We start from the raw sequence: 572,313 nt of genomic DNA on the forward strand, positions 1-572,313 counted from the left end.
GTGGGCATTCAGAGTCGCCTCCAAAGGATCCCAGACTTTTTCCATGTGAAATATTGAGAGGATTTTTAGGGGATTTAGCCCCATCCTTTTGACAACTCTGGCAGCCGAGGCTGGAGATGAAGGAGGATTCAAGGGAGCCCTGGCCACAGTGGGCAGAAGAGCCAGGCCATGGGGATGTGGAGATGATCCCCTCATGGTGTGGGGATGTGAGAATTATCTCCTCATGGGGTGGGGATGGGGGGATGATCCCCTTATGGTGTGGGGATGTGGGAATGATCCCCTCATGGCGTCGCACAAGGAAGAGCTGGCCCGAGCCCCACAGCTCTCTCCAAGACCCCGGGGTGCCGGGGTAGTCCCTCAGCCGCGGGTGGGGTCCCTGAGGGAGAAGCGCCGGTCCCGCGGCGGGGGTGTGGGCTCTGCTGGGGGATGCGGGCTCTGCTGGGGGGTGCGGGCTCTGCTGGGGGGTGCGGGCTCTGCTCGGGGGTGCCCGTCCGCGGTCTGCGGTGCCGGGCCGGGGCTGCCCTCCTCCTTTTCCTCTCCTCCTCCTCCTCCTCCCCCGCGTGTGCGGTGCGCGGCCGCATGTGGGGCGCAGGCGGCCGAGTCTCCACCTCTTCTGGCAGCGGGAACCTGTGGCTGCCAAGCTCCATTAAAGCCATCAGCAGCCGGGGGGACGCGCTGCGCGGCGGCGAAGGCGGGGTGGGCTGCGGGGTTTAGTTTTTTTTTTTGTTTTGTTTTTAATTTATTTTAAAATATATACTTTTTTTTTTTTTCTTTTTCCCCCTTTCTCCCTCCGCGAGGCTCGGGCTGAGCAGGACGCCTGCGGGCTGGAGACGCGGTGCCGCCGCCGCGGGCACCGGAGCGCCGGAGGCGGCCCATGGCTGCACCGCCGGGCCCCGCGCCCCGCTGAGCTCCGCGGGCACCTCTGGCCAGGGAACACAGCGGGCACCATGGTCCGGTGCTGGTGGCTCGCGGGGCTGCTCGTAGGTAGGTGCCACCGGCCGCCGGTGCCGTCCCGGGGCGGCAGGAGGGTGGCGGAGCCGGGGTCGTCCCCTCCGAGTGCTCCCCGGCACCTCCCTCGCCCACCCGGGTGCTGCGAAGGGGCAGGAGGGTGCTGGGGGTGTGCAGGGAATTAGGGTGCAAGGGGACGGTGTGGGGAGCGCAGAGAAGCAGCGTGCAAGGAGTGTGAGAGGAGGGTGCGAGGAGAGCGCGGCGGACCGGGAAGGAGGATGCAGGAAAACTGCAAGGGGAATGCAAAGAGGATGCAAAGAAACGGCAAAGGGACGGTGCGAGAGGGCTGCAAGAAGCGTGCGAGGAGGGGGCGAGGAGAGGGCAAGTGGACTGCCCGGAGGGCGCAGGGAAGTCGCAGGGCGGGTCTCGGTGGGGCCGGCGCTGGGACGGGGCTCCCGGAGTGTCCTCGCCCGGGCAGGAGGCACCTGGTGCTGGGACAGGGCCCCGCTCGCTCGGTCCCTGCCCGGCTCGCCCCCGGTGCCCGCCCGGCCCGGGCAGGGTGTCCCCGCCGTGCGCACCCGCGGAGGAGCCGGGAGTGGTCCGGAGCGACCGCCGCGCTGCCCCGCGGCTCCCACCGCCCGCTGCCGGAGGAGGGGACGGGGGGGGAGCGCCCCGGAGGGACCCCGGCGCCCAGGGGTGCTGCCCCCGAGCTGTGGGACCGGGAGGGGGGACTGACCCTTCCCGTGCCCCCCTTCTGAGTGAGCGCCGGGCGGGGATGCCAGAAGGGCTGGCGGGACGGTGCTGAGCTGCCCAGGGCGGTGCTGGGCTGGGGCTCAGCCTCTGCCTCCCACCTAGGGCTTCCAAAGTGGTGGGGGTCGCTGCCCCCTCCCCAGAAACTCTGCCGGGCATCCCCTCTGCCGCCGCAGCTTGCTCCGGTCCGGAGTGCGGTGCGCGGTGAGTGGAGTTTAGCTGCAGGAAGGGCTCAGGGGTGATTCGGTATTATCCCCAAGAGGACCCAGCACCTGCCCCGGCAAGGGACAACCTCATAAGTAGTCTCCTGTTCCAGGGACATGACACTGAGCCCCAGCTGTGCAGACAGACCCTCGGAGCAGCACAGGCTGCATCTTTGTGGTTCCCTTTCAAAAAGGCATCTTTCAACCCCACAGTTCTTGGACCAGTTTCAGAAGAAAAGGTTCTGGCTTAAGAGACCATATGGGAGAACAAAGGCAACTGTGCTGTGAAAAAAACACAAAATTATTTCTGTTTACAACAAGGAGCAGAGCCTGAGGGAGGCTCCTCCATCCTCAGGCAGTATTTTCCTAAGAAATGCAAAGCAGAACTCAGTATCCCTGAACAGAAGGGGCAGGTGAAAGGAAGGGTGGGATGATGTCCCTGAGGACCCTGTGCAGTCTGGACAGTGGAAATCCAGGCACCTGGGTTCCTGCTAGCTTCCTTTCTACCACTTAGTTCACTCCCCTGAGGCTTTGGGCAGCAAAATATCACACTGACCTGCCTCTCCAACTCAGGGCTTAGTTTAATGGTCATTGCAAAACAATCATGTAGTGACAGCTATTGGATGTTACTTGCATGAAGTGGAAAGGACCAAACCAGAGGAAGAAATCTCTGAGCATGGCACTTCTGTAGGGTAACTTTTCTGTTCTCCTTTTGCAGGGTCTTGCCATGTGTTGTTCACAAAGATAAGGCTTAACAGGTTGAGAAATGTGTATTCTCTGTGTATTTTATTAGTTCAAGTTGCTCTGCTCTGTTATACTGCACTATGTAAGATTAGTCACTGAAGTCTAATTAGAATACTTTCTTCAATTCCCATACAATTTCTTTTAGTTCAGTCTAACTTAAACCCTCTGCTTCTTGTGTCTGATATCAGTGAGAGAATTTCCAATTATTTCAGTAAGAACAGAAACTGGACCTTAAGACAACTATTTAAAGAGCTAAGTCAGACTCAGAACTCATTAAAATCAAAGCAAGGTTTGCCAGTGACTTCACTGTGAGCAAGACTGGCATTCTGCATTTTGCATAAAGCTGAAAATCAGCATGAGCATGACACCAGTGCATAATCAGTTGTAAAGGCACTTTAGTTAGGTAACTGGATCTGATTTTGGAGTCTCCTCCAGAAAAGAATCACTCATTCCTGGAAATGTCCCCAGAGACTTGCTGAGTTTTACCTAAGCTTTCATTAAAGTCTTTACATTCCAATAACACCACGCTGATATTTTTCATGTGTAGCTTCTCCAGCACGGTTTTAACATAAAAGATCTATTCTTGCTTCCAATGTTTATTTTTAAGTTTGGAAATGACAGTGTTGAGGTAAGATCACCAGTTGCATTCAGTTATGAGATTAGCAAGAGAACCCCATAAGTGATAGTACTACATTCAATATAGAGATGTGTGTGTTTACTCATGCATAAATCTGTAGTTACTATTAAACCAACGTCATTGTCTTTGGTTCAAATGTTTATTTGGGTAATATTTACTTAGCTAATTTATTTTTACCAAGTTGGCGGTTTTTCTTCTTCATTTCTCAAGCTGGCCAAAAAAAATCAACAACTAGCATGTCATGCCAGATTGTGTGATATGACTCTATTTGTTCTTCCAATAATTATAGGTTAGCCACGTTTCAAAGTATATGGATATAGATAAAAACAGGGCTGAGAAGTAAAAAAAAAAAGCACAAGTGAAAAAAATATCGTGTGGTTTCTATATTTTCCCCACAAGCACAAATTGTTGAGTAAGGAGATTTTCAAAAGCCAGAAATTGCTGTGAAGAAAACCAAAGCTGCAATCCAATGCTAGGGGAGGCTGCATCTGGCAGAACAAAGTTTGGAAAGAGATTTTGCTTTCAATGGGATCCTGTGTTTCCCCACAACACAGCATATGTCATCCATAAAGACAATGCTTTCATGGACGAGATACAATCACTGCTAAAATCAACCTCACAATTAGGAAGCACCTATACAATGCTCTTACACAAGTGCTCTGGTTTTCTCACATTTGCTGAGGAAGATAAAGGTGTGAAAGAAGAGAAACTTCCTGATTTTTACGATCTTGTATCTCAGATATAATAATCCCAAGAAAGTGACAGTGAGAACGTGAGAATTTCAATGTGTAACCCTTCTTCTGTAGGCTAAGAGTGCTGCCAGAAACTGAAAATATGATTCATAGAACAGCTCCTTCTCTTCCCATCTTAAGTTGTGTAAGATCTGAGGGGTTAGTAATCTGCAATCTGGGGGGTATTTTTCTTTAAGGAGTTAAAAAGTCTCATGCTCTAAAATGCAAAATTAGACAAGTTCTTTTTCTCTGTCTGATGTCTGTTTGAAATGCCAAAGCTCCAGAGTGTGAAGTGATAAGAGGGTTGAAATCCATCATTATTTTTGAGTTTTAGCAGGGTGATGGTGTGATAATAGTGTCTCTCATATTGATGTTTTCTAATTTTTACTGAATAGCTTATTAAATCATCACAGTTTGAATTCAATTGAAACTGAGAATGCAGCAGAGAAGCTCAGCTCCTGTGGCACTGTTAGATAGACAGTTGGATCAGTGCAACAACAGCTCTTGACTTACAGCTGGTGTGATGGGACATAAATCAGCAGGAGGAGTCTCACCACTGAGTGTTTGAAGAGATTTGCTACAGTTTAGATTTTAAAATAATGCTTTAAACTTGAGTGTACCCATTTAGTCAAGCACTGAAAAAGTCCCCCACGGTTTCTCCTGGGTTAATTAGAAACACTGACAAATGTGTGACATTTTGGCCTTGTCTAACTCAAAGACTGAGGTCTTTGGAAGCAGGTTTTCACCCTGCACTCTGGGATCAATGTATACACCAAGCTCCCCACTGAGACAATTGGATTCACCTTGTTCACACTCTTACTAAATCCACAAGTGCTGGACATGGCAGGTTACAGCCTGGATCTCCCCTGGTGATACAAAAACACAATGACATGTTATTTTTAAAGCTTTCCGGAGAAAATAAAAATCATTTTTCCCAGTTAGACTGCCTGGAAAAGAGAGATAAAACCAAAAATGACAGGAAAGTTTTGCTGCAGAAAAGCTCCTAGGTTTTGTTAGCTTTGAGTAGCACGAGTGCCGTTATTAGATTATGCAGCGCGTAGGTTGAATGTCAACTTTGATTTCAGCATCTGTCGGCAGAGTTTAGGAGAACTGGAACACATCAAGACTTGGCTAATGCTGACAGGCAAAACAGTAGACTGAAATTTCAGGCTATCTAGAAACCACACCCAGACCCCAAAACACATGTTAGGAGTAACTTTAATTCTGTGCTTCAGCTGAACAAGTAACCTTTTTCTGTGGTCACTTGTGACTCTAAGTTCAACATCTGTGTGTGTTTCTGGTGTGGGCTCTGGATCAGTTTACCACCTTTCTGCAGAGCTTTTTGTTCCTGAGGGTATCTCTGCTATGACTGCTCTGGAATGCCCTTCTCATCCTTGGCTTCTCAGGAGCCAAGTAGCCTCAGCCTATTAGATCCTATTAGATCCTGGTTTTATTACTGTAAACAGTATCCTTGCAGCAGCGCCAGGAGTCCTGTTGTGTTAGGTGTTAAATAAGGAGAGAACAAAAGGATCCTTCCTGCTTTAGTGGGTTTATAACCTCATTTCCTGGATTTAGATTTTCAACGGTGAGCACTTGACATTGCAGGGACCTGCTGGGATTCCCAGCTGTGTCCAGCAGTTTAGTACCTCTTGCAGTTGCTTCTGTCTCTGCACACCTAAATGCCTCATTTCTAGTCCCAGAGGAGCCAGGCAGTGATTTTGATGAGCAGGACAGGGAACAATGTGCTCACACAGGAGAGCAGCTGTCTCCCGTGGGAGCGGGGAGCTGGGATGGCTCCATGGCAGTGGGAGACTGAAAGGCCACTCAGATTATCCCGCCAACTCCCTGCCAAGAGCGGGTTCTTCCCCGCTGAACTCATGCTTTGCTCAATCCCTCAAAATCCTGCCAAGCAAGTGGACTTGCCCTGCCTACAATACTGTGCCTCGAGAAGTTCACCCCCCATACAAGCCACATGTTTTTCCTCTCTTCATTCACTCCCAACAGAATCTCTTTATTCGCTGCAAGAAATTCCTTCCCTTCCTTGGTGTTTGTGCTTTGTGAATATTTATAGGCTGTTATCATGTCCATCTAGCTCAGCCAGGCTACATGTGCTCTGCTCTTTTAATCTTGCTTCGTAACCCAATCCCTCCCACCCCCTCACCATTTTTTGTTGTTCTACTCTCAACTCCCTCCAGTTCCAGTTGCTTTGGGTAAATGCTGTATTTATGTTAATATTATGTGGTGGGTGGTCCTCTCTGTGCTCATGGTCCATGTGAGTGATTTAGACGTTTGAAATGAGGTTGACATTTTATAGCCAAGCCATGGCTGATTACTTGTTCCGTTCTTCAAAGCACTACAGGAGAAAAAAATGCTTAGCCATCACTATTACAAATGGCCACGATAGCCACTAATAAAGTGTCTGGGCAGGGGTGAGAGGGGGTTGCCAAAACCTGCATGGGTGCTCCATGCATTCGAAATGTCAGTGTGGCATTAATTCCACATCCGTGTGCTGTTTCTTCTAATGAGTTTCCAACTCATCTAAATTAAGGAAGATAGATGTAATATATCCATCTGGTCAGAATGTGAATTCCACAATTCTAACAATTTAATCGAGCTGTGATAGTACCCCCCGGGTATTGTTCAGCCTTGGACTGAGTTCGCTTGCTTTTGGTTTTGCAAACAAATGCTTTCCTTCATGTGTTCTCACTGTTCAGGTACCCAGGGGTTTGAGGTCATCTCACTATGGTCTCACCTATCTCACCAAGTTGAAATTCAAACTTTCAGCAGTTTTCAAAGAAAAAAGCTCTAGCATCACCCTTCTTTCCTTCATTTTCTTTTGGGTTTTGGTTATATATTTGCCTGTGCCAAACTTATGTGGCAATACCAAAGTTTAACACAAGCCAAGGTATGTTAGTGTAGGCTGAACCCATTTATTTTTCCCAGTAAGGCTGGATGGAATCACTCAGCTGTTCTCCAGTCTTTTGGCACTGATCAATTTAGCTGTGGAAAAAACAGAGACCCCCATCTTTCCAAGTCTGCAGAACATCTTCTGGGAGGAACATGAAGTGAAATGGCTCCTGTATCTTCACGACACTAAGTGTGTTGTGAGTAGATCTCTGTGTAGCTGAAGATGGTGGTGTTTTGGTTACCATGAATTGTAGATCTCTTGGGAAGATGGACTCACATCCACCCCTCGTGCTTTCATTTGTCATCATGTGTCCTCTATGCCAGCTCTTACATGTCTTGCTCAGTTCACCACATTTGGGAATATCATGATCTGTAAGGTACCTTCCAACTCAAATAATTCCATGATATTCCCTATCCCATTTCTCCTTAGTATCCCTTTTTCTCCAAATGGAGTGTTTACTATCAATCTGTGGGGATGGGCAGCTTCTAAATAAGCTGCTGATGCTGTGTTGGCACAGTCACGGGATCTTTCCTGTTTACCCACTCCAGTGAAACTGGGATCAAGCTCTTGAATTTCATTCACAGAGCTAGGCCTGGGTTTTTTTGTGTAAAGAGCCAGAGAAGGCAGTTTTAAGAAGCCATTTTATTCAAATGTAGTTTATACTGAAGAAGATCTTTGAGGTATTTCTCTTTCCTCCACTACCCTACCACAAATCCCATCTGTCTTGTCATCTACTGCTGGGCACGACACTTACAAGAGAAACACAGGATTCCATGTTTCCAAGAGCAAAATATTTACTTCTCTAGTGCCTTAAAACCCTCCAGGCAACTCACCACAAGTCCTTCACTATTTTAACTGTGGACATGAGACAAATCAGACAACGGTCACAGCCTCAGAACAAAGCTAGGCTGAAGCCATAGACTATGATGTCTGAGCCCATTTGCTATTGTGCTACAAGTATGTGGCGAAAGTATGTTTTGAAAACTTCTCTAAAATCCCGAGCTACTTGGGATTTTGAGTCGGCCGAGTTTCCTCCGAGGATCTGCAGAATTTCATACATGATTATGCTCTGCTGTGCACAGGAAACCCGAGGTGATGCTCTGCAATGATAGTTCCCATACAGCACAGTTACTGTGCCAGCCCTGAAAGCAGAACTGAGAAATATCCAGTGAATTTAAAGCATTTTATAAATAGCATGAACTGAGCACCAGACTGGTGAAACAGCTATATGTGAATATACCCTTTTTACAGACAAATGAGAGAAAGGATGAATAATAGAAATACTTTTCCAGAAGCCAAACAGTACTCCAGTGAAAGCACTGGCATCCTCCCTCAACCACTTGACCACATTCTGGCTCCAGTTCAGGGAGGCATTACTAATCAGGAAAAATGCTCACGTACTGGCTTAATTTCAAGCATATGCTTAAGTTTCACTGAAACCAATTAGACTTAAGCATGTGCTTAAGTCCTCTCCTGAACTGGGTTCGGTTTGCAGATAGGCAAAATGCAAGGTTCTGCTGTGATACAGCTTTCCACCCCCAGTGGGTGTTATTTAAGTTTTATAACTTTATATCATAATATAAAATGTATCTCATTCCACACAGCTGTTCTCTTGGGAATGCCTTATTCTGAATGAATTAAAAGCACCACTAACTTGATCTGCACACAAATGCAAGAAAAATTGATTTGCTAAATACAACCATTTTGTTTGCTTTTAAAAGAATGCTTATTCCTTTAGTGGCTAACCCAAAATCCACTCTACGTGCTCTCAGGAGAGAAAAATGCTAAGGAAACACTGTTTTGCTCTGTTAGTGAAGTCTGTGTGGAAAAGTATAATTCGCTTATGCAGAACATATTGATATGTTCCTTATCGTCCATTTCTTTCCAATCTGAACATTCCTCAGAAAATATCAAAGGTTTTATGTCATCTCTAAATGAAGAAATGTGTAATGCTCCATGACTTCAGGCCCTGATCTTATCCCTGTGAATGGGTGACTAACTGAAACATTAGAATTATAAATGGGAATAATAAATTCTGACCATAGGAGGCAATAACATGCAACAGATTTAGCAATCTAGCTCTGGAGAAGAGCTGATCTACAGTAACTAATTTGGTGCAAACTGTAATATATGCATTTTCTCCTCCATTTCTGAAGAAACAGATGTGTGACTCAACTTCGCTTTTTCCAAAGTCAATCTGCTTGGAGGAACACAAACAAGATTTGTTTCCAACAAGGAATATTACAGTATTTCTCTCTTGGTTGATGTTTTATTTCCTTTGAAAGTGAGAAGTGGGTCTGAATCTGGAGCACACAGCCCTTGTGTAGCACAACCCCACTGGCAGGCTCTCATTCCCAGGCTTGGGATCTTTCATCTTAGCTTTACCAAAATTTATTTTGCGGGGAATTTCCACTTCTGTCTTTCCATCATTTGATGCTGTGGGTCCTGTACAAATGAGCACTGGAGTAGCTGGTCAGTATTTGCCACTGTGCTGTCCCAAGGCTTGGCCCAGTCTGTGCCGATCGCAGGGATGAGCGGCCGCTCCAGGTCCTGCCATTCCTGGTTGCTGGAGTGTTTGTGCAGCCCCCTTGCTCAGAGACTTTGGGCCGGTCCTTGGGATGCAGCACGCACCAGAAAGCTGGAAAAAGACCCTGTTTTGTCTAGTTTCTGTGCTGAGGAGCTCTCTGGAAACGCTTGTGGTTAATCGATACAGACAGACGGGATAAGAGTGAGGGGAAGAGATCACAGCCGGGGAGTTTTTTAGATTTTCCTATGAATGAGTATTTTTGTCTCAAAGATGAATTGTGAATAATTCCTTCCTCCTGCCCAAGAACTCTATAGAGCAGTTAATTTGTGTCTCTCTTAAGACAGAGGAGCTGCTCTGATGTGCTTCACCAGGGGCTGAGTAACAGAGTGACATATGAGTGACAGCCACTTTATGCTGCTCTTGGAATAGAGATGTGCCCTAACTGCAGATTTTAGGGCTGGAACTGAAATTTTCCAGCTTGAAAGGATGTTTGGATCTGGTGGGGCTGGGTTGGAGTAATTGAGAGAAAAAAGCAGGCACAAGATTTGGACACAAGCCAATAGGTTTTGGTTTGAGGATGCATCCAGCTTGGAGTCTTGTGTACAATTAAGACAAAATCCCTAGGAATTCCCATCATGTCAAATATTTACATTCTGGAGGCTTTTTTTCCTTTTTTTTTTTTCTTTCCCCGTGGAGTTTGATCCAGATTATAAAAATTCCCTTTTCTATTGAATGTGTCAAAATGCAGTGACTGCACTGCCAAAGTGTCTGTGCTCCCAAACAATGCAGACTTTTAGTGCTTCTGCCAAAAGTAGCACTAAGGGTTCAGTCAGATATTGAAGCTTCTGCTGCAATAAACATACACAGAGCACAGTTAGAGAGTTGAAAAAGGGGTTATATTGTGTATATTCTACAGCTATACACTATGTAGCTATATATTGCACTGACACCTCTGGGGTCATTCTGTGGTTATGGGCAAGAGCAAATCTGCCCCTTATGTCCATTGCCTCTAATACAAATATAGTTATTTCAGTTTATTGGATTCTCTAGGATAATAATTTCATGTTTGTTTGAAGTGTGGTTCAGTTTTGGACTGCCCTTGTTCTGATGGCTCTCCAAAAGCTTTGCCAGTAATTGGGCCTCTCAGGGCAGTCAGATGAAACTTGGCACATCCTGCACACGAGTAAAAAAAGAGCCCTGGGAGTAGGGAGCACACAGGATCACAGAGCAAAGTCCTGGCAGAACTGGGATGAGGATGGAGATGCCCAGCTCCTAATGGCTCTACTAAATTGGCACTCATGGGGCAGCCTCACACACGCTGCAGCTGCCAAACTAAAGGTTTTACTAACAGCAACGGGTCTTGTCATCCAATATTTCCCTATTTTCATATGAAGACTCACAAGAACTGCATCTTAGGAAGCACTAGTGCAAGTAATTGTGAAGGAGTTGGATGTGCCCGCTCTCCATGTCCAGCCCTTAAAGACAGTAAGAACTATAGAATTGTGAGTCTGTGACATGTAAAACCTCTGCATATGGTGGTGCCACAGTGGAGTGACTGAATTTGTCCATCAGACAATTATGTGTTACTAGATTGATAACAAAATACTGTTTGAGTGGGAATCCCTCTGCTTTGTCACACATTCTGACTTGAACAGCAGTTTAATTACCAAATTCCCACTTGACTTGGTCTGGGGCTTTATCTGTGACAAACTTGGATGTGGGAGATCTGTAACAGGCATTTAACCCTGTGTGGAGGATATGTTGATGCCAGGGATGAGAAACTCCTGTCTCAGAACAAATTGGCTATGGAGATCTGGGGAACCTCCCTGGCAGATCCCAGCTGTGATTCTCACCCTGTTTATATTTGTGTTCCATCCGGAGCTCGTGAGCCAGGGAATTCTGCTGACATTGCTCAACAGCTCGTAGTTTGCCCATGGTTTGCAGCAGATCTGTCTGTGCCAGGTTCATCCACAAACACTTCTTGTTAGGAAGGTGATTGCACTCTCCAAGCCCTGCACGATCTCACCTGTCCCTTCTCTCACATGCAGTCAGATGGTTTGGGGTTTCTCTTCCCAGTGAAAGGTCTGGTTTAGGCAAATCTCCCTGTAAGGATCACAGGATGGTTCAGGTTATATATCAAGGTACATATGTGGCACACAGGGACTAAGATGAGCAGTTGTTACTCTGCCTTGAGCTCCTGGACCGAGGCACAGGGTGTGCAAACATTTCACATCGTCATTCCGTGGGAAGGGAATATAGATGTTGGATCTTTTGTTCCAGCTGATAGGCAGGCTGGAAACCAACCTGTGTCCTAACATTGGTATGGAGTGAATAAAGGCTGGCTTGAAAATGTCCAGCACACTCCTGGGTAAATTGCAAAGTACAGCTGGAGCAGGCAAACCCTGCCTGGGCTCATAAACCCCCGGCTGGGCTGAGCACCACCGGGACCAGGGACTGGGCTCTGCCAGACAGGGCAGTTATAGGACAGCAGAGAATTGGTGGGGTGTCAGGAGGAGCTTCCCTGAGAGCTCATTCCGTGGTGTTATGAAGAGGCAAATCCCAAATTTCTTAGTGAAGCAAGACCACTGTGAGCGCCAGAGAGGTTAGCTTAAGTAGAGTGAATAATATATAGGAATATATGTACATGTGTGTGTGTGCATGCAAAGGTCTTCAGGATTTAGCTGAGTGTTCACACATTCCCTAAGCCAATAACATCCGTTGTTATGGGAAATGAGGTAAGTGACAGAATTACTGTCCTTATGGCGGGCGACAGGCGAGGCCAATGTTCCCATGCTGTAATTCCATGTTCCAGTCACTGCCTCAACAATAGCCCGGGAGGGAGAGAGAGAGAAAGAGAACGTGAACGAAGAGCGCTCGGTTTTATTTGAAGATTTCATCTGAAAAACAGTTGGATTCAGATGAAACTCAAGTGGGAAAACCTGAGCGAAATAGAAAAACCTGTGCCCTGAGCTAAGGGTTGAGAGTTCACCCGTCTGGGGGTGTGTTCTCCGGCCGCTCGGGGCCCTCGGCGGTCGGTGCCGGCCCCGCAGTGCTGACTCCGCTCCCTTTCCCCCTTTCCCTGTCCCTGTCCCCGTCCCTGTCCCCGTCCCTGTCCCTGTCCCTGTCCCTGTCCTGTCCCTCGCAGCCTGCGCGGCCGCGGAGCCGCCCCTGCGCTGGGAGCCGCGGTGCCGGCAGCAGCTCCGCCACCTGCAGGACGGCGCCAGGATCGCAGCGCGGCTGCCGCCCCGCCTGGAGGGCCGATGGGTCTCCACCGGGTAAGGCACCCCCGGACCCCGGGCAGGCAGCCCCCAACCCTGGGAAGGCATCCCTGGAGCCCCGGGAACGCGCCCCCAGACCCTGGCAATACGCCCCTGATCAGTGGAAACGCGTCCCTAAAGCACCGGGTAAAGCACCACCAAACCTTGAGAACGCATCCCCAGACCCCAGCAAGGCATCCCCCTAACCCCCCTGGAAAGGTGACCCTAAAGCCCTGGGGGTTCTCCTGGGAAGGCACCCCCATCCCCGGGAATGCGCCCCCAGCCCCTGCCAGGCCTCCCGCCCCAGCCCGAGACAGATCCTGTATCCAGGACTCTCACATTTTGGTAGCAGATGCCCATTAAAATCACTGAAGAGTGGCCACCAGGTGTGGGAGGCTCTTGCCCACGGTGCTGCTCCCACCCTGTGCTGTCCCCTGTCCCCCACGGCCTGGGGAGGGATCTCACCCCGCGCACCCCGACAGCTCAGGACGGCCTTTCCCGCAGGTGTGAGGTGCGGCCGGGGCCCGAGTTCCTCACCCGCTCCTACCTGTTCTACGCCAACCGGCTCTTCAAGGCCTTCCAGTTCTACTACTGGGACCCCTCGTGCCGCGACCCCTCCTACACGCTGGTCATCAAGGGCAAGCTGCGGCTCCGCCAGGCCTCCTGGATCACCCGCGGCGCCACCGAGGCCGACTACCACCTGCACAAGGTCGGCATCGTGTTCCACAGCCAGAGGGCCATGCGGGAGGTGGCCTCCTGGGTCAACCAGACCTCCGGGCAGGGCTGCGGGGGGTTTCTGCCCCCGGGGCGCTCCTGGGCCCCCGGAGCCCTCTACGAACTGCTGAGCGCCAAGACGGAGCGCGACTGCACGGCCGCCCTGGGCTTTGCCATGCACGAGCTGAGCCTGGTGCGGGTGGAGAAGCACTACCAGCCCTTGCTGCAGCCGGGGCAGAGCGGGAGCCAGCTGGTGGAGGAGCTGTACCTGGGGGACATCCACACGGACTGGGTGGAGAGGCTCCACTACCGCCCCACCGGTTACCAGCGACCCCTGCAGAGCGCTGTGGTAAGGATGAGGCCTTTACACGGTCCCCTCACCGGGTCACAGGCTTTGCCAGCATTTATTTCCTTGCTGTTTAAGTAGTGCCTGCTGCACTTGGCCCCCCTGTCCTAAGGACATGAGGGTGAGGCAGTGTGGGGCTGCTGGTGCGGGTTCCCGGGTGCTCTGCAGCACATGGGGTTCACCCTCTCCCTTCCTGACAGAGTGGGACTGGGGTGGGTGAAAGCTCAGCAAAACCAACACGGGAAACGAGCCTGCATTGGCGCGGGCCTGGAGTTAACAGCCTTGCTTTGGCTCCATGTTTTCCTAGGAAATGCTGTTTCCTATTTTGCCGCACCGAAATCCATGGAGGCTTCGGGCTGCACGTCGTTAGAGCTGCCTGCTCTGTCCTTCATCTTCCTGCCCTCTCCTTCCCTCCTTGGGGGGTGCTCAGGGGGAGAGGAGCGAGGCAGCACCATCTGCCAGTAACTCATCAGTCCTCAGTGTAACACCATTAGCAGAGGCAGTTGCCCCCAATACAATTATGTTATTACACAGAAATCAAACTTCCGTTCTGATGTACGTAAAACTGAGCAGGAGACTTGCTGGCCTTTTATTCTATTTTATTTTATATTTTACAGCAGGTCAGTTTATTCCCAGGAAAGCACCTTTCAATCTGAATCACAACTGATCAATTCAGAAATGATTGAGCAGTGAGACGGGATGAAAGAACCCTCTCTGAACTTTACCAGATAGAATGGAAATAACTGGGAAAAAAACTATTTTGGGGCAACATTTCCCCAACATTTCCCTGAACTGCACCAACTGAACTCTGAAAAACACAGAGCAACACCCCTCTCCCTCTCAAAAGCAACATTCTCAAACTGGTTAAACTTGTGTTATCTCGGGCCAAAACCATATATATGAGCAAAACCAGATGGTAAACATAAACACTTTTAAAAGTTAATTTAAAACCAAACCTAAAGATACTGAAATTCACTCTCTGAAAGTAGCCCTGTAATTAATCAGGCAACAGCTCTCCAATGGACCCACACATGATGTCACCACTTGGCGATAATTAGAAGCTGCCATATATTAGAAATAACTTCACACGACTGGTCTAAGCAAGTAAGATTTTTGGCTCCATGTCTGTAGTGATAATTTTATTGAGCACAGAATTTTTACTTCTTTTTATTTTCTCTGAACTGACATCCATTTGCCTGTGCTGGTGAGTTACACAGCTATGTTAGGAATTATTTTTTAACTCTCTTTACGAAAATACCACTCTTTTTCCCTTAAATTTATATCTGTTTTAAAGAAACCCATTCTCCCCAAATTACCTTTCATTATCAAAGAATTTCCTGCCTAAGGAGAGCATATATATTTGCCAACTTCTGGGATTATTTAGCCATAATGTACTGTGTACTGTCAGCACTCATTAACGTGACAGTAGCAGTAAAGCAAGCTGAAAATGACTAAATTACAGTAGACTCCAATCAACTTGCATGTAAATTACCCACCCTACAGTTAACTACTGAGTTATTTAACCTTCTTGCCTATGACAGTTCAGTAAAGATTAGCTTGTGTTCTAGAAAATTATATAATGTTCAAACCCTGCTTATTTAAAAATAAATCAGTTGTGATATATGAAGTATAAGAAAAAATTCCAGGCTACAAAAAACCTCTGCTGGCAGCGGATCAGGGGCAGGGCTGGTTTGACTCAGAGCTCTGCAGGCAGCACAGGAGGGGGAGCGAAGGTCAGGGCCTCCTTCTGCAGTGGGTCCTTTTCTTCTCCCATTCTGGCTGCTGGGAAAGCCCTCTGTCCTTCTCCCTCCCCACCTGCCCCATCCTGGTCCTCACACGCAGCCGTGGATGTGGGAGCACGGACAGGAATGGGGTGAAGGAGAAGCAGAACACGCCGGGATTTTGGCTGTCCTGGAGAGGCTCCGTCACCGCGGTGCACCACAGGCACAGGAGCCTCCCCACGGGAAGGTTTCACAGCCTTTTCCATTGCCAAAAACACTGTGTCATTGTTCTGAACCCGTGCAGAAACGCCGTGGTGGAGCTGACACCTCCCAGCACCCCCATCCTCACCCAGCTTGCCCTGGAAAAGTGGTGGGATGTCCCGGGGGAGCGTTCCCTGCCCTGGCAGCAGCTCTGCCATGCCCTGCCCTCCTCCCTCGGCCTGTCCTCAGCGGCCCTGCACGGGGCAGCCGCAGGACACAGCCCTCTGTCCTTCAGCTACCAGAATAGCAAAGAGCCAGGGCAGCGCTTTATCTCACTTAATCTGCTCGGATGCCTCGTGCCGGGCTCCCTGCAGTGCAGCACCCTGGTGTGGACCGGGGGAGTTTGAGCTTTTGGAATATTCTGAAAGGGTTTTGTTTTTGTTTTTTTTTTTGCTTATCAATTTACAGAGCCGTTGTTTTTTGTCTCCTGCAGCACCACGTGCACCCTTGCCCAGCCTGTGGGATTATATACAGGGCTGATGAGCACCACCCACCCATCCTCCCCGCCGGAGCCCAGCTGCCCATGCAGCTCAGCGGCAGCTGGGTGAGCACCCACTGCGAGGTCCGACCCGCCGTGCTCTTCCTCACCAGGTACTTCATATTCCACGGGAACAACCACACCTGGGAAGGGTATTACTATCACTACTCAGACCCGCTCTGCAAACAGCCCACCTTCACCATCTATGCCTCTGGGCACTACTCCCAAGGCATCCCCTCCTCCAAGGTGCGGGGCGGCACCGAGCTGGCTTTCAAAGTCACCCAGGCTCGGGTGACGCCGATGGACCAGGTGACAGTGATGATGCTCAACTCCTCAGAACCTGGAAGCTGTGGGCTGGCCAGCTCCTGGAGCGCCGGGGTGGAGCAGGATATAACAGCCACCAATGGCTGCTTGGCTTTGGGCATCAAGCTGCCCCACACCGAGTACGAACTCTTCAAAACGGAGCAGGACACGCGGGAGCGGAGCCTCCTGTACATCGGGGAGAGACCCACGGACGGGTCCAGCCCCGACAGCCCAGACAAGCGACCCACGTCCTACCAGGCCCCTCTGGTTCAGTGTGCTGGAGCCTCAGAGGAATTCTCCAGCTACGTTAGTCTAAAATACTTGGGAAGGAAGGATGCTAATGGGAAGGAAGCACTAAAACCTTTGCCTGTGGCCTTTTTATTGTTCATAGCACTTCTGTTTTTAAGATGGGACTAGTTATCCATTCAGGTACAGCACAGAATCCAGATAAATCTTGGTGCTAGCGTGATTTTTATATCCTTCAAATGAGCACATCTGGAATCAGTTTTTCTCAGATTTGGAAACACTTTTTTAAAAACACCCAGTAGTGAATGAAGCCAAGAAGATATGCCTGACTCCATACTGTTTGTCCCGTGGCTTTATTGCCTAATCTCCCCTCTTTGCGTGCAAATTTAATGTAGTGACATGGATGTGCTGCACATTGCAAGGGATAATTCAGCAACATGGGGGGGGGGGGAAGTGACATCAATTAAAATTGCTGCTTTGAGCTTTTGACATTGCTAAGATTTAATCAAGAGCTTGATTCCGATGTAATTCAAACATCCGAAGTGTCGGCTGCTGAGTTTCTTTGAGGTTAAGTTCCCTCCCATCATACTCCTTTTTGCTGCTCATGCAAATTTAATCTGCAGAGTCAGTCAGCAATAAACAGTCAGCAAGTGTTCTTGAGAAGGGCACGGTTCACGTGCCTTTAGCAGTTCACAGATACTTTCTGCACTTTTCCTGTGTGTGTCACACACACAGGGGTGCAACGTGCAGTCTCCCACTCAGGGCTGCCCAGAACAGCCCTCACGGAGCGTCACCTCGGCTGCTACGCCTGACCCTCGTCAGAGAAGATTATGGTAAATGGAAAATGCTTCTGTGCACAGCAGCTCCAGCCTCCAGCATTCCCTGGCTGCAGCACTGCATCCTTGCTGCGTTGTTCTGCCTCTCCAGTGCAGTCCTGACTGCTGCTCACCAGGCACCCCGTGAAGGAAAAGATCCCTCCCAAGTCTTGTCAGGCCAGGTATTTTCACTGCCTCCTTTTCAGTCAGTGTACTGGCACATCAATTGTTAATCCAGGTCTCCTCTCAAAGTGTCCCTTCCAGCCTCTTTCCTGTACAGATGTTTTATAAATCTGCCTCTGGTGAACAATGGGCTGGGGAGATGCTCAGATCAGACAGCACAGTCAGGTCAAACTGATTCCTACTGACAAGAAGGACAAACTAAAAAATTATATTCCCTGTCTGCTGCAGCTAAGAAGCATATAACTTCCTTGGAGAAGCCCTCCTCCAGCAGCTAAATCCTCTCCAAATAAGCCTATATATCTTACCACAAAGGATATTTTGTTAAAGCAGCTATGCAATAGCCACCTTAATGCTGTATTTACGAACTTGCAGCTTGTACTTAGATAAATTATGGGGTTTATAACACAAAAATACTTTGGGGGGACCTGTACATTAATAATTCAAATGAGATGCTTATTAAATGCATACAGTTGTGACATAAATGTTGTCAGCATGTTCACGTGTTCCAGGCATGATCAAATATTAATCATGCACATAAACACTTACACTTCTAAGATACACACAAAAGGGCCAGGCTTGGCTGCCTTGCCTTGGGTTCCTTCCCCAGCCTGAGGAGGAGCCTTCTCCAGGGATTAGTTCAGCAGGCAAATCCTCCCTGTGTCCAAGGGTGGTTGTGCTTTGTTGCACGGAGATCCACAGGCAAATGTGAGGGAGTGAATGTTGGAGAAGGTGGTGTCTCCTTTGGGATGTTCCCGTTAGGATGCTGTGCACTGGGGCAGCACAGCTGCAATCTCCTGTCAGCCACACACATGGTACAACTTCTCCTTCAGCAGTTTCCCACCCTGGTGCTCCAGTGGCTGCTCCTGCAGCCCAGGGAAAGCTTCCTGGGACTCACAGCAGCAAAGGTACCTGTTACTGCAGGACCCACTCCATGGCAGGAACAGGGAACAGCTCTGTGCTGCCTTTGGAGGGTGGATGGAGGAGGGGGAAGGCAATTCCTGGCCAACATTTACCCCCAGGAATGAGATTTGTGTGCAGGTGCTTCTTTTTTTTCATAGCACAGAAACAAATGAAGTGTTCGGGTGCCACATGGCATAAAAGCTCAAGACCACACAGATCCTTTTCAGGTGGGGATGGGATTAACATGATATAAAACATTACAAGACAACATCACACACTTATGCAACAGCAACAAGGCCTTGAGAAAGCTCTGCCCTGCCCTGCAGCAGCTCAGGCACCACTGGCTCCAGCAGCACCAGTTCCACAACTCTGACTGAACTTCCCTAGGGAAACCTCATCAGGAGCCTCTTTGTCCTGTTTCCCCCCTCCCCCCCCCCCCCCTTAAGGATACTTCTGAAAGGAAAAAAAAGCCATGAAAGACCTATTTGCATAAATATCATAACTTTTATTGTTCTGTTCACAGTTTTTGAAGACACATTCCTAAATTACACAGTTATTCTCTCTTAAGAATTTGTGCCTTTTCCCAATTTGAATTTGCCTGGCTTCCACTGCCAGTTGGTGATTCTTGTGTTGCTCTTTTTATGCTCAGAGAGCTGCAGTGTTCAGTGTTTTCTCCCTGTGAAGGTATTTGTGCACTGTAATCAAGACAGTCTCAACTTTGGTAGAAAAGCTCAGCCAACTGAGTTTTCTCTCTCACCCTCTCTAAGGCATTTTCACACTCCACCAGTAATTTCTGCATCTCTTCTTTTTTGATTCCATTCCAATTACCCAGCTTCTCTTTTAAAATGTAAATATCCAAACTGCATCCAAAATTCCCAGCTCTCACAGCTGAGACATACAGAAGGATAATCACTTACAGCTAACAGTAATTAAAACAAGAACATATTCGTATTCATTTGTCTTTTACCCTGGGACTGCACTGGGAATGTACATGGAGCTGTTATCCACTCTGGTCCTGGTAGGGATATTTTTGCCATGTTACTATTTTATCAGTAGTGGTTTTGTATGTTTTCATCAGTGATCTGGAACCACTGAATCTGCCAGGTCCCCACAGAATCCCCCTGAGCATCCCCATTTCACTGTGGTTCCCTTTGAACTTCAGCAACGTGTGATTGTCAGGAAGCATGGAGCTTTGCAGGGGCCCAGGCAGACTCTAACCCTGAAGAGAAGTGAAAACCAAAGAGAATGAGAGGACTTGGATCACACTCCTTCAGGAACATCGATCTCCTTTTCCATCCCTTCCCAGGGCTGTCACACTGCCTGTCCTGTCCTGCCCACCACCCTCAGCAGCAGCCCCGAGACTCCTCCCTTACAAACACTGAGCCAGGGCTTCAAGGCCTGCCTGTCATTTGAAATACTGAGCCTTGCTAAGGAAGGACATCACCTTTCCAGTCCTCTGACATCATCCCCAGGTTTTACCACCTGCACCTATTAACAGTCCTTATCCTAGGGCAAAGATTTCCCCTGAACTCCAGCTCTTCATGGCCCTCTCTGAGCACTCCAACCCACATGGTTTGCTTTCCCTTTGGCTGGAGCTTTCCTTATTCATTTTCTGCACTAACTCCCATTTTGAATGGATTGCTGTCTGCTTCCCTTTTTCTCATTTGTTTTATATTAGTTTCCATCTAATTTTTCCCTTCATTTCACCACTGAAGCAGGATGGGCAGTTAGCCAAAGCTGTCCCCCTTCTCGACTGCAAAATTATTGGGTTTTTGGCCATTTAATACCTTTCACTTAGAAAACTGCCAATTCTAATTCAGTTTTCCATCTAATTTCTTCCCCACTACCAAATCTGATATGAAATTTGCTCAGCTATGCCCTTTTGAAGCAGCAATTACATTTATTAGAAGCTCACATGGTTCTGTGCTGAGCTCCACTGTAATCAGGATTCCAGCTTGAGTTCTGTGATTCATTTATCTTTATCTGACATACACAAGACAAAACCAAATAACTTCATCTTTCATGTCTAACACTGCATTAAAAAAACCAGGTCTAAGACATAGACCACGAGCATTAATCATGATTACTGGCTTCTTTTCAACTACCAAACAAATAAATACCCTTTTATTGTTCCTGTGAAGAAAACCCAAGCTAACACGTGCTGGCAGGTTTGTACCAGCTGGAAGTTGATGGTAACAGGCACATGTGTCTTAGAAAACTCTCCTCCATTCACTTCTTTTGGAATACGTTCCAAAAGTTTAATCATTTTTTAACAACTCCAAAAAGCAAAGAAAAATAAAATAATTTCCAAACAGTTTCTCAATACATTTTCTGCCTTCCTGCACTGAGCCTGAGCCTTCAGTACCTTCTTTACCACCACGAGCTCCTCAGACAAGCTGCCTTTCCAATTTTCTGCTTCTTTAGCAGGTGCAAAAGTTTAAAGCAGGAGCCAAGTTTGCCAGACAAACACAGTCCTGACAATCTCTTCACAGCTCAATTAACAGCAACTTATTTTTCCAATTAACCACCCTCATGCCCCTCTCTTTAAAATACCTCTGAATGCATTTTTGCATTGCTGATTTCCCAAACGATTCTTAAACTGAAACAAAACACACGAAAAAGTTTCAAAACGTTTTTGGATACATTAACAGCATTGAGCTACTGCTTCATTTGATAAACAATCCAGATGGAATATAAAAGCCTGTTGCATACTATAAATAAATATACTGCCCTGGAACAGCAGGAAGAAGCTGGAGACAGAAAGGAGATGGGTGACAAGACTCATTGCTCCAAACTCTACACAGAGTGAAGAGGAAGGAGGCACAAATTTGATCACAGAGGAAGCAGAAGGTGAGTGGTTATCCAGGATGGGAAAAGGCATCCAGGAGCAGTGAGACATCCATGTCTCTGCCAGGCAGCCCAGGTGCAGCCACAGTGCTCTGGGGACCAGAAGTCTGGGACAGGCAGGCAGGGAAAAGCAACACTGGCAGGGTGATGGGAAGAAAAACCCAGATGGAAAACAAGCAGGCAGCAGGGAAGGAAAGCCAGTTAAAGATGCTCAGCTGAACATGGATTTCTCTGCCAAGGAGCAGGGAAGGAACAAGGATGAGTTGGCCTGAACCAAAGCACTGAGGGAGGGAGTGGAGTGAGATTTGACAGCTCAGGTAGAACAGATCAGAAAGGAGGATGGGCAGCAGAGTCTCCAGCCTTCACAGAAATGCTCTTTTGGGCTCAAAACTGAAGCAAAGATTCCTGGCTCCAATCACACTTGTGTGTGGCCTCCCAGTGAAATGTGGAAATGAAAATTGCTGCTTCAGCTCCAAGTTACACATCGGGAGCTCGGGTCAGGAACGAGTGTCCACACACAGAACACAAAGGATTCCCTCCTGACACACACGTGGGTTACACCCAGTTGCACATTTTAAGTTCCACTTTTAAAAATCTAATTATACTTAAGAGAGCCTCTATATGGCCAGGCACACAAAGCTGGGAGTTTTAGACAACTTCTGAGCAGCCTCATCTCACTTTCTGACCAGGTACTGACCAGATACTGCACTGTACTCACACAGAGTGGCCAAACTACCAGTGCACAAACCTGGTTCTGCCATTTCCTAATTCCTGAGTGCTTGACTTTGTAGAGCCTTAATAAAGGTCTTTTAGAAGTAGCTCTGTGTGGATAATTGTGTGTAGGAAATTTGCCAACTCAAACATGAGGGAGTTCAAGAGGCTTTTCTAATCTTGTGAGTTTATCCACTAAAGAAAAAAGATTTGATTAAAAAAATGTACAGCTAAACTGGGAACAATACTTCACTATGGGCTGTTCCTCATAGGCACTTCGAAATCTTAAAAAAACTCCCCACAAAATTAGGAACTTATTAAATCAGAATGAAATGTACCGATGTAGAAACATAAACAGAAATGCCAGATGGATAATGTCAACTTGTAATAGGCAGCTTCAATTAATTCTTCTTAATTCATTTGTTTTCTTAACTTCTTTTGTTTTGCCATCTGGAAAAGGCCATTTTCTAATGACAGATCACAGGAGAAAAGATCCAAAGTTCAAGTTTGCTTCAAGGAAAAGCAGCTTTGTTTCTGTGCTCGCAGGCCCCGCGTTCCTTTTGTACTTCCACTCACACAGAGGCTTCGGGACAAACTTAGGCCTGGGCTGGGAGGCAAAGAGATCTATGGGGAAGTTTAGGAAAGGTTTCAAAAAGTTTTACTCTTCAAGTACAAACATGAAAGTAGTTCTTTAGCAGGAAATGAAGCCACAGGGAGCAGCGGAGTGAATGACAGGCCCACGGTCACTTTGGAAGTGTGCAGGTCTGTGCTCATTAGAATAGGATGTGCAAGAGATTCCTGGCTGGCTCTTACTTGGGTTATTTTAAAAGTAATCTTCAATTATCCAGTAAAAAAAAAATCAACCCATTAATAAAACAAACAAATTTTATAGCTGAGCAGTGGAAACACACAATTACTTTGTTCTCTGAAGCTTATCAAAATAAAAGTGAGGAGCAGCACAATGAGAAGTGTCACTGTTGCACTGACACACATTGGACAAAGTGATCAGAATACATGGAGCTGTCAGAGTAATATAAAAACTTAATTGGACATGGTTAAAGGATCAGCATTGCCCTGCTAGAACAATAAGTGCCATGATTTATCTAACTGTAACAGATGATTTATACCAGCACTGGATCCCCCTGTCAGCTCTTCACGAAGCTGAGCTTGAGAACAAGGTTTCACTGTACAAACAAATAGCCTTGCTCAGTGTGTCCTTTTGTCTCTAAAATGCCTAAACACTGCTTTGTACAGATATTTTCTAATTAGTAAATTAGGTTTGCAGACATGTGTCTGATTCCAAAGAACAGTCACCTACACAGAGGGTACTGAACTAGTCTCAGTCTACACATGACCTTCTGTTTGTATTAGTGTTTCTGACTTCAAAAACAAAAGCTTAAATACATACACTGAACTCCACTCACCACCTGTCCCATCTCAACTTGCTCACTTGAGGATTTGGGCAGTGGATGCTCAGCCATTCCCAATCCATGGAACAGCAGCTCTCCAGGCCTCCTCGCTGCTGTGCAGGCCTAGTGCAGCTGTGACCCAGCCACAACAAACAGGAGGTTCAGAGTGTTCTTTTACATGGGTTTTCATTTCAGACAGAGGGATTTTTGGCTGTGTTTTTTTCTCAGTTCCTTTAGATGGAAAGCAGAACTCAGGACATGGCATTTCAGGTCACCACACAGAGCAAGAGAAGCATTGTTTCTAAAGTTAAGAGTACTACAGTTAAGTCACTACTGTGCCTGGGAATTGAGGACGTTCCAATTAAGAGAAAATTAATTTTTTGAAGAAAAGGGATGATAGTTTTCTTCCAGTGGGGAATTGCAGCCTCAAGTATCTTGAGAGGTGAATGATCCCCTCTGTGCACACCACGATGCAAACACGCTGACAAGAACTGCAAGGTCACATGTGCAGAGAATAGAAACCCTTCCGAGTTTATTGGTGACAAGAAACTCTATAGTGATTTGCAAAGTGAAGTTCCAACTTTATCCCACTAACAGCATTTCAGGAGGAGAAAGTCACATGGAATACCACCATCAAGCTATTACAATCCTGTATTTTTAGAAAATGACATTATGGTACATCAATCCCCCTCAACATGACAGACATGGTATGATCTTGTTCTCCAACCCCAAGGGCTATTCCACAGTAACCTGAGTTGGGTTCTGGCTCCCACATGTTCCAGCTGTGCAGTCACAGCTGACAACTGCCAATGCACAGCAATACTTACAATCATTCATGCACACAGTATTTGCCTTAAGATGTGGATAACTACAGAAAAATAGTAGAAACCATTTTCCACTCGTTTCCCAGCACTAGGCTTCAAGATATTTTGTACACCTATTCATATCAAATTTGCCCGAGGAGTGCACCAAGCAGCCTCTACTGGCTCTTAAAAAAATTAACAATTAAAAAATGTATGTGCAAGTGGTCATCTTAAAATAACAGCAAGGACAATAACTAGATTAGCAATAACTTGATTTCTACTATCATGTATCAATCACAGTTTTCTAACATCTGTTGTTGTGTGAGGACCCCAGACAATAATCTTATTTAGAAACCCTGTGTTTCATGCATAACTTCCTAAGATGTACAATGTCCTCCAGAATATGAATACTTAATGAAAACATTTGCTCTGGTGTTGTCATGGAAGGAAAGACTTACAAAAGGTCCAGGTGATTTAAGAACATCTATCCAATATATTTTTGCACTGTATCTACAGACTGGCCTTTTATGAAGAAAAGAAGTACTTAACATTTCTTTCTACTGCCTATGACAGAAGGGTTTGGTCAGACAGACAGGCAGTGGGGATCCCACTGATCAGCTATTTTATTTTAAGCTCAGCAAAAGCAAAGCGTCACCCAGACAATTCAGGGCTGTCAGAAATGGTGAGGGAAGACCTCAGAATTTCATTCAATTCCAAAAATAAGCAGTTAAATTCAGAGTCTTGTTTAGGACCGACGATGTGGGTCAGCCCCAGCTGCAGGTTACAGTCTTTACCAACAGATCCTCTGCTGGTCTCCTTGATCACATGTTTTTAGGGAATCTGGCAAAGCATGAGAGTGTTTTCTGGGACCTCTTTATAATCCTGGAGTGCAAAACACCAGGACAACTTTGCTCATGGATGGTTTAAAGTTCCAGGCTGTCAGAAATCACTAAGAAGTGACCACTGAACACTGGAGGAGGACACACGTGCTGCTGCCTTTGCCCTGTGCCTCCTCACAGTGTGTGTACAATTTACCTGAACATTACTACACATTTACTCACAGCAGACCAGCTCAAAGCTTTGATCCTCTCCCCTTTACTCTGCAAAGACAGTTAATTTTTTTTTTAACCAACCTTTTTTTCAGTCTGTTTTTTAGCAGAAAGGGCCCTCAAAAAATTTATTTTTTTAAAGCAAATCAGGAATTCAGCTTTTCTTACAAGAGTGAGATCAAGATATAGTCTCTGAAAAAAAACTACTTCACAGCTCAGTAAAGCTTTTCTCAAATACATTCTTCAAAGTCACGGAAACTAATTTTGCAACATCACTTACAACCTTGTCTTTCTGAAAAGGCTCTTTTACAGTGTTTCATTTAAAAGTTTTCTTTACTCATCCTGTCCAAAAAGTATCTTTGTCTTGATAAGTCCTGCCCAATGTGTCCCACTGAACTCACTGCTTCCTTCTTCCCAGCTCACTCCCACCTTCCCTGCCCTTTGCAGGAAGGCTGCACTAGCTCTGTCCCTTCCCTCCTGAGCAGAGAAGCCATCAGCACTTTAAAATACTAAAAATACACCTCTCCTTTTCTGCTCAATCTTCTACAAGTACTTCCAGAGTCGTGTTCACAGGCTGAACACACCGGTTATAGTTTTTTTCCATCTATTTTCTTATTAAGCCTCAAGTAAAATTTCACTTATTTGCACTTGCAAAGAAGGAAACCCTTGAGACACAAGTGGGACAAACATAAAGGTCAAGGAGTGCAGCAGACAGGCTGCAGCCCCAACAGCTTTCTCATGGAATCACAGCAATAAGGAAGGAATGACAGAAGTCACTTTTAAAAGGCTTATCTTAATCATGAAATACTCACAAAAAATTTTGACACCACTGGTTTTTGGGTCTACCATTTAAGAAGATACGTGAATTCACCTCCTCCAAAACTATTTCACCTACTGAATCCATCATGTTAAAGCACACTGAGTTCATACACTTTGTGCTAAAAGGAAGCTTAGAAACAAAATTACCTTCACCTTAATCTGAATGTGCTGTCAAGTGTCTTTTAACTGCTGAACCCAACAAACCTGGAAAGTGGGATGTTACCTTGTACCTCAGCAGCCAACAGGGTTACTCTGAACAACACTTTTGTGTACCAGACTCCTGCTGGGGCGGTTTGGATTGATCTTAAAATTAGTCTGGAAAAAAAAAAAATAATCACCCTGAAACAAAGTTTCCTTATGCCATAAACAAAGCTGACAAGAGAACACTGTTTCCTCCCCACCTCTAAAACTGTGAGAACAGGACAAAAGTAACAAAGGAAACATTAATTTGGGGGCTTTATTTAATTTTTCTTTTCTTTTTCTTTTTTTTTTTTTAAGATGCTACATAGTCAAACAGGATTGGTCTTTTACGGCATAGGACTAGTTTACTACTAATATTTTTTTTTCCCCTAGATAGACTTATTTACATACAAAAACAAGTTTCCTGACCACTGTTTTCCCCAATGCTCAGATGATCAAAACTCCCAACAATTGTGTAGTGCCCAAAACACCAGGAGGCAGAAGAATCTTGCACCACTACAGCAGCAAATTTTTAGTTCTAGTCACTGGCTTTAAACAGGTGCCTTTTCACACCACGTAGGATTAGTCGATTTTGTGACAGGAAGGAAACATGAGATGAAATACATTAAATAAGTCAAATATGCATTAAACATCTCTGAATAACATGTTTAATTCAACTAAATGAACCAACAGCAGTGTAGCTTGGTCCCTTGGTGAGAGCAAGGCATCGCCCCTCATCCCAAGCGCGTCCCACCGTCAGCACGAGCCCCTGGGTGCTGCCCAGCACACTCAGCGTGGCCACACACGACTCTTTGCAGCTTCTCACTACTCAGTAAGTGCCAAAGGAACTGGTAACTTGCACAGAGCTGAAGACACTGACAGAAAACTGTTAAATTTATGAGCAGAATGGTGGATTAACGTATTTTACAGAAGTTATCAACACCTCCTGCCTAACCCAGCTCCAAACATCCCGAGGGCCAGCTCCAGCAGTGGAGGAAGAGGTTGTTTTTTGTTTTTTTTTTTTCTAGTTTTCCTTTTTTTTTTCTTTTTTTTTTTTAAAAAGAGGTAATCCAGCAACATGTACCAGGGTCTAAGAATGTTTAAAATGACATATACAATATTCCATTGTAGTGTTAAATCAGGATTTTCTCCCCCCCTTCATCTCTGAAGCGTTTTCTCTTTCATTCATTCGCTCATCGTACATTTTAAACTTTCTAGATTATGTTACATAGTATTTGTGCAGGGGTAATTTAAAGGCAAGACCTGTGAGATGTCATACATTAATTTTTTTTTTTTTAAACATTGTTATGAATAAATTTAATCCAATGATATGGCAGAACCATCAAACCAATTTACAATTTCCAGCATGCTGCCTCTACAAGGCTATTTTTCCTATAATTACACCAAAGACAAAGAACAAAACCACCAAAGCAAGTAGTCTGGAGCTGAGCCCTTCATCCTTGACAGCAGCTGCAGAAGGAGAGATTGGGTTGTTTGGTTGGGGTACCTTCCTCATCCGCAGTCCATCTTCTTCCTAAAGGGAGATATATTGATTAATTAATGACAAAAAGCTTTAAACATTCACCCTTTACCATACTTATTTAGGTGGGTGTTACACAATAGGTGAAAGGTAATTTACAGCTAATTTAGAGCTCTAGTTCCTAAATAATCTTGAGAAGGGAAGGCTAGTGAGGTAGGAGAGGAATTCTGTATCTACTTGAGTGGTAGAGCAAAAGCCACAAGCTCTTGGAAGTTTCCTCCTGCTAAGGAAACAGGGGAAGAATGGGGAAGCCATTCCTGTCCAAAGTCTAGAGACAGCTTCAGAACTCAGGAATGATGGAGGGGATGGCCTGAAGATGCTTTTCTTGCCCTGTAAGCACATAAAGTGCTCCTGGGGAAAACATTTTTCAATATAACTAAGATAAAGTTGCATATTTTTCACAACCTAAGGCAATTACACTCATCATTCCCCCAGTCAGATGTCAGATATCACAAGCAAATTTTCCCAGCCTTTGAAGGGAAATCTATTTCCCCCATCACACTAATGCTGACATTTTGACATGTAACTAATGGCAATAATTAGGATATTTTCTTGGTACGAGCTTGACAGCTCACTTGATTGAAAGATGAATGAGACAAGAGATAAAACAATGTAACACCACCAAATATTATCATTTCAAGTGGAGATGATGCTCCCCAGCTTTACCTAAAGTGTTGTGCAGCACACCTAAGTGTTAGCACACTCCAGTCCACACACACACACTCAGAGCACTTCAGGAGAGGGTAAAAGGTGCCTTTTGTGACCTAATTTGTGTCCAGCTGAAGCAAGTGTTAGACTTTTTAATGTGATACAATATTACAGTGCAAAAGTATAAGATACTGAAGCAAAAGCCTCCAGACTGTACATAAAAAACCACTCAAAATTGGAATAAAAGTTACTGCAGCCTTAAAAACTGTAGATAAGTGAAATTCAAAAGGCTCAGGGTATGTCAGTGTTTCTTGCTTTTGAATTTAAAGGGACACCTGAACATTCTGGATAACTTATTTATTAATTAATTTACATTAAGTCACAGGCCACCTGATACCCCACTGCTGCTCTAGGTCTGGACGGGGACAACCATCTTCTGTAAATAAATAAAATGTTGTTTACATATATAGTAATTTCACTGCTAGAAACAAAAAGTTTCCATTTGAAATATTTTAACTTCCTCCTGACTGATTCTGGCCTGACACTGACAGCACCTGGGAGCTGGCAGTGATTTAGCACTGCTTTCTGATTTTTACAGATGTTTCTGCACTCCACAAAGGGGACAAAGAGCTCACCAGTTCAGGATGTTACTGTGAGACATCAGCTCGATTCTAGATAGCTCCTGTAGAGTGTTTATTCAAGACTGACTTGCAAAAAAATTAACTAAAATCATACAGTACTTATAGTAATGAGTTGCTGGCAAAACAAGAACACAAGGAGAAGTTAAGGGCACGTTACTGTTGTATTATGTGTGTTATTTCTGTGCAAAACAAAACTGGTTTAAAGTATTTCTTCATGCATCAGCCAGAGCTGACAGAACAGAATTCCTTCAGCTGGGCTGCAATAGTCACAAAATCTAAATGTTCATTGGTGCTGATATCTATGGAACCAGACACTTAAAACTAATGAAACTGCTGCAAAAAGAGTTTTTCAGCACAGTGGTAAAGGCTGCTCAACTGCTCAACTTCCCAGCGATGTGCTGGATATGACAGGGAGCACATTTCCCACTAATCTGTCTTAATTTGGCCTTTTCAATGGCTTATTACAGGTGCAGTCATTAAAACACTCAGTATTTGCACAACACTGCCCTCAAGCTCCCATAGGTTTTGGGAGAACAGGGCCAAACCCAACACTGAATTAATTCACACTGAGAAAATTAAGTGGGAAAAGAAAAAAAGAGGGGGAATTCATTACTCCAGGTTGCCTTCAATCAGCTTCTCTGACTGCATCACTTGTACCTCCTTTCAAAGGAACCACTGATTTCAGCACCTTTCCACAGTTTATAGAGAGAAAACTTAAGTTATCTTTTACTTTATAGACAATATTCAGATATTGTGCTACAGTCAGGGAACCAAACCTTTAAGTTGAAAGCTTCTTTTTCAGGAAAGGGGTAAATCTGAAAAGAAAACAACACATATCTTTACCTTAAACTGTTTATTCTCCTCCCGTAACCTCTGAACTTCTACTTGAAGCCTCTTATAGTCTTCCATTACTTTCTTAACTTCAGTGTCATCCAAAGAAGAACTTATTGATTTAGACATTACAGAGGAATCTGTCTTTGTTGCAGTTGTGGATACAATTTTATTTATTTCTATGTCATGCTGTTAAAAAAGGACAGAGTGATTTTTGGTTAGTTATTAACACCACACCACACACCTGATATTTAGGAGGAGGATCAGGTAAAATTGTCTGTGCACACCTGAAACGTGCCTGTATCAAAAGAAATAAATATTTTTCTTTCTGTAACCTTTAGTGCTCTCACAGAAAACACCAATCAGCAATAAGTGCAGACAGAATGACCTCGACTTTCCAGTCCCTGCATTCACAGAAAAGGAAATCTCCTCAGTCCAGGTCTCACAATATGAATGAGAACTTGCTCACAGTCTGCCCATGGGATATCAGTGGTCTCCTCACCTTTTCCTCACCAGCAGCTACTCCAGGAACCAGGATCCTGCTGCAGTTCCCTCTCTCCTCCCTCCTCAGCCCTGGCTGTCACCTCTCCTTCTTTCTGTGGCACTGTGGGGAGGGTGGAACTTGCAACCCAAGGTAGGGAACAAGCTGCAGAGCTCCAAACCCTCCTCCCCCTCCTGCTTTTGGATCCTCTCCGTGCTCTGCACTTTGGAAAGGGCCCTCATAAAACCAAACCAGTCTCTCCCCACCCAAACAATGAATAATCCCAATTACAAGCTGTCCAGTGCAAGGTAGAACAATTGTGCCTTTAGCACCTGCATATTAGGAAACACTTCTCAGTTTATTCAAACCATTATCAGTTCTACACTGGACACTACACAGTTCCCTTAGAAATTAATGTGTTCATTACCCTAACAAAAAAGGATCCTGCAATATTACAGCTGCTAATTGCAATATAATCCCAAACTGCATTTGTGTTTTCCTCACCAGCTTTCTACCAATTTACTTGCTAAAATCAGCATTTGTCCCACAGAAGCAAAGGGGAGCATTGGTCAGACAAATAATATTGCTGCTATATTCAGTATAAACTCTGAGCTTTACAACCATCAATCAGCATCTTTATATTTATTTTAAATATTTTTTATCCTGTGATCTTTCACTAAATGAAAACAGATTGACTCAGACTGCTCTGTGCTACTGTTGTACTTACACTGTTCAAATCAGCTGCCAGCTATGTTAAGGATTAACAAGACTTCAAACAGTTTATACTGTGTTTTTAAAGGGTGATGCCATCCAGGCAGTGAAACAGAGGGTTCTGTCCTTTGCTTATAGAGCTGTCTGCATAAACATGCCATATTACAGGATTTACTGTGGTATTAAGTTAAATCACTCCATATGCATCTGAAAATACTCACAGGCTTATCATTTTCTGCTGGTAGCTCGAACACACACCTAAGTTTCGAATCCATGAGTTCTTCTGGTTTTGCTTCTTTCCACTGGAATAATTTAATATTAATTTAGTATTAAACATATCAATATAATAAGGCAGATGGAAAATGCAGTGTATTATGCAAACAAATCACATCATTTTACTCAGGGAAAAAAACCCCACAGGTGTTTATCATGTTCCATTAGCCACATACAGGATGAAAAATGAAATCAAATATGTGACTGATTGGCATCGTGAAAACAGACCAGACACTGTGAAGCAAATCATTCTAAATAGTCTGAAACCTCCACAGGTAATTTATGAGGACTGGGAGCTGTGTCAGAGTAATTAGCAGAGATAGGGGGAGCTGTGGGCCCGGTTAAAAAAACAAAAGGAAAAAGGAAGGGTGAATTCAAAGGAAGGGAAAGATAACAAAAACCCAAATCAATCAATCAAGTTCTGAAGTCTTTGCCCAGCTGAGTTCCTATTCAAACTTTTCAAATTTCACATGAGCTTTTTTTTCCTAATTGTTATAATCTACAGGACTGTTCTTTCCCTTCCTTGTTTTCCACCTCCTTATTTTTCAGCATCGGTGTCTGACCGATAACAGATGTGTTACACACAGAGAGAGATAATTCCCCTCTCACCTTCTCTCCCCTTCAACTAGGGAGTGTACCATAAACAAGCTTCCTTGCAATATTTTTAATAGGGATTAACAGTAATAAATCTTTGCTCAGTATCAGCTGTAACCCTGAAGTGAAGAGATTTATTCCCAGCAGTGATACACAGCAAGAAGTGTCCACACTCATATCCTGGAGTTCTCACGTGCTTCTCTTCACTGGGACCACACTTCTGGTGGCTTGGTATCCCCAGCATATCTCAAGTAGGTGTCAAATTATGGCCAACCCCATTCAACCTGAAGGAGTATTTAACTCATCCTAAATAGCTGAATCCTACTCCAGCTCTTCTGGGGCTGGAGTCAGAATTCTATTTCGAGCTCCTTGGCTGCCTGGGAAGTGTTGAAAGCTTTACAGTCCTCCTGTAACTGGGCTCACCTGTTCATCCAGAATGGGAAAAGCTTTGGAGAGTGGGAACAGAACTGAGAACTGAACAAAGTGTTACAGGAAAAGAAATTGTATCGGGTCTGGAGAGCTCTGGAAAATTGAAAGGCCCATCTAGGTACTAAAAACATTCTCTGCTGGCAGAATAACATTTGTCATGGTATAAAGTAACTCATAAAAATTAAAGAGTTCGAAAGAAAGGCAGACTGGCTTATCTTTCTAGTGATGCAGATTTTATTACTATAGCTGTTTCTCCCACTGGATCTTATTTTGAGACCATTAAACAAATATAGTTCCATAAATCTCTTTCAGAAGGGAAATTATTAACCCTGCAGAGTGCCCCAGCCTTAAAAAGCTATTCAGAAGAAGACCCATCTTGTAAAGACTATTGTAAAAAAGCCATGATATGTACCCTGAGCTTTTCTGGGGTTACTTCTTTAAGTAACACACATACACAAACACACACAAGTCCCACACTTCAGGTAATGGCCATTTCTCTTTTTATATGGTGTCCTCAACAGCTACTCTGTGCTCTCCCAAAGCTTCCTTGTGCCTTCTTGTGGTAGCAGATGCTGCTGTTAAAGGAAAGGCAGCAGCTGACATAATGGTTTGTTCCTTTCCAGGTTGCCCCCCTGTAGCCTGATATCTTCTTTCTATGTCTTTTGTCTTTCTTTGCTTCTGCTGCTCCCATTTTTAATCCACAGGACAAAATCTACGAGGACCTTTCATTTGCCAAAGCCACAGCAGACATAGGCAGGGATAAAGAAAAATACACCACTTGTAAATCATCCTCTTGTCTCTTGCTGGGAAAAGCAGCTGCCCAAGGGAAGACTCGAGACTGAGAGTAGATGCATAAAATATAAAAGATGCCACAGACTTAGAACATATTCTACGTATTCTTAGAATATATAGTTCAAGTTGGCCTTTCTAAAAAAGGATATATTGCAAAAAAACTACAACTAGTTGTTTTGTGGCTTGGCATCCCATTCCTGACAGCAGCTTCCCAAGGAAGCAACCATGCCACCAACTGTCTCTTTCAGTGTAATATTCCTGGGGCTCAAAATAAACAGAAAACACCTTGAAATCCACGGAGATGGAAATCTGGGAAAGCTTTCAAGGATCATCCCAGTGTGGACTGACAACAGCCCTCAGGCAACGCAGTAAAAGGACTTACAGAATTATACAGTTAGAAAGAAATCTATTTAAATTAATATCAATACTTACTACTGCTTCCATATCTGAAGTATCAGCTGGAGCAAACATAGACTGAACCATAAACTTGTGTTTACTTTTCTCATTAGGGTCATAGTCAAAAGGCTGTAGCATCACTGCAAGAAAAAGCCCCAAAACACATCACATTAATATTGCTCTGATGCAGAGTCATGCACTGATGATACAGGTACCAGAGTTCAGAAATCAAACATTGAAATGGGTTCAAGTTGTACATCCTTGTGACCAAAGCAGCAGCTGAGATCAGGAATGTCACTTTAAACCAAAATTCTGAAAGAAGGTAAGAGAAACAGACTCCTCCAGCCTGTCTAGACTTCTGTCTGAGAATTCTGGAATTGCTGATCACTCTACAATATTCTGTACACAACTGTGGCAGGATAACAATAGCAATTTATAGTAAATGGGATAATTTACATATCCTCTGGGACAGAGGGAAAAATTTTCAAAGGCAGCATCTTTTTGTCTTCCTCCACCCTCGGGGCAGAAGTAACAAGCCTTTGGATGAGCTGTACACACAGTGTTGCTGATGGTCCCTGAGCAAAGCTACAGAGGCAAAGGCAAACGTTGTAAACCTCCAGGTTCCAGGCTCAGGATGGAAATTTCCTCTACAAAGTTTAAGAGCCTCACGGTGTCTTTTGTATCAAGCACAAGTGTTTCACTTCCAAAAATAAGTCACTGAACGTTTGTTACCAATTTATAGCTGGAAGTTAATGGTTAAATGTGATGTAAACTTTGCCTGTGAAAGGTATACAAGGAATGTATTTCTCTCCATTTAAAAATCAAAAGCATTCCAGAATTTACTTATGCAGAAAATGACTGTGTTCAGGGGGCAGAGGAAGGAACAGCAGGTTTAGGGGTGTGGGGTTTTATTCCATTTTTTACATAGTATTAGGAGTTTCCATGTCTTTTCTTTTAGGGTAAAGAACTAACATGTTAAAGTAACTTGAAGGGGGACAGTGAAGTATTTAATTTACGTGGAATATTCTTTAATCACAATGGTCACATTTGCAAATGACACCTGGATATTCAGCTATTGTGACATTAACAAACATGGGTTTGGCTTCAACACGAGATAGAACATGTGAAAATAAGCAACAGAGTTTACACAAACATGTTATTAGATATTGCAAAAAGCCACCAACTCCCTCAAATAAAATGAAGCTTCCTAAATACTGTCATTACTGCTAACACAAAAAATGATATAAAAATTCACATTTTATGACCAGTGAGCTCACTTCAGTCCCTCAATTCAATCACTGAAAAGAGAAGCAGTTCAAGAATTAGGATTACTTTCAAGTACTGCTGCTATTAACATTATGTGCCCAGATTCATATGCACTAATTGCAGGGGTTTTTTGTATAAAAGCAATATCCAAAGAACCCATCTATTGCAAATGCAGGCAAGTCAAAGCAATTTGCCTCCCTCAATGAGCAGAGGATGTTATGGCTGTACCATCTTTATTATGCACACAATCTGTGGCCATCAACAACCACATGCCTTTTAAAGCCCGGAGAGAAGGAAGACAATAAATTCCCTCAGATGAGGTGCTTTAAAAATTATTATACATTTTTAACTCACCTTGCAGTAATTGAACACTAGTCCAAAATAAGTGTTTGCAAATTAAAAAGGGGACTTTTAAAACTGTTTTCCCAACAGAAGTGAGTGCACTGTGAGAACACATATATTTCAACAAGCCGAAAAGCAGCAGCATATTTTTCTTCACTGTAGTAGACACTTGAATTATTTCAAATCTACATAATGTGCAAGATCCAACTGGAGAGTCAAAACTATCCACTGTTTATGGAACTTGTACAGATTGTGGTTTTATCAGCCTGCTTTGCTGAGTGCATCCATAAGCTCATTTGAAAATCAGGATTCCCCAAGTGACAGAGCTGAATCCGTCCTGGAACGCTGCTCTGAAATCCATTCACTGCATCACAAGAGCAAGAGAGGGCTCCACACTACAAACCTTGTTAGCACTTGTATTTTTAGATCAATACATGAAAGCCACATTGACACAAATTATTCAGCAAATGTCTTGTAAGCCAGATGGGAAGCTCAAAAATACGTACTTTGTTCCAGAGGAAACTGAATCATTTCAATATTTATTCGCGTGCTACTGGGGCTTTCTGTGAAAGAGCAGCTCCATGAAAGTGCCCTAATTGCTGGAGAATTTGCTACTGGGAATGTGGCTCCTTTGTTTTGAATGGAAACCACATACTTTATGCAAAAACTAAGTGAAAAGTGTGTTCCTACAAAATGCCTCTTCACATCACTCATCTTATCTGGTCAGAAGCTTCAGCTTTCATCAGAATCCAGAGTTTTAAGAAACAAAATTATTCATATGATCTTCAAGTTTACTACCACCAGCATCCATCAGGTAGAGACATGTATTTCAAACACTTTCTCACCTGTTCCCCCCCAGCTGAAGCACCAGCAGTGTTCTACCCTGAGCAAAAACTGCACAGTCACTGAGATCAATGGAATGGAGAGAAGTTGTATTTGTGAGCCCACTTGTCTCTCTCAAAATTCAAACATGAAGGACTGACCTACTGTATATCCTGAAGTGTTTCTAAAGCAATGGACACCAGCTTTCCCACATACCCCTGCCATACCCCTCATCCATCTGTACGTAGCCAGGAGAGGCACTGACCACCCACTATCCTCTTTTTTTTCCCCTAGAACAGTTTACTGGCAAAGTTAGTGACAATGTCAGAAGCATTAAGCTCTTCTGGTTTTCCTAGGGTAAAACAGAGGAACAGAGGAAATCTGAAGCAAGGAACATGGAAGGAGGCAAAATTCTACCTCTAACACCTGCTGGGATCTACCTTTCCCTTCCAGGAGCAGAAGGAACAGAAAAGTCTCCCAGCTCAGATGGTCAGCAACCTTCCTCTAGTTTCCATCTAAATTTATTAATGGCCTGTTTACTTGGTCCTGGACCAATACTGCCCTTCTGCTTAAATATCAGAGAAGGGGAAGAGTCATTTACTTCTGGTGCACTCCAAGACATCAATCACAGCAACTCTTGGCCTTCTGGCACACTCAGTAAGCCAGACTCAGTGGGTCCTCCCTGGGCCAGGCTCCCCATTCATTCTCTGCACCTGTTCTGGCACAAACTCCTCTATATGAGCTACTCCAATTATACACCCAGGAAATTCTACTAGTGCCTTGCACAACAGCATTTCTACCCTCTTCTCTCTTCCATTATCAGCCTGTTTGCTACATATTTGCCTACAAATGTAGATGTGTGATACTGCATTCACCTTATTCACAGCCACATTATGTCAGCATCTTGCTCACCCCAGTCAGGCCCCTCTGTTTAACAAGCTTGCAATTACAGCAGGAGTACTTTATTCTCCAAGTATGTGATTTTGCAGTTTTTTCTAATGAAACTCATCCTTTGTTTGTCTCACTTTAGCCTTCAAGGACACCTAGTTCTGCTGCATAACTTCCCAACTTTACATCATCATCAGGGTTTTTAGTGCTCTCTTTGTGCCAGAATTACTTGTAAAAGCATTAAACAAGATTAGTACCAAGAATCATTCTCAAGAAACGTCACTAGTAACTTCCTGCTATTACATTTCCATCCACCACATCACTGTTCACTCTCCAGCAGCTCATTCAACAGTCTATGAATCTATTTTTCTTTTCCAGCTTTACTGATCATTTTCCCAACTGACACTGCATGCAATTCTTCATGGTCTGGTTGGATCAAATCTACCACATTTATGTCACCTTTCCATAAAAGACCCCAACCAGGGGCAAGTCTCAAGTTCATTGTGCAATTTGATCAGCTCTGCCAGAGGTGAGGAAGGACGCTGCAACTAGACACGGGCAGAATCCACGGCACCCTCCATGTTTGTTCCACGTTTACATAAACAAACATAAAATTTCAGTAAATATTTCCATAATACTAAAAAATGTTGAATCTGTGAAGACCAAGACAGAATCTTTTAAAGCAAGGAGGCAAAACCAAGCCAAAACTTGGTAGTGGCTACAGGGTCCCGGGAGGTCCATGGGAAGAAGGCACAGCAGAGATGCTGCCGAGGGAAAGTTTGGAAATGCAGCAGTGGATGAGGGAACGGGGCAGCCCCCCTGTGAGTGCAGAGCACAGGGCTGAGCTCCATCCCTGCTGAAGGCAATGCCAGCTGCCTTTTCCAAGTCAGGCAAGCTCACAAAAGAGTACAAATTCCTCCCGAGGATATTCGACAGCGACCCAAGGCCAACATCAGCTTCTCTCCGTGTTCAGGCAGCGTGTTCAGACTGCTCTCTTCAGCAGGACACTGGCACAGATGGTTCCTTCTGCACTTCCTCTCTCCTCCCTCACACACCTCACCAGCATCTGCTGAGGGTTTTTTCCACTTTCCTTTGTAATCCACTCATGATTTAGATTTCAACCTCTCAGAAAACAAATCGGGTATCTCTGTAGAAATCCCACATGTCTACCAAAAAGGGAATGTGTGCAAATGCCCTTCTTTGCCCAGCATTTCCGAGCACATGCAGAGCCATCAGCTGACAGCACACACACATACGCTCCCCGACAGTTACATAAACGGAGCTGTTAAAATTACATGCCATTATATAACAGGTGAAAACACGGGCTCCAAACCTGCCACCACAGCGAGCAGCACATGCTGACAGGGCCTGAAATGCTGGGATTTAGGAAAAGCTGTGATTTGGCATAAGAAGCCAGTATTTGAGACTCCACTAGAATAAAGTAAGCTTTATTCTTCTAGCATTCTGTGTGTTTTAAACGAGCCATTATATTAGTACCATATAAGGTGGAATAATGTTCAAACTGCTGCCTCTGTCTCAGGGCAGAATATCTTCTCATATACTTACATCAAATTAGTACAGATTTAGTTTCACAGGAGTGTAACAAAGGCATCTGGTTACTACAGTGCAAGGAGATGAGGCTGCCCCAAATTCAGCTGCAGTCAGTAACATTCTGAGAAACTAATAAATCATTCCAGAGCTTCATGCCACCACAGGCACTGATTTTTTGGAGAGACAAACCAGTGCAATCAGTGACTCTGGTAAAGCCAGTCAGCAATTTCCAAGAGGACAGATTGCATATAGTAAATACAGCCCAATTAGTTTAAGTGTCCAGAAGTTACTACTGAATTAACTACAGCCTAATAATTTCTCATCAGTAGTATTTTCACTAGGTCTGGAAGAATTCAAGTCCTATTTATTCAAGTCCTATTTTTATGCCCTGTTCAAGACTTAAATTACATGACTGAAAAATAACTGATTCAGAGGCACAGAAACAAATTCTATTTATTTTTCACTTCATTAACTCCAAAATCACTCCTCTGTTCTCAAGCAACATTACTCCAAAGCAAAGGTTAAACACGTCTCCCCCCTCTCTGTGAACCTGAAAACAATTTTGTTCTCTAAGTTAATGGGAGTCCCCTCTTTGATCCCTATCCAAGGGATCCCATCTGCTGATTAAAACCAAAGACACTGCCAACTTCAAGTCCAAATTTAGGTCCCATGCATGGTTTGAAGGACCTACCAGAACTGCCATATATACAGCTCTGTTAAACTCCAGTTTAGAATGTTGTAGGAAATAAAAATTAACACTTGTAAACCCAAAATTCTGTAACATTCTACCTATAAATTTACCTCAATATATTACCTGAAGAACAATGAATGTGTACTGTTTGCATTTTAAAATATAATGCTAATGTAAAGGACTGGCAATTTAGGACCATCATTTATTACTGAAATTATTATCAGCATGAAAATATTAGAACACACATGTGAGCTTGTGATTAAATACACCACAGCCATTTTCAAAACTAACCAAATCATAAATCACTATAAATAAAGTCACCAGAAAAGGGAAAATTGTAAAGCTATGTAAGCAAGAGGAAAGCACAGCTCAGGGTTAGCACGGCAGTCTCATAATGGGATACTTAAGTCTTGGACTAGATCCACACTATCTGCTGTGCCACTGGGAAGAGTGAGGCTGGAAAGGCAAGTTGCTGGTAGCAGAACATGAGATGGTTCCTACAAACACCCTCCTGTACTGTATTTGCTCGAGGTGGAGCAAAGGGACACTGTGAGCAGAGGTTTAGGAAAACACTCAACGCTGAGATCAAGACGACATTAAAAAGCCTGGTAAGAGCCTGCAAAGGAAGCAGGTTTTTAATTCTGAGAGTTCATCTGCAAGATGAAAAGCAACCACATCTTTATAGCATGAAGATAATTTGTAGCTAGAAACCATGCTAATTTTCATTATCATTTCATTGATTTCAATGCATTTGATATGCTTGCCTGCAGCTAGGAGAGATGACAGACAGCTTTACTCGGGAATTGTCCCGACTTTTAAAAATCTCTATTTCTCTCTAGAGAGCTTTTTCATTTACATATTAGTCATTTCAGAGCTCACTGGGTACGTGCTGGCCTTCTCCTGAAGCAGAAGTGCTTTGCCTGCCCCACCTGTAGCTCCCAGTGCAATTGAGGCACGATCCTTTAGCCCTTTGCACGCTCAATTTGACCCAGAAATCCCAACGGCAACAGATCAATGAGTGTGCAAATGTGGGCATGTCCAGGAAGACCTACAGGATTAGACTTGCTTAATGTTACAGTGCAAAGTATTTTTGGGAGCAATTTTTATTTTGTTGAAGCAAGCTCCCCAAGGGCGAGGTGTTAAAATATTTTACATTTTATTAAGTAAAAAACCTGAAGTCTTGATTTGTACAAGTTGATTTTTTTTCAAGTAAAATGCAGTGGGTTTAGCTCCCCAAATTTTTTATTCCAGGCTAGGAAAGGTTGCTAAGAGACTAATAGCAAACTCTATAACATATCAGTAATTTTTCTTATCATGCTAACATTAAATTCTTTTAAAAATAGTAAAGCAAATCTGCATATTTATAGAAATTATTTTCTTACCTAAAAAGTCAGACCTCATTCATGCAATATGCTACTACTATGTGCTTTGGTAGAATTCTTTATTAAAAACATGGATGAGAGAAGTCATTGAGAAAATACTGTTTCCAGGCATGTATCATCAGTGAGTTAATAATATGCAGACATTCTGTTCATGGGAATACTCAGCTCTTTATGCTTTCAAAGTAAGCCACTCCTTTGTTTTTTCCATTACCAAACTTAGGCAAGTCAAGAGCTACTGACTCATTAGAGAAAATCATTAACTTTTCCTATGGAACAGCAAAGATTTAGTCATTTGACATTTTTAACACCAAAGGATACTGAATCTTCAGGGAACACAAACATGGATTGAAAGTAAACGTTTTCACTGTTGGTTATATCCAGGTAGTTTGGCAACAGCCAACACCAGTCTAAACCAGTGGCTGCAGTCCACCCAGATTTATTCTTCCCTTGATGTGCTCACCCAAGCACTTGTTTGACCCCATGGTGAGCTGGTTCAGGAAGTTAAGCTGGCAAAAAACTAACTACAAAAATAATCCCACAGGGAGGGCAGGGCTGCAGCAGCACTGCTTTGGATAGGCTGGCTGAGGCTCTTAATGAGCCATATAAATCATTTATGTATTTCTGTCCTTTTCCTCTCCAAAACATGATGTAAAACCAAGCCTACTGCTGCTAGACCAGGAATAAGGGAAGTCAGGCTATGTGAAATGGCTGCTTCTCCAGGAAAACACGACTTATTGGGTTCGACAAAATACCTTCAGGCTGCAAAGCATTCCCAGCAATTGATTAAAAGAAGCTACTTTCAAATCACCAAAAAACTGCTTGAATGGCTTACCAGAAACATTAATTGATGTTCCTGCATCGATAATTCCACTGTTGGGCCTTACACAGTATCTACGTGGTGCTGTGGTCTTAACTTTGAAGCAAACATTTCTGTCTGTGGGGTTGCCGAGCTTCAGGTTTGTAGTGACAACATCTGTGAAAGGACCTGGGGAGGAGAGAGAGAGAAGCAAGACTTGAAATCACACAGAAAGCACTTTTCAAGCAGAGGCTAAGCAGGCTCTAAATCTCTGTTCACAAATCTTATAAAGTAATTAGATGTCCAATTTCCATCTGCGGCACGTACAGATAATCGCGCACGCAAAGCCGGCGCCCCGGCCCTGCTGCGGCTCCAGCCCAACAGCTGAACTGATCATTAACTGCCAGACAAAAGGGGGAAAGCATTCACACATTGTGCCAGCACCACAACATGGCATTCAGAGGATGCCAAATTCCCTGCTGCATCACAGATCCTCCATCCCAGCAAAGCCAGGCTAACAGAGACACCACATATACCCACGCTGGAGGTGATAAATCGTGAGCAAATACAGTTTGTTAACTAGGCAGGGAATGATAACAAAGGGGCTACTACAGATCCATCTGCACATGAAGCTGTACCTCCAGAGAACCAGGAATCCACCAGGTATTCTGGAATGCCACACCAAACCCAACAAAACAAGCATTTAGGACACATTTCCTTTTCCCTAGCACATTTGCTTTTTGGTTTTTTTTTTTGTAACAACTCTCTTGGCTACTAGAAATTATAAGCCAGAAGAAATAAAATAGCCTACCTCACCCAGGGCAGGAAATAACCACGTGGAAACAGGGAAATTTTTAGACACTGAGAGCACTGGCAAAGATTTCCATATTAGCAAAGCCAGAATCAAACCATTGTCAAGTTCTGCAGCACCAAGTGCAGGCAAATCCATTTCTCCCAGGTTCACTACGTAATTGGAACTGCCCAAATCCCTCAGGTTAGAGGAAAGGCTCGTTACTGATTTCCCACAAGACACTGACAAATCAGACAGGCAGTACACAACTATAGCGTTTTACAGATGGTAAAGAAGTAAAATTAAAAGAAATATAACCACACTTTGATCAAATGTCTTCTGCATAGAAGTGATTAATTTGATGCCTGAATAAAATATCTTCATCTGTCCTCAGGAGTAAAAGCAAATTGGTCAAAAAAAAAGCATCAAACTTTTCCTTACAGTAATGACAGCCTTAAAATTGAAAAGGGGGGAATGATGATGAAAATAAAAATACTGGCAGGCAATATTTCACCATCCTCCTCCCAAAGCATGGTTGACTTAAGGTAATTTAAGTGTGATACTTTTTCTACAAATTTATCACACAAATTTGTCTCCCAAGATGACATTTCATACAGCTGTAGCAGTACCTCAGTCCTGCAACATTTATCCTCAGTTTGTTTAAAGGAATTAAAGGGGAAAACCCCAAAACAATCACACACACAAACCTCTCCCACCAGACAACAATGTAGGACCATTTCTGCCTGTGCTCTGAACAGACCAGCTTTGCACTTACAATGCAACCTGGGAGCTAAAAAAATTGAAGCAATAAAATTTTCAGATCCCGTGGCAAAGATTTCACTAAACCTGTGCCTGGTGAAACACTGATGTGAAAGGGAATGAAACACAGCTGTCAAATTTTCTCTGTGTTCTGCATGCAGAGAGAGCCTTGAAGCTCATGGAAAATAACTGGGCAGAAGCAGTCACGAGTTGTTAAAGAAGTTAAACAAGCCAAACTATCAGAAAAATCCAGCAACATTCAGGTGTGTAAAGACAGTGGTAGATCTTCAAAACAGCTCTATCTGGGAGAAGTGTCAACATCTCAGAAGAAATTACAGGATGCCTAAGCATTAAGGATGTGTCTTTACTAAAAACTTACAGCTTGAGCTATTCCAGCACAGAGGGAGGGTGGGCTGAGCAAAGCCCTGCCTATGCAGCTGCATCCTCAGCAGTGCTTTCCTGCTCTGCGTGCTGGGATAGATTTCCTGGGGGAAATACCATGTTTTTATTTGGCTGATCCATGAAGGCTTGTGGGATTTGTGTGCCCCAGCAAAGAGCTGCTGTTTGAAACAGTAATACGACAACAATTCTGTGTGTAAAATAATTTCCAAATGGAGTTACTTATTGCTAACAGAGATCATACCAAAATATCTGGCAGCAAAACCTTCCGGCAGACGGAATTAATTTCTTCTTATCTGCTTGATGTTTGCTCTTCTGTTCTGTCCACTAAGCTTTAAACAGCTTCTTTAGCTCCATTTTCCCCCAGTTACAGGTTTTGCAGATCAGCCAGCACAACTGTACTGGAAGGCTGACATCTGCTTCCAGCAAACCTGTGTGAGGCACAACTCCTCACGGCACTGCTGGCCAAACACTGCAGCAAAGCAAAACACAGCAGACAAACACAGGATTAACGTGCCATTGTAGGTGTTGTGAAGTGTGTAAAAAAATAAATAGGCAACAGAGTATTAACTCAGGGGTAATTGGGGCATGGCAGTGAAATATTATCAGCTTGGCTGGCCCTGCCTTTGGAGAGCAAGGCCCATGGACTGCCAAGTCGGGCTGAAATGAAACCCTGATAGCCTGTTGTTAGATTACTATAGCCAAGGCTCCACGTTTTTTTGGGGGGTTGGGGTTTGTGGGAGAACTATCTCAGGATAAACACAAGTTAATTCTTTACTGGAGATACACCTCTGCTTTCCAACATCTGGATGTGAGCACAGCAGATAAGGCTGGAGTGGGTATTAACAGCCCTACAGGACACACATCTACCCTGGAGCTTCATTTTCCAGTGGAAGGCATCAGGTATTCTGCATTCATACACAGATACAGCAAGCTAAAATGCTCTGCACTTCTTCCTGATCACTTTGTCCTCACTACAATTTATACAAGTATATGCAACACCTGGACAATGCCTGTACCCCCAAGGTGGGCTGTGAGGGCAGTTCAGTCAGACTGGTGCATCTGGATGGCACTTGGGTAAAAGCAAGTGAGGACTGACTCTTACTCTGTTCCTAACCAGAAGCTGGGTTAAAACCACAACTCTCACTTCATTATTTTGTTTTGAATGTTTTTTCTATTGCTCATAATATTCCTAAATAAGTGAAACTCATACTGAGGCAGGGTGCTTTCCAAATGACAATCTGCACTTTAAAATCAGCCCAACTGTTTTTCCTCACGTGTTTTTTTCAAGAGATCATGACAAAAATGCCACTGGTGTCATCCCAAGGACAAAGTTATGGGAAACAGGGGCTGTACATGCATCATCTGACACAGGGTTGTCACGGGAGCGAGCTGTCTACAAGGAAGAATGTAGTAAACTGAATTTGGTGGTGAAAGTCTGAAATATTCCACAAGGGCTTGATGACTTTTTCCTGCCAAAATAAAGTCAACTTGTGTTAATGCAAACTGGGCATCAAGTGATATGCAAACTAGAAGAATTACTGAAAGGAAAGGAAACATCACCTCCTAGACTCATGAAACAACCAACAGTAAGAGGTACCGTGGTTTTTCACTTTTCAGAAAGGTTAGTGTCAAACTACAGCTGTGGCTTTCCACCCAAGGAGCTACACATCCAATCCTTCCCATGTGAAGATCACAGCTTTACCTCAGAATCAGCCACGCTCCATTTCCTATTCAAACCCCAGTGCATATCAATCTTTCCTAGCAGTGCCATTCTGCAGTGCACTGTGTTATAATACCCCACATCATTTCAGTAATGATACAAAAGTCTGGGAATTAGGTCAAAAGAACATGGTGTCAACTCTATTTAAATTTTAAATAACTCTCCTTGCAATAAAAATTGCCCATAATTGTACCAGCAAATCCAGGCTGATAGCTTTTTGATCAGCACAGTACTCACTGTGAGATTCTTGCTCCTCACAGAAACCACGTTCCCCAGTACATTTGCACTGAACCTTAATACAACCATTCTCACCTCAACCAAAATTCCATGCTTTAACACAGCAAATAAACAGTCCTCATACTGTCTGGCATGTGAAAGAAGTTAGCACAAGTATCAGCAGGGGGAAAGCTTTGATGGCACAGGTTGGGCAGGAACATTCAGAGCCACCAGGGACAGTCCTTGGCAGATTTGTACCTGCAAATACTACAACATCTTTATAATTAACTACACACATCAGGTGGGCCACAGTCCCAGGGTTGCTTTATTCCTGCATGAGTCCATCTCACTGCTGCCAGGGAGGTGTTCTGACCTCTCCTCTCCCCACCTGCCTGTGCAGGCTGCACAGTGTGTGCCCAGAGCCGAGCCAGGGAGCTGCCGGGGCTGCAAATTAATCCACTTACCAGGCAGGGAGGGAGGGAGGGGGCAGTGGGGAAGAGAAGAGGGAGAATCAGTTTTCAGCCAGATCAAGCAGCACTCAGACCTGGCATCAGGCAAACTGCATCCTCCTGCTCAGCATTCTGCCAAATTAAGGCAGCAAGGTCTCACAGTTAGCAGGTTAAAGCCAGCAAGCACATCCAGCCATAGGCACTGCAGTCACACTCGTGTTGGCATAGCTGTTGAAAGTAATTAAGGCACATGCATTATTTCTGTGGGCAAATTCTCATCTGTTTAAAGCCAGGCATCCCCTAAAAAATTTAGTGAACTTTTCAGAGAAAAGCCTTGCAGGATTACTTGACAGAATTGTAGCCATGTTCAACTGGCACCCATTGACCCACAAGACTAAGGGTAAATTCTCATCCAGCTGCCCGTGCTCCTCCCAGAGTGTTTTAGATGCACTTTCAGCATCTTTCCTTAAAGAACTTTTGCCACTCCAGCTCACCACAGACACATACCCTAGAGCAAGGTAATTGGAAACAGCCAGAAATACAGGCAGAGCTTCTAGTGAGATAACCTCTCTTGTACTTCCTTTGTGGGGAGCAGTGGAATGCAATAATAGGAGGGGAAGGATGTATTTCACCATGGTTTAATCCCACTGATGTGTCAGAGGAAATTCATTAACCACCTGACACATTAATCAGCCATAGAAAGGTAACCAAGGAATCTTTATTAAGGGAGATGGTGGAAACCAGGGAAGGGGAAAGCTAAACTCTTTTGTGACTACTCTCAAGAGCCCAAATCCCACACACGACCAGGAGATGTCCATCCACATGGAGCATAACTCACTTGGTGAAAAGGGCCACACTGACCCTTCATGTGCAAGTGGAGAGGGTGAGGCTGAATGTGATACTTGAGGTTCCCTTCCCAAAACAGCCATCTCTCCATCTGACTATTTCTGTCTTTCTACTTGCCACTTTTCTCATCTTCACATCTGAGTTGCTCCTTTACTGTGCCTCTGACAGTACCAAGTGATTTCATTTTATTTCCTCAATTTCTCCCATTTCATTTCTGTGGATGTCTATCAGCATTAGAGAGACAGGCAAAATAAAACCACTAGTGATGTGCAAGAGGGCTCAATAACAGGTGAAGAACTTGACTTACTGTTTGCTTCTTTTTAAAGTTATATATAAAGCTGATGACCTTTGACGATAAACACTAAGATGAAAAGAGCTGAAATGTCAAGCAAGACATCTTGAGCTATCAGCCAGGTGCCTGTGAATCAAGAACACCCAAGATCCAATCAAACTCTCCCACCATCTTACTTGTCTTTAGACAAATCACTTAAGGGCTTGATCTTCTGCTATTAAGAGCCTTAAGAGTTGACAGCAACTCCAAAACAGAAGCAGGTTTGGACCCTTATAGTTTCCCTCTCCGTAAAGTCAGGAGAATACTTACCTAATTACACAGAATCTTGTGAAGATTAGTGTTTTAAAAAGTACTGTGTGCCAAGTTTTAATCATCATCATCATCTGGCTCTGGAGACATTCATAATTAAGGGAGCATCCGCAACTTTGGAAATCGAAGAAGTCAAAAAATGAGAAGAAGAGCCTGTGTTGCACAAACATCTGATTTCACAAGGAACTCACTGAGAGGGCCCCAACAACTCCAAATTTGGTAATTATTTTTAAGACAAATCCTTGTGTAAACCACTTGCCAACCTTTCAAGCTCAGCTGAGATTTCAGAAGGAATTAGTTGGAACCCCCCACCCCGGGGAATCAATGGCTTTACTCCCAGCACCCACCTCCTCACCCGAGAGAGCCCTCGAAGGGAAGTGGTCGCTTCCACTTCTGCTGTGTCAAGCAGTAGATACCTTGATGAAAAATACATTACAGAAATAGAAGCAACATCCAAATCACTCCCCATGCAATAGCTGATGCAGTGGAGCGATTTTTTTAAGAAGTGTGTAATCAATAAAGTGACCTAAGAGGGAGAAAAAACCCAAGATGCAGAAATCCAACAAAATTACATGATCCAGATGCCAAAGCTGGAGCAAGGCTGGCAGTAAGTTATTCCATTTGGATGGATTAATCAGTGTCCTCCTCTGGCCTTTTTTGGCATAAATTATTTTTCTGAGTGTGCCTCATGCTTAATGAGGAAAAAAACCCAAAACCCCAACAAACATGAGACTGAAGACTATTTTCAGGGTATCTATTAGCACATAATTTTTGTCACCTTTATCCCTCTGAGGATCATTAACAGTCTGACTTGACAGTTTTAAGAACTGAGAGGCCACACATAAGCTTGCCAAGAGAAACACAGGAATATGTCCTTCACGTAATTTTGGTACCAGTGTCATTTGTTTTTTCCCAGCTGATCCCTTTAGAGGTTTATTACACCCAAACATGACTTACAGTGAACTTAATCACACAACACGAAATGTTTTCTCCACCTCCTAAACTGCAAACACATTTCTGCACAAACAAGAGCCTGAGAGCAGCCTTGGTGAGCTTTTAGAGGTGTATCTCTGTTTCAACTGTGCTTTCAGAGCCTTTTAGCAGCAAACAGATTGTATTACTGTGCTCACAAATATCAGCGCACCAGCCCTCGCCAGGTATGAAAACAGCTCAGAATATGTTTCAGTGACCATGATGTACCAGAGCCACTCACAGGAAAACTCTTTCCTGTCCTGAAGCCCCATCCCCGGGATTTCAGGACACTGGAACAAAGCCCAGGGAGAAGTGGGGATGCAGCACTGGAGAGCAGCAGGATGATGGATGGGCTGATGTGCAAAACTCCCTGGCAAAACCACTGCTGAAGCCTGAAGTCAGTGTAAAGTGTCTCTCTGGAAGAAGCATCACGACTTTAATCACCAACCCAAACTACACTTTTTCTTGCAAAGTAATTTTTCCTGGTCTAATTTTCATCACTAATCTCCATTTCAAATGCACATCAAAATGTAAGGGAAGGAGCAACTTAACTACTCTAATTTTATGCTCACATATACTCTTCAAATAGACAAATGTGATGTGCAACTTAAATAGCAAATGAGCAAATATTTTAAGTGCAAAACTATGCACAAATCGGAAATACCAGAAGAAATAAGCAAAATTAGAGATTTTTGGGATGCACAAAGAGCAGCTGCTTTTCTAATAAGTTTAAAAAAACCCCAAACCACATTAAATAGGCAGTGGGATACTATTTATAGCTACAAATAAGGAAGGAAACCTGAATTTAGCAAGATATATTTCAGGGGAGCCACTTGAAAACTATCCTATTAACTGTACTTTCAGGATCAAAGGAAAAAACCCCAAACCAAATCAGATATTTAGTCAGAAGCAGTGAGAAAACTTTATCTGAAAAAACAATGCCTCACATCTTTTACAGTCTGGCATAGAACAAATGTCAAGTTGTGTTCCTCAAACCTAAACTTCTGTCTTTTCCAATCTAAACAATTCCATGATTCAGCGATCATCTGCACCACTGTATGACACCAGTAAACACAGTGTAAAACCAGCTGTATAAAAATAAAGGAAAAAAAAAATAAATCTTCCTGCCCTTACATCTTTGCTCCTACTCTGGTTAAAATGTAGGAAGGCCAGAAGAGGAGACACTACAGACCTGAGGAAATGCAAATATTTTGAGAGGATTCAAAATAAATTGTTAATTCCCATATCACAAGAAGCAGCAGTTGCAAATATCAACATCCAACACACATGAAACTGCACAAGGGAGAGGGTGAACTGCTGGGAGAAGCACTGGAAGCACCAATAAGGATAATAAGGATGAAGTAACTGGTTCCATGGAAAGGAGTAGTCTTGAGAAAAACAAAGAAGTGCCATTTTTTTTTTGTTAAAGAATGACATAGTCATTTGACATGCCTTCTAGAAGCACAACTAATTTGAATTAGGCCTTTTAAATTGCTTTCAAAAACATAAGATTTGGCTCCATAGTGATCCCCCCACCTACATGATTTTATAATCTGCATCCTAAGTAACTGGATCACCAGGCAAACCTCCCCCTTCTCTATTTTTCCACCAGTCGTGGAAACCAACCAAGAAAACAGGATTAAATTTAGAATGATAAAATCTTTAATCCATGCCCCATGGTATGAGGGACTTCGTTTACAGCTCGGAGAACTAGACACGAAAGAAGTTTAGTAAAGAGATTATTTTCATGAAGTATTTATAATAACGTGGGATAAGTACTGCAGGCAGCAGCAGAACCCAAACTGTACAGATGTTTTTGAGGCCAGAAGAATTACAGATGAAGTAAGCAATTCTCAGAACTGCTCTAATACAGAAAGGACAGACTCTCTCAGCTCTAGGTCTGGACTGTTGCTGGTGTAAACACGGAATCACTTCGGTCCATGTGCATTTTAACCCTGCACTGAATTCAACATGGAAATGGTGATTTGCTCTGCACACATTTTCAATGGCAGCAAGACTGTGACAGCTGTTCCAGACCGATGGCACAAACCCCTCTTTAGGAAAGGTTGCCCAGCAGGCCAAGTTTTAAATTCAACAACATCCCAGACATCTCAGAAAACATCCTATATGCCCCCACTGACACTCGGGCTACAAAGCAGGTCTGAGAGCATTTTTATGTCCAATAAATACTGGGTCAAACACCAGAGGAAGAGATTTAGCATGAGTCTGGCCCCCAGCTTAGACAGCCTGGTACTTAAATATTCATATCTGTACGTAAAATAGGCTTCCTTTCTGCCTCTGGTCATGACACAGGAAGACAATGAAAGGAGCCTTCAATGTTCCTCCTGGTAGGAGCTGCCACAGCAGTGCCAGAGTCCCTCATCCAGAGAGGTCTAACTGGGAAGAGTTCCTGACCTAATCAGGGAGGATTTACTTAGAGAAAAAAAGCCAAACAAACAACTTGCAGCAGCAGGATGATAATGTTAAAGCTCACGTTCCTTACAAACACAAAGATGAAATTTAAGCCTGAAACAACAGCTGTGACCACAAACAGAACTTGTTGCAAACACCATCAATAAAGCTTTCAAAGCCAAGCAGCCACAGTGACAGGGAAAGTAAAAAAGGCTGTTATTGTACTGACTATGAAATGCATTCAGTAGTTATTAGCTGTTCCCAGCAGGCAGCAAATACAAGACCAATATGGTAACAAGATAGTAGAAAATGAGTGTGACTGCAAGATGAGGGCAGAATTAGCAAGGGTCATTTGATTCCTGCACCCTCAGCTGGGCAGAAAGCTGTGGTGAGGGGCCCTCAGAAACAAGACAAACCCTCACTCGCCCAGTTTTCTACAAAAATTGCATTATAACATATGCAGAAGTTGCTCATTTGATTCCAAACTCATTTGATGCAATCAATACCTTCCAGAGCTGGCTGCATACAACAAATTAAGCTGCTTTTAAAATTGGGTATTTGTTCATGGATGTAAGCTGACCTGAGCTCATGAAGTTGGATCATTTGCTATGGTGATGATGCTTTTTTTCCAGTTGAGTTTCAAAACAGATCTGACAATCTATTTAAAGGTTTGTACTTGAATTCTTAACAGTCCTAATTCTGAATTAGAGAGCAATTAAACAAAATTCACTCTTGTATTCAGAGGCAGCTGACCAGTTTTAAAAGAAATAAAGCACTGCATGACTACATAAGCTTTTAATTTATAAAACCTGTGCAGTGAGGAAAAAATAGGTAATAATTTATTTTCCAGTGAGAAGGAACTATCAGAAACTCCTGTGGCAAATTCCTACTCCATATTCCTCTTTCACGGGTGATAGGACATTGCACATGCAGGGGAGCAGCTGGGAAATACAATTTACTGCTAAGCACCAGTGTGAACCTGCATCCACTCTGATACATTAACTGGGCCTCTATTTTGCCATGACAGCCACGTTCCCAGGGCTTGAGACAGCCACTTCTTAGATGTGTATTTTCAATATAATTTGTTATCAGTCCTATCTTCTGAAGTGATGAATAGAGGTCACATCCCACCAGCCACTGGCAATCCGCCACCCTGATGAGCTTTAAATAACAAACTCGACAAACTTTTTCATGTCTCATTGCAATGGTTCCACAGCTCAAAGTGAGCTGAAAATCCATGCACAAACATGGATTCCCAAGGAACAGCAAGTTAGGAATATGTGTGTCCCTTCCCTTACAGTAAAGGCAAGCAGCTGGTCATACTTCAAACACAAAATCACATAAAACTAAGAGAAACAATGGCCAAATAACAAATTTTATCACTGCATTAGGTCTTTCCCTGAAACAGTAATACTTTGATCCCATTAATGCTCATAACTTCATCTGGAATTCTCAAAATCTATGCAGTACAAAATTATTCAAAAGTCCTTAACCCATAAATCACATTGGCCAAAGCCTTCAAGCAGATTGTGGTATTTTTGGAAATAGTCTTGGGAGACCTAAATACATTAATTAAATTTAACAGAAGATACAGTTAAACCTCCTTGACTGCTTCACACATCTCAGTTGTTATTTGGTGCTCCAACCATCCTACTCCAAGTTTCTGTTAGTCCCCACATGTACAATTCCTGTCCCCTTTCCCAGTGGAGCTGTTAGTGCACAGGACAGCAGCAGATTAAGGAAGCTCAAAAGAAGCATAATCTTCAACTTATTCCACCTTTCAAAAAAATGAGATGTGTTGTAAGACACTCCCAGTGCATCACTATTGTGCTTTTGCCTCCAGGTATTTTTCTTCAAATACCTCTCTTTTAAAGTGAAGGGTCTATGCAAAGCACTGAAGTAATTATAAAACTAATGGAGCACGTGAAATCAGAATAATTCAGTATACAAATAAACTAACACTTAATACAATAAGTTTTTGATTTTAGCTAAGCTGCAAGAAAAGTGAGCATAACATGAACTGCACCAGAGAAGGACTGATTTTGTTTGGAAACTGGGCTACATTTTGGGTTAGATTTGTTTAGATTTAGGAAGTTGCCTTTTATTTAAATACTCTTTTTAAGCCTGTAACTTGATAATCAAATTCGAATATGTAGAGAGATGCAAAGGTTTAGTTGTATTTAATTCAGTAATAATGATTTTACTCAGAATCAGGCCAGATAGAGGGAAGCATGGGCTGGTACATTTTTCAGCAGAAAAGTAGAGAGCCAATGGCACAGCAGCCTTCAAAGAGTAAAGAAATCCTAGCACTGACTGCCATTCTGCTGTCAATAAATACCAGGAGGGCTCTAAGAGTTTAAAGAAAACAGCATGTAAATTTTCAGCTTAAAAGATGCATATTTATTACACTAAACAGGCAACTTCTTACAACACTGTCAGTATTTTACATCCTTAAACATGGCCTGTTCCTGTGGCAGTGACTAGAAATCCCTATTTATCCAGTACAGAACAGAAAAAGAGTTAAATCCCTCCCAATACCTTCAGTGCAGGAGTGTTCAATCATCCCTGATGGATCAGGACAGGGGTGGAGGCAGAACTATATGGCCCAGCAGCAATGTGTGACCAAGTCCTCAACCCCTGCTCTGAGACTTGGCAACTGCAGGCTCAGTAAACACTGATCTTACATCCCAAACATTATTGGGCTGCCGGATTGAAGAGCCTTCCCCTGGTATCTGGTAGGAATGGGACATTCCTGTGGGATCCAGGAGGCTTTGCACACTTGCACTGCAATGTCCAGATCTCCCCTTTACACAGCCTGATCTGCAGGAGCTCAGATGTCTCGTCAGGGAGTGGCACCACCCAACCACGGTACTGCAGGTTACACAAACTGCATGGGACTGGGGCTAAATACTAAATATTGAACACTTACACTGTTGCAGATACACTGTTGGACCGAGCATATTACACAGGCCAAGGCCACACCTTTGGGCTGCAGCTCTGATGTACCCAGGGGATGCACTTGAGCCAGTGACAAGTGACAGCTTGGAACCAACTCTAGGCTCCAGGCCAAGTCTGAATCCCTCCTATTAGGACTGCAGAGGATTGGCCGTTCTGGTGTATTATTGTGCCCTTTGCAGAAAGCAAAGCTACACAGTGACATTTTGCATAGGTGTGAAATCACGAACTGGGGACAGGAACCTGCATTTCCAACTGGCAGTGACTCGCAGAGTTTTGCGAGGCACTAATCCCTGTTTGGCAGTACTGCCGTGAGCCACTTGGGGAGCACGGACAGAGTGCTGAGTCATAAGTCCAGCCTAACCTGGAGCAAACCTCCAAAAACGCTCCTGAAACGTCCCTGAGCCTACAGCCCCTCTGTTCTGTGCGACCCCTCCTGAACAGCCCTGCCCAGACACCGTGTCTGCAAAGAGTCCAGCGGCACCTCAAACACCACAGACCCAGGCACGTTTTGAAGCAGGCTATATTTTAACAGAATTTTACTTGCTGACATTAAACAGCTGATCTCTATTCCCCATGGGCTGAAAGGACAGGCTGGCCTGCCCTCCTGTGAGGTGCAGGAGGCAATGCCTGCAGCACGAGCATGGCACTAACGCTGTATCACACAGCACCAGGCAACAGGGGCCACAATTCCACGTATCCCTGTCCAAGTTTAAATCTAGCAGTTCCTAAAGTCAGAGCCTTGAATGTTGCAATAAGTTCTTGGCAGATTGTTTGACTTTATCTCTTAGGTTAAAAAAGAAAAAGAAAACAGAAGAAAAAAAAAGGGGAAACATAAACATAAATGTCATGTATAACAGTGGTGTTTGTCACCCTTTGTTACCAATACAGTCTGAGGTGTAAACCTTTAGTTGGATGATTTCTCCCCTGGGCTGCAGATCTACAACAACCAAGAAGTGAAGGAAGCCACTGAAGGCAGTGAAGCTCCTGTTTCACATGGCATCAAAGACCAGGGAAACGGGCACCTCCAGGCACCTAATGGTGTCCAGCCTCCCACGACTCGCAGCTGCATTTCAGCACAGCACATGCTGCTGCTATTTTGGAGCGGGTGTGCTATGGTGGAGGAGATGCAAGGCGGGAGGAAAGACAACCCCTGCTCATGTTCACATGCTGTGAAAAAAAAAAAATAATTCCAGCATGAAAAACTCCTTTGATATTTTTTTCAAACAAGACACAAGCACGGTATTTTGAAACAGACCTCCAGCCGAATTTAGAAGGTTCGCTGCAAACCAAGGGGCTAAAAAAGCTGCTTTAAAAAGGTCTTCAACCCTTTACAAGTGAAAGTGGAGGCCAAGAGAGAGATGGTTGCAACCCCACAGTGACTGGGACATGTTAGAGAAGAAATCCTCATTCACTTATTCCCAACATCCTCCCTCTAGATTTTATATTGAAGAGCTACACAGAGCACTCAAACAGCACGAGCTGTAACAATTTTCTGCCTTTTCTACCTGTCTGCATTTTGATTAAGCCATTTATCCATTTCCAGAGTTTGAGACACTTGGTTCACAGTCCTATCTCATTTTCCTACATTAAGCAGGAGACCTTTCAGTGCACACCATGAGGAAGCACACCCAGACCAGTCAGCAGCTCCATGACCTCTGCCAGTCTGGATCTACTCGCAGGGGGCCAAGCAATGCTCTGGAAATAAATGCAACTATTCGCTAAGGTGACAAAACCATTTCAGCCCTACCACCAGGCAGTGTGTCATCACAAAGTCAGTAGGACAAGAAATGCTTAGAGCAGAATTTACTCCATGAATACTTCAACTTGGGCTCTCCTGAACGAAGGACAGCGGTCAGCCCTGCTTGCTAGAAAGGACTGTAAGGCAGAGGTACTGCCAAAGCACATGAATGCTGCCCACAGCATTCTGAATGTTCTGTCTGAACATTAATATTTAAATGTACTTTGAAACGAAGCCATTTAATAGGTGCAGTTAGTCAAGTAACATTTTATGCTATAAGAAGTATACGTTGCTGGCTAAATATCTGGCAACTAAAGTCACTATGGTTGGTTGATTTAACTTCAATGGCTACTGGTTGTTTAGCCCAGAACCTCAACTGAAAGAAAGGCAGCCTGACAAACTATCTTTATTTCAAGAAAAAACAGAGTCTGACTGGATCTATACCTACCTGTGCTGAACTGAAAGAAGAAAAACAAGCCCTGAACCACAATTATGTCTCATTAGCCAAGTCAGTGCCAATTAGGGCCCCACTTTTTGCCCACCTGAACTTGGATTTGCTTGTTTGCTGAAAGCAGCTTTATCCAGAACAAGAGCTGATTTTCATCTGCTCATACTTAACACAAAGAATGTCAAAACAACAATAGTTTCCTTCTTAAGCATGTTTGATACTGCTGCCATAACAACTTCAGCTTACAACAAAGATATATTCATTCCACCCAGTGTTTATTAACATGCTGTCTGATAAACCCATTTCATAATATTAGTTCAAATATATTTACTAATAAAAACTGGTACAGACCTCTCCTATTTTTGAAAATGTACATGAAAGCTTTTTTTTGAAGGAGTATTGTTTCTGCCGGAAGCCAACAAATGAATCCCTATTTTTAAAAAATAGCATGTTTGCCAGAAAATAAAGCAAAGCCATAAAACACCTCTGACTCTGGTCGCATAAATAAACTTGCTGAATGCTTATTTGTAATCCCAGAATATTGTATTACAGCCCTGCTGTCACGCTGCAAGACAGGAATTTCAGCGCCAGCGAAAGCCCAAACCCATTCAAGACTTTTATTTAGAAAAAGGACGGATTTTCACGCAGGCAGATTATTTATCCAAATAGCTCGCTGAATTATAATAACAATAATAATAAGCATAAAAAGGCAGGAAGTGCTGCCCAGCACCTGGCCAGAGGCTGGAGAGAGACAAGGTTGAAACAACCCCACAGTGACTGGGACATGTTAAAGAAGAAATCCTCATTCACCACCTTATTCCCAACATCCTCCCTCCCTCTGATTTTATATTGAACAGCTACACAGCGCACTTAAACAGCATCAGAGGCAGAAATTTCCTGCTCTTTCCTTTTGGCTGAGCCCTTTACCCATTCCCAGGGTTTGTGACAGTGGGTTCCCAGTCCCACCGCTGTCCTACATTGAGCACCAGATCCCTCGGCCGGGGCCGCTCACACCCCCGGGCAGGGCAGCGGGTGCCCGGGGAACCCCCCGGTCCGGGCGCTCCCCGGGGGGGTCCCCGCCCTGCCGGGCGCTGCCCCGGGGAAGGTCAGCGCGGGGGGAGCGGGTGTTCCCTGCGCAGGCGGCGGCCGGGACCCCCCCGCGCCGTGTCCCCGGGCCGCGCTGGGCGCTGCCGCAGCCGCCCGCGGAGACGGGAGGGCGGCCCGGGGGGACCCCCGCGGGGCTGAGGGGGCCCGGCGGGGCGAGGGCGCGGCGCTGAAGGACATTTTATCTGCCGGCGGTGCCCGGCCCCCGGAAAATGGCTGCCGGGGAGCGGGGCCGGAGCGCGGCCGCGCCGCCCGCCCGGCGCGGGGAGCGGCGGCGAGCGGGGGATGGCGGCGGCCGCCTCCTACCTTTGAATTTGAGCTCGTGCTGCGGTTCGAGGCTGAGGACCTGCTCCGCTTTCGCCATGTTCCTCCTCCTCCTCCTCCTCGGCGGTGGCGGCACCAGGCGGAGAGAGGAAGGGACGGGGAGGGAGGGGAAGGAAGAGGGGAGGGAGGAAGGGAGGGAGGAGGGAAGGCGGGCGGGGGGCGCGCCCGGCTGGTTGTTCACCCCTCGGCCGGGCACTGATTCACCCTCCCAGGGGGTTCTGGTTCACCCTGTCCCGGCTGCTCGTTTTCTCGCTGTGCCGGCGGCGGAGCGGGGACAGCGGGCGGCGCGGTGGGGCGGCGGCTCCGGCGCACACGCTGCCCGGGCAGGGCGGGCGGAGGGCGGGACGATGCAGCACCGAGGGGCCCGCGGAGAGGCTGCGGCGGCGGCTGACGTGGGGCCCGGCCCCGCCGTGAGGGGACGCGGGGGAGGCTCCGCGCCTCCGCTCCCGGGCGCTGCTCCGGCTGCGGGAGCCTTGCGGGAAGAAAGGGGTCTAATTGGTGTTTAATCGCCGCTGGAAATCGTGATTTGTACTCGAATCCTCTTGTTGCCGAGAAGCAGCGTTACTGTAGGCCTGTGTGCCGTGTGGCCTCGGGGCTGCAGGGCCAGCCCTCGGGCACATCGCCGGCCCTGCCTGGCTTCCAGCGCCTTCGGCCAGGCACAGGCAGGGGAAGGGAAGCGCCCCCGGGAGAAGGAGGAGCTCCCGGAGCTCCAGAAGCTGCTCCGTGCGGGGACACCCCGGGGCAGGTCCGGGTGAGGGACCAGGGCAGCCCTGGGAACGGGCATCAAGGCACAGGAAACGCTCGCTTTTTAATAAATAAAACCAGAATTTCACGTCGTCTCAGCGATTTTAAGACATCCTCCCTCCCTTTTCTTAACTGCATTTGGGTTTTTCCTTAGGGCTTTTGTTTGTTTGGTTTGAGGTGTTTTTTGGTTGTTGTGTTTTGGGGATTGTTTCATTTGCATTTAGTTTTGTTTGGCTTTTACTCCAGTGGTTTAAAATATTTTGTTTTAAATTTACAGCTTGGTTTATTGATAGCCTTAGGCCAGTGTAATTACAGTAACAGTTTGCTTTTTTTTTTTCCTCCCCTCTCTTCTCAGGTTGTTTTAAACATTTGAAAAGTTCCTAAGAGTTTATGAAGCGTTGCTGTAACCTGTCAGAGGCAGGAGTTTGGGGTGCCCCTGGTACCAGCAGAAACATGCTGGTTTAAAAACTGGTAATTTCTATACACCAAGAAGTATTCATTAGGCAACTGACCTTTATATATTATAAACAGGACTTCTGGAGGAGATGCCATTTGCAGAGATAAAAAGCTTCCAAAGAATAGCAACTCAAAGTACCCAGTTATGTTGGATCCTAATCAGGGCTGATGAGCAAACAGATGAGAGGTGAATAAAAATATGTTAAGATTAACACCCCTGAGCAGGACAGTGACATACACTGAGCACATCTGCAGGGTTTACATCTCACCCTTCAGCTGCTCCTGTCCATGACAATCCCTGGTTTTCAGCTCATCTGCTTCACCACCTCCAATCCCATTTCATCTTTTTTGTTCCAAGATGTCCATGCCAAACCAAAACAAACCCATACCTGTGTTTAGTATAAGTCTTGGTTTTGCATAATACAAGTGAAACCTGTGAACTCCTTCCAGCCAGGAGAGCAGGACCAATTTTTAGAAGCTTCAGCAATGCAGGGAATTACACTCAGATACTGCTCTTCTCTAAATTCCTTCTCTGTTGGAGAAAGGATGGTCACACAACAGGATAGAGGAGTGCATTTTCTTTTCCAGGTCCTTGCTATTCTATTTTGCTTAGTTAATTAGATTTGGAGCCTTGGATGTTCTTAGCTTATTATTTTTGCTACTTGAAGGGGGTTAATTTTTAGCCTAAACTACAGGTTATATCATAACATTTTAGTTCTCAAGTCAGGAGAGAATTTACTTCAGTTATATTTTGGAGTAGAGCTTTCTTGGCTCATATTGTGGAAAGGTTATCTTCTTTCACCTAATCTCTTAGGTTTTAGGTCATAGACACATTCTCTCTCTGAGCCAGGCATTCTTAGACCAGTAATTAGTAGAAAAGACAAGCTTTATACATATCTGCAAGTTAATTGCAAGCTAACGGTGAGGAATAAGAGAGGAAGCTTTACACAACATATAGTCACACATAATAAAAAACCCTAAATAAACAACTATTAAGTGTTGCTGCCCAGACCTTTCCGAGTTCTGCTTTTCCTGAAAGAAGTACAAAGAACACCCTGAAGCGTTTGATGATCCACATCTTAAAGGGTTGGCCAGGATGTATCATCTTACCATAATTGGCACTTACCTGCTTGTGTTTGAAGGACTCGCCCACGTTTTCATCCAGGGTGAAGTTTTTATAAAGCGCAGCATTGTTTAAGCTGAAAATTTATGAAGCCCAGTGAATGTCAGGTTTTTGTTCCATGTAAATAATGTGTGTGCATTTAGTGTTGTGCAGCTCAGGTTCACTGAAATAGGTGTGCATGGAGGTCACCTGCAACACTTGTTACCCAGCCAGCACTCACTGTAACAATGCAGCCACAAGAAGGCAACTTGTTGCCCTGGTGGGTTTCTGATTAACAGGAGAAAGTCGGGCTGAACACTGCAGGGAAATGCTGGAGAGCATTGTAAAGCTTTGCACTGCAACAATCTTGAAGAACAGTTTTATCTGCTAAAAAACTTCTACCTTAACAGCTATGAAACACTTGATCCAAGTAAAACATTCTCATTGTGTGTGTGCAAATCTGGTGGTTAGCATTTAGTTCCCTAGATTCCCTATGCAAACACATGCAAATGTGCCTTTCTCTCTATTTTAGCACATTCCTCGTGTCTACCTTTCTTAAGCTCTCTTTGGCACATTCATGCCATCTTATACAAACACATTTGACACTCTTCAAAAAGCAGTTTGCACACATCTAAGAGGGAACTTCAAACCAGCAGGTAACAGTAATTTTAAATTATCCCAGGTCTGTTAAAAAGATGACTGTGTGTGTTTCCTGCATAGGAAATGCAGCCACTTGCTTAGTAAAAACTTGTATCCAACACTTTCAGGTGAAACAGCAGTTCAGAAACAGGACTTTTTTGTTTACTTAGCTTTTGAAGGCTGTTATTAACTCAACATGTTCGACCTGCATCACAGATTGCAACAACAAAAGCACATCCTTTAAGCATCACGTAAGACAAACAAGGTAACTGTAGCCAACTCCCTATTTTTGGGCTCCACAAAACCACCAGAGCAGTGGTTTAAAAAAAAGCAAGCTCTCAACCAGCTGGCTGTATTAACAACTGAGAAGGATCCCTTCCCAGCACGACGGGCCCCCATGACACTGCGCAGATATTCAAAGCACTTTACGGTTTTGATTGACAGAAACCTGGCCAAAGCAGCCAAGAATTTTACATTTCATGCAGCCTAAGGTAAAAAGCAATGTATTAAATAACTTGGCCCTGGCAGAATTTGTCAGGCCTTGCCCTGGCTGACAGGACTGTGTGTGGCCTGCAGTTTCTCAGACATGATGCTGCAAAGAAAGGAAGTGTTCCACAAAAGCTGCATTCTCTCTGCTGTTGCCCCCCATCCCTTCTTTGCACAAGATCGTCTCCTGCCTTTGTCTGTGTATACATAAACCAGGGAAAAGCTCCAGTCTCTGAACCACCAGTAGTCAGTTCTTTTGGAAAACAGCTATCTGAATAGTTTGTAAATGCTATTTTAAAAGCTATTGCTGACATTCCTCTTCTATAACCCTATTGCTATAGAGACTATTTTTTAAGATGCTGAGAATTTTGGAAGCATTTATAAACAAAGCCAGGACATTTATAAACAAAGCTTTTTATTAATAAAATGTTTACACCTTTTCTTTCTTTTTTTTTTTTTTTTTTGCACAATACATCAGACTGGTAGTGATTTAGCACGTTATTACACTATAAAAGTTTATTATGAATGCTTAGGCTGAAAAGGCTGTTTACATTATGTCAAATCAACATTTCTTTATTTGCATTCTATGCACTATATGGGAGTGTAACAATTCAAACAAAAAGGAGAGAACAAAAGCCTGGTTTTCCTCATTAGCATCTACAAACCAACAATACAGACAAACCTGTACACGCTCTCAGGACCAGCCCAAGAGAAGACTAAAAAAAGTCTCAAAACATTCATAAGCTTGGGAATTCATCACTACAATATTTCACCACTAGTAATCTGACTACACTTCATGCAGTGAAGCAATGGCTGGGAATTTGTGCAGTTTACAGTGCTGCAAACGCTCTGTAATTTTGAGCGGCTTGAGTTTGTTTCAGTAAGAGAGAATATAATAAGAAGGCACAGACCTTTCAACCCTTGTAACAGGTTAACTCAATCCCAGACTGAAAAGGCAGAGTGTTCTTACGAGGGACAAGAATTGCTGATACCAAGGTTAACCTTCACACCTAATTTTACAGGCAAACATTTATTACACTGCAAGAGCTATCTGCATATCAGGTGATTTTTGTGTCCTGAACACACAAATGCAAAGTTTCTCATTGAGAAGAAACCTTCCTTTTTTTTTTTAAATTCATTGTACTCAGTGTGGGGGGTAAAAATGGGAAGATAGCCAAGAAGTCTTAAGTGTCTTGCAGCTCCAGAAATGTGATCCATTTCTGTGCCTTAAATCAATTAATTCACCGTCACAATGTCACTGCTGGACACACAATATTCAGGAAGTACAAAAAAGGAAGTTAAAATACAGAAGAGTTTACATTGTGTTACTAGAGCCTTACAATAATTTGCTCCTTCAGGTGAGTGTGCTTTTAGCCTTCATTATGTGGCAAAATACAGTTGTGGTGCAGCTCTCAGCTGCTGTAACAGTTTCCTAAAGCTGTACTAATGAATTTCTACTTTGCTTACAAATATTTGCTGTTGTAGCAGATACTTCCAGAACCTTTGTGGCAAAAAAGCCACTCGCCAAAACTATTCCTGTCTAAACCCCACAAGGAAACAAAGAACAAATTGCCAAGAAAACATAATGGATTTAATAGGAAATACATATTGTAACATGAGCAGAAGTGAGGCAAGACAGTAGCAGTGAATCTACCAAGGTGTCAGAGTTACAGCATGTCCAAGTGCAACAACTGGATGGAGCATCACACCCACACAGGAGGAGTGGTCTGTGCCCTTCAACATTGGGAAAAGAAGTAGCAGTTGGTTTGTTCCATAATATTGCTGTGAAAACATCAATAGAAACAAAGCAAAGGAAACCCCAACCTTCTTAAGAGAACACCTTTACAAAGGTAATTAGCTCCTTGAATAAAATTTATAGTAGTGTTTAAGCAAAAATAGAAGAACATCAACTTGCAGGATGACGTAACAGGAACAGCAAAATTGTTTCTTCTAAGAAGTCCTGACTCTAGACTGAGAAGAGTCATCCTACTGCCTTGATTTTCCATGTCAAATAGAAAGCACCAAATAACTCTGAGCCATTAGAACTCTTTAAAGTATTTCTGAATAGCTGTTTATAGCATGTACACTCTTGACAACACCATGTCAAAAATTCAGGGGTGGGGGGAAATGGGAGGGGAAGGAGGAAAAAGCTGACCCTAGGATCATTTTGACATGTCAGAGGCTAAGAGCATCAGTATTCTTGGATTTCAGGATAGTCTTGTATCCCTTAAAAGATTTGTTATCTGTGACACTTCATGGACAAAGTCTGGTAATGTTTGTTTGATTTTTTCCAAGTCACAAATGTTTGACTGTAGCTGAGCAAGAAATGCTCAGCATTCAGACTTTTGAGACCTCCAGAATATCACAAGGGATGTTTCAGAAACACTGGTGTCAGAAGGCCTCAATAATGTTAGGGAATCATGTTTTGGCACCTGAATTTTGTAGGATATACAAAGATGTAGTTTCAAGCACATTCCTTTTGACAAGCTGGAGCCATAAGACTCAAAGGAAAGCTAACATGACTTTTTTAATATTAGAACCTGTGTTTCCACCTGACCTTAGTATTTCACACCAACATCTTATTTCTGTAAATGTTCTGTCAACTACCATTACTAGTGATCTATTACTAGGGATGGGATCTGAACATAGAACTAACAGTTTTCTTCAGAGAATTTTGTGCAGATTTTTTTAGAAGCTTAATTCCAAGTACACAATTCTCCTGCTTCAAGTAACTGACTCGTGGGGTATAAACAATCCCAGGTCTCTGTAAAACCACTTCCTGCCAGGAAAGTTAAGAAAGTTTGTCCTGCTCTCTTGTCCATGAACAGAAAAGCTTCTTTTTTTCTAGAGGTTGAAAGTGTTCACAAGAGATACATGAAGCCTTTTTAGAAACTGAACAGGCAGTATAGAATTGAAGTCAGTGAATGATGCAGGCCCTCCTCGTGTTTGAGATGATTTTTCCCTGCTGGTCTGTAGCTATTGCTGCTGTGAGGGAGGTTCACTCAGTGAGGCTCCACTGTTCTGACAGCTTCTGTCCTGTCCAGCAGCAATTCCCAAGACAGTCTTTGCAGATTGCTGACATAGCACACCACAAATAGACTACAACACCCTTAATACACACTAAAGACTGTTCCACAAGCAAGTCATTCAAACATCACTGCTACAGCTTCCTTTTCCAACTAATACTACCTTATACTGGAACTTAACACTAATTTTGAGGAATAATTTAAGCTTAACAGCATAACAAAAAAGTCTTGCTGAGGCCAACTTCTAAACCATCCAAGATATCCATCCTGAATTACTTCTTGATAATTAAATGAAGCTTTAACCACAAATGTAGCTCTCCCTCAATCAGGTTAAAGGATTAGACTTCCAAATCAGTAAGCAGGCACTGTCTCCTCTCCTCTTACTCTTTTCCCAAGCAAATAAATAATCTTTCTTGAGCAGGCCAGTGGCATTAAATGTAAAGCAACACATCAAAGACTCAAGTCTGCATAAAACATCCTTCTAAACCATTAACTGTCTGATCCTGCAACACTTAAAGGAAGGGTCTCACTGATGTCAGCAGAGTTCTGAAGAGCAGTGATTTGTTTTGTTTCAACATGGACCTAAGAACAAAGTCCTTACCTTCTTGGCAACAGCAAAAGGTGTTAGAATTGTCTTAGAGCTTTTCAAAGCACCTGTAACAATTTTCAGGAGTAGGATTACTAGACGTTCATGTTATTAAATGTAAGTTTCCAGATTTTGCCTTCTTGGGCATTTAGTTGTGCCAGTTTTCAGGATGGATAAAAAATATCCTACAAAATTACCTACAGCACAGATCAGGAGCCTGGCAAGGCAGCCAAGTGGCTGTTGTAATTTAGAGGGTTGGATGAAGACACCTCCCGAAACTTGGGGAGCACATTCAGGTTGCTCCAAAGCTTAAGAATTAAATATTTACCAAATTATATTTTTGTTCAAATCTGTAACTTTCACGTGAAAGAATGGTGGTGTTGTTTAGAAGTTGAAACAGTTATATTCTGTCAGTAAAAAAAATACTCTGGATCAATGCTATGACATGCACCTCGCTACATTTTTACATACACGATACTTTACCATTCCAGACTTGTTTTGCAGGAGTTAATCTGTGCCATGTGCTCTGGGAAGATGCTGCTGGAGCAGGGAAGTTGAACCTGTGCTCCCCTCCAACCTGACCCATTCTGTGATTGTGGAATTCCCTTTGAGAGCATCTGAAAGTTTGGTCTCTCTGATGAGCTCCACTCATTAAGCAGAAAGATATGGTGGAATAAAAATGGTAATCCTGAGCTTTTTTAACAACTTCTTCACAGGAAAAAGTTACTAAAAAATTTAGCTGGAAGAGTTGATAATCAGCTCTCCAAACACTCAAATACTAATGTATCACCAAATAGAGAAGCTATGTTAGGACAAACTAAAATCAATTCCAGCAAGCCTAGTGTAAGATGAAAGCAGATGACCTGACAAATTATTAATACAAAAGAAACCATTCTTCTCCAAGAAAAATGAAGCAATCAACATGTGCATCTCATCCAGGGAAGACTACTGCAGCTTCCAGCTGGGGCCAATGGATCAATAAACAGTTCTCTTGACTCAGAACTTACATCAACCATCTGACAGTTTAAACAGGCAAGAGTTAAAGAGCAGCCTCCCTCCAGGGTTTGTAGTTTGGACAATCTCAAACACTGGCTATTTCCATGTTTCCATTAACTGCAGTAATTCAGGATCAGAACTGCAAAAGAATAGGAAGTATGCAAGGAAGTTGTATTTTTTAGGTGTGTGGCAAAGAAGGCATCATTGGCAGTGCAGGCAGGGTAAGCAAAAGGCATGACAGAAATGTAGTCACCAAATTTCATCAGAACATACTGACCCTTTCAGGAACCTCACTGCAACAGTTTGCCTGTTTTGCTCCAGAACAGCTCTCCGGGAATTGTCACGGATACAAACTAATCTGAACTACGAGTCCTTTCACTTCTTACAAACCTTCTTACATTTCCTTCAGAGAAAATACTTGAGATGATAGAAAACCAGATTAAAAACAAAGAATAAGCATCATCAACATGACCTCATTTTGATACTAAAGCTAAACAGCATATTTTAGTATATACTCAAGTCTATTAAGCTCTTCTTCGTCAAAAGTATAAAAGTTTCTCACTAGTGCTGGTAAGAAACAAAAAATAAAAATAAATAAAATAGCACAAACAGGTATGGTCAACCTATGGTTTAATTGAAAGCCTACTAAAACCAATACAGACTAAGCTAAACACTGAATTGCTAAAACCCCTCACAGATGAAAAACCCCAGGAACCAAGTGGTAACGATCTACGTTACCACGTGTCTTAAGGTTACTTCCTATTTGTATTTTTGTGCCCAAAATAGGAAAGACTGGGTGCACCCCAGATGAAAGCTTGTTCAACAGACAGTCCTCATGCTGCACTGACAGCATTCTCTATTGGCCCTTTCAGATGTGATTGAAAGAGAAAGAATTTCACCTGCCTCTGGATGAACTCACAGTGACAATACCTAAAATGCAGGAAAAAAACCTGATGGAGAGTCCCCAAGGGTTTATCCATAGGTGTGGAATGGAAGGAGTGTAGAAGATTGCATTATTTTTTACCATTTTTACATAATTTATAATACTTTAAACACTGGTCTCATAAATATACTATGAACACTTTACACATGCCAAGAAATTAAAAGCTTTCCCCAAAAACCTGTAGGTCTTATCAGAACCACTGGCAGCATCTGTTTACAGCATGTTTTTAGTCAGTAACCACTTAATTTAGTCAGAACTACAGGTAGGTTTTCTTCAACCAACATCTTAATATCAAAAAACTTTTGAGAACAAAAAGATGCCTATGAGCATATCATTTTGCCTTAAAGTGATTACAGTCAGCATGAAAGAAAGATTGTCTGTGGTTTAATATCTGTTGCTTGTGTCCCCACCCCCAGAGCATATCATCTTTAAATAAAAAGTGCAAATGGGATTTGGGGACTGGATGGACTGATTTACCTACTATTTATCTTCAGTTGCTTATTCTGTAGCCATCTCACACCAACTGTCCCACCACACTTTGGATTAGCTACACTTAAATTTAAAATAAGGCTCACTGAAGAAAAGGAAGAAATGACATCTAACTTCCAGACTCCTCCCACCCTGATGTCCCACAAAAGTGCTCATTTCCCTTTTTACATAAAAAAAAAACAAAAAAAAAAAACCAAAAACCAAACCTCCTCAAACCTTGATTAGAAAACTATTAAACCTTTCAGTTGTACCACCCATATAGTCACCTTCCTGTCAGGCAAGGCCAAAAAAAAGTGATGACGGATTCCCTTTGAACGCGAGAGACACCCCCCGGCGTCGCGGCTGCAGTCCTGTCTGCCAGCGTGCGGCTGTCGGATGAGCTGGTCCCTTTTTTTGGGGGGGGACCCTGGGTGTATGAACACCAGCAGATAAAGATCTAAGACTGAGAATACAAACCCAACGTGAACTATGAACTTCCAAGACCACCTACTGTAGGAACAAGTCTGACTTTCTAAGGGGGTGGGTCAACAGCAGCTGCGCTTCGTCACCGATGGCTGTCTCCGAAGTTTGAAGCCCTTCCCGCTGGACGGGGGGTTGGTGTCGGTCGATGGAATTCTGCGACCTACAAGGAGGCAGGAAGGGAAATTTAGAGCAAATGTTATACTTGAGATGAATTCTAAGCACTCAGTGTATATTTTGTGTATAAAGATGCACCTTCAATTAGCTGTATGACATTAGGGATGACATTCCTGCCTAAGAGGATGGCAGCAGGAGTCTCCATGGTGTCTGTAAGAGGTACAGCTGCACAAAGCAGGAGCAGAGGCAGTTTGGAGCTCATTTAGCAGCGTTTACTCTTCAGGCTCATCTAGACCTGGCCAGCTGAGCTGTAAAAGCACTCAGAGCAGACACTGTGCAGGATGCAATGCCATCTGGAATATCTTCATTGAGAACTCCCATCCTGACCCGTATTTCCACAGATCACCCGCACCGGGCTTAGCACCGAGGTGCTTGTGGAGAGAGCAGCTTTAGTCATCTCATCAGTCTTCAAAATGGACTATTCCTGGTTGAGTATTCCTTTCTGAGAAGGATTTATGACTTTTTTTCCCCCTGTGATTTATTCAAGATCAATTTTAGAGAGCAGCTATTAAGTCAGTAAATCAGGAAGCCAATCTACAGCACATACTTTTTACATCAGCCTCAATATATTCAGCTGTTTAGAAAGACCTATTTTTTTTCCTAAGTCTAACGTTTCTGTAGTTAGCCCTCTTTTCACAGGCAGGCTGATGTACCTGCACATTGGTGTTGCTACTTGCCACATATGCCCCAAATAATATTGCATGGAATTCACTTTGGAATACTGTCTGCTTTTTATTCATAAGCATAAAAAGTATCATTGTTGTCCCCATCACAAATGAGACAGAAAAGATTTGCAATTTAATATAAAAAACCCCCAAGATACCACAAAAATACTCGTGGAAAATCTACATGCAATAGTTGCTATTTCTCATGCAATAATTTGGCATTTATGAATTCTTCTGTTTTTAAAAATGCACTTTTTAGACCAAGTACAAACACTAAGAGTGAGAACTTAATTCCTTTTCTCAGATGTATAAAGTCTGGATCTTCCTCATGCCTTTTCCTTTCCCCTCCATGACCTTCGAAGTGCTAATTGAAACATTCAGTAACAGACATAGTAAGATGAGACTAAATTCTGACATGAGTGCCCTGCTTGCTACTTATCCAACAGCATCACAGTAGGCTTAAAATCTCTAGAAGGAATATTTAGAGGTCATTAGATGACCAAAAATTCATGCAGCTCATTTTGCAGTCTGTATTCATGTCCAATTGTAAAAAATTTAAGTCAGTATACTCTCACCTCAATAGCACAAAAGTAATAAAGAAATCAAATTTCTACTTGAACTTGTTGCAGAAGAAAGTATATTAACTGTTTGAATACTTACTAATTTCTATAAAGAGTTCATTAATGTTTATTGCATTTTTCGCACTTGTCTCTACAAATATTGCATGAATGGAATCTGCATAGTCTTTAGCATCTTTTTCCATGACTTCTCTGGAAAAACAAAGCAAAGAAAAAACCATGAGTGCAAAACCCCCCTCATTATTCAAAACCTTAAGGGATAGATTAGGCTATTAAGTGTCTCCTGTAAAGGGTATTTTCTATTTTACCTGTTTGGCATCACAGTGCTCCCTCATGCTGAAGTTTATGCTCATTCTTTACTCTGTGCTGTCTCCCTGCCTTGAGGTTTGAGCACAATCCTAAACTAAGCAAGGCCTTAATCCATCTGACAACACTGCAGAGGTTTTGTCTCGAGTGCTCTCAGTGCAGTTTGCAATCAATTGTTCTGGGGTGTGTTACTCACACACTCACCAGCTTTAGATGTGCTGACACGATCCTAAAGCATTCATTCCAAAGATCTGGAGTGTTTCCTACAACTGGTTACAAACCCAAGTATCTCCCAACACTGCACAAATCATTAGGACAGCATTTACTTTGCATGAAGATGCAGCTATAAAGAGGAACATCTTTACACTGAGCACACAGCCACAGAGCCCAGCAGTGGAATAGTTATTCTGCACCCCAAAGTAGGCAAGTTGATAATGAAGTAAGTTCCTTAAACAACTTGAAAAAACCAAACCCTAATAGGTGCAGAGAGGTCTGGACTATATGTTGCATCACTTGACATACAGTTTCTACAAAACATAGGCTACTTTCAGTAATGAGAAACTTTAGAATATCAAGAGCACACACTGATCAGTGACTCAAATATTGCCTCTGACTAAAGCACAAGGAGTCTTGCTCATTAGCTTGAATAGTAATGTTTACATAATTCATGACTGCCACCTAAGCACCAAGAAATGAGTGTGAATCTGAATACTGTTCCAAGTAGTTTTAAGCTGTATGTCCTTCAAGAGACATGCTACTTGTAACAGAAGTTACTAGAGCTCACTAGATGACTGCTATATATTAACAATTTGTAAAACTATTCCAAGAACCCCCCTTGCAGTGGTTCTTTAAACACAGAACCATCTGTCTCCTTTGAGACACCAGCTGTGGTACCTTTTCCAATGAAATCTAAACCCAAGAAATCTACACACACCTTCTTTCTGAACTCTGGCTTATTAAACCAGGACATCAATAAAAAAAGCCTTCTTTTGTTTTTAGTGCATGCCTTCTTGAAAGTTTGGCTGTTCATAAAATTTCTCAAGAGCTTTTCCCGCTCCCTGCAACTATTTTGGCCACAGCCAATTCCACCCCAATATTTGAGCAGGGAAGGAAGGCACCTGAACAAGCAAGTCAGAAAAACCTACACAATGCTTTCCAACAGGCTTGATATTTTTCCTAACAAAATGAGGTGCTACAGACTGACAGGGGCACTTCTTACAGAGTGAGGTAAACAGCTTCTATTACACTGTAGTTTCACAGGCAGTTTAGGTTTGTGTAACTTGGCACTGCCACCAGAAAAGGTAATCCTGTCTCCCAGTAAACTGCTCATTCCTAACCCTGCTATCCCCACACCGTTATGCCAGCGAGTGTTCATGGTGTGAGAAAGATAAATACACTTGGATGGGTTCTCTTTTTATTTTTTTTAAGGGGTTAGTTTTAATCTGGATCCATTTTACAGCCCCATTTACTGCCAATCACACATCTACTCACAGCAGCACTGGGGAGGAAGTGGGCAAGACCATCCAAGGGCAGCCTAACCACATCTTCTGACAGTAGAAACAGCTCAAATCCCCTGTGAAACTACAGTGCTAGAGCAAAACAGCTTAAATTGTTCTGTAGCTTTCAGCTGCTCTGAAATCCTAAAACATTTAGCACTATGGGCTTAAGGGAAAACCTCCAACCTGACAACAGTTATTTACCTCACATCATTGAGATCACACTTATTTCCTGCAATAGCTACAACAATGTTGGGAGGTCCATGCTGGCGAAGCTCTTTAACCCAGTTCTTTAATGTTGAGAATGTTTCCTGAGGGGGGAAAAAAAAAAGGACAGAAGCAATTAAGAGTCAGAACTGGCCCATGACACAGAAAAAAAAACAAAACAGAAATTGTAATGCTGGCTAAGGATAAATTTCTTACCTCTTTTGTGATGTCATACACTATGATGGCTGCTGCTGAGCCTCTGTAATACATCGGGGCTAAAGCACGGAACTGAAAAGACAGACAGACAGACAGCATGAACATCACCTGCCCCTGACCTGCAGGATTTCAGTACCATTATTAGTACTCTTGAAAACTGTACTTTAAAGGTCACATGAGTGGAAAACCTTTCTTTACAATTACAGTGACTGTGCAGCAGAGCACATGGGGGCCAGCAAGGCATTGTTCTCCAAAGGGCAACCCGGAGCTGGTTTGGGCTCAGCAGCACACCTACTGCAAACAGCAGAGTCAAACCTGAGCTTGTTTTGACTGGATTAGAATCTCTCACCTGACAGACTGTCAATTATACACAAACTCAGTGCTCAACTTTAAACAGCAAACAAGGAGAAAAATAGAGCAAGAAGCAAGTTCAATTTTGACTAAGACAAAAGTGTCAAGAAAATTAATATATATTAATGCTGATGTGAAATGTTCAGAAGTTAGTGTCAAGTTCTAGCCCAGAACTCTCAAATGCTAGAAATGCTGGTTTCTTCATAATCTAACTTAGGGTTTTAAAGATTTCACTTCAGTTTTTCTCTCAAAAGTTAGAAGCATGTTTAAAACTAAAAACTGCAAAAGGCCACAACTGTGTGACCTGTTGCAGGTAGAGCTTTAAGGAACAACACTAGGCAGTAAAAGGCTGCAGTAATTTTCTTGTTATTTTCAGAATTGAATCTACAGCAGGTCTATTTGGATGGTAGGCCATTTGCAGGGTACAAACCAGGCCTGTATCCTTGCCCTGAGAGAGTGTTATGAATCCAGGACTGAAAAAAGTCATAAACCACATGATCAAGTTGCATCAAAAGTATCAATGAAACATTCTTATAAACACTGTGATATCCTGCCAACTTAAAAAAAACCCAAGACAACTAATCTAAACACCCTCCATCAGAGTACAGGGTGAACTGCATATATTGCTTCCATATAAGCACATTTAGAACTTTTGTGCATCTTGTTACTCAGGGTAAAAATAATGAATTGGATACAGTTTTTCATAAAGGCTTATTCAGTTCTAATAAAATATCAATTTCCTTTTGCTTAGTGCAGTTCAACTGAGAGCAATATTATAAATCATAAAAATCTTGCTATAAAGCAGAATTCCAGACCATTTACATTTGGCTCTCAAATTCTGTTTTGAAAATAGGATTTTGAACACAAAGTTCAGAATATAAAAATATTTAATAGTGAGAAAGGGAAACATGGGCAGGCATTCAGTTCATTGGGACATAATCCCTCTCTTCCTCCTAAGCACTAAAATGTAAAGGGAAACATATTTGGTAAACCACCACTTGGACTGGTTGCAACCTGGCTTTTTGATTATTTGACTATTTACATTGGGAATAAACCAACTTTCACTTGCTGATTTTGTATTACTCTCATTTCCTGTCTGCTAACACTTAGATACTTTTTTCCACCTTAAGAGCAGTCGGCAGATAAAATATATTAACAAAACAGATGTTACCAGAAACAGTGAATTTTCCTTTTGCAATATTTCCAAAGACTTCAGCTTGCCCTCCAGCCTCCAATTCATGTTCTGACAGAATTGTTAAGGCTACATAACGTAATTATCCAGAGAAACTCAAAACTGTTAAGAAGGCAAAAAACCCTAATTGCTGTAAGTAACCTCCTACCAGTTTGAGTCAGTGTAGAAGAAAGGAGGGAAGAAATAAGGTGTGTGTTTAGGGCAATGAGGTGTGTGAAGTGAATTAATGCCCATTCCCACCTCTGAGAACAAGGGAGTGCCCAGGGCAGTGTAGCACTAGTTGCTGCTGGGCTTTTGAAATGGGAAATAGCCAATGCTCCTCAAGAAGCCAGGACTATGAATTCTGTGCATTCCTCATCACAGCTCAGCAGAGATATCCTAGTTCCAAGAATGGTGTGGATGTTTCTGGTATTCCAGATCACCAGGGAAGAGATCCCTTCCATAATTCATTGTCAGATGTGTTGCATGACCAGAAAACTCTGATTCAGATTTCAGGGCAAGGTGGGTATGCAGCCCATTTGTGACTGGCAGTGAGTGACAGTGCTGTCCTGTTCTGGACAAAGAAATGCCTGTGAAGATACTGCATCATATCAAACTAAATATCCTTGCTCACATTCCCTGGTTATATTGGGGTTATATTCCTTGGTTATACTGGGGTCTCACAGTAAGTTCTCTCAGGTATGGAACATGAGCTTCACAGCTATCACAGCTCTTGGGTCAGAGCCCTGTAAGACCTTTCCTTTTTTTGATTTTAATAAAGATATCGTTCAACTTGTACAGAAGAAAATTAAAGAGGTATCACTCAGTCTAAAAATAGACAGAGACAAGGAACATGCTGGTCATGTACAGAGATGCTTCCTCAGATTGCAGTGTGCTGAATCCAACCCACCGTGTCAACTTGTTCCTTGCAGACACAGTGGACAGGATGGAATTGCTGACATGTAATGGATGTTTCCTGCCAAGCTGTGGCAGGCATGTTTATAAAGCTTTCCAGTTAAGAGTACCAACCTCTAAAAATTCAGACTCTACCTCTCAGAATATCACACTTCAGCCTCAACATTCCCAAATGGGTTAGGATGTTCACTTAAGACAAACTATTTACAGCCAATGCTGACTGACTGCTAGTAATGGAAGGACTTGAGATATTTTTGATAACACGGATACTCTTGGACATATTCCTGGGAAACATCCCTGACAACATAAGTTTGCTTTATATGGTGCTGTTGGAAGGAAATGAATTGTCATTCAAAATCTACAGCAACTGAAATGCAACACAAATATCCTTGAGTTACTTTCTAGCCACCAAGGCTGTTATCAAGCTAAAAAGCTGGAAAGGCAGTTCCACCAGGAACCCAAAAGTGAATCTGCACTGACTGAGCCTTTACAAAGTGTTTTGTTTGTTTGCTCCTATTGAGGGGTTGTTTGTTTGGGCTCTGTTTCTCAAGCCAATCCTGAAAAATAGTAAAGCTGCATTTGCCAGCTGTTATCTGAAATAATGACCCAACCTTTGTTACAGTTAACTCACATCCTAAATAAACAGGAGTAACTGGCACCTGCCAGTAGTTAACTTGCAGTCAACAAACTGCAAGAATAAGCACTGCTAATACAGCTGCTGTGATTCCTACCACTGTTACTAGTAATCCATAAACAAGCAAGTTCACTAGCAAAGTTGCCCTTTAAAATTCCAAGTAGAAATCCTGCAAATTAATTAACTGGGTTTTCATTTGACTAGTCATTTTCTTGAGAGCTGTTATTGCCTCCTCTCAGAACTGTGCATGCTGCAAAGATCAAAACCCCAAACTACCAAACTGAAATTTAAATTACAAACCAGATTCCTTTGACAAAGCTTCTAACACCATCAGATTTGATTAGTATTGTGATTGCAGGGGCAGAGCTGAAAAGCAACCCAAACTCTGGCCACAACTTTCATCACAGGTATTGACTCTACGTACCCGCTCCTGTCCAGCTGTATCCCAAATCAGGAATTTATGCAGCTCATTCTGATACTGTACAGTCTTGGTCATAAATGAGGCTCTGGAAAAAAAAATACAGTTCATGTATACATCCTTAGAACATTCATTACCACCATGAGCTTCCAGAGAGGTTCACACTCCAATAAAAGTGCCTTCCCCACACATACCCACACAAACTGATGGAGAGTTTCAGATCAAAACCACTGAAATAAATGAGGATGAAATTTCCTTTCTGAGCCTGAAATTCAACTGACAAAACACAACATGAATGCCAATTATAAGCTTTAATTATTAACAAGCTTTTGATAAAACCACAGGATGTATCACCCAAAGAAAACCCAGAAAGGTCAGCCTTTTAACAATATTCTCCCTAAATGAAGGAATCATCACAGCAAATCCCTTCAGTGTACACTGGAAACCTCCAGGGGGAAAGAGGTCAAATCCTTCCCTTTGTATCAGCTTTTTCTATCTCTGTACTAACATTCAGGTAAATGTTGGTATGTCCATACTTGGGAATAAAATATGGGAGATTTGTATCACTACTGGAATGGGAGATTTGTATCACTACTGGTAGGTGTTAAGAGGACAGAGAAATCAATAATGAGTAACCTGCTTGCTGTCTGCACTCAGTGCAGCTCCCAAACCCTGTCTGTCATTATATACTTAGTTTGCAGAGGCTCTTGGACTTCCACAAGACAAAAAAAAAAAATCTCTCCTATTCTCCAGCTGCTTCTCCCCTCGCTCAAATTCTAGATCTTTTACAGGAAAATATTGCAAAGTACTTTGTGGTTTACTTGATCTGCTTTAGATGAATCAGTGTATTTCCCATAAGAACACAAATTCAGAGAACTAATCTTTTACAAGAGGGAGTTCTTGGCTATATCTATTACCTGTAGGCACATTTTTTACTAGAAAAGCCACAAATCCTTGTAAAACTGGAACTATAGGTGACATAGTTATTTTAAGCACATGAGATCCTACATTGTGATCCTGAACACCTCTTATATGATTAATGTTTGTCACTTGAAAATACTGCAGACTTCCAAACTTGCTTTCCTGTCATTTTGGACAGGATTCTGAAGGTACTGGAGCCTCTTCCAGCACCCCAACTGTACTTGCTGTACAGTCAGACTCAGCAGGAGCCTTTCAGCATGATCAACAACATTAAATGCCCAAGACTCAAGTTTATCTTGGATCTGAAGTACTACCAGGGCACAGATTTTAATGATGTTCCTGACACTTTTGTATTCAGTATAACTGGAGTCTTTGGACATGTTTCAATGCTATAGGAGAACCAATAACTATCTACATTACAAAAAAGGGAAAGGGAGCAGTTACACAATGCTTCCAACTGTTTGGAGGTAACTTTCTCCCCATTCCTTAAGCCCAGCTCATTTGCCAAATAGTACATCAAGTCTCCAAAGTTGATTAGTCTTTTAAGAAGCCAAATATAAGGTTGCAGAACCCCTGCAAAGGAAGGGCCTAATTGCAATGCATTTCAACACCATTAACTAGTTGATGTATTTCTGCACTGAGTAAAGAAAAACAAAGTGATAGGAGTATCTCTTGTAAAGCACAGCAGAAACTTCCACTTCCTTAAGATTGCTGCAAAATAAGCACCAAATCCGAATTCTCTGGCCAACATGGAAACAGTTCCCTAAATCATTGATTCTCACTGAATTTATCTTACTTGGTTCCATAAACCAAAACATGCCTGTACAGTCAATATGAACTGAACAGCTGTGTTTCTGTAATTCACATCACAACTAAACATCCCAAGTGGTAGTTGACAACAGAGGTTAAATGTGGCTTGAAATTCTTTGCCAATTGGGTCAATGAAAGCCTCCAAATGAGTTATCCCTGATGACTTTTAGTAGGGATAATGTCTGGTTTGTTACTACATTTCCTTGCTGCTTCTCCCAGCCAAGAAGGCTCTGTAACTACCTGAACAAGGTGTACCTGAAAGCAGTTTGATACTCATAATTCTTTTTTGATGCTGTAATGAAAGACTAGGTATTCTGCAGTACCTAGAGACAGATACTGGTTAAATGTGTCCTCAACACCCTGAGAAGACAAAAATTGCAGAATTCTGACAGGGCTTTTACAGCTGCTCATGTTTGAACTTTTCTGATGAATATTCACAACAACAAAGTGTGATTGCTCAGATAGTTCTGAGAGGAATGAAAACAGAACAGGAAACAAGATTGTATCTCACGTCAGGAACTCAAGCATGTATCCCATGAAGTCAAAATATTTTCAGCTTTAGTTTTGTAAGGTGCTCAAAACTCCTCTCTAATCCTTAGTTTGTTCTTTCCACCTACTAGTCTCAAACAGGAAATAAAAGCAAGGTCTAAAGTAAATTTCAAAGTTAATCTGCTTAAAATTTTGGGTCTGTGTATCTTATTGGAGCTTCACACAACCCCTGCATTTGGGCAGGTTTTGATTCATTTATACTACTGTAGCAAACTACCAAGTCCTTAGACAAGGGAATGATTTTAAGACTGGTAGAAGATAGATTTTGAGTCTGTCACTTTAATCAAGTGTACTAATCTCAGTACTGTCATTAGTGAAGGATACCAGTGAAGGAAAATTCTCTTGCACACACCAGCCTCCTCACCACAATGGCTAACACCTTCCAACAGCACCTGAACTCCCTACACAGTGACAGACATTCCCCTGGGAAGACACATGCAAGGGATTTCTTTGGATTCCTGCCTTCAAACAGGGAGGTGCTACATTGCAGGGAAGAGAATAAAAGGAGAAAACAAAATCAACCCACACACCAGTCAGAAAATCACCAGATCAAAACAAACTGACTCCAGAGGAAAGACAACAAGATTTGATGAAGTTCATTCCAAAAGCTGCTGCTGTTAACAGGGAAATTTAAACAAAAGCACGCTTCCCACAGAACACCTTGCAAGTCCATACCAGTATTTACACTCAAAAAGGGGGGGGGTGTAAGGGGAAAGAGAGAGAGAGATCATGGGGAGCCCAATTTTTTAGAAGGACAGGATGAGACACAGCTGATCTTTATCAGCAGGATCTCTTCTGGTCAGAGCTGCAGTAGAGCCTGTGTGACACCTGAGGCAGGAAGCTGCACCGACACCCCCACACACTCTGGGCATCAAGCAAAGTGTGTCCTCCCCTAAGCCAAGGACTGCTTCTGATCAAAGCAGCCCACAAGACACTTGAAAAGCAAGAAGAAAGACAGCAAAAGAAATAAAAAGGTCCAGCTACTTCCTACTGCCCTTCCTTCTACCCATTTGAAGATTTGAGCTCAGTAATGTTGCTACTCTGAGGCTCAGCTTTCAAACACCCTCCTTACCTGTGAGACCAACTGCATGAACAGTTTCACCAGTTACTTTTGTGTGCATTGCACACAGATGTGTAACAGTGGAACTAATTCAGGGAGAGATCTACAACCTAAATTACTATGCTAACCACCTTCAAAAGCTAGGAGACTTGTAATTGTACTTGAGTATTTTAAAAAAATAAATTAAAAACCGTGTAGTTGCATAACAATTAGAAGTTGCAATTTAAAGGTAGTGCATAAGAAAAGAGTGTTGTCCCTTTAGCAAAAGCATCTGTAGTGTAATTTATTCACTGTTAGCTTAGCTAAACAATAAAAAATGGGTCCAGATCTTACAGATGAACATGTGAGCTTCACAAGTGCTGAGAACACTCCTACGTGTCCTAAGGCAGCTCAGGAGCTTCACTAAGGCTGCAGTCATGTTTATTGCCACATTTAGCTGCCACACACGAAGAATCCTCGAGCAACCTATTCAGATAATTTAATTTTATTCATGAATAAATCACATCTGCTTTATTCAGTTTCTTACCCTATTGTTGGGTTGATGTTGGGATCAAAGCTATCTTCTACAAATCTCCACACGATACTTGATTTGCCCACACCAGTGTCCTAAAAAAAGAACAGAAACAGTTGAAAGTGACATTAGTTACTATAAACAGATGATATTTTGTCCTCAGATCTTGCAGTACATGGTGATAATACATTCCTGCAGAGAATCTCAGAGAAATTAGATGATGAAATACTTCAAGTATTATGTTAATTTAGTAGAAAAAGGAAAGGCCTGTGACAAGTCACAGTTTTCTAAATGAAATTGCTGCGACTTTTCATGAAGGACTATAAAAATCTGCATTTACACTTATTATTTATTATTCAAACTTTCCCAAAGTTATGCAAAACTTACAATTGAACAGCAGCAGGGAAAGACCACTATTAGTAAAATACACAGCAACTGAGTATGGCTTGGCAGGATGGAGGACCAATGGAGCACATGGAATTATACAAGTGTGACACATGCATTCAACCTCTGACTAATGCTGTCCCACCCTGCTTAATGAAAGACTTGAAATTTCTTCTGTGACACACCTGAAACATGTTACTAATGCAACTCTACAAATGGCAGGAGAGGAAACATAACATGAAAATTCTGGGTCGTGTATGTTTTTGCATCACTGATTCCATGGTGAAAAAAATAGATATATAGAAGTCATATCTAGAACTGAAGTTACTCAGTAAACTCTTCTCAGTAGATGGACATCTTAAATTGTAATGTAATTAATACATTCAAAGACCAACTTCTTGCTTTATATCTCCAGAGTCATCAAAATTTTAATGAAAAAAAACCCTGAGGAAGTGCTTCACTGAAAATGAAGTTGTACATTATTCGTATGGTTTTTTGAATCTTCTGAATATTGCAGTAAATTTGGGTGCAGTACATATGACTCAGTTTACCCTGTCAAGCTGTTTTCCTCTCAAGGAAAAGCATATTATCCCAGTTCTTCTAAAAAACCAATATTTTATATTGTTTGTAGTCTTATTAAGCAGAGCAAACCTTAAACAGAGAAATACAGATGTGGCTCCCGGCTCTGGGAGTTCCAGTTTTCCTGGGCACTTATTCTCCTCTTCTTATGTGACAAAAGCCTTCTCAGGTCGGGTGGACACAAACAGCAGTTACCCCAAATGCTTTCGTAACGCGAAGGGCACACAAACACATAATTTTCCCCTCTGAAGGTCAATGTGGCCATTTAGAAGCAGAAAACTCTTGCCCGACTCTGTTCAACACAGGGTTTCGATGCAGGTGGTGGCACCTCTACCTGCTCAACGAGGGGCTCCCTGACTAAACCAAGACTAAATTCACAGCTCCGAATTCTTTAAACTTCTGCTTCAGTTTGCACCACGACTCCTTCTTCCCCCACCTGCAAGGCTCCCAAGCCTCCGTATGTCCTTAAAATAAAAGTTCAGGCCCCTCCCTCTCTCCCACCACTTTGATTTCAGGTGCTTCTATTTACCTTGCGAGCTCCAAGCCCGGAACAGCTTGTGAGGAAGAGGGAAGCATACGCTGGATGTTCGTGCTTCCTCTCTCATTTTTAAAAGGAGAACACGGGGGAAAAAGGACCGATACTGACGGCTGGCAAACGCCTCCCCTGAGGAGAGGAAGGCCCGCTCCCCTCAGAGGGACGGGGCGAGGGGCACCCTCCGCCCGGGGAGCGGATCCCCGCGGCCGGAGCCTCTCCGGGCTCTGACAGAGGCTCCCCACCATCACTGCGGAGGCTCTCCGGGCTCTGACAGAGCCTCTCCCTCCCGCTCCCACCCTCCCTTCCGCCGCCCCACACTTACCCCCAGAAGGCAAACTTTGAGCTCCCTCAGCGCCATGGCCGGGCGGGCTGCGCCTTCAGCGAGCGCCTGAGACGCGGCCCAGCTCGATCATCGCGGCCGCCCCGCGCCCGCCCCGGTTACCCGCGCCCCGCGCTCCTCCTCAGGCTGCGCGGCCGCGCCGCCATCTTGGGCGGCCGCCGGAATCCCCGCCCGCGCCCCCCGCCCCACTCTTCTTCTCCTCAGGCGCTGAGGGGCCGCTCGACCCCCGGCAGCCGCGGCTCGTGCAACCCGGTGGCGTTTCGGGGCTGACCCGGCGGCAGGAAGCGCCGGCGGCTCCTCCCTGTGCCCTCCCGCTCCTCCTCCTCCTCGCCCATGTCCATTCCAAGATGGCCGGTAAGTGGGGCCGGCGGGCGGGCGGGCGGCTCAGCCGGGGCTGCCCCGTCCCTACGAAACCAACCCCCCTGGTATCTCTCTTCTGTTTTTCGTTTGTAGGGATCCCTTTGTATTTTGTGGATTTGCAGGATGACTTAGATGATTGTGAGTAACTGTTTTTTTTATTTTTCCGCTCCCCGTTCAGGCCCCCGCTCCCGCCCCGGGGTTCTCCTGCTGCCCTCTTTCCCTCTCCGCATTTCCACCCCGGTGAGGGCGAGGGGAGGATGTTGAGGCAGTTCTAGCAGGTGAAGGTGTACAGGGCGTTGGGACCATCCCCGCTGGTTCCAGGGGCCGCTGGGCTCGGTGTAAAGAGCAGCTCCGGCAGCTCCGCGATGAGCCTGGAAAGGCGCACGGGTGGCTCGGGGGAGCAGCCCCGCTCCTGTGGTCGGTGGGAATTCAGGAATTGACTTTCCAAGGCTGTAGAGGCTGCCGAGGACGCGTGTTCCGCTGTTCTGCATCCCCGGGATGTGCTGCGAGTGCACCTCGGGATAAAGGGAACAACAACCGCCGTGTGTGCTGCGGTTGGGTCGCACAAAGCCGTGGTTTTGGGCTCAGTACTCTGTCGTGGGTCCCAGGGCAGGGAACAGCTCCACCCCAAGCCGGTGTAGCCCAGGGCTGTGTTACAGAAGAGTCGGACACCTGTCAGACCTGAGCACGGCTTGGTAAGCGCTGGGATTTAAGGAGATAAAGCCTTGACTAACAATGATACGAACTTGTATGGCTTTAGAAAGCAGCTTTCTTTGTGGGGTGCTTTCATTAGCACTTCGGATGCTGGATTGACTTTTCTATTAAAAAGAAATGAAGAATGATACTTGTGTGTTTCTTGTGAGAAACTGTATTTGTTTATCACAAGACCGTTATTGTTTAATAGTGCTTGAAAATGTGTAACAGATTTATTAAGATGATGGTCTTCAGAACACCAGGGGAAATGCTGGGATACAAGTGGGATCCCAAGTCTTCCATTGGGAAGATGTGCAGGGACGTTGCCTCTGTGGGAGGAGGTGGCTCTGTGGGATTCTGTTAGTTGTTGCTCTCAGTCTTTGAGGTTTAAAGTGCAAACAGCAGAAATAAATTCGAACTTAGTAGTGGTTCTGTTATGGGTTTTGGCCTTGGACCAGGGGTGCCCATCCCTACAAGTGTTTGTTCTGTATTAGTCTTTGGCTGTTTTGTTGAGACTGTGATACATTTGTCTGGTAAATTGATTAAAAAGTTTGATGCTTCTAAGGCAAAACTCCAGTTAATAAAAATGTCCAGATAAAGAAGTTTTTGCCATAAGTGGTAATTAATAAGATAAATTATTGGTTTCAGCATGAGCATATAAATAAATGTGCCTTTTAGAGCATTATCAAAGTCTTATTTTATAATTTAAAACACTCTTTGATTAAGTTCACTAATTTGATAACACAGAATTATGGAATCAAAAGCTGTTGTCTCTGTGTTGTAGCAGAGTTCAGGGGTCCCATCTGAGATATTGTTGTGCTAATCAGTGACTTAGATTAGCAAAGAGTTCATGATGTGTTTTAGGGAAACCTCAGTGAAATATATCACTGGAACTGGACTTTCTTAACTAAATTGGTGAAAGTGTCATGCACACTGAAGATTGAGACAGAGTCTGGAGGATAACTCTGAATGTGCCAAAGGGCTGTTGTAAAATCTACCTAAATTCAAGTGCAGTTTGAAACTTGTTTTCTCTAAGATGAGATAATGGATCATCTGGAAAAATAATTAGCTTATTTATGCCCTTTGAACATTTAAAAAGAAAGTATTTAAAGAATTTGGTTTTCCTTCTACAAACACCGGGAGGGAAAATGACCTCCTTGAGCTCATTAAATTGTTGCACTCTGCACTGGTATTTACTGGTTTGTGTTGTGAAATGTGAACAGTGGCACTGGGAGATGACATTGAGTTGCACCCTTAGATCCTGTGACCCTGAGTTTCTTACAGGCTCTAAGCAGCTTTTGAGTCTGGGGCAAACTGAGACACAGTGAACTCGAGTTCAGCTCTGGGTACTGGCACATTTATTCCTCCTCAGAGGTGGACAGATTTCAAGCTTACTTGTTTAATATAGTTAAATAGGAAAATACAGAACATTAGATTTAGCTGTGAAAGAACATTAGACAAGAATGCTAGTTCATTATTTGTGATTTACTTCATAGTACTCTGGTGTATTCTGAAACCTGTAAGTACCTATGGCTTCTTTTTTTATGGAAAAAGAAAAAATTCCTGAGAGAAGACAAAATGGATTCTGCCATGATTATTCCTTACTTGTGTGTAGTGAGTGTGTGTGGAAAAAATTTCAGGTATTTAACTCTCCATCTTGAGCATAAGTAATAGTGCTCTGTTTTCTCTCTACCCTTGGAAGCACTGGTATGTGCTTTAGGTAATTTAAATGAATAATAGAGCTACTTCACGTAGTAAAATTAAACATGTTCATCATGTTTACAAAACTAGTCCCAGGTGTGGTATAGTAGTCAAAGTTAGAATTGGGATTTATTTCATTGTCATTTGAATTGGTAGAAATTCTGAAATATTTGAAGTGAACTAATAAAAGCCTTCATTTTTAAAGTGTTTCTAATTGGGGACAGGTGGGAGCCAGGTGGAGTTAATGACAAGTATATTGCTCCTAATTGTTTTCTTGAGCCCCAATAAATCTTTCTTTGTATAGCAGGTGACTAGGCTCAAAAATTAGCTAGTGAGTGTTCAGTCTGTGTGCATTTTAAAATACATTTGTTATAACTGTAGCTATAAGGATGATGAGAGTCGAGTGTGGATGTGGAGGGTTTGTTGCAACCTCAGAAAGGAAATCTGCAATCCCACAGACACTGTGTAACTTCCCCTGAGCTGTCACAGAGGTTTCTTTTGAAGCAGCAAATCTGGATGTTCAGGTGCTGTGATTGGGGAAGTCCTGGAGCAGATGGATCGCTGCACTGGAAATTGTTTACACTGGTGCAGAGAAATGTTGTGAACCTGACAGGCCCTTCTTTAAGGAGCAGTGGGGTGGAAATAAGGGCGTCAGTGCAATACCTCATCACCACACAAAGCAATGAGTAATTAGCAGCTGTTTCTGGTCATGTAGCTGTGGGGTCACTGGTAGTGCCTGTGTGTACATTTGGGATTTGAACACTTATTCTAAGCCCACAGTTTTCTGCTGTTTGAACCCCACTGAGCTTGTTGAGCACGTTGTCTGCATGAGCAGCAGAATTTGGAAGTGCTCTGGTCTTTAACTCACCTGGGTTCTGTGGAGACCTTATACCAATCTGATTTTTATGTTTTTCCCCCTGAGGACCCAGGTATAACATTTTGCTCCAAGTATGTTCAGATAATTTCCTCTCTAAATGAGCCTTATTTCTGAGGATGTTTTGACTCGTGTTAAATAGTTGGAGAGTTTTACATATGAAATAAGAATTTTTCTATTGGAAAAATAGAGGCATTTTTAACATTAAAAGTGATTTATAATGGGTATTAGTTTAGAGCCAAAGAATTTGGCTTGTTGTCTTCAGTGGTTGTCACTCTCAGCACACGTGCTGGTTTGCAATACTTCATGCATGTGAGAAGCTGTGTTGGCACAATTTGCATTTATTTAAGTATGATCACAGTTGCTCTGTTTGTGTGAAAGAAGTGTGCATAGTTCTAGGAGGGGACAACTGTAAACCCAGAGCAGGAATATCAGCTACTCCAGTGCCCCTCTTTCCATGGAGTTGGTTGCTGTACATGTTCCTGTATCCATGGCTGGAATGAGAGCACTGGTGGGATGCCAGCATGTTATTCCACTGTCTCTGTTTTAAGGATGAAGGATTAAAATAAGTCTGACAGCAAAGTTATCCCGTTCCATTTCCTTCTCACAGTTTTACCTTCTGCCTGTAATCTGTAATTGTTACTGGATTAGGTGACTCTTGGACTTGGTGAGGCAAATTTAATACTTGGGTAAAAGTCTAAAGCTGCAAATACAAAAAAGGTTTAGAACAGAGTATGCTTATGTGGAAAAGTCTGTAGTTGATGGATCTGCAGCAGGAAGCCCCCAGCATATTCCCAAGTAAGGTGAAGGTGAAGTTTTTCCCAAAGCTACCGGTCTGATTTAAATATGTGCAACTCAGTAACTACAGTGAGAAAAATGTCCCCTGGGAAGTTGGAAAAAGACATGGGAATTTGCTGTTTTAAAGCAATACAGTTTGAGAGTTGCAACTCTAAAACTGTTAAAATTTCAGTTCCTTTTAATGGAACTTATTTTCCCTTTGAATTTGTGGGTCAGTTTGTGGCAATTGTGTGAGCTGAGCCCTCTTAACTCAAAATGCATGTGGTTACTGCACTCAAAGGGCAAAGTCAAGTGTGTTTAAAGCCAAGGATTTTGACAGCTGAATTAAATATCAAAGCTTAAATTTACAGGGCTATGTGCAAGTGTTGCACTCAACTTCATTAGATACAATTTAAGATTTTTCAGTTTTGGAAAGCTGTTTCCAGTGATGTTCAAATGCTCTTGACGAATTAGTTACTGCTATCATGTATTCCATTGTAACATCTCTTGCTGACTCTTGGGCTTTGTTTGTTTTTTTTTTTTGTCTGTTACTTTTCTTGTCTTTCAAGTTGGATTTGAAGATTATGGGCCAGACTGTGATAGCATGAGGATAACAGCATTCCTGGATATCCCTGGACAGGATAACTTAACTCCACTGGCTCGTCTAGAAAAATATGCCTTCAGCGATAATGTCTTTAACAGGTAAGGGTGCAACAGCCACACCTGGTGATAACTGAGGGCACTGAGGATGTTAAGGTGTCACTGTGTCTTTTATTAATCTCCCAAACACATGCATATTATTATTCCTATTTGAATAACTTTTGTATAACAGTTCCATGAAAAGAGGTTTTCGTTCTTGGTTATCTGAATAAGTTCTCTTGATTCCATCTTTCTTTGGTTGGGATGTAGAATGGTCAGAGGTCTTTTTAAGGTGCCCATTTACATTGGATAAGTTCCCCTGGTGTCCCATCTACATGTTTTTGGCTGGATATTATGGCAATTAATGTTGTTCACTCCACAGGCAAATTATTGCCAGAGGTCTTCTGGATGTCTTTCGAGATTTCAGTAACAATGAAGAAGACTTCCTGACTGTAATGGAAATAGTGGTCAGGCTCTCTGAAGATGCAGGTTTGAAAGCTTTGTTTTGCTTGTTTGTTTTTAAATTTCTGTAGTTTATTTTACATAAGCTGCAATATAGAAAGTACTGACATTCAATTTTGAGAGGCAAAGAGTGAACTAAGGGAACTAAATCATCCAACAGCAATGTCTATCAATGAAAAGAAGATCAATTTTTCTCTGCTTTTGAACTATGTTGTGTGGTAGATAAGATGTTAAATGAAGGGTTCTTACTTAGAATAGGACCTGAAGTGATATTTTTCAAGAAATTTATTACATCTGACTGTGTGGTGTAGGTGGCACAGAGCAGTTGTGTGTTTTAATACCTCATGTGCATGTATTTGTGGTGACTGGGTTTTCCAGTGCCCTCATTTTATCTGATTTGTTTGGGAAGTCTCTGATGCCAAGTGTCTGAACTGTGATGATGTATGTAAGGCTATTCCATTTTATTTAGTTTTCCTTGAAGGACAGGCAATCTGTGATGCCCTTTCTATATTTTGATTATTTTCATTTTCCTCTATTGCAAAAACAAAAAGAAAAATGCTACTTTTTCCTTAAGGTACCTGATCTTAATTTCATACTTACTAATGTAGCTTTGCCTTTTATTTCTAGAGCCAACTGTACGTACAGAGCTGATGGAACAGATCCCTCCCATTGCCATTTTCCTGCAGGAAAGCAGACCAAATTTCCCAACAGCATTTTTCGAATACCTTATGCCCATAGTAGTGAGATACCTCACAGATGTTAACAATCAGGTAGGAAAAGCAGACAACAGGAGTTGAGTTGTTGGAAAATTCTGTGTGGTTCAGTGCATTGGAGGCATGGGAAAGAGATAACAGGAAATTCCATGCTGATTGACACCTGGCTTTTATGCAGTGCTCTCTTTACTGGTGTCAGCACATTTTTCTGTGAGGTCTGATTTTTTTTCTTTTTTTTTTTTAATACTTTCCTTGGCAGATAATGGGAAACTTATAGCATTGGCTCAGCAGCACAGGGATGGGGTCTGTTACAGGAGTCATAACTTGCAAATCCTGCTTTATGCTTCATCTTTTGGCTTCTCATCAGAATATGATGAAATGTCATCTAATGGTTATATTAAACTGTAGTCATTATTACTAATTCCTCATGGTCATAAAACTGAGGCTCTTTTTATGGGCCTGCTTTGTTGTTTTTTAACTTGTACCTGTGTGTTCATGGAAAAAATGGGGGTTTTTTTGTGGTTCTTGTATCAGTAAATGTTGGTTTTCTGGTGACAAACTGGTTTGATGTGTTCCTGTGTCCAGGTTAGAAAGGCAGGTCAGGAGGCACTGCTGATACTGCTGGAACAGGACCTTGTGGCTCAGAGTGACATTGAAAACAAGGTGTGTCCCATCCTGCTGGACCTCTCTGCCCCTGACAGTGATGATGAGTACAAGGTGGAAGCTGTGAATGTAAGTTTATAACATTAAATTATAATGGTAATTAAGATGAGGTCCAGGAATAATACTGCCATTAAATAAGCAATCAAACCTTTTGTGTTTATTCTTTAAGATATTTGGATTTTTAGTTTAACACGACAAGTCTTTAATTTTTGTTCTGAATTCTTGAAAATACAGAGAGACCATTTTTATACTTCAGCATGCTAAATGATGTCAAAATGGCACCTGAATAACTTTAAAATACAATTGCTCCTTGGCAGCCTTGTTTTAATTCTTCTTAAGATTGTTTTATTCCCCAGCAGCTTCTTTGCATTTGCTCCAGCAGGTTTCACAGTAACACTGTAGATGTGTCAGTGATGACCTCTCTGAGTTCTGAAGTGTTATGAAAAAAACATTGCCTGGTGACTTTATGGAAATCAGTTGACTCCACAGAAAAGTGCTGGTGTGTAATTACATTTCAGCATGGATATCTGACACTTGACCTGTAAAATATTTTACCAGCTAGATTTTCCTCTTCCTTGTTTGGGAGTTGGGAATTGCTTAGGCAGTTTTCCAGGATGACATCTGAGCACCAGATGCCTTTTTGGAGTTGGAAAATTTGTAGGAAAGTCCTTGAATGGTGTTTTCCTTCGTTCTTATTTAACATTCTGTTAAAAAGGCAAACATTTATTCCTAGAAAGGAATAAAGCTTATTTTTTGTGGAGGTAGAAAGCTCCAACATGTTTTGGAAAATAAAAATAGATGAGTACTGTTAATCTGACAACACCTGTGTAAGCATTAAACTCCTGTTGCTGTGGGCAGAGCAGTTGAGTAGGAAGGTGCATGGGAGCCCCTTGCTTTTTCCTGTTACAAATACAAGAATTACAGAAACTTATCCCAGAAATTGGGAACTGAAAGAAAACACAGAGTCCAAAGCACCTGATTTTTCACAGCAGAAACATGGTTTGTAATGGTAGTGAAAATGTTACTAACTTCCTTTAACCTGTGCACTGTTAACTCCTGAAATTCCTGAGGATCAGTCCTGTACAGTGTGCATTAGCTCACATATATACCTAGTTTTTCTTGCACTCCCTTTTCTCTCCTGTTGTATGGCAAACTTGTGTTTTATTTTGGTGTCTGAGCCTGTAAAGAGCTGGGACTGGGCACATTTTTAAGTATCTGAACAATCCTGCTAGAGCCCAATGTCTTCCTTGCATGCTGAAGTATGAGATATTTCTAATGTGCCTAAAGAGTGTGGGGTTTATAAGTGCAGTGGGATTTTTGTCTTCTCTGTACAAAATCCCAGTGTATGCCCCATTGTAAACACCTTGAAAACAAATACATTAATGGAAGTCTAATGAGATAAAAGCCAATGAATTACATGCAGAAATGTTGTGTTCAGGCACAGTGGCACAGAATGATTTAAAATAAAAACTATAGTTGTCTTTCATGTGAAACAGGTGTATAAAAACACGAATAATGTGTAGCAGTTAAATCTATCTGACTTTTGCTGTCTTGCTCTCTGAGGTAATTTTTAGGAGGAATATTTGGCTGTGTGTACAAGCTTTATAACTTTCTTCTCCTTCCACACATCCCTTTCCTGTTTTTCAGATAATCTGTAAAATGGCCTCTATGTTGAGCAGAACAACAGTTGAGCACATGCTGCTTCCTCGTTTCTGTGAGCTGTGCAGTGATGGCAAATTGTTTCAAGTCCGAAAGGTTGGTGTGTTTCCAACTCTTAAGCTACCTAAAAATGAAACTTGCATGTTGCTGTTCAAATCCCTTCCTAAATAATTTAGTCATTACTTTAGCTGATGAACTCTGAAAGCATCTGGAAGAGCAGTTTTTATTTATTGGCACGGTTATAGCTTCTGTGGTGCAGTAAAGAAATGGATAACAGACCTTGGTGAATAGCTTTGGTCCAGCAGTTAAACTGGTCTTGCACATTTAATAGTTTTGCACAACTTTTTTTTTTAAAGCTGCTGTGAGTGGTTATAGGATGCAAACAAATTACCTCATATCTACCATCTCGTTTAAACCAGAAATTCAAAAATAACAGACATTTGAGACATCCTTCCTTTAATTTTTTTTTTTTTTTAATCTATTGCTATTGAAAGGAGAAATCCCAGAAGTATAATACATTAATTCATGTTTGAGTACAAAAGGAAACTTGTAGCATAAGAAGTCTTAAAATATTTGAGTAGACTTAAGGGTCACGCAGAGCTCCAGCTTGGTCTGTAACATAAGCTGCACTTGTTGGAATTCGAGCTGCATTATAGCCTTGTAAATAAGCACATAAAGTGAATAGAATGAGTATTAACACAGTCCTATCTTAATTGAGTTCAGATTTTGGCAACATCTTTTTCCAGCATGAGGGGATGTCCCTTTTGCCTTAATTATAGCTTCTTTAATGGCCTGGAAATGGCACTAACTTGAGCCCTTGATTAAACTTTGCCTCAGCAAAGTACTTAAGCCACCTTGAGCCAGGATAGTTCTGTCAGTACACCTAAGTCCTGACCCTGGTATCATGTGTTCCCCTGCTTTGGGTTTGACAGCTGCTGCTCAAAGTAATTTAAACTTTCAGGCAGGCTTATTGTCCCTTCTGTGGTTACTGAGGTAGATGATGCTCTTCATGCACAAACCTTTGTCAGGATTGATTTCCAAAGCATGTGGTGTGTGGACACTGCATGGAACAAGTCTTTGTTTGGGATGAGTTAATGTTACACACTGTAGTTACAGGGCTGAAATTTGAATAGTCCAAACATGTGCAGTTGTTTTGTGGGATAAATAATCCATGGAGAAGTTGATGATAAAACTAATGCCCTTGAAGGAGACACAGTGTTGTTAATGGCTTTTTTATTTCTTAGATTTGTGCAGCTAATTTTGGTGACATTTGTAATGCAGTTGGGCAAGAAGCCACAGAAAGACTGCTGGTATGTAAAACCAAATCAATTTACAAGACTTGTATTTCTCAGTTCAAAAAGTTTAATAATGTGCTCTTTTATTGTCTTGTCTATAAATTATTTAGCATGCATGCTTTTTTTTAGTTGATTAGGTTAAGGCCTTGGTTGCAATTATATAGCAAAACTGGGAATGAAGAGAAATGCAAAGTTCTTGTTTTGCAAACATGTTTAAAAATGTAATTGACAGCAGATATATAGATTTTTATATACACACTTTAGAATTACTGACTCACTCTTTTTTTCCCAAAACTTGATAATCAATCAAGTCATGATTTCAGGAAAAATAGGCCATTAATAATTCTTTCTATTCTTCCTTATTACATATAATTATACATAAAATCCTAATGGATTAAATGGGAGACAGCTAGGGTTTTTTCCCAATTCCTTCAACTAGTGTATGTATTTAACCTGTCCCTCTTTCTTCTGTTCTTCACTTTGTTCTCTCGAGTTGTGTTTGTGTCCAGTTTTCAAATACCATGATATTGCTGCAGACTGTGTTTAGCCTTTAATTAGTCTTGGTTTTGCTTATTTTTGGCAGATTCCCAAGTTCTTTGAGCTCTGTTCTGACAGTGTCTGGGGGATGAGGAAAGCCTGTGCTGAGTGCTTCATGGCAGTGTCCTACACCACGTCCCCAGAGGTTCGCAGGAGCAAACTGTCCCCCCTGTTCATCAGCCTCATCAGTGACACCTGCAGATGGGTGAGTAACTCACCCTGGAATTGGTGCATCTTCCCAGACACATCCTGGGAAATAATGGGCAAGTCAGAAGTATGCTGAAGAACATTTGCTGAGATTGGAGTCTAATGCACTAAAAACTAATCTTTTCTATTAAGACAGATCTTATTTTTCCTCTCTCATTACTTTTAAAGAACCCTGTTCATAGAAATTCTAACTGTAAATACACTTCTGAGAGAAGGTTGCTTGTGTTAAATAGATTGAAGTAGACAGGGATGTCCTTCAAATTGATAACTTTTAAAATATTTCTGTACAGTGATTGTAGTTACATGATTGATATTCTAACACCTTTACTTAGGTGGCACTTATTTGGTACTTGGTTTTATTTTGTATTAAATGAAGCTGTTACAGTAAGAACCAATTGGTTCTTCCTAAAAAATTGCACCAGATTTTCATTTTTCAACTCTGTGGGAGCTGATGAAGCCTGACTGTTCTTGCACCCCCCCCAGGTTCGTCAGGCTGCTTTTCAGTCTCTTGGCCCATTTATTTCTACCTTTGCAAACCCTTCAAGTGCTGGGCTTTACATTCGAGAAGATGGGACACTGAGTATCCGACCGCCAGCACAAGATGGGAATTCCAATTCCTGTCAGCCAAGCAACAATGTCACTTTAATGTCCTCCAGTGCAAATGCTACACTGTCCAGGTAAGTCGTGGGAAAACGGGTGCTGTAGTGGAAGGGATTAAAAGAAGTGAATTGGTTTTGTTGCTTGTCAAGGCTAAAGATCTCAGCTTGAGAATATCGTTCTAGAAAAGAAGTGAGATCACACATTTGAGTGTAGCCAGTTTATTGAAAAATTCACTTTGCCTTCACCAGAGGGTAAAGGGAAAACTGGTGCAGTAAAGCATAGTGGTAACATAAATTCTGTCTTTCTGTAGAGAAAAGCTTCTGTTGTTGCTGGTGTCTTTTATGAATTATTTCACTGAAAACCTGCTGTTACAGAGTATTTCAGTAAGTGTGTGTGTCTGTTACAGCTCAGAACAACCAATGGAAATCAAACCAGAAGCACCAACTGAGGAGCTTTCAGCAGAAGTGAACACAAAGCTCTCTGAGAACCTGAATAAAGACACACGGGAAGAAGGTTCAGATTGTTGTGCCAGTCCTGGAGAAGATGTGTCTTGCCTGTCTCAGGGTGCCAGAGCTGGTGCTGGTGTCCCTGAGGTCCCCAAGGCCAGCAGTATCCCTGGAATGCCCTCGAGGTGTGGTGAGGACGTGTTCAACACGTTCCTGTACTGGCGCCCTCCTCTGCCTGACATCACTCGGGAGCTGGAGCTCTTCCAGTTCAAGACTGAGAAGCACAGCGAGAGCTGTTCTGTGCCATGCAATAACTGTGTTGCTAGTAGTGAAATAAAAAAGGTTCTAGAAAGCTTACAAGAGCACATAGATGATCCAGATGTTCAAGGTGAGACTCTGTAGTAGTAAAATCACGTTTTCTCTGAGCAGGTTTTCTCCTGGCCTTTACAAAACCCCTGACTGCATTTTAATTGACTTGGTGTTCACAGGGTGATGAGCCTTCCTTGGGTGCTAAATTATAGTAGAAAGTTATGCAACAGCCTTTTTCATAAGACCTGAGGTATTTCTAGAACAGCTGGGGAAGTGTTCCTGGCTTCTGTTGGCATGAGAAATAAATTGATCTAACTACAAAAGGGTTGTTAAAGAGACAAGAGCTTGTTAAAGACAGCTTTAACAGATTCCAAATACTGTAGGTACTGTGGTTTTAGTGACAGTGCTGCCTGTGATCAGCTGAATTAATCTAATACTTGGCTGAGAATGGCCCTAATTCCAAATTATCCCTCCATAACCACCCAATATAGGCCCGTTGTGGAACTCATTGAAGTGATAATGGCCTGGTAGTGGGGTCTGAGGGTGTTTCCTGGACCAAATCCATCTTTGTCATCCATAGTCAACTCAGTTTCTTGTTTCACCAAGTCTCCTGAGTGCTCCAGAGTAAGAGGCCTTTTCCTTCCAATAGCAAATGTTTGTGAACACACCATTTCTGTGCAGCTCATACTGGGCTTCTTTTTTCAGATGAGTTAATTATAAGTTTAATGCTTTTAAATGCAGAAGGGAGACTAAATAGTCGTCGTTTTGTTATACAGCTCAGGTCCAAGTGTTGTCTGCTGCTCTCAGAGCTGCTCAGTTTGATTCTGTTGGTGACTGTGAGACCAAAAAAATGGAAGAAAGCAGTGGCAATCTTCAGAACAAAACCATTTCAGATGAAGCAGCTGTTTCAGATGCTGCCTGCACCCAGGTGCAGGAGGACAGTCCCTCATCCCCTGCCTCCCGGGAAAACATCAGTGACCAGTCAGCCACCAGTCTGCTGAAAAGCACAGTAAGTAACTTTTGTGCTCCATGTCTGAAAGGAATTCTTGCCTGCACGAGTCCTGGGTGGGTTTGTGTAGTCCCTGACATAACTGACCCACTTCTGATCCAAAGCCCTTGAACATTACTAGGCCACAGCTATCACATTCTACTTACTCTGATTAAAAAAGAAAAGCCAGTGAGGGCTGTCATTTCTGTTTGCACCCAGATGACCCAGGAGTTAGTTTGGCAGGAGTCTTGCAGGATTTTTCCTGATGAAATGTAGCAAGTACAGTCTCACCTCTTCCTGTAATGGATCTAATTTTAGTCTTTTATCTCTAGACAGGAGGCTGAATCAGGTGGTGACACACACGCAGTTCCTGGTTACTATTTGTTGATTACAACATACAATTAGGAGTAAAAGGAATTGTTGGCACAGTATTTAATCATGCTGGAGCTAAGGGTGAAATAAAAAGACAAGCAGCTTGTCCATGAACAAAAGTGTAAAATACTGTGTGAACTTTGGAAATTTGTGTGGTTTTGTTCTTTTAAACTTTTAGTTCTTTTGAAGCTTTTTGTTGATATTTGGGGAGAAGAATTCCCAAATGACAGATTTGGGAATTTTCATCAGTTTGTCCTAAAATACCTTTAAATAATTTATTTTTTTTTTAATTATGATCAGAATTAGATTAAATCTAACTCCTGCTGCCCTTGTTGCTGCCATGGTCTGTAGTGTTTGCCTTGGTGTACAACTCTGTTGTCTCTTTGTATTTGCATAAACACACTGAACAAGGCTCTGCCTGTGCAAGGCTCTGCCTGCAAAAGGCTGTTCGATCTGAGCTGCATTGTCCTGCTGTGTGATGCTTTGAAATATCCCAAACAGCACCAAGTCTCATTCATTTCACTACCTAGTATCTCCTTTTCCAGGACTCAGAGGAACAACACAGAGGAACCAGTGTATTTTTAAGGAAAGAGCAAGAAAATAATCCACCATTTGAAGATGACAAGTCAAAATTCCAGGTGATTAAAATAGCATCTAATGGCTTTAGTGCAGTGCTGGATACAGTTCATCTTACCCCTAATGCAGTGATTTGCAAGGGATCAGTTGCAGAATGTGAAGGAATGCTCTGGGATTTGAGGAGAACCCTGTTTTAAATGAGAAAATTAGAAACATTCTGTTGCCTTTTTGGTGCCTTTGTGGCAACCTGTGCAGCCAAGGCAGGCACTGGCTGTGCTGTGTTGTCACTGATTTACTCTTTGTCTTCAGCAAAGAAGAAACTTTCAGCTTGGTTGATGCAATGTGTTGATAAAGTAGTAATGACTGTTCCTTCCTGACTGCTCTGTCCCAAAGAGAGGAGAAAAAAGTGTTGGGGTTGTGCCCAAGGTCCCCCACCCAGGGGTGCCTTGCTATGCTTGCTGACGGGTTGGGAGCAAGAGAACTGGAGCACAACAGGTGTATTGTCTTTCTGCCCTTGAATTCCCATGTGTGTCACTGCTTCCCTGTCTCTCTGCAGGATATCATCCCTCAGCCCTTACTGGACCAGTACCTGTCCATGACTGACCCAGCTCGAGCCCAGACTGTGGACACGGAGATCGCCAAGCACTGCGCCTACAGCCTGCCCGGGGTGGCCCTGACACTGGGCAGGCAGAACTGGCACTGCCTCAAGGACACCTACGAGACACTGGCCTCAGATGTACAGGTAAAGAAAAAGAAGGGTTGTAGTGATAAATCAGAAGTTTGAGGAACTTTTTTGTTCGCTTTGCTGCACTGAAGTTATTATAAGATCATCTAATTTCTTGTAAGGGATTAAATATGCACTAAAAATACAAAATATAAGACTTAAATCAGACTTTGTACTGCTGTGTAACCAGCCCTGTCTGTTCTGCTCTGTCGATCCCCACACAGGTGTAGTTCAAAAGCCTGTGTGTTTTGGTTTGGTGCCTGATGTGGTTCCCTTGTTGCCCTGTTTGCAGTGGAAGGTGCGTCGGACGCTGGCTTTCTCCATCCACGAGCTGGCAGTGATCCTGGGGGATCAGCTGACAGCTGCTGACCTGGTGCCAATTTTCAATGGATTCCTGAAAGACCTGGATGAAGTGCGGATCGGTGTCCTCAAACATCTGTATGACTTCCTGAAGGTAGGGAAGTGCAATTAATTTCTTCATATACATTTTTTTCTGACTCCATTATATTAGGAGTCTTCTAATGAGCTCTGCATGTATCAGGATCTAATTAATGTTTAGTTTTGTACAAAGCTGCCATTTTGTGTGTGTCTCTATTCCTTTTTTAATGTGCCTCACTTCTCTTTTGTCTCATAACCCAACAAAACATCAAAACTGAAAACCCTTTGTAAATGTGGTTGTAAATGCTGCTGGCTGTTGTAAAGGAATTAGTATTTTGGGCAGTCCAACTGGAAAGTTGACCCAGTAGCAATTTATGTTTGGGACTGGGAGAGAAGAGAGCAGATCCTGGTGGGTAATACACACAAATCCTTAGTTTTTGGTGCCCAGAGATGGTGCTTTGATGGGTGTCCTTGCCAAAGGAGTGACTTACTGTCCTTTTATGGATGTCAGTCTTGTGTGTCCAGGCACTCAGCTGATTGTGCACAGTTTTAGGAAGCATCTTGTCAATGATCACTTGCTTTCAAGAAGGAAAATGCACATAGGTGTGAACAGAGCAACACACCAGAGAACTGCAAGTATTGAGTTTTCCCAGTTTTTTACACAAGTCATGTTTCTCCTTTAGCTACTTCATGCAGACAAAAGGCGAGAGTATCTTTACCAGCTTCAGGAATTTGTGGTGACTGATAACAGCAGGAACTGGAGGTTTCGTTACGAGCTGGCAGAGTATGTAATCTTATTAACTTCTGGGTTTTAATCTGTATTGCTAACTTGGAAATAGGCAATTACATTCAGAAGTTAGCACCTCTGTTTGGGAGCTAAAATTTAAACCATTCTTTAGTAGTGAAAGCCACTGGCTGTTAGGGTTGTTTTGGGGGAGCTGGGAGTGTTTGGGTTTTTTGGTTTGTGGGGTTTTTTTGTGTGTGTGTGTGGTTTTTCGTGGTTTTTTTGTTTGTTTTGTTCAAGTTGTGTTGTAATCAAGTGTGATTACACTAAAATGGAGATCTGGTTCACTGACAGCTAATGAAATATGACAGTCTGATAGATACTATTCAATGAGGTCTCAGAATTTATTTAGTTCAAGGCTCCCTTGCAAAAATCCATGAAATGTATGGAAACAGTAATTTTTCTCGTATGTGAGAAAGAAAAAACAGTTCTTAAAAAGTAAGTTGGTTAATTTGGTACTTCTAAATGGCTGTATAATGAAGGTAGAACAACATCCCACAGTTCTTTCTCTGCAAGCCCTGTTGATATTTGCAGCACCTTCGTAGGCATAGTTTGGGACTCAAGTCTGACCTTCACGGTCGAGGTGTTGGTGTGTTTGGCCCTCTGTAGTTTGGCACAACAAACAAGGACTTTCCACAGCAGTGCCCTGACCCCTAGTGGGGACCTGCTGCTGTTCTGTGCTGGCAGTGCTGTGGCTGCAGTGAGTCCTGTGAGCTTCTGAGGTACAAATTATTATCTGAAAGGCAGATTTCTACACTGAGGCAAATAGTTTGCACTTTGCAAGAACGTACAGGATATTGGTTTGAAGTTGCAAAAGAAGCTTCTTGTTTTACTTACGGTTGTAGCTTTTGTTATTATTTGGGATAATTTTGATATATTGATACATGTAGTTTGGGTAACAGTTTCTCTTGGACTCCCTGATGGATTGAAGTGTGTGAAGAGAACAGACTGCTCAGGGGCTCTGTAGTGACTGTGGTACCTTAGTGCTCCTTCCCCACGTGGAACAGATGCTGAATGGGAGCAGGCTGGTGCTGCAGTTGGGAGAGTTCATGATTTCCTTTGTGTTCCAGGCAGCTGATCCTGATCCTGGAGCTCTACAACCCCAACGATGTCTATGACTACCTAAGACACATTGCACTGACTCTCTGCTCTGATAAAGTCTCAGAAGTTCGGTGGATCTCCTTCAAACTGGTAGGGGATTGAGTTCACTTCCTGGCAGGAGAGCAGGAAAATGATCCTGGAGAGGGGTATCTGCAGTCACTGTTTTTTCAGACAAGTAGGGTGAATTGAGACATGTTTTAATGAATATGGTGAATGGTATAGAAAAGAGTGAAATTAAAAGTTTAAAAAATATTTTGAGTTGTCCCCCTGCCACAGATATTAAAATCTTCCTCTGTGGTTGTATGTGAATGATGAATCTTTTCACCTGAATGAAAGCCAGCATGGATAACATTTGGAAGAGCTTCCTCCAGTTCTGGGGAAAAAAAAACACAACAAAACACAGAACAACCAACTACTGATCTTTCCTCAAAGGTGATTTAATTTGTTATGAAGTTCATGACAATGCCATCATCCCATAGATGTCCTGAAAGAGTAGAAATATTCCTTCAGTCTCTTCCTTTTCTTCGTGGCACCCTGTAAAGGGGCATTATTTTATTTCTGTTTTTAATTCTGGTGGTTTTTGGTTCAGGTGAACAAACAGCTTTTCTAAAGCTTGGGCTTTTTCTAGAATAAGCACAGGAATTTATTAAAACCTACAAGCACAGCTGACAGTGCTGTATTTGGTGTCCCCCTGCAGAATTCAAATGAAGTTATGGGGGTTTTTTTAACTCTAAGGGCTGCAACTGAAGTCTCATCTCTTCTTTTTGTTCCTTTTCCCCTTGCTTTGCCCCCCAGGTTGTAGCAATCCTACAGAAGTTCTACACAAACAGTGCAAATGCACTGGGGTTAAATTTCATCAACGAACTTGTCGTGCGGTTCCGTCACAGCTCCAAGTGGGTTGGAAGACAAGCCTTTGCCTTCATTTGTCAGGTTGGAATGTTCTCTCTCTGTTTCTGTGTGTAGTTTCATTTGGAGCTGCTTTGGGCTTTAGCAGCAACGTGGGGAAAAACTAGAATTTGGACTCCCGATTTGTTTGTCATTTTTGGGCTCTGATTTTGTGGGTTGACACGGCTGGTCCAGCTAAAGCTGTGTCTTTGTCTGGGGCTGTGCCTCCAGCTGCAGTAGCTGAGCCTTGGACTTCTGGTATCCCAGTGGCAAAGTCAAGAATTAAGTCCCAAACTGAGATACAATTTTTTTTTTTTTAATATTTGGCCATGCAAGGATAAAGGGTGACAAGAGCTCTTCAAATTACCAATGGGTGCTACATGCCAGGAACTATTTCCCTCTTTATTGCCATTTACCCACCCCCTCCAAACCAAAAATGCTTAATTCAGTAGCAATGAGGAGCAAGGGTTAAATGTTCAAAGGCAAAAGGGTGATGACAGCCAAGAGAGAAACATTTTCTAAAATATACTTGAAAGAAATTTGCTGTTGTTGGATCATCTTTGGCTGAACTTTGGAACAGTAAGACATGTTATCAGAACAGGAGTTCAAAGGCTGTGCTTATTTCACCAACACAGGGTAGGGTGTAATTGTTCAGAGCTTTTTTTAATAGGCAAAATTAAGGACAGGATGGAAAGAAATGGCACATAGTGTATTTTTAACACAAATCTTGCTTTCCTGTGCTGTGTCTGTCCCTAGGCTGTGGTGGAGGAGGAGTGTATGCCCGTGGACCAATTTGTGGAGCACTTACTGCCCAGTCTCCTGAGCCTTGCCTCAGATCCCGTGCCCAACGTCAGGGTCCTGCTTGCCAAGGCTCTCAGGCAGACACTGCTGGAGAAAGGTGTGGTCATGAATTTCTTTGGAAAGGCCCAACATCTCGGGAATGCTGCTTTTCCTCTGCTCACTTCGTTGCAAGGCTCTTAAACAGGATCATACCTTGTACTCTGGGATAGTGCATTTAATTTTGGACTAGAGAGTGTAGATTTAGGAATTTTAGGAGTGGCTTTGCAGCCTTGGAATATGGGATGATTATCCCTAGAGGGCCTGGAAGTGGCTTTGTTAATCCAGCAGGACCCGCTTGGGGGCACTGTGGCCTCGCCAGCAGCGGCCGAGGCAGCTGCAGGGTTTGGGATCCATCGTGCTGCAGTTTCCTGTGTTACAATTCCTTAAAAATGACAGAAAAAAGGCAGCTGATCCCTGATTATTCAAAGGAAGATGCACAAAAATCTCCTCTCCTATCTTTTTTGCAAAATAAAGTATGGAGAAGGTTTTGAATTGCACTGTACAGTGGCAGGTTCCTGAGCCTGCTTTTGCTCAGAGACATTTCTGTTTAGGGCTCAGCAAAAAGAATTTATCTTAGAAGTGTTTAAGTACCTTAGAAGATGAGTCAGAAGCAGCATATTTCTCCTTCTCTGTCAGCTTCCTTGGCTTCCTGTAGTTTCTGTAAGGAGACTATAAATTGGATAAGCTGCCCCAGATGTTTTTGGCATCCTCTGGATTTCTGCACTACCTGTGCCCTAGGGTTTGTTCTTTTGGATTTGATTACAATTGTCTCTTTTCTTCCCTTATTCTAGCTTATTTTAAAAGTGTTGGCAATCCTCATCTAGAAGCTGCAGAAGAGACCATTCTGGCCCTGCAATCTGACAGAGATCAAGACGTGTCTTTCTTTGCCACCATAAAACTAAAACAGGGTAACATGGACAATATTACCATTGAAAAACAAAACTAACAAGTTGTTCTGCAGCAGGGGCTGAACAGCAGGACAGTTGTTCACTTTGTGGTCGTGTTGGTGTGAGTAATGTGGGCAGATAAGGTGGGTTCTGTTACCTGTTTGAGCAGGAAATGTTCCTGTCTTCATTTCATGACCTCGTTTCCTCTGCCCCGCTGTTTGATTCCCATGAGTAATCCCTCTGGTTTTCCCTCTGTAAATGTGGGTGATAACTCTGATCTCACCTGCAGTTCAGTATTATCTGTAAAGTCTTACACCACACTCAGTGTTTCAGTGTTAATTGGAATTCACATTTCATTTTTGAACAAAACATTTCCAGTAGCACAAGGCTGCTACAAGCTTAAAATGGTTTCTGAATCCTAAAACCTGATTATAACAAACTTCCCTGAAGCTCTTCTTTCTGCACTTATACTGTGGTTTTTGTATTGTTTCAGCTATTGCATTTATTTGAAAAAAGTGTATATATGTGAATAGTTTTGAATTGTAACAAAAAATTAATGATCTGAATTCTGTATCAGTGGAAAAAGCTCATAAAACATTTCATTTTTTAAAGTAGTTACACTGCTAGAATTAGGGCATGGGTCATTTTTACTTAATATAATGTGATATTTTTCAAAGCACAGAGAGCTCAAGATTCTTTGTATATTGTGACATTTCCATTAATTTGTTACTTCTGAGCTACACTCTTACAGGTGTTAACAGTCATAACAACAGCCCTGTTATTTCTTGACCACCCTCACAGGTCAGTTGGTGTTACTGCTGACCCTCCTGGGGTAGGGAGACTGTAGATTTCCCAAGTGGAAAGTTCCTCATTCTGCCCCAGCAAAGGTCACTTGAGGGATTCAGTTCCTGCAACACATCCTGTGTCTGTACAGGGGTGTTACAGAAGGTTACAGGCTTCAGTTTGTTTGTTTTACTCACCTGGTTTAACAAATACCTTTCAACCTGCCCAGTGTTTAAATCCCAAACAGCTTTTCCTGAGAAACAGAGGACCTCTAAATTCTGAGAACACCCAGATCAGAAGTGTTCCAGGGAAAGGTGTGACACAGTTTGCTCTGTAACTTCTGTGGATTGTTTGGGAAGGTTTGGGGCAAACCCCAAATGAAGGTTACTGAAGGTAAGGTGAGGCAGGATGTCTTCTGTGTCCTGAGACAGGGGCTTTGGAAGAAAAGAAAAATACACAGATGGAGCAGGGTTGTGTTGGGAAAATTGAGTAACTTCAGACAGTTGGAAAAATGATAAAGCCAATACTTTTGCTGGGCCCTGTCTTCTCCTGGGCCCCAAATCTGCAATAATGTGTGGCCTGGGGGGGGAAAAAAAGCCATTTTTATAGTGGGGATTGAAACTATCCTGTTCCAAAACTAATGCTTGAATACTAAAGAAATGGCTCCACGTGGTGACAGTTACTGGCTGAGGAGGGTCCTTTCTCCTGCACACACCTGTGTAAGTGTCTCCCCTCAGAGTTCACGTGGGGAAGGTTGTTACAGCAGTGGCTGTTTTGGTTGGGTTTGAGTGGGGCTTGTCTGCAATACAAGTAGGTTTCTCAGCTGGGTTCTGTGTTTTGGGAGGGCTCAGTTTTGGGTAAGTTAACTGCTCATGTATTATATGATCTGTACAGTATTTGTAACAAGTGATTTCCTTGTGAGATCACAAACTGCTCTTTGGGAGCTGCAGGCAGAACTATACCACTGCTACTGCAGCAAACAGTGTAAACTCTGTAAACTCTTAATGTTCTACATTTAATTTTTTACAGGTTTTTTTTATAATTTAAAACAAATACTTCTTCAGTACAGACTTTTTATGATTGCTATTTCTTAACAAAAAGACCCCTCAAGTTAATTTTTTCTAGTTCTAATATCTTTTTCTAATGCTGGCATTATACTGGTATTTTCTAACAGTTCAGATTTTCTAAGGCCTTTCTGACAAGGTTTGACTTCTGTTTTTTATTATCAGTTCATTAAATTTCTCAGCACTGAACAGATTTTTTTTTTTAAAGTGTGTGTATATGTAAGTATGTTTGAAATATACTGTATATAAATTAAATACCTTGAACATAACCCAAGCCAGGTTTCTGTTTGTCGGATCACCTTAAATAGTTTCCTTGACTTGCAATAATCCACTGGAAAACACAAGCTTCCATATGTTTTAGCATGTTTGGTTAGTGTTCACTGGGAGTTTTTAACTAGAATGTGTGTAAAGGGTAAGCCACCAGCCATAAAAGTTCACTAAAAGGCTAAACAAAGCTCCTTGTTTTTACCAATATTCTGGTACCTCTCTGGCTCCCAAATTCCTGTCAGTTCTGAACTATATGATTTCAGTGGAGTGTTTGAAAACCTTCTTTTGCAACTTTCCACTTGCATGTACTAACGGGGGCCATCACAGTTCTGGGGTGGGTTTTTTGTAGACTGTGCAGGTCTGTTAAACAGATTTACCCTCTACAAGTTTGTCTTTTTGGTTGAGTTTTAAACTAGAGGTGGTTTCAGCATGACTAAGGCTGCACTTTACGTCTTGTACAGGACAAATGTGTGCAATGGGTACAGGGGGGTGTTGATGGAGTTCTCTGGGCTCTTCAGTGATGCAAAGAGATGCGTTTGAAAAGCCAGATGGAGCAAAGGTAGAATTTCACAACAGCAGTAAGAATAGAGCTCTCCATTTCCAGCTAAGGAACGGGACAGTAACAGTGGTGGGTGCAATATTGCCTGGATGCTGTAGGAAATGGTCAGGCCCTTGGGATCCAAAGGATTCCAGCCCCCTGGTGTCACTGGTCCCCCGTGTGACGTCCCCGTGGCATCGCTGGCTGTGTCTGTGCACGGTGCTGTTTAGAACCCGGTTAAGTGGGGACACTCTGGAAGTGTCTCTTGTTTGTCAGAGTAAAGAATCTATGTAACTTTCTATTTGTATTTATCTCAATAAATCTGTGACTGTTTTATAAACCAACTTGTGGTAACCGGCTTTTGTCATGGGTGAGATGGGAGTGTATTCCGTGGGTTAATGAAACATCTCTCAGGTGTCTGACCAAGGCTGAATGTGGAATTTTTTCATACTGAGCAGTAAAAAAAAAATCCATTAGATGTCCAGAGATGTGAATTAGCTCTCCCTGTACTTTTTCCTTGAAGTGAGCATGCCAAAAGTGCTTCAGCTTATCCTGATGGCTGGAAAATACTTGCATATTTTAATTCAGCTGTCTGCCACTTTACATTTCACTTTCTCAACAAGATACTTAATCCAGGTGGTTTTGTATAGATAGGAGAAACAACACAAAGTATGCATAAAATCCTTTTTCTTGGTTATCTTAAAACACCATTAGAAGGTTGAGGATGTCTGTTCTTGGGTGTTCCTGTGAGGCCAAGGGACTTGTCTATGTTATGAGAATCAGAGGCAGAAACTTTCATATCCCTGTGTATTAAATGTTCTCCCTACCAGGTGTAAAGCAGGAAACGGAAGGATGTGCCCCAAGAACAAAGGGTTCTTTGAAACAAAAGCTGTGTTGGCATAAGAGCCCCACAGAAAGATTGGTGACACTGGTTTTTTTTTTCAAATAACTCCCCCTCTTTATTTTTAAGAAATAACCATTCAGCTTCCACTTACAGCTGAGAAAACCACTGTGGAAGATGCAGCCCAACATGGTTTTGCAGGAGGAACAGCAGCATGAGCACCTGACAATTGCTCCTAAGAGGCCTCTCAGCAACACTGCAGAACTGATGTTTGAGTTTATTACCAAAAAAAGCTCTTTCTGGGAAGGAATGTGATACAGGACTGTTTCCTCAGGTAGCCTGGGTTTAGGAGCTGTCTCTGGAATCAAGGCCCAAAGTCTTGGCTGCCTCCTGTGGAGTCTGGGCTCATGTGGCCAGTGCTGTGTGTCCTCTTACCCTAAAAGCTCAGGTCAGCTTCCAGTACATTTAAGAGAAGGTCAAAGACTGCAAAAGGGAACAACTTCTGGATGATTTTGTGGCACTTAATAGCTGCAGGTGAAAGGAAAAGCCAAAATAATGTCCACTCCAAGGGGCGGCTAAGAGTAAATATCGTTACAGAGTAGAGAATCAAGATGGGGCAGAGTAACAGGAGACAAGCAGGGATGATGTAGCTGATCCAGGGGGATTTATGTAGTGTGCAAACAGCCCTTGGTTGATAACCTAAAAAGAATGGCACTAAAAGGTCTGTGTTTATTCTGCAGAGCCCACCTGGGAATTACTGAGGACTTCACGGGCACCACACAGAGTTCCTGGGAGCAGAGCAGAGCAAGGGACGAGTGGTGCTCAGAGCTGCCCTGGAACTGGCTGTGGCCAGCACAGAGCTCGTGTGGGAAGTGCCAAGTTTCTCCTGAGACATGGTAATGCTCTTGGAACAATCCTCCTCTGGCACAGCAAACCCCCTTCTTGCTTCCCAGGCCGCAGAATTGCCCCCAAACGGCCTCGTGTATTTGGTGTTTGAGGTGGGGGAGTGTGTTCAGCACAGCAGTGCTGAGGTGGGCTTGGAGACAGGAATAACTGATGATCTTTTACAATGAACCATTTATTGATGGGACTTCCCTGCCTGTGGGGATATATAACTTGTTAGCTCAGGGAATTTTTGAGCAGAAAGAAAGAGAAGCTTGTTGTTGTACCTGTTCCATATTTATCAATAGACACCAGTGGTGCAGAACACTGGCAATCCTTACATTCACTTCTTAAAGTGACCCAAATGGACATAAATTGTTAAATGCCAGAGCTTTTAACTTACAGCTTGCAAAACCCAACAGACATCAGGAAACTGGTGCTGATGGGCTCTTACATGTTGTTTTCCTCTTGCTTAGGAAAGAGAATTGTAGTCAGCTTGCAATCTCCCTGACATTGTTCATAAAGGAAGCAGACAAAAAGTACCAATGAAACAGAAGGGCTGCAATTTAGTTAATTTATGCAAAACACAATCAGCATTCAAACTGGGAGTTACCAAGCAGATATGTATTGATAGAAAAGCCAAAATATTCTCTGTGCATAACTTGTGAAATGTTAAAACAGAATTTCAAGAGACTCCTGGAACTCCCATAACTATAGGCCAGAGAAGATGCAGCAGTGAATTCTATCACTGCCAAATTCCCGAGGAGTGCAGAGGCATTGATTTAATCCCTGACACCTCAGGCTGGACCAGCTCTGCTGGGACACAGGAGCTGGTATCAGTAAGGAAAAACAAACAGCTTTTTCAGGAGAGGGATTAGAAGGGAGGGTGATTGCTTATAAAAGATGGTTGCAAAGAATCTGTGCTGGGGAGAGGGAAGAGCAGTGAGGAGGGAGTAAAGGGCAGAGAAATGGGAGGAACTGCAGGTGGGGAACATCATTCTGAGGGTGGTCTGTCTAGAGCACAATCTCTGCAGCAGAACCCTCTGCCTTCATTTCTGGCCTTTGCAGTGTTCCTGAGTTGTGACCACAGCGTTCAAAGGCAGCCAGAATCCGGCAGGGAGCTGTGCCTGAGGATCCTGCTGACCAGGAACGTTTAGAGAGGAAGGTGGTTTGCAGAGGGGAGCCAAAAGCTATTAATTTTCTCCTGTGCTTCCAGCAGCCTGTTTGGGTTGGTTTGATGCCTAAGCCAGGCTGCAATTGAGGTCAGTGCTTTGGTTTCCCTTTAAGCTCCAGTTCTCTATACACTGTTCTGTTTGCACCATTTGCTTGACATGACTGTCTGCTCTGGGTTGATGGTGTTTTTCTAGAATTCCTGTGTGAACAGAAGCTAATAAAGGAACTGTCAACTCAGAAAGCCCCTCTTAAAATACAGTTCTACTGGCTTGGGGTAAGAAATGCACAGATCCCTTGGCCAAACCTCCTCTGTGGAATTTGTAATCCTATTGCAATTCCTTTGGTTTCCAGTAGCCAAACAACCCCCGGGGTCAAGCAGAAGTCAAAGTGTAAAAATGGATGGCTCTGAGCCTCCTTACCTGTTAGCTGCCATGTGTTAGAGGGATGATGTGGACTGCAGCACTTCTGTTCCCTCTCCTGGTGAGTGTTTGGGTGCATAATTCAAATGTGTGTGTGTGTTTGAATTCCAGCTTTCATTGATTGAATTGGTCTCTGATAATAAACAGTGTAAATAAATCAGGTGGGAGGTAAAGCACTGGGGAGGGGAAAATTAAATTCAGTGCAGTGACCTCGAGCAGAATGTAATTTCAAAAGTGCCTTAAATATGCTGATGGCATAAAATAAGGCTGAGGAAGTTGGAGGGGCAGGAGAGTTGGAGAGAGAGGAATAAAACAAAATTATTTGGATTTATCAGGATTACAGGCAGATATGTTTTATGCAGTTTATTGTAGGGGAGTGTCAGTCACAAGGCCAGGGACCAAAAGTGATCGGAGAGCAGTGGGAATGAGGGCGGTGTGGATACGGATCCGAGCATGTGCAGCACCAGGGGAAGGCTCTTCCTGGGAGCAAAGCAAGCAAAGCAGGGAGGAGGATGGGGGGATACAGCCATGCCAGCAGGAATTACAGGGACAGTCAGGCCTTGTCTGTTGGTGTAAAACATGCAGGAATCCTCTCGGGCTGGTTTGATGAAGCAAAAACCTCCTGGCTGTTGCAGATGAAGAGAGGAGAATCCAGCTTTTGATGTTACAGGAAACATGATCTGTAACTGAGCTGCCTAATAGTTCATAGTTCATCACACTGCCTTCAGACTAGAAAAATAAAAAAAAATGCTTTGTTTTGGACTAATGAGCACCCTGACAGCCACAGGAAAGCAAAGAAGTTGGTGAATCCTTCCAGTTGGCTCATGTAGAGGTAGATCCTGTGGGTTTGAAAGTACTCGTTTTCTTCTGGTTTTCTTTCCTTCTTTTTAGTTGTTTTAATTTTTTAAATATTTGATTTGTCCCTTAAATTGTAACCTTTATTTCAGTTGTGGCCAAGTAGCTTTAGAAACCCAGTCACAGGCAAAAGCACTAAAAGGTGAGCTCTGTGCATGGAAGTCCATCCGTGTCCTTGCAGCTTCTGTTGTTCTGTCAGATACCATATTAACTGTCCTTGTTTAAAAGTGCTTTCTCTACCTTGGCCCATATCTCTAAATGTCACTTTTATACATCTTTTCCTCAGAAGAAATTAGGTATTTGAAAATATAATCTTCCTGTCTTACCTTTTAGCACCCCAATTTCATTTATGTCCAGAAAGATTCCCAATAGTTGATAATTTCCAGTATCTTAACACTTAGGGCATAGCAATAACACACAGATTTCTCTTTTCCTTTGAGTCCTCCCTGCTTGGTGCTGCATCACATGAAATCCATTATTGTTTGGAAGCCACAGCTTCAGTTTGCCATAGCTGAGTAAGACAGTGAGGAGCTACAGAGAAAACTGAACTGGGAAGGGCAGAAGCGAAAGCAAGTCACAAACAACTTAATTTCCTACCTAATCCTCGTGTCATATCAGAATTAAATCACAGGGACTGGTGAAAGAATCCTTGGGAAGCAAGAAATGCACTCGGAATTTTCCCTTTTCTGAGTCTCTTCAGGGTTTTGTGGCCTCTCACTGATGTGCTGCCCAGCTGAGTGTCCCTGCCCAGGATTCTGGGAGCAGGCTGGATGTGCTCTGAAATGTTCTCTACCCCCACCAGACACGGATCTTCCTGTGGCTGCTTCTGTTGTTCCAACGGTGGTGACAGAAGGCTGACCTCCACGTTTCTGTTATCCCTCAGTTCTCCACAGCAAACACTCAGCAGTAGCTGGAATCTGCATCCTTGGAGTTCTGTTGTCAGTTTGGGCTGTTGTCACACACTTAGCTAATACCCTCCAGTAATTTTATTTCTTATTCACATGCACACTTAATGTCCTTCGTCATTAGACTGAAAAATGTTAACCTTGTCATAGTTAGTGACTGGAAGCAGAAAAGTCCTTTTAATTCTCAGGGGAATGAATTCTAATTTTCTGCTTGTCAGAAAGTGACATTTTACATATTTTTCTCTTTTTTTCCCCACCAGTTTAGTGCTAAATTTAAATGTGTGTGTCATAGGAACAGACCTTTAGTCTGTGCTAAACACCCCAAAAGCCTTGGCAGGTGTCCAGTGCATGAGAGCCTTGACCAAGAGCTGCTGCTAAAGCTCATTTGATGCACTGCAGAGAAGGGGAGGTGAGGCTGGGAAGTTGGAGATAAGGGGTTGTCTCAGAGGGCACATTAACATTGCATGTCAGGATGCATTTTTTTTTCCCCTAGAAAATATGGATGGATGAAAAGCAGCTCATCTGGAATAAAATGTCCAGTGAAGAAACAAATTATGTTAATCAAGCAGACTAGTATTAATATTTGTCATAAAGATGTGACACCTTCTATTTAATGTCACAAACTACTGGGAGCCTTTGAAAAATGTACTGGTGGGAAGGAAAGTTCTCTGCAGATACTGAGTTCACTGTTCTATGAAAGGGAATAACTTGTCTTGAAAATTAGATGGCATTTATGGCAAAGAGAAATAATCCTCCCACAGATTACAGCTGTTCACTGCATTGTTGTGCTGGTGGTCTTATCTCATCAGTGGATATTTTATAAGGATCTTTCCTTTTTTCTTTTTTTTTTTTTTTTTTGATACATTTCCGTAAGCCTGTTCTGAGGAGGACATTGTGTGCTGGGAGCTGGGTGTATTTTGAGAAAGGGACACCACTACAAAGAGCTCTTGAGTCTAAATTGCAAAGATGGGTGAAGTAAAAATGAGGGATGGTTATTTTGCTTTTTACAGATGGGAGCTGAAGCAGGGGAGGTGACTGTTGTGGCCAAAGTCACCCTGGGAGTCCGTGCAATTGCATCCTGATCTTTGAAGTACAGTTCCAGTATTTTACCAGATATTGTCTCTCTGTTCCCTTGCTGATGAATGTGGACTTAATATGCACATGTGTGATGAGCCAGACATGTTCTGCATGTGTTGAGCCAAATTCTGACCTGAGGCCATGAGGGGAGGGCTCCCTGGGCTGGCCAGGAGCGTTTGCAGGGCTGGGCTCAGCCCAAGGACTGCACAGTGCTGGCATTTCTAAAGCCCCTCCTGGGCTGAACTTTGCTCCCCCTGCCTGTTTGGTGTTTGAGCCAACTCGGGGTTCTTGGGAATTCTGGAGAAGTGCTGGCAGGGTGCTGGGTGAGGCATTGCCTGGCTCCTTGTCCAACCTCTTGCACTGCCTGCACACCAGATGCTGATTAATGATTAGCATGTAACTAATTAATAAATCAATGCCACAAACAAATAAACCATCTTCTGGGAGAGAAGGGAGACTTGCAGGCATTCCCCTCTTCTCTGTACAAAGGTGCCTCTGGACTGTGCCGTCTCGACACCTGGCAGATCTGCTGCGTGGATGGGATTCATTGTATTCCACAGGTAATTCAATATGTGCTGGGGAAAAAATGGACGTTTTTGGTTTAGTTTTGTTCTATGCAGGGGAGGGTGAGTGGTCAGCACAGTCAGGCTCCCTCTGTAGCTTTGTGGAGAAAGCAAGGATCCTGTGGGGTATCATTTAAAGGTCTGAATTTGGACTCCATCCTGAATCATGATCAGAGCTTAAAATTAATCCACATGGCACATCAGCCATCACTGACCTGAGCCTGTCGGAGCCAAAATGAAGCACCAAATTGAGTTACTGTGTTGTCATCATCAGGCTGTCAGAAACACAGAAACTTCTGTGCCTCTGGCCTTATTTTTCAAAAATAAAAACCATTTGAAGGTGTTGTGATGTGTTATGTAATACAGCTAATTAATGCCCTTGTAACAACTAACCAGAGCATTCAGACAGAATTCAGAGGTGGTTTCTGAATCTGTTCAAACACCTCCAAATCCAGAATGAGACAAGGGAGGAAATAAATTCCTGATGGGCATGAATGATTTTTCCATTCTTCTTACACAGAAACTGTGTATGTACTTCTGTGCAGTTCTTGGGGCATGATTTATATATTGCAATAAATAACAAGTGAATGTGTGCATAATTTAAAGGGACAATAAAGGAAAGCAGATGATTTAATTGAATTGTGTATAATAAAGCTGTAATTTTTCAGGGAAGGCTGAGGTCAACCAGGTGCCCAAACTGACCTACTGGAACCCGAGGGACAGGACAAGCTCTGCAGTCTGGCTGTCACTGCCCTGATGGGGACTGGTCAGTAGGCAAAGGCTTACATGGCAGTGCTGTGTATTTATCTACTTCTCCTCTCCACATAAAAGTTGTGTAAATGATCATTATAGAGCCCTTCTCCAAAACAGATCTGCCTCACTGGGTTTGGAGATGCTTTTACACATCCCTGACCATTATCTGCCTGTGCATTCCTGGGCTCCAGGACAGCTCCAGCACCAGTGCCAAACACACACGTGAAATGAATGAAAACCAGATTCCAAATAATGGCAGTATTTGTGTGATTTGGTGTCTTCTGTGTTCCACAAAGCCTCAGGAGCTGATGGGCACACAGCAGTGCAGGGTCTGGCTGCCCAGCAGAACCAGCCTGGTACTGCTGACAGGTAATGACAGAGCAGCAGTGACTCCAACAGTGTGAATGAAAGGAGAATTAAAAGCAGATTAAGTGCAAAATATACTTCCTATATGCATGCAGGCCACTTTAATTGTGATTTATTGAGTGTGAAGAAGATTGTTTCCTCTCAAGTTAAGTGCTGGCCCAAGGTGAAGGAGTTAGTCTCAAACTGTCCATTGCTAGTGCCTATCCCAGTGAAATGCTGATTTTTCTCAGCACTCTTACTGAAAAAAAAAACTAGAAGGGCAAACAAACAAACAAACACGGTGAAAGACCTGTTTTGGTCAGACCTGTGGTGAGAGCTGGTGAAAGTTTTCTCATTTGCACATAAATAACTTGGATTATTATGGATTATTATGGATTCTCTCTTCTTGGAGAACAAAATAATAAACACTGTCCCTCCATGCTCCCTCACCAGCCTGTCAGTTGTATCTTGGCTTCTGAGAGACTGTAAATATGTGGGGTTTGTTCATTAGCAGTATAATGTTAAGATGGAAGCTGTAATGCACGTGATGGGAGCACAAGAAATTACTTCAGCTTTCATTGAAACAAAGGACATGACTGTGCTCTGGCAATAGGAGCATAATGGCTGTTTAATTTTTCCAGACAGGGACTGGAGCTCACTGGGGTTTTTTTGGGCTCTTGTTTTGTTTTTGTTTTTGCTCCAGCTTTTAAGGATGAGAATGTTGTGTCTGACGCGTGTCAGCAAGCAAAGGAGATTCACTAGCAGAGCTGGGTCCGTCTTGCTCCCCGGTGAGGAATAAAAGCATGAACCGTCTCTCACTTCGGGAGGAGAAGGGGGGGCTGTTTCCAGGCTGCGGGAAGTGCGAAGGCATTGTCAGGTTTGGGTCAGGCGGAGCCGGGGCTGCGCTGAGCTCTCAGCAGGACCCATCAGCCGGGTGTCACTCGGCAGCCTGGAGGCACCTCCGGGAAAAGCCAAGACAGAAGTGTGGGGGGCGAAGCTGCCGTGTCTTGTGGTGGTGCAAGACTGTTCTCTGTAACAATGATCTTTGTGGAAAGCAGGCACAAAAATGGATAAAAGAATAAAGAGCCTTTATCAAGGAAGCAGAGAAAGAAAATGGCCACTTCTACACTCCCCACATTTAGATGCTAAATAATGCTGTTATCAGAGCTGTTGTGCCCACATTTAATCCCAGCCTGGTACCTGCAAGGCCTGATCCTGCCCTCAGCTGCATCCAGGGAATCTGGTGTCAGTGGGGCCGCTGCACTGAAAAGGATGGGTAGGGAATGAAGAACTCTGTTCTGTTTATTTCTTCATGGTTGCATCTGGTTTTGTGCTTTGAAGTTCTCAGATTTATTTCAATCTTCAGGTTTATTTTCACTTCTTTAGGGAACCAGATAAAGCAGGGAGGGGGAAATATGAGGGACGGGGCCAAATTCAAAGTGGAGTCACTTGGGCAACATAAAAAACCTGCAATCCCAAGGTGTAATGTTCATTGGTAAAAAATTACAGCCAGATTTCAACTTTGTAACTGCAGAGTGCAGCTCACCTAAACCAGGACAAGGGTATCACATGAGGGAGCTTGGAAGAGAACCTTGTGAGCTGCCTCACAGGAAAAATGGTAAAACTGCATTTCCCTTATTGTCAGGCATTTCCTGGACTCCGCATTTATTGATTTAATCCCTTCTCTCCGTTGCAAAACAATCGAATATATACAAATTTAAAAGTCCCTAAAACAGTAGCTTGCCTCTCCATTGCAATGGACATTGAACAGCAATAGATTTAAGGTCCTTTGGCAATGTTGGGTGGGTGAACTCAGTTTTTGCCTGCATTTGATTGAAAATTTGGATAGTTGTTTTCCCAACGTTCCTGATTTTGTTTTACATTTAGCTCTCCTTGCTGTGTATGACAGAGCAGACTGAGGGCAATGTTTTGTTCACTGGCAACCCGACCAGTTTCAGAGCACAACAGTATCATTTTCCAGCACAGTTAAATTTATTACAGCGTGGTCCTGTGAAATGGTCTGACATGCTTTCAACTATCCAAATAACAATTTGCTGGGATGGGGAAACCACAGGAGTCAGGAAGAAGGTAGTAGTCTGTGAGTGGGTCTTGTCTGTCTTGCTACAGGGACATGGTTTCCTGGGGAAGAAAACACAACACGTTTAGGACCCAGTGCAAGAAGTGCCCTGGGCTGGGATTCACTTGGGGCAGCATTTCTGGTCAGGTTGTCACTGACCCTGTTAGATTAATGTTTGTCACTTTGGTACTTTGTAGAATGTGGAAGAAACCACAACGAATCCTTCACTAAAGGGGGAAATAACGGGAAATAACGTGTGTGGATGGGGAGCCTCAGGTCTCTGAAAAGGGTTTTTAAAATCCTCTGTTTTTTAAGGCAAAGTCTCAGAACTGGAGTTACTTCAGGCTGACAGAGCAGCCAATAGCAGGAACTGGAGACAGGAATTTGGGCTGGGAGTTAGGAGTGCAGTGGGGATCATTAGGACAGTCACAGCATGTAACTGGAGAAATGTAGAAATGTCTCTTGCAGAAGTGATTATTCTCCAAGCACTCACCTTGTACAGACACTGCATCAATTGCCTGTGCACATCCTGTGGTTGCTTTTCATTTGGGCTCTTTCAAAATGTACAGCAACACTGCATTCTGAGTGCTACTTATTCAGAATCACCATTTCAACTATCATCTAATCAAAAATCTTTATCCTCTGATGCAAAATGCATTTTAAACAAATAATAATCGTTCAACTCTGAGTTCCTGGTAAAATATCTTATTTAATGAATTTATAAATAGCAAGTGCCAGTTCTGTGCCAATTCTAACAGCACAGAAAAGAACACACTGTGAAGGAAAACACACCAGGTTTTTGTTACCCAATTTTGTTGTTTGTAATATAAATGCTTGTGAGAAAGATAATTCTGATTTCATAGTTCTTTAGCTGAAATATGTTGTCATTTAAGCCTCTACTCTTATTCCAGCAGGAAGCCAGGAAAGCATCTGCAGGCACCCAGCCATGGGGGCAGGAGCTGTGCCGGACCTGTTTCCATGCCTTGCTGTGGGGACTGGGGATCAAATCCAGTCACATTTTTGTGTGTGCAGTTCTGAAAGCAGCATCCAGAGTAAAAGGAGTCTGTTGTCAAAGAACCAGTTCATCTGAAAACAACACTCCAAAGCCAAGCTGGCTTCAGCTCCCTGACAGAGTTCAGTCAGCTGAGGAGGAGCTGCTGTGCAGCCCCCTGTGCTCAGCGAGAGCTGCCCGAGAGACAACACCAAATGCAAGTTGGGTTGAAGCACAGGAGACATCTGAATATACTGGCACCTTCTTTGCACATTTTGGTTCTGGCTCTATGATTTCTATACAGAATTAAAATTTTCTTGACTTTTGCTGCATTTCTGAAGTTGTTTCATTTCGTTTTGAAGCATTTGCTGGTGTGTGCACTGAGTTTACTGTCCTGACCCTGGAGATGGTGTGATATTTTATGGTGTGCAGTGACATTTATGTGCCCAACTTGGCTCCCATAAACAGGTTAATTTTCAAAAATTAAAGGCCAGGTTTGAAACATCACAAGGTGATGTAACAATTCTGTATTGGCCTTTAGGATTCTCAGTGGGGCTGATGACCGGGCAGTCCTTTGTCAGCTGCAAATCTACAACTTCTACACAATTTTTTCAGGTATAATGGTAAAACTGAAAGTGCTGAGAAAAGAAATATTGAGGTTTATAGTTTCACATAACATTGAATACATGGAGCACTTACCAACTGACATATTTATGCTAGAGGAATGAGTTCCAGTTTTAGACAATACTCCTTGCACATCCCAAATTAGGCTGTATCAAAGTATGTCCTGAAGTAAAGGTACCTTAAAATGGCAGAATGTATAATAAAAACCCCCTTATTAGTACAGAGTTAATATTCAGACATCAGGAATAAGATTCAGAAATCTCCAACTGTAGATGCTGGACAAAGAATTTATTTTGGTTTTCAAAATCTAACCACGGTTCATTTGGATTTCTCTTCATACAAACATCCACTGGATATCAGGTGCCAGCTTTGGTTATTTAATACAACTCTTGGAAAACCAGTGGTCCTGAAGTTCCCCTTTCATTTGGCCTGAATTAATGTAATTTTGTTGTTACTAAATTACATACCAATCATTATTATACCTGTTTATATAAATCAGACAATAAGAGGATCTTAGGACCTTAAAATAAACTGAAGAACCACATGATTAAAATAAGCAAGAGATACAAACCTGGCAACGACAAGAAAGCACACTGATCTAAAATACTGTTCTTACAATGATCTTGGCTGTTCAAAGAACAGTTTAAACAGGTTATAGTTAGTAGCTAAACTGCAATTTAGGTTAAATTTCCAGAGGCTGATTCCAAGTTATTCTTTATTCTGGTTTTTAAGTAATGTGTCTGAAGTTACTCCTGCTATGTGTTCTCATTCTTGGGTAATCCTTCCAAAGGATATGAGTCACTTCTCCATTATTTGTAAAGAATATGGAAAAAGTAAAATATTATTATTTTGTGGGTATTTGGAACTGGATTAAAAAAAAAAAAAAGGTGGGATGTTGATCATTGTGAGTCATTTCTTGGGAAGAAGGGAAGAACAAACACTGGCTGCTGACTTACTGCTCTGAAAGCCAAGCACTTAGTGCTGACTCAAGAGGCAGCTATTGATGGCTGGAGAACACAATGGAGATCCTGCAGCAGGATTAAAAAGCAAAATCTTTCCTCTTTAAGTAATAAGGAGTTAGAAGGAGCTGCCTGTGTTGACTTCTTGGAGGCTCCTTTTTGTTTAAGCAACCTTCTGGTTTAAACATGTTGGCCAATTAGAATTACATCCTGCTGCAATGGAGTCTCCTCCAGGTTTCCAAAAATCCTGGCAAACCTGCAGGGAACGAAGTGCAAGACTGATCTCCACAGCACGGGGGAGCTACACCAGTAACTCCCAGTGCAATCCTCTGCTGTTCCCGAGTATTGACCTGTCCTGGCTGGGACAAATACTGGTACACACAAAACTGAAGTGACATAAATGCCTTGTAACCCATTTGCATTCTGATCAACTAATTGAAAAAACCTCTGTTTTGATACCAAAACTGATTTTTCAAAGTGACTTTGTGTCACTGTGGTCCTTGCACACTTTATTTGTGTACTGGGAACTACTCAATTACTTATGTGTGTAACTACACAGAATACCTGCAAAGAGCACACAATACAAACCCCAGTGTATTTTATAATTATGATTTAACTACACTTATGGTTTGTGTGCTTTTTTCAAGCTCCAGTGGACACACTGTGATGAAGCCCAATAATTGGTTTTTTCTGCAGGTGTTTTTTGTTTGTTTGCTGTGTTTTGTTTTTTAATGAGGGAAGCTTCTTTCCAAATGCAAGGCTGCAGTCCCATGGCAGCCTGAGCCGACTGAAGTCATGCCTGACACCCTCCTCTGCATCTTCTCATCCTCTCTGCACAGAAGAGATGGTTTTGTGCCAGCACAGGCACCTGAGAACTCAACAGTGGGCCAGGTCAGTGCTCATGGAAAATGAATTCTAACCACAGATTCCAGCAGTGGTAAGTGATGAATTGGGAATGAGCAGTACACTTGGATTGTCAGGAACACAGCAGTCTGTATTTATATTTGAAGAATGCTGTGAAACTGAGTAGGAGTAGAGGATCTCATGGAGAAACAATTATAAAAATTTGCTCTGTCATTCCAACTTTCCAATAAGTATTTTTAAATTATAGTCTTATTAATGCAAATAAAAATAGTACCTGCTTTGTGATCTTTGAGTGTATTCATTGTTATTTTGAAGTAAACCTGAAGCCGAGTTAACACCTTGGATGCCACAGGTTTCAAATAATCACTAACAAGCAAAATGCTCCATGAAAATACATTTACCAAAATGATTGTGGATGTTTACATAAATCACGTGTAAAGCATAAATATTCACCAGTCCACCAGTGCACTGGGGGATGTGTAGCCAGGACTGCAAATGGATCTGTGTGCCTAATCCTTGGTTCTGTCAGCGAGGCCCCGGGTCAGTTCAGACTCCTGCAGAGGGCTCCTTTGCAGCTCCGGATCTGATGGTCGATCTCCAGCTCCAGCCCGGGCACAGCTGATCTCCAGCCAATGAATCCCTGCGTAGTTTTAGGCACTGGAGGAGATGGAAGCACCTAAAATAAAAGGACCAGGTAAAAGTGAATGATGGGAGGGTTTGGGATGGTCACTGCTGTCACACGACATCAGCTTTTGTGCTGTCATGTGGATGGAAATGAGGATTTATAAAAATAGTGGTTCCAAATGTAATTTGCTGAGTTAATATCTTGAAAACATTGACATTAATGAAAGGAAACAAAAATTTTGAAAGACAGCCCAGGTGCATGCAAGTTTGATTTATAACACATGATAGTTTATAATTTAATTAGAATAATTTAGGTGCCATTCTACAGCAAGACACAGGGAAAGAGAGAAGTACAAGGGCCAAATTCCAACAAAGCAACTACCTTTCATTTACCACCTTCTAAAACCAAAAAGCAAATTATTGTTTAGTAGTGTATGTTAGCATTTTTTTTTAAAGTCTGGTACAATCCTAAGGGCTTTAGTGGTTTTATATTCTTAGGAGAAGAATTTTATCTTTGTCTTTAGCTTTTTCCCATACACAATAATCATCATCATTATCATCATCATCTTTAAAACTAATTAACTTCTCTAAACAGGAGAAATGGTGTTTTCTAGTTGCTGTTATATATTTGGTAGCAATGCAGCCACAAAATAATAACTTTATATCCAAATGCTAAAAATGTTTCTGACCAAGCTGGCTTTTGCATCAAGAACTACTTACTCATTCCACCTTCTTTCTACTTGAAAAGATGGGTAAGCAGCAAGTTAATCTGCAACTAATCTAGCTAAGGAGGAAACCAAACAAAAGCCAGCAGTGTCTGTTCAGTGACTGCTCTGCTTACTTTGGCTGAATCATCTCTGTTGGGCACGTTCTATCATTTTAGCATCTGGGGACTCAGAGAGCAATACACAGCAAGAGAACAATGTTTCAGTTCTCTTGCCAGAGTTGCTTCACTTTGTTCTTTGGCCAAGATTAGAAAACGTTTATGATATTTAGGTGGAGCAGTTCCTCAGAAAAGATAATTTTTTATGGCCAAAAGTGCCACCCACCGAGCAGGATAATGAAGGGAATCATGTCCCACTTTCGATCTGGGGGAAGGGACAATGAAAAAGCTTTTACTAATCTGACCTAGAGAGGAGAAGAGGGATGACTATTACCACGAAGGTAAATGTGCAGAAAGACACACAGTTCTGGAAAAGGAGGTGAGAAACTTCACTCTGAACATGTAAAGAGTGACCCAAACACAGCTAACCCTGATGTTCCTCCAAATCCGGAGGTAATGAAGCTCTGATCCCTGTTTCAGGGTGCCCCAGGCTCTGCCTGGTGCTTGAGCAGCTCAGCTGGGTGACTGTGAACACCCCAACCCCTCACTGCTGAAACGGGACTGAAACTGTAACTTCACTAAAATTGGTGTTTGAGAGTCTACAAACTGAACAATAAGTAGCACTGCTGGCAGAAATGATGCCATTTCATTGCTTTGCCACACTCAGCACTAGCACTTAATTTTTGTTTCAGTTTAATCTCAGTAAAAGCTTTTACAACTTCCTTGCCTTATCTTCCCACCCTTGGAATCCTTTGAAAGAAAGCTGGTTCAGCAAGTAAGAATTTCCAGTCTCCTTTGTTTCCTTAATCTTCTCTAAGTGGACTAACCCTTTTTGTTAGCACCTCCTTACCCTTCTATGAATATATTCCTCTCCCAATGTCACTGCTTTAGCTGCCTGGATAGTTACCCTATTCATTGGTGATTCTCACACAGTATATTTAGAAATCAAACCTTCACGTTCTACTGTCCTTTCCAGCGGTTTGATAACGTCAAGGCACTGAACATATAAATCATGTAATATAAAATCAAATAACTATTACTTTGCTCGTTAGAACTGGCTTCCTATTAATTTGTGCCACTAAAGAGGACAGTGGCATTGTCTGTGCCAACAAGAAGACTCTCTTAAATAAAGGTAGAAAAATTACAACCATATCCAAAGGGCAATTCCTTGTCTTAAACAAATGCTTTCAAAGCATTGCTCGGGTTGCAAATGCAGTTTACTCTGACCTTTAGTTAAAGACCCACCTCTACAAGACAACTGGGTTTTAGAGCTTGTGTGATTTCTTACAAGAGATACTGTTGTATTACAATTTAAAATGTAATTTTCTAACCTTAATGTATTTTTCCACAGGTGTCACAGGGCGAATCCGCATGTGTTCTGGAAGCTCTATCTTGGGCTTTGCAACTTTTTTTTCATCTCCTATCAACTAAAACCAAAACATAATTAAATTTTGGACTCTATATATTTTGAAATTTACTGTTCTTTGTGTTATCCACACCATTCCCCTCGTTGCAGCTGAACTTCCTGTTCTTTCCATCTCAAGCTCTTATTTCAGTGCTTTGGAAATTACTGGATTTTTTTTGTTTCAGAAGGTGATGTAATTCTGAATTTCAGGTGGAAGGCTAAATATTGCTGCTACATCATGGGTCCATAAAGAGCTAGAGATACATCTTATATATGTATATATGTCTTATATGACTACAAAGCAAAGATTAATAGATGCTAAATACACATATTCACCAACAGCAACTGTGCAAAGCTGGTATGTGTCACAGACCACAGTCACCCAGGATGGATAATGAAACCATGAGGACCAGGTTTCAAAGGTGCTAATTTGGATGCTCTAAAACTCCTAGAGCAGATTACTTCTACACTTATAACCATGCAGGGGCTGCATCAATCCTGTCCTTTAGTAATGAAGTACTGTGATTCCAAATGGAACATTATGTGCTACTATATTCTAATAACATCACTGAGAAGAGACATCGCTCCAAATATTTTCGTTTGTTGTAAATTCCCCCACTGACAATTTAATTAGCTGGAACCTTTTCCCCTAGATTTTTAAACTACCATATGGATAGACAAAGGGGAAATATTTTCCTGTCAGTGTGCATCTAGTACTTGTTAACACTACTAGGAGTCATGTTTCTCAAGAGAAATATATCAGAATATGCACAGCATATAAATTACCACTTGCTGTTATTTTATTCAGAGGAAAACTGAGTATTTGAACCCAGTGCAGTTGTTACCTCGGATCCCAGCTTAGCAAAGCACACTCAGTACATTTCTAGTCTTCAGAGCTCTCCTAATTCTGTGTCCAGATAAATCTGTGTGCAGTTAGATTTCACGTGTTGCTTACATGCCATTCAATTTTACCTCCTCGAGAGGTGTTTTCAAGAACCCCCATTTGTCAGACCATCTTTTTGCAGCATCTCCTTCCTTTTCGACGCATTTTTTCCTGAAACCAACCAAGAAATATTAAAGATTACTTTGAAAACTCTCATTGAAAACCAAAAACCCAATGCACAAAGCCAACTACTAATGCTACAAAGCATAGCGGTTGAGCAGGAATCTTTAGATATTTAGCTTGAAAATAGCTTTTACCTTATTACCTTAACTTATAACACCAAGTTTATGTGCTAGTTACCATTGTCTGACTCAGAGGCAACAGGAAAACATTTTCCATAGGTTTGAAACAGCGCGTGTGAACGCAGTGTGTGAGGAAGCGGAGGAGGATGAAAAATAAGCTGCAATGTTCTTTCATTTACTGTGGACTGATTCGATGCCCCACACGCGGCGGGGGATGGAAGCTCTAAAAACCTCGATTTTTTTACCAAGGCGCGCTTGTGAAAGCGGGCACAGTCTGCAAACACACGTGAACTCATCAACAACCCCCTCAGCCCGCGCCTCAGCGCAGCCGCGGGGAGGGCAAGGCGGCGGCGGGAGGAGGAGCAGAGGGGAGCAGCGGCGGCTGCCAGGGGCGCGCTGGGGCCGTTACCAGTAGTTGTCCCGCGCTATGAAGTTGCCGGGCTCCATGGCCCCGGCGGGGCCCCGCTCGGGCCGCTCGGGGGCTGAGGGGCAGCGGCGGCGGCGGGGGCGGTGCCCGTGTGGGCGGTCACAACATGGCGGGAGGGGCGGGCGCTGCCGGGGGCGGCCACAAAATGGCGGGGAGCGCGCGAGCGCTCCGCGAGGGGTGGAGTGCCTCTGGCGTTGCTCCTTTGTCCTTCGGCCGCTCCCCTGTGACAACACGGCCGTATCTCGGGGGAAAAAGTATCAGTTCCCCACGCCGTTTTTTGTTGAGGCACCTCAGGAAACCGCGGGAAGCGCGCTTGGTGTTTTCGGTAATTTTTTTTTTTTGCGCCTCTTTTTTTGGGAGGAGGCGTCTTTTTTTTTTTGTGCGCTTTTTTTTTTTTTGATGCGCCTTTTTTTTTTTTTTTTTTTTTTTAACGTTGGTAGGAAAACACATTTGGGTTAAGCTGGTGGAAAGCTGGTACCTCGGTTGAGGTGTGTGTGGAAGGAAGATGTGCTGTCTGAGCTCTTAGTTTAGGGATTAGCCGGGCTCCCCTCGGCAGAGGAGAACTGAACACTGAGTGAGAGTCTCTTAAACCTGGACAAAGGGAGTTGTCCAACAGCCAAAAGCTTGAAGTTTTTTAATCCTTTGAAGTGGACATGAGGAATAGTTGAAGGACGCTGGTTTTTATTTTGTTAATCAGCTTGTCAACATGCCCAATGCTCAGAGCGTATTGTGCTATGATGGGTGTTTGCTCCTGCTCCCCAGTTTTTTATTCCTGGTTCCTCTTGATACACACCAACACTATCTTTTGGTAATTGCAGTGGGACACAACATCAATCCTGTGACATACAGTGTCTTTCTGATCTCTTTTTCTGGTAAATGTTCTTTATGAGCTACATGCCTCCAATAGAAGTTCTGAGAAAGACCTCAACACGCTTTATGGGTTCTATGTGACAATCCAAAAAATATTTACAGCTTGTAAAGAGTCCACTGTGTTCCAATACATTAATGTTTTTGGCTCTCCATCAATTTTTTGGTAATCTTAATTTCTTGCAGTTCTTTATAAACCATTTCAACAATGAGTGCAGCCAACTGGCTCTTTGCCCTTGTGGATTTAAATAGTTCCCTGACCTCTTTCTTTCTGTCTGGAGATTGACTTGTGCAAACACACTGTAAATAGTTAATGGGGCTCTCTAACACCATGGGCAGTTATTATCCTTATTACAAAATAAATTCAGAAAGGTTTGGACTTAAGATGAGTGGTTTATAGGCAGTGTGTTTGAATGCTTAATTACTAGCCTTTTTTTTTCATAGAGTGAAGGATCTAAAGGCCTTAAATACTTAGGTATGAGAAGACTATATACATTTATTAGTCATTACTCTATTTGAGTAAGAGGAGAATAAAAACTCCTTCAGTAGTCCTAAAATAGCAATTAATACTGCTCTTCTGGGTCTCTAAAATCATTAAAGTATCAACAAATGGAGTATTTCACTTACATGCCATTTCATGATTCTCTAATTGATAATTAGACTAGCAATTAAATCATCTGAGTCTCGTATCACACCCATAAATGCTTACTCATTGTCCTACTTAATTAACTCCTGCTGCTTAGTCACATTTATCTCAGGAGCCCTCTTATTGCACTGATGCTTTCTGTGAAAAAAGTAATTTGTTAATGAAACAATCAAATTTGTAGCTTACTGTGTCAGGGCTTAAACTGCAGTAGCATTTGTCAAGAAAGATGAAACTTCCTGCTCAAACACTGTGAAAATAGAACTTTAGAATGTTCAAGCTTTTCTCTTTTGTGTACTTAATTATTTCTCAGATGAGAGAATGTAGTAAATGAGTAGTTTTAGATCCTAAGTTCTTATGAGCAGAGGGCAATATTAGAATTGCACTTGCACTATGAGAAAAAAAGTGAAATAGGATTTTAATGAGCTAATAACGATACTGAATGACAGGAATACGGGTCCCTTGAGATTCCAAAATCATTTGCTGGAAGTCTGGATCTTGTAGCTACAAACAGCAGCATTTGTCATCACCTGACAAATGTTGAAGAAGATACTCCATCACTTAATGTATCATGTTTAAATAGAATAAAGTCTCAATACTTGGTGCTTCAGATCGATGACCCCTTCCAACTCAGAATATTCTGTGATTCATGAATCCTAGATCTTCTAAGATGGGTAAATTCTAATCTGGATGTTGCCATAAATGCTGAAATTCTAATGTTTCCAGTTAGGAATAGCCAATTATTCAGCTGCTCAGTAGTGCTGCTCTTCTTTCAGAACTTACAACTGTTCTTCCAGAATTTACAACCTGTCTATAACTTGAGAGCAGTGGCAAACAATGTGCATTAACCCAAATGCAGTTTTCTGTTCAGCTGTACAAATGCTTCCAGCAGCACATAATGAGGCAGTGCACGAGGGTCCCGATTTTTCCAAAGCTTCAGGATGTTGTGTTGACACAAATACAGGTGGTACTGCTCTGTGAAATAGGTCAGGGGACCAAACTGACTTAAACAGACTGTGCAGAAAGAGAAAGTCAGCTCAGTGTTTTAATGTCTTTCACAGAACAGCTCCACGAGCAGTTGTGCTTCTGCAATCAAGGCAGCAGACAGAACGGAGACAGGAAAAGGTGATGCCTGAGCTGAAGTGAACAACTCAGGGTAGGTGGATATCTTAAACCTCTCCTGCTGCAAAAGACTGTGATGCAACTGTGGCTTTGTTGATGTTCGGAGTCTTCAAGATCTGAGTTAATTTTTGGTTTCTGGAAATCTCATGTCTGCCCTGATAGGAAAATGTTAAGGTTTTTTATATTGCTTGTTTATGGAGAAAAGTGTCCAGATGAGCACGCAAAAGCTTTTTATGGGATACTCTGAAATGATTTGTAGGAAACAAACCTGTTGTCTTTTGAGTTCTTTGTAAATGTTTGTAAGAGTTGTTTGTTTGTGATTATCTCCCACTGAACATGCTGAGATTTACTTCTAGAGCAGCCTTAGCCAGGTAAGGACTGTCTCAGCTTTGGGTAGACCCAGGTGTGAAGTGCATGAAAGTGCTTGGGAGATTCTTCATCCAACTTTGTCCTCAGCCCGTGTTGTAACACTGTTACTTACCATGAATTGTAGGAACTGCCATTGGGAAATGGGAAAGCAGCACTGCAAATGAGAAAGTGTGACTGTAAAAGCTGTGATGTAAAAGCTTGCAGGTTGATAAGAATTTGTCACTAAATGAGGCTTTGAATTGTGTACTTGTTATCTGAAGGGTTGTGAACCAAACTAGCGACTGTAAAGGTCTGGTAGAACAGAAACACATTTTCTTATGGAGAGATGGGTGTTATGGACAGTAATTCTTTCTTCGTGGGAGCAGCTCTAGCACAGGGGGCTGTGCAGCTTCTCTTGCGCTGGTTCCTGCTGGGAGAGGTGTTTGAATGCTGGTTTCTGTGTGGGAGGTTCAGCCAGGGCGGTGTCCCACGTGTGTGTGCCATGAATAGCACGCACGTGCTCGCGATTTGGGGAATTATCCCAGAGCCGTGTCTCTAACAAGTGTGTGACCAGTAATCCCCAAACCTTCCTGCGGTGCTCCAGCTTTCGCTGGATGTCTGGCAGCTCTGCAGAGGCCGCGGGCAGTGCTCTGACGAGGCTGCTGGCTGGGAAAGTAGAACAAATGCTGATGGGCGATAACAGCAGGGAGGGCGGGGGGATGTTGGTGTCCCTGAGGAAACCCGCAGAGCGCCGGTCCCTGTTCGTGTTCCTGAAGGCCTGCACTTCACACTCTGAGCATTGCCATCCTCACAGATTTTCCTTCAGCTACACTGAGCTTGTGTCTTCCCCTCCACGTCAGCAGTGCCAGCACCTCTGAGAATGAAGCTGTTTGCTGAGGGGTTTATACTTCCATTTGTGTATCTCTGCTGAGGCTCTTGCATTGAAAATGTTTACCAAAAATATTAATTAGTACTGGGAGCTCTATGCTTGCTGGTCTGTGATTTGCAATATTGGGTGTGGAATCTGATAGAGGAGGTTGTGAGCATAACTTCAGTGGCTTTTGCTTTTAAATAGTATTTCAGATGTAGGCAGCCTGAGCCTGCCTTGTTATGGTTACTGTGATTTAAGCAACAAAACCCCATTGACACTATAAGCTCAGGCTTCATTCAAAAAACCTGCTAAAGTCTATCACATCAAGAATTTGTTAATATGTTAATTGGAGTTCCTGAATTTCCATTTATGGAAGGAACCCAATGGCTTGGTTAAATCGTTGTGGCAAAAATTAGAACTGTCATTTTATTGTGGCTGTACTTATCCCGTGGCTTTTGAAACAGTGAGGGTATGTCTGTTTTCTCAACAGTAATGTGTTCCTTTTTTTCCTCCATAAAATGGCACTTGCAGCTACAGATTTAGGCACATTTCCCTGGACTTTGTTTGGGTTTGAGCTTTACACTAAACCTGATGGATACACTTACATTTCTGTTGTACCTGGTGGAATAAATGTACATGCCCTCCCAGCGAAATTATTTCTTTTACTGCCATGGAGACCTTTGTCACCTTCAAACTGGAGCAGATGTTTGTATTAAAATCCTTTAGTGACTGGTGTTGTCTCTGAGCACAACTCCCTAGCCCTGGTTGCAGAGAGCTGGCAGAATGCTACCCTACTGCAGTTTCCAAGAATATGGCCCCACTTGTAGGCTGCTCAGGGTAAAAATATCTTGTAAATGCCAGTGTGCAACTTAACAGAATTCTCCTGCTGCTCTGTGCTGAAGTACCTAGGCACAATATGAATTAAAGATGAAGGAAAAGGACACAATTTTAAATTTTTGTTGCGTTGTATACACTGAAATAAAACTCTTCATGGTCTGTGAAAGTATTTTTTGTTTCAATACAGTGCATATTTCAAATCAGAAAGCGTCTCCTTTTTTCCTGAAAGGCAGGGGGTCTAGGACATTTTAATAGCTTTCATATCCTACTCTGCAAATATATTATTGCAGCACAATAGTTTCTTTGCATGAGAATTGCTTAAATGATTCAAAAAGGATCGAAAAATATATTTCAAGTTTTAATTTTATGCACAGAACATTAATGAGCAGTGCCCCTTAGAGACTTGCTGTCAGTTTAACATATTCACAATAATCTCAACACAGATGTTATTCCATCTAAATCCTTTTAGAGGGAAGAAACCAGTAATTTTTCCTTGAAGAATGTCAGAAAATATGTTATTGTTGAAATTACATTTTGATCCCAGAATGCTATGTGAAAAATCATTGCTAGGAAGAATAAGTGGCACATTGTTTCTGAGGTAAAATGCATGTGAAAGTTTTTTGAACCTCCTGTAAATTTTAAACCAAGTCAATGTTCTGTTAGTCTCACGCAATTTTGCTTCCCTTGAGGGTGATTGCAGGTGATGATGGAATATCAGCATCTAATTGTATTCGAATTTGAGAGTATTTGCTATAAGTTCAGATTTCTCTATTTGTAGCTGTAAGGTGATGAAATGATTGTCTCTTTTAGATACATTTCCCTGTGCATTCTCTGAGTGCATAAATCAGAATACTTGCTAGAAAGAAAGTCCATACTTGCAGTAACAGTTTTTGTTGAAAAATGCTTTAAGCTCTCTCCCTGTTGTGTGTTCTGTGATATGCCTGTATTTGCTTTATTTGCTGCTCTCACATTGTGCTCTGCCTGTCTGAGCACAGCTCAGGCAGTGAAATGATGCTGAAACAATAAAAGGGGTAAGGTTGTAAATATTATGTTGAGAAATACTGGAGGAACTCTTTCTGTTCCACTTAATCTCAACCAAAGTTGATCTTCAGGGGAGAAGCTGTGATGGGTTACTGGGGCAGAGCCTGGCCATGTGTAAGGGGTGTGTAAGTAGTGTGAAAGAGCACATTTAGGAAAGTGTTGGATGACTCAAAGCAGTGGTTCTGCAGTTTTCCCAGGTTCTAAGAACTCTTCTGCGAGCCCATAAATAAAAGAATAACACTTATAGTTGTTGACAGCAGAGTGCACAGTGCCCCATCAGTTCTGTGCAAGGAGAGCTGGTTGGGGGAGGTCCCATCAGCTTTTTCTGAAGCTCTTTGGTGGAGAGGAAGGTGAAAGATGGGGTTGCATGACCAAAAAGCAGAATTGCCAGTTCCAGTCAAAGAAGTGTTTCAGCCTCTTCTGGGGAAAGAAGTGCAGCTCCTCCAGCCGCTGTGGGTACTATGGACAGAACTGAAGGCTGCAGTTATGGAATACAGAAAGTGAGATCTTGGTTTCAGGGCTGAGGAAACTCTGTTTTGTGAGCCCTGATGCACAGGATGGCAGGGGGCAGGACTTGGGGAAACTTCAGGATAGTGCAGTGGAATATCCTTTATGGCAACATATTTATTTTGTAGAAGCAGGTGTCTTGATGCCAAATAGCTTTTCATTTCTCCACTTTGCTGTTAAGGGTGCTACAGAGAGAACCACTGTTAATAATATGATGATATAAAATAGTTGCAAAACTGCAAGCAAACACAGAAAAGACAAAACTTCCAAACACAATTGCTGGGTTTAAATAGGATATATGTTACTTGAAGTAACAAGCCTGGAGAATGAAATTCCATTCCTGTGTAGAATACCAAGAGAAAGAAATGCATTCAGCAGCAATCTGTTGCAATAGGAGCTGTAGGAGGTCTTGGGATTTAAATTATTCACATTGTCATACTTCTGGCTGGGTTCATCCTATTTTATACTTAGGTGCATTCCAAATGCTCAGTATTTAGATGTGTACACTACAGGTAACGTTGCCATAGTGCAGAATGACTGTACAGTGACTGTAGTAGAAAAAAGACCAAATAAATCTATTTTCCCACTATCAGTAGTTTTGATATTGAGAAAATATAGGATGCTGGTATTAAATTTAGGTTACAGTTTTGTTGCCTTTGTTTATCCTGAAAGCAGAAAGTATTTTTTTCATTATAGATTTGGGAAAAGGTTTATTGTTATCAATTACTTTATTCAAGGTTTGGCAGCTTCTTTGATTTACTGCTCCTTATTTAAACTGCACCTTTAAAATTATCCTGAGGAGGTTCATTCTTGTAAGGAAAATCAGTGTTTAAATAGGTGCTGTAACATGATATATGCAATAAGAAGGCAACTGATTAAGCATCTTAATGTAGCTATAGACTTTGGTTTAATAGTTCTTTGACTAACCCAGATTATGACATATAATTTGACACACACACAGCCCAATTCAATGAAAACCTCTTTCAGTAGCATGTTAAATAGTGCCCACTCATGCAGACTTTCACATTAAAGTAATTATGGGGGAGGGGGAAATTGTAAGAACAGAAAGAAAGTTTACTCTTCCTCTTTATAGTGAAAACAAATGTGTTTTTCTCCAGAATCTGCCAAGCCTGTGTTTTAATGATTTAACAGATGGAGTTGGCACATGTGAACCTGGAAGATGCATCTGTCTGATTTTTCCAGTCTGAGGATTTTTTAACTGCATTAATGGCACAGACAATGGTAAAATATCACCTCCCCAGGCTGCTTTGCTCTCCTAACACATAATGTCTCTTAAGGAAAAAAAAGTGCTAGGAGACTGGGGTGAGCAAAAGGCCATGAGAGAAATGAGGATTTGAAAAGTTTAATATTTTCTGTCTTCACTGCATTAGGCTTTTAAGGCTTTCACTTCGAATTTCATGTGTGTATGGTGTGGAAACAGAAATTCTACCCAGACAATGTTATCTGTGATCTCAGGGTTCTGTTAATTAATTAATGGCTCTAAATAAACACCATTTAAATAAGGAGACCAATAGCCACTAGTGTTTTGCCTTTTATAATTGAAATGACTGTTGCATTTCCAATTTGATAATTTTACTTTTTTTTTTTAATTAGTTCTTGCAAAGGTCCTGCTCATGTATAACCTTAGATTTAGCAATCTCATTTAGCCACTTGTACTGTTCATTAAAGCAGGCAATGCAGATGCTTAACTGTTTTAGCTGTTTGGAATGAGGGCCTTAATTTGAATTCCTTTTAGAGTGGAATCCTTAGCACTCACCTGGATTTTCTGCTGAAACCAATGAACTGCCTTCCTGGGTAGAAATCTCTTGGTTAAATGCAGTGGTTATTTGCTGTGTCCTCTGGGATGACCCACTGTGGTCCCTCCCAACCTGACCCATCCTGTGAGTCTCTGAAATGTCTCAGCAGTGCCCAGGGATGGACTCAATTCTGCAGGTATCTCTGGGAGAAAGTCCCTCTCCTGAGAGGACAGTTTCCCTATTTTCCAAGGGCCAGGCCAGTCCTCACATGAGCTGCCCAGCTGGGTGCACTGACACTCCAGACAAGCATGTGGAAAGGCCCCTTGTTCTCCTTGTCCACAAAAATGTTGGGATAAAATGCAGTTAATCTGCACTGGGCTGGGAACTATCCAGTCCAGGCTTTAACAGCACTGTGCTTTTGGCTTGGCTTCAGCTTTACTGCTGCTGGGAAAGGAGATTTCAAGAGGAATATATTCCATTGTTAATGAAATTAGCACAGATATTGTCTGGCATATTGAAAAAGTTTAAAATGACAGTGAAAAGGGCAGGAAAACTATTTTGCTTTTGCTGGAGGAAAGGGTGTAGTCATAGAGCTGGACATCAGGAGTGGCTTAACTTCTCTGTGTCTCTATCTCTGATTCCACACATAACACACTAGGATTTACTGATTGGTCTAATGAGAGATGGTACCTCTGTCTATGAACTTTACCTTGCCAGTGTTATTACATTGTGTTTTCACTTCAGGAAAATCAGTTCAGAGTTGCTGCAGATGCTCCATCTGCACTTCCTGGCAGATAAATGTGGAAGGAGATAGAGCCTCGTGGATCTACAGGTGTCTGGTCTGCTTTCTTCCATCTTCCTCCATCTCTGTAGTACTCCAGTCTTGATATCATAGACCTGTGAAATTAGAGACACATTAAGTAAACTTACTCATTGAGACAACTTCTCCATTTCCTGGTATTTTGTAGAGCTTACACTGCCTTAATTTATGTGCCTAAAAATTAAGTATGTAGGTGAAGTGAGCTATCAGTAAATTCCACTTGCCCTGGGCTATCAGCCATCACAGGATTCAGCACCCTTTGGAGGTGCCTGTTTCCTTTGACAGCAGCTTAGGCTGCCAGCTTCAAATAAATTCATAGCTTCTGGTTGTAGTTAGGTGGGTGTAACACTACTTTTACTATCTCTCATGTAAAGTAAGTACATAAATAGGAGGGTTTCAGAATGCCTTCACACAGTTAAAAAAAAAAAAAGACTCGAGCCAGTGCAGAATCAAACAAACTTATTTGAATCATCTGATCCCTGATTCATGTAGATTAAAAGAGAATAAATCTCTTCATTTTTAGAGAATAGGAGAGGAACACTAAAAAACTGCCTTCAGAAGCACTCAAGTCCCAGAAAGAAGATCCCAGTTTTCTGTAAGTCTGGGAAACTGAAAATACCATTGCGTTGACCATAGCAAATATCACTAGAACTGTTTGTTTCCTTAATGCCCTTTTGTATTTTAACAAATGGCTGTGATCATTTTCTTCCTCATTTTGAGGTTTGATTAATCAGTTCATTGTGTTCTTTCCTCAGAAGGAAACGTGTTACTGATATCCCTTGGTGTGAGTGACATATGGGTTCCACTGAAACCATAGAACATCCTTTAATTCAGCAAAACAAAAAGCTACCTGGCACTCTGTCCCTCTGTGCTACTATTCCAGCCAAATTTAATTTGCAAGAGTGATGTGGCTTCTTTGTCATTGGCTGTGGAGACAGAACTTCATGTGGATGAGATCCTTCCTGCTTGGGAGGTGTGGTCTGGAGGGCAGAGGCAATAATCACAAAGGTGACATTTCTCTTGCACTTCTCTCTTAGGCCAAAGATTTTAATGTGGCAGCTCAGATCAGCCAACAAATACAAAGGAATGGAAATGTGAAAATGTGAAAATACCTTACACTGACAGAGTTCTTTCCTTCCTTTCTATGTTTTCCTTTCAAATTTTCTGGTGTTTTTTTTTTTTTTTTTAAAAATTCTGCATTTTTTTTTACTATCATCTTCCAAAACACAGTAAGGTAAAATCCATGCTAGTGGAAGTTGCCTCGAAATGCAGCAATGGAAATTACATACCCTCCAGGATTCAATCTGGATAATTCCAGAGTTTTTCTACATGCTTTGCTATGTGTGAGAAGACAATTCACTAAGATCATCTTTTTCAAACCCAAAGCCTCCTCTCAACACATTGACAAGGAACATGCTACTCATTGTTTTTTATCATGCTGAGTGTTTATTCTTTGTCACAGCACTATTAATTATGGACAAATATTTTAGGGATCCTTTGAATGTCGTGTACATTTTACCCTCCAACAAATTCCAAGTTGCAACTGTGTTGCCAGTTGAGGAATTTTTATTAGCTTTGAATTCCTTATTGAATTTTTTTTTCTGAGCAGTGATAGGTAGGGTATTTTATTCATTTACACTGACAGTAGAAAGAGGAAGGTAATCCTCACTCAAAGTCTATTCCATACCCAGCAGGCTGGATCCCCTCACACTCTGTTTGCAGGAGTGTCTGCAGTGCTGGTTGGTGACCAGGAGCTAAAAAGCAGGTGACCAGAACTGTCTTTGTGAACAGGCTTATTGCCAAGACTCGATTTGAAAGTCTAGTTGTACCAGAAAGTCAAATTTGAAGCAGAATGAGAGGACAGATACACGTGAGAATTTTTTGATGAACGAGTTTCCAAACGAAAACATCACAGAACTTTGAATTTTCTAGTGATCAATTCCATTGTCTGTGGAAGTCAGTGAGATTTTTCTGTGGATAAATCCATAACCATCCACTGCATCTGCCCCAGTAGGTGAAGTGCAGCTTTTAGGAACCTCCCGAGAGCCGGCGGTTCTGGATGGGGCTGTGCCCAGCTGTCTCTGCTGGCTGTTCAGAGACTGTTTGTACTCAAGCACGGATTTAGATTTATTTTTTTTTTTTAGTAATCTGTTTATTAATTCTTTCATTGGAATAGAACAATTTGTGTGGAAAAAGAAAAGGTTATATAACCATCAGCTTCCACAATCTCACAAACCATTCCATTAGGATGATGACAGCAAAACCAAGTTCAAAGTGATTAAATTTATGCCTCATATATAGACCACACTGACAGGATTTTTTTTTTTAATAGCTTATATCAACCTTAAAGTAATCTGTGAGACAAGAACTAAAAAGTAAAAAGTAATGAAAATTCAGGTATTCAGGACAGGAACTCTGTCTCATGTGTTTTATAAAATCTAAGGCACAAGGAACCAGGTTTCAGAGGGGACAGTTGGGTGTTACTGTATAGGCTGATAATCAGTAACAAGTAAACCAGGCACTCAGTGTCCCAGTCCTCAGTGTTAGTAGTTCCTTGTTTTAGTACCAGCTAAGCACAGCACTCACTCTGCTTTTAGTCATAAACTGTCACTGCTGTAAGAGAAGTGAACAACTCTTTCATGATGACAATTTGGTTGCCATCTCTGTGGTGCTAAACACTCTGAGAAGACAAATACTCTCTGCAGCACCAAGTGTGACTGAGTAGCTTTAAGGAGTACAAAGTGCTAAATGACCTTTCATCACTTTAATCACTTGACTGGGTAGAAAATTTTTTAATGAAGGTCATGACTGGAAAAATATCATAGATGAGAGTGTAAGTGGCATCTTCCTGACTCTTATGTGCTTCTCCTGATGCTGATCTAAAAATGTTCTCTGAAACCAGTCTCTTTTTCCTTGGAAGATAATACTTATAGTAACAGAATTTTAATGTATTGTGTGGCATCAGATGGTGAAGACTGGTGATTCTTTAAAGCAGTGGTTGGTGTAAAAAAAATAACTCAGAATTTAAAAACTTTCTCTGTGCCAGTTGTTTTTGTAGTTTGGTTGAATGCCTTTAATCCTGTTCCCACTGTATAAAATAAATCATTGGTATAATTACTAGTGCTCCTGAAGGCTGGTTGTGGCCTTTAGAAACTGGGCCAGAGAACACAGTCAGTTTGACTGTGCACTGCTTTTTGAAAATGTGGTGTCTGTGTCGGATTTTCTTGCACAGTCAGGAACTGCAGTTACATCCCCACCTTCCACGTTGGTTGCTTATCCCTGGAATGACATTGTGAAGCCTCCTGGGTGACTTTTCTGTGGGCACAAATCAAGTGATTCTCTCCTCCTCATTGAAAACAGAAAAACTGTGAGTAGGGAAAAAAGGCAAGTTCCTCAGTGAAGAGATTAAGTTTTCATAAGAGGCTGGGAGGAAGCCATATAATAAATTTTAGGCTGATGACCTTTCAAAGAGAGGCTTGGAAGGAGAGTAGAGATTAGAGGTTTGGCTTCACATCCAAGTAGAGTTGCTTGGTGTAATCATACAGGGAATAAGTGATTGCTTACAAGGGTATTGGGGACTGAAGAAAGACTATGATATATTGAAATTATGTTAATATTTTTAGTTTGGAAGATTAGCTGGACTCGATGTTTGTCCTCTCCTCTGTAACTGTAGAAGCTGAAAGCAAATTTATTCAACTGAATCATGGTTGTTTTTCAGAAGAGCAGGGAGTTGTCCACTGCTGTCAAGATGATGATAACCAAGAGTAAAAGATAAATCACAAGTTAAATATTCAAGAGTAACAAATCTAAGGCAAGTTGACATTCAGTTTTCAGAGATGGTTGAGATCTTTTTTTGTGCAACTCTGCAACTGGAAATACTGGAGACTGTAATGCTGAGACCACGCTGTTTGCACACACACCCCTCCAACTCTGCTTGCCCTGGCATTCCAGCATGGGCCCATGCTGGTAATTCCTGTATTTCTCTCCAGTTCCATGGTACACATGTGCCTGCACTCTCCTTTGGATCTGCTCCTCTCTGATATTCCAGGACTCAGTTCACAGGAGCTCATTTCACAGGACTACCTTCCCACGTACTTTGAGAGTCCTTAGACTGCAATTTGAGAGTTGCTTTGTTGTTCCTCTTCTAATTGGTGCAGTGAAAGCAGTCTGCAGAGGCATCAATATTAAACATCAGAAGGCAGTTTTCTAAGTAGAGCATCTGATGAGGCACGTGAGAGTGTTGCAGGGAAATAGGTCTATGCTGGCATTAATAAATGAAAACAGCCCGCCCTGGCTGAACAGAGACAGAGGAAGCATCTGCATCCTGGGTGAGCTGGATGCTGGCAAAGAAGCCTTGTTTGTCAGTCCTTTGACTTCAGACACTGTCTTATGATTTTCACTGAGAAGAGTATGTACCAAAGAAAAAGAAAGGCGAAGTCTGGTTTTTTATTTCTTTGCATGTTCAGCGACAGGACAGTGATTTGTATCCAGACACATCACATTGACACTGAGGCAGTGCAGGACCGTGAAGTGTGATAGGTCTTGAAAGATGAAACTGTCTCTGTGGGACAGTCACTCTGGGGGAATTCATTTATCAGTTTGTATCCTGCCTTTCCAAGGCAAATCAGAGCAGCAGAAATCCCAACATCTGTGGCGCGTTGCTCTTACTCTTTAAAAGTCAAATATAAACATAAGCAGCAGGAGTCCTGTTCCCGAGCTGAAATCTATGAGCTTTGTCACAGTGTCATTAATATTTTGTGTTTCTGGGCACGTGTTGACTGTTGCTCTGTGACGTTTGGGATTTGGGCTTCAGAGGAGCTCGTGCAAATGTTGCCTTCAGTTTCTGTGTTATGTAAATTCATTCCTTTTGCATTATTTTTTTTTTTCTCCCCCATCAAATTTTACTATCATTTGTAGCTTCTAGTGGACCCAGGCTGAAAGTAAAATGAAGTGGAGAAGTAAAGTTTTCATCTGATTCTGCATGAAAGCCATGTGTACATGAATTTTTACAGACTCAGCTCAAAACTATAAGGCCTTGAAATTTGCTTAAGTCACACACTTGCACAATGCTCTGTAGGATTCAGTGAAGTCTTTTTACTCAGAGTTTGTCACCTAATTTGGAAGTTTAATTACACTCCTGAAACTGCTGAGGTTATTATAATTCACCATGTTTCCTTAGCTGCAGGTGAGGCAGGGGAAGACTGCAGAAAGAGTTGTGGTGAGACTTTCACTTAATATGCTGAGATCTTCCTGTGTTTTTCCCATGACAGCTTGTCTGCCAGTTTACATTCCTGAGCTTCAAATATCACTCCAAGCTAGACATCTCTTGAAACCTGACCCATTTATTCAATTCCTACTCATCACATTTTGGTGAGGAGGCTAGGCTCTCATCTGATTGTAGTCTGCTGAAGGAAAACACAACTTTTATAGATCTTCTCTGAAGGGGGGTGGGAAAGCTGCTCTGCAAACTGGAAATTTTCTGATTGAGCACAATTTTTTCAAATCTCAGGGTGCTGCAAAAAATGAGCATGAGAAGAATGAGAAAGAAAACAGTAAGAACAAAATTCTCATCCTTATGAAATCTGCTCTCTGGTGCTGCAGTGAAGTACTTAATGCAAATTAAAATCAGGTCCTAAAACCATACTGAGCTTTCAAACTAATTTTTTGTTGCCCCCAGTCTTGCTAGTGCTGCTTTCTGTTTGATAGTTAAATCTGGACTACTGTATATGTGCAGTCTTCATGAATAAATGTAAGCTCTTTTTCTATTAAAATAGAAGGGACATTGTCTGCACTCTTGACTTTTCCCAGGTTTTTAAAACTAACTCTTACTTCTGTCATAGTAATGTCTGGAACCCGTAGCAGTGGATCAGGATTGTGTTGTCCAAGATGCCTTGGGAGCACAAATGGCAGCTCTTGCTCTAAATAATTTCCTCTGGCCATAGGTGCAATCAGCTGGTTGTGTTGGGCTCTGTGCTGGGGAAGCATTTCAGCACATGAAGTGTAGCATAGAAAGCTGATGGGCCAGTTTCTGATTTCAAACGTGGTTAGAAGTTGTGGAATTGATGTCTCAGTTATCTATTTTCTACTTCAAGATCAAGAGGGTATCAATGTACTCTGATGTCATTGTATTTTGTATATCTGAGGTTTTGCTCAGATAACCTCTTGAATTCATATGGTGGGTAGTTGTAGTCTACCTTTTAAACTAAGTTTCTAACCTTTATAGCTACTGAGAAGTTGGAAATCCAGAGTAAAATAAACATTGCTTCATTTAATAAAACCTGAGCATCCTAAGCATCGTGACTTCTGAATACATGAAAGACCTTAAAATCTCACTGTTTTGTTTAAGAAGGTCTTCAGATTCAGAAAGAGCTTAAATGAAGTTCATCCTGGAGCAGACACCCTCCAGAATGTACCTGTGCCTGTGCACTTGAAGCAGTGTGTACCTGGAGTGGAGGGTCCCTTTATCCAGCTCTCTCTGTGGGGGTGGATTTACCTGGGCTGTGTTATCCCAGCACCAGCTGATGGTGTTTTGTCCTAAAACGGAAAGTAACTTCAGAGACTCCAAGTCACTCTCCAGCTTCAAAGCCAGCTATGTCAGACAGGTGGGGGAATGGCAGATTGCTACAAATCAGTCTTTGATTAAAACCTCCTGGGCTGTTCAAACAAATTTGCAATTTTTACTAAACACAAACTCCCTGTGCTTCATTGATGAGAACAGCATGTATCTTATTTTCATGCCCACATCTCACTGAAAGCTAATGCCACCTGGCACCAAGGCTGCCTTGGAGCTTTTCTTCAGTTCATTCAACACTTGATTTTGCAGTTGCTGATGCTTTTTAAGTGCCTTCTCCCCCCTCCAATTGATTCTATAAACTTTTCTTAGGAACTGCAGAAAGCAATGCTCCCAAAGGGAACAGGCCTTTCATGGGAGATGAGCCCTCAGCTGGATATTGGAAGGAGCAGAACCTCTTTGACTCTTCATGTCTTGTTCTGTAGCTTCAAACCCAGCACTGGTGAGAGATTGATTTTAAATGCCCCTCAGACTTACCAGGGAGGAGTTCTGGGAAGAGCTGGGTTTTATTCCTGTGAGCCCTTTCACCCTGTGGCTGCTTCCTTGGCACCTCTTCCCATTATCCCATGTGACAGCTGTGCTGCTGGAATTACCTGATGGTGTTTTGATAACACTGTGCTCTTCCACATCTCACCTGAAGGCTGGGCAAGTAAAATGGCATCAGTGATGTTATCTGATGCAAAAACTATCAGTTTGTGCAGCTGTGGTGCAGCTATTATGAAAAATCCCTGAGGATTTTCTGTAGGCAGTGTGAACTAGGATGGGTCTTGAATTTTGCTTTAGGCATAGTCCAGCTGCCACTAAGAAATAAAAGTAAATACAGAAACTGAAGTGAAAGGTGAAGGCTAAATTAAGAAGAAGAAGGTCCACAGGTGAGAAACAACACTATTCTGACCATCTGATGGAGACAGACATCAGCATGCCTGCATGCACATATTTGCTTTTCTGATCTGTGCAGTGTTTTTAAGTGGATCTTCAGTTCTCCTAGGAAACCATCATTAGGCTAATTGAAATGCTACTTGTACCTTTAAAATAACAAATGTCGTGATGCATCTTTAAAGCCTTTCAAACAATAGCGTGACATTCATGCAGGATATCAGGTGGTTTGTACAAACATTTCAAACACTGTGAAGTAAACTATTAATGTTTCCAAAGCAGATAGATTTTCCTTGTACTTAAAACTGAATTTTTTAATGATTTTACAACATTTCCCAGCCCAGTGAGGGTAGAAGTAGGACTCAGTCCCAGAGAAGTGACATTTTTTCTAGGGAGTATTTAGCAATGGAAGTTCTTTTCTTCTCTTTAGAGAGCAAATGGTTCACAAGTAGTTACCACCACTGCTAGTGTATTCCTGTCGATTGAGATAGTTTCATCTTCTCATTAAATAAGAGCACAGAACTAATAATCTGTTACATCTTTATGCTCTTGTTGAGTGTTGTACTCATTCACACTGGGCAGCAGAATTCTCTAGTACATATTTGTGCTTTAAGATAATGGATGTATATGTCAGAATGAATTTTGGCCAAAAGTCAGAGGGGCTGAATAAGAAGGAGATGATTCTTTTGTCCTATCAATAACTAAAAACCAGTTCTAACAGTATATAACTTCACCTGCAGGGTGGTACAGGATCTTAAAGGCTCAACTCACTGTTCCAGGGAACATTGGATCAATCTTAAATTAGTTTTCTTTGTCTCCTTGCTTTTTACTCCCCATTTTTTTCAGCTGCATTCATATATCCCAAACCTCTTTTGCAACAGTTCTTACCCGTCCACCCTCAGTTCATCATTTCTCCTGTGGAACACTTTAAAAAAATAACAGGATGTTTCAGACCATTGTACAAATAATTGGTGCCCCATACCCTGCTCTTTGTGGGACATGCTGGAAGTTCATAATTCCCCTGTATTTCCTTTGTGTGTCTCATACATACCCAGGAATGTATTGCAGTTTGGTTCAGTTTTACATCTGTTCTGTGTGGATGCATTGGTGGGTCAGGACCCACTTTGAGGTGTGTAAAGGCTCAGTTGCTGCTGCCAAGGAAGAGTTTGGGGGTTGTAGGCTGTGGCTGACTGTCCCTCTGAGCTGTGTTAAAGTCTTTGCTTTTTGTCTTTTTTCTTATGGGATGGGAATGGCTTTGTCTCTCATGAGACCACCAAAAGTCCATTTGGCTTCCTCTGTGGGTAAAACATGAGCCCACTTTGGAAAGTAACATATTTCTTCTCAGAAAGGATGAAGTTTTGCTTAATGGCTTGAAAATTGAAACATGTTTTTATCAAATTTGGTCCATTTTTTTTCCTACAGATGGTGCTGTTTTCCCATGAAAAATCTTAAAAGTTTGAAAAGTCAAATGACTTCAGTGCAAATTCATTTTTAGCCTAAAGAAAAAAGCCAGGATGTTGCAAGGACTGTTAGACAGACAGTGAGGCTGCATGGCTCTGGTAGTGGATGAAAAGCAACTGGAAGTTCCCCAGGAAGCTCTTCAAAGCTGTCCCTCCTGGTTTAGCCCAACCAGCCCCTCAATCTGAGCTACTGGAACAGACAGTAACATACTGGGATAGATTCATACAGTGCTGGTATTTTAGTTTCATTATTAAGGGTTCATGCATGCAAACAAATTGAAAATATGGCTTCCAGAACTCTCCAGGTCTGTGTATTTCTGGATTGATTTTGTCCATCATTCTTTGTCATGACTCACTCTTTTATTGCTTTTGAAATAGCCCACAGTCACAGCAGGGGAGGTACTGGAGGCTTGTTCATTCACCAACCCAGGAACTAAACAAATAGGACTGTTCTCTTGAGGTACAACTTGGATGTATTAATTACAGTGGACAGGAGTCTTGTGCTGCTCAGTCCTTTCCCCTCTTCTAGTCCAGCCTGGCAGGACTGAGGTGATGCTCAGCCTGACAGTCTGTTCTGAACGATGCATTCCTGCCACCTTTTTCCTGCTGACAGACCTTTAATTCAGTCTGTGCCTCTTAGAAACAGTTGTAGATATTTTTCTAGCACATAATGCAAAGTGACTGATCCAGCTCATTTCATGAGATGGTGGCTGCTGGGATCTCTGTTAGGCAGGTATAAAATTATACCTGAAGACACTCCTTTTAATAACAGTCTGTTGCCTGCTTATGTTACTCAGTACTTTTTCATTTCCATCTTGTTTTGAGTCTAAGTGGAGTTTGCAGTCTCCTGGATTGCTACTCATACAGAGGGCCATTATTTGGGGAAAAGAAGGGAATTTGATGCCTGTATTAAAAAGTCCCCAAAAGGCATTTGTAGATGTAAAGTCAAAGTAAATTCTGAAAAGGCAGCAACAGCCCATATTGTGTTTTCTGTCACTTTGTGCAAATCTCATTCTGGGTGTGTGCTGTGAGCAGGTCTTGTTGCTGCTGATTCAGGCTCAGTCTGAAATTTGTCAGGAGAAATTTCCGATACAGAACCCGAACTGTCCCCAAGGCAGCGCCCATCACCGGTACTGGGAGGAGCTGCCCTTCTCTGCAGTCCCACGGTGGGAGAGCAGAAAGCAAATCTCATTTCTCCTCATTCCACACCAGTGAGGGTTTTGTTTGGGGTTTCTTTTTTAACTCAGTGTGTGTCACGGGCTGGCGAAGGCTGAATGTGTCCCTGTGTGGAGACAGTCCCTGCTGGAAACAGGCTGTCACCAGCAGAGTGTGTGACCAAAACAATACAGTTCCCTTTCTTTCCCATTTTCCTCTTCTCAGAACAACTCCTAGATGTTCTGTGTACTGGCAGGCAGGAGGAAAAGACAGATGGTGTGACAGTGGGAGAACAGTCTATTTTAGCACTAATAAAAATGGGTCTGGAGATTCATGTACAGCAGGAAAATTATAAACTGGGCATAGCAGGGATAAAGCAAGACAAGCAGTGACCTTTCAGTGTTACAGAGCTGCACAGGGAGGTTTTGTCTGGTGCACTTGAATGTTGCAGTTTTAGTTTTCTTCTCTTGCAAAACATGTACCAAAGCAAGGGTAATCCTGATGTACAGTTTAACTCCTTTTCAGATCTTAGTGAGTAAAATATAATTTGGTTACAGAAAGTAAAATATTCTCGTGTTCAAAAAGAAGGCTTTTTTTTGCCTGCATCATTCCTACTACTAACTGCCTGTTTTGCACATTTTCTATTCTTGAGTATAAAAAAAAAAAGGAATAAAAATGGATATTGCCCCATCCTGTGAACTCCAGTGAGTTCCTGCCAGTTCACATGTCCCAGCTGGAGCTGTCACTGGGCTTGTGCAGCTCTGAAGAATTAATAATGGCTGGGCAGGAGAGTGGCCATTGCAATTCCTTAGGGGCATTCTCACATGTGCTCCAGTGGAGGTTTTTTCCCCTTTAGCATGTTTTGCTGGGAGGGGATGAGTAACTGTAGTGTGGGCTCTCGTGGAAGGAAAATAATGGGATTTCTTGTTCAGTCAGTCAGGAAGTCTCACCTCTTCCTTTGGGCTGAGGGTCCTGTAGCCCCAGGGATTTTGGGTCAGTCTGCAGAGTTGGTAGCCATAGCTGCTGGGGGGATAAAGGCTGCCAAAATGAAATTATGGTTCCTCTTAAGAGAGCTTTCACAGGTCAGCATAGCTAGGCCTGTCTTAACTGTTTTCTTTGAGGGAATTCACTCTAAACTTCCCTGAAATGAGCACATCTGGCAGGAGGGAAGGGGGTATTACAAGCAAGAGGAGATGAGCTGCTAAGAAGGTACCACTTCCATTGCCTGATACCACCAGTGTGTCAATCTTCTCATTGGTAGAAAGGAAAATCTTTCCCCTCTTTTGAAATACAAACACAGATCATTCCCTGGAGCTATCACTTAACATCTCACAGATTTGACATCTGCAAACTAATTTAATTAATGTTTGGGCTACCTTTCACAAGTGTATAGCACTTGCACCTTACAGAAGTGGCAAGCCTTCAGTTGATAAAGGCACTTGTTTCCAGAGTTGCTAAAGCTAAAATGGTCTAATTAAATCACCTTTCCTGTTTGCTTCTGATTTAGTTCTCAGACTAACACCAAGAAATGTTTGAGAAAAAACCCACTGTCGCTTTTCTACACTTTTCTCAAAAGTGTCATGGCTTGAAAAGAACTGTCTGACTTTTCTGGACGGTCCCATCAGGGTCAGCCCAGTCTGAGCTGTCTCCAGGAACAGTCTGGATGTTCCTGTGAGGATGCTCTGCCCTGCTGCTGCCAGGCTTTGCCTGCACACACCCTGCAGCCAACCTCTGCTGCACTTCCAGAAGGTTCCTGCACAGCTCTATTAGCTGGGTTGTCAGAACAGCTGGGTGTTGTATACCACTGCTCCCAAAGTGTCCTCAAGGATGGAAGAAGGGATATAAAAGAAATAGTGTGGAAGGAAGGAAGTAACAGAAGCCCAATTCAACTCTCATGAAAGTCTGCGGGAATTTTTCCGAAGACTTCATGGGAACTGAATTAGGGAGTTGGTGAGAAGCCATGTTCAAAAAAAAACCTCCAGACCTCCTCTTCTATTCTACATCTGCACTGGATCTGTTGAATTTATTAGGAATAAAAACCTAGTTTACAGCTTGTGGAAAATAGAGGGGGTGAAGGTTATGAGAAAACCCCAACTTACTGATGTGGGAGTGGAGACGTCTTGCAAAATAAACTGTTTCAAATGTATTAAAAACGTGCTCCCCCCCGCACCCTCAGCCTTCCTGCATTCATAGTCACTGACTTCACCAGTTTCACAGCATTACTTTTCAATCAGCAAACATCATAAGCACAGGAAGGCAGATTTATGGCTGTTTATTAGGCAGCACCATTACTGTATTTACTGTAGTGTGAAAAAGGAAATCGGGGAAAAGTGCTATAAATCTCAGTGGCTGCAACCCAGATGCATTTATTTACTTACTGGATACTTCACTAGTAGCTTAGCAGATGCCTGCTAGTTTACACTTATATTTTGAGCATATCAGCAGAATGCTCTAGAGGGATGGGTGTTAAAATCCTGCCGGGGTCTGCTGTGGGCACTGCTAGGAAGGAGCTACTGAAATGTGTTCAGCTGAAGCAGCTAAAATAGTTACTGAAGAAACAGCAAGGTGATAACCACTCACTGCTTATTTAAAGGGAGTATAATTATAAATAGAGAAGTATATAAATATGCAGTCTTGCAATAACAACAGGAAGACAAAGATCTGGCTATTAAAATAATAGGAATAAAAGCTAAACGTGTCTCTCGTTGACATGAGGATTTTCTCTGTTCAATCCTTGAATCTTATTTAAAGTCCTGGAGCTGTAATATTCCACTTGTGCTGTGTAGGGGGATGGTTTCAGATGGGAGTTCTCTTTTGGGGCAGGCCAGACCCAAAGGTTGGACTTTACTATTGGAGATGTAATTGTCATTTATTCCAAGACAGTAAAGTCATGTGGCCCTGGGTGACCTACTCCAAAATGTTGTTGTGTGTGGTTGTGTTCAAATGTGCATAAATGCACAAGTGCTTCCTTCCACAACACTCTTACATTGTTCTCAGCAAACTCTTCTTTAAAATAAAGAGCATGACTTCAGCAAATGTTGCATTGTTTAGGCCTTTTCTTTACATGTTCATTATCTGCAAAAATCTAGTTAATGAATGATAGTTAAACTGAATGTGTTTCTGAAAGTGTGTCAGAAAGATCTATTTAATTTGTCAACTTTTCAATAAAAGCACAGTTTAGTTTATTTTATTCAATTCAGATTTGTGGTCAAATGCAAAAGGCTGGATCTAGACTTGTGGTTAAAGTCCAAATGTATTTTTCTTAGGGGAAATCATGAATCCATTCAAGCCAATTGAAATATCTTCACCAATGTTCAGTGAACCAGGAAATAAGTTCCCCCAAAACCTAAAGGGTTTTAATTGTTCCTTTACTATTTTTTTTTTTTACTTACTGTTGGCTCTTATTGTTAATGCTGTTTTTAAAATGAACAGTAAAATGCAGAGAGTATAAATTATAAATGAACAGTTTCAATGAGGCTGTTGATTGCAATGACTGAAATCTAATTAAGCAGTTTAAGATCTAAGTGATATTATTATTAAAGAATTATGTTAACAGAGCATTTGATCAGCCTCTTAATTTGTTTTATGTGAATTATACTTAGGAGATAATTTGATTCCAAGTGACAAAAAGATCAATTCTGTTTCTTTCCTCTTTTTTAGAGAAAACTCATGTGCTGTATTTAAATTGAAATAAATTGATAGAGAGGTCTCAGGGAAACAAAAGCACTATTTTAGCATCTTAACTTATTTTGACTTCATGTAAGTACCAGTACTGACTGCTGGAATTCCACTGTACATCCATTCCTATAAACAACCTTTCCAGCACCTCAGTGGCTGCTCCTGTGAGGTTTAACCTTGTCTGTGTCCAGAGAATGTGACTCTTGTCCCACGTGCCACAGATGTTTTGGGGACATGTTGGTCAATCCTCAGAGAATGAACAACTGAAGGAACAGAAAAGGCAAAAGGGATCATTTTAAATACAACTGGACACCAGGAACTGGCAAATACTTTATTTTTGTATTGGCTTCCTTTGATTTTTACTCTGTAACTCTTTAGGTTTGTTCCTTGGTTACCATGGAAGGAAATCAGGCAGGATTTCAGTCTTAAAATTTCAGTGTCATTTAATTGTGGGTTTGTTTGAAACCAACTGTTACATTTCAGTGCACAGCCCGACTGGTGCCCTGGGGAAATGGGCTCCATCCAGGGAGACAGTCCTGTTTCCAGGTTAGATGTGGTGTTCCATGGTTACAGCATTCCCATTCCCATTTCCCTGTCCACCCCTCACCACCTCTCTCCCATGGACATACCTGGGATTCTTGAATCAGCTCCTGGAATTCTCTTGGTAAACAGTTCTCTAGTTCTCCTGCTGCCTCTGCCCTCCCAGTTTGTGGGTGTCCAGTCCTTTCAATGTCTTTGAAATATTGTTTCAAGGAGTTACTTTTACCAGATGGTCCCTGGCACACTTTTTTTTTTTTTTTAACCTTCAAAACCAAACGGGGCAGGGGGTGGGGGAGCAAATTATGGAGAAGTCTGAGATATTCTGCACTTGACACAGAGGACTGAGGGTGCCAAACACTGCAGAGGAAAAAGAGGAAGTTATGAAACAGAAAATGAGACCAAGCAAGTGCCTGGTTGATTGACTCTTTGCTGTGCTGCTACTCTGTGGTGTCAGGACTCAGCAACAACCAAACACTGAGTCCTAAATCTCTGCCCCCTTAAATTTGTGCTGCCTATTCCCATATGGTTCATTCTCTATCATTCCTTGAAGACAATCTCTAATGAGCCAACATGTAGAGCATTGTTTTGAATCCTTTCTTGGTTTTCTTTTCATGTCTGAGAGGATGGAAAATTAATTTTGCTCTTGATCTGGTTCAAAATCTTCCTCCCACACTGTGGAGCCTGGATGTGGTGTTGGAAGATAGTGTGTTCTGGCTGCAAGCATCAAAGGGAGATCCAAAGGGCAAGCAGCTTTAAATATTTAACTACTAATAATCTGGTTCAGAAAACTGACTGGGTGTTTATGGAAGAGAGCATTGCTACTTTATGCTATTGATCTAACAGATGCAGTTAATCCTGTATTTTTAGAATATAAAAATATGCAAAAGTGATTCTGGGTAGATAAAAAGAAGTAACTCAGCAAAGTGCTTTTAAATGTTGATGTCTCAGCAGCCTTGTTATCTGTCATTAGCATTTTTTTCTCTATATCTAAAATATAATCAATACTTTTCTGAGGTTATGATCAAGTAGCATAAAACATTTTACAAATTCTGTTTGCATGTGATATATTTTGTGTTCTCTGAGGGCTCTGATCTAATAGGTGATCCAGCAGCATTAGTAACTACTGATAGACTATGGCCTAAATTAAAGGTGAATGACCACTTTTGGTGCTTCAAATTTTAAGCATTAAACTAAACATATTTTTAAAGATATTTAATTTTTATCAGTCAGAACTGAGTTCTTCCCAGAAATCAGGTGACTCCTGAGGTCCCAAATCAACTTTTTCACTGGAAATCACAAGGATCCCATAAGAATTTTCAGGTTTACTGCCTCCAAAATCCTGAGATTCCAAAGTTCAGGTACAACAGAAGAAGAATTGTTTTATTAGTGTGTGAGGTGACATGTTGATAGATAGGCACCTCCAGAATGGTGGTTTCATATTTTAAATGATGATTTTCCAGAGCTCCAAGGCAGTGATTCTTTGAAAGGGCTTTCAATATTGTGGGAGTAGAATGACAGGGGCTGATTGCAGCTGAGCTGCTAATCTGCACATTCTTTGTTCCTGACAAACAGTATAAATGAAGTGCTGGGGGAGAAGGGACCATCCTGAAATTGGAGCCCAATGCAGAGCCTGGCTGGGAGGAACCTGCCCCACCACACTCTGGGCCTTTCCTGCCTGGAGCACCTCCTGGTTTCAGGGACACAATCCACTGCTCTTCCAACAGCCTATGGGGGGAAACTCCTGTGAGTGCTCTGTGTGCAGACTGGAGGGGAAATCCAGATCACAAAAGCATAGGATGTAACTGAGCAAGGTGTGGGAATACCTTTGTTTATTGTTTATACAGACCACACCCACTCTCCTTAACTCAGTGGAAGAATAACCAAATGTTTCTCCTTGGAGAGTCCTGGGGCAGCACTGTGACTCTTTCCAGCCTTTCTGTACCTCTTATTTCAGCTCCTGTTATCTGGGAGATCACAGGTAGAGCAGTAATTTGTACAGGAAGAAGAACAAGCCCCAGTCTGACCGTAGTACAGCTTGAACTTTTAACTTCTGTTTTTACAGAAGTATCAGTCAGCTGCACAATCCCTCTCCATTTTTCTCCTCTCCAAAGGTCAGATACCACTTTTCTCTTCGTTATCTTCTTCAGCTTTTATTCAAGCAGCTTCTGCTTGAAATTTTTCATGCATCACTCATCCATCTGGAGGGTGAAACATCTCTCTGAGGCATCAATCACTCGCCTGTGGTGACACCTGGTCATAAAGGTGACCTATTTCATATTAACAATCCATTTCCTTTCCTTGTCACCACCAGGATAAGTTCTACCTCTCCCTCTCCTTGTCAGAAGTGTAGACTTAGGGGTTAGATTGTGGATTCTTTGAAGGTAAAGGGATGGTTGTTTGATTCCTTGCATCACTGTGTTCTGTCAATTTTAGTTTAATGCTGAGGAAAAATCCCCAAACAAATATTACTTTCTGACAGAGGATGCTGGAACACTGATGCTGAAGGATCACACTTTGTATGCAATTGTTTCCATAATGCAGAGAGTGTTACATGAATCTCATAAATTACGAGGCATAATAGTGTGTTATTGGAGCTCTTTGTGGGATTTCAGTGCTTTGTGTCTTTTCAATTACTTGGAATATGGTGCTGAATCGTGGAAAAATTAATTTAAAAATGAATTTTAAAAAGAGATGTCTCCTGCACGTTACAGAAGTCTGTGTTATGCAAGAGAAAGCAGTATGAGCATAACCTCCTCTGTTCCTGCCATCAGTTTGAATTGCTGAGTAGTTTGTGTTCACACTGTAGGAGACACAGTAATGCTCTGAAAGTTGCAGTCTGTCTTTGGACAAATACAGGGTTCAAATACAAGCAGATGCCCACAATATTTTTGATGTGGAGATGCTTAGGGATATGTAGCTCTTCTGATTGTTCTGTTCACAGTATTTATTTATATTTGTATAATTCTAACTGTATTTCCATGTTCTAGTAGTTGTTTGTAATGAAAAGTGATTTGTACTATTCTGTGTCACGCCAGGGTAAGACTGGGATATCTGACTAAATAAGTGGTATTACATAAACTTGGTTGTACTTAGGATTTTGGGTGTTCAGCTGCTATGAACAGCTAAGATGGGAATTTTCAACATGTGTTCCTAGTTAAAGTGAAGATCTATCTCAATACTTCATTATTAGCATTCACTCAAGTAATTTCATTCATTTTCTTTTTCTCTCTGTCTTTCCTTCTGTCTCATTCTTTCTTTTACCTTCAGGAAAATCTCCACAGTGTTCAGATTGTGAATTTGCCATCTCAGCTGTCTTTGCCTTGTGCTCTGAATTGGGTCACATGCAATTTTGCAGTGGTACAATTGTCCTTTTACGTGAGAACCATTCCTCCTCAACTTGCTTCCTCTGCATCTTCAGGCTGAACACTATAAATAAAAGATGCTCTAAAAGTAAGGCAGAATTCCTTTCTTTAGCAGTTTCAGGATGCAACAGTCATAGTACTTTTCCAGAAATCTGCAGAACTATTGCTTCAGGTTCCCTGGTTCTGAGGAATTTGAGCAGAAACTCAATCTTCAAGACCCAGGTGTGACTCACCCAACGTGTATTGTTTTCTGTGGCAGTGGAGAAACTGCAGTTAAATGCTGCCCAGCTTCAGTTACTCTACAAATACCTTTGCTGATTCCTGAGAACAAACTTTTCCTGTGGCAGGTACAAGTTTTGGAGTTTATTATAGTGTGAGGCAACAGCATATCAGATGAAACTACCGATTAATTCTGATGCTAAGGCAGGAAATGTACCATTATACAGCGATGGCTGTGGCCATCTAGTCCAACACATACCTCTGACAGAGGCCAGTCCCACATGAAGAAGTTGCCAGGAAACCCTAGAGCAGATAATCCTGGAGTTACATGTTTGAAAAGGGCCAGGCATGTAGAGTCTGCCTTACAGACTCTAATTTCCTCAAGCAGGAAATTTTTATCTGTGATTTTTCCCTCTTCAGAAAGATTTAAGTACAAGACTTTCCACTCTCCTGGATCTCTCTCACTCAGTTGTTCTAAGGTACTGAGGAGGTGTGAACACTGAGTGTGATCTGAAGGGTGTCAGTGGGAAATGAGAAATTGGAACAACCCCTGAAACCAGCAGTGTGTGTGTCCAGTTTGAGTCCTGTCCCACTTATTGCAAAGAGCAGACTGAAGAACCAGATGATACACGTCAGAAAAATTAAGACCCTCATCACTTTGCAACAAGAAATATTGCTGGTTTCCCTCAGAATGTTTAATCTTGAAAAATATGTGCAACATTGGCTGCTCCTCTAAAAGTCTGGGCACTGTCCAGGATCAGACTCAGCAGTGTCAGCATGGTAAGAGATAGACTTGTCTCCAGGGAGTTCAGAAATGAGGAGCCCTGGAGATCCCTGAAGTGAGCCAAGCTCTGAGAAACTCAGGTACACAGCAGAAATGATGGTCAGTCAAGCTGTATAAACTTTTAGCCTATTGCTAAATTATGATTATTCATTTCCAAACCTTTGCCTTTTGCTGAAAGTGTGACCTGTTAGATGTCAGATATGACGTGAGGACACAAAGGCACAAACCCAAAGGCAGTGCCTGACCCCGGCAGTGATCACAGGGTGGGCTCTCGGGGCTTTCCTGACACACCCCATGGGCTGGCTGAGAACTGCTCCAGTCAGGCAGCTTTCCCCTTTCTCCTGCACCTCGTGGGAACTGGGGCAGCTGAGGATCCAGACAAGGGCCAGGCAGAAAAGCTGGGCAGCCTTTTAGCTTTGTCTGCTCGTTGTGCAGTTCAGAGGTGCCCAGTGAGCCGGTGCTGATGGATGGGGGGAACACAGAACGTGTGTGTTTGTGTGGCCTTTGGGTGCAAAGCATTCCACCCTCTTTGCTTCTGTCTTGTCTTTCAAAAAGTGCTTTTTAAGGCATATTTTGAGTATAGAATGACTTGATTTCTCTCCTCCACCTCTGAAAATTAACTTTAAATGATGTTTCAGAAATAGGGAAAACACCCTACCTTCTTGCTTAGACACAGGGAATGTTTTCTTGAGGGATCAGATGTCTGGAAGCTTTCACAACATGCACGAAACAACTTCTGACAGAATAACAAGCTGCCCTGTGCCATCACGGCAGCTGGCACTGAGTCATTGCTCCTGGGCCTGTAATGCAGCCCTTGCGTGTCTGGGAAATAATGCCCAGCCAAGTGTGATTGCAGGCTATTATTAAGGCTTTATTTGGGAAATTGGTGTAGCTGAGGTCAAACATCTTTCTCTCTGTTTCCACGTGGGGCTTTCAGACAGCTTTCGATAACGCTTCCATTATACCCCGGCCATGAAGATATTTTCTCTCTTATACAAATTGCTGGCTAATTACTGAGTTATTGTTCACGTCTGCTTCTGCTTTTGAATAAGTCAGGATGACATTTGAGCCAGAGGCAACGCTGATACAGAAAAAATGGTGTTGGAGCTTTAAACTTCAAGTTAGCACAAGAATTTCTGTAACACATGAATGCAGCCCGAGAGTTATTGTGGATATTGAAAATGTATTGTCTAGAAAGTGAAATTATTTAGAAGCAGTGGTTTACCTGCAGGGCTCCAGGTGATATGTTATGTTTTATTTGCTGCCTTAAAATGTTTTAGGTCCATTTTATGTGATAAGGGGGTAGAGAATGATTTTACTTTTAATATCAACCAATTTGGAACTGTTCCCTGATTTATGGACTGTACAATGTCTCAACAAACCCGATGGGGACCTGGGAGCTGACTGAACAGAGGAGGATGAGGTGCTGTCCTTAATCTCAGAGTGGTTTCTTAAGGTCAAGGACAGAGAGCTGGGAACAGGGATATTTTAAAGCATTCCTGGGATTACTGTCAGAGATACCTTATCTGGGATGACTTTCTTCAGAGGTTCTTATTTCTGTTCTTTGGCTGTAGAGGGGATCTGCCCAGTGGGCACTGATGTTTAGAGGGGACTAGTTAAGAGCAATACCTTTATTCCCTGCTTAAAGAGCTCAGTACCTTGTGTAGCTGGTCCTAAGAGATGTATTTCAGCCACAGAGGAAATCCAATAAGCCAATAAGAATATTAATGTGAGTCGAATTTGTAGGATTTAGTCCTGAATTTCTGCTGAGTCTGAATTCTTACTGTTACAAAAATGTTGATATGTCTTTTTCCTTACAAGAACTGGACAGAGTTGTAGCAAGGCACTGGCAAACATTTGAGAAAAGCATGTTGTAATAGTAACCTTGTACAGAAATACTGACTGCCAGTACTTACCAATATCACCTGCCAGAGAAAACTTGGCAAGCCTTCTAATTTGGTCAGTGAATATTGCTAAGGAGAAAATGAATTTGAGAGACTCATAGCTCAGCAGAAAGCACTGCTGGTCCCTCAGCTGTGTACTCTGGAAGGGGAATATTCAAATAAATAAAATAAACTCAGCATTTCATATTTACAGCAAGAGGAAAGGGACTCAGAAGGTCTTTTACAGTGCTAGTAATTCTCTTATTTACTTTTTCACATATCATTGCTTAGGGTAATAGTTTTTGTAAAAGTACCATGATGACTTTTATATCACTGAAACTGTTGACTTTATCTCTGCTTTACACTGTGAATTAGGAAAGAATCCAGTTCTCAGCATTTGCCAGGGAAAGTCTGCACCAGTGTCAACCCATGCAGCCCCTTGCTGTCCATGAGGAAGGACTTGCCTCCTAATGAAGGAAGAAACCTAAATTCTTAGCTCTGCATCCATCCATTGTCACTGAAATGGGTCCCCCCAGCAGAATTGTCCCTAAAGGATTCTGAGGAGAATCCCTGAGGCCCCCCAAGGCTGTGATGGGCTCAGAGCAGTTAAGGAAGGATGGAGATGTGCCATTCCCAGCTGCCTTTGCAAGGCCTAAGGCTTCCAAAATCCTAATCTTTTGGTAATCCTTTATTACTTTAAATTCTTATAACCTGTTTTGGGGTTCTGGAGAGGTTCAAAATTGTCATGAAATCCTGTTTTCCTCCTCCATTAGTGTTCATCCTTTTTTCTTCAGTGGTAGCATTTCTTCCTGACTTTGGCTGAATATATATTTAGTTCTGAAAGCCTTTTGCTTGGCTCCTAATCATGTCTGATGTGCATGAGCTGCATTCTTTATCTCATTTTTATTTTCCCAGCAGTGGTTAATTTATTGCAGTGTTTCACAGTGAAGAATCCATATTATTTTAAGGTAATTCCTTAGTGGGTTCTCTTGGAGATAAATACATGCAGAGAGAGAGGGGCTCTGGTTAAAGTCCATGGGCTAAACTATTTTTCTGGAGTAACTCTACTGAACTCCTTTGAAATAAGATTAGATGAAAATTTGGCCTTCCATCAGGAGACACCCTAAGTTGTTTAAATGCTAAACTGTGCAAACAGCATGAAGAAGATTGTGTGGCATGAAGGTCTAGTTTAATAAAAAACCCAAGAGATTTGTCTCTTCCTTCAAACTAGAACAAAAAGAGCTGGGAAAATCACAATTTTGGCAGGATTGCAGTTAAGAACCTTAATGCTGAACTTGTTAAGTCCTTGAAAAGCCAGCAGACTCCTGCTTCATAGAGCACTAACAAAAAAAAATGAAAATTTGAATGTCTAAGTCATACCAGTCTTGTGCAGAGAGGGGTGGTTTGCCTTAAACAGTGACCTCGTGTGATGTCCTAAAACCCTTTGGCAATTGCAAGGAAATAAACCTCAAACAGAGAAAAAAACCCCTAAAACCCAAACCCCAGAACAGATTGTTCAGGGAAGAGGTATTTCCATCCATACTGAGTGTCTCAACCACCACTGTGCTCAAGGATTTTTGGAGTTTTCAGTGTCTCTGTGCCCACAGAATTATCTTGCACTAGTGCAACAAGATGGAAGTTGTTGTTCCAAAAACCCTGGGCCCAACTCCAGATTCATCATGTGAACTTGAAAAAGCCAACATGCTTTGGAGTTACAAAAATAGTGCTGGATTATTTATTTATGTAGCACCCATAAATTTACAGGTTGCTTTACACTCCAGAAATAAATTCTAGTCCATGGAAGGGTAGTGCCACGATGAATTCTGGCTGCTTGGTTTAAATGAAAAAAAGAAAAAACCTGCAATAAATCATGAGAATTTAAAACAAAAAATCAAAAAATCTTGTAACCAGTCTCTGCCATCCTCTGTATTATAAATATTTCTGCAGTGAATTTAATTTCTGGCAGAAATTAATAAAATGCAGAGAAGAATTGCCTCAATATCTCCTTTAAAAAAAGAATCAAAGCAGTGCCCTGGAAGGACAGAACTCAACCATCTGTTGCTGAGCTGGCTCAGCAGCGTGTGAGAGTGATGGACAGAGCAGGGCAGAGAGTTTTGGTGACATCTGGGTGCTTTTCATCTGCCACACAAACAAGGATTTTGGGGACAACAAACTCTTAATCATCTGTGCTTGGAATGTGTATAAAAGCAGAAACACCCCGTGGTGTTTGCTCCTCAGGTTTTGTGTCTTTGGCTTCTGAGGAGGGAGATGATTCTAACGGGATATAGAATTTCTTTACCTCCTTGATTCTTATTTCTGTCACTCATTTTCTTCAATGTTTGATAAGGTGGCCAACCCACACATTTTTTCCTTTGGTGACTCACTCACTTGTTCCTGACATCCATGATCAGCTCTCCTGCCTGACATGGAATGGGTTTACACTTTATGGTTAGAGCTCAAAAACAAGAAAAGAAAAAAAGCAATAAAACCCACAGTTGAATGAAATGTGGAGGCTTGTTATTAAAGCATACAATGGTCATATTTAATCTTCTTACTGTTGACACCTGCTAAAAATTTACAGTTCTGAAGGGATTGGTGGTAGTTCTGCACGACTTTACTGGTGTAGCAGTGACAAAATTCCAGGGATTTCATTGGGGAAATATTTAATGAAAGTTTTTCTTCGCTTTAAAATTGTACCTTGAGGTGTCTGAGGGTTGTGTGCTTTTGTTCTTCTTTCTTTTCACAGTGGCATAATTACTGGTCATAGTCCATGTGAGAAATCAATCCAAACACCTGCAGACAAAGGCTGTGGTTTCCATGTGCTGTCTGGGAGCTCTCAGAATAGCTCCTTCACTGTTATTCAGCTGTCACTTCAGTTAGGTTTGAATTTACAGAAAAGTGAGAGACATCTGGTTCTTACTTTGAATTCTCCATGGGAAACACAATAGCAATAATTTCACTGGAGGAGGCTGTCTACCAGTTAGTGATGATGGGACTATTTTGGGTTTGTTCAGCTGTACAGTGGATGCTTTTCTTCTGCAGGTAGTGGTGTCTCAGATTTTGGTGTACGTTTCTGATCCTGTCCAGAGTCACTGTGTGCAACAACTTGAATGAAGAATTCCACCATAAAACTCAAAATACTGTGCATTTTTTAAACTTCAGTCAATTTGCTTATGGACCTCAGTTAGGGACAATAAAGGCAAAAATCAGATGGTTTTTCATTCATAATTGTGATTCTAGTTGCCATCTCGTGTGACTTGCCCTAAAGAAGGGCAAGTTTATGAAGGAGTGAGTTGAAACCAGTTCTTCAGTCTCAGTCCAACATTTATGCTGGGGATGGTTTTTTTCCCCCTTCATAGGCCTTTGGTTTTGCAGAATAAAAAGTGAGTCAGGAACCTCTGGAACTGGTCCAGTGGAATGAATATCACTGGCATTTGAGGGTCGGTGTGACCTTTACCAGCTCTTCATGTCACTGACATAAAATGGTTGCTCACAAGGCTCTGAACAGGGCCAGACTCAAACCCCCTCCACTCTGAATCATTCTTTATTCCCTTCTTGGAAGGATTCCTTCTTTGCTTCTTTTCTGATATCTGATGTTCTGTGCTCCTATGAAAATGATGATGATAAAAATGATATGATTTAGGGTTAAAACCTCGTGTTCTGAATGGTTAATAGGAAGAGTTAGTACTCTGTGTTGTTGTCCTGGGCAATGGGATACTGAGGGAATGATGGACTTGGAATGGCTGATCTGTGTTGTCTTATCACAGAATCACTTTTCAAACCTTGTTTTCAATAGGCACTGAATCAATAGTGATCCTGTTGCTGTTACTCTTTGTGCATCTCCTATCTGGCCCCAGTGGTGTTGCCATGGGGTCCATGTCTGACTCTCCATGGATTCCCTTCTCCAGGAGGGACGGGGAGGATGGAGGCTTTCCAGCCAACAGGAAAAGGATCACAGGGAAGAGCTCTGCTGATCCTGTATCTGGTCAACAGGACCAGCTGAGTCCTCAGCAGCATCTTGGTGTAAATGCAAAGAAAGCATTTAAGAGAGAGCAATGGGAGGTATTGCAGAGTTTTATAGGTATTTCCTTTAGAACACGAACAGTGTTCTGAGCAAATTATTCTGAGCCATCACTGCTCCCAATTCTTCCTCCCTGCATTTCTTTTCTTAAACTCCTACTCTTTATTTTGTTGGAGAAGTAGAAGTTAACTGTTAGGCCATTGTGTTCTTCAAAATGAGTCAATTCTGCCATCTCCAGCAGAGTTCAGTTTGAGTTTAGCTTCTGACTAAGATGAAGTACAATTAAAATGGGGAAAGTGGCACAGTGCTTGGAACTCTGTCTGCTAATTGCTGCTGTACTTTCATTTCTTGTGACAGCTCTCCATGATGCATTATCACTCTGGTAGGTTCCCCCCACCTTTAGCAGCTTTTCCTTAGATTAATTTCAGAGTGTTGCTGCACATTGGTGTGCAGAGCACTTGGCACATTTTGCAACTATTAAACCTGTCCTGAGTTTGCTACTATTAAAGTTCCTATTTGATCTTCTGCCTCTTGTAATCATAGGAGGCTTTGTTCCTGCTTTTATCTTCCCTCTTTCCCCCTCTTCTGTCTCTCCTCATGCCCTGCAAAGGGATTGTTCCAACCTGAGGGGATTGCAGGGCTGATGAGGCAGGAGGGATGGCATCGTGGAGGTAAAACACAGGGAGAAGAGACCAACAAAGCAAAGCTAAATAGTACTTAATGCACTATTTACACAATAAAAGCACTGGTATTATTAAAGATATATGATTAAAAATGTGTGAAAACTATATGAAGTCTCTTAGGACTTTGCATTGTTCCATGTCCCACAGTTTCCTGAGGAGTGCAGGTTGTTTGTGTCGGGCTCAGGGGGAGCAGAGGTTGTTTCCATTGTGATTGGCAGAATTTGTTTCAGTCACTGTTGTATTTCTCGTCTGCTCTTCTCAGCAAATGCAAAGTTGTCCCCAGACTTTCAGTGTTTAAAATCAGTGTTGGAATTCCAAAGTGTAAATCCAAAATTAAAACTTGCTGAAGTTTGGAATATTCAAACATGGGATGGGAGAGGAATCTAATTTTTTATCTTTATTATGATCTTTTATTTTGCTGGTATTAGAGCAAGGAATTCCTACAGCTGCGTTGTGTTCTTGTGTAGTAAAACCAGTTCTCCTCTTTGGGGTTTAATTCACCTTTATAAATAAAGCAGAAATAGGTAAAATGGGGAGATGAGGGATTATGAAGATAAAATTTATTTATTTCTTTAAATCATCTAGGAAATCTGAAACTAGATCTTTTGAATCCCATCCTAGGATCTTAGTTACCTTCTTTTCCTTCTGTTTCGATCCCAGATTTTGTGTCCACCTTCCCCCTTCCATTCTTTTCTGGACTTAAGAATCAGATAATCAGATAACACTCTTGAAAATGTATCCTTGAACTTTATGGCCCAACTTGCATTAGCTCCAGGAATTAACTCTGCACTTGTATGGGAAGAGCAGTGATCTCAGGATTTGGTTGGAACAACAACGTTGTTAGTGAAAGCAGGAGCTGCAAGATCCCCTCCTCCCGTGGGCAAGACCAGCTGAAGAGCCAAAGGGTCTGTCCCTCATTTTAGGAATAAATACCAGGCCAAGTTCTGATGTGTCTCTGCTGATTTTTGTGCTTAAAATTCGCTCTCCATTAATGATTCATTGAAAGCCGCCTGCCCACATAAGTGCCTGAATCAACCAGTTATTCCTACACAGATTACAAATTTCAAATGAGAGAAGCAGGCATTCTGTCAATGGCTAAATGACTAATTTGACAGTAGGGCCATTCTTTGAGGAGTAAAATGCTCAGAGAGAAATGAGTGGGCTCAGAGGGAGGCTGGGGCTGTGCACGATGCCAAGAGCTACACATGGAGCTCACATAAATATGTCCTTAATCGTTACTCTTAATACTTCATTGATTGATAGGTCACAAACTTCCGACACCGCCAGTGCAGAGGGAATGAAACAAAGGGAGTTTCACAACTGGAACTAAAGCCAGGGAATTTGTCCAATTCATTTTTTGAATGTGCAGATCTATATTTCTCTTTGTTTACGGTTCAAATTCTCCAGCTTGCCAGATTTGTGACTAAGAATCTTTTGTCCCTGGCCAGTGAATGTCTTGATAATGTCCGTGTTCCCCATGTCCCTCTGTTGATAACAGGAGAAGGGCTGGGCTGACACAAACACAGCATATTAGGAGTTCTAGTGACATGATCCACTCCCAAAAGGAAATTCAAAATTCAATCTGTTTGAACACATCTCAAGATACCTACACTGCTTGTAGGCAAGAATTAGAATGCAGAAGTAATGAGTAGCTGTGCTGCTCCCACTGTATCTGAACCATGGAAATATGGGGCTTCCAGGGTCAAAATTGAGATTAAAAAATGTATTGCATTTAGGAACCCACATAAATGTCCAGATTTTGAAGAGTACATTTCAGCAAATGCTGGTTTTGACAGACAGCATGAAGCATTTTTGGAAATTTGGTTCTCCCACAGGTGTTTGAGAGGGAGATGAGCCCCTTTGAAAGATGTGCACTAAAACATTCCTTGGGAAAAGCCTTTGTCATACATGACTGACCAAATCCATGTTTTTCAGGTAGTACCAAGGTTTGTTTTGTGCTGGGCTAAGACCACACTTAAACCTGTAAAGCCTTAAGAAGGCATCTCCAAACCACAGGATACCATTTTCCCGTGGAAGTTTTGTGGCTGCTGCATTTTGCTCCACTAGTTGTGTCTACCTTGAGTTAAGAGCTTGACCTCTTTCTCTGCACCTCTTTCTGTCCCTCCTCCAAGGAGGGAGCTCTTCAAAGTGCTGATGGAAGAATTAGCAATGCCTGTATATTCACATTTCCTCCTGGATGCTCCCCCAGTGACACCCAGTCCTCCAATTGCAAGTCTGGAGTCAGAATTTCTTGCTTTGTAATTTAGTTTCTTTTCCTTCCTTGCACTCACAAAGCAGGAGCTTCAGACAGCTCTGTTCTTCCTGAGGTGGTACTCCTTCTAGCACCTCTACTTTTTTTTTTTTTAATTGATATCCCCTCTCTTATCAGAGATAAGGCACAAGTCGTTTGCATAAACAGTTGAGCTGATGCTGGTGAGTTGAATTGTGTGTAATTTTCTGTGCTTCATACCTTTCCTGTTCTCTTGCATTAGGAATCTTCCTCTCCCTGTGGCAGTGACATAACCTATATTAATATCACAGCAGGGACACCTTTTGTCCTCCCATGGGAAGGCAGCAGGACAGAGTCTGCTGTCACCAGCTGAGTCTGGACCTCAGAACGTGTGTGCTTTGCCTGAGCAGAGAAATGAGCTCCCATGGATTTCAGCACCTAACATGGGTTATTTGTCCTCTCTGGAGAGTGCACTGGCTGAGAAAGATAGGAGAGACATTCAACCTGGGCACTGGACGTAAAATCCCCCCGCTATTCTGCTGTGAAATCGCAGAGACAATTAAAATCCCGCTCATTAAAGTGATGATTTGGGATCCTGCCCTGGCAGTGCGGGAGCGATGCCCTCGGTGCCCACGCGGGGGCGGCCGCGGGATCCCGAGCCCGCCCCGGACTTGGCTTTTCCCAAAATCCCGGGTTTAGGAAGGAGCTTGACAGCGTGCAAAGGTCCATCTGGAGCAGTGACATTTGCTCCTTATCACACGGAGCTGCTGCAGCTGCGTCAGGCTTTCGAGGGCTTTAACTCAGCTGCATTTTCTCTCTCCGTGAACTGGCAGTTTTAAAAATACTTTGTAAATCTCAAATCTTTCCCTATATAAATTAATCTTTGATATCCAAGCAACTTGAATTCTTATCTATTTTTTTCAACCCTGTCTCCCCTTATTATGCCCTCTCATTAAGGCATAATATTTGCTAATTGCAGGACAATTTTTTTCCTCTTTTCCCCTCTCCTTTATTTGTCTCACCATACATCTTTCAGCACAATCCCAGTATCTGTTCTAAGAAACTCCTATTCAGAAAGACTTTTCTCTCCCATGCTTCTTCCTATGTACTATTTCCATGTGGTACCACCCTCCTCTGTGAGAGTATCCCTTTAGTTGACTGGTGTCAGTGAAGTGCAGGTAGTGCCACAGAATTTATCCAAGTATTTCACTCAAAGTTCAGAATAAGAGGACAGGGACAGCTGATGGGGAGAAGCAGAATCTTACAAGGTTTGCAGGTGTATTGCTCAGGCAAACCCACAAATTATAAATACAGCAAAGCTTCCTAGAACTTTGTGTTGCTTAAAAAGAGCTCCAAATTCTTCATGGTATGATGTAGGCTGTTGGGGTTTATTTTTTTTTTTCAGAGGCCTTTTCAGATCTTAATTGTTCCTTCATGAAAGCACAAGACTTGGCTCTAAGTTCTGTATGTCTTTATAAGCCCACACCCTGAACACAAAATAGTGTTGAAGATCCCTCCCTTGTCTTATCCTGCCAAACACAGACTTTAAAGAGGTTTGGGATATGGATGTTCTTTTGTCCTGCTCAACAGGCCCCTGACTGAGATAATATCCTTAGGGTTATGAAGTATTATTGAAAGGAAGCACAAGAACACTGTGCTCTAGTTCTGCATGTGGCTTTAATTATAGATTCTCCTGAATCCTTTTCATACCTGCTCTTAAATTTTTTTCTTGAAATCTCTTCCACTCTGTGATGATTCTGTTCAAATGAGTTACTAAAATGCAATATAGGAACTAACTATACAGAATTAAGGGATGCTGATAGTACCTTTCATCTTCTTGTTTCCAATTCCCCCTGACAAGTTGTGCAGAATAGCTTGAAGAACAGGGGCCTCTTCCTCATGAAAGCACCTATAAATTAAAAGCAAAGAGTTTGAGCTGCTTTTCATTATCCTACATCCAATGGCTGAATTAACACACCAAACAGAACAGTATCATCATCTTACAGAATCATGTTTGGGGAAAACATATGTTGCAGAATGACTTTTTTGTGTGTGCACAGTAATAGCAGCACTTCATTTCTTTTAAATAAATATTTATACAACATGCACTGTAAACCAGGAGAGCCCGGGGTCTGAGGCCCTTCAGCAGAGAATCTCTCATTTTCTATGATGATTTTTTTTCCTGAGCTGTTTTACAAATATTAACCACTGAGGGAGTTAAGAACCTAAAAAAAAAAATCTTTGAATACTGCAAGGAAATTAGTTCCCTTTTCCTAGATGTGTATTCAGTGCAAGCTACAGCCTTAAGTAAAAACAAAGTGTGCATTGCCAAATATGCTGTAGAACAGCTGCATTTCTGAAATCCTTGGAGGGAGAGGAACTTTTACCCTGAACTCCCTCTGGGTGTGTCAGAAGTTTCTGGTACCTGGTACTATAAGGATATTAGAAAAATTCTGCTTAAAAATTGGATGGCAGGAAGGTCCTAGTTTTAGGAAAACACACCCTCCTCCAGCCCCTTCAGTTCTTAAGTATTTTTAAAATGAAGGAATGAATCTGAAGATGAGCTGGGAACTCTACTGACTGTGCCAGGTCAAACCACTGTGTCTGATTTGGTTTTATATCTTCGTGGTGATGACACTCCATCAGGAGACTTGACCTTGTCAATAAAAGCCCAGTTCATTGCTCAGAGCAGTGACTGCTGTCACATTCCAATCTACAGCTTTCCAAACAACTCCTGTGCCTTCAGTACCTGCTTTTACAGGCATTTATGATGTGAACACTTGAGTCCAGGGGCAGATACTTTAGGATGAAGAGTGGCAGTTTCAAAAGAGGCCAAAGAAATTGTGCTTCCAGCTGAAATTGGAGTGGATCACACAGTAAACTGATATTTTCAATATCAGTTTGGACAAGATAACTTCTCCAAAACTATATAGGAAACTGAGGCTAGAAACTGAGAAAAATTCAATGGAATTTTGACATTAATCCCAAAACTGCTGCCCTGGAGGCATTTCAGGTGGGTTAGCTGGGCACCACAGACAAAGAAGGCATTTCTGCAGCACAGCCGAGGAAAAGTTGGGGAAGAATTGGCCACCTGGAATTCTGGGTGGTCCTGGGAGCCACATGCTCATACAATCAGAGGATTTACCATCCTCCTGCTCCAGGACAATATTCTGGGATATAGATTTCTTTGTGGACAGGCTGTTGGGGTTCTGAGACTGAGAGTCCCAGATCCTGCACTTAGGACAGACCCGGCTTTAGGGCAGACCCTGAGCCCTGGAGCACCTTGGCTTCGGGCACAGAGGCCCCACGTCAGGGAGTTTAAATGTTGTACAGAAATTAAGGGCTGTTTATAATCTCATGTCTATACAATCTACCTGTAGCTGTTAGTTATTGGAGGGAGTGATGCTGTCAACGTGGCAAAACTATGAATTATCCCAAAATTGGAACCCGGCTCTGGAATGTAGAATGAATGAACGGGAGGCCTTGTCAGCAGTAATCTCTGTGTGGTTCATCAGGAGCTGGCTGAGGAAATGTTGTATATAGGAGAATTTAAATGATAGAATAACCTAGAATGTCAATAATTCACTTGCTGTCTTTTCTGTCTGATTTTATTTTAAAATTTTCCATTATTAGTTGTCAAAATGCCAGGTTTTGGTAAAATTTTGCAAGCTGGGGGTTACCTTCTGGCCCCATGCTGCTTTTTAATTAATTCTTTTCTGTTCTCTATCCTTTTTCATACTCTCCCATGACAACAACTGTGCTCCAGGAGAGCACTAAGGAAAATAACTCACATCTGTGACTTGAGGAGTGTTCTCATCAATCCTTGAAAATTGTGACCACAGTTGATTATACGACTTTTATTTCAGCTTCAATGCTATTGTACTAACTTTTATTAACCCCCTAAGTCTGTACCACTACAGTTCCTCACTTGATGTTTCCAACATTATTGAGGAGTTTACCCTTCAGCCTGTTCCTGGAACTGAACTTGTTTGCTGAGATAAAACAGCTTTCTAAATAAATGAAATTCAAAGGTATTCCTATCCACAACCAATTCAGATGTAGTGCAAGAAAAATGAAATGAAGATCTCCAAAGTTATTTCACACTCATTAAAGGAATTTTCCTTGCACAGTTCTGTGTTCCTGTGACACACTAAGAGAGAAATTAGGGCATGAAAAATGGCCTCAAACCTGCACTGTGAAGCTGTTAACCAAGGCAGTTGTGCCAAATTTGGTTGTTGTAGTTGGCTGGCTCTATATGTACCTTTGCTTGGTTTTGATTTGACTTTTGGTTTTGACTCCATTTAGAACTGGGCCAGAACCACAGCTGGGGATCCAAATACCCACAAATCCTGACCCAGATTTGAATTTTTCGTATTGGATTCATCTCTGATTCAAAAGAACCCCCAAATTCTGGGCAAAATTCTACCAAAACCACTAAGCTCCACTGGCTGAAGTGCCAAGCCACAGCTCAGCCCAGGTTTGTTTGAAAGTGGCTTAAAAGCAGTCACAGATTCTGCTGAACGTGATCCAGAGTTGAATCATAGTATTTAGAAACTTCAGCAGATGAGCACAGAACTCAACAGTCGCAATCAAACCGAAATGGAGAGAGTATTGTGAGGTCTTCATTTCTTTCTGTGACCATTTCATGTAGTTCAGCAAACCCACCACGAGAACTGCATTGATTCAGGGGAGCTGCCAGTTCAGGGAACTCGTGTGCTCCAGAGGAGTTCTTAAAGAGCTGCAAGAAATGATGGAAATGTATCAGTTTCCTCTCATGGCTTTTCCATTTTTAGTGGAGTTGCTCTTGTTCAGTTCTGCCTTCTGCACAATTAAAATAAAAGCCTTTGAAGTGTCTGAATTTGCATATTTTATTTTTTTTCCTGAGACTTTGTCACAGCCTCTTATGGAAGTGATAGCATTAAATTGGAGCAGCACAATGAATTCCAGGAAGCGAGTAATCTTCATTAAGCTTGTTTATTTGCAGGAGCTCCATTAAATTAAGAATGCTTATCAGGATATGTCTGCACTGATGGAACTGGCTGGACTGTTTGCCTGAGGGATTGGTTCCCTACCTGACACCTCGGGGTCCTGGACTCCAATCCCAGCTTTGGCAAACCCAGGAGATCATTAGTTCAACACTGACATTTCACCTCCAGTGCAAGAACAGTCTTCATAGTAATCCTGAGACAATCTCCATTTGACAGATTGAGAAATGGGGTACAACACAAGGCATGATTTCAGGAAACCTGGGGCAGAGTGAACAGGAACATCCCTCTCCCCTGGCTCTGAGTGCTGCCTTGGTTTTAAGACACTTCTCTTGTGGTGAGGGCAGGAGTGGGTTTGGACCAGCCCAGTGGGAGGTGAGAGTGCTGGTGCACTCTCCTAGAATCAGAGGTAATAGAGAAAGATTAATCAATTCTTAATTAAACAAATGGCAGAACCTCAGTCTAATACATTGAAAAGGAGCTCATAAAACACGAAGCCAAATCTAATTTCCCACTAAGTGCCTTTAGTGACAACTGTAAATCACCGGTGAGGTTTCTTCTCCAAATTATTTAGGCCAAAATTTACACTTTTGTGAAATACCAAAGCAAATGATTTGGATGTGTTTAAATTCTGCTGCCCCGCCACACCAATATTTGGAAATATTCCCCCCTCTGGAAGGGTAATTGTTGTGGATTGAACACATTATCAGCCACAACAGGAAGCCTCCAAAAAGAGGCCTCTCCATGAAGACATTTGTGCTCTCACTTAATTAACCCAATGGCATTTGGTTCCAGCAAAGCTGTTCTGCTACATAATAACAAGAAAAATTAGATATTAGTGAAGATCTGGGAAGAGATGAATACACATCTGCTTCTATTTGCCCCCCTGGCATGACCATGGTTGCCCTTTAGGACTAGAATTACAATGTAGAGGTTTGTACATTTTGATGAAAAAACCCTCGTATCTTCTCCTAATTGAAAATGTAGAAAGACTTAATGGAGAGAGACTGAACTTGTAAATGCTTTGGGTTTGTGTTCCTACTGCAGGAGCTGTTGTGTGTATGTACCAATTATAAATATATATCTGCTTTTACAGTGACAGACTATTTTAAGGTGGCTCAGACAGTTATTGGTACCAAACTGCTTGATAATGAATGTCTGGAAAACTGTGATGACAGATCAAAGGATCAGCATTTTAGGTTTCCATTCCTGATGTATCTAGTTTAGATTGACTGTAAATAAAGTTCTAGTCAAGTTCCAAATGAGCAAGGCAGGGTCTTGCAGGGTAGGGTAGCATTATCTTGGGAATCCTGCTGAAACATCCTTCTGGAGGGGGCTGATCTGTGAGAATTGTGGAGAGATTTGTAAGCCTTGATTTGTAGTGAAAATTGCCTAAAGCAATATTAATTGAATATGCATCTCTCTGATAAACATACTGTACTTCTGAAACTGTTGTCGTCAACATGACAACAAATGAACACGGAGAAGGAGAATCCTGGAGCGAGAGGCAGACTGGCAGCTGAGGAATTCCACTGGGAAGTGGGGAGTTAGCCATCCCATCTGTGAACAGCTGCACCCATGGGGTGGGTCAGGGGGACACTGTTCATGTGCAGAGGGGTTGGACTCTGCACTTGTGACACAGGGAAAGGTGGAAGAAGATGAAAAGCGATGGTAACAAAATAAATGTGTGAAAAAGGAGGAATCTGATCCAAAGGAGAGCAGTAAGTTAGGAGATGGCCCCCAGCCTGGTGTGTGTTCTTGCACCTCGGGGATGCTTGAGCCACTTGCTGGCAGGTTCCCTGCAGGGCAGGGTGAGCAGAGGGGCTGCAAACACTGCAGACCTTGTCTCCTGCTTGCAAAGAAATGAATCTGCAGAGTGAAAGCAGAATATTCCTTCTCTGATCTCTCTGTTTTGCAAAGTATCCAACAGCTTCCATATGGAGAAACTCCCTGCTAGATTAAACCACTGCACAGACTGTGGCTGGGGATGGCCCAGAGCTACAAACTCGAGTGAATGTGACAAAAGGAGTAGGGCAATCCTACATGTTCTCTCCTCTGGAGTGAACAGCTCAAGACTTTCTACTTGGAGGGACAGGCACTTGTGGGTTAAACTGAAAAAACCCGCTGAAGGACAGTGATTTTCAGCAATTAAAGGGTCACATGTTGCTCTTGACCATGTAAGAGTTCTTTGTGAAGGACTGGTTAAAAGGACAGGAGTTGTGGGTTGTGGTTTAATGTTATGGATTAGTCTGTTACAGTTTATTTCCTGTTTAGGTTGTTTTTTTCTGGTTGCTTTTCTCATGTGTGGTCTTCACTCAGCAGAGCTTATCTCATCTGCTGAGGGCTCCTTTTCAGCTGGTTGTAGAGAAGTTCTTTGGGTACATATTCCCTTGCTACGGGGATCTTGAATGATACTTGTATCTGAATTACATGAAATATGGAGTTGAGAAGAATGCACTTACAAAGGTTTAGGTTTCATGCTCCTTTAAATTTGCAGGGGCTTGGTTGCACTGCTCTCCATGCAGTCTTCTAGAAAATATATAATAATTTGGAAATAAGGACAGAGAAATCCAAGCCTATACACTGCACTTGAGTGACGACTGTACTTACTCTCCCTGTTCCTTCTGCCTTTGTACAGATGTGTGTGCTGTAAGAGTTATTTATAGGATTCATTTAAATTCCACATTTTTCCCAGTGCATTTTCCACCTTCTTTTTCACAGTACTTACTTGTAAAATCAATACTCTCAAACAGCTTTACTTTTTAAACTCCCCTTACCTTCCTTTAAAACTGTCTTAGAGGGCTCCATGTGTTTCCATGGAGCCACTTTTTAAGCAGATACAAACAAACTCCAGCACAAAAGTTCATTTTGGAGGAAATCTGTTGCGTACTATGAAGAGCCTAATCATACTTGGCTGCTGCAGGTGCAGAGTTTAAAATGGAATTGTCAATATTCAAAACCTCTGGTGTATGTTTTTGTTGCAGATATGGGTTCTACACCACAGCTTGATAAAATATCCTGGGAAAAAGACTTCACAATCTACTACAGATTTGTTTTTAATACCTCTTTTCTTTCATATGCTGTTCCACAGCACCTAAGTAACAGAATAATTGTTATTATTGAAGCACCTAAGCACAGGTTCCTGTCTATAGGAACAGGTTTCTGTGTCCATCTGAAACAACCTGACAACCTTGAGGGTTTAGAGTTGTTGGGCAGCCTGTGGCATTCCCTGAGCAGATGTGAAAGGGAAGATACTGGTTAGACTGGGAGCTGAGGCCCCAGAGAAATGTTTTTAAGTATTTTAAATCTAAATGAGAAAAATTAAACAAATTGAGGCAGATCTTGCTCTGCTGAGACCGTTGCTGGGGCTCCCTGACCAGCCTGCATTTCGCTCACTCCAGGCACTGCTTTGGATCCCGCCTTTCCAGGCAGTGCTGAGCAGGTTGACAGAAATCCCTTTCCTTTCGGAGTTTCCCTCCCTTGTGTGTGTGTGGCACTGCCACAGGTCCCTGGGGATGGCACTGCCACAGGTCCCTGGGATGGCACTGCAGAGGTGTCATTGTTCCTCCCTCAGACCTCCCCAGCTGTTGTGTGGAGTGAGTTTTAATCAAGTCCCTCCTGGCTCTGTCGATGTTTCTGTTGTGATAATCCAGGCAGGTTGGGGACCATGAACAGGATAAGGAGTTAGTGATCAGAGCCAGGACACTTGGCTGGGCCTGCTGGGTTCTGTCTTTGCTCTCTTTTGGCTCAGCTTTCAAAAAGGCAGCAGCATGACCAGCTTTGTGTTTGCACTCAGAACGAGATCTGTGTCTCTCCCTTTTAAAGGTTTCCATTTCTGTAACACCTTTTATCCCCAACTTCAAAATTCTTTGCAAAAACAGTGAATTAAACCTCACAGCAAACCTGTGCTGTAGAGAAATGGGAGATCTAATATTTGTGATCCCTTTTCACAGTAGTTAGAAAAAAAGCCCCCATGTTAAAGTCAGATTTTCAGCTGAGTGTACTCCCTGTTCAGACCCAAAACACCTGACCACAACTGTGCCACAGAAATGGCTGGGGAGGGAAATTTATCTTGCATTTCAATCTGAGCTGAGCTCATTTTAAAATCCCCGTAGGTCAAAGGCATGTGAGGAAAATGTACCTAAAGCTGGAAAAACAATGAGGTAACATCATTCATTAAAATCACATGAATATTAATGATGAAGGATAAACGGTATTTGGAGGTTTCTGTGCAAAGAGGTTTATTCTAAATATGGTGCAGGAGATCCTTAACTGCTGTTCCTCTGTTGAATGACAGTGGAACTGGCTTAGTTTACACTTCCTTAAGGTTTGGCCTCTTCTGTTCAGAAATTCCCACGTAATTGAGGAATAGTCACCAAACTGAATTTGACTCATAACAGAACCAAGATTTGTCTTTTGATTTCAGATTTACCAAAACAGTGGCTTGACACTTTCTTCACTTCAGTATAGATATGTGAGCTGTATTCACAGTTGTTCCTCAGTGTGGGTTTGATTTCAACAATTCTGGAATTCAGAGCTTGTCAAGCTCCTTTGTGTTTTGACTTAATCTTTTACAGGAGGATCTCATGGATTTATAGCTTGACTTTGTCTTAAAAATATTTTCTATTTTTCACTTTTTCAGAATTTCCTTTACTAATGCCCCTACCAAGAAAAGAAAGCAAATAGTGGGATTCTTACAGCTCCTTATAGCATAACACTGGGAAAACTTCAAAGCACAGAAGTGATTAGCCTTGGTCTTTTTTATCTTCTTTTTTTTCTCTCTTTTTCTCCCTCCCCACATTTAAAATTATATTTATAATTGCTTCTGATTCTCATGTTACTTTCTTCTTCAAGCTGCCAAAAGTCTTCACCTATGGTGTTGGAGATTCAATGGCAAATTTCTGGCAAACATCACAGAGCTTTGTTTTCAATGAAGGATCAAATCTAGTCTCTGATTAACAGGAGAATCTCTTTACTTGCACCATCATTTATGCTCAAAAGTCTTGGATTTGTTGTCATTTGCACATGGAAACATAACATCTGCATATGCAAATAGTGCATTTGAGTGTCTCGTGCTTTCAAAACAATACACAAGGTACAACACCCACAGTGGTCTGAGGAACAAACAGAATCAGACTAGTACCTGGTGAAGATAAAAATAGGATAATTATGCCAAATACTCTGATAGAATCAAACCATTATTTTAAATCTCTGTTGTCAGCAGGGTCAGCCATAAAACCCTTCTGTGCTGTTCCACTGGCCCCAGTCCATCCCTCACGTAGTTCTGTCTGGGAGGAGACAGAACTGACACTGAACAGCCTGGCTGGGCATCAAAGTGTTTCAGAACAGCCCTGCTGATTGTGCTGATTCAAAGAATTAATTATTTTGCATTTGCTAAAATCAAAGCAAGTTATGACAGTAATGAGAACAGGAAAGAGGAGAAGAGGAAAGCAGAGGGTAGTAGGAGCAGTGGACATCAGCACTGGTGTTGGTTACCCCACACCACAGGAATTGCTCCCTCAGACTCTCTCAGAAGTGCACAGACTGTGCACAGAATGTCTCTGCAAAGGGGGCTTTGATCTCCTCGATGATCTGACCTGTTTGCTGTGTTTTAAGCAGGCAGTGGAAACACAGGACGTGAGACATCAGAGGCAGATGATAGGAAATGGTCTCGGAGCAGCAACCTGGGGAGAACACAGATATGCCCAAACGTGCCAGAAGTCTGTCTGAGACAAAAGCTGAGCTCCACGTGTCCTTCCATTAAGATGTATTGAAATATTGCAGGTCAGGATCTTCTTCTGCTTTTTGTAACACAGGGTGAGAACAAACTTCTCTGCTTGCTTCCTCCTCTCCCTGCCCTGGTGACCTGGAGAGGAACTTTGTTGCAGAGAGCAGAATTCTGAAGGGAAATTCATGTAGAACATGGTAAGGGGCTCAGAGGGGATCTTGGGTACACTGGACTCTGGGCAGCTTATCTTGAATTTCCATGGGCAGATAAGATAGGGGAACAGTTTTAAACTAAAGAGGAGAGATTTAGATCAGACGTTAGGAAAAAATGCTTTACTGTGAGGAGGTCGAGTTGCTAGAACAGGTTGCCAGAAAAGCTGTGGGTGCCTTGTAAGGCCGGGTTGGATGGGGTTTGGAGCAACCTGGTCTAGTGGAAAGTGTCCCTGCCCATGGCAGGGGGTTGGAACCAGATGATCTTTAAGGTCCCTTCCAACCCAAACCATTCCATGATTCTATGAATTATTCTGCAAGGAACAGGTCACATCTGATCAGAGAGAAGGGACCACAGTCACTGACTGATCCATGCTCATGTTGAAGTGTTTTGGCAGCTTGTGGCTCTGCTCAGTAAATCCCCCAAAGTACAGCTGTGGTTACAGGGAGGCATCAGCCTGGATACATCCCTTTGGCTTCTCTCAGTCTCTGTGAGCCTGGCAAAGCCCTCAGCCTGCCTTTCCTGTGTGTGCCACACCACAGGCCACAAACCCCTTCCCAGCACTGCAGATCAACAGGGAAAGAGCAAAAGCCACAAAGCACAACGTGCCTCAGGAAGGGAGGAGAGGAGATCAAGGGCAGTGCCAACGTGAGTGAAATGGCCATGAAAGAGCAGCGTCAGCGCTCGGCTGCCACGGATTAAAGGAACAATTGAGCAGGAGAATGAAAAGGCAGTGCCAAGAGGAAGAGCAAATGTGGAGGAGGGAAGAGGGTTCCTCTGGTTAAACCATTCCAGTCACGTTCCTGGCGCCCAGGCAGGAAAGCACAGCTGCTTCACATCTGCTGCAGAGCACTGGAGCTGAACAGGCACTAACACGAGGATTCTCAGCCTGTTCAGATGAGGTTTTTTGTTTGCTCTGGTATGGATACAATACTTTTTGTAATTAGTAACATGGAAAACTATTTTCTAATGCCACTGCAATAGCTGATTTGGCTTATAAATGTTTTCTCTCAAAGATCAGGCCCATAGGGACTTACAAAGGCTAATTTTGTCACTAGAGTGTCAGACCTGATGCCCACCCCGAGAGACACAATAACCACTGAATTACACAATTGAAGTGTTTTATGCTTGTATCCACAAAAAACTCTGACAATTTTCTTTCATGTAGCATCTTGATTATATTTCAAGCTGTAAATCTCCCCAAGCATTTTAGGGCTTTGTGCCTAAAATGAGGCCCATATCCCTGGATACCAATGCAGTACAGAGATAACAATAATAATACAAGATTTCTTTACCTGATTTATAGTCTGTGATGCATATTTTGAGTATGGCACTGAAGCCTCCCAGTTCAGCTAACAAGAGAGAAGTACATAGACATGCAACACAAACAAATCCTAAATCCTAGCTCAGCATCTCTGGATCCAACACCCAGCAACAACCAGGAGGTAACAGCAACTAATAAACATATAAATTGATGTGATTGACTTAAATTAACCCATTCACTGACACTAGTGTTAGAGGGATCATATGTTTCAAACTCAGTCTCACTCTTTGTGTGCAAGTGAAGCTTCAGCTGGCATTGATAAGTATTTGGCCTGCGTGAGTTACATGAATGAAGACTTTAAAAGATAAGGAAAATACCAAATTGAAGAGAGATTGTGTTATACAAACTAAAACCTGGGACAGACCCCAAGCCCAGCTCCCGGGAAGAGTTTGAATCTGGGATTTTAGACTCACTGCTATCAGCAGGAACAGCTTTGAGTCTTCTGTCCTCTGCTGCTCCTCTCGTTCAGGAAGGTTCATTTAGTTTCATATGAGCTGCTAATACACCTGTGTGGGTGACAAGAACTGCAACTGTGATAATTAAGGCAGAGAACAGCAGTGTGTTCTTCAGTTTAGCTCCACACTGGGACTGTGAGTTTGGGATGTCACAGAGCTGTCTGCACCTCACACACAAGCACTGGTGGATGCCTGAGTCTTTCAGACAAGCACACGAAAGATTTGACATTTCCCAATGGCCTTATGAATATTTAAAGCTGGAAGACCATATTGTTAACATTACTTGGAGTAGCAGACTGGTGTTTACTTTGAAGGTTTGGGACATGTTTTGGGGCTCTGTGTGTGCAGGTAGAACTGTAAAACAGGGAGTTCTGATCAAGTGGAGCCACTTTCTGTGTTTGTTGTAGCTTTAACTGCGTCTCAGCCATATGCCTTGTGCAGCATGTTGAACAAACACCTTTTTTTATAGTTCTTATATCTCAGGGGAAACACTGACAGGGCCACAGCAAACTGCTCATTCAACTAAATGTCGGTGAGGAGGCTGCTATGGATCAGTCTTTTGGAAAAGATTCAATGCCACTGTCTAGACAGAGGCAAGAAACAAGGGCTCCCTTTCCCCTCATCCCCTTGGAGCCTCATCACAGAGCTGTGCAAGTCTGCTAATTAATCTGGAGTTCTGCACTTCACCCTTAGGAGTTGCTTGCTTAAAAAAAGTAGGTCATTTGATTGACATGTATTCTTCAGCATCCTAATCTCCAGTGAGAAACGATGAAAAATGAGCTGTGCTGCAGGCAGACTAAACTGAGGGCTGCACAGAAACTGAGTGTTGGATTACATAAAAGGTTTAATAAGCCATAAACCACCAATCCCACATTAGGAGGAACAGGAATAAGGAGGAATAGTGCAGAAAGCCACACTTCTGCTGTGGTTGACAGAGGCTGCTGTTATTTGCTGGACAACTTCCACTCAGTCTGATGGAACACCAGGCTTCAAATAGTGGGTGTGTTTCGTTGGTGGCCTGTGACACTGGGGCCAGGCAAGAAATGAAGAAAACAAGGATAATACCTGGACATAGAAAGGTTTTGGTTGGGGAATGGAGCTCAGAATTGGAAGTGGTTTCTTACTAAGACAGGGATTGCCCAGTTATCCCGAGAAACCAAAGGAGGAAGGTCAGTGGATGTTTCCAAGAATTGGGTAATATCCAAGAACTGATTGGTTTTGTACATTTAGAGACAGGCCTGGTAGAACTGTGCACTAATTGTGCACTAGTTGTGCTTTAGGAGGTGTTGATGGAGTCCTGTTTGTATCCTGACTACTCAGACACTCCCAAAGTTATCCAGGGGAAGGACTATGAGAGAGTGACTCTGAAGCAGCATCAGAGATCTCTTCATAACAGAGTGAGATGCCCAGATGAGATTCTCCATCATTTCCACTGAGACTGTATCCATCATTTCCACTGTATTATAGTTCAGAAAAGAAATGGTGAATGTGCTCTAAAAGCTGCAGGAAACTCCCATTAAAAGGTGCATAGTTCCCATCCTCTCATGAGGGACAGCTGGAGATTCCAATTCAAAGTGAGTCACATTTGTCCCTCAGTGCTGATGGAAAGGACATTAATCCTTTCCTTACCTGCCAAATGTAGACACACCTGCACTCGTGGAGCTGAACATCAGCTGAAGTCCATTATTGTATGGACTGTGGAGTGGCCAACATGTTCAGAAATTCCTGTTCCTTTGGGATGCTCCCATTTGTGAATGCTCTTTTTCCCACAACCTGATTTTCAGAAAATAGGAGCTGGGCTTTTGTGGAAAGAAAGGACTCTCAAGTCACCCCAGACTGTATACTGAGAAATAAACTGTGAGTCACTTAAAAATTTAATTCAGTATTTTTATAAGAGGTTTTTTTTTTTTTAAATCTAACAATATTGATATTATTAAATTTATACCAAATGTGTATTTGGAAGTATTTCTCACAGATTAGTATAGAGACATCTTGGGTGTCACAGTGAATTCATGAGCGTCTGGTTTTCATTGTAGTGAGAAAGGATCCAAGTGAGACTATTCACCAGTAAGAACTGAGCATCTGGGGTGAGGGGGGATCCAGGGGTCTCTCAGTGTTTCCTCTTGAATGACTCCATGCCTGGAGGTTTAATATCTAACAGAGCTTTTCCTCCTCCTAATGCCAAAACACGAAATTACTTGCAAGGTAGATTTTGTTCTGGAAATCTGTTTCTGAGGTTGGTTTCTAAGGTGGCATTATGAGGTGCTGTAGTAGCTTGTGGCCTGTGTGGGGCTATTTTTGAAACTACTGAAGAGAGTTGATAGAAGACAACAGGGCAGTAAGGAAAAACCTCTTTCCTCTGCATATTCTGCTGTTTCTTCACCTTTCCTTGGGTGATTTTGTCTGCATCTGTGTATTTAGTGTAAATTCGTAATATTATGAGGAAGAGTTATAAAATTATTTGCATTAGCAAATGAACTTCATGTCCTTTGGGAACATAAAAATCCTGGCTCTCAGCCTGCACTAATGCAGGGTTTAAAACAAATGCAACCTGGCTCCAAACAAACCTAAGGCCTGGGTGTGTCCACGGGCACTGATTCTCCATGACCTTCCTTTCTTTCCGTAAAATCTCCATGCCCCTCCTGTACTCTTCCATAGACCTTGTCTGATATTTCTCTTCTCTTCAGAATAATACTTCCTTGGAAGGTTTAGTCAGCTCATGTTTGAGAAGTGTTTGAGACCCTTGAGGAGAGGTCGTCACTGCAAGGAGCTGAGTTCTGGTGACACGACTGCAAAATTTAAAGGGGGAAAAAAAAAAGGTATAACTATGGCACAGCTAAAAATAGAGCCTGAAATTCCTCCTCGTTCTCAAACCATATAAGGATCTGTGCATAGCTGTGTAAGGCAGGATCTTCATGCAAAAAGAGATGGAGTTTTGGCTGATTTACCATGGGAAGCATCATGTTCCTGTGTTTCCTTTGTGGAGCTAAATCAGAATTTTAAAGCTGTCAGAAGGCTGCTCTTTAAATTAGAGTAATTTATTGGCGTGTGTGCCCAAGAACAGCTACAAATGTAAACACAGGCACTCCCTTGGCTCTACCCACTGCACTTTTCCAGATCACTTCCAAGTGGAAGAGAAGTCTAAAGATGAATGAAGCAAAATTTCTCTGCCACTGACAATCAGAGGATTAATTCCTCTGCTCTAGTACCTCTAAACTGTAGACCAGAGCCTGGTCTTTGTCAAGAATTTCCAGGGCCATTGCTGGCACTTCCAGGCAGGAAAAATACCTGGAGTATCATGGGACAGAATGGTGAGTGAACTTGACCTGGCAAATCTTGCAGGACTGTTTGGTAGCAATCCCTGCCAGTGTAAAATGGCAAACACCCACTGCAAGGTTCCCTAGAGTGGTTCTAGGACTCCCATCTGGTGATCCAGGGTTCCCTATTTTTTGGTGATGTTGGATGGAAAAGGTGCTCCAAGATGTTAAGGAAGAGAAAGAGAAGTTCAGTTAAAGAAATCTCCTCCTGCTGTTGGCAAAGAAACATCGTAGAATTCGTTTTGTAAATGTGCAGGTTTTGTTTACACCAATTTTGGGCCTGATTTGTATTTGGACTGAGGTCCAAACCACAGTCACATAATCTTTTTGCCACCCAATTTGTTCTCAAATGCAAAACAAATAAACAAGACCCCCAAAGAAGACCCAACTACATCTCTAGTTTCTGTATCCCATTTCCTATTTTTCTGCATTTGGAACAGCGAGTGCTCATCCCCACACAGACCAGGCCCCATGGGCTCCATGTGCTCCGTGGGTTTTCCTGCACTGCTCCCATTCCTGTCTGTCTCCTGTGTCCTCTCTTCTCATTGCTGTTTTGGATTAGCCCCAGCACAGAGCCGGGGATAGTTGTCACATGTTGTGTATCAGCTCAATAGTTCATCCTGCCTTTCATCATCTCCTCGTCTGTCCCACCCCACGGGTCTCTGGCATTCTTTTGAGGCACCAGTTTGCTGCTCCTTTTCTTTACCCATCCATAGGATTCCACTTGGTTTCCAAAGATCTCTGTCATTTTAACGCAGCAAACCCAGAGCTATTTTGGGTGGGTGGTTTGCTGTGGGATATGGAGGTACCTGTATATTAACATTTGATATCCAAGGGAGGAAGGCAGTGGTGGGTCTGGAGCACTGGGGGAAGTTGTGCTGCAGCAGCCTGGGCTGGAACCCTGTACCTGTGGATTCTTGCCATCATTTCTGTTTGTGGCCCAGCTCTGGTTTGTGCACTGGTGGTGCCTTGGCCCTCAGGGAATTTTGCTGCCCTTTCTCTCTTTTCTAATTAAGAGCATTTTCCTGATTTGGCACCTTAATTTCAGACTGTGCTGCTTTGTGCTGTGTGTTGTGTTCCGAGACTGGGAGTGATTCCCAAAGCTTTCAGGGCACACTTTGCTTCTCCATTAAAATCAATGGGAAGGTGCTGGAGAGACAGGGAGCTAAATTGCTTTTCATAGGAATTTTTTTCTGAGATGTTTTAGAATATGGTGACATCTCTTTTGCTCTGAACTCTTCTCTCTTCTGTGCATAAATCCTTTGCAGTTCTTTAGTCCTTTAATCTGTCTACTATTTTTATTACAATTCAGAAATGTTTGCAGGAAAGACAGGAGGGAATTATAAAGATCACAACTTACTCAAAATGATATCGGGATGTCAGTGGAATCTGAACACCAGATTTTCCAGCATACCCAGCTGAAAATACAGAACAGGGGCAGGAATGTTAAAATAAACTTGTTCAGCTAAATCTGGCAATTTGGGCTTCTACCTGCAGCCCCTAAACCTCTCTTCCTCTGTAATCTCCATTTGCCATACAAAGGAATGCTTTAAATTAAAGCAAGGGAGAAGGTGAATTTTCCAGGGCAATCTTGTTTGTCTCTCCTTGAAGATGCCAAACTGATGACAAGGACCTTATTATTTGTACATGTATATTTGAAGTTGATTTAATTAATGAAACCCATGGAGTCAAACCCCTAATCAGATGCACAGAAACAAGAAGCCATTTTACATTTGAAGGATATAGAAATGAAAGGTTTGCTTTCAAATTTATTTTTAAGTTGGTAAAATATTTGTGTGCCCATAATATCCATTTAATTTTGGAGTTTGGTCCGTAAGGCATGTTGGGACAAGATGAAAAGTAAATGTAGTTAAAGATGGGGTTTCTTTTTTTATTTATTTTTTGTATTATTTGTTTGTTTGTGTCTGGTTGGTGTTTTGCCTTCTCTGAGTCTCCTTGGGGCTGCCCATGAGTTGGCTCTTGATAGTTCACCTTCTCCAATAGCACTTTCATATTTACAGACCCTGTTTTTCCCAACATGCCAGGAAACTTGGCCTTTGTGAAATATTTGCAAATATCCAGTGATGTGAAGGAGACTATAGGGCTTTAAATATTTCATTAATTTGCCAAGGAAATCTGGAAAACAGCTGTCTCCACTGTTTGTTCTTCTGTTGCTTTGCTTTTAATTATCCCCACCTCTTTTTAATGGAATATAAACTACCATTTCACAACTTTATAGGATAGACCACTCCATAGACAACTGCCGTGACATTTGCAGTCCCCCCGACTGGGCCTTCTTTTTCTTCCAGATGTCTCCTGTGCAAACATTTCCAAACTAAATACTGATTAAAAACAGTTTAAGGAGCAAACACAAACGTGAAATACCATTGTGGAGGTCAAAACAAGACTGGTTTGATTTCTGTGTGTTTTTTCTGTTCCATGGAAAGGGAAGGATCAAGGTCCATAGTGAGACTTGTATTCACGTGTGGGCTCTGCTGGCTGTGCCTTTACAGTCAGCAAGTGGTACCTGGGACTCTTTTCCCTTCCACAGCAAGACAAAAAAACAGCTGGGTGGTTTTTTTCCATGAGTGGGAGCAAATGGATAATCCAAAAATGTAGCTGGGCAGGTGGGAGGATGTGGATCCCAAGTGTGGTGTGTTGGCACTGCTCAAGTCTTTCAGCATATTGGGATTTTCTGTGTCAGATGAGTGGAAGAACAAGTTGCAGGTAAGGGACACACAGGAATAATGATGCAGGTTGTTCTTAGAACAAAGCCAATCCCCATCTAGGCCCTGTCCTGCTTAGAGGCTGGAATTTGTCCAGCAGCTCCTTCCATAATGTCTTTGTGCACAAGTACTTCAGGAGCAGGGTTTGTCTAATTGCTGAGATTTGCAGGATATTTTTTCCCAGTCCCTGCACACTTACATGTATCATTGCAAGGGTAGGAAAAAATAAATCCACCTGCTTTCTGAAGCTGACGCAGAAATAGGAGATTACTGGTAACATCTGTTGTTCTTTGAACACAAAATGAGCACAATTGCCTTTTAGCAGTGCCAAGCCTGGCTGCAGAGAGCTGGAGACCAACATCTGCCATAGCACAAGCTGAGCAGGGCAGTTGAGAGAGTGTTGACCAGTGGGGAAGGTGCTGTATTTCAAATAACAATGACCAGGTCCTTTCTTCTTTTTCCCTCTCTCAGAAATCACTGGCACTGCATAATTTTTCCACTAATCTTCCAAATGCTGTCCCAGAGGTGTCTTACACCACAGACTCAGGGCACTCAGATGCTTTTCCTCCAGCACTGCACACCCAGTCTTCTCATTATAGTCTCTTCTCATGGACTCAAAGGATCATTTAGGTTGGAAAAGACCTTTAGTCAGCAGGATCTGCCTTTTCTAAACCCACACAGACTGGGCCTGGTCACCTGCTTGTCCTGCACATGCCATGGGATGGCACTCGGGGTGATCCACTCCATTGGGATCAGCAAGAAATAAACCCAAGACAAACGAGTGACCTGCAGGGAAATTTCCAAACTGAAGGTGAATAATCACATGGAACAGTGAGACAAGTTTCAATTGTGACATGTCTCAACATAGTTTATGGGCACATTTGTCCAAGCCCCCAAAAGAGGAAAGAAAGAAAGTAGTGCAAGCAGAGGTTGAAAATTTTGGGAGCAGAGAAGGATCATTAATTTGTATAAATAACTGTTTCTAGAGTCTGATTCTTGTGAATCTCTATTTCCATTATAAATACTTTTTATTAAGTAAACGTGAGGAAATGTTACTAAATGTATGTGGACCAGAGACTAAACTCCAGGTTAGGGAGGTGTGCCTGCTTTAGAAGTGACCAGTGTGTCCAAAGCTTTCAGAGGGTAAACATTTGAGCATATTTGACTGTGGTGTTCAAGTAACCAAATCAAAAGGGATGGGACATGTGTCAACTTGTACCTAACAAACCTGGCAGGAGCCTGACCAGGGCAGGATACAGTTGGCTGGAAAAATAGCTGAGGGTCTTATGACACCTTTATGGCCAGAATGAAGAAGAACATTTTCCAAAACTGATTAAAACTCAGGCCGAAGTGGGAAGCTGAAGCGTGAAATGTGGAGATTAGACAAAAAGGGGGGGAAGTGATCAGGAAGGAACCATTTATGGGGAAAAAAATGAGAATTTCTCAAGGAACTGTTGCTACATTGCTGATTTCTGAGGAGCTGCTTGTGTAACTTCTTCTGAATAACACCTAGAACAGGCACGATCAGAACATGATTTCACTGCAGTTGGCTCTATTATAAGCACTGTAATTTGGGAAAAGAGCTGCTTTCACCTGAGAGTTTCTGAAACTGTGCTCCTAATTCTGGAATAAGCTAGCTCTGGATCATTGGCACTCCCAGGAATCATTCTGTGTGTGCAGAGTTAAAATGCTTTCCATTTGGCTTGTTCCCACGATGCAAATACCCACCTGTGCGGTGCTGTGAAGAACTTCTTTTCCAAGGCATCTCTTCCTATGGGTCTAATATTGATTTAATTGTGGGTTTTGGCATTACTTGAAAGCCTGAAGTGTTTTTAATAGATAAAATATGTTGTGTCCTTTATTTGTGTCAGCACTCCCTGGGGAATCTCACTATTCAGAATGTTTTCTTAGAGGCATATACATACACAAACCCTTGCAGACGTCAGTTCAAGCCCTGCACCCAGGGAATAATGACTAACAGACTTCAGACAATGAAGAATCCAATTTAAAATCCAAAACTGGATTATAAAACCCCTTCGTGTTCTTTGTAGATTTCTGTAACAAATGAACTCTCTTTGCTATTCCTAAATATCTAATTATATTCATATTTATGTGGGTTAGTCCCCAAGACCACAAGCAAAGCAGATTGGAAAGGCAGTTGCAGAGCTCCCATCTCCAGTTCTCCTCTGAGTTTTGAAATGGTGATGTTTGTGTAGCATGAGAACAGACACTTTATCAGTGATGCCTCAGCTAATTCAAGTAACTTATTTGAGAACTGTTTGAAGTCTCTGGAGATTTTCTCCTTTCAGGCTGACTGCTCTGGACAGGGGCACTTTACAGATTATTTTGGGGGATGATTCAGGCCATTGCTTCATGGTGTACTGTGGCTTTTTTTTTTGTGATTTGCTCAGTGAAAGTTTATAGGAAAGGAAAAGAGTATTGCAGTTGTCCCATTTCCCTGGTCATTGTGTCCTCTTAAATCCACTTCTCCCAGAAGGCAACATATAATTCTGATTAGATTTTCAGCTTTGATCCGTGTTTCTGTTTCTGTCAGGTGCCACCCTACCCCTATGTGTCAAATATGGGCAATATCTGGTTTAGGTCACTTAATGTAAAACAATAGTGATTTTCCTACAGGATTCTAATTCTGCAAAACAGAAGTGTGAGTGGAAGGACTCTGGATTAGCTCCTAAATGAAGCATCCTTTTGTTTGCCTGAGATGTTGGAGTTAATGAAGTTAAACCTGTTTTTTGGGGTGAGCTCAGTAACTTCATGTCAGGGATGTTCCATGCTCTGTGTTAGTCTGTGTTTGTGCAGCATGGAGCAAAATTACTGTCTTTCATCCAGCATTAACCTTCTGGTTTTACTTAGGTATATTGCATTTTGGCCTTTTGCCTTTTTAATTTTAAAAAATGCATTTTTAAAGGCCTGGAGATTTCTCATAACCCCGATTATTTATTTATCCTCTATATCTTTTCCTTCAAAGATTTTACTGTTTTACAGCCTGCAAATAAACTAAATGAAACTATCAGGAAGCAACAATTTTGCCATAAAACCCTAGTTGAACTATATTTCATGTTAAAGACACAAACAATAGAGATGTTAACATTAAAATGCACTTCAGCACTGTTACCAGCACAGCCAGGTCATGGTTATGGTCTGACAGGTTTAACTTTTAAGCTCCAGATCTGCAGATTTTCTTCTCTTTACTACAACACCCACACTCCTTTCTGGTTTGCAGTGGGGTGGGACTGTCCTGCTCCTGTCCCCTCAGTGCCCCTTCACCCCCCCCTCCCATCAGCTGCCCTGGCTGAGGAGTGTCATGAATCTGGGGAAAGAAGCCACGTCAGGCATATGGAAGTTTTCAGGCCCTGGTGTGGCAGCGTGTGTTAAAGTGAGATCTGAGGAGTTCACATGCAGCTCTGACTGTCCTTCCCTGCTGGAACAGGATCACTGAGTGTGGGATCTGACCTGGCCCTCCCCACCCCCTGTGGGATGGAGAACCAGCTGAGGGGTTTATTTACCGCAGCTGCCCATGAAAGCTGGGTTAAAATCAACATCCAGAGAACAAGCCATGGGGTTCCAGTGCAGGACAGAACCTACCAGAGAGGAGAGTATTGCTCTTGGACAGGGAAAACAACCACTCTGTTTAGCAAAGGGTTTTGAGGGTTTGAAGTGTATTTATTTTCTGATAGGAAATGACAGCAAGGCCTTTTAAAACTCTCTGAGACAGGTCGGCAGATACAGACCCCAGAGCTGTGTATTTTATCAGGGATGGGGCAATGGGAGGTTTAGTCCCATGTGGTGTTATTTCAGCTTTGGAATTGCAGCTTCTCCAGTTGTCTCCATATTGTACACAAAGTGATATTTTTTGTTCAAACTGACGTATTTCTTCAAAATCTTCTGCTTTCTGTAAAAGTTTTCATGGGAAACCAGCTCTGCCTTGTATTCAGTGACCCGGAGAAGTTGCTGTATATACACACCTTGTCAAACAAATATGGCAATGCAGATGGCTTGGGACATGTAGGAGACGAACAGAAACGGTGAGAAACAGAAATCCCCCAGTGCTGGATCGGGATTTGTGAAAATTCTACAGCATCTTTGGTTTTTAGAATGTTTTGCCACCTCTCCTCCAAAGGAACCTTGGACCTCTGAGTGAATTTATGGCCATATTTGTTTTCTCTCTATTATTTCTGGGCAAGTATTTTTTCCTCTGTAGAGGCGTGTTGCTGCTTTTTGCTGGAGCTGAGTTTTCTGTATGAACAATCTTGCTTTAGCCATGCTATCCTACATTACTTTTTTTCTTTTTAGATTCCTCCTGTCCCTTTTGACTCATCTGGTTCATTTTCAAGGCATCCTGTTTATTTTTCCAGCTATTTGTTTGTAATACGTGTTATGTGACCTTTTCTGTCTGCTCTTTTGGGGATGTATACAAAGCTCTTCCTTTATTTGCATTTGCTTTTCCTTCTGCCCTCCACTGTGCCTCGTGTTCACCAGTGGATCCCAAGGAAAATGGGAATAAAAATCCACAAACCCACAGAAGTTGATAACAAACAAAGTTAATTTTCACTGTGCAGGTGTGGGATTCTTTGAGTCACTGCTGTTCTGGGAGTGCAAATCTTATACCAGGCCCAAAGAAACCAAAGGGCAAAATGCTGTTTTCCAACAAGCTTCCTGTAGCTCCAGTCTGTTTCCAACGGACTTGCGTTTTGTACCTGCTGTTTCACACTTTTCTTTGATCATGGACTGTTCAGTCATGGAACACAACCCTTTCCCTCACACTTTGGGCCAATCTAGGGCAGGGCCTGATGCTGGAGTCATCCATGGGCACATGGAAACGGATTGAAGCTGCCTCAGGGCAAGTTCAGATTGGACATTAGGAAAAGGCTCTGCACTGAGCACGTGGGTTTTCACTGGAACAGGCTCCCCAGGGAAGTGGTCACAGCCTCAGCCCTGGCAGAGTTCATGGAACATCTGGTTGACACTCTTAGTCCTGTGGTTTAGTTGTAGAGGGTTCTGTGAGGAGCAGGAGTTGGACACGGTGATCTTTGTGGGCCCTTCCAACTTGAGCTGCTCCATTTCTGGGCTGCTGTAACCATGGCAGTGAACAGGACCTTGGTTCCAGGGCAGTGAGGGGAGGGATCTTCACAAGAGCAGGTTGACAGAGTACTTGCCATGTGTGGGACAGTTCCCAAGGCAAGAGCCTCGGGAGAATCAGCTCTGTTGCTGCTGGCCCAAATCCACGTGCCCAAACATTTCCCTGAGGGGAGCACACCCTTTGTAAAACATGCATGTTCTGAACAATGTTTGCTTTGAAAAGGCAGGGCACCACGGGGGGCAGCCTGTCCTGGGGGTTGTGTTGTGCTCCAGGCCTGGTGGGAGGGAGGTTTGGAGCAGTGTCCGAGTGCAGGGGAACAGACTGTGCGATGTTACAGAGATCCCAACCTTGTGCTTCACTTCCACACCTCTCCCCTCCCAGTTTTGCTGCTCCTGTAGTAGAAAGTGGAGACAGAGCCCAGCCAGGCCAGGACTCCTCTCCACAAGTCGAGGTCTGTTCATCTCAGCAAGAGGAAAACTCAAAGTATCCTGATGACCACGGCCTTGTTCTTCCCATATTGTTCCTTCTGCTGCTTTGCTTTGATTATGGGAAGGCTCCAGGAAAGGAGTAGTGAGAATAGCTCATGGCTGTTATTTCAGCTGGGGAAGAAAATACCTAAGAAAATGATTTGGAAAGAAAAGTTCTATAAATTCACATGGTAATCCTTTCAAGTATGTGAAATATTTTTACTAGAATGGTTTTGTTTGTATTCTCTGCTTCAGCTGTTTCGATAGGGAAGAGCACTGTTGAACCTATATCAGTTGTGACTGAGGCTTCAAGTATCACCTTCCTCATTTCCTGCTACTGGCCCTTCTTTTTGGCTTTCATGTGATTGCAGTTCCAGGTGGTTGTATCAGGACCTCTGATTTTTTACTTCTGATTTAATATTTTTAAAAAAATAACTAATACCCTGACTGGGGACCTTTCACTTCCATGTTTAAGAATCAAACCCACTGTAGCTGGAAGTGAGTATTTCATCTTTATCTGTACTTACATACAAACTCAGATTAACATTGCAACCCTTTTTCCTGTAGTTAATATTGATATTTTTCAGCCCTCAAACTGAAGCACTTGTGATTTTTCTGCCATATGTCTTTTAATGCAGTCTTATTGTTTTGGGGGAAAATAAGATTTTTTTAAAAAAGAAAGTGTCACGTGGTTCAACAAGCCTTTTTTTTTTACCTCTGAAGACTTGTGTTATTGGAAGCTCTGTGAGGAGCCAGGACCTTTCAGTCACTGCCATTGGCACCAGGCCTTCCATAAGGGAAACCAGAAACAAACTCTTTGGAGGGGGGTCTGTTCATCTCCTCTGGTTCAACTGCTCCAGAAGGTTGCAAGATGCAGTGCAGGAAGCAGAATTGCTCCATAAGAGGAATTGCTGTCCTTGTCAAATCTCCTTAAGGAAGTTTTTGAGGCTGGGAAAAAATATCCCACATTGGTACCTGGATACAAATCTATGGGAATGATTTATTCCTGTTAAAATCAGATTCAATGTTTTAACCTTGAGGTTAAACTTTCATTGTCTTTATGAAAGCATTGCTTGCATAAAGAACAGAGAAATTTAACCTTTGCATACTATGTTTTTTCCCCTCAGTTTATTGTGTGAATGCTTTCCCATCAACTTCATCTGCAGTACATAGAAAATGCTTTCTGTTTAATTAGTTACACTCTTGCCAAAATTAATTTCTGTTAGCTCTATACATCTTCCTATAAATGATAAAACATCTGGTGGATACAGCAAAATTTATCCCAGTCCTGTTCTTACTTTACTGTAGACAGAGATTAAATCTTTGGCAGGCAGGTCATTGGGGATGTTTGCTGTAGTTACTGACTGGATTTTTAATCACTGGACAAATTCTTTGCCTGTACAAACTCCTCCCTTCCCCAACTTCCAGGGCTGGTCACTGAGATAAATCAGAGGATGTTGCCATTAATATGGCACTGATTTCAGTCCTGAGCAGACATGTTTCTCTGGTCAACACTTCATGGCACTGGAATTTCAGACATTCCTAAGGAAATGTGTGGCACGTGTGAGAAATGGGTGCAGCTCATTGGGGGAAACCCCCATTCTAAACACTTCCTTTGGAACTGTTTCCTTTCTCTGCCCAGTTTCTTCTCCAAATCTCTCCCTCTGGGCTCCTGCCCAGCCCCTTGCACAGAGTAACACAGACTGTTCACTGATGTGAAGAGAACTAAGTGAAACCACGTTCTGAGAGTTCTGCTCCCACCAGAGAGCTTGTGTTGGTTTTTTATGGAGTACAATGGAATTGGTTAGGTTGGAAAAGACCTTTAATAGCATTGAGTCCAACTATAAACCTGACACTGCCAAGTTCACCACTAAACCAATTTTCTATGTGCCACATCTACACATCCTTTAAACACCTCCAGGGGTGGTCACTTGATCCCTTCCAATCAACTGGGACCTCCCTAGTAAGCCAGGACTGCTGATCCATGATTGTGAGTGGCTCCAGGAGCATTCCCAGCTCCTACAGATCCCTTGGGTGGATCCCTTGTATGTGTCCAAGTGGTGGAGCAGGTCACTGACCTGCTGAGAGTGGAAAAATGCAACACAAGAGTGAAGGGAACAGGGGGGAATTCCCGAGGGTCTGATCAATGTTTACTGTTGGCTTTCTCAAAAACACAGGGATGAGATTCCTGAGCTGGTGCTTAGGCACAGCAAGAATAAATTTCAGCAGAAGAAATCTTGCCATGCACTGCTTTTTCCTGTTGAAAAGATGGAGGTTTGTTGGGAGAATGTTTTAAGATACTTGTCAGGATTAATATTCTACACTAGTTGAAGGTTCTTGACAAAACTCAGCTCATGCTTGTGTGAGTGTCTGAGTGGTGCTTTCGCTGGCTGGGGTTAAACCACAGCATCATCCAGAGCATTTTTTGACAGCATGTGTTTTGTCCATAAAGGGACTTTAGCAGAACTGTGTGATGGCTCACAAAACATGGCAATATGGAGAGTTCTAAGAGCTTGACTATTAAAAAAAGGACCAGACAACTTAGTGCTGTGGCAATCCCTTGGGCTCTGAGTGGGTGGTGTGAGAGGGATGGGTGATCTTCTAATGGGAATTTAATGATATACCTTCTAGAAATAATGGGAATCCAGAGATGATTAAGGAAGAGATGAGAAAGAAGAAGCATTTTGGTGAAATTTCCTCACAGAGAGAATGATTCATTTTGGGCTGTGCTGTCAAAAGGCAGCTATGGAAACTGCAGCTGTGGATGTATTAAATAGGAGTCAGGCAGGTGCTTACTGGAAAAAAATGTTATGGATGGAAACAAGCACCAGGAGGAGTGGGAGGAATCTGCAGAACCAGCTTCCGTTTTTTAGTTACAGCAGAATAAATGTGTTATTCTGCATTTGCATTGCAGATACACAACAGTTCTCGGCCTCAGCAGATGCTTGGCTGCCATGGGTCTGCATGAGCACGTGGCCAAGGGGCCATTCTCACCTTCCACTAAGGGTTCTTGAAAGGAAGGAGCATATTAAATGCCAGGATGAAGGGAACAGTTTCAGAATGGAAAAGGTTGAGTAATGGTGGTGTAATAGAAAGCAAAATTTGGCCCAGTTAGTTTCCTCCAAGAGGACAGTTTTTTCCATCAGTCCTGCTGGCACTAAGGAGCATCTCTGATGTGGGACAGTACAGCAGAAGTTCAGCCTGCAGAGAAAGACAGAGATGGAGATGTTTGTTAGATGTTGGGGAGGAAAGCAGGAAACAACAATGAGGGTGGCTCTGAGTATTTTAGGAAGAGGAGTTCAGAGGGCTTAAAAAGTTGCAGGCTGTTATTGGTGACATTTACCTTCAAAAAGAGAATCTGATGTTCTGCATCAAGGGACTTGTTGGGATGTGAGTCTGTGGTGAAACCAAAGAAAGTTCCAAGAATGCTCCTGACCTAAACCTGCAGGTTGCCCTTTGCTCTCACATCTCATTTTGCTTTTCTGTCCTGGCCCCTTGGATTCAGATTCCACGTAACTGCAGATATTGCCATTGGTTCTATTTTTGCCAGAATTAGCAGAGAAGGTGAAGTCACTGATCACAAGGGGAGACAATTTAGGTGCAAACCTCTAGAGATACTCCCTGAGGCTGCCACTGCTCTCTTTCCTGCTTTGGAGGCGTCAGTCCATTGACTCAGGGATCAGTCTGGATGCCTCTGGGTCATAACTTGGAATTAGTTTCCAGATTATCTCAGTGCAGTTCCATTACACCCCATTTCTCTGTGTTGTCCCACTGCCCTTCCTGCACAACAACAGCACAAAGATAGCCTCAAAATACAGCTGTAATAACAAAAGCCTCAAGGTTATTCCAGAAGTCCAGGAGCCAGACCCTCAGCTGGCTCAGATCAGCACAGATCAGTGCTCTGGAGAGACCCCAGTTTTACCCTGGATGAAGATTTGTCCCTGAGATTTCTTTGTGCAAATGGCACAGGGAGAAAGCTGCTGGAGGGGACTGAGGAGAAAAACATCCTGTTTTCTTTTGGGAGAGTTTAAGACTTGCTGACTCAAATGCCAGCCATCAGTTCATTATCTCCTGAATCCTGGGGATACAATTTGCTAGGTAAAAACCACATCTGTTCTTCAGCTCAGTTTCCCCTCTTTGAAGGCGTGTCCAAACTACCTTCCTAAATGTCTCCATAAAATTAGCTTTGGTTACATATGTTTCAGTGTGTGTTGCATGTTTCCATGGCACACTGATTTGCCAGATAAAGCAATCTGCAGCCTATTTAGTCTATCTTAAAGCCTTTTAAATCTGTCTCCTCTAAGCTTGAAATTCTCTCATTCCGGCATCCAGTGCTGTTGAAACCCCTGTGCCAATAACTCCTAATGACGTGTGTGTCTAGCCAAAGTAATTCTCCTCATTCAATTTGCAATTTTCCAAGTCAATCCTTTCAGCATTGTGACTGGAGCCATTTATTTTGCATTCTGAGACGTGCAGCTCCTAAACAAAATGATCCTGACTTTATAGGCAAAATGGTGTCTTATAACGAAGGGCAACCAAACCCAAAGTTTGTTTGGGAAACCAGGGCCAGTGTGATCTTTGCTTGCTTGCTCTCCTGGGCTTGAAGCAAACTCCCCTCTATGGACACAAACCTCTTCTCTTAGACAGAAAGGACAAAAGCAGAACCATTTCTCACTTTGCAGTGTATTTCCTCCCTACTCTTGTCCCAAGAACCTGTTGTATCTTATGCCATTTCCCATGTTTAGAAGCATCTGCAGTGACCAGTAGAAACTCTGCTGTCAAAATGTGGACTCCTGGTTTATAGAAGCAGCATGTTTAGGGCATCCTGATGGAAAAAGAGGCCTTTTAGTGATTAGTGGCCAACCTGAGCCATCTCTGAGATCTCAGTGATGGACTCAGGAAGGAAATTCTGCTAATAAAGAGGATTGCAACAATTTGGGTCTTTGGGGGGAGCTGAGCTGAAGATGACCATGTGGGATATGGGGGTTCTCATCAGAACAGAATTGGCACACACGTGGTTTTTATATTCAGGAACCATCATGACTGACATGCTCATTTTGTCCTGGAAAAAAGAAGCTTTTGATCCCCGCATGAGGACAATTTATGTGAGCTCAAGAGGTTTTCCTTTGGTCACTGTGAACAGAAAGAATTTATAAGCCTCCCTCATTTCATTCATTTATTTTTGCCTGGTTTTTAATACCTGTTGAAGGAACAGATACATTTAAGGATGTTTATTTTCAGTTGGTACTCTGGATTGAAAAGCTTTTCCATCTGTTTCTGCCCTGTATTGGATATAACATTTTGCAGATGGCAGCATTTATCAGAACCCCACTGCAGAACTACTTACTGGCTTTGTGCCTGTGGAAATGGGCCCTTCATCACTGCTGGAACTCCACTGAAACTGGTGGAATGACACCAGGGATAAATCTGACCCACCACCTCAAGAGCTTCCTGAAGTACCATCGTGTGCTCTGGGTGCAATGGCTGTGCCTTGGTTGACTTGTTTAATGTAAATGTATTGAATTATATGTAGTTTTCATGATTACTGGTTTGCTTTAAGAACCTCTTGGTTCTAATTTTTCCAGTCCATGAGTGATTTAGGAACAGCTTTGCCATCTCAAATTGCAGCCACTGATTTGGATGTGCAAGCTACTTAAGCAGGCAGACATTGGGAAGGCATCTGTTGTCTTGACTGAATCAAAGGAATGGTCAGTTTGGACAGCTTTTCTTTCTTTCTTTCACATATTCCATAAAACAGAACACCTCTACCATGTTGTTACTGCCCACCCCTCCTTTCCTGATTTTGTCAACATTCTCCCAAATGACGTGTTGCATAAATCCCTTGGGATGCTGGTACTAAATGCTGCCCTTAATCATGAGGCACCTTCCCTCTCTAGATGGTCCTGGTGTTTTCCATTGGAACAGCTTATGGAGTCTGGGCTTAAGAGCCACAACCCCATGTTCAGGTCTCAGGATCAGTTCCCTTTGGAACAACTGTTTTTCATTTCACTGTCAGGTTATTTCTCTCTAATATTTTACACACAGAAAGGTGCAGAGTGGAGAGCTGGAAGTGACACAGGTCATGAGGACAAATAGCAGGTTCACTTAGGGAAGGAATATTTCCATGCTTTTTTAGCTTTCTGGGAAAAAAATATTTTGGGACCAAGCCTTTCATGCCACCTTCAGCCAAAATGTCACTGGCTTTGGAAAGTGGGAAGAAAATGGGTTAAGAACCCACATTAGTTGAGGGAGGCTGGAAGAAAAACAAACTTTGACTTTTTAAAGTAATTTTCCACCCTGCCCTGTTATATGGAAGGAGTGGTCAGGAGGAAAGGAGAATTCCCCGTTGGAAGTGTTTGCCCCAGCAAAGCTCAGAGCTCTGTTTGTGCAGTGCTGCTGTGGGAAAGCCCAGTTCCCATCGTGCTGAACATTTGCATGAGATGACAAAATGAAGATTTAACTGCCACTTTTCCATGGCCCTGCTTTTTCTCTCCCTTCCTTCATTTTTCTTATGCTTTGACAGGATTTGGGAAAGCACTTGTTTCTTCTGCTGTGGTTTGATGGTAAGGCCCTGGGTGCCTGACTGGGCTCCCTCACTATTATTTCAGTAAACACTGTCAATAGTTGGGCTGGTCAGCATGTCCTGGATGGCATTTTGGGGGAGTTACAGGACAGGTCTAGGATTGCAGCTGGGAACCACTGGAGTGAAAGGAGATTGTCTCCTAAACAGTGCCCATCCAGAAGCCAGTGCTGGAGAGCACCCAGGCTGTTCTCAGGCAGAGCTGTGGGCTGGGAAAGAACCAGAACTGAAGCGCTGTCGGTGTCACAGCAGTGCCTGAGAGCCTCCTCACTGCTTAAGCACATCTGAGGCATCAAGATGGAAAAATACTTGAGAGATTTTGTAAGCTGTAGGAAAAGTTCCAACTATTTAGTGAAGTTAATCTTGAGCTCTTCTGACTCACAGCACTAAAAAGCTGCTCCAGCCTCACTGCTCAGTCAATTAGCTCAGCCAGCACCCTTCCCATCAGAGTAACACCTTCTCTTCTTGCTAAGTTTTAAGATCTCATTCAACAACTTTAATAACAAGAATGCACAAAGCTGTGTTCCCTTCTGTACCCAAAGGTTGCTTCCATGTTTCAGCTTACCCTACTTGCACACTTCTATGTTTAGGTTCCCTTCAACCCAGAGTTTGGAGCCTGTGCTAGAAATCCAAGTCCTTGCAATCAAACCAACTCAGTTAATATTTGCAGTGCTGCAGAGGAAATACAGTGCAGGGGTGCTTGGTTGGGATGGTTCTCAGGGTCAGATGCTGCTGCTGTGGAGGGGCTCAGTTTGTGTGACACAGCCAGGGCAGCTGCTCTGCTGACTGCAACTGCCCAGCTCTGCAGTCTCAAAGCTGCAGCTGCAGGGGCTGGACTAAAGTCCAGGGGGTCTGAAACCCTCAGCCAGCCTTATTCACCTCTTATTCTAAAAGCACCATTGTGCCTGTAACCTTCACACCCACCCTGGCTCTTGGTTTGGTCACCAAAGTTGTCTGTGGGTCTTTTGGGTATATCCTTGATTCCAGCAGAATTTTCTCTGTGTCAGTAGCTCTGTTAGCAATTTTTTGGCATTGTAATTGTTGCATCTATCTTATTTTTATTTTTCTAATGATTAATTAGTCAATTATATGAAATTACCATTTGCAATTAAAGCATAATTTAGAAAAAAACATTGAGCACATGATGCTCGTTTGTCATTGAATTGCTTGTAGCTCAGGCTGTTGTACAGTGAGGTGTTCTAGTTTGTGCCTTTGCTGCTGGATGAACAACAGTGATGAAAATCCCCACCCTAACATAGTGCTTGGAGTGACTCAGTCTTGTCCTTCAATACTCCCAAGGAAAAGGACTTAGATTAGCAATTTATGTTGGAAATAAAGAGCATTTGGGCTTTGGGAGGTTGATGCCGCTCTGAGCTGAACTTTTGTTACGTGGAGTTGAAAGGGCAATGGATGTAACTGAGTGTTATTTAAACTGTCACATAAAATGGAATCTAAAATATGGTACCTTGAAAGTTGTTTCTGTTCTGGAAAGGGAAGGACGACTCAGTTATTGCCTGGGTAATTGTTTAGTTATCCATCAGATTGCTGCAAACTGCATGTGTGTACTTTTCAAAGTGCTTTGGTGTAGACAGACACAAACCTTTGCTCCTGAGGAATCCAATGATTTGCCCCCTGGGAATTGCTGGGCTTGCTGGAGTTCACTTAATGACACTGATGGGTCAATTCTCTGCCAGAGCCGACAACTCATCTTCATCATCTTCTCAACTTCACATCCACTAATGATCAGTCCTCATAATGAAGGCATTTTTCACCCTGCCAGGAGTCACAAGGAGAAAAATTGATTGACAGAGTTATCTGGATTGTAGTAATTAAATCAGGGCAGACAAATCCCTGCTCTCATTATATTTCAGACATGTCTGAACCATGAAAAACAGAGCTGAGGCTGATTTGCTTCCTGCAGTTCAAAATGTGGCATTAAATGCTGTGTATGATATATAGGGTTACAATACATGAATGTGAACAAATTAGAAAAGACACAAGTGGTCTAAATATGGGGGGTAGTTTTAACCATCTTTAGTAAAATGTGTATATCAAATGTCTGAAAAAAAGCCATTAATGTGTTTTAGGAAATGAACCTGAAAGGGTGCTGTGCTTCCAAGCATATCCAGGCTTCCTGACACCCAGGAACAGCATTTGTGTGTTCCAGCAAGGTACCAGGGATGGCAGGTGGAGACAGAGACACCAACAAGTGACAAGTTGGACTGTAGAGAACAGGCCCAGCCACAGGTTCAGAGCTTGCCCAGCCAAACCCAGCTGGGGGGGCTCTGAGCTCTCTGCTGTGCAGAGAACACACATTTCCACTGCAGGAGCCAGAAGAGGATTTCAAATACTGCTGGAATTCTTTTGTTGGTGAATTGCTTGTTGTGCAGCACTTGCCTTGGAGGAGGATTTGTGTGCAGATGTTCTTTGGGTGAAGCTGCAATCTGGATTCAAGAGTTGTCCCTTGATTCTTTTCAAAGAGTTTTTCTTCCCTCAGTTCGTGAAGCTGAGCCATTTCTCAGACACTGTAAAATATTGTACCCACTTTAAACAGAGGAGGCTGCATGAACTTGAATTAACATTACACAGCTAATTAAGCTGATTTGATCTAGTTAATATTGGCTATATAAGATGTGCTTTTAGAGAGAGGCAGATTAGGGTTTAAAGCAGGAAAACTGAGTAAGGAAATCTGGTTTCAGTGGGACAGATGCTCAGATAATATAAATTGTTGCAAATTCATTGAGCTCAGTTTAAAGCACTGAGTTGTATTTAAGGGATATCTGGCCCACTTATGATGCATTTTAACACAAGCCTTAATAATTCAGAAATGCAGATGACAAGTTGTGCTGGTTTTGGCCTGGAATTTAGGCAAGAGTGTGTCAAGCAGAAAATCCTTTCAGAAGGAATGAAGGTTTTGGGGATACAATGCCCATTCCCTTCACATGGCTGATTTTGTGGGTCCTTCCATAGGTCCTTCCAGTTTAGCCTCGTGAGTGATACAGTCCTCAGCTGGAATCTGATATCCAAAGCAGTGTGGAAATGCTTTGCCTTTGGTTGGTTGGGTCTGTAGGAGTGCTTATGCCTTTCTGGATCTCAGCAGATACTGTCAGCACTGAAGAAAGGTTTTTAATTTATTTCTCTGTGGTGTAATGTTTTGCAAGACTTTAGTCACTCCTGACTTTCACATTTTTTCAACACAGGACTTTCACATTTGATATTACAGGATGTTATGTAGGACACTCAGATTTAAAAACAATCATGGTTGGGGTAAGATTCCACTGCTATTTCTCACAAACTGTTTTGCCTGTGAACTTTGATCCAAACTGACAGAAGTTCTTCTCTAAACCTTTCCAAGCAGAGTGTTAACTGGAGTAGGGCACTGGGCTGAGAATCAGGAGATGAGGCTTAACTCTCAGTCACTGAAATTGTGGAACAGCCAAGGACTACAAGAGGCCAGGAGAACAGCAATTAAATTCTCTTCCCAGTGCCCTGCGATGTGACTGAAAAAATAACTTTTAAACCTCCCTTAGCAATTTTTTTCCCACTAAGAATGGACAATTGTCAAAAAAACAAGTCCCATGTTGGGACAGTTCTGGTGTTTCATGGATGTAGAGAGAAAGATATCCACAAGAAAGATGTGGAAAGGAAAGTACCATGGGAACCTTGGTTAAATCCTGTTTGATGCTGGCATTTCAAAGAACTTGTCAGTTTGATTTCTTTTTGTGTAAGACACATATAGACATTTAATATCTGCTTTTTAGTGTACGTGTTGTGTGAGTCTGAGATTGAGGGGGGATCACGTGAGGGTGACCTGCCCGAGCACCCGTGTTTGGTTACTGGGGTTCTTTCTTCTTATGCTCCCTGTCAAAATATTCCAACTTCAGAGCCAAGGGTAAATCTCTGGAAAAGCTAATGCTACTGTGGAAGCTCTAATTTCCATCTTGAACAGGTTGAGCATCTTAGGAATGACAGCTGGCATGTCATGACAGTTTCTGTTGATGAGTCCCTCTTCTAAGAGCCTCATTAGAGTTTTCACTCACATCCAAAAGGATTCTGGGAAAGAATTGTTCTGATATGAGTCTAAGAGATGTGCACATTGCAGTGCTACAAGAGATTTGCCCTGTCATGTCTGTGGAAGGCAGATTCCCTGCTCTTGGCATGTTACTTGACATCCTTCGTTACTGTCCGAGGGTTGTCGTTAAAACACTCCCTGCTCTTTGTATCCAAAGGGGTTTAGGATTATCCTTTTTGGAGATGTGCTGTAGTGTAGACTGGTAAACTGCCAGCGTTGAGACCAAATTTCACACTGAGGACAGGAAAGTTTGTTCACAAGGAAGTCACTGTGTGAACATCTGGGGCAAAACCTGGGAGGGGATCGGAGAGAAAAGATGGGCACTGTAAGTCAGGACACAGGGGGGGGATGTGCAGTTGAGCTGAAAGTCAGGACTTTTATTGGACTGATCTAAAGATACCTTTAAAAAGGGATAATAACCTGGTGATAATGAGGGAAAATCCAGGGTCTAGTTGGTCATTTGGCTACAGCCCCAAATAGAGTTTGCAATCCCACTCCCCTGCAGGTATTAGGGACAGCTGGGCAGCAGAGGTGCTGGGGAAAACAGAAATCACATTTTACATTTACTTCAGTTATGCTTTCCTGTGTTCCCAAGCAGACCCTTTGAAGGCCTGGGATGTGCTGCCTCCTGTTTGGTTTCCATTCATCCCATGGGATACTTGACCTTCTCCTCTCAGTAGAATTCCATTAATTCTTTTTCCTCATTGGCTTTCTCTGCTTCTTCTCTGCCCACTCCAAAAGGTCAGCTACAGCTACTCCCTCCGGCACAACAGAACCCACAAAAGTGAAGAATAAGAAGATTCTGGGAAGCAATAAAGTCGTAAGATTTTTGTTGTAAACCTTGGCACTGACTTCCCATGTGCAGCAGTGATCAGAGGTGGGGACAGCAGGTGTGGAGAGCACGATTAGACTGCAAAGCACCTCCCATAAACCCTTCTGTAGAACTTTCCAAACGTAATGGAACAACAAACGGGTCAGGGGAAACAACTTCCACAACCTTAGCATGGAAAGGGAGCCAGTGAAATCTGCATTTCTCCAGGTGCATCCCAGGAGTTCCTGCTCCTCTGTTCCCCGTTCCCTGCCCGGATCCTCCCGGCCTTGCTTTGTTCCTGCGACACAAAGAGGAGGAGAGGGGGTGCACTGCTGGGAGAGGGCAGGCAGCATGTGGCTTCCTCCCAGCCTTCCACATTCCAGAAAGGGATCTCTCATTTGATGAAGATCCTTTTTTCTGTTTAGTCATAAACAGACGAATCCCATAATAGCCACTGTTTCCTCTCCTACAGGAGGTCTGTGTGATTAATAAGATCTCCCTGCAGTGAATGCCAAGCCAAACAGATGAATGCAAGGCGCATCTGCTGTAGATTAAACATTTGGAAAAAACATTTTATAAATATTTTTTTCCACAACAACATATCCATATGGCAGTTAACTGGGGTATATATTTAAACCCTTGCATGTACAGTATATCCCCATGCATATGTATTTAATATACTTATTAAATAAGTACTTATGTTGTCACTCAACAGATAGCTTTTTGATATGACTTTTAATCTCTTCGAGATGTCAAATCAGACTGTTTGAAAGGACCACATGTGCTTTATCGAGCAAAACATGACAAGACACTGCTTCTGAGTGGGTGGGTTAGTGGGAAGCAAATCTTTTATTTTATTATTTCTCAGAAACAAGGATCTGTAAGATAATTACCTGGTTAGGATGAGGTAAGTTAGAATAACTTACACTGAATATGGCTGGAGAGATAAGGTTGTCCTGGGTAGCAAGAAAACAGATCTCAAGGAGACAGAAAAGTTAAACTAATCTGATATTTCTTAGCTGAAAATCCTAGCATATAAATTTAGTTTTACTAACTTCGAACCACTGGAATTATATTTCATTATAATTAATATTTTAGACTTCCTTATCTAACCAGAATGGGTTAAAGGACTTTACAGAAATGAGAAAAAAGTAATTTTTTTTCTAATCCTTATTGATAATGGGGGAATTTTTTTTTTTCTTTCTGTGTCTCTGTGTCTGCCTTAGAGGACTGGACCATAATTCTGGATTGACGAGAAATGAAATCTGACAATTTATCTCAAAATAAAACCAAACTCTACAAGTGAACATTATCTATTTTAGCTATTGGCACTCTCACATAAGTCAATCTTGTCTTTTATTATGTTGTTCTTGTAAAACTCAGCAATATTGTCGTAGGCTGGTTTTCTGGTAGACTGGGAATTCTGGTTTACTTGTCCCGAAGCCGAAGATCCTGATATGTGATTCAAAGAACCCCATTCCTGAAATGTTTCCTAAGACTTTTCCTACCTGATCTTGCAGCCAGAAAGAGGAAAAAATCAGTCCTTGCAGATTCCACATGTGCTCCTTTGTTGTCTGGTCGAGGCCTGGGACCCTCTTTGCGTGTGCACGTGGGAAACCGGGTCAGTTCTGCGAGGAGAAGGGCTCTGGATGTGCCAGGTCCTCCAGGAATGGCCAGTGCCTGTCCATCCCTGTCTGTCTGGGCTCTGGGGGTGCAGATTTCAGACCTTGCAGCACCAAACTTGCAACCAGACGTGACGTTTCTTTCACCCAGATTGCAGAACAGAGGAGAATAATTGCCTGCTGTTGTTTCTCACCCCCCATTAGGTGCTTTGCCGACTCAAACAGGAAAGACAAAAAGCGCCTCATGTTCAAGGAACTTGTAATATTTGTGTTCATTCCAGCTTCAGACTTTGCTGCCTAAATGGTTTGTTTTCTGATGTTCTTGCCATAGTTTTTCAGACACTTTCTGAGTGTCCTGAGGGCAGGTGGGATTGGAGGTGGGCAGTTCCCTCACTTTTGAAATAGTGCCTTGGTGACTCATGGCTCATTCTGCTTTAGAGACTCATTTTTCGATGTCCTTGCTTTGCTCCTGAACTGAAAAATGCTGCTTTACTGTTTAAGAATTTTTAATTTTTTAATCAAAATGTCTGTGAAGTCTTGGAGGAAATCACTGCACAAAATTTTCAGAAACCTCTCAGAAATGGTGGGGAACTGGTGGATTTGGTCTGGAAAATCTTAGAGTGGTCCTTTCTGCATGTGGATTGAAAACAAAACAGAATGTGAAGCTTTCCTGAACACATCTCATTTCCAGAAGTGTCTCTCCTCGGAGTCCTGGTGTGAACACTCAGTAGCTGTTTGTGGTGTTCACAGCAGGTTTTTTCCTCCATGTGTCAGAACCATACCTTACATTAGTTTGCAACTAGTTTTGGTTAAATGAGTTTATAGAAAGCCACTCTTACTGTGCTTTAGCAAAGGATTATTTTAGACTGGTTTCGATTTGTTCCCACTGAATTAGATTTAAATTGATATAACCTAAGTTTATATTGATTTAATGGTGTCTCAGCCCTTCGTACTGGTTTAGCAGAACTGATTTGTAGTAAGTCCTCATGAATCCTGGATTCCAGAAATGGGTAACTCAGCTCTTCCAGCATTACCATGGGGCTGCAGGACCTGGAGGGCTCTGAGCTGGAGAATTCCCTGTCCAAGCCCCCTCTGCTCACCAGAGACAATAAATGCTGCCAACAGCTCCAGTGTTCCAGTGTGAACCTCCCCTGCACGTGGGCACACAGTCCATCTGAGCAGGGAGCTGGGATCATTTCCCAGATGCTCCCACGGCATCCTGGAATAATATGGCAGGATCATTGTGCAGGGAGAAGGTGCCCAGACAGTCCCTGTGGAGGCATCAGTGACATCCAGCAAGGATTTGCTGCTCTTAAAAGGCAGAGAGGGGCGTGCATGGCCAGTTTGTGTGGGCAGCCTGGCATCCAGGGAGCTTGCAAAGAGCTTTCTGCTGGATTATTCCTCTTTGGTCTCTCCTGCCAGTGCCTCCCACAGTCTGACACAACTGTAGGAGAAGACAGGGGGATCATCATGGCAAAGGAATATTTGCTTGAGGAGAAGAAATTTCTTGTTTGGTTTTTTTTTTTTTCCAAAGAATGGCTTTTTCAAGTGATAAAAGGAGGGTGAGATGGGTTGACAGACTGAATCTTTATTTAAAATTTTATTTAAAACTTTTTAAAAACCGAATCTCTATTTAATCTGTTGTTTTAAGTTGGTCCACGTCAGGGCTGAAATGGAGTTGGGAAGTTGCTCCCCGAGGTGTGGATTTCCTGAGCAATGGGGCAGTGCCTGATCTCTCCTGTTGGCATCAACCTGTGTGAGATGTGGCTGCTTCATTGTTCAACACCCCCCTCTCTCCCAGCTAGAATAAGACTGGGTTTGCCTCTTGCTCTGAGCCCTCAAGATCATCACAGAATTCCTGGAGGCTTTGAACAGCCTTCAGTCCTCCTTTTCTTTGCCAAAATGCCAAACCACAGTTACCAGCAGACATTATAGAAAAAACACTTTTAACAAGAAACTCTCAACCATGAGAAGATATTTTCTAGGAAAATGTTTTCTGTTTCGCCATAAAGAGGGTTGTTGTTGGAAATACAAACCTTCTTCATTAGAGGCAGCAGTTGGAGAAATATAAAGTGTTCTGCTTGTAGGACTTCTTGTAAAAATAAAAATACTTTTTATTGACAAAAACTAAGGAAAAAAGCACACCATGTGCTCTAATGATAAACAACTGCTTTCCTGTTCATGTGGAGTTCAAACAACAGGCAGGATGCAGTTTGGCTGCCTATGGCTGAGGACTTTTAACTTCTCTGCTTGGCTGGGGATCCAATGCAAACAGTTTGCTCTGTCTAAGGTGAGAAGTGCATCCAGTGAATAGAAACAGTTTTGGGCTGGGAAGGGGAATGACAAACTTTAATCTGCAAATGTCACTTTAAACTCTCGATGTGAGATACCCGTGGTTCTCAGCCAGTGTGTTTCTGTGATTTAGCTACATTTCCTGCCAGATTGTTCAGCTCCATACAGATCCCTTGCTCCTGCAGTGTGGAAACCTGAATAATAATTTGAGCTGCAGAAAGCCCTGGTGACTCGCTGGCCTACTTTGCTGTCCCAGGGGGAAGGGGCACTTCTCTAATTCAGGAGCCATGGCTTTGGCAGATGGCTCTATTTACTCCATGAGCAGGTCAGGACAAGAGGAAAAATGGAATGTAATCCAACAGTATTCAATTAAAGGTAGCTCTGTGCAACTGTACCTAAGTCACTGCTGTCAAATCCTCTAGGGAGTGTGTTCGTTTGTCAGCCTTGTTTCCTAAGGAAATGAGGATGTCTGCCTGTCTGCCAGTCTGTCACATCTGTCCTCTCCAATTAATTTATTAATCTCTTTGCCATTATCAAGGAAAAATGGGCAAAGAGGAGGGTTTTCAAACGTACAAAATTCCAACAGAGTTGACAGAACTTGGCAACTGAGCCAGAAGGAGATCCAGAGGGTCTCCATGGAGGGAAAAGCAGATGGAAGCACATCTACCCATTCCCAGCCTGGGGAGCAGATCAGACCTGTTGGTCTCAGCAGGCACATTCTGCCTCACCAGGCTGAACCAGGATAGTCCTACCCAGCCATCCACACAGCTGGGAAATGTGGGAGCACACTGGGGGAACTGTCTGCAGAGTTCAAGATTAGTTAAAGACCTAAGAACAGATAGAGTAAGATAAGACAGAAAAGCTCTTAGAAAAAAACATTTGAAAAATCAACCAAGCAAACATTCCGGGTTCCCAAAAAGTTGAACCTTGTGTGTATTAAATTTCATCTCTGTTTTGACTAGAGCTCGAAACTGGTTTTGGAACCAGATGTAAACATTAGTATTATTATGGCTTTTTTAAGAAAAATATAATTTGCTTCAGTTTTCTTGGAACTGAAAGCACAGGGAGAGATGGCAGAGCAGGTTCAAGTTCCAGCTGATTATTGGATTCATTAGAAACGGGCTGTGTGAAGCAAACAATGCATGCAAACCCTGGAGGAAGCAGGGTGAGAGGGTTTGGGCTCTTGCCTTTATATGCTGTCCACCCCCCCAGCAGATTAGATATTTGGAAGTATTTCCAGACATTTTTCATTTTGTTGGTAAATAGGCATGCACTTGTTCTGGGATTTCAGTCCCCAACTGTTCACTTTATCCAAGGGAGAAAGGCAAAAACATAACTGAAGCTCAAACAATAAAACCTCAGTAATGGGTCAAGCCTGTTATTATTACATGATTTCAGGCTTGGAAAGGTCATTTATGTTTTCCAAGTTGGATTTATTTTTTACACTTATTTGTAATATTACCTCGCTGTGTTTCATAATGTCAGGGAAAATGTCTAGTTTCAGGCCTAAAATGTCAAAGCAGCATTTTCAAAATCACTCAGCACTGAGCCAAATGTTTTTCTGCTGGAGTCAGTGGTAATGGTCCCATTTGCCTTTGCAGGCTCAGGGTAGTGCTGAATGCTACAGAAATCCACATTGCTTACCATTTTTGCAGGCTGCACTTCTGCATGTTCCCCTTCCTTCTCCTCTTCCATGGGCCTGTTCCTCTGTGGAAAGATTCCTGGCATGAAAGATAAAAGCATGACAGCTCTGAGTCCCAGATTCACTTCCAATCCTTCCTAATGACCACAGCTTGAACCATGGAACTGATTCGTGCCTCAGTTCACCCCTCAGTGACACCCAGAATCCCCAACACCTGGGAATGACAAAACTGCTGCTTGAGCAAGTGCCAAGTATCATGGAATATTATATTATGGAATAACCTGTTCCTGTAGCATTGTGAGAAGTCAGAGAGATGAAGCTGATGCAATGCAGACACGTCCCCATCTGTGCCTCCATGTGAGGGAGCTGTTCTGGATACACCCACTGCCACAACCCAGGATTCCACTAGCAAGGAAAATCAGGCTTAAAAAAACTTGATGAGAATCTGTTGCTGATTGGCTTTGTCATGATGCAAACAAAAAGGGGGCAGAGAATAAATGAATTTGCTGTTCCAAACTCTGATTCAAAGTTAGGTGGGCTTTCTAATGACTCCATGAGCACACAGTGAAACATCTCTGCTGCTGGGGTAGGTAGGACAGGCCCAGTGCCATATTCTTAAGGATAGCTTTGTTTTGCCTGCTCTAGAGATATCTTATGTCTTCAGCTGTGAGTACTGCCAGATAAAAAACCTCTTAGCACTGAGATTCTCTAATCCTCCAGACAGGATAAAAAGCCCCCACATTCCCCTGCCGTTGTCTGCCCTCTCCTGTGCCTTGCATTACTATCACATCAGCTTAGAATTAGCTGATAAGAGAAGCAGGAGTGTGCAATAAGCTTGTGCTCTCCACTGCTTCTATATGGCAGGAATATTTCCTTTGACTTGTATTCAATACCCTGGTTTATGAACATTATCGTTCTTCTTACTCAGCTGGTTTCCTATAGAGAATTGCTGTGATTTTAGAGTAGGAGCCCTATATTATACCCTATAAGAGTAGGAGCCCTATATTATACCTATAAGGGTATGAGCCCTATATTATACCCTGTAAGAGTAGGAGCCCTGTATGGGGGTTTCTCTGATGAGTGTTTGGTAGCAGAACCATCAGGAATGTTGTTCTTCCCCCTGGATTGATGTGTGGAACTGGCTGAAGCAGCTCAGACACGTCATGGGCTCCCAGAGGACCTGAAAAATTAGAATTCCTTCTAGAAGAATTTTCCTTCCTCCTGTGTGGTATTTGTACAAACTCCTCTGCTGTGACATCTGGGAGCAGGAACAGAGAAAGGGTTTGGCCTCAGGATGATGAAGCAGCAGCAACAAATAAAATTCTGGTCCCAGAGCACTGGTTTTACTGAGGGGTTTTTTCAGTCAGAGTATCTCAAATTGTGGTATCCACTTATGGAGGAAGATGGGATTGCTGGTTCAAGATCTTGGATTTCACTTGAGTGATCAGGGAGATTTCTTTAAGTTATTGCATGTTTTCCTGTTGTTTTTTGTTTGGTCTTTCTTTTTTTTAAATAACTATTTGAGTTGTAACTGTCCTTTTTTAAGGACATGATCTAGGAGAAGGCATGAATTAGAACTATGTACATGTAAGCTGAAGCTTTAATGAATTACTTCTGAAAAAATAATATCAATTGATATTAATACACATTTATTAACTGGAGAAGGTAGGGAGTCAGAGGAGAAAGGGAACTTTTTTCACTAGACAAGATTAAACCTAAAACTGAGTAGAGAAAAAAGAAGTATCTCTGGCTCCTCCTGTTCTGAGTTCTTAGCCACAAAAAGGTATCATAATATTGCAAAGCTATGGTCTACAAATAATTAATATTGATCCCATTAAAACTTCTGTAAATGCTCCAGTTTACATTGAGAGCGCAGTGAGTACTGGCAGGACAGAGCTCTTGGGCCATAAAGCTCAGCAATATTAACTTCATGATTTGGTTTTGCTGTCAGATGGTCATCATTTCACTGAATTTGGGACTGCAAAGACCTTAGGAAAGTGTGGGTTGCTCTGCTGTCCTTCCCAGCCTCCAACATCCTGTTGCTCTTGGGGCAGTGGGAAGCTTGTGGGAGGCTGAGCTTTATTTAAACAATATTTATGACATTGCTAGAAATAGTCAAATTACTTTCTTTTAAAAAAATCATATAGAACATGGCAAAATCAAATGAAATTAAAATGAAAAATACCCTTTAATTTCAGTCTGTACAATCAGAAGCAATAGTCTGTGTGCAAATGGATTAACGTGCCAAAACCATAACTTGAGGCTAGAAGTGTGACATCCCTCAGTAAATTAACATCAATAATTATAAGCTGTAAACAGTTGCAGATATAATTAAGATTTGGGGCCCTGGGGTTGTACAAGCCCTGCTGCAGCTGATCATCAGACTCTCTGATCTTGATGTTGGAGTCCCCTCAGGAGACAGCAAAGTTACAAACATTGCCCTGCCTGGAAATAAAGTATCAACATTTTGGGAGCATTTGCAAAGTTCCTCTCTCCCTCTGTTTTAAAGGGGCTCTTTCTCAAAGAGGAAAATGAGAGTTTTCCATTTTCCCCTGTTTCCAGAGTTATAACTTTCAATGAATTATTTGTGTCACTGGAACTCCTTTTGTGGAAGCCCTTACACAAATTGCAAAGTGCCTTATGTTGTGTAGAATTTTCCCTTTCTCTAAGAACACCTACTTGAGGTGTTTGTGCAGAGGATGGTGATGCAAAGGCCAGGCTGTTTGGTAGGGGTGGGAATCAGAAATTACTCCTATTCCAGATCTAGAATGGCCCTTTTTTCTGCACATAACCCAGGTATAAGACATGGGACAAAAAGAGGAGTTTAAGTGGTGACAGAAGTTGGCCCTGGCTGGCTGGTTAGTTCTGTTCTTCCCCAGGAGGTCACTAATCTCATGTGGTGGGAGCTGCCCTGTTTGTACCACTGCAAGACACCATTTGTGTGGGGAAACCCTCAGAGCAGAGCAGTAAAAGGTGGCTTAAATGTCCGTGGGAAAAAAGACAATAGGATCATCATTTTATCCTGAAGGTGCAGGGAAGTCAGTCTGTGCAGCTCTGGGATGCACACGGTGTGCTGGGTCCTGCCTGATGGTCAGGTAATATTCCAGTGGTTAAATGTTTGCAGCTTTGCAGCATTTGTAGGATCTGCCTCTCAGGTGTCTTTGAAATTGTCCCATCAGCAGAGCCTGCAAAATTCCCAAACTGGTAGAGGAACATGTGACAGACACATTTTTACTACAGAGGGAACCTGTGAGATGTAAAACTTTCTCTCACTGCAGCGAAACACGAGTGCAGTGGGGTGGCTGTGGGAGCCGGGGAGGCCACGTGGGCACTGAACCTCCTGTGGGTGTTGTGGGGCTGAGCCCAGGGACACATCCAGTCCCTGGGGTGGAGCTGATACAGGCAGAGGAGCCACACAGACACAGAGCAGGGCACAGAGCAGGGCCCTCCCTCTGTCCTGTGTCATAGCCCACTGGAACCGTGGGATTCACCCTCTGTGTGGCACACTGTGCCCTGTGCTGCACCAGCTGTCTCTGAGCCTTTCCAGAGCAGCCCAGTACTTGGTGTAAACCTGGTCTTGCTCACACAGGGAACAACTCTGATCATACACAGAAATTAATATAAATCCTCAAAGAAAACAGCTTTGAAGAGCGTCGAAGTTGTCGTGTCACGCAGAACAGAGGCAAAGCGTTCAGTTCTTGGCTTCACAGGAGAGTGAAAAACAACTGAAGCTCAGGAGAATTGCTTGTCTGTTTGTAGTGATCCTCGTGGTTTGTGGGAGGCCACATCTTAGGAAGTTATTGCTGGTAACAGGCACATACAAAGAGGAGATTGGAAAAAATGGTGCAACAAGTTTGTCTTGATCCTCCTGAAATATTGTTGTTTCCACTAAAAGATAAATGCTCATTTCACTGTAAGAAACTGCTTGGCCAGGAAATTATTATAGGAGGAATTTGGCTTCAGTGGTTGATTTTTTAAAGAAAGGCAACCTCAAACCAAGGCTGCAGGCTGGCTGCATTCCTCCTGCTCCTCCTCCTGCTTCACTCACAGTACCCTGCTTGGGAAGAGCAGAGGCTGAGGGAGCTGCTCAGCTCTTCCCCCTGCTCCACTCTGATGTTCCATCCTCATTCTGCCACCTGACACTATTTATTGCCTGCTTTACCCAGATCACCCTCTAGCCCTGCTGAAGTGTTACTCTGACTTGCAGCACCTCTATAAATCTCTTAGAAAAGCACCAGGGTAGTTTTACAGGTGTAATGTCTTTTTATTTTATTCCCCAGCATGCAGTACCTGAAGCTGTTTCCCCCCAGTGTATAAATTTAGTGAGTTTTCCCCCTGTCTCTGCCTTTCTGATTTCTGAGATCAAGGAGCATTTGGAAATGCTTCCACTGCCTCAATTCTGACTGACTGGAAAATAGGTTAAAAGTGATACTTTGTACTGTAGCACTTTACAAAAGTGTGTTTTGTTTGACAGGACTTAATAAAAAAATCTTTTAATCTCTGTCACTGTGGGTAGGTGGGAAGGCCAAAAAGTCTAAATGTTTAAAAGAAAAATTTTAATTAGTATGCAAATTTGACTTTCTGCATTAAAATGTCATTTACTAAGTAAATGTTGTTGCACTGGAAGTTCAGATATTTGATCATTTTCTGTCAAGGTGCCTTTGCAAATTTCCTGAATGTAATAACAGCATTTCAAAAACAAAATGAAATTCTCCTTTTGTTGCCATGCACTGGGTCTGCTTCACCAAAGGCTGTGTGACTGGAATATCTTAAATCAGCCACTAGTTTATTGTGCTGCTTCTTTTTCCCCAGCAAAGTTGCAAATTTTGTTCTTCTCTCAGTGCCTGCAGAGGTTTCCTGAAGCAAGGGAGCCAAGAAATAAACCCCTACATGTCATAAATTTAAATTGTTGAAGTGTGACATCCAAATGACTACAAAAGCTATGGGAGTCATGGGAGTCAAAGGAAGTGGCTCTTGGGTTATTGTCAGCACTGAAGGTGCTGGGAAAAGGCTTGGGAAGAGCCTTACACACATTTTGATAGTTAACTAATTTCATTGTCTCAGTAAAATGCACACATTCCTGTCTCCTGAAGAACAAGGGCAATGACTGAAGGCCCAGCCTTGCTTTTTACATAGGAAAAGAAACGTTGTTCTAATAGAAGAGTGGTGGAAAAATAATTGCGAGGCAAAAAGAAAAAAAAAAGGAAAGGGGAAAAAATTTAATAAAAGCAGGAAATTCCAAGTTTAGTTTCTTTCCTTCAGTGTCTGTGGGGTCAGTGGTTGCTTCTTGCCACCCGTGACTGAATGTTCTGTCTCAAACTGCACCTTATATGGAGCTGTGCAGGGATCAGGAACATGGCACATGGGAGCCATATGTTCAGCACTTGCCACCATCTATTGAGAGCCGAGGTTCAGGGCTGAAAACTGATTTAAACATCCATATTTAGAGCTCCTCGGTACAAAATAAGGCACAAATTCTCACGAAAGTTGAAGACAGAAGAGAAGAAGCTGTGACCCAACATAGAAGTGGTTTTGAAGAAGAGAGGGAAGGGCTGGGGGAATTGGGTTTCTCTGAGCACCGAGAGCCTGCCCTGCTCTGAAACAGGTCCCTGGCTGAGGGTTTATCCTGAATAATCTATTCAGTCTGTATCCATCAGAGGTCAAGGGAGAAGGAACCTCTCCAGGGAGGAGAGTGAGGGGCTGCTCTCTCCACCATCTTACAAAGGTGCAGACCTGCCTGAGGTACCACAGCCATGGCAGAGAACACAACTAATGCAGCCCTGGGCAGACCTTTCAGATCCTGTGTGTGTGTGTATAATTCCTTAACTGGGGGTCCCACACGAGCACAGAATGTGTGATCAAGTGTTCCTGGTCTTGAGGCTTCTTGCAATAATGGTCTCTAATAATAATGGTCTCTAACCCATTTCTAGTGGTGAGGTGTCCTCAGTGTCCCTCACAGCCTTGTGTCTTTTGCTCACACACCGACACTTACTGTGACCTCGCCTGGAGTCACTGATCTGCTGATCTTGGAGGTGCCATTCCTGGCAGGGTGGAGTTGTGGCAGTGGGAGAAGATGCCCTGTCAATGCCTGTGCCTTGCTTTGAATGAACACCCAGCATCAGTTCCTGCCATTGCTAATTTGGCCCTTTTGATGTGCATGAAATCTGTGAGAGGAAAGAATGTACAGTGGATTTTTTTCTTTTGCATAATAGACATTTTGCTGGTTAAAAACCCCAACCAACCAAACAAAAAGCCAAACTCCATTGCATATGAATGTTTTCACTGTGTTAGCAATTTTTGTATCTTACTGGCAATGTTCTAAAGCAATGAAGATTGAGTCTGCTCAGCTCCCCAGAGAGGCTCATAATTACAGCAGTGACTGCTGGGGCATGAAAAGAAGTCATTTGGCAAAATGGTCATCTTGGCTTCCTCTGTCTCATCCTCCCCTCTCTCTGACTTCCAAGCCCTGTTTGCTCAGTTTACTAGACAAGCACATTGTTTGCTCTTCTCCAGGGCAGATGTTTGTTTAATCCAGCACCTTCTGCTTCCTTCCCGAGGCTGGGGAAAGTCACTGTTCACTGTATTTTCTTTTCTGTTTGCTCTCCACTGCAAGCCAAGGTGGAGAGAAGAAGGACGATGGTTCAGCTCATGACAAGTGATTCCATGTGCTGGCATTTCTAGGAGCTTAACCACCATCTCCTGTGTTCTATAAATGGCACATGACAAAACCCAGAGAACATCTCCCTGGATTGTCTCACTGTGCAAGGATCTACTCCAGAAGAGTGAATCAGAACCTTGTAAATGGCAACAAAATAATTCCCCAGCTTCCTTTTCTGTCTCATTCTTATCACATCCTTCTTATTTCTTGATTTTATAACTGCCATAGACTGGACAGACAGTTTCAAATATTTTCATATTATAGCCCTCTAAATCTCCCTCTCTTGACCATCATGTTGAATGGCTGATTAATTTAACAAACCCTTTCTGGTTTAGATCATTGCCCCAGGAAAGCAGCACTTTCAGTTTTGTATCTCATTCTCCTAAAAGACCAGAACATCCCTGATGCTATTGTTCCTGTCTTCAAATCTGCAGTGCCAATGCTGTCAGCAGAGACAAACATCTTCATTTCCTAGTCTCATTTAACCTGTTCTGAAGGGGTATCTCTGCAACCCCTTCAATAACCTTTGATAACAGATGAGGTTATCTCAGGATTTGTGGTGTCACTTTATGCAATCCGTGAGAATTCATGGAATGCAAAACTTTCCCTGATTTTACCTAGCTGGAAAGGTAAAAGATGTCTGTTGGAAGGGATCCAAAACTCAGTGACGTCAGTGGGAACCTTCCCACAGACTTCAAGAGCCTGTAAAGCCCCAGCACAGATGCTGTGGCTGAGGGTGGCTGGGACATACCCCTTCTGGCCATAAAGACTTTGTGCTGCAGCTAATTCCAGTTTCTTAGACAACACTTGTGTGTTGAAAGACTTAATTCCCTAAAGCATAATAATTCTCTTCAACTCATGATTCTTTCCAATAAAGTGTAATACAAAATGCCTTCAAAAAGGCCACCAGCCAAATTCTTCTCTTGTTTACATGTTCATAACAGATCAGTGAACAAAGTTCTCCTTGCACTTCATTGGGATGAGAGAGGTAACTCCGTGTCAGCCTATGGAAGGATTACTGGGGGAAAAACCCCAAACATTTTATGGGATACAAAGAGTCTGCGGATTTCAGCCCAACTGCATAAATATCAGAGAAGGCAGAATTGAGCCCTTATTATTTCCTGTCTACTGCATTTCTCCCATTTTGTCATGGCAGCTGTGGAGATGGAAACTCCCAAGCCTTCTACAGCCAAGTCATCTTTCACCAATAAAGCCATCCTGACTCACATAATAGATTAGACTGTCACACTAAACCTGACAAACAGCATTTAATATGTCTCAAATTGCATCCGGGCAGATATCCCTGTAAACTACTGTCTCTACCACACAGATGTTTCCCATCTCTTCAGGAACAGCTTTGATGGCCAGGTCAGGCCTGAGGCTCTCCTGCTTTTACCCACTGGGAATTCCAGAGCCGTGGTGGGATAATGGGTCACCCAGGCTTTCCTCCCAGAGGGGGTTCTGTGCATCTCCCCCTTGTGCTGCTGCCATGCCAGGGGAGATACATGAGCACTGTGGGTCCTCCTGTGCTGGAAAGACAAGAACAAGGTGACCCTGCTCTGTCCTTGAGGCCTCCTGAGGTCACTCCCTCTTAGGCTGACAGGGGTCTCCTGTGTTTCTGAGGGAAATGTTTCACAGTTTTTCCTAACTTTCCTCCCCCCCTCTTTTATTTTGCACACAAACCATTCTCTCTTACCCTTAGCTTGCAAAAATAGAGCTTTTGCACAATACAGGCCTGTTATTTATCTGTTTTCTATCTGTTTTCCTCTTCTAACTGTTCTTTTAACTTGCTCTAGCCTTGGGTTGTGGTTTTTTTTTTTAAGACAAGCTCTCCCTACTCTGCCTCTTTCCCAGACTGTTTATGTTTGAAAGACTTCTACGTTTTGCTGGTGCTAATCTTCACATCCTCACTTATTCCCATTGGCCTCTGTTGCCCTTTTTCCTGTGGGATGAGTTTCAGTTGTATCATCTCCAACTGCTCTTTAACTTTTTCCAGCTCTGTGCACTCAGCTTTCTGGTGCACCACAGGGCTCCAAACTGAAATTCCTCTGGGCAGTTCATGTTTCCTTAAATTTCCATGAGGTGAAAAACTCTAAGGATTCTTTCCCTGAGTAGTATTTCACATGTAAGGATAACTCTGTCCCAGACGTGCAGGGTCTGGATGAGGGGAGTGATCCACGAGGTGAATGCAGCACGGACGTGCTTTCTTGGTTATTCACGTGACCCATGTGACAAATAAGGTTTTGTGCAAATGCAGGTGTTTCCCTACCTGGCAGGAATTCCAGAGGGCTGATGACAAGGCTGCTGTAGGGTTTGGTGATGGCCAGGACTTCCCACCAGCACAGCACCCTTGGCTACTGAGTGAAGGGGTCAGACCTTTAGCTGCTTGCTGGGGGCCAGCTGCTGGAAAACACGTTAGATAGCACATTACACTCATGTTTTCCTCAGTTCATTTTCTCCAGTAGGTCCTAGGGATCATTTCTATTAATCCTTAAATAGTAAGACTAAACCAGTGCAGATTTTGATGCATGATGCTACTTCCAAGGAAGTCAGTGGCAAAAATCCAGCTGAAGTCAGGTGGGTGCAGGAAGAGCACCTGACACAAGCCAAGATATTCCCAGTCAGAACTGGAGCTCTGGCCTTCTAGAGCTTGATGTTTGGAAGGAGAGAGCAAGCACAGTGTGAGCAGATGCTCTGCCCTTCTTAACCTCCTATTTCCTCTCTTTGCTCCTACGTGCCAGAGGCTCACAGAGATTGCTTTGTTTCTCCCTCCATTTTCCGGGGTTGTGCTCTGCTTCTTTCCTGCAAAAAAAGAGAAAAGTAAAACTTGTTCTGTGAGACTACAGGGAGAAAAAAAAATTCTCTGGTGTCTCCTCAGCATCTTGGCCAGAAGCACAGCAAACACTGTCATTATGGTGAGCAACAAAGGGCACGGCTGTGCTTCCAGCAAAATCACCCCTTGCTTCAGTGTGGGCAAGATTAGGCCAGGGGAAAACCCAGCTGAGTTTAGCAGAGGAGAGACTGGCTTTGGCTGAAACAATAATCTGAGCTCCAGACCTGCAGTGACAGCCTTAGATCCAAGTCTCAAGGAGGTACTGCCTGGGGATTCTGCTCATTACTCCAACAAGTGCAACAATCCCTCTTTCCCTCTCCAGCAAGATCCTTTGTCCATCCTCATTCAGATACCCCCTTAACTGCCCTGGTGGAGTGCAGGGCATTCAGATAAGCACAAACTGTAATTAGGTCACATTCTGAGTAAATAATATGTGGGTGGGAAAAGGAAGGAAGGAGGAGGGGGAGAGGGCAAATGAAAGAAAGAGGCAGGGGTTTGGCAGGGTTACAGAACTGCAGAAAGCTTCTTGTGAGTCTCAAGCTAAAAATGGGAGATCCCAGGGTTTGAAAGGCAGTGAATATCTTGGTATGTTCCATGTCCTTCCTCACTTTCCCCAGTCAGCAACAGACCCACATTTTCCCTGGTTATCCTTTTACAGCTGCATTATTTGCTACTTAACTGATGAGTTTAGCAACACCTGGGAAAAGGGTTTCCTTTACATGGAAAAATGAGACTTCTCTTGTAAGGTCAAAAACTGCCAAACCTTTTGAATTATTTTGGCTGAAAAATTGCCAAAGAACACAAAATAATTCACTTTCTTTGGACCTTGTTTCTTTGCTTTGTGATGAAATAACAAAAATGTTTAAGGAAAGCAGACTCTTTCCTAGAAAATCAATGTTGTTCTCATTTGACAAGGCTTAATGGAAAAAAAATGCAGGTTGCAGTAGGGATTTGTTTGGGAGCTGATCTGAGACAGAAGTGGTTAAGATCAGTCCTTGGTCAGAGAGGAAGAGTGGCACCTCCTTTGCAGGGTGTCCTCTCTGCAGCCCTGCCTGGGGGGCAGGTGGCTCAAAAGAAATCCTGAAGTGCCTAAAGACTTTAGAGGAGACTGTGGGACAGACACACCCAGAGGAAAAAGCTGCCTCCAGAGCCTGGTGCTGGTTATGGTCAATCTGCACATGTTTCTTGGCAGTGGAACAGCTTTTGTTCTGCTTAAATTCCATACAGGAGATTCTGGCTTCCATTGGAAAGCTACAGGTTACCAAGAGTGTTGAGTTGTCCGTTATCAGCTGTGGGCCCCAGATTCCAGTCTGAAGATATTAATGTCTAGTTTCCTCCTGCAGAATTGGCTGCACATGTCAGCTTCCTGCGTTCTGCCTTCCAAGCTCAGCGCTTGCCGAGATTTTACTTCTCTTGAAACGTTTTCCTTGGTGTAATGAGTGGAAAAAGTTTCCCAGCGTGCTCAGTCTGTAAATCTACACTATTCCCTCTGAAGGGATAGACAGTTTTCTTTACAGGAGACGTTTATTCTCGGGATGATTCTGTTCCAAGGGTATTACGTCACATTTACAGGCCGTGAGAAGGGAACAATCCCAGAAAAGATGTTGCAAAGATACATCTGATATATATCTATCCCTATATCTGCACAGTCCAAGGGAGATCACAGATCCTTTCCAGCAAGGCCATTGTTGGTTGGTGTGGCCACCTCATCTGCCCTATTCCTGAAACTTCTTCCATGAGCCAAAGAGCAAAGTCCTGACTAAGGCAGCTGGATGTTGACGGTCACCTCGTGTCCCACTGACCCGCCTGATTCCCGTGCCCCCTCTTTGCCCAGCAGTGTGGGAGCTGTTGGCTGCCCTCAGGCCATGCCATGCTGGGGGTAATACTGCTCTGAAAGAGAAGTGATGCCAACAGGTTGACTCCACTGGTTAATTCCTGTGGCCTTGGATAGTGGTGTCCTTTGGACATTAATTGCTGCTGGAACAGCCTTGAGCAGCAGAAGTTGGGACTCTGCAGACTCACATGTTCCAAGTGTTCCATGTTTGCCATAGAATGTATCCTGGAGGAGTTTTTTAATACATCAGTGGTTTTCTGCGCCTCATCTTGTTTTGAATCAAAACATTTGAGAGGATATAAATTTGGGTCTTTCCTGTAGTGTACCTTGGGAGGATGTTTCTGCCTCCCCACAGTGTTAACTGGCTCTCACTTACCATGTGTCAATATTGGACATTTTTATGTGACTGGAAGGTGGAGACTGAGCTCGCTGAACATACACAAGCCATGGAAGGGTTAACAAAACCCAAAGTCGTCTTGCAGAATTTAGTGTGTCTTTTTGAGAAGGAGAGGGAACCAAGAATTAAATTTGATTTATTTTGCACAGGCCACCTCAAGACAATAGAATTTCCTTTGTTTTCATCTGCAAAACCAATAGACAGACCAAAACCGAATAGAGGTGAAGGGTTATGGAACTCATATTTTTTCTACCTTCTGTGACTGTCTTCAGTATTTCTTGTTATCTGCAGATATTGCTTTCAGCACAATGACCTTTGAATAAACAGGATTGTGCTGTCCTGAAAGAAGTGAAATAAAAAGCACAGGGAAATTTGAAAACACTGTGAGGTCTGTGACTACTTTTCAGCTAAACTGGATACTGAGTAAACTTCAAATATTAAAATAATAATCCATTAAGATCTAGAGAAGACCCCTCTGAGAATCTCTACTTTAAGTACTAATCTGCTTTTGCTTAATTCCATATGGGAAGAGCAGTTTAATTTGTGACCTTCTTGTGTGATTTCAAGAGTAAAAAATAAACCCACAGCATATTTAGCAAATCGAGCCATGCTGGGGGGGGGAAGGAGGGAAGGGGAACAGAAAAACTTTTCAGAGTCTCTATAGTTGTTGGAAAGTTTTTACCCAACTTTTTCTTCTGTAAACACAAATATAGCCAACATTTTATGCTGAAACTAATAGTTGAAGCAAGTTCTCATGAAAGCTTGAAGAATTGCCTTTCCCATTTATGGCACGGAGCCTGTGGCTCCTATTCTTCAAATCAGTCAGTCAAAAAAAGGGAAAATATCTCTGCATCTGCACATCCCATTATATCCTAACCTCTGGATGCAGAAATGGCATCTGAGCAGTGAAAAGCTGTAAAAGCCATGGAAGAAAACCTGTTGTGGCTCATTCCGAGCTCTCCCTGCCTGCCTTGCTATGGTTGGTCATTCTTTCCACCTGAGCAGCTTTGGGAAGGATCACTCCCTATAGATCCCCCCTCAGCAAACTGCCTTGTGTCCTGTTCCCATCTACTTCCCCTGCAATATGGCATTTGAGGCTGTTTTCAGGGCTGCTCTACATGATACACTGTGAGGAGACACAGAAATATTTCCTTGTAACGTGAACTAAGCAAACACAAATTTAAGGCAAGTTATCCTGAACCCTGGGCCTCAAGCCAGTCTTTTTCTATTATCTCATGGGAAGCTCTGATCTGAAAGTAATACTGGCAATAGGGAGAACTTCTCCTGAGATGGTAATTTGCTTTCTATCAGGCCACAGTGGTATCAAAACGCTCTGGCAAACAGGCAGGGAGCATCTCCTTTGGAGCTCAGACAGCACAGCCCATGACCTCAGTATGGATTGTGAGCAGGAATTCTGTGCAGAGAGGCTTAGGAGGGAGGGTGAGCATTTTTCACTTCATATATCATTGCTCACAGCTCACTGCTGGGATTCCACCAAGTCAGACAGCGCTAAAATATTGTGGAAAATGAAATTTCCTGGGTTATTGTTTTTGGCAGTTCTAATCACACCGGACAATTGGGCACTGGAACCAACACAAAAGCTCCCCATGTTGATGAGAAAAAGACATATGTTTAGTAGTGTGCCCTGGTAACTAAAGGGAAAAAGCAGATTCTGTCCTTCCAGAACTGAAGGAGATGCTGAATATTTTCAACATCCAGAGCAGTCTTTGCATCTGTGTATAAAGTAACAAGAATCTGTGCAATACTGCAGCAATAATCAGGAAATGCATCACCTGCAGATTTCAAAGGAAGATCCTACCTTGTGTGTGTTTCTTTGCCTGCCCTTTCCAAGAGCCTAATCAAGTGCAGTCTAACAGCAACCAAGGCAGAGAAATAATTAGGGGCTGGGAATGGAAAGAAAATCAGCCAGCAAAAATTAGTTACCCTCTCACCTTCAGTGCTCAGGAACAGCAAGGCCTCTGTGTTCAGTGCTCGAGCTGAACTGCAGCTCCATCCCTCCCTGCAGCAGTTCAGAGCACAGAGCTGAACAATGCGCAGCCCGGGCTGATGACACGGAGGGAAGGCAAAGCTGGGTTCAAAATCGGCATCAAACAGTTTTAAACCACATCTGTTTCCCTGGCTGGGGGCTGCAGGTCAGAGCAGGACACTTACCTGTGTGACTGAAGGGCTGCTCAGTCTTGGCCATGAGGAATCACGTATTCCCTGTTCCCCAGGGTGTCCAAACCCCTGTCAACACACGGCAGCCCCTGGCTTGTGGCTCTGGAAACAGGATGCTCCTGGTGCTGGGGCAGTGCTGTGTGGGACTGTGGGGATGGGGTAGGGCTGGGGTAGCTGTGCCTGTTGCTCCTGTGCTGAGCAAATCCCCAAAGCAGCTGCAAACCCTGTGACTGAGCATTTTTCTTTTCAAGCAGGCGGTAAAAAACACAAACTCTCAGTTTAAGTGGTGAGCTCCTATTCCCACTCTGCAGTCACCCCTGTAGACTGAGGATGACCCTGGCCCCTCTGTCCCCAGTTACCCCACTCTCCAGTCAGCCCTGTAGACTGAGGATGACCCCTCTGTCCCCGGCTGGCTCCCCGTGCAGGGAGCGGAGCTGTCGGGAGGCGGCAGTGCTCCCCAGCCCAGGGCTCGGGGCATCCTCCGCCTCCCCGGGAGCGGGGTCAGGTGCCCTCGGCAGCTGGAAAACCCCCCAGCGATTTCTCATCAGGACTGCGCCGAATGAACTCGCTCCAATTTTATTTGCAACACTCGAGGGCCCTCAGCACTTTGCGAGATTGCGAGCGAGAATCTCCGGGTAACATTTCTGCACAGTGACTCACGTTTGGACTTGTTTCAAATCAATAAATCCTCTCTGGAATAAGCCCCCCAACTCAAGCTGAAGACACATTCATCCTGTTACTCGTTCCCTTTCCAGAGCACCCCTGACCGGTGTAGGCTTCCCAGCAGAATTAAAAACCCCAAGCTCCGATGGAGGGAAGTGGTGAAGGGAATGGGAGCAGTTGCCTCATGCCCACGAATAGATGAAGGTCCTCTCAGAGGAAGTGCTGAGATCATTTGGATCTGAGCTGAGATGAGCAGTGTCATTTCAGGTTTCCTAGTGAAAATAATAATAAAAAAAGCCAAATCAAATCCTTCTGTTGGAAACTATTGACGTGGAGGCTGCATTTTCCATTAATAGAAAGTTGGAAAATTCCAGATATTTGCTTTGAAGCTCCAGCTCTGAGAGAAATGACCAGGTTATTTAATATTTTCATTGCCATCCCAACTCCTCCCATAATAGTGACTAAAGGAATGTTACCCTTTGCTACGGGAGCGCTGAGGAGACACCAATCTGGACAGTCTGCACAACCAACCTGTATTCCTTTCAAGGTTCAGTGCTGATTTCTTTGTTCTCCTCCAGTCTCCTAACAGAGAGCTGGGAGGGGTTGGCCTCTGTTTCCACTGGTTTTAGTGCTTCTAAACATGAGCTTACAAATGCAGGTGACCAGGAGCAGAGCAATAGCCAGCACACGGAGCTGCCTGTGCTTAAACCCAAAGGTCACAGACACCACAAGCAGCAGCGGGATCTATAAATTCTGTCGTGCACATGTGGCATTTCTTGATTTGTGGTGGTACATCAATATCCTATAGGAGATCAGAGCACCCTGTGCTCCACACTAATGTCACACAATCCCTGCCAAAGGGCACTGACAGTCTCAATAGATAATTTCAATTCTACTGAGCGAGATGTGCAGCCCAGAGAGGTTTCTTGCTTTCAGGAGCTTCTGCTGGGAGTGTTTTTCTGACACAGAGCAGGGAGAGTTGCCTTTCCCCAGTGCTCTGGGTTCCTGTGGTGGCTGGAGCAGTGCTGGCCCTGGCTCTGGGATCCTGACAGTCTGCAGGGCGGGGAGAACAGCCGGTGTGGAGGGGGAGAGGGGAGCATCACCTCAACACCTTATTGCCAGATGCTCTGTTTTCTTTCCAAACTTCACTCCCATGAAACAAATGGACCTGTGAAAAGATGGTGTAGGTGTTTTCTGAGTCATTCCTGTCTGGGCTTGACTGAAGGATGGCAGACTATGGTGTTCAGTGTGGGACAAACAGGCATCCTGTGTCTCCTCCTGGGCCCAGCACTGACGTTTGACTGTGGCCTTTCCTCTGTGAGCTCAGGGTACGTTTCTTCCATGCCCAGTACAGGGGTCAGATACTATTCCATGGAGAAATGGAAAATGCCACCATTGTTGACTGAGCAATAAATGTTGAGCAGGAGCTGGGAGTGGATGGCCAGGAGATTTGAAAAAAGTTGTGCATAAAAAACATAACAGACTTTATTGAGTGGAGCACAGGAGTACTGGCTGTACAGAATGTTACCTAGATTAATATTTCAAAATTGTTTTCTGAAACTTTTCTTTTTCTTTTCCCAAATAATTGCAACAATAATGTTAAAGAAAACCTCTTCAAACACAGAATCATTTCTGTTGTCGTAGAATTTTTTGAATGCCAAATACCTGCTGAGTTAATCTTTGGAAGAACAAGAAAAGTTTGTTCTTTGTATATGTAGATTGTTTCAGGGTATTGTTTGATTCTGCTTTTGATAGGGGTCATGTTTCTGGGCTTAGCTGGATAGTTTGTTTGTTCCTATTCATTAAAAGGGACCCTGCAGCTATTTGGGGAGGGAATGTGGTATTACATTATTATTGCTCCAAAAAGTATGGACAAAAATGTATTGTAAAAATTCCAAGGTTTCTGGTAGGAGTTCTCTCAGTAATAAATACTTTCAGTCTGCTGGAGTGTAGTTAATGTGCTGACATTGTGTTGGGCTAATTAGACAGATCCTTAAGGTACAGAGTTAAAATATACAGATAATTCTGGATGTAACCTATTGGTAAAACAGTTTTGTGCAATGGTTTAGGGGAACAACAACTTCCAGAGTCAGCCTTTACCTTGCTCACCTTGTCCCATGGCCCCTGTCGTACCAGTGCACATAACAGTGCTGGGGATGCTGCAGGGTCCTGTCTCCCTGCAGCATAAAGTACATCAGTGAGTTATTAATGGGAGTTATTCATACCCTGGGGCACGAGACAGAGCCCTTGGATGAGATCAGCCCTGCAGACACCAAAACTTCCTCCAAGATGTCCATTTAACTTGTCCTGGTTTGCATCAGGGATGTAAAACACCTTACTCTTCCACAATACGGTGCCTGTGCTCTTGACTCATTGTGCCCTCCTGGAGCAGAGCCCAAGGATTTCTTTTTCCTGGAAGAAACAGTCACCATCAAGGAATTATTCCAAAAAGTTTATGCTGGAGTTGCTAATCCATAGCAAATTCTTCTTGCCCACCTTCTGGTCAGGGCCTCACCTCTTGCACTGAGGCCAATGTTTCACTGCTCTGAGAACTTGCAGTCCATCAGTCCCCAGCTGGCCCTTCAGAACCTGTGGAGCACTGACAGTATTGTCACTGTCCTGGTGCTTTTCCATGGTCAGCTTTGATCCCTACCCCAGAGGAGCCCCTCTGTCCCTGCCACATGCAGCCTCTCTCTGCTTGGCTTTGTGTCTTTTACTCTCTGTAGCTCTTTAGTTGTTCACAGGGTTATCCCACACTTCCAGAGACTTGTTTCCCCTGCCACAGACCAACTTTTCCATGGAGAAAGTCACAAGAGAGTTCAGCTTTGCTGGAGTGCAGAGTAGTGACAGCATAATAGTATCCAAGTGCTTGGGAAACAGGGAGGGTGGTGGGAATGTGCAGTGCTGGGAGCTGCCTTCCACTGGGCTGATAAAAACAATGGCCCAAGAGCTCTGAATTGATCAGAATATTCGTGGTTAGTTAGAGAAATCTTTATAACACACTCCTTTTACTGTGTGCCACAGTCATTAGAAAGAAAGTAATAAAAGACCACAGAACCTGTTCTTTTTAGGTACCTGTATTGTTATTTTTGCAACCCGTTGGAGTTGGTACAGGATGTAAATACAGCAGATGCAGAGCAGTGTTCCATCACCACCCTCATCACCTGGAATTCTGGGGTTGGGGATAACAACATCCTGCCAGCACCACACCAGGGAGAAGTGATGAAGCAGGCCCAGCACAACTGGATCAAATCAATCCTTTCTGCTGAGTAATGTCTGTGCTTCAGGTAGAGAAATCTTGGAATTAATGTCATTTGGAATTTTTAATTAAAACCCTGTGGCTTCCACGTGTTCATTAATATCTTCCCTTCATAGTTCTGACCCACGTGAGTGATTCCCCACCCCTCTGAACTCAGTCTAACTATGAGCCCTGCTTGAATGTGACACCTCCCTCCTGGAGTTCTGGCACTTTGGAGCCAAGGATGGTCCAGCCTGAAAAGATGGAATAGCACTTGTGGCACTTCTACACATAACGCTGGGAAAAGGGTCATATGTTCAAAACTGCAAAGTTTCCTCTAATTCTTTGATTTTTGAGGGTTTTATTCATATTCAGAAATCTCAAGGTTTTGGTATTTGTTCTGATTTTTGTCCCTAAAAACAAAGGAAGAGTGAGTAGAAGGTACTTTGTAGTTCCTTTCTCTTTTCAGTGCCACTCTAACCTCTGTCACTTCATAAACTCTGAAGTTAAAGAGAAAAAAAGAGAAAAATGAAAGTGAGAGAATTTAAAACAAAACCAAAACTGTTCAAAAAGGAAAGGAAAAAAAAAATCTCTATTTTTACTCTTTATTGTCATAGATTCCTGTCTTGTCTTCCTTTTCCTCTTGTATCTACAGTAAAAACAGACCTCACCACAGACTAAAGGCAGTCTGACACCTTTTAATGCCTTCCAGTGCTTAGATAAGATTTTAATACTGGATATATAGTTAGCATATGAAGAATTATCATTACCACCCATTATCATAACTCATGTTTCATTGGTGAGCAATGCTCAGCATTCCTCTAGAAAGTCACTGACAGCACCACATTTGTAACTTCAAAGGACCATACTTGTAATTCCAGGGATTATATTTCCCTTTGACAGTGTGTATGAGCAAATTGCACCAAAGCCATCAGTCTGACCAGTGGGAAAAACTACTCAGTTTTCCACTGAGTCTGGATATTTTGACAAATATCTTCCACTTAAACTATTGAAAAAACAGCCTTTTAGTGCCTATGACCAACTGCGAAAATCAGAATCTACTCATGTACTACGAAGGCAATTAACCACTGACATAACCTCTCAGAGCTGCTCCTGCAAGACCAGATGCTCTTCTGAAAGCACAGCTGAAGTAGAAATGCTGCAGGAAGCTCTTGGTGAGATGCTGGGGCTGGTGCAGGGCACTGATTGTGCCACTTCTGCCCCGGAACATCAACCAAAGGAGGCCCCTGAGCCTTCGGGAGCTGGGCAGGGTGTGCTGAGCAGATGTGAAGAGTCACAAACCAGCAGAAAATAGAAATAACCCAAATTCTGGTAATGGGACAGACTTTATTACATATATATTTATATATATATATATATATGTATATTTTTATATGTATTAAAAGACATGAAAAGTGCCCCTGCCCCTGCCATCGTCCATTCTGGTTCATTATGTACCCAAAATTTTATCTGCTCTTCAGAGGATTCTCTGTCCACTGCAGAACTGAAATCCTCCTTGCTGTTCTAGTGGAAAGAACCAGAGCTGCAAGGGATATAAAATTCAAGAAGAATAATTTCTTAGCTCACCCTGACCTCCCAAACCCCCTGGCTTTGGCAGTTCTTACCTCCCTGGTTGTATCTTGTGTGGTTGTTAATGGAGGGACAGACAGACGAGTCAGAAACACCCAGAGCTCTGCACTGCTGACTTTGGGCCTGGGAAGGACACGTAATTTTCTCATCATTTTCTCTCCCTTCCTGCTGTTCATGGCACTGACACCCAGTTCTCTTCCACAGACATCCAGATTAGGGGATATCTTCCATCTCCCCCTGAGCTGTGCTTTCCCTGTGCTGGAGTCCTGGGGCAGGATTCAGTGGGAGATGGTCCGAAGGGGGTGTGGTGTGAGATCCATCTCTGTCCTGGCCATTTGCTGCTGGTTGATGTGCTGCCAGATCAGCTCCCTCAACATCACTGGGGGCCTTGTCTGGGACAGAACTGCAGGTTATTTTTTAGTGTGTTACATGCTCCTACACTAAACTTTGAATCAATTTGCCTTATTGCTGGCAAATCCCCCTTCATTTTGTCTACAGCTCAAACATGTGAATTGGTACCTTTTGTCAATTCACAAATTTCCCAGATACCCAAATTCTCCCATCTACCTTGCTCTGCAATTCACCTCATGCTGCTCTCTGCATGGGATGCAAGGATTTTGATCCATGCCACATGCTGCACATCTTCCCAATGAAGCAAAACCCCTCCCGTGCTGGCTGGTACCCTGCTGACATCCCATTTCTGCTAATTAGGACCCTGAGTAGTTAGTACAAAATATAAATGTGGCAGGATTCCAAGCTGCAAAAAGAAGGGAAAGTGGGGAAAAAAATAGTTGGACAGCTAAGGGAATATGTAAATGTATTTAAAATAGATGATTCTGACTGCAGTGAACAGATGATTTTTTTTTTTTTTTTTTAATTCTGACTGGATGGCTTTAATCAAAAATGATAGTTCATACATCTGCTCTTTGAAGATAAGCCTGCAGTTACACAAAACACTTAAAGAAAGAAGCTGTGGTGTGCTGATGAGACCTCAAAAATTCTAACCCATGACTAGGAAGATTATAGTCTGGTTACTTCAGCAAGTTGCTAATTCTGAAGTATTAGACTGAATTATTTGTCCTGTCTGAGGCATGAAAGGGATGCCTGTAGATTGTGCTGAAGCAATTAAGACGTTTTAGAAATCATTAGTGAACTTTCTTGATTGAACAGGCATTTCCCTTCCAGGCTCTCCCTGACTCTTCTACCATTATTTGACCTAGAAAAGCAGCTCTCCATCATCCTGGCGTTTATTTTATAGCACAGGGTACAGATCATAAATGAAAGCAAGCCTGCTTCTGGGAATGAGGGGCTCCCCTGAAAAAGCAAACTGAAATTTAAGTTGGAATCAGGGACTACACTTTCATCAGCATCATAAAATTGCATGGCTGAGTGTCTGATATGATCTCAGGAGGGAGAATTCAGAGCAGAAACGGGGAATGTTGAGTCAAAGAGAAGGACTATTCGTGTACCTTATGCTGCCTGTGAGTAAGTATAACATCTACTCACGGCAGTATTAGTAAGTAGTGTTAATAATTGCATGATTGTATTGTTAAAAGTTCAATATTGAGAAGTTTTTCCCAGTGGGAGTCTGTAGAAGTGTCAGAGCCTGCAAAGCTTCCCTTCCTTCTGCCCTTCAGCACAGCCCACACAGCTGAACTGGGTCGTTTTTGGGGAGCTCAAGGCCAAGTTTGCTGCTGCTCATGATCCCCCTCCAACAGCTCCCTTGGCACAGGAGGCAGAGAAAGTCCCTGTTGGGCTGAATTCCTGTATTCCAGGGGTTTATGTTCGGGAGCAGGGAATGCAGTGACCATCCAGGATCCCTGTTCTGGACTCAAACCTGGAATTGAGCCAGTTGTCTGACTGCTGGGCAGAAGAAGATCTAGCTGAGGCAGGGAAGAGAAAGCAGAAGGCAAGAAACTATCAATAGCCATTAGAAAAATATATCAAAATTCTACAAAGTTTTTTTGTTTGGGAATTTTTCTATTCATTCTTGTACAGACTGCACAGCAAGTAGCATTTGTCCCCGCTGCTGGGACTAGAGCAGTCTTTGTGCTGCTGTAAATGACATTTTAACTCCATGCTTTTCTGTTTATTTTTATATATTGGCGGCCTGTGCTGATACAAAAAGTACTAATTTAATTCATTTCTGCAGGACAGTGTTGCTGCTGATTTAAGGCCCATTGGCAGTGAAACCTCCTCATAAGTGACATTCATTCCCTTTGACAACTTCATTTCAAATCATCAGGAACACTGAGTCAATTGTAGACTAAAAAGAAAACAAAAATCAAAATAAAAAAAATCTGGGGCTTCCGAAGACTTGAACAGGCAGAAGTCTTTGCTACATGTAAAATTTATCATTACATTTGTGCTGCTAACTTGTTTTTCTCTTTGTGTCACACAGGGATTCTTAAATGACCTAATATTGAATCTGGTGAATTATAGGCTGGAATACCCCAGTGTTTATTATGCACTGACAGAGGATGGAACAATCTGCTGCTTGTGGGCTTTTTCTTCTTCCCTGCTTTGGAGTCTGTTTGCCTCTGGTGCCACCTCTTTAATAATTCCTGGAATTTACCTTTCTGTAAATACTTAGAAAGGATTTTTAGTTATTTTTTTCTTTCCCAGCTGTATTTTCCCACTGTGATAAAGGCAAAACCAAAGCAAAGCCACGCAGCTGCTCGTTTGTTCAGACCGAGTGGAATCCTGGGTCCAAGATGAATCTCAAATTCAGTGTTGCACCCCTATTAGGACCATGGAGTTCAGTCTATCCCAAATTTTACATATTCATCCATCTTTTGGCTTCTCTAGACCTGCAGGGAAGGCATTTGCTAAACAGCTCAACTCAACAGAAGTGTGCTTCAGCACGTGAATTCGCTCGCTTGAACGGAGCCGGGCTGCTCGCAGCTAATAGAAAGCATTTTAATAATTTAAACTCCACTTTTAAGTTTAATACATTGCACTCACATTTAAAATTGATCTGCTCAGAAATAACAGTGTGTGAGTGTAAAAATGAAAGACCAGGAAATTGTAAGAGGGCAGCAGTGGATCCCCATCCCTGGAGGGATGTAAAAGCCGTGTGGACGTGGCACTTGGGGACATGGGGCAGTGGTGGCCTTGGCCATGCTGGGGAATGCTTGGACTTGATCATTTTAAGGGTCTTTTCCAACCTAAACGATCCTGTGACTCTGATATCAGTGTTGACACAGCACTAATATTGCTCTTCTCAGGCTCACTTTCCTTCTCTGTAAAGACTTTGATCAGCCTGAACTCATTATTGTTTTCAACTGCTTGGAAGAGACTCCTGACACTGTTACTAATGCAATTAAACTTAGTGTAGCAACAAAAGAATATTTCCTACAAGAGAAATACTGATAACAAAGGTGTTCATATCATACTTTTTCATTGAAACATTTGCTTTGGTGCTTCATTTTAAAGTTCCTGGATTTCTTTCCAGAGCTGCCACTAAGACACTGTGCTGTCAGTGATTTTCCAGTTGCTTGGCCTCAGTTTGTTGTACAGAGTTTTACCAGCTGGTGTTTCCTGAAATCTACATTGTCAGGTCAGCAGTTCATTAATTAAAATTGCACATGTAGCCATTTGTAATTTTCTGATAGATACTCCTGGCCTCGCTCGTGCTCAGGGTCTCCTTCATGACACAGAGTGGGAAGGAGCCTGTCAGGATATGGCTCTGTCTCCATGGATTTCAGAACATTTTACTAGCACAGCAGCTAGTCAAGCTTTTTTTTTTCAGGACAACTTACTTTCCTTCAGTGAAGCTGTAATATATATGTATATTTGCTGGAAAAATATAGCTTTTCCTTTTTAATGAAAGTGTGGAAAAGAAAAACATTTACCACTTTCATTTCCCTATTTGTTTTTAAATGGGAATCCAATGGACAGGTTTTCCCAAAAAATAATGTGGAAAAGCAATTTTCCATCCAAAGATGGATGTTTTGTGGTGGGTAATAGCATCCACTTTACAAGTGACAGAGACAAGTAGAATTTGCTATTTTAAAATATAAATGCTGAAGTTTTAGAAAGTAGATTTAGCAGAGCAGATGCCCCATTTTAAACTTGTGACTACAGAGGTTCCCCTGGATTTCCAGAGTTCTCCACTGCTGGATATTATAGAATTCAATAGCATGGTTGCCAGAGTTTTATCCAGTGCAAATCTCACTGTGCTCAGTTCTGTCCTTCAGATTCCAATCCCAAGTTCATTGCAATGTCAGCTCTGAGGTTCATGGTCACTGCACGGGCTTGGATATTTGCTAATCATTTAAGCATTTTAAAATCTTGCTGTTTGTGCCCCTGCCTGACCATGGTATGTGTCCTGAGGATATCCCAGTGCTGCATTCCCAGCTTTTCTTTGGGAGTCTCGACCCTCTCTCACGAGATGGCAGCTGCACAGGCTGCAGCACAGCAAATTAATTTGGGTTTGCTTCAATTAGATGCTCCATTCTAGTGAGAGTCAAGGTAAAATCCTTGGGAGATCCTCAGTGCCCTGAACATCTGCCAAAAGCAGTAGATACTGGAGTTCATTAGTGGTTCTCAGAAGGATTTAGCAACTTTGAGGATTTGTGTAGAAAATAATTTCTGTAGAAGAGAAATTTCTGCCAAAGGGTCTGTTTCATAAAGAACTCTGCAAGTTCTTTAAGAACAGACATTTTAGACTCTTTTTTGCCCTTCAATGAAGAGATTTAAGAGCTGCTACAATCCAGGCTGCTGTCCAAGGGTATCCACCACTCACACAACTCTTCTCCGGGTGTGTTTTCACCTCAGGGTTTGAAATCAGTGAGAATTTAAAGTGCAGGTGGGAACATATACCTGTGTAGTGTTGGAATGACAAAACAATTCCTTCCTGAGCTTTTTGATGGCTCTTAATTCCATTGCAGCAAGGTGATTTATGAGTAATTCCCAACAGTGAAGGAAATGGGCAGGCTTGGAAACTTGTAACAAAACAGGGACCTTCTAAGCAGATTTAGCCCAGAGCTGTGATGTCAGAAAATCATCTCTGGCCCAGAGAGGTCCTCTGCACTGAAACCCTTTCTTCTGTGCAGTAGGTCTTCATTTCTCTTGAGTCAAAGCAGGGGGGAACTGCCATAGATATAATTTGCCCCATTATATTTTTAAACCATTCCTCAAGGAGGAGATTTGGAATGACACGTGTCCAAACCTCAGCAAAGTTTTGTGTAAATGAAAAAGCAGCTATGAGTGTGTCATAAAGAGGAACCAAACTCCACTGGATTGTTCCACACCCTGCCTTCTGTGAGCAGAGATCTTCCTTCTCCATGGGTATCTGTTCTGCTGTGCTATTCCAAAGGCTGCTATTAAGCTTTGTGCATACTCCAATATTCATTGCCATGGATTTCTAATTACATTGGGATGAGCTCTGGCAGATATGTCCATATAATAATCAATAACTGTCTTTGCCACCCACCTACCACATGCATGTACACTTAATATTAGAATCACCCACGGAATTAATGACTCTCTATGAGGCAGGAAAAAAAAAAGGAAAAGTAACTATCTCCTGTAAAATAATCCCTTTCTTGGCACACGCTGACATTGATTCACCCCAAGAGGAATATTCCTGCTGCAACTTCTATAAAACACAGAAATTGTTCAGTAATTGCTAAGGCTGAAAATTAACATCAAGTGGCTTTAACTTAAACCAGAATGCCCTGGAAGAGGAATGGGCATTTGGGTCCCAGTGTCCAACCACCACTGTGTAAAGGAAACATGGAGGGATTACTTTACTGAAGTCCTATTTTTGAGAGTTAGTCTAGTGGGTGGCATGGAGGCAACAGCTCCAAGCACCCACAGTATCTTTCTTTCATGCACTTCTTTTCTGCAGTGAATATTTGTGTGTGCAGAGTCCAAAGAACTGGCAACTGTGAGAAACCAAATTTTCTGTTGACTCGTGGGCTTTCCTTTGGAGTGCTGGCAGTGCCTTCCTCGGACACCCTCAGAGGACACACGTCTGCCGTGTCCTGGGGGCACTGCAGAGCCCATCTGGTCCTGGGGGTCTCGCTGGCAAACAGCCTCCATCACTGTCCAAAGAACTGCCATTGTAATGGCAATTTATCCAAAATGAAACGTGATGTGTTCTTCTGTCTGGCAGGTAGAAACCACATCATATATTTAACTAAGGGTTCTGTCTGGTGAACTTGCCACGAGGTAGTGGCTGATTCCTTTACAAACTTTTGATACACTGATGTCTTTAAAACAAAGTCCGTCTAAATCTGGATGAGACTGTTTCTCCTGCTTCAGAAAAATATGAGGAGGGGGGGCTGACTGCAGTTTCTCTCTCACTTGCACAGGGCTTTGGAGTATTTAAATTTCTGTGTACACTGTAGGCAGCCTCCCTGGTACTGAACATCTCTTTGAAACACTTAACCTTACACAGATAGGACCTTTGTGGACAGGAGACTCAGAGAGCCTTCAAAGTACAATCTTCATTCAGGAAAATTTTCAGAAATGGGTGGGGCGTCACCAAATCTCTTTATAAAGCTTCAGTAAATGCTTGTTTCTCTTGTAAGTTGTGGAAAAAATTTTTGCACACTTCAAGTATTCCACATCAGTCACCAAGACCTGAAAATGTTTCAGCACCCAAAGCACTGGTGATCCAAGTCTGCGGAATGTAATTAAAACTCTGTTGATTCCTTTCTGTGTTGGTGTCCATGTTGGCAGTGTGAGGGTTCCACTATCAGTTCAAAAAATCAGTTTTCAGTGTCTGGTTAGGACTAAAATCTGATGAAACTTTCCCTTCAAATCTGTCATTTTGAACCTACTCATCAAAAGGATATCAGGCACTTTCTTAATTAATACAGTTTTATAAGCCAAGGAATATTTTGCTGGGCTTAATTTAGGCATCAAACAAGTTAAAATGCAGAGCTCTTCCAGCATGCAAGGAACACTAAGTGTGTTTATTTCTTGCACCAAGCATTGGAATTAATGCTCCATTTTGTGCTGTTTCTCATTCTCTAGAAAGTTTAAAGTACCCAGGTAGATTAAATTGAGAAGAGGGCTGAGGAGCAAATGCTAATTTTCCCATGTTTCTCTGGAACCTTTTTCTTTTTTTTGTACAATTCAAAGCAAAATGTCATCAGGAATTTCCACTGATGGGTGCACAGAAGATTTAGGAATGCTGCATAGGAATCATAAAGGTTCTCAAAATCAATTAAAATGGTAAAAAATCATTTTGGTGGGCAATTGTGTAAATCAGGGATAAATAATTGAATGAAAATGAATGATTTGGGAGTATTTTCAAACTGCTAGAGCCCCAAAGCAAGTCCAAGAGAGTTTTTTCCCTTGTGTTTCTGGAGCCGTGTTACTCCAATGATTGTGCAGTGGGATGCTAAGTCTGATGCAGATTATTATTATAACAAAATCAAATTGATTGCAACACAGGCTTGCCTGGCACTGCAGCAAGCTCTGTTTACCAGAGTCGATTCTTAGCAAGTTCCATTTGCCTGACCAGTGTTCAATCAATAAACCTGCCTCTTGTCAAAATGTGCATCATGTCAAGGTCCTGCTGGATGCACCTCCAGCCCAAGAGTCTGAAATGTTATCCCAGTCCAGCAAAATGGTTGTTTTATCTGCCCCAGTCAAGAATTGACATGTTTTTATTTTCCTCAGATGTTAAAATCAAGGAGCTTATCAGCTTCTATGCAGACTTGTAGTGAAGCTTTCGTGCCAGGGGAGAATCTTGAATCCTGTCCAGCACCTTTGACAAATGCTGAATTGCAGGGAAGCACCTTCCAGCTGGAAGAGAACTTCATTATCTTGGGTTATTTGCTTCGTGCTGCCCAAGAGCTCTGTGTCAAATCTGCAGGGTTGAACTATCCACGTAGTGCTGCTAAACTGGGCTAAATGACCTAATCTATCACTTCCCTCTCCCTGACTTGTTACATACACCTACATTCATCAGGAAACTTCAGCTAATCATCCCCATCAGGCTGGGAGTGGGAGCTGGACATGGGAATTCTTACTCAGAGTTACATTCCTCTGGAACTCACTTCTCCTGGAACTCTACCTGACCTTTAGCTCCAAAAATGTTTCAGGATAAGTTATTGCCTGAGCCCCACTTCCCCCCCTTCCTGCATAGCAGAAGGTGAAACAAAGAGTTAGAGGAAACCTGGGTTCATTTGGCTTCATATCCATTGCAGCAAAAGAACTTATGGGAATTCTGGTTCGCATTCTACTGCGATTAAGCTGGATAAAATTTTCGCTTGTGTTTTGCACTCTCTAGAGATCTCCAGGTCTGCAATTTCTATTAATCCAGATCTGCCTGCCTGCCCCTCTGCTTGTTGAATATTATCTACTTCTTCTGCCATCTCTTCCTACTTAGTAGGCTGAATGAGAGCACTAATTAAGCTCTGGTGCCAATTTACTGATGCACCATCTTTTGTTCACCCCAAGAGAGCGGGATTAGCAAAACGCGACAGCTCCTCGTCTGAGTTCCTGGCATTGGATATTTGTTGTAATTCTGTCATGAATGATATCTGCATAACATGCAATTATAGCCTTCTTTCTGTATTGAAATCTACAGAGGATCCTTTCATTTCCCTGGAAGAACAATCATACCCTGTGCAAGTGTCTTCATGGTTTTATGCCTACAGGAAGTTTCTACGCACTTTTTTTTAATGGTGGGTGGGAGAGAAACATTGACTTTTAAAGCCCTGTATAGTTTTTCCTCCTCTACAGAAACACATTGTCATTCCAGCTATGGCTGTAGAGAAATTTGTTATGGTGAGATAAGCTGCACATGCAGTTCACTGTAACAAAATTCAGAGTAATGAGGTAAGGGAGTATGTTTACAGTTTTAACAGGGGCCCACCACAGAATACAGAGCGATGTGGGAACCTGAGTTGATTGTGAATATCCCATTTTATCTTTAAATCTGGATAACATTTATTAGCAGCACATAGAGAATGAGTTCTGAAGGCATGGATGCAGTTCTGATATAAACCAATTCAGCAAAGCTGAATTTGAAATATTGTGAAACTCTGTGCATGATCTGGTGGGGACAAGAGGAGAATGCTGTGACATAGAGCACACACTCATTTCTTGTCCCGCAGTAACCCTGAGGACACGGGTGTTGTAATTCTGGCTGTACTGGCAAACACCAAAAAGAGCATCTCAGGCCCAGCAGGATCTGCTGCAAGCCATGGCAGTGATAAAGGAGGTGTGACCAGGCTGGCTATCACAGAGCTCTTGGCAATGACAAGTGATTCTCAAGGCCAAGTGCAGTTCCCTGATTTCCATCAGGAGTAGCTCATTACATGCTAAATCAGCCGGTGGGTGTTTAATCCTTGGGTTATCTTTGGCTCTGTGCACACCAGCCCAAGGCACAGGAACCTGCCTTGTTTATCATCATGGAGCTCCAGTGGATGGGCTTTAAAAAACTCTTTGCTCTGCTGCCTTCTGAAGTTCACTCATATAAAACAAATCCCCTGCTCTTAGTGACTTCATGTTCGTGTAATTTGAGCCCTCACAGAAGTGAAGTTCAGCCATTCAGTGTTTTTCAGGAAGGCACCAAAGCAAATCCGTCTTCCTGTTGAAGGGATATTGTTGTGAAGCTGCTTTTTGATACTCACTGACTCCCATCCAAGCGTTCAGCAAACTGCCCAGTGTGCCCAGGGTAGGGCACAGACAAACAGGAAAATAAAGGACTGGGAGGTACAGCCAGTAGGTAGATTTTTTTGCTCCAAGATGGGAAGCACATGGGTTGGTGTGATTTAACCCTGAGCAAATTTAATTCATCAAAATACACACCAAAAAATAAGAATCCAAGGGCAGGAACAGCAGGGGTTACTACATTCTCCTAGCAGTTGAAGAGAGTCATAATAGAACCAGAGGTTTCTAGGATCTTGCTATGGAATTTTTGTCTTTGAATCCGCAGCACTGGAAGGTTTGTGTTCCCCACACAGTGATAAATTCTCTTTTACAAACTGGACTGAGAAGGAGGAGGGAGGGAACAGGGTGGAATCAATTACAAACCATATCAGACATTTAAGTTTAAACACAAGACCTTGCAAAGGCTTGCATGAAATCTTACTAGCAATATAAACAGGACTGGTGCCAAACTAAGCACCAGAAGTATTCAATAATAAAATACAGCTGTCTCCATTGGCACCTACCCATGAAAGTTTGTCATTTTTACTGTTAGAAATGCTGACAAAGAGAAATCTAAAAAATGAAAACATTTTTTCAGAAGAGGGAGGTTTTCATGAACTGCAACCTAAATATTCACTTAACATTGGAACATTCCATAAAAATAATTTATAACATAATTTCTTCTTAGAAACGCATTTTGACAGAGTTCTTTTCAAAGACTTTGGTGGAGCTTGGCAGTGCTAGTAGCTCTGCTTTCAAATCCATAACTCTTAATTATTGAAAGACTCTCCATGCACTTCTCTGGGGTTCTGGTGAGGCACATCAAAGCAGGGGCCCCTCTTTGCTTTGGCTCCGGGCACACCCTGTCAGCTGAGGAGGAAAGGAGCCTGACCCGGCTCTGTGGGCAGAGTTCTGTGACCCTGAGACACAAAAGCAGTCCCAGGAAACTTGCAGGGCTGGGAGCTGCTCCTGGCAGGAAGGCTGTGGACCCTCCATGGAGGCTGCGGCTCCTCAGACTCGCTCCGTGAGCTCCGAGCCCTGCTTCCCAAACAGCTGGGCTGTGAGATCCGGTCTGTCTGAGGTACTGAATCACAGAATCATGGAATCATCAAGGTTGGAAGAGACCTTTGAGATCATCCAGTCCAACTGTCAACCCAGCACTGCCACTGTAACCCCTAAACCACATCACCCACCTCTTAAAAACGTCCTGGAATGGAGACTCCACCACTGCCCTGGGCAGCCCTTCTAATGCCTGACCACCCTAACAGGGAAAACATGTTTTCTAATGCCTAATAAAATCTCTAATATATCTGTATACTACCTGATAAATATTTTCTAGGTATGGCACTATAGGACCATGCTTTAGCACTTTTCAAGACACCATTAGGGGTTTCTACCCGGTCTTTAACCAAGCAAAATAAGAACATTATTTGCCAGTTAAAGAAAGATTTAGCCTTTGGATTACACACCTTTTTTACAAGTATCTTACAATATAGGAGAGGACAGTCACTCTTTCTCTGCATCACTCCATGCACTTTTAGTCCTTATGAATCCAAGTTTCTTCTTCCCAGTGGTGAAGCTGCAGTTTCTGCTCTCCCAGATGTGTTCCCTAAGTTTGGTCAGGATTGATCTTGGATTCCTGCCACTCATCGTGGTTGGCTGAAGGATGATCAGGCAGTAACTGCATTAATAGAGATAAATTTAAAAAAACATGGTAATTTTACTCAAATTTTCTTCTCTCCTTTCTCCCTTTTCTGCCTCTGCTACATCCTCTTGGTCCACTGGAAGTTTCTCTTCCCCCAGATGTGGCTGATAAAACCCAGCTCTTCTGGTGGCTGAAAACCATCCTCCTTCAGGTGAACTCCTCCAAACTTATGAGGCAAAATTAACAAACCACAAAGAATTTGCCCTCTTCCAGTGGGATGTCTTCCATTTATCCTGTAAAGTCTTCCACAAACCTTCTCCCCTGTTTGGACTTCTAAGGAGTCAGAAGGAAATCCAATGGTCTCACCTCAGAATTCTGTAGACTTTCCTCTGACTTAAATCTTGTATTTTTAAGGTGTAATAATAATAATAATAATAATAATAGGACTTCTGAACTTTCAGTGACAATGCAGTGATGTATTTGCTTGCTCTTCAGACAACCTACTCTGAACTGTGGTGTACATTAGTTTTCTTTTTACCAAGGCTGAGGTCTTTAAACTAAGAGACTGTTTAAGTGCGTAGAATTCCAGACTAGTGCATAGGGAAAAAACCCAGTAAAATGCTCCTCTTGTTAAAATTACAGTTACTGTACTGTTCTGCTTAAAATACTGCAGTCATAAAATTCAGATTGAAAATTATATGATCAGTCTCAAAGCAACTGCCATCAACAGTTCTCCTCGTCAGTCCTGTGCAGTTTAAGTACTGATTAAATTCTACAAAGATGGTCAAAAATGACATTTCAACACTGTAGAGCTGGCTGGGCTCTGGGAGGGCTTTGAGCTTGCAGGTTATGCACAGGCCAGCAATTATTAATGTTTAACTGAATGACATTGAAAGTAATGAGAAGACACTGTAACTTTAAAGGAGTAATTTCTTTAAAGGCTGAGTGACTGTTATCATTTTTTTAAATTCTATATTTATTCCAGCTCAGTCCTTAACTGCAGCCGTGCCATGTAATAAGAATGGAAGTGCTCAGACAGCAATTTACCACTGTGCTTGAGGCCCTGTCAAAGCACGGGGAGTGATGCCATAATCAAATTCATGATGTCTTATCTGTTTCAGATAAAGTAATCATCAAAGGAGTACTGGCATGAACAGAGAGAAAATCCAGGGCTCAGACATGCTCTAATGTAGTGAGCTGTGACACAAATTGGGCTGTCCCTGCTTTGCCTTTCTTCTCTCTCTGTGTTTCGCTGCTGTGCCAAAGAAATGCTTCTGGCTTTGTTTCCTCCCATCTTCTGAGACAAAGGAGGTTTATAAAGGAAAAAAGCCGGAAAGGGTTAAAATCTCAGAGTGAGACGTTGGTGTCTCGTCCCCCCCCCTCCTTTTTCTTTTACCACAGTTATTGGCTGGCAGTAAAGAGAGCAAATCCACAGACCTGAGATTTTCAGTTAAATCAATAAAATATTGTTTAAAAAAATGGAGTTAAGTGCATTATCTGTCCATTACTCCATTATGGTTTGCCCTCAATCATGGAAGTGAGACCAAGGTTCCCAAAAGGCAAATCACATTTGTAGTTAACCTAAACCAGCTTTCCCAGATCGGGGAACTATTTAAAGTCTCTTTTCTCCTTGCTAATTAAGCACGTGCCTATCACTAAGCACATTAGTAATACAGCTGAAGTCAATGCAGTGATACTGGGGCTGAAGGCAGCTGCTTATCCATAAGGAACACAGGAAAGGAAGCCACTGTTCAAGGGCAACAAGAATTTAAATATAAATATTTTCACTTGCACACAGGGAAAGAGGAGAAAAAAAAGATCTGATTTTTTGTTTTAGAAGCAGCAGACTCAGAAGGTAGTAAAGTCATTGAAATGATATTTGTCTTTGTGGGATTTTTGCTTTTCAGATTTGTTTCCCCGACGTTTGGCCCAGGCCAACTCCAACATCCCTTTGTGCACTTGCTTGCAGTTGTTTCTGGTTTAAATATTTGCTCAGGTCTTGATGCTGAACGTTCCAGTGATGTATTTGAGGCCCAGGCCCTGCACCAGCCTCTTCCCTCTTCTGTGGGTGTTTATGGACTGCCAGGCAATTAAAGGCCACTTCTCCAGGGAGAGGGGCAGGGGATGCAGCCAGGCTGTGTCCTTGTCAGTATGGTCATTTTATATAATTAGGAAATATCTATTTTCCTCTAATATACAGAAACAAACCATCCAGTGTTTACATTCCCAAGGATTTCTGTACCTGTAAGAAGGAAAGTACATATGAACCAAGTGTTTCCAGCCTTCCCTTCGAACACCGTTATGTTTGATTTTGGGTAGTCACTCACATTTTTATTACCTAAAATGAATAATCAGCCTTCAAAAGTTGCAAAAAAGTTGGATAATTAAGGGGCCCAAGTGCAGATTTTTAAAAAAATGTTATCTTCAATCTATTTTAAGATATGCAGAACCCACAAGTGTACTATTCTGATGGGGGAGAAACACACAAAAAATCAGTATGAAAATGTACTGCGACACTACAGAATACTAATCACTCCTACACAGAGAGAGCCTTCATTTTATCTGCTTCTGCAGAAGGTTTTTATAAAGTCAGATTTTAGAATAACTAAAACCCAGTACAACTGAAGGAGACAAAGCTTTGCACTTGAACAAAGAAATGTTTTCTCAAAAAATAACAATGACAATCTGGTTTGTGCTTTTTTAGCTGTGCATATTGGAGATGATGGATAGATGGTTACACAAGGAGAATATATAGTGAGCTGATTATGTTCTCCATTAAAAAAATCCCAGGCAACTAAGCCTCAGTGCAAATTCATGTGTGTGAGTGCTGGCAGATTTGGCTGATTGTGGGTTTTAGCCTCACTCCTGCTCCAAATGGTGGCCAAACATCCTTTATTCACCCAAGAGAGAATGATCCCTCCTGGATTCTGGCTGTAAAAGTTCAGGAAGTAGCTTCTCTCTTTCTTGTCATACCAAGACTTGCAGATCCAGTTCCCCTCACCACAAGGGCACTGGTTTGCCACAGACTGTCCCCGTTCCTGTGCCAAAGATTTCCACCACTTTCCTTCCACCCCGTGTGCTCTTGGGTGTCCTCAATGAGTCAGCTCCTGGCCTGACCCATAAACTGGAGAGCCAGGTAGGAGAAAGGGCAAACAGCTTCTCTTCCTGGGAGACAGATCCTTAACCAGCTGTGATATCCTAGAGGAAAGGGCAGGACTGGAGGTGAGCCAGGAAAAGGGAGTTCAAACTCCGTCCTGGTGCTTACACTGACTGCAGGTATTCTGTGCCTCAAGGAGCCACAATCACAGAGGGCAGAAATCTTATTGCCTTGCTCAGGACTGGGAAGGAGTGTCCCAGAATTGCTCTGTGGAGAGGAATTTATTTTCTCATGGCAACAAAAGGTCCCACAGTGAACCAGAAATGGACTCATCCAGCCCAAAGAAACAGCCTCTGAAATCTGGATAATCCATTCCCCCTCAGTTGAATAGGAGTCCTTCAGCAGAGAGCCCTCCCAGAATGTAGTTTTTTCTGGAGCACTTTCTTCATTTTGCACTATGACTTTACAGGGCACAAGTTCTGCTCCACCCCTCCGATTCCTGGGCACAACCAAGTGCCAGAGTTATCGAGTGCTGGTCGTTGGAGAACATGCTCTGGTTTCCTGCCGAGGGCCATTGTCATTTGCCACTGCCTGAGTTTAGGAGAGAAGCACTACAATCATGGGAAGAATGAGAGGTTTAAAAAAAAAATTAGTTCATAAACTTAAAAAAAAAAAAAAAGCCTGTTTTGAATTATTGTGATGAATTTAATCATTTGCCCCTGTATCACATCAATACAATGAAGGTTTTTCTTGTCAATGGCTCCTTTGATATCATGGGTGATAAAACCATCAAAAGGCTTTAGAGGGATTTTTTCACTTGTTGTTGTTGTTGTTCACATTGATGACAGAATTTGGGCGCCAGATAAATAAATCTTGACTGCAGTGGTGGATTGGTGGTTCCACAGGGGGAGCTGTGACCAACCTGTCTCTGCCTGAGCCAGCTCATGTCTGCAGCAGGATAACCTCATTTTTGCTGGGTTTGGCTGTGAGGAACCAGTGTCCTGCTCCACTGCCACCCCCTGCCTTCCCCTGCTCCATCCCTCGCTGTTCTTTTCTCTGCTGCATCCTCAGGGTGTGTTTTTGAAGCACAGTTCACTACACCTTTTCCTTCCTTTTGCTTTAGCCAGGAACACCCATCAGATGGAAAGAAAAAACTTCATTTAATTCTGTGTTCATACATCCTAAGTACTGACTTCCCATATTCCATGGTACCAGCTGCTACATTTAAAGGACAGAGTCCTTTGTTGCTTGGAAAGTCCAAACACACTCTGTAAAGTAAATGACACTGAGGTAGAAAAGTCCATGTCTCTTATCCCATCTATTAAGTGGAGATCCTGCTCCACATGCACCAGCTGATTTCTTCCAATTGTGATATTTGAGGAGTTTAAAGTGTTACAGCAGTGAACTATGGTGGAACAACAAGGGACTACACGTATTTGTCTAAGTAACAAGGATTATTTTCCTTGCACATGTTGCTTAAAAACATGGTCCACAGAGCACTGAGAGAGAAAGTAAGAGCTTCATGCTTGGTTTTGGAAAATTCTGTCTCAGCACAATGAGGCAGAGCTGACCTCAGTGTGTCATGTTTACCAGCAGAATTTAAACAACCAGGATAAATCATTTCAGTGACAGCAACGGGAAATTAATCCAGCAACCTTGAGAACATCATTACAATCTTTCACACATTTTCTATCCTTTCAATGTCTAAGTGAAATCTGATTTCTGTGCCCAAGTCTTTGGGGCTACAAAAAGCAAAAGACACCTACACATCTTCTCCTCGAGCAACAAATAAAGTGCAGAGACAACAGAAGAGAAAGCAGATGGCCTTGCAAGTGGCCTGGAGAAGATCCTCCAGGTCCCACTTGGTGGGTGGTGAAGAGAATCCATCCTGCAGTGTCTTTTGTAGACATTGTCTTCCTCGTGCTTGTCTTAACAGATCCCGTGTGATACCTTTTGAGCCTGATTCCTACTGGTAAAACTGCTTCATTTATAGAAATGGGAATGCTTGGTGTGCGACATCGAGGCAGGAGTTCTCCAGCTGATCTAGAGCCCTTTATTGCCAGTGGAGATAAGCAGAATCTGACCTATTTTAGATGCCTACCATAAAATAATGTTGCATCACACTGGTGTTAGAGGAAGTTGTGATGACTCGCTCAGACAGGGATTTCAACACTGTCGCTGTCCCAGACGAGGTGAGACAAGACCTGCCCACAGCTCTGTGGGTGCTGCCTTAATGAATCACAACCACACAGAATTCTCCAGTATTTTTAGAGATGGTAGAAATCTGATGGTTTTGGTTTCCTGGCAATACTTGAATGGGAAATGAATGAAATTAAATTCTGTGGTATTTTGAAAATGTTTTTTTTTTCAAATTTTCAATGACATGATTTTTTTTTAAGCTTTCATTTCTTTGGAGAGTGTCATTTTGATGTTCTACTTTGAGTTGAAAAAAAAGTGCATTTTAAACCAGTATTTAAAAGCTTTGAAACAAAAGCTGACCTCAAACAGGGAAGGGGATGGTTTCACATAAAGATTTGTAAAGATCCTTTTTAAACTCTTAAGCTTTATTTAAAATGAAATAGTCATTAAAAATTAGTGTGTCATTGCTGCTGGATTCTTCCTCTTCACCGAAAAGAGACTGAACATGAAAAATTTCCCCCCTTTGAGTATCTTGTTTCTGGATAGGATGGTGTGTGGGAGAAAGGTGCAAGTGATCTGTGTGGGGAACAGATGTTCCTTACAGATGTTGATCCTGACTAATGTTTGTGTTATCCTATAACTAGTTCTCTGTTACACTGCATAGGCTCTTAACCCCTTGACTTCTTGAGTCAGAGTATGCCACGAGTTAATTATATAATATGTGACAGTCTTAATGCAACTCCTGAATTTTGCCTTTTTTTTTCTTTTTCTTTTTCCTGAGGCTCAGAACTACCAATGAAATCACACTGAGACTTAAGTAGGTTTCTGACATTGTGTCCCAAACTCCACTTCTGCCCAAAGATTTCTTACTTCTCTCTTTCACTTCTTGAAACATCTTTCAGAGGAGACACCAAGCCGGATATTCATAACCAGTTTTTATTTAACTGGCATTCGTTGGAAAAATAAAACTTAACTCTGTTGAGATTGCCCATTAATTAAAATGACTATCTGTTAGCTGTAATCAATCACGTTGCAGTTTGAAATGCTCCCACTGCTCTGCTGCTGCAGCAGAGCCCAAATCCTGAGCCACTTGTGCTGCTTCCCTTGGCCAAGATGCACCCAAACAACTCCATCAAATTACTGAAGAATTTTTCAGCTGTCATGTCTCCTCTTCTCCTTCAGTAAAGAGACAGCCAAAGGGACATAATGTTACTGGTCCAACATTAAACATGTAGAACACTTTCCTTCATCGGGCTGGGCAAGTGGGACAACTTGTAAATTAAAGCAAGACAACACGGGCTGGCTGATGCCCAGAATTGGTCTCTGGGGAGGACTTTGGGAGTGGTAACTAACCAGAAGTACCCACAGCCTGGCAGTGTTTAATGGAATGTTGGCAGACGAGCTGTATAGTACTAATAAATTACTAATGATAATTAATTAATAATAGTTCGCATTCATGTGAAACATTCCTTGCTGCAATTTACTTCTCATCCTGCTAAACATGGACATGAGAAACAGTGGATCTTCTGGGGATCTACCTTTGTGTAGGCTGCTTTTGGATCCTCCTCCCACCTCATCCTCTCTATGTTCCATCAAGGTTTCCTCAAGCACCTGTGATTCCCTGCTGGAATTCCTGTGTTCCCTCCCAGCCTTCTGACAGTGCCACACTGACTGCAGCTGAGGCCTCCAGGTGAGCTGGGGCCTTCCTGGTGGTTATTGATTTGAGGGATTCCCTCCCACGTCCCAGAAGTTATTCCACCTTTCAAAAGTTCCTGTGATGTTGGTGACTCTTGCTCAGCTTGTGCTCTCTGGGAATGATTGTTTGGTTCCCTGCTTGGCCTCCCCTCTGTGTAACCAGCTGTTCTTGCCTCCCCACAGAACCTTCTGCCTCTTCTCACTGAATTGGTTTGTTCGTTCCATTTCACCAGTTTGTCAAAATCCTTTTATATTCTCATGTCTTTGCAACATTGTTTGGTGTGTTCTCATCACCAAAATCAGTGGTGAAAATATTGACTACTGCTAGATGAAGGTTTGCCCCACACATATCATCTCAGTGGTCATCACTACCTACAGAAGATTTTATGGCCAGTTTTTAATTAATTTTATAGACCTAGATTATGTTTTACCCATTTACTTTTGACATACCATATGAAACATTGAAGTTATTAATATCAATAAATATGAAATCTGCACCTTTTTTCTTTTTTCTTCATCAATAAGAGGTGGACCAACTGCAAAGTAGAGCAGTGGGAATGCAGCGAAGGGAGGAAAATAATAGGACCTCCTTCCTTGATGCTGACAAATCCCTGGATCGGGTTAAATTTCACCCTCATCTTCTTTTTTTCACTTAGATGCTTATAAAAATAGATTTGGTGGTTTATTGTAATACTTCTCTGGTGATTCAAGATGTTTGACCTCTTATTTTCTGACTGCCCTCACCCTGCCACCCCCCATTTACAGACTGGATGTTGGGATCGACCTTTTCCACACATCTGCAACTTGGTCTGCTCTCCATAGGGGGCAACATCTCCATGATCCCCACCAGCAGCTCTGGAGTTGCTTTAGCCAGTTCATCACACACCCTGATATAGAATAAATCACACACAATGCCTAGGAAATATTTCACTGATCTGGAACTTGCTGTAGCTGCAGAATCTCAACCTGCAGCCATGAAACGATGCACTGTCCCAGCTCCTCTGCTGATTGATCTAATCCATCTCCAGATCTCCAGCTCCTCATTTTGTTTGGCTGATGTTCTTTCAGGAAAAATGTTTAGGCTCATTTCCTGAGTTTTAATAAAGCTTCATAAATAAGAAATCAGGGCTGTTCCCCGGCCAAGAGCAAGTCCCAGATAAATGTGTGAATTGAACCCTCTGCTGGTGATGATCTTCAGCAAAAATTTTAGCCCGTTGCAAATGCAAAATAAAACCCATTAGCCCAAAGAGTAGCTGAAGAAGCTGAAGTTACATGTTTCATCTCATGCTTGTGATGGGCTAAAAGGTGCACCTGAATGTGTAAAATCATTCTGATTCACAATGATTTATTAAGGTGCAAGAACCCATTTGAGAGCCTGACCATAAGATTTATGAAGACCAAAGAAATCTATTAAACATCAATATGATGTTTATAAACTCAGGCAAAACTTCTCTTTCTTTTATGAATAATAAACTAGAGAAAAAACTGTTGTGAGGTCAAACAAAAGCGATCTCTTCAGGGAAACACCAAAGGTCTATTTGATCAATGGGAAATATTTCATTTGACCTGAACTGAAATAGTTCACTTTGTTTTTGAGCTATTTAGCTTGTCTTAAAGAAGGCTCATTTTTTAAACATTACCTGAACTTTTACATGAAAGATGCCAATTTAAAAAAAACCCACCAAACATTCAATTGGGGAAAATGTCAAAATGAAACTTTTTGGCATTTCTGAAACAAACATTTTAGATAAAAAATGTCAACATGAAATGTTTTGACGTTTTGAAAAATGTCTCCCTTTTTTTTCAATCTGAAACTTTACCAAATTTAAATTGAATTTACTGTTTGTCTAGAAAACAAGAAATGCTTGCGTTGGTAGTTTTCCCTGGATAAGCAGCTGATCTTCCTGCCAGGTTAGCACCGAAATGACAGCCAAGAAACTGTAGGAACAGGTATTTTAAAGCAGTTTTTGCCTTTACTGCGACTCAGATCTGGCCTTTTTAGTCATTATGTATGTATGTATGTATGTATGTGTCTATCTATCTATCTATCTATCATCATTTTTACTCTCTACAATGTCCAGCTTCCAACTTTGCCAGCAGTTCTATGGCCCACAAAGAAGTGAGAGGGAGAGAAATTATTACTGTTTAACGAGTGAGCAATTCCCCATCACATTAAAATTATATTTTTATTTGAAAACCTGGCTAGTGGCGGATTTATGACAGTTCGTTACAGAAAAAAATGGTTTATCCATTAAACCATAATCCTGAATGAGCTTTAGAGTTTGTTACAGCTAAATTCTTAAATTCAAACAACCCCTTCTAGCCCAAACTCAGGGCTTTCCAAAATAAGATCTCAAGCTGCAGTGAAGTGGCGTCATGGAGCAGTCGGTGCTTGCACTGCATTTTTGGGAGGCTGTGGGTGCTCTGTGCCAACCATATTAATTACACATAATTATACAAAAATTAAAACTCGTGGTTTACCGAAAAATGTTGTGCTGTAACTGAGAAGCTTCGGCAGGGAAGCAGCTCCAGTTCCTGTGCAAGAACTGCTTTTTGTGACAGAAGGAATTTCGCATTCCCTGGGTTTCACAATCCCTGCAGCCGAAGCCCAGGGCAGTGCTGTTCCAGCAGCAGCATGAGACAAGGAGCACTGCCAGGGAACACTGAGCCCACCTCAGACAGGACCCCAAGTGCTGTGGGGGTGCCAAACTCTGAGCTCCCCACGCCTTCCCCCTCGGTGGGATCCAGAGCCCTGAGCGAGGAGCCTGGGAATGGCTCACGGCACAGGCTGGGATGGAGCTGCTCAAAGCAACCCCTGCTCAGGGCACGGTCAGCCTGACCCTGCTGCAGCACTGGGGGCTCCATTCTCTTTCCATGGGGGATTGGCTGTCTGGAGCACTGTTTGAAAGGTCAGGATCCAGTCCCCGTTTCCCCCCTCGTGATAAAGCAGGACTTGTGCCATCCTGTTCAGGCAACAGGGATGTGGGAATGGTTCTTCCTCTGCAGCAGCCCAGTGATGATGATCCTCACCTCAATGAGGGGGTGCTGTCTGGGAAAGTGGGTTTGAATCCCTCCAAGCACAGAAGGAAACTGGATCCACATCCTGGCCAAGCCAGCCACTAAACAATTGGATCAGGGGTAGTCCTGCACTCTTTAACAGAGAGAATATGGCAGGGCTTTCTGAGAGAAACCCACTGCACTTCAGGGGAAGCGAGTAAAGGAATGGCTCAGTTTGCAATCCCAGATTGGCTGGATGTGGGAGAGGTGCCCTGCCTCTCAGCCTTGCAGAGACTGATGTGGGCATTCAATGGGAAAAGTGTAGGCACTTGGGAAGTTCTTGTCTTTTTGACCTTGAAGTCCCTTGGTTGGAAGGCAGTTAAGAGGGGTTTTGCTGAGCAGAGTCTGGGGGAGATGTTCTACTCCAAAGTCCCCTCTGTTGCCTCTGTCGCATTTGAGATGCAAAACGCTGGAATGTGGTGAGGGGACATGTGGGAATACACACGGATTTGGCTGAGGGGCTGTTGGGACAGTGTTAATTCCCTGCTGGGGGCAGGGGAGGGGGCAGTGACACAGCTGCCTGTCATGAGTGCAGGGCTGCAGGGAATTACTGCCTTCCCACAGGAGCACTATAAGAGTTCAAGAGGGGAAAGGAGAGGGTTCTGCTCGTGTTGGTACCTGGCTGAGAGACTCTGGAGAGGCACTAAGGCAAGTGGAGTGGGCTGGGCAGCCTTCATTTTGGTTCCTGTGTGCTTTAGTTCAGAGAAGCCTTTCAGTGTTCAGGAAGGGGCCAGGGAGGCTTAATATTGACACTTCCATTTCACAATGAGCATGATTTTACATCTCAGCTCTGGCTTCTTGCCCTCTTCTGAGTTAAGTATCTGTGGGCTCCTTCTTTGACTTTTAGGAGATTTCTTAATCCTCCTGGCTCTAGTTTAAGTAGTGCTGGGCTTTCATGTTTCTTATTAGCTAATGTGAGGAAATGGAGCAATATGAGGTTATTAAAAATTACCAAGCCTTTAGATGAATGGGAAAAAAGCATGTCCACTGCAATAACTCCTATCCCTCACCTGGGCTGTGTTGATCCCTGCCAGCCAGGGTTCAGCCCACTGTGTTGCCATGTGTAAATTACCCACCTAAATGCAGCAAGACAGCAGAGCCGCTCCACGCTGAGTCCTAAATTGACACCAAAAAGGAAACTTCCATCCAGGCTGGAAATATAAGGAGATTGGGCAGACTAACCAGTAGCACAGAAAGTTCTGAAACCACAATGGCTATTAAATAAAGCCAATTTTTTTTTTCTGCAGACGTTAAGTCAGTGTTTAAAAATACAAACATCCAGATAATTAGAGGAACTTCAAATCTGTCTTCATAGTCTTTCAGCAGGATGACATTGTCAGCTATTCTATTTTGTATTGATTTCCACAAAGCTCAGTTATTCCCAGCCTTCCATTTCAAATGCAGCACCTTGTTTTCCTGTATCTCAAAGCAAAGAAATTAGATAAAAACTATTGATTAGCAAGGCACAGAGGGGAGGGATGTCTGTAACCTTCCTTTGTCTTGCAGCTCTGCAGCTGAGGCAGCAGTAATAGGATTCTGTGCGAGTGCGACTGTGATGAGGTCACACTGCTGAGAAGGGAATGAAAACACTGCAGTCAGCGAGATCTCTTGCTTCCCTGATAGTTTTTGATATTGTTTGTCAAATTGCGATGTGAAGGTTATTTCTCTGGAGGCTGAAGTTGCCTCGCTGCTCTGGCGCACTTGGCTGGGCTTTCAGGAGTCGTGCGTTCTGATAAACACCTTCCCTCTCCCAGTGTCTGGCTCTTATTGGGAGCCAAAATAAGGGGGGAGAAAAGTTTCTCCAGAAATTTTCCATCGCTGCGAGATTGGAGCAGTTGTTTGTTAGAATAAGTTGGATTTGTTTGCTCTCCCTGCCTCTTCTTCCTCCCTTCTTTTTGTGAGTCCTCTGCAGCTCAAGATAGGTTCAATAAACACTTTCAAGCCCCGTGAGCCGTGAAGGGTTATGCTGATTTAGTGCACAGTGGTGTACCATTTATTAGTGTCATTACTCAAGAAAGAAATGAGGAATTTCCTCATTTCATTTGCTTTGAGAAGGAGGCATTTTGTGACCTACCTTGGGCAAGTGCAGAACTGCACAGAGAGTCCAGAAAAAAGACTGATGCTTTCTCATCCTGGATGGGCTCTGCCACTGCTGTTCTTACAGTGAAGCAGCTCACTGAGGTGACAAAGAGAAAACTGAGGGTGGTGGAGTCATGGAATGGTCTGGATTGGAAGGGACATTAAAGATCCTGTGGTTGTGACTGCCCTGGGCAGGGTCAGTGATCTGCTTCCTGGGAGAGGGTGTCAGGTCAAACACAGGATAAGCACAGATTATCTGGCCCTCAGGACTCTACTTTTGGTGCATAAGGCAGCTGCATTCCTCCCTTCCCACAGAGGAAGAAACTACATGGGGCATGTAATGTCTTCCACTAATCAGGCCTTAGGGGGTTTTCCTCCCCTTGGAAAGCTCCCTTGCCCTAGTTCTCCTCCCGTAACAAGACACTGGAAGATTGGTATGGAGATAGCTGGCTAAGAAAACCCTCCAAATAAACTTCTGGAATTGCACAGCAGTAACAAGATGCCTTTAGCAGGCAGCTGCCTTGTCTGGCTGTGCAAAAACAAGTATGTCAGGTCAAGCTGCATATTTTGAGGTTTGATGTCCCACCCTCTCAAATAAGTGATGTGGGAAGAAGTCTTCTGGGAAAACTCCTTCCCCAGGCTTATTACTGTGGGGTTTTTTGTGGGAAGCACTGAGACTTTCCCATCCCCTCCTTTACCCCATGTGATGCTCTGTGATCATAACATGTGGAACTATCTCATGCTTCCAAGAACTCCTCCAGTGCTGAACAAGCACACTCTGGGTGTTTTTCTTTAGTCTTTGTTCTGTTCTGCATGACCCTGAGGACATCATTCTTTGCCCCCTTTGTTTCTTCATCCATGTGAAGAAGGTGATATTTCCTTTCTCCAGGGCTGTTGTGAAAACTTTCTGCTTTCTTTCGAGTCCCCTGCCAGCTGTTGGGTGCTATGGGAGAGCAGAGCATCTTGCTGTGCTTGATTTATTTATAAGGGAAAGTTGATGCTACTTTAGAGATCCTTTCTTCCCCCCCTCTCTGAGTAATCTGCTGGAAAGACTGTTCTCATTTGCTGCTGCTGTTGTACTGTTTGTATCCTCCTCATCCCATTTCTGGCCATGTTTAAGGTACTGATGAAGCAGCTCCACAGGTTCAAGTAAGAGCTGTGGGAATAGTGCCTCTGGACTGCCCACTGAATGACTCACTGATGGCTGGACAACGGCAATCATCCGGTGCCTGATGGGGAACCTGTCAGCTGCCTGCTCCTGGATGGTGGAGTTGGGTCCTGCTGGTCCAGGGCTGCAGTGGTTACTGTCTCATTAGCATTCAGCATCACCTCTGTGCTCCCAGAGAGGCACTAACAGTGGAGACTCAGGAAAAGAGATTAGAGGAAAGCAGGAGTGGGGAGAAGGCTCGAAATCGCATTATTCTTTAGAAAACGGGCAATTGCAGTGTACTAAACACAAACAGCACATTCTTTCAATCTCTAGAGGGGCAAAGCTTGGCTGAGAGATTTTTTTTTTTTTTTTTTACCCTGTTTTGTTTCAATGGATAAGTATTTTTCTCTTAGTTCCCACTTATCTTTTCATTTGACAGATTTTCTTGTCCGCCTCCACCCAAAATATATTGCTAAGTGTGGCTTACTCAAAAGGGATGTGACTTTGGAGTCAGAGCAGCATCTGGTGCTGTAAAGAGTAGTCCAGAGTAGTGAGTAAGGGCAGAGTGGCATCTTTACAACATCCAGAGAGAATCTGGCAAAAAAAGAACCCCCCCTTTACCCACAGGACTTGGGCAAATTTTATATTTAATCTCTTAAATATTCTTGGCCACTATTGGGCATATTTTCAGGGTTGGTCATTTATCTCTGAGCAAGATCTAAAGGACTCAGCCAGGTGCAAAGATAATTGTTTCCTTATTTCAGGCAGCATCTGCTCAACCATCTGGGAGGCTCATTTGTAAAAGGTGACAGGCTCAGGGAGCAGCCTGCAGGTCCCATCTCTGGTGGCATTGAGTCCTCCTTAAGGGGTGTGTGTGTGTGTGACCACAGTGGAGAGAACCCTGCAAAGGGAATGGAGAGAACCCTGCAAAGGGAATGGAGAGAACCCTGCAAAGGGAATGGAGAGAACCCTGCAAAGGGAATGCAGCTCTACTGAGGAGGAATTGGAGAGTGAGCTGAGTGTTTCCTGAGCAGGAAACAAGGAGCAGGAGAAGTTTGGTTATCACAGAGAGACTCCAGTCTCGATTTTCCATGTTTTACTCCAACCCCAAATTACCCTTCCTTCATATTAAATCCTTCTGTGTCCCCATATATTATATTAATCTTTTATTTTACAAGGCTTTTTACCAACAGAATTCCTGCCAGTTCTCCACATCTCCCGTTAATGAAGAGCCATGTCCACTGTTGTTTTAGTGCTCTGTAACTCCACAACATCTGGGGTGGGGGCCTGTTAATCTTCTGTCCTGACCTTCTGCCCTTTCAGCTGATGGTTTGTAGGAAACTGTTGTCTGAATGACAGGGAATAACAGGAATATCTGGCATTGGACAGGACAGGTGAATACAACCTGCAGTGTTCTCTGCACTGCTGGCTCTGAGCAATAGTCAGTGTTGTAATAAATGAGAAATAATAACGTACTTCTGGCTGGAGCAGAAGAGATTTGTGTGCAGTGTAGCAGGAGGACCCAGGTCGTGTGTTGTTGGGTTCTGTTACAGGTTTGGAAATGAGCTACTTGTTCTTGGTAGCTCTGTTGCTAAACAGACATTTTCATTTCTAAGTACTTGCTTTCCTTTGTTACCCCAACCTGCCAAAATTAGAGGCATCTGCCACAGAAAGGAAGTCAGTTTTGTTTAATTTATCTCAGATTTATTTTGTGACATTTCCTGGATACATTTACCCATCACGTTATTAAACAAGAGTTTATTTTCTGGAGGCTGCAGCTTCAGCTTTGCCTATATTTCAGTAAGACAGGAATTTAAATACTGTCAACATGCTGAGAAAATAGAAAGTCTTTCAGGTGTGTTTTGCAGGAGAAACTTCAGAGCTCCACTATCTCTCCTAGTAGTTGGCCTGGGGCTTTTTCAAATGTGTAATCTGATTTTTCCACTCATTTGAAATGTAAACAGAGAATTTTCACAGAAGACAGAGAAATCCATCTGCAAATAATATTTGTTTTTGGCAATTTGTTTCTTTAATTATGATGATAAATTTTCACTATTTGGCAGCAGCACAAAGAAATATGCCCTTGAATGTCTTTGTTCCTTCAGGAGGAGTGGAAAAAAATGAGCCTTGTTCAGAAGGCAATTCCCCCATCTAGTCACATAATTCTTGTCACTCACCCCAGCAAGTGATGAGAAACCCCTTTTTTTAGCTCTCCCATGGGAAGGACCTTTGGCTATGACTCAGAAAACATTTTTATTTTTTTTTATTTTGGACAAACTTTGACTGACTTGGGACAAAACTCAAGTGATGGGGTTGTACAAAGTTCTCCTCTGCCTTTATCTCTCAGAAATGCTGAGTTGTACTGAGGAACAAACACAGCTACACATGAATTGCCCAAGTAAAGCCTCATCATTCAGAGGTGCTGATAGGCCAGGGGAGCAGCTGACTTAAATTTGGGGGACCCTAAATCAGGCCCAAAGCTCTGAATGCCTCAGATGTGCTTTCTAGAGATGACTCAAATGCCAGTTCTGCACCTTGAATCCATCTCTAAAGCATTGGATCATCCCAAAGCTGTTGCCAGGTTATTCAGTTGTTTTCCTGGGGGCTGGATTTAGAAAATCAATTAATTTAAATTTGTTTTGTAGTAGCACACACAAGCTTGTTGTTACTTCTTCCTTTTCATTACAAACCAAATACATGTGCTTATATTTCTAAATCTATTTAAATTATATACTCTGCATTACGTTTGGGACAGGTACTTCATGCTTTGGAGAGAAGAAAAAGCATTTGCAGGACACAACTTGAAATACAAAAATCTATAGATTCTACATGTTGACCATTTATATTTGCTGGACTGTGATAGGGGAGAGACCTGGAGTTTTCTGTCTACTTTAATTTCATTTCAATGCACTGACTCGTGCACTGTGTGTGCCAAAACATCACTGGTAAAATGCTTCTTCATAATGTTTTTAGCAGGCAAAGGAGGAACCCTTTGTGCTGTGTAAAATGTTTTATAGTCCTTAGACTTCTGGAGACTAATTGAAAATAACTGTGGAGCACGTTTCATATTCAGAAAATCCGAATGGGCCTTGGTTCTGGATAAGGAAGAGGGAGCACAACTGGCTGAACTGGGAATATTAAATTCTTTATTCAATAGCTTTGTCCCTTTTCTGCTGTTGGATTTCCCACGACTGGATTTTCTTAGTTTTTCCTCCACTTGATTGTTTGGTTTGTGCTAATACCCTGAAATCACTGCTCTGGTCAGGAGTCCTTCACAATTGCCTGGTTTGTGGCATTTAGTTTTCAATTTTAGCCATATGGGGTTTTTTTGGTTTGGCTTCTTGCCTTTTTTATTATTCTGTGCCTGCTTAATTGTAGCTTTTATGAAGAAATGGAGAAAGAGTCATAAAGACAATAAGACAAATCATTCCCAAAGCAAATATAATGAGGGAAATGAGGAGAAGAGTTGGAGAAATATTTACATGATTTGAATTTTCTGTCAACATCCCTAAAAATAGAACAAAAAAATTAAATGAAATAGTCAGATGATTTGTAAGTGAAAGGAATAAAAAGAATTGCAAACACGAGAACAAATGTTCATTTTTATTCCAAGAAGTAGTTCTTGGCAGTATTTAGGACTTTTCTAATGGAGGAGACAAAGTGTAGGTTTTATCCCACTTGAGCATAAATCAGTGCAATAGACTAAACAATATCTCTTGTAGGATGCACTGAGTTCTTCTGTTTTCTACAGCCCTTCAATTAAGTCTGTAAAGTCAGTCTGTAAACTGTAAAGAGGTTTAATCACCTCCTGCTCAGCCAGGCCTCCTGCAGGTCACTGCCATCGTCCTGCAGCACAAGTGCTGCAGTGGGGAAGCCTTCCAGTAGCCCTCCAAAATAGCAGCAATTACCTAATTACAGCCTGGTCATGCTAAAGGTCACATTAATGGCCACCAATGCTGATGAATGGGAGGGCAGTGGCGTGGATGAAATCATAATTAGTGCAGCATGAGGTAGGTGTTATGTTAAACATCCAGGGGGAAAAAATGAACAGCGTTGCACAGGTGGACCCAAATGTTCCGTGTAAAACTTCACCTGCAACAATCCCACTTTGAGAAGACAAGAATAAGCTTTTACATAGTTTGCTCCTGTCAAGAAGTTAAGCCAGTTGTGAGTTTTATTCACCAACTAGGAAAGCACGTGCTGGGTGTGACACACTCCAGACTCCACTCTGCTCGTTTTGAGGTGTCACAGGGGGGCTGTGCTTGACAGACACTGTATTTTCTTTCCAATGAGTTCACCAGCTACTGAGAAAGAAGAAATTTAACTGGAGCAGCAGGACAGTGGAGATGCTCTAAGATCCAGGCAAACAATAAATCAGGTGTCCACTCCTCAGCATGTCTGGGGAGGGTTTGATATTCTGTGCGTGTCACACACACGTGAAAAATCTGCTGGTACCGAATTAGCAGAAAAACCAGCAACATTTATACTGTTTAGGCTGCAAAGGTTTCCATCAACACTAACCAGGTGATTTTTCATTGTTACAGTATATGCAGTGCTAAGATAGCACCTTATGTCTGCTATTGATTTCCTTGATGCTGCCTTCAAACTTGGTGGTCACAGCTGGACCTTCCCTCTGTCAGTGCCGGTGTCTCCAACGGAGCTCAGGGGGTTGTTTCTGTCTTTGCATGAGCTTCTGTTTCTGTTCCAAAATTGCCAAAAATCTGGCCCACAGGTGTATTTTCAGGACAGCAGAAGGGCTGAACTCGTGTGGGTCAAAGACATGGCATTTAATCAGGGGTTTTAAATAGGAGGAGAAAAGAACAGACCAGAATCTTGTATCTCCCAGCATGTACCTTTCTTCCACTTGTGTCCTCGAAAGACACAAGGTAATGGGAATTCAAGTTTGAATTCCAGGCCAGGTATCTGCTAATTTCTAAACATAAAGGACATTTTTAAGTGTCAGTTTTGGAAGCCTGGATCCCCAGCAGCAGAGTTCCCAGGTTAGAGGAGGGGAGGCAGAAGCACCAAGGAATGTTGCTCAGGCTCCCTCCATCCCTGCCCGTTGTGTCAGTGACTGTTGAGCCTCGTTAGCAGTGACACATCCCAGAGCTGGACAGGTGGCCTGGGATCCAGGCCTGAGCCTCTTATCTCAAATAGCTCTGGAAAGCTCCTTTGGCAAGAAGCCCAAATGGGAAGGAGCAATTCTTCTGTCTCAGACCAAACTCGTAAGGAATCTGGAAAGTAGCAGGCTCTGCTGGCTGTTATTTCTGTTCCCTCCTCTGCTGTCTCCTCTCCAGATTAGTTTTTTAATCGGGATGTTTGACTGCTTCTCATCTTGCTGATGCAAAATCTCTCAATATCCAGCAGGAGAAAGGTCCACATTGCTTTCAATAATCTTTGGATCATGCCATTAGCTTCACTTAAGCTTTGGGTCTGGTTCTTCACAGTTCAAAGGATTTGTAGTCTCTATTCCAAGTCCTTATCCAGTTTTTCTGAGTTCCTTAACTCTTTAGATATGAAAGGTCTCAGCTCTTCACCTGAGTAGGAGCTGTATCTACTGCTAACCAATAACACAGACATTTAGGGTAGGAAGGAAGGAAAAAAGGACATTGTATTATAATGTTTAACTTGTGAAACAAGAGGAAATGTCTTCAACCTGTGATCCATTTGGGTTGCATAAGCTATGAATGAGGCATTGTTAGATGAATATTAAATATACATGTATATATTAAATATTTAACTTGAACTTTGTTCAGCTTTCCTTTCTTGTAATTCCTTTTCGGTGTTCATAGAAAACAAACCTGATTTTTATGTTGCTTGCCAGTAGTGACCTCAAATTTTCTGTTTGTGTTAATAATATCAATTACCTGCACACATGAGTCACACTGAACTTTGTCACTGCACTGGAGGAGTGCTTTTTGGAATATGTCCACAACCCTTTTTTCTGTGAAAAACACTCCCTATTGCTTGAAATAGTCTGTGAGTGCATTTACTGTTTCATGCATATATAACTCTGGAAGTTGTTCATTCCGAAATTTTTTCAGCACAAAGCTGAAGCCTGCAACTGTTCCAGTTGAGGTGATAGGAGAGATGATAAAAGAACTCCAGAGAAATGTCCTTGTCAAGCACAGGAATGAATGCAACCTGAAATGTCCCTGGAATCCCACAAGTGCATTTTGAACCCTGGGCTGCTGTGTACCTCCAGTGTGTCCCCTGCAGCTGTGAACTGCTCCTCTTTGTGTAGGGCTGGGCAAGGCTCCAGTGGCTCTGTTCTTACAAGGAATGCATTTTCCAGTGTTTTGAGTTAATGACTATTATTCAAGCTGAAGTCAGTTCCTTTCTCACACTATTTTAGGCTGTGTGTGGTAAACCTTTGTGCCACTCTTCTCCTCAAAACATTCTGCTATTTTCCTTCTGTCCTAAAACCAATACAAATTATACCAAGGTCTTTATCTTCTGCAGTAAGTGTTGGTTATCTCCATAATGACTAAATCCTGAAGTGCAGCAGGTTGGTATTTCTGCTGGCCTACTGACCCTCCTTTTATTGCTGCTGGTCAATGCAATGGTGTTGGGAAGTTCCTGTTGTGTTTGATGTGCAAATAGAGAACAAAAGGTCCCTGCCCTGATGGCTGAAAGTTTAGGTATTTGTATTGATTGGATAAATATTGGACATTTGTCTTTTTCCACCAGAAAGTGATACATTAAGGCAACTGTTTCCTGGACAGATAAAGAGTGAATTCTGAGGATATAAGGAAATTAAGCCTGAAGTGAGGCTTGTAGTAATGGGAAGGTAATGGGGGGAAGCAGGTACGTGACCTTGCAATGTTCTTCCTCTCTTTCTCCCTTTATTTTGATTCTGAGCTGATACTTTATTAATCAGACTTTGAACAGAACTACAGCCTGTGTGTTTTCCAGCACTCACTCCATCCTTCTGTGCCTCTGAGGTGGTTTCCTATTCTTGCCCTCAGGGGAAGGAGTGCAGGACTCTTGGACCATCCTGTCTTCCTCACTTGCCTTATCCAAACCTGACTCAGGAGTAACCCTTGAGGAAAGTGCCTTAGCTAATGGGCCACGTCCCCCCTGCATTGCTCAATACCCACATGCTGATCTCTCAGGCATTTCAGTTCTTATTTATTGTTCACAGTGTGTTGAAATTTCCATTTAAATTAAAATTAATAAAATGGAACATTGCATTTTTTGAATCTATATGGGGGAAAGTTATTTTTTATTTCCATTGTAAAGTGAAAATACTGCTTACAATTTTTATTTTTAGCTCTTTCTTTACACGTGCTTTTCCTTGCTAGGCTTAGTTACACAGAAGGGTAATTTTATTTTGAAATTTTAAAGCTTCTTAGAAGGAGAAAACATACCCAGGGAAAACAAGATGTTGGTCTCATCTGAAGGAAGAACAAAACTGGTTATGAAATCATCACAATTAAAAAAATATCTTTGACCAGTTTTCCTCTCCATTCAGTGACAACAACTCTGATAAAATGTATCTAATTAACACCCAGCAGATAACAATTATCTTGTATAATTATGATGAGCTGGTTTGTTCTTTAATTGACAGCTTGGGCAATGTTTTATGATGTTTATGTGACCTTGCAGCTGATCTGGCCCCGCTCCCGTGCGCTGCCAAGTGCGGGGCTGTTTGGATTTGCAGCCCAGCCCCGGCTCTCACCCCTCGTTACCGCCGCTGTCACTCCAGGGTGACACATCCCGCTCCAGCTCTCCCTGGCTGCCGCAGTGGCGCTCCCAGCCCCTGGAATTGCGCCGAGATTGCTCCCAGTTGTTGCCCCTCTGCTGCCTGTCCGTGCCTGTGCGTCAGCTCCGGGGAAGAGCTGGCTCTGGAGGAGCCACAGAACACTCAGCACAGAGATGTGCCCTGTGAGGAACGAAATCCTTGGATGTATCTCGTGGTTTCACACGGAGTTGGTGCAGACTTTGCAATAAACCCCCAATCTGCTTTCTATTAAAAGGTACCCCATAGTTCAATAACCAAATGTCTGTGCTGATACAACAGATGCCTTCGGTTTGATGCATCCTGGGTGCTTTGGGAGCCTTTCAATTTTCCCACTGAACAAAATTTCTTTGCTGTCCTGTAACTAATGAACCCTTGTGCGTTGGTACCTGGCTGCTGTGATCACTTTTGCAGTAATGCTGTGGGATGCTCTGCCTACAGCCTGTCCTTTGCACTAAGGGATGTCTGGCATAAAATTGCAAATTAATTTTTGGAAGAGATTTTGCTCTTTGCTAGAGGGAGGCAGATCTAAGTAGTTGGACATTGTGGGGGAAAAGTGGAAGAGTGGAAAGCCGATCAGGTGGCTCAGATATTCAGGGATGACTAAGAGGGGGTCATTGGTTTTAAGCCCAGTCTGTCCAGGTCACTTAATCTGTGATTTGATATTTTTTTCCCCACTGACAAAGTGGGGTCAGAATAACTATTTCCTGATCCCTTTTCTATGTGTTTTTCTGGGGTTGAACCACTGCTGCCTTGCTGTGGATATTTTACTGCCCTGCATCTTTAATTTTTAGGCTATTAGTGCCTTCCAAGGGAAGGACACTTTGCAAGCCTCTTTCTCCTACAAAGGAGTGGGGACAGAAGTCCTTGTAAGGGCTGAACTTGTGTGAATATTCGAACTGGATTTACAGCAGTGGGGTTTTTAATGTTTGCAAACAGGGAATCTTTAAACAGCTGAGTAGCAGATCCCTCTTCCTGCCACGGTGGCTCTTAATTAAAATCTTTGTCCCAATTTCTTCATTTCATATGTAGGTGTGTTACTTAGAGCAGCTCTTTTCCATCTGTGAAGGAAGAAGGAGCTACTACCTCCTGATTTAAGTCTTTATCCAGAAGGCTTTAGGCCTTTATTGGTTTTTTTCCTTCAATTTTGTCCCCCTCCTGTTGAAGAATCAACCATTTCCAGTAGTCGAAACAAGTTGAGTCTACAGATTTTCAGTTCCAATTTCTTCACCCTCCCTTTTCATCCTGAGTGCTCTGCCTGCTGCCAGGCTCCTGCCATGGTTATATTGGCACAATAATCAGGTGCCATCTCAACAAAATCACCCCCCGTGTGCTCAGCCAGTGTGAGGGCTGTAATGCAATCATGGAATAGTTAATGAGCAAACCTGTGCTTCCCCCAGGTTGCCTCACTACCCTTGTCCTTGAAGGTTTGGAATGAAGGGGAATCTCCACTGGGACAATCCTACCTGGCACGGGGTGTAATGGGTGAGTCAGATTTATGTGAGGGGTTACTTCCCTGAAACTATTTTAAAATTAATTTAGTGAGAAACAAAGAGGAAACCTCCCCAAACAAGGTTTTTTGTGGTATTTCTGGATTTTGGGGATTCCATTAGAGAAGGAAATAGCCTGGGAACAGCTTTTCTTGTAACATCATCTTGTCCTTTTCACTCCAGGGCAGTATTAGAAAGTGCAGTGGTGCATAAGACTTGGTAATAACTGTTATTATTTGTTAAGCATTGTCTTATACAGCACTGAGAACATTGGGTTTCTGTCCTACATGGATCATTACTTTGGAAATGCAAAATTTTTCAAACAGTAAGTGTCCTCAATGATTAGAGAGAGATTATCACCGAGTGCTGCATTTTTATTTGGGTTTTTCTTGTGTGTGTTTTTTTTTCTAAATGAAGGGGCTGAACATCAAATTAATCTAGTTATCTGTAGCAAAATTCTGGTTTGAGGATGAGATAAAGTATGTCAAACCACTCAACCTGATCTTCTCTCAACATAAATTGATTGGAAGGAGATGCAGAAAAATCCTCTGCATGGACTCTGATGATTTGAGGTCCCCAAGCTGTCAGTGTGGGCAAACCCAGTCCAGATGCCTGGGCTCTATTTTGGGATAGATCCTCTCCATCCTTTAGGATGATTTCAGTATTTGACAGCCAAGGTAATGGACAGCTGGACTTCCAGCTTCATTAATTGAGATATTCCATCTAAACCCAATGGGTGAGGGTTTGGGTTGGCAGGAGGTGAGAGTTCCATGTATTATTTTTTCTCCTTTGTCAGGAGGATTCTGTAGAAGAAAATCTCAACTTAAATCAAGGCAGATTTGTGTATCTATTACTGGTACATAAAATAATAAATGGAATAAAGTTTGGAGATGTATCCAGTAGGTTCTCAGTAAGAAGCATTCTGAAGAGACCTTGTAGTATTATCTGACCTTTAAAGTAAACTTGAATTTATTTAAATGCCATAGGCACAAATTATATGCTTTTTGCCTTAAAATTCATCGGGGAGCTATTGATAGAATTAATAAAGAATAATTTTTCAGAAAAAGTGAACATATGGCTTGTTATTACTGACTTCAAGCCACAATCAGAACATTATCTAAATAACTCCAGATCCCAGCAGTATGTTCTCAAGCATCTCGTACATTAGAGCACGACTCCTGGAATTCTTTGAGGCTTTGGACGTTCTGTTGGGGATCTTTGAGCAGTGTTGTCTGTGTTCTGACTTCTAATCCTGTTAAAGATCTTCATATTGAGGATTTTATAAAGGTGATGTGAAAACTTTAAGTGGGCTTGAGGTGACATTACAAACCTTGAGCTTGGGAACATTTTTTCAGGAACTGAAAAACTAATTAGAATCAGTCTCATCACATGAGTGTTTTTCTTTCTTTGTTGTTTCTTGTGGTGTTTGCTCTCCTGACACTCAGTTGCTCTGATTCTTTTTCAGTGTAATTTTCCAGTCCTTTACTCATGTTCCTTCAAATCTTTATGAGTTGAGTAAATAGATGTAGTGGGATGAGCTGAGAAAACGTAAGACTTGCAGAATTTTTCCCAGTCATGGGGGAAACATATTGCAGCTTTTCCTCCTAAGTTTTTTGCTGATTCTAGTGACCAGACAACTCCCAGCCAGCTGTGGCTAAAGACATTTAGAAATGTTTTCAGAGACAGGCAGAATAGTTTATACTGGGCTGCTTCTCCCACCAGGTTGCCACGTACCTCTGCAGAGAGGGCTGGAACCACCTTCACTGGGCAGGAGACTTGGAGCACCAGGAATTTAAATGTCCTGCTCATCTAATTTGGCTGTGAGCCATTTTATTGCTCTCTGATTGATGTATCTATTTAAATGCTTTAAGAACTGGGACTCTTTCTCAGCAGGGGCTTGCACAGTGCAGTGCAGGAGGGATCCTGACCTTGTTTGGGGCCTTCTGTGTTTCTGAGAATGAAGTAATAATAGAATAGAATCATTATGTAGAGTCATGGAATGGTTTGGGTTGGAAGGGACATGAAAGTTCCAACCCCCTTGCCATGGACAGGGACACCTTCCACTATCCCAGATTGCTCCAAGCCCCATCCAACCTGGCCTTGGACACTTGCAGGGATGGGGCAGCCACAGCTTCTCTGGGCAACCTGTGCCAGGGCCTCCCACCCTCCCAGGGAACAATTTCTTCCTACTGTCTAATCTAAACCTACTCTGTGTCTCTGGCTGCACAATCCCAACTCCCTCAGCCTTTCCTCCCAGCAGAGCTGCTCCATCCCTGATCATCTTGGGGCCTCCTCTGGACTGGCTCCAGCAGCTCCCTGCCCTTCCCGAGCTGGAGGCAGCTCTGCAGGAGGGGCAGGGGGGCACAATCCCCCCCTCACCTGCTGAAGCAGCATTTTCAAAGCTTGTATCCAACAAATGCAGCACCTCAGGAGTTGCTGTCACCCCCAGTTAACACACACAGACAGAGACTCTGAATGCAGCTTCCCTTTCTTGGCCTGGATGCTCAGAGGAAAGGGGAGAAAATTGGCAATTTGGGAACAAAAAAGAAGAGACTGTCTTTATTAAAAGAATGGCCAAAAAAAGAAGATGCAAACCCCCCTCAAAAGCCAAAACTAAATAACCCCTGGGCTCCACACTGTGGATCCCAGCATTATAGCTCTCTGCTGAACCCCACTCTGCAGAGATTTCTGGCTCCCTGCTGCAATTTAAAGCTCTCTTGCTATTTAAATTATCCTTGGGAGACAGCCTTGTGTCTTTACTTGGCTGCCTTTGCTTTTTTTCCTATTTCTTTTTTTTCTTGATGAGTCATTCTACCAGCTTATACCCTCTCATCAGATAGACCAGACAATGAAGTCACCAGGGTTGCCTGAGAGCAAAATTGGCCCCATTATGCACAACCACTGTGCCTTGTCACTGATAATACACTGCTCAAAGGCTGGCCCTCGAAGCAGGATGGAAAATCACCAGGGACAAGAAACCTTCCACCCAAACAAAAAATATTTGTTGAAATTTTTGGGGGTGTGTGTTTTTAAATTTGGTGAAATACTTCCAGCTGAAAACAGGAAATCACACACAAATAAAACTGGTGTTATATTTTGTCAATGTAGGAGGGAGAGCAAATTATCTGATAGTGTTCCTTTACTTGTGTGCACCAGCCTCAGCCTTCTGCAATTAGCTATGGCAGGAAACTTTTATTGGTCTTCTATATAAACTAGAAGACTTCATATCAGAATGTATGAGAGGAAAGAAGGATGCTTGACAAAAATCATCCTTTATTAGCTCAGAACAGAAGCAAAGTTAAACAGTCCTTTCTAGAGGAACATGGGTGGAAAGACACTTACCCAGAGAACTTTAGTCTAGAAACAAGACACCAAATATGAGAAGGAAAACAAAACAAGGATGAGGGAAGTGACTTTTTCCACAATGGTGTGGCACATCAGGAGCTGGCTAGGAATAGTACTGAGGATTTCTGGTTCTCAGAGAACTGTTCTTGCTGCTGAGGCACAGAACCTTCAAAGCCCTCGTGGCTCTGATAGGGCTGATGGCTTGGTCTGCTCAGCTGGAATAACAAAGGGCAGCTGGTCTTTTGGGATCTGTCATAATCTGGTGAGGAATTCCATAATAACTGCTAATATTAAAGCTTTTACAAGCCTAACTATCTGCATCAATAAAGGACAGAAGAAAAGCAGTTTATTTCCTGTTCTAAGTCTTACAAAACCATAGTCTCCATAGAGACCTCTCTTCCTTCCTTTCAGTATTTTTAACAAGAGGAAAATCTCTTTATTGCTTAGCAAGCCCATTCTCAGAGTCGTGCCCATCAGTGGGCTTTGGAGAGACTAAAGTGGCTGAGTTTCATCACCTGCCAAAGCTGATCCTTCTTTTGATTCCAAACTGGTGCTCTGTCATTAATGATTTTTTTCCATCACTCCGTGCTGAACACAGATGAGCCCCAACACTTCTGGGCCCTCTATTAACTTGGTATAAAAGGCTGCTTTCTCTTCCCACCCTCTCTTAAGGTCCAGGAAACCTTAGTGCACTGCTAGAGGTGACTAAAATGTGCTGGGAGAGAGGAGAATCAGAGCTCAGGGGTGCTGCTCTTTATGTCGTGTCTGCAGAGACCACAGTCAGCGTCCCCAGTGCCACTTCCACCCTCCCTGGGAAGGGAGAACCTCATGTTGCAAACTCACCCAGGAGCACAGTCCAGAAGGTGACTGCTCTCAGCTGGCTGGTAAAAGCATCTTGCACTATTTTTCCAGCCTGATTCTATCTCACCAACTGTCTGGCTTGACTGTTTTGCTGTGATTCTTGCTTACAGTTTGTCACACTGATGAAAGATTAGCTCTGTGTATGTGGGTTTTTTCCTTTTTTTTTTTTCCTTTTTCTCTCTCTTCCCCCTCTCCCTCCCCCCCCTCATTTCCCAGTGTGGCATTTAGGATGGAGGCTGAAAATATTGAACAAACTGCTGATGTCCCCAAGATTCAAATGTGTGAAAAAGACTCGTAAATGAGTCTAGCACACTCAGAAACATTCTTAACATCTGTTCAAGCAGGAGTACCAGTTCCCTTGCTCAGAAAGCACAATTTGTCCTCCCTGTTATTTAAAACTTTGGATTTGAATATTATCAGAGCGGAGCTAAGGAAAATAAACTCTTTTATTGTGGATATAGGATTTATAATGGGATGTGTGGTGGGGATGGTGCAGGATTATAGAATTTTAACTGCAGAGTGTCCTCAGTTTCTCTTTTATTGAAAGTCTTCCCCTTACAGAGCACTATGGAAAGGGCCACATAGTTGCAAGCCCTGTGGATTGTGTCCCCTGGACTGCTAGGTATGGGTTTACTGGAAAATAGCACGTGTTTTCCTCTGAAAACTTACTACTTATGTAGAATAAAGCAAAAGCACCTTAAAAATCACTAAAAATAATTTTAAGCTTTATTTTCATATGCACTCTGATGAGGCAAAAATCTCTCTAACTCAAGTTTTGTCTGGCAGTAAATATTTCAGGATTCTGTCTCCGAAATGTAGTTGCAAAACTCTCAACACTTCTGCAATTTAGTGAGAAAAAGGCTATAAATAGGCAGCCAGACAGAGGCACAGCAGGGAGAGCCCAGGGGTCCGAGCTTCCAGCCTCTTTCTGCAACCACAGTAAAGAATTGCAGACATAAACATGACAATTGCAAAGAAAAAAAGCAACTGGTAACTCTGAGAACGAAGAAAAATAAGTAAAAATAAGTGGCTGCATTTAATAACCAGGCTGAGTGGGCTCTGCAGTTTGCTGGGGATGCTGCAGTGACCTTCCCTCCTCCAGCCGGGCTTGGGATGAAGTCCTGGCACTCCAGCCTGGATCCAGCTCTGCCAGGGGTGGGTGGATCCTGCTGTCCCAATGTCCAGGGTTAAATCCCACTGCTGGTGGGGACTGCAGCACCCTGGGAGCTCTGGAGAGGGGTTTGAGCACAGTTTTAAAGCAGGTGGATGAGAAATCTGTGCAATGTTGTGAGTGTTCCGAGGACTGGAACATCTTTAATCACAATTAATCCATTAGCATTCCCCATTTAAGTGGCATTTATTGCTACAAATGTCTGGTGATGGTAACAACAGTGGCTCTGTTGCAATTATTCCACCTTTTATAATCCATACCAGTGCTTTTAGTTCTTTTTGATAGAGAAATCATGTAAGTCACGAGTCTCATTGCTGGTGTGGTACAGCAAGATGAAATACTTTTCCTCTGCAAGGTTAATGTGCTGCAAGTCTCCCCATGATTAGGAACAAAAATATACCAGCAGGTGGGATATAACCAGAACAGAGAGAGTTCTGTAAAATTCAACTTAAACCAGACAATAAAACGGGCAACGGCAGCTTAGAGGCCTCCTGCAGCAGCGATCTATAGTTCCAAGGAGAAGTCCCCTGGAATATACCTGTTGTTTTAAGAACAATGAGATTTTTGCAACTGTGATAACAGTTTTCCAGCTGCACATTGGTCCTAAAAGCCTGACAAGTGTCCTTTCCTGAGAAAGAGGGATTTTGAAAGTAACCTCTAACACCAGCACAGGACAGCAGTTAAACCTGATTACACTTGGCAGTGTTTAACCCTTCAGGGAAGCTTGGAATTTAACAAATCCAAGTAGAAGCCCAGAATGTTTAGTTGGGGTATGTGAACTAGGCTTTCATGGCTTTGTTTCTTGTCTTCATTTTGGGCTGAGTAGTATTTAACTCTGTTCAAAACCAGCTTTGCAGTTGGCCAGGGTGTTACTGTGACCTGAACCTCCAGGTTCAAGCATCTGGTGCCCGTTTGTATTCCTGGAATATAAACTTAAGCATGCATCCTACTCTAAAACTTTTCTTTAGAAAAAAAATGTTGTCTGATGAGATCTTTGCTCCTCTGTTTGCTTTTTAGTGCAGTACATCCTTTGGGCTTGGTTTTGAATTCATCTCTCGTACTTGCGGGTCTGTCACCGTACAGTGCAAGTGGGAGAAGTTAAGTGTTTTGGTGTAAGACAGGTTTGAAAATAACCTCAGTATTTCACAGTAAAGGGAAATCAATAAGGGCAGCAGCAGAGAGAAGAATAGGTGTATTAATAAACCAAGACTCTGAGTACAGTGGGGTCAGGAGCTAAATGTAGCTGTACCTAAAGCATCGTTCCAGACACCAGTATGTGGTGGGAAGATTAGAAGCTTGGCCTACTTGTAGCTAGACACAAATGTGGGTTGCTGGGTTCTTTTTTTGGCTGAGGAGGGGTGTTTCCCCATTAGGATACAGAAATAGTAACTCCAGAAACTAAACGTGACTTGCAGACAAACTTTGAGCTCACTCTGCTGAATTCCTTTTTTCAATGTCACTGGAGGCTGTGAAAGCAGCCAAATGCATTCAGACTGGTCACAGGAGCTCTGCTGTGGAATATGCCTGAGCTGGGAGGATAAAGAACTTTCAGGACTTGCTTTTCAATATTTCTCAATAACTCAGGCATCATTAATCTGGGATATATTTAGTTCACTTTCTGACATAGTTCAAATGATGATGTCGTTTATTTGGAGGTCAAACACCCACCCAGCCACCTCCTTTAAAAAGCTACACCTCTAAAGTGCACTAGATGTGCTGATATTGATAGTGACATTTCCCACCTCACTCCTGTGAATTTACACCTCGATTTGTAATATATTTTATTCCTAATAATAAAATGCTTTGGCAATGTGAGCACTGTGAAAAACAAATTTTGGGTATCCATACGTGAAAAGAAAATGCAAAAGCTCTGTATAATTTAAGACTAACAAGGTAACATCCACAATAAAGTTTTAGTGTCAATAGTATCAATTTAATATCAATGACAAGTGAGGGAAAAAAAGTCCAAATAAAAAGGATTGGCTGGTTTTACAAAAGACCAGTTCTTGTCTTGACTCAAGACCACATATCCTTCTGGTAACTTCACATTTGTAACTAGTCTAGTTAGGTGAGTGTTTTGACAGACTATATATAGCTTTATAATTTGGGACTAAACTGAATTTGCTGGGACTCCTCTAAGGTGATTCCACATATAAGAAAGCACTTGCAGGCTTAGAGACTGCAGGCTTTGATCAGTAATACTTTGCCATAATACTCTTTCCCAGAAATATTCCCAGCTGCTGTCTAATTCCTGAGGCTTATTGTAGTTCCTATTAGTCACTGGTGTTTGCCACGTTTCTGTGACATATTTCTGCCTCCTTTTGTTTGCTCTTCTTGTACTGTCTTGTTACAACAGGTGACGGTGTATTATCGTAGCAAATAAATGTAGTTTGTGAAATGCAATCAAGCTGCAGAGGCAGCAGAGGTAATTCCTGCCCGTGACCTGAATTTCATTCCTTGCAGTGCCACTGCCTTACCAGGTGACCTTGGATGAATTTCCTCGTTAGGAAAATGGGGCCAATTATTTACCCCCAGGGCGTAGTACTACAGTGTAACGAATGACAAAAGCCAGGGAAGTACAAATTCCTTTGGAACCCTCCCAAATTCTGTCCATTGACCATATGCTAAAAGCCATTATGGCCGAGACTCTGACTTCCCTACTCCACGGGGACAGCCGAGTGTTTCCTGTGCTGGGGCAGGAATGTTTAATGGCCACATTTGTTACTCTGGTGCTGGGATGGATTAGAGGAAACTGCAGCAGGGAAGGGCTGGGATCCAGTGGGGTCAGTGCAGCCCGTGCAGCAGGTAAAGGATGGTGCTCCAGCCATAAATACTCGTCTGCTCCGTGCATTCCTTAGGCCAGTTCATCATTTAAACCCTCCCTGAGAGGGAACAGCAGAAAATATGTTCGTGTGTTTGGTTTCCTTATTTTTATCTGCATTAGGTGCTCTGATAAAAACATTGTCCCTGTTTACAGACCTCACATTCTCTCGTTGTCACCTCTACTGCTGAATGAAGAGGCAGAGGCAAAGGGGGGATGTGTTGAAATACTGCACCACAGGGTTAATTTATCTGAGGAAAAGATTTTTATTCTCGTTGTATCTTTCTTGTGCATCTATCTGTATGTTAAAGATGAACATTACAACGATACCAATCTGTGTTTCTGCTTTTGGGGTGTCAATAGAGAGGTGAAAATCTAATGTGGGCTTAGTCTGAAATAGGGCAGGGAAAAAATTTCCATGTCGGACAGTTTTTGCAGTAAATCCCCTATTTTATACACTTAGGCAGGAAAGGAAAGGAAAAGGAAAAGGAAAAGGAAAGGAAAAAAGAGAAAAGAAAAGAAGTGATGGAGTTGTGCTCTTTGGAAACCAATTTTTTACTGCTTCCAAAACAGGCAGTTTTGGCATTTTGAGTTTCCCTTTCTGCAAGGTTCATGCTACAAAGAATGTGCTTCAGCAAACATTCCCCAGTAACTTGTTCACCACCTTGTTTCCATTGTCTCATGCTGGGCCTGTTCCAGCACCAGTGTTCTCCTGGCTGTTATCTAGTCCAAGTTTTGCTCCAATTCAATACAAATTCCTTTTAGCTAAGCTATCAGAGCACTTTCCTGAGCAAACACGAATCAAATATCTTATCTGAACTAAGTCTGTGCTCTTGACTTCTGCACAAACTTGAGACATGAGAGGATGTTTGCTGTTACTGAAGGCACCTGACAACCCCTATTAGTGTCACCTAATGAAATGTGTTTGTGGTTCATGTCAGGGGGTTATTTTCCCTTCCAAAACCAAACTCTTATTATTTTCTGCTGAGCCATCAGAGTGCCTTTTTTAAACAAAAGCACGTCTGCCTTTATGATTTTGATTTGCAAGATGCCCATTAAACTTGAAGCAAATATTTGTTCTGCATTACACAAAACAGGAATTTAATTACTTGGTTTACTTCTTGATATCTTTCTTTAACATCTCCAAAAATAAAAGATGATGGCAGCAATGAAACATACCTTCCCAAATGTCTGCATTCATTACTGGTACCAATAATCAAGGCCCTGATTCAGCAGAGTTCTCGAGTGCCTGCCCTAATTTTAAGTACAAATAGTCATATAAAGTCAATTAATCATTTTTCATATCTGTGTTTTACAGCATTTTATTGCTGCCAGTGCTGCTGATCCAGCCAGGCTGTCCCCAGGTACCAGCAGTGTGGATTTCTTGGGGAGTGTGGCTCTGAGTTTTGTTAAGTCAGGAGTTACTAAATTATGCAATGTTTAACCAATTGTTCTTCATGAGGCAAATGCTGCTCCCATGGAAGTCTGCAGCAACATTTCCTGGTCTTAGTTATAATAGAAATAGGCTCCAGTGGAACAGATGATGGGAACTTTATTCATTTCAATAGGGATGTTGACTCGTTAGACACACAAGAGGGTAAAATACTTTTTCTTTCACCAATAACCTAAATGCTTCTCTGGAAAAATAAATGGTTGTTATGCTTTAAATGTTACCACTGTGCATCACGTCCCACTGGTGTAAATCCAAAGCCCCTTCACATCAGTCTGAAAATCCAAACTGTTGAACCAGAAGAGATGCTGAGTGGCAGCGGGGTGGGGAGGGACGGGGAAGGATGTCTCTGCTTTAGCCACTGTTAGAACGCAACAAAGCGATAATGTCAGAACAAGATGTACTTTTTAGGAGCAATCATTCATTCACTACTGGCAGGATTGCTATAACCTATAGCAAAGGCATCCACTCAGTGTTCTCGTGTGACCCGAGTGTGGAGAAGGGAACTTCAAACCGAACTGTCGTGTCTGTGCTGTGCGAGTTTGACAGCAAACCCACTCACCGAGCCTGATGGGAGTGTAAATATATACTGGGAAATAGAGCCGTCACTGACAGACTCACCAAAGCCAGACTCTCCTTTTGGAGCAGACCTTCTCCAGGATAAATGGTGTGTGATGCAGCCAACTGAAATAATTTGCACCAGGCTCATTTTAAAGGGCGAGGTGTGACCGTCGGCGAGCCCGTGTGTCCGTCGTGTGCTCGCCCAGTTTGCTTTGCGTGCTGGGATGGAAGGAAATGATCCAAATGTAGGGGATTGTTTTATCACACATGAACAATGTATGAATATCCTTCTAAGTTTCAAAAAGGCTTTTACTGTAGTTAGTGCCCATGGGTGGCATTTTGCTCTGAGTGGCAGAGAGGGAGCAGGATCCCTGCAGGATCACCACTGGGCTGCAGCTGGTGAAAGCAGGGCAGGCTGCAGGTGCTCCCCCTTGCATGTGGGGCTCTTGAAGTGGTACCAGGGAACCCCTGGAGAATATTTCCTCTACACTCAGCAGGAACTTTTTCCTGCCTCAACAACTACCTCAGAAAGGGAAAGGGAGGAGGGTCACCAAGCAAATCCAGTGATCCTGCCCACACTGCCCTAGCAGGATCCAAGTGGATCACTAACCATTTACTGTGCTTAAAGAAATCTCTGACAGATCCCATAGAGGACTTTCTGTGCAAGACAACACCTTTATGAGAAGAAATAGTGTCACTGAAAAGCACCAGATTCTTGTTCCTAGCTGTGCATTAAGGCAAACAGCTCTCCAGCATCCTGTGTTCACGTGCAAGGGCATGAGGATAAACAATTGTGTGTAGCAGTTCCGTGGCTGAATAAAAATCCACAGCTGCTGTGATTTGGGATGGGCACAAGTAACTGAAATTTTGTTTCTTTGTTATGTAAAGAACAAAAGTTACACCCGTAGTTCTGGAGCTGTGATACCCGTGGTGTGAGGGAAACTTGAATTCATCTCTGCCAAATAGCCTCGTGCATCCCATCAGGACACAGCTGTAGTTTTGCTGCTGGCCAAGGTAGGACAGAATCTGCAAATGCCCTACCTGGAGATCTCCCACCCAGGGTGTGTGCTGGGCACTACATGTGCTTTGCTGGGTTTCCCTAAAGCCCTTCCTTGCTGATAACTCCTGACAGTGCCAGTGGGACGTGGTGAGGGGCCCTGAATAACTGAGAGCTGCTGGAGGAGCAGCAGCTCCTGGCTGACATTCCTCCATTCAGCTTAAGAGTCAGTGCAGGGGGAAAAGCACTTGTACATCCTTACAGTTGTTGTACTTGGACTTCATTGCCTTCTAGATTTAATTTTCGGTGATAAAGTATGATTTATATAATGTGTGGAAAGGTCTGATACCGCTGTGCTGGAAGGAGAGTGCAGCTGGAAGCATGATCATGTTCCCTTTTGGGCTAATTGAGTAAGAAAAATGCAACAAGATAAAAAGAGGGGAGGGAGAACTGTTCTGTGATTCATGAGGGGAAAGGACAGTGTTCACCTGCACAGTGTCTCAGACACACTTGTGGCTGTGTGGGTGCTGCTAAGCCTGGCTTTTCCAACAACAAGGCCTCTCTTATTCCCTCCTCCCCCTCCCCGCTCCAGAGGGATGCTGGCTAAGACAAAAGAGCAAATGCCATTGTCTAGAGCAATCCCCCATTTACTCCCAAGTCCCGCTTGGAGCATGTGGAAGTTTTCTGAGCTGCCTGGGCCTGTCCTGCCGCTGACCTGACCCTGCCCGGCACAGGTCAGGGCCACTGAGTCCCAACAATGCCGTGACACGGAGCCTCAGTGGGGCCTCTGCGGCCCCAGAGCTCCAGTCACCCCCCATTTTGCTGAATAATGCTGGATATTCTGTGAAATGAGCCTCTGTGCCATCGCCCGACAGCCACGGGCTCGCTCTGCATAGCAACTGTGACAACGGGGAGGCCAAAATCCCAAAGGTTTGGGGCACCCAGCCCTGCCAGGGTTCAATAACCCATGACTGGAATTGCTGAAGGGCCGAGAAATATGCAAATTCCGGCTCGGAGCCGCCTCTGGGGCCGCAGGGATGGAGGTGGGGGTGCGGCAAACACAGGTCTGAGCTCCCGAGCGAAGAACTAAAGTGTGATTGATACCGTTTTAAATCCAGGGGCTAAAATAGCCGCCTTGAAAATGTCAATACCTCTTTAAATGTGGGTGGCTTGTAAATCGCAGCCACATATGCAAAGAGCGAGGCAGCTTTCGGGAGGGCTGGGGCGAGCCGGGTTTGCAGCCTTTGCGTAAGGGGCTGAGCAACACCCGGCAAGGAATTATTTTAACCCCCGGGATGGTGACAGTCCTTAGATCCTGACTCCGGGGTGCAATTTTTTGTTGGTTTATTTTTTATTTTTTTTTTTTGTTGGTTGTTGTCGGTTTTTTGGGATTTTTTCCCCGAGACCGTCTATTTCTGTGAAAATAATTTTAAAATAAGTTTGACGTTCTGCGCGAGGAGCTGCTGGGAAGTTCCTTACGTAACATCAGCTCAGTGAAATATTAAAAGCTGCGCTGGTGTGAATTTGTGTGAATTTGTGACTGTTTGTTCCACTTACCGAGGTCCCTCCTCTGCCCCCTCCCCCTGCTCCTCTTTCCATATTGAAAAACAAAATATAGGTACGGCCAACTGTTCCAAATCTGAATTCCGCGGCCATAAATGCTATAGAAAAATAATCTTTTACACCCTCTCTTCCCTTCCTCCCCTCTAAAATGTATTTGAAACACAATTACTGTGTTTAATGATTCAATTTGGGAAGACTTTGTCACTAGGACAATGAAAGTGGCTCAAGTGTGATAAAGCAAACATACCAATAAACCTTGTTTTTATTGATTTGTAGGAAGCTCAATTGTCTGGGAGAAACAGAGAGAGCTGACATCACCCCCTGGTCCCCCTGGAATGCAGTGATAAGTGTCAGCCTATTTTTCTTACAGGCAATTTCTCTGGCTATGTGATGTCTGGCTGCAAATTTAAAGTAAATGACATTCCACAATCTGTTAGGGATGGGGGGTGAAGGCTGCATTATTTGTTTCAGAATTTAAAATAATTTTGTGTCTGAAAATTTCTCCAGTGTCTAGACAAGATGTATTGCTTGCCTGCTGAAAATATTAAAATTTTTGTAATGTACAGCTGACACAGCTACTTTCTTAGTAAACATACAGATCCAATTTAAGATTTTTTAGCCTCCTTTTTACAGCATATTATATTATTATTACCGCTGGGGGAGCCAGGTTAGATCTAATTCAGGTAGTCCAACATGGTAGTGCCCTGTGCAGGCCAAGTTGTCACAGCACTGTCTTTAAAAGCCTCTTAAGCATCAAATTTTTTTGCATTTTGTTGTATTTCAGCAGGAATGCAGCAGCATATGTGATGGGGACACTGCTGCACACACACAGTATGAGCAGAGTCCTGCTTTATTTTACACGTTCCTTTACTTCTCCTCGTGTGTTTGAAAACGCCAGGCAGGGAATTTTAGGAATACAAATACCTGCCACTGCTTGGAAAGGTCTTGGGCAAAGGAATCACTTGATCTGTGGTCTCTGGCTCTACATGATCATGAATGAGACCCTCTGTGATTGTAGGAAAGCTGAGTTCTGCACCTACAGTAATACTGCAATTAATCACTAAGTACTATGTCTCGTTCATGAAAATTAATAGATCTCTTTAATTTTGCTGCCTTTACTCAATGCAAGGTTATCTTAAATCGAAAATTGCCTGGGATGTTTTAAGGAAAAATATTTGCAACGACTTGTTTTCTCATTTAATCTATTCAGCATATGCTCCCTAAAGTGTACAGCTTGTGTGGAGATAAGAGTGTGCATGTGGAGTTAGTTCCCTTCAGCTGGTGGATGGGCAAGAGGCAATAAAGGAATATTTTTGTCCTAGTGGGAGAATTGAAGATATGCTGTGGATTTTCAGTTTCCAAGGAATGGAAAACACGTCTTGCTGAATTTCAGTTATATTGGGTTCTACATGTAGGCTTTTGTCTGGCAGTCTCAAGGCATCTATAATATTTTCTAGCATGTTCATCAACATGGATAGACAATATTATTATTTTTCTTGGGGCTTAAATATGATACAGATTTGGTATGTGGGTATTTACTTAACTTGAAAATATGCTATTTATTTGGACATATTTAAGTACATCAGCAGAAGCTTGATGATATGTTTTTGCTATTCAAGCTCATTAAAGAAGAAAAACTTCTGTAAGAAAAGCTTGTTTAAAAAACAAATTGATTCCATAATTGTTTTTTATCATAAAATTATACTTCCTAAAGTCAGGGGAAAATGCTTTACTGAGTTTGTCATGTTCAAACCATCAGGCTGGTGTACAATTAAAGGTAACATACTGTAACAAAAAGAGGCAGAGTTAAGTCACCAGGGACTGTTTAGCTGATTGTTGAGTGAGAAAGTAGCAGAATTTTGGTGGCCTTTAACGAGTTACCCTCTCCAATTCTTTAATGCTCACATTTTTACTGTAGTGAACAAATCTTACATCTTTCTTTATGCTTCTTAGTAACTCCTCCTGTTCCTTATTAAGAGTTTTATGTTTCCAGCATTTCCAAATGCCAGTTCTCAAAAATCATGAGCCAGGCCTGGGGAAAAGAAATCATGAGTTTGGCTTAAACCAGTGTAAACGTTGAATTCCTTTTATTTGCCTTCTCTCTTTGGAGCTGTTAAGGGTACTGGCACTTCATCTTTTCAGGCTTCTTTCCACAGCTTTGAGAAGTGGAAATATAACTTTTAAAAATGAAAGATGAGGTTGCTTTGCAATGCATGAATCTGGCAGCTGGGGCTTTGAAAAAGCAGACCCAGGAACTACCGTGAGACTTGCAGCTGGGTGTAGGTTTTGAGTTGCTTTGCAGATTAATGCTGGTTCCACATTTTGAATATGTCAAACTGTGACTTTCTAGAGAGATGGTGGTTATAGATTTGTTTTGTGCATCACACTAAGGTTTTATCCATTGGCTGTCCAAGGCAGTCCACACTATTCCAACACTGTCTGTCTACAAACCCCCCATTTACTGGTGGAAAGTTTTCCCTCATACCCAACCTGTTAAAGGAGCAGCCCAGTCTTCCCATCCTTCCCATCAGAGGACAGATTATTCCTTTTCCCTTTGCAGCAGCCATTTACATACTTGGAGGAACGTTGTATCATCCTTCAGTGTTCTCTTTGAACAGAGCCCTCAGGTCAGAGGTGTTGTGTTGTACTGCAGTTTAAAACCAGCTTACACATATTTCCTGCTGGAGTTTTTTTACTCCCACTCCTTGCAGGGCCTGCCCTTTGCCTTTGTCAGAATGAAGCCCCTGGGAGGGGCCCTGGAAGGAAGCTGTTGGATCCCTCATGGAATGGGCACAGAGGATGCCCTGTGGATACCCCTGGCTCTGGCAGGGCTGTTCCTGCCTTGCTGCTTTTATTTTCACGCTGCATGCAGGTTTTGTTTGCGTTTCACGTTCAGTGTATTTGAACAGACAAAATGCCTTTGAAAAGGCAATACTGACAAAATTATAGGGGCTCACACGAGCTGGGTAAACACTGAAAGACATACTTGTATCAGCAAAAAAATAACATCAGATAAGCTTTGAACTTAGGAGATTCCCATGTTGAGATACATCAGTGAGTAAACAAGAGGCTGGTGCTTTAAAAGGAGGCACAGACAATTGGGAATGTACGTGAAAACATCTTGAATTGAGACACATTTCCCTCTAAAGGTGAGAATCTTCACCAAAACCATGCAGGAAGGTGAGCAGCTTTACTAGAAAGATGCTCCTTCATGCTACTGGAAACAGGGACAACCGTGGGTAGAAAAGGAGGAGCAGAATCAAGTAAACCATATTTTTTGATAATTTAGGAGCTAATCCTCATTTCTTCACGCAGTTTTGGGAGTAAAATACCTGACAGTGCAAGTAGTGACTAATTAGAAGATGTGCCCTCCGTGGGACTGGAGCCATTTGAAATGTGACAAATAGGAAAAGGCTTGGCAGTGCTTGGATAATGGCAGGGAGCCCTGGGATGGGCTGAGGTTAACGAGGCTGTTGTTCCTGACAGCTGTCATTGCAGTGAAAGTTGTTGATATCACCTTTGGAAAGATGCTCCAACTACCCTTTGGCACGTTTGAATTGAAGCAAGGCCTTCAGTTACAGAGTGCACAAAAGCTCATCCAACCTTTGCAGCTTGTGGCCTCTCTTAATTACTTTTTGTTGTAAACTCATGGTCAACATTTAATGAGGAAATTAATTACCAAAGGGATGATAGAGAACTCCACTTAGGGAGTAATTTTTTAAAATTTTGCTGCAAGCTAACATAAGGCACATCCAGAAAATAAGCACTGTGGTTCTGCAATTCCTCTAACAGAGTGCTGCCAACAGAGGGGGAAAATTTAAATTATTTAAGAATCAGACTTTGCTGCAGGATACTTGAGGACTCTGTATTTGTGCAAAACTAGAAGAATAAATTCATAGGATGCTGCTAAATGCTTTGGAGCAGTTTTTCAGCTTTGCAGTTATTTACAGAAACAAGAACTTCTTCCCCATCACCATCTTCGTGCTTCTCTGAAGAAGCAAAGTTTGTAGCTTATAGTCATACTTGTAAAACTGGAGCCCAGTTACAATCTGCAACCAACTTTTATAAGCTTGGCATTAAGAGGATTAACTTTTTTGTAGTATAATTAGGGTATTTTAAAATTATCTTCTTTATATTTACTGTAGATCTTAAAACTGGTGATCGTTAATTTATTTTTTCTGATGCAACTGGCTGCATAATGTTTGAACCTACAGAGGCTCTCATTTACCATTGTGTGTGTTGAGATGAATCTGGAATCTCAGGGCTGTTCCCTCCCATTTGCTGGCTGCAAGGCAGGCTGACAAAGGCATCTTCCTTGCCAGAGTTCTAAGAATCTGCAACTCCCACTCCCAGTGAACCTGGAGTGGCCTTTGCCTTCCATGCTGGAACACACCCCGTGAATCAAGTCAACGACTGGAAAAAAGCCTCTCAGGTTCCTTCCTTTCCCAGTGCACAAGTTTTGTGTTGGGTCACAGAAAGGGTGGGAAGGTGAGAGGGAAAGGTCAACAGAGCTCGAAGCTCTGGAGAGCCACCAGCAGGAGCGGCAGTTCCAGCCTGGGGACACCCCCAGCCCCCCTGGGAGGCAGCTCCCACCCGCAGCCTCTCCCTGCTGCCCTGGGACTCCCAACACGGGGAGCCCTGGGATCAGCAGCTCATGTCTGCACCACAACAGAGGCCTGGGCACAGGGAGGGAGGTGTGTTTGTAACCACAGCTGCCACCAGAGCCAGTGCTGTGACTTTCCCTCTCGACACTGTCAGTCTGAACGTGGCCAGGGTCATGCCTTTGGGGCTGTGGATTTTCCCTGAGGCAGCTGGTTTTGTTGCTTTGCCTGCTGTACATTTTTTCTTCCATTGCTGAGCATCTGCAGGTTGCTGAGAGGCTGCTTTTTTCCTGGCTAGATTTTCTGAGTAGGACCTTTCAGGATGCAACTATTTTGCTTCTAGCTCCTTAAATCTATAGTAGATTATCAAGTGAAGGCCAAACTGAATAATTCTAGATCTTACTTGTCCTTTAATGAATGTTGGAGGTAATTAGTCCACGAAAGACAGCCCGAATTCCACTGACAGGCTTTTCGGGTTTCCAGACCATCTGCCTGATGTCCTTCGACCTTTCTAGAAAATCAGAAATAGGATTGCACAGGCAGTCCATACCCAGGAAACAGTGCATTTATAAAACTGCAATGTAGATGGATGTGCCTGGTTAAAACATCAGTCTTCCTATAGGACTAATTGGCCTGGTGCCAGTCCTTGAAGAATGAAGCTGTTCCAACGTGTAATCAAGTAACTCCTGCGGGCCCCCAACTGCTGCCTTAATATAGCCATACCTGCCACCGTGCCGAGATGGCTTTCATTCCCAGCCAAGCAGAACAATCTCCCTTTGGAGAAGGCAGCTTTGGAGTATAAATGTGTTCAGAGCTTGCTCCAGCCTTGGGGGGAAGGGAATCCTCACGCTCTAAACAAATGGAGATTCTTATATCAATTGTTTGTGCCTTAATTATTGCAAAGAATAATTAAGTAATCCCACAGGGACTTGGAATGGGTTGTAAGGCGTGCAGGACTTCATCTTTCACTCTGTGCTAGCGAGCTCAGGGTTTGCAATGAAGGGACGAGGCACTGCTCTCTGTTGTTTTAGGGGATTTAGCCTGGATTGCATTAGGCCTGTGATAACTGGGTGTATTTCTGGAGCCTGTGCACATCCATATTTCATTGCAGATGTCTGGCATGTGCTTAGATCAAAATTAAAAGACACTGGTGCATAATCCAGGTTAGTTGACCCCAAGCTCTGCTGGCCCTGGGCCCCAGTGCTGTGCAGGTCCTGCTCTGGGATCATCCCCTGCCCCCCATCCTTGCCTTCAGCTGCCACTGATGATCTCCTGAGGCCACAAGGATTATGGGAGGGGTTGCCTGGCGATGTGTTTCCAAGTTCCTGTGGCCGCCCTATTCAAAAATCAAACTCTTCACTTCCAACTTCCCACCTCTTGCTCTTGGGACCAAAGATTTTACCCACGTGCACAAACAGCATAACAACAGGGGCTCAGGGAGCTGCCCAGCCCAACCCTCTGCCCTATGGCAAATGAGCTTTACTTACATCACCCTTGGGAGATCTTTGCTTAAGTATTTCCAAAACCAAAAACTCAAAGACCACTCCAGATAATTTATCCAGTGTTTCCCTGCTTTTGCTGTTAGAAAACTTCCCCTTGTTGTTCTTTAAGCCCAGGATTTCTAGTCCTCTTGACAGTGTGGTTTTCCCCCATGTTTCTGCAGCCTTTTGTAAACTTCAGTTCTTGTCTTTGCCTCTTAAGTGGAATTTCTTTGGTTCTGTCAGACTTCTATTTGAGACCTAGGGACCCTGCCCTCAAGAACACTAATTGTGATTGCTTTCTCCTGGTATCTCCCTGGCTGCCCCAAGTTTTAGGATGTTCTAAAGCATGGAAAGAGTACTTCAGTGGGAGCCTTCCTTTCTGCCAGTGTGTGCCATGGTGACTTCACTGCTTACCTGTCCCCCCTGATATCAGCTGCCTTCCCTGGCACCCCAAATTGCTGGTGCTGTAAGCACTGCTGTTATGTACCACTAGTTCTGATTCTGGTTATTGAAGCTGTAGCAATACCTTTCACTTTACTGCCAAGCATTCTGTTTCTCTAATTTATCATGTACAGGTCTCTATTATCCTTCTGTCTTCCACCAATTTTCCTATTTCACACTCCAAGACACCAACAGAAATAATGGAACTAGACCTAGAACAGCCCTGCAGGGTATCCACTCAATACATGCTTCCAATTTGACAATGATTTCCTACTAAATATTCTGTTGCAGAGTTTTTCAGCCTCTTGCATCCACTGCTGAGTTACTTGAAGATCAAATTTCTTAGCTTGCCTATAAGAATGTCTTGTGAGTCAGAGTCAAAAGACTTGCTTAAAACAAGCCATGACAACTGTTGTTTCTCCTCTATCCCTGAGCCTTAATCCTGTCATGGAAAGAATTGAGCTTGGGTTGACATCATCTGTTCCCAGTAGCTGATGTTTGTGCTTACTGATTTTCCTGTTATCTTCTGTGGTTTCATTCTTTTGTTTCTGAATCCTTCCAGAAGCTGAAATTTCTTTGCCAGACAGTAATTTCCCAGTTCTTCATCTCCTGCTTTCCGGTGGGTGCTGTGCTGGTCTCCTGCCAGAACTCTGCCCCTTCCCTGTCCCTCAGGAATTCTCAAAAACAACTGCTAACAACCCTGAGGTCGGTACAGCTTGTTTCCAAAGTACCTGAGGGTAAATGGTATCAAAGACAGCTGAATGGGAAAGCCTGTAAAAATTAAAAAATAAAATTAAAAGGGCTCTTCCTAATCAAAACTTGTCCTCTGCTGTCACTTGTGGTGGCAGTGCTGGCTCCTGGGCTGGCTGCCCAACTGCAGTGAGCAGAGCAGGGAGGGTGTCACTCTGCTGGCTGTCCCTTTGTGTGCCTCCAACACTGAGGTTTGGTATGATTTCCTTTAAGAATATACCTGCAAACACCAGAATGCCCTTATTTTAGAGGTTATGAATACATAAAGAGACAATATTTGCTCTAAAGTGTGTGCATCTATAAAGAGAAGAAGAGGAAAAATAATAAAGCTTGCTTGCAGGAGTGGGAATGTGCATGGACAGGGAGAGATGGACAAGCTGGGTAAAGTCTTTGGTTTATCTGATTTTATTTTAATTTTTATAAAAGTGGAATTCTTACTACCTATAGTTGCTTAGATGAGTTCCTGACTGTTACTTTTGACAGGAAGAAATAAGTATAGTTTGTCAGCTGAGACAAAGCTCCTGCAGACAAGTCTGTGACAAAGATGCCCAACGTGTTTCTTAAGATGTATTTCAAAGCCACACATGGCCATCAGTCACCCAGCATGCCTTGCATAGGTTTGGGAATTCACCAACAGACACAAAATCTGATCAGAATGAAACAGTTTGTTCACAAAGTTTTGTGCCCTTTTTTTTTTTTTTGGGGGGGGGGGTGTAAAATAAACCTGTTCTAGCTTGGAAATGTCTATCTTTACCCACATAGCTGCTTCTGTAAGCAGATTTATAGTACAAATTCACTCAGGTCTTCCTAAATCCGATGGCTAATCTCTCATTAACTCCACTGGGTGCTGGGCTAAGCCCCCAAGGCTCAGGCAGCAATCTGAAGTGAGGTAAAAGCCCTGGTCTGTGAGCTTTGCACGCACTCACCCATTCCTCTGAGTGCAGCTGCAGGAGTGTTTAATGCTGCATGGCAGAATGGGCTTCCAAACTACCTTGGAGTTTAGTAAAATCCATTAGGCACTGAGTTTCCTTCTTTCTTGGACGTGAAATCAGTTTAGCCTAGGTATGTACTGGAAGGTGGATGTTCTAATGTGTGAGCATGAGCTCACTGGTGAGAAGTAGCTCCAACTTTCTGTTGCTGCGGCTTGTAAGGATATGCAAAATTGTAAGGGAGAATATGTGCTCTGAACCTGGGCCAAAGCTGACTTAGAAACCTTAAAACTCTGCATTGCTCTGAAATAAAACCACAGACAACGAGGGTACTGGTCACAGGGAGGAGGAGCTGCTCATTTCAGTGGATCAGCAGATGGACAGAGCCAACTATGCACATGACACAAACACCTCCACGGTTTCTGTCTCTGGTTTTTAGAAGATTATGGTATTTAAACAATAAAAGAAGGCCAAACAGGGCTGAGAACTGGGGGAGGAAATCTTTTTTTCATGTAGGAGATGGGAAGATGCCTAACTGGTTCACAGAGCCATTCTCTTGTTTTCAGTACCTGTGTTTCCCACAGAAGGGCCACTTTCTAGAGCCTCCCCCAGGCAGTTGGGTTCATGAAGGAAACAGCGTGGCCAGAAGGATCCTCATGGTGGGGCTGAGCAGGGAATTTGCAGAGCTGTGTGGGTAAGGGAAAACCTGCCTTTTCTGAAGTGCGAAGGAAAGCCAGATGACAAGAACAGGGAAAAAGCTGGAGGCAGGAGATTTTGGGTGGCTGTCCACTTCCATCTAAGTTCCCTGTGCAGAACATGTGTCTCAGATGCTCATGGGCCAGACTGATTCTTGTGATCCCAACTTGTATCTGAACCATGAAGACCTTCAAACCCCTGAGTGCTGCGAGCCCAGTGCTGAAGGCACCAAGTGGACCTTTGCTGTTGTGGCTGTTTGAGTGTGGCACAAATGTGGAATCACACACATGAAAGGGATTGAATCCAAATTTGATCAACACTTTTATTCTGTTCTCCAACTTGTGCTCATTGTTTTGTATCTGAGATGCTGAAGGGATTGAGGGGGTTGCTACCATCACAGCTCAGTCTCTCTTCCTGCGCAGCACTTTGCGTTTCTCTGCCTGGAAAATTTCAAATAAAATGTCAGTCTATGCATCTCATTAATCTGCTAACTATTAAGTTAAAGGTCTAAGTGCTTTAAAAATATAACGTAGGTTTTAAGTTCAAGGGGACAGAATCCTTTCCTCCTCTCCATCCATCCATCCTGTCTGCCAGCCCTCTCACTACCGTGCAGTTGAATCCAAATGAGCCTAATGGAGAAAGGCCATGGTGTTACATTGGTTACCTTCAAAGCAGAAAAGAGCGTAGTTGAAGCAAAATCAATACTTTTGAAAGACTAGAGGGTTATAAAGCCTTTTCCCTTGAAGACATCTGTCCACGTGTCACAAGAAACCACCACCACCTTTGATGTTCATTTGGCAGCATTTGCAGCTGAGTCTTCAGCCTGTGTAAGTCTAAGAGACACTGAACTCCCTCTTCTCCTCAAAGAAAGGGTCACTGGGTCAAATCAGGGAGATACTGGGGTGGCTTTGAAAAGCCACACTCAGCCTGGGCTGGGAGTGGGCTCTGGGTCTCCTGGGAAGCTGTTTTATCTTGCACAGATGCCTTCTCCACACAACGTGTGTCATTTCGGTTCCTCAAGCACTCAAAAGACCCGTGTATTTCCTTCTTCCTAATGTGGTGTTTATAGATCCGTGTGTGTGTGTTTGTGTACGCTCCCTGTTATTATTTACAGCTGACTCTATCCCTTGCTATTTCCTTCTCCCTCTTTTGTTACATTATATGCCATATTTCCATGCCATATGCCACTTAAGCTGCACCTTTATGTGTACAAAATGTGTACCTTATTTGCATGCACAGTTACTACCATTGTAGACACAGGCACGGAGTGAGTGGGCATATTTGCATGCAATTATCTGATTTGCTTGTCCAATTGTGGTGATTTGCATATGCAGATTGTGTGCACAGTTGTACATTTACATTCTTTAAAAACTGGCCTCAATGGTTTATTAAAATAGCTTTAAGCTTCTTCTTATAAAATATTGAAGATCCTAGAACCCCTCTGGCTTTGCAGTGTTATATCCCCTCAGTAAATGATCTCCACATTTTTATATTCTCTCTCGTCCAGTACTCAAGAGAGATTTAGTCTGCAGATTTATACATCCATTATTTCAAGGTATATTTGATCTTCTCCATATGCCTCTGTTAATCCACCTTAGCTGTAAGTAAAGAGGAAAAAAATACCCTTGCTTAACTTTCAGAGGATATTCCACCTATCTGAGCCTGTGTTTTCCATCTAAACTCAGATTTTTTTCAATGAATTAACTCTGATGGAGCTGAAAAGATTCTTTTCCTAATAGGGAATTCATCAGTTGCTGTGGGTAAATCCAAGGCTGTGATGTGTGCTCTGGCACTGCTTTAGCACGAAGGGACCAAACGTGTCTCTGAAAGCATCTACAAGTTTTTCTGCGAGCGGATCGAGTAAGAGGAATGTTGCCAATTTGGTTTCTGTGCCTTAAGTTCTTTCAGATGTGAAATTTACTTTCCCATAATTTCTCAATTGTAATTCCAGCACCCTGGGAGTAAACTTCTCCCACCTGTAGGAGCAGTAAAATTCTGGTAACTTCACTGACTGGAGCACAGCTCTGGCTTGGAATAAATGATCCCTTAGTGCTTGGTGCTGCCCATCCTTCTGGTGTCTGGGAACCTCGTACTGGTAAAGAATTCAGCTGAGCAATCTGCACTTTCATCAGGCCACACTGAGATAGTGCCTGTGCTCTAGACAATTCCATGGTAAACATGAGAGAAACCAAGGAAAAGCTGCCATCTCAAAATATGCCATGAAAGCAGGACGGGATTTTTTCCCAAGGTTTAGAGGGGAAGGGAATAGAATGAAAATTGCAGGAGTACTTTATAACTGATTGTAACAGATCTACCTAAAATTTAGCATGTGATTCCTGGTGATTTTACAATTATGGCTCAACCCTAACTTGTGTGAACACATGAAGCAATCACCAAAGTTACCTGGAGTTCCCAGAAACAAGCTTGTATTTTTCTCACAATGGCAAAGCTGCTCTCTGCTTCCTAAAAGTTGTCTGAGAAAAAACTCTCCCATGTATGGCCACAGTGAAAGGGTCAAAAAGTGTTCATACTCTCTCTAAGTATTCCACACTTCTGCTGAGGCCCAATTATGCCTTCTGGAAAAAGGTTTTCTGCAAAGGATGCCCAGCAGGGAAGGGAACAGAAAACACAGCATAATGACTGGCTGGAGGGAACAAGTGTGGTCTTTGAGGTTACATATCCCACAGGAGCAACAGAAGTTCACACTGAACTATAATTTTTTCTCTGCTCCCCTTCTCCCTGTCACATCCATCTGGAAGCTGCAGATGCACCACTGGCACCTGATCTTGTCCCTGTTCGGACTCTCAGTCAGTCTCTGGCACCTTTCTTCTGGTTGCCACCAGCCCTCTGCTTCAGATTATAGACTCTGAGATTAGGTGTGATACTGCAGAGGTGTTTTACCCCTTCTGAATTGCATTAAACTTGCAAAGAATTTATGGGAATGCAAATAAAAAATCAAAGCGATATTTTATTCCTACCATAACTAGCAATCTCCTCTCTCCCCTTTTCCCAGGGTGTCTGACACATGGTGAATCACAGATAATCAGGGCTAATACTGAGACCTGAAAGCTCAGTAGAAGCAGAGGAGAGAGAAAGAAAAGCCTGGAAATCATAACCAGCTCAGTGCAGTTGGGATGCAGTTGTAGAAACAGGCTCATGGAGAGCATGGCCTGGGGAGTGAAACCTCACAGGCCCACGGGTGGGCTGGGTGGGCTGCCCTAGATTCCAAGTCAGATTGTCCAGCCTGGTGCATTTAGTCCCTAGTTCTGCTCTATTTTAAGCCCTGAGAAATCCCTCCTCAGGCACGGCTTTGAGTCTTGTACAGTTCACGAAACACTGTCAGAAAATTCAGAAATGCACCAGTGCGTTCGTCTAAAATTCTCTCAGGATTTAAACAATGCACCTACGGAGTTTTACATCTCTATACTTACATGCTTGCAAGTCTAGGTTGGTATTAAAGCCTCATACAAAAATATAAGTACTGCTTACAAGGCACAAAAACAGCCTTCAAGTGAGAGGATGAACCGTCTCTAATTTTGTGCACTCAGGTCGTTCTGCAAATGTTCAGGAAATGCTTGAACAATGTCATTGTCTTGCTCAAGCGTCTAATGAAAGGCTTCCTTGGCTTAAACTGGATCTTCCAGAACATCTTGAAGAGAGAACTCTAATGCTAGGGATTGGAATGCTGTGCTGAGAGAGGTTTCCCTGCCCAGAACAGGAACAGCCTCTCAACCCCACTGTGCACATCCCCCGGACAGCGATTCCAGCAGAGGCTTGGAAAAAGTTCCTTGGTTTCAGTTGCTTCCTCCTCTTTGATTTGCTTTAAAAGCACATTCCTGCCCCGGCCTAAAATGCTAACCCAGGCACAGCCAGTGTAATTCCTTGCTGTTGTTTCCCCTCTGCAGGCTTTTAACAGGCTCTTCCTTCGCAGGGAATTTGGCGTCTGCTGTGCCCCAGCTGTTCCCAAGGATGGGAGCAGCGGCTGGCTCTGCAGAAGTGGCATCTTGATTCTTGTGGAGCATCATGACACTGATACACTGCAGGTTCAGCTTACCAGGGCTCCTGGCAGCCCACGTGAGCAGGAGCTGCATTGCTGAAGCGACAGACTGACATTCCTGCTTCCAGGTTCAGGCTGGGAGCAGTAACATTCCTCTGCAGCCACGTGTTCTCCTCTGCTCCACCTGACAGGCTGCACCGAGTGGGACTTAGTTTGCCTTTACTGTGCTGTGTCACACGGTTTTAAAGTGCATTAAAATCAAATTTGAGGTTTTTTTAATGCCCAAAATACAGTTTTTAAAGGCTAGTCAGAAATTACCTGGAAATATCCCTCTCTGTGCAGGAAATTGTATGTAATTATAGCATATAACTGCCAGTCCGTGCCTGCCACTGTGTGTTACTCAGCCCCAGTTTATTTTGGGTTAGTAGACAGATTTCTTTTTATTGTAACTCTGATTATGAAACATCCAGCACCCCTAAATCTCTGCAGGCTACAAGTACAGCAGAATTTTGATCATATTTTACTTTTAGGCCTCTTTCCCAGTGTTCTGCACTTTGAACAATCGTCTTTAAGCAAGTGACTGCAATTCCTATGGATTTATCCTTAGGAAATGTACAAAGAATCCCCCCTAGCATCAGAATTAATCATACTGAATACAGAAAAATGCATTTAAATCTGACTCCAGCAGGGAACCTACTTTGGAATAAACTATGAATTCTAGTTTACCCAGCATCCTGCTTTGCAATCACTGCTACACCCCTAAAAATTAAACAGGCTATAGAAACAGCAGTGATTTTTATTGTCCAAGAGAGAAAAGCAAAAGTAAAACCCCCAAACCAAAACCTACACGGAAAACTTCTATCAGAAAAACATTTTATAATCAGCAAAGGGGGTTTTAGGACCATGTCATGTGTAAAGAAATGTGTGAGTTCATAGTACTGTGTTTAAACTTGAGATTGGACACTTCCAACTGCAGGGAGATTTCAGTCATGATCTGAGCCTGTTCTGGAAAGAAATAATGATGCACACCAACACAAAGCAGTTTTGCAGCGTCAGAAACCAGAGATCTTAAATGTGGTCTTTGTTCCCTTGAAAAGATAAAGCAATTCTTTACTCAATATAGCAACAGCAATAGTATCTCAGATACGAGATGTTAAAAAATAGTACTGAGCAAATTGATCTTCTACCTCAGTGGAAAGAGAGAGTGAGGCTACATTGACCTAAATAATGGAAAGGTTTGGAACTATGAGAGATTGGGTAAAAACCCATTCAGGTAAATTCCTCACATGTTCAAAGACTGAGAGCCCAAAACCTATAATTTGAAGAATGTGTTTAAAACATGGAATGGGTGATTAAGAGGGCTGTTTGAACGCTGGAAGTGCCACTTTCTGACAGCAGCAGGCCTTGAATTCATATTCCCCAGGGAAAACAGGGATTGTTATAGGACACAGGCATAAACTGGTACAAACAAGTGTATATTTGTCGTGAATTCTTAAGGGCTTGAAATAAGAATGAAGTGATTAAACATGTTTGACCACAAGGCTATAAGAAGTGCTTTCCAGTGGGAACAGTGAGGGTTAAAACTAACTGGATGAGCTGGAAAAAGAGATTTTCTGGTATAGTTGTCTATTGTGGGTCTGTGTTGTTTGATATCTTCATCAGCAACCTGGAGGATGGGGATGACACACCCTCTGGGAATGGGGCAGCACCCAAACAGGCTTCCCAGAGGGGCAGTGAAATCCACCCCTCACAGCTGTCAGAACTCAGCTGAATAAAGCCCTGAGCTGGCCTGGAACCTGACTGGAGCAAATGACCTCCTGAGAGCCCTCCTGGATCTTGTTCTGGGATTTGATGACTTTGTGGCCCTGCCTTTGGCCCCATGTGCTGTTTGGCTGAGTCTCCACCCCCACGTCCACGTCCCACTTATGTCCCTTCCAGGAGAGGGTGTCCCGGTGGCTCCTGGCTGTTGGGGGTGCCATTGCTGGGGAAGATGGGCTAAATCAGGAGCCCACTACATCTCTCTGAAATGGAGACTTCCTGTTCTGGACCAACACTTTAAAAAGCTTTTCTTTCCCCTTTCCTTTGGGAAACCCTTTCTCTCTCTTCCACAGCTTGTGGGTCAGATCTGTCCTTGCTGTAAGTCCAAGGCTGGTGTTTTTCCCTATCTCTCAGCCAAAAACCCAATTAAAAGACATCCTGACAAATCACAGAGCAAAGTGAGTTACTTCCTCACTAAAAGCTCTCCCTGGGCTAAATCCTTTATGTGAACTGCAGTCTTTTGCCAGCCCATGGGAAGCTGGTGGCAAACACGTCTGATGAGTCTTCTCAGTCAGAAGACCTTATTTCAGCAGGAAATATCTGGACCTACTTCTCCTTGCTACAGCTCCTAAATATCCCCTTGTGGGTATCTCAGCAGCCATTACATGGAGCCAGTCCTGAAAGCAGACTTTTTTCCTTTTTTATAATGGGAGAGTTCATTTATGCTGAGAATACAGTTTTTACCAGACTGCCTGCAGGACAATACAATAAAAGATTTATCCTTAATAGCATTTCACTGAAGTTTCACCACAGGAGACAGGGTTTTTGTTGTGCCTTTTTTTTTTTTTATTATTTTCCCCTTCACTTGCTATGAAAGTCTCTGCTCTTAGCTTTTTTTTTTTTCTTTTGGAAGAGCATAATCCCTAGATGTCCTCTGCCACCTTCTCTCAGCTGAATTTTTCTCTTTTCTTCGATCCTTTCTCATCTCTGACACATTTCTCTCCTCTTTGTTTTGCTTTTCTTCTCCTATTATGTAGTCAATGGAAATTAGAAAAGAAGCTGGTTATGAGCACAGTAACTCTGAGGCTGGACAAGCCTTCTGTAGCAAAATTAACATGAAATGGGAACTAGGCTTTGCTTTTTTCTCTAAGTTTCTGTTTGACACATTCTGCTCATTTACAAGCTGCAACTCCATGAATCTTCTCTGCTCTTCCCTCCAGGTCTCTGCTGAGCCCAAAGTGCACACTCATCTTCCTGCTTTATTGAAGGTCTCCCTGCTCCAAGACCTATCAAGGTAAGGTGCAGAACTTCCAGAGCTTGTCCTAAGAGAGACAGCCCCCTGCAGAGGACAGAGAGATGCCTCAGTGTGGAGTGGGATTCTCTTCCCATTAATCTTAGCAAGCTTATATGAGGCACAAAGTGCCAAGTGGATAAATAAAAGAACACAGTGAGTGATATCACTGACAGGTTGCCTGAATAAGGGTCTACTAACAGACTCCAGAGTCCTTCCAGAGTCCTCTGGAGGTCCAGTGATGTCCAGTACATGCCTGCTGGGTTGGCTGGAGGGAGACTTGAGGGAATATTCCAGCTCACCCCAGTCACCCCTTGTCTGCCTCGTTTCCCTGCTACTAAATAAGCAGAATGGTACCTTCCCTCTTCCCAAAGTGCTGCAGAACTCAGGGTTGCAAAGAGCTGCTTGAGCAGTGTGTCTCATAATTAATTGTTATCCTAAGCTTCCTCAGGTGTCTGACTGCTTGAATATCTAAGAATTTATGGGCATTTGGTAGCGTCTGAAAATGAAAAGTCTCTTTAATATGCTTATGATAAGTATTTGCACTATTTTAGAAAGCTATTTTCATTCCACTCAGACACTTGTTAAATAACTTTTTAGAACTTGAACATTTACTGCTCATTTTATATGTGAAATAAATCAATCAGATTTAACAAAGGAAAGAACCTGATTTGCCCACAGCCCTGTCTGAGCACAGAGGTGCCATTTTGCAATCTAATGAAGCTTTCAGTTAAAGAAATGAAAGGTGAGGGGAGACTTTGATGCCTAATAAAAATGATTCAGCATCCTCATAACTTTGACAAGTAGTGTGACTTATAAACCTTCCAGTGGAGCAGTGTAACAAGAGTAAGAACTTATAAGTCTAGACTACAGAAGGTACCTACCAACAGTAATGCATCCTCCCAAATCCAAAAGAGCTTTGGGAAAGGGAAGGGACCCTGAGCAGCCTGATCTACTGGAAGATGTTCCTGCCCATGGGGGTGATTTTTAAGGTCTCTTCCAACCCAGGCCATTCTAGGATTCCCTGATCTTCAGGGATACCCAGCACTACGTGTGGCTCCAATGTGGCTGCAATCTCTTCTTCCACATCACTCAGTTCTCTGCTGTCCCTAAAACAATGCGTTATTTTTCCTTACATTTTCCTGCTGCGTCACAGTTAATCAGTTCAGAGTTTAAACAGGGATTTATATCTATAGAAAAAGAAGGGTTCCTTAACCCCTCTGTAAATCATCCCCACTTCACAGTCTGGGGTTATTACCAGATGGGTCTCTGCCGAGGCCCGTCTGAAGAGACTATCTGTGACTTTGATGTATTTTTCCTATGCTGGTAACAAATGGGTCACAGCCCAGTTATGTGATTACACAACATGTTTACAGCTTCTGCCATACTGAAGGTGCACAGAATATTGCTTGGCAGAAGCCAAGACATGCATCTTGTGTGATATAAGTTCTGCCTCCCTCTCTTCCATCCCTCTCCGTAGGCAAGGAGCCTTGCACAGACAAACCTCCCTTGCTGTCATCTCTGAGAGTGGTGGGGCTGAGTCTCACAGGCAGAAAGTCTCACAATCTTTAATGTGCTTTCAAGCTCAGCAACAAAAAAGTACTAAAACTGTGCTGCGTGAAGGCTTCTGTGTTATGAAGTATCATCATCCAAACACTTTAAGTAGTATTCTATAACATAGTCTACCATAAGTTCAATTTTTACTCAATCACTTGAAATGCACTTAGGAAAATTGCTCTTTTGCTGTTTTCACAACAGCTCTGGAAGTCAGCCTCTGGTTTAATGATAACTGCTTTAATCACAGTTTGGCTTGTTTCATTTTGACAGCATTGATGTAACAAACTATTTATTTTCTGTATGTTAAATGTACTATCATTGCAGCCACCAGCTTTTTTATCCTGGTGCACTAAATGCAGACGACAAGGTTTGCATCTCATTAAGGTAATTTGTGTGCGCATAATTTTCAGTAAACACAGCGAATGAAATCACAAATCTTCCCTACCCAAAGTGTCATCTGAAACTATTTGTGCTCGTTTTGGTAGCGGAAGTTATTTTTCCAGCCCCACTATATATAGCAAACCATGTGCTTTCTGCACCAGGAGGGCCGGGCTGTGGAGCAAACGCAGCATCCTCGACAAGGAATTGTGTTAACAAATATTATTGCAGCGTTAGGCTGAACCAGCCCCTCTCATCTGCCGTGAACCGCTGTGTTCTGCTCCAGGTTCAGAGTCTGCAGGGTGTGCAGGGAGGAAAGGACGTTTGTTCCTTCACCCTGAGCGAGGGGACGGGGGAATTCTGTCACTAATTTGTTCTGATCCTGCTGCCTCATTAGGGCAGTCTGTAAAAGATGGGAAATGTGTCCTATGGCAGTGGATGTGAACTTTCTGCATGGAGCTGTTAACACGGTAAATAGCTCAGGAGGAGGGAGGGAGACAGCTGGAGTACATTGTGTTTCATAAAGACTATACCGGGACCTTGAATCTTCATTTAACCCATCACTGAGGTGACAAATATCCACCGCTCTGCTGCTGGGTGATGCTGCTGCTGCTTGCCTGTTAATTTATCTGTTTTCAGGCTGTCTAGACATTGTTTGGGTCAAAAAGTGCTGTCTCTCCCCTGCCGTGGGATTTGCCTGCTCAGCTCTTGCTGCAGGCTGCTGTGCCAAACGGGCTTTCCAGAAGAATGCTCCCTCTGTCTGGATGGCTTATTAACAGGACTCCAAATGGATGGAGAGGGTTTCAATCCTGCTTAGGCTTCCTACAGATAAAGTTTATTTTAACTTCTTCCTTCTAAAAATACACTGTCGGGGATAAATAATTCAAATACTTTGGGTTTTTTCCCCCCTTGTGATTAAAAATCTGCCTAAAAGTGTCCTTGAAATGTTCTCTCAAGAGGTTCAAGCAGGTTTTGGATGGTCCCACCCCAGACTAAACTAAATGCCAATGTGAGGCCCACGCTGTGCCCTCGCCAGGGTGGTACTGACACAGGTTCTTATCAGAACCCCTTGGTGTTGCGGCCAAATAAGTATTAACAAATATTTTTAAAAGGGTATTTCAAGTTGAGTAAAATTACGAAGGAATACCTCTGTGGCCATTTATTTCTTGAGAACACTTTTAGAGTTGTTGCCCTTTGGGGCAATCAACTGCAGGGGTGGGTTTTTTTATGTGAAAAAAAATCCTCCAGCTTTCTTACCTGAATTTTTGCCATGAGATTCTCCATTTGATTCAGTAGGAGATAACCAGAAGGTTCATAAAGGGAAGATTCCCGTTCACTACAAAATAGTGTTGTATTTCATTTTGTCTTCAATATCAGCATTGATTTCCTAATGTAGGAATGATGTTCTATCTGGGGCTTAATGAAAAACCTCTTTTTTGGGAGAGAAAAATGGGGTTTGGATTAACTGAAATATTTTGGAGGGACTGCAAGGACTATGAAAACCATTTGTTGGTCTTTGAAGAAGTCTCCCAAACCAAGGCATGATACATGAACTGTATGGTGGGAGCTTTAAGTCCTATGTTTCCTGTTCCCATTTCATTGTATGAATCAGCCTGACTTTATCTTCCAATATTTGTAGTTTCCTCATACCATGTGTAACTCAGCAGTTCTTATTCCTCCAATACAGAGCAGAAGAAAGGTCTCCCAGCTAAGGGAGCTGTAGGGAAAAATGGGATAGGCATCTGTATTAGGGCCCATTCTTATGTGTACATGCTGCTGTGAGTTCAGCAGAAATACTTAGAATTTGTCTTTGTTGTCATAAATTCACATTTATGCCTAAATATTTCTGATACATGAAAAACCTGAGGAGAAGAAATCTACCGTCACTGGAAAAAAATCTTCTCAGCCTCTCTCCTGGTTTACAGGCCAGCACCTGCTTTCCACAGATGGCCTGGAGATCTCTTTTGAGCAGCCAGAATTCTGCCACAGGTCCCTAATTCTGCCATAGGCCCCACAAAGGAAGAAGGATGTTGCTGATGAAGATGAACCTCTTGGGATTTTCAGCTGATTTTGTGGAGGACAGGTCTCAGTTTTCTCACATCTGTGAACTACACCCAGTTATTTGCTGACTTGGCACCATGAGCAATTCTCTGCTGGTCATTCTCTTACTGGAAAAGAGCTCATGACCCCGAAATAGGCGCCCAGACGAGGTGGAACTCGCACAGACTCGAATGACTTCAGCGAGGTTCTGCTTGAACCCTGGCTCTTGGCCACCTGGAGTGCACCCAAACCCAGGCCCTCCGATGACCAGAGTTCAGGCAAGTGTGCCCAGACTGCAGCAATTAACTCTTCAAACCCAGCTCAGAGATTTCTGCTCTGGGCTTTCATCCTCTCCTGGGCTGGCAGGGATTGGTGCCTTTCCAGCTGGAGAGAGCATGGGAGCAGCATCCCTTTAGATGAACAGGAATTCCTGACAGCGTCCACCCAGGCTGCCTTTAAGTCACTCTCACTGCAAAATTCTCAGGCTTCACATCTTTTCTCACAAAGCAAGGACTACAGAGAATCTTTGTTCTAAATTTCCTCACTCCTCCCCACTGGAATTTACAACAAAATGTCATGGAAATGTAAGTTCTGTTAAAGTTTACTACTACAAAGCTGAAATGTTAGGCCATTAGACCCAAAAGAGTTCCTTTTTTTTTTTCCTATGACTAGTCTATATTTTTTCATAGATTTTGCATAGTTTTTCTGAAATGTAGTAATTTTAATGGGAACACTTTCCAAAATATGAATGGAATAGAAAGGTACTTTCTCTGATTTACTTCTAGATCTTCACCCACAGGATTTTCCCAGTATCCTCTTTACTGTGAATGAGTATGTTCAAGAAGGTAAAGTACCCATATCTTCAAGATGATGGTGTAAGACAATAAATAGTCCTACATTCACAGGACTTCAAAGCTTCTCATGCAACTCCTGAGCTATGGGCTCTGCAACTGAGTGGTGTTTCCCACTGAGGTGGGGAGTGAAGGGAAATTTAAGGAGAGGAAATTGTGGGAGGGATGCTCAGAAAAATAGTAAGTCCCAGTATCTTTTCAACCCACCTAAATCTCTAACCTTCTGCCATATCACCTATCTCCTCATGGAGGCATCTTCCAGAATCCCATTCCTAACTGTATAACAGATCTCATCCTTCTCTTCCCCTTCACTGCCCAGGCCAAGATGCCTCTGGCACTGTGTGAAGCTGCAGAGGAGTCCCAGCTCAGCAGCACCAGAGGAGCCACCTGGGCAGGCTCTGCTGGCCTCATTTCATGTCAGGTATCTCATGCTGTGCTCAGGGCTGATCAACTGCAGTCAGGATTTTAATGACCTTGCTCTCTCTAAATCAGATGCCAAGGGCAAAGGAGTGCATTTCACTTCTCCAGTTTGTAATTAGCCAGCAGCAAACTTGAGTCAGGCAGTTTTCCTGTTGCCTTGGCAGAGATGGGGAGGTTCAGCCCTGTTCACTTGTAGGGGCACCCAACTGAACACTGCCCCCCTGAGCTCATCCCCAGGGGTCTGTGGTGGTTTTGGGGCAGTCTCCCTGCCTGGGAAGCTGGCCAGAACTCAGACAGCAGGGCAGGAGGTGGAAGAAGTGGGTTCAGTTCCTTGGTCTGCCAGGGACTTCCCGCCTGACTCTCATCCAGATACTCCTCTTGTGTTTCAGTTCTCTGTCTCTAAGCCAGGGCAAACAGTGAGTTCATACTTTTCTATGGTGTCATGAGGGCACAGTAGGAACTGTAATATCCCCTAAATTCCATGGGAGAGATGAGTGAGTTGGTTTATACACAGACCTAACAGCTGTGAGAGCAGATTCTCCTTCCAGTGCAGGCCTCCGAGATCCGAGACAGGCAACGTGGCCGTGACAACACTGGCTCTGGAGATGGGACTGCTGGGGGCCTGTAGCTGTGGCTGGGTTACACACTGCACAGCACAGGGTTGTGCTTCTAGAGCATAACAGCAAATGCCTCCTCTTATTCTACTATGATGCCTTGGGCAGATCAGGGGTGTGGGCAGGCATTCCCAAATCCAGCCCCTCGGGGTGGATATTCCTTGGATGCTGATGTCAGTATTGGACAAAATTAGATGTGGACTAAATGCTTTATGTGCATTTAAACATGTTACAGGATATTTCCAGTATATCTGTGGGGCAGTTTTCAGTTTGATAGCTACATTACACTGCTTCTTAACAAATAAAATATCTATTGATGGCACCCAAGGAGTTATTTTTCCCTTATCTCAACACTCAGAGGTTTTAGAGCTGTAGAGACTGCAGATCCCAACCCAGCAGGTGATTTTGTTTGATTCATCTCATGCTGTTTTGTCTGCTCAGGTTCCCGACAGTTCTCTGTCTCGCACACAGACAGCTTACTCACTGTGCTGGGGGAGGGAGGCGATGCCAAACCACCCCTGAGGAAGCATCTCTCCTCTCTGCTGGGCTCAGTTCGAGCTGGTAGCCCTCACCTGAGGAAACCTGGCCTGCCAGCCCTCTTGTTCCTTCTTATAATAGTGCCATGGTGGCCTTAACACCTGAGAGGACACAGTGAGTTAACGATTAACGATTCTATCAGAACTTGGAGAAAGTTTGGGAAAGTGAAAATACACGGGAGGAAGTGTTTGATTCCCTATCCACCATTTGAAGGTGGTAGAACCAAAAGAGCCAGTGCAGACATGCCAACCTTTCAGGGTGCTGATAAAACCCTGCAGCCATAAGTTTGCTCTGTTCCATTCTGGAATTGTACTGGTTTTTCACAGATTGCAGCATGCCTCCCTTTTGTAAGTTTTGTAAAACTTACTTTTGTAAGTTTTAGTTCCTTTTTCACTTTTTGAGATGAGGTTTCCTCATTATACCCAAACTCAAACACAAACCAAAGAGATTTTACCATCACAGTATTTTCCTAGATGTACTTCTACTGCAGGCCCTGTCTGCAGTCTCATATAAACACTTGTTTGGCTTCTAACCCTGTGATGGCCACACACCAAACTGGAGCTCAGCCTTGCTGTTGCTCTTCACTGCTGATATTTTTGTTCCTTTGTTTATTCCTTCCAAAGTCGGTTTATAGTTCAGCCCACTTCTGTTCCTGTTGGAGTTTTTGCTCCATAAACTGTGTGCCTCCCTGGATGAAAAGTCAACAGTTACTGCACTTTCATTTCCTCCTGTGAGGGTGAATCATAACCAAGCAAGAGCTACAAGAGCAAAAACAAAAGGAGGGAGAAGTAAAGCCGTGGATCAGCTTCTCCAGGCAGTGTGGGTTCTACAGGGTGCCCTTTACTAATGCAGTCCATGAGCTCAACCTAAAATAGTTTCCTTTGCAATGGCTGAAATAAAGTGACCCTTGAAGGTTTGCTTGGTGATTCCAGGCAGGTGAACTCGAGGTTTCTAAGGCGAAGCAGCCTCTCAGCACTGCCCTTGCTGCTGCTTGACTGTCCCCTTTTGTACTCACCTACAGCAGCAGATGGGCTTGATGACTTTGGAGGCCCTTCCAAGCCCATCTCTGTGACTTTAGAGGCCATTCCAAGCCTCTCTCCATGGCCCTTGACCATTCAGAGAGATGTTCAGACACACACAGCCTGAGCCCCAGGCTGGGACTGTGCTGGTTGAGTGTGGGTTTCCTGAATGTCCCCATTCAGAATCAGTTCTGTGCTGAAGGAATGTGGCCTTAGCAGCACCTTTCCTAAAAAGTATCTTTGCAGGGCAAAACTGCCAAAGCAGGCAGGGCTGTGTGACTTTATCATTTCCTCCTAACATGATTTGTAGCTGTTTACTGCTCTATTTTGATAAACTACTTCCCCATGCCACCAGGGTAGGGCTGTTGTGGAATATGATGCCATAGGCTTATGGAGAACAGGGGAAGACAGAACACATGTTCAATCAACAAATATCTATATGTGTGCATGTGTTCAAAGACTAATATTTGAATGGAAAACACAAGAAAAATTATTTTCATTTTCATTGACATTTTCTTGAGAAAAAGGAACATTTTCTGCTCAGCATCAGAGTTAGAAATAACCTAAAATTTATTTCACTGAGAAATATTTTTTTTTGCTTTCTTTTTCCCAGTGCAATTGAAAAAAAACCAAACAAACAAAATTAGAGATCTGGTATGGTTTCCAAAACAAATGGGTGTTCATCTGGGACTGTGACATCTCAAACAAAGGTAGCCCATGACAGTATTAAATCATCAGATGGCAAGGCGGTGTGGGGAATTGCTCAACTTGGATGAAAATGCCAAGCAAAATGCTCCATCCAAGGGCAGTGGGCATCGCTCTTGTGTTTTCCCTTACAGTGGAACTGCACTGCAACTCAGTTTGATGTGCCAGTCCAGAAATAATTTATACTGAGGGACTTTCAGTCTCACACTTTGGATTTTCAGGAGATGCCACCTTACTTGAACTTGGAGTTTCTCCACGTCTTCTACTGTAAGTCAGTCGTGGCTCATGCACTCACTGAGTGGAGGCATCAAAACTTTGGCAGATGTTTGGGAAAATATGTTCTGCAGTTTGTTGAGTTTTTGTTCTTATTTGAACCCTTTTCTGTCCTCTGTGGCTTGGTCCAATGCCCATCAGTGTTCATGGAAAACTCCAGCTGAACGGGATGAGTTTTGCAGATCCGGTTCTGTAAAATGACAAGTTTCTTCCGTTTGTGCTAGAAAGATTGGGAAGTGCTAAACAAACTGCAGGAGGTGGGTGATCCTTGTCTGTGCCAGACCCCCGAGTTCTGCCTTTGGATATGGAAAGATAAGATAGAAAAGCCATCTTGCTGCACTGGCTGAGTTCTGACCTGAACCAGCTCTTAGGCTCTTGTAGATTTTTGTAAAACTGACATTTTACTCTGTGAATCACACATGGAATTTGCATCTTATGTCACACACACACTGAATAGTGGAAAGAATATGACTCAGTTATCTTTTTGTTATGAATTGAACGCTAAGACAAGATGTTTTGCATTGTTTTGTCAAGAAGTCTCTGTTCCCCCCTCTTATATCTCCTCCAAAACCCACCCACTCCAAGGCACTACCTCTTACCTACCACACACTCCCACCACTCCTTTGCTGTGACCCTTCTGCTGGAAGTTGTTTACTGCTGCCTATTCCCTTCAGTGACAAGTCACTGCTGTTATTACTGTATAGTTATTATTATTTTTGTGCCAGCCACTCATCTGGACAGGAAAGCTGTAAGAACCTTAATTACTTTGTGGCCAGACATGGAGCTATATTTCTAAAAGTAGCTTTTCTTTTTTGGATCAAGTTCATTTCCTACAGTGTCTGGTTTTATGAGTTTGCTAAAAGCTCTCAGGTTCTCAGGAACCCCCGTGCTTTCTTCTCAAACACACACACAAATATATATATAAAGAGTTGATAATCTGGAACAATTAAATTGTTTTCACCTCCTGTCAGTCACCTACATGGAGTCATTTGCAGTTCCACATACATACTCTGCTTTCACTTCTGGGCTAAACACCTCTCTAAAATTATCTGTGTGATTATTGTGTGCTGTAGTTCAGGACCCTTCCTGAAATGTTCTATAGAAAATAAAACTGTTATTCTTGAAATGCAATTTCTGGCACTTACCACCAACTATGTTAATTTTTATGTTTTTTAAGAGAAGTGCAACAGAACTGGCAGAGACAGTGTGTAATTCCCTTGAAGCTATGTCCCCACTGATTTGATTTTTCCTTGACAGCTTATCCATCATGCTATATGCTTATTTAGACAAATAAATAAGAGAGCTGTTATCTGCCAGCCTGGCCTGAGGGCTTTTAGCAACACCAGAAAGTCTGCCGGCTTTCCTTTCAACATTCAACACGACGATTAGGGAATCACATTATGGGAAACGTGGATACTACAAGCTGGAGTGGGAAAAGCAGAGCTGGCCTAAAAATTGTGAATCCATGAGAAGTCCAGTGTTGGTTTGCACAGTAACATCCCTCTGACCAAAGACCCTGAGCAGGGCTTGAGAAAAACTCAGGTCTCTGTGTGGTGAACAGGAGAGTCCTGGGATTTATTGCAAGCACGGGGAGATATATTTTGATAAAACATCAGGCTCTGAAGAAAACAGATCTGGGTCAACTGAAACATTTTGTGAATTCATGTTTGACTTAACAAGTTGTTTCATTCTTAAAATTTAAGCAAGTCAAAATGTTCCCTTTCAACATCTTAACATGAAACAGTACACCTTTCAGAAATGTACCTGGGTTTAGTTTTTAAATGCTTACAAGTGAAATGACACCTTTTACTTGAAACTAAGTGACAGATTTTACTCATCATAAATGATTCATTTCATTTGGTTAAAATAGAGGGTGGGGAGTGGGGGATTTCTTTTTGAATCTAAAGTGGTTTTTGCCCAATTTTTCAGTACAATTTAGCAAATAACTCCTTCCCCTTTATGAGAAATCCTTTAATGCATCCACACAAACAGCCAGCCATTCCTCCACCTGGTCTCCACCTGCTCTCCAGGGGAAATTCTCTCTTTCAGTGACAATAAACCAGCTCTTCCCCATTCCCAGCTTCTGGGAACATGAGGGAGGCTGAGGGCTGGAATGGACCTGCTCCATCTTTGTGCTCTGTGTTCACTGAGGGACTCCCTGAACTGGGACAGGCTCAGAGCTGCTCACAGGCAGATAAGCCAGGGGTGAAGTTACAAGCAGGAATTTGCCCTGTCCTGAATCCTGGGCTGGATTTTTAGAAATTAGCTCTGTTTACAAAGTAAAATTTCAGAAGAGTTGACAGGAAATTATAATTAATATGAAAGTCTCGTAAATGTTTGGGTCTAGCTCTTTTGGTCTGCGTGCATGCAACAACCTTGATGTGCAAAGAAGGCAACCATATACTGTTCTGATTCCCTGAAAACTCTACATTTTACTGCACAGTCTGTCCTGGAGCTTTCCATAGTGTGGGATAACAGGATAACTGGCAATTAGGCAAAAAATCGGCTCTGAGGCACCGCCCTAATATCTGTATGAAACTGTGCATCTTCACTCAGGCAACCATCAAAAATTCCACGTTGAAATAAAGGATGGAACTGTGTCTACAGCCACATGGGTGTCTGGAGAAGACCTGATCTGGTGAATGTTGCCATCAACTTCAGAAGACACTGATAAATAGTAACTTTCCAAGGATGACTTAATTCCTCCCTGAGATGGGTTGGAAAGCTGGAAAAACCAGCCTTATAAAAAATGGTCTCGTCAAAATGAAGATCTCCCCAGGTTCAAAGACCTGAAGGAGTAACAAATTATATCTTCCCTTAGCTTTTTAAACAAATTCATTTCATTAGGGAAAGTTTAAAGTGACGGCTTTTAAAAATCACTTCTCATTCTTTGCCTGTTCTGTCTTTCAGCACCAAAATCACACCCCAATTAAGTAACTGTACTGCTTTCAATAAAGACTAATGATCCTCCCCTGGCCCCCACCTCCATCAGCAGCTTCAGAATCCCACCAGAATCCCAATTAACACATTGATTTGCTTAAAAGGAAAATAGTGATCTTTGGCTGTCCATTCCACCAGCTGTGTGTTCCATCACCCACTCTCCAACAAGTCCATTGATTTCCTTAAAATAAAACCAGCAAATGTCCATTAATTCCCCTCCCCTAACTGCAGGGTCCCACTCCAATTCTTTTTGCTGGAGTTCACTAGGACATTTTATCCAAGAAGGCTTTAGGACTAATATGCTGTGTTCCTCTCCTGCTGGCCCACTGGTTCATCAAACTGATTCCAACTGACTGCTGGTGTGGGACTGAAGGAAAATGCTCAGTGAGGATGTTTAACTGCACGCTGCCGGTTCGACTTGGTGAGGCATCCAGAGAAACCGGGCAAAGAAAAGGGTCAGGAAAGCCTGGATGTCGAGGTTGTGTCCTCTACAATCACTCTCTGATAATTAGACTTGGTAATGAGGGAGCCCTCATTATGGGAAGCTATACAAGGAGTCTGCAAATGTTATTCTTGAGGCTGGTGGAGGTCAGGAGGGAGCACATCCACAATGTTGCCGTGCCCCGAGGCCCAGCGGAGGAGCAGCAGCTCCCGTGTGCCCAAGGGGGATCTGCCCAGGGACTCCTTGGGAGACAAAACAGCACAAGTTTGATGTCCAAGAGTTTCCTGTTTGAGAGCACTCATCATGCTGTGCAATACACTGCACAGAGAGGTTATAAATAATTAGGAATGAGTGACCCAATTCGGATAACAGAACTAACCTGCCTGGGAGCTCTTTCAAGCACTTGCCTTCTGCCTGGGCTGCAGTGTCACCAACTCCTTCAGGACCTGCAGGAAACAATAACGCAGATGGCTTTGGGAGTAAACGACAGCAGGCATCTTCTGAGGTTTCATCACAACCTACAGACTTCCCCGATGGAAAACACCAACTTCCACTGGCCACCTCAGTCCCTGTTTATCACGGGCTGCAGCCACAGAATCCTGCTCTCCGCCTGCTGACGCCAATACCCACAAGACTCCTGTAGTAAAACTTGCCGTAAAAACCACTGTGAAATAATAACCAAGTGATAAAATTACAAGTAGGAACACATAAAAAAAAATCATATGCACTGCAGGAACAATGATAAAAGCCTGCCTCTCAACCTGTCTAATCTCACACGCAAACCACACCCTTGGGTATTGCCAACCAGCTGAAAGCAGGAGTAGGAGCAGAGTAAATGAAACCACATGAATGTGTGATGTGTAGCCCCATTCTGAAGCTGTATTATAGAGTTTCTCTTTTACTGCTTATATGAGATATCTTGGGAAGGTTTCCTCCCTGGCTGGATTTGAGAACCAGAAGTCACACACAAACATCTCTGGGTGTTTCAACAAGCAGGCTGGACATGCTATGGAGTCATTACCTAGAGCTGCATCGTGCCACAGAACTTGTGCAAGAGACCAGGGCGCTTCTTTTAGGAGGGGTTAGGCTCTAGTTTTTTGCATATCTTTTAGGAAACATCTCCTGTGAAGGGGAGAGAACAGAAAGCATAGGAAGGGCCCACTTAACAAGTACAAGAAATAAATTAATTAGCGATGGACACAAAGTGCATCTTATGGATTTCATTGTAAAATACATTTTCCTCTTGCTTTTCTTGCTGACTGCCCAGTCAGAAATTAAGATCTGTGTTAATTTTCAATCAGAGTTGAGTCAAGCTTAGCACCTTGCTTTATATCTCCTGTGTCAGTATAGCAAGTTAAGGCACAAACCATCCAGCAGTTATGTCTGAATGAAGTCAACAAAAGGTTTGCTAATGTCTTAGACAAAATCAAGATTTCACTGGCCTGATACTCCAGTCTGCCTGAATACAAATTTCTTTCCCTACAATGTGATTTGAATAATATTCACCTTCAGTTTTTATGGAGAGGCCAAATCACATGTGGTTATTGAATTCGAAACCAATACTTGCATCAATACTATTTTGGTTTTGTGGTGTGGGTTTTTTTTTTTCCTTTCCCAGCATTTACTTGACTTCAAATGCAAACATCCATATAAAACCTGGCTGCAGTCATCATCTTTTCAATTAGAGAGATCGTTCTGCATACTGAAAGAGATTAACATGCTGCAACTTGAAAATCTGCAGCTTTTAGGTTCACTCCTGGATGCCAGCAAACTACTAGAGATTTGGAGATAACGACAGGGCATTAGACAGTCTCTAAATCACAGCAATTATTTTTGATGAGAATAAAATGAAGATAAAGCTGAAAATAGCATTGCACTTTCAGAAGAGTGATTACAAGGCCTAAACCCTGGGCAGCCAGGTATATGGATTTTAGCAATATGCAAACTGAATGTTAAGCAAAGCCTTGCACTTGTCATCTTTGCATTGCCAAACCCCAGCACCCATGGCATGCACATTTTGAAACTCACCATTTGAAGGATTGGTGGGAGGGATATGATCCCAACCACACCAAAACAAATGCGTTTTCTTGCTTGGAGGATGAAAGTGCAGCTTCTGCTTTCTGCACTGTGCTGTGCACCCTCATCTAAAGCCTCCTTGTTCACCCAAGTGCCAACTCCAATTATGGAGGCCCAGCCTACCTCCAACTTTGCCAACATACCTGGATCTCTGGCTGTTTCCTTCTCACTCTTCCCCCCCCCCCTTAACAGCAGAAAAACATTGCCAAGTGATTAGCATTTGCCGTAAGAAAATGGTTGGGTTAAACAATTCAAGTTTGAATTCTGTTCCAAAACATGCGATCGTTTGCAGAGCTTAAAGAGAATTACAAACACTAATTGAGTCTGACAGCGCGCCTGCGATGGCAGATAAAGAATATTAAAGCCATTTCACTGATAGGTAAACAAAGGTAGGTAAAAGGAATATAATTTCCCTGAGCTCACGCAGCAAATCTGTTATGAGGGGGAGAGGAAAACTCAACATTTCTGGTTCTGCAGTATCGTGTCCTGTGTCAGAGAAAAGCCCTCCATGAAACTGCGGTCTCTGGTTATTAATTTCTGCACTGTGAGGACCTGGGATCTTGTTTTCAAAATAACATCTGCTAAAATACACAGGCTAATAGACACATCTGCATTCACAAGGAATATTGTAGTTCCCCGTTCGGATTTCCACATGCAAATCTTGAATTAGTCTTCTAACAAGTTCATTATGTGAACGATGTCTAATTTGCACATGCTGTTTTGGCAACTGTCTGTGCAATTTCCAACACACAGGACTGCATGCCTGCCCTTTGGAAACTGAAGCTCTTTAGCAACCCTTCATGTAAAATTTCCTATTTTTCTTTCATTGAATTAAGCTGATCTGAAAACTGTGATCTCTTTTTATTATTATTATCATTATTATTATTATTTAAAGGAAACCAAGAGAGAATATGACAAATGACATCCTTAAAAAGGAGTTAAGAGTATGATTGACTTTGAAATCACTTTAGTCCTCTAGTTTTTAAAGAGGTTTATTCTGATTAACTGACCTGAATGTTAACAGAACTGGAATTTTAATTTGTATTCAGACTGTAAGAATATCATCCACTCAGATGAGACAGTGTTGTTTAATTAGGTCTAGTAGTTAACTCAGAAGAAAGTAAATGTACTGCTAGAGGTTTGGAAGACTGCTACAGGCTCCAGGGATTTGCAGGAGTTTGGAGAAGCTTAAAAATAAGAAGTCAGTAATTTCAGGAATTAGAAATGAGTGCTTAGAAGGTATTGGAGAGGTTCTGCAAAGTCTATAGTCAGCATCTTTGAACCTTGTGCTTCCCATTAGCGTAATGACCTTGGAAAGAGTTGAAATTTTGCAATCCAATAAAGTAAATCATATATATGTAAGGTTCAATTTCTGTGATTCCAAAGAAACCCCTCAGATATTATGATAAATGTGATATCTACAGTATCTTCCACAGGATTCTCTGTGTTTCATTTATGATGCAAATGAGCTGTGAAAATTAGAAGTAATGTATATGCCACTGACAGCAGCCATTAACAGCAATAGGATATTATCTTCACAATTAGAGTTTGAATCCTTGCAGTTTTCTCTAGAGTTGATAAAAAAAATTATAGATTTTTTTTTTTTCAAATTGCTATGCCTACATAGTTTAATACATTGTTGGGACTTTGCTTCTGGTTTGTTGTTTTTTCATTGTTGTTATTTTGGGGCATTTTGTTTTTAATTGAAAGAAACATTGCAAATTACAGACTGACATATTTTTGATGAAATGACAAGACTAGCACAAAGCCATACAGAGCTGACAAAATGAGATAGAAGAGGGAACTATTCTTTAAAGTTATAAATGTGAAAATTGATTCAAGAACACTAGCTGTTTTCAATTTTTTATTACGACATATTTTAAGGACACCCATGTTCTTATAAACTGGAGCTTATGTTCTGATAGGAAAATATAATTAACACTCAAATCAACACTTTATGTCCTGTGGAGTGGAATTTTTCTACTCTCAAATGGGAGCAATTTGTAAAGAAACATGGTGGCATTAAAACCCCTCAAACTGGAGTGTCCTCCTGGAGGGGTCACGGGCACGAGTCGCTCGCCGTGGGCCTGCCAGCACCTGGAATTGCAGGGATGGATTATCCCACGGGGCTGCCTGGATCCAGGGGCTGCCACAGAAAGGGTTTGTGTGTCCCCCTGCAGCAAGTTATCTGCAGCCACTCTTTAAGCACCTACATGAGGCTCTCTGGGGACAAGGCTGGCGAGGGTCAGGAGCAGGCTGACAGTTCTGCGTGGTTGCTTTGTGTGGCTTTCCAAACACACTGTGCAACAAAGACTTGGTAGAGCATTTTGAGTTCTCTGTCACATTAGAAGAGGATTTGGAAATAGTGATAGTTTCAAATTCCCAATTCACTTTTTTCCCTGTGTTTGTGTATATTCCCTGTGGTTTGCTGGCTGGTTTATATGAAAGCCTGTGCTGCAGAAGATATTTCTTAGACCAAAGGCTCCCTCTCAAACTGGCTGAAGCAAATGGAAAGACTCCCTGTAGCAAAGCAGCACAAACCCCCTCCAAACACAGCTGTCACTGTTGTTTCAGTGATGTTGGGAAGCTCAACTTGCTGCAGGGCCACACATGAGATGCATTTCTGTAAACCCAGAGCAAACCCCCTGCACAGCCACACCTGAGCTCTCTGGGCAGGCAGGGCAGGGGCTGCAGCACAGCTCAGTCTTTGTGGCAATGGGAATTTTCCAAAGCCAACACAAAATGTGACTTTAAGAGCCAGAAAGGTCTGGAAGAGAAAAGGTATTGCTGTTGCTTGGAAAGATAACCGTGAATCACAGGACACAGATGTAATTGAACTTCATTGTCAAGGTCCATAAGTACAGTGTTAAATCAAACCACACAGTGGGGCTTTTGGAGGGCATTTTTAGATTCAAACTTGTGTGATTGTCAGTGGCTTCATTATAATGCCTGTGTCTAGGCAGCAGTGACATGATGCAGCTCTGTTGCCATCAAAGTAGCAAACAAAACCTCATTTTGCTCTGTAGAGCAAAGACAGGAACCAGAAATCGTTGTTCTCTGGTGGCAGCAAATCTCCACCAACTCGATACAGATGCAAACACAGGTTTCAGCTGAGAAGGATGGCCAAGATGAGCAAGGACAGACTGAATCCAGTGCATGCAGAGGAATGACATTACCTGCAACAGTGCTCAGCTGTGGTCTCCATCCTTCATTCAATGGTTGCTACTGAATCCCTCCCTTCTTTACCATGTAATGACAATGATCTGATCAACATCTTTTAAGAGAATTTCCACCATACTAGAAAGTGAGCACAAATGACTAGGGACAACGGGAACTATCTGAAGTTTAAGTACCATGAGTAAGAAGAAAAAAAAAATGAAAAAAGTGGATTGGTTTTGTCTGGAACAAAAGATTAAGGTAATAGCCTAGTGCTGTGGAGAAGGTTGGTTTAAGGGGGGTGATGGTTAGTTAGTTCTCCACTGGAGGTAGGACATCAGCTTAAGAAGAAATCAGCTTAGTTTGCAACAACAAAAAAAATAAATATTTAGATTGGATATTAGGAAAAGCTTTCTGCTTATTAGGAGAGTTAGGTAGTGGAACAAGCTCTCTAGGTTAGTTTTAGATCTCATTCTCTGGAAGGTTTCTAAAACAGTGGCACACCAGGGATAATCCATGTGCACAAGTAGCTGAGACTGCACAGCACAAGGAGGGGATGTGCAAAGTTTGCTTCAGTCCATTCTTATGCCCTTCTTGTCAGAAAAAGTGGAGGTATTTGGCCTAAGGTGGGTGTATATTCAAACATGCCATTAATTTGATCCAGTTGAAAATTTTATTTTATTTCAGACAAAAATGGGAGGTGATATGAAAAGTTCCATTTCTGGAATTAATTATTTCACTTTTAATTTTCTTTAGAGTAAATAATGTATTTTTCTATATCTTTTCGAAAGTCTGCATCAAAACACACATTTTGAGCTTATTGAAATAAATTAAAAAATGTGAGGAAAAATTTACACATCGTTATGAGGGAATTTCAGAATTTTGGGTTCTTGTTCTTGTTTGGAAAAGAAGCAAACCTCAGAAGTGCTAAGTCGTTTGTATCTTGGAACAGCTCTACTCTCCACCACATTTGAGTGATCTTTGGCCTCTGGCAACTGGCAGGGCTCCTCAGGGTGCCCAGGGGAAGGATGGGGAGCTGCACTGCTCAGGAATTCCAGGGATCTGTGGGCTGGACTGGGCTTCCTGTGCTGCTGCCTTGACCTCAGCATCGCCAGTTCCTGCATCTGCAGCCTGGGAACATCTCCTGCAGCTCCTGCTTCCTCTTTCTGACAAAGGCTTCAATCGTCCCCGTAGGTTTCGTGAGAGTCTTTATTTCACTTAGGGGAGGATGAGAAAAAGGGATGAGAATCCCAGAGGATTCTGTGCCGGAGTCATGGCTGAAGCTCAAACAAACTGCTGCAGCTGCAGCCGCGTTCCTGCGGGTCCTGCAGCAGGAGCCCGACGTGTCCTGAGCTCACTGACACTGCAGTGGTTTGAGCAGATTCCTCCAGAGCAAGCCCAGACTGGAGAGGCTCGTTTAAAACATCATCAGCCATCTCCTCATGCAGTAATCAGCTAAAGAAATAAGACTGGGCAGATGAAAACCCGGGAAGGTAATAGAAGCTGGGGGAATGGAAGTTGGTGCCTGAAACAATTAAGAGTTCAGAGGTGAGTCAGAGAAAAAACAACTGCTTTTTATTAAAAATTCATTTCAATTTCATGGGCAGGCTGGAGAAGTAATTCCAGCACAGTCTGACTTCAGAGAAATGCCTCCCAGATAGCAGGATACAGAACAGCTAAACAGCACCAAGAGGACACAAGGCTGAAATATTGTTAGAGCAAACTTCTCCCAGCCTGGCACGTCCCGGCCAGAGAACTCTGGAGAATTGAAGTGAAATGTCCTTGGTGCCGGGAAATTTACAGGCTCTTCTGCAAAAACTCCTCTCACCAAACTCTCCAAAATCGTATCAAGTCTAATATCTGCAGAACCAATGATGCACCAGGTTTGGAGCATTACATCACCAGCACCCGGCTCCATTGGCTGCTCCTACCCTAAGGACAAGACATTCCTTCTTGCACCTTTTCAAAGCTGCTGCTTCTCGGGAATTAACTCTTTGAAGGGCATCACCTTGGGACAAGTCTAAATTTTTGACTGGTACACATATACAAGTGTTTAATACAAGAGGTGTTGTTAGGCACAGCTTGGACCTCCAAAGGAACAGCCCTGCCTCTTCAGTTCAGATTATTTCTCACCCTTCACTGCAGAAAAATGAACTATGTATTTTCTGTCCTTCAGGGGTGGGAAAAAAAATCAAATTGTCAGTGGTATTATAAAAAGGAGAATACAGTGAATCAAGAGTACTATGCAACATTGGTAAATAAGGAATTTATGCAGGAAAGAGAAGGGCTGCTGCTCTGCAGCGTAACAACAAATTCCTCTAACTGGTTAATTAAATTAATCGGTGGCGCTGCAAAAAAGATGCTGCAGATGCAGGTTGGCTCTGCCTTGCTTGAATTTGCATTGCTCTATTTCAGGTTGCATCCAAAAATAGCTGGAAGATCTAGACAGTGTTGCAGGAAAAAGAGTGGGGTACATCTGTGTGTGTATATATTTTGAGTATGTGTGTTCTTTCCCCTTTCCAAATTTCCAGTTTGCCTAGTAAGTGTGAGAAATCAGTTTCATAAGATTACTGCCCAAAAATCAGCTGATGAAACCCGTTGCATTCTAAGTAATTTGGTTATATAACTTTTCAAAAAAAAAAAAAAAGGAAAAAAAACCCACCACGGTGGGGGGGGAAACCCCACACGCAGAAAGATGCAAGGAAGTTTCTGGAAGATCGTTTCTTGCCTAACTTTTTTTTTTTTCCCTTTTTTTTTTTTTTCCTGAAGAAATGTTGTTCCAGGGAGTGTCTGACTAGTTCTGCAGCTTGGCAAAAAAGCCAGACGTTACCTCATAGCTGCGGCCAGACAGCCCATTTCTATGCCAGGCAACCACTGCAGAAGCACAGAGCACAGGGCCCTGCTTGATTAGCACTTCTGCTGTTTCGAGAGTCCTGGAGTGTTTTGTTCAAGGTGGGCTGCTGAGAGGGGACTCGGTGTGCTTTTGTGCAAATGAGCGTGAGGCAGGGGGGACGTGGGATGGGGGGAACGGGGGAAGGGAGGCTCAGGGACACAATAGGGGAAGGCTGCATTAATATTCCGCATTCATGTTATCTTTGGGAAACAGGATCTGCTTGATTTGACCTGGTCAAAAAAAAAAAAAAAATGAAAAAAGAAAAAAATAAAAACAACACACCAACTACCACATCCTAAAGGTCAGAGGAAAAGAAAGAGATGGGAAACAAAGAGCTGTAATGACAGAGCAGGTCAAACTGAATTAAATGTTTAATTGTCTCCCTCGTGCCTCATCAAATAGCTGTCTTTAAAGCAAGAGGAATCCTTTCTTTCAGCAAAAATATTACCAATTCATCAGTGAGTTGGAAGGTGACGAGTGTTTGTAAACACTGCTGTCAATATCATTTTCTCATCCTCTCTCTCACTGTTGATTTTCCTTGTTTAACTGTGTCATTTACCTAGCAAAGCTGTCTCTGTATGCTCTGCACCATAAATGCTGGGGTCCCTGCCCAACACTGCAGCTGCCCAGCCTGGCTGATGTGCTTTCCAGCAAACTGTGCCCCTCGCACGAGAGAAGGGCAAAGAGCAGGCACAGAGTGGGCAGAGATGCTCAGCCCTGTGCTCCCGCACCTCCTCCTGGCAGTGTCCTGGGGTGACTTCTTCCAGCAGCTGAGATGAGGTTCAGTGCTCTGGACTGGAGACAGGCTGTGCAACGAGCTGGGAAAGGAGCTGGTGTGTCTGGGAACAGCCCAAGTTCACCTCGCCCGTACCTGTGGGGACACCGTGGGGCACTGGGGCTCCATGACCTGTCCTGATGTGTTGTCTCTGTTCTGCTAAATGATGATAGATTTCTGTTTCAGAGAGAAAAAACCCACTTTTGAATAATTTTATTTTATTGGATGACAGGATAACTGCTAATAAACTCACCCTTCTACCTGAGAGTGCTGCATGATTGTCAGCAAATTCGATATCAGAAAATGTGTGGGTTTGGATTATCTTTTAGTAGTCAATTTTCCAGATGAGAAAAGTTGTAGATAAAGAGGTAAAATTAATTGGGTTTGGTCACATATAAAATCAGAGTCAAGATCAAACCCTTAACAGCTCTTGACTCTGAATCTTGTATTTGACCCCTAATGCAAGATATGCACCCGTGGGAGGCATAAATCAGTCCTTGTCCAAGACAACTTCTCCTGAAACTTCTTCCAAGCCCTTTTTTTGGAGGGGGGTTTACAAGGAAAAGCAGATTCCCAGAATTTTAGGCATGTCAACTGGAAGTTGGAAGAGGAGAGGGACTAAAATATTGTGCTAATGGACTTAGTACAAAAGTGGGATCCATCTGACCCAGCTAAGGCCAAGTCCAGCTGCTGCATTATAAGGCCAAGCAAAATTTTGGGAAGGGGTGGGGAAACCACAGTGGGGGTTTTTGCACGATTTATAGGAAGAGATGTGCTCTGGATATTTGCAACTTCACACAAGTGGGCGAAGAGGCTGGTAATTCCAGTCCTCTCTCCAGACACAGCACTGGAGTACAGCTGCTCCAGCCAAGTCCTTCTGCTCAGGGTGTCACAGAGCTTTCCTGGAGATCCTGGAGTATCCTGGAGGCAATGCCTAGGCATCACCCAGGTTGTGTGCTCGCTAGAAACATCACAAACTCATTGGAGACATTGTGATGTTAGTGGTAATGGTGTTTGTGGCTGTGGGTGCCTGTATCAGTAACCATTGTGTTAACAGAGTTTTCCTGTGGTGCAGAATATGGCTGATTCCCTGGACTGCAGGGAGCCCCACGGGGCTATTTGGAGATTCCAGTCACAGGGCTGCAGAAGAGAAAAAGAAGGAAATTGCTTTTCTCTTCCTTTTTGGCAAATAAGAAGTTGAAGCAGCGAGCAGGGTGATTGCTGGGTGCTGTGAACTGTGCTGGCTCTAACCCTCTGCATCTCTCCCAAGCTCTTCTCCAGATCATTTAAATACATTTAAACCCCATTTTACAGTCACCAAAGGACCAAACAATTTTGAGGCCAAATTTCCTTTTTAGCATAGTTAAGTTTAGTGTAGAGTAAATTTCCTCAAATTTTGGCTTGATGCTTAAAAACACCTTGGCACACGGGAGCAAATCCTAAGCCACTCCTGGCTCCTCTGGCTTTTTCCCCAGTGTGAGGGGATTTGCTGTTTCTTACAGTTTCTCATATCAGTGATGACAAAAGCACATGGATGTCCTATCTTCCAGGGATGTTCTGAGCATCATTTGGGAAGCTCTGCACTTTGAGTTGTCCATGAACTCCTCACTTGGGGCACATGCCAGTGACCTGTGAGGTGGGTGGGGTACGGCCAGGGTGAGCCTCCAGCTGCCCCCCGGGTACCTGCAACAGCTGCAGAGACCTGGCTGGGCAGAAGAACCTCATGAGCCACTTGTCACTCTCCACTGCAGCAGAAATATGTGCTAAGGAAATGCAGTTGGAGGAATTTTGGGCATTGGAGGTCAAGGTAAAGAGTGAAAACCTCAAGGACAGTTTCAACCCCCAGCGCTGGGTTCATCTTCCCAGCCAGCAGCACAACACAGATGGAAGGGTGGTTTGTGCAATAGGAGTGGGGAAGGATAGTTAAATATATTTATGGGATACAGTGGAAGAGGTGGATTAAAAAGTAAAAATCCTTGACTTTAAACAGATCATCTTTTCCAGACAAATTGGAAACAGTTGGTGAAGGGGAGACTTGCAAGGTGATGGACAGAAATAAGAACCAGCCCTGCTCACCCAGCTCAGGAATGGGGAAGCTGTCAGTCCCAGATGTGGTCAGGAAAAGGTTATATTTGTGCAGGGAATGGGAGGAGGAGCATGAGGATGCTCATTTTGGTGTCTCGGTGTGGATCCAGGAGTTTACTGTGTGCGTGGGCATTGCCCACTGGGAAATAGGTATGGATGGAGCTGCAGTTTCCTTAGAAGATAACAGAGGTATTAACATTAAAGAGTAGAGATTGTTTAGATTGTTTAGGGAGGAAGAGAAAGGAATGAGAGAAGAGAGAGCAATTTCAGAAGGAAAAGGATTTATTAGCCTTTGAAAGTGGGGATCTGAGAGGCTGGAATGGGGCTGCTGTGTCATTATGGGCTGCAGTTGGAGATGTTTCAGAGAGTAAACTAGTAATAGAAATATTTTATAAGCCACCTGACCAGAAAGAACAACTGGACTGTGAAATGACTGTGCAAATAAAACAGGCATGTAAAAAGGAGAGAGTGGTAGAACTGAAGATTTTAACTACCCAGGCATAGACTGGAATACATTAAGGGAAGGGAAATAAGGCTGGAGGTGTGTTTGCAGATCAGACACAGACCTGCTTTCTAATTCAGCCTGAGCATCAACTGCACAGCTTGGGTATTACAAAGGGACTGCATGAGGACATGCACAATAGGGGAGAGCCCTGGGGAGGCAGCTTTGACAGCCTCGAAGGGAAAAAGATTTTAAAGGTGGATTGTGAAGCAAAGGATAAAGGGAATAAAAGAAAATTAAAAATAATAATAATGATTTTGGTCTGAGCGTCCTTAGACCTTGAATTTCAAATATTTGGGTTTTATTTGTCTCATGGTTCCACAGAAGCAATCAGTGGCGTGTCTGCAAGTGTGGAATCATGACCCACTAATGAATTAAACCCTGGAATCACCCAGCTTTATCCCAGGTGAAGCTGTGTGTCATTAGTTAGGCCTGGGGAAACAGGGGCTGTAATGAAACCCTGGCCCCACTGACACCAGTGGTAAAAATCAGTTTGATTTAAGGAGGCCAAGGCTTCGTGCCTGCTGCTCATCATCTCGTTGGCCATTAGGGGAGGTGGGAGTGCAAAGGTGGTCTGAGGAGCCAGGGAGAAGAAGGTCTAGGGTTCCATTGCCTGCCACACACACCTCCTGAAGGGTCCCTAAAGGGTGAGACCCTGTTAGAGGTGAAGATTTCAGAGCACTGTGAGCAAAGCTGGAGCCCGCCAGTGTCTGTGTCTGTGACAGCTCAACCGAGAGGGTTTGGCAAAGGTTCATCCACCAGAACTGGCTCGTGTGGCCCCTTTCCTGGGCCAGGCACTGCTGCAGGTGCAACCACCTCTCCCAAGGTGAGCACTGGGGCTGGATCAGCTGGTACCAGGGGCTGGCGTGGCACTTCTGAGGGGGCTTTTGCAGTTTGGTTGGTGTTCTTTTGTTAAAAATTTTGGAGACTCCTGCCTCGCTAATTGTTTTTGCTGGCTGATTCAACGATGCTCGTACCATCTACATATGAACATGACTGATTTATTTTTTATTTTTTTTAAGTCAGGGGAAAAATGAATCTCTTCTAGGCAGGGTATTGTATATGTACATGTAGAAAATGGACAAGGAATAGCTAATTTTTGACTAGCTGTCATGAGTCATACACTGTTTTCTTGTAGCCCATATGCTTGATTTCACCTCACATAGCCTCTCTGATAAAAAAAAAAATAAAGGTAAAGAGCGCGGTGGGTAAATTTGAGAGGTTTTAGGAATTTGCAGATGGGTCTGAAATAACTGTAGGTATGACACGTAGTAATATATAAATATTACTACAATTGTAGAGTTACTGCCAAGAAGTAACTTTCTTGTTTTATTCCTTTGTATTTAAAAAAAAAAAAAGGAGGGAAGAAAATGTGTGTTTAGGGGAAGCAGAAGGAAGAGGTTGTAAAGAGTGAAAAGAAACCTCAAACCCAACAGGTGTCAATGAATCACAGCTCTTAGTCACCATTGCTGGCTGCATGAATCAATAGAAGACTCTGACTATTAAATAAGGATTCAATCTTTGGATAAAATATTACCTGATAACCAAGCAGCCCATATCCAGTGAATGCCTTGTGAAAGACTCAGACTGAGGCCTCCAAAGTGAGATAGCTCAGTGCACAGTCATTTAGCAGGAGAAGCAAAAGCTGAATTTTAAGAGTCTTTATATATATATATAAATCTGCTATTATTATAAACTTTATTTAAGTTTGTAATTGAAGGAGAATGAGAATGCTGGTAAAATTATTTGGAGTGCAAAGGCTACTAGAGAGAAAGTTAATTACAGTTGTGTTGCAAATGTTTACTTAGGAAAATGAAGTGCTGTGAGAGGGGCCTGAACTTCCAGGGAAGCTCTGGGTGGTGAGTGATCCAGGCTGTATCCCAGAGGGACAAACAGGGGAGCAGCCACAAACCCCATCTCGTGTGGGAGCCCCCAGGGCTGCCTTGAGCCACGGCCACTGCCACTCCAAGAGCCACTCCCAAACTGTGTGGGTACATCTTTGTGCACAGCAGGGGATGTGCTCTCTCCAGAGCCAAGGACTCTTCTACTGGCATTACTACTGGCAAAACTGTTGAGATACGTCTGAATGTCCCTTCCCTCCTTTCCTGTCTCCCCCAAACTTTTCAATTTGACAGGCAACAACCCCCTCTTAGCCCCAGTACCACTAAAAATAGTGACTATTCAAACAGATTTCTTTTAGTTGGTTATGTTTCTTGGAGGTGAGATGTGCGTTTGTTCATTAAAAATGAATTTTATTTTTTGTTCAGAAAGAACAAACACGATCTGTGGCAATTTTCTCTGATTGCTAATCCAGTCTTCCACCTCCTTTTCCTTTAGTATTTGGTGGAGAATTTTCACCCATTCTCAGTAAAGACCACTCATCAAATGAGTCTCCTAGCAGCAGTGTCAGGGTGTATCTTTTAATCCCTCTTCCCTCCAAACAACGTAGGGGCAGCAAACACTTCCAGTTTGACTGACCTGCAGTTGTTGGGGGGCTCTTAAGAATCTGGTTGCACGTCTCAAATCTACTCTCAGAATTGAAAGCAGCAGTTTAAAAAAAAAAACAAAAAAAAACAAAACACAATTTTTGACAATGCTTTTGAGATGCTTAAACTCCCTGCCGGGCTCCTGGCTGTCGTTGGAGAGCAGGGCAGCCCTGATCCCGCTGGCACGGGGGACGTGGGGCGGCGCAGGGCGGGCACGGGGCCGGCCGTGCTCCCGGAGACCTAAATCCTCTTTGGCCTCCGCTGCCTGCAGGGCTGATTCGCCGGGATGCTGCAGTCTGAGAGGGCTGGGATTTGTCTGCAAGAGCCAAATGATCTGTTCTGCTGATGCTTAGGATAATTAAACAATAGACGCGAAATGATTAATAAGGCTCTTTTCTAAGGCTGAAGGCCTGGAGAGGCGCCATTGAATTTGACTAAATAAACTTAGCAGAATAGGAAGATTTTCAGCAATTATTGGCTCATTTTTTCCTCGGGCTTTCTAACCCGTCGCTTTAACTTATTGGCTTAAGACACTCCTTACACCCACATCACATTTTGCCTTGGGCCATTCTGCTGCTCTTGACAGCTGTCTAGGGCAAAAGGAAATCACCCGACCACAAATGTTTTCTCATAACTTCATAACAAGGGAATCTGAAGAAGTCAGAACCTTGGAGGTTCAGACCCCGCTTTAAAAAGCGAGATAAAATTAGGACCTGAAATGCAGGCCCTTTCCCCCCCCTCCCCGGCTGAGTATCCAGTTGTGCTGCTGCATCCACAGATTAGGAGCAATTAGCAGCAATCTGAAAATGGTCACCAGAATTGCTGAAATCGTGGTGGTCTTTAGAAGGCAAATCACAGCCACTCGGTGCTGCTGTTTGGTACCTGGCTGGTGATGCAGATCAAGGGGGAAGCACTGGGATGAGGTGGGAGCTCTGCAGGGATGAGCCCCAGATGCTGAGGGCACGTGGGCAGAGAGGTTTGCAGTGCCAGGTGGGCAGGACAGTGCCAGTAGGGTGATTGTGTTCAAGCTAAAGCTGAATCATGCTCAGCAGGGATCTGGCTGCTGACCATTCCAGGGTAGGGAAAAGGGGAAGATGCCTTTGAGCCCACTCAGCCCTTGTGCTGGGTCAGAGCAGCACAGCTGGTCACACCAGTGGCAGCCACTCTTGTGGCAGGTTTTGGATGCCTGGTGGAGATTTAGGTTGTTGAGGGTTTCAGTATCCAGCTCTGTACTGTAGGTGTTTGGTGTTTGCTGTACATCTGAAACACAACAAGTGAAAGTTGTCTGTGAGAGAGGGAGGTTAAAGGGACTGGGAACAGCCACACATCCTGCTACTGTCCTTATGGACATTACAGTTCAGGGCTGTTCAACTTGTACTCCATCGTCTGCTGATGGTTCCTACAACAGAGGCATCAAGAAACGACTAGGAAATAATAAAAACCTTCTCCTACTCAAGGGAGAGACAAGGGAGCAAACTTCAGGAAAAGAAATGCAAATCAATGAGCAGTTGGTGTTCAGAGCCTTTTGTTTTCTCTGCACATGGGTGCAAGGGAGTCTTGGGACTGCTGTGGGAAGGTCAGGGGTCCTTTAAATGCCAAAAGCTGGAGGGATCTTGCTGGATCTGGCTCAGATGTCCTGTCTGAAGACAAGACAGACAATGAGCTGCCTTGTAACTTCTTCCTTTGAATCTGTTTCAAAAAATGTGCACTGTCATTCTTCCACAGCCCTGTCCCCTTCTGCAGAGGGAGGATGTGGGTTGTTGTGCTTTCAGTGTCAGTGTGACTGTGACTGCCTGTCTGAACTAGGAAGAGATTAAGCATCTTGCCCAAAGACACAAATAATTCACTGACTTTCCCTGATGATTTTCAATACAACACATGCTCCAGCACAAGTCCTCTTTGGAGAGTGTATTGCAGTTTTACTGCCTGTATATGATGACTTTCCCTTTTTTGTACCTGAAAACCTGGTTTGAAAAAAAAGTTGGGATATTGTTCATGGGAATAAATCTGTCTGCAAATTTGATAATAGCTGAGGATCCAGGCCTTTCAATCTACACTGTTCTCTCTCCAAACCTGTGTTGGAAAAATCTTGAAGGGATGTTCTTGTGGCTCTGGAATGTACTGCCCAGTGTGATTTCAGTCTGCAGCTCTGACGTGGCTGTAGCTCAGCTCACACATCCTCACCCCCCTGAAGGCTGGATGGCAAATCTTGCTGGAAGAACAGTTGGAGGTTCATGGCGCCGCTCCATGGGCATCCAACAGGGACAGAAACAGCACTGCAAAGCAGTAGCTACTGGCTATTAAAAAGCATAATTAAAAATTTAATTACTTCTGAAAATAGCAGTGTCACTGGCTAGACATGCAAATCCCACTGCAAGCCAAGTAAGAAATTCAGGTTTCCGGGAGGACCCTCGTTGGGATGAGTGGAGTGAGTGGCTGGGATCCTGGCATGAGGAGCAGTGGGTGCCATACCTGTGCTGGTTAGATCACCCTGCCCACACTGCCTGCCTTCCCTGGCAGACTGTCTGTCCGTCTGTTTGCCTCCCGTTGCTGCACTTATCTGATGGTCGAAGTCACTTACTCTTATTTACATTGCCCACAGGGCATGTTGGATTGGAGCACATTTCCTCTCTTGTTACAGTTGATGAATGCAGCTCTATTAAAATATCATCTCATCCTCACACTAGATTGCAGTCTAAGATAATATGTGTTTTTTCTATATCGTTTATACAAGAAAGATTATGTTAAATGCCAGACCCAGTAAATATTTCAAGATCCACTGCATTGCTGAGAACAGTTTCTCCCTGGGCATATGTTTCAGAGCCAAAGAAAACACTTTAAAAATTTCCTTCCTGTTTAATTTTTTTTAAAGGACATTTTCCCTATATCTGTTACTGAAATGACAAGTTGTCATGTTCCTTGATCTTATTACAGTTGCAGATGTAACTCAGCAGGGAATCTGCCCAAGTTTACATTTAAAATCATAAGACCCTGATTCTGATCTTTTTTTTTTTATCAGTTTAAATCTTTCTGTGGTGTAGGACTTCCAGCTTTACCTCATTGTAATCAAGACCAGAATTGCTCCTAATTATAACACTTAACTCCTGTGTAGAGCTTTACACTTTCCAGGCTCTCTATATTCATCAATTAATTAATCCCCAAAGCAGTATTACATTCCCACTGAAAAAAAAAATAAAAAATTGGGGAAGCAAAGCATGAGGGTGAGAAGAACTTGCCAAAAGGCAGAGGTGATGGAGCTGGTGCTGACACTGCCAGACAGCCTGGGTCCATCCCTGCCTCCCCCAGCTGCCCTCTCCTGACTGTGCATCACACAAAACAACACCCAGAAGGTCCTGGAAAGATCCCCCAGTGGGATCTGAGTTCCCCTGGATTTTGGGCCCAAGGTGATGATTTAGAAAAACAAAAAAGCTTGGGAAAATCACCTGTGGGTAGAAGAGCTTGTGAGGTGTCTCATGGGCACTGCTGGGCTTTTATCAGGAGGGGGCCAGAGGGGTGGCCAGGCACTAGAAATGAAACCTTCCCTTGGATAAATGGATAGAAGGAAAAGCACATTTAGGAGTAGCTGTATGTCTGAAAAGCTCAGAGGTGTGTACACTTAATGCAGAGGTGGTGGGCTGTAACCTGAGTGGAACCACATTTATCCCATATTTTGAGCATTTGCCCTGTGCTCTGAAGACCTCTCTGTCCTGGGCTGGTGTTAATTAAAGGTAATGACAGTGATGAGCAAAACAGCTCAGGAGGGAACAGAACAGCTCCAGTTCTAATCCCAGTATCCAAGGAGGAGGAGAACAGCCCCAGTTCTAGTCCCAGTATGTCCTTGCAGTTCATTCTCTCCCAAGCTCTCACTGGGTGGATTGTCCTTCCCAGTGTGTCTCTGCAGAGAAATGTCCTTGTGTGGTTGTGTCACAGTAACTGCTCTGTGCAAGCTACACCTGGATAAATCCCTCCATGGATTCTGGAATAAAAGCCATGGCTGCACAGAGACATGCTTCCAGTTTTATACCAGAATAATATCCAAGCAGGATATTTTACTGGCCTATCTGTAGTGGATTAATTATTCTAGTACAGCTGTTCTGGGAAGGTATTTCCCTGTAGACAAGCCCATGGAGGGTAAAGGGGAAATGTGAGCTTGTTGAGGGATTAGGCAGAAGGGTGGGATGTTTAAAGGTTCAGCTAAGCTTCAAATAAATGAATTGAAACCTTTGGAGGTTTTCCCCATTGCATCTCATGGAGATCAGATCATTTTTATCAAAGAGAGAATAAAAAGGACTGAGATGCAAATTTTTTCTTACTATGTTGGTTAGTTGGAGAGGGAAAAAGAGAGAAGTAACTTCAAGAGGAAAAGCAGGTTACATGGACTTTAGATTATGTGATTTTGGAAGTGTGAGTCATTAGGAAAGAAGAGGGGGGAAAAATCATTTTCTCTGGTCGCTATGCAGTAATGCAGAACAGTTGTTCTTGTGTTTATTTCTGTGTTTTCCAGCATGGAAATTGTTGGCATGGACCATTGTGAGACAGGGATTGTGCAAACTCAAATAGAAAAGCAAATACTCACCAATACAATGGCAGCTGATGCCAACTGTAACACCTGACTCAACATGTTAAACCTATCAGAGACGGGGGATCACGAAACGAAACAAGTATTCTTTTAACTTTCATTTCCTGAAGGGATTTTGATTTGTTTGGGGTATTTTAAGAGTAACTGGAACAACTGCACTGGACTGGAATTGCACATCAAGCAGGGCAGAGAGAAGAAATCTTTGATTTCTGCTTTTGTACTTCAGAGTCTGAAAACAGAAAAGTACTTCATTAAAAATAGGGGCAGCAGGAGATTGAATGGTTTATTCCTCTTACAGTGGAATATAATATTTTGAATCAATATTTCATTAGTATAATTCACTCTTAGATGCCTACTTTTTCTTAAGAAAAATCGAAAATCAAACACAAACAAACCCAGCTGTTTTTTGTTCCTCCTGAAGGTCCTCTTGCCCGTGCACCCGGCTGTTTGTTCCTTTGTCTTGTTTTATTTTGTTTCTAAACCTTGAGGTTGATAAAAGTCAGATTATTTTCAAATTGTTTATACTGTTGCCTATACTAAAATCATCCCTTTTCAAGGAAATTAACTTAAAAGCAGCCAAGTCTGCTGACATGGTATTGTCTGTTGGAAATGCCTCTGGTCATGGCTGTGTTTCATAGATTGGTGCAGGTACAGGATTCATTGCAGCATTACTCTCTTGCTTCTTATGACCTTGCTTTTTGTTTTGTTTGTCCTTTGGGCTTTTTAAGTGGAGCTGTAGAGCAGAGTCGTGGAGCAGCATAACCTGGGCTGCCAAGTACACACCCTGTACACAGAGGGGTCCGGTGCCGTGGCTGCTCCAGGCCCTGTCACAAGTCACATCCCTGTTATCGTTGTTCCTTCTCGCACAGCAGTTCCATGGCCTCTTCCCTGGGTGCCATGGGAGGCTCTGAGCTCTCTGGAGCAACCTCAGCACCAGGCTCTGCTCTGTGGTCACGGATGGTTTAGCCTGAGCATCCTGACTAACAGTGCCAGGGCAAATCCCGGCTCAGGTTATTGCGTCTTTCTCTATTCTGTGCACGAGGGCACTCCCTGTGCAAAGCCATCTAAAGCTCACCAGACTGAGATGGTTTGCTCAAGGACCCGAATGCAGCAGTTCTTCTCCTCCCACCTGGCCCACCTCTCCCTTGTGGCTTGTCTTCCCCGCGGTTCCCTCCCCAGGGAAAGCAGCTGCTGTGCAGACTGGGAGCTTGTCCTGACCCTGGGTGAGGAGGGAGCTGAAAGCACGACTGAGAGCTCTCAAATGCTTCTGGTTCACCAGTGCAGACACAAAGTACACAGCAGGAGAACATCTGCCTACAGGGAGTACTAGGGAGGGCTTGTAATGCTTGAATGATTTTTGTCTGCTCCTGTGGTGGGAATGGACAGATCCCAGCCCAGCACACAGCAGAGTCAATGCTGGATTCTCTTCTGGCTGAATACATTGCCCCTGACTACAGCTCCTTCCCATCCTTTGCTCCAGGGATGGCAGGGCAGCAGCACAGGCAAACCCTGAGCTGTGGGACCTGCATGGAGCCGTGTGCCCTGGCAGTGCCCCGTGCTTGGAGGCTTCGCCCCCAGCGTGTTTATCTGTCCCTTGTCTGAGAGGGACAGGAAGGGAGCTCAGATCCAAGCACAGACGTTTGTCTCCTGTTTTAAAAAAAACAACTGGTGTTTGGGGAAGTTACTCTTCTTGCATATCTAGTCGCAGCCTTGAACTGTCCCTCTCTATCCCACAGTTATCCTCTCCTCCAGCATGGAAGTATTTGTTTTTCACTGCTCCTTTGATATTGACATTTCTTCTCTCCCAGAGTTTAACTCTTCTACAAGAGGCTCAGGAGTGTTTTCTGTATGTTCATGGTTAGGTTTGCAGAGCCATTCAGACCGGCTAAGAAAAGCCAGCCAAGCAGGTCAGAGAAAAGAGCCTTCCTTTGCTTTGTGGATTGCTCTCATGGTTGGTGAAACTGGCAGGATGGGGGGGAAAAAAAAATGTGTTTGTCTGTGTGTGTGTATGTGGAAATCTTTGCAGCTCCAGTCTAGACCTTCCCTGCTGTTCAGGGAATGAGGGAAACTGCAGCCGGAGCAGCAAGGCTGGGTGAAATCATAATAGTGCCATTGACATCAGCCCGTGCTCGGCGGCCCTGCAGCCCCAGCGGCCTGTCAGGGGAAATGTCTCACCCCACAGCGACCCTGCCGGGACTGGGGGACCCTCACCAACACCAGCCATGCCTCTTTCTCATGCAACAGCCCAAATACACATCAGGACACTCCCTCTGAGCCTTTAGCAGGTCCAGGGGAGCTGTAGATCAGATGTCGCATAAGTAAACAGCACTTTGGCACCCCATTTATATGGGAGCACTTAGGAGGTAGGGAGAGAGGAGCTTTTCCTTGCACAGTGCCATCAGTGCTCTCCTCTCTGGTGTGAGAAAATCACATTTGCCACCCTGGAGGCTGAAACACCCGAGGTTGGTCAAAGATGTTGTGTTGAGCCATATGTTGACCCAAATCATCCGGAGATTCTGTGGGTTTTGTGTCCCAGCTTTGTTGCATTCAGGCCCTCCCTTGTGTTTGTCAGGCTTCCAGGGACTGATGTCTGGCGTTCCCACCCTGTCTGCCACCCAGTCCCAGCGAGCTTTTTGCTGGAACAGGAGCCTTTGATTTTTCATTCTGAAATAACTTTGGGGGCTGAAATTTCTTTCCTGGTTTTTTTTTAAGATTTCACATGAAAAGAATAAAAAGTCTATATCCCAAACAAAACCAAACAAAACCTTTTATTTTGGGGGGGCAACTGAAATGTTTCCCTTTTTTTTTTTTTCCTCTCCCCTCCCCTCTTCCTTTTTCCTAATTTGATAATGGTTTTAAACACAAACTGGAGTCAACCAGAAATGATGTTACAGTGCTATTATCCTCTTTTTCCTTCCTTTTCTTGGCAGTGATGCATTGCACTGCCTGCATCCTGATTTCCCCAGAAGACACTTCCCGGGAGCCTCCTTTTCCTCAGAACTCCAACCCTGGCTCCCCAGGTTGTTCCTGTCCGTACCAGATCAATGACATCAACTCCACCAGTCTGTATTTGCGGCTGCAAAAATAGCAAGGTGGTGACTCAAAGCAAAAAGTGCTTTCCAAGTGGTTGTGTTGTATTTAGGATATTAACCACCACCCCTCAGAGGAGGTGGATGAGTGTGGAGGAGGAGGAAGAGGTTGTTTTGGAGATTTTGTGCGAAACTTCTTTTGAGTGACAGCATTCTGTGACAGTTCCCGAAAGCAGTGCTTTTAACTGGCTCCTGAATTCGCTTATCTTTTGGCAAATCTCCTCCCCAGCCTGCTGCCTCTCCTCCTTGGGATGCTGAGACATTGTGAAGGAACAATAACAGGAACACCTGGCATGCTCCCCCCGGCACAGGGACCTGGGACAAACGCAGCTCGAGTCAGTTCTCAGCAGATGGGCTCCTGCAGCCCTTGGAAAATCATTTTGGTCCTGGTGACCAGAATTTTGATCGTGTGTCCCTGATTATTTTCTGCGGTGCTGCTGACTTTTCAGACCCACTGCATGGCTAACTGATGGAAAATCAAACCTTTACAAGCCCTGCCAGCAGCCACGGTGGGGAGGATCTGATTGCAAAAGGCATGTATGGCACTGGCCTGTGCTAGAACAGAGTATTTCAATTGTGCTCTGCAAACTTTGCCCCTGCAGACTGATGGAAAATGGCTAGATGGAGCATGGATTCATTTTCTAAAGGAAATGAGGATATAAATTCATTTAAGAAATGACATGCCAATTTTTCTTGCTCCGTTTTCCTCTCATAATAAACGGTACAGCTGCCAGGAATTTTTGTGAAAATAACACTTGCTTTCTTCTTCTTCTTCTTTTTTTTTTTTTTTTTTAAATCCTGCTCAAATGTTGTAAAAGACCCAGAGCCAGATATATCATATTTAAGATCTCGGTAGAGGTAAACCTCACTAAACAAGTGAAGATTCCCTGTCCCTGTTGACTGCTGACAATGATAGTGACATGGGCTGCAACATTACTTCCTCAAAACTTGGAGAAAATATATAACCCATTTACTTAATGGACTGAGCTATAATGTCATCAGTTAAGTGAATCCCGTGAATAAAGAACAAGATGAAGTAATTGCTTCCAAAACATTTCTGGAATGAAGTAAATCTTCACCGTGACTGGTCTCCTGGGGTCCCGTTGATAACCTCTTTTGAGCAAAGTTTGCTCTTCTGTGACGCAGAGATCCTTTTCCAAGTGTTATTAAGGACTTAATTCACTAGATAGCATTTAAGGGGGCAGCTTTATCTACCCCCACTGTGGCTGGGTTTGTGGATTGCCATCTTGGTTTGTTTTAAAACACAGCAGCTGGAAGGGAAAACAGCCTGAAGTGCACAAAACTGGCCCACATATACTATATTCCATCTCTATGTCTGGAGATGCTGAGCACCTGTAGGTCCTACATACAGCAGTTTATAAACACAGCCAAGGAATGACCCAGGAAGCTGTGTCCCAGCTAAGACAGTTTCAAAACAAGTGAAGAAACTCAACTGGTCTGGTGTTGCAATTGTCACTCCTTGGCTGCTGTGGGAGACCAGCAGCAGCAGGAAGGTCTGCAGCCTTGTCAGCTCATCTTTCACTTGGCTTGGGCTTTTCTCTTAAGAGGGGAAAGGCTGGTGTGCCATCCCACAGCAAGGGTGGAGAAGGAAAGGCTTAGCTGGCATTGAGGAGCTTCGGGGTGTGTCTGTAGAGACCCTCTCCTTGCTCCAGGATTTCAGGGTTGTTGAGCCCCTGAGAGCTAAGTCTAGGTCTTTTTCTGATAAAAGAAGGCAACAACTGTTTGAAACGCCATTTTTGTAGCCCACTGGGTAAAAGAGTTGCTTTCCTGAAACTCTGCATCTTTTACTAGGCTGGAAGGGACACCTGGGGGTCATTTAGTTTGACTGTCTGCTCAGGGAAGGGCTATTTTCAAAATCAGATCATATAAAATAATCAGTTTAGCCCTTGATTATCATTTTTAGAGGTTTCTGCCTCCATAGCCACACAAAGAGCTAATCTAGCTTTTGGCACAACGAATTAGGCAGAATTTTCCAGCTCCAGAGCAAAAGCAAGATAGAGGCAAGAAACTCTTGAGGTAGGTCAGCCGTGGGCAGGAGAGCTCATTTCTTTGTGGCAGATCCCTTTGGCAAGGTTCCCACCCCTGATTCCCATCATCCCTCCTGTCCCACTGCCTGCTGGAGGTTGTGGGACCCTCAAGGTTGTGCAGAGTGTGAAACAAAGTGTTTGTGTGGCTGCACTCCGGGGGTCAAAAACCTTGGGGAGCAGGGCAGGACTGGGAATGATAATTGTTCACCAACTGTGCTTACAAAGCAAATGAGGAGCCTCCCCTTGTTCCTAACTCCCCTTCCTTATCCTTCACACAATGCCCCTATCTGCCCTCCTCATGTGATTTTTGTATTCCCCTCAGCAATTTTATTTGCACAATGTGTTGGGTTTTTTTCCCACATGCTTATTTTTCTGGCTCCTTCACAGTGGCTGAAATGTTTAGTTCTTTCCATCTGACTTCAGAGGTTTCTGGTCTTACAGTTGCTCTGGAAAAATGTAAGTGCTTAATTAACATGCAACTACTGGAAGGGAAGAGAACAAGGAAATACAGAGTCACGTTCTTTTTGCTTGACAGAGTGAGAGCCCTTGGTACAGAGCACACAAAAAGGGCTCCATGAAGAGATCTGGATTCTCTCCCCATCCCAGTGCCATGTGTGATTTCCAGGCAGTGCCTGATTTCTCCAAGCCTCCTTGCCTGCCTCCTGCTCTTGTGTCATGCTTTTCTTTCCCATTCACTTATTTCCTCCCCCGTTGAGGTGCTGAGCAGCTCAGGGCAGGCATCATCCAACCCCAAAATTACCTGTGTCAGCTGGCAAAGCACCTGCCCTGTGAACCCTTTGCACTCAGTGGCGAAGAGGGACCTTTCAGAATGATTCAGATCTTAAGTGGGATAAATCACAGCTCTTAAAAAGGCCTTTTTCTCTCCATTAGCTGCAGTAGGAACCCTAAAACTACGATGTTCCTAACCTGGACAAAGAAAATCTAGTGGGAACCTACGCAGGCTGGAGCATATGCAGTGTTTATCACCAGCAGCTCAGCTGAAAACTTTAACACCTAACTCTAACAAATTATAATGCTAGGAAAAGCTGCTTTTCTTGGGTTACTTTCACACAAAGAATCTTGTTGCTGAATATCACTATCAAAGCAGGCAGAGCAGAAATCACTTGAGCTCTCTTTTTATGATAGCAGTGAAGGACTGTAAGCAAAATGAAGCACTGTTCTTCTGGGAATAAGTAAAAGAGCAGGATCTGTGTTAGAGCAACACTTATGGAAACCTAGAGGAAACTTGAGGGCTGATATTTTGTGAAGCAAAAGGGAATGATGAAGATGCAGTGGTTGGAGTGGGGAGTTTGCCCTGTGGGGTCATTCTTTAGTGGAAGCCAATATTTGGTGCAGCTTGATGTGATGAGCAGCCAACCTTGTCAGAGCCCATGGAGGTGGAAGGATTGCTTTGCAGGGGAAGGAACTGTGTGGTGTTTGGCCACCTGATTTCTAAAGACAGCAAAATCCTGAGCTCCAGCACGTCTCAAATAAAGAACTCTACCCCCAAACCCCTCAAAAGGCCAAATGGTCTTTTGAAATGTGGTATTTTATTTAAGAACTGCAATCACACTGGAGCATGGAAGTCAGGAAGGGGTTTCTGAAGGCAGCTGCCACTGCTTGGTGTGAGGATGGAAGAACAGGTCTCTCTTGGCAGATCTGGTGGAGTCACCTCCCTTTGTCCACTCTCATCATTTTCCACACATCCCTACAGCCCTCTCCTCCCTGCCCTATTCCCCCCTAATCTTTGCTCCTGTTACGTGTCTCTCCAGTTGGATCATTTTTCATAGATACACCTTTCCCTCAAAAAGAAGAACATATTCATGAAAATAATCTGTCATTTGCCACTATGACTTGTGCTTTCTTTCCCTTCCTGCTGTGTGTTGGGGCCATCTTTAGCTTTAGCTCTGGAAGATGATGTTTGGGGTTTTTTTTCCTTTTCCTGCTGCTTTTCCCACTTGTGCAGTGCTGAGCCCCTCAGAGCTCTGTTCTGCTGCCCTAAATTCTGCAGTGAAACACTCCTGCACGTGCTGAGTTGTAGGACTCGTCAGCCAGCAAGTGGGTGACAGCCTCTACAGTAGCTAACTTAGCCACTGGTAGATAAAACAGCAATAAAATTCTCATAATTAGTTTGCTAAAGCCTTTTCTCATGGGCAGATTTCCTGCTACAAAATCATGACTCAGGCACCACCATTTCCAGTGGTCTGTTCTTGCAATGGTGAATGTTTTTCACCCAACATGGTACTGAATCATTCCCCAGGATGTGTAAGGTATTTGTGCTTGCACCACGTCGAGGTGTTGTTGTTATGGTAACTCCTCTGTATTAGTCTTGATCCCTCATGTAGTGCAATTATAAAGGCTGTTGTTTTAAAATAATCCAGGCTGTCTCCAGTCCAGGGAGCCAGCACTGCTCAGTGAGACCTGCACATCCCCACTGAGGCAGAGCTGCTTTACCATATGTTGTTAAAATAAAAAAAATTGGTAAGGAAAATACCACATCAGAAATATTTCTGTGGAAAATCAGTGGAGAAGTCCACATTTCCCTTGAACTTTTCTCCATAGCTCTAAGACAGACACCTACTTTTTTTTTTTTTCCTTTTAAATTAATTCAGCCTTGGTTCTCAGGTAATCACATGAGTCCAAATAAGCAAGACTGCACTGCACTAATTGAAAAGATTATATAAACTGTGATACTTAGGCAGAGATGCTTTAGAAAAGCCCACTTCTGCCCAAGTCTGTCAAGATCCAGAAATTGTACACCCATGCCAGACCTTCCTCAGTGTATCCCAGAAAAGGGATGGGGTGGCCCACAGTGCAAGTACCTCCTTGTGCCCCCTTCCTTTCCATGTTTAATCCACTATTTCACTTTTCTGGATGTGAAGCAGCTCAGCTCTCAGTGCAATATTAAGGACACACAAAACCCACTGAAGACTGTGGCTCCAGCATCCACAATTTGCCTCAAGGCTCCAAAACATTCCCTGGATAATGCCCAGGAGACGATAAATCCTCTTCTATCTCTCCAGACTTTGAAGGACAGACATTTTTTCTTAAATAGACCTTCTCTGTTTTCATTCCCTTATTTATCTGGAGCTGACACTTTAACACAGTAGAAACAGCCAGGCACTAAAAACAAAGAGAAACTCGAGTCCTTGACTTCTTCTAGGACTTGCAGCCTGTGTTTAAGAAGAAAAAAAAATATCTAACAAACAGAGAAAACACATTTACAGATTTGTCTCTTTGGCTTCTCTAAACATCAAAAAGGCAGAGCAAAGATTAGGAGTTTCTTCTACTTCAGGAGATACTAAAAAAAAAAGAATAAAAATATTTATAGAAAAAAAAAAAAAAAGAACCAAAAGATTCAGAGTACAAGGTGTTCCTTTGGTTTCTTGGGAAAATGTGCAGCGAGGCTCGAGACTGTTTGTCTGCATTGCAAACCTTCATATTGAGCTTTTGAAAAATGTTTCATTTAGCTGGATACTTGACCCTCTGTGTGGATCGTGTGTCTCCAAAATGAAGGGAGGAAAGGAGGAGGCAAGGGAGAAGAAAGGAACTGTCTTTGCTGCTATTATCTTCAAAGACTGCAGCATTTCTGCAGGGTTCCCAGATAAACGGTGAAGGAGAGCTCTCCCATCCTTCCCCTGCTCCGGGAGATCCGTCCTCCACCCCGTCGGCTGGAGGCTGATTTCACTTTCTAACCGTTTGCTGTGGTGTGTTTTACCAGGCCTTGGCTGCAAAGAAACCAGATTACCCAGCTGGGCTGGCCTTAGTCGGTACTGAATAGGGCACAAACCAGTAAGAGGGAGAAGGGTAAGGTGGCCAGACATCCAAAAAAGCTGTGTGGGATAAATGGTGCCTCTTCTGCGGCAATTTCCCCTTCCTGGGCAGCTCTGGGTGGAAGTGCCCATTGGTTTTGCTGTCACAGGTGATGGTTGCTGTGAGTGTGTGCTCTGAAAGTCCCGAGGGGATGCAGAGGGCAGTCAGTGGCTCTCAGGTTGAGCAGTGGGGTCAGAAAGGAGGAAAGGAGAGGGAAACAACTGCAAAGATGTAATTTGCCCCCAGAGCAGTTTGTGAAAGTGTGAAAAGCAGTTTGGGTGTTGGTTTGGCAAATGGTGCACTGATCTGGCCTTGTCACTCCCTTCCTCCATCAGTGCGGGGTCACAGTCTCTGGAAAACCCAGCCATTTGTTTAATCACTCGGATGAGGACTTGGAGCAGTTTATATTTCAGGTAGTTGAATTCAAAGCTCTTGGCCCTGGCCTTGAAGGGGAAAGTGAAGCTGGTCCTGAACACGGAGGGTGGTTCTCACGTGGGTTTTTCTGTGAGACTGGCGCGTGCACACAACAGGCACCGAGCCACCACCACCAAACACATCCAGACTGCCAGCTGGACTTCAACCAGACATCCAAAGGTGAAAGCTTATCTCCATGCCTGAGAGAAAACAGGAGGAGATGCAGATGGTCCCAATAAACCATTGCAGGAAACAAAGTACACTTGATAAGGAGCAAGGGAAAAGGAGGACGAGAATTCCTAATGTCAGTGATTCTGTTAAAGACTTTGACCATGCCTTATGGGAAACTGCAAAGTTAAAATATAAATAAACTGACTTTAAAACCTCAATATTGCAACAGTAGTGGCTGAGTTGAATTTAAATTACCTCCTGTAATTCTTGGAATATCTAATGCTTTGAGAAAGTGTGATGTTTTTCTTACCTCTTACATAACTTTTTTTGGTCAAATTTCTGAAGCAGTGTATCGATTTTATTATTTTAAGGCAGATATTATCAAGCCTGTTATCAGCTGCTTGCCAATAAGATGCAAGGGCTAGACATGTTAGAAAACTAACAATTCGAAGAGTAGGGGGTTCTTCTCAAAGCCTTGTCCACGGTTCCTAACACTTTCCTTCAAAGTCCTTTCGTATTGAAGCAAGATGTGGATGGAAACATCATATTAGTGACTGTTGTTGTATTTATGTGTCTGCTGAGTGCGGTGCAGAGAGAGAATCACTTTTCAGCTCTGAATTACTGTAGGTCTTGTCCACAAATAGGACCTAAGTGCTGCAGACTACGCTGTGCTTTTGCTCTTTGCATCCTGAAAGACTCTTTGGCTTGAGAAAAAGGCAGTGTCTGCTCACAAACAGTGAAAACCAGACAGCTGCACACGAGATCTAATTTGAAGGTGTAGTTCTGTCTTCATCCTCAGAATAGGAATGAGTATTACATCAGCATGAGCACAGGCTGGCCTCCTCAGGGCTCAGTATTTTGGGGTAAGCCCGTGCAGACCTGCAATATTCTGTCTTATTGATTAGAATTCATTTAATAATACTATTATGCCTCTACTGAACAAAAAATGATTCTATAAGCCCTGGTGGTGGGGGGAGTTTTTCCCCTCTAAAATGGTATATGAGACAAATAAATCTATGGGACACTCTGACTGCTGATTCATTTCTGATTCATAAAAATAAACAGATAGCAAGACATATGTCTGAGCCAAACAGCATTTACTCTGTGGGAACATGTAAATGTAATAACACTCTTTAACAGGGTTAAACAATATTAGCCCTCTGATTTGTCATTATTAGTGTCACTAATTCTAGTTTCATGAACATCACTGAAAATATATGGCACGCAAAAAACAACTACCATAATGTGAGCACATGCATCTGTCTTTCCAGAAGAAAAACAGGCTTGGCAGGGACTGCAGTTCTGCAAGGATTTGAAACAACAACTTTTTATTCATTAAAATGTGGTTATGGTCTGAAAATGGACTTGAGGGAGAGGAGAAGGGAGGGAAAAAATGATCTCTCATTACAGACAGCACTTAGCCATTCCAGTTTGTCTTCCATTGGCAATGTGCACTGACAGATACAATGGCTTATTACTGCCCCCGTTGATGCCAGCGGGAAAATTCCCTGTTGACTTCAGCGGGAGAAAGACCAGATCCCAAATCTGGACTGCTGTCAACAGTGGGAAGGCAATGTCAGTCTAAACAGAGCAAGTTTGGTTTCTTTTGTGCCCCATGTATCTTCAGCAAACTGCCAGCTAAGTGTTGAATCCAGACTCTTTACAGCTCGCGGGGAGAGCGGCCGGTGGGGCTTTGCCAAGCCTGAGGAGTTTGAGGCTGTGTGAACCTCGTGAAAGATTTACAAGCTGTGCAGGACGTGATTGACTTCTGCCAGCCAGTTCTGCTCTGACTTCAGGCCAGGGCTCACCTCTTTACCGGGACACTGTGGGTGGTCAGGTGTCCACGTGCACTTGAAGGCAGTGGGGGAAATGTGGTGCCTGCTCAGGGTCACATCCCCAAACTGGGCCGAGTCTCCTCCCCGGCGTGGCCCTGCCTTGCTCTGCCTCCCTCCTCTCCCGCTGTGCCCATGGCGTGTGCTGTGCCCATGAGTGTCTCCCAGCACAAAGCTGGGTGTGGTGGGGCTCCCCTCGGAGCTAATGCCAATAAATAACTGTATCCCAAGCCGAAGGAAGGACCCCTCTGCGATGAGGGGCCGGGCTGTCACGGGGCACTGAGCTGGAAGGGCACAGAGAGCCACCTCCTGCCCCAGCACGTGGAAACTGCACCACTGGGAACCTGGGGGTACCCAGGGACCTCCTGGCGTTGGAGGCACCTCCCAGTGGTCACCATACCCCAACAGTCAGTGTTTCCCAGGGAACTGCGAGGCTGCTAGAGGCAGGGGGACAATGGACACACACACCATGGATGTCACCAGCAGCATCTGGCTGCAGGAGCTGAGCAGAGAGTGATGGGAGAGGAGGCCAGAGGAGGCTGTCAGAGGTACATGGCCTCTGCCTCAATAAAGCCTCCAGTGCAGAGGAGGCACCAGAACTGCCTCACACAGCCTGGTCCAGGATTTCCCTACTCCAGCATGTAGTTGGGAACATGTTTTCCTAGTGCCTTAAGCTCAGTCATCTTTGCTGCAAAGGTGATTTCTGAAGGAACAAGAAGGGTATTGTTCTCTTTATAACAAACTTCTGCATATTGGATGACTTTTATCACATTTTTCCTCTTATCATATCTTTCCTCATTCTTTTCTTTTCTAGACTAAACAAACCCAATTCCTACAACCTTTCCTTACAGGTCATGTTTTCCAAATCTCTAATCATTCCTCTTTGCTCTTCCCTGGCCTCTTGCCAGTCAACCTATTCAAATGATGGTTCCCAAAGCTGGACATCCTGCTCCTATTTTGTTGTGTTGGATATAGGGCAGAGAGACAAGCAGAATTAGCAGGAGACGAGGAGCTGATTTTTAATCCCCTCCATTATCCCTGAGCTGGATAGCACTGCTGCAGGGTTTTAAGAGAAAAAAGAGCCAAAGTGGGAGCTCACTGAAGCACTGAACATCAAATTACATCAATTCCTAGTTATGACCATCTCTTAAATTATGCCAAGTCCTCATTAACCCTGAGGTTATTACTTGGCTCAGATAAATATCCACCTGTACGTTCACCTCCGATGGGGTTCCGGGGGCAGCATGAGAAGCTTTCCTGGCATCAGCTCGACTCCTGCCAGCTCCACTGTGCTCCCACAGTCCCAGCAAGGAGTGGATCACGACAGATATTGCTGTGCCGACTGTGGGAACGGGGGGAGGACACTGTTGTCATGTCCATGTTCTATCTGTCATCTACTGGTAGCTATTTATACTGCGCTTATCGCCGTGGTGGGATGAGCACGGGGTAATGGCAACGCGTTAGAGAGCCTTTGAGGCAGGGAGCTGAGAAAAGAAAGGCACTGTTGGGTTTTAATGTGCCAGACTGAGCCTGGGAGGGAGTCGCTACCTGTCACAGCACGGGGACTCTCTGCAGACCCACGGCCTTCCAGTGGCTCTCAGAATCCCTGAAAAATCACAGTCTGCATCGGGAAAATGCAAATCCCTCCAGGACTGAGCTCCAGGGCTTTAATAGCAGCATGTTTTATTCAGCCTGTTTCCCCTGTGCTGTATGTTGTCCTTTACATGTTTTCAATATTTAAAGCCTGTTTTTCATTACATTGTTTCTTCTGATATTTCCACACAAAATTTCTCTTTTTCCATGCCTCTTCATTCCAGAAAAGATGTGGTTTTGTGCACTGTCCTCCTACAGCTGTGAAACCTCTGAGTGTCCATTAAAATGAAAAGAGTGACAGAAAATTAAATTAGTTTTTATTATCTATGGTAGCAGTGCTAGGGAAAAGGAGGGAGCTGTCTCTGTTTGGGCTGTGTAGCACAGGTAGAGCCAGAGAGCAGGACATGGCTGCACTTGGATTATTAATTTTTATTTTTTCTTAATTCTATTTTTCCCCTCAATTGATTTGTAAGGAACTATCATTGTCTTTTATTGCTATAAACTGAGCTGTGCAGGAGGTTTCAAGTGAACACATTTAATTTTTTAATACTTCACTTCCTGCATGAAAAAACCATTCCCCAAATACTATGGATTTGGTGCCACTAGTGATGGGAAATCATGGACCATTTTAAAATGGATTCATTTCTCCAAACACTCCTGCTGTTGATAAATCCAGTTAATAACGCTAAACAATTTTAGAGAACACACAGAAACGTTCTATCTATTCATTCACCTGCAGAGTAACTTAGCACTGCATGTCAGCATTTAAAGGGGATTGTCTGTAATTAGGCTGCTATAAAACATAAGTATAGTGGTCACAGACAATAAAACTCAAGGAAATATCTTTGCAGTGTGTCTGAGCACAGGCAGCTACACATGACCACAACAGTCTTTCACAGGAGATTCATCTGGAAAAAAGAACAACATGTGTGTGTGTGTGTAAATGTAAATACACACACACTGCAGAGTGGGTCTATCAGTCATACTGGTTATGAAGCACCACCAGGGAAAACAGAACTTGGTTTGGGGAAATTTAAAGGAATTATTTCCAAATGAAGCTGATTACATCCACATCTGTGATCTTGCAAGACACTGGGGGTTCTCTGTCTTCCTCTGTGTTTTCCCTGGAGACTGTGTAGGAGAATGAACAAAGCAGAAATGCAGAGGTCTGTGGCTGCTCTGCAGACAGAGGCAGCCTCGTGTACGGTGGGAGAGGAGAGCCCATGTTCTTCTTTCCATCAGGAGTCCAGAGCTCCTTCATGAAGACAGATAGGCTGTGGCTCTGCCAACACAGAGGACATCCTTTGAGGGCTCTGGGAGCTGTGGAGTCTCCCTGGGTGCTGTTGCTGGCAGGTTGCAGCCCCAGGGAGCTGTTCTGCCACAAGAACAGAACGTTCTCTCTGCTTATTCCCTCTGGGACAGATATTGAAGGGTGGGAGACCCAAATGACTGTGGTGCCAGGACTCTTGGGTTCCTGGGCAGCCACACGGCCCCACCCGAGTGCCCCAGTCCCTTGGTGCTCTCCTGCCACCTGTGTCCTGCTGGTTGTGTTGGTATTCCATGGTCTTGCCCAGGCCAGGAGGACCCTCAACTATGCCCTCTGGACAAGCATTCCCAGAATGTCCAACCTTGCTCCACAGGGGTCTGGCTGCAGCTTATCCACAGCACTGGTGTCTGTCAGCCACGGGTTTAATGGTGCTGCTCTCTGGAAAGATGAAATATATGGTTGGGCAATAAAAAAAAAAGCTGGAAAGAAAGATTTATAATTTTCCCCTTAAGCCTGTCATTCATGTCATTAATATAAATGTCATTTAGGAGGGCAACAACTTTTTCTTCTTTTTTCTTCTTTCTTTTTTTTGCTAAAAGCTTTGTGTATGTACCCACAGTCTGACAACCAAATGGGTCTGCCTTTCTTTTTTTCCCCTCCAATATGTGGATTGCTTCTAATTCTGTCAGTCAAATGGAGCAGCAGTTTCGGGAGGGGAGTGATTAAGGCTCCCTCAGAATAAAGGGCTGCACGCTGTGCCTCTGCTATTCATCAGCGCTGGGGATGGAAGAGCAATTCCAGGCTCCTGAATAACGGGATTTTTTCAAACGTACAAAACACACCTTAGAAATACTGTACAAACAAAGCTCACAGCCTCCAAGTGCCGTGCTTATTTTCTGTTTATTTCTTCATGCTTTATTTTCACTTCTCATCGTGTGCTCCAGGACCCCACTCAGCCCAGCTCGGTGCTTGACTCCAGACTCCCCCAGCAAAGCACTTGGCAGTGCCTTAATTGTGCTTAACTCACTAAAGCCATATGGATTTAAGCTCGTGCTTAAAGTAAAGCCTTTCATTATGTACTTTGTTAAAAGAAACTTCCCGATTAGATCTGGCTGTATGGTGTTGGTCATTTTTGGGAGGCAAAAAATGCAGAGTAGGGGAGGGATCCTGTAGTGTTTCCCAAAACAGTGTCATTTTACCAAAATAGTGGTGTAAGGAACAAAAAAAAAAAAAAAAAAAGAGGTGAAATATTTTTGAAGGTGCTTCTAAGCAAATTGTCATTTTGCAGTTTCTTCCAGAATCACACAGAAGTGCTTAAAACCCACCTATAATACTACAAAAACCCAAGCAAACAAACAAAAAACCCACAAACTTTTTAATTTACAGTCAAACAATAACTTTTATTTGACTTCAGATATTTTCTCTTTCCTTTTTGACTCCTCTAATTCATTTCAAGTTCCTCTGAAATGGAAATACAGATGGGAAACCAAACAGCTGGGACATACCAAGGGAGTCAGGGAGTCTGTTGCAGGTAATGGATTCACAGCCCCCCAAATATCAGTCCAGCACCACTGTAATAATACCATGTTCTCCATGCAGTTTAGATAAAAAATACAGATGATAAATTGTACTCCTACATACCAGTGGATGGTGGGAGTCCTCAGAGACCAGGCATTTGCTGAAAGGCAAGATATTGCTTCTTGATTCCCCACTATGTTTTATGGTGTGGCAAATGTATTATGGAGATAATATTCAATGCCCACACTTTCCTGAATTTAAATTGAGGAGAACTTATTCAGGTCAGGGTTTTTTTTTTTCTCATCACTTTTAATGTCTGCAAACATCCTGCCTGTGTGAGTGACTGTACCAGCGTGGCCACTGTGTTTGCCAAGGTACAATGGAGTGAACACTTGGGTGCCACATGGTAAATGTTTCATGAAAAGAGTATCTAAAACCGTCAGAGACTGTCTGCTCTGCACTCAAATGCAGGACATTATTTCGTGATTCCCTGTGATCCCTTTGGCATTGTAATTCTAAACTGTGCAAAGAGAAGTGGATGAAGGTGGATTACAAATTCTAGTCCATACAAAGAACCTGTAATTATTTGTTAAACTGCTGTGTTTAGTCTCCTGTTCTGCTCTCTCCAGGCTGGGCTGTGTTTTTCAGTTTAACTCCCTGACTGTATTTCTAGTTTATAAGGACAACATGTACCTCCTCCTGTTTTCTCACAGGCCTGCAGATAAGATTTCTCCCTCCCTCAGATCCCAGGTGATGGTCTGAGCATGTCTGCAGGATAACTGCCTGTGGGATACAAGCTCCAGTCCCACGCTGGGCTGGTGGGACACTTTGTGACCTGCCAACAGACAATTCTCCATGAGCATTTTATGTCTCCAGACATCTTCTCATGTGTTTTTTTTTTCTTTTGTTCTTGTTTCCCCTTAGACATGGTAGAATTTTTTTTTGCTTCAAGATAGAATTTCCCCTAAAATGCAAGAAAATATCTGCTTCTCTGTCCATCCTTCCCTTCTCAGACGAGTCCCCTGCTTCATCTGGAGATGTGTGTGTATGTGTCTATACCTATATATATACGTATCTACCTACATGTATATTCTTTCTTACCCTGTTCCAGTGTGATTTAAAATAGCAACCCTTTGCCAGTCTCTTCTCTCCCACCAGAGACAGGTAGGGTTATTTTGGAAGGTGCGAGGGTTGTTTGTTTTAATTTTTCTTTAAGTCACCAAAAAATGGAGTTAAATATAATTTTCATGAAGTGCTCCAAACCCACTGCATTTGCCTGGGTGTATTGTTTTTCAGGCTCTCTCCCACCTCTAATCAGCTCTGATTCGGCACAGTTGGCAGTCTCTGCTCAGCAAGCAGACAGTCTGAATCACAGCTCAGCCCTAGAAAGGATGGTCTTTCTAGGTCAGGGCTAAATATACTGAGTATGGGGGTGAGGATGGAAAAGTTCCCATTCCAGCTGCTATCCTGCACTGAGTCTGCAGGGATAGAACTCTCCACCTTGACGGCACATTGGAAAGCTTCGTTCACTGGGATCTGCAAGGGGAAGAGGGAAAGTGCTGCAGTGCCCCTGTCCCAGCAGCACAGAGGACCTCTGGGAGCCTCAGGAGTGGCTCTGAGCTGGATGGAAAAAGGGATGGTCACCTCAGCATGAACTGGGCTCATGTCTAAACTTAACACTGCCCTTTCCTAGGACTCACAAGCGTGGTGGTGGGATCAAGGTCTGGGTTCCCCCCTCCCCATGCCCAGCCAGGCAGGGTGCCCTGGGAATGCGCTGGCCTGCAGGATGCTGCTGGTTTTCCAGTAGCTGCCCATCCTCAGGCAGTCAGGGATAGCTAACAGATCTTTTCCTGATCTTAGGGACACTTCCAGGATGGCTGGTTGGCAAGGAAAGCAAGCTCAGGCAGCCCTGCTGGGATCTGGCTGTGCTGTGAAGGGCAGGGCACGGTGACATTCCTGTGTGTGGATGAGGATGCCCCTGAATTTCAGGAAGCACCAGGGCTGGCAGTGCAGGGAGAGCTGTGCTTTCCTCAGGGCTGACGTTGGTGTGATGCCTTCTGAGGCACGTCAGCTGTGGAAAGAGAGTGCTCACCACATCTCCCTCCAGCCTGGCCCAGCTATTCCTCCAGCCTGGGGCTGATACTTGGCAATCTGGCTGGAAAAATTAGAGCACAAATCCATGTGCTGTTTGAAGTCAGTAATGAAACAAACTCCCGTTTCCAGGAGTGGGACTGCATTTCCATTGGCCCCTTCCTATTAATTCTGTAATACCATCTTTCATTTTTATATAACACACCAGGCTCCTGCAAGAGTTTTCTTTCCCTTTGAAAGATGAAGCTTCAAGATTGTTACAGTTGCTAGAGGCAACTATTCTGCAAAATCTTTTTATAAAATGTATTTATCTAATTAAAAATCTTTGAACAGCACCATGCCTGTAGGATCAAAAATCTCATTTATACTGTGCAGGACTGGGGAAAATGTTTGCTGCTTCTGTAGAGCCACAGATAAACAGGGACTGGAGGGGCATAAAATGGCTGCTCCAACTCAGCTAATCCTAATGCACCTTTTCCAATAAAAAAGTGGGCTCTAAGATCTCTCTGGTTTATTATTGGAAGAAAAGTAATAGGGAGGGGGGAGGAGTAAGCTTATAATGGAGTCAATTCAATGTAGTTGGCAACAAGAGTAGAACAGCCTTACATCAGTGACATTTTCCAGTGAAACAAACCTGTTGTACAGAGAACAATTTTTAATTAACTCTATATCTCATGTGTCGAGGAACGTGAGCAAACTTCTTTATGACTTTACTTTTGGCTGCAAAGTATATCCCAGTTTTTATTCTCCAAGAATAGATTCATGAGGTGAGTGGCAGGGAAGAGAGGGTTTCTAAATATGCATGTGAAACGGTACGAAGCAACTTCGCAGGCACTTCATTGATTTCTTTTTTATCTGCTTCTTTTACATGAGGGAGAGCACGGTGTATTAAACACTAAATGGTACTCAAAGGATCTTTAAGTCTGGAGAAACCTCATACTTGTTGCTCAGCCTCAACAGGAGGAGCCCAGGCTGCCCAAGTTGGTGGCCAGGGTGGCCCCATCGTTGTGGCAGCGCCACTGACCTGCCTTGGTGGCTCCAGCAGTGGCCCAGGGTGGTGGCTCCAGGAGTGACATCCCTCCTCTGCTCTCCTGTGCCATGGCAAGGTTTCTGCTGCAGCACGGGAGCCACACTGAAGCCACACAGTGTAATGTCTGGAGATGTTCCTCCGGAAACCAAAGCTGGAATCACAAAATTAAACATTTTGTGCAATTTTTTTTAACTTACCCTAGCTCAAAATAACTTCTGCTCCTAGTTAGCTTACCCAACCAACAGCAGTAAACCCAACCCCTGCTATCTGCTGGTGTGTCTGGTTTGGCTGCCTTTCTCCATGTTGGTGGAGATGTGCTCAGGGCTCTGCAAGCAAGAGCGGGGCACAGACCTGCACTGGCTCAATCTGAACTTGTGTGCAGACAAAAATCCACAGAGAATGAGTGTAAAAAAGCACAGGAGCATCTCTTTGGCTTTGCACATCATCTGATTCCAGGAACTTTGTTCAGAACACAGATTGCTCTTATGGCCACCAAAGGAGGTTGATGATTTCCAGTCAAGCTGAAAAAATGAGTATTTCATGGGGAGTTGAGAGGGAATTAAAAAGAACTACCTATAAACCAATTGGTTTCACTTATGGTCCCAAGGCTCACCTGAGCTCAGGTGTTTGTCTCAGCAGGAGTCCCTGCTTGGCCTGTACCCCACCACTGCTCCTGCCACTGATGTGCAGAGATTAGAGCTGTGTTGCAGACATAGCAATGGTGTGTGGAGCAGCACAGATCATAGGGGAGCTGAATTTGTATGCTTTAGCACAAATTAGGTTGCGTTTCTAAAATCCTAATAAGCATAGAGATGGATCCAGAGGGATTGTTACAAACCAAAGCAGAATAATAAGCTCGTCCAGAATTTACCTAATGGACAAAAGGAGAGACAGTTCTCAAATAATGGGCACATCAAATGAAGCAAAGAGCATCTCAGTAAGAAGAAATACGATCCTGTTCTGGGATGCTGAGGCCTGCAGTGGGACATGGAGGAACTTTGCAAACTGTAGCTGTGCTGGGGAGAGGTGCCAATGAGTGGGTACAAGATCTCGCTCTTAAATATGAGAGTCAAGGAAGTATTTTATGTATTGATGAATAATTGCTTTACTGAGGCCAAGCCCTTCACTGAAACTAATAGAAAATTTGTCATTGACTGCAATGGCATCAGCACTAGACCTGTAACAAGAAAATAATAATGGTCTTGTCTGCAATATAAAGCCAAAAGAAAAAAAGAAAGGCAGCATTCCCAGCAGCCAAGAGCCTTCTGCGTGGCTCGAGGAACACTGTACTGGGTGAATCATTTCTCTGTTACACAGAGCAGTTGTTCGGTTCCTGATTTATCTCCAAGCAAATTTAGACTACTCAAAATCAATTTGCTCGTTATAATTTTTCAATGCCTATGGGCAAACTCTTGGCTTCTGCTGTTTCCTATTGTCATCCCTGCTGAGCATTGGTTGCCTTGGCTCACGTGGCTCTGTGCATCCTCCCTGCCTGTGTGACGCAACGTTAGAGACAGAGGCTGGTAAAAATCACAGCCCCCCGTGTTTCTCAGGGCTGGGTTTCATGCTCAGAAGGGCTCTGTCACACTGCCTGTTACGTGGTCAGCCCCAAAATTCAGAGGTGCTTTTTTTTAGAGCCGGTTCAAAGCACCTGTTCTTTACAAGAACTGGGTGCACGTGTTAACAGGTGATAAAGAACAGCAAAGCATGTGAGGCAGCAGCTAAGGAGGCCTTAAAAGGGTTCCCTGAGAGCCACTGAACCAAGAACCTGCAAATATCCATTAATGAAAGTTATTTTGCTGATATGGGTTTCTCACAAGAATTTGATTGGCTTGGATTGCTGTTTGGGAGAAGGGGACCTAAAGAACCTCCCTGGACATTATCCTGGGGAGCCTCCTAAGGCAACACCAGCCCAGTGTCAGCACATTTTATGGACACTGCTGCAGCTCCTCTGTTTGCTGGATGGGATTCAAGCAGTAGCCTGGAGGGGATTTTACAGACCTCTGGCCTTTTCTGATGAAGCTGCTGCTGCTTATTCAGGATCCTGTCCAAATTTTATTTAGATATTCCTACTTGGCCTCCCTGTTTAGAATTTTAATTACATTTGGCTGCTCTGCATCCCGTCAATCCAGTTTGGTGCTTCAGTGTGTGCTCTTCAACACTCACAGCTCATTACCTACAGGGGCAATGAAGGATCCTTCAGCCTTTATCACCTGCAGTTCCTCAGAAATTCGGGGGTTTGCAGCCCTGCCTGCCCCAGAAGACCCTTCACAGGAGATGTCCCATTGCAAGGGCAGAGCTGCTGATTTTAACCCGGGGCAGGAGCTCTGTTCAGCTGCACAACCTGCCAGAGCAGCCCAGGCTTGGCTTAGCTCTGTCATGTACAAGAAAGCTGCTGCTTCTAACTCACACAGGTGACACACAGGGTTGTCTTACGTCAGACTAAGCAGCCCAGCTGATGCTGGGTTTAGCACTGAGCCTTCATTGGGCTCCTTTGTTCTTGCAGTACCTCATACCAAAGACATTTTTTGGAAATGCTAAGAATTTGCATGATATTAAAATGCATGTTCCATTGGGCTTTATAGTTAATTCTTTCTTTCTTTTTTCTTTCTTCCTTTTTTCCCCCCCCACCAATAGGGCTCAGTTTTACCATTGTTCATTTTTTTTCTTTTTATTTAAGCAAAATTTTCAGCCATTCAGCGCCTCTGTTGAGATTTTTTTTCTTTCATTACTTTATGGCAGATGAAAGTTAAGAGGTCCAATTACTAACATTTTATGATAGCACAGAATATTATTAAAGCACTTAAGAGGTTATTAACACCTTTTATGTACCTCATTATTTAAAAGCCTGCCATATTTAATCATTTTAGCACCATTAAATTGGCATTAACAACAACCTTATGACTTACACTCAGAAATGTCACCATTTGACAACACTAATGCAATAAAATATCTCACAGAAACCTGGAGGCACCAGGTGAACTATAATGCTTCACAAAAACAGGGGTTTTTCATGGGTCTCAACCACAGAGAGCTGCAAGGAGAGCCAGGGGGGTGCCCAGCTCACCCTGAGAGCCAGGAGGGAGCCAGTGGAATGTGTGTGGCAGGAGGGCTGGGTTTGGTGTAGGACCATCTGCAGTGGGTGAGGAGGCACTGAGATCTCCCTGTGCAGAGAAGCAGGAGCCACTCCCAGCCCAGCCCTCCCTGGAGTCCGAGCGCAGCCGAAGGTCTCGGGTCTTGCCCGTGCCATGGCAGTCCTGGGAACCCTTCTGTCTCCCAGTGGGGGCTGTGGCACCTTTGCTGTCCCCCAGTGTCCATGCCAAGTTCTCAGGCTTTGAGAGCCCTGAATTCAGTGACTGTCACACCTGTGCTCGATGATGGATGAGCAGCTTTGACAGATAAACAAGAGAACAGCAAAGCCCTTCATTCCCTGTCCTGCCAGGGCCCCTTGTTTACAGGAGTTACATGTGTGCTACTCCCTCTTAAAGTTGTACAGTTATTCCTCCTGTGACCCTCCCCTTGGATCCCTCTCTGTTTTCCTCTCTCCCTGTGCTGGAGGGCTGAGCCTGAAGCTCAGTCTGGTGGTTGGTGATTGCACACACAGCATCTGCCTCTACCCATTGATTACCAGGGACAAAAAACAACAGCACAGTGAAATATTATTTTTACAGCCTTCTGATTATTTCTAACAACCTGCTAAAAGCCAGTGGGACTGGGTGGGTCGGAAGAGCTCTGGTGACATTGGGAGCATTCCAGCCCCTGGTGTTTTTCCAGCTCCTGGAGCAAGATTCAATTCATAGAGAACTTTTCCCCAGCAAAATATGGGATGGATTGTGTTTTCTCTTTAAGGTTTACAAATAAATCCCTTTCCAATAATCATTATTTTCATAGATGAGCATTACTGATATATTTTGGTATTTTAAAGCATATCCTCGAATTTACTCTGGCAACTGCTGTACAGCTGAACACACGATCAGGGAAATCTATTCCATGACTTATCTGCCCAGGCTTCAGTAGCATTTGCATTCTTTGTGATTGTCTAACAGGAAAATAAAATGGAAAAGGTCCCAAAAGCCTCAAATTTGGAGCCATAAAAGGCCTCCTGAGTTATTTTTCAGATGTTGGCACTCGGACAAGTGACTGTGTCAAAAACCCCAACAGGTCTATGTACAAAACATAGTCCCAGCTGCTGGAAGGATGCCACCACCACTATCAGGATATTAGTTCAGCCATTTGGGGAGAGTAAATGTCAGTGTTTGTAGCTCGGGAGGATCAGTGCTAACGAGGCTGCAAGTCCACAGCCAACCCCCCCTGTGTACGTGATCTGCAGGCGCTTCCCTCTCTCCATTGCCCTTGAAGGCATGGATGGATTAATATTCCAGCCCAGCCACGCTTGGGTTTGGTTTGCTGTTTGTATTACATCTCTGGCTGCAGTAGTTAAATGCTGGTAGGTCTTCAGGTCTGTTAAACAAATTATGGGAGCCTTTAAACATCATCGTGCTGGGCTTTATCCCCCCCTCCCAGCTGGCCGGCATGGAGATCGCTCAGGTGTGAGTGGAGAGGAGTGAATGAGGCTTCCTGCCAATCCCCCTCTCCAGCAGAGCCAACTCCCTCCTTATCTGGAAAGGCAGGGGGGGTTAATTAACATGTATTAGTGTAGGGTTTAACAGCAGAGCCCTGGAGGGGCTCTGTGAGGACAGAGCTGTGTCTTGTTTTCTCCTCCAGGTCTGCTGCCTATCTCTCCTGGTGTCTCCAGTATCTCCAGAGTTCCCTGCCTCTCCTTCCTCCAGCTCCCCCACCTTTATTAAGGTTTTTTTTGTTGTTTGTCTGTTGTAGCACCCTTCACTGGAAGCTCTGCCACGGTAATGGAGCCAGGATGTGTCCTTGGGACTGGGCCATGGGGTGCAAACCTGCAGGACCCTGGGGAGAGAGAAGGCTCTGGCAGCAAAGTGAGTGATCAAAGTGGGCAAGGGCTGGGCAACAAGGGGAGGGAGCTCAGAGGTGAAAAGCTGCTATATATTTGTATATTATGGTATATAATGCTGATCTTAAAATGGCAAACTCCAGATCCTGCCTATATGAGCAAGTTTTATGTGTTATATCAATACAGTTGCAACAACATGTAACTATTGCATTTAATGCTGTAGAATAGCTCCCATGGGGCTTTTCCTATAAGTCTTTGTTATCAAAAGAGGTGTGACTTTCATTTTTCTTTTTGGGCAGATAGTTAATACATGGTAACTATTTTCCAGTAAAATCCAGGGGTGATGAGATTCCAAACACAAATGCAGTGTTGGTGGGTGAGAGTAGCCATGGGTCACTTGGCATTGTGCAAGTGAAACGATTCGGTCTCTGTGGTTATTTCAGACTTGCTGTTGCTCTTTATCTGCTGAGTTAACTTAAAAACCTGTCTCAGCACTTGTTCTGCTTGTGCAAAGAAACTGCACTGGCACATTCATCCCGGCCTGTGTATCCAGGCCAGCAGAAGTTTCTAGTTCAGCCTGTCCTTCCTCGGTCGAGGGGACCATCTCCTCAGCAAGCAGAGCTGGGCAATTTGGCTGTGCTGTGCAGAGAATCAGCCCAGGCTGGTGCAAACTCGGGATCATTTATCATCGGGGTCTGTGATGGATGAGGTGATACGAATTGGTGGCTTTGGTCCATTAGTGTTGGAACCAACTGATCTCCTTATTGGCAGCCTCAGCTGGAAGTCTGGGGAAGACTCTTTGTGCCCTGTGGCACCTCTCCCTCCTCCTGGGAAGCTGCTGTCCTTCAGTGAGGACTGTGAGCCGTCAGCACAGTGACCCTTGAGATTTTGCTGCCTCTGCTTTGCAGAGCTCTTGCTGCGAGGCCCAGAGTCAGCTCCCCAGTGACGCTGCCCAGGACCCCCAGGCAGGTGAGGCAGATCCCACAGCTACTTTACAGCCTGGGATTTGCGTGTCTGCATAGTGGCTGGTTTGCAGCACTGAGTTATTTGCATTTGTGAGTGTGGTTTTTTCTGCCCCAGATCCCACAGCGAGCTCTGCTCGGAGCTGCTGCTTCTCGCACGCAGCACAGCCCAGGCTGGCTCCCTCCTGCACCTCACCTGGTGCTTGCCACGGATTCAGCATTTCAAGTTCAAGTTAGCCCTGGCTTTTAAAGTCTATTCCAACCCATTTAACTCCTGAGCTTCGTGTGAAAAACAAATGGGAAATATAAAAGCTTACATCAGCTCCTGTAACTCGCAAACTAAATGGGAAAGCTGCAGTAAATTTACAGTCAGAAAAAGAACTGTGCTTTATATAAACGCTCACTTTGTTCAAAGACAGTTTATTAGCAAAGGATAATTTTAGGTGACAGTTGTTGTTGAAGTATTTTGTGCCTCTTTTTTTTGATTACTACTACTTTTTAGTTATACAGCATAATTCTTGAGCAGATACTCAAACAAGCGAGATTGGCTCATCATTCCTCTTTAATTCCACATCATGTCACTTTGGAAGGGAAATGGCTTGGTAAAAGCCAGAGAGTTCAGATATGATGCTGGCAGATCGTTATGAAATATTCACAAGACATTTAGTTTAACTTGGTGCTAATTGAACACTGACAGCACAAGTTACTCCTGCCTGCAGCAATAGTCTATCACGTTTAGGCGAGTGGCATTCCTTCCCCTTTGATGCTCTCCGAGATTGGAGGCTGTGAGGGAGCACAGTTAACAACCAGTAAACAGTCAGGGAGCAGCACTGGAGACGGATCCTGCATGGAGAATCCTCCAAAAGTGGTGAGAGTTTATTTGGACGGGGGCTGTGCTAAGGCTTCAACTCTGTCTATGAAAATACTCAGTATTAGGTGAGGGGTGACTCAAAATCGATTGAGGTGTTTTTTTTTTTTAAAGTAAAATACCTTCCTGAGTGAAGACACTTGAAAGCAAGGTTATTTGTGGACTACCTAATGTCACTTTTCTGAAGCCATGGCCCAAAAGCCCTCCTTGCCCTGAGAGGTTTCCAGGGCAGTTAGAGCTATACTGGTGTAACTCTGTTTTTCTACAGAGACATGGCCTTGTGTGCTTCTCTCATTTTTATTTCTGTAGCTCAACATGCTGTTTACTGATATTTGTGAATTTTGTTTCTTATTTGTCAGTTCAGCTTCCCTGTGGACATTTGGTAACAGGAATTTTCCTACCATTTTAATTGTCTCTTATTCCAGAGCCAAGCAGAGTATTAATGCCATCATTTTAGTCATCAGACATGATGTGTGGTCTAAATAGCTTGGACCAGAACTGGGTACCCAGCTCTGCCTGAAGCCCTCTGGCCATCTGTGGTTTAGATGCAGTCATCTGCCTTGGGTGCCTCAGTTTCCCAGTTATGGAGAAAGGCCAAGTTGTTAATCAAGGACTTTTCTCATCTTCCCGTTTGGAGGAGTTTGCTCCAGGCTCCTCCTGTGTGGTCAGCACAGGGGGTGCCCAGCAGGAATGTGCAGGAACAGCTGCCTCAGCAGGGACTTGCTCCCCCTGCACTGCAGCCCGTGCCAGGCACATTGTGTCACTCCCAGTGCAGCTGAAGGACTGAGTGACTTCCACGTGCAGCAACACATTAGAAAAGTGACCCAGAACATTTTTAATCTACCAGGGGAAATGTCCCCATCTGCCTAATTCACCTGTCCCAGGGAGTTGAACTGGAGATGGAGTCACATATGAGAAGGTGTTAATGAAACTGTCACCGAATACTGAGGTGACAGGGACTTAGATCACAGGAGTTCCTCTAGCAAATGGTGTGAGGACTGACTGAGCTCTTGCTGGCTGCAGAAAGGCAGGCAGTAGTGCAACCACCATGGCTGACCAAAGGAGTAGGAGTAAAACCAGTGGTAACCATGTAAGAGCACCAGCAGGTCAAAGGAAGGAAGACCCGCTGTTTGGTTTCCACAGGGAAAATGGGCATCCCCCTCCCCATAGTCCTGATGGGAAGCTACAGATGAGTGTAAACAGCCAAGGAAGATGAGTTAAAATGTGAGGAATATTGCACAGGCAGCAGTCACAGCACAAACTGGTGTTGAGGCTGTGCTTTTCCCTTTGGAACAGAACTCCTTGGAAATGGGGAGTGCTAAGAAAGGATTTAAAGCAGGTAGCTGTGACTTCTTTGAAGCTTGGGGTAGGGTGGAGGGTGAAGGATGCTTTCTGATCTGGGCAGACTGGGAGGAGCAGGTGATGACTTACTTTTGGAGTGATCCCCACTTGCCTCCAGTGCCAATCGTGGTACTGCAGGTGAGTGAAATTGGGATCACCCCAAGGGAACTTCTGTTTGAGGTAGGGGACACCCAGCTGGAATTGCAGAGAGGGGGGACCAGGTAAATATAACAAGCAACCAAGAAAAATATCATTTCACTAGCAGAAGGTTTTTCAGCCCAAGCAGATTCTGGATATAAGGTCATGGCTGAGCTGAAAGCCATGGAAATAGAGCTTTTCTGCCCTGGAATTTTATGCAGGTTGGCTGATTGCTGTAGATAGTGACCAGCTGGGAAAATACACCTTGCTTTCAACAAAGACATGGTCTTAAACATATTTTCAAAAGCCAAGGATGAAATACCGGACTAAAAGAGCTTCCAGGCTTCCTTTCCATAGAACCCCCACTCCTGGATTGCTGAATATCATTCCCCCAGTGATACTGTCCTTGGGAGGGCTGAATAAACTTACAGTCCCCCTCTGTAGAGAAAAAGAAGTGGATGGGGGGGACAAGAAATGTCCCATCCTCCACAGAGTCCTGCTCCAACTGGCTTCCACAAGCATTGCTCTTCAGGAGGGAAAATAAATGAGGCTTTCAAAACTGTTTTACTTGATTCATTTCATTCTGGGCTGGAGCAAGGCAAATAGACAGTGGGAGGACTTCACTGATAAAGTAATTTATTTTTTTTTTTCAAAAGCTGAGAATACCAGAAGATAACACAACAGCAAATTACTGCATATTTTAAACCCTTGTAGCTAAACATTCCCTTTTGGGGCTGCGCCAGGTATCTTGTGGTGCCAGTGAAAATGGGATACAGATGTTCACTTGTTTGGATGGAGACACTGCAATAATTCATGCCTGCTACAAATTATCAGATGCCTCGTGCTCACAAAAGAATACCATGATCTTCTTGTCAGTAAGAGGAAAATATATTCCCTGTACCTATATTAAGGAAAATAAGGCCTGTAAGAAGTATGAAATGTGTTTTCCAGTTTCCAAAATGTAATTGTGCTGTAGTCCTGCAGCTTGTGCTGGTAAAAGTGTGACAGCCCTGATTCCAGTCCAAGTGTGTCCTCACTCCGAGTGTCTGGGACAGGTATATGGAGCGTTTAATACCTCCTGTGAAATGTGTGTGAACAGAGGAGGTTTGGGGGTTTTATGTCTGAGATTTTTTTAAATTTTTATTTTAACAATTCCAGCTTTCAATACTTGAGTATTTTCGTAAGATGAATTAAGGTGTTTTTAAGATGTTACCTCTGACTTTGTGGCGAAAATAATCTCATTGAAGTCCGTGGCAACAGCGCTCAGGAATGTGACGTGTCTGTTTTAATGGACATTATGGAAAAGGGAGCTGCACACCCCAGAAACACAGAAGGATGTGGCAGGGAGAAAGAGCTGAGCCCATCACGCTGCAGCACAGCAGCAGGGCTGACACTCACCTTCTGCTTTGCTGTGTACAGCAGAGAGCTGCAAAACTGGCACCTGCCAAAAGGATTTGTTACATCCCTGAGTACCTGCACCGCTGCTTTCCCCCCGTTGTGCTCCCGTCAGGAGAGGTACAAACAGGTTCACACCTGCTGAGTAGCTTCAGGTTGAAGGAATGCATGTGCAAATTTGGCAGGTAGAAATTGCACTCTTTAAATCAGACTCCACTTCTCGAAATAGGAGCTCTCTGCTTTCCCTGCCTGCTGTTCTATTTTTCCACTTTCTTCTTGCAATGCCCATATTAAAATGAAGATTTTTATATATTTTTTTTTTCATCTTCTTAATTCATTTTCATGGTGGAGCTGTAACCAAATCCAACTCATATTTGTGGGAATCCAGCATCAATGTTGTATGAAGGTTTTAAAGGTGTGCACAGTTTTTTCTCTCCCTCCCCAAATTTTACTTTCTCGGTAATTTTTGTAAAGTGGATTTGAGCTTGACACAACTGGCACCATTTGGGATGTAATGACTTATTCTCCTGGGAGGTGTTTAACCTTTTGCTCACCTTTCTCAAGTTGTGGGTTGAAAAACCTCATTTTGAATCAAAACCCCCTGAAAAGTCTTTGGATTCAGTAGCACTTAAATGCAGTGCTTTATTTCCCTATTTTTGTTCAACTGTTTTTCTTGGCTTAAACCACTCACCAGATTTTTTTTGTCCAATTTAATGAAAAGTTTTGGCATTCTGAAAGGGCATCTTTTGCAGGACTAACTGTTAACTGATTGTTTTTTCCTGTTACTGTTTACTACACTGAATTTTTCACATCAGTGCAGACCATGGACAACCCCAGCTGGCCCTGCCCTGTGTGTATATTTATATATATTTATTTATATATATTTATACATAGAAGTATATATATATATGCAGACTATTCAGAACCTTCCAGGGGAATTGTGGATCCCTGGGTAGCAAATTTTTGGCTCTAACAGCTGAACACCTTTTCTCCATATCTCTGTGCACCCCTTGAAGTCCCCACCCCCCAGAAGTTCACAGAGCACAGCTAAAAACTGCCTCAGGTTCACTTCCCCTTGCTCACAGAATGTAGTAGTTCAGCCAAGACGTGCTGCCCCACTGGTGTTGCTTCAGTGGAGCAAGTCACAGCCAGAAATAAAGGCAGGGTCTATTTTTTTCTTCTGCAAGAATGTTCAAAACATGAATTTCCATGAGTTTCCAACATAAGACCTATATCTGCATGGTAAGTAGAGTCACTTTCACTTGCAAATGAGATTGGATCTGCTAAAAAATCTGCTAATTTGCAATAAAAATAGCATCCATCTTTGCTCTGCAAATATAGCCTCTTTGAAAACTGTCCCATTTTCAGAACTGCAGCAGCTTGTAGGATGGGAGAAAGGAGAAGGAGGAAATACCTTGCATTTGAAGTCACTTCGTATTTCTCCAGGACTATTTCACACACCTTTAGTCATTATGTTGCGTTTTGTGTTGTCACATTAATTTTCACAGTAACAGACTGATATAAACAGTGTGACTGCACTGCAGAAGCAGGGGAAGCTGGATTGATTGGGAGGGAGAAGGATTTGTTCAGACATAAATATCTCCTGCCATATTGAGGGGAGTTAAAAAAAAAAAAATGTCCAGCCAAGAAATTGCTTTTTTGTAGGAATGTTCTGTTTCTCTCTTTTTCTATTTATTTTTTTTTAATTTCTTTTTAATATGTGCTTTAATGTGAGAGACCAAGAACAAGGAGAAAGCAAGTGGCTGTTTCATGAATCTGGGATGCTGAATGCAGCTGCTCTTTCAGGTGAGTGGAACTGCAAGGAATGGGAGACAAGGAAGGTGAACATGTGTGCAAGAGATGGTATTAAATAAGGAGGCCTGGTCTTGTAAGGTCTTTTTGGGGAAACTGCTGACTTTCTTGCAGGTTAAATGCTTGAAGGAACCGCAGAGTCAGGCTCCTAGAAAATGAGGGCATACACCAAAAACTCAGCACCTCAGTACACAAAGCACCAGGTGCAGGGAGGAAAGGCAGTGCAATGCCTTCTATCCCGATCTTCCTGCACCCCATGGAGGATGCAGGGACTGCAGAGAAGAGCAGGTATTGCTGCCCCTATATAGGGCAAAGCCTACCTGACCATCCATCACATTTATGCCCTGTGATGGGGCTGCTCTGTGCTTGTCTCTAAAGGCTCCAGAGTTTCACAAACCTCCCATAAGGCAGGATGAGATGGATTTCTTGGTATTTGTTTCCAATATTGCCTGCTGGTGATGCTTCCTATGAGGAACTCTGTGCTCTGGGAATGCTCTAGGAAATGTGTGGCATCAATCTAGGATTTCAGAGTAGTGTGTAAAGTGTCAGTAGTGTCTTCTAAGGTTCCATTTCTAGGACTCAGCCCCTTCCCTGTTCTAGCACTTACATTTGCCTGGCCTGGCAATGCTACTTTTGCCCTGCCGTGGCTGGTGTGATGATATTCAGTGCAGGCTGGAAACATTCCCTATGCTCCTGTGGCTTTTCCTTTAAGGGGGGAGCTGAGAGATGCCTCAGCTTTGGAGCTGATGATTTGAGTTCTCTGTTGGCACTTGTCACTCCTTGAGTATTTTGGGCTAGAGCTCGTGGACTGGTGTAAGAAAATAAATCCACCTGTAAGGAGGCTTGAAGAAAAGCCACAGTGTCTGATCAGAGGTTTTGCCAATAAGGACATGTGTCATTGTTGGGACGGACTCTGACATGTAATATTCAGCAAGAAAGTTTATTGGAAAGGATAGGAATAGCAGCAGCAGCCACGAGCTGCAATTTACAGCTTCTTAAATACAGTTCTTTTGGTACAGGTATATTACACAGATAGGTCAATTTAAACACACAAACTGCAATTCTTACAGCTAATAGGTGGATTTTAGTTGGACCTTCTCAGTTCTACTTTCTCACAACATTTCTGTACACCTGTCCCTGTTTTCCTTTGATGTTTATATTTTTCTCAGTCACTCTGTTCAGAACAAGTCCTTGTTCTCATGAGACAGTGTTCCCTGTTCCCACGGGACAGCTCCCTCCTGCTGCTCCTCTGCTCTCTCAGGATGCAGCAGTGCGTTGTCAGGACCAGGGCCTCCATTCTCAGCCAGTTTCTCGTTCCATACAAGGGGTCCCGGCCCAGCCGAGATTCCCCACAGATGTGGATGGGTTTGTAGCTCTAGGAATGCCTTATTCCCCTCACTTCTCCTGTGCTAAAGCCAGCTGTGATGGGTCACAGTGTCCCTTGCACAGCATCTGAGCCTTGAACTGAGATTTCCCCTTTGAACGTCCAAGTTTCTGACACCAAAAGCCTTGGGTGGAAACTTGCTGATGTCTGGCTGGTTTGCAGCAGGCAAAACTCTTAAGAGAAGAGCAGCTAATTGCATATTCATAATGGCACATACAGTACTTGAGAGAAGCCCTTGATTTCTGCTGTGGTGGGTCTGGAAATTCACCTCTGTCCATGCTCAGCAACATCCATCCCCAGTCTCTGGAGAGCATGGATCAACTGGAGCTTTTTGGCCCATTTCCTCTGAGAAAGAACCACTAATTTCTTCATTTTGAGCACATTATTTTTTTAACAAAAGAGCATGATACAGCTCTATACACCAGTTGGGAGCAACATGATTTGTGTCATGAATACTAATATGCGTTTGACAGTATCCTATAAATTCAACACGTCTTGAAGAGCGTTAACAAGAGTTGTAGGGACTATACTTAAATTCTTCCCCTACTTTTTTTGTCAATTAAAGGAAAAGGAAGCAAGTGAGAGTCTGTATTTGTATCCAAAACAAATATGGCTTGGGTCACGGCAAGACTTCTGCACGCCGTGCTAGACCTGGGTCTACAGCGCATTCATTGATTTTTGTCTCCATGAATCACCCTAAAGCTATAGGCAACAAAAGCTGAAGTGATGTAGATGTGATTTCTAGTTCATTTGTTGTTCATTAGAAAGATTTTGTCTCTCTCATTTGCAGCACCCCTGCTGCTGCGTGTTCATTAGGAGAATGGAATGTATTCCAAATATTTCCTAGCTCTGGCAGGGCAGATGGTGGAAAGTAATTTTCCAAACTCTTCTGGAAAAGGGGGGAGTCGGGGGGGGGGGGGTGGAAACACACCCAAATAACCCCAAGTCACCCCCTGCACGCCAGAAGAATTCTGTACTTCTGAGTGCAGACGTGCCGTACACTTTCTGTCTCTCTGGTTGTACAGTGCTGCGTGTCGGAGTGGTGGGAAGTGTGTATGAATGGGAATGTATCACATTACATGTGGGATGTTAGCAAGGCTGGGTTTTTTTTTCACAGGAAACTGCATTTGCAAAGAGCACACAGCAACACACAGTACCCTAAAAGATGTGTGTGAAAGCAGCGAGCAAGATTCATTTCCCTAAATCTTCTGGGCAACCCAATGCCTAAGGGAATCCCAGGGAGGGAGGACAGAGCCTGGGCCCCAATCCAGTTTCTCAGTCCAGCCCTGTGCAGAGGCGTGAGGCAAACTGGAAGCTTCCCAGACACCCCATCCCCATCCCCTGCCCTTGGCCTGCGCGGGCAGAAGGATGTCCCAGTGCTCAGACAATGGTGGAGGAAGCGGCTCTGGCTGCGTTTCCCTTCTGCTCCCTGGGGAGCCGGGGAGAGCACACAAGCCAGGGCCAGATTTAGCTCTTGGATCCACATGAAACATCCATGTGCCGACTGCTCCCTTCCTTCGTGCTCAGCCTCTTGTCACGGGAGTGGAAGTCGCACACAAGGGGAACAGAGGAGCCGGGTGAATGTGCAGCAGGGAGAGCTGGGAACACAATGAGGGGGAACAAAGAGTGGGGCTGTGTTTGCTGCCTTCCCAGTGCCATTCACTCCTCGTGCTTGGAGCCGGTTTCCTCTTCTCAGGAGCCTCTTGACCTGCAGATCCCTCTCCTCGGCAGACAGACACCAAAGCCCCGCGGCTGGATCCTAATACCTCTTCAGATCAAACCAGCAAAACACTTGGAGCACAGAGCCTGAACCGTGTGTTTGTGTCGAGGCTTTAAGCTCCTTGGTGCTGGCACCCGGGGTTCCTGTTTGTTTTCCAACTCCTGAGGACAGCAGTGGTGCTCTCCAAGTCAGCAAAAACAAACCAAGAGAGGCTCAAGGAGCGCAGCAGCTTCTCCGAGCTCCGCCATCCCTGGGACTGGGCTGTGCTCTTGCCAGTGGAAAGTGCCTCTGGCACTGAGTTGAGGTGTCAGCTCTGGCCTGCACCCCAAAAATCTTACACACAGAAACCCAGCAGGACAAGGAACTTCCTCCAAAGAAGGACATCAGTTGCCCTGTCTGTGCCACCAAGACCCAGCTTTGGAGGGGGCTGCTTTGACAGCGGCTGTAAAGCCCCATCAGGTTTTCCCAGCCTGCTATCAGTGATGGATTTTCAAGCCCTCTCTTTCTCCAGGCACTCTCATTGCAGAGTGTATGGGTGCAGAGTGTGGAGGTATCGGGGCCTCTCATTTGATTAAGTTTATAGAATCACAGAATTGTTTAGGTTGGAAAAGACCTCTAAGATCACTGAGTCCAACTGCTCCCCCAGCAGTGCCAAGGCCATCATTAACTCTGTCCCTGAGTGCCACATCTGTGCATCTTTTACACTGAGCACAAGGCAGGAGACCCCTCTGAGCCTGCCTTCAGGCGACTCTATCCCATGGCATCCCACCTCTCTGTAGTGCAGGGTCAGTGCAGCGGCGGCTCTGCGGAAGCGGGTCGGGAAACGGATGCATCCTGTAGCCACCGTGACCTTAAAACCCATCGCTCGGTCATCCAGCAATAAAAAACGGGAGAATTCCTTCCCAACAGCCGACTGCTGGTGCCCTTGGGAGCTGCCTTTTCCTCTTTGGACAGCCGGAGCTTCCGGCCAGCCAGGACTGTCTCAGTGTCAGCTGAGATCCAGGAATTTGTGTAATCCACACCTGACACCTAAACCTGGGTTTTTCACAGCCAGGCAGAGTTTTAAACTCCTCTCCATCAGCTGTGGCCTTCAGAGATGAGCAGTGGCTATAACTGATTCATCAAGACTCCTCTTAATTTGGCTTTGCTCAGTTGTTACAATACGTTTTGTTCCCGATTATTACGCTCCAGAGTGAAGGTTCCTGTAGGTAATTTATGCTGTAGCCTACGTATGTGTAAAAAATTTCTTGCAATCGTGTTTTTAATTAAAATGCACACGATAATACCAAAAGGAGACAGGGGGAGGAAGGGAGGGAACCCAGATTAAGTTTTTAATTGTTTTAATAGTGAGATTTGTTTCAGTGAGAACAGGGCATATTGGTTTCCTTGGAAACATTGGCGATGTATTAGCTGTATAAAATCTAGCATAAAAGATTTGTGAAAGTGAAGCCTTTAGGTTTTAACTGATATTATAACTCATTTCATTTGGAAAATCAGATTCACATGCAGCCCCTGGAGTCCCAAAAAGGTGTCTTTCTTGTGTTTTCTCTTAAGCCTTGGAATTAATAATTTCACAGATTATTGGTATCATTAGAAATCTAGAACTGCAATAACAACAAGAAAAAAACCCTTTCAACAATTCAATATCCCTGATTCATATGATTTAATTAGATGTGCCTGTAAGTTCTCTTTGTGCCAAGCAGTGCCAGGCTCAGGCAAGACTCCACGTGATTTGAGAAAGAAGTGCAAAAATGTGGCTTTTTAAATGTTCCCATTAAACTGGAGATTATTGGTAATGGGATGTTTTATGCACATCCCGTACTCAGTTATTTTATTGTATACCACACTGACACCTGGATGTACAATACACAATGTACTTTAGCCGGTCTCAAGCTCAGAGAATCGCTGAGGCTGCTGCTGATGATCTGGCCTCACACAAAGTCTTTAAGGCCTCTAATTTTACCTGGAATATGTTTTAGGAAACAGAGAACCCTCAGAGAGCCCCATCCCCAGAGACAACACCCTAAGGCACCACAGGGAGGTCAAATGTGTGTTTTAAGGCTGTTAATCATCTGAAGCTAAAACATTTTCCTTTCATTCTCTTTGCAAGTCAGGCTCTCAAATTATCAATTTTGTCTCTTCTGTGTTAGAAAATAAAGCCTTGTGAGGGAGGATTCAACTCTCTGCAGCCAAGTGGGACTGAAACAACCAATTTTAATGTCTGTGATTCACCCCTGAGCCCAAACTGTGATGATACAGTGCATCTGGGGATCAAACACTGCAGAAATGCTCTCTTTTAAACAAAAGGGGGGAAAATAGGCTGTAGATAAAGTACCAGATGTAGGATTTTGGACTATCAGAGAGGAGAATGGATGGCTTGGTTTTAGCATGTAAGACTAATCACTCGGCTGAAATAATTTCAGCAGCTGAGTAAATAGACTTACGGAAAAGACATTTATGGGAGCGATTGTGTTCCAGGATCCTCCCTCTTTCCTAGCCCTCCTGTTTGTTTGCTTTCCTGTCTCTCTGGTGTCGAAGCTCCCCCGTCCCCAGGTTTATGGGGCAGCGATGGCCATGTCAGATGTGCAGCGGGCAGTGCCCGGGGCCCCTCGGGGTGTCAGTTCTGTGTGTCCTGCCCAGGGACAATGGGCCCCTCTGCACCGTGGGGCCGCTCAGCTGCGCTTGGCTCCCCGCCACCCACAGCCCAGGCCGAGCTCAGCCCCTGCCACACACCCCCCCACATCCTGGGGGCTTCTCCCTCTGCTGCGCTGTCATTCCCACCGGCAGCACCCGGGGAGCGGGAGCGGCTCGGCCCGTCCCGGGCGATGCTCCTGACCGGGGGTTTCCGCGGTGTCACCGAGAGGCATTTCGAGGGTATAAAAGAACTAAAGCCTAAAGGGAAGCAGAGTTTAAGGTCACGGTCGTGGCAGCCTCGGAGGCCCTGCCGCTGTCTGTGCGCGGAGCGGGCTGTGGAGCCCTGCACAGGGAACGCGGGAGCTCATGGCCCAGCACTGCCTGTCCGTCTGTCCTGCACAGCGGGTGCACTCGAGCCCTGGCTGTCCGTCTGTCCCAGGGCAGGGCACGGTCCCCGTTCGCCGTCCCGCAGAGGTGATGCCATGTGCGATGCACCGGGCGAGCTGGCCGTGGCCGGGGCAGGATGCGCTGGCAGCGCCGGGGGTGCCGTGACAGCCCCCGCGCACACCGACACCCACACCGACACCCACACCGACACCCACACCGACACCCACACCCACACCCACACCCACACCCACACCCACACCCACACCCACACCGACACCCACACCCGCACCCCGCTGTCCCGCACCCCGCAGGGCCCCTCCCGGCCCCGCACTGGCCCTTTAAGGCGGCGGCGCGGGCGGGCGCGCGCTGCGCCTCTGTGGCGGCCCCGGGTCACGGCGCGGTCACGGCCCCGCCCCACGTGGCGCCGCCGCCACCCCTTCTCCGGGGCTCATTGGCTGCCTCGCTCCCCGCGGCCACGGCCGGCACTTCTGATTGGCCGAGCCGGCGCGTCCCTTACGGGCCGGGGGCGGGGCAGCGCCCGCCCGGCACGGCGGGGCCGCCCCCGCCGCGTGAGGGGCCTTTAAAGGGGCCGCGGCCGCCCCGCGGGGTGGGTGGTTTGTCCTGCCGGGTGTCCCTGCGGGCTCGGGGGGACAGCGCTGGTGAACCCCTGTGGGACCCCGCAATGGTGGGAGGGGGAGGGCAGCGCTCGCCCTGTGCTGGCACTGAATGGCGGCTCAGGACAGGAGCATCTCCGGAGCCTGCTCCTCGCAGAGCGGGGCCAGAGGGCTCCGCGGGTGACTCCGGGCCGGTGGCCGCGCTGGGAGCACGGGCAGCGGGTGTGAGCGCTCAGGGGCACCGAGCGGTACCTGTGAGAGCCCCAGCCCGCCCAGGGGTGTCCAGGCAGAAGAGGGCAGAGCAGGGCCTGGGTTTGGCTGATCTGACGTCTCGAGAGAAACAAAAGAAACGAAGCGCAGCAGTGGCGGTTTTGGCAGACAGGAGCGTGTCCGTGTGTGTGTGTGTGTGTTTGTAACCAGGTGCAGGTGGGCATCATGTAAGGACAGTTGGATCTATGAACTTGGCAGCTGCTCGGCTCCCACTCTGCTGCAGAAGCAGCAGCGCTGCTGGGAGCGGGTCAGAGGGGCAGAGCTGGCTTTCAGCATCGCCCAAGTGCTCCCTTGGATGAGCTTGGAGTCTTCACTTGGGTATGTCAGCTCTCAGTCGGGGAGCTCAGGGTCATCTTTGTCTGCTTTCCAAAACGCCATTCCTCTCTCCAAAATGCCTGTTGTTTCATCAAAAAAAAAAAAAAAAAAGTTAAGGATTATTTTATATTCATGGAGTTAAAACTCTTCCCTCAGTGCTGCTCCATTTCACATGTGCCATCCTGGTTTTTCTAGCACAAGAAAATGAAATGTGTTCAGTTGGGGAGCTATGAATTCGGAGGGTGATTGTTTTTTGGTAGTGCAGTGATATATTTTCTACCAGTGCCTCAATAAAATGTAAAGGTAGAGTCTTTCCAGTGACGTCAGATGGAGTAATATCAGGCCCCAAATGGGACAGGATGGGTTGGAATAACATTCTGGTGGCTTCAGTAAAAATTTTCGTTACAGACAAATACTCACTGACTTTTTATCTCTCCTGGTTGGGAACAAAACCTCCTAAATGGGACCCAACCCTGTGCAGGGATGGAAAAAAGCACTCAGGAGGCAGCTGTGAACTGCAGGGTTGGTGACAGCAGGGTCATTGTCCCCTGTCAACCCGATGTCACAGCAGGAGGGAAGGAGGGTCCTGGCCTCGCCCAGGGAGAAAGGAGGGAGTGGGTGGGCTGAGAGGGGGCTCCCAGAGAGGGGAAGGAGGTCATTTTGGACGTGGAATATTGTTTGAGGCAGGTTATCGGCACTTCACAAATGGGATTGAGCCTCAGAGGGAAAAGGCTTCTGACATTCCAAGTAAGGATGAGGGCTTGTCCATCAGAGGCTTAATTCACACCATCCTGTACACTTCAAATCATACCTGAGACGTAGCTGTGCTGACCTTCCCAGGCAAAGGAGCCCTCAGCTAAAGCTGCTGAGCATCCATGTTCCCACGGCATTGTTCTCTGTTGTGGCAGAGAACACTTGTTCTAATTGCTGGGGAGAAAACTTGAGTTTCTGGTACCAAACAGCTAAGAAAAATAAACTTAAATTAAGAGGTTAGTCACCAGAAAGTGGAAACCATGTCTGGAATTGTTAGAAATAAGGCTTGCTTGAAAATAAATATAGAATTATTCACCATGGTAACTATTGCCCTATTGCGTTAGTGTGTATCGATTTAACATTAATCCAAAGACTAATGCTGGGAAATATTTGGACTCTTTAATGGACAACTGTTTAGTTAACAAAGCTTTGGGGAGATGTGGAGCTTTTTTGTTTTGTTTTTCCTTAGATTGACTCAACCACTTTTGGAAGAATACGATTTGACTCTTGGAGTTACTTATTTCTCACGTGGATCTTGCTTTCCCATCACATTTTATGAATTTACCCTTAGTGCTGCTGATTTAACTAGGGATGAAGTGCTGCAGTGAGGAATAAAAGGGAAGATTTAAATGTGACTGCACAGGCAAATGCCTGACTTCTGGTCTGGCGATGAGCAAAATTAAGTTACAGTCCCAAACTGGCCAGAACCAACTGATGTGCCCATGTCCTTCAGTTTGTCCAAGGGTCTCAGATGACATTGGAGCTCCTGTGTGTCCCTTTCCATGGCTGAAGAGCCTGAGGCCCAGGGAGCAGCCTCGGCTCACCCTGAAGTTTTATGGCAAATCCAGGAAGCAAAGGGAGATCTTGCAGTGCCAGACTCATCCTGGAGCCATCAGAGGGGTCTCCAGGGAGGACATAAAAAGAAGTGGAAGAAAGCTGATCAGTGACAGAATGCAGGAGCCAAAATCAACAACAGTGTACTCTGGAAGTGTCCCACTGACCAGTACTTGCTGCTGGTACAGAAGAGACTCTGACAAACAGGGTGGGCTGGAGGGTGGATGGTGTCATTACAAAGAACAGGGTGAAGCGTTTAGCTTAGCTGATGTACTTTTAATTTTTACAAGCCCATCTGGGATGGCTTTAATTATTTGTTCTTAAATCATGGTGGAAAAATGCTGATTGTTCTTAAAGCCACATGAGTCGTTCAGATGAAATGGGGGTGGTGGTAAACATAACATTTTTAAACCAGCATCGACTTGCAAACATTTATTTTTTTTCTTTATTTTTAAAGAAGGTTGGGAAGATGTGTGAACTTGCAGCAGCCTGCATCTGAAACTGGAGCCTTTATCCCTGGGCCTGTGGGTGATGCCGTGCCCAGCTGGGAAAGGCAGAGCTGTGCTTGTTGCAGCAGAGATTGTGCAGAAGGGTTCTGTAACCCACCACTCGAGGACCTGACCTGCCACAGAGGAATAATACATTGCTTAGAGCTGCATTTACTTGCTTGAGACCATTTTGTACTGTTCACCTTGACTTTATGGCAGTGTTTTAAGTGCAAAGGGTGTTAGTTGCAAGCTGCTGGGCTCAGCTTAGCTTGCATCTGCCCCTCCTGGCCAGTCAAGCAAGGTCCATTGGAGAATGGTCCCTACATTCAACTGAGTGTTTTAAAAATAACATAAAAATATATTTCCAGTTAAATAATAACAAAAGTGGGTTGACTGATAAAGCATAGCTGAACTGGCATTTATCTTCAGAGTTTTGACTCTGTGTGTTCCTGGCTTTGACATTCTTGATGGCCTTCCTGGGGCTGGTGGGCTCCCACCCGAGGGCCACAGCCCTGTAATAAGGGTGATGTTGCTTCACATTTTCATGAAGCATTTCCAAAAGTTTGACTGCCACAAAAGAAATGGAGCCTCCCTGGACCAACCTGAAGCAATCAGCCAAAAAGCAGGTAAAGGATTACCCCTCCTGTGTGTTACCAATGAGGAAAGTAAGGCAGGGAACAAAATATAAAAATAGGATTGGAATTGCTTTATCTAGTCCTAGTGTAGATTTTTTTTCAGGTAATTGTCCCTCCTCTCCCTGCACACTAACCCCCTCCTCCAGGGCCACCCCGGTGCCTCCCACCGCCTTTGGGAATAGCACTCCTTGGATAATTCACTTCTGGGAAGCACAAACTTCTTAAAGCTTGTTTCTATCTGAGCTGCACGATCCTCTTCCGTGTTTCCTTTGGATTAGTAATTGTTGGGAGTTACCATCTGTCAAGTGGCAAGAAGTAAAAGATTAAACAACCTGGAAATTCCTTGTTCCTTCTCTCCAGGCATTTTCACAGGACTGGATGGGGCTGCAGGAGTAAAGCACGGGCAGCTATTTAACATTAGTTTGTAAGCAGTCATGTAGAAATAAATTCCATTTTTTGGGGTGAAAAAAATCTTACCAGTGAGTGCCACCGTGCCTGACCCGACTCTCAACACCATCCATCTTGTGGGATTGCCACAGCTTTGTAGGAATAGGATTTCTGCAGGTCAGTTGCTCATCCCAGTCTTGGCGAATCTTCCCAGAAGCATCTCTGGGGAGCTCAGGCCCAGCTGGGGACTCTTCAGATACTCCCAAATCCTAAATCAGAGCTATCAACAATTATGGGAAAATATGCTTTCTTAGAAGATAACTGAAGCTGCCTTTATCTCCCAGTAACAGGATTCACCGAGTATTATAGCAGCTACTTCGCACTGCTGTAGTTAAGCTTGTTTCAGCATTTTCATTATAAACCTCTGTTTTCACAGGTTTATTTCCCAGGGAAAAAAAAAATAAAATCTCTCTTGACTAAAGCTTGGCACGCTGAGCCCTCGAGGAGAGATGATGTTTTTTTCCTTTTACCTGTCTATGGAGTGAATGGGGTCACTCCATTTTAAAGCATATGGTTTGAAACAAAGCGGGAATGTCTCTGTCTGGAATAGTTTCTGAGTAGAAAGCAGCATCATTGGCATTAACATTGGAGCTAATGGCGGAATTTACACCAGGTTCAGCCATGGCGCAGGTTTTTCCCCCACATTTCTTTTCCAGTCTTTCCCATTTTTTTGTCTGAGAAGCCACGTTGGGGACTGGCTGTGTGAGGCGAGACTGAAGCCCCGTGTCTCGGTGCTGTGGGGGTGCAGCAGGGTGGGTGTTGTGGGTGAGCTCGGCTTGCAGGTGTTTTTCCTGCAGGATGCCTGAATCCAGGTGCTTTGGGGGCTGATCTGCAAAATCTCTGATGAGTCCTGGTGGAGGCCAGGAGTGGTGGGTGACACCAAACCCACCTGGGGTGGGCTCTGAGAAGGGTGGGCTCAGTAGTGTGGGTGGTGCATTAAAGATCTACAGTGGGTGTGGGAGGGCAAGTGCAACTGCAGCATCTCTCTTGCAAGGAAAGGCTGAGGGAGCTGGGCCTGTTCAGCCTTGAGAAGACACACTGAAAAGGGGACTCCATCCATGTGTGTCAGGGCCTGCAGGAAGGGGTCAGAGCATGGACCAGGCTCTGCTTGTTGGGGGCCCAACAATGGGACACGAGGGACGGGCAGGAACTGATGCCCAGGAAGTTCCACCTGGACATGAGGAAGAATTTCTTCCCTGCACAGTGACTGGGCACTGAATAGAGACCAGAGAGGGTGTGGAGTCTCCTCACTGGAGATATTCCAGAGCCGTCTGGACACAATCCTGTGCCGTGTGCTCTGGGATGACCCTGCTGGAGCAGGGAGGTGGGACCAGATGCCCCACTGCGGTCCCTTCCAGCCTGACCCACTCTGTGATTCCGTAGTCCCCTGGAGCAGCCGCCGCCCCCCTTGGGCGCGTCCCGGGGGTCCCGCACCGGGCGCGGGGCAGCGCAGGGCGCGCTCCCGCCGCCCCCCCGCGCCCTCCCCCCCACCGCTGGTCCCGGCGGCGGCGCCGGGAAGGCAAGGGAAGGAGGGAAGGGAAGCAGGGTAGGGAAGCAGGGAAGGAGGGAAGGGCAGTCCCCGTCTGGCGCTGACGTCACGGTCCCGCCCGCGGCGGCGGCGGCGCGGCCGCGTCCCCGTGGCCGTGAATGAGCGCGGGGGGCGGGAGCGGAGCGGGAGCGGGCGGGCCGCGCTCCCACCGCGCTCCCACCGCGCCGCGCCCCACAAAAGTGCGGGGCTGCCGCTCCGGGCCCAGCGCAGCCGCCTCCCGGGCCGGAGGGGCGCGGAGCAGCCGCGGGGCCGAGCGGAGCCGCTGCCGGGGCCGCTGCGCCGCGCCGGGTTTTTTATTTCCAATTTCTGATCGTAGCTGCATTTCCCTCCCTCCGCCCCCCCGCGCCGAGGAGGAGCCCCGGCTTTATGTGGTGCTGCCCGGGGAGCGCTCGGCGGCTGGGAAGTTCTTTGTGTCGCCGTCGCCTTCTTCCCTTTTTTTTTTTTTCCCCCTTTTTTTTTTTTTTTTTTTTTTTTTTTTTTTGTTTAAATGTATAACTTCATGGGGCTGAACAGCACGGCCGTAGCTATTCAGCCCAATGTGTCCTGCACATGCAACTGCAAAAGGTCTTTGTTCCAGAGCATGGAGATCAGTAAGTACTTGTCCTGCTGCTCCCCGGGGTGGGTGCGGGAGGTGCCCGTGGGTGCGGGATCGCCCGGCGGCCCCGCCGCGGGCGGGGAAGTTTCCGCGGGGGCTCCCGGCGGCGCCGGGACCCTTCGCTGCGATGCGCTTTCTCGGAGTGATTTTCCTTCCCCCTCCGTGCGAGCCCTGGTCTCTCATCTGTTGCTGCTGGGATGTTGGTGCGGGTGTGACACGGCGCGGGCCGGGCTGGCGGAGCTCCCCGGGATCAGCTTCCCCGGGATCAGCCTCCACCGGGCGCTCCCCGGCACCGGCTGTGTGAGATCCGCGCTCTTCCCCATCGCGGCTCCATCACCGCCCGCATCTCGCCCCTTCCTCGCCGTGCCCCGGCGGGCGCAGCCGCCCCTGCCCCGCGCCTTTCCCTCCTGCGGGGTGATGCTGCGGGGCCCCCGAGCCTCCCTCGGGGGTCTGAGCTCCCCCGGGGTAAATCACCCTCCTCTCGGTACCGGCTGGGGGAGCATCGCGGTCCGGACACCCGGGGAGGGCTTGTATTTGGGAACCTGTTCCCCCCGTCTCCAGCCCCTCGGGGCTTTTTGTTCCGAAGGACGATTTGCCTTTTTTCGTTAATATTTTTCAGCCCTCGCAGAGTAGCAGTGAGGCCACTGCCTGACCTAAATATCCACCACTTCTCTGTGTGCTCTTTCCCTCTTGGAAATGAAGTGCACGGAGATGAGAGAGAAGGAATATTGCTGCTGAGGAAAGAGGAATGAGTTGGGCTCTCTGGCAGTTTCAAGCAAATGGTATTTTTTGTAAAGGGAAGATTTTCAAGGAACCCCGGCCCTGGAGGGTTGTCAGGATTGTACCGTGCTTAGCACCTCGTTCAGTGCCGTGAAATCCAAACCCTGCACAGACTAATGCAAAATGGCCCAAAAGGAAAACTTGGGAAAGAGTCTGGATTTTGCATATATTCCTGGCACTGCGACGGGGCAGGCTGGCGCTCGGTGTGTGCTGGGGGAGCCAGCTGAGCTGTGCCTGTCTCTGCTAGCACAGGATCTGCCCCGTTACCTCCAGCGGGGCTGCAGAGCATCTGTCCCTTGGTATTTTGGATGGCTTTTGTCCAGTGTCATCTGCCTTCTCCTTCTCCAGTTTCATCGTTGTTTAATTCAGGTGTCTGAGTCCCGGGGAAGGTCTGCAGGCATTTGTATACCGGGTACTCAAATGTGTTCATTCTGAATTTTAGCATAAACCATACCCTTTGTACTGTATGCACTTTTAATCTTGATTTAATCTCATTCGTGTTCAGACAAAACTAAGCTGGATTTGCCTGATTTTATTAACACTACCGGTACTGAATAGACCATTATTCTTTCCTGACTTTAACAGGCCGGGCTAGATGTGCATACCAATAGCAGTGTATAAATAATGAAGATACAGTTCTTTTTTGTGTCAGCCAGTTGCTGAACATAAACTATGTCCCACAGAATCCCAAGGATGAGAGACTTTACTTTGTGTCTGATCAAGGCTCATGGTTATGATAAAAGTTGTGAATTAAAATGTGTAATGTCTTTTGAAGAAAAAGCTTCTCTTCCAGTCTAACTCTTGGCATGAGGTTTTGTTGGAACAACTCAGGCTTTTAATTTCATTCTGTGACTTTTTAGAAGCAGCATAGTTTATAATTTTTTTCCCATTTTTTTCAGTGTATGAAAGGCTTGGTAGGAGGCAGGTGCCAGTTATGGATGGGGGTGTGCGAGAGGCTGGGGACAGTGAAGTACAGCAGAGGAGACCTTGCCTGAATTCGGGTGGGTGTTGTAGGAGCCTCATGTCTGATGCCACACGACTCCTGAGATCCTTCCCTGACTTGTCCCCTGCCCTCTGTCAGCTCTGGGGTCCTACCATTCAAACACTGAGTTCCCATTAGCTCCTGGGAGCCTTGGACAGAGCTCCCTTGCTGCTGCCTGCCCTTACTTCATATTCCTGTAGGTTTCTTTATCGCCAGTGTTATTATTTATTTCCTGCTGGTGACGGGCAGCATTCACTCACCTCAGTGCTCCAGGAGAGCTTTGGTTGCACTGCAGGGGCTGTTACCTGATCTCTTCCTCCACCTGGCTTAGGTGGGAAGGACAGAGTTGAGCCTCCCTGAGATAAATTCATCACACAGCGTTTTTTCTTCCTCCCGTCTCTTTATTTTATGTATCTTTCTAATACAACTTCGAGTGATCCTCGGAGCAGCCACCACCAGATGCTCTTTAATTTCTCAGCGAAAAGTTACCAAGGCAGCAACGCTCCGGGAAAGCGGCGGCATAACTGCAAACTCCTCTAACTTAACCCTCGGAATAGGTTAACTGGCCAAGCGATCCCCCCGAACATTTCCTTGCAGGCTCCATTCCGTATGGCAGGCTGCGGCGCTGCGGTGGAGGAAGCAGCTGGTTTCTGTGTGTGGCGCTCCCAGATTAGGATTATAAAAGGGCTTTTTGGGGGCGGGGGCGCGGAGTCTCGCCCGGCTGGAGTGCCAGTGTGCCGGGCCGTGTTAAGCAGCCAGACGTCTGCGGCAGTGGGCTCTAATCGCTCCGGCTGCCGAAGGAGGTCAGGGGTGACCGTGGTGGCGGAAGAGTCTGTAAATAACTAATTATTTTGGCAGAGCGGGGCGCTGTGCCTGCCTTCCCCGCTGCCTTCCCCGCTCCTCACCGGGACGGCTCCCGGAGGGTGTGGGTGCCAAGGCCGGGCATCCCGCGGGCACCTGGGCATCCCTGCGGGAGGATGGCTGCAGGCACGGGGGGTGAGAGCAGCTCTCTCTAGGCTGGGTGGCTCTGGGCAGAGGCTTTGTTGGTGCAGGAACGTTATCCAAAGCCTTTGGGAGTTTAAGAGGTACCATTGTACCTCCGTCCCCTTGGCCGCAGTGCCCTGGGCTGGTGGCAGTGCTGTGTCCGGCCAGTGACACAAACTGTGAGAGCAGGTTTCTGTCCAAGCAAGGACTTCTAGGTTTTCACATTCTTTGGTTTAATAAAAAACCAAATGCAGATGGCTCAAACCAGGGATCACATCTCCTTTCTGCTACAGACTGCTTTTTTGGCAAATATGTTTCTTTCCTGACGCTATGTCAATGGCAGTTACTGCTTCTTCCAGGGCAGAGTGGATAGTAACCACATACTTCTGTATTCCCCCCCTCAAGTTTTCCTCATAGAAGGAAGCCAGAGATGCTACCAGGGTTTCAGCAAGCCTGAAAGTGCTTGCACAGAGGATGCTCAGTTTGTGGCATCTCAGTTTGACCTCAGCCAAACCGGGGAGTTCCCTGTGTCTGGCTCTGGCTGTGTGTCCGTGACAAAGTGCTGCTTTTTGCTGAGATCAGCACCCCAAGGTACGATCCAGGAGGAGCAGAGCATGAATGGCTTTGCTTGCAGTGGCCTAAGAGCTGTCTGTGTGTGCCCTTGGCCATCCCTGGGGACCCAGATGCTCTGAAGTCCCAGCCCTGCAGGTCGCACCTCTCATACCCAGGGAAAGGCCTGGAGAGCACAGGGGTCTTTCTTAAAATTAGTTTTGTGCCCTCGGTTGGTGATTTTAATTTCAGTGTTTTATAATTGGTGTTGAATGGGAGAATGAAAAGACGCAGAAGGGAAATGCAGGGAAAATAGTCAAACTTTGCTTTTTTTTTCCTGTGGGTGAACACCTGGATTGTGTTGAGCTGCACAGTGGGACCGGCACACACGACACTAGAGGTGATCCTGTATAATCAGAGGTGATCATCTATAATGCAAAGTGGAGACCAGACATGGCTAATTCTTCCTTTTCAGTCAGTATCAGGGTGTTTTCAGAGGAGCATGTTTGATTAACTGAGTCCTGTTACCTTCTGCCATGGAGGCATCCTCCACCCCCTGAATGAGCCTTTGATTTGCCCTTGTTTTGTTTAGTAGTGTGTTTTCAGATCTGAGTTCTGAGTGGACCAGCACTGAAGGGTGTGCTGGGAACAGCAACCTTATTTTTAACGCCAGGAATTCCCAAGGTAGGGCCTGGGATCACCTCTGAATTTTCAAGATGTTGAATTAGTTGAACTACCACTGCTTCCCTTGCGGATGGAACCCACATACGATGTTCTTACTTTATTTGCTGTTGCTCACCAAATATACTAATATTTTTAGATTTCCCAGGCTGAAGTTGGTGGTTTGATAAATCCAGTTTTAGAATGAATTTGTAAACCTAAATTATAAACGGATAGACGTGAGGAGACCTTTCCAAGGGAAGTACCAAAATACATGGTGTCACTAATAGACAGTAATTACAATCCAGCTTCTTTCCTGAGTAACTCACTGTACAGTCATGTCTGTCAGTGTTGTTTCATTCAGGTAGTAGGAACCATCAGAGTTTGCTAAGCCTAATTAGTGAAAAAAAGGTCATTTATTTGCGGTGGTGTTTCGTGTAAAAACTGCCTACCAGTTTTCTTCCTGGAGGGAGATCCCGTGTGTGGTGTGTGTGGTTTATCTTATCAGATCCCTCCTGTTCTCCAATACACAGTGCATCTGCTGTTGGCACGTTTTGTCAAAGTAATAAAGCCTGGCTGGAGAGCTCACGAGGAGAGAGGTACAAGGGCCACTTCGCTGCAATTAAGTGGAAACTTGGTTCACACCGTGAGCACGCTCCCAGACGTCCATAAAGCAAAGGAATCATTGATGTCAACAGGGATGTTTTATGCAGTGTTCTTCCTGTCTGTGTGGCTGAATTGCTGGGTGATTGTTTTATAACTATTTTGGGTGGCAGAAGGTAGGTCACTCGGGCAGATCCCAGGTGAGGAAGCACATCAGAGACCTGCTCCGTCTGCATCTGGCACCAGAGAGGAACAGGGAGGATTTCAGCACAGAGCTCCCCTCTGTGACAGCAGGATGTGACCTCTCATCTCCATCTTTCAGAGCTGATTAGTGGGCTGCTGTGTTGCTGCTTCCTTGCTGCAGGGGATGTAGTAGTGGTCTGGGAGTTCCTCGAGGAGTAATGAGCGAGTGCGGGGTCAGGAATAGCCACCTGAGTGTCAGCACGTGAAACCCTGCACACACAGACACACACACAGACAGACACACTGCTGAGAGCTGGTGAGACCCTGCACACACACACAGACACCACTGAGAGCTGGTGAGACCCTGCACACACACACAGGCACCACTGAGAGCTGGTGAGACCCTGCACACACACACACTGCTGAGAGCTGACAAGTTTTCCATACCCGAGCAAGTCTCACTGTCTGTGTGTGCACACAGGCATAAACACATCTGTGAAAGTTAATTTAGTAGTACAAAAAGTGGTTCAATCAACTGGTTGATGAAGTAGTTGGTAACCATAAGGAGGAGTTGTGGGGTTTAGGCTTTTTGTTTGGTTTGTTGTTTGTTTTGTTTTTTTTTAAAGGAGATAAATTTCAGCTGTAGGAATTTATCATCCAAATCAGAGGATTTGGGGAGCTATTGAGAGTAAAGAGAGCTTTGATGATTTGGCAAGGAATACAGCTTCTAAGGCAGCACTTTGATCTGCATTTTAAATGCTTCTTTGTAATGACAGTTTCACAATTTCTTTTCTCATTTTGAGTCAGTTTTGCAGAGGTATGTTTTCAGAGAAAATAGTAACAGCACACATTATTCTTGTTGGCTTTGGAGCCAGCTAGAACTTGTAGTTCATCCCAGATCTTTTGGCTACCGTGGTAAATTTATGATTGCACCAAAAAGGAAATTAGTAAAGATGTTAAATATTATCAAAGCTTTGCAAATCTTTTGAAATCTCTCTGGTGTGAAAACTGAACTTGCATTAGCATTTTTGCTGCGGTCTGTTGTACAGTGTTTATCCAGGCATCCACCTCATACTGCAGGTTCCTGATTTAGCTTTTTTTTTTTTCCTTCTGAAGGACACGTTACTGTTTAGCACACTCATCTTTTTAGTCTTGTGTTGCACCTGGAGACCGTGGTTCTAGTGACTCAAGCTTTCTAAAGACAACCCTACTGGGAATCTTTTTCCTTCCTTTCTATCTACAGCACATCCTCAGATAAACTCCTGTTGAAGGGAGAAGGTTGTTGTCGCCTACATATTCTTATACAAGAGAGCTCGTTGCATTAATTTATGTAGTAATGGAGAGGGGTAGGAATTGGAAATGTTTATTAAGGTTTTAATGTAAATCTTGTATAGCACCTTTCCTTCTTGTAGCCAATTTGGGATGGAGTCTCTACTTTGCTTCAGAAATCAGAAGCCTCAAGCATGAGAACAAATAAACAAGTTTTCCCAAATTAGTTTTGAGCTGTATGGTAGCTGTTCTGGTGCTGGTTTTGGCCTCTCCTGAGCTGTGGCTCTAAGCTGTACCAGGCTGGCAGCTCCTCTCTGCTTGTGGACCAAGTGGAGCAGGAGTGTAAAACAGGGCACACATATAATTTCCAAGGTGTATTCACTCAGGAAGTTGGATCTTCAGTTACATGTCAAGGGTGGTATCACTGGGAGGCCTTAGAGAAATAGCATTGTGTGTACGTTTAATTTGCATCCTTTCCCAAACTGACAGTGACTTTGTTCACTTCAGAGATGCTACAAGCAGCACACTGGTCCCTATCCAGGCTCAGGTTGGCATTAAGTCCACCTTCACTTTTAGATTTCTTTGATTTAACGCTGCTTTTTCACTGCATACAGCGAAGTAACATCACTGAGGTCACGATCCATCAGTGTCCTTTTGTCTGTCCAACTAGTCAGACTTCCAGTTTCTCACTGCTACAGGACTAGGCTGATGCTCCCTTTAGCAGAGGGCGTATTTTTTGCTGTGTGTGGTGTATATTGGTGTGTCCTGGGCTGTGGTGTTACATAAGGATACCTTGCACAGCGTTGGGAACTTGTCTCACAAGTTGTCAGTGTTGGTGGACGTCCACAGCGCTTTCAAGTGGTTCACACGTTGGTGTTTGGTTTCAGTCTCGCACATATCTTTAATAAAATGCCTCAGACTGGGTAATTTTTCACTTGCAGTGTACATTCAAAAATGTGCAGCTAGAAAGGCGAGTGCTTTTGCACATGGCAGTTCTCTGAGCCATTTATGAGACCCTGCTGATGGCTGTAGAGCTGAGGGATTGTGCCTGTGATGGTTTGCTGCGTGAGGTTTGTGCACTTCAGCAGGTGCAACAGGATTTCCCACATTTGCAAACTTGGCCCAAGCAACCCAGCAAGGCAGAACTTAGCCTTGGCAAATGAAAGCTGATTAACCCCCAGGCTTGGAGCATACCAAGAATGAAAAGAGGTACTGGCACCAAAATCAATGCTACTTTTCAAAGAATATATGCAGGACATGGTTTGGGGATTTTTTTTTTCCATCTCTTCATTCTGTCCAATATGTAAAGTAGCTGGTTTGTTACTCTAACCCCCTACAAATGATTGTCAGTAATAATTCTGTAAAACTGTGAATCAACTCTGCATGACTTTGTGCAAATAGACTGAGTAATTTCTTTGTTCTTTTCTTCTTACTTTGTAATTGGAGTCTGTAAAAGCCCAAAGGTTTGGTCTTGTGGAAAGCATGATTCATTTATTGGTGTCTGTGCCGACTAGTTATCTTTCAGTAATTCCAGAGTGCTGCTACAAGCCAAGAGTGATTCATACATGGCTAAGTGCACAAACAAATGGGGTCATGGCCATCTGCAGAAATTTTTCTAATCTATTTATGGTATCGGAGAAAGAAGTGGGTGTATTAAGGATGATGGAATAGGTGTCAATTACATTGGTGAATATAACCGGTTAAGTAACGCTAACCATTACTCAAAACCACATCTGCTCCTTGCTAAAGATCACAACAGCAGGCCCTGTTTAAATGTTAACGCAGATCTGATACAGGAGATGGATTGAGTGTCTAGCTTGCCTCCTGAGGAGCTCACCATCCTCACTGATGTGGAAGGCTCTTCTGCCTTCCTTAAGATTTTTAGACTGGAACTTGCACTGTGAGTGTTTGTAGTGGCAGACCTCAGTCATTTTATGCTTTACATGCAGAATTTGGCCTTTTACTTAGTTAGCTTGTATTGGTGATCAGGGGTAGCATTTGTCATTGGCACACAAGGTAGAATGGCTGTGTGATCTTAGTAGAGACAGGTGGAGGTGAGTCATTTTTCCTTCCAAATGCATCCTCAGTGGTTTAAAATCTCAGAGGGGAAACAACCAGCATCTGACAAGGTAGCCTTCCTCTGCTTTTGTCCCATTTGTAAGAATTCATTTTCCCTTTGTAACTGATAACAAATCATCCCTGGTTGCAGCTCTGTCAGAATTGCTCCGTTCAGGTTTTAGTCTTTTGCTCTGGGGGAGTCTGTTTGCTCCTGCCATGCTCAGGAGTGCAGGATCCCCAGGGCTGGCACTCGGTGCTGGAGTTGATTGTGAGGAGGAGGGAGTTTGAGAACAGCAATAGGAAATAGCAGGACAAGAAGCCTCCAGAGGCACAGGGATGAGGACTGCTGGTGGGCTCGCTCTGGACCCCTTACTTGCCTGCTCTTCAGCCTTGCACACTGCAGCTGGGTTTGAACCTGAAATATGTGCATCCACCAAGATCTTGAACTTGTAGAGCATGGAGTGGTCTCAGTGCTTCAGAAACATCCCACATCTGCAGGGTAGCTGAGTGTTACTCTGGAGACAAGCTGGAAGCACGGGTGGACCAGCACAGTGATGTTTGGAAGTGGCTGTGGCCCCATCTCCCCGAGCCCTGGGAGACCTGTACAGTCACTGCTCAGTTGTGTTTGATTTCAGAGGACAGAGCTCATGGACTCCAATTTCTCTAAATTGAATTGAAGCATCGTCGCTGGCCAAAAATATGGAAGAATTTGGCAACATGTCGTTGTTGTCCTTTTTGCTGATGTTTTGAGCACTGTGACCGGTTCTGCTGCACCCTCACTGCCCGTGCTCCCTCGGAGGGGGACGGGGTCCTGGCTGACACCCCGAGTATGCTGAGGAGGGGGAAGTGACCCAGACTTTTGCCCAAAGGACTGATGAGTCTCTCCTGATGTCTGAACAGCTTTCTTCTTCTGCCCTTGCTTTATTTAAGTCAACAGATTGTGTAAGCCACATGCTAGATTTACCTGCAGGGCAAGTGGGAAGGAAGCAGTGCCATTTGGATGAATTCCCAAAAGACATCTAACCGCTGAGCGTTAAGACTAACATTTCCAAGCCCGAGTCCTACAACAGTCCTGACTCTGCTTGTCACCACTTCCATCCGTGGCTTTGGCTGCCAAGGACGAGTCCCAGGGAAGCTGCCCTGCTGTGGCCGCTTGCTGGCTGTCCCCCTGTGGGTTGGGCTCTGTGCTCAGCAAGCTTGGAAATTCTCCCCCTCAGCGGTTTCTGTTTAATGTTATGATTAATGTCGTTATTTCTTACAAAAACAGAAGATCCCCCCCAAAGCAGAGCTGTGCCCTGCGCCTCCCACACCCTCCTGGGCCGTTTCCCACGGTCCTCAGGGTCCCAGCTGACTCTTGGGGCCACAGGGTGAAACACACAGCTGAGCAGCTGAGATGGCCCAGGGTTGGGCTTGTGCTTGGTGCCTGCTCCAGGCCTGAAACTGGGCTGGATTTCCTTGTGCTCTTCCCAAGTATTTGTGCAGTGAGACTTGGTTCCTCCAGAGTCAGTCAGAGGCTGCAAGGGCAGATATCTCAGCTGCTTTTCTGGAGGAGCAAGTCCTGCTCTTTCTGTGTTATTTTCATTATTCCCCCCATTATTCCACCTTACCAAGGGTGGTCTCTTGGCTTCAATAACTTGGAATAGCATATACAGATTAGGCTCTTTAGCACTGAGCTCTGAAAGTACCTTGGCCTGCTCAGTGATGTCTTTAGGACACTTAAGAAACAACGTGATCGATGGACACCTGCTTCATACAATGCAGAGGAAAATGATCTTAAATTGCAATTATTTCCCATATAATAAGCAGAAATTTTATTTTTATTGTTTCACTTCTATTACTGTCCTGGGACTTTGCTTTAATGGGAAGATGTGTTTTTGAGTTCAGTGTCTCCCTCTCCAGCGTGTTCAAACACACACACGAGGTGTGTAACACTTAATGATACTGATCACTGGTGTGTAATGCAATCAGTGGTTTATATTTCTCTGGTGTGACTTATTGGTAGCAGTATATACACAATGCACCTTTCTCAGCTTTTGCTGGGAATGCAGGTGGTGGCTGATGTGCCAGAGATGGGCTCAGACACAAGGAGGGGGGGCAGAGGCCTCTGATGGGGGTCCTGTATGCTCTGAGCGAGGTGCAGAACAACTACAGGGTTACAAACATGTCCTGTCCTGCTGACAGCTTTTAATCCTCATCGTTCTCATGGGTTTTCTTGATAAATACTTCTCAACCTCCACTGACTTGCCATCCAGGCCTGAATTGTAAGGAACAATAAACATAATGGACAGGCTTGATTTAATAGATGCACTATGAGCTTTTTATTAGTGCGGCTTTTTACAAAAAGAAAGGAAAAAAAAAAAGATGACTGCATTTATTTAGTGGAAGTGCAGAAAGCAGCTCTCTCCAAACTGAGGGAAGCATGCCCGAGTGGGCTCAGCTCAGCTCCTGGTTGTGCAGTGAGGGAAGGATCCATCCTGCTGTGCAGCCCTTGGAGCACTGGGTGGTCTCAAGGGGGTTTAACGGTGCGTGCAGATGTTCAGGAATTTCTCTTTTGACTTGACCGTGGGGTTTTGCTGCTCTTCAGACCACAAGTGCACTCCAGTCACAGCAGGTTCATGGGTTTGGAGATGCCTTTCATCCCCTCCTGTTCTTGCTGGGTGCTCGGGAGGGGATCTCGCAGCCGTGTGTCTTCCTTGGTTGCGTTTCTCGAGATTTGCAGACTCACATTAGGCGTCTATTAAATTAAGCAAAATGGCCTTTAGAAAGCTACATTTCAAGTGGAAGAAGTGCTTTATGTAACATTAGGGGTATGTGAGGGGACCTAAATACAAGCTTAAATTGGCAGTTACGAAAATAGGTATAATTGGGTTTTTGCACAGTGATTTTACAGCTTCTGAGTTTAATGTCCTGATGAAATCCTGCATCCAGTCCAGGAGCAGTGCAGCCGAGGAGATGGGGGTTGAGGAGCCCAAGTAATGGGACTTGTTCTAGGAACAGCCTTGCCCTCGATTGCAAAACTGGACACACCTGTCATTTACTGAGGCTCTGCTCTGTCTGAAAGGTGTCTGGAGCAGTGGTTCCCTCTTGCCTGTGTTTGCCCTTTGGTCTTTCCCCTCAGGGAGGGGCGTCAGGGCTGGGAAAGGGATGTCTCTTGCTATGGTTGTAACTACTTGCAGGTGAAAAATGCAGCTGTACCCTCCTAACTGGGCACATGCCAAGAGCTGCAGCTTTGTTTTCCAGGCTGATCAATGCAGTTCATTTAAGTTGTTGGGTAATTTAGTAGCTGGAGGCACTTCTGTGGGCTTGGCGTGAGAGCGGCTGCTTCACTTCCCCCCTTGGGAAGGCTGGGAAGGGTTTCCCTCTGAACCCGGGCTTCCCTGGCTGTGGCTGGGGCCAGGTGATGCTGTGGGGCTGTCACCCAGCTATTCTGGGATCAGGAGCCTGAGGAAATGGAGGAAATCTCATTTTGACCTTGCATCCTCATATTAATCCCGATAGTCTTTCCTGTTTTAATATTTAAAGCCTTTCCATTCTTCTGTCTGGAGAGACGGCACGTTGGCTCTCTTGGGAAGCGATTGACCCATCCTCTTTAGGAAAGCTGGTCCCAAAGAAATCAAGGCACCTGCGAATCCCGTTGGCAGGAATTGGAAGAATAATTTCTTTATTTGGTATATCTTTAACCACTTAGGCCTTAGAGCTGGTTTTCTTTCTAGCTTACTTAAGGTCTTGCAAGGATGAAAAAAATCTGTTGCTTTCCTAAGTGTCTTAGCCAACACATGGGAGGAAAGCCTGGCACTGAGAGACAGGGCGGAAGAAGCTGAGATAGGATTTGCTGCTTCTTTGAAACTGTCCCTTTTTAATTGTCCAAACAGCGTTTCAAAGAAAATCTCTGCTCTTCTCTATCTTCTTCCAGCATTATAATTCTATATAATCACTTTTCTTTCTCTGAAAGAATAGAGCGTGATTTATTTTTTCTTGCAGAAGGAAGAAGGGATAAATTCCAGATGTTGCTGGGATACACTTTTTGCCTCTGTTTAATGTTTAGTGGCTTTCAGTAAACAGGCTGCAAGAGGTGGGGCTGATGTTTTTATTCCAGGACAAATCATCTACAACAAATCCCATCTGCCGATGGGATAGGGGGGAGCATATCTTGGGTGTGACCTGGTGGGTTTGGAGATGATCCCGGCTTTCCTGCCGTGCAGAAAGGCAAGGAAGGCTGTGTTCCCCAAGTGTTCCTTTGGGGTCTTTGCTCTTGGTCTTTCAGGGTATTCACCCTCCCCTTCCCACCTCGGTGCCAAGCTCCAGCTCCACGAGTGAGAGACACTGTGCGGGGTTGGATCCCCTGCCCATGCCCTGGTGTGGGAACGGGCACTTCTGCTCTGAACTGGCACCGGGATTTTTGGGGAGCAGCTCTGCTCTGAAGGGTGGGGAGGGCTGCCATGTCCTGCATGCCATCATCCCACGTAGGATGCTCAGTTTAGTGGGACTCTCCTGGCCAGCCAGGCTGTTCTGGCACCCAGAAAAGAGCGTCCGTGTGCCCTGCACCAGCGTGGGGCTGGATCCAGGGGCTGGGCTCTGTGGATGGGCAGCCCTTTTCCCTCCTCCCACAGCTAAGACCTGTCTTTTCAGTGCATGCCATGCTTTGCAGCCTTCTTGCAGGCTAAACCAGCAACGATTTTCCAGCATGTGTTGCACAGAGGCGTTGTGGGACCAACACGGCAGCTCCGTTCCCTGTTTCATGTTTTCACCTGTTTAGGCGAAGCACATCTCTGTTTTGTTGGCAGCCTGTTGGGTTGCACAAACAGTGTAAGACAAAACCACGAGCAGGTGTTGGTCCAGCCAGTGTAATTACTGGTTCCTTGCTGCTGCTGCTGGTAGGCAGACAGTGTGAGCCACCCTTCACATGGAGCCGTCTGGCAGGACTGCGGCTGCAGAAGGGCTCCGGGCACCGATCCACCGGGAATATGCGCCGACGGCTCAGCCACTCCCTGTATCTCTTCCCTGCTGCCGATTGCATAAAAAAAGTTATGCATATATGGAGGGAGGGAGGAGAGCCGAGGGTGGCTCTGGTCAGGTTTAAAGCACTGACTTTATGTGCCAGTTCTCATTTGCATTTAAAAAGTTGGCAAATGCGTGGCTGAACTTAAAGGGCAGATGTGAGGATGGGAGAGGCAGGAGTGCTCAGAGAGAGGGGAGAAGCAGCATCCCAAAATCCTGCCTGGCTTCAGAGGGTTCAGCTTGTTTCTCCCACACATCCCAGACCATCACCAAACATTTTGGATGAGGCATGATGAGACCGGGTGATGTGCCTTTGTGTGCACAGGGTGTCACACCTGGGGTGTGCACAGTGCTGTGTGCTGAGCACCAGTGGGGGCATTGCCTGGGCTGTGGAGTGGGCAGAGATGTTGCTTTCTACCCTTTTGGAAATTTAACCAGAGAAAAGCTGATCCTGATCCAACCAGCTGCAGACATGGGGGCTCTTTTTTTCAACGTCTAAATTTGACTCCCACCCTTTTGGGCCTCCCAAGCCTTTTTTGGCGTCCACTTGTTCTCAGCCTTTACTTTTTCCTTTTAGGACTCCCACCTCTTTTTGGCCTCCAGTCTTCTTATGGCCTTTCACTCCTTTCCAGCCTCCCACCCCTTTTCAGGCTCTGTGCAGCAAGCTGGCTGAGGAGGAGGAGGAGGAGGTCCGAGCTTGTTGCCACACGTCGGTGTTTGGCTCGGCAGAATTCCTTTCTTCCCTTTCCCGTCAGGGTCGGTGTCGGTGCCCGTTCCAGCAGGGTGGTGGTGGTGCACAAGGGCCCGGAGGCTCTCAGAGCCCATGTGCATTCAGGTGACACCACACTCTTGCACAGTCACTTTTGAACACCTTCACATTGATTTGCAATGTCTGAACTCATCCCTTTGAATCAGCTTGACTTCACCTCAGTGAGCCGACTCCGAGCCCACGACCCCTTGTTATTTAGCAGTAATTTGCAGCAACTCTCTGACCCTTAATCTTTTCCTGGAGTGCGAAAGTTGCTTATCTCTGTCCTCTCAGGTGCATGGAAGGAAGCTTTTTAAAGCTTTATTTGGGAGCAATGATGTGTTGATATAACCCCTTGGACCTCCCAGCCTGCTCTGCTGCCACTGTGGGAGCGTGCGGTGTGTCTGCAGCCCTGGCTTGGTGTGTCTGGCAGTGACACGCTTGCTGTCTGTTGGGTTAAAGGCCACTTTTATAGGCCAGTAGGACTCCTTCAGATCAGACTGTACTAATTAGTACCAATTAACCATTATCAGTGACAGACAGTTCTTACGGGCTTCATAAAAAAGTCCTGTTTCTTCAGTGAAGCCCCTGGGGGATGCAGAGCACTCACCCTGCCCCCAGTGTCACAGCTTGTCAGGCACTGGGGTTGTGCTGGGGGGGTCGGGAGGGTCCATATCCCACAACCCCTGCAGTTTTGCAGGTAGTCACAATGCTCACTGATGGGCGAGAGAGAAGTCATGAGGTGTCTTTTAATGCAAACTTTTGGCTGCTTTGTTCTCCTCACTTGAAAATACATCTGCTGGGCATTGCGTCTGGGGTGTTGTGCAAGATTTTGCTGTGGGTCTTCCTCCACTGGGAGATGGGGCATCAGGAGACCCCGAGCTTTCACCCAGGCTCAGCAGCACATGGGGCTCAGCTACCAGTGTTTGCAGAGGAGACAGAACATGACAAATAGCCCACCAGTGCTTTGAAGTGCAGAGTGCTGCCCCGGGGCCATGGGCAGGCAGTCTGGCACTTTTGAATGTGGCAGAGAAGTCTCTGGGGTGGGCTGAGTGATCACAGAAACTTCACAAACCTCTGTAAGGCTTCAGCATGCCACCAGGTGAGATGGCCATGGGTGGAGGAGAGTGGTCCTGGGGAGGTCCATGTGGGTGAGAGAGAAACAGGACCTTGTACAGCAATTTCTGGTGTGGGAAAAGCATGTGGGGTCTAACCAGGAGCGGTGGCACCTGGCTCAGGGTGGCTTTGTTCCTCCTGGAGGTGGTAGGTTTGGGTGCAGGTGTCAGCCACGGCTGGTACGGGGGAGCTCTGCCAGGACGAGTCCCAGGAGGGAGCTGGGGTGTGTTGCAGCCGGTTGGAGGTGGCTCCCATCACTGACGGATGCTTTCTGTTTTTCTCTCAAATGTCTCCAGGCACTGAATGTTTAGGTCGCACCTTTCCAGGTAAACTGGGTAAGTGAAGTATTTCAAGAGTTGCCAAGATCTAATTACGAAGGCTGATTGCATGATTGCAGCTGCTGTACCATAAACACCCCGGTTACTCACTCCACGGAACGGGTGGGACGTTGCCTGGCCCCGAGAGCAGCAGGTACCTGCTGTTTGGGTGCAGAGGGGGATGCAGTGTTGTCTTCAGTGGCTGACTGTGCAAACCTGCTGTTTTTTGGCTATCTATACCTGGCTGCACTTTGGTAATCCTGGATGGGATTTTTTTCCTTTTGCTGTTCAGTGTAGAACCATCTTCAAAAGCTGAATGTCTTTTTAAGCACCAGTACTCTTCCATTTGCTGATACTCTGGCAAACTAATGAGCAGCACTACATCGAGGACAGAAACTTTCATAGTATTTTGTGAAAGTAGTGTGACAGTCTGAACCCTTTAACATCATGGGATGTGAGACTTCCCTTGAGTGTGGCTGGAGCTGCCTGTGTTCAGCAGACAAAATGAGGTGTTGGGAGCCCTGTTGAACCAGGCTGCTGGATTTGAGCTGAACCTGTTTGAAAAATAGCTTTTGCTGTTTTAAAAAGACATTGTTATAACATCTGTGTATCTGTCTCTCAGTTTAGAATCGAGTTTATGACAGTACCCCAAAAGTAAAGTGTCTTTGCTCAAATGTGGAGTCCCAAGCCCGCTGGGAAAGGACCAGCAAAATAAAGTGTTAACAAGTGGTGAATAAATGATTTTAATAAATGGCTAATCAATTGCTATAGAGCCTGGGAAGTCAATAGAGCTTATGACCTTGGCTTATAACCACGCTCAGATCTTTAACGGGCTTATAATGCCTACAGATCATTCATTAGGCTTTTATCAAGCATCAATTGGTAAAAATCATAATCTAAAATAAGACAAAAAAAGAATTATTTCAGTTGCATTATTTCGAGCCTGATGGCAGAATTTGGTTCCACAGCAGAATAGTCCTTATTTATGCAAAAAAGCTGCGAGACACCACTGGTCCCCCAGCAGCATTATCTTGGTGCAGACATCAGGCAGGGGAACTCCAGGAGCCAGAGGTTGGGATCAGCCCCAGTGCTGGGACACTCACACCAGTCCGTAGGGAAACTGTCCTGCAGCAGGCAATGGTTTATTTGTATTTTTTTTTATTAATGCCTTAAGATTTCAGCAGGTGAGACGGGCAGAGGGAGCCCCGGTGTCGCTCACGGTGCTCTGAGCAGCTGCTCGGGGCGTTTTTCACTCCAGCAAAAGGTGTTTGCTGTCACTCGACTGTTGTAAAACTCGCACCCGTTCTCTTGTCCTGTGATTTGGGAAGGCATGTGAGCGGGCTTGTGTTCTGGCTGTGCTGCTCTTCCTGCTTTCCCTGGTCTTCCCTGTCCCATTTTGTGTGTGTGTGTGTTTGTGCCTCGGGGAGGGAGGCAGAGATGCAAGTGAAAACATGCGGTTTTCTTAGAATATAAATAACAGAAAATTAAACATAATTTTTGTTTGTTGTAGAGTCGTTCCCTGCAGTCTCCAGTTGTTTGCTCCTTTGCCGTGCTCATGTACTCTTTGGGTTTTTTCATCTTACCAGATGGATGCTATTTGGAGTGTGCTGTAGGACACTTTAGGGATCTTGCTGCGGGGTTAATTGTGCGCCCAGCGAAGAGCTGTGCTTGCAGACATCAGTGCATGCCCAGGCTTCTGAAAGACCCGGCTGCCAGACGGGGCTGCCTCTATCAGACGGCTTTTTGCCTCGCCTTTGTTGTCTGGGTCCTTGTCTGCAGCTCCAGCCTGGGCCAGCGTTCCCAGACATCGCCACCTCCACCATCCCCTTCCTCCCGGAGCGCCCTGGTGCTGCCTGTGGAGCCGGGACCCCCGGGGCAGAGATGCCCGTGCCCATCCCTGGGATAAAGCCCTGCACGTGGCAGGGCAAAACACCAACCCTGGGCAGGGAGCACCACCTCAGACTGACTCAAAAGGGAGGTGTAGCTTTCTTTGGGCTTTTTTCTTGTGTGTTTTAAATATTCCACCATCTCCCCAGTAACTCCGGGGTGTCTCTGATGTGGATGTCAGACTTTTGGATTTCTTTAAATGACTTGTGCATCCTTCTCTTTCCTGCTGAGAGGGATCAGTGTGGCTGAGCATGGTGAGGCACTGCCATTCTCCCCCTGCACAAGGAGCAAGAAGGGGTGCTGCAGTTTCTGCTGGGTTTTGTGTCTGCTGTCGTGCTTCTCACAAAGAGTGACTGGGAATGGATGTGGAGAGGGAAGAGGGAATACTCTCAGCAAGGGCCGAAATGGCTATTCATCTGATTTAGGAGGAGATGCAGTCCTTGAACTCTGTGAAATCAAAGGGCAGGGTGGAGGGTTTGCACAAAACAAAATTCACATAGCTAAACATGTAACTACATGAAAGTATGTGATTTCTTAGAGGTTTGGGTGAATTCTGTCTGAGAGAAGCTGGGTCATGCTCTGCATTCACTGCAGTGCTCCCCTGTGAAAATGCCAATACGCACAGTTCTTTATTTTATTGTTGTGGGTTTAGGCATTTTGTTATATTAGTCTTAAATGGGTTTGTTTCCATAGCTGCATACTGCTGATAAAATCCCAGTGTAGGATCTCTCAGTCTCCCTGTGCATGTGTACCAAAATAAATCACAGGCAGTTGTCAGAAGAAGAGCTGCTGCCATGGCAGGTGCCAAGCTGTGAGGAAGTTGGGGCTGGACCCTGCTGAGACTGCAGGTGTGTGACATCCCATCCTGGTGCCACCACCCAGTGTCCTGCCACAGCTCCCAGCTCTGTGGGCAGCATTGGTGCCTTGGTGGTCCCAGGGACCTGGAACACCTGAGGAAGGAGCTGCTGCAGGAGAGGTGATGTTTTGGAAGTGGAGTAGGAAGCGATGGAGGCAGGGGGCGTAGAAACTCCCTGGCCCTCACCTTTTTTCAGGTAGAAAGGTGTGGTTGTGGTAGGGTATGCAGTTGAGGATTGGCATCAGGTGGCTGCCAGGATAACAAAACTCCTCTCCTGCTCTGAATTCACTGTATTCACCATCAGCTGTTAATATTTCACCTCTCATCAGAAGGGGGTGGGTTTTTCATGGCTATTAAAACTATCTCAGGGGCTGAGGCTGGTTTTGCTCAGCTTCACGCTGTAACTCCAAAGGTCTAGCCTGGGCCAGTGAGCACTGCTGATGCCCAGGGTGGTACCACACCAGTGCCACCATGGGTCACAGTGTGTCCTGTACAGACAGGACCTGTCTGTACAGCCAGGTTGGAGCACATCTTCTGGCAGGAAACCCAGTTTCTGAGAGGTAACTTATCTTTCCTTCAGGAAGAGTGAAACTAATGGTTTTTGTTTTCCCCAGAGTTCTGACCTGCAGGTTGGCAGGTTTTGGTGCAGGTCCAGCCTGGGTGTGCTCAAGGCAAGGTATATGCTCCTGGTCTCTGCAGTGGCATGGTCAGGGCATGGCCAAGGGCATGGCCAGGGCGTGGGAGCACCTGAGTCCTTGCCCTGAGGGCACGTGGGGGGCAGCTGGCCCGGAGTGTTTCCCCTCACTGCTCTGCCAGGGGTGTCCTTAACCCCCCCCCGGATGCTCTCTCTCTCCTTTAATGCATCTTTTTAAGTACTGGGTAATAGTGTTTTCTCTCTGGCAGAGATGAACAGAGGGCTTTTAATAGGTCTTTTGTTTTCTCTCCGTGCAGTTCCCTGGCAGTAACCTGCCATTCGCTCCAGCATTTATTTAGGGTATTTGTATTTTTATATGTGAGGACCTCAACACTGAGAAGCCAGGGGGTTTGTCCAGGGTCACACAAGAAATATGTGGCAGAGCTGGGGCTCGGCTTCAGCTTTTCTGAATGTTGAGCTGATCTCTGGCAGAGTGGGAATGTCGTGGTTTGTCCCGTTTTAACTGAGCCAGACAAGGAGGGAAGAAAATAAAGGCTCTGTGGAAGGAAGCATATTTTTTTTGCTCTCCCCTGTTGGCAGTCTGCATGGAGCTAGAATTGCACGATCGGTGCGTTCAGGAGCGTGAGGACTGTATGTGTGAAATACACGGAGGCAAAGGGAAACCCGGGGCTCCTTCATTTCCACTGATTCCAGCTGCGCTGGGGACTGGGAGCTGCGCTGGGGAGGAGGGGTGGGCTGTGCGTGCCCCCCCTCCCCGAGCAGGCGGTGGGTTTTTGGGGCGATGCTGTCGGTGGCTGCAGCTGGGATCGCCTCGTGCTCCTGCCCCGCAGCGCTGTGTGCCTGCCTTGTCTGAGGCAGCCCCAGCACAATGCTCGCCTTCACTCCCCGTCAGACTGGAGGTCTAGACGGTCTCCCTGCCTTTTGTTATCAGGGTCACAGGTTAGGGAGCGTTCCCAGCTCCTTTTCCCTCCGCTGGCCAGGAATCCTTCCCAGAACCGAGTGCTCTGCTTTAAGGCCTGCAGAGGGGACCCCTCCGGACGGAGTCACCCCACTACCCAAATGCACTTAGACTGAAAATTATTGTGGCAGCTCCCAAAAAGAAATGTGCTTTTGAAATGCAGTCGGGATCACCCCCACTCCAGTTCTTGCCGGCACAGATGCTCAGCTGACACCAGCTAAATAGAAACCTTTTAGCCCTTGCCAGTAAGTCTGGAGCAAACTGCCAAAAAGCATCGAGGACCAAGATACAAAACGAAGTCAGGCCTGAGCAAAGTACTTGCAAAGGAAAGATGGAACTGATGTGCTCTGTCTCTTGATTTTTAGCACATGAGATGCTTCAGTCTCGGGGTTTTGTTAAAATACAATGGTGGCATTTTAAAGGTTTTCAGCAGATACAAAGCAAGTAAGTCCCCTAGCAACAAAGGGAAGTTTTTTTTGCTTAATGCAGACTTTTTTTAACATGCAGCATTTGGGATTTTTTTTCTCCCTCCTTAAATCAAGGATAGGTTTGGCTGAAGGAGAAGTTTTTAGTGGCTTTTAGACATATTTAGAGATGAGACTTGAACGCTTCATGTGCATCTGCTTGTCGCCCTTGCCCCTGCCCTGGCCCACCCTGGCAGGCTGAGCTCTCCTGCAGCATCAGCCTTCCCTGGCCAGGAGGTGCCTCTGTGCTGCAGCCCCTTGCTTGGGGTGGGAGGCAAAGAGAAGGGAACAGTTCGGTTAAAAGTTGGGAGCAACTTTTTTCTTCTTCCTGGCAAGAAGACATAACAAAAAAAAAAATTGGCAGGGTCATGCTTTTTATTATTGAATTAAAATCTATTAAATAATATCAGAGAGCCAAAACCTGGAATTGCTATTAGGCACTGCTCTTGGTGAAGTGAAACACTTCTGGATCTGGCTCACTTCTGCATTTCGTGTGTGTGTGCATGTGTATCATGTGTGAAGAATGAGTCTATGAAGCTCAAATAGAGGGTTTTAAATAGAAATAACGCTGGCAGCTCTTTCTCCCTGAATCCAAGGCTATTATGTGTCTGGCTCTGGCCAACATGAATTGCAGAGGAAGTTCATGTGAACTCCATGGCTGATTTGGCAGCTGCACAGCCGTGCTGGGTGCGAAGCCCGGGCGCTGTTGAGCAGCAGCGATGACATTTTTTGGTGTCTGGTGATTTACCTCTTTGCAGAGGGTGAGGGGGGACCAAGGGAGCCTGTTTCCCACCCCAGTCTTGGCACTTGCAGTGCTGGTGCAGGAATGGACACGTTGGGTGGTGGTGGCCCAGCTTCTTCCCCAAAGCTTTATCTGTGATCCCAGATGCTCCCGCTCTTGGGTGAATGTCACCTGCTTGCACTGCCTGGGGCACATGGGCCATCCTGCTCGCAGTGGTGGAGACCCTGCAGCCCCCAAACCTGCCCCTCTTCTCCTGTGGAAATCCTCATGCAGCACTGGGAGCATAGTGCACCTGTGTGCACCACGGCAGCAGGAACAATTTGGGGTTAATTCCTCTGTGAACCCGCAATGCACCAAATGATGCTGCTTGTATGGGGCGTGGGGGGAAATAATGTTAAATTAAACTCTCCATAAGGGAAGAAAAGCATCCAGCCCCATTCTTTACTGCTCATTTTAGTAATTTCTTCCAGATAACCTACACATCTGTGTCAGTGCAATTAAAGTAGAAATTCTGTCTAATGAACAGTTGTAGCCCTTGGGCTATTGCGGAATGAACAATGAAGTTGGAAACAGTCTTATTAAAATAATAATTAAGAAACAAGAGTTGGGAGACAGAGGGAGGTGCAGACGAGGTGGTAGTGGGATGCTATAGGGTGAGGAGCAGAGAAGAACTGAGTTCATCCCCGTTTTGAACTTCCAGGGGTGACTCCCACCATGGGCTCCCCCCAGTAGAAGGGACTGGATGGTGCAGTTGGACCCGGGGCTGGGAACAGCCCAGTCCCCTTCCCTTGCCAGGGGCACGTGGTCATGCCATGGCACAACAAAACAGTGTCTAAAGCCAGTTTTGCACTTGGTAAAAGCGTTGCCCCGGGGGTGCTGTTGGCCTGTGGGCACTGACTTTGTCGTGAGCAGTGTTAGCCGTCCTGTTCAGCAGATCAGCTATTTTGTCTATATATTTTATTTTGAGTTTTTTGGTTCTTCAACAGCTGATAAAGCTCAGAGAGGGAGGAGAATGTTTTTTGTGTTAGACAGGATTATATCTTGTTTTGCCTTTTCCAGAAAACGGTCCTTTCTCAGTAAAAAAAACAATGCTGTGCACACCCACATAGTTTGCTTTAACCTTCCTTTTTCTCTTGCTTTCCTGAGGACAGGGACTAACCAGGCTGAACTGTGTCAGTGATGGGGACTGACCAGTTTTTCTCATGTGATGTAGATTGTTCTTTTGTTTTTAAATAACATTGAAAAGAAATTTTTTGTTTTTATTTAACCCTTGGGATTATGATAGTGTCTCTCCACGAGTTATCATTTTATGCCAGTAAAACAGTTAAAACTTGGAGCTGGCTTTTTCAAACTTAATACACTCCTATTTAGAAATGCATGTGCTGCAGAAAGCTACTGACATCTCAGATTAATAAAATAAATAAATAAAAAAAGCAAATGCCATAAAAAAAGAAGCCAGACAAATCCCACTGGAATGATACATTGGAATGATTTTAGTGGGATTTATATCTATGAGCTGTGGGGTTTTTGTGGTTTTTTTCTTTTGAAATGGTTGTGAACCAGAGTGATTACTTATCATTTTCATTTTAACTCCATCTGACAAATCGTTTTAGATGGAGAAAGCAATACTGCATCTTTAAATGGCTACTCTGTCAGCGCATCTTGCAGGGCTTTAAATGCCCTTTGTTATCGCAGTCTAGACAGGACGCAGGCGGAATATTTGATATGTTATAAGGCAAAGATGTGACAAGGTTGAATTAATTTACCGGCTTATTTAAAACTGAATTTCAAAACGTTTTTCCTTACAAACTTGTCTTTTTTTTCCTCCCTATCCTATATTTTTTTTTTTCGAAGTTAGTACAGTATGTTTCAACTGTTTAGACTGGGAGAGGAGACATTGGCTTACTGCAGCCTGCAGTACTTTAATTGCCCTTTTTATGACTGTCTAGACATCATGCAGATGCATGTTTGTGGTGAGAAGACATTTCCCCCTCTGGTTATACGATAGTCTGAAACCTTTACATTCCCTATCTCCTTACCCCCTCTGCCTCGGAATGCGCTTTACTCCTTCCATCCCTGAAAATCACTTTTTCTCCTCTTGTTTTATTTTTTGAAGGACAGTTCAGCCTCCGTTTTCCTGCTCTTTCTGGCGTGCTGGTTTGCAGATGCTGGTGCTTTGAGGGGGGATGAAGGTGTGAGGAGGGGGTTACTCCCGGGTCACACTGCAGCGGGCACAGCTGGGGGTGTCCCCGCACCCCCGTATCCCGGTGTGGGTGCGGGTCCCCGGCCGCGGGCGCTCCGCCGGTGTAAGAATGAACATTTCAGCGAGGTTTGAATGGGTGCGGGAGTTTTAGTTATGCAAATCGATGCATTAATTAACCCCGTTGCTATAGCTACTGCTTTATTGTTAAATTCAGTGAAAAGGGGACAGGCTGTGTCCATGGATAATCCTCCCCTCGGTGCTCTGCCCCCATCCCGCCCTCCCGAGCGCCCCGCGCCCGGCGCGGGGCAGCTGCCGCCCGCATCCCGTATCCCGAATCCTGCATCCCGCGGGCAGGTGCCGGGGGAGCGCCGGGCCGGGAGCGGCCGGGATGGGCCAGCCGGGGCTCCGCCGCCTCCCCCCGAGCTCATTGTGGGGGCTGACCCGGGGTCGGCTCCCCGCGGCCCCCCCGTGTGTCTGGGGCTGCGCCGGGACGGGACGGGGGAGCGGGACAATGGGGCGGCAGGAGGGACACAGATGGGCCGGGATGGAGATGGGGAATTCTCGGAGGTGGGGAGGAGAGCCCGAAATGGAGATGGGGATGCTCGGGGAGGGCAGGGGAGCCCAGCCCTGTTCTTGGCCCCACACCCTGCTTGTTATGGGGCTTCTCTTTGTATGCGCCCTAAAACCTGGGCATGCAACCCCCCCCAACGAAACAGACTTCCCAGCAGATCTGCTGTGGGAGTTAAAACCTTTCTCAGGCTGTTGCTGCAGCTGAGGTGGAAGTAAATTTATTACCTTTAATTTTGTCAGATTTGGGGCGGTTGTACTCACCTCCCCCATTCACTCTGGTGTGTGTGTATATATATATATAAATATAATTTTTTTTCACATCTCTGTGAGAGTGTGCACATGCATTCGCTCCCATCTGGTGGTGGAGACCAGTTCAGACCAGTTCAAGAGCTGAACTTGAATCCCGTGGTGACCAGATGCAGTGTGCGTGTCTGGGCATTTGCATGCATTTTGCATATTTTTTTCTTTTTCCTGCGATGCATAATTATGTCTGTAACTTAAGATTGTCCTTGTTCCGTGGGAGTAACTTACCTTGCCAAAGGTCACTCCTTTGGTAAGCAAAAGCTGCAGAGTGATGCAGATGATAACGGGGCTTAGGAAGCGGCAGAGGAGGGAGCGTTTCCCGCTGCTCGGCCCTGGACTGCGCTGAGGAAATCCGGTCGCAGTTCCAGCCCTGTCATGACCTGTGTGGCTTTGGCCAACTTGCTCAATCTGGGTTTCGACACCCGTCTGCGAGCCGGGGCAGCCCCTGTGGCACTGCTGCCCAAGGGTGCGTGTCCTGGAGCCCCCAGGGGAGCTACAGCCTCGGGGCGGGGGCACGGCAGGGTCCCTGGCACTGCTCCCAAAGGCTGACGGGCTCCTCGCTCCAAGCGAGGTGATGGGGGGGAGCCATTCACACAGGAGAAATGCTGTAGGAGCAGAGGTTCCCTGGCTGCAGCTCGTGGTGCTTTGTGGCTTCTCTGTGCCTCCACCACGTCCCTGAGCCGGGTGTTGGTGAGAGTCGATGGGTGTCGTGTTTGTGGCACTGCCGCTGTCCCTGCGTCCCTCTCGGGGTGCCCCTGCTCGAGGGCTGTTCCCACAGGACTTGCTGAGCACCGTGATGGGGGTTGGGTGCTGGCACTGGGGCACCTGACACACAGTGGGCTCCAGCAGAGCTGTGGCTGAGTATGTTGGGAATTGACCAACAAATGGTTTTCCCAAGAATAAGTGGAAATGGAAACCTTCTAGGGGACAGCCAGAGTGGAGGGAAGTGGAAAGAGAGAACACTGGGGAGGAAGACCTGGTAAAACCCATACATACAGCATTTGTTCAGCTGGGAGAGGCTGTGGTCCCTGCTGATGGCAGCCATAAACCCCCATCTCCACTGGCTGTTGCACTGTGAGCGTCCCACGTGGAGCAGGACAGCCTGTGCCATCTCACTGCTTTGCAGGTAAGGGGAATGCTTTGCTGCTCCCTGCCTTTCTGTGCAGTGCACTGGGTCCTCATGACCTCCTGAATTAAAGTTGCCTTGTTTTGGTGGACCTGGTGACAAGTGAATCCCATATTCCTTGGTGTCTCTGCAGCAGCAGCAGGAGGAGGGAGCAGGCTCCAGCACTGTGGGACGTGGTGCAGGTGGCTGTGGCTGCAGGTGCCCTGTCGGTGCGAGGCAGCTCCGTTGCAGTGGGAGACAGGGCTGAAAGGAAGCTGGAATCGGAAACCCCATCCCTAATTGCCGTTAGCTTTCTGGAGAGGTGGCAAAGCCCTCCCTGGATGGAACACTTGCTCTCCTTGCAGCGTCCGCGTCTGGCAATTTGTCTGTCGAAACAGATGTGGGCAGCGACAAACATCTATTTCTATAACTAGAAACAAATTTGGTAATTGCCTCTTTCAACAGGACTTGCTCAAGCAGGAAATGAAATTCCTAAATGGCAGTTAGCAAAAGTATTTATAGCTAAGTTCATAAATGAGATGTGCTTTCCTTTGTCATGAGTTTCTGCTGGGTGGAAGGAAAAAAAAAAACCCTACAGTAGCAAGCCACATATTGATCAGGAGTGTTTCCAGCGTATACGAAAATACTTATTTATTCATGTGTTTATTTTTACTGGCTGTTAGAAATACCCCTGACAAACAAAACCTGTCTGATCTTTTAGGGTCAGCTGGTAGGGTTTGATCCAGATATTGTTTATTTTCAGTCATTATTTGGTAGGGTTTTTTTTCCTGGTTCAGGCTGTTTATGATTGCAAACGGTAAACTCTTTTTCCTGTGTCCCTCTCTGAGTGCTTATGTTCAAGGGGAGAGGGTGATGCTCTGTCCTCACCCCTGCCCAGACATCTTCCAGGCCTGATGCCATCGTGCTGCCCCTGGGGGATCAGGAGATACTCTGGATATTCTCAGCTGGGTGGGGGCCGTGAGCCTTGCTCCACGTTTTCTAGTGAGCAAGCAGATTTACCTGCTTTTAAGTGCAAAATCAAAATGACTTTATTCTTTTAATCCAGTTTAGCTGTTCTCACCCTTGGGAGTAACTTCAAAAGCAAGGTACTCCTTCCAGCCATCTCGGCAGGCTGGGATCAGGCTCACTGTGCATGAAATACCTTGTCTCAAAACCCTGGACAAGGGGAGGGTGAGAGAAATAGGCACAAAAAGAGAGAGAAGAGGTTGGCATATGCAAGATTTTAGAGTCTGGGTGTCCCAAAGAACCTTGTTAGTTCTCATTGCTCCGAGGGAGCTGTTTCATGTCTTCAGGAGTTTCTCTAAACACGTCTCCATTTGACAGGTCTCTGCTCGGAGCCGGGAAGTGTCCCAGCTGACAGAGCTGCTGACCCAGCTCTCACGTTTGCCATTTCCATGTAAAAGCTGAGTTCCACCGTGCTGATCCTGCCTTTCTGGCCCTTGAATGTATGTCCTGCTCCCTGCCCTGCCACTAAGCCATGCGAGCTCAGGAAGGTCACCTTTTGAAAACAGGCCCAGACTGTTGCTGTGTTTTAAGAACTGAAAAATTTTCTGAAGCTCGACCAGTCTGATGTTTCCGTGGCTATTGAGCATGAAATGGGGCCGTTTCCTTTAAAACAAACAAAACTGGGGGTGGGGGTGCAGGATGAGGCCATCATTTGTCACTGACTCAGAGGACGTGATGCTTGATTACCCAAGGTGACAGATGAAGAAAAAGAACTATATTAAACACACTTATAGCCCAAGAATTGGCACTATGAACAGGACTTCTTGGGGCCCCATCAGCTGTTTGCCAGCAATATTTTTTCTAAACTGGCTTCTTTTTTGAGTCCCACTTGCTCCCTGCCCTCCTTCCCCACTCTCAGCCTGCCGTCACTGGCTCACGCTGTGTCATTTCTGCTCGTTACCTCAGGACTGGCCGTGCTGAATCTGGAAATGCAGTTTAGCTGTTAACTGTACTGATGATGCATGGAGCAGGCCCAAATCCAACGGGCTCTTCCCAGCTGTCCTGCCTGTTGTCACGGGACTGATCCTGGTCTCTTTGATGCCTCAGTGTTGCTGCAGCTTCAGGGTGCTGCTGGTTGGAGCCAACCTCAATATCGAGATCATATTCTGTACTTACTCCAGTACTTCCCGTGCTCCCTTGTAAACAAATACAATTGCTGACAGTCTGATGGGCCCTTGTATCTGGTTTTATGGAGGTATTAGAAGCTAAATGCAGCAGATGCTAATACAAAAATAGTGCAGTAATGACTTCGCCTGGTCTGATTGTTTCTAAGATGACCTAACAGACGAGTGGGGAGGGTGAGTAATCTGCCATCTGAAGTTCTTTGTTCTTTCATCTCTTCTTCCCTGTCCTAAGAGGGAGAACACTGGTCTCTTTAACGAGTGGAGCTCAGCATCTGGTGGATGAAATGGACTCTGAACCAGGAGCAGCATTTGGTGCTGCACCCTCTCTGTCAGCCTTTGGATTCCAGCTGTTGCCTGGAGCTGTTTTGGTTCTTGCTTAAATTAGAGCAGTTCAAATGTAATATTTAGCATAATGGGCATGTCCCTTTTCCAAGCAGGGCTGGGAAGGATGTGCCAGGGCAGAGCTGCTTGCACTGGGCAGTATGGCTGCTGTGCCAGGGTATTTTCCCCCATGCTGTATGAGCAGGGAAGGGCAAGGGGTCCCACACTGACCCTGCTGCCACTCCAGTGGGATGCTGCAGAGTCTGAGTCCCTGCAGCCACTCACTGAGGAGCTGGGAGTTTATTCCCTACTGAAACCATAGCTCAGAAGGGTGACTAGATTCAGATGGCTCTTTTCAAATTCACATTCTTTAGCTTTGCATAGAAAAAAATCCACTCTTTGGCTACACTGCTCAACCCACATCCTTTCACAGAGGCTTTGATGAGCATCTGGCATAACAACTGCACCTCTGCTGGACTCAGTTCTGCTGAGTTTAACCCTCAGGTCCTTCCAGGGAGCCACATGCTGCTCCAAAGTGTGCCCACATTTTGCTTTAACATCTATCCCTTGTTCTCCACAAGTATACTTGCAGCTGGCAGGCAAAAAATCTTGGGGCAGGCAGGGCTCTAAACTGAGCACAAGGACTGGACAGACCTCAGGCCAGCTCTGTGGAGCTCACTTTGGTCCAGGCCTGCTGCAGACTGGTTAAGTAACATCAGCACTGGCCTTTCTGGTTCTCTGCTTGCAAAAGTCAGCATGTTGGTCTGTGTAAGGCAAGGTGGTACGGGGTGTCCTCAGCTTTCATTCTCCAGCAGTGATTAGGACTTGTTTTGTGCCCTAATTATTGGGGCGTGCAAGGTAGCGGGATGCTCCCAGCTGTTCATGGCAAGGGCTGTCCTTGTGTGTCTCCTTGTTTTTGAGGGTGCCTCTGGGCACCACTGGAGCTGTGGTGCTCTGAAATGTCAGCGAAGGCTGGGGAGGGGAGCGAGTCGGGCTGTCAGGGAGCTGACAGAATGGATAAGAGTGTCTCCTCCTCCTCTGCAGCCTGCTGGTGCCCAAGCCCCTGCCCTTGCTGCTGCCTTCAGCCGGAGATGTGGGTGCTGAGAACGGCTGAAAGTCAGACCCATCACTTCTAGTTTAGGGCAGTGTCTCTGCCTACCCACTGGCAATGAGTTTCGTGCGAAGGCGGCAGCCCAGGTCTGTTGGAGAAAATGCTGGGTCATGTCCTTCCTCTGCCTGTCAAAGCCCCCTGGTGGGTAGGGGAGCGGGCAGGGACCTCTGAACCAGCAGCTGAGAAGGATGTTTGCTAAAGGGTGCTAATGAAGCAGCCCAGGTTTTGGGTGCTGATAGACACTGATGCTGGGAGAAGGGGACCTTGGTCTGCCCCTGTTCAAGACTTGTTTTCCTCTTTGAGGGACTGCACAAGCTGCAAAGCTGAGAAGCCTTTAAGGTTACTGATCTGAAACTGTTCTTGGCTGAAATCCTTGAGCATCCCTGCTGGGTGCCCCACAAACATTGTAAGTGCAGGATTTGGGGAGTCATGAGCAGGGAGGAAAAATGCATGGATGCTCTTCAGCTCCAAGCTTCAAATTAATGGAGGTACCAGTCTGATTTGGACTGATTTCTCCCCACCAGCTTCGTGTCTCTCTTGTGTGGCTTCATCTACACATGCCCAGTCAAAAACCAGCTGTACCCTTATTTATGTTTTCTGTGTGCTTTTTTTGACGTAACTAAAGCGCTGCCATCAAGGGCTACGAGGAACTTCTTCAAACAGAAGATGCCTAAGGGTGGGGGTGGATGAAAAGATGAGAAAATTGGGAGGAGAGGGAACTGCAGTCAGGACTGTGCACATCTCTGCTGTGTCTTGCTCTGAGTCGTGCAGCCAGGGCAGCTCTGTGGATATCAGAGGTGTTAATGGAAAATCGGGGATGAAAGTGCTCGCTGCAGGTTTGTCAACACTTTTCATTAATTCATCCAGTTAATTTTACCGTGTCTGGAAAGATTCTGTGCGTGTGTAGAGACTTTCTTTTCTGGAGTGTGATGGGGGTCCATGGAGGACAGTGTTGCAGTCAGTTGAACTTACCCTAAATCCCTAAGGATTACAGAAGAAGCCAGGACATGCAGTGTGACATTACAGTGTCCCCATATTTAGGTGACAGGCAGCAATTCATTTACAGATTTCAGGAGCTTCAGGACAGGTCATGACCTGACTGTCTTCAGTCCCTGGGGGCTGTGCCAGAGTCTGGTGCTGCTCACCAGGTGCTGCTGCTGAATGGTCCCCACTGAGATGCCCCACTCTGTGTCACTGCAGGCTCTCTGCAGGCTGGAATCTGTTGACTCACAGTGCTGAGTCACCTGGTGAACTAGGCTCTGTAAATAACCATGGGCACCAAGGAGCAGAAAGTGCTGCTTCACAGTTGGAGCAGGGGCTCTGGGGGCAGGCAGAGAGACGCTTTTCTTTCTCTAAGCCTCCCCGAGCTCTGTGCATGGTGCTGACAGGTATCCTGCTGCCAGCCCACACACCTAAGGGCAGGTCGCTGGCAGAGGGCTCGGGTGCCCTGTGCTGTGGGTTCCCTGGTCACACTTATAGGTTTGTGCCCAGTAATTGTATCCTGTTGCCGGTGATTTTTTCAGCTCCGTGCCTGCACTGAGGGTTGAGCTCCTTCTGCAGTCCCAGGAGGGACCAAGTTCCTCAGTGAGGCTGAGTCAGAGCTGGTCTTGCTCCTGGGCTGAGTGACCCAGGGAAAGACTTTGTCCCTCTGCAGTAGCTGGGCTGGGAGCCTGAGTTTAGCACTTGGCAGCTGATCTCAGTGCCTGGGGTCAGGGTGAGCACTCCTCTGCCATATCGTGGTGCATCTCCTGTGCCAGGCTTTGCTCCAGCTGCTTGCCCTCTTTGGCTTCCCAGGAACCTGAATGACATCATTCCCCACCATCTATCCGTGCATTGACTCCATCCATAGGCTATGGCCTTGTCATCCAGGAGGGAGGGAGGCTGTGATGTGCCACCACTGTGGGCAAAGCCTTGCTCTGAAACCCTGGCTGGGGTGGGCAGAAGGGCTGCAGGGCAGGACGGGGCCAGGGAGCTCATGTGACCTGCCATGAGAAGTCATCCATAGCCTGTGTCTTCTGGAGACTAAAGAGGTGCTGCCCAGGTTTGTACCAGACTTGATTACATCTCTTTGTCCTTCAACAGGGAAGTTAAAAAAGCCTCAGTCTGTTTGTGCCTGTTTTATTGAGGCTCGTCAGGCAGCAGCAGGAGGGATCTCTGTACAACACTGCCCCATTGAACTGTGGTGTAAAAGTTGTTGGAAATGTGCTGGAGAAAGTGAAGATCAGAGGTGGAGGGAGGCTCAGTACATTCAGCTTTCCTTGGCTCCTTACATTAGGCACTTACAGGATTTTTCTCTGGGTAAATAAGTGACATTTAATTAAAAATAATCCTTATGTACAGTGGCAGTGATGGCACACAGTGATTCAGGGGGAAATGCTGTTTCCACAGTTCCCTGAAACTTCTAAAATGGCAAAATCCGCGTTGTTCTCAGTCCCTTTTTAGTCTCCCTGACTCTTACTCACTTCCCTTTGGATTTTTCTGCTGCTCAGATTCGTATCAGTTTCTAGATTAGGGGAAAGCTTTCGTTTCAAACCCACGTTCTCCCTTTGCTGTGACCTGTGCTGTTGCAGATGCTGGGGCACTGTTGGAAGTTGCCCTGTGGTGGAGGGTCTGTTCCCAGCGCTCCCAAGGCCCAGAGGAGGCTTTGCCATACTCTTACCAGCTCTCCTCTCCATCAGGCACACAGAGCGAGCTCAAAACACAGGTTTAGATGTAATGTATTTTCCCAAAGAATGCTGAGGAAACAAGTGATAGTGGGGCTCTGATGCTGAGGGACTGTCTTGGAACATTCAGAAGCTGAGATGCATATTCCATCCATCCTGGGTAAAAATTAATTGTTGGTTCATTAACTTTGAACAGCGAGGCTTGTTTGCGAGGTATCTCACCCTGCCTGGATTGCCTCACACAGGCTGATGTCCACCAGAAGATGAAATCAGCAGCAGGAGTTGTTTCTCCACACCCTTAAGAGCATGTTTTGGATAGTCTGTGTGAGCTTGTGATCAGACTTACCATACTTGAACTGTCCCAGCAATGTTTCGAGTCAGAACTAAGGGATTTTTAATGTCAAAAATACCCAGAGGAAGTGAAAGGAGAAGCAAAGTGTTCTGCAGGAGATTCTCTGCTGGCTTTAATTTTGTCGCAGCAAAACAGACCTGGGTTTTAGCATGGTGCACCACAGCATTTATGATGACTGGAATTGGGGTTTTTTAAAATTTGTTGTTTTTTTTTTCTTAGGAATCATGACTAGTGCAACTACATTTGTTCAGCTTAGCCGTTATCTCCTCAGTAACTTCACTTCTCATCATTACAGTATATACAGAAATTGTAATTGAATCTTATGGATAGTTGGTTTGACCTGCAGATGTGTATTATACCTGGCTGACTACAAAGGTCATCTTGGCTGAGGCCCTGTCTGAAAGCTGTTCTGTCCACTTGTAAGTAATAGGTGCAGGATGAGTGCAGCAAAATACAGGTTTTTGGGTTTTTTTTCCTCCTTTATACTTGCCGGTGGTTTAGAGCGTTTGTCTTCCTCAGAGATAGCCTATGTGGAAGGAAGAGCATTAATAAAGTTTATAGTAAGCATTTTATGAACTGTAGTGTAGCTGTAAAAGGTAATGCAATGCATTTAAAGTGTGTCCCAGCCTCACCTCCCCTGCGGCCCTCGTGAGCCGCGAGGGTGTGCAGAGGCTCGGCGCTCCCAGAGTCACCGTTGACTCAAATCACCCTCCTTGTAAAAATGTTAATGGATTTTCAACCTCTGGGTGCCAGGTATTTTGTTTACAGGCACTCGAGGAAGCTCAGAGATGCACCTTCCTGCAACCGCTTCTGTCGAGTGGTGAGCGTGGTCCGCAGTGGGACGAGTGGGGTCGTGCCAGTGAGGTGCCCCCCACGTCGGCTCTACTCGCATAAATTCCGAGCACTTTAGGGCATTGTGGTCTTGGTGGCCAGGGGGTGGGCAGCAAGGACATGAGCTGCCTCCTAGATACACCTCCGAGCAGGAGAGCAGGCTTTGGGAAGTGGTGGAGTCTCCGATCGCTCGTTAACGTGTCCCTGTAATCTCCCGCGAAACCCTCGCTCCGGGCCACGCGCGGTTGGAAGTGGCAAGCGAGCGGTGAACGTGAAGAATGGGACGTGACAGGAGGTTCGACTCGATCACGAACACCCGGCTTGGGGATGGTGAGAATCTGGGGGGGAAAATTGCTTTAGTTGCAAAACGGTTGCACGCACGGTGACCGGCTCCCGGAGCTGCCGCGTCTAGACAGGAAATACGGAAAAGCAGGTTGTGTCACTTAAATGTGATGTCTGAACCTGTTAGTTTGAAACGTATTCTGGAATAAAAATTATGCAAAATTAAATTAGTGTGACCTTGCTTTGCATTTGGAGGCGGAATATGCCCATCTTGTAAAGCCTAGTGCATTTATAACACTTCCCCTGGGGAAAATTACAGAGAGAAATGGAATGAGGTCTCTTCTAATTGAAAAGTGACAATGATTAGGAAGCCAAATACAAAATGTGTTGAGTATTTTTTTCTTGTTTTGTTGTGTGTGTGTTTTTAAGAATACCAGTAGAATTATAAATTATGTGCTTTGCAGTTTGGCTTGTTTTTCATTCCCCAAAGGCTTTTTATTAGCATAGCAGCTGAATTGCACTTGTATAATAATGTATTAACTCAAACTTGGGGTTTTTAATGATCTTTCTTCATTAGTTTGACTGAGCTGCTTGGATAAAATCTTACTGAGTATATCCAGCTTTTCAGTGTGTTGGGTTTGTTTTTCCCTTCTGCAAATGAAGCCCATGAAGACAAGTTAAAACAGAGGGAGAGTTGGCAGAAACTTTGGTGCCTCGAGTGGGAATGAGTCTCTTGAAACTTGAAAAGCACAAATTGAGTGTGTGGGCCTTTTTTTGGTTTGGTTTGACTTTTATTTTATTTTTTCCAAAGGCCAGATTGGGCAACATGAGTGTTCTTGGGATTAAAGCTCATCTCTGCATATGGGATGGGTTTGCTCCTGGGCATGGCGAGGCTGGGCTGCTCCTCACAGCCTGGGCTTGGGATAGAGATGGGGCAGGAGGAACATCCCTGCTGGAAAGCAGAGTCCCCTTTGTTCTGGTACTCATCCTGTGCCTTCCTGTTGCACCTGTTGGCAAGTGTTTTGTAATACTCCAGTTACAGGAGTCCCAGAGCACTGAAGGCTGAATGGGGGTGGACGAGACGCAGGCGTGTTGTCCTAAACCCTGATGGAATTTCCACCCTTTCTTCTGCTTCAGGCTCTGCTGGTTCTATGTCTATATGTGTGTGGGGGGAGCCTGGTTTAGGTCATTTGTAAGTGACACATCTTGTGTGTGTTCCCTCCTTGGAAGGAATTAGGGCAGCACTTCCTGATGGCCAAAACTTCACCTGGGTCACCAAAGTACCAGGACCAATTTAGCAAGGTTTGGTTCATTTAAGGGACCTCTCATCCTAGGAAAGGAACTTTCCTTTACAACTACTTTAGTCTTGTTTTTCTTCATAAATACCTTTTTTAACAGAAAAGGAAGTTTTCCATCACTGGCTCCATTTATATTTTTTCTTGTGTTTTCTTACCATGGCCAAAGCACATGGTGCATTTGAGGCTGAAGTGACTCATCTTCCTAAAAACTTCTGGGTTTCTTTTTTTTTTTTTTTTTTTTGTTTAGTTTTTTCTTTTCCATAACGAATTCTGAAAAAAAAAAAAAATGGGCTCTGCACCCAGGCTGGGTGGCTGCTCTGCAGCATATGAGTTGTGTTTAAAAGAAATGAGCTCTTGTTTGAGCCAGTTTCTCCAGCACAAGGCACCGCTGGCAGCTCTTGGGTCCGGTCGCCTGTCATTCCCAAGGGTGAGCTGTGCTGCTTTGGGGCTGGATCAAATGGTTGGGAATCTGGGGTTTTTTTATCCATGCTCTTCCTCTCACAGTGGCGTGGGGCACCTTGCTGGGGTTGCTGTGAAAGACCCAGAGCTTGTCCTTTAAGATGAAAGGCATTTTCAAGGCAAAACTCCTTTTGCAACGTTTGGCTTTTAATCCCTCTCTCCCCACCCCGTGTGCATCCTTCTGGTGTAGAGGAGCTGCGTTTTAGGGGTGCTCCAAGTCCCTCACTCAAAGTGCCAGATAAGGCTCCTGCTTTCAAGGCATAATTCTGCTTTCTGCAGGCAGTGGGCAGTGGCAGAAATAGCTGCTGTTTAGCAGAAAGAGCTCCAAGGTAACTGGCAGTGCTCACCACCTGGACTGTTTTCTTGACATTTATTTGCTTTTACTGGCACTCAAATGCCACCTGTCAGGAGAAAACTTTCCACAAAAAAAAAAAAAAAAATAATAAATTTGCCTGACTCAGCAGAAGCCACCCCAGCTGGTGTGAGTGGTGTGATGCTGCCCTTGGAGGTCTGCTGGGCCTTGCCATGTATATACAAACATATACGTGTGTGTCTGTATAGATTAAATACAGATGGCAGCATCCACGATAGCTTAGGGCACAGGTTTCCTAAACTGGATTTTATAGCTGTCCCTACTGAGAAGCAAACAAAGTGTAAATCCCCAGAACTATTAAATGTTGCTGGTCTGGCCCCTCCTTTATGTTGGGCAGTGGAGTTGCTGCTGCCCAGCCCTGGGCACTGTTGGCACAAGGGGGTTTGGAGGGAAGTGGCTGAGTGGTTTGGGGATGGCAGGTATTTCCTGGCTGCCAAATGCATGGAAATAACGACCCAGGGAGTGCTGTGTTTGCCTCTAGTACTCAATTTTCCTAAGCCTCAGAGAGGTGTGAGGAATTATTTCCTTAGGAAGTTTTAGGAGTGGCTTCTTACTGCCTCCTGCCAAGTGTCTGCAGAGTTAACCGGATAGTCTGTTGTTTGCTTGTTCTTGTTTGTTTGGAGGGGTTTTGGCAGCTTTCCTTTATGCCAGTTCAAGCCACTCAAGCTGCCACTGTCAGGTGGCCGAGCCCTGAGCCCAGGGATGTCTGGAGCTCCGGGATGTGGCCCCCATGGGCAGACACATCGCACCCATCTGGCGTCTCACCGAAAAGCAGGAGCTCTCCCCGCCTGCTTCCTGTGGTGGATGGGCAGCGATGGAGAGAGGGGGGCTGCCAGTGCCTGCTGTGCTGTGCCATCCCCTGGGCTCCCACTGTGATGCCTCTGACAGAGGGGACATGTGCCTGGTGCAGGAATGTGCCAAGGAGGACTCCAGTCCGGTCCTCCCTGGAGGAAGGAGTGGTGGTGATGGGAAGAGAATTGCAGAAATTTAGCTTGCATTCAGCTAAATGGTTTCATTAGGATGAATTATGCTGGTTCATGGCTGTGTGGCCCCGAGTGAGGCACTGGGATGCTCCTGGTTTTGTACCTGGCAGTGGGGATGTCTAGCACCCTGCAGCCAGGAGGGCTTTGGGAGGTCTGGTCTGTGTTGTAGCCTGGAAACACTGCTTTGTAGATCTTAAAGATGATACCTCCTAGAGATCCTTCTGTGACAGTGAAAAAGTGAATTAATGAGGTTTTTATTAAGTAAGTAGCTGTGCTCAAAGCACACAGAGCCCACGTAGGCACGTGTGAGAGCTTTAAGGGGAAGGATGAGCAGAGTCATCGCATCTCGACCACATTAATTGTTTTTGTGCTCAACGAATTGTTGCTTTTCCTGATGGCTCAAAGTCTGTCTGTCTCTCTCTCTTGCAGCGGAGTTGGAGTTTGTACAGATAATCATAATCGTGGTGGTGATGATGGTGATGGTGGTGGTGATCACGTGTCTGCTGAACCACTACAAACTCTCTGCGCGATCCTTCATCAGCCGGCACAGCCAGGGCAGGCGGCGAGACGAGAACCTCTCATCAGTAAGTCACACCCTGCTCTTCCAACCACCAGTGCCCGATCATGTTTGGCCTTGGCACTGTGTGTCTCTCAGTTATTGGGGGTGGGGGGAGCCTTTCAGGGGTGCCTCTGGCTCTTTGGGGTTCTGTATGTGCTAAGTTATGGACAGCCATAGCATCTGCTTTTGCCCTGGGCTTTGCAATTCGGATTTTACATCAGTAAAGTAACTGCACAAGGCTGTTCTTGGCATGTCCTGTTCCTGAAACCACCACGTACCCTCAGCTGGTTGGGGTTCATATGCCTTGTTTCAGCAGCCCCAGGCTATTGAGTTCTTTGACTCCAGTCCGTCTCAAATGACTATATAAAAATTTATTGCCTACCTTGCAGAGAATAGGAAATCCTGACAGACTTGCTCCAGTTTTCACCGATGCTGGTGGTAGAAGGGCCAGAAAACACTTGTCAGCCAGACAAGCAGAAATCTCTCCAAGGGGGTGCACGAGAGGTTCTCTAACCCAGGCTCCCTGCCTTATAAAAGCCTGAGGAGAAATATGTTAATTGTACCTCTGACAGGGATTAGAGGGGAAACCTCTCCAGCCTCGAGGCAGATATTGGTTCATGCAGTTTTCTCAAATGCAGTGGCTCAGAGAGACTTAGAAGGATGTACAAAGAAAAGACATCACATTTTCTTGGAGGACAGTGTTTAATTCACAGCTGCCTCCCTGGCTCTGTCTTCAGCGCAGGGGTATCTTGTACTGAGACTTATTTTATTTTTTAGCCTTCACCCTGTAGGATTTTAGAGCTCTTTAAACACTAGGGCTCTCTGAAGGTCACTGCTCTATGCCCCCTCCTTTGCAGGGTCCCAGGGCAGGCTGCTGTGGGACAGTGCTCTCTTGAATCAAATCTGTACTTGCTGCAGGAAAAACGATCAAATACTGGGATTGCCTGCTTTTTTGTTTTCTTCTGGTTTTCCACTTTCTTTTTTTTTTTTTCCTGAGGGAGATACCTAACATCTTTTACTGAATCAGCCTTCAGCACAGTGCAGTTGAAGGCTGCCCAGGGCTGTCCCTGGTAGCTGCTCGTTTTGTCACACACCACACGCGGCAGACGAAGGTCCCTTATCAGTTGCTTTGTGCCGACTGAGGAAGATTCCCCTTGGGAAGGAGAGCTGTGCAAACCCCAAGCTCAGTTAACTCACCCTTCATCCTGTGGGCTGTGGAGCACATCTGCAGAATGCAGGGCCGTGATCCCAGCTCGAGGATGTCTGTCCTGCTGCAGCGGGATCAAAGTGCTGGGAATGCTCGATCCCACCTGATCCCGCATTAAACCAGCTGGTGGGAGGGTGGAGATCACTCAGACACCTCCCTGCTTTGGGGATCAGGGCTAAACTCCCTGCAGGCATCCTGGCTTCTCTGGGGGTCACTGAAATCTTATGTTCCTCTTACCATCCTGTGCACATCCAGCAGTGGCAAAGTGTGGGCACCTGAGCACGTGAGTTATTAAAAATAGCAGAAACATTGTTTTCCCATTTTCAGATTTTTTTTTTACTGTTTTATCGTGCCCAGAATGTTTTAAGTGAACAATGCCAAGTGTTTCATTTTACGTTTTCAAGGCAAAATTCACATCAAGCCCTCTTTATTTTAATACGCTAATTTCTGTTTTCTTAAGTGGCCTTTTTTTATTTTCTTTAAAAAGATGAAAGAAGGCTAGCATGGAAAGAGAAGAGAAAATCACATGGAGATTGACCAAAAATTTCAGGTTGAATGAAAAACGGACTGTTTAAAAAAATAATTCTTTTTGCCTTTTATTCTTTTTTTTTTTCTAATTTTTTGAATTTTACCAGGCCGACATTTTCAGCCATTTTTTGGCCCAGCTCTGTTATTTACTCAGCTTTCAGACACATCAGTGATTTAATGGCTTTTTGGCAGAGTTTTACTCTGTGCCTCTGCGTGACCTCAGTGAGGGTGTGGAGTCTTCAAAACCTTTTTTAGATTTAAGGAGAGAAATAGGAATGTGGAATTTTAGTGGGTTTTTTCCCCTCTGTAGAACTATTCCCCATCTCCCTGCGCTGTCCATGCTGTGTGTGCAGTGTTGTTGGAGTGGCAGCAGAGGTTCCCTGTGGCCCAAGCACCTTCCTGATGGGATGGAGAAGCACCTCATGTGCTAATGAGTGGGAATCTCATTACAGTGGGATCCAGCATAATAAAGATCTTAACGGCAGCACCTTTCAGGCTCAGCACAGTGTGCCTTTTAGCAGAAAACAGCTCCAGTCTGAAGGAGGGCTGGGTGTTGGCAGGCAGAGGCCGCTCAGGGCTGGATACTGGTTTATGTAATCCATTAAACTTGCGCTGAACTGGTGTTGGGCTTTTTAAATCCCAAACTTCATTTTGGTGCCGTGACCGCAGACGGGCACTGGAGCTGCATTCACGCTTTTCATCTTCTGAAATATTAAAGCAGTTCATCCCATGGTCAGGAGGATGCTCGGTCTGCCGGAGTTGTCCTTTTTTGTTGCTGTAGCTCAAAAATTACAGCTGAAGGAGAAATTAATTTCCCTAAAGGTTGTTTTTTTTTTTTAATGCGGTTCTCGCTGGCAAGCAGTTCTTGTATTACCTCATGTGTTTCTCCATCACTGTTCTCGCTGTACTCAAACTCTGTCTCCTTATGACAAGTAACTTTATTTTTCCAGAACTAAGAATATTTAAGAAATGCTACTGAAAAGTTTTTTTTGCAGTCAGAATGACACTGTCACTGCACCTTTGGAACAGTGGTATCCCACTCCCCCAGGAAAAAGTGGTTTAACTGCAGTTTCCAAGCATATCTTTGTCCCCCAAAATGGAAAATATGAGTCCCTCTGAAGGCTCAGAAGCTTAATTTGCACCATGCAGCTTTACAGAGAAAATTCTCTGACATTACTAAAACAAGCAGTTCTATAAAAGTGGAAGATTGATTTCTCTAAAAAGAAATTAAAAAGTAATTTTAGGTTCTGCAGCAAGTCCTGGAATACTTGCGGAGGCTTTTACAGCTCTATTGCTTACCAGACAGCAGAATCTCAGCTTTCATTTCAGAAAACCATGGCTTTCTAGACTGCTCATTGTTGAGATGGATTCAAGTCCTAAATATTCTGAAAATCAGAGGTGAGTGAGGAGAGCCCCGAGGACGAGGGTTCCAGCTGTGACCCTCCCTCTGGGGCAGCACAGTTTTGCCTGGTTTGGTGGGGCTGTGGAGCCATCCCAGGGCCAAAGTGAAGGCTAAAAGCATGTATGTGTTCTGTCCCTGAGGCTTTCCCCTCCTCTGATTACTGATTTCCAGCAATTTTAATCCCTCTGTGGAGTTTTTAGGAGAGCTGAGCCATTCCCCAGCTGGGCTCATGGTAGTGTGTTGGTGGCAGGGAGTGAACAGGCTCTGGAGTCCTGGCAGAGGTGGTTGGTAACAGCTGCAGAGATCCAGCTCCTATAGAAAACAGATCTCCTGTCTACTCCTTATATCTCTGAGGATCCCATTTTAGTGCTGTTTGTACTGGTTTGCTGCTCTTGCATCCGTGTGTTGCCCAGAGCATCATTCCTGGACCTCATCTGTACAAACAGATGAGTTGGTGTGTGAGCCAGAGCTTTGCTTCCAAACACCTGGATGGAATATTGGTGCAGTCTCTGGGTGCTTGAGGGTAGGGGATGTTGTGTATGTGCCCTCCCAATTGCCTGCCAGTGGGGTGTCCCAGCTGAGCACGGCAATGCTCTCAGAGCCGGGATGCAGCCACCCTCCTGGGCACTGGCTGACATCACTCCCAGGAAAGGGGGAAGCAGATGGGATATTGCCATGGCACTGCCCACTGCCAAGTTAAATATAAAACATCTAGCAGAAGGCAGTGGGGTACTCACTGCTCAGGAAGTCTGCCACGGGGGCATGGCAAAGTAAACACAATTTTCGGAGTGCTTCCCGCTCCCGCCTGCTGCTTCGGCGTCCTTTGGGATGAGGTGAAAGTCTGGCACTGCACGTGGTGGCACTGGCAATCCTCCCTGTGCCCTTTGGTGTCAGTGCCATGGCTGAGCAGGGAGTCAGAGGCAAGGATTTGGTCTGTGGTAGATGCAGTTCCCCATGGATCTTTTAGCTGCTGGGGGAGTTTGACTGGAGCCTATCCCTGCAGGCAAGAAATCCATGTAAAATGGACCAGACTAAACAGTCAATGCCTGTGTAAACAGTTGCATGTTGGAATCTCAAGGTCTGTAGGAAACACGGGGAAGGGCGGTCGCTCAGCCAGCACATTCCACAGTTGTGGCCAGGGAAGGTGCTGGTACTGGGTATTGTGGAACTTTATCTCTGCTCCGAGGAGGTGCTCCTAAAAAATACCAAGAAGGGAGAAGATTCTGGGCCATCTCATTTCCATATAAATCACTGTTTTCTTTGCACTGGCACCAGGACTGCCTTGAGGTTTATGTGCAGAGCTGAGCTTGAAAAACAGGAACCTGATATATTCTGTCCATATCTGATACCATGTGCGATACCATAGGAGAAAATATATTCCAAAGTTGGGGAAAATAAGAAAAAGGGAGGGCAGGGGGATATAATGGGTGGTTTCTCTGCAGATTTTAGCACAGTGCTGGTGCCGTGTTTTGGGCTCTCAGTGCATGTTGCCTGGGGGTGTTGAGGCTCCTGTCACAGCACTGGGGTCTGGCACTGCCCACGGGGACACCCTGGCTCTGTCAGGAGGGGGATTGGAGATGCTGCCATGGCTTCAAGGGAATGCAGCAACCTGTTCCCTTGTGTGTTGCATCCTGGGATGAGGCCAGATGTGCTTCACAGCTGGATGAGGTCCAGGGAGGATCAGACAGGCAAAATCCCTTCTGACTTTATCAGGGAAAGTGCCTGTGGTGTTGCGGTACCACTACAGCTTTTCACAGGGTGTCGGGGGGCACGGGGCTGCCTGGACCCCCCACCATTAGAGCAATATGTGTTCTCATAGCAGGAAGGTGTGTGGTTTGCTCACCAGGAGGGCCCTGCTGCATAGGCTTTGAGTGGGACACTTGAAGGGATAAAGGGGGTTTCTTTTTCCCTTGGCATTTTTTTTCCACTGTTTGTAAATACTTCTGCCTGTGCCTGACTTGCTAGTGCAAGGGCTGGAGATTCACCTGCAAGGAACTGAGAAGTGCCAGCTATTCTAGGTTATAATTACAAGCCTTCTGGCTGTTTTCCTCCAGCCCTGCCTGCCAGAGGGATGTTGCTATATGTGAATATTAGCAATATTTAAATATTTCGGTCCCTAAGGCAAAAGTGTCTGGGGTGAACTGTGTACACTCAGAGTATCACTAGCAGATGGGAAGAACCTTTGTTTGTTTGTTTTGATCATGAATTGTAAACTAATCTCAGGGTTTGGGGGAAATTGTGGCTTTATCATGCCTGGGGTTGTTGGCGCCAGGGTTTGGATTGCAGGATCAGGGTGATGTTTGCAGTGTAAGGAAACCTCTACACCTCAATCCCTCAGTCTGTTTTAAGCCAAGGACCACTTATCATTTTGTGGAAAAAATACTCTGGAACCATCCGCTTGCTACAGATTTCTATTTTTTAAGCCAAATCAAAATTAGACTTAACATTTGGGTCTTTGCTTATTATCTTTATTTTCCTATGATTTCCTTGATTGTGTGCATCAGAATGTGGGTGTGAGGGGGTTTTTTTGGGTTTGTTTTTTTTTTTTTCAATCTTGTCATTATTTCACGGAGCATTTTCTGATGTCTTGTGAATCACCCACGGCTCATGGATCACAAATTGAAAAATACTCCTCTGGCATGTTTGAACCAGGGAAAGAACCATGCTGGGTGTGTGGGGGCGGGAGGGGGGAAGTCTGCAAACGGGAGAGAGGGTTGTTTGCTGGTGTTGTTCTCATCATTCATTCTGCAAATGATCTATTAAATAGAAATGGAGGTGAAAATGGAGGGAAATTTTGATCAGAAGGGGTGTTTTCAGTGGTAATACCTTAGCATGTACCTCTGTGACACCCAGCATATATGATCATAGTGAATTCATAAAATTATAGAATCAGCTGGGTTGGAAAAGACCTCTGAGGTCATCAAGTCCAACCCTTGCTCCACTACCGCCGTGGTTACTAGACCATGGCACTAAGTGCCACATCCAGTCTCATCTTAAAAACCTCCAGGGATGGAGAATCCACCACTTCCCTGGGCAGCCCATTCTGATGTCTGATTACCCTCTCTGTATCCTCTGGTCATGTGCTGTGTGTTGCTGCAGGAACTTGTTGGCGGCAGCAGCACCATCTTACCTGGGCTCTGGGGTGAGACCTGGCATGAGCTGTTTGCAGAGGGAGCTTTAACCCACCCTGGCAGTCAGACTCACTGTGCCTTCTCCTTTCCAATGCAGGAGGGAAGCCTGTGGCCTTCGGAAAGCACCGTGTCGGGGAACGGAATAACAGAGGTGAGGGCGATGCGGGCGCCGCTGCCTCTCCCGCCGTCCCGCGCTGCAGCGTCTCACGCTCCTCGCCCCCTTTCTCTCTCTCTTTCTCCCTTCCAGCAGCAAATCTACACCCCGAGGCCCAGCGACCGCCTGGCAGTGCCATCCTTCCTGCAGAGGGACCGCTTCAACCGGTTCCAGCCCACCTACCCCTACATGCAGCACGAGATCGACCTGCCGCCCACCATCTCGCTGTCGGACGGCGAGGAGCCCCCCCCGTACCAGGGACCCTGCACGCTGCAGCTGCGCGACCCCGAGCAGCAAATGGAGCTCAACAGAGAGTCGGTGCGGGCCCCCCCCAACAGAACCATCTTCGACAGTGACTTGATAGATAACTCGGTGTACGGGGGGCCGTGCCCCCCCAGCAGTAACTCTGGCATCAGCGCGACCTGCTATGGGAGCAATGGCAGGATGGAGGGACCACCCCCCACCTACAGCGAGGTCATCGGGCACTACCCGGGGTCCACGTTTTACCAGCACCAGCAGAACAACAACGGGATGCCCCCCATCTTGGAGGGCAGCAGACTCCACCACTCACAGATCAATGGCCTTGAGAGCACAACGGCGTGGAACAAAGAGAAAGAGAAACAAAAAGGGCACCCCTTTTAAAAAAAAAAGAAAAAAAAAAGGCAAAAAAAAAAAAAGGCAAGAAAGTAAATGAAACACTCTGCACTTCTCATTAAAAGAAAAAGGAGAGAGAGAGTTGAGGAAGATGAGCAAAGAAAAAAAAAAAGCCCTTCCCCATCTCTCCGTGTATAAATATTTACTTGTTATGTCTGGTCTGAATGCACAAGCCTACCAAGCTTGCAAAAACATTTCTTTATTGAGCTGTGTCTAGACGTTTAAAAAGGAAAAAAAAATCAACTGTAGTCTTTTTTTTTTTTTTTTTTTGTTTCTAGTTGGGCTGTGTGTGAATGCTTTTTTTTTTGTTTGATATTTCACTTATCTTTAAAAACAAAATATTTGCACAAAAACCATTTTGTTTAAAGATCTGCAATATAAATATATAAATATATATTAAAAATAAGAGAAAGTGTATGTGTAAGGAGCAGGAGTATTTTTGTATTAGAAGAGGCCTATTCAAAAAAAAAAAAAGTTGTTTTCTGAACTAGAAGAAAAATGGCAATTTTTTGAGTGCCAACTCAAAAAGCGTGTATTACATTGTAAAAAAACAAAAAACAAAAAAAAATCAAAAGCAGGGGTTTAGAGTTATTTATATAAATGTTGAAATTTTGCACTATTTTTTAATATAAATATGTCAGTGCTTGTGTTGGTCAAAGCCTCTATCATGTCTACCATGAACCTGTTAAGGGATCTATGTCGAAGTGAAGAACAAAGTAGCTGGAAGGGGAGGAGGATCGCTGGAGTGGAGATGCCAGCCCTGGGAGGAGCGGTGAGCGAGATGCAGCTTATGGAAATCCTGAATTTCCAGAGTCCCTGCGCGTGGCCGCCGACAGCCACGCCTTTATACATTCCCTACAAAGCAAGAGGAGTTGGTGTGTGTCTGTCTGTCATCCGGTAGGATTATTGGAGTAACAAGGTAAAACGAAAACTCCCTGCTTCCCAGAGTCAGGAATGACTGAAGCAGGCCAAAATTACTTGATTTTTTCTTTTTTTTTTTCTTTTTTTTTTTTTTTTTAATCTTTTTTTTACAACCTCTAACTTTTTGGAGGGGGGGGGTGGTTGGGATGAGAATAAACTTCTGTGTCTGAAGGAACAAAGTGTTTTTTGGTTTATTTCTTTCAATGTTCAACTGAAGGGCCCTGTTGGAGCCCAAGTGGTGGTTGTGGAAGTTGGTGTGAGTCACTGGTAACGCACCCACCGGCTGCCTTTCAGCTGGGTTTAAATGTCTCCTTGAAAGGACGAGCTGAAAAGTGTGGTGGTGGTGAACATCATTTTCATTTTGTATCAGCCTCCCAAACCTCTGTTTGGCATAAGCAGGCGCAGCCGTGTCTCGCAGCTCTGCCGTCCCTGGTCATCCTGATTTTTTTTTTTACATTATCATCCCATTATTATCCCAGCTAAAGAGGCACCGGGTACAGTAGATGGAAATGAATCTGCTCCTGTGATGATGTATTAATTAAAGGCTACAGAAATATGCTTAAGGCTTTAGAAGCAACCCCCCCTTCCCTCCTCTGAAATGTCCCTCACCCCACGGTCCCACCTGCCCTCCCGCCGCCGGGTGTTGTGCGTCGTTAATTTATCTTGGTTTCGGAAGCATTTTTTTTTGTCTTACGATGCTCTTGTTTACATTTTATATCATGTAGGTGTCTGGTAGGTGTGTTGCCCTCGCGGTGAATTCGTACGTGACGGAGCGAGCGAGTGGGAAACCTGAGAGAGTGAGGGAGAGGAGGCAAAAAGGGAAAAACCCCGCTGTGGGTCCCGTCTCTCCGAGCACGAGGAAGGGTCGGTAGGGAAACCACAGAGAGCGAAGGTTTTACAAGGGGGTGTGATTTGATTTTTTTTTCTGCAGGATGCTATCTAGTAGAGTGACATAAATGAAAGATATAAAGGCAATAACTATTGTTTTTAAGCAACTTTTCTATTACTTGAAAACGAAAACGAACCTAACCATGAGAACGGTTTTGAAGTTCTGACCATTTGAACAATATTTATATATATTTTAAAGAAGATGATGAATAGCTGAACTTGAAGTTTGATCATTGTTTTTTTTGCTTTTTTTTTTTATTTCTGCCTAGAAATAGTCCTGTACCTTCTCAATATTTCGAACTGCTTTTCCACAGCTCTTGAAATCTTCATAGCTTTACAGTCAAGTAACCTAAATTTTGATGACCTAAAAAGAAAAAAAAGCCACAAAAAAAAAAAAGGAACGCAAAGGAAATAAATCTAGTTTGTCATGAAAGGTACAAAACTGATGAATTTGTACGAGTTTTTAAAATGTATCTTTCCTTTATGTAACATGTCTATTTAGTGCCTTATTAAAGCAACAGTAACCCTCCCTTTTTAGAGAGGGGAAAGCAAAATCATCCTTAGTGTCACGAGTAACCAGCGTCTGGTCTCTTGCTCCTTTGGACCTTGCATTCACTTTTCCAGTCCCTTTTTTTCCCGGAGCAGCTCCCTGTGCCTGGCCACGCCGGCTGCTCCCTCGGCCGCTGCTCTGCTCCGACTGTTCTTAGGGAACTTGAACACGTTTATGCACATTATCCTACCCGGGGAGGTAGGAATCTGTGGTGGATATTGTAAATGAGATACCAACCAAAAGAGAAACCGAAATATAATATCTACTGCCCTCTTGAGCCAAAATGCGTGAATAGTGTTGTTGGGGTTGGGTGTTTGTGTTTTGTTTTTGTTTTGGGTTTGTTTTTTTTTTTGGGGGGGGGGGGTGGTTGTTCAGTGATCTGAACTAGTTTGTTTGCTATAAAAAAAAAAAATACGGTTACCTCAGCAGATTTTGGGTGGAATATGCATCACATGTTTAAAACTGAGCAGTGAGTAAGGAGGTGGCGTGGGGACCAGAGGTTGTTAGGTAACAGGATTGTCTTGTCACAGGGTGTGACCTGGACACCAAACCCCGTGGGAAAGTTAGGGAAGTGGGCAGGGGCTGGACAGGCACAGAGGGGTAGTGGAAGAGGGTCTGAAGATGCAGTGCAATTGAACCCAGCTTTCATGCTTGGAAGTCCTCAAAATTTCAACTAATTCTCTTTTTTTATTTCTCCCTCCCCAGTCCACTCCCAGTGTGAGCTTTTACTTCTCAAGCATCACCCCGAGCTCTACAGTTGAGTGATCAGTTTGTTGAGTTCCTGGGTCCAGTTTCATTTACCTCTTTCTCTAGTTTGGGGAACTTAATGAGTGTGAAACAGGGTGGCTCATCAACACCAAATTTGTGTTGCAAATGATGCCTTTCAGCCCATCCATGCACAAAACCCAAGCTGCCACCTTTCCCCAGGCCAGTGCAGCCCTGGTGAGGGGGAGCCCCAGGTCCCAGGCAGCGGGTGCAGCTCCTTGATGGAGCCAAGTTGTCACCTTTTGTCTTTCTTCTGTCCATCCCTCTCTTTGCATTCCCAAGAACTGTGTATTTCAAGTGCAGATACCAGGTCTTGGGCTCAGATCAACTCCAAGTTCTGAGTGGGTGTTGAGAAATAATGGTCTGTTCTTTTTTTATTATTATTGTTGTTGTTATTGTTATTATTATTATTACTATTTAATGTTACTTTTTGCCTCGGGGTCCATTTCTTCCCAATTCCCACGTCCCGTATGGCCACCAAGGCAGGGAATTTGCTTTGCACACCCTTGCTGATTGTCCCATTCCCTCTGGCCTTGGTGCAGCTCAGCAGAGAGCGGTGCTAGAGCTGGGCTGTGGCCCTGCTCCACAGGTGTCTTGCAGCTTCCAGCAGAGAGATTCAGGCCCCTTAGGAGTGATTCATTTTTAAGTAAATACAGAAAAAACAAGGCACTGCTAATGCTTAGCAACCTCGTGTCCTACCCTGCCTTTTTGCTTGGAGTTTTAAGTCACGTTAGCTTTAAAAGGGGTTGTTCATCTTGCAGAGTTTCTTAGCTTACAGTACGGCAAACAGCATCCTTAAAGTGCCCCCAAATCTTAATGGCCTGGAATGGGAACGTGGCTTTGTCAGTCTGGATGGGGAGGAAGGATGGGTTTCATTTGGGGCTGACACTGGTAAATCATGTGTTCCCTTCACAACCCTTGATTTCACCAGTTTGAGGATTCAGCTTTACTAATCCAGTGTGTTGTTTCCGTAAGTGTTACAAAATTCATTCTGTCTTAAGTGGGGGTCTAAGGATATCCCATTGCTTTCTGGAGAATCACCCTTTTGTGTGTGTATTGAACTATGAAATTGCACTAACTGCTATATTAAAAAATAAATAAAGAAAAGCCCAACGTTTTTACTAAGGATCGGGAAAAGACTGAATCAGACGTGTAGCATTAACAGTGCTAGGCCAGAACAGGATGAATTTTTAATCTCTTCTGTCTCTGTACCACTCAGAGATTTTCTGTGTACAACACAAAGTTACAAAAAAAACAAAAAGAAGTTTTCCAGAAACCACGCTTCAAATTTTTGCTGTACTATAGAAGCTCATGAAGGACAACATTAAAGTCCTAATTTGCCTGCCTTATAGACACATTTCATTGTATTAATATTTTCTTAAACTTCCAGTTGCATTGCGTTGGCTTTGGAGTTTGTTATAGGCAGTCCTGTATCCTGAGTTCTGTTCAATTTAAACTTATGTAAACTATTGACAGCACATGCAATGCAGTACTTATCTATATTTTGCTGTTTTAGTATGAATATGTACTCTGATGCCAATTTACAAAAATCTGTTGTAAACGCTTCTTGTGTACCAGTAACCGATAGTGGCAATTATATGTCATTCTAAAAGCTGCAATACTTATACAATAAATTTTACAATACTTTGGAAAATTTGCCTTCACCTTTTGCTTTGTTACTCCCCACCCAAAAAAAAAAAAATTAAAAAAAATCAAGAGTTTGTCAACACAATGTAATTTCAAAAGCTCTTCCTATTTTCTTTTCGGATGTTGGAAAATGAATCTGCTCAGTTTTGGGTATTTGTGTGGGTTTCCCCCTTCCTTGTTCTGAACAACCGCCCAGCCTCTGTATTGCCCCGCGTGTTTCCCCCGTGAAGCTGTAGCTGGTTCCTGGTGTATTTGCATGCTCGGTCCGTGTGTGCCTGTGTGCGTGTACAGCTCTGGTTCCTTTTGAGTAGATCAGGTGGCGCAGCTTGAATTCCCAGGAGAAGCCATTCCCGGTTTGCACCAGTATGTCCAACACTCGCGGTCCTGCCTTTTCAGCCAAGAACGTCACTGATGGTCAGAAGGTCTTAACTTGAATAACGTCAATCAACAAGAACTGCGTAGATTGACTCAAATCCTAAGCACAGATAATTCGTGTGACTCTTTTCCTTTCTGAGACTGTGGTCAAATTGCAGTGATCACATTAAAGTGATTGAAAACTTGACTGTTTGCAGGGCGTTTTCTTTTGTGTGTCTGAAGGATGGATGTCCTGTAGGTTCACCCAGACCTTGGGTTCCCTCTTGGGATTAAGGAATGTGTATTCATTAATCCCTGGACTTTGTCTGAGGGTTGCCAGCTCTGCCCAAGCCCTTGGTCTCCCCAGCCCTTCTCTCTGGCTGATCATAAATCTGTGTTTTGGGTGGCAGCACTGTTGGAAGTGGCCCCGGCTTTGACAAGCAGCTCCTCCAGCTGCTTTGGGTGGGCAAGTGGTGGACACTTGGCTTTAATGTGGGCATGAGGAGCTCCTGTGGGCTTCAGCAGGAGACTGGGATGCTCTGCCTGGACAGTTACTTGCAACACAGCCCTGGGCTGGTGGCCAGTTGGGAAAATACCACTGGTTATGACTGAAAGCAGCTTAATTGCAGCCCAGGGAGGAGAACCCCAAATCCAACCCTCTGGCTCTGATTCCTGAACTGTGCTACTTGCCTCCCACTTGTGGTTTATTTTGTGGGATTCCTGGTGTCCATTGCTGCTGGACAGATGACCCAGGGTGATGCAGTGCTGGAAAGCAGCTGGCCTTGGCTGGAGCACTTTTCCCCATGGTAGGAAGTCAGATGTTTGTAGTGCTGTGCTGATGCTGATGGGCCCCAATGTTGGCTCGAGGGGCTCCAAAGCATTTTTCCCATCTCATGTGCAAAAAAACCCCAAAACACTAAATGTCTGAGAGCAGGCAATGCCCCTACACCAACCTCAGGATCACAAATATCCAAGTGGGATACATCCACCTTGCTCCAGGCACGGCGAAGCAGGGAAAGGACAAGGTTTGGTTTGAATCACTGTTTCGAAACGACATTTTTCATTTTTGGATTCACAGCTGAAACCAACATCTTCCCACAGAAAATGGGAACTCAGCTGACACCACATTTTCCAAAAGGGAATTTTTTTAAATGACAAGGAAAAAAAAAAAAAAAAGGCAAGTTCAACCCGTGCAGTGCGTGGGAATGGGCAGAGAGATGCTGTTACTAAGATACCTTTCCGCAGCTAATGAGGTGATCTGGGGACGCTGCAGCAGCACTGATTGGCAAATGATTATTTTTAACTTTTTTTTTTTTTTTTTTTTTTTGCAACTCAGTGGAAGAAACAACTTTGTGACTTTTGGAAACCCCAGGTGGCAAAGCCTTTGATTTTAAACAGATTTCTGTGCTGCAAACTGAATAGGACTTAAGAAAGGGGGTTCAGATTTTCCCTCTGCTTCCAGCAATGGAGCCCTTTTTGCAGCTCTTGTGGCTTTACCTGGTGTGCTTGCTGGAAGGTGCAAATTCCAACTTCAAAGAATCTAAATTGCACAAAAGCACTTCTTTTTTGCTTTTTGTCTCCATATTTTATCTGCTTGTCCTAACCCAAACTCTGCATTGCTCTCCTTGTCCATCCCCTGCCTGCATTTAATCTGGTTTGTGCCTGGAGGGCACGGAGCAAACCCCCTCCATGCCAGGGCTTGTTCAGCTCCAGTCCTGGTGCTCAGGGTTCATCCCACCAGTGATTCTCGGGATGGCTTGGGGTGCTTTGAGGTGGGAAACCTGGAGTCGACCTCTTGCTTTTTAATCTGCTCAGGCTGCATTTCCCACAGGTTGATTTGTTGGAGTTTTTTTCTCCAGGCTGGCCCCGAAGCCTCTGTGCAGGCAGAGCCCTGTCTCAGCACCGAGGGAGGGGAAGCCTTGACCAGGGGCAGAAACCCTCAGTAAAGTGACTGGAAACAGACTCTCCCTCATGGTGAGTGCTCCAGTGAAGGGTTTCAGTGAGATTTATTAAGAAATCAACGTGCTCTCACAGGAATCCTGATGTTGACTCTTCCAACTCCAATGGGAATTTACTCCAAACACTTGCTGCTATCCTTTTTTTTTTTTTCTTTAAAAAAAGTCTAGAAAATCTCACTGCTTTGGCATAAAACAGGACTGTGTAACAGTGTTAGGAACAAAAGCAAAGGACTGGGCAGAAGAAAAGAGGAAGTAATTCCTGCCTTGTTCTCCTGGAAAGGAGCTGGAAAAGGCTGGAAAAGCACCGCCCAAGATACCCTTCATTTAAGATATGATGGGGGCAAAATTGCTTCCCTCTTTCCCTTTCCCCTTGCTCAGGAGCCCAGCCAAAAGCTCACCCCTGTCCTTGGAACCCAGTGTAGGAAGATTTAGAATTTTTCTTGGTGGGTGGGCAGGTGGGGACAGGCAGGCAGGCAGCTGGCCCAGATGGGATCTTTGTCCCAGGTGGGAACAATCTTGCCATGGCCCAGAAGGCAAATTTAAGCAGCTCCAGGGAAGGTGGTGGTTTCCTCTGGGGTTTTCTCTGCTCTGCTGCTGAGAAGGAGCTACAGGAGTTTTTGCAGAGGGTGTTTCCTGACCACCCTCTGCAGCTGCATGAGGCAGGACTGGGTTTTGATTTAGTGATGTCCCAGGTTTCTGAAGCTGCCTGGGTGATGCAAAGGAAGGATAAACCTGAAACAGCAGCCACCTCTTTATGAGGTGAGATTGGGATTTATGGCATTTTTATGGCTACCCAAAACTGGCTTTCAGGCTGTCCTGGAGCCACATGCTGCCAGAGCTGTATGTGTGCTTTTTCTTCCTCTGTAGCTGGAAGTACATTGATCGTGGCAGCTCTAGGGCCTCCTCCCTGTCTGCCTTCTTCCTGGGGAACATGAGCTGCTGCTCTCAGAGTGAGTGGGGCTTGCTGCTTGCTGGAGAGCACCCCTGTGTTGCCCAGCAGGTCGGGTTGGTGGCTGCACAGCTTCTGAGCTTCCTCCCCGTGTCTGCACATGGAGAGCCTGTTGTCAGGTAAGACTGAAAAGTGGAGAAATGAAATTTAGAGCTCTGGCTGACCAGACTGATGGCTCTGGACTAGGCAGAGGGGAGATGACATGAAGCACTCAATGCAGTGCACTTGGGGTGGGGTTTGCAATGCAGAAACGTGGGAGAGCGTTGACTGCTGGTCAGGATCCATTAGTTGTCAGCTCCTGGTGGGTGTTCCTTCCCCCCTCGTGCAATCCTGACTCTTGGTTCAAATGCACATGGTTGCCTTAGGATTGATTGTTAGCAGCAGCAATAAATCACAATCCCAGCAGCCAGTGGTGAGTTTTGGATGCCAGTCAAAATGCAGCTCCTTGGAGTATTTATCTCTGCGAAGGCAGGGAACCTGGACATTGAACAATTAGATCAACGTGGCTCTGTGAAGCTGCATTTGATTAAGAGAGTAACTCTGCAGGACAAAGCTATTGCTTGGTGTTGCTGTGCATTGCTAATGAGCAGCCTGGCTTTAAAAACACAGAGGCTGGAAATGTGAGTAAAAAGCACCTCCATGCACTGCTCTCCAAGCAACACTCTGGACCAGGCCAGGTGGGGCTGCACTAGGATCCCACCTTCTCCTTTGTGGGCCAGTTAGGATGGGTAAGAATTAGGCATCCAAAACACTTCAGCTCTAAAATAGTCATGCAAGCATGCAGTCCTGAAAGACCAACCCCTTCAGGGTGCTTTCAGGAGGGTCTGTGTGGGTCTGGGTAATCAGCAGAGCTGATGTGAGTGTGAGGATGGAGCTGGGTTAGGTTTTAACTCGGGGTCAGTGCACACCAGTGGCTTTCCCTGGGAAGAAGATGAGCTGTAAGCACATGTTCACTTCAGACAACTTATTAATGTGCACACACAAATCTATTTTTTGTTCCTTGAATCTCAACCTCAGGCTGTGCAAGGTTCAGATGAGCAGAACCAGGTTAGAAAACAAATGTTGAATGACCCTTATGGGCTTGACTGCCCATCTCATCTCTATTTTGCTCTTGAGAGCTGCTGTTTTCCTCTGCTCTGCTGAGCAAGTCTGTCAGTTTTCTGTTCTGAGGAGGTTCTCAAGGAGCCTGGCCCTGATGCCCTGCCTCCCTGCTCCCAGGGCAGCTCTTCCATGGGCATGGAGAAGCCTGAGCTAAATATAAGCTGGGGAGAGGAAAAAAGGGGGAGTTGGAGGAGGTTGAGCGAAAGGATCTGTTTATTTTCCCTCTGATCTCTGAGCCCTGTTATGTTTTATTGCTTTGCAAACAGGAGGTCTGGAAAGCTTCCTTCCCTCCTGTGCCAGTGCAAGGTCAGCTGGGTGCATAATTCCTGAGCTTGAAGTAAAAAATACTATGACTAGATTTACAGTAATGTTGTAAGAGTAGCATGAAACTGGGACTCTATTTACACTCTCCAGGCCAGGTTTTACTGTAAATGCCCAAATAAACTACTTAAATAAACAATTTCTGTGTATTTTCTCAGTGCCTGGATGCACTTGCACCCTGCTGCTGAGAGTTTAGATCTGATGAGTAACCTGTGGCAGGAGATCAACTTTGGTTGCAGAAAACCCCACCAGGGGGGTGATGCAGGCAGGTGCTTTATGTGCAGCAGATCTCAAGGAAGGTGAGGCACCTTCAGAAAACTTGTCCTTGACGTGTGCAGAAGGATGTGGTCGCAGTTGCCTACAGCCTGGCAGCGCTTCAAAAGGAGCCCCTGCGTTTTGGGGTGCGTGGTGTTTGAGTAGCTGCGTTGGGGAACAAAGGGACAGTACCAAGGAATGTAACTGAGATTCCTCACGGTGTAGAAAAGCCTGGTATGAAGTAAAGCTTTAAGGAAGTCGACTAACTTTAAAGAATTTTTACAGGTTTACTCAGCTCTCCCCATTCGTCAGAACATGCCCGGCTCCTCGGTGAGGTTTCGGCTCTGAATCGAGGTCTCAGACTGAGTCATGAGCAAATGTAGCTGGTGGTGAGTAATTGCTGGAACCAAATGTGAATTTGGAAAATGGGCTTTGTCTTTCTCTTAAAGTTTTGGTTTATGGGAAAAGGCAATGGTTTTCCTCTCGTGCTCTGGCTCTCGGTTCCCTGTGTGGGTGAAAGCACAGCCACGAGTTGTTGCTTCTGCAAGTTCTGCCTGTGTGGGGGATTTTGACACCCCAGGAGACTGTGCTCATTGCTACTTTCTGTCTTGGTCCTCAGCTTCTGGACTGACTTTAGGCCTTGGGCAAACAGCACAAATGTCACCCAGCACAGGTACATGTTGCTTTAAAAAAAATGCTGCATTATCAGTCCCTACACAGGAAAAAAAACCCCTAAACTCTCAGGGGCTGCATCATGTTGCTCTCCATCCCCACATGCCATCTCTGTGCTGTCCTCTCTGCTCCTGGGTTCCTGTTAACCCAGGACTTGTCTGTGGCTTGAGGACCAAGGTTCAGCTGCACAAACAGCCCAGTGCCCCAGCCCTGTCCTTTGATGTGTCTCAGTGTCCTCTCACCAAACCCAGGGGTGGCACTTCCCAGTGCTGCAACCCCTGATCTGCCTTTCCTGGTGGCTCTTATTTCTTCTCTTCTCTGGCTGAGATACAGGGTAACAGGAGAGGACTTGAGTGGAATCAAAATTGCATTTTAATTGTAAACATTTGTCCAGAAATTAATGTTTCTGAACTAATGTTTCTCTCCAACCAATGTGTTCAGAAACAAATGACTCTCACTAATTGATTTTTTTTTTCCCCTGTATAACGGGAATTGTACATGTGGAAAATCAACCATGCATAATTGAAAATCCCCTTCTTTCAGCAGGTATCCACACAATCACTCAACTGATGTGTTTGCTTGTCCTCTGGCAGTTATTACCTAAGAGTCACATGGCTGTCTGGAGGGGGTTAATTTCTCCAACTTTTGTTCCCTGTGCTGAATTAAACATTGAAAATCACTGTAAACAGGCTTCCATGTCTAATAAGTTCTCTTATAGTCCCGAATGTGTACCTGTGGGGGAACATTATTGATGGCTTCCTCCATTGGTTGGAAAGGTATATTTGATATCTTTACACCTCTGAGATGGGTAATTCCACTATTTGTCACAATATATAAAACAGTTTTGAGCATCTTCCAAGAGCCCTTTAGCAGCTGATCGACGGCTCCTCTGAAGTGAAGGTAGAAGGTACTTGGCTCCAAAGCCCTTGGCTCTGCTGTGCCAAACCAACTGCCTCAAAACCCCAGGAACCTCACAGAGAACTGACAGTCTGAGTGAGTGGGAGCAGAGGAGAGAAATAAGTGTAAAATAAGTTGTAAAAACTGAAAAGCTGTGATTCATTCCTTCTCGTACAAGGCAGGTGAGATCTTGCCCTGCTGCAAACCAGGTCCTGAAGGTGACAACAGATTTCAGTTGCTTTAGGAGGGCAGAAGTAAAGTCTTGCATACAGCTGGTGTGTAAATAGGTGTGTTAGAGAAGAGAGCTGTGGGGTCAGTGTGATGGTCCTAATCAACTTTGCTTCATACAACTTCCTCACCAAACTCCCCCAGAAACAGCCATGGTGGGTCCCAACAGCAGTTCAGTGTTTTACAGTCGCTTCCCTGTGGTGCTTTGACCTCTCTTGCCACCAGCCTGAACAGGCAAAAGTAATCAAAGGTTTGTTCAAAAGTAATTTCGCATCAGAGCTTCTCTTGAGGAGCAGATAATCGGGTTTTATTTATTTATTTGTTTGTTAATAAAGCTGCATAACAAAGGTTTTCATCATTCCAGCAATACTGAATGTAATGCGCTTGCAATAATTAATGCCACTACTAATGGAGGATTGGAATTTTGCCCTAATTATATCATTAAGATACATTTCATGCATTTAATTGTTTTTGTAAAATGACAGCTAAGCTCTCCCGCCTCACATTACCCGATTGAATTATTTCCCATGCAAGGGCAACCTGCTAGTAATGGCCTCTCACAGTTTTTGCTTTCCAGGGGAAATCAAGTGGGTTTTGGTTAGATATGCCAATACTTTTCAGGTTAGCAAAGCTCTTATGTGCTGTTTGTCAATGTTAGTGGTGAACAGATGCACTGAACTCTCTTTTCCTCCTTGCTGGCCTGGATTTCATGAAAAACAGGAGGGGGTTGTGGGTGGAGAGTGTCAAGACAGGCCTGGGAAGAACAATGAGGTCAAAAGTCAATCACAGGTCTTAACCTTCCACAGGTGCAACAGGGCATGTGATAAGTTTGGGTAGAACACACCATGTCTGGCCTAAAGGCAGGAGTCTCAGGATCAGGGACTGCAGCCTCAGAAGGGGTGATGTTTTGATCTTTCTCATGGGACAGCACCAGCCAAGAAGATGTTTCTGTGCAAAGTTTTCTGCTTACTCTTTGAAATTAAGTCACCTTGTGTCGTGGCAAGGCCTGTGGCAGTCACCCACAGCAAGCCCTATCTCCTGGTGAGGCATCCAGGAGGGGTGTGAATCAGTGTGATCCATTGTGTGAGAGCCCTTGGCAATGGTGACGTACGTGGATTTGTTTTGGATGAGTAAATACAGTTTTCACTGGACAGGAATTTATAGTTATGTCTGCAGTTCCCAGCTGCTCAGGGGGATGGGAGGGGTGCCTTCCCTCTACTTCATGCCTTTTCCAACTGCAGCTCCCTCCCAAATCTGTAATCATTGCTGTATAACTACACAAAAGCAAAATTCAGGATGGGGGTGGTTTGAAACACAGAAAATATTAAGCTGCCTCAAGGAGCATCACCGCTGGATTTGGACCATCTGAGAGTAGCCAAAACAAAAGCCATCCAGGTTGGTACTGCTGTTTGCACTGCAAAGCCAGCAGCCCAGAGTGTTGTGGCTGCAACGTAACAAAAAGCAGGTAAAGCAAGTGGAGGAATGCAAGGGGATTTGTGCAGATGACAGAGAGGGAACTTCCATGCCGGGCAACAGACACAGCAACTGGTAAATACTTTGAAAACCTTCCCAAGTTGTTACTGCAACACTGACTGTGAGAAGCACTTGGGAGCAGGCTTTTGTTCTGAGACTATAACCATGTGCTGACTTGACAAGTCCTTGACCTCAATTAGTTACGTTCGTTATTTGGAGTCCAGTGGGAATGAAGTCAACTGCCTCTTTCTTTCTCTTCTTTCTCCCCATCCTTTCTTGCTTGGTGTATGAAGGAGCTGAAACTTGGCCAAGGCACAAATTCCATTCAGCCCTTGATGGGTTTTGCCCCAACAGTGTCCTGGAGGATCTGTAGAAGAGGTGGAGGAGCCCTCTGGGCTCTGTAGAGCCACAGAGACAACAGAGAGGAGTCCTACTCACTAGGAGTCCTAGTGAGAAATGTCCTGCTGGACTGGCTGCACATCTGCTTTGCCACTGGGCTGCTGGAAGCCTCGAGCAAGAAGCTTCACGTGCCTCTTTCTCATATATCTTAAAAGTGATGAGAGACATTCAGGCACCATGTCCTGGCTGCATGGAGCCCACTGGGCATAATAACTCAGGTACTATTTCCAAAGTACAGCCCTGAGTGGTTCCATGCCCCTGGAACACTGGTAGGCCGTGGCCTGTCCCTGCTGGAACAGGGTCTGTGCTGTATTGTCAAGCCCTGGAAGTCAGTAATCCTCATGTTGTTTCCCAGGTGAAATAATTGCCTGTGTTTCTACATCAAAACAGACCTCAGAGGGCTGAAGGGTCTCTTGTTGGAAAGATGGTGCAGAAGGATGTCAATCCATGTTATACAAACTGCAGAGGAAGAGGCTTGAATTCTGATCAAACACAAAGCAGACAATTGCTGACCGTGCAGCACATATTGTGCTGAGGTTTATTTTTTGTTATATCAGGTAAGGTTGCTTAAAGGAGCTTTGCCTTTTTGATTATTGCTGCTTCCAATTAGCCAACAAAAAATTCCTTCCCAGTTCTCTTTGGGTTACAGAGCACTGACTGCTCTTCAATTTTCTGATGTTTTTCTCGAGTTACTGATGCTAATGGCTATTGCTGGATTGATCATTAACCTTTGTGGTCAGAGCGAGGAGGCTGGTTTGGAGCTGCCTGTGCTGTGACAAGGGAAAGGAGATGAAAAACCACTGAGCTGCCCCTCCTTTCCACCCTTTGTAAAACAGGGCTAAGCCTTCAGGCACTGTGTGTTTTTTGGCTGCATATAGGGATAAAACATAATGAAAATACAGATTTATAGCAGAAAAAAGAATCCAAAATTAACCAGAACTTCCTTCTGTCATCAGATAAGTTGCATTTTCTTTCAGCTCCTTCCTCCTGACACTTGGGCAAATGGCAGCCTGAGACATCAGAGAAACACTAGATACAAAGAGAGGTACATAAGAGGTGTGAGAAGCACTGATTTCCACTACACAAAGCAGTGCAACATCATCTCACATCTTTCTACTAGGAAACTGAATTTTAGTTCAGTTTTGCTTATAGATTCTGCGTCCAGAGTACTTTGTTAATAAACACCTTCCTTCCCAACCCCCTCTTTGCTGTGATTGTTAGTAACAAGTTTATGTTATTTCATTTCAGGTTGTCCAACAAATTTTGGAACAAAACTGAGCACCAATAGTTGTATAAACCAACAACATAACTTATCAATGTGGCAATAACAGTAATGTTGGTATTTCCCAGCCTTGAAATACTTGGAGATGATAACCTTCTAATTGAAAATAATGGTAATTATCTGTTTGCAAACATATTTTGTTGCTACGCTCAATATCTTTGAAACCAGCCATGACCAGAAGTCACCATAAGCAACAATACACTAAAAATTCATTTTCCTAAAGATTGTTGCACTGCATCTGTTGTGTGGGAAATAACTCTGATTTTTGTTCAGTTTGGGATTTCAAAACAGTTTGTGGATGGAGAATTTCAAACTGATACCACCAAGAAAAATCAACTGCTTCTATTTATCTGAATTTGAAATGCTATATGATAATATGAGTGTTTTTAATGCAGTGCATGTGGATATATATGTATGTACACCTTGAGATCATTAATATGGAAACAAGACACTTGCTGTATCGAGATGAGAAGGAAAAAACTTAATCCTTCAGGCTTTCTTACTGAAAAATGCCAAATGTTGTGTGTTGAGCAATTGTGGGCAACATATTGAATTGGGTATGAGTTGAGAACTTACTGAGCCCCAAAGAACAGTGTTTCCTCCTGGAACCAGGACCCTCAGCACCACTTGTACCTGCCCTGTGCTCGAGGACCATGGCCAGGGGTTTGGTGAGGCCTCTTGTCCAGCACATTCGGGTTGGTTGGTTGGTCGGTCAGGAGCAGGTTTAAACTTCAACTACTAAAATGCATTCCTAGTCCTTCCCTGGAAAATAATGTACCATTGCAGGGCAGGAAAAGGATGTTTCAGATTGCATTTTGTACTTATTCTTCCCTTTTTTATTGCTGGTTTCAAGTAACACCCCCCTTTTTCATTGCTGCAGTGCCAGCAGGTGAGACCCCTGCCCCAGCTCCCCCCTCCTGCAGGGACAGGGACCTCCCAGTTGGAGAGGAGGAACCATGGAGCAGCATCTCTGGAGAGCATCACCAGCAGAAGCAAGAACTAAACGAGCATTTTGGACATTTCCCACCCAGATTTGGGGCAGGAGGAGGCGGCAAGAGCTTCAAAGGTGAGGTGACACCCCACAGCTGGGCTCAGGGAGGGACATCTGGTGTTGAGGTGGGGTCCAGCACCAGCTCCATGCAGCCATTTAACACCTTCTCCTTGGATCCTTATTTCACTGTAAGCTATTGAAATGATTCCCTTATGAACTAGTTTCTGTTGTCCTTATTAACCAAGGATTAATTAATTATTAATTAAGAAACCCAGGCTACTTATTAATTCAACTTGTTAATTAAGTATAGGATGCTAATGAGGCAGCTTGTTAATTGAGTTGTCGGGGGTGGTGAGGATGGGGAGAAGGATTTTTTCCTGGTTCCTGGGGCAGAGCCAGGAATGTGGCTCCATGTAGGGCCATTGGTCCTGGGAGCTTCCTGAGCTTGGTCACACAGTCACAGCTTGAGAGAAGGTTTATTTGTGTTTATTCCTGGTGTCAGCACAAAGCAACTTGTCAAGAAGAGACTCCAGGCCTTGCAGGCCAATATTTCAGTGCTACATGCAGGGCTAAGCTGTGTAAGCTGGGGACAGGACCCACGGGATGGAGGTGTGAAGGATAACTTGGAGGTGTAGGGCAGTAGTGGCCTCCTGCTTTTGTCAGTCTTAACGAGATGCACAAATGGGAGTTTTGCTCCTTGAAATGCCTTTTGCCTAAGAAAAAGACCTGCAATTTACAGACAACAACCAGAGCAAGAGACAACCAGGAGCCCTCTGCTTTGCCAGAGCCTTTGCAGTGAGTGAGATCCACATCTCTCTGGTGTGTTAAAGCCACCTGTGGTCTGCCCCAGCTCTGCTCCTTCTGCTTGCAGGGTCAGGCCAGGATCTGCTGAGGATGGAGCTGTGCTCCTGTGGCCCTCTGGAGCCGTGACGACAAAATCCTCCAGTGTTAAGGTTCTGTGAGATATCCCCATGCAAGCATCTTGCTGTGTATTAGTATCAGGTAGTCAGCACTGGCACGGCAATTTCAGGATGTTTTCTTTGAAAAGTTTGCTGATGGGCCATTTCTTGTTGCCAGCAAGACTCCAGCATCAGTGGTTTGTTCCACTGCTAATGCCATTCCCCAGGCAAGCTGAAAATAAAACCATTTCTAATCACTTCTGAAAGTTTCTGAAAAGAACTGGGGGAGGGGGAGAGCTAATGAGGAAAACACACAGCTTTAGAAACAGGAGAGCATTCCCTGAAGTCAACAGAATAAAAAAAAATTCTTTTTTGAATATTCATTTCTACTGAGATTTTCTATTGCTATAATTAATTTGTCACAAATACCCTGACAAAGCATTTCTGGTGGAGTGATGAAGGCTACAGGCAGAGGTTTACTTAGTCTCTTTTGAAGGAAAATAACTAGCTATCAAATAACTTTAAACTCTTAAAGCTTTTCTGGCTTGATCCTGCTTTCATTAGAGAATGCTACTTGGCTTTGAAGACAGCTAAAGCTTTTGAAAAATTGTTATATGGATTTATTTTTGGTTAATTCAGTCCCCTTCTGGTGTATTGGTATATTATCCACGGACACTTTGAGAGGCACTGGATTTTTGTCTTCTCTTCATGGAGAGGGAGAGAACAAAGCCTTTAAAGCACCCGTGGAGTTGCTCGGGCTCAGTTCTGCTGCTTTTCCCCTTCCTTTCTGCAGTAACATCGGGGTCCCTGGGATGTTCACCCAACATAAAGGATTTCTGACAGCAGCCAAACAACAAATCGATGTCAAACGTCTCAATGACTGAGGCATAACGACATGTGCCTTGCTGGATCAGATCACAGCTCCCTGCTGGGCAGGCCCAGGCAGTTTGGGGAAGTCAAGTCTTCCAGGTTTCCTCCTTCATCTTTCTACCTCCAGAGTAATTGCTGGACAATGACAGGACATCCTTGCATGACCCAGCAACTGACTCAAAGCAGCAAGAATATTTGTTTGATGGGAGAAGGATCAGACCTGATTCTGTAACCATTGCTCACCCCAAGTAGCACCAGTTCAATAAGTCTATTCATGTAAAGAAGCCTTCGCTGACATGAGTAATCGTGGCAGATTCTGGCCCTGAGTTATTACACGAAACCATCTCAAGCTCAGGAGAAAGCTGTATGACTCAGATCTAGCTTTAAAAATAAAAGTTTTAAATCCCAGGTTAGGATGTGCCATTTGGCTCTTGCTGAAGTTGGTCTAAAAAGGCTGCACTGAATAATAAAAAAGATCAAGCTTTTGATGTTAAATTGCATGTTCAAGCATAAAATCCAGCCTTGATGATGAAGCTTAGCCTGGCTTATTTCACTCGGGCAAAGACACTAAACGAGAACCTTACACTCTTTCTCACTTAGAGGAAATGTCTGTGCATTAAAAAAAAAAGGCCAAAAAAAAAAGTTTTGACAGATAAGTAATTAAGAAACATCTGGCCAAACTGAAGGCAACAGAAGTGATTCCAATCAAAGGTGGTTCAGTGAAAGCTTTTCATCTCGACTCCAACAGAAACAGCAAACTTAGCACTTGAAAAAAAAAAAAAAGTCCAGCTTCTGATGAAGTGTTAGAAAGTCAAAGAGGGAGAAGTGCAGAGACATCCACCTGGCACAGGGCTGAGTGGAGGAGGAGGGAAAGCACAGGCAGAGGTGTGTGCCAAGGGCCCCATGGCAGGGCCGGTGTTTTGACGCTGTCCCGGTGGTTTTGATTGAATTCCCAGCATCCGTGTGGCTCCAGGACTGGTGTGTCCCTGAAAGGGCTGGTCCCTGAATGGTGCTGCAGCATCCACTTCCAGTGGTACCTCCTGCACAGTCTTCTCCATGTGCCCCTACCTGTGGACACCACAGGACAGGAGAGGCTTGTGCCAGTGGCTCGTGGCTGGTCTGCATGAGCTGGCTGGGAGGGCACTGCTGTCCTGACAGCCCTTGTCTCATTCCTCCTCCTCCAAAGCTTCACTGGAGCCACGCACAGAGTAATGGAATATCCTTATTGGGGTTTTGGGGTGGGGGACGCTCCTTTTCACTAGGCTCTCTTTTGCTTGGCATGGTGTTTTTTGAAGCTCCTTCCCCACATTTAGTGAGTGCTGGTGGTTTGGAGGCTCCATTAAAAGAAATACCAGGATTGTGTGGGTGCTTCCTCAGCTGACTGGAAGGACTTCGATGGGCTCCTTCAGAGGAGATATGTTCTCATGGTGTTCTGTCTGTTGAGCACCTGCTGGAAACAGTCCTCCAGGCTATTTTAAATTCCAAACAAGTTCCATTTTTGGGCAAAGTCTTAGATTTTTCTTTAAACAGGCAGGTTTACACATGTCCAACCTCTTGAGCCTCCATGGCCCTTCCTATGGCATTCATGTGATATCTCAGCAGGGGTGGAGGGGACAGCCACCTCCACTCTTTGCAGCACTCAGAATCAAACCGTGTTGTTCCTCCTTTAAACTGTGCATTTTTTTATTTTTAACACACCGGACTGAAAGCCCAGAGCAAAACTCACTGGATCTCAGTGCTCAGCATCCAGCTGCAGACCTGAGCTCTGCCAAGCAGGGCAGGAGGGGCAGCAGGGCCCTGGAGAAGGGATGGGAGAGGTGAGTTTTGACCGTGTGTCCCCTTGCCACCCTGCCCAGAAGGGGACTTGGGGAAGGAGAGGATCCGTGCTCCAGCACAGCAGCCATTTTAAGCTGCTTCTTGCACAGCTGGAAATCATTGCAATAGTATCAGCTGCCAAGGGGAGTTAGGAGATTTGGCAGGATTCAGAGGGAAAGAGGTAGCAGCTAAATCATTTGTGCAGAGTAAACGCTTCAAAGACATAGCGAGGGGCCCTGGCTCACCGGCAGTGCCAGCGTGGTCCTGCTGCCTGTCCTTTGTCAAGTCCCACGGTGGGACAGAGCAGGACCCAGCACCCAGGAGGGCACAAGGCTCTGAGAAGGGCACCCACAAGTCTTGAGTTGCTTCTGCATTTTGTTATCCCACCAGCATGTCCCCAGCACAGACAGCTGGAATACCTTCCAACTGGGATTATTGAGTAAGGAAATATGTGCTCTGTAACCTCACTGCAAAAAAACCCTCCATAAAGCACGAACAGGAAGTGCACAATATATTCCTTTCCAAATTAATTGCTATTATTTTGATTAAAACACATTATCATATAAATATTTGATTAAGAATGTGATTAAATCTTTCTTGCTCATGAACTGTGACAACTTTAAAGTCTAACCTTTTATAGCTTGGCACCACATCATTATTTTGCTCATTAGCTACGTTTAATAATTCGATCTCATAATATGCTTTGCCATTTGGAACCTGCCTTTGTGTGCCAAGTTCAGATCGATGCTGTTAGTTATTTGTGCCACTGCAGATAATTAAACAAAAATTAAAAGCAATTTAACCTTGCAGTCTGGCTGCGGGTAGAGGAGTGTTTGAGAAGGGGAGTGGATCACTGAGCACAAGTCAACAGGGGTTCTTCTGCTGTTGTCTGTGTTGGTGCAAAGCTGGCCCAGACCAGTGTGGGAATGTGAAGGAGTCTCCTGGGGGACCCAGTAATTCAGAAAGTGCCTTTCCACCAAGTAAAACCTCTAGGCATCACAAACAGAGCGAGCGAACTTGCTGTGGACTCTTATAAGTGATGTGACAGGGTAAAATGGTGAGCAGTTGGGTCTTGGGTGTGCAAGGAGGAGAAGCAGAGGAGCTCCTGCTGAGGCTGCTAAGGGTCACTCCCAGGGGAGTGGTCTCCCACCACCCCAGGACACATCTCCCCAGGATGAGGGTGCTGCCCTGGCTCCTTCCCCTGGCTCCAGGCTGTTGCTTTTGGGTAGCTTGGTCTCCTGCAGCCTCCTCCCATCCCTCAGCAGGATCAGGCCCTCGCAGGCTGTCTGGAGGCAGAAGGATGCCTCTGTCTCTCCCAGCTCACTCCAAACAGCCAGAGCCCACTTTCCTAATTTAAACCGCACACAAAAGCTTGCCTTACATGGTCACGGATGCTATTTTTAGGTCTGCCAATTAATCCAGCTCCGTTTGAGCTGGATTAGAAATCACATACCCCCTTAATTATAGGTGTATAAACTCCAGACTGGCAGCTGTTTTGACATTCTCAGCTGGGAAATTTGCCCTAAACAGCCGCCCCCCTCCCCGGCTGCGGCAGGATCAGGGCTCGGGGCTGCCTCCGTGCCCATCTGCCGCGATGGCACCGCGCCTGCTCCCGGCGCGCTTGGACGCCTGCCCTGGGACACAGGTGCCAGGCAGCAGTGAGCTGCCACGGGCAGCCTCCCTCTCTGTCTTCTTTTTCTTTTTTTCTTTTTTTTTTTTGGTTTTTTTTTTCGTCCCCTGCAGGAAAATCTCCCCTGTGTCCCCCAGGCCTTTGCTTTCCGCTGAAGACATCTGCCAGGAATCAGAAGATGAGGAGGAGCCTGTGCCAATGCGCTTCCATGGCGGGGTCTCCGTCGGGGTCTGCAGGATGTGCCTTCCCCATGGGGAATGGGGCCAGCTCCTGTCACCACTAGGCATCGAGCCCCTGTGCAGGGCTGCTGGCCTGGCATGGCTTGAGCTCCCACATCCAACAGTGCCAGCCCGTGCAGGGCTGTCTGTGACACCCCTCTGTGCCCATGGCTAACGCCATGGGGCTGCTGTGCACTCCAAACCATGCAGGGACACTGAGGCCATGCTGGGGCCAGGGTGACCCCACAGCTGCTGCTCTGGGAGCTCCAAGGGTGGCACATTGCCCCTCTTCCAGCCAGGGGACAGGGACATCCAGGTGTCCCCTCTGGGGACAGGGACACCCAGGTAAGGAACTGCCTTACTTATTTTAAGGTGGGTGGGTGAGATTCTAAACCTAAACGTCCATAGACTTGCCCATTTCTAACCCTGCAGTGCTGATGAGTGGGGGGTTTCTGGGGAGAGCCCACTGAGACCTAAAGCAAAGAGCAAAAAGGAAACTTCAGAGAAAGTTCCATGGAGACTCTCCCTGGGATGGGGCTGTATCCAACTCAGAGGCAGGAGCTGTGCTGTCACCAGGGACCACCCCGTGGCACTTCCCGAAGGCTCCGCCTGTGGGGCAGGGCAGGACTAGAGGGTCAGACCCTGCGTTGCTGAGTCCCGATCCCACCCAGGGACGCTCCCAGAGCAGCTGCCGGAGCATCGCTGCTAATTGTGGCTGCGGCAGCCGGGAAGGTCCGAGGCTGAGCCATACCTGAGCAGTGAGCTAATGCCCAGCACTGCTGAGCCAGTGCCACCCCCCAGGCAGGGTCCCCGCAGGTCCTGCTCCAGCTCTGCATGGGTTTAATGCCTGGTGGTCATCTTATTTCTTTTCTTCTTTCCTGGTAGCTGGAGGGTGAACAGTAGCTGGCACAAAATGCTGTTTGATCCTAACAAATGCTTTTCTGTTTCAGTGCAATATCAAATGCTTTTGAGCCTAGTGAACAAAGTGCCCTCTCGCTCGAGCTCCATGATACTTCCCTCCCCTCGTTTTCTGGCAGTGCCACAGCTTTAGCACAGGACATTTCTCTGTCCTTTTCCTGAGAATCCCACTGCACCTCTTGGATCACGTTTAATTTCGTGTTTATGTTAAAAGTCTGGCACGCTGCATCCCGTGGGACAGCTCACCAACCAGGCACAGGCACCCAAAGGAGTTTTCCATTGAAGCTGCAGCCATATACAAAAAAAAAAAACCTCAGTCAGTGCTACTCCTGCCAGTGCTGCCCTTGGAGAGGGAGATGTTTAATGCTGTGTTGGTGCATCAGGCTGTTGCCTTCAAGCAAAGGTCTTTCTGGGCACAAGCAAAGTGGAGGGTGCTGTGGGGAGCTCCCCCTGCCCCAGGGCTGCCCTGAGGGATGGTTTATGAAGCCGTGGGCCAGGGCCAGTGATGAGGACAGAATGAGCTCATTTCCCAGCTCAGCTCTGCAGCTGCCTAAGACAGACCAGCTCTCCCAGCTGACAGTGACATCCCAAGGGTGCCGGAGGAGCCCTGGGCCACTCTGGAGCCCATGCAAGAGGCACACACTGCTGCCAGCTCCTGCTTCTCAGCAGAGAGCTGGAAGGGAAAAACATGAGGACTTCCCAGGCTTTGCTCCTGCTGGTCCGACCATCAATGCCCTGGCAGAGCATCAGTCCCACCTGTGACTTTACAGAGCTGTTTGGAAAGAAATGTGTGTCTGGCAGGAGTCGAAAAGGGGAAAGTAGAGGCACCTGATTTTATGGGCTCTGGAAATTCATAAAAGCTTTGGTGAAGTTCTGGGAGAAGACTTTTACGTTATTCTGATCCAACCCACTGGCTCAGGGGTACAGAGCTGCCTCCTTCCCTTGCCTTGCTCCAGCTTTTTTTGGTGGGCACAAGGCTTTCATTGCCCTTGTTCACCAGGTACAGTGGCAATTGCTCACTGAAGCAGTGAATGTTCCCGGTCCCTGTTGAAGCCCCATCAATGCCATGAGCATTTTGGGACATATTGCTGCCATCCATCCTTTAGCACACAGGCCATGGCCACTCTCTGCTAACACTGATGAGAAAACCAAGCAGGGGGAGTGATTTACAAATCTCTGCAGTGGGAACTGTGCAAAGACGCGCTAACTTCATCTCAGCACGGTGACCAGTGCCAGCCAGTCCCGATCTGGGACAGCAGGACTTGGGTGCTGGTCACAGCACCCAGAGCCATCCAGGCCCCTCTTGACTGCTGCCAGCACAGTGAAGAAACACCCTGTGAGATGAGGGAGGCCCTGCCAGCCTGCCCTGATGCCTTCAAGTTCTCGCAGTAGCCAGCAGGAACCACAATTAACGTCTGCTGCAATTTCTTCATTATCATAATGACAGTGCTCAGCAAAATATACGGGAGACATCGACGGTGACGCCCAGATGCTGGAACCATACGATGCCACATGGAAAATCATGGTGTGGTATAAAAACCCGGCTTTTATAGGGTACAGCTGCCTCTGCATAATGCCCTTGTAATTTATCAGTGTATGGCATCTGGTTCTTTCCTGTCATTCTTCGACTTTCAGACAACCATAATCTCAAGTGTCTTAATAACACAGACCTGCCAGACAGGGGAGGAGGGAGGATGGAAAGGGAGTGGGGAGCAAAATTGCTCCTTTTGTGCTGTTCATCCCAAATTAGAGGGGAAAACCAGAAAAAGGGTAAGTCTAGTGGGGGACTGGGAGTGCTGGAGGGGTGGGAAGGGTGAGGGATGCTGGAGGAGGGGTTGGGGTGGCAGAGCAGGTCCTGGAGGACCCTGCCTGAGGGGGCACATTGTAGAATGTGTAAACCATGTAGAAACCATAACTCGGTGTCCAGAAAGAGATTTTCTGGGGCAAATTTCCCTTTGTAGGTTTAATGGAAACCATTTTGCTGAGGCTGGAATTTAAGTGTGTGCACAGGGGTGGTGCAGGGTGGCCCTGCAGCCGTGCAGGGTGTCACTGTGGCAGAGCTCAGCTGCCAGCCCGGGGCTGCACAGGATGAAGGGACTGTGTTGGGTCCTGCATTGGCTCCACAGAAAAAAACTGCTAAAAAAAAGGTTTGAGACAGGATCTTTGCCTTTGGAGATTCACAGCCATGCTGCCAGGTCCTGCAAAGCTGTGCCAGTGCAAAGCTGCCCCACCTGCTGCCCTGGTGGTCCCATTTGGGGGGGTTCTCCTGGCACATCCTTCCCACTCCCCAGGGCTTGTAGGGGTGCCTGACCTGTAACACCTACAGAGGTTCTGGGGCGCCCCAGGGTGGGCAGCCCAGACCGGGTGTGAGGAGCCAAACTTTGATGATCTTTTATGAGACTGGGAACATGACATCTCTGCATGGCCAACATATGTTGTGTTAATTCCCTGGTGCATCTCCTGTGGGAGTTGGGGGAAATTCCTGGGCTAGGATTGAACCCTGAGTGTGAGCGACTCTGCAGAGAGGACCTACAGACAGAGGGTCAAATCCGTGCCCGGGTTACACAGGTGTAAACCCACTGACACCAGTGGGGCCGGGTTGCACTTGCTTTGGGACCAGTCTGGGGGACCAGACCAGCGCCCAGCGCTGATGGTGCTGCGGGTCCCCACTGCGTGACACAGCTCCTGCTCCACCCCCAGCGCACTCTGGGCCCTTGCAGGGAATGGGGGGATGCGGGGAGATAGGAGACGGGAACACGGTCAGGTGGGATGTAGGGATGCGGGATGCAGGACATGGCAGGCTGCCTGCTGCCACCACGAGGTGGCGAGCGAAGGAGCCTCTTGGCAGGGCTGTCCGAGGGAAAGGGGCTCGGCTCTCGGCTGCACGGGATAGCTCAACCTGATTTCCCGTAGCCAGGGATGAGAGTAGGATGGGGAACAAGTATGGGAACATCCACGGCCAGGCTGGGTGAGAACAAGGATGGCTGAAGTTATCCAAGCAGGATTTGGGAGTGCATGGCAACGTGTCCTGTGGCTGTTCATACCCCACAACTACCCTCCTCTTCTAACATGCTGAGCCTCCAAGTGAAGGGCAACCTCCCTGTTCCCTTCTCCATCCCCATTACTGTCAGGATATCCAACTGCTCCCTCACTTCCCCAGCAGCTGGGAGGAGTGGTGGCAGAGCCAGGCAGGTGGGGTTAATGGGAAATGAGGGGCACCTGGAGGGTGGGCAGGCCCTGGGATAAGGAGCAGAGCCAGGATCTCTGGTTGTGGGAGTTGTGTGGAGGGTGGAAAGGAGGCCTCTTCTTTGCTGCATAGAGGTAAGAGGTGTGTGTTGGGGGCTGGCTCAGGATGGGGAGGCTTTGGGGTGAGCCTGTTGTAGGGTGGTAGGAATGATGAGCAGCAGGGCTGAAGTCTCGCTCATCTGATTTTTTCCTGTGGTTCCTTCCTGCCCTCTGGATGCTCTGCTCCTGTGCATGCATGTGAGTCTCATCCTTTGGGCTGTGGATCTTCTACTGTGCTTGCCTGGGGCATTTGCCTGGTAGAAGGGTTTGGAGCATCCCCCAGCCAGCCTGGCCCCTGGGATGCAGGGTGAGAGTGGTTCCTATCTGCCTCAGTTTGCAAAAGGGCCAGTGAAGATACTTGTCCCTGGATATTTCTGCTGGAAAAGCTTCCTGTGGAAAACAGCTCACAGCTCCAGTGGGAAAGATGTCTGCAGGAACAAAAAAGGGCTTCTTTTTAAATATGTGCACACACCCAATTCGTACATGAGCTGCAGAAATGCTTCCCCTGTGCTGCTGATGGGGTGGCACCGGCTGCTGTGACAGGGCCAGGAGCGTGTCTGGCTCAGTGACCTCCAGAGCCTGGTGCAGCCCTGAGTGGGCAGCAGAGACCCCTTATCCTTCAGTACCACAGCAATTACTTCACTGCTCTATTGAGACAAATGAGGGTGGTTATAAGAGTCATTTTGTAAAGGGAATTAGTGCTCTAACACACACAGCATTCCTCCAGTGGCACGCTGACTCGGAGACCTGTTTGTACAATTTATGTCAGTCCAGAGTATCTTGATTGTTTTTTCTTTTTTTCTTTTTTTTTTTTTTTTATGCACAGAAACTTCTGGTTACTTTGTCCTTTTAAGATAGGAGGGGAGTACAGAGATGTGTTATTTTGCCCTGCTCTTTGTACAGCAAGAGACAAGCACCATATTATATAAACAATCAGACAATATGTGCTGAACTGGATCTATCAGTGCTAGCTGAGACAGAAGCTTTATCTTGGGAGGGTGCCTGGGTGGGAGGAGATCCCTGGGTGGAATAAGTGGAGATTGTGGCAGCTTCACCTTGGCGGTGAAGTTTGTTCAGGCTTGCATTAAACTCTTTGGCAAGGATCCAGATGTGAGGCACCTCTCTGCTGGATCATTTGAGGTTACTGGGCTTAAACACTGATTCTAGAAGGGCTCCAGTGCATGGGGAAGGCACTGCAGCTTAGTGATCATGTCAGCTGAGCCACAGAAACTGGCCTGTTGGCCCTCAGCATGTGTGCTGGGGGAGCTCAACCTCCTGTGAGGGAGGGTTAGGCTAATGCAGTCTGTGCTGAATGCATGTTTGTGGCCTGGGACTGCAGTTCAGTTGAAGTTCCAGCAGCATGGTCCCTCCTAAACTGGTGCACATCTGTGTGTTCACTGGGGGACTTCTTGCACTGTGTTGAACTTCCCTTCAGTGGTTGCCTCAAACACTCCTTGCAACCAGATGTACCTTTAAAGCAAATCAACAAACCAGCCAAATCCAAAACCAAACAGAACCCCCAAATCCTGCTTTCTTTCACGTAGAGCTGAGATCAAGTGACCCAAGGCAGCCTGCCCTCTGTTCCCACAGCTGTCTGTCCCAGCTGGGTGGGCACCCAGCCTCGTGTGAAGGGACTTTGTGCTGCTCCATGTGGGACAAGGTCTGTGTCACACCCACCCATGGCTGGGGTTAAAGGGGCACTGTGGGAGGGAGCAGCCTGGATCTCAAGGGCTGATTTCCTTGGCACTGCAGAGCTGGCTTGGGCAGAAGATGGGCAGTGCAGTCTGGGGTAACTGGGAGAAGGGAATCAGCGTGCAAGGGAGCTGGTGCCTTTACCTGGCTGTTCTGATCTCAGCCCTGCATTGCTGGCCTGGAGCAGAGGGTGTTTTGGTCTCTGCTGGAAACATGTGTCTCCTTGTAGCCTTCCTGAAATCCTGCATGCTCTTGTGCACCACCAAACACATCCATGGCAGGGCGTGCAGGCATTTGGGTCAGGTCTCCTTTGGGGCTGTTCTCCCTGAGGTCTTCACCACCCCTCTGCCCATAGGCAACATCCCTGGGAAGGATGTGGTGGGCTAGGAAGTATTTCTCAATGTGTCTTCAGTGCACAGACTAACACATGCTTGCAGGCTTTGCAGGTTTGGTTCTTTTCAAGAACAAAACCAGGCTTTCAGCTGGGCTGCCTGTCCCTGCTAACCACAGCCTGAGCCAGCCCTGCCTCTTCCCTTCTTCCCAGCCCCCTCCAAACCCAGACCACCATTAAAATCAACTGACTTTTCTTTGGGGGGAGTGGGAGCCCACGAGCCTGGTGTGCTGCTTTTCACCTCCAGCCTCCCCACAACTGCTCCACCAGCCCCCTCCTCACACAGCAAAGCCCCCCAGGCCAGCACAATCCTTTTGATTTCCACAAAACTGACGCAGTCTGCCCTGCTAATTTGATAAAAAACCCTGAATACAAATAAAGTCGATGTGTCCATCGGTTTACTTAACAAATGGGGTGTGCGTTGCCCTCTGAGATGACAGTGTTTACCCTGGTGGTTGCAGCGCTGGGTCTGTGCAGGTGAAATGTTCCTGGACCAAAGTCCAGCCTGGACAGCCAGCTGCAGGCAGGAATCCAGCACGTGGGACAACAAACATGTTACGCCAGCAGGTGAGCTGGAGCTGCATTCCTGAGTGTTTGTGCCTGCCGTGGGTGTCTCTGGGATGGAGGGGCCCATGGGGGAGCTGCCCAGTGGCCCCTTCTCTTAATTAAAACAAATGCGTAGTTAGGCTTTATCAGGCTCAGTGTTAATTATCGCACAGGGAAAAATTCACTTATTTTAGAGCTGTACCTGCTCAGCATATTTTGTAGTCAGTCTTGTACTTGGCTCCTTTTGCACTGATTCCCACTCTGTTCATAGAAGTGCTGGGTAAGAGGGACCTCAGGAGGGCTCTGGTCTGGTCTCTGAGCTGTTGCCAGGGTTGGTTTGGCTCAGCTGTGTCTTGGCCTGGAAATGCCCAAGGACAGAGCCTCCTTGGCCTTTCAGGCAGCCTCACTGCCTTGCACCAACCCTCCAGGAGAACCTTTCCTGATGTTGACCCTGAACCTCCCCAGAGGCAGCCCATGGCCCCTTGGCATGTCCCTGGCACTGCAGGACGAGGGGCTCTGCTCTTCCAGCCTTGCCAGCCCACCCTGCCTGGGTTCCACCTCTGGAGTAGTTGAAGCAAGGCAGCCTGATAAGTCTGGGGGTTGCTATTGAGATGTGCATTTTCCCAAAGAAATACATATTTTTCCGTAAAAACAAACAGTGCTGGCCCGGGTCAGTCCTGAGGTCTGCTCAGTCCCTTCCTCACGGGTAGGAGGCTGCAGATGTCCCACGGCTCGGAAATGAAACCTGCCCCGAGAGGAAATGCCTTCCTGGTGCCCAGCTGGGGAAGTCTGAACTTTTCTGTCCTTTTTTAAAACATTTGCTTTTTAAAATGTGACATATCCACCATTCCAGCTGAAGTCAGAGTGGTGACTGCTGCTGGGAAATGGGGTTTGGATCTGAACGTTTCCTCTGTGAGCTTGGGAGGGGTGGTGGATCTTATCTTCCTTCAGTCTCCCTTGGCAACATCTATTTACATGGCTGCACAAGCTGCTGAAATAGTTACTTCACCCTAGTCTTTTGTTTTGTTTCATTGGAAACCAATATTTTGGCCATGTCAAGGCTTGAATTCTTTTGTGGCATGTTTAATCCAGGTTTGATGGCTTGCTCTGGTCCCAGAGGTAGAAAACTGAGTAGAAATAAATACAGGGAAGGAACTGATGGGTTGTAAGAGAAACTGGGGTGGGAAAAAAACCCCTGAAGTATCACCAATTTGGCAGAAAGCCTATACATATATATAAATTTTTTTTATATGGTTCATGAGACTTCATGAATCTCTGTTTAAAAAGGAGGGAGATAGTTTCAAAGCCTGTGGTGGTATGGCCAGATCATTAAGGAAGTTCTCATTGACTGAAGGATTTGGGGTTTCTGTGCACAGCTGACAGGGATTAGTCCATCCTGCAGGCTGGGGATGTTCCTGTTTCTGAATTTTTCCTCCTGGCTGATGGCAGCAGCATGGGACGGTTTCGATGGGTGTTGTCTCCTTCAACCTGCAGTGATGGGGACCTCACTGGTGGTGCTGGCCTGTGGGCTGGCTTCTGGTGTCCACACCTCTCTCACATCTGTATTTTGTATGCTAACTACACCCTCACCCTTACACAGACCCAGCCTGGAGGGAGGCTGCTTCCCTGGGGGTGATGGTCTTGGATTGTGTCTATGGATCTACCTCCTGCTGGGTCTCCCACCTGTCCCTGCACCTCCAAGCCCTGTTCTTTGGGTGCCTCTTTTTCTTCCCAGCTGCTCTCTCTTGTCTGTTTTGACCATAAGTTCTCTGGACAAGGAGCTTTTGATGGAGAAGGAAGGTTATGGTCCTATTTGTGCTTGGAGTTGCTGCTATTTTAACCAACCAAAGCAGAATTTCTGCTGTAGCTGAGCAGCCTTTGCCTAAATAGGGGAGCCTGGAGAAGAATTTCACTTACTGCCTTATCAGCCTTATCTGCTTCTCCCCTGAAGCCAAAGCAGTGACGAGTGTTTTCTTCTCATTTATCTGTGTACCTGCCTTAGCAATTGGCCAGGAGAGATGGGGGATACTGTAGATCTCTAAACAAATCACTTTCTTCTGATGTGCGTAAGTTACTAAGTTATATAAGGGATTGATTTTACCAGATTGCTTATCAGCCTGGATGGAGCACTGCTGCTCCCGTTGGAATGTTCACACGCAGATCTAAGCAGGGTCTCTTGGAAAGCTATTATCTGGGTTTGATTTCTAAAGAAGATAGGCATTATCTGCACAAAATAAATATTTTTTGCCCTGTAACCCCTGGTGACGTTACACACGGGCCTCCCAAACTAAAGCCAGACAAAGGGCCAGTTTGCATTTGCCTCCCAGGCTGGGCTGTGCAGGCAGCAGTGCCTGGATCTGTGAGCAGACAGGTCCTGCTGGGCTGCTCAAACCTGCCTTAGAAGGTGCCTCAGTCCTTGATGCTGCTCTGCTGTCTCCCTTGAGCTCCCCATGTGCTCCCAGCCCAGCAAGTGGTTATCTTCTCTGCCTTCCCTCCTCATCCCACCTGGCAAGTGGTTGTCTTCCTTTCCTTCCCCCAGGCCCCTATGGATGCAGCCCCAGGACGTTATATACCACAGCACAGGAAAGTTTCTCCTCTTCCTCATATTCCTCTTCCCCCTGGTGCTAAGGGGCTGGGGGAGAGAGTCTAACCCTCACCCCAGGGGACCCACATCACACCTTCATGGTCACTGTCTTGTGTCTGGCAGCATATCATTGGCAGTGACACAGGATAACTTGGCTTAAATAATAGATTACAAGAGCTGATCTCACTGTGCAGATCATTTTGCTGGCTTTGTAAAGTTAATCAGTTTACATGTTGCCATTAGGTCAGGGAAGCTCCATTTACCTTAAATAATTAATCAAGATCAATTAAACACAGGGTAATTGTGAAGAAGAGCAAAAGACAGAATGACCCTTATTTTTTCCCATTCTTTATCATGTTTAGATAACCCAGAGAATTGCACATACTGCAGAGGTTGGGCAGTGGAAGAGTAACTTACATTTATGTTTGTGATGACAGCTCTATCCTGAAGGTTTGACCTAATTACTACGTCTTGTCTCGACTTCTGTCTGGGAGTTATTGTTGCTGTCACAGTGCAAACACAGCTAATGAAAACAGCCAGTGGTTCCATTAAACTATCAGTGTGGTGAGATGGCTCTGCTGGGCAAGTGCAAATGAATGTTTCTGTATTTCTGAATTTTTTTGCTGACTGTCTTATCAAATGCACCATCCAAACAAATACTTGTTAGAACTCCTGGGGGATAATTTCCGAAGAATAAACATCTTGAAAATAATCCTATAATGTATTTGATAATCATTAAAATGCCAGTAGAAACAACAGAGGACTGGGTTCCTGACAAAGTTGGATGAAGGAGCAGCATGGCAGGCCAGAAAGCAAGTGTACAGCGTCTCCCATAACAGGGAACTGAAATGCCTCTTATGTAGGAGAATTTTACAGGTGCTGAGAGCTTTGGCCATTTTAGCTGATCTTGGAGCTGCTTGGAGGTAACTTACAGTACTTTACACAGATGTTTCTTGGGCTCTTTATTGCATAAATAAGTTGGAAGAACATAGTAGCAGGCAATACAAAATCTAGCAGAAAGGGGCACAGTGTGTCCCAGTGGCACAACTTCAGACAGGCCCTTTGGGGGTGGGTCTAGAGGGACGATGCAGGATGTTCCTGGAAGGAGCCCGTTTCCTTCCCTTCCACTGAATTACAAAACTTGTTTTTCCATTCTGAGAATCATCAGCACAAAAGGACCATAAAGAGTTTTAAGAGGACTTTCTTTGGCTCACTTGTTAGGAAGCTCTTTGCAGTGAACTGGTAAATACCTGCTGCTGCCTGGCTGGGCTCCTCCCAGAGCTGGGGCAGGATCAGGTGAGGTGTGTTTCCAATCCTCTTATCTGGTGTAAGAATTACTTTAGTGTGTTAATCTGTCTGTCCCTAACTTCCAAGAAGATCAGCAAGTCCCTCAGCCATGGGGACTTGATGATTTTAAAGGTCTTTTCCTAACTTGATGATTCTATGGCAGGCTTTGAGAGTAACACAGACTTGCAAGACAATGTAAAATGGGGTCTTTTTTTTCCAAACTGGGAGACTTGTATCCCAAAGAAGTGAAAGCAAATAGTTTCTTGCTCAGAGGGATGAACAGGCTAGACATGAATTACTGCTGTGCAACAATCTCTTCTGCTATACCCTTCATTCTTATGGAGCCTGTCTGCTTGTGATCTGTTGTGACAGCTTTGCTTACTCTTTGTCTTCAGAAATGCCACTTGTATCATCTATAGATGTATCCATAGAAATTATAAAAAGAATTCTGCAGTAATAGCTCACTCTTGTTTTTTGCTTCTGATGGGGAAATTGCAGAGGGTGTTTTTGGCTGTAATTTCTAGAGATCAACATGTTAATGAAGTAGCCAATGAACTTTGGGTTTGATGTTGCAATGTCCTTGAGATGCAGTACTTATCTGGATTACTTTTCAGAGGACCCATGTCCTATCTGCTCCACAGGGAGGTTCATAGAACAGTCCATAAATCCTCAGCAATGCACACACTGGATTTTGTTTTAATTTATAACCTACCCCAAGTCACAGTACACTGCTAACTAATTGTTGATCTGGTGCCTGCTGTACTGACATAACCTGTGGGCAATGTATGCTGAGTATTTATCCAGGCAAATGTGGTTCCCCTTCGGTTTAAATCCCCCTTCCCAGCAGCAAAGCACAGTGGTCTAATATGCTCAAGATCTGGAAATATTTATGCTACAAGGACTCCTAGGCTAATGTTGAGGGGGGTATTGTGTGTCCCTGTGTCATGTTCACTGTGCCACAGCAGCAGGCCCCGAATTTCAGTGGTGTCAGTATCAGGAGGGATCCAGTTCTGCACACAGGCAGGCTGCAAACCTTCTGTTAACAACACCACCTCCAGCCACCAAAATCATTGACCTACTTTGTGCAGAGGGGTTGCACCCCTGCTCTTTGGTGCTTTGGAGGTTTAGTGATAAGGGAGTACTTAGCACTACCAGCAGAAGTTTGGGGGAGGAGAACTGGCAGCAGTGGGAGCCCTGGGTGCCAGCAAAGAGTTAACTTGCACCACTGGTTGCATGACAGCCCCCAGCTGTCTGTGCCTTCCCCTCCAGCGCTTTTCTCCATTATTTCATCAAAGCAACAGACATGGTTTTAATTTTCCATGACTTGCTTATGAAATATGATCCTTGCTGTAATAAAGAAATGATTTGGTTTGTAATGGATACATAAGAAATCAATTTCCTATTTTTAAATTAGGTGGGATTAACAATGAAGCAAACAATAAGCAGAGCAACAGGGGGAGAAGAAGGACGGGAGAAAGACCTGGCAGCCCCCAGACAGGGCTGACTGCACTTGGACATGTTACACTGCGTTTGTTAATGGCTTCACCAAGGCAGTCACAGCTGTAGTGTTTCTTCCAATGTATATTCATTTTATGCTTTAAAAGCATGATGTTGGGAAGATTGCTGAAGATTCATGACTTTCCTTCTGCCTAGCAGTGACATTTAGGGTGCAACATGGTTTCTGTTCAAATTCATAGTTCGAGAAAACCAGCACCATTATAAATGTCTTGGGAACTGATGCCCTCTCTGGCTTTCCTGCTGTGTCTGCAGCAGGGACAGCATCCAGCACACACATTCACCTGGACCAGGAGGTTGGGAGCTGCTCTCCAGCAGCTGGAACAGAAGCTTCCACCTTCTACTGTCTAAGGGTGTAGCTATATGTGAGAGCTGCTTGTTTGGAGATACAGCAGCAGTTTGACACAGCCTGCAGGGAGTTTTCTAGCTGTCATTGCTAGAAACCATCTGGTCCCCCTCCTTTACCTTCCTCCTACAGCACTGAGCAGTGCTGCCTGGGGACCCCCAGGCCAGACAGTTGTCAGCAGTCCCATAGCCCTGCACAAGACTAATCAGTGCAGTCACCTTCCTGGCAGCTCTGTGCACTGTATCGCTGAAAAGAAAGCACTTTCCAGTCCTGGCTGTAGTAAATACTCCCAGTGCCTGGTAATCCTGTGCTGGTGTGCCATGTACTCTGCCTGTCCTGGAGGAGCAGTTCATCTGGTGAGGTCCACTGGAGGGACAGGGATTAGCCTTTAGCCCCTGGAGATGCCCTGTGTGTGGGTGTTGGGTTTTTTCCCCTGTTTCCCTGGGAGATTCTCCTCCTGTGTGGCACAGAGTGTCGGGAGCCCGGTGCGGGCTGTGTGCTGCCGAGGCACTGAATCCGCTCCAGGACACAATTCCTTGAAGCCACAGGCGTCTCATAAGGCAGGTTGCCCTTTAGACCTTGGACTGCAGACGGCTGATCCAGGTTCCCCTGCCAAACCACAGTGAGCACTGCCAGTGTGTTTTTGTGCCGTTAACAGATGTGCTGTGACTCGGCTTCCCCCTGCACGCACACGGCGCGTGCTCTGCAGCGTGGGAGCTCAGGGATCAAGCTGTCCCTGGAGCTGTCTCACTTGGAAGTTTCGGAGGTGGGGAGCGGTGTGTTTGTGGTACTGGGGGTACCAAGCCTGTCCCAGTCTGTCCCGCTCAGCAAATCAGTCTGGACTTGCTAAAGCTGCTCTTCTGGTGCCAGCGACTCCTCCTGGCCCAGCTCCACGCTTGTGCTAAGTGGCTTTGGAGCTGCCCCAGGGGTCTGTCACGGGTTGGAATTAGAGTTGCATTTGGCTGGCTGGTCTGTCTTCCCTTCCTGGATGCTATTGCTTTTTTTAGCTTATCTCTGTTCTGCATGGGTTTGTGAGTTCCTGCTGAAGTCTCTAACAAGATTTGTATGGTGGCTTCTTTTTCCTCCAAGCAATCATAATTTGGCCAGAAATAAATGTCTGCAAAAATCTTTTTAAAGTCTCTCCTTCGTGTAGGTTTCAGCAGCCTTCTTGAGAGACAAGCTATAAAAACTGATGGGACTTTTGGAAATGGTTGGTGGGACTTCTAGGACTGGGCATAAGTCCAAACAATTTCTTGTAATCTTCTCCACATAGATCTGTTATTGCTGGGGCAGGTAGCAGATGCATTATCACTACTAATCTCCTTCAAGGGTGGAAGGGTGCTGGAGTGTAGATAACTATGATGAAACAGAGCCAGATTTCTGTCTTAATGGAATAAAGACCAAGAAAACTCCATGGAATCCGAGGCCTGTTTCTACTTACTAGTGTCAGAAGGCCATTGTTTTTGTATTCTAAGACCACGAGTCCACCTGCAGCTCTCAAATAGCCTCTCCCTCCCTTTCCCAACAACTCTCCTAGTTAAATTTATAGTTGGATGGGTTTGTTTTTTGTTTGTTTTTTGGTTTTTTTTCTACTGGCTACCTCTGGAGCTTCAAATAACTGTTGGTGTAGTGTCCCTTTGAAGGCAAAACCAGACCAAAAGTACAAAACTAAACCCCATCAAAAAACCCACAGATTCTTTTTGTCATCACCAAAGCCAGTGGGAGCTCTGCCACCCAGCTCCACTGTCACATTCACATGGCTCTTCATGGAGTTGCTATTTAGCATCAAGGCAATCCAGTGACTGAGGGGGAGCAAAAGTTCAGGCACTCTTGCCTTAGCCTGGGCATACTTGTGTGAGCTACAGGAAGAGGAACAAGGGAGTCAAATTGCCCTGTGAAGGTCAGTGCAATGCACTGCCACCTCCAGAAGCTTCACTTGGATCTTGCCACCTTTCTGGTTTCTGCCAGCAGGAATGACTCCTGGGGGATTTGTACCACTCAGTGGTGCCAGATCATGCAAACTCACCCCATTTCTGCAGCGTTACTGGATACTGGGGGTGATGTTCACCCCGTGGGTGGGAATTTATCTCCATGCCCCTTGCAAGCCAGGCTCTGTTGGCTTCCCAGCCAGCTGAACTGGCATCATCCTGTAGCTTTAGGTTTCACTCCCTTTCCAGCCTCAGTTAAATTTAAAGCCGCTATTCATAGCTGCTCTCAGGATCTGGAGCTCCAGAACACCATGGGAAGTTTCTCATCTGTTCAGGAAGACAAATATAGTGATGGTTTCCGGTGGGTAAGAGGAGGGTTTGTTGTGCTCTTCACATTCATAGCTGAGACGGCATTTGTACGCACACGCCGTTGCTGTGCCAGCCTCCTCCGTGGTGACAGCCCCTTCCTAGGATTTCACTGATGAGTTGAGAAGGAGGAAGAGTTCAGATTAGTTTAAAGTCCTCAAATCTATACAAAGCAGGGGTAGGATCTATTTACTGTGAGCCCAGAAGCTATTTTTCCGTGGAGGATGAGCTTAGTTTGTTCTGGAGAACAGCTGTTTATCAGGATCAAATTTCTGGGAAGGACCATTCCTTGGCCATCTCAACCTGGGAAATGGTGTTGTGATGCTTTACAAGAAAAAGAGCAAAAACTAGTTGTTCGGTTCAAAAAAAGAACAACAACCAAAAAAATGAAATGCAGCAGTTTACAAAGGGATTTTTTTTAGCTGAATAAAAGCCCTTGAGGTTGCGTAAATAACAGCACAAAAACTTTGATATGTTCCTTTGGGAGGATTAAAACAGATGTTTTTCTCTTTTTCAATGGCTAGTATCTGACATGTCCAAAGAAGACACAAAGAACATTTCTGGGATGTGTGTTAGAAATAGTTCTGCTAGAAGCTTACAGGCTTGAAGGAAGGCTGAAGGCAAATAATTTCAGAACCTATATCTGGTCAGGCTCAGGCTGGAGAAAAGCCACAGCAAGTCCAATAACACCCGTGTGAGGAGGAGCGAAATGAATTCCAAGGTGACCAATGTCACTGATGGCAACAAGGGCAGCATAAAGACCTTCACACTGGGTTGGGACAGGCTCAGAGGTCTTTGCATGGCCTCTTACAGCAAAGGCACCATAACAACATTTGTGTTTGCAAAAATCAGACACAGCCTGAATTCTGAATAATAATACATGTGGATTTCTGCAATTTGCTCACAAAATCCTTCTCTGGTGAAGTTATATCCCTGGTGGCTGCAGAATGCAGTAAAGGCATACAACAGCAATTTGTTTTGTCCTTTCTCACTTTTCCCACCTTGCTGTTTTGCATATGGACTCACAGATGGGGCAGGATGTGGTTTGGAATCTCGGTGAGTGGGGTTTGCCAACACCCATTTGACCAACTTGCCCTTTTGGAGCACTGAGGTTAAACCACTGCCAGAAATGTCCTCCCTGGTTACTAATTCGGAATTTGGAGCACTTTGCTTTGCTATCCATAAGCAGCATTTCCATAGTCTTCCAGCCAGGTACATCTCTAGTTATGATAATTGTCTTTCAGTTAGGGAGCTGACTGACTATATTGCCGCAAGTATGGAATAAATCATGTTACTATGGTAGCCAAGGTTTTTGGAAAACAGCATTTCCCATAGCACAAATGCTGTTTCTCTGAATTTTACTTCTTTTCCAGAAAATAGCCCTATCATGACAAAACTGTGAGAGGTTTGAGGTTGTGAGGGTCTCACTTTACTCCAGCGAGAGTTCTGCAGCAAGCTGGATGTTGCTTTCCAGTTTTATTTATTTATTTGGCTTAACCTTCATCATGTTGACAGAATACAGGTGTGTGGATATCTTATATACTCAAGCTAATTACTGCTGAGACTGACATCTGAGAAAGGGATTTGAAGGAACAAGACAAAACAGTCAAAACTTGACCTTGAAACATGAGAAATGAGTCCAAAGGTTGGCATCAGGCTTGGAAGCTTCTCAACCGGTGCAAGGATAGGACCAAGGTCTAGGACTGAGCTCTGTGCTAATTTATCTGTGCTAATAGGAGTACTTGGCACTGAGGCCAGATTTTTTGCCTGAGGGAATGTGCTAAATCTAAGGGAGTTGAGCACAGCCTTCCTTGGATGTGGTGCATCCATCACAGTGTTGTCTTGTTCAGTGAATCATGGCATAAACAAGGTACCAGAGATTGTATCATCAATAACATTAACGGTTAAACTGTGATTTTAATTTTGTCTCTCTTCTTTTCAGCCACTGGTACATCCACAAGTGTTTTAACAAAGTATTTTGTTTCTTGCTTCCCAGAATACCAAGTGCATTTCATAACACAGCTGTTGCAAATGTTATGGCTCCGTGCACTTCATGTGTTAGTCTTGCCTGTGCTTCCCTTCCCTGAATCACATTTAATAGGCCAAGTTTTATATTTCTCTACTAATTTGTTGAAATTTATTGCATTTGTTGCCTTCCCCTCTTTCTTTTGAAAATCAGGGGAACTTCCAAATTTCAATTTAAAAGCATTTTGTTTTTATGGAGCATAGTATTTGTTGGAGGGAGAGAGGTTGAGATCATAATCTGGCACAGTTGACTAAGTTTCTAAATTTTAAACCACTGCCTTCTCTCTTTTTAAACATTTTCTCTGCCAATACTAAACATTTTGATCATTCAAAATGTAAATTGTACTCCCCATAGATGCTGATGGGTTGAGGATATATTTACATACAAAGGAGCTGTTGAATGACTCACGCAAAAAAAGTCATTTTCTTGTTCTCATTTTTAACAGTACAGCAGGTTTTTTCCCCCCATTTTCTGTTTTCCGGAATGATTTGCGTCCCCGTCACTCTCTGAGCAATGTTCAAAAAGGTGCACGTGGTTAAAATGTGCAGAGTGGGAGAACCACAAATGGTTTAAATATTTTTGCCAGAAGAACTCGTGATGGGCACTGTCCATGAGTTGGAAAGAATACCCAGAGGAAAACCCAGGGGCAGGGGTGTTCAAGAAAAGGAAAGTTCCCCAGTCTCTTGGGGTGAGGAGGAGACAGCAATGGTTTAGTATGAATATGAAATCCAGTGTTTTGGGCTGGGTCTGATGTTCTCAAGACAGTTGGCACCTTATAAAGTCTTGCTGGATGTGTGCTGTATGATGACATTGATGGTTCCTTTCTCCTCATGGAGCAGCATTTTATGGGACAAGTGTCACTTGGTTTTCCCATGTCCATATGCCTGCTGGGCTTGGGCCTCTGGCACAGATTCCCCTGGCAGGAAGTACAAGTCGTTTCTTTGGAACAGTTGTCAGAGCCTGGGTGTGTTGGAGAAGGCAGAACAGCACCCTGGAGCTGCTCAGAGAGCTCTGGAAAGCCCCGAGCTTCTGTACATCCCCTGGGCAGCATTTCAAACTGTGCTTGGAACACGTTTGCACTGCTCAGGGATCCTTTCCTGAGGCCCATAGGAAACTCTGAGACTGTAACTGGCCATAACTCTCTGATATTAGCATGATAATTTTCTTAGATCTCCTTGTTCTTCCTTAGACTTACCCAAATACCAGTCCAATACTGTCATATGAGTTGGGAACAGCCCAAGTTTTTCCTCAGTTTTTTATAGAATTACTTCATTAACAACTTTATTTTATACACTTGATAGTAGTCCTTGAATCTGGGGAGTGCATGTTCCAGTCTCCCTTGGCTCATTTCTTCTGACTTATTTACTGTCTTCCATCTTAATTTTCTTTTCATTTGGCACCCTCTCAAGAGTACACATGCTAAAGATGACCCTGTAGGAGACCCAGATCCATGCAGATGTGGTTTTTGAACACAACTGATGATCATCTCTACAGAGGCTGCTCCACTCTCCTCCCCTTCTCTCAGAGTTTTCTGTTGTCTGCTCTTTGTGTGTCCTACTTATTGATTTGCACTGAATTATTTGCTTCAGAATTGATAATATTTGTGTTCAGTCTTAAACATGGAGTCAGGAGGTAGTTACAGCCTTTTCAGACTATGTGACCTCTCCTAGCAAACCTTGAAGGGCATCTGTTGACCAGCCTTGGTACTGTTTGTTTTGCAAGGAAGTGGGGGCTGTAAAAAGGCTTATTACACAATGTAAGTGATTTTCTTTTTGCTAAGCAAATATTTGCCTTATGTTTTGGGAGATCAAGCATTCAAAGTGAAAAAGCAGGATACCTGCCAGGGATGTGGGAAGCACATAAATGACACCTTTAATTGGGAGAATATGAGATGGTTTTAGTGTCTTGGATCTACAAGGAAGCCAGCACAGGCTCCTACCCTGATTTTCATTGAGCTCTAAGGCTTTAGGTGTCTCAACAAATCCAGAAAACTCTTCCCAAACTGTCTTTACTTCAACAGCTGCACTAGTTACTCTTGCAAAAGCCAAGGTGCTGTGGAACAGAGACAAATCCCATGACTTTAACAAATGAGCAAGGTCCTATTATGGGGCTTTCCTAGAGGGTGGTTTATTTTATAAATGCCTGAACTAACTAACAATGCCCAGTTATGGAGAGTACGTCACCAGCTGGATGACTGCTCACAGCTGGTATCATAATTTCTGGATCATTCCTTTGGCTTAAATTAAAGTTGCAAAGACAGCATGGGGCTTAAACTAGTTGGCTTAGGAGTAGCAGATCAACTCTAGTCAACATCTAACTTCCACATGTGAACTTCTCCCTGTGCTGAGGTATTTACAGGAGGTTCAATTTATATGCATGTAGTTTATAAAGAGCAAGAATACTGGAAATGAGATCATATTTTGTATAAACATTTATTTTATAGTTTAAGAACAAGCCATTCAAAACATCTGGAAATCACAGGAACATGAGTAATATATAATAGCAATATCTTAAATATGCATTAGTAATATAAAGTCATCTTTCACTCTGATAGAAGTTACAACTTCATTTTTCTAAAAAATATTTAAGCCATGAAATATGTTTAAGCAATACATATATACAGCATCTAATTTTTTCTTTCTTTCCTGTAGAGTCTGTGACTCCTGAGGATTCTATGATGGAAACAATGTGCTACAGCTTGAAGGCTGCATGGGTTTGGATTGCATCTGCAGAACCAGGCAAATAATTTACATACATCATGGCTCTATGTGCAGGTAAGTGACAGATCAGGGGTTTGAAGACCCTGTGCACATCCATTCCCACAGCTGCTCACCTATTCACAACAACCGATGCAGTTATAAATCATTAGGTCTGGAGTTACTTCTAGAACGTCTGTACCTATATTCTAACTAAGCTATGACCTACTTTCATTATAACCCCCTGCCCATCAGTGTGCTGTTATGCTTCTTGGTGATTTGGTAAAATGTGTTTGCCCTGTCTTAGTACGTGCGAATTGATAAATAATTGCAGTTTTGATCAGCTTACAGCTGTTTTATCCTCATCTCTAAGGCAAGCAATTCCCTTTCTATTTCATAGGGAAGGTCAGCATTAACTTGCACTTCAAAGTATTGTTTGATTTCTTCTACCTCCTTTTCCCAGAACTCTTTTGAGATATCAAACAGTTCGGTCAAGTTGACATCTTTCAAACCCTTCAAGTTCAAAGCACTGTCAGTAGGGATGTAACCTATGGCCGTTGGTTTGGCAGAGGCCTTTCCTTCAATTCTGTTGAACATCCACTCCAGCACACGGGAATTCTCTCCGAAGCCAGGCCACAGGAATTTCCCTTGGCTGTCTTTCCGGAACCAGTTGACATGAAAGATCCTTGGTAGTTTTGCAGCTGGACGCTGTGCCATGCTCAGCCAGTGGGCCAAGTACTTGCCAAAGTTGTAGCCAAAGAAAGGCCTCATGGCAAAGGGATCGTGCATAATGATTTTGCCTGTTCAAAACACAAATGGAGAACATAAGGGAATAAATAGCACATTCCTTCTAAAGCACAGAGTCAGATCATCCCAGGGTTTAATACCCACAGTCCTCTCACCACCCTCCTGCACTGAACCAGAGAGCTTTAAGAAACAATACAGGCATTATCCTTGATGTACAAAAAAGGGTACAAATTAAATTAATTTTTGTAATCAGTGGAAATTAAATTTCTCAAATCTCAGGTCAAGCAGCTTAAATGAAGATCCTCAAGAGCTGGCTTTCATCATTCGTGTATTTATGTTGAGCTCTAGCAGAAGAGAAAATTTAAGTTTATTTATCCCAGACTGTAACAAGAACTCTCTATCAAGGCTTCTGGCAACCCTGTGCCTGTATCCTGTTCTGTATGCTTGCCACCTAAAGGATTATTTTGCTTAATTTCACTTTTACAGAGAATTTGGCTTTTAATTCCAGCACAAATATTTTCTATTGTGAAAATGCACAGGCTGCAAAATTAACTGCCAAGACTGAAATGTGAAAGAGCAAGGGGGGGAGGACAGAGCAGGCACTCCAGAAGGTACTGCTTTTAATACAGGTAGGCAGATTAAATTTTGATTTACCTTTGTGCTCAGCAGCTGCTGTTGCTTCAGATCTCATAGATGCTCCTACAAATACTCCGTGCTTCCAGTTAAAGGCCTCATATACAAGAGGCACACCTGTAAAGAGCAAAATCACTTCAGAAATTAGAGGTCCAGAAACATTTTTATAACAGGTTTTGCTATCTGAGATACTGCTGAATGCACATTATTGGATAATTTATTCTATTTTTTCCTGTTTTTTTAATCTGTTCATTTCCTGCTCTCCTACAGCAAAGTTTATATCAATGTTTTCAAAACTGGCTACTGATTACTGAACACATCCATGTTTAGTTGCTCAGTGTGCGATATCTGGGACATCAGAACCTCCAGCAGCTTTTAGTGGAAATAGAATCTGGTCCTGTGGTCATGATATTAGACAGACTTAGCATTACTTCTATTTCTTTTCCAACTTCAGGTGATCTTTAACAGAACAAGTTATTTTACTTCCTTTTCTGTAAACCATCTAAAACTGGTTCATTTCTCTAACCATTTCCTATCTGAACTAGTTAAACCATAAGCAAACTGGGACCAGTATAGCAATTTGCTATGTGTGTCTATTACCCAGGTTGTGGGTCCTGATCTCTCTCCAGCCCTTTATTATTATTACCTACTTTGTGTTAACAACAAACAACTCAGACACTGAAATATCAGTGGCTGGAAGCATATGTGCCAAAGGCTAACATGGAGAAGTTGGACAAAAGCTATGTCTATGTCCAGTTGCATCTCAACCCTTCTGTGGTCAGCACTTCAGCTTTGAAATGTGGCTGCTGCCTCTCTTACCAGCAGGTCTGCGGCCCCCAAAGATGATGCCTTCGATGGGCACACCTTCAGGTGATTCCCATGCAGGGTCCATGATGGGGCACTGCTTGGCTGGAGAGCAGAACCTCGAGTTGGGATGAGCACAAGGTTCCCCTGCACAGAACACAATAAATACAAAGGTCATAAAGGCAGAATTAACTTGAATCCAGCAGAGAAAGCCAAGAGAGACTGTGACGAGGGCCAGGTTACCATTATCTGGAGTCCAATCCTTGTTCTTCCATGAAGTCACTGTTACTCCAGGTGGCAATGGCTCATCAATGCCTTCCCAGTAGACACCTCCATCACTGGTTTCTGCTACATTGGTAAAGATGGTGTTCTTGAATATGGTTTTGATAGCATTGGGGTTCGTTTTGACTGAGGTTCCAGGGGCGACACCAAAAAAGCCATTTTCTGGATTGATTGCCCTCAAGTTGCCTGGAAGTTAAATGACAAAATACAAGTAAATCATACTGATTTAATCTCATCTGCAGTTTTGTAGCATGTCTTACTGCACCTAAAAGCAACCTGTACTGGGCTGTAAAACATTCCAAATTTCCATACCTTGCTCATCAAATTTCATCCAGGCAATATCATCACCCACACACTCGATTTTCCACCCTGGTAGGCTTGGGTTCATCATGGCCAAGTTGGTTTTTCCGCATGCACTAGGGAATGCTGCAGCAAAATACTTCTTTTTACCTTCTGGATTGGTAATTCCCAGGATCTATTGAAAAATTAATGCAACTGTTAAACACGGTCTTTTTTCTTGCACTTTTCATTTTGAAAGTTGTCTCCCAGCAAGTGGTAATGATAAAATATTTAATTACACAAATTTGTTCCTGCAGAAGAAGCACCACATAATATAGTTGATAAATAACTCAAGCTGGTTTTTTTTAAATCAAAGAGTCTTCTTGCTGTTAGAGTATCTGTAAGGAGTTCTTATACTTTTTTAAAAATGTTAGGCACATATATACCTCAAACATTTATCTTTATTTTGCTGATTAAAGATACACAGACCACAAATAGCTGTGTTTCTCTGCAGAGACAGATGAAAAACAGGCAATATTCTTTTGGCTGCCCAAGTGGAGTGAAGTGTGCACTTTGTGCATGGATACTTCTGCTCTTCTCAGAGTCCACAGATATTTTTTCTGAGATTGTTCTTTTATGGATTTGGAAATTCTTTTTTTCTGTGGCATTTTACAGTAGTAGAATGTTGAAATGACAGCAGAAAGTAAAGGCAGGAAGGGTATATGGCAGAACTCATTTAGAAAATTTGATATTTGCAGGGTTTTGAGCACATAGACCATTTACAAAATGAAAGACAATTTTGAAAACTTGCATAAATCTTTTGCTATTAGACTTGTGGATGCCCAGTGATAATGCTTAGGCTCTGCTCAAGTACATGGGTCTACCCAAAAGTAGCCACTGTCAGAAGTTCCAAATCTTTCTTGGTTTATATTACAGGTACTGTTTTAAAATGTCTAGTACTTGGCCTGGCATGCAGTTTTCTATTCCTCATAAGCCTGGCATGCGATAGACTCACATCTAACGTTACAGGACTATCCAGATGAGACTAATTTCACAGCGAGATGTGATGTATTTGTGTGGAGCTAATTTAGGGCTTAAGGGCTGTTCAAACATACATGATTTAGTGGCTCTTACCAGCATGTGCTCAGCGAGCCAGCCCTCCTCTTTGGCGAGCCTGCTGGCGATCCGGAGAGCAAAGCATTTCTTCCCCAGTAAGGAGTTTCCTCCGTAGCCGCTGCCAAACGAAATGATCTCCCTGCGATCCGGGAGATGAGCAATCAGCGTTAACTCCGGGTTGCACGGCCAGTTGTTGATTAATGGTTCTGCAGAACAGAATGTTGTACTCATGAATGCAGCAATTTCCATGCCTGATCATACTGTTGTTTCATCAGCAACAACAGCAACCCACACCAGATGCTTCAAAGGAAATCCCTGGTAACTACCATGGATAATAATCTCCTTTCCATGAAACTCTCAGTGAGCTTTGATTCCTTTAATTGAGTTTTGAACCTAGGGCTGCTGCACAAATCAGCCTGATCTTGTTTGATAGTGAGGGTCTCCCATGTGCCGAGGACATGCAGTCAGCTCTAAAACACACCTTGGGAATTTCCAGGGCTGCCAGTTTTTAATGGCTCTTACCTTTCAGAGGTAGAGGACATCCAACCGAGTGAAGGCATTTCACGAACTCCCCATTGCCCAGGGCTTTCAAAACATCTGTTCCCATCCGTGTCATGATCCTCATGCTGGCCACCACATAGGGTGAATCTGTCAGCTCGATCCCAATCTTGGACAGAGGAGACCCAATAGGCCCCATGCTGAAGGGGATGACATACATTGTACGTCCTGGAAAATGAGGAGTAGCAAGATGTGGCAAAGAGCAAAACAAGGAACTTTTGCAATAATCTTTATTAACATGGAGGTTGTCTCTCACTCCTTTAAAAGATGTTTGTCTTGTGAGTACTTCTGATGATGTTTCAAGGCTGTAGCTTTCTGTTTGTCTAATTGTGTAGCAAGACTTTTTATCTTAAATGCTGAAAGCAGCAGTTCAGGCAGATTGTCTAGCCAGAGGCCAAGTTCTCTGCTGGTGTAAATTGCTGAACCTGAAATTATTGCTGGGGATGGGGGGGTCCCTCATTCTCATCTCACTTCCTATCTGCTGCTTAATTGCCGTGTGACTTCTTGAATAAAGTCAGCCAAATTTTCATACCTTACTTTGCCCCTCTTGAGGAAGAAAAGAATACTGGAAAGAGACAGAGGACTACCCTTGCCCAGGCGTTTGGGTCTGTGATAAAGATGTGCATGAAACCAACAAGGTGATTATGGGGGGTATAAACCTAAATATAAATATTCAGCTAAAATCATTCTTTAAAGATTACAGTAACTAGTAATAGTTGTAAGTGTCTCTGCAATCCTAGAAATTCAGTGTTATTCATCTTTTTCTTGCCCACCTTGCATGCAGCCTGGGAACCTGGTGTTGAAGGCTTTCTCAAAATCTTCCTCAGACATCCAGCGACCCAGCTGGCTGGTTCCAGTTTTAGGCATCGGAGTGGTATCTCTCTGTTCCTGAGTGATGATGACAGTTTTGCTCTCAATTCTTGCCACATCTCTTGGATCAGTGAGAGCCAACCAGCTGCAATTCACCAAAACCCAGAAAATTAGACTTTAATTGTTGACGTAACACTTTTTACCCTTCCATGGGACCAGTTTAGGACAAAAGGGTGTAAGGCTAAACCAAAAGTAACTGAGCCAGTATAACAGCCAATCTCAAAAATCATTCAGATGCATCCTCTCATACATATTGTTTTAAGACTTTCCGGTAGGAATAACAAATTATATGGCCTAGGAAATTCTGGTTACATGTTAATCCTCCTTTGCCTCTCCTCTCAGCCTTACTCTCTGTTGCTAACTTTCAGGGAAAAGTTAATCTCATTTAATTCTCATTCTCATCAGTGTGAAGTTATTTTGTATGGGGACCACAATATGATGCCTCAGCCTCAGTGGATGCCAAGCAAAGTACTTTAAGTGTTGGTGTAAGTGCCACTGGGATCAGAATCCTGCTTAGTGGGTTGGCGTAGTCCTTTAAGTTAGAGGCATCACAAAGGAAGTACTGAGTATAAGCATGATGATTAAAAGTGAAGGAGTTTATTAAAGGAGATTCTTTTTCCCCTCTAAAGAATATTTGCCATCTATTTACAATAGAGAGGATTGTCTTACATTTTCACCTTTGTGCATCGAAATTTTCTACGAGCACAAAAATGTTCTAGTTGGGCTGTCATAACCATCATCACTACAGCTAAGCATATAATTAACAATGAATAATTTATCTGGTGAATCTTGCCCTTTTCTCTCCCAAATAGTCTGCAAACAGATTGCCAAATTCCTGCACTTAGTTATTAAAAAATCTTTGCAGATTTCTTCCAAGAAGATCTCTTGATCGGCATGTAATTCCTGAGTACGTACTTGTTGTTAATATTCTCCTTTCATGTTCAGTTAGTTGGGAGAAATGATGAAATATTTGAAAAAAGTATTTGCTGAATACATTAGAGTCAAAGCTCATCGGCATGATATGAATAATGCCTGTACTGAATAATATTTGAACACCCACAGACCTATTTGAATGCCACAAAAAAGTATGTGATGAATAAACTAATTGACTAAAATAGTAGAATTCTTCAAAAGAAGATTTGCTAAATAATATTTAGCCATTGCTAATGATTAGTTACATAATTCTCATGACATTATTTCAGTTCCCTGATGTAACTAATCAATAGAGACAATGTACAGTTGATAGTCCAATTGAATAATATGCTTTATGTTAATTTTTGGAGGAAAAAATTTACTTTTCCTGATTATTTCACCAATGTAAGCTGCAGTGCCAAAATGTTCATAGAAGGCAAATACTGAAGAGTTATAAGGAGTTTTTAAAGTAAAAAGGATAGGAAATGCATTTTACAGTTCTGAGGTGATACTTAGTTTAGGCTACTTACCAGTTCTCATACTTGCTCAGCTTCTTGATCATGCCTTGTTCTACCATGATGTCCAGAATTTTTTTGTTTTCTTCCTCTGAGCCATCGCAGATATGGATGTTCTCAGGCTGGCACAGCTTGGCATTAGTTTCAATGAAATCCCTTGCTTCTGGAGACAGGCTCTCCAAATCCCCCTGGACAACCTTGGGCATGACGTTCATCTCAGCTTTCAGCTGTGGGGGCATTATTGAAGCTGTAGTGGATCTTGTTGACACCTTTGAAATACTGATCACAATCTAAAATCAAATATATTGGATGTGTTAGCACATGCTCTAATCAATGTCCCAAAACCTTCATAACCAGGTTTAACACAAAGGTAGAATTCGTAATGGACTTGATTGTGCTTTAAAATCAAGATAGGGAATCTGACTAATTGGGAATTTCAAGGTGCAAAAAATAGAGGCCATTCTACTTACTGTCTATGCAGGGTGCAGTTGGATGTCAGAGAGGATTTGCTGTCCCTTTCAGTTGAGCCGTGTTGCTTGCCTTGGAGGGCTCTTGCAACCGCTGCTTTCCAAGGGCGCATCGTCCTTCCTTAAATATTCTTTGTGGTAGTGTCCATCCCACTAGTTGAGGTGAGGGAGGCTTGTCCTTTACATCACCACTAGATGTGTCTTGGGACAGTGCCACTGACATTGTCATCATGCAGAGTTGTCAACAAAGCAGCCCTGACGAGGTAATCATTTAACAGACTTGATTAATGAATGCTGGAAGCGGAGGTTCTTAGCCCCTGGGTTTGCTGTTTTGAAGCAGTTACAAAATTTAGCAGTTTAACCAAACTTTGACCCAGTTGGACTTTCAAATCAAAAACGTTATAACTGCTCAGCGTGTGGGAAAGGTTGGGTACAAAGAGTTTCTGGAACCAGGAACACAAAGGTCACGCACGGAGGCAAAGTGCAGTTGGCACATTTTGCAGGCAGATGCTCACTAGTTGGCTGTGAAGTGGAGGTTCATCCAAGAAGTGTTTACTCACCTTGGCAACATTGCCTGATCCACGTATAAAGTTCAACAGTGTGCACTGACAGGTCTGAATAGCCACTACATACACAAGGCCCAGAGGTCTTGTTTTTGTCCATGAAATTCTAAAAAAAAATCCCAATATAAATCTAAATGTTGGGTTTCCTTCAGTGTGAGAGAGGAAGTTTTTGCTTATGCCTTGCTTTAGGCTCTTGCAAACTAAACAATTGTTTTCTATTGCAGTGACTGCCTCAATAATTAACCTCCTCTTTCAAATATTATGTTTTGTTTTACTGGGAGTTCTGTGGGGGCGAGGTCATAAAATATTAACCCATCCTTGAATTAGTACTCGAAGAAAAGGCATAAAACTGCTCAGAAATGGGGCTGCACACTGTGTTCTATGTGTGCAATGCACTGTATGCACGTGTACATACACAGACACAAGTCCACATCTGCATCAGTTCTGGCAGTATAGGATACCAACAGCTACTACTACTCTTATAATTCTTAGGGTTAGTGTGGCCTGAGACACTCTGAGCTCTTACCTCTCTTTCTGCCTGCCTGTCTTCAGCTTCCCCTATCCCATTTTAGACCATCGTGCCCACAAAGAAAGGCTGATCTTCCTGTCGTTTTTTTTATATTGATGGGTCTTTCACCATGACAGCAAAATATTGTCAGCAGTGGTTCGCAGAACAGGAAATCTGGGAGCCCCAGTTAAGTTTCTGGGAGTTCTTTAAAGCAACAAAACTGATGTGAGTATCCTACATACAGGGTGTTCACAATGCTGCTCAGGGCTGTGAGTCAGTGAGATGTTTCCAGCAAGGCTCTCGCTGAGGCAGCCAGCAGTGACTTGCCAGCCCTGAAATGCCAGGCTGGCAGAGCAGCAGGGATCACGACTGTAGCTCAGCCTCCTGCCCTGCAAGCCTAAAATACTGGCGAGCTGAACCTCCCCCTGCAGGAACGCCCCTCCTGGAACTGCATCATCTATCTCTCTTGCAAAGCTTTTCATTATGTTTTGTAAACAAGGGAAGAAAACAGTGAGGTAAGAGGGGCTGTCCTTGATGCACTGCAAGGCCAAACATTCCAAAAGGAAAACAAAAATCCGGTGAGATAAGAGGTGCTAAAGACTCTTCCAGATAGGGCTCTGCTCTAAGCAAAGGTAAAACCCAAAAAGAATTTAATAATAACAGTGCTGGTGTTTGTCTTCAGAGTCCACATATGTGTTGCTGATCAGAAATATTTCAGCCAAATATTTTCCTTTTAAAACATATCGTTAAGTACTTAATTAAAAATAAAATGGGGTATAATCTTCACTAATACTAAGCAGAGCCCTTCTTCAGTGAAGTACACAATTACTGAGTGCTTCCTGCTGACCAGGTAAGTCAGTGTACATAGAAATAACAACTGAGAGTAAGCCAGCAATGCTCAGTGGTCAGGAAGACAGTGGATCAGAAAATGATCATATTGCAGCACAAGTAAAGTCAGAATAAAAGCTTAAATACAACAGTGCAATATAGCAGGATCAGTCCTAGTGTCTCTGAGAGCAGGAAAAAATCCCCAAACCCAGAGCATTAATTTCTGCCAATTAAATTACAGTCAGGCAGGTGTTGTGCAAATTTTCTCACACTGCAATCCTAACCTCCCACAATCTTGCTATACAAACTGTGGGCTTCTCTTGAGGAGACACTAAATATGCCAAATCGGTGGCACCGTGTTATGAACATATGTCCATTAAAAATCACATTAAGGATTCCAAATGTTTTTCATTTGTGATGGCAGCAGGGCTCGAGTGCAGATGTCCACTGGGAATTCTAGACACTTCAGCATCAAATTGCTTGTATTTAGGTAACACCTCCCATCAGAGGATCTCAAAGCACATCACAAACACACAGTAAGCCTCAGCCCCTATATAAAACACACACAGTATTTGGTGCAATGAAATAACTGGAGCATATGCAAATCAGGGCCAAGATTTTTTTTCAAGAGTCTTCTCATTTAGAGATTCAGCTTTTAGACAGCCAACAGAAGGCATTAAAGGTTTTAACAGGAGATAGTGAATTTTCATAACACACAGTGTCTCCCACAAAAAAACCCAAACCTAGAAGTAGCACCTCCAATGGCTCAGTTACAGTGGCCTTGAGGTGTTCACCCAGTACCACCAGTGTGTGTCTGCTGCCTGGATTCAGTTTCTGGAAGATCTCACTAGTAAAAAACATGGGAGGTGGTTTGGGGCAATGTAAGGCCTTTAAAAACAATGTCTAGAATGTAAAGTTTATTTTCCATTTAAATGAGAAATCTTTTTTAGTAGTAACTGCATTATAATGCTCATCTAATAGCTGATACAATTTCTTCAGATTTAACTTTTTTTGGCACTTTTTCTCTGTGCTTTTTGACACTTGAATGTGATGCTCATCAGGTGCCTTCTTGGAAGCTGTCAAATCATTTAAATGCATGTGAATCTGACATTTCAAGATGATAGTGTTCAACAAGTGCCTTGAAAGGAGGGTTTTTAGGATGTTTGCTTTGATGGACACTATTCAGGCTGTTCAAAATAGAGGTTTTGAGCACTTAGATTTATAGACTTACTGGAAGTCAATGCAATAAATGTAAAAGTTCTTAGATGCTCAGAAAAAGCATCATTAGAAAGCTTAACTCATCACTACAAACCACGGTGCAACAAAGCACTCTCAATGAGCTCTGAAAGTTGTTAATGGCATATAATACTACTCAGAAATTCTACTCCTCTCCCATTGCTAATTATCCTACATACTGTTTGTCACTCGGGTATTTTGTTATAAAACTGTAGCTTTTTTTTTAAGATTCTCTGAGCTGCTCTACCAAGGGCAGAGCGTTGCCTCTGGATTGTTATTTCCTGCCGTGAGCACACTGCAATTGCTGCTGGACTGGGTGCCACAGAGCCCAGATCCAAGGGCAGCCCTTGCAAGCAAACAGCTCACAGAGACCAGGGCAGGGACTGTTCTCTCAGCTTCCAGAGGAAAATGTGAACGGTGCAAATTGCTTGCACTTGCAAAAGAGTCTGTGACCGAGCCAAGTGTTTATCCCAGGCCCCACGCAGCCCTGTGTGATATTTCTGCCTCACAGCCCCTTTCCTTACAGGCAGTTCTTCGGCACTGCCCCATCTGCAGGAGGTCTGGGGGCTCTGGCCACACGTGCTGCACACTCCTCTCCTCGTGTGCTGTGTGAACCCTGAGCCTGAGCCTTGGGGGCAGGCACAACAGGTAGCAGCAAACCCAGGAGCACAGCACTTTCCTTCTTACCTCCTTCTTTCCAACACCAAATTATACAGTATTTGTCTGGGGCACACTGTAAGATATAATAATGTTTGTGGCTCACTACATAAGGTGATGTAACTTTTTTGCCTGTGTTCAAAGTTAAGTGTCTTATTCTGATAGCAGAGGAATGGAAAAACAGAAAAGAATACCCAGATTTATCCTGATTAGACTGCTGCCTGTCCAGCATTTTTCAGCTTGACCACAGTCATGCTAATATTTCTCAAACAAATGGAAGTAAATTTTGGCAGCCAGGAACATGCATTGGTGCATGTTTAAGGTCTCTGAAGAAAGTCACCAACCTTTGATGCTTAGTTTAGTATCAGATCAAGTGCTCAATCCTGAGCTGTATTTTAGAGAAAGTCCTGGTAGTGCCACAGTACATGACAATGTTGACATTATACCATGGGCACACAGGTTTCTTGCTTGTTATTCTTCTTTTTTGGCAGATAAAATAGTTGTTGTTGTTGTTATTATTATTACTTTATTTTTAAGCTCACTTTTACAGGCTCTGAGACACTGTTATAGTCACCAGTGGAGGTGAGGTCTCTTTTCCATTTTCTCCTGTAAGAAAAAAAACCTGGAGTCTTGGCTAGAGAGGTACCTTGACACTTCCAAACATTGCCAGTAAGGAATACTGTCCTTTCTTTCATAAAACCCCTATCAGTGTGAATATGTGAGTAATGAGCTCTGTAGCCACTGGCACCTGACCAGTGGCCAGCTATGTATAATCCTGTCAGCTTGGGAGCTCTTCTCATCTACTGCAGAAGCTCTAACAGTCACACAGAGAATTTGGGCCTACCAAGACTTTGACTGACTTTACAGTAGCTGGAACGTAATTATGATTTTTGCAGAGTTCCTGCAATTTTTTGGCTGGATGAACAGCAGAACCACAGCTAGGAGAGAAAGGGACAAACCATACTGAACACTGTGGAAAACAGTGAGCATAAGGTTTGTGTTTCCCTTCACCTGTGCAGCATCTGCTCTGCTCAGTCACACAAAGCCCAGATGGCTCCGAGGTTCAGTTTGCAAATAAAAACGGTGACCCTTGCTGGGGTGAAACCTGTTTACCACAGAGGTGTGTGTTTGCAGCTGTCAGGGGCTCCCTGCTTCCTACCTGGGGAAGGAGTAACCAACAAATCCTTGCACCCAGGTTCAAGCACCTCTTCTTCAAGAGCTTCTGTCTTCCTGTGGATAACTAGGGTTCTGCTAACTCTGCCCTTACAGAGACTTCACCTCCTCAGGCCTAAGAAGCACCTTTTATAATCTAAGCTTGTTTATTTTTTTCTAAGATAAGACAACCTCTTGCTCCTTCCTCTTGTATGCTGTTCATTATTCTCTGTGATCCTTTGCTTGCTAGCAGGACTCTGTTGGCTGTTGTCATTTCAAGGCTACCCAGCTCTACCTGTGCAATGTGCTTTTTCTCCTTTCTTTAAATGCTTCCATTTTCCTTTGTTCTCTCTCAGTGTTTTTGTCCCTTGTTACATGCAGACTGTCCCTCTGGTCACAGTTCTGTATGTCCTTCATGAGCTGACTTCCTTAAAGAAGGATGGCTTTAACCAGTAAGCCCTGGCGCAGACTCTAAGGTTTAGGTTCTGTTTCTTCCTCTGCCATGGATTTCCTGTTTGACTTCAGACACATAACTTTACATCCCTAAGCCTTTATCATCTCTCTGGAAGAGGGCTGGGAGGTGATAATGCTGATTTCTCCCTGTTCTTATGCATTCTCCTAGTTTGGTTGGTAGTTCCTGGTTAGAGGAGTTTAAAACCTAATTAGACATGATCATTATCTCTTCTTATTTTTATGTCTGTGCCACAGATAGTCCCTGCTGGGTCCTCTCTAGGTTACTGTAATACAAATAGTATGTTCTTATTTGAAATTAAAAACATATACTGTAACCTGCTTTCTCCTTTAACAGGAACACAAAAGCAGCAATTCAGGCTGAACTGTGTTTCTGTTTCAAGTGACATTTTTCTATACCTTATTCCCCAAGAAAATATCTTTGATTAATATTTCAAGCATCATATAACACTGGAAGCCAAACAGGATAGGAAAGCTGATTGTGCAGAAATGAAAGCCAAACTACATCAAAAGGTCAGAGGGCAAATGTGCCTATGTCAAGACCTACATACCTTTTGGTTCTTGAACCTGGCAGCTGGAGGAAAATCAACATTGCAAAAAAACTAATAATCCCTGCATCAGAGCCTGTGTTTACTGGAAAACTCTTATGTAAGTGTTAACAGGTCAGGTGCATTCCTACACACTGTACACTTATGCACAGTGTATTCCTATTCTAGTAGGAATAAGGCAACACTGGTGGACAACAACGTGATTTTTTTCGAAAGCACTTTTGCTTGGTCACTGTAAGTGGGTCCTATGAGACAAGTGCCACAATTATGAGTATTGCTACAAACAACATTCAGCAAAGAAATCAAGGGTTCAGCTGGACCCTGGAGATCACACTTTTTTCTTATGCTTTTAAGAAGACAGAATTCTGACTGCTGTACGTGTGTCTGTTGACGGACCAACTGTAACTGTCTCCAAATTTACTGACTCAGAATGATACATAAGCATATGAGTACTGTTTATGTAAAGAGCAGCTTCTTATACATAAGCTTAAACTAGTATGTACAAATTAATAGCAACCAACTTGCATTCTTCAAATAAAATTTTAAAAAACACCCACTTGTTAACCTTGTAGAGTTCAGGTATTTGCTCTGAAAGGGCACTAAGGCCTTGTTATTTTGGGTGAAGCACGAATGGGCTCTGACCAGGAGACCTTAAACAAAAGAAGGCTATGAATGACAGATCAAGAGACTTTGTTTGTAGAGGCAGCTCTGAACAGAACAATAACCATGATTCACAAAACTGTCACTTAGCTATTCTCGTTTGCTTTCTAGGCACTGCCTCATCCTGCTGTTTAAAAAGACTGCAAGGACTATAAGGATGACCTGGTTTCTTACTACAGGAAAATATGTAAAACCTGCTATACCATGTTTCTGTTACCAGTTCCTGATGGAGAGGCATGGGGTCTTTAAGTGATGATTTGACATTGTAGCAGTGCAGAAGACTAAAATTTAAGGTATCTCCGCTGATAAATATCAAGGACTAAATTACCCACTGTTCAGTGAAGTGAGACTAATATACATGTCTTTAAATATGCCCTTACATTTTCTTGATTTCTTCAGATTTTTCAGTTAAGAATCTTGATTTGGACTCCTTGAAAGTTCAGCACCCAAGACAATTTGTTATCTGAGCTGGGAAAAAAGTGCATGGGAACCCACTGCTCTTCTGAACCCACTAACTGCCTCCTTACTGCTGATTCTGCAAGGTTTAATGTCTACTTGCTGCATTTCCACGTGGAAGCAGAATTTGAACTCCTTTGGGTTGTACATCTTACTCATAGATTCATTAGGGCAATGATTCAAGAGTCCCATTCTCCGTGATCCAATTAACTTCCAATGCTTGGTGTCTGTTCAGCTGTGCACAAAGAGCTGTTCTCTGAACTGTTTTTCTGATTAAAGATTAACAATGTGATAGAAGAAGGAAACATGGGCATCCTTGGAGTTTGTTTCTTACATCAACTGGGTTAAACCTTTACTATCATTTCTCCCTGTGTATTTTCTCTTTGTGTTTGGCAATCAAATTCTGCACAGCTCTAGCACGTTTCCCCCAGTTTAGTCAAAACAAGAGGAAAACTTTCTGCCTTTTTAAGCTTTTGACTCTTCGACCCTTGCACAAACAGCAACAGAAAACTTTAATAACTGACTAAGAGGAGTTGTCTTTAAAACTTTCTTTGCTATCTCTTAGATTAAAGAGTATTCTGTAAAAACAGTGGAAATCACTGAGGTGTATTAAACTGTATAACCATACTAATTTCTTTTGAAATGGAAGAAGTAATGTCCTTCCCAATAAACATCCTTCTTCCAAACAGACCCAGGCACGCAGCTCTGCTGTTTGCCACGAGCAGCAAAAGGTGCATTACTGGATGGCATGATTGTTTCTAAATATATCATAATGTTAGATGAAACAGTTAATAGACAAATTACAATTATGGTTAATAATTTTTAGACCACTTCCCTGGCTTGTGTCTGAACAATCAATCATCCTTGGTACTTTCAGCTCCAGTAAGCTTATGTTAAATACTTCCCCTTTTATATATCCCACATCTGTACACTATTTTGTCTTGGGTTTTTTTGTCATGCTATATAATTATAATAATTTACAGTCTGGAGCAGGATTTTAAGCACATAGACAACACTTGAAAGTACTAAGTCTTTTAACTTAACAGAAGTTGGTTTGGTTCTGCTACAAGAATCACTGCTGTTTAAAGAGATGATTTGTCTTCTCAAAGTCAAGGTGAGCATCGGAGGGAGAGCAAAGCCCAGCCTTCCCCATGCCTTGGGCACAGCCCATATTTAGCTGATTGTTCATGAACTGTCCCAGCACTGTGCCCCAGACAGCTCTGTGCCCTCCTCACCCTCCTCTTTGCACTAAGTGGTAATTTATAGCCTGCCTAGACACCAGTCAATCAATACCCTCCACGATGATTCCCATCTGTCTTTGCTTTGCTATGCTCCCATCTTCCCTTTGCTTTGGGCAATAAGGAAACCAGTAGGCTGCATGTTCTGATGTTCCTCGGTCCGAGTAACTTTGATAGGATTGTAGAGATGGGGAGCAGAGAATTGTGTTTTTTGGGGCAAACAAGAAATCCAAGTCAGATCTGAATCCTAAATGATGTCTTCTAGAATAAGCTGTAGCTCCCATCTCAGAATCAGAGGTATGGGAGGCAAAACAAAAAAACAATCAAATAAACAAACAGAACAAAACAAAAAAAAAAGGGGGGGGGGGAAATCTAAAATATTTTAATACTATCCTTCTTTTCAAGTGATCAGACTGTATATTTTCTCCTGAGAATCTTCCAGGCCAGCACTGAAGTACTGAGTTAATTCTGAATCTGCAACTTTCAGTTGCTTAGAATAGCATCTTTCTTTTTTTAATCTCACTCATTAGTTGAAGTGCTGTGTTGTGTTTTTTTTAATTAGGATATTTGGTGGTCTCTGAAGAAATGCTTCATCTCTGTGAAAGTGGGACACTGAAGGCACAAGTTGACAACAGCACCAGAAAATATTTCAACCATTTCATGACTACAGCTTCAAGAACTGAACAGTGTTTAAAGGAGCCAGATGAATTAGAAGATGATAAAAGTAAACTCGCTTTCCCTGAAACAGGTGATGGTGTGAAAGGGGTTATCTCCTGCTGTCATTATGAAGAGGGGCAATATCTCACTGCAAAACAGGTGATGAAGGTAGCGATTGTCCCTGGTGCAAGAGCAAAGCAAAGGCGTGTGTGTTTGCAGAGCGGTGTTAAGGCACAGACACCACTCTGACAGGTGCGGTGCGAACGCGACATAGACTTGGAAACAAAAGTGAGACATTGGAGGAAAGTGAAAATGGAAAACTTTCCAGATGCCAGGTGGAAAATGATATTAAAGCTGTCAAAATAAGTCACAACAAAGACTGGGTTTTCTCATAGACTAACAGGAGTCATGTTCTGCAGAAGAATGGAGTTCTCAGCCACAAGACAGAGTATCACAAATGAAACAATTACGAGCATTGGAGGTTAAACTGGGGCCTATTTGTTTCAGGTTTTTTTTGCTTTCGTCTCCCTCTTTTTTTTCCTTTTTATTTTTTTCCTTTTCTCTTCCAAATGCACTATGGCAGTCTTGATTTACTCTGCATTTTGTGGACAGGTCAAGAATGTGTAAATAAATCACACCGTCATTTCTTATCGTAGTTATCTATTCTGGGCCTAATTCCAAGCCCAGTTAAATTGATGGCAATCCTTCCATTGGCATCAGAGCACTGTAATTTAGAACCTGTGATGGAGGTGCAAAGCATTATGGTAGAGGCTTGTTAAACAGCCTCTGCAGTCATCCAAAGTGATTTTCTAAAATACAGTAAGGAAAGGGAACTTAGAACTACCTTCAAGGTCAAATATGCTTTATGTACATGCTAATGGAGCATTTAAAAAAGCTCCACCTAACAAGCATTAAATGTCCTAAATATTATAAAAGGGGTTATTCAGATTTAAGACTGACAATCTGAACAGATAACCCAATATTTTACTCTTTTCAAAAATCAGCCGCACTGTTTATACTTGGGTAGAAAACCACAGATCAGAACAAAGTTCACTGTGTTTCCTTAGTGCAGTCAAGGGTAGAATTTACTCTGCTGATTGAGGATTTCAGTTGTCCATGTATTCATTTTCATGCACTGGTAGATTCTTATCAGCAATTTATCTGCAATTTTGTGGCCGAATTTTGTTCCTTTATGCAACATTACTTTAGCACAAGAAAATGTGCCTACATTAAATTCCTTATATTCCTTATAAACTACTCCTAAACAAACAATAATTCATACTGAATGTTTACCCCCCAAAGTATAATTATGACTTTAAAAATAAAATGGCTCTCCATTCTTTTCATGATAGATTTTTCAGGCAGACTGTTGATGTGTTAGAAAGAACCAGACTCCCAGAGGAGTGGGTAGAAGCTTGATTGCAGCTAGAGATAGACAATGCAGCAGCAGTGGTAACTGGAGACTGTACACACAACAGGCCATAATGGCCATTATGGAGCTGTTAACCTCTAGTGTGTCAAAACCTAATCAGAAACTGGTTGAATTTGCAGCTTGCTGATCCAAGTGATTCCTTTAAATTCAACAAAAAAAAAATGAACTGAAGGGCTATTCTGTGTTTGAGTTATAAACCCTTTAAAATATCAGTTAATAATGGAAATAATGACAGACCTTTAGTGTAGCTGCACGGATGGTGCTGGTATTAATAATGCAGAAGTGCAGGGCAGGACAGCTCTTGGAAGCTGATGACTGTTGAAGTGCAGAAAACCTCATTAAAATGACCTAAAGAGGAGTGTATTATTATAACAACTTTTTTCCTACAGTACCCTTCAACTATAATAATTGCACAATATATGTAGCAACTTGAAAAGATTCAGAAATGTGTAAGAAGTAAAGTCTCTGGCCACAGTTACTGGCAGCATAATTATGAGAATATATTATTTACTCTGCATCGTGTTCTTTAGTTTTGAGAGCCCAGAGATTCGTGGATGATGAATAATGTGGTGTCTAACTAAAATATCAGCCCTACATTGCTGGAACACATATTCAACCTCAAATAATTGCTTTGGAATTTTGTTGATTACAAGTAGCAGAATAGTTATGACTAACTTGCTGATGTTAAATGTAAAAAATTTGATATTATTTTTGCATTTAAGATTCTGCAGTGGATAGGAGTAGTCGTTGTCAAGGATATTTATGGGATTTTCAGTTGTTCTCTCTGAGGATAAGGTCCAATGATCTAAAATCATGCTTTTTCAAGATGTGAAGAGTTTAATTTTTCATTCTTACAACTAATTGTTGTAAAGTACATTAGTGGACCCACTAATGTACTTTTCACAGCTACATCCTTTGCAGGAATCAGAGTCACCAGCTTCTCCAATGGTGCTATATAGCCCTGCTATCCCAGGTACCTACCACACAGAAATAGGAATAATAACCCTGAAAAATTCCATGGAAAAGGGAATGTGTGGTTCCTAGGTGCCCAGTGGTGTTAACTGTGCTCAGAAACACAAAATATAATGGCTTTGGGCACGACCCCACCTCATTTGAGGGTACAGCTTGAAAGGCCAGTGGGGTGTGCTGCTTTTGTGCTATGGATATTTCACAAATGCCAGTTTTACTGTGTTACTTCCACAGGCAAGAAATGCCATCAGTGGGTTTGGGGCTTTGACTAGTGTTCAGTAATTCAGTTTAACAGGATCTGGACCACACTGGGCTGCAGTCCCTTTGTAATGTACTACAACGCGTGTACCTGCAACACACTGAGCTAATATTTAGAGGTAAAGCTCCAAATCTGTCCTTTGCACTGTAATAGAGTATTCATAGAAAGTGGGCCTCATAAAACACTTGATGGTTGGAAATCACTAGTCTAGAAGGATATGCAAGATTCAACGTTAAGTCTCTCAAATCACACAAGTTTACCTCAAAGACATTTTTACAACGCCTTTGGAGAACTCTTTTGAACTTGCTCTCATTGAATACCCAATCCTGGCCTAAAGTACAGTGTAATGATGCTTATATATCGCTCCACTGGCTCTGCAAGCCCACTTGAGCCAGTTTTGTACAACACTTCAGCTCCTGGGTGGGAGCCGCCGCCGCAGCAGCGTCAGGCAGCCCTTCAGCACCACTCAGCTCCACGGCACCCGGCTGAAGGGTTTCCGTCAGGGAGACATGGGAAGTACTCCAGAGATTTTGCAAGTGGGGAAACCACCTGAGCTCAGCCCCGTGGTCTCCAGCCAAGTGGGAGCAGGAGGTTAAGGGCCTGCAATTAAGACGGAGAGATCTTCATTTAGAGCTCGAGGGTGGCAAAATGGCAGCTGCTCCTACAGGCCCTGCTGTGCTCTCCCTGTGAGGGGACGGGCTCTTTGCTGAGCACTGGGCACCCCATGCACAGACGGGGAAAGCTCTGCTGGTCCACCCACTTCAGGGCTTTGTGCCTCCTGAAGATTTAGAGGTGAGAACCAGCTGTCTCACACGGGAGCAGCTGCCCACAGGTGGGCTTCCCCCTGCAGCTGAGGGAGCGGCGCAGGGAGGGCAGGGCCGCCATGCCGAGGTGCTCAACGGGCCGCTGAGCCTCTTCTCCGTTGTGGGGGTGGAGGGCGGAGGGGGGACCGCCCGCGGCGGGCCGTGAGGTGCCTTGTGGCGGGGGAGCTCCTCTCCTCCGGACGAGGAGCGGCAGAGGCTGAGGGGCGAGAGCCGGCCGGAGGCTGCGAGAGGCGGGGAGCGGGACGGGCAGCGTGCGGGGGCTTGTCCCGAACGCCCGTGGTTTGCCCTCGTGTTTAACGTTGCCTTTCGAACAGGTTCGCTCGGCACCGTGCGAGGCCTTAGGGCTGCGGGGAAACCACGGACGGCAGCACAGAGGAGCGTGGTGGGGCCGGGCAAAGCCGAGCGAAGGAGCGCAGCGGTGGCAGTGACCCGAGTGCGGGCGGGGGCTCCTGTCCCCCAGAGCGGTGCCTGTCTCCTCAGGAGGGTGAACAACACGGGCCCTGCTCACAGAGTGTGTGAGGGCAGAGGAGGAGGAGGAGGAGGAGGGAGCCCGGCAGGCCCCTGCCCATGGCAGCGCTGGCCGGGGCAGTGGTGCTGCCGGGGCAGGGACAGGCCGTGGTGCACAGCGTGTCCCAGGGCATGGCTCTCACCCTGCGGGAAGGGATCTGCGTGTTCTATGACCTAGAGCTGGCACAGATTCATGTTCTGCAAGAGGAAGGGCAAGAAAAGAGTTCAGAAAGCAAGGCAACTGAGAAACCAGTAGACATGCTCCGGATGGAGGTACAAGTGAAGATATGTTACCTGTTAACTCCTACTATCACACCGATCCGGTTCTAAGTATCCAGTCCTTTGTACAGCTTTTTATAATCTCATCCCATTTTTTAAAAGACAAGCTAAACCTTTAGACTGGATAACTAACTTGTTGAAATTCAGACAAGTTTTTAATTCAGTGCACCAGTTTGGTACTATTTGGTTTGACAGCCTCGATCTCTTAAGTAGCATTACACAGTTTCCCTTCTCTATAATTCAGTTAGTTCAATACTGCAGTGTCGTTGTTAAAGCTGGGTGTGTAATATGGTTTCATTTGAAATTAATTTTATTAAAAGGACATGCAAACACTGCTATTTATTCTGTTCCAACTGTTGGTTTTATAATAAAATATTATTTTTATTCTTTTAAAATTCATCCAGCACTAGATAAGTTCTGAGGTAGGTCATATTTAATTTAGCTAATGCAAGACATATCACAACCCTGTAATTGCCTTATGACAAAGAAAGCATTACAATTAGGCTGCAGAAGTCCTATCTTTGATAAAAAACTGAGAGCATACTTCTTGTTTTCTTTTAGAAGGTAAATGTACTAAAGTGAAATTTAAAATCTTTTTGAAAAATTAAGATACAGGGGTTTGTGTTCTCAGTAGTGTAATCTTTACATGACACTCTGAAATTTTACATAAAATTTTGAAGAGGTAGGGCTCAATTTTAGTAATTTTTCACTTCCCAGTTAAGCTCTTGTATGCTAAATGCAAATTTTTTGTTGCAGTTTTGTCCATCACATTTAAGCCTGAAAATCAAGATGAATTAGTAGCTTGTCTTTTGTTGACTGCTCAGTTGATTTGCCACTAGTGACTGCCGTTGATTGAGAAAGTTGTAAAACATTTTCTTTTTTAAATTAGATTGACAGAGATAATGATGCCATTGCGTTTGAAAATAACATCCAGCAGCTGAGCCCATCTGAAGAGGGGGAAGGAAAGAAACTTTTTTCCACAGTTGGGGAAAAAAAGAGCCAAAGCTGCAAAGCCAGTGAAAATTTGTCAGAGTTGTGTAATGAAAGTAAAGAGCAGGAATATGCAACTGCATCAGAACAAACAGTTGTAAAAAATTCCAAGAATCTAAAATTTCAGGCTTGTGCACCGCGTCAGAAAAAAGGTAAAACGTTAACAATGTTTGTAGTTCATTTTTAGATAATGTGTGTTGGGTGAGATTTTGAAGTGAGGCTGAAATTTTATTTTAAATACAGTGGTAATTGTTGAGTTTAGGTTAGGTTAAGTCTTAACATTCTGTGGAAATTTGGAAGAAGAAAAAATATCTTTCAGCCTTAAGCGTTAGATGATCTTGTTCAGGCTGATGTCAGGAGAGACATTTTGGATGGCATTTAGAAATTAATGGTCTTTTGAACAGTATGTGGTATGTGAAACCTCCAGGGAGATTTCAAAGTTAATATTGTATAAATGCCTTTGAATAAACCTAGTAATTTATTTAGTCTCTTAATTCATTCATTCAGCTTGAAAATGAGCTTTTTTGAGGGTTTATGGATGAGCTTAGAATTGTTCCACGTTGCTGGCAGAGGGTGGTTGGCAAGTATCAAACAATACCTGTCAGCAAAGCCTTTCCCAGAACCTAAATAAAAGTGGCAGAAAATGGCTGATTTAAAGTTTTAGAAATGTGAAAGTACGTTGCAGAAGTTAAGGACTGACTTGGAAGGGAAAAGATAAGCATCTGTTTCCCTAGAAACTGCGTGTGTGTGCTGGAAAAGTTGGATGACATCAGTGATGTTGAGTCTGTAAACGTGTGTGTTGTAGCATCTGGATGTTAAGGTATCTTGGCTGAGGTTGTTTATGGAAATTGTACAAATTGTTAATGTCCCATGTTTTAGTTACAGCCCTTATAGGAAGCACATTTGAGCAGCTTTAACAAAGCTAACAATGTTCTTTTGTGTGGGCATGAATCCACAATGAATAAATGACAATAAAGTGGTTTTGTTTGCTGTTACTGAAGTGTCATCTGCACATCTCTGTGTGGTATAAAGCATTGTATAAAATGCATTTTGGTCTCAGCATGAAAAACATTACAGAGAGTGCACTTGGGAGCTGAGACAACTGTTCTGGAAAGACTCCTCAAATATGACGTATTTGCCATTTCACAGTTTCAAATCTTCTTCATAACTGAAAGTGTTGTGCATTTAATCTTGTTACTCTCAAAAGAAATTAATTTCTGTTGTGCCATGAACTTTATTCTATGACTTCTTCAAGCAATTGATTCTTTTTTTTTCCCTCAAATTCAACTAGTAATTCTAAAGAGGCTTTTACATCATGATTTTTTTATATACACTTTACAGATTCAGGACTACCAGAAAGCTGAGAATAGCTTAAGCTGCCATTTCCAAATCTTTGAATAAGCTTCCTTAGTACTAATTACAGTTGTCCTCAAGAAGTGTGTTGCACAGGTTGTAAGTGCCTTGATGAACCATGTCTTAATGATGATATTGAGAGAAGAAGTCTCATCCTGTCTTGGAGGTGAGAGCTAGGTTAGGAGTTAGGTTTCCTGAGATTAGATTCTAAACTGTATCACTAACGTATAGCACTATTTTTGGGGCAAATCACTCAAGTCTTAACAAAGTCCTTTGATGTAGAAGTATGAAGTATTTCTACCTAAAGTAGAGGGACTCTGTTGAAATTGGTATTTTTTTGAAAATGTAAAGTCATTATTTTGTGGCTTGTACAGTCTAAATATGTCTTTGTTCCAACAGGAGAAAAAGAAGGTTTCAGCTGTTGTTTCTGTTCATTCACCTCAGCCAGATTGTCAAATCTGAAGCGTCACTTGAAAACCCATTCTGATGAGAAACGTTACTTGTGTCACCTCTGCCCGAAGGCTTTTCGTACAGCAACTCTCCTGCACAACCATGTGAACACACATACAGGTGTCTAATGCTCGGAAATACTTCATTTTACACACTGTCTGCAAAACTGAATTAACAGGCAAATGACTTTGCCTTAGAGCTGTGATCATTTTGTACTCGGAAGTTTCTCTGATTTTGTTTGGTGTTCCATGCTGAAAAGATGTTGTCTGTTGTTAGTAACTCTCTGTATGTGTTTGTTTATTTTATTAAATACCATTCTAAAAATTTTTGGCACGTGAGTATGACTTCAGTTGTGCCTGATTCCTATATGCATAGTAGAATGTTCTGTGATGTTTTCGTTTTGCTGTATAAACATATGAAGCAAAGTGATAAATTGTGTTTATTATAAACTTATATTGTACATATATATTGAAGAAATTCTTTACTATGAGAAGGGTGAGACACTGGAGCACGTTGTTCAGAGAACCTGTGGATGCCCCATCCCTGGAAATGTTCAAAGTCAGGTTGGGTGGGGCATTGGGCAACCTGATCTAGTGGAGGGGATTTGGTATAAGATGGTCTTTAAGGTCTCTTCCATCCCAAACCATTCTATGATTTATTGTGTATAAAAAAATCAGACGATCAGGAAAGGTTCTATTAAAAAATTGTGAATATTGGTGTTAAATAAAATTCTAATGGTGTGTTCTTGCAGGGACCAAACCCTACAAGTGCAGTGACTGTGATACAGCATTTGTGACCAGGGGTGAGCTTTCACGACACAGGAGGTACAAACACACCTTAGAAAAACCTTTCAAGTGCACGATATGTGAATACTCCAGTGTAGAAGTAAGTACAATCATTTAGCTTTTTAAAACCAGTTTGAGGACGTTTTTATTATGCTGAAACTGCTGCCAGACAATGTGTTTGTGTGAATTTGATCCTCTTCCTTTACACTTCATGTGGGGCAATACTAGCTGATGTCTAAAATAAAGGTCATATGTTGTGTTTATATACTTGATGATGTTTGGTTTTCTTTTCAGAACTGAAATTTTCTTAATCAAGAAATAAAAAGCGAAGAGTCTGCTTAAGGGTTCACTTGTTAAAAACAGGCTTTCAGAAATGCACCTGTGATTGAATCACAGTCACCTCTGATTGAATCACTGTCACAGTTTAGTGGATATTCACTGTCTGAATTTTTTATGTGCTGTGTCCCGATCTGAAGGTGTAAGCAAGCCTTAACTTTATTCCATGCACCTTACCTTATTAAATAGGTTTTGGACAGCTTGCATCTTTAAAAACCCTGACAGTTTATTTTAAATTATTCTATTCTTTCTCTTGTTTCAATAAGGAACTATTCAGCACTCATTGCTCTTCCAGAACTCTCATTCCTGTGAGCTTTCCCTGAATGAGGAAAGCAGAAGGAGCTCTGTAGTACTGCCATGCAAATTGTTTGATTTTTGTATAGCAAAGGTTGGCAGTCATGTTTAATTTTATTTGAATAGTGTTGTAGATTTGAATGGATCTGTCAGTGAATTCCTTAAATATGTTTATAAATGGAGGAATTGAACATTTGGTAACTCCCATTTGCATACCTACAATATTTATGTAGAACAGATCAGAACAGTAGAACAAAGTAGAATGAAATAAACTTTGCAGCATTGGGACTTGAAGGTGAATAGACTTTGGTTAATGAGTTTGGTCTTTCATTTATTTTCCTGAGTATTTTCAAAGAATTTTATGTTTGGTACGTCCAAGTAGTGTGAGAGTAGTAGATATCCTCTTTATAAAATGCTAGCTTTTATGTTCTTACTATAAAATTTCTTCTAATGTGGACACTAAACATGGAAATAAGACCATCTGGGAAAGAGTAAAGTGTTGCCCAAAACCACAGCAAGCTGATTGTGCAGGAAAAATGGGGAGGGGAGGAATATGGATGTGAGAGTGCTAATTTTGGGATTAATGCAATATTTTAAATTGCAATGGGTGTATTATGTAAAATTTCTTATATTTTAATTGATTATGTCTCTAATGTAGGTGTTGCTTTAGCAAATCTCTGATTTTTATGTTAGGCCAGCAAAATGAGACGACACATTCGTTCCCACACAGGAGAGCGTCCCTATCCCTGTGACCTTTGCAGTTATGCCAGCAAAGATGCCTATAAACTGAAAAGGCACATGTTAACTCATACAGGTAGGACTCTGGAATGATCAAGTCTATGGCCTTAGGCCCTTAGCATTCATAGGGTTAGAATGATATCATTTCAGACTCTAAATTAGTCCTTTTTTAATTTGTGATTTTGAGTAAAAACATGTGAAAAACATGTTCTCTTTAAATGTTCTGGATTTGGCTATTGGAGATCTAGCTATTAGTTAGTCTTGCTGCTCTTCCTGAACTTCTTTTATATTAGGAAAATATTTCCTTTATGTGCTGTTGTTTTCTGTGGATCAAGTTGTCACTTATTTCTCGATTATTTGATTTTATATGGAGTGTGTCTGATGGGAGATTTTTAAATGTCTGTTCAAAACATGGACATTTCTGTGACCCCAGACTGGTGGCAACTAATTTGATCAAAAGGATTAAATTGCTTAAACATCGAAAGCAGTGTGTTCCAGTCACAGCTTTGTAATGTGCAAGTCTTCTAAGAAGGCAGTTGGTACCTATCCTGTATTTCAGGGTTTAACTTAGCTCAGTTATGATATATAATGTGTGTTATAGTTGATGCTTTAGTTTGTTTCAGAGTGTGACAGTGTGTGGTTTAAATCAAATCTTCCAAATATCCCCACTTATCCGTCATTGGTTCATATCTTGAGACAATTTTGACTTGTAGATTCTGGAAGCCCAAATTTTGTGTTGTAATCAGTTATCCAAACTTATGGAAACTTATTTAGCCATTTGTGCATTGTCAACTAATAGTAACTTTTGGTCGGTGTGGAGACTGTTGCTGTTAGAACATGTTGAGGTCTGTGGGAATTTGCACTTGTATCAAATGACTAGACCTTCTAAGCACGTGTTATTTTAATATCTTTTTAACAGGGGAAAAACGCTACGAATGTTGTGTTTGCCGGGCCAGATTCACTCAAAGCGGTACCATGAAAATCCACATGTTACAGAAGCACAGAGAAAACGTCCCAAAACACCAGTGTCCACACTGCAGCACCCTTATTTCCCGAAAAAGTGATTTGGGTGAGTTTGAAGGAAAAAACTGAAAATGAAACTTAGAGATGAGTAAAGGTAAAATTTCACCAAATATATTATATTTGACTTCATACGATCACAAAATATTTCTGTGGAAAATGTGTTTTACAGGTAAGTTCCTCCTGCAAGGAGATGTGGTGACATCTTGTGGTTGATGTTTTAATTTGTTTAAAATGTAAAGTAGCAAAGATTTAGCTTTTTCTTTAGCTCAATACCTGTGGCACTGTGACCTTCTGTCTTTCAGTAAGAAATGTTTGAGGCAATAGAGCTGACCAGTAACTACAAAACCTGTATAAAATTTTAAGTTTCCAGAAATATATGAGAAAGCTATATTAAAGAAATACTTAAAAAATACAAAATGCCTTTAGAATCTATTTATGTTTTCAAATAAGGATCCAACTGAAATATGGTAAATATTTGAAGGTAGAAGTGGAATTATTATTTACATACATACCATTTCTTCATGTATTTTTGCAGTGTTCACTTTTATATTGTAAATACTACTTTGGGTAACATTTTTCAGTGAATTGTTGTGTACAGACTAATGCAGGGGGTTACTGGAATTTTTGAAAGTGGTTTGTTAAGCAATTTTCATTGAAATCAACAGGATTGATTTCTATGGAAAGTTACACCACCTTGCTGCAACTTTAGTTGTCTTAAACTGATTTGGCTATTTTACATGTACTGGAGAGAGCACTGAAGGTTCTTTTGTGTTTGCATTACTCAGGGATGTAAACAGTCCTTCTTTTAGTCAAAATTGTGGAAATCAAAAGCTTGCTGTTAAAATGAATTCTTTTGGATAACTGTTCAGGTGTCCACTTGCGAAATCTTCACTCCTACATGGAGGAGGCCATTAAGTGCAGTGCCTGCGAGGCAGTTTTTCACGAACGCTACGCTTTCCTTCAGCACAAGAAGACTCACAGAGGAGGAAAAGGATTCAAATGTGCTCAGTGCAGCTACACGTGTAATCAGGTATTTGAATTCCCTGAGAAAATACTGCTTACTCAGTTGGTGGTTTGGCAAGGTGTGGCTGGCTTTGGGGTTATATTTACCTGAAGAGAATAAAAGCTTTTGTGCCTGCGGTCTGACTGAAATAGTGTAGTTATATTTATTTCCAGGATAAATTGTTCACAAATAAACAGTGAAAATGAAATCTTCTTATCAAGAAAAGTATTCTTGATAAATCTTTTGTACATGAACTGCTTAGAAGTATCAAGTAAGAGCAATCACTTTAGGTGATGTCCTGATAAGAACAAAATACAGTATTTGAGCCTGAAATGTGATTTTCAGCAGTGACGCAGAATGAATTCAGTCTGAACTGAAAGTTGTGTTTTAAGGAGTACATTTAGGATATTTAGGATAGCTTTGGCCTTGATATGGTGGAATGTATCATTACTCTGGTCTGGTTATTTTCTCAGCAATCCTTAATAAAGTTAGGAGGAAAACCTCTGACCTTCTCCGTGGGGGAGCAGTATCCCAGTGTGTTCTTCAGCATCTGCTCACAGTGGAGGATAAATAAGGAGTCTGTGCAACACCCTAACACTTTTCTGGTGCCTGTGAGAGTTGTTTGTACATGTGTCACAGAGCTGGGTAGTAATGTTACAGATATTTTTGTGCTGAATTGCACATAAACAAACCCATACTGGTGAGAAGCCCTTCACTTGCTCGTGCTGCAGCACAAGCTGTTGATGGAAGCAGCTCCTCACTCTTCCCTTTCGGAAGCACCAGGACTGTAGTGTTAAGCCCACAGTTTATGAATGCCCTAAATGTGGTAAGGGCAAAGATAAGGTAAGGGCAGGGTAAGATGCTTCCTTTAAGGGATCTCAGTGGAGTTACCTTTTGAAAGTATTGCAGATTGTATTGGCACAAGGGACTATTTACAAGAGCATGTAGTGACAGGACAAGGGGGAATGGCCTTAAACTGACAATAGGTTTAGATTGGATATTAGAAAATAAAATCTACTGTGAGGGTGGGGAGGCCCTGGCACAGGCTGCCCAGAGAAGCTGTGGCTGCCTCATCCCTGGAAGTGTCCAAGGCCAGGTTGGACAGGGCTTGGAGCAACCTGGTCTAGTGGAAGGTGTCCCTGCCCACTTCAAAACCGTATGCAATGAGAACATATTTCTCATTTTGAGTTAACTGTGCACACTTTAAAGTAAGTGTAACCTTTTTTCCACAGACAGATTTCATATGTAAAACTTTATTGCTTATCCAGGAACCAGAAAATGATAAATTTTATTTTATACCCACCGAATGGCAACATTCCTTTAAAGTAGAATTTTAATACATATTCTGGAAAATCTTCAGGAGTTTTATGAATGTTGTTAACTAAATCAGTCTTCCACTTAGCATTCCAAACTTTGTTTTTTGTGTGTTAAGTTGTTTACATAGATTAATATCTGATTCATATATTTATTCTTCATTATGCTGACAGAAAAATATGCGTAAGCATGCTGAAAATTGTGGATTGGGGAGGACAGAAACTGCTGCACCCAGAAAAAGAAGCAAGGAGAAAAATAAAATTCAGGAGAACCCCAAGCGTGTTAAGTCAGAAGGTAATCAGCAAGTAAATTGGAATTTAATCATGTAAATTAGATTCAAGACTAAAAGGTTAAGGCAGTGAGTCTTCCCTGCTGTTTAATTACTGTTTCATAGTGAAGCTAACAGTGGAAGAATACTTCAGAATAGGGTTTTTTGTGTGTCAGAAATTCTTGTCATCTGTATTGGGTCATTGCTCAGGTGCCCATTCTGGGCTGTTCCCCTGCTCCAAATGAGTTCCTAAACTCCCTACTTAGCAGTGCTTACATATATGGTTTTCTTTTCCCTTTTGCAATTTCCCTTTGCCTTTATAAAGGAGAATGAGACCCATCCTTGAGCTGAGGCCTAGTGAGATTTCTTGAGAGCTCATGATTTATAAGACATTGCTTTAATACAGACCGGATTAAAAACTTTTTGCTTTCAGGGCTCAGATTGCCTGTTAACCACAAAAGGTCTAGTACATCTTAATAAAGAAATTGTTCACCACCTTTTTGTCATACTTGGACCAGGTAGTGATCAAATAATAATAAAATGTTACTGATTTAAATGGCCTCTCTCACACTGCAAAGATGAGCAGGCCCATTTATGAAGCTTTTGGTCCAACACATCTGTAGAGTCAGAAAATCACCCATAATTACTGAGTGCTGCTCTTTGTGGGTAGCTCTGGAGCACTGAGTGTTTGTTCTGTCACTTCAGTCTCTGCACTGTTGCAGGGTGAGAGCTGGTTGTGCGTTTCCAAGGTCACCTTCAGGGCCACCATGGCCAAAAAGTAGCTTTGCCTGAGCAGAATATCCCATCGTTTGCCCCTGTGCTTCCCAGATGGTGTTTGAAAGCCATAATAGTCTCCTTGATAGGATTCCTCAGGTGATTTTTGTGGAGTAAGAGACAAGAATGCAGATACATCTTTGGCCTAGGTGTCCCAAAACCTTACCTTTTGATGTGTCAGGTTGTATCTGCACTGATTCGTGGCCAGTGACACTGAGAGAAAATCTGACATAGTGTGAGAAGAAGAAATGTTGGAGCTTTTCTGAATCTAATGAATATATATCAGCAGCTGAGTTTATGTTAGCATTGACACTTCTGTTTTCACTGGTGAGGCTGTAATGGTATGGTTAGAGAGAAGTGCTACAGCTGCAGTGTTTATGTTTTTGCAGTAATTAGATTTTGCTGTTATTAATGTTTTCCTACATGGAAACAGCTTCTTTTTGGTATCTTGCAAATATCTTCATCTGAAAGCTTGATTTTTCTAGAGCTATGATAATGTATTTTTAGATGTTTTTCATGCAAATACTCACTTCATAAATTGACTCACACAAATATTAGAAATTTCTGTGCTGTTTCAGAAGGTTTTCCCCCAAAGTTGATGTTTGCAAGTTTTTATGTATCAGTGTCCACTTCCTGTACAACTTGAAGGGGCCTGTGGGATCCTATATGTGGCTTTACAAAAGACAACTTGTGAGACTGGTGTTGTCAATGATTTGCTCTTGCTAATAAAAAAGTAAAAGGATGCATATGATAATTAAATTTACGGTTAAATAATGCTTAGTTTTCCTCTGATGAGAATACCATACTCAGTAATGTGGCTTGTAATGTAATATTTGACATAAGATAGATTCATTCCCCAAATAAAGTGTAAAAGATGTTGGTACATATTGGCAGTGTTTTCTCCACTAAATTAAACTGCATATTTGTTAAATTTATTGAAAGGTTTACTTGTCTTTCTGGTTAATCATCACAATATTTAATTCTTTTTTTCCTCAAAGTTGCCCTGAAATCATTCCAAGATGAAAAATGAACATTGTGCCAGTGAGATTGTTCCTGTTTTAGATGGGATAGAAACAGCAGCTCTGAGAGAAGACAAAACAGAAGCAATTTGTGAAATGGATTCTCAACCTGATGGACAAATAACTCACAAACAGACTGATCTTGCTTGTTCTCAGTGGTTGTAACTGACCATTTCAAAGTGTGGAACTACCTCCAGTTAGAAAGTTGGAAAAGGTGCTGGTTGAAAGCTGTTGAAGCCTCTCTGTGCTCATATTTCTTCTTGCTGCAATTTCTGCTGTGTAGCCTAAATACCACTGCCAAAGTGTGAAAATTATAGGGAACCTTTGCCTGGTTTATTACATAAATGTGATAACAGAATGAGAAAAAAATAGCTATTTTCAGAGTAATTTATTAAAAAGTGGATAGGTTTGTTTCACCTTGCATTTCATTTTTCTCCAGCTTTACTCACAGAACTGCAGATTGATCTGAGGCAAAGTTCTGCCTCAGTAGCTCTATAGCACTGAGAGCTGCATGAACTTCAGATGGTTTATGCTTTTCTGGGGTGAGCACATGAAAGGCAGTGATTTTTTAATGCAAGGAGCATTTACTGAACCTCCTTTCTGCAGACACTTTATCTTCTAATAGAATTCATGATGCTAAAACACAATTTTGTGAAAAAGCATTTCTGTGAAAAATACATGGACAGGAATTACCATTTAGGTGACAGAAACCTCGTTCAGTTTTGTAGTGTTTTGGCAAACACTGAGAAGTCAGAGTGCTTGAATTCATCAAAATTTGTCACTGGCTTTGTTTTTCCATTACAGTTATTTGAGTTATAACGGTACATATTTATTGGTTTGTTTCTACTTTCACAGTGGTAAAGTTTTAGTAAACTCATTTGTTCTTAACAGGACTTAAGAATACTTTTGTCCATGATAATTGATTAAATAATATTGTTCACTTTATTCTTGTTGTGCTGTTTCCATTGATGTTATAAAATCTAAGCAGCAGAGTTGTTTCAATTACTCGATGAATTTTATGAATATATATTATTCATTTAATAGTTGTTAATAACAAAGCTGGCACATTCTGTAGCGACATATAAGAATCAGACTACATGAAGTGGAATATGAATGTAGTAATAAAAGATGTATTTATATCTGAACTTGCAAAATTATTTTTTCAGTAGTTAGAAGCTGGAAATGCGTCCTTTTGGGAATCAAGAAAGAATGGTTTGACCTCTTCAGGAGTCATTCCTCGTGGTCCCGTGCTTTATAACAGCAAATGGTGATTGTTCTTCATGATAAAGTATTTGCATAACTATGCAAATACAAATATTTTTGTCATTATTCAGATTGATGTTTTACAAAGATTTAATTATGTTATTCATATATTTAGACCGGTATGCGTGTATTAATATCTTTTAAAGCAATACATATTCTGAAGAGATTCCAGTTTTTTAAATATTTTAATTTAGTAATTTTGGAGGAGTTGCTAAATACACAGGAATTATTCATGTCATGAAACAGATAAGACTGAAGTATTCTCTAGTATTCTCTAACAGCGTTCTCAGATAATTGAGTTATTTGGGAAAGAAGGGGAAGCTTGCTTTCCAGGTGTCCCCTGCGCGGTGAAATTGTGCCCCGAGGAGGTGTGGAAGAGGAGCCGAGGCCGTGGGTGTTCCTGCGGGAGGATTTGGGGAGCGGCCGTTCCCGGCGGTGCCCGCAGGGGGCAGTGCGGGGGCACGGCCGGGAATCGCTGCCTCGGTCACTCGGTCCCGGTCCTGGGGCGCTCCGTGCGTGTCGAGGCGATATAAAAAGAGCTCTTTGTTGCTAACAAGTCCTTGTGTCACCACAAAGTGTAGTCGCCCCTGCCGGGAAAGAGGATGGGTTGTACACACCTGGCTTCTGCTGGAGCTATTAGAGAGCATCCAAAGGAGAGAAACGGAGATGGGGAAGGGCCTTGGGGGGAAGCCGTGTGAGGAGGGTCTGAGGGCACTTGGTGTGTTCAACTGGAGGAGACCGAGGGGAGACCTCACTGCAGTTACAACTTCCTCGAGAGGGGCAGAGGAAGGGCAAGACTGAGCTCTGCTCTGTGGGGACCAGGGACAGGACCCAGGGAATGGCCTGGACTTGTGTCAAGGGAGGTCTAGGTTGGATACCGGGAAAAGGTTCTTCCCCCAGAGGGTGGTCAGGCACTGACCAGGCTCTCCAGGGCAGCGGGCACAGCACCAAGGCTGACAGAGCTCCAGGAGGGTTTGGATGACACACATGGTGTGACTCTTGGGGATGGGCCTGTGCAGGGCTAAGGGTTGGACTCGATGATCCTTGTGGGTCCCTTCCAAGTCAACATATTCTGTGAATCCCAGCTGGGGTGGGATGGGGCTGCCTTGTTGCTCCTGGAATGGGAATTTGTCCCCACTGGGGCTGGCACAGGCTCAGCTGGACAGCCGGTCCCTCCACGTCCATTGGCTGTGACACCCCTTCATCCCTGCACGTGCCTTTGCTGTGTTTGCCTTCAGCTCTGCTTTACTTGGCTGAGTTGGCAGGTGTGTGCCCCCAGAGCAAGGCAGGTGCAGTTAACATGCAATTAATATACATTAGGGGCATGCTAATGTATTTTCTGGTACTGATAAAAGATTTTAACGTATCAGTAAAGTTATTGGTTATTGATAATTTCAGCTGCTTATCTAAGAAATCCTTACCTAAAGAGGTTTTACGGCTTTTAACAAGCAACAGATTTGTTAGACAAATTTTAGAAGTCCTTTAAGGTGAGGTGAAGTGTGCACACAGGCCACGAGGAGTGATCTGGCCCTTTGATAAAGGGTGCACTTGTCAAACCCAGTAGAATTCTTTTATGTGTTCTCCAAGTGAAGTGTTGACACAACAGTGTGGGAACGGTGCACAGTCAGCATCACCACAACACTGGGTCCTTTCATGCTGTGATGTAAGATTTTACCATGAGATGGTCTTTACTCATCGTCTAAGCATTATTCTGGTAGAGTAGATGAGGAAATGGTGGATTTCCAGCTGATTTCCATTTTTGTGAATGTTCCAAGAAATGTTCTTGAACTGTCATCGTAACATTCCTGCCATCCTCTCCTTTGTATCCAAACTAATCTTTTTCCTGTCTTTCAAATCTTTTTGCTGATTACCAAGTCTGGATTAGGCAAACATGTCTGCTGTCTGTCGGCACCATCTACTGAAGATCTTTGCCATGATCACTTTTTTGTTAGCTACACAAATTTGGTTATTTAACAATCTCACAACTATACTGCAAAGATAACTGACAAAAAATTAACAGATGGGAATGTAATTGTTGTTGTGAGGAAGCCTCACTTTCTCTCAACTATAGCTGTGTTGTCCCCATTGTACAGATGAGAAAGATGATACACAGAACAAAATTAATCTGTGATTTAATCCTTTTGCCTTCAGGAGCAATGAAGCCCACTGATGATACAGTATGCTGCTGCTTATTACTAGTTTAATTTCACTGAACTAGAAATAGAAACCTGGGGTGTTGCAGCATGTAATGATTAAGTTACATTAGCAGAAGGTGGTGAGCAAATAGGCAAGGACCTGAAGACATAAAGCCAGTGCTGTTAATCACTTCCAGAGACACTAGAATCAGAATATTAAAGCTGAAATAACATTTATAATTTCTTAAAGGTCAGTGCTTAAGATGATATGAAGGCACTCTGGCAGCATAACTAACAGCCATGGGCATGAGAGTAGAGCATCCCATAAGGAGGAAATACAGAGGTTTTTGTCTGATGGCAATTGGAAGGTTCATAGAGGAGACACAGGTTCCATAGTCTTAAGGCCTTTCTGAAGTAGGAAGAGTAAAATGAATAACACTTTCCTTTTACAGAAATAGAGGCCCCTTTTGCTGTCCTTCCCCCTGAATGCAAGCTCCCTCCATGTGGTCCCTAATGTATGGCTGAATTATGGCTAACAGGGTTATATATGGCTCTAACAGTAACTTCCACTCTCACAGTTTTATATCTACTTTTTGTTTTGTTTAAGAAACTGAACGTGCATTTGAAAGCAATTTACATTAATACAGTATGTCTTCAGGCAAACATCATTCCCTGTTGCTGAGCTTTTAAACAGCCCAGCTATTGTTTGAAGTTAGTCACAGAAACAGCTGGGCTCTGTCTGGCATTGGGGGATGTGAGTGTTTCAAAATGGTAAAGCATTTTTGGACAGTTTTGGTTCAATCTGTTTTTGAATTGACACTTGACAATGAAGTGTCAATTTCTTTCTCCTTTGGTAATTGACTGAGTTACCTCTGGAAATGATTTTGTTTATTTTTTGCTTTGGAGGTTTTTTCTCAGATTGTCTGTTGTTGGTTTTATCCCTGCCCTGTCCATATAACAACATTTGCAGCTAATGGGAGGAATGCAAAGGAGTGACACTGCTGATTGCTTTGATAAGAAAGAGCCTTGCTTTTATTATCAACTAATTAAATGGTAGGTAGCAGCTAATGGTCATTAAAATTAAGCCTTGGAACTGCCATCCTTTTTCTGGAAGAACTGTGTGCTGAGAGAATTAAGCTCTTCTCCCTTTAAGGCAAAAGTGATATTTCGTTTTTCTGTTATAGTCAGTCATCAGTTGTTTCACTGCAAAGTGAAAGTTATAAAACTGTTTATAGTTGGTATTTTCCAATTCCATTTTAAATGTCTTACTGTTTGAACTGAGTCATTTATCCCTTCATTATTTAGCATTACTGATTGTGAATTTAAATAGTTTAATTTCACATGGGCTGTACCCTCCTGGCCAGGCCCTCTGACAAAACTTATACAGGAGTTTCACTTCAGTAAAAATTGTGTGATAATAAATGTCATAACAGTGTTAAGGTAAGACTGCTCCATCTTTGCATAGGTATAATTTTATAGTCAGTTCAGTTGGTTCAGCGAGTTCATTCCAGTTGAATGCGAAGTGAGACAGAGGGTTTGGGGGCAAACTTCCAAAAACTGACACAAAACCAACAAAGATGATGAGAATACTCAGCACTTTGAATCCAAAAAGATTTATTTCTGCTTCTCTTGCAGTGCCTAAGGAATGCAGGAGCGTGTGGAGGTGCTGCCGGCTCCGTCCTGCCAGGAGAGCAGCCCAGGAGGGACCTGCTGTTCCTGCCGGGCTCCCCTCGCCTGGCAGATGCAGGCTGGCTGCAGGAGGTCACTGTGGGCAGCCAGGCTGCCCTAATGTGGGGTTTTCTCCTTCTCAGGAGCAGCTGATTGAGTCGAAACAATACTCTGCTTTCCCCATTTGATGATGAAGACTGACAGTTTGTAGGAGATGAGTCAAAGGTCACTGATGAGAAGATCCATCCAGATAATTGCTGTAATTGCACCCTGAGGATGCAGCTCCCGTCACAAAGCATCAGGCAGTGACTCTGTTGGTAAATATATACTTGGAAGTGAACTTCATCCCGTGCTTTAAATCAGGAAAGTTCCTTCATGAGATATAAATGGAGAAAGTTCTCTTTTTTTCTTAATCCAGCCATGTTTTCTCCTGTTGGCAGATGAACGGGAAATAGCCCCATTCTGAAACAGAGGAGTAATTGTGATTTATACATAAAATTGCCATTTAGTGTTAAATCCTTTGATGAATACACAAGCTGTTGTTACTTCACAACAAATATCAATAAGCAGCATGAATGAATGAATATACATAATTCATAATATTTTACTTGAAAGTGAATCTTTTTCTTACAGTGATTGATTCATTTTTTTATGTTTGTCCAGTGACTTCTTTACAACTTAATATAAAAAGCTTTTCTGATGGAGAGTGAACAGTAACAGATACAAGCAGCAGGCCTGCCACAAAATTAGCTCTTTATTCCACCCCTTCACAAGGCCCAGAAATCAGCAATGCTAAAATATTAGGATGAGAATTCATAGTGGGGAATCAGAAGCAATGAAAGGATGTAAAATTTCTCAGATTACCAGTACTTGCTGTTAAATTAAAACTCAACTATTCTGACGTAAAACTCAAAATTAAGAGCCTTATAACAGCTAGGTAGCAATTTTAGATATTGGGGCCCTAGCTTCTTAAACTTGTAGATGAGAGGAAGGTGAAACCATTTGGATTTCCTAGAAAACATAAGGAGTTTGAGGTTATTTATACGTCTGAAAATGCAATAAAATATAAATATAACTTTCAGAAGCATCAGTGGCTTGGTCTGTGCAGGGTTGGGTGGTGCTGTGGTACCCAGTGGTGTTTCCAGGTGAACAAAATCTTGTGTACTCTGGCCTGTTTGTGAGTGCACTGGGTGTGAAAGCAACTACCCTCTATTTAATGGGTGTAGGCAAAGCTGTTTCATGTGATGTCCACTGAAATCATTGATCAAAGATTAATTTTTAATTTTCAGAATTCAAGCTGTTCTGTGGCTGTTTACAAAACCAGAAAAACTCCCTCTAAGATTTTGCGATAATGACATTCATGATCAAATCCTTATTTTTGGAAACTGAATTTTTTTGTTGTTTTTCAAGTGCTCTGACTTGAGAAAATATATCTTCCCTAAACACATGTGTACTCTTGCTTAATTAAGAAGTAATTTACGTAAGTCCTTGTGCTGCATGATATAGAGACCATTAGCAAGGAAGTGAGGAAGTGATGAAATTTGTTCCCTTCTAGCCCACGCTCCCTGGGACACTCATCTAGCCTGGGAATCAGCACAAGCAGGGCACATAAGTATATTTATTTACATTTACCATGGTGCTTAGCTGTTAAGAATGTCCTTTTCTTTCGAATATGACTCAATTTTTTATGACTGTGCGTTTAGAAAGAAATTGTAAACAGTATTGATCATTGACAGCAGCCTGTTCTTTGCAGTGTAGATAAACTTTCTGTTCCAAGCTTATAAAAGGTACAAAAATAATGACATCATTTCATGTTTCTTTGTAATGTTACGAAACCAAGCCAGCCTTATGCTTCTTACTGAGCAGAACTAAAATCCAAAAGCATTATGGTTGCACTGCTGATTGAAAACTGGGAAAATAAGTAACACCATTATCAATCAGTCAGCCCTTGGCTCTTAGAATTTAATTATATGAAGAATGAGAAACATCAAACAGAGGTCGTGCTCAGTAGGGAGTTGAAATGGCAGGAACTAACTCAAATATAAAGATTATGTTGTGGTTTTTTACCTCAAACAACTGTGTTTGAATGTTGTCTATACCACAGAACACTTCCTATTTTAATAGACTGTTTCTTTGCCCATAGGGGAATTTTTCTTCCTTTTTTTTTTTTTTTTTTTTAGCAGAGGTCCAAGGGATTGGAAGCAAAATGTTTGTTTTTGAAAGAAGTTACAGTTTACTACATAAAGGATTGTGATTCCCTGGTCATTAGTGAGGAGGTGAGTGAGCATCCAGCATTACACATGATCCTGTTTATTAACAGACATTTTCATTCACCATTCAGGCTCTATGTGTCCTGTATCAGTTTTCTATGGTTACCAAAAGCTGACAGAATGAAGAAGTGCAGGGTAACCTGGTGTTGCTCTAAACAAAGGCTTGTTCCTCTCCAATACTCTCTGGGGCTGGTTTGCATGTTGGGGCATGTTCCTTTATACCAACATTTAGACAAAGGCAAGGGGAGAATAACGTTTTCTGGAAGCTACTTTGGTCTTTTTCAATCTGCTGTTATTTCCTCCTTCCTGGATTTTTCTGTACCAACTCCAAGCAAGTGTGATAGGGAAGACAAGTACCCGTCCCTAAACTACATGCTGGTGTAGATGCTATAATAATAAAACTTTGCTCTCCTGTTACAGTTTATTCAGTCAAGTTTCTTTTATATTCAGTGAAATTGCTGAGACTTTCCACGCTGATAAAGGCTGTGGTATCAGACATAGTGATTTACATCACATAACTCTCATGCAAGTATTAATATAAACTTGTCTTTACTGCTAAGAAATAAGTAGGTACTAACATAGTCATAGGAAAAATTGTGCCAACATGGATTAGTACATTTATAATTAGATGAGTACAAATTGTTTGTAGGTTTCAGACTCCATTTAGTACAGTAGAATATGCATGCAATCTGTAAAATGGAATGATTCCCTGATTACTTTGGTTGAAATTCCTTTGAAATAACAAACATGTAGTTCAGAATAGAATTTTACATTTTTTGTATTTGTTCAATAGCAGTCTGATATTATGGTTGTCTTGTTTATGCCTTTTGTCACTTATTTGTGCCCACCATAGGTCTTGATATTTATTTATGATTAATTTAGTTTCTTTAATTCAAATATGCTCTTGAAAGTCTCTCCAAAAGCTCCTGCTCGTGGGAAACTAACAGGCTTACACCAAACACATCTGTCACTACTAAAAGCTATTTGATAAGAGACTTGGGAAAAGATCTGCTTAAAATACAGCATAAGAGAACTGCAAAAAACAGAGTTCTTGAGACAACTGCTGCACAGGAGCTCTGGCAGCTATTTTTGCTGGGAGTGCTTTGGGTGGAAGACAAACATGGTCAAATTAGCTAAAATGCTGGAAGTTCAGTCAAGGATACTGCCTTAAATAGTTCACCCAGAGAGGACGAAGCTTTCTTAGGGCAGCCCCTTCAGAATTCCAATTGCAGTTAGAATTTTTAATAAATAAATATCAGATATAGTAATTTTTCTGTGATTTTGTTTTGCAGCGGATCATTGGAATGTTCTGAGGTCAAATTCAGCCCTCCTAACTATGAAATGCTCACTAGCAACAATATATATCTGAGAGTGGACCTTGTTGTTTTCCTATGCTAGGTTATATTTTTTTGCTATTCATGGCATAGGTCACATTGCTGGAGAAAAAAACTATGATTACAAGATGTTAAAATTTAAAGGAAAATATGTTCATTATTGGCTTACTTTTACTGTGCAATGGTTTTTACTTCTTGCCAAATATCTGCTATTTGACCTTCTCTGGGCTATGATAATATTGACCTAAAGAGCACGGGAGATCATCTTTCAATGTAGGAATAAATTCAATATTTTCTCATAAATATTTTTCATAGAGCCATAGAATACCAGGTTGGAAAGGTCCTCAAGGATCATCTGGTCCAACCTTCCTAGACAAAAGCACAGTCTTGATAAGATGGCCCAGCACCCTGTCCAGCTGAATTTTAAACGTGTCCAACTTTGGGGAATCCATCACTTCCCTGGGGAGATTGTTCCAACGCCTGATTGTTCTCATTGGGAAAAATTTCCCTCTTGTGTCCAAGCAGAATCTCCCCAGCAGTAATTTGTACCCATTACCACTTGTCTCTTCCATGTGACTCCTTGTAAAAAGGGAGTTTCCATCTTCTTTGTAGCTACCCTTCAAATAGTGGAACGTGGCGAGGAGCTCTCCCTACGCCTTCTTTTCTCAAGGCTGAGCAAACCCAGTGCTTTCAGCCTTTCCTCACGTGGCAACTTCCCAGTTCTTTGATCATCTTTGTGGCCCTTCTCTGAACCCTCTTCAGCCTTTCCACATTTTTTTTGTATAGCAGGGACCAAAACTACTGAACAGTGTTCCAGGTGAGGCCTGACAAGTGCTGAATTGAGTGGGATAATAACTTCTTTATCTCTGCTGGTGATGCCCCTATGGATGCAGCCCAGCATCCCATTGTCTCTCTGCCACAGCAGCTCACTGGTCACTCATGTTGAGCTTGTTGGCCACCAGGACTGGCTGGTCCTTTTCCACAGACCAGCTCCCCAGTCAAGTAGATCCAGGCCCTAATGCATCACTTTCTCAGTATCAGTAAAGCTTCAATTTTTTGGGTCAAATTTGGAGGGGAAAATCAGTGTGTTCAATGCTGGGCATCCTTATTATTCTCTTCTGGTGCTCTCTCAGGTGAAATGATCACCTACCAGCACAGTGTCTGGCTCAAATACTCCATGCTGGCTTATCCCTGGTTCTCATGTATGTGTTTCCTTCCGTGCTACCATTACAGCCCCCATATACATACCTGACACTGCAAATATTCAGCCTTATCCTTGATCATTCCCCTTCTCCCATCTCAAATCCCTTCAGCTGCCACAAAAGCTTTATGGGAGTTCCAGTCTCTCCCAAAATGCCATATGTGTGGGTGTGACCCCCCCATCTGTTAATTAACATTGGCAGGCACAGACCAGTTTCTAATCATGTGGGTAGGTGGTGGCTATACTCAGCCCACTTGTATGAAAGATTAATTTCCAAGTGCAAGAAAGTAGAAGGAATTCAGCAGAACCTTCGTGGTGACCTCTTTGCCAACACAGCCCCTTGCTGTGGTTTTGTGTTGGTCTCAGCAAAGGGTTAACTGTGCACAACCAGTCCCCTCACTGCCTCTGCTAAAGGAACATTAATTATAGAGAGCCCGAAGGATTCAGAGCTAAAAGGCCTAAAAAGGCTGAGTAGTATTTAAAACCAAGACAGTGAAATAACCGGTTGGATTTGATCTCTAATAAATTACTATGTTCTGATGGTAAAATTCATCGAGAGTGTGACAGTCAGATGGGGAAGTTGGCAGCAAAAGTTTTAAAAATAAATAGTCTTAAATTGCAGGAAATTACAGCAAGCAGCTCCTTGGAGTTATTTTTCTGCACGCATTGTGTGTCTGAGAAGGCAGGCAGCCTGCTGGCAAGCTTTTGACCTTTTGTGTGTGAAATAAAATATGCAGGTGCAATAGTGTGAATGCACAACGGGGGACAGTGACTTTCAGCTGTGGGTTTGAGTGCTGGGGGCCCTGCAGGGCTGCCAGGAGTGCTCCAGATTAGCTCCATTAAACTTGAGAGCAACACAGGGAGAGGCTGTGGCTGTAAAGAATTGAAGAATATGTGTGTTTCCTACAAATATTCTTGTATTCCATATCTGTAAATCAGCCAATGGAAGACTTGTGTTAAATGATCTTGCTGAGAGCTGATCTGGTTCTCGTGTTACTCTGTTTGTGTTTCAGTCTGGAGTGACTCTTCTCAGGGCAGCTGAGTTTAGTTCAGTGACACTGCTGCCACTGTGATCTCACTCCCAGTTCTTTTTCTGAAAGGAAATCCATACCTGCATGGCAAGGACTTCTTCCCAGTGTAACTGTATTCCAAATTCCTAAACCTGCTAAGTAAATATGAATGAGAAGTGACCAATGTAAAGAAGGTGCTATAGGCAGAAAGGTGACAGTAACGTTGGGAATGTCAACACTGCAGTGGCTGGAGAAATATGTGCTCTCAGTTCTCCCTCTGCAACAGAAGGGACAAGAGTCCTGGATCTCCATGGACAAAAGAAGTTGCTCCACTGAGATATTCAGTGTTTATCAGATCGGTGTTCCCATAGACAAAACTGAAGAGTTCCAGTAATTCAGTTATCAGAGTTTAATGTTGTTGTTCCTGTTCCAGTGTTTGTCAGTTGTTCAGGCATGAAAAATCACCGGTTCCTACTGTGGGAAAACCCCCACGCTGTCCCAAACACTTCCCTGTCTTTATAAATCATGGAGGAACACATAAGAAACTTACACAGAGAATTAGGAATCCGAAGTTTTATGTACTGATAATTCACACTTAGAACCAATTTTTAGCTCCACGTTCTTATCAAAATATTGAAGTTAAAGGATTCGTTCTTGGAAGCTTAAATAACCTATATAGAGATATTTGTACTCCTGTCTAGGTTTTACAGCTAAAACCAGTTCTAACTATTATCTGCTGGTGGCACCATTACACCAGAAGAATTTATTATCCAAGTCTTAAATGAAAAACTTCCACAGATTACACCTTTTAATCTGATTTAATAGGAAATTTTATTTTTTTAATTTCTTCATAGTTTGATGTTAGTAAACCAAGCTGTTTTGATGCCATGGGGCCTTTGAGGGTGACTTTTAAAGACTTGAGCTTAATAAGGAACCTAGTGGTGATGTAACAGGGAAGGAAACTGGCTGGCAGTGTCACCTAAAGTGGGTGATCCTTTATGCAGTCACACCCTGGGTTTTTTCCTGCATCAGAAGTAATTCTAGATTGAGTTTTATTTCCCACACCACCTCTTTTTTTTTTTTAATTTCAGAAATCTTGACAAAAAAACAACTTGGAATGTGTTTCATCTTTTGGATGACACTCTGACACTTTTCTAACTGTAAGCAGGTAGGAACAAGACCTTTAATCTTGTTTCTCTGCTCTAAATTTTGACACTGGTTTGGTTTCTCATATGATCTGCTGATAAAAGCCTTCCCAGTAGCTCTTCATTTGCTACAGAATGGCTGAACACTGCCATTAGATTTTTGTCTGTGGGGTGACCACACAGACAAAACCCTTTGCTTTTGTTAGTGGATAAAATGCACCTGATGGTGTTTTCTTCCCAAGCTCATACTTGAAAAACCTACGGATTAAAAACAAGATCCCATTTTTGAAACATATTGTGGTGTTTGCATGGTCAGAGAGGTGCAGGGGGAGGGTTGTTTTGGTTTGTTTTTCGTGTAATGAACACTGAACATTCACAATCTCTGAATACACTTTCTATGCATAGATGTGTATGTAATGCCTGTACTGTCTCTTCCTGCTGCCTGAAATTTAATTTTTAAGGATTACTGCCATTGCCCTGCTGTTAATGTTAGTGTGGGCTCAGGAAGTGCCAGCAGTGCTGATCAGAGCACAGAGCAGGTATTCCAGGTAGATTCATGTTGTATTTACCTCACCTTAAATGCTCCTCTCTCCAGATTTGCTGTTGGCCACTGCTGGAAGAAGGTTGGTGTGTTTGGTGGCTTCTCCTCCCGCCCATGAATAGCAGCAGTTGGTAGCTCAATATTTTCTGTGCACTTATTCACAGAAATAGATTGCAGAAGGTGTTTTGGATGTGCATTTTGCACATGTTTAGTAGTTGCTAGGCTTCCTGAATCTCACTCTGCATTCCCTTTCCAACTTGGACAAAAATGTTGAGGTGTGAAAATGTCTGATTTTATATTTTTCTATTTTATTTATTTCACTGATCTTGTCCTACTCCTTCACGAAATTTCCTAGACTGTTTCATTATTGATATATATTGATATGTAACTATGTGGGCCACTTACATACCACAGAACATTGTGCAGTTTGACTTCTCCTGTGGCTCAGAGGCAGTCACTTCCAACACACAGTGCTATTTTTCCACACAGGTTTCTTCTAAATTTAATTTTTAGCTTAAAGTTATGAAGGTTGAAAATTTTTAGTAGTTACCTAAATTAATCTTTGTCCTCCCTGAAGACACAAACACTTCTTAATTACATAGTGGATTCTATTAATTCTGTTTCTTACAAGGAACTGATTGCTGCAGTCTTCTTCCTTTACTCAAAAATGGAACAATCACACAACACCTCAGTCCATTATGAATGTCCTTATCCGTGGCCCGTGATCCTGTATGTCAGGATTAAATAAGAGAGAAAATTATTCAGTTTATAAATCCTCTCATAAAACCTGGTATCTTTCTTTTTCTCCCAGTTTTAGAAAATTCAGATTCACTCCATGCTGCTCTCTCCTTCTCATGGTTAATGTTGCTTTATATCTGGGCAGAAGTAATTTGTGCAAGACGCATTGCTTATAGGACAGTGCCTAAAAATACTTCAAAAGGTCATTGCACATCAGACAGAAGGCAGCACTTGTTCCAGCCACTGGCACTGAGAACGACAGGTCTTTGTTAATATTAATTGTGCATATTTTAGACAGTGTATGCTTTAAAAATACATTGCACAAACATGCGGCGATGAGCATTTTGTGAGCCCTGGGACTGGATAACCGGGGTCAGTTCTTCACTGATGATTCAAGCAATAAATGTTTGCTGTTCTTATTAGCTCTGAGGTTTGTGAATTAGAGCCATATTGTGCATCTGCTTCCAGGAAAGTGGGTATATTTTCACGCTCGCCATTTCCAAAAATACGAGCAAAATTAAAAATAGTAAGAGAGACTTATAAAGTACCACGAAGATTCAGAGCTAATCATTTGCACAAACATTCACCATGATTGTGCTTATAATAGTAATGATGTACACAGAACATGGGAAAAATCTGCTGGGAGGGCAAGGCCAGATTGAGTAAAACTGAAAAGTAGCTCCCAACATGTAACATACACACAGAGTCATCTTTTCTGCCATCCCTTCAAAATCAAAAGACATGATTCTCTGTTCAAGTGGACATCATCCAGGAATGATGCTTTTACCAAAAAACCCTCTGAGACTTTTTATGTCTCCAGAGGAAAGGCTGCAATATCTGAAAGGCTGTAGGGACATCAGACAAAGAAACCCTGACACCTGGACACCATTCCCATCAAAGCCACCTCACTCGAGCTCACTCGGTTTGTTCTGTAATTTATCTTTAATAAGAAAATGTTGAAGAGATCTGAATCTGGCTGTGCATCAAAGGCACTGAAGCTGTGCAGGTACATCATTGTTTATAATGTGACAGTGTTGTGTGGCAATTTACAACCCAAAGTTATGTTGCTATTGACTATGGCCTGTTTTCTTTTTTTGAAAACTGGTGCATAAGTTTGTTTACAATGGTAATTATTAACAGGTTTAGAAGCAAAAAAGAATGCTGGAAGAATGAAATGTGGTGAAAGCAACAACGTCACAAGTCTGGAAGGTGATGCTGTGTAAGTAAAGCCATTTCAGAACTTCTTCAAATGTAAAGTTTGTGAAGATGAGCATTAATTCTCTTTTGGAAGAAAGAATGAGGTAGAACAGATTGGGTAGTTGCCAAGAAAATGGTTTGAAAGAAAGTAATGTGCACATGTTGACATTTCCTGCTTTTACATATTTTTTTTAAAAAACAACTTACAAAATAGCCTTCAGTGGAATAATTGTCTTCATTAGTGGGGTAGGAAGACAAGCATTTCCAGCATCTCAGCAGGGCAGTCTTGCACTGTACTCTCTTCTGTCGCATTTGACCACCCCAACACGTGCCTTTATTTTGTTTTTGAGAAAGCAAGATGCCATGACATGAACAGAAACTGAGCAGCATCTTTTACCTGCCGTGTGTGCAAACTGTTCCACCTGAGGGGTTAAATGTGAGGAGAACTTTGTCCACCTTCCCATGGCTGCCCACTTGAGGTAGAAAATCATGGGCTCTGACTGCCCGGGGCACAGCTTTCATTTCTCTCTTCCTCTGAGCACAGTTACAATTTATTGGCTCAACCCCACTCTCCCTCCCTGAGAATCAAATCCACGAAGCAGGTTTTGGAGGGGAGGGTGTTGGTGGGTTGAAGGCTAAGGAATATCTTCCTCCCTGGTCCCTCCATGCAGTCCCTGCCCTGTGTGCTGGATGTCTTCTACCTCTCTGCTCCCAGGAGATTCCCTGGATTTTCCCTGTGAGAACCCAATTTTCCTCCCTGATCACACATACACCCCACCCCACCTCAGGCATCCTGTAGCTCTGCAAATAACGTTCTGCTGCCTTGTTTTCAAGTACCATTTGAACATATGTTGTGTGTGGAGATGCTGATGGACAGCAACATCTGCTGCTCCCAGCCAGCGCCTACACTCTTATTTGGACTGTAATTACCTCGTCGGCTGCGAGCTGTGCCCTGTGTTTGCCCACTATCTGTTCCTGTCAGGTCTCTGTCTTCCACAAACTGCCCATTATGTAGTGATGATAATTAAATCTCCCCTCTGCCAGGCAAGTCCGAGCGGTGCACGAAGGGCCCTCCTTGTCCGTGCAGCTGCCAAAGAAGCTGCAGTTTGTAATGATGCCGTAATCACCTGCCGGCTCCACAATGCCCGGCACCACCTATTTGTTTCCAACAGGCTTTTTTAGCAGCTGTCAGATGCTAATGGCTTTCAGCTGCTGACAACCTGTGCCCCGCGCAAAGCCGGGGACATATCATGGAAGAGTGCATAAATATTCATGTGGGACTAACAAAACCAAAAGTGCAAGTGTGGTTATCAGAGCTCCTGTGTGAATACATTGTAGCTGGCCCTGTTGTGGTGGTTCTAGTGTGATGAACGCAGGGTAAATGTTTGAAAGTAATGTCCTTTTTACACTTGTGAGAAAAAAAAAAGTACCAGAAGTGGTGGGATTGCAGGGGCACGTGGGTAAGAGCAGGATTTGTGCCCTGCATGATGCAGTTCTAGGTGGGGCATTGCTGTCTGTCATGGGTGATGTGCTGAAAATTGTTATTGAAAGAAAGGAGTTGCTGTGTTTGCTCACACGTCTCTTCTGAATCTGCCTATGGAGAATTGGAAGTTTCTCACTGGGTCTGTTCTAGATACATAAGGAACACAAAACCCCAAAGATTGAGCTCAATGCTTTAGTTTTAAAAATAATTAAGTAATTCCGAGACTAGGAATGTGTCTGATTTGGTCAAAACTTGATAATTTCCCACCTCTCAGCACCCTGAAGCCTCAAAGCTTTGACATCAGGATAGAAACACTGTGAGTCAGTTTTTTTAGACAGACTGTTTTACAAATTAATGCTGTCAACGTGTCTGCATGGGATTATTTTTAAAAATATTTTGTTGGTAACATGCTTCTACTTTTCTCGGCAGTTTCTGGATAGCTCTGCTGAGAGGAGATGTTCAGATTAAAGTGCAAGATGGGGATGATGAAGATTCTGTGACAGCAGTCAGTGGACAAGGATGAGGGTCCTCTTGAAACTCTTCCTTTGGAGGTCCCTGTAAGTTATGTCAGAGGCCAGTGAGACCCATTTGCTCACGTTTCTCTGCCATATCAGTAACTTGCAGTAACATCCCAAATGTGTAAAGTGTTTTTAATTGGTCTTCTGTAAAAGAAATTGATTTTGGGGAGACTAATAAGGTGTCTTTATATATCCCTTACTTCTTCTGCCCAGAATGAAGTTTACCATTAAAATTCCCTAAAAGGTTGCTGGTTTAGGATTGCATAAAAAGTGGAGAGCTGGGCAGGGATTAAAGGATCAGTCCTGCAAACTGTTGAAATGCAACTTATTCTCCTTATGAGAGCTTCAGTGGGAAAAATTCCCACCGTGATTTGACTGTGATCTGATTCTCATTTGCACTGACTCTCCTATATCCTGCTAGAAATGGGTAGGATTCAATCTTGAGGGAGGATGACCATATAAGAAACGGTTTTGGGTATGTGGAAACAAGACAGACTCCATTAAGGCATTCTCTTACCTTCATCTAAATCTGAAAATAATCATAAATTGGTAATGGTACCTTAATTACCTTGAATAATTATTCATATAGCTTGTGTGTGTCTGTATTTGTTTGGGGAAGCAGTCTCGTGAAAATGAAGTTAATTCAGTGTCTCAGATAGAGGATATTTGTTAGAAATTGTTGTCATAATAGTTACACAAAAGGATTCAAATATTCTCTAACTTAGTATGAATAAAATATTAAAAGATACAGGTGTTGTTCATGAACCATCAAAGAGTTTTCCACTGCCACTGTGTTTTATTAAAATGAAAAGAAGAAAAGAAAAAAAACCCTGTGCTAATCCTTTCCTTTGTTGCTTAAGGGACGTTTCAGTATAAAGTAGCAATTTCCATATCATTTGAATAGCAGTTGCAACCCATTGATGTTTAAAGTAAAATGTGCAACTACTGTAATCAGCAAAACAGATGCAAATGTGTTGTCTGTCTCCCAAGTGTAGCTCCCCGCTTGCTGTCTCCGTTAGATTTAGAGTGGAAAACATGATCAGATAATGAAAAACATGGAAGCTATTCTTTTATCTCTTTCGTAGCAGTAGTTTGTTCAAAAGCAAGTTGGCTGGATGCAGCACTGAGTGAGAGTCCCGCAGCAGCACCCCCAGCCCCCCGCTCCGGAGCTGCAGGAGATGCCGCGGTGCTTTGGAGGTGGGAAAGGGACCCACCACCCTCTTCACTAACCCTGCCCCTGGGGACAGGAATGGCCTTTTGGCTCTGTTTAAGCCCAGTGGCATCCCAGTGCAAGTCTCTGCACATTTTTGTAAGTAAGCAATAACAGAAATAAATGACATTTAGCATTTAGATCCCAGACCAGTGGTTTTGGTTGTGCCGGGTACAGTGTAGCAGGCTAGATAAAACCCTGCTGAGCTCCCTGAGTTCTGCCATCCCAGGCTTTAGGTGGCTGGAACTGTTCCTCAGAGGGCTTTTAAACTCTAAAAATAACCTGTAATGGTATGAGGAAAGAGTTTACTTTATCCTTCACATTTCCAAATTTAACAATGAACACATGTCGATGGTGCCTTTCTGTGCCTGGTGTATCTGAGCTGCTGGCACAAGGACTAGAGCCAGCAAGGGATTTCCATCAGAATGACTTCTGAGTGAAAATGCCCTTCTTGGAAAAGGGAAACCTTCTCAGCAAAAGGCTTGATGAAGCCTCCCAAACAGGTTGTCGATGTGATGAGAAACCTGTTTTGCTTCCTTGAGAACACTTTTCTGGAAAAAGACTCGTTTATGTTTTTTTTTTTTAAATTAGTATTTTTCCTAATCAGGAGGCATCTTATGGAAAAGGATTTCCATCTTGTGGTCAGCTGTGGTAATAAAACACTCCTGCTGGACTTTTTTTTTATAGCAAAACAAAATGGTTTTAATAAACAATAATGGAAATCTCTTGTAGTTCCTTGTGAAGGTAAATGCTGGAGACCTCACAAAGTCTGTTTGCATTTGCACAGAAGGTAAAACTATTTTAGGATTAACCGCCTTCAGAAGGTCATCTTTGGAACTAAAAAGTATTAGAAAAGGTATAATACAAGCTATTCATGACAGAATATTCGATTTTGACAGATTACACAGCATGTGGACCCCAGGAGCCACACACAGGAGCCCAGAGAGAATTACTTGTAACCTTAGTGGACGAGAGGCAATTACTCCTGAACTCCTGGGAAAACTTCTGTCCAGAGCCAAATATTGTTGCTTGGATTGTTTGCTATTCCAGGATGACTCTTAGGCTCAGTACAACGTCATCATAACTTCATGCAGATATTTGTTCTTCAGGACAAGTTTTGAAACTCATGCTCTAATCTCGAAATAGTAAAATGCTGCAGGGTTAAGTGGTGGAGTTCACTGGAAAATCTGCCCACTTTAGTGGGAAAGATTTTTTAATATATTAAAAACAAAACAGATTTGGAAAGGTCATTTTAAATATTAAGAACTGTGGCTGAAGGGCAGGGCTGTGTGCTGGAGAAGTTTTGGCATTCAGGATCTCGTGTAGGTGCTCTGTAAATGACCTCTCTTGTACAAGCCCACCCTTTTAACAGGTGGGGCTGTTAAAAGGGATAATTAAATTCTTATATTTAATTATCTTTCTTGTCCAGTTGTGCACTGAGATGCCCCCACTGATTGCACTGATTCTGACTTCAGCAAGAGCTGGACCAGCCCTGAATATTTATAAGGAGAGTTAAATAAGATCTCAGATCAAATTCTTAGAGATACATGTAAGAAGTTTGTGAGTCTTTTTTATTTTGAGGGCTTGTAACTAAAGGAGATGTTCAGTGTGTTCCTTAGTGGGTGCCAAAAAGCTTATTTTCAGAAGTGTCTGAATCTCAGGGAAAGTCAATGACTGCTATATTTAATCTGAAGTCTATGCAACTGCTGCTGAAATCAAGCTATGTGCTTTTTGTAATAATGATATGAAAAAATAGAGCATTTATATGAAAAGTCAGGAACCATGCATGTAACTTATATGCCAGGGTAATGTAGATTTCAAAAAAACAGTTCAACAACATGTCTGAAGTTGTGCTGTAAATATTACCGTAAGGAAAGTAGAAATTAAGAAAATATTTGTGAACTCTTTGCAGTATTTGGTAAATAGTTTCCAGAAAAACTGACATCTGAAGTTTGTACACAGGCCTTGTTCTGTTGGTAACTACAGCCAGTGGGAGTTTTTGCCATGGTCTCTACTGAAATGGGATCCAATTCTTTTTTTTTTCTTCTTATGTGGAGATATAAATCTTAGACCTTAATTACACTGAAGAAGGAAAATACTTTGTCTTTTTATGTAAAAAAAAAAAAAGTCATCTAACTATTAAAAAGCATTAAAAAATACTTGAGGAAAGGCTTCCTTAAATCAAACAAATATCTCATTTTGCTTTTAGGCCTTCCTGTAGGGTGCTGTGTTTATACTATTTACTTTAAGTGTGAGAACTTTGTGTCAGATCAAACCATTAGCAACTCTCCGGGCAGCAAATGGCAAAACACAGCTCGGGGCCCCTCTGGAGAAATGCAGTTTCCTCACTTTCACATTTCACCACAGGATGCAAGTGGTGAGGAGAAATCAGAGAGGAGAGAGGCAGATAACTCAGCACCGAGGGGAGGAGCAGCTGAGCCCTCCCAGGGTGGCTCTTGGGCAGCCCTGGCAATGCCGTGCTGGGCTCTTGGAGCATCCCTGACCACCCCAGAAACGATGTGTGATGGGGGTTCTGCACCCAGCAGAATTCTGGCTCAGTCTCCAGGGTCTCTTTCCAAGTTTGGACTATTCTGTGAACTGCAATATGTACATGGATGGGCATTTCTTCTTGCAAAGTTTTGGGAGCTCAGGCATTGTCCCTTGCCTGTGATAAAGCTGGATTGAAGGGCTTTGAGCTTGCTGGTGAAGATGCTGGTTGAGAGATGAACAACTTCTTTCTTAAATTTACTGGATTGTTTCCTTTGTCTGCTTCGGACTACTGACTAATTACATCCTTTGAAAAATGTTTCATTTATCTAGTTCTTTGGGCCCAGTGCACCGTGTGTCAGTGAAGTGTTTTATTTGTATTAAATTGCATTGACAAACGTCCCTTTTCTAGTGTAGAGGTGAGGTTTGTGCACATGCTTGTGTTTTCATTTCATATATAAGCTCTCGTGTCATCCTGACAGCAGTGGGTGGGCACCCTCCTCCCTGCTTCTGCTGTTTCTAGCCTTGGAATTGACTATTTTGTGCAAGTTTTGGTTCCCACATCCTCAGCTCTTCAAACTGTGAGGCAGAAAGTAAGTATGAGTGTTTTGGAGAGAGCTGGCTGACCAAATGGCCCTTGTTTTTTTCCTTTTATTACCAGTTGCTAAGAAATGTGTGAAGGAAGCTGTCAAGCACACTTTTATGGGATTACTTTCCATATAAATGGCTGCCAGGATCACCGAAGTGTGGCCTCAGAGGAGAGAGGTAGCAGCTCCCAAGGTCAGGAACGCCAGGGAGGTGTCCCGGGCAGGGACTGGCAGTGACTTTCAGATAGACAGGGAGACACTCCTGATGTGGCTCCCCTGGGCGTGCTCTGTGCCAGGACACATCATGGAGAGTTTTTCTTGCCTTAGAAGGGGCTGTTCTGGCTGCTGTGTTTGGTTCTCCTTGGAAGTGGGAAGTGCCATGTTTTGCAATCCCAGCACACAGTGGAAATGAGGAGTCTGGATAAGGGATGGAGTTCACGGTGCCTGAGAGCAGAGCTTTCATCCATCTGAAGCTTTGGTAGTTTCTATGTCCAAAATATTGTGATTTTTTTCCATTGATTTTCATTTTTCTGCAGTCCCTTATCCATGAGCAAGCACTGTGGCACCAGGCTGCAGCTTTCAACAGCAGCATCACTAGTTTATTAGTTTGTGGCCTTAGGCAAACCTGAAATCATTAACAGCCCATTTGTTGGGCTAATGACTCTTTTTTACTAGATGTATAATTTAATATATGGTTACTTTCATGCCTAATTATGCTCTTCAAAGCTTCTTTTGAAGGAATTTATTTTTCTGCATGCGTGTATTGAGAGGGTTGGGAGCTGGCTGGCTTTTCTTGCATGCTGCCCTGTGTTAAAACCTAGATAGTTTATGTAAGAAGATTTTAATTTAGATATGGGAATTTCCCCCGTTGCTCATTCTTTCAATATTTTTATCTTTGAGTGCTTGAAAAATAAATAGTGGTGAATTACCAACAGGTTTTAAATGGCATCATTTCATGTCCTATTGTAGCTTGGTACATTGTTTTGGACAAGACGTAAACCCAAAGTCCTGATCAATAGGGCCATTGTGGCAGCAGCTTCCAAATGAATGTGAGCCTTGATCTCAGTGTCCTGGCCGTGTTCCAGCCTGGTTCACATTTTACTCAACAGCAAGTCCCACTTCTGTTCCCGTTAACCTCAGTGGGAACAGAGGCAGACCACTGTAAAGTGCTGCTAATCCCACGTGCCATTTGCATGCAGCGCTTGTAAAGCATTCTGGGATCAGTTTGGGAAAAAAGGCTATGCATTTAAGATGTTTTTCATTGGCATCCCAAATCCGGTGCCATATCAGTGAAAGAAGGTTATGACTTTGTCCATAGGGATAATTATTTTTTTTTTTTTTTTTTTGAGCTAGGCAGCTGATTGGGAAGAATAATAAAGATGAATTTGATTTGCTTTCTGTGAGCTCTAGTGTCCCCTTCATGGAGATTAAAAATTTCCCGGTGCTGTTTTCAGCTCCACAGAGCAAGCAAAAGCTAATCTCCTGCTTGGATATCCTCACACCACTGCCATCCACTAATAGGATCGCCATACAGTTTTGACTTAACAGGCACTGGGAGAGGATAATCCTGTTTATTCGGTCATCCAAAACACTGATGATCTGAGATAATCAGTGGGCTGAGAGCAGGGGAGGAGGAGGGACCTGCGAGGTTTGCTTTGCTGTGTGGTTTGTCTGGTCAGATGCTTCGTGCCAGGGAATGGCTCAATCTCATTACTGCAGCCCAGACGGAGCATGGGAGGGTACCAAAAACCTCTTCCCAACACCAGCCCTGGAGAGCCAGCCTGATAAAACAACAACCTTAGCAGTGTCTGGTCCAGATGTTTTGCTCAACAGTTTTAAATTATTCTTTCTGTGACTGATTTAATATAAAAATACTCAGACAAGTGTCCAAGCGGCCACGTGAGGCACTTTGTACAAAACACTTTGGCTACCAGGTGGCAGAGGCTGGGTGTAAATGGATCAGCTCCCAGTACTCACTCACATTTGGAACCTTACACAAAGCCAGTCCTTGGATCCAAACTTGCTAAAAGTAAAACAAGTTCCATATTTGCCAGACATGAGACACTGCTTTGAATATTTGTGAGTGGCCACTGGATCTCTGGGAATGTAGGAGCACGTTCTGCAAAGCCCTTTCCAAGAAATATAATCTGTAAGAAACTTTCCCCAGTGATTTAGAGATATGCCTTGAAACTGGGCTGTACAGAATCTGTTAGAGGGCATGTTAGTGAGCTTTCAAATTACTTTCTTTTTTTTGCTCTTGTAATCACTGAAGCTTTCACACTTCATATTATAACCCATTAGGTTATTGCCTCGGGTTTCTGTGAAAAACCCCATCTTCAATTTGATCTCAGTCAATGTGCATTTTGTAGATAGACTGACTTTGAAGCCTCATTTTATGATCTCTGAGCTGTCATAGTCCAGATGACAGGTTTATAGTTTGGGAAGCCAGTAGCAATAGCTGAGCTCACTAGTCTTTATAAGTAATGCACTGTCACTAGGTGCAGCTCCTCACCATGGTGACACTGCAAATATTGAGCACAAAATGATTCATGGGACCCAATACAATGCTTACTTTAATTAATATTTTACAAGATAACTAGCTTTGTTTAACTTTCCAGATGGGAGTGGATTGGGGAGATCCAAAGGACGGAATGTTGCTATGTAAAATTTATGGGCACTCATATTTGTGTGCTTGCTTTTAAAATTAAATTAAGAAAATATTATTTGTTTTCTTCTCTCTCTGCTGGGTCCTGCAAGGGTCTGGGGGATTTTCTGTGTGTCGGTGTTAAATGATGAGCTCTGAAAAGCAATGTTCTTGCTCCCTCCCTTTGTATTCCCATGCAGTCAGTGTTGCAGGGCTGTGTCCTTCCTGCGAGTGCTTTGGGATACCGTGTGCAGAGAGCACAGTGCTGTGGCCCAGCCCTGGCTGGAGGGGCACAGCATCACTGGCTCTGCTCCAGGTGACCACTGGTGCATCCTGACCATCAGACCCCTCAGACTCGAGGTTTAGCCATATTTCCCTGAGAAAATTACATGTTTTGGGTAAGTAACACCAGATTCTTTACTAAGGTTGGCAGGAAGTAAAGGAGTATGGCAGTTGCAGGCCTTTGGGGCAATGCAGGAAATTAATAATTAGGAAATTAGCCACAGTGGTATGCTATGATGAGCTTATTCCAAATTTCCATGCACATTAACTGGAATTCATTGCACCTAAAGATCAATCTATAGACCAGGAAAAGAGTTTTACTTGACAGAGGATACATCAGCCCATTTATTTAGGTGGTGGTCACACCATCCTTAGAAGTGGTCAAATCCAGGGTCTTCTCTTTGGATATGTCCTAACAATCTGAGAGATCAGTTCACATTCACAGCCATGACCTCTCACAGCAGTGTCACAATAACCAACATGGGGGAGGCTTGTGAGTACAAACCACTGAAGAAAAACTGTTTCTCAGTGCTGAGGTTTATCTGTAAATTCCCCTACTACAACTAAGATTTCCTTTTGTAGTTTTTAGAACTGTAACTGTAAATAAGCCAACATTATTGGATCTTTTAAACTCATGAGCATTCTTCTACAAGCAGGAAAAGAAGTGGCCCATCATTACTCCTGTTTGTCACAGGGCTCCAAGAAATACTCATTAGTGTGTGTCCAACCCCTTTATATAAAACTGAGAGCAATGAAGTCACTGACAGCGCTTTTATTTGTCTGTATTGAGTCCTGAATAGATGGCAGAGAAAAAAATCCTGCATTAATAAAAGAATAAATTCCTCTTCACGTTAACATAAAATACTTCTAGAATGATGAAAAGATTTGGGTTCACTCCAGTGTGGTTTTCCCCGTGTGGCTGGTTTTTGCATTTCTTTCAACTTGCTCTTTGTAATCCATTTCCAGTTGGGCTTTTTTGTTTTCCAAGTCTGACATATAGCGTGATGTTACAAATTCTGGCCTGTGGCAGCTTGAGGAATATTTATTTGTTTAGGCAAAATATCTTTCCTTCCAAGTCTATGTTAAATGCCATAGAAATGTTTTCTTACTCCTTTTGTTTGTCGTTGTTGGTTATTAGAAACCTCTGCTCAAGGTCACCAGTGACACAACCATCCTTTGCAGGAGGCATTTCCAGGGATTTTGCGTGGATGGCTTCAGGAAATCAGGAGGGGATGATAGAGAGGAGAGGAAGATCGAGGGATAAGAACTTTTTCTACAGTATTTGAAAGCTTTCTTTTTCTTTGCAATATGCAGTAGAAGAAGTAACCATGAGGCAGGAGCTGAAAGCTGAAGCTGTGAAACACAAGCCTGGCCCAGTCTGATGTCAGGGGACAACCTCTGGTGAGCTTTGTTTCTTTCTCTGTCCTCGTGATTGGGAATATGCCATGATTTAAAACTGCTGTAGCATTAACTGCCCCATTACACACAGCAGAAAGCTGAGGGACCAACCTCATCTGCTAGAACAAGTGTTTTAATGCTGTCCAAAGTTCAAATCAATCAAAAGGTCAAGCTTGTTTAAGACAGTGAGCGATAAGGGGGGGTGTGGGATGTCTCAGGAAGCTCATTCCTAGTTGTTGGAATTAAGCCAACCTGGCTGCAGGAAAATCTCCAAATAGCAAGAACCCTGGAGAACAGTGACAGCTGGGAAACTGTGGGCTGAGCCTCCCCTTGCTGGAGCCAGAGGATTCCCATCAAATACAACAGAAGAAGAATAGACGCTGGTGAATAGGGAGGGATGGGAGGGAAGAGGGAACTCACACCTTGCTCAGTTGAGACTGGACCTTTTTCCCACACCATCAAAGGCAGAGTTTTGCCCTCTCGGTGTTTTCTTCTGTGCAAGGATAACATGGAAAACTTTCTGTGGAAAACTCTCCTTCTGGTTTTGTGAGGAGCTGCTCAGCACTTTGGAAAACTCCTTCCCATAGTTTGTAATGGCTGCTTTTTCAAGGGTCTAATGGCTTTATTTAAAACAAACCAAAATAAATTAAAAAAAAGACAAGAGGGGCTGAGGACTTCTTAGAGTATGTTCCTGCCATTTGAGTTGTATGATGCATTAGTGGGGAGCCCATTAGCCTCCATGGCACATGGCCATGCTTTCATAAGCTTGCAAGACAGGATTTTTTCTATATACTTTTTTGTGTGTGCATGTCAAAGAAAGCATTCTCCAAGGGCCAACTACAGAAAAAAATCCCTGGTCTTTTTGGCAGAATTCCCTGGTACTTACACAGCCAGGATTTTCTGTGCTCCAGCTCTGGTGTGTGACCTATGCTCTCAACACATCCAGGACCAAATGAGGATCTTTTGACTCAGGGCTGAGTCTGACCATTTTTCTTCTATGGAAAAGATGTAAATAATTCTAGGGATGGGTGAAAAAAGGTGTTATTTGGGATAAGGAAAGGTGATCCAGGCTGCTGGCCTGGCCCTAAGAGGAAGGATGGGTTGAGGACCAAGCCATAGACCTGCTGTATCACAGGACCACCATTGCTTATAGATCTGATGGGAAGCAGCAGAAAGACCCCCAGACCTGGAGGGAGGCTACACAGAAGCTTGGGGGCTGTGCTGGTGGATGAACAGCCACTCATTTGTGTTACCACATTGCTCATATCCAGCTGAAAGTAAATGGTAACTGAAAGCCCCATGGTTCCCCTTGTGCTCTGTTCTGCAGGAGCACTAACACAGTGCACTAACACTGCAGGCAGAGGGTGTTTTGGCTATCCTGGGCCTGTTGCTGTTGATGTTGGTCTTCTCAGCAGCGAGCAATACAGTGGCTATAGGTTTACCAATCCAGTGGCCACTGCACACCCCAAAAGAATTGGCATGGAATTAAGAAATAGAGGGTGTCCTTTGGGAAGGCAGGAGGCATCATAAGCCTGGGATGCAGCTGAAGAGCTGGCAAAAGTTCCCTCAGTCCAGTTCCAAACTGCTCAGCCCATGAGGGCACCTGCCTATCTGGTCCCTCCAGCCACCAGGTCAGGCCTGTGCTGCTTTCACTCACCTGCAACTTCACCACTGGCAGAACCAGCAACGTTGCAACAGCGAATGTGGATTTTTCTGAGCTCTGATTCATGACACCAGATGTGCCTGTGCTTTTTTTCAAGCTCATTTGAATGTATGCAATGGACATCTAGCTTTGAAAAATCATCGTTTGCCAGATGTCTTTTAAAATCATCAGTTACCAGATGTCTTTTAAATTGTAAACCTCTGTAGTCAGAGGTTAAAACTGTGTCAAAACAGGCACTGATAAGAATTCATATTACATTTAAAATGTACTATGATTTCCTCCAGCTCTTTCCCCTGAGAAGTTCTTGCATGGAAATTTTATGGCTCGCGAAAGATTTGCCACCCGCCCATTGCTATAGATTCAGTGATAAATGCTTTTAATAATTAACAGTGGCAGGGGGCCTCTGTCTCATGGGTATCTCACCTCTCAGACAGCAGAAATAAGGCCTGTTGAACAGGAAGAGTCATGAGGGCTGCACAGTGGTGGAGGGTTCCTGCAGCTGTACAGTTTGGGTCCCAGTGCAAATCTTCTACGACTGGAGTTATTTGTGAGCAGGATTTTGTCCTGCGCCAAGTTTGGAGCTCAAGGCAGCCAGAGGAGCAGGGATGCTTGAAGAGTTCCTGAGGTAAAAGAGGTCTGGGGGCATTTTGGGGCTGGAAAGAGGCTGTGCCAGTTGCAAGGACAAACAGGTTAGGCTGTGAGTTTCCTTCTTAATCCAACTCTCCAGGGTCTCATCCAGCCTCTGTGCTGGCTGCCAAAGCTCATACTGAGCGGCTATTTTGGGATACAGCAACACCAAGTGTTACTTCAGAGATGTTTGGAGAGAGATTTAATAAAATCAGCTAATAAGGTTTGACGTGCTGAAGATTAGAATGAGCCATTCCGAGCATCTGTGCTGACCTCGGGGGTGGGAGGCTCAGGGCAGTCATGTGTGTCCAGGGCATGGATGCCCTCCTGGGATGGCTGGTGGGACAGGACTGCAAACTGCCTTGGGCTGTCAGCTTCTGCTTTTGTTTTGATGGTTTAGGTTGGGGGGTTTTTTTGCCTTTTTTGTCACAGAACCAGCCCAGAATAGAATCACGAGATTGGTGTTTATTACTTTCCAGATAATCTATACTCTGGTTTTAGTGCTGACACCGTATGAAGGGCTGTGTCACCGCTGCACTCATGTTTCCATGTGACACCACAGATTACCGTTTTTTCCCATTTCATAACTAATAAGTGAAGTGAGTTTGACAGCCTTGGTTCCCATGTCACAGATAGGCTCAGTTAGCAGCAAATTCTTGTCAGGAGAAGAGAGTTACAGCTCAAGCTTAAAATGTGCTAGCGTCCAGTGCAAAGCTTTAAATTCTTGACCAAAGTTAGATAAGGCCAGCTGAAAGTGTGACGTTTGAAATACACTATCTATTTATCTTTTCCTTCTGACCAAAAATACCTAGAGTGCAAGTATGTGTCTTTGCATCCAAGCAGAGAACAGTTGAGCTCCTCTAGAGAAAAGTATAAACACAGAACTTTAAATATTCTGTTTGTTAAAATCTGTGCAACTGTCCCTCTCCCTACATGTGTATATATTATCTATATTAAAAAAAATTGTATGTATATACACATCATTAAAGAAAAAAGAATGATTCGTTTTCAAGGTATAGGAAGCTTATTTAAGTGGTAGTAAGAAAAAATTCTTAGCTCTACCCCAGTAGTCATTAATAGCTCTGAGCTCCAGCCTGAGTACAGATGGAGCTTTGATATGATCACAGTTTTGCAGTGAGTATGTGCTGTATATCAGGCTGCTAATCCCATGGTGGAAATCACCTCCTCATAACACCTGGTGCTAGGACCTGACACAACTGATTTCAGCTACAGCTTATGCAGCCTCATGGGCTGGATTTGGGCAGCTCAGAAAGCACTGGGCACTCTCTGCCTGGTGCTGTGTGCTGATGTCCTCCCATAAAACCTCCCCTCTGGAACTGCTGTCCCAGGCTGCCCTCCTGGGCCACTTTCAGCCTGAACATTCATTCAAGCCCCTTTTCTCTGTGCTGGATGGGTGCAGGGTGCAGGGTTTGTGTTTAGACAATGGTTTTACTTATGTTTTCCAGCAGGATGAGCTGTCCCACCTCCCAGCTTGGGTGAGGGAGGAACAGTGTGTGAAATACAGCAGCTTCTGAGGTCAGATGAGGAGCAAGTGCCTGTGGAGTAGGGAGCCCTGGGCCCTTTGGCTACAGCTCTGGGCATCTTCAGGGAATGCTGTTTCCAGAGCCTCCCTGGCTGCCAGGGGCTTGGCAGGGAGCATAAGTGCCATAAAAACTGGAGTCAGATGTAGAGTCCGGATGGTTTTGGCCTCTTTGCTAATTTTCAACAATCAGATCTTGTTATTTAAGAGTTTTCTAGAAGCTGAATGGAAGACTGGAGGGGGTTTTGGAGGGGCTTTTTTGGTAATAGTTTGCTAAATTTATGGTTTAGATCTGAAGGGACCCTTAGCCTGACCTCTGGTATATAACAGAGGGTATTGAATTTCCTGCACTTAACTCCCACAGTCTATCCAAGAACTGCCTAATCACAGTGCTTTCCTAGGAAAGCAAACACTCTTAAATGCACTCATTTCAGCATGGTCGAATGCTTGTTATTCCTGATAGTTAGAATGAATGGGGATTTTCAAGAAGGCTCTTGGATGATCTCCTGACCAAGGCTTTCCCTGCCTTCCCCTTGATCCCATCTCTCCCCAGACTACACCCCCCATGCTGCTTGTCTCCTTTCCTGGTTGTGCTGAAGGTTATAGAGACATTAAATAAGCTTGAGGGGCAGAGGAAGAAGATGTATCCATTTTGGGAATTAGGAAGGGGCAGACATGTAACCCAGCTCAGCAGCAATGGGGTTAATCTGACTGTGCCCCACATTTGGGTGGGAATTTGTGAACTCAAACCAGGTATTTATTATTCCACATAGATGTTTGCAATGACATATGAGCCATCACTGCTGTTCCTTTGCCTTGCAATGGCACCATGACAGAAACCCTGCAGGACCAGGCACTGCAACAGTGCAGAACAAAAAGCTCTCCCTACCCCAAAGAAGTCTGAGACTCATAAGGTAATTACTTATCTTTGTCCATTAATTTTCCTTTTTTTTTTTAAGTACCCAGATAATATTGTTTCTCTCCCAGTCTCAAAGTACAGCAACAAATAAATGATTTCAAGTATCCTCCTGAGATAGGGAGAACTGAGATAGATGTTGCCAGCAGGCACTGATCCACCTGTGGTGATGGAAGGTTGAGGGATTCATGGGGGAATGACAGACCTGGAAAGCTGCAGCATGGCTTTTCTAAAATGACACAGCCAAAGATATTCTAGAGATTATATCCTCCAAAAACTCGGTGGTCAAGGGCTTAATGACTTAAATAGCGGTCAAATGTCTGCTTGTTATCAATCACCTGTTACCAGTTGAACTGCATTAATGAGGGTTTCTTGATAAAAGCGGCCTTATCATCCGGAACTGAGATACCCAGCCTAATGTGCTCCAGCAAGGCTTGAGGAAATGCTCCTCTTAGCAGCAAAGGAGACGATGTGTCGCTTTCCTGAATTAGCCTGAGTCAAATGGATGGTCAGGCCCTCCAGAAAGAAGCAATTTCTTTCACCGCTTGTGTTACAGGGGTGCTTTATCCATGAGTCAGAAAGCATTCTGGCTGTCTTGCAAGAGTTTAGAGTCCAACCAAACACACCTTGGTGGCCATTTGCAGTGGCCAGGGTTGAAGGTCACAGGGCAGGGTCACTGCACCCTGAGGGAATGGCACAGGGTTTCACTGTACATCCCCCTGCCATAACCACTTACCTCCTTGGAGAAAATGGGTTGGAAATGGTATTTAACATTGTTGATGACAATTTTTCCAGATTTATTACCTGTTTTTTGTTCACTGTTTGGCTGCCTGCTCCCCTTCCATCTGCCAGCCCTGTAATCCACCTCCTCTTATCTCAGCACAGTTCGCTCCACCTCTTGCTCGTTTTTGTTTTATTGCCCAGCTAATCTCATTCTCCTGCTTTTCCTGACACTGCTCCCCTCTCCCCATCTGTGGAGATTAAATCACTTCTCCTTTTGTTTGATGCCGCTCAACATTCCCCCATTTCGCTCAGGCTTTGGGATACTTCCAGGCACTTTTACTGTTGTTGCACACATCCATTTTCCTGGCACAAAAAGGCCCATCAGCATCTGATGGAAGCGTTACTGAGTCCTCGTTTCAACCAGTTCTCAGAGGTGTCCTGAATGTGAAATGGAGCTGAGCTCAGTCTGCACAGTGCAGCAGAGGCAGGTGTGTGTGTCAGGAACTCCAGGAGCATCCACAGGGTGCTCAGGGCAGCTCTAGAGTGGTGACAGAGCCTGGCATCTGAATATTAGCCAAGAAAACTCGAGATCAAAGGCATGGGGTAAAAAATCTCCAAGCTACCAAAATGTGAACTTTTGGAAGTGGTTTTCAATATTGTTGGTAATGTATCAGTGTAGTCAACCATCATCCCTATTTACGTCTAGTGGCTTGTCAGTGTTCATGGCCCCAACAGTGTCATTCTAGTTACTGCTGAGAGTTGCTGGGGGTTTTAGGCTCAAGGTTGAAGCCAGTCTCCCTGTTCAAGGGTGTTAAGTGCATCCTGGTTTGGGGCACAACTGCAGCTATGGGGGAGGACAGTGAATTTTCATGCTGTGTGTTTCTGGCACCCTTCCACCTTCCTGCAGAGAGAACAGTGCTGGAGACTCCCCTACCAGTATTTCCTCCTCCTGTGTGACTGTGCAAGTCCACTGACTGCACTGCTGCTCGTATTGGCTCAGAACTGGAACCAGCAGAGCCTTTAACCCCCTGGCAAACCCTGGACAATTTCAAAATGCCTTGCAGGGACCACATGCACTGACAGGACTCCTCACAGCTGTCAGTCGCTGTTCCTCTTCACTGTGAGCACCACAGAGTGTTTGCTGCCTGAACAAACCCTAAAGTCTTCAAATAACCCCCCTTTGAGTACATGGGAGATGCTTCCCTTAGCAAGGACAGCTGCTGTTTGGCCCTAATCATTGAGTTTAGATGTTTTTTTTATTCTGTTTGGGTTGTATCTCTTGCCTTAATCTCCACTTGCAATGCTAACCATGATGCATTTGCTATATGTCCCCTCACTGCTTTTATCTACCAACATGTTTTAAATAGGTTTAAAGAGTACAGGAGCTAAAAAAAAAAAAAAAAAAAAAAAAATCAGGCAGCTTCAGATGAAAGCCAGCAGCAGGCCCTTAAAAATAGAGTGGCAGCCCTGCACGAGGTGCCGAGTAAGTGGGTGCATGGGAGGGGAGCGGAGCGGCTGCAGAGGCTCTGTTTAAACAGGAGGTAAATAAGTGGCTGGGGGAGCTGCAGTTCATCTTGTTCCCTTACGTGTTGCCCAGATAATGCAACATATCTTCAGGCAGGCTGGTTCTAAAAATGGACACAGCTCTTGGGTTTCACTGGGTGACGCTCGGGCTGCGCTGTCCTACAGTCTGTGGGAGCAGTGAAATGGCATTTAGTGTTTCAAAAGCAGCAGCAGTACTCAGGTCTTGTCACTGGTACTTTATGAAGACTTCTATAATGAGGAATGTGTGACTTTATACCATGGTACCTAATGCAGAAGCAGCTGCCTGTAAATCCCTGGGGTCAGGCAATGTTTTGTTAAAATTCCCCTTCCTGCGGTGGTTGACCTGTGAAAACAGCAATCATCTGACAGTGAGAGCAGCACTTAATTAGTAATTCAGGATTAAAGTGTTCTGTCCAATGAGTAATTTCACAGAAGCAGAGTTTAGAATTGGAGCTGGTTTAATATAACAAAACTATTGTCATGAAAGCCTCCTTGGCATTTTAATGGTCTTTTTGTCTGGTCTAAATATACATGAGAAGTTGAGAGGATGTTTAAATCTGAGCAGGGGATAAAAGGGACCAAGAGAAAGACTCAAAGGTCTTGTCCAAACTCCACACAGTTGTGTGAGCCACTGCCTTCCCTAGGACAGGGCATCATCCCAGGGAGCTGCACTATTCACCATTCCTCTTGCTGCTCCAGGAGTGTTAGTGTCTTTATCTTCCTTCTCACCCTCCTCTCTCCTGCCTAGTTGAGCACAGCTCAGCTGTGCAAAGGATGAGTATTTGTTAACCTCCAGTGGCTGCAGTAATGGTCAACTGGCCCTTCTGTGCTACCAAAGAGACTGTGTTTGGGTTGGGCACATGCTGCTCACTGACGTGGAGAATTCTCCATTTCTTTCTAAATGAGACTTCTCAGGCTGTCACTGTTCAGCAAATTCAGGAGAGAAAGGGCAGCAGGGCCCCTTGACCAAACCATGGCAAGCATGTTTTGTAGAAGGCAGCAGAGACTGCAGCCTTTCCTGTGGGAATAAAGTGATCCTCTGTTGAGTGAAGTGTTGCCTACAAGGTTAATTAGCTGTAGAAAATGAGCTCGAATACTTAGGAGTAATGAATCATAATGAATCGTTATGTTTGAGGAGTGACAAATTAAATTCATGCATATTTTGAACTACTTGTTTTAGTCAGAATGGAAAATACTGCTATGCTTTTTTCTGTTGTTCTGCCTTCACGTTGAGATGTCAGGAAGCAAATCAACATGGCCAGAGTTTGTTAAGTCTGGCAGTGCTTGATTGCACAATGTTTAATCTCTCTCCTGAGTCTTTGAGCTGGGCTAGGAGCAGGGGCTTCTCTGGAATCAGTACATTTGCCTCCACCTTCAGTAGATGGGATTTTGACTTGAAGAAACCCAAAACTTCTCCTAAGCTAAAGAGAAAGAAAAAGTATTGTCCTAATCCTGTGAGTGTTAGTGTCCTATGGCAGCTCTGATTGAGATGTAGCAATCTCATATAGGAAAGCAGATTGAATTACAGCCCCACCTCCCAGACCAAGGTGAGTCAAGGGACCTATTTGTAGCAAGATTCATCAGATCCTTCAGCTCCTGCTGTTCCTAGAAGAATCTCTGGAGTTTTTCTGTGGAATTAGATCCAGCAACATAACAAGCTAAGGGGCAGACAGGCATTGTAACCTTTGAAATACCTGGAAAGTAAGGATTCCAGAAGTAAGACAACTTCTGGAATCTCAATGTAAGATGAAGGACACTGTGAAAAAAGAGGATCTTAATAAGAAGAATTTGTTCTTAGCCCCCTTCAAGGATCATAACATATCCCTGGGTGAGCTGAAGCCTGACACAAGCTGCTGTGCTTTGGGGTATTTTTGGTGTGGCCCCAAGGCTCATCTGGTTCAAGGCTGGAGGAGCTGTGAGCAGGCGGAGGATTTGAATTCACAACCTCTCTTTTAAATAGATCAGTGATTCCAGGAGGGCAAGTGATACTGCTGCAGTGATTAAGTTCTTTGCTGGATTGATGCCTCTGGAAGTGTTTGGAGAGATTTGACAGATCTTTCAGTCTGTTGAAGGTTTCCATGGTGTTGGCCCAACCATGACTGTGTGAGGCAAACTGTGTCACCCCTGGGAGAAGGCATCCTTCTCACTCACAGAACAAAGAGCTCTTGGGCGTTCAAAGACAAAAGGTACCAACTGACATTGAGTTCTGCTACTAATTATATGTCAAAAACTAATACAAGTTAAGACTAAATTAGTACACTTCTCCAGATGTTTTCACAGTTGCCCTGCCTGCAGCACTGTGGGTTATGTTCTGAGTTGTTAGGTACTCAAACTGGTCCTTCTCAGCTCCGCTGATGTGGTTGCTCCTGGCATGATCAGATGCAAACTCCCACTTATTAAGTGCTATGAAGGAATCATTCTGACACAAAGTGGAAAATTCTCCTTGGGGTTCAGAGCTCTTGCAAGAGGCAGCCAGTGAGGTGGCTGCTTATAGAGCTGACCCCATGCTTTGAGATGTGGATTCATATACAATATCTGTGAAAGCAGCTATTCTTGCTCTTGCCAAACTCCTCAGAAGACCCATAAAATGATGTTAGTTGTAAGCCACAAGCTGGCTCTTATCTTTGAATTGTTTTTCTCTGACAATTTTAAGAAGAGCTCAGCATGTTCTCAGTAGGAGCTGATGGATGCTGAGCACTTCTGAAATCCTGCCAACTTCATTTAGGTTCCTAAATGGGAACTGAGTGCTTTTGAACATATGATCCTAAGGGTGCATTTCATAACACTATAGCTCTGTCCATATCATTTCTTTCCTCTCTCACTGTCCCCAGAATGCTCCCAGCAGCAGCAATAACACCAGGAGCACTGGGCTAGTCAAGGCTTGAGTGATGCCTCAGTTATGATGTCAGCTCAAGCCACACTGAACAGAATTAAATGACAGCAGTTAAAAGGTGCCTGTCTGCATCCAGTCTGCAGTAAGGTCACCATCATCACTACCAGCATTATGGATATATTTGAGATAGCTGTGGTAGATTTTATATATATGTATGTATATGAAAACAAAAATCTAGTGCAAATTCTGCCTTGTTTTTCAGAGTATTTCATCCCCTGTTTCAGGCCACGTGCACTCTACTCGACAGTGCTCTGACTCTCAATTTCGGGATTCAAATTTTCTCCTAAGTAGGTTCATGGGGCAGATATAATGAATATTTTTTAGTGTTTGTGGAGCAGGGTAGGAGGGCAGATGAGCCTTTATCTGAAGCTTTTCCAACAGAGTTAGTGCATGGACAGCATCTGTTTTGGTCCTGTGAGGCTGACATCCTCTCCCAGCAGACTTGGCAGTGAGCAGAAGAACCACATGTCAAAAAATCTGGGGGGCCCATGCGCTGTGGACAAAAGTATGGCAAAGAATTTAAACATCAGTGAGTGGAGTGATGCTGGAGGGCTGGCTGAAAGCGATTAGCACAGTGCTCTGGAATGTGGCGTTTCAATAGCCGCTCCAGAAGGATCTGCAGCCCCATTGACTTCTGCAGCGTCAGGAAAGAGCCCTCACACTCCAGCTTTTGCCAGTGTGAATGGGAACGTGCAGGGCTGTGTGTGCAATCACAGAGCTCCCTGCTGTGGCTCTGCACACCCTGCCCTGTGTCCTGCTGATGGGGGGTTTCCTTTGCTCCACGGGAATCTGATGCCCCAGTGACTCAGGTGGCTCTGGGTCCTCGTGCGTTGCCAGAACCCCCCCTTGTCAAATCTGCATCAATATCAGCTCTAGCTTTGCTGTTTGCCTACCCTGGGCCAAAGCACCAAAGGCCACCTGTGGCCATGATCCAGCTGTTGTCAGCTGTGCAGTCAGGTGGTGGGGGGTGTGGAGTTTGGGTGTTTTGTTGCCACGTGTGTCAGTGTGGGGCCTGGGTGTTTTGTTTCCACTGCTGCCGGGTTTTGGCCTCTTTGGGAATGCACCAAGTGGGACTAAGAATGTGTCTTTGTTCACATTCACTTGTTTAATTTTTTTTCTTTACATTTTCCTTCCCCCCCCCCCTTCTGATTTCTAGGTAGATAATCAAAGTGTGAAATAAATTAAAAATAAAGCTGGGTAGAAGGCCTGGCTGGTGAGAGCACATACATTTTTAGTTGAGGTGGGAGAAGAATGCGCTCATTCAAGCCCTCATGGAGGGCAGGGAATTCCCTGGCTTTTGTCTAAATATGGCATGAGAGAGCGGAGCACAGGCAGTGCAATGCTTCACTGAGTATTGTTTAAAAGGGAGCTTGGCAGTGGCCAGCAAGTAGGATTCTTGTGAAAACATGGCACAAGGAGTTGTTTGACAGATTCTGACATAGCAAAGTCTTTACAAGGGGCAAAAAAAAAAAAAGAAGGAAAAGAGAGAAACTGCAGAGTACATGAAGCCAAAAGCATAGTCTCTGCCTAGAAGATTGCAGAATAAAAGGCACTTAGCACTGAGTCACACCCTGCAAGATCTGTGGGCCTGATCCTCTCAGTGATCGATTGCACTGAGTTAAAATCCCCTCCTAAATGATTGCCTGTTGTCAGTCATCCAGAAGAGGGGATGAAGAGGAGTGAGAGCTGGGGAGGAGACTGCCATGGCTTGCACCCACTCACCAGAGTCTCTATCTCAGACTTGCCTGGTTGGATGGACCCATTCTCTGCCATCCCATGTTTCCCCCTGCAGGTAAATGACGTTTCACTAGCAGGTTTTTGGATGCAGCACTCAGTCCCAAGCAATCCCGTGGTTTGTGTAGGTGTCTCCCTTTTGCAAAGCTTATGCTGAGTTGTGGCTTTGAATATCTATTGCAGCAGTGAGCAATGATTCCTGCCTGGAAGAAAACCCCTCTCCCACTGCCTCTGCCACGTCTGGAGACACTGCGAGTCCCTCAGAGAAAAAAGGCCTTTACACATCTCAGCAATGGGGAATTTTGCCTCCAGAATTCCAAGTCTGCTCTTGAAATTTGGCCATTATGTGAGTGTGTTTTGAGAGAGGGAAAACTTATCTGGGATTCAGTGCATTTATGGAGGTCTCAGATGGAGACACTTCACTTGGTAACTCTGCTACTGACACCAGCTACTGAACAGACTGTGTAGCTCATACAGAGGAGGTCTTGGCTCAGGCTTCCCCATTTAAAGTGGAACCCTCCCCTAAATTCACCTTGAATGCAACATCCATGCTCAATCACAGCTGGAGCTTCCTCACATCGAAGATAAGACACTCTTCCTCTGGTTGGTGGTTTGGACGGTGTCCTGCAATGTAAACTAGAATGATAGGAGTAGTCTGTAATTAGCACATAACCTCAGGCAGTTTTGTTCCTGAAATGCAAGGCCTGAGTTGTTCTGCTGCAATAGCATTGGTTTAGTCAGTCCATTAACTGCTCTGCATCATGTTAGTGAAAGCTGTTCCCTAAGAGCTGCAAAGGTATGGAATAGGAAGCAGGAGTCCCTGATCCAGTCCTGCAGGCATCTTCCAGTGAAACCAAAGGGAAGCCCATCATATGTGTTGCCCGTGAGATGCACTCCATGGCAAAGCAACGAAGCCCAAGAGTTTCTGGATCATCTTAGCAAAGCTCGGGAGAGAGCAAAGGCACGGGAGCACTCCCCTACCCTTTTGAACATTTCAGTTGATGTTGTTAATTGTAGTGGAGCTGCTGCAAATATTTTGGAAAGCAAATATTTGATGTCCCCTTCCAGCAGAAAATAAGTCGAAGGACCAACCTGCTGCCACTCACTTGGTCATTGCAACAAAACCCGGGCTGAGAATCAACAGCAACGATGTTGAGCTTTTGTGGTCACCTCCTCTCCAAACAAGGGCTGTGATGTGAGAGCAAACAACACCTGCTTGGAGGAACTGGGCACGGGCTGAAAGGGACCTGGTGGGCAGAGGCTGTTTGTGCAGCACTGGGCTCTGGGGTGGGGCTGCTGGCAGAGGCAGGAGGAAGATGATATCTCCATCAGCCCGTGCTAATGCGAGAGGCAGAAATGAGCAAGCTCCTGCCTTCCCTGTGCCCTGGCTGGTGAGTGATGGACAACGACTCCTCCGTGCCTGCCAGGAGGAAAGCCCTGGAGTGGGACTGCCATCCAGCCAGTCCTGCTCTTGGCTGGGGTGTGGGTCACATCAGAGGACAAATCGAAGGGTTTTCACAAGGAGAAAATTGGGCAGCTCCTTGTGTGGCGGAGGCAGCAGATCAGTCACCACTCACATCTCTGCCCAAGTATGAATTCTCTAAGGAAGACCAATATCACTTTGCCCTAACTGGAAAGCAGGGGAGATGGCACGTACTTCATGTGCTCTGGCTGGGCCCAGATACCCAATGTGCAAGTGATCTGCTTTTGGGTGCTGCTTTTTTTCTTAATCTTATTTTTTTGTTGTTGTTTTTAGCCTTCTAAAAACAAACTTGGGATTCATCAGCTGGAAGTGATCTCATCACAGTACAGATTCGCTTTCCTGGGAAACTGAACTTCTGGTATAATCATGGGAAAGTCTCACCTTCCCTTTTTTATTTTCTTTTAACTGAGTTTCTATTGAAATTAGCTTGGCAGACCAACACCTCAGAATGAAAGACACAAAAGAAAACCCTTTGTTACTGCTATTTTTTTTAATCTCTTGATTTTCTTACCAATCTCGTGATTTTGAAGATAGCAAGTGATATTTGGATATTTTAAAGACACATATTCAAATCTGTGGAGTAGGCAGGGTCCTTAATAATACATTTTACCAACAGTCTGTTTATCCCACTGCTGGCAAAAAAATAGAGGCAAACCCTAATAATTAATTACTGCTCTGTCTTTTGTACTGTTCTTTGAACTGCAACATTTTTGTTCACTCCTACCCTTTTTCTAGCTCTTACAAATGCTCTGCACAACTGGAAGGTGGCTCAGCAAAGCCAGTGCAGTATCTCTGTAGCGAAGCAAGGACAGACTTGGCTCCTCTTCAAAGGGAGCTTTTATCGAGTGTTTAGTGTGATGTGACAAAGCAGGGAAGTGTGCCATGGATGCAATGCTTCCAAATCCCCACCTTCTACCTTGATTGAACTTGAGAACAATTATCCCTTGCCAGGGTGATGAGCCCTACCAATGTGCATCTTGTTTACAGCTGTGCTCAGTTTTTAACGCATTTTCCTGTTTTGGACTAGGACAGCATGATTCTGCTTTATGAACTGGACAAAATCCATTTAAAATATCAAGTTTCTTGTATTTTACCACAGGAACCAGAATGTGGTGTTTTGGGCTGGCAGCCCCAATGCCCCAGGATGACATTGCTCACGTGCGCAAAGTGACGCCTGGACCCCAGCAGACCTGCAAGGTTTCACTGTCAGTGTGGGAAAGGTTTGGATGGGGCCAGTAGAAACTGAAAAGATTTATTCTGGGATTATTTTATTGTGCTTGGAACAAGCATTTGCTGTCTGGTGTGACTGAGCTTTAGATGCTGCTGTAAATTCCAGATGAAAATTGCACAGCATTTGCCATTCCATTTTGCCCTATTTTATTTTGTGTTTCCTTTTCATTCCTAGATTCTGCTTTATTTCAGTTGAAGGAAGAGCCAAGATTATGATGTGGCACTGAACTTTGCTGAGGATTCACTGTTTGTCTCTGAAATCATCCTCGGACAGCGGTGAGACGCCAGACCCATCTCCTGGTTGGACTTGGCTCTGTGCTGTGATTCCAGGACTGGCATGAGGTCCCTCTCAGCACGTTCCAGGGTGCAGAGGCACCTCTGAGCAGTGAGGAGGGTTTTCCAGCGAGCCCGTGCTGAGGCAGCATCAGTCCAGCTCTTTGCTGCTTTGCCCACCTCGTGTGTGCAGGAAAAACCTTGGCTCAGCCTGGGCCAGACCCACCTGTGAGCGCGTGGATGGGGACGTGCCGCGCCGCAGGCTGGGATGTGCTGCTGGGAAATAGCGTTGGCTCTTGGCCAGCCTGGAGCAGGGAGGTGGCAGGGAGTGCCTTTGATGCCTCTGCTCCGGCTGAGCAGTGGCTCTGGGAGGGGTGGCCCCACAGACAGTCACAGCGAGACTCTCCAACAAGCTGTTCCCATTCCTGCTCATCGTGGAAGCAGCAGCCCACCTGTTCTCCGCTGTGCTGGAATATCAGCCGGCGCCCTGGCTCTGTTGTTTCAGGCTGCAGTGGGTAATTTTTAATCCCTCTATTCAGAGTGTTTCTAGGAACAGGAGGAGAAACATACGGCATATGCTCACCTCGCCTCCCAGGAGGTGTGGGGGAGTGTGTCCCAGCAGCTGCTGGGGTAATCCTTGTCCTTCTGTCCCCAGCCACATCTGAGAGGTGTGCCCAGCATGTCTGGGCATCACCCTGCAAGCAGGTGGGCTCCACTGGCTGGGCAGGGCTGAAGGGGGCAAAGTCCCTTCCTCCCTTCTGCAGCCAACAGGGGCATGGACAAGGGCATGTGCAGGGCACAGGAACTGGAGAAGTGACTCCATCCTCTCCTGGGTTTCCCTGAGGCAGACCAGTTCCACGGTGGTGCGGGGGGCACCTCAAAGGCACAGGTTATCCCTCCACAGTCACACTGGGGCTTTTAGGGTACAGGTGCCATGAGTGTTTGAAAGTTGCTTGGATTAAGGACTCACATTTGGCCAAAGAGGGTCTCTGGTGAGATCTGGGCTGGATGCAGCTGTGATCTTAAAGCACACAAGGTATCTGCAGGCGTAGAGAGGGGGGAGCAGGCTGAGTGCTCAGCTACTGGGACCTACCTCCTGGATCCTGCAGCTCCCCCTGTCTTCCCTTGTCACCAAATCTCCAGCACGTGAGGCTTTGATGCCCTGTCGTTGCTCATTGTCCTGGCCCTCACCCTGACCCAACTGCAGCCGACGGGAATGGTGTCAGTGGGGCCGGTGGCATAACGAACATTTTGTCTTCTCCCTTCGCTTGTTCCCTCCTGTATCCCCTCCTGCCCACCCTGCTCTCTCTCTCTCTCACTGCATCGCCTGCTCTGGGCACCATCTGGTGAATTTTGGGCTGTCTCATCTCACCAACTGTCGTTTGTCCTGGCTGTGGTGTAAATGCGCTCACGTTTTGCTTCAAAGGACCCCTAAACCACTCTCTTTGTGGACCAGCCGGGCTGTCGGAGAGGAGCCAAGCCGTTGGCACTCAGCAAGCAACAAGCATTAATAAAAGCATTACAGTGAGGTTAGAGCCTCATTAAAGTAATGCTAACGAACCGGCTGCCTTCCAAAAGTATGAAATTTTTGCTAACACTTCCTCCTTCTAATTTTAAGTATATTTAAATCTTTCTAGGGAGGCAATATTCGGTCCTCCAGGCTACAGCATAAGCAAATCCCATTTCAGAAGAGCTGCTCTGGAAGTGCACTGGTGCCCCTGGGAGTGTTCTCCAGCCCCATCCTGCAGCCTCAGTGCCATGACCACACAGTGGGGCTGCCCAGACCTTTTTCCCCCTGTGCAGTGTCCTGGAGCTCACTCTACAGAAGCCCCAGTGCTCCAGAGTGCCTGCCAGCACCGGGGTATGTGGACTGAAGGCAGGGGCTGGACCCACTGCTGCCCCATGCTCCCAGCCTTGGCCACAGCCAGCAGACTTGGGTTAGAGCAGCCAAAGGAACCCCTAATTGACCCAGGCTGGCACGGGTCTGGCCCTGAGGTGCAGACAGTGCCCTTCATCACAGCTCTTCTCCACTACTGTTGACTCGCAGAGACACTGGGATGAAAGGCTTGGCAGCTCGCATCTGCTGCTGGCACCCTTTGCCAGGTGTGTCTGGAGGGGGGTGATCCCTCGGTTTGTGCCCTGTGGTCCACAAGCAGCGTCTGAGCTTTTGCTGGGTGGAGATCGCTGGGCTCAGGGCTGGGACTGACGTGCCAAAGGGGCTTTGCTCTGGGACCCCCTCCATCCTCCTCGAGCACCCTCAGGGCTGGCTCCAGGTGGTTCTCCTGTCTCCCCACGCTCCCCCCGGGCTGTGCAGCTCTGTGCCCGCCGCGGCAGACACCCAACTGCCCGCCGAGCCCGCGGCTCCATTGTAAAGCAAATTAATTCGCCGCCGCGCCGAGGAATAGCCGTGCTCTCGGGGAGGCTTGGCAGCAGCAGTGAGGAAAGCAGCTGCTCCAGGACTCACAGCCCCTTTTTATTTCATTTGCCTGGTTTTAGCAGCATGTGATGGGCACATGAGCAGCAGCTCTGCCGGACATCTCTCTGGCTGGGGGGCTGAAGCTGCTGTCTGCCCCACTCCTGTGTGAGCACACGGCTTCTCCCTGCTGGTCCTCCTCCTCTCAGCCCAGACAGGTTTTTATTCTCCTACTCACTTTGAAGCAAACCCGGCAGTTTCATTGTCAAAGGACAGTGTTTGATGGATGAATCCCTCTCTTTTACCGTGCCTGATAGGGAGGGTACAGGGCAAACATGGTGTTTTAAACAATAAATACCACTTTCTTGTGTGGAAACAACCAGTCCAAATGGTCTCTGCTATGTTTAGAAGCCCGTTTGAAGGGTCTGCCTGAGGGAGAGGGTGTCATCAGAATGAACTCAGTGTTACAGCACTGCCTTATGTGCGACTTGTTGCAGAGACTCACTGAGAGCTCGATGAAGTTGCAGGTTTGTACTAAGGGTGTTCCCCCACTGCCTCCCGAATCTTGTGGGTTAGAGGGGCTGCAGAGGCAATTGCTCAGCTCCTGGGTGTCCATGCCTGGGGCTGGCAGTGTCTGTGGGAGTTCATGTCTTGCTGCAAGATTTCCTCTTCATTTCAAGCATTACAACACAGATTTTCCTCTTGCAAAGGCCCCAGCTCTGCAGACAGGCACTGTCCTCACTGCAGGGAAATTAATACGGTGTCTCGGAGCAAAGGTAAAACTAAACTACATAAGTAAATGTTTGCAGGATCAGGACCTTATTCAGGCATAAATCAGGTAGCTCCAGCCAACAATAGAATTACCTCAGTATAAAATCCCATGTAAGCCAGTAAGATCAGCTCCAAACCTGCTATGAATTTGCTTTTTGTTTCCATGCCAAAAATATATCACTTCTAACTGCTGCAATCAGGGCTGGTCTTTTCAATTTATTTTTTTTTAAGTGCTTTTGGGCACATTTATTTCCCGTCACCAGCAGATACGAGCGGAGCCTGACCCTCCTTCCCTTGGGCATGTCCCAGCCTGCTTTTGCCCACAATTAATTGTCGCTATCAGGGAATATTTTTTTCTTTCCTTGCCCTTTTTTGTTACTGCATTTGGTAAACAAAGGGACAGCAGTGACGATCCAAAACCGTTCTTTTTATTTGCCTGGGAACAGAGTCAACTATTTGTGGGTCTTTTGTTGCTAATTTTTTTTCTCTTTTTAGCTGGTGACTGTTTAAACGGCTACTGGTACCTGTAGTGAGCATGTACTGTTCTGTGGGATTTGTCACCTGATGGCACTGAAAATCACAGATGGGGCACTGATGAGGACAAGGAGCTGCACATGGAACATACCAGGTCAAACCAAAGGTCCAGGGTGCAGTGGTCCCTTCTGTCCTTCCCAAAGAATATGAAAATAGCCTGCAGGGTTTTTCTGGTGGCTGCACTTGCCTCAGTTTCCCCAGTTCTCAGCTCTCTGTTTTGAGGTGGTGCCCCAAGACAAGAAGCCTGGTGATGTTTGCACCCGGTTGAGCCAGCATGAGACTGGTTCTTGGAAATGAGCTTGTCAAAACAGCTGGGAGAAGGAAGGCAGGGAGGGATGAGAGATAGAGAAAAGGAAGCTGTAGGCTCTTTTAGCTTGAGGGCAGACTTACACTGGCCTCTCCATCCCTGGGGCCCATGCAGCAGCAGAGCAGGCAGTGAAGCCAGCTTCTGGAATGGTCTCTTCCTAGCATATACCAGTGTCATCCCCACCTGCCCCTCCAACTACAACCTACAGGGTGCTCCGAAAACCCAGGCAGAGCTTCTCTGCCCCATTCCACCAGGACACAGCCGGCTCTGGGACAGCACTGTGAGGAACAGGAACGCATTTTCCAAGGGACATTTAGGGTCTTCAGTTATTTTTGAAAATGGCTCAGAGGGTCCTAATTCTTGTGCTGTACAAAAAGGCTGCCTGTGAACACCCTGTATAGTGGGAGCTTTATAGGTGCTGCCTGTAAGTTACCACCAGGTGACTGTAGCTGCTGTTACAGCATTGGGCTTTGCTGGTGGCACACACAGAGCTTGGTGTCCTGGGGATGTCTGAAATGGGAGTCCTTCCCTTACACCACCCAGGGGACGGCTGGCTGGCAAGGGAGATCAATCACCCTGAGCTGGCATCCTTCAGGAGCCATTATTTCAATAGACCACAGAAGTGAGGCAGTGCTGGGGGAAGCCAGGTGTGGCTCCCAGAAGCTCTGCTGGAGCCCTTGCCCGGCGCCTGCCCTGGGGACGGGAGGATCCTTGAGCCAGGCTCATCTCCCAGGGGGGTCTGCAGAGCACCACCCTCCTCTCAAGGAACATTTTGCAGTCATGAGGATTTCTGTTTGTGCCATCCAGCATGGGAACAGGCAGGAGGACAGTTTGGTCCTGCTGCCCTTCTCAGTTTTTTTGGTGCTTGGTTTTACTTGGCTCCAGAGCAATTCCCAAGGCCTCCGAGTGACCGCTCAGTGTCACAGCATCCTCTTGGGTATTTTCCTCCCACGTATCCCCACACTTTGAGCAGTGATGTGTGCTGGGGACACCCCGGTTGCCATCAGAGCTATTTTTGACCCCTGGACACTCAGGAACAGCACAGGGGGAGCTGCTCCCCTGCCTCTGCCAGCCATAACTCCGGTGCTGCAAACCAAACCCCTGGGACATCCCTGGGAGCCATATGGTGTCTCTGAGGCTTTGATCAAGTTGAATGAAACCCAAAGCAGCCAGGCAGGTTGGACTGTGAGCCACAGTGAGCCCGGGGGGGCCTGTCCTGCCCTTCTTGGAGCGTGCAGGCTGCCAGCCTGGGCGTTAAGAAGCACTTTGGTGTCTCTTGCCAGTGCCCAGTGGAGCTGCTGCTGAGATCAGGGGGGAGGGGTTGCATGTAAAGGAGGATGGTTTTGTGGTCAGGTGATACCACCTGACAGGGAACAGCATCTCAGGCTGATATTTGAAAAAGCCATCAGGCAGCAGGTGGGTGAGAGGAGCCTGAGAACACAGGGTGTTTGCTGTAAATCTAAGCCAAAAAAGCTGTGATTCAAACCTGTTCTCGGGGCCAAGACTGGTGCTGCCAAGTCACCATGGATTGCATGAGAGCCCTGCTCCTTTTAGGTGAGGATAAACAGTCCTGGAACACATGGAGGAGAGGCAAATGTGGGTCTAGCCTGCTGGGGTCCATCAAAAAAAGTCCCAGTTCCACAGAGGCAAGAAAAATTACTCAGGAGAATTTCTTCTGGATTTTACCTGGCACCTCTCTGTGGTACTTTGTGATACTTTTGAGTTTGCTGTGGGAAAGTAAGCAGCTCAGGTTGGTTGAATCTCAAACCTTATATTAAGCATTTACTGTCTGGTCTCCAGGCAGAGCCATATTCCTGCTGCCAGCCAGACTCAGCCCTCAGCCCTGCCCTGGGGGACTGGGGGGGGTGTGAGCAGCGTCTCCCCCACTGGGATGCACAGTCAGGAGGAGGGACTTGTGCCCTCCCACCTGGAGCTGTGGGGGCTGAAGGGACTCACTGATTTCGGGGCCTGCCAGAAGGGACGAGGACCTTGTGCAAAAGGTGGATGTTTAATGTTACAAAGGCTTCTGGAGTCTTGCTCTATAATTCCAATTATATAAAAAAATCCAGATTTCAGGGTTTACTCTAAAAGAAGTGCAGGGGTAGAGGGATGATGGTTTCTGACTGATCATGGATTTATTTTTTAATTGTGTACCCACAAAGTGATGTCATGCGAAAAAAATCTAACCCATACAGAAACTCATTTCAAAATGAGTAACTGCAACATTTTTTCAGTCATTGTCTAAAAAGGCTATTGCAAGATTGCTGGGACTTCCCTTCTGCCCAGTATGATATTCTGGTATAATTGATGGGCCGTTTGGACTCTGATAGTTTCTCATGAAAACCCTCCTGACGCCTTGCAGAGCTACAAGAAGGTACGTAAGCTTTACTCCCCCACTTTCTCCCTCCCAGAAGGAGAATGGGAACTGGAAAACTCCTCCAGTTTCTCAGCAGAGGGGCTGAGGCAATGTGGTTCTGTATAAAGCAGCTCTGGCCATGGGCTCTCTCAGCATTTTTATCTGCTTTTTGGGCTGGAAATCATGACCTCAGCCACGGCCACAGGTGCTCTCTGGAACACTCTGCAAGGAAATCTGTTTGAATAGCAATAGCAGAACTACTGGAATAATTTATACATCTGAACTAGCAAGGTGTTAATCCGTCTCAGGGGCAAAACAAAAATCCTGTGAAACTTCCAGGGTCTTTGCTTGGTTTTTCTGCACCTCAACAGGCTCTCAGGCTTGTGCTTGTGCTTGTGCATCGCCGTGTGGAGAACACCCAGCACTGAGAGGCCATTTCTGCTGATAACAGAAAAGTTGGTGTTTGGTCCTGCTGTCAATGGGCTTTAGCTTGGAGAGAAACCTCCACTAGTCAGCTGCTTTGTGGCATTTTTACAGCAAAATAAAAGATGCCTGGAATTATTTGTTGGTCACCAAGCAAATGTTTTACTGCTGAAATGTTCCAGAGGCTGTTTACAGAGCCTTGACTGACAAAAGTGCAAAAAACTTACAACCCTCTACATGCCCTGCCCTCCCAAGAGGCAAACCATGCCCAAGGCTGGGATGGGAGATGGAGATGATGGAGATGAATCTAAAGCTGAAGGTAGAGATGGAGCCACCTCCTGCAAAAGCCGCAGGGGTCACCCAGGGCTGAAACTGGGGAGAAGCTCATTTGTTATGCAAATGTCTACTTGAGCCTGGCTGTATACAGTGGAAAGCTCTTGAATTATTTTAAGCAGAGGACAAAAGTTCTCTCCCTCCCCCTATCATCTTGGATCCTTGCAGAAACAAAACAAAACAGAAACCTCTGTGTGAACCATCTGACAATGATCAGTACTTGGCTTTCCTGGCAAGAGCAGGGCGTACACAGGCACATGGAAACAGAGCAATTAAGGAAAAAAACGGTATTGGAAGCAGCCGGGCTTTATTTCGTCTTGATGACAGCATGAACTGATCATCCTCCAGCCTTATCTCTGTGGGCTTGCCGAGCACAGGATGTTGCAGGGGCTGGGGGGCTCTCCCTGGGTGACCCACAGCTCCCCCCGCTGCCTATCTGAGGCTGAGGGCTGAGGCTCAGCCCTGGCTCTCTGGGCAAGGAGGGGAGCAAGAGTGGTTATTTTGGAAGCAGGAAGCACTTTCAGGCCAAAAGTTCAGGCTGGCAGCCTGGTTCATACAGAGAAGGCACCCGTGCGAGGTTCCTGTGCCAGTGCTGAGCTCCCCGGCCGCCCGTTCCCGACCACGGCACTGGCCACGGCTTTGCATGAGCAGATGTGCATTTCACACTGCTCAGAAAATCCTGTCAGCATTTACATAGAATTGAGGGGTGCAGAGGGGACAAAGCTGAGCCTTTCCCACGCGGGTGGTGATGCCACGCTGCCACACGCTGCCATTCCCGCGGGGAGTGCGGCTAAACCTGTGCCATGTGCTCCTGCAGCACAGGCTGTGCGAGGCAGCAGCACTGCCTGTGCTCTGCCCACATGGAGCTGCAGCAAAAACTTGTTTTCCAGACAGGTTGTGTCTCTCCAGAGTGGTTTTCCACTGAGTCAAGCTCTCCCCTGACCTCAGCATCCCTGTGCCCCCACACCATGAGAAAGCCCAATGGGCAGCTGAGCTCTGGCATGCAGGGGGCTGGTTAAGCTGGGGTGAATCAGCTTTTAAAAAAGGTGTGGGGTTCAGACAAGCCATTGCCCTGTGCTAGAGAGATTCCTGCTGGTTCTGCAGCCCTGTGGTCAAATGGGAGTGCAGCACAAAGCCCCTTCCTACAGGGCTGCCTGGCTGCCTCGCTGGGCAGCTGCTGGTGCTGGCATGACCCAGCTGCTGACAGGGAAACCTGGATTTTTCCACACAACAAATGTCACACAGGGTCAATTCCACTGATTCCTGCATGGGGCTTCCCCACAGTCCCAAACACGTCAGGGAGCTGCTGAGCTGTGCTGCTCCTGCCCCAAAACATGTGGGTCCCTCGGGCTTTGCTAGTGCTGCTGAGGGAGGTCAGCGAGGCCACAGAGGCTGGGGAAAACCCTCCACAAGCCCAAACAACCCCCCAAAAGCCCCATTCAGCCCGCAGAGTGGAGTTCAAGTCAATGTGGGAGAGCGTTGTCTCCTCAGCTCAGGGCCAGCTTGCACCCCAGGGTCCCTGGGTGCAGGTGACATCCCTGAGAGCTCAGAACTCGCCTGTCCTCAGCCTGGCTCTCTCCTGTAGCACACAGGGGAACCAGAGGCACTTGGCCATTCCCTGAGGCCCCGCCCTCACGTGTGTACCTTTTGTGGCAGGGGTTGAGCCGCTGTGCTGGCGGGTTCCTCGTCTCATGCCACCATCCTGCCTTGCTGACACCCATCCTGTGGGAGCCTGTGGGGCATGGCAGAGGAAGCAGCATGTGCCTCTGGGAGGTTGGACAAAGCCCCCACCATCATGGGGGCAAAAATACTCATTCAAGGGCCATGAGCTAATTGGAGTGAGCTCAGCTGCTTTTACTACTCATAAATGAAAAAAAATTAGTATCATGAATAAAAAAATGAGCCTGGTGTGCCATGACAGCCCATACTCGGACCTGAACTGACCAACCAAGACTGAAGGTGACATTGAGCTGGGAAGAGTCATGACCATCTCCCAACTGCAGGTGAGAGCTGTGTCTCTGTGGTGACTGCAGGGCAGAGCAAATGGCAAGATTTTCCTTGGCATGGCCGGGTGATGCCAGCAGGACTTTCCCAGTAATCCCAACAGGGCCACCTGCCACCAGCCACGTGTGAGCTGGGTGCAGGAAGGACCTGGGGTTTGTGGTGTGGTAGCACCTGGGCCATGTTTTCCTCTCTGTATAAAATGCTTCATTTCCTTGCAGTGCAATGTCTGCGCTGCAAAGTCTCCACTGCAATTCTTCAACACTTAAAAGCAGTTGCTCTCATGGGCATTTTTACATTTGTTGGAAAAATTTGTGTGGGCATTAGAATGTTTGTTTTTTCTGATGACTATTTTTAATCTCATTTTTCATAAAAAAAAATTGAGATAGATATGAATTGAAACTGTGCCTTTAAATATGACGTGATATTGGCTGCCCAAAACTAAACACAAAATAAGGGAGAGTTGGAGCATGTGCCTAAGAGCTGGGAAAGGCTAAAGCTTTGTGTGCCACTCACTTGGCAGCACTGTGAGAGCCCAGGGACCATGGCCAGGGCATGGCACTGCCCAGTTGGCACCAGAGGGGTTAAAGAAGCGGGTTCACCCTGCAAGGAGCTGGAGCTGAAATGGGCCTTTCCAGGAGAAGGTGCTGGCACCAGCTCCCCCAGTCTTCCCCTGGGCAGCACTGGGAGTGGGGAATGGCAAAGGCAGTGAGGGGGTGGTTCATGTTTATTCCCCATTGGTTTCCAGTGTTGGAGAGGAGCTGTGCAGGGAACTGTGCCCTCCCCCAGCTCCCTGGCCCGTCTCTGGGGCTCTCTGCTTTTGTTCCCTTGCTGGGGACTTGGCCAAGTGGTGTTTGGTTGGAGCCAAAGGCTCAGAGAGACTGAGCAGGCTTGGTGCTCCCTTGCAGCAAGCCAAGGATGGGGATGGGGGGCCCTGCAGAGGGGGCGTGTGGGACTGCGGGCACCCCAAAAGCAGAGGCAGAGTCTTTCCCACAGTACTGGCAGTGCCATGTCATGCTCAGTGCCATGTTGCCCAGGGACCCTGATACTCCAGGACAGGAGCAGCTCTGCACGTGTCCTGCTTTGTATTTCAGGAACCCAGCCTTCCCCCAGGAATGTTCACGGCTGAAGCCGGGGAGGGAGGACAGAGGACGGTGGCATGTGGGAAATGCGGTGGCACAGACCCTGATGAATGTCATGGTGAGCTATTTTAAGATTTTTATCTTGCTACCCTCTGACAAAAATGTGCTTTGGAGCAGAGCTTATCATGTGCAGTTTGGCACATGGGGGCCCGTGAGGGGACAGTGGGGCTGGTCCCTGTGAGCTGGGGCAGTGATGTGGGGCCGGTGGTGCAGCAGCACTGGGTGCTGCCAGCACAGCACCCATCTGTGCCATGGGAGATGGGCAGGAACAGCCACAGGCCTGACCCAGACAGCCCGTTCAGTGGCTCCCCAAGATAAAAACCAGGTATCTGAGCCAAAATCCCAGCCCAGGTCTGAATCAGGGAAGTGCTAGACTTTGCTGTGCTCCTGGCTTCCTGGTGTCACCCAAATCATGGAGCAGATGAGGACCTTCCCTACCTCCAATTTCTAAACTTTGGATCTTTCTAAACAGGGGGATTGATCAGATGATGATGCTGCTGCCTCCTGTAGTCTCTTTTCCCCATGGTTGTGTCCCAGGAACACAGGGCATCACGTGCACAGGCAAGTAAGTGGCCCAGGATGTGTGCCCTGGGATTGCCACCACCACCAGCTCCCACTGGCTCCCAGGGGAGGGTGAGGGAGTGCTGGTCTGGGATGGAACACCACAGACAAGCGCTCCTGAGGTGAGGAGGTGCAACTCTGCAAACACTCAAACCGACAGCAGCACCCCCACTGCTGCGAGCTGAGGGTTCGTGTGAGTTATCACCCTTGTCCTCTGGGCTGCTGGGGCTGGAGACTAGGGAGCTGCTCCTTATCAGCCCCCGGCCCCGCACCCGTGGGGCTCCCCTTTCAGTCTTACTCACTGGAGAAATGAGTAAGCCTGTTGGAACCACCATGCTGGGACCTCTAAGCGGGCACAGGCTTGGTGGGTTGGGGTGAGGGTTTTTTAAAGCATCTCAGCACATTGCCCTGCAGCATCCAGGACATGCTGCAGACACCCATGGGAGCTGGGGCTGTGCTGGAGCTCGGGGCCTTGCACATACAGAGCTCAGCATGTCTGATGAGGATGGAAAGAGTTAACTCTGTGTGTGTGCATGTGCATGTGTGTGCATAAGAGGAGAGGGGAAATCCAAGGCCCTCACTGTTCCCAAAATCTGCAGTGCCTCAGTTGCACAGAGACCCCACACCTGTCCCCAAACCCACTGCCTGTGCACAGAACTCTTGGCCCAATCTCTGAACATGGGCCCAACTCCTGTGTGTATCCATTCCTTCATCCCTCCCTCCCTTTCTCCCTCCCTCCCTCCCTCTATTCCTCCCTCCATTCATCCATCCATCCATCGGGCTGAGCAGGTCTCAGCCCCAGCCTCCTGCAGCACCACACTGGGATGTTCTGCACAGCAACCATTTCTAGCAGTTTATTCAACAGCTACAAGAAAATATTCCTGCATTCTTCAGCTTCCCTAGGCACATGACCCAGACAGTGGGTATAAACATTTGGATTCAATTTATTGGATTCAATTTATTCTCCTTCCTGCAGGCTCTGTCTCGGCTGGCAACTGCAGAGCAGTGCTGGGGCTGGGGCTGCTCCCTGCCCACGGGACAGGGGCCGGGGCAGGTGCTGGCAGTGCCCTGGCAGCCTTTTACCCAACTCGATGGGATATTTTTAATATTTTTTTCCATTCAAGCCCATACAGAGCTGCTGGCAGGCCTGGTGCTTTCATCCAGATTGCAGATGCCCAAAATATCTGTGTTCTGGACTGAGCAGACTGAGGCTGAAGTGCCCATGGTTGGCTGATTGAAGAGAACATATGGGAATGCAGAAAGACAGACAGACAGAGACAGACACCCACAGGCAAAGTGCCTGAGCGTGTATGGCAGCAGTGGGCAAGAGGATGGGGGATGCCCTGGACTGTGAGTGCCCATCTCCAGCCATGGCTCTCACATCACCATAGGATCTTTTTACTGTTTTTCCCAGCCCTCTGAAACCTGAGCTCAGTCCAGGACATGGTTTTGCCCCAGGCGAGCTCGTGCTACCAGCCATTAAATTTTGTTGCACTGCTGTTATGTTATGCTCCTCAATTTAAATTATCTTCCAATCTGCAATTCACCTGGCATCTTCAGCAGCCAGGATTTGTGAAATAAAAGTTAAAATAGCAGTTGAAATAAGGCATTCATATGTATTCTTTCACACACACATATATACGAATGCACACGGCTATTGATAAAAAACTTGTGTTTGTTCATAGATACATGTTTCTAATCAGATTTATAATGTATGTAATATAAATGTTTTTGTACACATAAAATTCACTTGAAAAAGGAAACCAGATTGGTTTACCTTACTAATGTGGCATGAAATATAGAGTAGTGTACGCTGTTGAAAATAAGGTAGGATGTGGGTTTTGGATGGTTTTTCTTCCCCTGAGGGCTTGTTCTACTGTGTTTTTGTCTAAAACCTGCTAATTTTAAAGCCAGCTGATGGAAAACTAATGGTACGATCTATTTATTTCATTTCACTTTCATTTTGCACAGCTCAAGCTTTGTTTAACGTGCTCACATGTCAGCAGCTCATGCAAACACAGCAGCTGATGCTACCAGAGACCGCAAACGGCTGTCGCTGACCACCCCCCCCGTGTTTATCCAGAGGTAGAGATTGAATGGGAGCCACTCAAGTGAGCTGAGTCTGATTTTAAAAGATCTTTTGGGTGTTAAACATGTAATAAGATGCTCAGTGCTATTTTCAAACCAAGACATATTCCTGGCTGATTTACAAAAGGCCATGGTCTCCAGCTTTATGTGGCTCCTGGGATTTTGGGGTCTCATCGATTCAATTCCTGACAACAATCTCTGACTTCTCCATCTCTGTGTCTCCATCTCTAACCTTTCCATCACTAACCTTTCCATCTCCAACAGCTTCATCACCGCTATCAGCCTCCTGAGCACAGACACAGCTAATAAATCTGAGTCTTTAATTGCCCTTGCACACCGCGTGCCCTTATCTGAGCCATCGTCCCTGTTGCTGTGCCCTGTCACACCTCTGTGTTTCCAGGTTTGTGCTACTGGAGTCAGCAAAAGGATAAAACAAGTTATTTGGGTCTGGTTTTAGGTACAAATCCCCCCAGTAACACAGTCCTGCTTGCATGGTCCCACACAGTGCATCTGACAAGGCCGAGGGGGCTTTGCAAATTTACAAATCCTCTGCTTTTACCTCATGCAAGGTCCCACTTTTTGATTATTTATGCAGCTAAAACTAAGCAAAAATTTGTGGAGGTAAAAAAACCCAACAACCCAGCATAAATTCCCTTGCTAAGGACATCAGTAAGGGTGGAGGGGGCTGCTGCCCCGGGGTGTGGGTGCTGGGACAGCTGATGCTGGAGAAGCCGGGATCACCATTTACAGCTGTTTGTTATTCGGGTCACAAGAAGACCCAATGCCTCTGGTACCCAAGGGAGATTTCTTTATTCCCCCAATTTATCCCCCCCCCTTCAGGAGGTTTCCCGCAGCCCTCCAGGAGAGGGGCCGGCACGGGCACAGCTGTATCAGCAGCCGCAGGTCTATCGGGCTGAGCAGAAGCTTTTCCAGGAACTATCTAGTGAAACACATGACCCTGCCCGGGAGATACGTGACAGGCATTCACCGGGCTCCCGGCGAGTCAGTTGACTTTGTTATTCAAACTATTTTAGTGATGGTTTTTAATCCCAGGCTTAAGTTTTTCTTTTTCTATTTTTCTTCCCCCCCCCCCCCCCCCTTTCTTTTTTTACTCTCTGAACAAGGGAATCTCTATGCTGGCAGGATTCAGAGAGGCACAAAGGAGGGAAAAACAAGTTTCAGCCAGAAGAGAGAGAAAAAAAAGAAAGGGATGCTGTTAGCATTCCCTGTATGCGAGGGGGTAAAAACATTTTGCTATGAACTCTATTTTAAAGGGCAAGTGCCAACAGCAGCCCAGTTACTATGCAAATAAATCCTGTGCTCAGCCTTTTCCTCTCAGCTGTAAAGGTTTGGTACTGGGGCTGTGGGAGCTGGGCCATGGGGGCTGGCAGTGCCCATTGTGCCCTGGCAGTGCCCCCAGTGCTCCCTCTTGGGGATGGCCACTGGTTGGGGGTGCCACTTCAAAGCTCTAGAACTTGATGGGAGTCCTTGGGGCTCCCCAGGTGTCACCAGATAACATGGGGCAGCGGGGGTAGTGCTGGGTAACCCCTGCTCCTCACCATGAGCAGGTTCAGGCAGCTGCTGGCAGCAGAGCCCTCGGCTGTGCCTCTGTGATAGAGGACACACCAGGGAGAGGGAGTGCCTGAGAAGGGCAGAAATCTCACCCTAGCCATCCCCTTCCCACAGTGGGCAGGTGGGGAGGGTCTGGCACCAGCCAAAGCTCCTCAGGCAGTCTGGGTATACAGGGCTCGCTGCTGTGGGGTGAGAAGGGAGGGCATGCCGGGAGATGATGCCGGACTGTGGCTGGGCTGGTCCAGATGGTGACCAGGACCCCAGCCCCAGTATTTATGGTGATATTTCCTCATGACAGCAGAGGGGCTGCACATGCTCTAGCCCATGCAAGCCAAAGCTTGCCTGACAGCTCTGGTGTGATAGTTTCCTATAAAAAATATTTGAATTTGTCATGGAAATGACTCAGCATGTGGGCACAGCTGGTGGGAGGTGGCCCGGGCTGTGTCAGCCACCAGCATGGCCATGGGGATGTGCCCAGGACAAGGTCTGGCCCCACAAGGCCAGTCCCACCCCCAAAACCTGTGCCAAGCAGATGGTGCTGCTGGCAGTGCCCTGCCAAAACCACCCAGCCCTCGCCACTCCTTCCCACATCCCTGTGGCTGCACGTTGTTGCACCAAAGTTCTTAAAACAAGCACTGTGACCCCCCAGCTCGTGCCATCCCTTGGCTTCTGTCTGGCTGCAGCAGAGCCGAGGTGCCTGGGGTGAACTTCTTTCATGCCAGGACAACATAAGGCAGGCACATGGTGCAGGTGAAAGAGGATGATCCATCAAGCAATGCATAAAAAAAAAAAGAAAAAAAATTACACCTTTAAGCAATTTCAAAGTGATTTAAGCACTTGCCTTGTGCTACCCTTACCAGTCAGGAGCCAGGCAGTCACCACCTCTCATCCACACCCCACTGCTCATACACTGCGTTTAACTCAGCTAACTGTTAACACAGAGACCCTTTGAGCTCTTCCCACTTTCCCAGCGTAGCACCGGGACAAGGAAGTGCTTGGGCTCCTTTTTAGGAGCCACAGCCTTCCCTCACCACCTGCCACAGCCCCTCTCCCACCCGGTGGAGCTCATTAATCTGCCCGGCCGCACTTTGGCAGTCGGGTTCTCGCACACAGGAAGGCGGCAGGTTGGGCTGTTGTTTTGATGTGGCCGTTTCTCGAGATGAGCCCGGAGCAAAAGTGAGCGGGATCCAGGAACGGCATTCGGCAGTGGCAGGCTGGGTGCTGGTAGCGCCCTCACTTCCTGGCAGTTTGGCCACCGTTCAGGAAATTAGACAGCTAAATGGAAAATCATCACTCTTTGCACTTCAGACTGCACTGCACACATGGTTTTTTTCAACAGCAAATTGATTTTCAGCAGCTTTGGTGTGTCCCTATTGACTGGGGGAGATGTGGGTCCCCAGTGAAGGCAAAAGCTGATGTTCAGCAGTGCCAGGCACCCCTGCCTGAGGACGGGCACCCCAACGCTGCTGGGCTGGGGCCAAGTGCTCGCCAGTGGCTCCCAGCACCTCCACCCAGCTCCAAAATCCTCCCATCCCTCTTCTTCAGAAAGATTTATGACAGGGAGGAAGAAGAATTGCTGAATAATCTCCAGCCCCAATAGCACTTCAAAGGCAGGTCTCGGGCCAGGCTGAGCTCCCCGCCAGCACCGCGCTGGATGCGGCGCTCAGCTCTTACTCCTTTGGCAGCCCCAGAGCAAATCCAGAAAGTAATTACTTAAAAAGGAAATAAATGTCACCCATATGGTTGTAAGCAAAACCCTGGGCAGGATGGACAGAGCCCCATCAGGATCTGCATTCTCATGCAATACAAGCAAGGGAGGAATGAGCTGTTTCCATTCATCCAGATGGGCTGTTTACTCTGAGGCCCACTGATGACATTAGACATGCCCACCGTGTGCCTTCCAGTTCACCAGGGTGGTTGATCAAAAACAATGCTGAACTGCCTCTGCTTTCATCCTATGGCACCCTCTTCCCCTAGGATGGCTTTAGGCACCATCACCTTTAACAGCAGCATGCGCTGGTGCCAAAGACATGACACTTCCTGGCACCAGTCCTGCCCTGACCTTCACAGACATGAACCAGATAACTGGCGTGATCAAATAGAATAATTTTATTTACTTCTAAAAACTGATTCTTGAAGTTTTGTAATTGTGAAAATCTGAAAACCAAGTTGGTTGGGAAAGTCCAATGCAGCCACCTCACTAAGGCAAAGGAGGCTCAGGGATGTGAGCACCCTGCCAGTCTCACTGCTGCTGCACCTGCCTCAGCATCAGAGAGGCCTTCAGCAACCCATCCTTAACAAGGCTTTGGCAGACCACTCACTTTTGGATAAATTCAGCTTTGGAAAACAACTCTTAGACTGAACAATTAGGAAGGTGGTGTTCTGAGGATTATGGGGTGTGATCTGACCCCAGCTGTCCCTGCTTCTACTGGAGCTGCACCAGGATGGCAGCACTTCCCACCCTCTGCTCTGCACAGTGAGAAAGTGCCCCATACCAGCACTGGGGACCCACAGCTCTGTGAGCTCAAAAACCCTGAGGTGACTTGGGACAGGCAGAGCAAGTAAGGGCGCATGAGACACACTGCAGGGACAGTGGCACCCAGGCAGTGCCTGTCAGGATGCCAGCAGGGGCTCTTGCCCCAGGACACACACTCCTGGCCTACTCCAGCACACTCATGGTGAAGGCCCAGTGTAGCCAGATCAGGTCAGTTGGGAAGTACTCCCTAATGCACTTCAGCCAAGCAAACATGGTATCATAGAGCACTGAGTAATTTTAAAAGTTAAAATAGTTTATTGCTGTCTTTGTAGAAATGCACTTAACTTACATCGCCTGTTCTCTTCCTTTATTTGGCTGTTGGATTACAGGCATAAAAAGGTTACATTTACCCATTTGTTCAGTGACATAACACCTTTTTCCTCTTTTGCTCCACTCTTCTAAAACTCGCTGGCCAACAGCCCCAAATCTCTTTTACATAAATACTGTAAATGTCTCCATAGGTTGCAGCATTGTAACAAAAGATCTACCAAAGTAGACAAAATGTTCAGTATTCTTGGTTGGTTTTTTGCATTTAAAAATATACCTAAATTTGAGATAATCTTAAGAGTAACAATTACGATAAGAAAATAGTACAGTGCGTTGACTAAAGGAATATTCCGCTCTCCTTCAAGCCAATATTCCCTTTTGCATGTTGAAGTGATTCAGCAATTACTTAAGAACTTTTACCTACATACAATAATTTAGTAAAATGAGAATTAAACAAGGCAGATACTTACTACTATTCTTCTGTCTGCAATTCACAGCTCATGCGAATAAAATCGCAATAAATATTAAAAAATAGTTTTTCTTTTGCTTTTTTTTTTTTTCTGTAAGGCATCTCTGAGTATTACAAAGTTTTTGTACAACCAAAAAATAAGATTGCTTTTTCTCCATGTTCTCCAAGTACCTCTGTACCTCACCAGTAAATAAGAGGATTGCAGGTTTGATGAGGAAGGAAGGGCTGACGGGGAAGGGGAGGGTGGAAAGAAGACCACAGGTGATGGAAGCAGACCGCGATGTGTGCAAGAATCTGTAGTTCTCCTGTGAAACATTTCAGTCACTTTTAGAACATCTTCAAGACAGTATCTGTCCAGATTGAAGGGAAAAAAAAAAAAAAAGGAAAAAAAACTTACCAGAAGTCCACTTTCATAAGCACAGTCAGACTGCAAGGGTTTGGGTTCGCCCTCAACACTATAAATAGCTTAGGTATCGATATGCACCTACATAAGGGAGATAAAGGGACGGGGTGATTTTTTTTTTTTGTTGGTTTTGTTTCTTTTATTGGTTTTTTTTTTGTTGTTGTTGCTTTTGTTGTCCTAGTCGTATCCTTCCACGGTACGATTGTCCTAGGAGGCGAAGGCGCGGGCAGGGCCCTCACTGCATGCGGTCAGGCTGCAGCTGCTGGGGCTGGTACTGCACGAAGGCCGTGGCGGGTGCTGCGGGGTTGCTGGCGGTGATGGGGGGCTGCACTGTGCCCGTGTAGCCATATCCCACAAACCCAGCAGCGGGGGAGGCAGCGTAGGGGTACTGGTCGTAGGCAGCTGTGGTGTACTGGGAATAGGCTTGGCTGGCGGCGGTGTAGTCGATGTAGGGAGACGTGATGGACTGCACGGGGGTAGGGATCACCACGCTGGGCTGGATGATAGCTTGGGGGTAAACATAGTGAGGCGTGAGTCTGTGGAGGCAAAGGGACAGAGTCAGCGAGGGGCTGGGCTCCCTCCAGCCTGCACGTCCCCTCCTCCCCCCCAAATTCACGTGTATCAGCCACAGAAACGGTGCTGCCCAGCAGTGCTGCCCTCGAGCGAGGGGTGCTGCTCGGGGCGGGGGATGAAAAGCAAAACACTCCTACACTCCAAGGGTGGAAGTAGTGCAATGTGAAGCATGGACTGCAACAAATACACACACCCTGGTCCCCACGGCTTGTATCTCCCATTATCCAGGCTGCTGGTTCCCAAAATAACCTTCCTGGATGACCATGACACAGCCCCTGCTCAACTGGCTTGCTGCATCTACCTGGCACTCACACACCCTTGCCTGTCCCTGCCAGCCTTGCTGCCTCCCATATCCTCCAGATCCCACCACCCCAACCTGGGTGTAGGGTTGTGAGGACCCACAGCCCCTGTGGGACACCTCCCAGCACCAGGGACACCCCACTGCTCTCCACTTGCCCACCAGGGATGACCACCGTCCCCTGGCACAGCCCCAGGCCCTCCAGCTTGGGAGCTGTTATCAGTTACCACACATTTACACCCATGTTTCCATAACACTGGATGTTTAGGGCAATGCTACAGGGTGTTTGTTGTAAAACATAAGATATTAATGCTGGTTTTCTTCCCCTCAGCAACACTCCCCAGGAGTGTCCGTTCCAGCAGCCCCTGGCCCAGCAGTGACACTCCTGTGCCCATGAGCTGACACATCTCTGCTGCCCTTTCCATGCAGGTCCTAAAGCACTGCTTCTCCCAGCCACTTTGCCCCTGCCCTGAGGCAGCCATGCTGCTGCTGAGAGGAACTTAAGAACACCACAGTCAATTAAAGTCCATAGGCAGAAAGATCCTGGAGATGATTAATGCAGGAGTGCCCACTAATGTACTAGAAACTGCTAATGAGGAGGAAAAGAAAAAAAAAAGAAAAAAAAAAAAGAGCAAAATTAAAGGGATGCTTTTCCAAAGGGCTCACATCAAGTCAGGCCTCAAACAAGAGCAAAAACTGCACAAACCTGAAGGTTTAGGTCCATCCACACAAAGTGCCATGGGCCAGATAAAAATGGGGAATTGCACATGGACTACAGAGTGTGAGCAGCCCCTGCCCACATAGCCCACTGCAGCAGAGCTCTGCTGTGTGTAGAGTGACACATCTGGGGCTTGTTTAAGAAATGGGGGGTGAGGACTGTCCCCAGCTATTGGCACAGGCCCACTGTGGGAGATCAGAGCCACAAGCACCAAAAAGAGCACCCTGTGGAGAAGGTCCCTTTGGCCACTGGTTGCTGAGCCACGTAAGGCCAAAGCACAAACCAAAGCCATCCTCTGGAGAGCTTGTGCCACTCTGCTCCCAAACCCAACTCATTCTGGTAAACAAAAAAAAAAACCCAAGCAAAACTCTGCAGAGAGCTTATGCAGATTCAAATATTTTGGGGATTTTTGTGTGGATGTGTGTGACAGCACATTTTCAAACATAACCACTTTTAAAAGCCTCCCACGGGCTCTTCACAAGGCACAGGGCTGTACATGACCACCTTCATTCCACCCAAGCATCCTAAGTCTTGGCCACCACCTACAACGTGCTGGGATCCACCTGGGGCTGGTCACTCCTATCCAGCACTTGCAGTGCTGTTCCCATTTGCTTTACAACCAGCACCTGATGGTTTAACCTGCTCCTCAGGCAGGAGAAAGGCTTCTCACAAACAAGTGCTCATCTGAACTGAGTTTCCTCTCATTTTCCCACTGCCATATGCAGTTTGTTTTTTCTTGAGTCCATTTGCATAACAAGAGAATAACTGTTCTCTCCCCACACAGCAACACTGCCCCTGAAATCAGGGTCCTTTGATTAGACAAGGGCACCAGGGAGGATGGAGAATGGCAAGAAGCACCTCAACCTTTGGCTCATTAAGTGCAAGACCATCTCCCAAGGCCAGAGCCATCCCTGGCACAGAGAGAGGGACCTCACAGCCCTTCAGTCCACGAAGGCACCATACCCAGTATCACCCTCTGGGTAACAAGAATGAGATGAGGCAGCAGAAATTCATTGAATCCGTTTTTGTTCAGCTCTGATCTAAACTGAGGCTGGCACAGCTGAGTCAGAGCTGGAGCTTATGTACCAGTTCAGCCCAAGGGCACTTAATGTCACACACTCACACGAGGCAGCAGCAGCCACCTCTTCTGAGGAGCAGGGTTAGTCCCACCCAGAGGTTCCTCCTGCCTCATCTCTGGGGAATTGTTCTCTTTCATTTTGTTTTAAATAAGGCAGAGGTGCAATGCTGCTCTCCTGCTCTATCCCCCTGCAGATCAGCAGCTCAGACAACAGCCTGCATCCCAGACTGGTGATGGATCCTCTGGCTGCCTGTTGCCTCTCCCTGCACATCATGTCCCACTACCAGCCTTCCTGGTACTCCAGGGCTCCATAAAGTTAAAACCACTTCACAAATGTAACAAAAAAACCAATACACAATCCTCAGGACTCATTAAAACCCACCCCCCAGCAGGAGCAGAGGAGGGGCCTGCACTTTTCCCCCTCAGAGGCATTCAGCCTGCCCCTGCCAAATAACTGGGAGGACAGTCTGAGAGACATGGAGCAATCCAGCCTGAGCATCGTCCTGTTTGTCCCTTGATGTCCCTTGCTGCCACCCAACTGCTCTTCAGAGCTGGCACAGCCCATGTGGGGGATGTGGCTGAGTGGACATTCCCAGCTCATCCCTGAGAAACTCTGCATGTTGGCTTTGCTTTCCTGCATGGAGCTCCACGATGGGCTCACAGACAGCAAATCCACAACATCCTGTACTGCTTTTTCCCCCTCAGCAAGGAAAAAATCCAGCTCTCCAATGCTACTTGGAATGAAAAGCACCATTAGTTTGGAAGACAGTAAGTACTCCTGTACCCTGTTTCCAGAAATACATCCCAGTCCAATGCATACACAAGCACACATCACACACAATAGCTTACTGCACTAGAAAATCACACTCAGCAGCTCCAGAATCTGCTTCTAAAGGGAATGTAAATGTAAAAGGGAAGGTTCTTTTGGTCTGTGGGATTTTAATAATTTAGCTAGAAACTTCAATCAAGATATTATGCAGTTTTGATTTCTGAATTAGGTGGACAGATGGCAACTCATCGATCAAAACAAAACACACAACCCAAGGTAAGGTCACTTTGATGACTTGCAGCTACAAACAAAACAAACCAGTGCAATACAATGAAGTTCTCTGCTGGCTACATTTAGCATCCACAGAAAACCTTAAAATATTTTCCCCCCCCTTCCATTATTTCTGAAGATGATCTTTCAGGAATAATAAGGAAAAAAAAAGCAGCAAGCTGTTTTGGAGTTCTCTTTCTAGAAATCAGCAAACTTGTCTCTGAATTTCTACAGGATGAGTCACATCTGTGTTTTAAGATGCCTTTCCCTCCCTCCCTGCAGTTTTCCTCCATCCCCCACGATGGGCCCTGCCAGCCAGAAGAGAACTTCATCAAAAACACACAGGGTGTGATTATAAAACATCAACCAAGTGATCAGCCACGGCCACCACACGTCAAAGTCATCCCGTGAACAGCAGATGCTTACGGCACGACAATTAATCATGGGCAAAGGCCACCCAACACAACGAGCACGGTCAAACCTAAGCCTAGAGGCACAGGAGGGACTCAGGAGGGCCGTCGTGGTCGCCACACCAGCCCGTGCTCCGAACTCCGTGGCACCACACCACGCCACCCCAGCAGGCAGGGGTGAGACAGAACAAGTGAGATGGTCACAGAGCCATTGGCAGAGGGGACGCAGGCTCCATTCTGCTTTTGCTGTGCAAAATATGGAGGACAGAACAAAAGGAGCCTGTTTTGGTGCAGTCCTGGGTGGAGATGTCCAAACGCATCAGGTGAGGTTTGCGGTGCCAGCGCCCTTGGCTCTGGGGAGGCACTGCCTGCTGAAAAAAATCAGCTTTCTGAAACCTGCTGTCACCCAGTTCTCCCCACCACAGCTGCAGGGCTGCCAGGATGAGCTGCAGAGCAGGGGTGGCTCTGCAGGGGTAGGCAGCCAGGAAGAAGTGACAAGTCAGATGGCCATGTGCTCCACACCTCATCCTAAATGACAAGGAAGAGGAACGAGCCCTTGTCAGCCCCTCTCATCTCAGAGTCACTTAATATATTTGATTATTTTATATCACATTTACACCTAAAATGTGCTTCAGCTGCACTTTGTCAGCTCTCTCCCATCATGCAGGACTTCCTATGCATGAGCCATGAGCAGCTCCTGCAAGCTGCATGAGTTTGGGAGAGCAACAAGTGGGAGTTCCTGACCCCCTTGATCCCTGCCAGCCCTGCTGGGAGCTGGTTTTGTCACTTCTGGAGAGGTGGAAGACAGCTGCAGCCCTCTGTCAGGAGGGACACAGCATCACAAAAACACTTGGGAAACAAGGAGGAGCATGGGGCTCTTGGCAGCCTCACAGAGATCAGGACACAAATGCCACCGCCACGACCAGCCTTTTATTCCTTGAAGAATAAAAGAAACAGAGCCCTTTGTGTCTGCCAGTGAAGGCACAAATTCTGGCATTTGACCCCAGGAATTTGGCCTCCATTTCCATTAGAGTTGACCCATTAGCTGCTACAGGGACACCCACACTGCCACAACACGTGATGGCAGGCGGTGCTGGTGGTACTGCACAGCCACAGCTGTCCACAACAGCGATGTGAAAGCTACGCTGGTGATGTTACACCTCCAACCACAGCCTGGATGACAGATCAGAAGATATATTTTGAAGTGGTTCATGAGTTTAAAAGCTGCTCCTGGAAGCACACCCCACACTCGCATTAGCAGTGCCATGACACCACCTCGGAGCTGGTGATGCAGGCACACATCCTGAGGTAATTCACACTCCAAGAAATCGTTCCTCAAGGACACTCCCAAGCCAGAAAGCACTCACCTCAAGTAAACCTGTGTGGAGCCGAGGCACGCTTGGCAATAGGTATCACGTGGGCCCCAGCCACAATGACAGGCTGTAGAAATGTGAGAAATTCAGGTCCTGTTCTCAATCCAGACATGATGAGGAGGGGCCTCAGGCTGGAGCATGGCCAGGGTGGGGGGCCCTGGCTGCCAACAAGGACTCTGGCTCCAGCAGGAGATCACAGAGTTTATCTACCAATACTTTGGTGCAAACCACGACATTTGTTGTGTCCTGACCACTCCATCTTCCCTCACCATTCACTGACAGAGGCCAGGCTTCAACCACTGACAAACCTTCAAATCCTGGAATGTCCCTACTAAAGCTGATGCACTGAAATGTCAAGGGTTCTGCCTCATCAGCCAGCTATCCCAGCCAGCTCAAAGTCAGACAAGGATGAACTCTGAAGCTCCATGGTATTTATCCTCACCTGCTGCAATATGACACAAACACAGAATAGCAAACCAATCAACACAATTTCTGCTCATCTTGTAACTAATTTGCCTGTCTGTCTTCTACTCATCTTTCTCTGGCCCTTTGAGAAAATTTACACAGCAGCTTGTGCAAAGAGGTACATGACTGTATTTCCTACTTCCCTGCTGGGATCAGACATCACCACACCAGTGGCAATCACAAAGGGATAACATGTCACAACAGACCGTCCTAGACTGCAATCAGTGGGGAAAAAAGAATGAAAGAAATAAAAAAGAGGCTGCAGACCAAAGATGAAAGTACACCTCACAAAGATCTAATCCTTTTTCTCAGCTCAACCAAGAGTCTGAGATCAACATGCTGAGCTCCACTACGAGTTATAGCCAGGCTCAACAATTTTCAGCTTTATCCTCTGCATCTTGCTTCCCCCACACCCAAAGGAAAAAGGAAAAAAAAAAGAGCCATAATCCCAAACAAAGGCATGCTGGGCCAGACCAAAAATAGTTTTGGAGAAGCAGGCTGAAAAACACTCAGGTAGCAGGAGATAACATCTGCCTGAAACAAGAGCCATCTGGCACCAAGGAAAAAGCCACAAGGAAGTTTATCCGCAACCAGTCAGCTATCCAGAGAAGGAAAAAGCCCTCCCCTTTGGAGTTATCAGCACAGCCAAACCAGAAATGAACCAACAGAAGAAACAGAGACTGTTTCACACCAGTGCACGACAGGAGCCTGAGTCCTTCGGCATTGGTGTGAGAAACCCGGTGGGATTCTAGGGAAAAACAGAGGCTCTGAAAGATTAACCCAGGAAGCCCCAGCAATTCTGCCTTTAACTGATCTCTCCAGTTTTCTTCTGCAGTTTAGAGAAAATCAATGGCAGAAACATTTCTAAAGTCTTCTGAAGTACCTGACAAGTTTTGGCATAATATACACTACAGTGACTCCTTTCAATTGGTTTTCAACAGACTTTCTTTCTTTACACACATGATCCCTTCCACTGACCTTTAATTAAAACCATCCACACATTTGATTTATCAAAAACCCTTTCTTGGAGAGATGAAGTATTTTGAATTAGAATGCTTCAGCTATGGAAGAAGCAATGAAATATCTATTTTTGATAAAAGAAGGCCTACGCTGATAAAACAAGTAATTAAGTAATTTCTCAGTCAAGAAAGAAATTCCATTTTAAGAGTTTGTGACCTCTGCTGCCGTTTGTGCCTTTGCTGACCTAGGACGTGTAAGATGTCTCCCTCCACACCTTCCTGGCAAGCTGGAATCACGGGGGGATGTGTGAGCCTGGATCCAGCATGGCTTTCCCAGCCTCTGCTGCTTTGGCCACAGCAGAGCCAGCAGCAGCTCAGCTCTGACACGGGAGAGCTGAAATGCTCAAAGCTGGCGACAGGGAAACTGCAGGGGACAGCACAATCCTGTTTACAGCACTTGGAAACTGAGAAACAGGAGACTCAGTTTTAACTCCAAGGTCCATGACTTTTCATCTTTTGTGATCATACAGTATATTTAGCTCTGGTATGTAGCTTGCTCCCATCTGTGGGGAACAAGTTCTTCACGTATGTCATATTTAGAAGTGACCCGGCGTCCTTGCTACCAAATTATCAGCACAACAACTGTCTGGTTCCCTGGCTGGTGCCCTCAGCTCAGAGGCAGGATGCCCAGGGCTGCATTCATCATTCGAATTACTGGGCATGTGCTTAATACTACGAGTTAGGGACCAGTATGCCAACAGCTGCACAGAGGAAAGACGAGCTCGAGTACAAGCTGGACCGCTCCGAAAATTCAGATGCGTCCATCAATCTGCCACGTTGGGACTACTGGCACCAGCCAGTGCAGCAGAGGAGAATTTTGGATCTGCCACTCCCCAGCTCCTGCACCAAGGGGAAAGGACTCGGGTCGCTGCTGCTAAGGAGGCTGCTCTTGTGCTGGGGAGGATGATGAGCAGATCCACTGAAGGCAGTGGAATCACACAGAGAAGATGGCACAACCTGAGCTGTGTGCCATAAAGACAAAATTAGAGCCAGCTCAGCTTCTCCATCACACACCTGTGCTCTGACTGCACAGGAATGGCTCAGAGCCTTCACCCAGAGTCTGTCCCTTGCAACAGGTCTACGACTGTCCTGAGCTTGGCACACCATTTACACAGCCAAGTGTAAGGTCATTGTATCAGACCAAGCTTTCCTTTTGTATTGTTCTACAAGCAGGACATGAGCAAACTGCACCTAAACCCAAAACAAATGGTACACCAAGCCCTTGGGGTTGACACTAGTACTTGCCATCTTGAAGCAGACATCCAAGGTAATTCACACAGCCATCTGATCTGCTTATAAATATGTGCCTATGCTTAAAACCCACTAAATAAATAAATAAATAAAGGATCTCTTTCTGCCTGGCAAGCATTTGGTCTGAAAAGCAGCCACCATGCCCAAGCACTAGCAGCTGAAGCCGTTTGGAAACTGGATTTGAACATTTTTTTAGGAAATCCCCGCAAAGCTTTCATGTTACTTGTACAGGATAACATCAGGTGCCAGGTGCTCCATCCCCAGGAGCCACCTGTGGCCGGCAGAGCGGGATGGGTTTGGGATGGGATCCTGCAGCTACCCAGCTCTGGATAAGTGAGCAGTAGGAAGTGGGAGCAGGGGGATGCCAGCTGCCAGAGGCTGAGCAGAGCATGGCCAGCGTGTGCTGCTTTACAAGCATAACCACAGAAAAGATGAAAGTTTGCTTCCTTTTATTTTTAACCCAATAGAGAAATTTTAAGGATAAACAGCTGCAAGGGAGGGTGGGCTGACACAAAGAGGGACTTTCTTCACTTCCTAACTTCAGCAGCATCAATGCATGAAATTTTAAACTCAAAGCAATTTAACTCTTTGTGATGCTGCCTGAGACCAAATGTGGGCCAGAGGCAGGGGGTCACCACAACAAGCAATTACACAAGGATGGGGTCTCTGGAGTAATGACATCCCATGTGCTGATATGGAAAGAGCTGGATCCTGCTACAAGAGACAGCTTTATGTTTCCAAGAGCTCAGTCACTTACTCAGTCACTGGTAGATCTCCCACACAGATAGCTCCTTTGCTGAGGCACAGCCACAGGAATGCATCTGCCATATGCTGCCTGTGTCCAGAGCAGCAAGCATGGCTGCAAAGCAGAGAACCAGGGAATCCCCGTTCCCTGCACAGAGTCGAACCTGTCTCCAGCATCAGAGTCCCAGAGGAGGGGACTAAGAGGTGGGCACCAAGCAGCTCTGACACATCACCTGATCACGTTAAGCATGGTAGCTGCAGGGACACGCTGTGGCACTGCCAGGTGCCTCCAAGCAAAGAGCAGTCTGTAAGCCTCAGGCTGAGCCCCGGGCCTAATGCTGCTTCCCTAAACTCAGGAGCCAGATCTCCAAGTCACCCTGACACAGACGCATCCTTTGCCTTGCATTACTGTTAAGATCTCCGATTACAACAAGCCAAAAACTCCTTCTCAAAACAGGATTTACTACCGACTCCGTGCTGTCTGCCATGTGAGTGCCTCCCCTGCCAGGACAGCAGGAGGAACGAGAGAGGCTCCTCATGGTTTCTCTTTCTGTTCCGCATAGCCCAGGCAATATTTACAGCTGCATTTGGGTGCCTGGGGCTGGGGGGGGAAGCCTTCAGTTTATAAATAATCCTCACTGATGTTTGGGTAATTTTCATAGTTTCCATTCATTTCAGGTTTCACCAAAACCTGCATTTTGTGGTTTGATGGTTGAACGTGACTGGCTGCCTGGCTCTCAGTTAACTGCCCAGAAGTTAACGGTTGTTCATTCATTTCTGCCTTGCCAAGTCCAGCTCACACACCTAGTACCCCGTGCCCCTTAACAATCATCCTTTGGAAACCATATGCCAACCCCTGGGCACAAACACTTTGCAGAGACAGGAAGTGCAGGAGGGAGAACCAGGCAACATCCCACACCAGGGGAAAAGCAGATGAGCCACTTCATTTGGGACAGGTCAGGATCCACTCTGCACAGTGCAGAGCAAACAGACAACAGCAATTCCTTGAAGCTTCCAAAGACAGACCCTGATAAACTCCTCATCTATCCTCACATTCCACAGAGGGCCAAGGAAATTGTGGGTTCAAGGGAATGTTAGAGTGGAGCCTGGCAGGCTCTTAATTCTGTTGGTCTACTGATGAAACAAAGAGGGAACTGGCAGCCAATCTTTGTTGCTTGACTGAGCACCTGACAGAAGCCACAGAGCAGCCCCAGTTGTGGTGCTCAGGTAAATGGCTCCACATTTTGCCAAACCCACATTTCCAGTGATTCTGCTGCAGCAGTGACCAAATGCAACAAAATTCTTGTTTACTGATGCTTGCAAATAATGATATATAATCCCCTGCCTACAACCCTCCATTCTCCTGGTTCCTGTCTCTTGGCAACTGATAAATAATTTATAGTGATGTATGTGCTAACTGCAGCTCTGCTGGTTTAATGATGAAACCAATGCCTAAGAACCGGAACAGGAACTGTCTAGATCACCAAGAGCACGTAATCAGTCGATCCCACACTCCTGTGTATGTGAAACCAAAAGCAAATTATTCAAAAAAAACCTGTGTTTTCCAGAGCTACGGCTGTGGGGTAGGAACAGCCCCCACAGAACTGCACATAATCTGCAAGGTGCTCCTGCCAACACCAGGAGCTTAACGGGCTTCACCATTTTGCTCTGCTCTATTTGCATGCATGGCAGAACTCACCACAGGCTGCTTTTATTGTCAGCTTCTCTCCTGCACCCCTGTGCAATGTGGAAAACTTCCGAGTTCACATCCCCAAAGGTACCACTGCTGCCTGTGCTGGGGGCTACAAAAGCTATTTTACCTCCCATGCAAGGGGAGCTGCTAAAAAGCAGCATCTTGTCTATGCAGATTACTGTGGTTCTTGCACCAAAAAAAAAAAAAAAAAAGGAGACTCTTCATTTCGTGACAGATGTTCTTCGAGTCTTTCCAACAGAGCTGTAACCGCTTACGAAAACCGGCATGTTTGAACCACACACAACACACGTACACTGGGTGTGCACTATTGTGGCAACACATCCTCTTATATCCATAAACTCATCGGAATGAGATTATCCAGGCAGTCGGCAACTTTAGCCGTAAGGGCAGAGGAGTGGAAGTTTCTGTTTTATTGTTAGATTCTTTTTCTTAAAAACAAAAAACAAAACACCCCTCTCCCCAAAAAAAATGAGCAGAGAGCAGGGAAGGGATGAAGTATCCCAGTTGACAAAGGCCAAAATCCCATCTATTTATATTAGAGGCACACAAACCCCACAACAGAGCACTGCTCAGAAGCTTTAAAAAATGCACCTACTTCCTTAATGCTCTTAGAAAATAATAATAAAAACCCCCTACCAATATTCACTTTCTGAAATGGTGTAAAAAAAGAGCTGCATCAATCATTAAACAGTTAAATGAAGGCAGTATGACAGTCACTATTGTTCTCGTGAAGCACACTTGTCTTTTGCCGAGCAGCTGCCAGATCCTATTAGATGTATAAAAAGAGGACTTTTCTAACCGAGTAGGGATGGTATAAGCTATTGAAAACAGCAGACAAAAGCCCACTTTTGCAGACTATTCAAGCCTTGTATAACATCTGTCCAAAATCAATTTTTGACCTAATGTTACTTTCATTAAGTAACAGACTTTGTTTCCAATGCAATTTGTTTTCTAGGATAAAACTGTATCCTAAGCGTTATTACGTGGGAAACAGCACAGAGGAAGCAGAAAATCTTATTTGAGAAACATGAGAACAGAATTTGCTTAATTGTTTTGACACCTTAAGTACTATAATAGAGAAACTATTTTCCATTTATTTGAATTCTTGTGAATTCTTGCGGTTGGCAAAGCAGAGAGCAATGCACCGGGTTTATTATGACTATGATTTACTGAGGATAAAGAAGGATCTTTGGGAATTACATTAAAGCTGACAAATGCACAGAACTTCTGAAATCTCCACCAGAAATAAAGTACTCTGAACATTAACAACAGCTGTTGAAACTGTCCACTCTTGACGGCCAAGGCTTTTTTCACACATTTTAAACAATGAGGAAGTTGATTCGTGAATTTGATTTCAAACAGACCGTTAAGAAACATTTCCACTTACCCAAAGGGTCTCTGAATGAAGGCTGGATGTAGCTGCTGCACACCTATGGTAAAACCTAAAAAAAAAGGTTCAGAAAAAAAGAAATATTAATGAATGGCACCCATTGTACCATTCAATTCGTAACTTGCAGGCATAATTACACCACATGTATATGCATTTTATCTGCTATGCATGTGAGCAAATTCAGAGCTCCATTTAGAAGCAAGTTAAATTTAACATGCGTATGTCATATGCACGAGGAGCAGATGGGAATTCAGATGAAAGACCAGTGTGAACGCGCTGTTCTGGAACAGACAATGGGGTAAAAAGCCTTATTTTACACACTGGGTACCGTGCTCATTAAACCAAAGGGTGGAATGATGAAACGGATCTTAGAGTTAATTCCCATTTAACGAAGAGAATAACAGGCAAACAGATCAGCCATGGAAGAAAATAGCTTTAACTCAGTTCTATGAACTTTGGTGTGTAACAGGTACAAGTAAGAAGATACAGAAGGGAGGTAACTGGACTACGCTGTGTCCTCAGCCAACAATCGGAACTATGGGAGACAGATAAGTGTGCACCAGATCAGATGAATCCAGCCTGAGGAACTTGTTTCCTCGTCTTACAAGTTATTCTAATAGAGACGGTCTCTCCTGGATGCCTCACCAGTTTGAATACTCCTTGGTTTTGCTCCCAAATACGCCAGGTTCACATTTGCTTTCCTGCCGTCAATGATGGGGTTTGGGTCTTTGCATGCTCTTTCTGCAGCAGCTCTGTCTGCCATGGTCACCTGGAATCAAGCACAGCCTTGTTTGTAGCAACAGTGCTTTGTAAACACTCCAGCAACAGGCACTAAGTGGAGTTTATTTATTGTTCTATTTTGAATCAGGAGTTAAACTCCCTCCGAGCAGCCTCGCCTGCATGGCAAGATGGGAAGGGGCTGCTGGGACCCGATGGAAAAGTGGGCTCCCCCCTCGCCCAGTTCCCCCGCTGGGCTGGTGCCAGCTGTTTTCCCCTGCCGTTCCACCTCCTCTCCGTGCCTTTTTTAAGGAGCTGGTGGAGCTCTCCCCAAACGCCCGGGAGCAGAGGAGCTCAGGGGAGCTGCGGGCGGGATGCGGGGACCGGGGGCATCTCAGCGCCGCGCTGAGCCCCGCACGGACACACGGCGGGACGGGGGGAGGAGGTGCTGAAACGAACGGCACGGCCTCGGCCATCACGAGGGGCTCCCTCCCGAGCCCCCAGCCCGGCCTTCGTCCTGGCCGAGCCCCCCGTTCCCGTCCGCACCGGGCACAACCTCGGCGGCCCCGGGAGCAGCCGGCGCTCCGCAGCAGCGACGGGACGGGCGGCGGCTCCGCAGCGCCGGCACGGGGGGTTCCCAGCGCGGGGCTCCGCTGCCAGTCCCCTTCCCCGGGCACGGGGCACAGCGGGGCAGCCCCGCCCGGCCCGCCGGGGAGCGGCACTTACAAAGCCGTATCCTCGGGATTTGCCCGTCTGCCGGTCGGTGATCACCACCGCCTCCTCGATGTCCCCGAAGACCTCGAAGTACTTCCTGAGGGAGGAGTCGGTGGTGTGGTAGGGCAGCCCCCCGACGAAGATCTTGGTGAAGGTGGTGTCCTTCTGCACGGTGTGCATGGTGCCCGGGCGCGGCCGGCCCCGGCCGGCATCCACCCCCCCAGAGCAGGAGCCGCGCCCCGCCGAGCCCCCCGCGGCGGCCGAAGGCAGCGCAGCGGCGGCGGGTCCCGGGGGCCCTCCTACAGCCGCCTCATGGCCGCGCCTGCAGCCGGAGCGCGGCCCCGCGCCCGCCCCGCCGGTGCCGGTGAGTAGCGGCCGCCCCACCGCCGCCGCCGCCTTTGTAGGGCCGCGCCGCCCCGCCCCGCCCCCGCCGCGCAGGGGCGCTCGGGGCGCGTAGTCCGGCCCCGCCGCGCCGGGAGCGCCCCGGCCCCTCACGGTCCCCGGCCCCTCACCCGGCCCCGCCGCTGCCCCCCGGCACTGCCCCGCGCCGAGCGGCCGCAGCCCCCGCGGGCCCCGCTGTGCCCTGGGCACCCCCGGGCGTACCGTGGGGGTGCCCCGGCGGCCGCCCCGCTGCCCGTGCCCGGCGCTGACTACAAGTCCCGGCGGCTCCCCCCGGGAGCAGAGCCGGCCCCCTCCGGGCGAGGGGAGCGCTCCGGGGGGAGCCCGCCAAAGAAACCGCCCCGAGAGCGGGCGCTCGGCACCCCCGGCCCGCGCTTATTGCACAACGATCTCACCCCGGCAGGTTCGGGCGCGGGGACAAAGCCACCCGGCAGCTGGCAGCCTTGGTGGCACCGGCGTGCTCGAAGCCAAGGCAGGAGGAAGGGCTGGTGTTGAATAGAATCACCAGGGAGGTTCAGGCACCGAACAGGGCTCCAGAAGTATCTTTCTTAAGGTTCTTAAGCCTCCTGCTTTCTCCTCTGGACACTTCAGCATCTACCTGTGCAGCCTGCCTCTGCGGACAGGGATGCACCATTCCCGTTGGTGTTCAGCAAGGGGATTCTCCTCCACTGTCCCCGTTTTGCATTTTGGTCCCTGAAAGGACAGACAGCTCCTACTATGAAATATAAGACTGTGAAGTGCCACTACCTTTGACCTGACCTGTAGGTTTCAGCCCTGACCTGTGATTCAAACCTTGGGGTATTGTTACTGTAGCACAGCCCCATATTCACTCCCTGTACCGCTCTGTCCATAACTGCAGGAAAACAAAACCTGAAAAGCTACTTTGTACCTCAGAATCCATTGCTGGAGAACACTTGCAATCCTTTATTTCCTCCAACATCAGTTGGAGTCTAGGGTGTGAGAGCGGGTCCCAGAAGTCCTTGTTCATTCATGGTTTCCATCTCCCAGAACCTCAAGAACTGCCCCTGTGCCTTAGGTTTATCATTTTACAGAGAAAGAGATTTTTTGCCACATGATAAATGCAGAGGTAACGTTAGCAAAAAAAGCCAGTGAAGTTCTAAATCACCATCAACTTTGGCTTCTATACAGCAGGTTCAAACTGCAGACGTTTTTCTTTCATGGACCCCACAGAGAAAAGCCAGTTATTTCAAGAGAAAGGAATGCATTAATGTCTGCACTCTGTAGTTATTCATTAATATTTTTCTTGCATTGCTTCCATAGTTCTAAACACCCTATGCTTCATAAAAGAGAGGGGGAAAACAAAAAGCCAAGGAAAGCCATTAAGCTTTTCAGGACTAAAGCACCAGACTTCAAGACTAGGACACATTTCCACTGATTACTGTGGGAAAAAGGATGGAGCTGGGCCAGCAGCACCCAACATCACTGTGACATTAACAGCCTTCTGCAGACAGACAGCCCCATGGAAATCTGTGGAGCTTTTGTGTTTCATGCAGTGATGGATTATGCGCAGCTGTCCCTGATCCATCCCAACAGCAAGCCTGGAATACACCTTTGGGGTCGGACTCCAGCCAGAGGTCGGGGCCTCTCCACCACTGAGTCATACCCCTTCTGTCTGCATGACTTCCACCGCAAACTGCACATCAGCTGCTTCCTGGGCCGCCCGAGCTAATGACAACCCAGTTGGCACTCAGTCACTGTCCTTTTACAGAGCTTCATTCTGCTCCAAATGATGGCAAAGATTCAAATCATCCAAAGAGGCTCTGGCTCCTCTGCAGGGCAAGGCTTGCAGAGTTCTCAAAAGCAACCAGCAGTATCTCAATTCTTGATGCTTTCACTGGTCGGGGGAAAAACATAAGCTTCACATCTCTCAAAGGAGAGATCCCAGCTCCTCTTCTTTCCTAGAGGCAGGAACAGGAGTTCTCTTACAGGCAGAACAGAACAAGAAAGAAGTTAGGGCTAAACCTGCACTCGGTGAGCACCACAAACCCCCTGGTCCCACTGGTGTGGCTGGGGGAGGCTGCCTTAGTTCTGCCACACCCTGGAAAGCAGGACGGGAAATGAAATCTCCTGTCTCATGGTACAGCTATTGCAAATGCAGGGTCTGATGAGCTGTTACCACAAACACAGTGGGAAAGAGAAGAGAAAGTGAGTAAGGATAACTTTATGTGAGTAAATTAATTTTTTTATATTTTCCCACACACATTCTTGTGATAAGCCATCATGCTCCCCAAAGCACCAACAGATTAAATCCAGCCATCAGATCAAATCTGCAGGAGTTTGACTGAGCCAGTTTGATGACACCTTCTCCTGCTTTTACTACAACAACACGAGTACCCGAGAAGAGAATGTTTCAAGTTTCTTTGGTCAAAGACAGTTCCTTCAGAGACAGGCATATCTCAAAGTGTGAAGCTGCCTTGAGGAATACTGGACAATGCTTAGCATAAACCCAAGAGCCAACTGCAAGCAAGAAGGGGAACACATATCTGATACATGCTATTGTAGGGGGACATTTAGTCCTTTGTAGTTATTAAGAAATAAAACTACACTGGTCAATCAATGAGGAGGCTGGGAGAAAAGTCATCTTTAGCAGCGGGTATACAACCATCCATATTCTTAAGGTATAGGATTTGTATTGCAAATCCAGAGCATCCTATTCTCATTCAGATTGGGAAGATTAATTTTATGATAATTCAACACAGTTAAGAGAACTCACTGGGGTTTTACTTGCATGTAAATATATTCCTTGAGGCTTATGCAAAACTGATACACAAAGGCTCCTTCTGGTGGATTTCAGCAGCATTAACCAAGAGGTTGGAATGGAGCAGCTGCAGATCAGCAAACCAAGTGTCCTGGGTTCCACTGAAAGTGAGAAGGTGGCACTGCAAGACTATCCAGGCACAAAACCATGTAGAAATAGTCCCTGCCTGAAGGAAGGAAGTAAAAACAAATTGTGGCAGGAAGTTATACCTTCAAGAGCACAAGAGCAGGACAGAGATGGGGAAAGAGTAGCAGGGGAAATGTTCCCTGTTTCTTGTCCTCTGCAAAGCCCCAAAGTCCTTTCTGTTCTTGTCCCTCCCTTGGTAGTGAAGCTCTGTGGTACTCTCCTCATATACTTGTCTGAGCACTTCCCTTTCTTTCACTGATGTCTTCGGGAGAGTTGGGTTGAGACATGCCAGGTCTGATCAGAAAGCCAACTTCCCTCATTTCTTAGGAGACTGATGGGCTTTATTTTTAAAATGTAGCTACAGTGGAGCTCTGACCTTTTTCAGTTGCTGCAGTTGCTTAGCCAAGACTTCATTGCTGTAGGGCAGTGCCCTTCAGTTTTGCCATGGATACCCACTTACTGCTTGTTGCAACAACAGCAGAAGAAACATCCCCCTTCGAAGCTCCACAGTTAAATAAGTTAGCTGGAGAGAGAGGGATCTACTGTGGGAACTGTTTGCTTTGTTAGTTTTACTAATGCTCAGTCTGGATGCTGGCCACCAGCTAGGCTGTGAACAGGAGCAGTGCTGGGAGATCTTGAGGGAAGCTGCATTCAGTGGCATTTGGTTTAGGTTATAGCAGGAAGTTCTGCATCTGGGCCCGTGGTCTCAGATTTTCTGCTTTGGTGCCCTGAACACACCGTAACCATTGCTTAACCCAGAGCTGCTGCCACAACAGGAATTGAAAAATTATCCTTCTTTGGGCCACTTGTAACAAAACAGTTGAGTAGAGGATGTTCCCAATCAGGATTGCTTTTTGAATAGGCTTTTGCTTCTGTAGGAATTTTCTAATAGGACTGTTTCCTCTTCTGAAATATTTCAGAACTGAGTGAACTCTGTTTCCTTTTGCTGGCTAAACTAGTTACACACAATCAGACCACCAGCTCTAGTGGGCACAGAATGATCTGGTTTAATGTGCAAGTAACCTGCATTAAAAGAACATAATAAGATGCCACATGGATATGGACATTGATAACTCTGGGACTGTGAGAACAACAAAAGGGACACCTGCCTCGACTCTGCTGGACCACAAGCATATTTTAAAAATTGTGGCAAAAGGAAATGCCATTAGAAGTCTAGTTATACTTCTCCAAACCTTCCTGCCCTCCCACTTGATATCCCTTGGCAAAATTAAAGTTGTGTGTCTGTGCCATGACAAAGCACAAACTGAATCATGGTAACAGCTACAAGATTCCTGAAAACTAAGAGGCTCAGGGAAGAAATTGCAGAGCTCATAACTCCTTGGAGGATCTTGCCACAGGAAGGCAGAGCTGCACTGCAAGCCTTGGATATAAGTCTAGATTAAGATAAAGACATAATATTGCCAATGAAACTAAGAGGCTGTGCCATCACATTGCTCATACACCTGCAGCTGCCAACTAGAACTTGTGCGTTTTTCCTTGACACCATTACCATTTCCTATGAGTTCCTTGGAGAGGCTCAGCTGCAGCACAGTAGCCAGCACTTTTCCTTCCACATGCCCTTGTGCAGGTCGTGCATGTCAGAGGGGAAGAATGAACCACCTGTCTGGGAGCAGGAAGGACCAGATCAGCAAGGAAGGTGCTTCAGGGGCACAGTGGTGAACCCCTGATGCCCCCACCTTGAGTGGTCAAACCTGCATTTATTGGTACTCGTTACTCTGCTCTTGGGGAATTTCTCCTCCGTGATCTGTGATGTGCTGTTTATCCAGGTATAAGTCCTGGGAGCTGTGTGTGTACAGACTCTACCCAGCCTTGGCAAAGCCCTCTGGGGAGCTGGAATGACACTGCACCGGGGACGCAGCCGAGCTGGCCGGGGCTGCCAGCTGGGGATTGTCACAGTCTGACAGCAGGGAGCTGGGCTGGCTTTCTGAGCAATGAAAATACTGCCCTTGATTAGGATGGTGGCTTGTTTTCTGGCATTGTTGGCATCTATGCCAAATAGTTTTGTCATCATCAGTATTGTAATGTCTTGGCCTAGAGCAGTGGTAACCCTTGCCTTTCCTGCGACCACAGGGACGACGCTCTTCGGCCTATTAATGAATAACTAATGAAAAGTGCAGATCTTCACATTGCAACTAAATTATGTAACAAATCCAGGAAACCCTTCACTAGCTGATCTCAGTTTCTTCTTTACCTTGTAGAAGGTAGGAAAGGGACGATAAAGGGTTAGAAACAGAAAAGTACCAGGACAAAGCAAACAACTCATGTTAGTTTCTGGGGCAGAAGTTTCTATCCGAATTTTCTACCACAACTCCTCCATTGATAGTAAGCAGTGGGCAACAGGAGCTGTAAGATAAAGAGAGATACAGCAAACATTTTTCTGCTATGACACATTAAATGATGTCAGAAGGACATTAGATATGGAGGCCAAAATACTTCTCATTTTTTCAAGTTTGCCTTTGGTGATGTCATGGAGGAAGAGACTCTTCAGGAACAGGCTCAGGTATCCCCATATCTGAAAGACAGAGCATGGGGAGAAGGGAGAGAAAGATAAAGAGATAAAGCCACTTATCACCACCTGCTAAACACAACCTCCAATAAAGGTTGTTCCCTTCCTGAATTCCTGCACAGAAAATCTGCCTCTCTGTAATGGAAATATTGTCCCATCTCTCTTAGGTTGGGATTTAATTATCAAAAGGGTTTTCCTCCCTTAAAAAGGTTTTTTTTAGAAAAAAACATTCCATTTGAGTCAAACTGCAAAACTTACATCTCAAAATAGTTAAAAAAATATTTTCGCTGTTTCAATTTTATGTCGTATGTTGGGAAATATTAATTGTAACTTCATACTTTAGTTAGCATTTTGAAAAACATAAAACTACATTTGAAAATGAGCAAGAAATCATTTAATGTTCTTTAAAGGAAGGAAGCTCACTTCAGGCCTTTTGAAAAAGCATTAATAATTATTTTTTTTTTGGCCAAATATTTGTGGAGCTGTTATGATAAAACTAAGTGGTATTTTCTGATTTAAAAAAAGAAAATGCCAGAAGGCTTCTAACAATCTGTGCCAGAGCTGCCAGGGCCACATCCCATGACCTTTTCATGGGAGTGCACGTGACACTGGTAGTACAAACTGAGCAGGAACTGTCCACACAGTCCAGCCAGGGAATAAGACACAGAAGAACATTAAACAAGATATCTCAGCTCTGGGATGTACAACACAGTTGTATGGACACAACAGACATTCTCAACAGTGAAAGAAAAGTGACTCCAGAGCTGAAACACATCGATGGCATTGGGTCAGACCTCAGCCAGGCCCTTTTTATCCAATTTCCCACAGGTGACCACACCCGGGTCTCACCCATGGATCACTTCTTGACCTGATGGTCCTTTTCTCCAGGTTGCTGTATTTTAGACCTTACTAATACAGACTCTGATATCATCCCTCCAGCTGTGATACTTTTAGAAGGTATTTAATGCCCACAATGAACCTGGGCAAGCGCAGAATACCATACACACACACACACACACACACAAATACTGGCATGGTATGTAATTAACCTTCTTCAAAGGTTTTGTTAGAAACTCTTAGAGCCCTCTAGTTACCATGTCTACTCTATTCAAACACAAGACAGCAAAGATTCGTTGCTGAATCAGTGGCTCTGAACAGGATATGAACACAATTGAAATGTCAGGACAACAACATATCAGCACTGGATACAGAAGGTGTATCCATGCAGCCTGGAAAGGTACTCAAAAAGAAAAACACAGTTCCCTGGACTGAAATCTGAATGATTCCAGCTTCTGCATGGTCTCAAAAAGCCCAAAATGGCCTTTTACAAAAAAATATTGGTTATGATGGTGCCACAGAAGTGCAGCACAATCGCAGACTGCAAAGGTCAAAGCTCTCTTGGGCAAGGCCATCAGGTTCCCGACAGTCCAACACCCACATCCCATCGGCTGGAGCATCACAGTCACTGCTGATGAGGAAAAGCATCAACAGCTCAACAGGCAGTTGCCAGCAACACGATGTCCCCAACATTGCAACAGGACAATGACATCAGTTGGACATGACAAGTGAAACAAAGGCAGCCCATTTCCTGCTAAATCACACGGACCAGTTCCTGACCACATCATGCTTTTAGTTAGAGAACAGGGTAAGACAATAAAGAGGGCATGTATTACATGTGTTCTCAGAAGGACACAAAGGCTGACAGATCAGTTGATCTGCATTTTTGAAGTCAAGTCAAGCTCGTGAATGAAGCATATGGATCAGTACTAAACCAGGAATCCATTCTGCTTCTTAGAGTATGATTTTCCTTTTGCCAGCCTCAGGGTGCCAAGGCCAGTCCTACCTCAAAGGACATTTTCACCAGCCTACAAGAAGAAAAAACAGTTTTTATGTTTCCTTATCAGAAGGGTAGTCATGACAGAACTATCCAGGAAGGTCAGGAGGCCTACTAAGAGCAAGTAGGTTACTATTGGTGAACATTTCCCTGGGCCAAGCCAGTTCAGAATCGTTTGGAGAGTTCAATCATCTCTCTCATCTCCCTACTGCTGTTGGCAGGACCACCAAAGAGAAGTGCTCAGATGATGAACTGGATGACCTCAGCCATTGAGAAAGACACAGGTCAGCACTACAGAACGACTCCAACTGCATCACGCAGCCTATGGCTGAACAAAAGCTCTATAGGAGAAGGGTTCAATGAAAAAGGTTTTGCTAAGCTGTTCTCTTTAAATACACATCTCCCATCTTTCTGTGGTTTTGTGAAAAGCTGTTTCAGTCCAGTAAATGTGTTTCTGAAATGCTACATGCTCATGTTTGAAGTCTGACAACACTCAACAGATGTAAAATTTGTTCTTTATAATTATATAGATACTGTTCCATAATTAAACATTAATGCTTAAACAACCAGCTACTGTCTGCAACAGACCAAGAATGAACATTACACAGAAAAGGGAGACCTCCAAGGAAAAGAGTCAGGTATCTGCAGAAGGCAATTACCTGTCAGTAAGTGATACCTGAGTCCGTATAAATCCCACCCTGCGTTACAGCAGGAGCATGGCAGACAGCTGTCCTTCCAAAGAAAAAAAGATTGTAAAGATTGTATTTGAATTCTAGTTTTAGTCCTTTGAGAACAGTTTGAGCTACTGAATTATCTGTGCAGTTTACTGAGTACATAATCATGGCCTATTTTAAACAAAATGTATCTCCTTTTGTTGAAGGCTGCCAGAGGAAGGTGATTGAACGAGCTGACAGTGGGTCAGAAAAGGACGTTTGAACCTTTCTGGCATAACTGTAAGTACCTCAGGAGGAGCTGAAAAAATCACTGGAGTTTGGCTTCATAGCATTGAGAGGAACTGAACATCGCTCCCCTTATCTGGTCCAGCAAATCAATAATCTGCATTTAAGAAACATTAATGACACAAAGCATTCTGTATCAAACTACAAAGCATTTGTTGATACACCATCAAGAATTAGAGACTTTGCTGACTGGGGTATTTAACGTGCAGTTTCCAGCATTTTTCTGTTGCTACAACAAACCCATTGTTACATCTCAGGATATCCACACCTCACACGTAGAAAGCAGTTATTGCCTGCAAAAGATACACTGGGCAGTAAAGGGTAAACCTTCCCTATGCACAGTTGAGAGTATTACCTTAATCTTTTATCTAGGCCTGCTTTTCAGTGGCACCTGATACAGGAGCTATACCAAACACTTCCTTGAATACATAAAGCCAGAGATTGAGTTACACAGGGTTGAAGATCTATGCCACGAGTAAGACAAAAGCTCCTATATTACCTGGCACATGCCTGCTAAATTATTGAAGTGTCTCTTCAAACTGAATATATTCACTGGATAATTAGTCAACAGAAGAAAACGGTCTCTCTTTACAAAGCTAATGTTGACAGGTATTGTATCTTTTATGCACTGCAACAAAAAGCATTTGCAGAGCTGATGCAACACAAACATTTGGAACTGCTCGTCAATGCAAGTGTTCCCAAGGCACTTGGTCCCCTTTGTGATGCTGCCTCAGTCTCATATTACCTTACAACCAAGTCCTAAACAGTGTGAATTACTTTTAATGATGCATCCCCCCCATTTCAGGCAAATGGTACAAACAGATGAAAGTTTGTTTTGCATTTGAGGAAGGAGTGAGATCAAACTGGCACAGGTACCAGCCTGACCCAATGCTGTGCCCACCTCTGTCAAGTGGGACCTACCTGGGGCTGTGCAGACGAGTCACTGCCACTTCTCAATTCGTAATTCTTGTAGCTGATAACCCAATGTGCCACTCCAGCAGCTGGATTCTCATGGGCTTGTTTCTTGGGAACACAGGCTACTCCATGTGTACACGGAACACCCTGCACAACAGCAGTCCCAGCATCTGCCTGCTGGAACCATCCCAGCCAGCCAGCTGATGCTGCTCCGTTTATTCTGACCTTGCAAGGGAAGAGCAGCAGCAGTTTCCATCCATGAAATGGCTGTGCTGTTGCTGAGAGCAGGAGGATGGGCCCTGCACTGCCTGGGTATAAACCTAAGCATACCTGGAATTACAAAAGCTGTTTGAACGTGAGCTGCGGGATGAAATACACAATTCTACCAACTCCAGTTCACAGCCCAAGGTGTGCAAAGACAACATTCTGTCAACGCAATACTACTGGTGTTTTTTGTCTTTTAAGTTAAGCCTGTTACACCTGACACTAAGGGGACAGACAGGATTTTAGGGATCTTCAGAGTGAAGACAGCACTAAATTGTAGTTACGGTTAAAGCTTTCTTAAAGACTATATTATGATTAGTATAGCATAGAATTTATGATTAGTATGTCACAGGATTTCTACAAGAAGAATCAATTTAGTACAATCTATAAGTAGAATAATACAGAATTTATAACGTAAATTAAAATTTCTTATCACCAGGGCCCTCTGCAGGTTGGAGGATCTTAATACATGGTTTGCTGTATCAATACAACAATCATAATACAGACTTGGAAATCATGTAATAGAATAAGAGTCACTCATTCAGTCCCAAGGAAGCAGAGGATGGAGGAGGCAACTGTGGCCATGGGGTGGTCATGGGTCTCACTGTTCAGCACCAGTCTGGGTCTGAATTCTCCACTTAGGATTTCTAACTCCATGACTTCATAGTCAGTGCTCTGGGTGCTGTTACACCTCCCTGTTTGGTGGTGGGATCATTAACACCACTGGGCTGGCCGGGTGCCTGGGACCTTCAAGGCCAGCAAGGAAGAGAGCAATCGGCCTGGAGCCCAGGAATCTTGAGGCCAGCAGGGAGGGGAAAAAGAAATATGTTTGTTTGACTTGGTTCACAGGACCTTCAGGGTTTGATAGTGAGGAAAGGGGAACAAATAGATGACAAATAACTGTACTTTGTATTAGAGCACACATGCAGCAGCACTGCCAGCACCTCACAGAACTCCAGTGGAGACAAGCATTGCAGCCAGGGCTGCAGGGAGAGCTTTCCTCGGGAGCCATCAGCACTGCCATCGCCTGGCACGGCAGCAGATCTACAGCAACGGCTTTGAACGGGAGCATTTTGTGCATTCTGCAACTGCTGGTGTAGAGAATGTTATCAGGGAATTGCTTCTGTTCCGAATTTGTTCCGTTCGTTATTGTGTGCTGCAGCACCAGATGGTGATTCTTACCTGGCTGGTAAAGGTGAACAACCCAAGGGAAACGTTTTACACAGTGAATCTCCATCAAAGACTGTTGAAAGAAGTTCTTTCAAAAAGTGAAAGTGAGTTCTTTCACCTCACCCTGGACTGCAAATGATACTTAGCCAATCTGGAGACATAAAAAGCATAACAGCATTTCACTTTGCCTGGGTCCATCTCTACAAACAAAGAAGAAAAAGCAAATGAGAAATAAGTGGTTTCTATCATTTCAAAGACCAGACAGTGTGAACCTTGTGACAGTGGTTTGACACAATTTGTCCAAACACCACATCTGCAAACAGCACTTTTTCACAGTTAAATTAAACCAGGCCTAAGCAATAGTTTAATTGAAATGTCCCACATATGCCTAACCCCACCTCAATCTCAAATCCATACCTCTCTGGAAAACAACTCAAACAGACCTGTTTCCTGGCCTAGGTGCTAGAGCTGGAGTACTCACCAATTCAGTATTGCATTTCCTCTGACAGATGGTAAATTAAGACACTCTGCCTGCCTGCCATTGTGCAAACATGTCTGGTTTCATTTGTGAAAGGCTTTAGCAGACAAACTTTGCAATTGCTTAGTTTTCTGAAATACACTTCATTAAACCAATGTGCAAAACCACTGACACGTGAGAGTAGCAGGTGGAAGCTCATCTAAAAATATTGTAAAATATTCCCATTTTGGGAGGCTTAACTGAATTGCTCTTTATGCCAAAGATTATTTTTGTGCAATAAAACACGAACATTGACAGCAAACTTTCAAAAAACTGGTGAAAATAGGAACCTTACATTCTTCACTCAGGTTTTTTTGACAGGTAACTGCCACAGAATAGCAAGTTAATACATTTCCAGAAATGCTCTAACATTTATTAGTGTGTGAATAAGCTCTCACTTATGTTTGATGCTCGAAGGCACACAGCTGTGTGTACTTTACAACTCAGCCTCACAATAATTCCAGGGAGGAGTAAATTGCCAATGTGTTCTCTTAACTTCGGTAATGGAAAACAAATCAGTTCAGTTTGACTCTCTCCTCCCAGTTGAATATCTCTAATATGCACGGCAACATAATGGAAAATATGCCCGTCTAAAATTAGTCTGAACAAGCAGCAGGTGATGACTAAACAATTCTGAAGCCTCACTGACAAAGAAATTGAGTCCAGCAGGAGAATAACTACTCAACATATCAACACATTACAAATTACAAAACAAGACTGAGCAGTGCTGGCTTTAGTGTCCACTTACGTAGGTTCGACTCCATGGGATTCCCACAGAAATGTACCTGCTAAACTAATCTATTTTCTCTCACCTAATTCACACTGTTGAGTATTTACACTAAAAATACCAGATTCTTTAAAACAAGAAACAATGATACATTCCATTCTCCCCTGTTTACACCAGTGGGAGTTCTGCACATCCACAGTCACATCCACCTAATCTTGAGCCTGCAGTTGCTTGGTGGCATTCACCTGACTGGGAAGTCTGGAAAAATGTGCTGACAACCAAAAATTGCTTCATAACAATTGCAACCTTAGGAAAAAAAATCAACAGAAACAGAAAAAATGTTTGAGGAAATGACCAGCTACTGATGTAAGTGCTGGGAACTCTTTCCTACCTTAAAGAAAACAAACAGTTCATGAATGTGAAATCTAAAACCATACATAGATAGCAAGAAAAAAAACTGTCTTGAGAAATAAAAACATAGAAGAGATCATCCCTGTTGAAATACCAAGGAACTTGATTCACTCTCACAAAACAAAAGACCTTTCACACCAGTTCTCCCAACTCCTTCACCCAAAACCACAGGAATCATTTGTAGTGAAACAGCAATTGGAAAATGCACTCAATTCCCAGCTGGAGGAAAAGGCAGTGGACTTTCAGAAAATGCCTCTGAATTACAGCGAAAGGACAAGAAGCTGCTTCTACAAGTGAACACACCACACTGTCCACGGTATTATAAACAGAACTTTTGAATATAAAAAAGCATTTAGTAAAAATTTTATTTGAAATGCAGCATGAATCCATAACCATAAGCATCAAAACATAACAGTTTTACAGAGAATTTGTACAATATGACATGTATTTCTATACATGCGCCCCCCCTTTTTATTCAGTCATTATCAAATAAACAAGTTAGACAGGAATAATAAGCATTCACTTCTGAAAAGAAAACTTTGGCATGTATACAACTGACTAGTTAAAAGTAAACAGTGGTAGATTCAAGTCAGAAAGAGACCCACTCGCTTTGTTTCACAGCGTTTTTGATCTGGATGAAGCTCCCCAGCACTACTTTCTAGTTACTACAAAAATGACTATTTTTTTCAGTCCTGAACACTCTGTTCCAGGACAAAATCACGTTAAGAGAGACGCAGAACAACCAACTTTTAACGCTAAAAGGTGTCAGTTTCCAAGCAGTTCAGGTCACAAGAATTTTGCACACCTTGGTTTGGTCATGAATAAAACCTTTAATGGTTTGCTTGTGTTACTGAACATTTTAACACTTGGCACCACTGGCAACTTCTCTGAACTAGAAAAAGCGTGAGTGGCTCAAAGTTTGTGACCATTGCTGAAGTGTTAGAAAAAAACTAAAGTAAAGTTTGCACTGGGCCCATCTTCTGTCTTGAGTTTCTGTCACTGCTGTTGGCCCCTTACATACCTTCCTACTCATCTGAAAAAAGGAGGGAAAACAATTTGCAAGGCATTTCTTCCTGGCATACAGCAGACAATGCTTCCATTTCAAAAACCAGAAAGCAATGAAAGAACCCCTGAATTATCAATAAGAAAAAACAAGCCTCCTTTGAGAAGAATTAATGGTGATTCTTCAAGTACTTAAAAAAAATACAGTATTTATACAACTTCTCCAGAACTATTATAATTAACAAATTTTAATGTTGTACTAACAAAATAAATCCATAGATACAAATGGTTGCACTTCAAAGCAGGAACATCTACCCCAGATGTTGATTTTGCTGCAATTTCATTATTGCTGTGGAACAGAGAGTGGTTAAATCATGTCATTACGAGACTCTCTTTCTTAAACACATCAGAGTATCTAATTTGAAAAATGTTCTCCAGCAAGTCAGATTACATTTAACTTTTACAGTTCCTGCTAAATGTTTGTAATCCAAAGTCAACTGAACCATGGTGCAACAGAGCCCAGATGGCAAAAGAGCAGAGGCAGGAACAACAGAACAAGTGGAGTATCACAAGTCAGACTCTACTTCTTATTCCTGGGCTTTAGCTCTTCTGCTGCATTTCGCAGAAAAATGTAGTTTTTCTTCTGTGGATTATAGAATTCATGACCCTAAAAAGAAAAATAATCTACATTTACTCTCTTCAAACAAGAAATATCAGCATAACCTTAAAATGTAAGAATATGGATATTCCATTAGTTTTGTTTATTAAGGCTTAATTTGAAAGCCTTTAAGACCAGATATTGGACCATGCTGGTGGATTAGAAAGAGCTTACTATAACAAGCAATTATAAGAACTGTGCATATAAAGTAATATTTAAGGGATGTTTATCCATTTGAAAAGTATAAAAAAAATAACCACACATCTCTAAGTTCTACTTTACAGGTGCAGCACAAAAGCTCAGTATGATTTTTTTAAACCTTTAAAGGTCACCCATATTTAAAGGTCACTCTATATTTTCTCTCTTTTAAATGACACAAGGTCACACCTTTTCAAAGTGAAGCCCAAGCTCTACAGGCAACTGCAAAATTATCTCTTCCCCAGCTACAGATGCAAATCTGTCATTTTGCATATTGACATTATTTGCATCCACATTACCAGCTCAGGACCCAAGTATCCAAATCAGGGAGAGTAAACACTAATAAAGCCACTGAAGTCCAACATGTAAGTTGGAAATTACCAATGCTATGGACAGAAATGGTTCTGGGAAGGAAGTTTAGTACTTAACACCTACTGGTTTTACTACTTAATACTGATTTACAGATAGCTGGTCCATCTCTACCACTGCAGTCTACCCAAGCATTAGAAGTGAAGAATTCATCTGCCCTGGCACGGCTGAGTTATCTTACTTTGGGCAGAAGACTAGATACAATGCAGTCAATTAAAATGTTGCTTTTTGTGGCATGCAATTGAGTTTATCTGTGTGACTTCTGCATTCATTTCAGTCATAAATACAAGGAACATGACCCTGAAAGTACCATGGAAATCAGTTACATTTCAATCTTGCTACCCTCCCTTCTTAAACTATTAAGAAGTACTGATTTTCCACACATTTGTTGTGATTCTCTTCAATATATATTGTTAAGTTTGGAAGAGAAACACATAAATAAGCACCATCAAAAAGCTTCACTCAGTTGTAGTGAAAATTCAGTACATGGCATTCGAACACTGGGGTGTTTATAACGACAGTCAGAGCTTTTTCTCCCCTGGACAGGAAGCAGAGCTGTGCATTTCAAAGAGATCTGTGGGAACCTGTTTGGGTGCCACACTGCCCCAGGACACTGCCCAGGGCAGAATGTGTGTGAGCAACCACAGCCACTTCTGAATCATGGAATTTACATTCTGCTCATCCACATCTGCAAGACAGAATCGTTTAGCAATCTTGTCCAACTGAAGCTAAAAACCCCCAGAATGCACAATTTCAGTGTTAAAACTTCATCAGGTGTCCAAAGTGACCATTGTAAATTTTCTCAAAAACTAGAAAAACCCAGCTTCTATTTATAACAAACAGTGGAAACCTCACATGACAAGGACAGACTCAGTTGTCAACTGCAAGCATGAATGAGAGTCCAAACCTCCTTACCTTTGACCAATCATAACTGGAAGCATATGCAAATATGTTGCCATTATGGTTGAAACAACAAGCAGATATTGGCTGGTCAAGCTGTTCTGAGGTTTTTAGCTTCGTCCGTGCATCTTTATCCCAGAAGCTGAATCTGCCATCAGATCCCACTGTTGCAAGAGTACCATGGACAGGGTGAAATGCTATCCCATTCACCTGCAGAACCACAAAACATACTGTGTAAAACACCACATGTGTGAACAGGTGATGGGAACACTCACAACAGATGTGCTAAAGCCTAAAAGAGTAAATAGACGGGGAAAAAAAAAATCAACTAGATAGGACTCTTATTTTATACAATGTTTTCAGATATATTTTTGGAGAAAAAAACCCAAAAAACAAAAAAATAACCAAACAAAAATCACCAAAGCAATAAGAAAAGCATCACGGTTTTTTTGTAGTACCTAAAAATTCTATGCATAATGGCATTACACAACTACATTAAGTTTTGTTTCAATATCTGCAAAGTTAACAAGTCTCAACTCCACCTGTTGATGATTTTGTGAAAGGCTGATCTGGTGCTTGTTTTATGGGAAGTATAAAAATTTGTCTTTCCTCTTTCAGTATGACAGGTCTTTAAATATATGTCTAAGACAAGTTTTGGCAAGACAAAAGGTCAAGGAGAACAAACAATTCAGATCCAACTTGACATTATGAGTGTAAACTGCCCTGTATATGTGATAGAGTGGCACATGTTCAGTACTTACAGCATAGATGTCCTGAGGTGCTGATGTGTTTGTTCCATTCGAGCGATGGCATTTAAAAGTGAAATTATCTTTTGCACTGGGAGGGAAATAAAAAAGCAATTAAAAAAATATCTTTTTAGATTCATTATTGTGACCTGATCAACACAGAAAGGATGTTTTAATAAATACTTACGGATTTGGGGGGTTGATATAATGAATAGCTACTCTTCCTTCAATACTTCCAAGGGCAAATCCAGTTGGTTTGTTCACTTTGTCTTTAAAAATAGCAACACAGCGATGCTAAATTCAAGAAAGATACAAAGGATTCTGAGAAACTTCTTTTCCACGGGGACACAAAACATCACAGACACCAAAGTAAAGCAAAACCACAAACAACGCCAAGAGATGGGTCAAATTCTGTTGAGAATTTGGGCCATAGTATTTGAATTTCTAAATCCTTATGAAAATCACCAATAAATCAATGGCAGACCAGGTCATGTGGCATACTAAGAAAACTTGGCTTTGAAATAGTGCTTGTTTTTACCAGGAAATGTCAAGCCCAGAATGTCAATAATCTGTAGAAACACACTCATAACAAATATTATAATTTACCTGGTGTTTAAGAGGAGAGTCTATTCTTCTAAATTCAGAAGGCTGGTTCTCTAACTGGTAAACTATCAAACCCCTTTCTGCAGTAGCCACAGCTGCCATAGGATGAACCTGGATAAGGTTGTAAAACAAGTTGGAAGAGAGACACTTGTGTTAAGAGCATGGCAGAGAAGTCCATTACTTCACAGAAAACCCTGATGAACTTAAAGGAATTAGAGGGAAGAAGAACAAAGTTCATTTGTAGACATATCTTCGGACATAACAAGTCAGTTTTTCACTGCCATTGAGAAATTAAGATCAGATTATGTTCTACTACTAAAATCGCACAGAGATTAAATACTAGCAGTATTCAGTACTACCCTAGAGAAGCCCCAAAATCTGCCAGTTTATTCCTACTCCCAGTCATCCTGCTGACACCAGTTTCCTGTATATCCTGGCTTACCACATCTGCACAGTAACATCTTTCAGGGAGCTGCAGTGTCATCATAGGTGTTGGTGAACGGGTATCCCAGAACTGATGGGAAAAGAAAAATGAACAAACTTACACTGGGAGCTGAGGATTCAAATTACTTCAGTAAAACCTGTGCCACACAACTGGCACAAGTTGTTTCATTCTGTGAAGTGAGGCTATTCCACTATTAGCATTTAATAAAATATTTTCACTTCACATACATACTTTCATACACAAATGATCAGCACACTTTGTGTCCATTTGTTCAGGTGAAAATCATACCTTCAAAGTTTTATCCCAGCTTCCTGTCATCACACAGCTATAATTGGGTGCTTTGATCCAATGGATAGTCTTCACAGGAGCATCGTGCTGAAGAAAAAAAAAGGACAAACAGACAGACAATTACTAATATAACAGGCCATGCTTCTTGTTTATGCTTCTCATATTTTTCTATTTATTTACACTTTTCATCCATTTGTGAAAGTCAATACAATGATATCTGAATTTTTTTTCCCCTCTAATGCAGCAGGGTAATTTAGTGAGATCACTGCAGCAATGGAAAAAGTTCTTTTGAGTGAAAAAGAGGAAACAGGTGCACAGGTTACTCAAATCACTTTGATCACCTACTCAGGTGCATTTCACTATCTCAAAAATATAAAAATGCTGAGAAAGGTACATTTTAATACAAACAGAAAAGTAAAAAGAACCACCTAATAGTTTGGGGCTTGATTACGTACTTGTGCAATCTGAATCGCTTGATTACTGTTGAGATCCCACATTTTGGCAGTTTTATCACAGGAAGCAGTAAATACTTTACTCCCATCCTAAAAAACAAGAATAGGACCAAGAGATTAACTGGTTCTATCACGAAGTATCTGTCAGAAAACTGCCAAGTCTTAGTCTCTTCTAATAATAGTGTAACATCAATATAACACATACTGGGATTGCAAGACGAAGAAGCAGCATAAAAATGGACATTTATTTATGCCTGTATGTCATAAAAGAGCAAACAGTGCTAGGTTTTATCTACTTTAAAATACACACTTAGCTTTTAAACTCACTTTTAACCTTCTTGAGCCCATGTCAGTCTATCCCACCAGGACACACTTAGCACACATTTACAGCAATGTAAATCTATACAACAACCATGGGCTATATCTACTCATCTGCCTGCAAACCACATGCCATTTTTTTTAGAGTTTTGGTCAAAACTGTGTATTTTAAATAGGAACATACATCACTCCAGCAGGCATCTAGTACAGGCCCTGTGTGCATCTGCTGAGCCTTTGGAATTGTCTGTCCATTATCCTGAACTTCCCAGCAGCGAACCTGTAACAGGAGAAGCAGATGCAGAAGTAACATAGTAACACAAACTTAAAAGATTGTCTTGAAGATCCCAGCCTTAGTTTATCCAACATTAAGTGAGATTATAAACACCAAGGTTTGTAGTTTTTTTGAGAACTAGTGAAACCTTATTTTCTCTGATTATGTCCCTTTCACCTGTACAGCCAAAACTTAACCCCATAACTTCAACTTCACCTCAAAATACCTTAAGAACACGAAAAACCTCACCGTGCTCTCCTGCAGAACCTTTAACTCCCAGCTGGGCAGGAGTTGCTCCCTGCAGGCCACCAGTCAGTAGATCAAACACAACAGTTAAAAAACATGCCCACACTCCTCTTCCCTCCCTGCTTTTGCCAGCTGGGATCTCACCCTTCAATTCAAACAAACTTGAATAATGTTGCACGAACTTGAATCTTTTTGAGGCTACACTGTCAAACTGGATGATTTACCAGCTTTGTCAAACTTAGTGGCTTGGTACCAGACACAAATTTTAGAGTTCCTCAACAAGTTATATAATCAGGTGCCCTGGTACAAGTTTTTAGGATGCCATTTTGCTGTTTAGGCACCAATGCTCCCAAGTTATTCAGCTGCATGTCTGACTGTGAGTACTTACATCATTGGCCCATGATCCTGCAATGAGGAAATTACCCGGCAGCGTGTGTGGACTAAATGCTAAACAAGAGATGCTGTCATCAGGTGGAGATGTTACCTCGATGTCCTACAAAGAACAGGAGACAAAACAAAACTTGCCACGTTTGAAAGACTGTGAGCTGAGATCTTATTACTCCTACGGAGCAAATTTTAGGCTCTGCTGTGACACACTAACACACAGAGCGGCGCAGTGGTGCCCACGGGGGCTGGCACTCGTACCTTCATGGGGTTGTGGTTATCCGCTGTGGTGCTGCCGAACATGCTCGTGCCGCCGGTGCCGAACCCCGACGTGGATCCGAACAGACTCATCTTGGCCCTGCAAAGGAGGGAAAGGCTCAGCGAGCCCTGCAAGGCCCTCAGCAAAGCCTCTACAAGGCCCTCCAGCGTGCCCGGGGCGTCTGACCGCAGCCTCTACACCAGCGCGGCCCTGGAAAGCACTCAGGAATGTACAGATATACCAAATTCATTAATTAATTAGTTAAATAAATAAAAGGGCACTTCTCGTCGCAGCTGTACCCCTGACACCTCCCGCCTGGAGGGAGAAGGGATTCCCTGCCGAGGATTCCCTGCCGGGGATTCCTCTCGAGAGCCATCTCCGCCGTGCCCCTCGCTGGCCCCGAGACCCCCCTCACGCCCCGCCTGGGGGGCACCAAGGCCGCGCCGCTCCGCCGGGGTCCTGCCCCCGGCCGGCGGAGGCCGGAGCTGCCCCCGGGAGTCCCGCGGGCGCTGCGGGCCCGGCCGGGCCTCCCCTGACCCAGCGACGGAGCGGGGCTGCGCTGCCCTTCCCCGTGACCCAGCGGCGGAGCGGGGCCGCTCTCCCCCTGCCCGTGACCCACCGGAGCGGGGCCCGCTCGGGCCGTGCCCTCAGCGACGGGACCCGGCGGCGCGCACGGGACGGGCCGCTCCTCCCTGCGCATGCGCCGCTGGGCGGGGCCGCGGCTGCGCCCTGGGCGCGCGGGGCGGGGCCGTTGCAACGGGTCCCTCCCGAGAGGAGCGTTGGGTCGGGTGTCGGGAAAAGGGGTTTCCCATAGAGGGTGGGTGGGCACTGAACAGGCTCCCCGGGGCAGTGGGCACAGCACCAACGCTGACAGAGCTCAAGGAGCGTTTGTGTGACACATGGTGTGGCTCTTGGGGATGGGCCTGTGCAGGGCCAGGAGTTGGACTCGAGGATCCTTGTGGGTCCCTTCCAAGTCAGCACGTTCTGTGTTTGTCATGTCACCTGTTTCGTTTCAAACAGCATTAAACCTTTGGTAGAATGCTGCCCCAGCTATTCCAGAAACTCATTCTCATGCAGATGGATCCTTCCTCAAGGCCAAACACACAACAACCTGACCCTCCTGCTGCTGGACCATCCGTGTGTTCCCTGGGTCCACACTGGACACCAGCCATCACTATCAGCTGTGACGCTGCTACTGTGCAGTAAATAAAAAGGAATTTAAATTCGAATTTAATACTGGTGGAAGAGCAGTAAAAAACCCCAACTGGATAAATATACTGAAATACTGTCTGTAAGATCGGTGCTGGCAACTCTCTAGGACAGTTTTGGAACTATTTTCTGGGCAGTCAATCTGCCTTCCTCACATAAAAGTTATTGTACACTTTAATCACCACAGTTTTCTGCTCCTTTTTACTGTATTAGAGCCAACTAAATAAATAAAATGAGCAAGGGATTCTGTTATGATGTGCATCATTAACAGGACTGTTTATTAAATTCTTAATCAGTAACATCTGCTTTCTTACTTATTCATGGAAGACAGATAGAAATTTGATTGCTGGAACATTTATATCTGCTTGAAATAAAGGTGCAGAAATTTATAGCTGCAGAAATAAAGAATTATCTCTGAGTTTTTTGGTCTGAATTTACAGTGAACACAAACCCTCACCATGTTGTACTTAAAACAATATCCAAAAGGAGTCACATACAATAAATTCTTAACCAAGTCTTTCACTCCCTTCAAAAATAAAAAGCTGGGTACAGCAGCGTCTTGTGCTTTAAGACAAAAGGCAAAGCAATTCTTGGATACATTTTTAAACTTAACATTTTTCTGTCAAGAAACAACATATTTCATTATCTTTTCTGTGTGTATCATTGCATTTGGCACTTTTACACTGCAGAAACCATAGAATGGAAGCAGCAGTATTCTGCAAAAAGAGAAAATTGTAATCTGGATTGATAAAGAAACCTTACAAGAAGCTGACAGATACTCCTCTGCCTCTGCAGGGATTTTCTCTAAGAGCAGTCAACAAAACAAATCAATATATAGAAAAGCATTTCATTTGCAAAACAGTGCTCATATCCATCCACCAAATTGCAGTTTGTTTGGTAAATAGACTCTGGAAAGGTAATCTTGTGAGAGAGAAGTTAGAACTTGAATTTCAGCCTTCAGTTTAGATGCTGCCATCATTTCCAGCTTAAAAATAAAAAGAAAAAAAAAGGAAAAAAATTAATGTGTGATGCTGTAACAGCCTGATCCAGGGGTAAGAGTTTAAGTAAGAATTACACTCATTGGATGTGCATGTAAAACTGTAAAGTCATTATGACTGGAAATGGTGCTGCAAAGTCCCTGTCACTGAGCTGAGATTATTGATTATTTATTGTATGTTCTTGTGTGCACCTCACAGGAACACAATCTATGAGTATCAACAGGAAGGAGGAGGTACACAACCCCTTTTCTTCCATTATAACCATTTCACAGAATATGTGCTTGAATTGAGATATTTATATTTTAAAAGCTACAGCCAATATTAGAGGTCTAGTACTGACTAAGGAACTGCTTTAAGCAGTTATGGCAGGAGAGCTTAAAATGCTTCTGAGAGCCATTGAGTCCCCCTGGTTCAGAGAGACATCCCAGGGCATGGGCTTTCCCAATCTTGCCTTCTTTTAGGGCTGCAAAACCTTACTGGTTCTGCTTGTCAGACACAGGATTTGTCCTGTGGGGAGGAAGAAATAGGAAACAGTAGGTTTATACACACTTCTTTTTTCCACAGTGGCTGACAAGCAATGTAAGGTCTCTTCTGTATACTTGCCAACTTATTTTGATCTTGTTTTGTAAATGGAATCAGGGCATCTTTACTTATATTTAATCTGAAAAGAAAATAAAGTTCTTAGATTTTCTCACACACTTAAAAATATTTTTTTTCCAGCTTATTTCTTTATATTAAGCCAAAATAATGTATGAAAAGAATTTAAATGGATTTAAATGGATATTTGTGCAGTAAGTCAGATTGCATTTGCTCTCTATGAACCAGAAAAACACTTCTGTTTCTTTGGGGAATTACTAACCTCTTGAGATCAGATGGAAGGAGACCAAGCCACTTTATAGATGGAACAGCGAGATGATGGGCCTCAAAAGACATTGACTAAAACAAGAAAGGTTGGCTATAAAATTACTCAGTGATTTTTAGTGTAAGTTATTTGAGATATATGCCTTACAAGGTCATGGTCAGGTTGTTTTACAAAGACAAGTGGGCATTTTCACTCTCAGAACGGTATAGGAGAGCACAGTGCAACTGAAGTTTATCGTGTCCCCTTGCCAGGAACCCCCTTCTTTGATAAAATTGGCACCCTTTGGCCTAGGACAGGTTCTAGACTAGTGCAGTTTAGGCTAGTCTAGTCTGAACAGTTTGTTTAGGATTTTTACAGTCAATATATTTCTGATTGAAAAAAAAATTAGCCAAGAGGGCAATGACAATCAAAACTGGAAATTTCTGGTATTTTCTGCTATAAAGTATGACATCATATAAAAATAACCCAGACAAAGGTTCATCTGGCCCCGTATCATGGCTACAGCAAATATCTTAGGGAAAAGTGTAAAAACAAATAAGCAGTTAATGATACTTCTCAGAATACTCTCCCTGCTCCCAACAGTTTGTGACTCCAATTTTCTGAGCCAGAACTGGTAGTGGTGTACTACTTGATTTTGTCAGGTTGCTTTTAGAATCCATGAAAACTTTTGTCATCTACAGCACCCTACAGCCAAGAAAATTACGTGTTGTATAAAGGAATACCTCCATTGTTTGTAATGATCACAACATATTCTAGTTTCATTTGATACACCTGTTGCCCTGTAACTGAACAAAACAAGCCTCCTAACAAAGGTTATAGCATTTCATACCTTCCAGCTTCCAGGCTAGGCTACAAAACAGTGTACTTGAAGGGGAAAAAATATACTCACCACAGATCCATATTTGTAGACGCACATTATTTCTACACCTGGGTTGCAGAATACCAAAAATCAAGTGTCTGTTAATCTGCACACTGGGCATTTTTAAGGAGACTGTCTAATTCAATTTTATGGCATAACAGTTATGGCTTTATGATTAGTGAGGTTCTTTATGGCTTAGAAATATTTTTAGAGTATGTCGAAATAATCAGAATTTGAGCATAATAAGTCACCTTCACACAGTTAAATGTTTCACACTGTCTATGCATAGTCAATTCAAACCCAAGAATAAGCAGCTCTTTTACACATTGTCCAACATTTATCATCAAAGGTGTCTAATCCATATCTCTTAATACTCTTGCTTTGAGCAGCTGCTTCTCATTTTGCATTAATCTTCCTAATTTCACGTGAGATCAATGTAGATACAGAACCTTCTGATTGTGTTGGATTTCTGAGCTCTCAGAACCTTCCCATAAGAGTGAGAAAATACATTCTAAGCAAATTTTGCTTTCATTTTATACCACTGAACCTCTACAGATTTACCATGTGGGTCTGCATCCATAAGGCTGAAAATAGGAATTTGAAAAGAATCCCACAGCTTCCTGACCAGAAGTCGTGTATTAAGATCTGGTACACCTCTTCCCTAAAGAAATAAAATAAAAGCAAACAGTTTTAGATTAACTAAAACAACATCTGGCTACATATATGTTTACATTTGTCATTTAAAAGCATGCAAACAAACAAACAAAATGCTGGCAGAAACATTTCTCCAGCAGCTGTTTTGCAGGGAGAGTTCTATGCTTCTATTTTGGCTCTGCAAGGAGGGAGGGATGGGCTGAGAGCAGCCTGGCAGGTGTTCTGGGCACTGTAGAAGTATCAGACATTTCTCTGTTCAAGGAGTTAATTTGTAAGGTCTGGGAGTTGATGTATAGAGGTACCCTAGTGTCTGTATAAGCTGGTGTAGGAAGACCACTTTTTTATCTCAAAATAATATTTATGGCACTAATGGAACAATATAAAACAAGTTCTTGCTATGACTGACTAAAATGGAATGATATGCAGCATAGGAGAAGTGTTTCCTCTCTTTCAGGTGTGGGGAAATGTTTTTTTCTCATTGTATGCATATTGAGTTTACACATTCCTATTAATTCTCCTGGCTCCATAGCTCCTTCAGTACAATCCAAAATCAACCAATTCTGTTTCATTTGGGTTTGCTAAACCTCGGATCCTGAAGGACAAAAGGTCACTCAGCAGCTGAGCCTTTCTGAGACTTTGCAGCAGCACAAGAAGCTGATAAGCTACCAAGCTCTAAGGAGATGTTTGGAGGAAATAACTATTCACAGTATATATTTCATGCTTCTATGAGGATAATAAAATTTTTAAATTATTGTTATATATGCTTCATATTAATTTTATTATGGCCTTTTGCCCAAGTTTGAGCACCTCTACAATACTGAAGTATTACTTAAATTAGGTCTAGCTAGAGGATATGAAATGTAAGATGCATACCGTAACCATGATACATGGGGACACTTTGCTGAAGAAGTCATCATCCAGGAGCCTCTGAAAAGTTGCATCTTTTTCTACAATTAACACAAATTTGGCATGTGAGATTAAATCTTTTCTGTTAAGGCTAGCTGCATGCAAAGTGATCCATCATACCAATCAATTAAAACTTAACTGCTCTGAAATACCTGCTCTGGAGCCAAAAGCAGTGATCATGACTCTATTTCAGAGCCAAGAAGCAAAGAAAAAATTACCAGAACATTGTTTAACTTGGAATATTCTTTGTTTTTACTTTATTTTTTCAGTCTATGATGAGAGTTCTTGCTCAAAGGATACTTTTAATTCCTTGAACATTAGATGGCACAGAGACTGCCTAAAACAACACAAATGAGATTATTCATTTTAAATAGAGAAAAATGATATATTTTAAAATAACAGCATTAGGTAATGAAGGACACAATTGCATCTCGAAACAACCATTCATCTTGTCAAGATCAATCTTGACATTTTCACCTCTTTATAAGCATATTCAGCCATTCATATCCTGCTCTATTGTGTCATTCCCTAGGAGTTCCCCTGTCATGACAAGATGCTTTTCAAAACTATCACAGAAAATTGTTCATCATATGGGCGTGACAGATAATGACAATAACCTGATTAATTTTTATCTGTCTTAGCCAGAAAAAAATGTCTGCTTGGTGTGAAGGTAGACAACTTAATACAAATTTAAAATATTTAAGAGTTAAATCCTTCCTTTTATTGACCTATAACCTGATTTTATACGTATTTTGGAGCCAGAGCTTGAAGACACAGTAGTGTTTACTTTGCATCTCCTATTAGGATTGGCTCAATCTGGCAAGCATATGGATGAGAAAACAGGAACTGGAGGAAGAACTTGGCAAAAGAATATGTATATATTGAAGTGTGTGGTCTGTTTTTGTTTCTGACTGCTGAATCACCTCCAGTGCCAGGGTGGAAGAACTCAGCAAATAAAAGTATGAAGAGCTGCAGAAGAGTATTAATAACAAGGCACTGCTTACAAAGTGTAATGGGCAGCTAAGGTTACCTTTCAGTTTTTGAAATGAGTGAACACATTTTCCAGAAAATTGTGGCAGTAGTCAGCAAGTCTGAGTTCTATTGCTGCCTTCATACTCTGCATGACTATAGGAAATCTCTCAGGACTAGGTCAGTTGAACCTCATGTCCTTAAACCACTTTTGCCAGAAGTCAAACTATTGTGACAGAATTATGTAATAAATCTGTACAGTGACCTAAACTACAAGAAGTATCTTGTAAAGGCAGATGCTATGAATTACTGTTTCTGTTTTATAATACATACTGTTGCACTGCAGGTACAATTCACTTTTGTACCATCTTCCTCAGTGTAACTTAAATGACCAGCAACAAAACCTTTAGTTGTAGACAGCTGGAAAAAATAGTAAGTTGTACACAGTAAATGGAAAGTTACAGGCTGTCACACTGCACAGGCAAAACAAGAAATTTCTGAAAATAATCCTGGCCAGTACTAAGCAGTGATCAACTGCCATCAGCCCCTTAAACACTAAGCAATGTTGTTGTCATCATGCACATCAAGGCATACTTACAATAAATTATTTTAGATACAAAGAAACTCTTGTAAGGCACGAGATACAAGTGAATTTGACTGGTTGTTACATTTCTGATATATTTTAATTTTCATCTAGCCCCCAAGTTAGCAAATCATTTGAGTACAAACTGCTAAACAGATGCCTTGCACTCTAAAGTTTAAGCACTGCCTTCACTAGATAATAGCAAAAGCCTCTGTGATTTTAGCTGGCAGTTTGTCCACCAAGCAAACTCTATGAATTTTCTGTGAAGAAAGAAACCCTTTGAGTGCCATGACAAACCATAATTAGGTTTCATTTTCATTAATGACACTTTTTATTTTAACAATGTAATTCCCGCTGATAACTTTTCGTGATACTTCCCCTTTCAGTTTAATCTATAAGATTCGGAAATAATGACAAAAACATTTATAAGAACCCACTTACTATATGCAGACTTCTCCGAGGTATCTTAAGCATGCAGGAAATGTCATTGATTATACTGTCCACAGCACTTTGGCTACCAAAGAGCAGAGTATCTGAATAATATATATCTCTACCAAGACAAAATGTTGTATTTGCAATTATAATCCTGAAGCAGCTGCAGGCTCATGAGAAATTTATAAAGAGCATCATCAATCAGATCAACCTAAAACATTCTTTGTGCAGGAATCCTACAGGTTTGCATCCTGTAGGCTGTTTTGCACAGAAACATACTTAAAATACAGCTTTATTTGAAATTACAGAAATTAAGTCTGTTACCTTTTAGTTGCATAAGTATTGCTCTGCACCATCTTATAGATCATAGATAATATTTTGAGCATAAGAGCTGGAAAAAAAAATTACAAAATATCAATTTTCTGAAGTGATTATATAATCATTTGTCTTTTTATTGACCCATAAATAAAACTGAAATTTTAATGTGCTATGAAAATGAGAAACTGTATTAATCAATAGACTCAATAATTTCTAGCATAATGAGAAAAAATATGATGGAGTTAAGTGAGGGAATGTATGCCCTGATGTCCAGGCCAAGAAATTAAATGACTGAGTTAGAAAAAGAAATGACCTTATTGTCTGTATTCCAAGATTCCTTTCCTAGCCAGCTTTTTGAAGAAGGGGAAAAACTCTAAGAATATTGTATTAATTTCACTGTCACTCACTATAATTTAATAGAGAAAAGCTGAAGGGCTGGTCATAGTATCAGGTTATATCAGCCACACAATTATAAACTGCAGTGCATAATATATTAATTTTTTTTTTTTTTTACAAAGTATTGAACTACAATACAAAAAAAAAAACCAAACCAAAACCCCAAGAATTCTTCTTTTGAACTTTTTTTTTAACTTACCAAATCTTGGTGCTGATTGAGGGCAGTCACTTCTTATCTGTTTTGTAGTACAACGTGGTACCATCTGTAGACCTACAGAATCTTTAAATCTGACACATTCCAAACAAATACAATGTAAACTCACTGAATAAATGTAAATTGTTGTCTGCAAGGTAATTCAGCCTCAGACCCCTTTCCTATAATCAAATACTCCAGGGCTATTTTCAAACTCAGCATAGAAACCATCAGCTTGGGTGGAGTTAGAGTGGCCAGAGGAAAAAAGGCAGGAAAGAGTTTCCCAAGATGCTTCAAGACTGAATTTAAGCATAAAACATATAAGTTTCCAGACAAAAGCAGAGACAAGAAAAATATTTTAGTTATGTTTAGAACCATTAATATATCAGCATCAATAACTTTTAAAAATGAAAACAAAGGAATAAATGACAGGAAAAAATGTGAACCATTATTAGAACACTAGAAATCAAGTCTGACACAGTGACTTTCTGAGGCACAATGTGTGAAAAGCTGTTACTATTTCAGATGACAATAACATTATCTAGTTTATGCCCTTAAATTATTATCAGAAGAACTCAATTATACTCTGTTATTAACTTTTGGAAACAGAAAGGTGACCCATCCTGTCCTCTAAAGAGCTTTTTAATCTAAATGAGCTCCACCATTTCACGCTTCACTGTTTCATGTGTGAAGATGCACATTTCACCAAAAGAGTCAGTTATTTTCTTAAGGACACTTCATTATTTTACAGAAAATTATTTTAGTGCCTTATAATATGGCAGTCCTAACTTTAAAGCACACATAGTTTTGTGTGTACTATTAAAAAGCACTCGTGGTATAATGGCTGTAATTTCATTTAAAACCACATCACGTTTCTCAATTTGTTTGTCGAAGGCTTTGCTTCGTGCATCCTTTGGGTGGCAGAGCACACACGCTGCACAAACCCGAAGGCACAACCCAGTGTAGCATCTGCCTGCCAGCTTTAAAGTAACTTGATTGCCTTTGTAGTGCAACATTTAAAAAGAATTTGTGCTTAACCATTGCCTGCTCTCTACATTGTAACAGAAGAAGAGGAAAACTGTAATCAAGACTTGGCTGAGCTGCTCGCAGGTTAAACCCGGAACACTCCAATTCTTCCTAGGACTGTGCTTTCTCCAGCAGAGGAGTTTTCTATAAAATCTTTATTCCACTACTGGGAATTTTTTTGTGTATTTAGTTTCTTTAATTCCTGAAAAGATAAAACTGGAAAATGGGAAGCGATTGTACTACCTAAGGCTTGACATTCTCACTGATTGACATCATTCTCAGGTAAATACCTCTGTGGGCATCTACAAATGTTTACAAGGAACATGTTAAACATGAAATCATTCCCTTGTTCTACTCTTTCCTGCCCAGCACATTCCAGCTGGAATAGGTTGGGTATGAGAAAGCTGCCTGAAAAAAGAAAAATAATGCCCCACTGATTGTGTTTTCTGCCATTCATATTACATTTTGGCATCCTGATTTTATTTTTGATTATTTATTGTTATTTTAATCTTCCTGAACTGTATTAAAGTGGGATATAGGTCACTGTTCAATGGAAATACATATCTGAGATTATATTTCTCCACCAGAAATAATAGTTCCGCTTTTTTTAATGTGATTGATGAGTCTTATTTTTAACATACTGTGATCTTAACTTGTTTTAATTTGAACATTTTTCCTCATATGTGTTCTGATGGCAACTAAAGGCTCACATTTGTTTTTCTAGCCTGGAATGCCATTTCCCTGAAGACTGCCAAACATTGCATAACTTTGTTATAGTATTTTAATTTTACAGACATCTGAGTGAAATATTTTTGTCAAACTATCAAGACACAAACCATTAAATTCCCTGGAACATACAAGCCTTTCAGTTAACTGATTACCTTCAGGCCCCTCAGGTTTTTTGATTGGCAGAAGTTTATTGTTCTCATTAAATGAGTGTTCCACCAAAGTGTTACACCTGGAAAGTGTGCTGTGCTTCCTCCCCCTTAAATGTTTGTAATGTGTCCACTTACAAGCACCTCTGTAATCGTATCAATCTGAATATTATTTAACCCACTGGTGTCCAAAGCTGTTACAAGGCCAGAGATAGATTTGTGTCTTCCTTTATTCTTTTGCTTCTGTATTATAGAAGGCAGTTAATCTCCTAGTATTGGGGATTCTCAGGTTGAATGAGCTCCTTGGAAAAACACTGTTGCATAAGCACTTTCCTACAAATCACAGAGTGTGCTGTAAAGGAGGACAAGTTGCTTTTATTCTAATCCTGTTTAGATAAGCTGGCATAAGACCTGAAATTTTGATAACATATTGGAAACTTGGTTTGCTTTATTTGGCTGGTGATTAACTTAGAACACACCACACAGGTAAGAAACACAGTGGGAAGACGGGAGATGCAGCTTCTCTGAAGAATAAAAAGCTAAGTTTATCACTATCATTTTAAGAAATAAGATACCATGAGGAAAAGCAGCGAAAAAGAAAAAAGAAAGCACAGAATGGGTTTGGAGGATGGAATTGCTAGTAATTTCTTCCAGCCCCAAACAGGTTTTTTCACTCAAACAAAACATATCATTTCTGGTTTCTACTGCTTCCAGAAAATGATTGTTTACAGTACCTCCCTTTCCTGTCCAACCCCTATTACAGTGGTTTTACATTCTCCTTTATGCTATGGTCTGCTATTATTTAATACACGATGCCTGTTTGGAGTGGTTACTAAGCATTTATGTTTTATTTGTTCATTACTTCTTAAGAAGTCAAATTATTTATGGATTCTAATACTTACAGAACTACGTACGATTAACTTTTCTGGAAGTTATATAATCAAATTTATATTCATGGCATTTATATTCATAGAAGGCAGAACTTTAAAATACATGCTACTTACTCTATGTTCCTCCAGTCTGTTCTGTTTGCCACTGTGAGAACAGGTGCTTTTTTTTGGGCCAAGCTTTGAAGCACACCTTGAATAACGTTTTCTATTGCTTCAAGAACTTCAGAACTGAAACCAAGACAAGTAATGATACAGATCATATGATAAAAATCTCATTCTACTTTGAGTTTTGATCAAGTATCCCCACTCTTACAAAAATCATGGAAGCTAAAACTGCTTTCAGCATCCATTTGTTTCAGAAATGTGGAAGAATGCTTTTGTTTTTTAATTTTGTTTTGCTCAGTTTCCCTAAAACCTTTGCCTTTCCATTCCAGATGCATGACTGAGGACACAATTTAAAATATATTTCTATTCAATCCTGAAACCATCACATTTTTCACCAGCTGAACTTTTAGACCGAGCGGCTGGTTTGTGACTAATGATTAATGTTTTACTATAAATGATGTAATATTGGCTTTGGCTGTGATTTCAGCAAAGTTTTTTTTTAATGCTGTAAATTTAAAAAGTGTTCAATAGCACAAACACTTCCTGTTGTACCATTGCACATTAACTTTTGATCTGCTGCCCTGAACAAACTATTAGGGGTTCTAATTATACGATGGCTCAGTCTCGACAGACACACCATGAAGAGAATAAAATCTGGATCTTTCACCTAAAAAGACAAAGTAACCTTGCAGCAGATCCCTTACAGCAAAACCCTGGCCTGGTTTGAGTGTTATGACAGATGCTTTTTATTTTCATAAGCAATCTGACTCCAACACTTCAGCTGTCCTTAAAATTACAAGTGTACTATACACTGTCATAAGTCTAGGTAGGAATTAAGGATTATAAAAAACTTATTTTAGCTCAAAGTTTTATCAGCAAGGTCCAATTTTGTCGTTAAGTAATACACTGAGAAAAGATGAGCCAATACCAGCACAGGACACACAAAATGAATTATCCCATTACAACATCAGCAATGATTTTTAAAGCTGGGCTGAGTCTCCTTAAACAACAATGAATTGTCACTAAGGCTCCCCTCTATCAGCTGACCATATTTCTTCCATTTTGTAGCTCAGCTTCCACATACTCCCCATTCTGCTGAAACAGAATTATAATTATTTTTTAGAGCAATTTCTGGAGAGTATTAACCTTTTATTTTAAAATGTTAGTCATAATAGTATCTGTACTTTAAAAAGCCTGATGGTATTACTAACATTTTTGTCTGCTAATATTAAACTGTTCAAGAAACACAATGTAAGTTTTTTCCTGGTTTTCAGATGAATAAATTTGGAGACAGAGAGACTAATGACTTTCAAAAAGGTAAAACAGTGAAGCATTTGCAGTGTTGATGGTACAAGAAGGTCTGCTCATGCAGCCAATATATAAATTAATTTTCTACTGTATAATAGCTTTGGAATTAGTTCCAAGACTCCCTAAATTTCAGACTCCTAGTCTCTTCCCCCAAATTCAAAATCTTACATCTCTCTGTCATATCCAAAATAGAAATTCTTTTAAGCACAGAGGAAATGGTTGGCTGGTGAGCTCAGTGTGCCATGCAGCAAGAGGTAAAACAGGTAAGCAAAGCTGACTCTGGTGCGGAGCTCCAACACCACACAATTTAGTGTTGATGACAATAAAAATCTGTATGGGCAGATGGAAGAAAGAACAGGTAGGAAATCTAAACCATGTTATTGCTTTCATACTCATAAATATTTTACTTATTCATTTGGTTCTGTCCACTGTAACTGTCTTAATATTCCACATGTTACTTCCAGGTTTGCTGCAGAATTTGAAAGTCCAGGTTTCTGTTCCAATCCCAATTTCCTAATTTGTCAGCCAACAGAAGTTGTAAATGTCATATGCAATATGCAAAATGTAAAATAAGAGGAAGAGGACAGCAAGTCTTTGGGTACCCCCTGCTGATATTCTGTCCCTTTTTGCAGAGATTATCTGAATTTTAATAAGCAAACATGCAACACTGGCCAAGTATGCCTACTTAAAATTCATTGTGGTTTAGTCAACAGTGACATGTGAGCAGAGAAGAAGGTGCTGCACAACTCACAGGGTTTGCCTGATCACTTCTAACAGGTTGCAGCATGAGTGGATACTTGTTTCTGTATAAAACAAGAACTGCGTAAAAGATTAATATTGTAGCATCTCTAGCAAGCAAAAAATATAACTGCCCAAAAGAAACAGTTACAAATAAAAATCTGCAAGGTAATAAACCAACACTCTCCAAAACTTAGAACTGTGCATCTCTAAAGTCATGAGCTTTCCATACCCTGCCAGAGACCAAGAACTCTTATCATCATCATCATCATTGTCATC

The 572,313-nt window shown here is 44.1% G+C and overlaps 11 protein-coding genes and 5 long non-coding RNA genes across 36 annotated transcripts in view; 7 read left to right on the forward strand and 9 right to left on the reverse strand.

Annotated features, from left to right (window-relative positions):
* The first annotated feature begins 657 nt into the window (after nucleotides 1–657).
* On the forward strand, nucleotides 658–18,254 carry APCDD1L (APC down-regulated 1 like). Its single transcript, XM_064674127.1, has 4 exons — nucleotides 658–984; nucleotides 12,594–12,723; nucleotides 13,210–13,768; nucleotides 16,181–18,254. Exons 1-4 carry the CDS (start codon nucleotides 948–950, stop codon nucleotides 16,943–16,945), a joined length of 1,491 nt encoding a protein of 496 aa, XP_064530197.1. The 5' UTR covers nucleotides 658–947; the 3' UTR covers nucleotides 16,946–18,254.
* A 902-nt stretch (nucleotides 18,255–19,156) lies between these two features.
* VAPB (VAMP associated protein B and C) lies at nucleotides 19,157–57,628 on the reverse strand. 2 transcript variants are annotated; one of them, XM_064674132.1, is made up of 7 exons: nucleotides 57,286–57,622; nucleotides 41,601–41,753; nucleotides 33,863–33,966; nucleotides 31,564–31,644; nucleotides 30,395–30,448; nucleotides 30,096–30,134; nucleotides 19,157–28,024 (listed from the first exon to the last, which is right to left on the reverse strand). In XM_064674132.1, exons 1-7 carry the CDS (start codon nucleotides 57,341–57,343, stop codon nucleotides 27,866–27,868), a joined length of 648 nt encoding a protein of 215 aa, XP_064530202.1. In that variant the 5' UTR covers nucleotides 57,344–57,622; the 3' UTR covers nucleotides 19,157–27,865. The 2 variants fall into 2 exon arrangements, with proteins under 2 accessions (XP_064530202.1, XP_064530201.1); XM_064674131.1 differs by lacking the exons at nucleotides 30,096–30,134; nucleotides 30,395–30,448 and adding an exon at nucleotides 30,163–30,339 and having other exon boundaries at nucleotides 57,286–57,628.
* A 3,588-nt stretch (nucleotides 57,629–61,216) lies between these two features.
* Nucleotides 61,217–80,214, reverse strand: RAB22A (RAB22A, member RAS oncogene family). Its single transcript, XM_064674134.1, has 7 exons — nucleotides 80,035–80,214; nucleotides 78,230–78,309; nucleotides 74,370–74,451; nucleotides 70,875–70,946; nucleotides 70,656–70,762; nucleotides 68,732–68,841; nucleotides 61,217–67,392 (listed from the first exon to the last, which is right to left on the reverse strand). The coding sequence occupies exons 1-7, from the start codon at nucleotides 80,068–80,070 to the stop codon at nucleotides 67,295–67,297; spliced, it is 585 nt and encodes a 194-aa protein (XP_064530204.1). The 5' UTR covers nucleotides 80,071–80,214; the 3' UTR covers nucleotides 61,217–67,294.
* A 64-nt stretch (nucleotides 80,215–80,278) lies between these two features.
* Nucleotides 80,279–102,518, forward strand: LOC135423652 (serine/threonine-protein phosphatase 4 regulatory subunit 1-like). 3 transcript variants are annotated; one of them, XM_064674124.1, is made up of 20 exons: nucleotides 80,279–80,406; nucleotides 80,506–80,550; nucleotides 85,027–85,159; nucleotides 85,479–85,585; nucleotides 86,186–86,328; nucleotides 86,857–87,003; nucleotides 88,582–88,689; nucleotides 89,838–89,903; nucleotides 90,472–90,630; nucleotides 91,116–91,309; nucleotides 91,639–92,066; nucleotides 92,764–92,996; nucleotides 93,893–93,985; nucleotides 94,480–94,665; nucleotides 94,940–95,101; nucleotides 95,709–95,809; nucleotides 96,880–97,000; nucleotides 97,706–97,840; nucleotides 98,552–98,693; nucleotides 99,427–102,518. In XM_064674124.1, the coding sequence occupies exons 1-20, from the start codon at nucleotides 80,400–80,402 to the stop codon at nucleotides 99,579–99,581; spliced, it is 2,865 nt and encodes a 954-aa protein (XP_064530194.1). In that variant the 5' UTR covers nucleotides 80,279–80,399; the 3' UTR covers nucleotides 99,582–102,518. The 3 variants fall into 3 exon arrangements, with proteins under 3 accessions (XP_064530194.1, XP_064530195.1, XP_064530196.1); XM_064674125.1 differs by lacking the exon at nucleotides 80,506–80,550 and having other exon boundaries at nucleotides 80,286–80,406; XM_064674126.1 differs by lacking the exons at nucleotides 80,279–80,406; nucleotides 80,506–80,550 and adding an exon at nucleotides 81,016–81,107.
* A 13,366-nt stretch (nucleotides 102,519–115,884) lies between these two features.
* Nucleotides 115,885–120,093, reverse strand: CIMIP1 (ciliary microtubule inner protein 1). Its single transcript, XM_064674135.1, has 4 exons — nucleotides 119,949–120,093; nucleotides 119,327–119,408; nucleotides 118,281–118,376; nucleotides 115,885–116,178 (listed from the first exon to the last, which is right to left on the reverse strand). The coding sequence occupies exons 1-4, from the start codon at nucleotides 119,984–119,986 to the stop codon at nucleotides 116,044–116,046; spliced, it is 351 nt and encodes a 116-aa protein (XP_064530205.1). The 5' UTR covers nucleotides 119,987–120,093; the 3' UTR covers nucleotides 115,885–116,043.
* Nucleotides 120,094–120,124: 31 nt separating this feature from the next.
* Nucleotides 120,125–344,571, forward strand: LOC135423659 (uncharacterized). The gene is made up of 5 exons (XR_010434870.1): nucleotides 120,125–120,291; nucleotides 122,538–122,632; nucleotides 279,315–279,388; nucleotides 333,416–340,013; nucleotides 342,521–344,571. It is a non-coding gene; the product is annotated as an uncharacterized LOC135423659 (long non-coding RNA).
* On the reverse strand, nucleotides 252,055–252,617 carry LOC135423849 (uncharacterized). The gene is made up of 2 exons (XR_010434982.1): nucleotides 252,407–252,617; nucleotides 252,055–252,326 (listed from the first exon to the last, which is right to left on the reverse strand). It is a non-coding gene; the product is annotated as an uncharacterized LOC135423849 (long non-coding RNA).
* A 7,903-nt stretch (nucleotides 344,572–352,474) lies between the features above and the next one.
* PMEPA1 (prostate transmembrane protein, androgen induced 1) lies at nucleotides 352,475–401,425 on the forward strand. 3 transcript variants are annotated; one of them, XM_064674128.1, is made up of 5 exons: nucleotides 352,475–352,639; nucleotides 367,871–367,909; nucleotides 388,887–389,041; nucleotides 395,382–395,435; nucleotides 395,532–401,425. In XM_064674128.1, exons 1-5 carry the CDS (start codon nucleotides 352,537–352,539, stop codon nucleotides 396,078–396,080), a joined length of 900 nt encoding a protein of 299 aa, XP_064530198.1. In that variant the 5' UTR covers nucleotides 352,475–352,536; the 3' UTR covers nucleotides 396,081–401,425. The 3 variants fall into 3 exon arrangements, with proteins under 3 accessions (XP_064530198.1, XP_064530199.1, XP_064530200.1); XM_064674129.1 differs by having other exon boundaries at nucleotides 395,535–401,425; XM_064674130.1 differs by lacking the exon at nucleotides 367,871–367,909.
* A 35,047-nt stretch (nucleotides 401,426–436,472) lies between these two features.
* Nucleotides 436,473–444,148, reverse strand: PCK1 (phosphoenolpyruvate carboxykinase 1). Of its 2 annotated transcripts, none has more exons than XM_064674136.1 (10): nucleotides 443,942–444,148; nucleotides 443,487–443,761; nucleotides 441,948–442,129; nucleotides 441,139–441,342; nucleotides 440,635–440,822; nucleotides 439,534–439,696; nucleotides 439,183–439,407; nucleotides 438,955–439,086; nucleotides 438,157–438,252; nucleotides 436,473–437,555 (listed from the first exon to the last, which is right to left on the reverse strand). In XM_064674136.1, exons 2-10 carry the CDS (start codon nucleotides 443,708–443,710, stop codon nucleotides 437,101–437,103), a joined length of 1,869 nt encoding a protein of 622 aa, XP_064530206.1. In that variant the 5' UTR covers nucleotides 443,711–443,761; nucleotides 443,942–444,148; the 3' UTR covers nucleotides 436,473–437,100. The 2 variants fall into 2 exon arrangements, with proteins under 2 accessions (XP_064530206.1, XP_064530207.1); XM_064674137.1 differs by having other exon boundaries at nucleotides 443,487–443,698; nucleotides 443,942–444,097.
* Nucleotides 444,149–455,468: 11,320 nt separating this feature from the next.
* Nucleotides 455,469–474,867, forward strand: CTCFL (CCCTC-binding factor like). Of its 8 annotated transcripts, none has more exons than XR_010434873.1 (11): nucleotides 455,469–456,364; nucleotides 456,711–457,176; nucleotides 458,072–458,324; nucleotides 459,970–460,095; nucleotides 460,727–460,860; nucleotides 462,084–462,204; nucleotides 463,048–463,197; nucleotides 464,021–464,181; nucleotides 465,642–465,773; nucleotides 472,563–472,912; nucleotides 474,776–474,867. XR_010434873.1 is itself a non-coding variant. In XM_064674138.1 (10 exons), the coding sequence occupies exons 2-10, from the start codon at nucleotides 456,964–456,966 to the stop codon at nucleotides 472,746–472,748; spliced, it is 1,521 nt and encodes a 506-aa protein (XP_064530208.1). In that variant the 5' UTR covers nucleotides 455,471–456,364; nucleotides 456,711–456,963; the 3' UTR covers nucleotides 472,749–474,198. The 8 variants fall into 8 exon arrangements, 3 of the variants coding, with proteins under 3 accessions (XP_064530208.1, XP_064530209.1, XP_064530210.1); XR_010434871.1 differs by having other exon boundaries at nucleotides 455,471–456,364; nucleotides 459,925–460,095; nucleotides 474,776–474,866; XR_010434874.1 differs by lacking the exon at nucleotides 474,776–474,867 and adding an exon at nucleotides 471,834–471,980 and having other exon boundaries at nucleotides 455,481–456,364; nucleotides 459,925–460,095; nucleotides 472,563–472,659.
* Nucleotides 474,868–479,943: 5,076 nt separating this feature from the next.
* On the forward strand, nucleotides 479,944–512,048 carry LOC135423666 (uncharacterized). 4 transcript variants are annotated; one of them, XR_010434880.1, is made up of 5 exons: nucleotides 479,944–482,053; nucleotides 491,161–491,358; nucleotides 492,557–492,643; nucleotides 497,244–506,122; nucleotides 506,864–512,048. It is a non-coding gene; the product is annotated as an uncharacterized LOC135423666 (long non-coding RNA). The 4 variants fall into 4 exon arrangements; XR_010434878.1 differs by having other exon boundaries at nucleotides 497,244–497,384; nucleotides 504,465–512,048; XR_010434879.1 differs by having other exon boundaries at nucleotides 497,244–497,384; nucleotides 506,038–512,048.
* Nucleotides 512,049–512,058: 10 nt separating this feature from the next.
* On the forward strand, nucleotides 512,059–524,828 carry LOC135423667 (uncharacterized). The gene is made up of 2 exons (XR_010434881.1): nucleotides 512,059–517,605; nucleotides 518,020–524,828. It is a non-coding gene; the product is annotated as an uncharacterized LOC135423667 (long non-coding RNA).
* Nucleotides 524,537–539,629, reverse strand: RBM38 (RNA binding motif protein 38). 2 transcript variants are annotated; one of them, XM_064674144.1, is made up of 4 exons: nucleotides 539,550–539,629; nucleotides 538,161–538,284; nucleotides 537,513–537,567; nucleotides 524,537–525,979 (listed from the first exon to the last, which is right to left on the reverse strand). In XM_064674144.1, exons 2-4 carry the CDS (start codon nucleotides 538,276–538,278, stop codon nucleotides 525,679–525,681), a joined length of 474 nt encoding a protein of 157 aa, XP_064530214.1. In that variant the 5' UTR covers nucleotides 538,279–538,284; nucleotides 539,550–539,629; the 3' UTR covers nucleotides 524,537–525,678. The 2 variants fall into 2 exon arrangements, with proteins under 2 accessions (XP_064530214.1, XP_064530212.1); XM_064674142.1 differs by lacking the exon at nucleotides 539,550–539,629 and adding an exon at nucleotides 538,959–539,315.
* Nucleotides 539,630–544,432: 4,803 nt separating this feature from the next.
* On the reverse strand, nucleotides 544,433–550,032 carry LOC135423665 (uncharacterized). The gene is made up of 4 exons (XR_010434876.1): nucleotides 549,257–550,032; nucleotides 548,711–548,815; nucleotides 548,492–548,632; nucleotides 544,433–544,783 (listed from the first exon to the last, which is right to left on the reverse strand). It is a non-coding gene; the product is annotated as an uncharacterized LOC135423665 (long non-coding RNA).
* A 1,874-nt stretch (nucleotides 550,033–551,906) lies between these two features.
* On the reverse strand, nucleotides 551,907–559,451 carry RAE1 (ribonucleic acid export 1). The gene is made up of 12 exons (XM_064674141.1): nucleotides 559,333–559,451; nucleotides 558,716–558,812; nucleotides 558,459–558,563; nucleotides 557,738–557,830; nucleotides 557,239–557,325; nucleotides 556,784–556,870; nucleotides 556,493–556,564; nucleotides 556,054–556,161; nucleotides 555,635–555,741; nucleotides 555,463–555,538; nucleotides 554,717–554,911; nucleotides 551,907–553,243 (listed from the first exon to the last, which is right to left on the reverse strand). Exons 2-12 carry the CDS (start codon nucleotides 558,803–558,805, stop codon nucleotides 553,157–553,159), a joined length of 1,107 nt encoding a protein of 368 aa, XP_064530211.1. The 5' UTR covers nucleotides 558,806–558,812; nucleotides 559,333–559,451; the 3' UTR covers nucleotides 551,907–553,156.
* A 1,185-nt stretch (nucleotides 559,452–560,636) lies between these two features.
* Nucleotides 560,637–572,313, reverse strand: part of SPO11 (SPO11 initiator of meiotic double strand breaks) — a 13,017-nt gene continuing 1,340 nt past the window's right edge. For 3 of the 4 annotated variants that reach the window (XM_064674146.1, XM_064674145.1, XM_064674148.1), the window contains exons 3-14: nucleotides 569,998–570,111; nucleotides 567,099–567,187; nucleotides 566,510–566,576; nucleotides 566,195–566,303; nucleotides 565,504–565,590; nucleotides 564,502–564,538; nucleotides 564,169–564,278; nucleotides 563,203–563,302; nucleotides 562,672–562,709; nucleotides 561,780–561,856; nucleotides 561,470–561,581; nucleotides 560,637–560,907 (exon numbers count right to left, since the gene is read on the reverse strand). In XM_064674146.1, the coding sequence (XP_064530216.1) occupies nucleotides 560,788–560,907; nucleotides 561,470–561,581; nucleotides 561,780–561,856; nucleotides 562,672–562,709; nucleotides 563,203–563,302; nucleotides 564,169–564,278; nucleotides 564,502–564,538; nucleotides 565,504–565,590; nucleotides 566,195–566,303; nucleotides 566,510–566,576; nucleotides 567,099–567,187; nucleotides 569,998–570,111 (1,060 nt within the window). In that variant the 3' untranslated portion in view covers nucleotides 560,637–560,787. The remainder of the gene's footprint in view (nucleotides 560,908–561,469; nucleotides 561,582–561,779; nucleotides 561,857–562,671; nucleotides 562,710–563,202; nucleotides 563,303–564,168; nucleotides 564,279–564,501; nucleotides 564,539–565,503; nucleotides 565,591–566,194; nucleotides 566,304–566,509; nucleotides 566,577–567,098; nucleotides 567,188–569,997; nucleotides 570,112–572,313) is intronic. The other variant, XM_064674147.1, reaches the window with a different exon arrangement.

The sequence above is a fragment of the Pseudopipra pipra genome, chromosome 17 (genome assembly GCF_036250125.1).
Source record: "Pseudopipra pipra isolate bDixPip1 chromosome 17, bDixPip1.hap1, whole genome shotgun sequence".
Classification (NCBI taxonomy): domain Eukaryota; kingdom Metazoa; phylum Chordata; class Aves; order Passeriformes; family Pipridae; genus Pseudopipra; species Pseudopipra pipra.

Excerpts from the sequence above, each read along its gene's own strand:
- PMEPA1 (XM_064674128.1), top strand. The coding sequence starts at position 352,537 with ATGTATAACTTCATGGGGCTGAACAGCACGGCCGTAGCTATTCAGCCC. Across the intron at positions 367,910-388,886 it reads CACCTTTCCAGGTAAACTGG|CGGAGTTGGAGTTTGTACAG; the intron begins GTAAGTGAAGTA and ends TCTCTCTTGCAG. Across the intron at positions 395,436-395,531 it reads CGGGGAACGGAATAACAGAG|CAGCAAATCTACACCCCGAG; the intron begins GTGAGGGCGATG and ends TCTCCCTTCCAG.
- CTCFL (XM_064674138.1), top strand. The coding sequence starts at position 456,964 with ATGGCAGCGCTGGCCGGGGCAGTGGTGCTGCCGGGGCAGGGACAGGCC. Across the intron at positions 458,325-459,924 it reads TGCACCGCGTCAGAAAAAAG|GAGAAAAAGAAGGTTTCAGC; the intron begins GTAAAACGTTAA and ends TTGTTCCAACAG. Across the intron at positions 460,096-460,726 it reads CCATGTGAACACACATACAG|GGACCAAACCCTACAAGTGC; the intron begins GTGTCTAATGCT and ends GTGTTCTTGCAG.
- VAPB (XM_064674131.1), bottom strand. The coding sequence starts at position 57,343 with ATGGCGAAAGCGGAGCAGGTCCTCAGCCTCGAACCGCAGCACGAGCTC. Across the intron at positions 33,967-41,600 it reads AACATCAATTAATGTTTCTG|TGATGCTACAGCCTTTTGAC; the intron begins GTAAGCCATTCA and ends TTTTTCTTGCAG. Across the intron at positions 30,340-31,563 it reads CAGCAGAAAATGATAAGCCT|CATGACATAGAAATAAATAA; the intron begins GTGAGTATTTTC and ends CTTTTTTAACAG.
- CIMIP1 (XM_064674135.1), bottom strand. The coding sequence starts at position 119,986 with ATGGAGCCCGGCAACTTCATAGCGCGGGACAACTACTG. Across the intron at positions 119,409-119,948 it reads ATAGCGCGGGACAACTACTG|GAAAAAATGCGTCGAAAAGG; the intron begins GTAACGGCCCCA and ends GGTTGGTTTCAG. Across the intron at positions 118,377-119,326 it reads TGAAAACACCTCTCGAGGAG|TTGATAGGAGATGAAAAAAA; the intron begins GTAAAATTGAAT and ends TTTTGGTTTTAG.
- RAB22A (XM_064674134.1), bottom strand. The coding sequence starts at position 80,070 with ATGGCGCTGAGGGAGCTCAAAGTTTGCCTTCTGGGG. Across the intron at positions 78,310-80,034 it reads TCAAAGTTTGCCTTCTGGGG|GACACTGGTGTGGGCAAATC; the intron begins GTAAGTGTGGGG and ends TTCTTTTTTTAG. Across the intron at positions 70,763-70,874 it reads TGTATGACATCACAAAAGAG|GAAACATTCTCAACATTAAA; the intron begins GTAAGAAATTTA and ends TTCCCCCCTCAG.
- PCK1 (XM_064674136.1), bottom strand. The coding sequence starts at position 443,710 with ATGCCCCCACAGCTGAAAGCTGAGATGAACGTCATGCCCAAGGTTGTC. Across the intron at positions 442,130-443,486 it reads CTGAGCAAGTATGAGAACTG|CTGGTTGGCTCTCACTGATC; the intron begins GTAAGTAGCCTA and ends GGTGAATTGCAG. Across the intron at positions 439,697-440,634 it reads GGCTCGCTGAGCACATGCTG|ATCCTGGGAATTACCAATCC; the intron begins GTAAGAGCCACT and ends ATTTTTCAATAG.
- APCDD1L (XM_064674127.1), top strand. The coding sequence starts at position 948 with ATGGTCCGGTGCTGGTGGCTCGCGGGGCTGCTCGTAG. Across the intron at positions 12,724-13,209 it reads GGCCGATGGGTCTCCACCGG|GTGTGAGGTGCGGCCGGGGC; the intron begins GTAAGGCACCCC and ends CCTTTCCCGCAG. Across the intron at positions 13,769-16,180 it reads GACCCCTGCAGAGCGCTGTG|CACCACGTGCACCCTTGCCC; the intron begins GTAAGGATGAGG and ends TGTCTCCTGCAG.
- RBM38 (XM_064674142.1), bottom strand. The coding sequence starts at position 539,126 with ATGCACACCGTGCAGAAGGACACCACCTTCACCAAGATCTTCGTCGGG. Across the intron at positions 538,285-538,958 it reads AATCCCGAGGATACGGCTTT|GTGACCATGGCAGACAGAGC; the intron begins GTAAGTGCCGCT and ends GCTTGATTCCAG. Across the intron at positions 525,980-537,512 it reads TTCATTCAGAGACCCTTTGG|ACTCACGCCTCACTATGTTT; the intron begins GTAAGTGGAAAT and ends TTGCCTCCACAG.
- LOC135423652 (XM_064674124.1), top strand. Across the intron at positions 90,631-91,115 it reads TCAGTGACACCTGCAGATGG|GTTCGTCAGGCTGCTTTTCA; the intron begins GTGAGTAACTCA and ends CACCCCCCCCAG. Across the intron at positions 97,841-98,551 it reads CCTTTGCCTTCATTTGTCAG|GCTGTGGTGGAGGAGGAGTG; the intron begins GTTGGAATGTTC and ends GTCTGTCCCTAG.
- RAE1 (XM_064674141.1), bottom strand. The coding sequence starts at position 558,805 with ATGAGTCTGTTCGGATCCACGTCGGGGTTCGGCACCGGCGGCACGAGC. Across the intron at positions 556,871-557,238 it reads AAGCGATTCAGATTGCACAA|CACGATGCTCCTGTGAAGAC; the intron begins GTACGTAATCAA and ends TTTTTTCTTCAG. Across the intron at positions 556,565-556,783 it reads GCTGGGATAAAACTTTGAAG|TTCTGGGATACCCGTTCACC; the intron begins GTATGATTTTCA and ends TTTTCCCATCAG.